The sequence below is a fragment of the Cyanistes caeruleus genome, chromosome 1 (genome assembly GCF_971803275.1).
Source record: "Cyanistes caeruleus chromosome 1, bCyaCae1.hap1.1, whole genome shotgun sequence".
Lineage (NCBI taxonomy): Eukaryota > Metazoa > Chordata > Aves > Passeriformes > Paridae > Cyanistes > Cyanistes caeruleus.
In genome coordinates, this window is record NC_141701.1 from 39,767,754 (window position 1) to 40,332,787 (window position 565,034).

A 565,034-nucleotide genomic window follows, 5' to 3' on the forward strand; every position below is an offset into this window, starting at 1 on the left:
CCAAGGTCACAGCAGTGGAGAGAACAACATGCATCGCTGTTACCCAGGGAGCACCTGCCTGGGTAACGGGGCTCTCTGTGTGCCACCATCCCCAGGCTGGTACAATGCTGGAGGACTGCAGTCACCACATTAAACAGGTTTCAGGGGGAGTTTTGAGCACAGGGGATTGCTCTGTGTGATTTCCCTTGTGCCATAAGAAGGGACAGCAGCCATTAAACTCAGACAGCAGCCAAGCCCCATGTAGCCACTCATCCTCTGCTCCAACCGCTGGGATCGAGGAAAGATTTGGAAGGGTGAAAAAGAACTTGTGGGTTGAGATAAAGACATCAATAGGGAAAGCAAAAGCCAAACACAGAAGCAAAGCAAAACAAGGAATTGATTCAGTGTTTCCCACAGGCAGGCAGGTGTTCAGCCATCTCCAGGAGAGCAGGACCTCATCACATGTAACTGTGACTTGGGAAGACAAACACCATCACATCAAATGCCTCCCCACTTCCTCCTTCTTCCTCACACTTTATATACTGAACATGGTCTGGAATATCCCTTTGGTCAGTTGGGGTCACCTGTCCTGGCTGTGTCTCCTCCCACCCTCCCATGCATCCCCAGCCCCCTCACCAGCGTGGCAGCACAAAAAGCAGAGAAGGGAGTAACAAAAACATCTCTAATATCATTACTGTGTTCAGCACAAATCTAAAACAGAGCCTCATACCAGCCACTGTGAAGAAAATTAACTCTATCCCAACCAAAACCAGCATACCTTGGCTCTGCCTGCACATGTTCCCATGTCTGCACCGCTGAAGCTCCACACCAAATGTCATTTTGGAGCAAACATATGGACCTTGGGCACCTGCTACTTTGGTACTAGTGCTACCAGTGCAAGCACACAGGACTGACAAAGTCTGAGGCTCTGAGGTTTTCCAGAGGTGATGTCTACCAGTGCATAGAGCTCCATAGATGGAGCTCTAACCAATGCCCTGCTTTTTTTGTGCCTACTTATTTGATACTAGAAAACTTTATTTTCCCCCTTTGCTTTGAACAAAGGCAGGAATCCTGCACTTGGGTGTGAAATAATGAAAACAATTGGTTTAGTCTGACCAATTAATGAAACTTCCATTACCTACCAAAAAGAAAAGAAAGAAAGGGTAATTATTATATAAAGAATTCCTTATAAACTCAAGGATCACATTTAAGGCCTTAAGGTCTTCAGAGTCCCCAGTATTTCTCTTTCAACATGAATAATTTTAAGTCTCTTACTTAACCCTGGTCAAAGCCATGTTTACCTGTTCTGTGGCTCATGTTCAGACTAATTAATTAAGTTTAGAAGTCAGGTTTTGTGAATTTCAAAAATAATTATCCAAAGTGACTATGCAAATGAACAACCCTATAATCTTGTTTGTGAGAGACACCAAAGATGGCTGCAAGCACAAGTGAGAAAACACAACTTTCACCTCAGGAAAACTGGTACTGGGTGATGGTTTTGAGACATGGAATTGGAACATCAGTTTTCAGAGATGGAAAAAATTCTTCAGTGTATGTGTGTATTCTAGCAATTTTGCTGTTCTCATTTCTAGTGTCACAGCACTGCAAAGGGGAATTTGCCTTGGGAATATGCTAGCTTTCTCTCCTGAGGCTTGTCCTATCAACAACAGTTAGCAGAGGAAAAATCAGTAGATTTTAAAATACAGAACCTTTATTTTTTCATGGGCTAATTAGAAACATGCCACAGATACAGAATCAGAGCCATATGTAAAGCTCTGAGTGAGATATAAAAGATTGTCTGAAGGAAAAAAAGCTTGCCTTTTCCGTTCAACAACACAGGGCTTGTGCAAGTTCCTAGTTATTTCATTCAGGAAGAATCAAAGTTTCCTTTCAGGCACAGAAAAACACTGAGCTCTGACTCTTTGGTGGAGTCAAACACAGTGCTAGGAGCAAACAGCCCAATACTTCAGTTAAATGACAAGAGACATTTAAAAGACAATATTTCTCCGATCCCAAGGACTGTTCCAAGAAGGCTTTTTTAGGGCTTCAGTACAGGGATTTGTATGAAATCCAATCCACTGAGACCCTCTGCAGTCTACTTTTGGGGTCAACATGGGAGGTGACTCCTTTGGTTCAGGTTGGGGGGCTGTTTTCCTAAATTCATATGTCTACTTCTTTTAGTAAAGGTTAAAAGCAATTGTCATTGATGATATCCTCTTGAAATGCTAATCCACATAACCAAAGAAAGCATTCTGTAAAAGTCTTTTGGCTGGATTTTACTCATCTTATTCAATATGCAGTTTGCTAAGGCCCAGAACTCAGAGCATTTCCAGCAGGATCTGCAATGACAATGGAACAGGTAGTGCTTCCCTGGTGGCAGCCTAATTGTAAGATGCTACCTCTGGTCAGCAGACATCTGCAGGAAGAAAATTCTGCAACTCAGAGAATATCCTGCTACATTTGATTTTGGATTCTTTAACACAAGATAAGCAAAAATAATACAAATACTGCAGTCAGCCATGATTTTAATAAGTCCAAAAGCATGATGTTCTGAATTTACTGTTGATTGCAATCAGCCACCTCAGTTTGCTCCCAGCAGTCTACACACAAAATCCTCTACAACATCAGGCGTGAACAAGCCTGCAAGCTAGCTGAACTCCATCTTCAGAAGAGTATACTAGAAACAATGAAAACAAAGGCCAAAAATGACGATGAAATAAACTAACTATTCACTTTGAAGTTTAAACCTTCCAGGCCTAGAAAAGAGTGAATAGTGACCCAAGCAGGAGAGAGTGAATTCCCATAGGAATAAATACGTCTGGTCACTAGGTGTCAGCCTTGCCTCTACCAGGAGGACACCGGACCTTCTCCCTGTCCCCGATAAGCAAATGCAACTCTCAGCACTAAAAATGACCGCAGCGGTCTCATAATTAGGGGAGAGGGAGCAGATGGAGAAGGATGTTTGTGCGGGGTGCTTGTGATCATATTTGTTACCCTCAGGTTTGGACGCTGGAAACAGACAGGTTTCATGTTGAGGAGATGTGACTGGATGTCACCTGCAGGGACAGCAGAGAAGTTATGCTAACAATGAAAATATCAGCGGGGTATTAGCAATGAATGAGTAAGTGCTTTGCAAGCCTTACAGTATTTACTGTTTATCCTAGAGCACCAGTTTCTGGAATATTGCCATCACATAAAAATGCTGGCTCCCACTTCTTAAATTTGCCTCTAGTCTTGCTGGATACAGGAACAATGCTTGGAAATAAGATTCCTGCAGAGCCGAAAACTCTAAGGACAACAAAGAAAACCTAAAATGTATATTCTTTAAATAATTTCTTGACTACTGACAGTTCATAAAAGTAGTCAGCAAAAACAAAGAGTAATTAAACATGCAGCAGAGTTTCAGTGGTGTTGAAGAATACATGTTTCTGACTTTGAAATCTCTTCAGGCAGATTTTCATACCTTCATTTTCACATTCCCAAGACTCTAATTTTTTTTTTATTTGGCCCCAGCCTGCTACAGTACCATAGGTGCATGCCAGGCCCATGGTCTGCTGCCACTGCAGTTTCCCAATATGCCATAAGCAAAGCCATCCAACCCAGTCAAGAACAACAACTGGAATTGGAACAACATGCAGTTTTCACAAGATGCAGCAAAAATTACTTGACAGGTTTTTACCTTTTTACCTCCCTTTTTCTTCTTAGGTTCTCTTAATGGACAGATAAGCTTTCCCACATCAAACACAAAATCAGAGCACCCCAGTGCTTCGATCCCCTCAGAGACACACAAAAGAGTGCAGAAAAACTCACACAGGTAGAATTTTACTACACAATCACATCCTCACTATAGTAATTAATTTCCTGATCATCCCACAGTAAACACCTGTCCTTAATGATGAACTTGGAAGGGCTGGAGCCTTCCAAAAACAACAATAACAACAAAGTCACAATTAGCTCAGACATTTTGCCTAGAAGCCAGGGCAGGAGCAACATCACATCACCCAAGTCCAACATAAAACCAGTAGAATAATATTTTGTCTGGAACAGTTTCAAGCCTAGTACATGGCCCATACTCAGACTGCCTGCTGCAATAAGCACAATGGCCTTGCCAAGAAAAAAAAAAAAAAAAAAAAAGGAAAATTTAAAAAAGAAAAAGAGGGATCTCCCATTTTTGATTTTGAAAATGGAGGTGAGTTTCATTTCTGTGCTTCACTTATATACATTAGAACTAGAACAAACATCAGCATGTATTACACAAGGGTCAAAGAAAGCAGGCAGGCAAATTTTGAGTGGAAATAACAGTGCAGGGCTGAGAACTGGGAGTCATCCACCTTTAAAGTCAGAGGCTGCCAGTTGGGGATGTCACCAATCTCTGTATCCTGGAGAAGCTACTGTCTCCAATAGTTTTAAAATAACACTGATTGTTAGCATCTCACCTCTTGTGGCAGCAATATATCCCCTAGACTGCTTTTTTCACTAAATAATTTTAAAAGCATGCTTATTTTCCAAGACAAATACAACCTAGTATTCATTGCATACATACATACATATTCATACATTAGGTTTCACAAGTTCTTTCAATGGCAAGCTAAGCAACACACACCAGGGATACGCTGATCCTATGGAGAAATTCTGACCATTAACTTCAACCTTGGGTCACAGAAAACAAATAGCAGGATTCAGCTCCAGATGCTGAGGTTTTGGGTGCATTACGAGAGTGCTATGTTACAACTCCTGTCACAGTCAGTGGAATCTAGAGTGTCACTAAACCGCTTGGATGTCTGCTCCAAGCTGAAGATGACTTTTCTCTAGGCTCTAGATACCAACTGTATCAATCACACTACTACAAAAGCACGGAGATTCCTATGAGAGGAGTTTGAAGCACCATTTACATGGGGAAAATGTAAATTTAGACCTGCATTAATTTTGAAATTAACACAATACCTCACTACAATAACACTTCATAAGGAACTCGGATTCCAATTTTTGAAGCACTGAACCACAGCTTCATTCAACTAAAAATGCATCTCCCTTGCAAGGTATCAAGTGAATTTATTTCCTTAATTTAAGGTACTCTGCACAGGGAGCAAACTACACCAGCATCACAAAAACCCCTAGAGAACTAGTTTACTATAAATTTACACATCAACTTACTTTTCAAAGGCCCACTCTATCTCCATAAACTTCTAGCTATCGTTACCTGCCCAAGGAATAAAAAATGGCAGATTTTCAAGCTAAATATGGACTAATCTGTCCATATTTATAGACTAAACCCCAGACAGGACAATGCTACCATGAGATAGAATGAATCTTACAGAGGCTGAAGAAAAGTGTAAGGAGAGACAGATTTGGGCATTGGTCCATCGAATGCAAAATTGCCTATTCTTTCTTACTGGTATCTAGTGAGTGCAATTCTGAGGTAAGTGCACAGGCACTCTTCTAGGAGTGTTCATTGACTGATAAACACCAAATCCATTGCTCAAAGGGCCCTCCAAGTTGCTTGGCATGTGGCTTGGAATCCACAAGGTTAACAAGTAAACAACATTGCTGTTGACATTTTTAACAACAAAAGCAACACCAGTCCAGGAAACTCAGAGCAAACCCCCCCCCATAAACAGATGCAGGAATGATCAACACTTTTCCTGCTCCAGAGGCACATAAAACAACCAGATTTTCAAACCCAGAGTGGGCCAGACAGGATGACACTGTGAGAATGATTGAGTCCTGCAGTTCCCACCGCTACAACGGGAAAGGTGAGAAGAGACCTTGGGAAGATGCGGATGCTTCAGAGGGAATATTCAGCACAGGAGACACAATACATCTGAGGATAGCTTCACTGAGAAACCATACTTCTTTAGAAAATATATTTCTGCTACAGAAGACCAAGATAAGTCACCTCAGTGGGAGATAAAGGACCTTAAAAAGATCATCATTTCCCTCTAATGGGCAAAAACCCTGTCACATTTGGACCTCTTTTCATAGACTAAACCATAACCTTAAACTGAAGTTCAGGTTGTGAGTTACATGAAACTATTCCTGTCTGATCACATTTTCGGAAAATTTTAAGACATAAAGCTGCATATAGAATATTAAACTGAACATTTTGCATATACACAGCATCTTTCTTGTTTTAGATATACATAAACAGAACAGTTAAATATTTAAAGGGACCTGTGCAACAATTTCTGATTCCTTGTAGAACTTGTGTTAGTGCAAAATTAGTTTTGCATTAGCATTTGAGGTTTTAATATAGAAAATAACAGAAAATAGAAATAATAGCAAAAAATAATAAAATAGTAATGAGAAGGTATCTTCATAATTGATCACGTTTATATGACTTCCTGGAGGACTAACATCAATCATGCTTCTATATCAAAACAATGCTGGCACACTGCCAGTGAAGATTCAGATCAGGACCACTGATTTAATTTATTCATTTTTGGAAATCAGTGGATTGTACAGTTAGCTTTTGACTGTTAAACACAAATTCTATATAAAGTATAATGAAGCCAGGTTATCACCATTGTGTGTGAAGTTTAATCCGCTTCATTTTGAGTCTGCAGTCAGCTACTTGCAAGTATAGCATTGACTGGCTGCAGTCAGTAGAATCTGTTCCTAGGAACAGGTGATTTCTAATTGTCACAATATGAAACAAGGTATGTACTTTATTTACAGACCTTTATTTAGATAGCAGTCTCACATCTGTAATGAGTTTTATCAAGTAATCACTCAGAAGTTTGATGTTGCTGATAAAAACTGACATGGCTTTCAGCATTTTGTGACACAAATAAAAGTCCCTTTCCCTCAGTTACCCTATAATACTTTTCCACCTACAGCAGATTGGGTACTTCTTGCTATGGCACATGCAAAACCACTCTCAACACAGGATAACCAAGACAATCCTTTATCTTATAAACATGCAATTATGGTCCTAAATCATGTACCTAAGTAATGAGAATGGCTTTAGGTGCCAGCATTGACTTAAGTCTTGCACCAGTAAGCCTGACATGTAAACAACAGTCCTTTCAGACATTTTATTATGGATTTATTAGAAACCTTGTCAATAACTCACTTGTACTTTTGATAATTGTGTATTTGGTTGCTAGGAGACTTGTGTTCCTGATGAGATAAAATGAACAGGAAATCCTCTATAGCCTTGTGACTTTTTGCACTAGTAAATAAAAATTCAAACAACTGATAGAAAATACTGGATACTGTTAACAGAAGTGAGAAAAAAAGACAAGCATTGCATATTTTAAATAAAGGAACATATAGCCCTTTTTTGCCCTCTCTAACTATAAGATGATAAAAGATCACCTTTAAGAAGTAGAATGACCGGATTTTGTGGAACGTGGCTGTTTTGGCTCCAAGGTATTTGTAGTGTTGTAGTATCAGAGCCAGGATACAGCTGCCTTGTGACTAAGACATCGTTCACTGAATAAGTGCTATCCAATCCCTCGACGTCACCAGACATCTGTTTCCTGTTTTCATTCTTTCTTTCACTGTTATCATTTTATCCAAGTTACCCTTTCACCTGAAAACCATTTAGAAACCTACAGAAACCAGCGTGTGCATGCGTGTGTGTATCAAAGAAGTTGATTTAGAAAAAAAATTGCTGAGAGCAATTTGTTCATTTTAATACAAAGAGCAGAAATGGAAACAAACTTGCCTTCCCCCTTCTTCTCCTCCCCAAAATACACAATGATACATAAACACTTTTGTCTTCTGGTCTTCACTAATATGACTAACTTCCTTCTTCACTTCCAGTTAAGTAGCTTTCCTGTTGAGTACCACCACCTCCACAAAATACAATTGTGAATTGATTCATAAAAACAGAAACATTATGGCACAAATAAGGGAAGGCAATAAATACTCTTCCCTCCCTCTCCAACTCCTTCCCAAATGGAGGCAGTAGTAATATTGTTATTGTAAAGTTATTGTAATAACAAAAACTTTAAAAAAAAGAAAAAGCAGAAAGTATTGCTTGTCATTTAAGGTTCCAAACCAACAATCATCAGGATGCAGAACAGGATACATCTAAAGTGAGAAAGTTATTTACTCCACATTCAAGTTAACACCAACTGTACTTTTTTTGGCACACAGTATTATTCTTAACGTGCCAAAAAAGTGTTGGGCATCTTATAAAATATTAATGTTAATGCCACTAAAACAAAATTCCTGCTATTCATAGTCCAATTTTATATTGCTGTTTTGCTATGTTTCACCTATACTTAAGACCCAAGTCAGGGGCATAACCATTACTGATAGCATTTAACACACATTAACAAGGAACAATATAAGTTGAAGAGTAAATTGTCAAAAATTAATGACTTCTATTCTTAATTTCTTGATTTCAGATTATTTAATTAGAATGAGAAGACTTCTTTTATTTTGTTATGTGATTACAGATGGTCATAGTAAGGCAGGTTGTTGAGTGAAGGAAAAAATCTAGGCTGCTTGATGAACACCAACAAAAATTCATCCGCTTCGTTTTATTGTCTGAAAGAAAAAGAAGGTTTTTCTTAAATCCTCCCCTATTGAGGTACAGCAGCAAAATACAGATGTCATACAAGAGAAAGAGGAGATTCTAGCACGCAGAGGACTTTCCCTACAAGATGGGATGGTTCGGCAGCTACAGGAAACGCTAAGTAGCATTTCCAAAGATACGTGAAAATTGGGAAGCAAGATGACTTCTTGTGTTCTGGTCTCCTGGACCATTTCCCGCATTCTTACAATCAAATTATGACTATTTTAAAGCCAAATTCAGCTTCCATTAAACCACATAATTAGGAAGCAGCTCATTAACTTCAGAGCAGTCAGAGCACATTCTGATACATTATCTTGGTCTCCCCTCTCATCCCTCTTTACTGTCTGGTTCTCTGTCTCAAATGTCCAATACTAAGCTTCCACACAAAACCTACAATACTCCTGCATAGTAATAATGCAGTATTCTGGAAAGACTGATAAAACAAATCTTCGATGAAAATATTCTTCAAGATTTAATCAAGTTTGTGTGATTAAAATGCTATTTCCCATAAATACAATTTGTTCATAACTTTCCACAACATTTAAATTCATTTGTCCACTGTCACACATGCAATCTGTGATCAGCTGAAAACTGAATTCTAACTGTGTACTTTGTACATCACATCCCATCCTTCATAATCTGCTTTCACTGCCATTCATTGACTCTGGATTCTGGTATGCATTTTTATTAGTAAGATTACATTTGTGTCAGGACAAGTTTTAAATTCTGTTTGAATAATAAAAGCCATTGAATTAAGACAGCTATCTTCTCCTCCCAGCCTCAAATTTAGATAGAAAGTTGTTTTAAACTGCACACCCTGTCTTGCCCAATTGCATATAAAAAAATAGAAAAAACAAGATCTCTCAAGCTCTAGTGCTATTGATGGCAATGGCAACATCCAAAACATAGCTATGGAATTGAAGAGGTTATTGCAATCTTTAGTACTTTTCCATTTCTAGTTCTTTTTATTTTTCCCCAACCAAAAAATAACCCTTAGAGCTATCCAAGATACATTTTATAGAACTTACAATTTTATGCAATACGACTGTAAAACTAATTTTAGTTTTTACAGTCATGTGTCCAGTTTTAAATTGAGAGGGGAAATATAAAGTAATAATTAGGTCAAATGACTATTTGGAATTATCCTATGAAACAAATGCAACACATTTTGTCTGAAAAAGTAACTGGCAAACCATTGGAAGAGAAAGTGCCCAGACCCACACTTTATGTCAGACTCTACATTGTTTTCAAATGTTAAGACTTCTGATACACTCTATTATGACAATAAAAAAGTTGAGAAGTACACCAGAAGATTACATGAAGAAAAAATGTTTTCTCTAGTATAACAGGAGTCTCAAAAACAAACAAACACACACCACTTCTATCCATTATTTCATACCCAGATGTTTCCTGTACACCTGCAGTTGTGTCCAGTCCTGAACTCATGAGCTGTAGTATTTCAACAGACTCTCATCAGTTGGTTTTAGAATTTTCTTGTCTGCCAGGTTTATGATCCATCCTGGAGCAAGACCAAAAAATATCTGTCTAGGATCCTTGCGTGCACTTAGCATTTTAAAAAGTTCATCCTTAGTTATGTCTGGTAAGACATAGCCGTATTTCTTAGCAAGTTCCAGCCTGGCTTCTGCAACCTTAGATGGATCTGCCAGGTAGCCCCGACTCCTGGGATCTGTGTAGTAACGGACGAGGTCTTCAGGTGGGAGCATTCGCTTTGGGATGGGTTTGCCACGCAGGAAAAATACTACCGGCTTGCATAAAATTTCTGTGGGCAAACATGAGAGAAGATTAGTGACTACACTTCATAACATAGATTTGAAGACATTAAATGACACTTTCTTATTTTGCACTAAATTAATTACTACGTTCACATTAAAAAGTACCAAGCAAAAAATCGACCATCAAGAGTATTCTTGCTCAGAATGAGATAGTGGTTTGCAAGTTTCACTTAACCATGCAAACAACTCTGTTTTAACTGGTATTTATAGTGTCAGTCTGGAGGAGTTGCTACTTCTAATACATTTAGAATGCCTGCTTGGGAAAGATAACCATAACTAAGCTTACTTAAATTACTATTTCCAGATTTGAAGCAATGCATTTGCACAGCTATTTACAAAATGTACCAACTAATGTCAATTTCATTGCTTCTATAAGTATTTTAAATAAAGTACCAATGGCACATGCACCTATTTAGTCCTTCGTGGGAGTATCCTCTCTCCCTCAAATTTTACTGATTTTAGCAAATTATATTCCAGAACCTTTTAACCTTATTATTTTTATTATTTTGTGGAACTAAAAATATCCCAGAAGTTGTATCACTCCGGGGTAACATATTTTACACACTAAAAATGTCTATTCCTCTTCTTTTCAACCTCATTCACACATGAAAGCTGAGTTATTGTCAATAAGAACTGCATGAATGAATGTTAGGCAGGATGCAGCCTCAAGCAAAGCAAAGCCTCATTCTTCAGTGAAAGTGTTCTGAAAACAATAGCCATTTTAACTGGAGTGATTCTGAGCTTCTGTAACTTACTTCCTCACTTCAAGTGGAAAAGCATTTTAAATTAAAAATATAAACATCCAAAGTGTTTTTTAAATCTATTTTTTCCTGAGTTTTCTTAGTGCTATTAAACATGGGAAACAGAAGACAAAAATTCAGCAAAACAATATTTTTAGTTCCTCTATTTACGAAGCTATTCAGATTTCCTTCACTGGTTGATTGGTATAAAACTACTAATACTGGGAGGATTAAACAGGTGAATGGTTAAAAAAGCTAAAACTGAGGATGCATTATCATTCATTAGTGGGAGCTGGAACCAGATCATCTTTAAGGTCTCTCCCAACCCAAAGTGTTCTATGATTCTATAAATACACATGTAACTGTTTTTAAAGCTTTTAGAAGCAGATGACTTTCTACAAAGAACTGTGTTGGAAACTTTGATTTGGATCATTTAATCTTTGCATGTTCAAAAAAAACAAGGCAGAAATTAAAAGAAGTTCTTACCCAAGCTCCTTGGGTCATAGAACGATGTTGTTACTACGCCTCCATTTTTTTCTATGGCTGCAATTGCTAATTCCGATGCCCTCTGCACTTCAATATTTACTTTTGCTGCAAAAATATCAGCACCCTGTAAATTTCAACACACATTACAGTAACATTAAAATGTGTATTTTAGGACACACATTTATTCTTCTCTAAAAACTTGTAAGGAACATTAAATCCTACAAAATATTATGAATTGTCTGTTCCCTGCACCAAGATAGGTAACCAAATTGCTCTAAGGCACTTGGGTTGAATAAAGAAAACCTTTCCATTTCCAAGATATTTATACATTTTTTTCAGTACATTTTAGTCTTCTGTTGCAAAGTACTTCTTCAGCCTTTTGTTATGTACTCTTTAACTCTTATTTCTGCAGTCCCCTGGGTATGAAGACATTCTCCCAAGTTGTTTCTTTTTTTGCTGACACACAGTGCCCTCTAGTGGATTTATGATCCACAAAAGTTCCACAGCAAACTAATTGGGAAACTCAAAGATGCTTCCAAACCATGGGAATGACAACCTGAAGTACCAAGTGTGTTGTCTGCATACCTCCTCCACCAGATGGACACCGTAATCCCGCTTGAGAGGCTGCACTGTCACACCTCTGGCGTTAATGAGCTGAGTTAAATCAATCGGCTGCGTGGGGTCAACTCTGCCCAAATCAATCAGGTACTGCAGCCTCTGAAGACTCAGAGGTTGGTACTGACGTCTGAGGCTGGGGAAAGAAAAAAAAACCCAAATAACCCAAAAAAAAAAAAAAAAAAAGAGAGAAATTTACAAAACTGGAGTTTTAATAGCAACTGGTCAACTGAGATATTCTGGTTTTTATCTGCTCCTAAATCAAAAAAATACTAAGACATTACAGTGTCAACATTTCTTGGCAAGACTGTAAATAACTACCATTTTCAAACTGACTCTACCTTGGGTGCTTCTCTGATAGACAGTCAAAAAACCAAACATCTCCTCCCATACAAACATAGTCAAAGACTATCAGCAGAATTCTGTACATGCATAGCTTACATACAAGATTTTCTGATCCATTAGTACTGTACCAAACATCTCAGCAAGTACTGAAAGCAGACTCCCTCAAAACACCATCAAGGAAGAGAAATATTGAGAAAATATGCATTAACCTACATTCTCAAAAAGGAGCTGGAATCTCTTGTCAACAGCCATTGGCTTCAGCAGAACCTATTTTTGTTTTTAATCAAGTTCTAACTTTACTGTACAAGCACAGTTTTCCAGTGCCAGAGTCCATTCCTGTCTATGCACACCACTTATATACCCAAAACTTCCTCCCACAATCCGTTTGACAGCTGCTATCGGAAGTCTCTGAGTGGTAGCTCAAGAACTGGGAAGCAGCTGATCTCTGTTACTCCAAGCCATGTACAAGGACAAGAATTTGTGCTGTCAGACAGCCCCTTATAAACAGAAAGTTCAAGTCTAACAACTCACAAATACACATTAGTCTTTTCATCCCTGGACTGTCTGCTTGGTGCAGCAGGCTTTTGTTACTACTACCTGTAACAGCATTCTATGCACACAGAAGTTTGCAAGACCAGATCAAAAAGCAACAAAATGGTTTCTGACCCAGGTAACACAAATGCTACTGATGAAACAAATTAATCTTTAAAAAAAACCCAAACAAATAAAAAAAATTAATCCAGATTTTTAGATTATCAATATAAGTGAAGGATATTTGGAAGATGTTGACATACATCTCTCCAAGTAAGGACAGTGACTGGAGAAACATGTTAGAATAACCTTAAACATTGAAAAGATGGAATAAGGACATGACACAAACAAGTACAAAGTGAAATAAGGACAGAAGTAATAAACAAGGCAAAATGCCCAAGAAGAACAATTGTGAAAGGTGATTTAATGCCTCATCCAGCACATTTGGTATCAAAAAGCTTTTCAGAACTCTAGATGGAACAGGCAGGGCACAGACAGACAAACACCACAGTGTCAGAGGGCTGAAAAGGTAGAACCATGAAGAGAAGCAGAATTGTTGGGCTGGCAGCAGATCAGAGGTTCTGATGAATAAAGCAAGGAGAAACAACAAAGCAAGACTTTGGATTACACTTCCATGCCCAACATCCTCACTCCGGTCACTGGGACTGTTCCCAGTCAGTTCACTGGGTTATGAGAAAAAGGGAAAATCAAGCAGGAATGAAGGAGCAGATTCAGAAGAGAAATTCACTCAGCTGGAAGAGGAAGGGAAGCCTGCTACATATGAAGGATTATGAGAAGAGAGTAAATAAGCAGATGTGTAAAACAGGAAATAATTAATTAAAAGAATAATCTACAAGAAATGGGAGATTCTTCTGGTAAGGTAGCTAACAACCTGAGAGGAATCTGGGAAGCCAAGGTTTTTCAGTTAGGCCTGCAGCATATTAAGATTCCACCTTCAGGAGAAAGATCAAGAAAAGGAGACAATGATTTATTTCAAAGCAAACGTTTAGAAACTTACCTATGTCCCTCATTAAATCCGTATTTTGGTATGGCCAAGTAAAATGGAGTCTGACCACCCTCAAAGCCTAATCGGGGGCGATTCCCTCTTTGTCTTTCTCCTTTGTGACCTCGGCCACACTTCCTACCTCCGTATCTTCCACGGCCGCGTCTTCTTTCCTTCAAAGCAATCAGTGATACATTTAAACAACTACTAAACAATTACTTCAGAGTAATAATATTACTTATTATATTAATTAGTAATAAATCTAAAACATTAGATTTCAGAGATACAAGCAACTGAGCAAAATGCTGACTCTTGAGGAAAAGTTAAGTTATAGACCATTACTAAGTGGAAAAATAGAAAAGCAGTTAACATGACTTTTGCAGAGCACAGCTTTAGGCTGGCACCACAAACAGTCCGGGGACAGCTCAGCTTCCTTTGGTAGCAGGGATGGTCGAGTCTAGCACAAAACCGAACTTGAATTCTGTACTATTTAGTGGTTTTAGGGAGTCTTCAGGACTTTTAGGAGAGTACTGCTTGCTGTTCCCTTCTCTGTTTCCATGGTTTCAGCCTTTGAACCTCATCTCCCTGTTCACTAATATTCCCCCCATACCACAATGGTTTCTCCCTGGTTTCTTTTCGTTATTTCTCTACCGCTTTATAAGGAGACAGATCACAGGTTTGTTTTCGAGAAATTGTAAGAATGTTAGCTGGCATCACATTCCTTTTCTTTGTACGCCTTCTAACCTTCGACTTCCAAACATATTACTGCACCCCATAAACATGTGGAGATAAAAACCTTTTACTATTCCCTTCCAGCCCCTGGAATGGCGCTGAGGTTCAGAGAGCACCACTCATCAGCCAGCTCTCTGTGGGGACGGCCACACACATCGGCCACGAGGCACGCAAAGGGCAAGCAGCGGGCCAACACACACACACACACACACACACACACACACACACACACACACACACACAGCAGTGCCATCCCCTCCCCTGCCTTCCCACGCCTATTCTGGCCAGGCCGCTCTCCTGGCCGTGCCAGGATGATGGCCTTCTGACAACCCTGGGGAAAACCACACCTCCTGCCGCCAGGGCCCACCCGGCGGGCTGCAGGCACTCACCCGCTTTTTGGAGCCGGGGTTGGGCCTTAAGTTGGCCAGGCTGACCCTGGGCAGCGAGCGCAGCAGCTCCAGGGCCCGGTTCACGCCGCTCCCGCTCATGGCCGCTCCTGCCCAAGGGCGCCCGCGAGGATCGCGCCCGGGCGCGGCGCTTTACGGCAGAGCCGTAAACCGCACCTGCCGCGCCGTCCCAGCGGTGTCGCGCAGCCGGCGGTGCCGGCGCTCAGGATTGCAATGGTTGTGCAAAGGGCGCTCGTTACGTTTCGTCTCCCAGCACCTGCTGTTTTATTACTGAAGCCTCAGCCTTCCGCGCCGAGTCTTTAAAACCATCAGGCTGCATCTAAACCGGACTGGTGCAGCGGTCCTTGCTCAGGCGCACCCCGTGCAGGCACTGAAATATCCATTGCGCTTGGAGACGCTCGTGGTGTAACCGCAGCCATCGGCCGAGCCTCACACAGGCTCACCGGTGGGATCGGGGAGAGAACCGCAAGGATGAAGGGTAGAAAACTCGTGGGCTGAGATAAAGACACATTACTAGAGAAAGCAAAAGCTGTGCGCCCATGCAAAGTAGGAGAAGGAAATTAATTCACTTTTTACCACGGTTAGGCGGGTGTTCAGCCGTCTCCAGGAAAGCAGGGCCCCATCATGTGTAATGGTTATTTGGGAAAACAAATGCCATCACCCAAAACGTCATCCTCCTCCTCCTCCTCCTTCTTCCTCCCATTTTATATACTGAGCATGATGTCATAAGGTCTGGAATATCCCTTTGGTGGTTGAGGTCACCTGTCCTGGCTGTGTCTCCTCCCATCCTCCAGTCTTCCCAAGAGCATGGCAACCTGAAAAGCAGAGAAGGCCTTGGTTCTGTGTAAGCCCTACTCAACAAACTAAAACATCTCTGTATCACCATTCCTTCGTTCAGCACAAATCCAAAACAGAACCCCTTACCAGCCACTGAGAAGAAAATTTCTGCAGTCAAGACCAAGATGTTCCTAGTACTGCTGCAGTATTGATCACATGTATTATTTCAGTCTTAAATTTAAATGTGTACCTACTGGAAAACCATACAGCAGCTTCCATGGGTATTTGGTCTGGTGGGAAGGGTGTGCAGGGTTCAGGCTCAGTGCAGTGAAGAACTGAATTGTAGAAGCTGCCATTGTGGAGTTACAGAGCAGAAAGGACAGATTCCATTGTGAAAGCTGATACTCCTCAGTGTAATAGCCTGCTTTCCATCCTGAAACTTCTGTTTGACAGTACCTTCTCCCATGCTGAATGTCTGCTTTAGACTGGAGAAGTGATCAGGCAGCAGCTCTGCCAGCCCTGAGCATAAATGGAGGTAAAATGGAAATCATGCTGCAGAAATCTGTGAGTTTCAGTATGAAATCTCTGTAGCTTCTTAACCCACCGCCCCCACCCCCCCCAAAATTAAGAAAAATTACATTGTAACAATACACAAGATGCTGGTATGGAAAGCCATTTTATCTAAGCCCATTTTAGCTTCTAAGGCAGGGAAAACTACATAATTTAGAGCATGCTTTGCCTTGTAAAACTCTCGCTGCTTTAAACAGAAATTTCAAATCGGGTAGAAAACTATCATACCTAAGACAGACATCTCACTCTGAAGGGACCGCCAATGTTTTGAACCTTTCAATGTTCTTGAAAGGTTCACAGCTCAGATGTTTTCAGTAATTCCTTTGGAACTCCTGCAGGTCAGTTTCTTGAACACTTATCTGTAACCAGCAGGCTGCCCCATGCCCAATCCATGCAGAGCTCACTTTTCCCCAGTGCCCCTGGGGCCATGCTAGCAGCAACTGGGAATTGAAGTAAGTTCATTCCAGCTATTGACTAAAATATTAAAATCTTGTTCTGTTTATTAGCAGACTGTTATTTCTTAGGCTGGAGGTTCAGCAGCAGCTCACCTTATGGAAGTGACATTTACATGGTAAATAGCAGAGTAGAGAAGGAAAGCAAAAATTTGTTCATGTCCCAAAAAGATGATCTAGAGCAAGAGTCAGGTTCAGCATACTTAATAAGTACTTGATATAATGTGAAGCTCCTAATCTTTGAAGAATTTTTTATGCATAAACTGTATTTTCTTAACAGACTTGAAATTGGTACAGTACATGAGACAGCAGCACATGCTAAATTAGAGACAAATCAAACCACAAAAAATTACCTGTGAAAATAGCCAAATTTTAGCAATAACAAGGATGCCCTGGCATCAATACCATGTATCAAAACAGCCTAAAAATCTCGGTAAAAGAGGATGTGTATTCAATGTTACACAGTTGGCATAAAGGCTCCTCCAATAAATTTTTTGCAGCCAATGGTAATATTGATGAGCAAAAGCTTTGTGAAAAATTGTTGCTGTTTGGTATGGAACACAGCAGTGGGAAGGATGTGAAAGAAGTATAGTGTGCGTTCAGCTGCTGTTGGAGCTGCCAAACAAGCATCCATGCCAGCCACTCACCACCGGACAAATACAATGAGCATATTGATTTTCTGGGAGTAAATATCTGACAAAGATGTATGGAATAGAAGACAAAGAACAAAGTATTCCGTTTCGATAGAAATGTGTTTGCCATACATATTCAGAGTCGGTCTAAGTATTTGGAATAGACTGGAATGATCCAGTAACTTCAACCAAAGTGCCTGAATAGCGTAACACATTGCAAGATAAGAAAGAATCGGTGACTTGTGAGCTGTAAGCCAAGAGATTTAATTCTGTGGTGAAGGTATTTGACCCGATGAGGGCACATGAGCTCCGTCTAACCGTGCTGTTTGCTATATTTGTGCTGGTTTTCCTGTCTTCCCGTGACTTGGCCTTTTATATTTTACCTATTTAAGAATACCGTAATTTCCTTTTCCCCCCCGGGCCTTATACCACAGCGCAAGGCGCCCGCCCGCCCGCGCCCCTCCCACCCGGCTCCCGCCGCCCTCCCGCGCCGCCTCCCCGCCGCTGGCCCGTGTCCCGCCGGCCGCCCCGCAGCCCGGTGCATGTGCGGCAACAACATGTCGGCTCCTCTCCCTGCCATCGTCCCGGCCGCCAGGAAGGCGACGGCCGCCGTGAGTGCGGGCAGGGAGCGCCGCCGCCCCGCTTTGTTGGCGCGGCGGCCGCGGGCGGGCGGGGGGCGAGGCGCGGCCGCGCCGCCGGCTGAGGGGGATGGCGGGCGGCACGGCCCGGCCCGGCCCGGGCGGGTCTCTCCCGTTCCTTCCCTGCCGGAGGCGGGCCCGCCTCGGCACCTGGAAGGTCAGCGGTGCCCGCGGGGAGCGGCCGCTGATGGCGGCGGGGCCGGGGAGGGGAAGTGAGCGAAGCGGAGTTTTCTTGGGAGAAAGTGGTGCCGTGCTCCGAACTGTGCCTGACCTTGGGTGGGCGCCCGGGGCTCGTGGGCGAGGTGCGTTTGGTTGTTTAGTGATCCTAAACCTCTGCCTTTGTTGTCTTTTTTGTTGTTGTTTTATTTCCCTCAGGTCATTTTTCTTCACGGATTAGGAGATACCGGGTGTGTATTCTGATCTATTGCATACTCAGTAGTTATTATACTTTCAAATACAACCTGCATATTTTAAACACGTGAGCAGTTAAAAATTACTTCAGCTTCTCATTTTGCCCTTTACTGAATGCAGCGGCCAACAGCAGATAAAACTTCAAGTGTCCTGCGATGATGGTGACAACTATTTAACTAAAATTTTCCACTAAGTCCTCGAAAACTTTACTGACTTACTGAATTTGGTCTGAATGCAATCTCTCTTTTGTTCCTGAGACAAACTTTGTAGAAAAAGAAGTCTCTGTTTTTCTGATAATTTGCTTTCCTGAGAGTGGGTTTCTGGCTATTCCTGTGTTTGTCTAAATTTAGAGTTCTTTTTTATTCCAGACTTGTGGATTGTTGGTTTGCCAATAGCTGCAGTTAGCCCGTGGTTTCTTCATCAATGTCATACTTACACTAAAATCCAGACCTCTTTGATCTATATAAGCAAACTCCAAAGTAGTCATCTAATGTCTACAGATTGCTTTCTCTGAAATACGGTCTTCAGATTCAAAAAAAACCCCACCCAAATAAAATGTGTGATGCTCTGTTGCCTTGTTCCTGTTATTTCCATGTTTGAGTAGAAATGGAGAGAGTAGACAATTTCTGGGAGGCATTCTAGCTCTGGTGTAATGTTTCTGTTTGAAGTTTGTGTGTGCCCAGAAAGAAGCATGCATTCATTAAAGCCATTGAACTAACAAGAGGGTGTTGAAGCCTTTTTAGTGGAAGACTTTAAAGGAATTGGCACTTAGATACTGAAAATAAGTAGCATGAACACTTCGTCTGTTGTGCTCCCTTGTGGCCAAAATTACGTAATATTTTTTTAAGAACTTTTATTTTGTTACCTGAAACTTGAATATTGCCTCTAGGTTGAAACCTGCTGTGTTATTTTTTTCAAAGAACTAACGTAAATTATCAGTCAGAATTAAAACTTGCATAACCTGAGCATTTAGTAAGTTAAAAAACAGTGGAGTCCATGCACTTGGCAGTATTCTACAAGTGGAGGTTTTTGCTGTGATTTGTTGTGCTGACACAACACCTTGTTTGCCTTACCCCTCTTCCTTTCTGCTGGTAGGACGCAGCTGAGGCAGCAGTACTGCCTGCATCTTGGCACCAAATGTTCAGCAAGTGATTGCAGAATCTTTTGAGCTTTTGGAATTTGAATCCTTGCAAATCGGCTTGATGTTGGTTTTGGCAAGGGGTAAAAAACAGACTTTCTCTTTAACCTAACTTGTATTCGCTAGACAAGGTGGCATTTCCATTTCTGTGTCAGAGCTAATGCACGGCCTCAATCTTGCCAATGCACTGAGCATACTGGAATGTCTCATTTGACAAGACATGACACGTCTGTGGAAATACAGTGATTCAGGTGTATTTCTTCTAGTTTGCTGCAGATTAGATTAGATAGACTGCCTTTGGCATACTGCTGTTTGGGGTTATTTCAAGTAAAAGTTGTAGTAGTGACCCAAAAAATTGTCTGAAGCAAACCTATTAGCAATTTTATAACTTCCCCCACTTTAAACTGACCTGTTCCACTTCCCATAAATTTCTAAATTGATCACTTCCATTTACCAGCTGTATTTTTCTTACTCTGGAAAGTGTCTAACAGAGGTTACATGCTTTTTTTCAGATTTTGACAAGTATGTACCAATCTTTAAGTGCCATTTATATAGGAGCTCAGACAGAATAAGATGCAACATAGAGAATTGTTCTAAGGACACTGCATTACTATGTACACAAGGTTGCTTTCCAAATTTGTCTAATTAGACTTTGTAATTGGCTAAAAATGTCCCCAGATTTTTAGGTAACCATTTTTTATCAGTAGAATTTCTCCTTTAGATTCTTATATGACCTTCTGTGATACTGCAAATATTGTGCAAGTCATATTTCCTGCCATTTGTTAATAATATATCTAAAAGTACTGATAGGAAGTAGGCTGAGATACAGTCAGTGCTTCATATGTCTGTGATGTCACTGTGTTCGAAATGCCTTCAACTTTAGGTAGCATACATTAATTAACTTCTCAGGATGATATTAAAACTAAACCAAACATGCTTTTATGGCTGGTCTGCTGTTGGTCTGATTAGTTCAACTGTATCAGTGACAAACTTGTTAGAGGTGTTTCCTGCTTAGAACTAAATTTCCAGTATCTAATTTCATGGATGAGTTAGGAATACTAAATTATGAGAAAAATCAGGAAATACAGGTGCTATTGAGTGTTCTCGAAAGCCAAGTGCAGGCACGTGCAGTGGTTGTGCATGGGTTCAGATTTGGGTCAAGGTCTGTTCCTCTCTAGATGAGGCCTGGAGTGAGTCTTGACCTTTCGCTCTCCAGTGTTCTGGTTTGGAGGAAGCTCATTAACTCACCTGCTGTGCAGATCTTGTTTTGTTATGGACATTCATATACAGTATCTGCTTGAGATTAAAAAGCTACTGCAACCTGTGGTGCTGTTCAGGATTGCCTGAATCCAAGAGCATTCAAGCTGAGCTGAAGTTAATAGGGCTGATTGATTGGGTTGGCTCCATGTGGTGGTTAGGTTAGTTAAGGAGTTAGCTTAGGCGTCAGTTTGCTACTGTCCCAAGTCAAGAAATGTGGTTCACAGAATGCCAAGCTGGCTGTCAGAGAAGCTGTCTTAACTCTGCAGGAGCAGCAAAGCAGCCTCTGAGCTGCCTGGAAGCAGGATACCTGTGTGCATCTGTTGTGGCACACAAATTAACAAAGATAGTGTGGGCTTTGCCTGGAGCCAGTGGTATTTCTGTAGCTGTGCCACAACTATGGCAGCCAAATTAGATTGAATCATCCTGACTATATATGCCACAAGCATTCAAGGGTTGAAGAAACCTAAGTTTAGTGCTATGTTCATAACTTACTGTGGTTGGTGTAAACATTTTCCAGAAGTGTGTTTATATTGATCTAATTCAGCATGTTTCATACTTGGTCTGTGCTGATGCACCAGAAATAAGAGCTAAGCCAAAACATAAATGCAATTGAATATGTTTTTGTTAACAGGCACGGATGGTCAGAAGCACTTGCTGGTATCAAAAGCCCCCATGTGAAATACATTTGCCCACATGCGTAAGTTTGTAACTTTCTTGTTCTACCTTTTTCTGTAGAGGCATCATCTGTTAAGACACTTGCACAGATGTCAGAGAGACATCTCAGAAGTGAGATGGTATCTGGCTATCTCTACGTTCCGTTTTTTTTTATATAAAAGCCCCCCATTCTAAAGTAGTGTTAATGCTATTAAATGTTTTTTGTTTTGAGGAAATTCTGTGTGATTTACTTTGAGGCAAAAGGTCTGGTATTTATTCAGACTAAAGGCATATTTGGAAAGTTTTAGGTACAAAGTTATATTATTTTGACTTTTTTTTTTTCAGTGGATTGAGTTGTTTGTTAGGTTTTTGGGTTTTTTCCCAACAGCCTTTTGTCAAAAACAGTTTTTTCCAGAACTAATTTTTTTTTGTATTTTCCTTACTAATTTGCATTAGCCTCATGTACTTAAATTTAGGTGTGTGTATAGTAGATTGAAACTTGATATAGGTTACAAAGAAATTTAAAGATTGACAAGATATTGATAATTTCAGCAAACAATGCAATTTGAGCTGCCTTTGTGTGCAATTTGTGAAGTTAAATACTTATAAGCATGTCAGGCATCAGTAAATAAGGCAGTAAGATCTGTTTACTATTGACTTGGTAGAAAAACTAATAAAGTATAATCTTAATTTTTTTTAAGACAAAATTCAGATTGTCTCTTGCTCCAGTGGTCTTGGCAGATGTGGAGGGAGAGGAGGAGGCAATGTTTTGGTGTATTACTGAGCTGTGGTTTATTCATTTGTTTTACCACATGGCCAGGCTTTACTGAACCATTCAAAAGCAGCTTAGCAATATCTGCTGTTTTCTTTGCTTGCCCTTTGTCTTCTTTCAGTCCTTCCCCACAGAACTTACGCTGCTCAGTTCCTATAGATTAAAACTGAAGCCAGATTTGATCCATGGCAGTATCCATTGAAGCTGTCTTGCTGTGGCTGAAAAGATGGCACACAGCAGCACAGGAGTGGGAAGGAGTCCAGCAGTGAAGGCAGGCACTGCCTAAGCAGATTCAGCTGTTGACAGAAGCATGTGTGGCCAGGCTCCACCACGTGCTGCTTTTGGCTGCTTCCTGGTGATGCTGCTCTATGAGGTGCCTTAATCCCCTGAACATGTGAATGGAACTCTCATAAATAACTCCTAATTACAAATAAGTAAATAATACATGCATATTAAGAATATGTATATGAAATATATGCTCTCATGCACACACACACATTTAAAGCAGCCCATTAACGTTTTGCTTGCTCTCCATAGAGAGTGGTAATTCAACCCTGAATATTAAATGTGTTTGGGCTGGCAGGTTTTTGGGTTTTTTTGTTGAAGAGAGTTTCTTCAACAGATGCTGCAAAGCAACTAATGTTAATTACTGCTTAAAAGTAAGACAGAGTTAGAGGATATATTTCATGATGTTACTGCATTTGCATTATTGAATTTCAGTATATATCTTATGTCAGGAATGTTCATTTTTATTTCTAGGCCAGTTATGCCTGTTTCTTTGAACATGAACATGTCTATGCCATCATGGTAAGTATTTGTTCAAATGCAGACAATTCAAATCAAATCATATCTGGGGCTATGAACTCATTGTTCCTAATTTAAAATCATGAATAACTGAGTATCTGGTTTTAATCACGTGCAAGTGTGAAAACCTTTTTGCTTTAGTTCTGTTCTTATAAAAGTGCTGTCATGAGTACACTCTAATTATTATCTTTTGTATTTGTGGTAGTGATTATACCTCAGGACTAATCTGTATGTCTTAGAACAAAACCCCAATTTATTTTACCGGTGTGGTCTGTAGTATGCATTGTGCCTGAATTCAGAGTCAGTAGAGGTAGAGATTTGGAGTGGAAACACTATTGCTACTAGAAAGTAATATTTGGTGGGTCAGTAGGATATATAGAAACTGTCCTTTAGAACATCCATTCTGAATAGAGAACAAGAAGAATATGGTGGATTTCAATGATCTTAAACCACTCTTCAGTTTTATTGGATTTTGGGCTTCCCCCCACCCCCTGCCAAAGTAACTTGTGTTTGTTTTTCTTGTATTTCTTCAAACCATATTTTAATTTGTACATGCAGCAAAATTCCTGCTAATATTTTTTGAGCAAATATCAAAACTGCTGCTTAATCTACAGTAAATTACAGAAGATGTCAAAACTCAGAAAAGCCTTGTTGACTAGATCTAAGTCTTTTAAGCCACTTTCACAGATTGTTCACTGTTTCTTGTGATCTGTGGGTAGTTAGTACTAAACAATATGACAGCTAACATTTTTTGTCTGGAAAATATCCAAATTTCATTATTTGTGTATTAAGGAAGTGGAATGGATGCTCTAATGAGTAATGCTCTTGTTGATGTTTTTGTAAGGTTTGATATCATTGGACTTTCTCCAGATTCACAGGAAGATGAAGCTGGGATCAAGCAGGCGGCGGAGAATGGTATACTTAGGAGTATTTTTTTATGTCTTAAAAGTACTTCCAGGTATTCTTGAAAATGAACTATCAATCTGAAACAGATTTTCCAAAGACAGTATTTTTTTAGGGAAAATAATGAGTATATGGTATTATCACTGACCAAAGTTTAGCTAGATTAATTGTTTATTATTTGTTTGCTTTTTAAACTTTATTAGTAAGTAGAATAATTCAGCAGTATAAGCACTTCATACTCTGAAATATGGGAACAAATGTAGTTTGGTAAATTTTGGGAGCTTTTGGGCAGTGCAGCAGGTCAGAGCAGTATTAGCATCCAGTTGTGTTGCTTTTGCTTGGAAGAGGATACCATCTTCCCACCACTGGTGCTATTGCAAGACCTATTTGCATGTTTTTCTCTTTGGAAATGATACAGTGGCACTGAAATTTCTGACTGTGCTCTAGATCTGGTACTTTTAACATATAGCAGCCTAGAATTTCATTTCATTAGCTTTCTCTTGATGCCAGGAAGAAGGCATCTTTCCTCTTCTGGACTTCCTAGAGAATGGAGTGGATTTTAACAACTGGCCTTTATTTATGTTGCAGTTAAAGCACTGATAGATCAAGAAGTAAAAAATGGAATTCCTTCTAATAGAATTATTCTGGGAGGCTTTTCTCAGGTAAGGTATGGTTGGAAAGAACTATTGCCTTTTTTCTAGGGAAGTAACCTAGCTTTATTAACTTGGGAAACCCAGACACTTAAATTGAAGTCAGCTGATGTTAGAAGACTCTAAAATTTTAAGGTGTCAAAATTTTGCTTTAACAAAAGAAGTTTTTTGGTTTTATGGAAATAATTGCTGTTCACTGGAAAATGTACATGCATGTGTAAAAAAGGTACTAAAATAAAGAGTCTGTTTAACATCTTTATGCATATAACCTACATAGTTTTGCTTGAAAATTTTGGTAGTATTTTTAATTGAATTTGGTAGATATTTGGTTGGTCTGGATTTATCTGGGAAATCTTTTCTTTCATACTTGTAAGGCATCTGTGGTAGGTAGGTTAGTAGATTAATTGGTCCATATGTCAAATCCCTCAGGCTACATGCAAATAAATAAATATTAAAGTAGTGATAATGCTTTTGTGAGTAATAGTCTTTGGTTTTTGTTTTTTTTTTTTGACAACTATTAGTTATAGTAAATTTGCCGGCTTACTTCTGAATTGACCACATGGACTTGGAAGGGAGGAGAAATAGCAAAACAAATGTTGTACATAAATACTGGTTTTAGTTGTTGGCTCTAAAGAAGAATAAATTGCAATAGGAAAAGACTTTCGAAGGAGAAATCAGAGATTTTGAAGCAAACATTAAAGGAACTTTACTGTCATTATTCTAATACTTCTCTTTATTTTAGGGAGGTGCTTTATCATTGTATACAGCTCTCACAACACATCAAAAATTAGCAGGTGTTGTAGCCCTCAGCTGTTGGCTTCCTCTACGGGCCTCTTTTCCTCAGGTATTTGTTTCTTTCCTAAGATGATTTGCACTTGGGCAATGAGTATATCTGAAGATTGAATCTTGTGCAAGAATTAGTGGTCATCAATATTACCAGATGATGGCTGTTGTTTGATAATTTGGAAGTTTTTAAAACAGGGCCCTAAAATTTTAGATTTTGTGAAGTAAGGAAAGTGAAGAACTCACTAGCTATTTTTGCTTAAAATGACACTACTAGAAAATTCAAAGGATATAACAAATTTTCCTTGATGGTTTCTTTTCTGTCTGCCATTTGTTCTGTCTGCAAGGCACTATCTTATTAGAGACTAGGTGTTTGAGCAAAGTTTCAGGTTTTTTACTTGGCCAGAAGTTATGACTTTCTGTTATAAAACTTTTTGCCAGAATTTTATTTGCAGGTCTTTGAGCTTAATGTGCTATCAGGTACAGAGCTTACTTCGTAAGGAGCTGCTTGCAGACTATACATTGTACTGTTTCCCCTCAGAATTCAGTTTGCTTGTCATGCCACAGGCTATAGTGCCATGGGGATATTTTATTTCAAAGGTGTTAGCCTTATTTCCACTTAGTGTCTCTTTCTTCTCCTGTCTAATTCCACCCCTCACAGGGCCCTATCAGTGGTGTCAACAAGGATATTGCTGTTCTTCAGTGCCACGGGGACTGTGACCCTCTGGTTCCTATAATGTTCGGTTCCCTTACTGTTGAGAAGCTGAAGACTATGATAAATCCAGCCAATGTAACCTTCAAGACTTACTCTGGCATGATGCATAGTTCATCTCTTGAGGTAATTTTCTTAATACATCCTGTTTTACCTGGGTATAGTTAATTATTTCCCCTCAAAACTAATATTTATAGGCTTTTTTTTTTTGTTTGTTCAGTTGGTTTTGTTTCTTTTTTTTTTTTTCCTTTTTCCTTTTTTTATTAACAAGTGCTTCGTGCTACTTATTTTGATGAGTAACTGAATTCTGGGCTAAAAAAAACACCCAAAGCAAAAATTTATGACTAGTGAGAATTTCCTCATAAGATTGTATTTTGGGGACTAGGTAACTTGGTCTATAAAATACTATTTTTTCCCAAATTCTTATTATTTGCTTAGTTTAAAAAACTAATTAAAAGAAAAATTCTCATAGCATAAATCCAAGATAGTATTTTGGAGAGAAGAATCCTGGTAGTTTTGTAGAGGGAGACATTGAAAGAATAGGCAGGGAGGGCTGAAGCTATGAAAGAGGCAGCCTCAGAACCTGTATTTATGGTTCTGGCTCAGCAGACAGCTGAGCTGATGCAATAACTTCCTGCTGCCAGAAAGGGGTGGACTCCCTCTGCTCGTGACCTTGTGGCTCTCACTTCCTCCTTGTACTGGCTCTGGGGCAGATCAGAAACTTCCCTGAATCATTTGAATTTGCTCAAATGGCAAAAAACCTGCAGCCTGCATTGTTTGCAGCTATAGGGAGTTTGAGCATCAGAACACACACAAAGTAAGTGATAGGAGCAAGAAATCCAAGTGGAGGTAAGAACAGATTTGCCATTTGTCAGCAGCAGTAACATTGTTAATTTAGCTTGTTGCATCTTGTAGGAACTGTTCCTTTGAACAACCTCTTTGTAACATTTACGGAGTAGTATTGTATTTAGACTGCAATATTGCTGAGTTGTTACACAAATATGTTAGTAATGTGTTCTTTCTTTCAACATCACTAAATTAAAAAAAAAAAAGATTACCATGGATTGGTTTCTCAGTCTAGTTTGCTGTATTGCTTTTCCTTCAGGAAGGAAGCATGCTGAAAATGAAGCCGAATGGTTAGGAGGGGGAGTTGCTGGCTTTTCATGCTGCTGTTAACTTGTAAAAGTTTAAAGTACAAAGGAGGTGATAGCCTTAGCTACATTGAAACCCTATACATAGGCTGGTGCTATCAAGATCACTTGATGATTAATGTGTAGCTTCCCTGTTCAACTTCAGAGGGAGAGAAAAAGTAGTCTTTGGTTTTTTGCTTATATTTTAGCCTCTTCTGAGTGCATTGTGCCATGAAGTTATCAGCCTTGACTTGTGTGTGGAGTGGTAATCAAGTAACTAATTGCTCAATATTTCTATCCCAGGTGCTCATTATAAGTCAAATGTTAAAGCATGATTTAGTGTAACTGATTATGTAGTAGCAAAAGACTTCAACTAATGCGTATTTTTATCTTTAAACAGGAGATGATGGATGTAAAACAGTTCATAGACAAACATCTACCTCCCATAGACTGAACTGATATGTAAGAAGCCTTCTATATAAATACACCAGCATCAACTGTGGTAGAGTGTTAAATCTTTTCATATGCCTGATAGGAAACATTGTTTCTATACCTGCAGTGTTACTACTGTGTTGCAAATTTATACTTACAATGAAAATTAAATAATACACATGTAAAAGAAATTATAATCTTTTTAGTATTTATCACCCAGTGGTTGGAAGGATGTGAATGAGGGAACTAGGTAACAATGACAGAATGTAACTGTTTTAAGATGTCTGATTATTTTTTCTTGATTGCAGAATTTCAAACTATTTGTACAATTAATAAAAAACTAAATTTAAGTGAGCATCATAGATGTGACCAGTTTAGTTTTACTTGAGACATGATTTGTTCTTAATACTCATTGAAAAAATAAGACATTTCTTTTATGTAATGAATGCATAAAGAATACAACATAAAACACAGTGGGCATAAAGTACAGAACATGTAACATAGTGGGCGTATGATGGTAGAATAAATGCTACCAAGGATAAAGCTTTAAGGATTATATGTTAATTGTTTAACAGATAAGGAGGGTTGTTCTTTAATGGCTAGAAGTCTGCAAAGGTATTTCTTATCTTTACACCACCTCAGTTTTAAAATGTTCATATAGATAAATACTGTGGAAATTGTAAAGGGACTCATTTCTTATCTGACAATTGTTTGTCACTTATTCTTTTTTCTTTTAAACTCATTGCGAATGTGACTTGGAACAGAATTCTGAAGAAGTGCATAGGATTAATTTGAGTTTCATTAAAAAAAAATCTTGTTTTCATACTGAATATTCATCTGATGCTTTAGTTGTTGTAGTTTTCATTTGTTTATGTCTTTCACTAGAACAATTACAGAATATTGTTTTGATTTTTTTTCTCTATGCTTTGGAGTAAATAACTGAAAATAATGGAGCTGCGTAGTTCTGTGTATTGTTGAACTCTCATCTGTAAGACACACTTCTTTGAATTATTTTTTACTAGAAATATAAGTGCAATTGAGATATAATTTACCTAAACTTTAAAGTGATAGTTTTAGATGATACCATATAATACTTTCTCTTATTACATGTTGATACTTGATTTTTTGTTTTCTGAGTAGGAACAAAGCATTTTCTTTTCAAATCTATCCTTCTGCATTTCCCCAGATCAGTATAGCCTAGGAATGTTAAGACCTATCCTGGAAAAAAAAGAGTAAATTTACAAGATACAGAATGTTTCTTCTTTCAGAACCTTAAAATTGTAGAATGCACTGGTTTACTGGAGTTGATGCACACTCAATAGCTTTTTTCAGTTAACAGCCATAATTTACTGCTGGAAACGGCTGTTATGTAACATTCAGAGGCTGTCACCACACTAGGAATGTTTAAAACAATGCACTACGCTTTTTACTGCATAATTTTCTGTATAACAATGTTCTATCCTGTAATATGCTTTCAGTCAAAGAATATTTCTATTTTGGATGTATCTGTCATGTCAGCATTGTGCTTCTCACCTGCATGTAAGGTACTTCTCCTCTCCCAGGGGTCCTCTTAGAGTGTATGTGGATTTACATGAGGTATCTGCCAGTACAAATACATATGTGAGGAATTGCACCTTTATATCTCTCCTTTAACATTGCTGCTGCCAGAGATCTGACCTTTTTACCTAGTCTAAGTTACCAGTTTTCAGTGCTTTTTTTTTAATGTTGCACTTCATTTTTAGGAAGCTGCTTATTTTCTAATCCAGTTTCTCTGGATTATTAAACATCTCTTTATATGTAAAATTGAAAAGGAGTTTTTTTTTCCTAAATGGTAATGAAACCGTTTTAGATATTCCATCTGTGTAGTTAAGAGGGAATTTTTATTAACTTTGAAGTTTAATTAGTAATTTCTTTCAGTCACTCTCTTCTATAGATCTGCCAATTTGTCTTTCAGTTAATTTAGTTCACAGAAGAAACCATAATATTCTTACTGTAGTTGTGCCAAAGTTCTCTTGAGAAAACATTATGTCCTAGCTTGGTGTCATTCCCAAATTGCATTAGCTGATTTTGCAATTCTACTGAATTGCAGTCTTGGTAAGCAAACTATATGTTATTTCTCCTAGTTTTTGGATTTATTTTCATTCCCCTGTTGTTTAAATAATTCCCTGAGTATTGGTGTGTTTCCAAAGTTCTTGCACAAGCTTCTAATTTTTCCTTCATTATTTTCATGTTCTGCTTGTAGATTTGTTGATAACTCTGTTCATCTGTCTTAACTTCTAATTGACTGTGTGCTCATTTCACATATTTTTCCTTCTTCAAGAACTGATTTAAAAAAGTATTTCTAAGATGTTAAAATGAGATCTGCCCTAGCTTCCTTCTGTGTTATTTTCATAACACTTCAACTTGGTGAACTGTGTTTACAGTTTGTGGTCAAATTTGAGTACTTAGACACTCTAATACATATCACCTTCAATTGTCACTGTTATGATGCTCTCGGATGTTTTTCTACAAAATCTTTTTATGTGTTAACTTTTTTCAAACATTCAGCTATCTTAACAAAAATATTTTTCTTATTGTTATTTTGCTGCTTGCTTTATCTACAAACCTGTGTTACCAAAGTCAATATAAGTAAATGTTTGGACTTGCTTTGAATTTCTGTATTCTAGGAAGAATTATCCTAATTTTTTTTTATTCAGGAGTGTATGTTTATATTGTAGTTGGCAGTTCTTAAAGAGCCCAGAAGCTAGAGGAAACTTCAAGTCTATGTGGCCTCCCGTGTTTATTACACTGTGTGTGTTGAGCTCCTGTCTTTTGTAACTTCCCATCTGCTTTGAAAGCTTTGTGTATGATCTTGTAGCTGAACTTCTTCACTACCTGCAGTGATTTGATGCTGGGATTGTTGTTATAATGCCTGTACTTGGGGCTGAATAATAGCTCAGTCTGATGGAGGAGTTTTCATAGTATTCTATTAAAATGGAGAAGTTGGACTGTCAGTGTTCTAAATATGAATGTACTATCCTCGTAAACTAAAATTTTAAACTGTCCAATAATGTTTATTTTTTTTATAATGTTAGACTTTCCACGAAAGGAGATGATGTCTATCAAACCTGTGAAAGCATTGATAAGAAAATACCTTTCTTGCAGATCAGTTTGTTTCAATGGGTATCTAACTCCTTAGTGTGTTCTTAATTTCAAAATGGTACTTAAATTGGACTGCAGTTTTGTGCTGTCAAAAGTCTGACTTCTTATTGGAATATGTTGCCCACTTTTGAATAAACATGTTGAATTGCATATTGTAAGCCAATTTTTTCCAGCTGTTCTAGAGATAAAACTTTACTGGGGTCTGTACTGTGGTGAGGGCTGTATGATGTAGTCTCTTTGTCCTATCTTGTATAATTACAACACAGTAGATTGGTGAAAGTACTGTACACTGTAACTGGTATTGAACTGTTAATTAAAACACGTTCTCTCTAATGGAGTATACTGCACTTCGTTGAAATCATTTGGATGTATCTTGTATGTAGAGGTGCTGTTTGGGTTGTTGCATATGATGACTTAAGGCAAACTGTAAGATGCTAATGAACCCATATGTACAAGGCCTGTGTCTCTTAAATTTTATAAACAAATACTGAACACTCCTTGTGTTAAGAAATATAAGTCACTTATATTTATTAAAAACATCTAAAATGTAATTTATTTTACTAATTTTATTTATGATAATAAATCTTAACTTCAGAAATTATTTCTATAGTAGGGAAAATGTAAAAGCTTTCCATTTTTAATCATTGTGAAATAAATTTCAATCAGCATTTGGGCAAGTACTTAAGATTTTTTCCATACTTATCTGAAGGAAGTTGAGCTTTTACTCATGCTGTGAAACAGGCACTCTAGAGCCTCCTTGAAAATGTATTGCATGGTAATGTATGCCTACTGTAATTCAGAAAAACAAAGTTTTATAGTTACTGAAAATCAGTTATGAAGTTAGGTTTTGCTACTTTGTTGAAAGAATGCTAAGTATGACTGGAGGGTGGTTTTCATATTCTGGGTTAATTTAATTTTAACTTGTTTTCTTGGAATTTGCAATAATTTTTAAAGATAAAAGAAATTAAGGTATTTTTCTAGTAGAGTTATTCTAGGACACTGAAGAGCCAAAGTCTTCTCACTCTGCATTTTTGCGTCTTTCTCTAGGTATTTTGTGTTGTTGGAAAGGCTTTGAAGTTGATTAAGGTTTGGCATATGCACCACTTAACAGATTTGTTAAAGAAACAATTTTCAGGTCAGGGGTTACATGTGCTATTTAGTTTAATATTTGAAGGCACTCAGTGCTATACATTGTACAGGGCACTCTAGAGAAAATGTGGGATTTTCTGGGAAGAGAGGGAATGGGGCCTATGTGTGGTAAAGGCAGATTTCCCCCTTCAAGCAGCTTAAAGCAGCTAAAAGGCTGCTTGTCTCCACAGACTGCAATGCCCAAAAGTCAGTGTGGAGTACAGTGAGGAATTTCATGAATGTATGAGAATGCATGGTAGATGCAGTGCTGTGTGAATTTGTTGTGGCAAATCAAGAGTCTAAGAACAGCTAGTAACAGTAAAAATGCAATATCACACAGAGTTATCTGCTAATATAGTATATTTTTAGAAAAACATTTTGAGTAATGTTCAGTTTCTATTTACTTTCAGCCCTGGCATCCCTGATAAGGTAATTGTGAGGGGAAAAATTGCCTAAAACTAGCATAGTAAAAACCCCCAAAACAAGACAATGTAGTGTATTAAACTTTATCAAATATAATATGAGAGCAGTGGTATAAGTGAAGAACATGACTCAAGAAGTTTTCAGAATGTCTGTTTGTTAAATTGAAAATGGGATTCTTTGAAGATTAATAGCTGTAGAACAGATTCCCCCTTCCTGGCTCCCCCCCCACTTTTTTTTTTTTCTTCCTTTTCATTGCTTGCCACTCTCATCTTACCACATTTGCCTTTAGGATAACAGATTTTATTAATTCTCTTTGAGTTGAACAGGTAGCTTTGATGTAGCTGATTAAAGTTGATTTAAACAAAGTACTTGTATAATTTAATGGACATCCACAAAGTGAGCCGGTAGATAATGGTTTTCTTTTAGGACCAATTACTAGAAAAGAGCAACCCATTGGCCTCCTTTTTTATCTGCAAAACTAGTAAAACTTAAAACTTCCAGCCAGTTTGCTGCGGTGTAGTGAACTTGCTTCAGGCATCTAAGTGGGAGGTTTAGTTTGTGAGCAGAAGATAGACCTCCCTCATCTAAGGTTTGTTTTAAAGAGCTACTTCTCTATTAACAGATGGAGCAGTTGGAGTCTTAGTGTTCCTCAGCTGTGAGTAGCAAGCAAACTCTTAAAGTAGTTTGTGCGCTTGAAATAATTTGCTAGCTGTGCAGTATTTGAAATTATCAGAGGGGATCTTTAAAAGGCTTAAATATTTGAAGTCTATATGGAAAAAATAGATAAAGTTGCCACAGAATAGAGAAGTCTGGAAAACTAGAAACTAAAAAAGTTAAAAAACCCTAAAACATTAGCTTAATTTTTTTTTAATATTTAAATGCCTGCAGTTACTGCTTCTAAGTTGAAAAAAATGAAGACATTTTGAAAATGTAAACATTTTGAAAAAATAAATATAAAAACCCCAACCCATCTGTTGTATAGCTATAGAACAACTAATCAAGATGTTTATTGCTATTTCAGAAATTTTTGAACAAAATTAGGTTCTGAGAAATTGGAACTTTCTTTTGCTATAGCGCCCCCCCTTTATGTGTCTGTAATTGGACTCATCTCCCTTTGTAAGGGTTAGGGACAACTTGGCTGATTCAGACCAGCTAAGATTCTGTTTTGGAAGATCTAAGATGTTGCACTCAGGGCTCAAATAAAGAGGATTAATAGCCATAACATGGTTACATAAAATCTTTTGCAATGCTGTGAATGTTGTATTTTGCACAGTTGTGTTTCTACCTGATTAGAGGAGATTTTTCCATACAGAATATGAGTCCTGAAAATGTAGGATTTTAAATGTCTTGAGAGCAGTTCAGGGATGCTTTACTTCACATTCTGCAGTTGTGAATGTGCTGGTGTGTTGCCCCTCCTGCCCTAAATTTCTGAAGATGCTGTCTCATATCAAATGAGACTAGTTAGTAAAAATCTACATTATTTCATATGTGCACTCTTTTAGGAAGAGTCATCTCTGCCTGCTAGGTCTTAGTAGTATAGAAGGCCCCATGGTCTAGCAAATGAGGGTTGCACATAGGCTTTCTGCATGAGCAGGTGTGCAGTACCCTTTAGAAAAGGTTGCAAAAGAATGGTGAGGATGTGCCATAACAGGTAAGTGCAGTGCAGCAAACAGTGTGTTATTTCTTCTTCCTTATGTTTTAATTTAGGAGAAAGGTGCTAAACAGAACTAAAAAAGTCAATGAGGTTGCTTTTCCCTCTCCTGCTTTGGATTGGGAGTGACATTTTACAGAAGAGTTTGGTGCTGTACAAAGCTGCTTGGTTTAGAACCAGCTAAAACAAGAGAACAAGCATGTGCAGGGCTGTGTGTTCCTTTTTTGATAAAGATTTGCTGTTTCAAGGTTGGTGGAGCAGCTGATATAAAGAATTTGTTTAGTACTAATTCAGTTAATTGATACCATTCTGCTATTGTAGCATACAGTATAAATAATGTGAGCTGTATTATGTTTTATTTTAATGCATCTACTTGAAAAAATAAAAAGGATATGCATTGCCATCTGATTATTCTTTGATTTCCCTACTGAAATATTTCTCTGATGCTACTTTTTTAAGATTAGGTAAGTGTGATGTGCTTTGCCTTTTATAAGTGCCCTCATGGGTATTAATTTATAATAGTCAGTTTCTCACCTGGTACATTTTGCATGTTAATAGATTTAATCTGCATTTTGAACTATTTTCCATGCATTTCCAGTGAAGTAGGTGTTGAATTGTGTTTTTAAAAGAAATTTTAGAAAAGTCTGGGTGACTTTATTCCAGAGATTAAATACATTTAAACAAATCAAAGTGATTGATTTGAAATTTCTGGTTTTGTGATTGTGTTGTCCCTGACTTAACTTGCACCTACTGTAGAACAGGTACAGGCTTGTTGATCCTATAGCGTACCAACACCTCTGAGCTGCCAACACCCTGTGTGTTGTTTTTATCATTGATGTGATTGTGGGGAACAATGATGCCAACCTTCATTGGAGGTTAGCATCAGGTTAAATATGGTGTTTGATTATTACAGGTACTAGGTAACTAAATCTAGACAAAATGGAATTCAACCTGAGCTGGCATGATCCTTTAAATGTAAGAAGCAGCATTGTTTTATTTTTGTCTCCCCAAAATCTGCTCCTGAATGAATTTATTTTCCTAAAAAAAACAGGTATTATTTTCCTTAAAAAATATTTTCTTTGTTCTTGTAGGGTTTTTTTACCCCCTGTTGGGCAGAATAAACAAAAAAGCAGCAGAAAAATTTTTTTTGTGTGCTTGTCCAGTTCATGGCCCAGATTGAACCTGGGGGAAGACCCTGTAGATCCCAAATAATTTTAATTGCTTCTAATATGTGCAGGCCTTAGAGCTGACCATTGTGTCCATTGAGCAGGATGTAGAAGTGCCTAAACCCCCTCTATCTGGCTTCAAAACACAAGAAACTCTTGCTGCCCAGTACATGACAAACAAGTGTGTTGACAGTTCTTGCTGTAATGGCTTCCTGGAGTGTTGTCGGAGGAAAAGATCTGCCTTGTCTGTTCTCTGAAATGTCCATATTTTACAGTCCTCAGTTCACAACTGGGACATCCACAGCATTCGACTGCTTACTTGTAATGGATTTGAGTGGCTGTGCAAGCACCCTCCTGGATCTTAAGAAGGGATAATCTTCCTGTAACCTTCACATGTGCCTACTGTTTTTGTGAAGTAAACACTCCTGTTTTACAGCAAAAATGGTTTAATGATGCTGTTCTCGCTCAAAAATCACAGTAACAAGCCATCTAGCTCAGCTGATGAACAGAATTCCATTAGTAATGATGAGTAATATTTATATGTCAAACTTTATAAATGTGATATGTCCCACTGGAACACACACGAGATTTAACCTAGATTTAAGACTCGGAAGCACGGTGGCACCTCACAGTGTGATGCTTGGCCAATGCCAAAGTTTGTGTCCAGGTCTGTTGTACTGCCTCGGGACTTGTATCTTCCGAGCTCCACTCTGAAGCTGCAATTTGAAACCCTCCATTTTATATAAAAGTAACTCTTAAACCTCTTAAAAAGATGAATGTTTACAAACCTTTTCCGTTAGGGGGGCCATGGGCTTTTCGCCATCCCTTTGACTAATACAAATCGATTGTCTGATGTAATTCTGAGCCTCGTGGCAGCCGAAGAAAAGCTCGGCCGTAGGGAGGGGATTCCGGGCGCCATGGTTGGCTCTGTGTTAGCTCTGGGTACGAGCAGGGGCAGAGTCAGCAGCATTGCTGGGCCATGGAGAGGGGAAGAGGGTCACAGACAGAATCCCAGACTATCCTCATTTGGGAAGGATCCGCTAGCCTCATGGAGTCCGACTCCGGGCGCCGCACAGGACGCCCCAAGAATGACACCACAGGCCTGAAGAGCGTTGTCCAAACGCTTCCTGACCCCGGTCAGGCTTGGCGCAGTGCCCAAAGAAGGCAGGCAGAGGTCAGACATCTCGCTGTGCTTTTGCTGGGTTTAGGGCTGTTTTGGGGGGAGCGCGGCGCGCGAGCGGCCGCAGCCCCGCCCCTGCTCTCGGCGAGCGGCAGCGCTGCCTGGCTCCCGCGGCCGGCGCTCGATCCGCGCTGCCTGGCGCCGCCCGGGCCGCCGCCGCCATGGCCACGGAGGACGAGATCATCCGCATCGCCAAGAAGATGGACAAGATGGTGCAGAAGAAGAACGCGGTGAGCGCCGGGACGGGACGGGGCGGGAGGCGGATTGGCGGCGGTGCCGCGGGCCCCGGCGCGGCCCCGGCCGGCCCCGCGCTCCCTCCTTCCCGCGGGCGCGGGGCCTGTCCCTTCCCGCCGCCGCGTTTCCCCGCGCTGCCCGGCGGCCTCGGCGCTTCCCTCGCCGCCCCGCGGGGCTGCGGCGCCTCGGCCCGGCCCCGCCAGAGGAGGGGGGCCGGCAGGCGGTTCTGCTCCTCGGCGGGAGCGCCTTCGGCCGAGAGGAGATTCCTCCCAGCAGCGGCCCTGGCTGGGAGCGGCTGCGCTCTCCGTTTCCTGCTGGCTGAAACCGCGGTGTTGGCCTTGCGCGGGGGAAAACCTGTCACCCCGAGGAGAACGCCTGCGGAGATGGCCCCCTGTGCTGGGGGCTTGTCGCTTTTAGGTCTGAAGGCTGGAGTTTTTGGTGGGATGTAAAAGCTAGGATAGGAGTGAAGAGCCCAAACCCAGCTGCGGCAGGGCCGGAGTTGAGTGGGTAAACTTCACAAACAGATGAGGAATGTGAGCCTTGTGTCTTTTTTTTTTTTTTGTCTTTAACCTGCAACACTTCTAATTGTATTTATTAGTCTGGAGAATAACTTGTGCCTCAGAACGGAGGAAGAATATATTTGGATAGGATTCAGTTGTCTTAACTCAAGTGTTATTGCCATGTATGCCCTTAGTACAGAACTCAGATAACATATGGTGTTTGTACCTTGCCTACAAGCACATCAAAGTAAGTAAAATCGGAGTGTAGAGCAACAGCCAGATAACTGATCATGGTTATACATTAAATAGCATGTAAGTAGGTTGTAAACTCTGTTTACTACTTCTTTATCGGGTGGGCACATTGTTACTCTCTGGAAATTTTTGCTTGTATATGTGATTGTTGTTCTTCCTGCAAGGTACCACTATATGCATAAAGCTAAGGGATTTTTTCTGCATGTTATGACAGTGCATTAAAAGCTTAGTATCAGTAATAGTTCAGAACTCAACACTGTGGAATTCCACTTTATAGAAGTAGTTTTGTTATTGCTTAATACTGGACAGTATAAAAAGCGTTATTAATAATATTTGCATGTTTATAGAAATACTTGTATTAAACCAAAGAGATTTGTTCAGAATACAAAAAATTCATTATAAGTGCACACATGCCATGTTTCAATCTCTGAGGTTCCATAATATGTCATGGTTTAGCTCTGATATATTTGAACACTCAAATGATACATTGTGGTGGCAAGACCCTTGTCTAGAGGAAAGAATATTTTATGACTGGCATTTATCAATTCCATTATTTTCCCCTCTTTGTTTTTATTTGTATTCTTCATGTGTTTAAGCACAAAAGCATTTGCTGTTTCACTTTCTCTAAAACTGAAATAGTGGCTCTTTCATACAAGGTGTTGAAAGGGTGAAAACTTACTGACTGAAATGCTTAAATATCATGATCATGAGAATGATAAAGGGCAACCAGCCTAAAATTATTTGGAAAACTTCTGATAACAAAAACAAAACAATAGCTCTCAGGTAGTATGAGAATGATGTTGGTCCCAGGGAGTAGCCATACCAGGGATGCTGCAGGTGACCACAGAGCCACCATCACTTCTCTGTGACCTGAGAGGCTTAGGAGTTTGGATAAAATTTCTAACAGCAGCTGGGAAGATGTATTCACACTAGCATGTGTAACATAATTAACTTTCCAAGCTCTGGGGAGCGGTGTAGCGACTTCCTTGGGGTTAGCGTAGGTCTGATGTGGCTGAACACAGCAGGCACAGCTGGGCCAGGCTGTGCCTGGCTGGAGCCAGAGCTGGACCTTCATTTTCATTTGTATCAGAGGAGTGAGAATGTGGGAGCACCAAAGGCGTTGGGCTTTTGAACTGTGTTGAAACAGAGCTCCTTCATTCCAGCTCCTTACTCCTAACAGGTGGCTCCATTGTTGGGTTGATGTTTTCTCAGTGAAGTGCCACTGTGGCCAAGAGTGGAGATGTGGCAGTTCCAAAGCACATGTGTGTAGCATGATAAAAACCCTTAGCTGTGTTGGAGGAGATGATGTACATTAGCATTCAAACCAGGAAATGTCTCTGTGTTTTCTTACTAGTCTTTGTCATTTACAAGGTATTTCTTTAATTGCACGAAGTGTTTTGCTACTTAATTTTGCCCTGCAGTTAAAATGCTAACTTTAGCAAAATTATTAAGGTACTCTCTATGAAGAGGTATTTTATTGTCTCACAAGGATGAAGAAGAATTGAGAAATGCATTCTTACAAAAGTACCCACTGAATAATGATGCTCTTGACAACCTCTTGTGTTCCTTTCTCCATTTTTACTCATCAGGAGCAGGTATTTGGTCTGTGTCTTTGAATGAGAATGTTTTGATGAGATGCATTAATAATAAAAGAAAGAAAAAAGAGCTTTGATACTTGCTCGTTCTGAAGCTGTCAAGAGTCAGATGACAAGAAATGTGTGATCTCTCATACAAAGGTGACTCTGGCTTGTGGCAAAGCACTCTGTGGCGTTTCTTTTGATGAGTTAAAAGGACGGGCCATGCAGACACTCTTTCTGAGTCAGGCTCTTGGTGATTTGCCTTGACTAAGAATTTAATTGTAGCTGTGCAGATTTCATAACTATGTTAGTGAAATGATATATGTAGTTCTTTTGTTTTGAAGGAGGAAATAATATGATTTAGTATTTAATGCACTGTGCGATATGTATTTCTGCTGTTGCTTCAAATTGAAATAGATACTCCTCCTTCAGAAGTGATTGGATTAAAACCTGTAGTGCCTTCCTTTGAGCTTCTGTTGTATGTAAGTACACCTTTCTTTCATTAAGCTGCTGTAATGAATAGGTATGAAAACTAAGGCTGCATCCATGGATTAAAGAAATCAAGAATGCTTGAGTAAGTTTAGAGAAGAAAATAAAATAGTCTGTTATTATGTATACTCCTTCAAGTAGAACAGAATTATAACTGGATAGCTCTGCTGTCTTCAAAAATGTACTCCATTTTCTATTGCCTGAAGCTCAGGTTTAAAATATGACTATAGAATACCATTCTGTGCTGTTGTGATCTGACCAACTGAAAGAAGCTGAGAGGAGTAATCTACTGGATCTGTATGAAAATTACTTTGATTAATTTAAGTGACAAGGTAAATTGAAAGTCAGCTAGCCTAGGAGAATGGGACATTGCCTTTCATTTTCTATAAAATTATAGAAATGCCTTTAAAAGAAGGTTTATAATAATGGTCTTAATGGTTGGGGTTTTTTTGAACACAGAAGTCTTATATTGGGAGAAAAGTAATTACAAGTTATACTGTGCAAGTTCCACACTAGTTTTGGGATACAGAGAGCATTTGACTTTATGCTAAGAAAAGTGATTATGAAAAACTGTTCAGTTGGTATGAGTTTAAAGCAAATATAAGTTTAACTTTAAAGCATCTAATTCTTGGTGCACAGTATGTTTAGAGAAGTGAAGGCTTAGAAAGGATTAGTGCATTATCAATGTTGGTACTTTGATACAGAAACCAGCATAAAATGTAGATAACCTCTGTTAACTTGTTTTTTTTTGTTGAGTTTGGCTTTTTTGGTTTTGATTTTTGTTTGTGGGGTTTTTGTTTTGGTTTTTTTTGTTGTTGTTCTTGTTTGTGGGATTTTTTTGTGTTTTTGTTTGCTTTCTGTTTTTTTTTTTAATTATTGCATGGTTTGTTAACCTGCTGTGTATCAAGTTGCTAGTATTGGAAAACATTTACTCGGGGAATAATTTGTTTTCACATGTGCAGTTTGGGAGGATATAACAGTCAAAGAAAGTTTGACTAAACTGTATTTCTAAGATGAGATGAAGAGAGTGTTATTTTGCATTACAGTGTTACTTTCACTGAATTTGCAGACAACAGTAAGCTGTGTTTATTTTGAAATTGCATGCTGTGTACAGTGTGCTAATAATTTAATTGGTTTGGAGGTAAGTCTTAATGGGATTATATTTTTCAAAATGGCTCATTGACTTCTGTCATTAGTTTTGGCCAAGAAAATGTTCTTGAATTTGATTTTGTTTTGTAGCAGTGAAAATAATTAACTTATTTAGATCTGTGATTGCACAGAAGAAACCACGCTTATGGTTGTTAAGAGAAAGATGGTTTAGTATGCCAACTCAATTTAGCACCTGAAGACATTTCTCAGTCTTGCGTCATTGCTACTAAAATTCTGTGGTTAGAACTAGAGAAGTTTTGTATATCATGAATAAAAGTTAAATGAGGCTTTTGTTATCACGGCAAAATAGTAAAACTTTAGCTTTATACGTTAATTGAATTTGTGTAGGTGGTATTTGGTGAAATGTTTGGGCTTGGAGGCGTCTTTGGGTCAGAAGTGTTTGAAAGACAAAGGTTGTAGCAGACATTTGAAGGTGTCCAGAGCTGAGAGTTTTTGGATGTGACACCAAAGTTCCACTTCCATCTTTCTCAGCCTCCTGATGGTTGTTTTATCTTCAGTGATAAAGGGTAAGACTGCAGACGTAGCAGAATATTTTAAGTTTCCTTGCAACAGGTGTATTAGAATTTGATTAGGGAGAATTTCAAAAGCAAGAAAAATGCAAAATAACACAGGATGAGTTGAGACGTAAGAAAAGAAAAGTGAATCAAATTCCACAGATTTGCAAATGGAAATTTTGTGGGATTTATTTCTAAACCTCATTAATTAAAAAGAAAAAAAAAAAGTGGAGGTAATGAACTGAGCCTGAGTAAAACGAATGGCCTCTTGGATGCACAGGTAGTTGTTGCCTGCCTTCTGTTTATAGCTTCCAGGTTCAGCACCACGTGCACTTGAATAACAGCCAAATCATCTCAGCCTTTGGGAGGTTTGTGTAGGCTGACAGCCCACGTGTGCAGTCAGAAGTAATGGTGCAGAGCTTTGCTGAAGCAGAGTTCATAAATCATCAGGGTTGGAGAGGTTAAAGAGAATTACAGAGCTCACATTTATGCAAACTTTTTTTAAGTAAGGCCTATATTGCTAAGGAATGAATTGTTAGAGTAGCTGGGTATAGACTTTTATAACATCTAATAGTACAATCTCTGAACTTCAATCATCTATCTAGAAAGATGCTTACACAGAATTAATTAGTACCTTTCCTAACAGTCTTAGCAGGGAAAAAAGAAAAACCCACAACGTGTGGCTTTACTACATCACCACAAATACAGTTAAGGATGATGTCTGTGTATGTTCTATATATATATATATGTGCACTATTGATGGGCTGTGCAGAGCTTCTCAATGCCAAGTTCTTGTGCTAAAACTGATGTGGTTGTTCTGAACTGAAGATTGCTGCTGTTGTTTGGATTATATCTGACACTGTTAAGTGAAGCACCCTTGAAGATGTGTGGGTTAAATAGGAATTGACAGAATGCTTTGACTGTCATTTGAGTTACATGGGGTAAAACTCCCCTAGTCTTTGAGTGAATACTTTGATTTCCAAGTTAAGGCCTGTTAATGTTTAGAGTGTGTGAAGTGGAACATTTCTTTTTTATGTTCTGTGGATAAATTGAGAACTGGTGGTTTGAACCCAGTGTGTGACCCTGAAGGCAGATTTTATTGTTGATAATATATTTGAAGTTCCTGATTGCTAAGTTAACTTTTTTATTTTCTTTCTTTTTTTTAGGCTGGAGCTCTTGATCTATTGAAGGAGCTTAAGAATATTCCCATGACCCTTGAGTTACTACAGGTATGATTTTCTCATTGTTGTTATGTTGCAAATTTTAACTCTGTAATGAAGGTGGAGCCAGCTGATTTGAAAGAAGGTTACACTTTTAAAGTAGATTCCTAGGTCCAAAGTCCTTGGAAGTATCGGTGGTAATCTAGTCTCACTTCACCTGATTTAGGACACTTATAAAAAGTGTTTTTTCCAGTAGAAAACTCTTAAAGCTTATTTTTCTGATTGAGAGTAGTGAATTTTGTCATGGACAAAGGAGAAGAGCTGCTTACAAATTTATCAGACACAGAATCTTACATTTTAACTCTAACACAAATGTGGTGTGTTTCCTTCCTCCTGAAGAAGAATGTACCTGATTACAGCTGAAAACATCTTTTCTTGTGTAGTTAGTTCTGGTTTTGCCTTGTAAGTGAGGAGAAACATAGTTGATACCTTTTAGGCAAGTTTTATTTGACACACACTCCACATCCCCCCTCCATCACTCTGAGGAATGTACTTCTTAAAGTATATTCCTCTTTTACTCTCCTGGGCTGGAGATGGAGGGGTACAATCTCTCCCAGTTGCACGGATGCTCTCACTAATGTTGTTTAGATTTACATCTTTAACAGTATTTCATATATTATTTGTAAATTCTTTCAAAAAATAAACTTGGTCAACTTTCCTTACATGTCAAGTTTTAGAGCTTGACCTGTAATTCATCAGTGAGCAACTTTTGTTCCAAACTAGCCAGAAATTTCCTATGTGTGCAAATTTTAAAATGTCAAGAGTTAAATCTGAGACCTGATTTGCTGTAGTAGCCATTTAAATTGGAGGAGACCGAAAAGTAACTTTTTTCTAAGGGGCAGTTAATGGTCACAGATAAAGAATTAGCTATAAAGTTCAAATTTTAAAGGTGTCAGAAGCAATGACATTTTTGATTCATGTGTCCTTGTCCATGTGTCATATACTTGCAGAATGTATTTAGTAAGTTGTTACTGATACTATTTCTGACAGACAACAGGAACTTTTATGCATGAATGCTAGTACAACTCTGATACTTTGTCCCCTATGTTCAACCTTCTTCTTTAAAAAGAAAACAAACTCAAAGCCCCAGAGAAAAAATACCCCACACAAAACAAGAGCAAAACCAAGGAAACCCCTCTGGTTAACCTGATTCTTTGGAGTTTCTTTTTGCAAGTCTTAATGCAAATTATATTTTGCATAAGTATAATGATGTTCCTCTGCCTTTGGAATTAAAAATCTCTCTTCAAGTGCTCTGGAAATTCAAGTACTCTGGGATACTCTTGCAAAGTGCATTGACTGTACCTTAGTTAGGAATCTTTTCATAAATATCCATTGCTGTATTCAAAACAGTTCCACTGCATAAGCTTGGATTTAGCAACATATTTGGACTCAAATTTACCTTTTTTTTTTGAAGCAATGGTGGACTTGGAGTAAGAGTTGAAATGCAAAGTAATCTTACTCATTGCTCTGGCCGTGGATCATTAGTGTGCCACTGTCAAGAAGGGTGATGATCATCAGTTAGTGGAGGCACTGTCTTCCTCTGTGTAGATCAGGACTTCTGAGAAATGTGTTTGAATTGATGAAATGCAGAACATAAATGAAAAGCATACTTCCATACCCATTTTTAAGAAGTTTTGAAAGCTGGCTACATCAAGAAAAGCCCTGCTAGCTGTTATTCCTGTGTAATACCACTGCTACTGCAGCCTGAAATGATGAGGTCCTCTGACTAGTTTTACAGGTATGTGCAATAGGAAGGTGCATATTAGTAGTCTGAGCTTGTGCTGGTGACTTTTGTTTTTCTTGCCACATGTATTTTCACAGAAAGCTGAAGTGATTACAGGCAATAATACCACTGTGTTACATCTGATGAGTTTTATGTAAGCAAGCTGATCCTTGCTCAGCTAGGCAGTGAGCCAGTAGGCTTCCTCACACAATTTATCTGGTGGTCTGACTTGCAAATCTGTTTAGCAGCTTGATGGCATTAGAGGCATTGTGTCCCTGCTGCTAATTGTGGTTAGTGCACAGCTAAACAGTGAGACAGTCAGGCTTTATTTTAACAAACAGGTTTTACAGGAAATTACACACACATGTGCAGAGCTAGGCTGTGATATGCAGCCCTTGTTAATGGCTTCAGGCTAGTTCACTGGCAAGCAAGCTGTGGAGACCTGGGAACCCAGAGGTGGTTATTCTCCCGTGGTTGGTTTGGCTCTGCTTTGGTCCAAGTGCTCACCAATTCTCTACCCTCATGCACTTAGAATTTAAAGTTGGTAGCACCTCTGCTTGCTTCAGTGGTTGCTCTTCCTCCCCAGCTGTGTTCCTTACATTTTTGCTTTTTTTCTGGTTTAGAGAACACCTGTTGCCACCGTGTGCTCTGCTTTGGGTTCAGTCATAGATTACTTATGCTCAGTGCTATTTGCACCTATTGGCCACAGTTTCAATGCTTCAGGGTGAAAATAGCTGTCTTATGCTGTCTTTGATTGTTTTTACTCTGAAAGCAGATGAAAAGTGCTCTAGAATTTAAAGTGGGGAAGAATGAAAATATTGGAGTTTTTCACTTAAAAATGGCAATCACAGGAACAGCTCTACAGACAGGAAGACTAAGGAAATTTCAAATACTGTCAGCTGATTTGCCAGTAAAACATAGTCATTTTGAGAATATAGCACTGATCTTTTGTGACTACCTGTGCCAGTTAGCAGGCAGATAAATTAGTAGATCATTACTTCCTCTCTTCAGGTAGGAAGTTGAAGTCTTGATCCAGTGCTCTATAAAAGCAAACAAATGAGTTGTTTTTATATACTGCTTTAAGAAAGCTGGCAGTTCAGACAGTTCCCATAAACTGTCTCATGTGATCAGAAGAAGAAATTTCTCTAGTTTTGAGTTTTACTTGAGTTTTTTGGATTTTACTTAGCTAAGTAAGTCTGTAAGTTTGTGTGTTTTCCCTTTGCTGATGAGCATAGGCTGTCATTGTCCCCAGGTATTAATTGAAGGTTGGGTTTTTTATTAGATAAATTTTTTACATCTAGATGTGGTATTTTATGGATTTTCAAGGACATGTTATTCTTTATTGTCTGAAAGTAATGTTGAGCTTTAAGTATTCAAAATATCAAGAGAAATGGCCAGTACCATTAATGTGAGTGAGCAGAGTCCATCATGGAACACTTTAGTTACAGGTGAGTAACCATCTGTTTTCTTTAATCCAAAATATGTGTTTAGACCTGATGCTCAGGCCTGAGGTTGTTTGATGTGTTTCCTTGGCTGAAATAGCTACGGATTATTTAAGTATGTTTCCAGTCATTTAGCACATCCATGGTGCCTCAGAAAGTATTGTTTGGGTTGTAAGAAGTAATTTCCATTTTTAGCAAGCTACAAAGATTTAAATTTTCCTTTCATGAAGAAGGAAGTTTATGATGATCTATTGCAAAATTGAGTAATTTATATTTACTGAGTTCTGTACATGGCAATGCAACAAAACTGAGTATCTTAACAACAAATAAAAAAAGTTTAGTCCTCAGTCAAAACACAAAAAGATACTAAAATCCTTTGTATTGTTAAATGCTTTTCTCCTATTGTGAAGCTAAAAGGGTGGAAATTTTCTCCTTGATACATGAACACATTAGCCATAAATCTTCTAAAATGTTACTGTTGCACTTAATTTATGTCCTCATTTTTTGAGTCTTGAAAGGCATGAATTGTCACTCTCATAATCACTCTGTAGGTGGCAGTAGCGGCAAAGACTTAAAGCTTGTCTTGGCCTTTTCTGATAGGATAGCTCATTCTTTAAAATCTGAAACACAGAGAGCTCTGCTTCTATCTAAAGTCAGACCTCTCTGTGCTAAGGATTCTAAAGAATCTCAGTGTCACCAAAATTTTTAGGTACTTAAAACGTGCTTTCTCCCAGCTGGTATTACAGATTTTTCCACAGCCACTAAATGGGAATTCTAGGAGTATGATGTCAGTGAAGAAGTTAAGTAAGCTTCTTATAATGCCAAAATATAAATACAGTTCTTAACCCTTGTGCCCACCATCACTGTCCACCCATCCCCAAACTTTTGTGCTGAAGACAGACAATAATATTTTTAAAATGTCCATGTTATTAAAATAATTTTTATAAAGGCTTGCAGTATTTTTTCCTGATAATCACAAGAAAAAAGGAAACAAACACACCACAAAAGAAAAAAGATACTGTAAAAGTTAATGTCAAAGCACAAATTTATATATGCTTATTTGTTAAATTGTCTTCATGTCACTTGTGATAATGTACATTTCTATTTCTTTTGCAGTCTACCAGAATTGGAATGTCAGTGAATGCAATTCGCAAGCAAAGCACAGATGAAGAGGTTACGTCTTTAGCAAAATCTCTTATCAAGTCTTGGAAGAAGCTGCTAGGTATGGCAACAGAAATGTCCCTGCTCTTGTGTGTTTTAGCTGTGTAGCCTTGGTGCTCATCATCGACCCTGCCTTGCTTTATACATATTTGTGTTTTTATGTGAATGTTGAAACTTCCTGCACTGGTGAAATTGGTTTTTTTACTCTTTGACCATCACCAGGCCATTACTGAGAGAGTGTGTGTAGAGAAACGGTTAATGGATTTTATTTGGGCTGGCAGGCAGTAGGAAATCAGATTCTCTGACATGATTCATTTCTGAAGTCTCATTACCTGAAGTTGAGCTGGAGTGACTGTACTGCAGCACTAGGCATTAATAGACCTCTTCTTGATTATTGTCTTTGTCAAATACAACAAGTACTCTGAAGAACTGGTGTTAAATCTCATGTGAGAATGTGGAGGCTTTGAAGTTTGGTTATGAAGTGATTTGTGAAGAAAAAAAAAACCCAGTAGAAATTATGTTGAAATCTGCTAGAACTTACAGGTAGAGAGAAACAGAGCTGCACTTTATAAAACCTTCATAATTTTAAACAGCTTACTAATTAGTGACCTAATACCTTTTGTTTAATTTCCCTTAAAATAATTAATACACTTAAAACCTTTCTGTTAGGATTTTATTCAAGGGTATTTGGTAGTACTTAATATATCTGAAAACACCTAAATCTCAAAATGCATCCAGATATTTTTGTTCATGCACTGTGGTACACTCTGTTTTGTTTCTTTGTATGTAAGTTTAGGTAAATTAAGATTTTTGAAGCTAAAATTTTAAAATAGAAAACACTTTACATTATGATTTAGGTATTTACTATTTTATCTGGAAAAATATGCCAAATACCAGGAGGGTGTGAGTCCCCTACCATTTGAACTCAGCCTCATTTTTACCAACTGTGAAGTGTTTTATCAGATAAATTATTACTGTCTTGTAAATGACATAGAAAATACTCTGTGGACAATTTGTCAGAACTTTAAACTTTGATGCTCTCGTAAGAAACAACAGCCTGTGTGGCAAACCTTTTTAAGCTACATTAAAAACTTTTAACCTACCTACTAATAATGTTAGTTTTAGTAGTTAAAATTAGATGATACTAGACATGCTGGTAAAATACCTTTAAATTCATAATGACCTTTATAGCAAAAATAAATGCCTATCAGGATCTTAGTGTAGGATCTAATCAGAATTAACTGGTAAATAGTGAAAATAATAAACTTTCTATTTTCAAATTTAAATGTAGAAGTCCGGCTTTATTATATCAGTATGTAAAAGTGGTAAGGTATGTAAGTAGAGAAATTTACTTGCATATTAGCATCAGTTACTTTAAAGACTTCTAAAAGTAGCTGCTAGACTGAGTGATACAGCTCTCAAGTTATTAAAATTTATTAGTCTAAGTTTTAGAAACAAAACCCTATCAACATTTGGTGAGAGTTATTATTTTTTTTTTCTTGGAAGGTCAAAATTTTAATACTGCAACTTAACTTAGACAACATAGCAGAGGAGATACTCTCATTTCCAACAGAATTCTCATTGGGAGTGTGCTCAGATGCTGCTCTCTTTGGGGAGTGGGAGATCTGCCTGATTATCACTGTCCTTTGACTAAACAATTTGCCACTTGTTCATTGAGAAACTAAAAATAATTGTCTTGTTTATTTAACACTTGAGTACCTTAAGTCAGTCAAAATTGTATTAATATGTTATTATGTAAAGTTTACTGGTGTTTGAGTGTTCAAACATTGTGACACATGGGGAGTGTCACTCCTTCCTGGAGGGTTTCCATGCTGTAGAAGTCTGGGTGAGAATGTGGTGCCAGAAGGTCACGGTAGGTCTATCTGGGTGTAGGCTGCTGTGCAAAGGAGCAGTCCTGACTTCCGTTCTGCACAGGAGCCTCTTTGCTCTCTCTTGTGTTACAACTAATGCAGGAGTGGCTATCCAGAAGACCAGAGCTGGGAACTGACCACTTAAAAACCAATTGTTTTTTTCATTCCTTCTGGCTTAAATTTCAACTATCACTTTTTGGTCCAACCTGTTTGCAGTTACTATTTCCTGCACAGGGACTGTAGAAGTAGCAAACAGCTGGGGCAAGGTGGACCTTCTCCTCTCCTAGCTTTCTATAATCAGATTGTTTTAACACAGTTGGGAGACTCTACCTAAGGCTTTTTGCATGAGGTGATGTCAAACATGTAAGGAGCTGGAAAGCAAATAATAAATATTTGTTATTTATCAGAACTGAATACTTCTTGAGGCAGTGGGTATGTGACTTTCGTTCATGTGCTAATTTTTGTTACAGAACATATTGTTGTTTGTAAATTATTGTGCTAGCTCTAGTAGAGTTGTGGTAATGCACTTACTATATAAAGTCAAGTTAATCCTAAAAATATAGCACTGCTTACATTCAAAACTTAGGTAGATAAATTTTCCGTGGCTGTAATGTAGATCCGATAATAAGGCATAGTAAATGTTCTGCCTCTTTATCGCTGCTCAGTAACTCATTAGAAAATAAAGTTTCATAACTGTGAAAGACAGGGTGTAAGTATGGGTGGGAATCTTACAAAGTACTCTTATTCTGTTTTATCATTAGTTTTGACTTTCTTGGAAGAATACGAAATACCGTATGTTGGGCTGCTTGAGAAATCAGTTTCGATAATGCTGTTTATAGTGCATGTAAAATGGTATGGAGCAAAGATGGCAGCAGAAGCGGACAGCTGTTAATCGTACCAAGCATTGTACTCAGAGCTCTGAAGTCTTTGTGAGTTATTTTTATAAATAACATTTTGAATTTAGGCAAGAATTGTTGACTGTTCAGGCTGCATGTAATGTTTCAGTTCAATGCTATCAAATTTTAGTCTTTAGGAATGCATGGGAAACATGAGAACAAATCAAAGTGAGTTGTGAATCACCAGATCTATGTGGCTTGACTCAGGCCTTCCCAGGTTACCAATGTTTTATTGGAGGGGTTGGAAGCTGTGCAGCAGGGGGCTTGTGACCATTGTCTGAAGCCACATTGCAAGGTCCCTTTCAGATACTTTCTGAAAGTTAAACTACACAGCAGAGATGGTCACAATTTGCATAAGGAGCTAAATTCAGCTCTCCAAATAAAATGCTGCTCAGTTATAACATTGGATTTACAAATAATTGTTTTGCCAAGTAGCTGAGTATACAGAGTATGCTGTGCAGATAATTAATCTATGCACACTCATTTAGGTTGTCAGGAGTGTTTTTTGTGTTAGAAAAGCAACAAAAATCCCTTAAGGAATATAACTCTCATAATAAATAATTACATGCTGAAGTGAAGAGTATACAGTGAAAAAGAATGTCCAGACCTCTAAGTAAACTTCCGTCCTCTAAGTAAACTTTATATAGTAACTTTATTTACGGAACTAAAAAATACAGAACGACAGCACAATGTTCTTAACACTAAGTGAGCATCTGTTACCACTATTGAAAACTAAAAGTAAGGCCACAAACATTTTGAAATGCCTGTTTCAAAGAAGGACATGCCTGAGTAATTTTATTTTAAAAGAGTGTTTATTTGTTAATAATGCTAATCAGGCATCACAGAAGTATTTTACTAATATTACTTTGCTCACAAAATCCTTTGTTATTTCAAACTTGGATTTGATTCTCCTGGAGCCAGCAGGTGCAGTCTAGGACTATCTTACTGGTATGTTAGTGCTGTCATAAGTGAAGTTGTTCAAGGACATCTCAACTTACTGGCTTTGCCAAAAAAAAATGTTCCTGGCAAAGCAAGTTCTTAAATTAGAGTGTAATAGCATTTACAAATATTATTTATTATTGATAAGAAGAGTACATGTCTTTGTAAGACATGCAAAAACAATTTCAGTAGTTTCATTTTCATATCTGGTATGAGCTGTAGAAATCACCTCCTGTCAAGTGTATATTTGGAACTGTTCATGTACTGTTAATAGGTCTTGATTTGTTAAGCTAATCAGCAGAGAGATAACAATACACAATGCATTATACTATATAAGAGAAAAACACAATAGTGAATAAGTCCGTGTATCATGGTCTTTTGTCAGTAATGATAAAAAAATCTTTAAAAATAGCAAACAGTTCATAATTTGGTTGTTTATATACGGATTTTTATATATTCCTCCTCCCAGTGCTACTACTGAAAAGAAACTTTAATGAACTTACCTTCATGCCTTAGTATATCTTGCAGAGGAATTGCTGACAAGTGTAGCTGCTTGTGCATCTCAAGATTATTTGGTCAGAGTCTGGAAAATGAAGCCTAAATAACTATTAAATGTGAAGGTCGTTGTTAAATTAATAACTGTATAATTTGATACCTGTTCTCTTTTCTCTTTAACTTATTTAAACCAAATACTCAGGAAACTTTCCAAGTCCTGGTGGTGATTCCTGAGTAGGCAACGCACAGTATCCCGCTAAATTAAATTTTCATGTGCTTCCAGGTAATAACTAGCCACCTTTCATTAACGTTTCTGGAAAAATTTTTTACTTTAATATTTTTCTTAATTTGAGATTAGATTTATAAATTAATAATATTGCATCTTTATATTTTTTGTTTTTTCTTATTACTAGCAAATGTCTAGTGTTGGCTTATAATACAGTTAGAAAAATTTAGGAGAAGGCTATTAATGGCCTCTAACATTCAGATAAATTATGTTATTTGGCTGTGTCTTGCTACTTTAAAATTTTTTGTTCAATTGCACATACTACTGTTCTGTTTTATTTGACCCTGGAGAAATTTTTCATTGGAGAAGCTTCAAGTATCTTTCAAATTAATTGCAAGTCCAGGTAGAAGCTGCAGAGCAGCTGTTAAACTTTGAATGTCTTATTCCAGTGGCTTATAGTCTGTTCTTGTTACTACCATGTTCTTTGTATTTTAAAGAAGAAGTGTTAATATAAATTAGCTTCTCTTACAAAAAACCAAAGCTTTGAGGTTTTTTAATGGCTACCTGAAGATGCAGTAGCTAAAGCTGCAAAGTTAAAATTGTCAGTCCTAAAATTGGTTACAGTTTCCATTTGTTTCTGAAGCACAAATTAGTAAGTTTGAATAGCTGTATGGGGTGCAAAAAGGATCTGCACAACTTGTAGTTTATATTATATAAATATTTATAATGTTCTGTAGACTTCCTGAGGTGAATCACATTGGAATTTTTAAAGTCATTTCACAGAAGGGCCGTTTTTTTCCACCTTACTATGTTAGAATTTCTGTGGTTGTTCATAGTTCCCATTTCTTCCTTTCTATTAGAGTCTGGTCATTGAATGTAAAATAAGCTAATTAGTAGGGACTTTTAATTTGTCAAGGATAATTTTTCTTTCCCCAGAGGACAGATGAAATGCTGCCTAGCAGGCTGTTAATTGGACTCTGTTCTTTTGTCAATACAGTATTTCAATAAAACAAGATATGTGAGTTTAAAGATAGAAAGCATCTTTTCTAGTGCTTTCCAATTTATGATCCATAAGAGCAACTTAAGCACTTAGGATAATATTAACTTTATTTTCAGCATTCTGAAACTAGATTAAGCAAAAATATCTATAAACTCTTAAGTGATTAAAGAAGCTGTAGTTTTGAAGACATACATGCTGAAGATGTCCAGTCTCAGCTGCTCAAGCCTGACCTTGGTTTGAGACATCCTTGCATTGACTGGTCTGCAGCTATAGGAGGAGCTGTGCTTTTATCAGTGTGCTTTGTGTATACCCTGCCCTCCATAAGGGAAAGAAGCTATTGGGGTATTGGCAGGTGTTGGCAGGTGCCTGCCCGTGGTGAAATGGTGCTGGGCTAAATGGAAGTGTTTTTGATAAGAGAGATCTGTGTGCCAGCTATACCACTGTGGTGTGTATGCTGCATAATAAACAGGAGATACACAGGGCAGACCTGAATTTGACAGCCTGTGTGCCAGAAAACAAAGTGTAGGTAAAGGGGCTGAAGCAGAGGTCCTGCTTTGCAGACGTGAGCTGTACCCCAAGATACCTGTTTGATCTACTGGTTTGTCTTAAAGCCTCTGACAGAAATGAGCATGTACTTAAAACATTATGAAGTAAAATGAGATTGTGTGCATATTTGGAGCATCTCTAAAGATTATATCATGTAATCAGTTGTTGCCATAGAGAGAGTGAGTATGCATGTTAAAAATGGGAGTTGTTTTCTTTCTCTTAGTGCACTTTAGTTGTCATAGCAGAGAACTCATGTGATCCATTCGGTTTATAGTCTTGTTTGCTTTCTTAGTTAAATTATTTTATTAAATTGGTATCTTTATTAGGAATTCTTTAAATAACATCTTCAGCTTATTAAAGGCAGCCTGAGTGCATCATCTGTGTTTAATTATCTTCCTTTTCTTAAACAAAATTCATCAAGGATTGAATACAGCATTGCAAACAATGGGCGAGCTCTCGAAGGCTGGGGGAATACTCTGGAGAAGTATCTTGTGCTTTTCTGGTTCCTGTTCTATTTTGTGTGTATCTCTTTATAGGTGCAGCTGGAGACAGAATAGTAGATTGGTCCCTGGTCTGATCCAGTGGTGCTGTCTCTACTCTCTTTTTATGATTTTTTTTTAATAAAGTGGTATTTGATTAGATAAATTCCTTAACTCACAGGTTTAGGAAAGGATCAAAATCACATTCAGTTTATTGTTCCTATAAAAAGAAAGCCAGTACAGTTATTTTCTACTCTATAAAAATTAAAAGCTCAGTGTTTGAGGAGACCCAAATTTTTGTGTTATGTACAACCAAGTTCCTCTGAGAAGCACAGGTACGGGGTTCCTCTGGAAGTAAGGATGCTTATAGATGCTTAAACAAGGATTTACATGCTTAGTTCAGGACATCTTTGTTGGCAAGACTGAGCCTTAACAGATTTCCCTCCTTTTCTTGTTCTGCTTTTAATTAATTTTAAAGTTTGTAATATATTCTTATTCCAGTAATACAGTCTACAAATTTAGAAGTGTAATAGCAGCTTTATAAGGGCTCAGAAAGAGGAATTCACGAAATCTGTCACTCAGTGATGCCAATCTCACTAGGTTTTCTCTGTAGGCAGCAGAGAGCCAGCCTTTCTAGAGAACAAATCAAAGCAGGCACTCAATTTAGCCACTCTGAGATCCTCTTTACAATAGAAGGGTGTATGCATTCTTGCTGTGCTGGAGTTAAATGTTGTGATTGCTCTTTTCCATAAAGACTTTTGTCTTTATTCGTTACAAAATCGTAGTGAAATATAACCTTTATGGGAATTGCAGATTCAAATATATTTAAATACTGAGGCAAATAATTTAAGTGCTATCACAGAAGATACTGTCTGTGTGTCTGGAAAACTCATTCAAAAATATGAAAATTACTTTATATTTTGCCAGCAATGGTGTCTTCCACAATATAATTAAAAAGAATGGCATGTATGTAGTAGGAACTTAAGTATATAAAACATGGAAGACAAATTCCAGAGACTTGATGCAATCCTAGGAAGTTACTGTCTACCTAATGCAGGAGTGTTGGAAAAAATAAATCATGGAAGTCTTTGTTTCCATCATGTTTTCACTGCCAGTTTACGCAGATGCTGGACTTGACTCGAAGGATCCTGAAGTGTTGTCATGTTTTCCATTTCCTGCGTTGGGAGGGTGTTGGGAAGTGGAAGGCTGTGCTGCGAGAGAAGGTCAAAGCAGAGAGTGGGAGCTGATAGCATTTCCAAGTGGTTCAGGAGAAATCATGATATTTTACCGCTGCTTTAAATCAGTTACTATTTCTGGGTAGAAGAGAGTTTCTCATGTTTTGTATTTCCAGATGGACCTTCAACTGATAAAGATTCTGAAGAAAAGAAAAAGGAGCCTGCATCTTCCTCACAAAACAGCCCTGAAGCCAGAGAAGAAAGGTGCTTAATTCTTATTGGCTGTGCAAATAATCTCACTCAGTTTAAATTGACATTAAACTGTTTGGTCCAAATTTGTCATATTACAGACAGCTGCCATATTCTTTTCTGAAAGGCAGAGCTGTACAAGAAACAGTGTGTTGTTGGGGAAATAAACTGTGCTACTGTTGACATGAAAAAAAAAGAAAGACATAGGTCAAGATATGGCCAGACAAGTTTATTGTTTATTCCATCTGTTGGGTCTGTCAAATACTCTGTCCTCTCTCAGTACTAGCACCCAGCTTTGAGAACTGTAAAACGACTTTCAGCCTCTGCTTTGTGGTAATTGCATATGCTTCTTCTGTATGTTAGCTTTTATGTTTAATAAACATTGCACTTTTTTTTGGTAAACACAAAATATGTTACCAGAAAAAAAGCCTACATTAATGCCACTGCAGGAGATGAAGAACATTTACAAAAGAGTATTTGCAAGCCCATTTCTTCTATACATTTCTGAGTTTAGTGATCTCTGTTCAGCAGCCATTTTAAAATTGAAGCTTAACCTCTAACTGTATGTCCAGATGGAAGCTGAAAACTTGGTTTACAGTTTGCAAAACTACATAAATTGAGGGGGGGGGAGGGGGTGTGACCATAGCACCCCTTCAATACAGTAAGCAGATTGAATGCAAGGCATTTGCTGCAGAGTGAATGTTGGTGTGATGTATCGTCACTGTTTTATAAAGTAAAGTTCCGTGGGAGGAAAAAAAGCTTTCATGTTAATGTAAAGAACTGAGAATTAAAGCTTATGTGCCACATAATGGAATGAAATACCTGCTATGTCTCTATTGTGTGGAATACCCTAGTGAATAGTCTAAAGACACTTTAAAAATTGCTTTGACTCTAGAGCTATAAATAACTTTAAAAAGGTGGCCTGTGCTCTTATTTTCGAATGCCATCAAAAGGATGTAGCAAAAGACCCGTATTTTGCTCAGAAACAAAGTTATTTGAAGAAGGGGAAAAAAACATTAATATTGGTTTTCATTTTGCCTTTCTTTAGCAGTTCAAGTAGCAATTCCAGCAGCAGGAAGGAGGAGGGTAGTGCTCCCTCAAATTCTTTCATCCCTTCTTTTCCCCGGGCACCAAGCACTTCAGACTCTGTAAGAGTGAAATGTAGAGAAATGCTCTCTGCAGCTCTCAGAACAGGAGGTGAGCTTTGTAGACTATTTTTTCAAGTTTAACTATTTCCTTCACTGTTTTTGTCTTTCCCACTCTACTTGTTCTCCTGCCCTGTAGGGTAGACTAAACCCTGTTTGTGTCCATTTGTGTGTAGACCCATAAACCAGTTCACCCAAGCTGCAAGTAATGAGTAACCTTGACAGCATGGGAATGTTTCAAAATGCATTTTTGTTGCTGCTAATTGAGGACATTTTGTGGCTCAGTTCATCTGATACCTTGCCAATAGGGGATCTTCTTTTCAGGAATGTTATTGCCTCCTTAATTCTTCATTTAAATCTTTTTGTAGAGGCTGCTATTTTTTTTGTCTCAGTCTTTTTGACTGAGAGGGTGTGGCTATATACAAGACTGTCTTTCTTACACCAGAGGTCCTGGGAACCTTCAGATTTTAGTTTTTGAAGGCTGCCTATCTGTTTTGATTTGTTCCTGACATTTCAGCAAGATGCAATAAGAGAGTCTTGCATTGCTCTTAACCTCAATGCCTTTTGGGTATCTGTAAATTCCTTGACTGTTTGGGTTTTTTTCTTTTTATCTCTCATGTACGCTTGGGTGTCTTTAAACCAACAAATTGAATGATTTGCTAGATAAGGAGCAAACTGAAAGCTAGACTTTTCAGATTTTTTTATCTGATTTTTTTCCTGGTGCATTTTTCTCTTTATCAAAATTATGACCCAGCTCCTGTTTCTCTGTTCATATCTTAGTGTAACTTGGCCCACTGTAAGTAGACTTCTGAATCATCTGTGTTTATTCTCTTCACTCCTTTATTCTTTCTTTTAATTCATATAAATTCATGTATAGACAACAAGCAAAGCTGACTAAAGACCATGAATTTGTGGTCATCTGGATATATAGTTCATAGACTTCTTTTGGGAGCAGTCACGTCTTAGTATCATAGCATCTTAGTATTCATAATTCTGTAAAGTCTTCATTTTAGATAGTTTTCCAGAATACTTTTTTGCTATGTTGCTTTTTGCAGCACATATAAACTGATGTTCCATATCAAAATAAGGTTATTTTTTTATTTTATGGCCTTTGGTATGAGACCAAAGGACAAATGATATTTGGAATACTCACTGAGATACACCCATACTGAAACGAGGAGGCAAACATTGTATGTAATTTGTTCTTAATCTGTCTTGGAAAGGTAGATTTCTTTGTGAGGAAGTGTTTTGGTCAGAAACAGTAAACAGTTATCTTAAGACATTTTAGTTGAAGTGTTGTATTGCCTTCAAGACTGCTGTGGTCTATTTCTTCTAATTTGCATGTTTTATGACACGTCTCTGCTTTGCAGTTAAAAAAAAAATCTAATAAGATTGTTTGTTATTTAATTACTATGTTTCTAATAAAATCTTTCTCTTCCATGCATGCAAAACATTTATTTGCTTATTCTTGTATTGTGTGGACTAAAACAATTGATTAAACACAATATAAAATGTTTCCCTTTTATAATTGCCTGTTCTGTGCACAGGCTGTGGAGATGGGAGAGATGCCAACCCTTTTGGAATATTTTAGGTTTTTCTGTATAGCAATGTTTTTTGTTTCTATTTGTGTTTACAATTAGGTGTCAGACGTTTTTTGGTTTTTAAGTGTTTTTAACTCTTAACCTTCTGTTCTGCTTCTTTCACTTATTTGTGTTCTTCCAAGTAAGAAATTTTGAAAGTTTAAGTACACAGTAAATTAAAATTACATGTATAAAAAGGTGTTTTATAATTTGCTGAGTTTCAGAGTTCTGGAACTATAGGGATCTCAGGTATATAGAACACAGAGTGTCAGGTTGCTAATATTTTATCATTTGTTTTCCTCAGATGATTACATTGCTATTGGTGCTGATGAAGAAGAGCTGGGTTCTCAGATTGAAGAAGATATCCTTTGTTGTATATCTGTGTGATCTAGAGCAGGAGTGTTTTTAAAAAACAGTAATTTTCAAATTAATTAACTTGATCTATATATTGAATGTTTTTGTATTTCATATGAAACAAAAATGGCACTGTGTTCAACACATCAGTACATAAATTTAGTGTTTAAAAAACCAGCCCAACCTAAATGATTTGCCTTAAAATATGTAGGAATGCATGTAGGTGAGTGTGAGTGGGTTCTTTTCGGCTCAATATGTTTTCCTTGTAGCAGCAATATTATATCTTACTGAAGCATTCTTACATAAAATGCTGGGCTCTTCTACACTGTTTAAAAGTCTTTTCTTGTTAACAGTCTTAATCATTTTCTAGTGTCTTTATTTAATTTTCTACATGTTTATTTCTAAATGGATTTGCAGTTTTAAAAAGAGTGGTGTGTTTGAACAGTTCCAGAACAGAGATCTGCACTTCTTTTTTTAACAAAAGAAAAAAGTGTTAGTGAACTGTCATTGTTTGAATATTTGGTTCAGAATTGAATTAATTTTCAGGATGAGATCAGTAAACTGGACATAAACTTATGGGTGACTTTTTACTGTTACAGTTGAGGTCTTACTGCCCAAAAATTCATATTTCACTAAGCCTGTGCTAAACTATGATTAGGCTTCAGAAGGTTGTGAATTCTGCTGTATTGAACAGGAAAGTAGCTGTTGGTTGGGGTGGGGAGAGAACTTGATGGGCAGTGGAGGAGTACACTGATTTAGAACTTGCCCCCAAAATGAATCTTTTCTAGTTCTCTGTTTTACTTGTTAATGTTTTGCTCTATTTTACTTATCCATGTTTTGTTCCTTAATTCTAAAGCACCTATTTTTCAAGAATTAAAAAACACTGATATGAAATACAAAAATAGGGTACGAAGTAGGATAGCGAATCTCAAGGATGCAAAGAACCCTAACCTAAGGAAAAATGTATTATGTGGAAACATTCCTCCTGACAAGTTTGCCAAAATGACAGCAGAGGTAAGTAAAGCACAGGTCTTGAACTATTTCCCTCTTGGTCTTACATCCTGGCCTGTGTTTATTAGCCACAAAAGTAATTTGTGTAAGCTGCCCGTAGTTCTGAAAGACTGTGGCTTTTTTCTGGCTTGCAGAATCTGAATTACAGGGCTGTGTTGGGGTAGAGGCCATGAAATTGTCTTTACAAGTCAAAATAGATCTAGAAAGTCAAATGAAGAAATAGATTTTATGGGAGAGGAAAATGAAGACGCATCTTGTTAACATCTTGTTTCAGTTCTGTAGTTCTGCTTCTGTGTGTTAGGTTCTGCCCCCTCACATGAGGTATAAAGGAGTGTCTTGGAGACTGAAGGGAATTATTATGGTCAACTAGTGCAAATCATGACTAACTTTATTCCAAAAGAAAGTTGTGGTGGTTTTTTTTGTTGGTTGGCTTTTTTATTAACTATAGTTTCACATAAAGGTTAGGGCAAACAGAGGCTGGTGAAAGAAAGTGTAAAAAAAGCAAGTTTTACCTTCAGTATGTATTTTCATTTTCTTTGTTCTACATGTTTATGTACATATGCACAAACATATGTTTTGTCTTGTCCAGTGCATTGATTAGTGTTTTGGATTAAAATGTCAACGGCTAAAACCCCCTTAGTGTTAAGATTACTTCTGAAGTGAAGCATTGATGCAAGATTTTCATTCCACACCTACATGGGATGGTGAATAAAATTTTATTGAAGAAAAATGTAACAAACTGGTTTTGCTGTGTTCACTTGATTGCTAGACCTTCTGGGGATCTTGTGCACTAAGACTGTTTTAAGAGAAAAATAAAATGGGTGATTCTGAACTATTTAGTTAGTGTTTAGAAACTAAGTTTATATGATTTCTGGTGAAATATGCTAAATTATGGCTGTACTGTATTTATCAGTACAAATATGGAAGTAGTCAAAATAATGTAAATTTTTTTCTATAATAAATGTTATGCAGGTCAATGAGATAATTATCCAAGGATCTGACCTAGGGAGAGCATCTTTTTTGCCTCTTTGGAGAACTTTTAAGTCCTCTATCTTGCCTTGCTTAAGTTTCTGAACTTCAGAAGTGTATTTACATAGAAATGTTTCTAGATGTTTGATGTTGTACTTTTTTTTCCCTATCCGTGTTAAAAAGGAGAACATTTTTAACTTCTTGTAGCTTCTGTGCTGTGAAATATCCCAGCTTAAGTCTTGTAAAATTAAAAATGTGTAGAATTACATGGCTCTTCAACAGAGTTGTTGTTCATGGATTCTAAATAAAAAATTGTATTGGCTCGCACTGTGGTAACTTGTTTTAAAGCTAAAACTCTCTAGTAAACTCTGTATGCTCTTTGTCCTTTATAGGAAATGGCAAGTGATGAGCTGAAAGAAATGCGCAAAAACCTGACCAAAGAAGCCATCAGAGAGCACCAGATGGCTAAAACAGGAGGTACCCAAACTGATCTGTTTACATGTGGCAAGTGCAAAAAGAAGAACTGTACATACACCCAGGTGCGTGATTATCCAGACTCCTAGTTTTCCTTTTTCAAACCTTAAGTCCTATATAAAGATAGTCAGAGAAAAAAATTGGTATTGCAAAATGAACTTTTAACGATATGCTGACAAATTACAAAATGTGAAGATAGCTGGACCTACTTAGTTGTGCTTATGTAAAGCAAGTTTGTTGTATTTATTTGCCACAAATTTTATGTAGATCGAAGCTGAGTATCTGTATAGATCGAAACTTCAGTTTCTTTGCAGTGCTGAATTTTTGCTAACTCTTCTTAATACGTTATATTGATAAGGGGTTTATGTGGAGGAGAGATACTGTTTTTAATGTGCATAAGCTTATTTTTACAGAGGGACTAAATAGCAGAAAATTATATATACATACATACACGTGTATATTTTTTACATCTATTTAATGTGCCATTTGACCAACACTAGACCCTGATTTACAGTCATTCCTACAGCCACAGAAAGGGTGCTTTAATTTGTTTAACAGTGCTTCAGGGAATGTAATTTTCATCATAGAATCGGCTGCATTTATACTTTATATTTATCAAATGCTTTAAATAGCAAGCTGTTTTTCAGTCATGAGACTTTTAAGCCTTTGCATCAGTAAATGTGTGTGAAGGTGTACTGGACATTGTACTTTTAGTGCAGAATCTGCTCCTAGAAATATGTGCACAGTTTCAGTGCAGGAATTGGTATTTTACTGCTACTAAATCTCTCAGAATCGGAATTTATATAGGAAGGCAAAAAGCCCAGTTTCAGTTGATACATAAAGTTAACTTGTATTTTATGCAAATTTGTTTCCTTAATGCTAAACTTTGATTTAAACAGTTACATTGAACACACACTAACAAAAATTGAAGATACTAATTTTCCTTTTCCGCTCTGGCTCTTGCCTTTGCCAAAGGTTCAAACCCGCAGTGCTGATGAACCCATGACAACGTTTGTTGTCTGTAATGAATGTGGAAACAGATGGAAGGTAAGACTGTTAGACTATTCTGCATATTTGATAGCAGGCAGCCAGCCTCTGTGGTTAATTTGGGTTTACAGTAAATGTGACAAACCATTTTCTGTTCACTTTTAGTTACTTCTTAACCCATTAGTGATATTGCAAGTAGAGATTGCAAAATAGCTTTAAATTAGAAATGTATTTTTCACTGATGGTGTGAGATCTCTCAAGTAGGTTGGTGCCAAAGGAGGGGAGAAGTCAGGACTTAGTCCTTGCAACATTTAGTTACAATACTGCTTTGCCATACAATGTGGTGACAAGCTAATCACTGTGTTTTTGCTTTCTTTACCCAAAGTTCTTTTAACTGGTTTTAATCTCTGCTTTGGTGAGTGTAAAAGGCCTTTTTTAGACCTTTTGTTGTTATTGTTTTCTCTGTTTTTTTGCTATTCTGAAAAGAAGAAGCAATAAAAACAGAGAGATGACTGCTGCTGTATTCCTGTGCCAGGATAAGTGTAGGGCAGTGATAACTTAATTGAATATTTTTTTCAAGTTTGGGAAACAGGAATTTATAAAGTTTCTAAGAAACACTGGTAGTTGAATAAAATGGAGAAACACTTGTTTACTTGAAGGCCTGTAAAATTTACAGGTTAAGGTGTGATTGCATGCCATAGGAAGCATGATAACCTCATTCTCTTATTTTTCTATGTTAAGAACACTGCAGCTCTGTAGGTCCATGCCATGGTATACATTAAAACTGCCACATAAAAAAATATTTTATGCATCTTGGTTTACATAGCTTATTGCTGAATATTGTTCAGATATGTGCTTTGAGATACCTAAATAATATATAAAGCTTAGAAATTGTTTGATGGAATTGCTTGCACTACCTGCAAAAGTACGTTTGTCCTTAAAACCTTTTTTAAGGTGGCAGTTGCAGCAGTGTCTGTATACAGATGCCTGAAGGAATGGTTAAAATATAAGAAAATGCTTTAATTAGTAATTTCCATATCCTAAATATGGTGTTGTATTTCTCTTTCCTCTTGCAAAGATTTAGAACTAAGCTGTATGAAGATCTCATAAAAAATTCTTTTCTTTTGACAGTTCTGTTAGAAGAAGAAGTTGTCAAGACATCTGGACCAGTATGAACGAGGATTTTGTAATTAGCTTTAAAAATTAGGCTAAGCATCTAGCTTCCTGCAAATGAGAGGGTTTTTTGGTTTTTCTTTTATTTCAAAACAGCATACATGCCTCAAGTTAGCCTTTGTTTTGACACAACCATCATTTCCTCTAATGCCTTCCTATAGCTGGTAGTCAGTAGGGCCAGGTTGCTCAATTGTATGGTGAATTTTAAAATATTTTTTCATTTTTATAAGTAAGTTGACATTAAACTTTTACCAGTTAAACATTTTGTAACTGTCTTGTTTTTTTCTAACTGTGTGAGTAATATACTGTATTTTTTGTGGTCTGAAATATACACGCTCCTTCTGTGTGTATTTTGCCTCTCCACATTTGCTCAATTGTCAGAATGAAATGTGTTTCTCTCTGCGCTTTGCTTCTTCACTTTGCTTTGCAAGTAGAAAGGTATATAAGTTCATCATAACATTAAATTCAGCTGTTAACTAAAACACAATTAATTAACTCTCTAGTTTGTGCTTTTTCTGGACTAGGACTAAATTTGCAGTCATGGGGTTTGGATATTTATTAGTGGATATGATGACCTCTTTTGCAGTGGTTGGTTAAGCTTGTTTATGTAACCAGCTTTAATCAATGCAATATATTTTATTGCCCAAAGCATGTATTTTACATTCTATCAGTAAGGCATTATTTCTAAGACTGTCTTAAAATAGTGGTTAAATCTGATTTGAGTGTTCATTCTTGTTTAATGTGCTTGACAACCAACTTGGGTTTAGACTTTGTAAATAAGCAAAGGCATTGTGTTGTAGGCTATCCTAATAACACCAGCTAACCAATTCATTACATTAAACTGTCTGGGGAGGTAGTACTATACTCCCTTCATTTAAATGGCATTGATTATGTTCATGAAATTATTTCTGAGATGTAGGGTATCCGGTGTCAATCATAGACCTGCAAGTGGGAATAAATTGTAAAAGTTATGATCTTTTCCATATGAAAAGTAATATAAATGCTGTTTTTTTAGAGTCTGCTTTTTAACAGTGTACGTTTAGAAATATTTGCAAATGTGTTTTCAAGGGAAAACATGTCAAAATCTTTAGAAAAGATTAAATTCTTTCATTATATCTAATTTTATATTACTTAATTTGTTGGAGTTTGGGGCTGAGGTGGTCTTTTTTGGCACTGTATAAATTATTCATGAGGGAATGAGAAGAGTATGCACAGCTCCTGGTGAATAAATTCCTTGAATGTAAAGGAAAAACAAGTTTTTCTATGTTGAATGTTTTTTATGTGATGGTTGCAACTATAACAAATGAGTTGGAAATAATATGATGACACCTAAACTTTGAGAGACAAGAAGTGTTTGGTTAGTACTTTATACAGCAACCTTTTCCAGTCAGCTTATGCAAGAAAGCATGGCTTTTCTGCTGAAGGGAAAAAAATTATTAAAATAGAAGAAGCTTTGTTACCAACTATTTTTTTAGGCAGAAAATTGCTTACCATTTAAAATTTCTTGCATAGCTTTTAATATATAAACACTTTAAATCAATTTATACTAATGCCCTTTAGAAAACACTTTTTTCTTCTAGCAGCATGGGTTAATTTTTAGTCTGTGTGTAGGTCTATTGGCAGGATTGCTTCCTAAGAGTTACTAGAAGTTATAAATTTTTTTTTTTTTCAAGTTGTTGAGGACAACAAACCAATTACAGATGTTTACTATCAATTAGAGTGTTTTGTTTGGGAATCTTTCTAAAAGAACAAGTCCAAAAAATTGTGTTAAAAACGACAGCAAATTGGATGCCAGGTAGACCTAAATTTGCACAGCTGTTCACAGCTTATATATACAGGGCAGGCACTGGTTGGTTTGCATAACCTTCCTCACACTGTGTGTCCTTTAATCTTCGTGTCTGATTGTGACACTTAGAAAAGAAATACCTTTGGAGAAAATTTAGTGATTGTCTTTCTATAGTCACCAGAATATATCTGGACTTTACTAAAAGAACCAGAACTGTGGTAGCACTTTCTGTGATGCAGGTGTATCCAAGTAGGAGTTGAAATAAAATGTTATTTCACTTGATGATACCTGAGTAGCAGCCTTCATCTTTCTCTCCCACGGTAAAAAGAAGTGTTTCTTTTGCCCAGTGAAAGATGGAGTGCAACAACTAGATCCAAAAATGCATCTGTTCTATTCATGCCTTATTTTTGTTACTCAAATCCAAAAATAAAACTTTCTGGTACTGATCTTTGGATGGACCTCTGTTTAATAGTTGCTGCAGTTTTCACAGCTGTCTGAAATTTGCCTCCTGTATCAGAGAGGATGCAAAGGTGGGGCTGAGACTGTCTCATTTCTCCAGCTGGCTGGCTTGTCTACTGGATTGCCAATTGTGCTATGACTGACCCAGTACACTGGGATATTTCATGCACTGAAACATGCCAGCAGAACTGGTGATGACTCTCATCTTAGAATAGCAGGTTTGGTTATTACCTTTATGGACACTTAAATTCTCTCAGATGGAACTGAGTTGTCTTTCAAGTTAAGGTAGTTTGTACACAATTCTAATAGAGAGAAAGAGGGGGCCACGTTTCTTCCAAACTGTGTGTTTAGTTTTTTAAGGATCCAATCTTCTGTAAGCAAGGCCAGAGGATCCTGCTGCTCAGAAAACACAACTTCTGGATCCTTCATTAGAAGACATTTTCTCATATATAATACATTTGCTCGTATATTATCTTGTTCAGGAGAAAGTATGAGTTTTAAACTATCTTATACAGAATGGTTCTTTTTGACTATCACTAAGCAGAAGGCAAATACTTGCCCAGTGATCGTGGCTGTTGTGAATCCAAGGGAGAGCTTAGTTTTTATCCAGAGTTCAGGATTCCGCTTGTGATCACATACAAGAATTTTAAATCGCAACTCACAACTCTTGCCAGCCTTGACAGGACTTAAGTCATCAACATGAAGTCTTCATTCTGTAAAATGTGGTTGTATTACCTTCCAAACACATGCCTCTGGAAATGGATCTTGAAATAGTAGTCATTCATGTAAACAAATCTGAGGAATCTCACTTCTTTTAAGCATAATTTTATACAACTGCATATTAGCTTCTGTTTCACTAGATCATCACTACTCTTGAATTATTTTACCATTTCAAAGAGTTTGGGATTAATTTAGTTACAACATTAGTATAAAAAAATCTTTCATAATGTCATTGAAATGATACTCATACCTTTTATGGCAGAAGACACATCTTCTTAAGAACTGCTTACAGCAAAGTCGTTTAAAAATTACTAAATGTGATATGATAGTCTTTCTCATCACTTTATCTTTTTTCTGATATCCTTTGTAATCAGAAACTGTAAAAATACATTATGCTTGTGTGATGAATTTTAATCTACCTTTATATGGTAGAGCCCTTCAGAATATATATATAATATTTTTTTCTCCATTTGTACTGTGCTAACGACTTTGGAATTTAAAGGTCAATATTTAAAGCACAATGTGTTGGCTGAAGGAGCCCATGCAATTTTAATAGTGCTTAGCAGGCTGGTGAAAAGAGCAGTCTTTAACAGTATGCATGTTCTGTAGGAGTTACTGCTTTATGATGTGCAGACATTGAAGGAAGAATGCCAGTGGACTGGAAAGTTGTTACAGCTTAATGATATCCTGCAGTTCGATAAATGCCAAGGCAAACCAACCATGCTCATTTGCAACCTAGGATAAATTGATTTTGTGATAATTTCTTACATGATTAAATAATGTCTTATGTCAATATGATTATTTTCTCCTGCTATTCATGTAACAGCTTGTCTATGGAAACTTTTCCTTTTTGGTGTGCTCTTCTTTTGCCCTGAGAAGTTTATGCACCATGAGCAGGTATATAGCGATGAAATGTAATTAACAATTTGTTGTCTGTGTGGGTGGGTTTTTGCTTTCATCTTCTCCCTCCCTCACTCCTTGCCTCCATGGCATCAATTAAATCCAGCATTAACCTGTCTCAATATAACAAGATATTTAATGGAGTGGGTTGTTTGTGTTTTCAGGAAGTATTCTTGGGATATCTAGGGACTAGCATTCTGCCACTGGTGATGGGTATAAGCTTAAGCCTAAAGCACAGCATTAACATTTGTTAAAATATTTCAGGAAAGAATGCACATTGCAAATGTCAACACATTGTAATGCAGAAGTAAAATGAAAATTGCCTAGAGGGTGTCAATTGCTTAGAACTTGTGGCATATGGAAAATAAGCTTAGAAATTACTATTTTCTTCTTTTCATAATTTTATGTTAACCATAAAACTGCCCAAACCAATATAGTTTTCTCTCCTGTCTAACTTCATTGCATCTTTTTTCTTCCTTTTTCTTGCAGAATAATAGAATATATTGTTTGATATGGACTATGAGTGTTCAGTCTGTCTTGCAGCATTTAATGAAATACGTTTTCAGGGAAGAGAGATAACTTAAAAGAAATCAAATTCTCCATTTTGTGAGGTGACATGCTTTGAAGTTTGTTTTTTTTTGATGTGTGCATATCTTTCCAACAAGCTGAATTTGACCTAGTTAAACTTAATTTGTCAACTTAAAGATTTAGAGCACTTTACCCACCCTGATGAAAATTAGTACAGCATCATCTGTGTGACTGCAAGCTCCCTGTGAGTGCTGCCTTTTGAAGATACTTAGTTTGTTTTGCTGAAGTTGCTACTTACATTGTAATATTTCACATAAACTGATAGTGTATTGGTAGTGCTTTGGGTGTGTTAAATAGAAATTCAGCTGAGGTAACCAGCATTGATAGGTTAAGCAGTGGCAAACAGTACATGAACTGTGTCTTTAATGGTATGTGAAGGCTTTCCTCTTAACTTAGCCATCCAGCACTGTGCTACAGTGGGCAAAAGCACTTTGCTTTGCTCTGCTCTCTGTAGTTTTTTTGGTTTACTTTTTTGTGCTGACACATTGAATAGTGTTTTGTTGTTGGAAGATGATGAAAACATCATAGAATCATAAATTATTTTGGTTGGAAGGTACCTTAATCTAGTACCAACCTCACTGGCTGGAACACTTTCTTCTAGACCAGGTTGCTCAGTGCCCCATCCAACCTGGCTTGAACCAGCCCATAGCATTGATAAGTCACCATGTACCAGCTCTTCTCCCCTGGTGCTATGTACTGAAAAAATCAAATCATTATGTGCTTCAAAATCCAAATGCAGTAAGGGCACAACATGTCTCCTGTCAAGTGCATTGGGGAAACAAGTAAATTGCTCTCTTAAATTCTGTTTTGTTCTTCCCATTTCCTTTTTTTAGAGAAAGTTCCCATTTTGTATTTTTCATACATTCCAGTGCTGGAATTAGGCAAAGAGTGTGTTTTGGAATGGCTACAGTACACATCACTGAACTATGCCTGTCTGGTTCTCCCTTCTAGGGGTATTTTTTTTTTTTTTGTCCTTCTGTTTCCCATATGTCTTTTTCCAACCTGTATGTGTCTTTTGACCAATTAAATAAATACACAGGAAAAAAATACAATTCACTGGAAATCCACTATAAACTCCAGAGTTTAATATAGTGGAATTATAGTGTATCTTATAATTTAGAAGAAAGAAGACATTAGAGTAACAGATCTACAGATAGTTTATGTGGATTCAATTTACTTTCTTCCTAGTATTTCCTGTGATTATTGATATCGAGATATGACCAGGAATTAAGTGTAATGCTTTGGGTATACTGTAAATGAATGTGGTTTATAACTGAATAGAGCTGGTGCTGTTGGACAGTCTGAAATAGTGCTGTATCAGAACACAAGTTCCATCTTTCTGCTTTTATTAAGTAAATTGTGTGTATATCTGTAATGGAAACCTTACAAGATCTGTCAGGGAATGGGATAATTTCATATTTACAAACCCAAGATGGCTGAAACCGCCATACTCTTGAGAGCAAATAGTGAAGAGTTTTACAAACACCTACTGAGAGAAGAGAAAAATATGTTAGAATTCTTGTGCTTTATTTTGGAATTTGAATGCCCAGACTTGTCTTCCTCTGAAATAAATAATTTAACTTTATGAACATCAACAAAGGGAACTTAATGCTTTCAGCAGATTCTAATACTAAAATAATAATTCTTCAGCAAAGGATTTTTTTTTTTATAAGCAGCATTATTTCAACCAGTAACTTCCATGAACTTGAGATTGCGTGCCAATTTCCATTAGTGCACCATATATGCATTACTACATATATGTGGAAACAAAATAAGTGGAATGTACCTATGCCAGGTGTGATGGCACTGCCTAGAGTAACACAGCACTAACAGTAATATTTTTACTTTGGTCACAGTGTGGATGGGGCAACTGGTTTGGTTTTCAAGAAAATTCTAACACTCAAAAATCAGTTTTAGTTTCATGCACAGTTGGTATTTGTACCTCAGATATAAGTTGTAATAGCTTTGTGACTAAATTGTCTGCTGTGTTTGAAAAAATACTGCATTTTTTGAACAGTGTTTCTTTTTCATTCTCTTCATTTCCTTTTGCAAAGTAATACTGAATTTAATCAGAAACTGTACTTAGCTGATTGTGTCAGAGCTTTGTGCGGATTTAAATTACATAGTCTGTAGTAAAATTTGCCTGAGTTATTTTCAGGTAAATATCTGCTTAATTCTAAATTCCCGGTGGATTTCTGTAGCCCAGAGTCCTGTCTGTTTTAAAATAAATACATATAAGAAAAAATTCTATGCTTCGATGGATTTTTCAGACAAGGACTGAAGCAAGTCCTTATAAATAGCAGAGTTCATAAACCGTGGGTAAGAGTCTCTGTGCATTAAGGTATAAATTTGAAGCTGTGCATCATCAAAGGTGTGTTGTGAAGGTTCCAGCATATTTCGGTTAATAACTTCTCTTACTCTGGAGTCCAGACTGACCTGCATATTAAAATAGAAAGTCATGTAAATAATTAAATAATAGTGGTGAATAGTACAGGTGAATAGTACAGGACGGTCTTAGTTTTTTATTATTGGTTGAAAAAGCCATCTTTTTTAAGTATTTCAGCTGGTGTCCTCCAAGACTGTAAAAATTGCTAAATAAGCAAAAAATATTCTGTTAAAATTGGAATGGAGTAATAACTTGAGTATGGGTAGAGAAATGTCCTCATTGAGGTACCTTATTTGAACAAGTCTGTCTGCAGTCCCATTATTACTGAGACCAATGGGTTATTTCCAGACCAACTTCCTGCTCTCTAGAAGAGAGCATTTGTAATTTTTGGTGACAGTTCATTTCCTGGAGAGCCTAGTGCTGTTGTACAGAGACTGAGTTTGGAGTAAGAGTATGACGCAGGCGGACAATGTAACCTGGAAAGCTGTTGCTTAATCAAATTGCTCTTAAAATCAGAATGAATTGATGTGAACCACAGGTAGGGCTATATAATGATTCCATACAACATTCAGTAATGTCATTTTTTTTTCTGCAAGTGTCTAGTGTCTTTAGAGAGATATTAGTATTGCAGGAACAGACTGGGTAGATTTAAGCAGCATTTTTATAAGTGCGTAAGTGTAGCTGGCACCAAAAAAAATTAAATTGCAATTTTGCAAGGATGTTGGAAGGTTTAAAATTCCAGCCTGCCTGGCAGGATTATATTCAGACTGTACTGAGGTGTCTTTGAAACTTGACATATTTGCTAACAGCAAAGTGACAAGTAGTTTTGAAAATTTTGGGAAAGTCATTGTGTTTATTCTATGCCATATATTGTCAGCTGCTCTTTGAGAAATTCGTGCTTTAAAAATAACACTTTATTTGTGATTACTGTGCTTCTGGAGAGACACATACACCCCCTTCTGAGTGTAACAAAAAAAGGAACTGATTCGTCCAACAACTAAAATTTGAGTTGCGCAAGGATAACATGATCATATATTTGTGCCTCAGACTAAATATTCCACATCAGCAAGTGTAGCATAGGAAGAGCTTCCTTACAAAGGAAGGAAAGTAGTTTGACCATCTCACCTCAACAATGGGTGCCTTCTTCCCCTAAATATCTACTTGATGGCAGTGGAATGGTGGTGGGGGAGAGGAACTTCTCCATTAGTATTGCTATAGCTTTAAACACGTTAGAACTAACTATGCAAAGAAACATCAAAGAATGTATTAGGGAAAGCAATATACCTCTTTTGGAGAAAGGATAGAAATATAATCTTCATAAATTAGTCTTGCTTTTTCTTCAATGACACTTTTGTTGGATTCTTGTTTTAGTTCCTCGCAGGCCATCCAGAAAAGCATGTTTTCCTCGCTGAATTCTGTTCTTAGAAATTCACGAAAAGCATTTCTGCCAGCTGGAGTAAGCATCAACTTGTCAAATGATTGAGCCCAGGCATTTACTTCTTCGAGAGTGGGAGCAGGGCTTAAGGAGGAAGAAGAGCAAAAGAAGAGAGAAATGAATGGTTGTTACTCAAGCTGTTTGCAACTGGCAGGAGGCATCTGCCATCACAATAGAACAAAATTGTTAAGTTCATGGGGTTCTGATTCCTCACTGGAACAACCCAAGTGCAAACTCTTGTAAACACATTTATGAGATGTTTTTTGAAAGTGTGGCTGTCAAAAGCTCTGATGCAGGTGATTGCCTATGCTTTGATGCAGAAATTGCAGATTACTGCTCAGAGTAATTGCAACAAAGAAGTACCTGTGCAACAGCTAGATATTTTTCCTATCCCTAATATTCCTTGTTAAATTGTGGTTAAAAATTGAATGAAAATACATATAAAAAAGCAATGATTTAAACACTGCAAAAGGTACCCACCTGTATGTTACCATTTTGCAGGTGCTTTTACCTGTTTGAGCATTTCTGAAGAAACTGTTGCCTGACTTGGGAGGATCTAAGCTCTGCTTTATTGTTTTTGTAAGGCTGAGCACTGCTGGTTAAGCTCACTGCATACTTGCTGGGTGAAAGCAGGATGTATTTTTAAATTATTCCAGGAAAAAGGAAGACAGTTTAAAATGCTGGTTTTAATTTGTCATGAGAGTGGGGATGTGCTGCATATAAATAATGTAAAATATTATAAATCAGACCTTTGGTTCATTAGGAGGTAAAAACCAGATGACTTGCAAATTGAGTGTAAATGACAAGTAGATAATAGTTCTTTTCATATTTCATGTAAATGATTGCAATTACTTAGTATGGTTTGTTGGGTTTGTTTCATTTTAGCTTGACAGAACACTTAATAAAGACCATACCTTTCCTCACAGTTTGGAATACCCTCTGCTTGGAGTTCATGAGATGTTCTCCTTGCTCTCTCTTCTTCTTGATTTCTAACAGTAAGACTGCAAAGCAGCAAACAAAGTTTTAGTGAACTTTATAGAGAAAAAGGCTGAACATACACCAGATACTTTTCCCTGTATACTAAAAAAATGTAATTCTAAAAGCACAGAAGCTAATGATAAGCACATTACCCATAGTTACATTCTTACCTTAATTTTGCAACTGTATAAACTTTGAGTGTAGCTGAATGCTGTTTAATATTCTATAATAAAGATTTTTTAAAGGAGGAAAGTTTCATAAAATATTTCAACTTGAAGGGACCCATAAGGATTGTCAGGTCCAATTATATATATATATATATATATATATATATATATATATATATATATGTGTACACCAAATCTATTCTCCATTGATTTTTGTGTGTTTTTCTGTGTATGCTCAGTGCAATGCTTTTACTTAAGCTGGACCTGATGCACTGGTTTTATGTGAGTTTGATTTCAAGGTAGGTGTCTTTAGATTTGTTTGTTTCCATTTTCTTCCTGCTTGGCTGTGATGAGGACCAAGACTCTGGTTTGGAGTGGTGATACCATGTTGTAGGGAAGCCAGAGTTCAGAAGCAGGACACAAGATTTAAGTGAGCTAAAGACTTCTTTCTGTATGTGATGTTGGAAAGGTAAGCATCTTTCAGAGTTCAGATGTAGATACAGCCAGATTGTGCAGTGATTGATTGCATCTTACAAAATTGCTAATACATGCATCAAAATGTGAGGTCTGGAGCACAAAGAGCAGACCTATCATTGTTGAATAACATTTTGAGTATGTCTGAGCGGAAACACTTGTTTGTGGCATCACAAAAACAAAGTTTTCTGCAATCACTAGTGGTCACTGACAGGTTTTGATGTCCCATGGAAGGGTTGCTGTCAACTCCTGCTTCTTTCATAAAATATTATTTAAGATAGCTCTAGTTTTTTAAAATCTCTTTTGTAGTTATAGATGGTTCATTTTCATTTGAAACTGGATTTGAAAATATAAATATTATTTTAGAGAGTACTGTACTACATTCCAGTTCATCCTGGCTGTGGTAGCTTAGTGTGAAATGCACATGCATATATGCATGCAGTCATATAATCTGTAAAACTGCTTAAAATATGTAAAGAAGAAAAGGTAGCAGTGAATAACCTGTTACTTACATGAAACGGGCCTTCCAGCTGAAACAAGGCAATACAGACACTTTAACTTCTAAGGAACTATCCAACTTAATTTCTTCATTTGTATCTCACCTTTCTTTCATGCTAATGTTCTGAGTTTTGCTGCCTTAATCACTAAGAATTTCATTTATCTCTAGGAAGGTTTTTTCTTAAACCAATGGATTTTTCTGCCTCTTTTGCCTTCCAAACTTTTGGTCAAGTCTTATGTGTGCCTTATTATTTACTGGGCATCTCCTTCTCCATCTTTGTCTACTGTAGCTCATAGTCTGCAGAGACCAGCTTTTTTCTTTGCCATGGCAGTCCATATGTTGAAGACATAAAAAAGCTTTTGTATTGCTAAGATGGAGAGTAGACAAAAAAAAAAAAAAACCACTTATTTTTCAGCAACATCTGAACCATATGATCAAACCCATGAATTATTTCAACTTACCTTTTCAGGAAAAAAAGAGAAAAAAGTAAGTAGTTATGCTAGTTCTTTATTCTGTTGGACTATATGGGTCTCAAGCCTTTACTACCCTTTTTACCAGTGGTTCTGGCCTTTTTTGAATGTGTAAAGTGATACGTATTCCTCACACACAGACAGGAAGTGATACTCTTGTCAGAGCTATTTTGGATTGAGGGCAACCAACAGATCCAATAGCAAGGAATACAGTCATCATAGAAAAGGAGAAAGACCAAAGAAATTACAAAAGCGTCCCTAAGAAAACATGCCATGCTTCAGAAAATTACTTACAGGCAGGCTTTTTCCGTAGAAATGTACAAGTAAAAATAAAGAGACCAGTGCAATACTGTATCCTCTTGGGATCTGGAAGAGTAATAGGCTGGAGGCTTGGGTTTGACTGCAGGAATGAACACAGGCTCTGAGCATCCAGCTGAGAGACTCATTTCAGTTCATTCTAAATCTACTATTAAGAATATGCTGAATATTGGATGTTCAGCAGCTCAGCTGCATGACTCATGGAGACTGTTATTTTTATTCCTATTCATAATTTTTCTGTTCCAAGAGCTTAGGCTATTTTGAGGAAATGGTCTATGAATGGGGAATATAAATAGCTTAATTACGGTTTGTTTTGCATTTCTTGCTACTAGAAAACAATTGTTAAAAAAAATAAATCTGAAATTATTTTAAAGCTGAAACAAGCTGCTCTGCTTCTGAGCCTGTATTAGTTTCCCAGATGATTCTGAAATGCAAATAGGAATTTTAAGCATCATGAAATTTGGGTACTTTCACAAACCCTATTGAGTAAATTGCTTTCTTTGAATTGTTTGAATAGTGAGATGCACAGAAAAGGAGCATCCAGGAAAATACCAAGTAAAATCACAAAAAAAACCCAAAAAAAACCCCAAAAAACACTTTATCAACAATTTAAAAGGTAAAATGCAAATTTTATATACTGTGACTTAGTAGATAAAAATATCATGTTTTTCCCTTGACAGAAAACCATTTTTGTGTAATGCAGCTCTGAACTGAACCACTTGCAATTGCACTGGACAGCTGTTGAAATGGCATTGGAATTTGTGTGGGGTGTTTTAACATCGATGCAATAGGTAGCAAACTGATCTTGTACAGGAAGAGTGCTAATGTCTCTCTAAATTCTACCTTAGTTTACCTCTAAGCACCTGCTGAAAAGCTTGGTAGGGTCAGAGGCAGAGTTCTTGGCATCTCACAAAAAACCCCAAACCTCCAAGCAGCATTTTGTTCTTGCAAAATATTCCCTATTTGCATTAGGGAGGGCAGAATTTTGTGTGTCTTGGCTTCTGATGAGCTGAGTACCAACAGCAAGGAAATGATAAGTCTTCTCTTCCTTTGCCTTCTAATGGTGTTTTCCAAAGCATTTGCCACAAGGTGCTGTTGGAAAACAACAGTGGAGTAGATTCCTAGCCTATAAGGTTATTTATGACCACTTCCCATCACCTCAGTGCCAGCTTTGCTTGCTCTGAAGTATTTATGTGGTGGATAATGAATTTCTAAGAAGCATTCCACTTGCTGTCAGTGTTTTGGGTGAACTCCATGGCTTGTATGAATGCAAGTTCTACTCTCATCCATTAAGTAACACTTTACCCTATGCAGATACAGGTCTTTTGAGTAAATTTACTTTTTAAGTTTAGAATTAAATCACATGAATCTAGAGGAGCTGGTACAAAAATGAAGGTGAACACATTGTTAATTTAAGGAATCAAGTGATTCCCTCTCTTTTGCTTTGATTGAGAAATCTTCCTTAACAGGAGTGGGACTTTTGTAATGGGAGTTTTTCTGCATTTTTTCTGCATAGCTCCTCATCTTCAGTAAATATGTTCCATGTTTAAAATTTCTGGTCCCATGATTCTCTTCATACAAGTTGCAGGTGCCATCAGTTGGCAGTACTAATTAATGACAACAGATCCAGTTACCTTCAGGGGAATAGAAGAGTGCTGGGCACCTGGTTATTCATTTTCTGACCTACAAATCATTTTTTAACTTCTCCTAACTCCATTTAACACCTTCAGTGCTGCTTGTCAAGGCCAAAATCTAAATCTAAAGCTGTGACATATTCTGGTATTGCTTTCAGTTTTTTGTGGGAGCCTTTGTGAAGCTCAGTGCTGAGGAGACCCTGTCCAGCACAAAATAGACATTACATAGGTATTGACAAAAAAAGCAATACAGATATTTCTTTTAAAATCTGTTATTTCAATGGCAGGGTAAAGACAGAGTACACTGGTGTGGAAGGTTGTATCTAGTAGTAGAGCACAGTTATCACTTTGTGTCCCAGATTTGCAGAATTATACAAGTGTTTTCTTTAGCTTATGTCGTCCAATGAAGGAGCTATGTGTTCCTTCCCTGCTATTCTGTTCCCTAGAGGCTTGAATGAGAGGGGTTACCATGAGCAGCTGCAGCAACAGCACCAACAAAAGCAGCAGGCATTGGACCCTCGATTTCCTGTGCTGAGCTGAGCCTGTGCAGCACCTGGGGTCTCCGGGGTCGTAGCCATCTGCCGTTTGCGTATCTCCGTCCTCTCTGATCCCATGGGCTGCAAGCAACAAAAGAAGGGAGAAGTAAGAAACAGCTCTCTTTTTTTTTTTTTCCTTTTTTTGTTTGCTTTAAAAGTCTTACCCAGAAGTTCTGAAGTCCACAGCCTCAAAGGAACTGAAAAGCTAAATCACTGTTCTTCCCCCATGAACGTTCTTAGGTGTTGAATCCTTTGGAAGAATCACTCATTTAAGTGCTGTGATGGAAGGCAAAGGGCTAATGAATTCTTCACAGTGTGGGAATACAATGAGAAGGGAGTGGTGATGCAGAGAGCAAAAGGTACAAGTGAGGGGTCTTGGAGAGCTAGAGCTCTTGGCACTGAGGTATATAAGCCTAGGAGTTGAAAAGGATTTCCTGAGGTTTTGACTTCAAGGCCATCCTAAAGAAAATAGCAGAATAAACAGAATAGCAGCAGCTAGGGCCTCATTTTTTTCCTTTTTTTTTCTTTTTTTTTTTTTTTTTTTTTCTTTTTACCAGAATGCACAGGCTTCATGATGCTTGAGTAAGACACCTGAGCTCTCCTGAAAATCTGGCCTTTTGTCTCAAACCTGCTGGTTCCCTTTGTAGCAAAGGGGGAAGGGCCAATGCTCATTTCTCCATGGAAGGTCTGACTGTCACAGTTTTTGAAAACATTTTTCTCTGTGCTTCTGTGAAGATAGGGAGGAAACACAAAACTAGATGGTAAGAATTACATGGTTTTCACTGAACTCCCCCCACCTGTAGAGAGCATGAAACAATTTTTGCTGGATGCACTGGTTGACTTTTTTGCCTAGTTGTAGGAAGTGTTTTTGGAGATTGCATTTTGCAGATTGTGCAGATAAGTTGATGAAATGGTATGTCCCCTTGAAGCCCCTGTTCATTTCTGACCTATCTCTGAGCTTTACATTTGCTCTGCAGCACTTAATAGGGCTCTCCTTATTATGCTGAAAGTTCTGCCATATGTAAGTGACAGATGTCTTTGAGAGATGAAATGCTAACTTGTACAAAGATGAGTATGGCTTTCTTCATTTTATTTGTATTTGAGTTTTGAATACATAGCTAGTCATCCTCCTGTGTCACGAGATCCCTTTGTGTGTAGGTTTGTTTCAGGTTGCTAAACCTTCTTTTGAGGCCATGACAATTGTAGGAGAATTAAAATTAACTGCTAACAATTTTGAGTTCTTTTTTTAAAATCTGTAATATCAGACTTGAATCTAATGAGATAAATACTTGGGGGTTAAAAGTTGTTTTCCTTTCTAAAATGTTCATCCAGGTTTAGAAAATGCTATTGTTTTAACTTGAGGGGGAATGTACAGATTGTGTCATGGACTCAACAGAAGTGTCAGGAGAAGAAAGAATGTTATTTTAGCAGAGTGCAGAATTACATTTTGCTGCACTTTGGCTACTGTGTTGTTTTTTTTTTTTTAATTTTGAATTTATTTCTGTCTTGTAGAGCTTAATAGTTTTTTTGTATTTGTGAGAACCACCCACTCTCCCAAGAGAAAAATGCATGACATGGTAGCAGAAGATGCACCTGTGTAGCAGGTGGAATAAAATACAAGAACAACAATATATGTAGAAACTATAACCCATTTTGAAACTCTGAAGGCCCAATCTGACAAGCAATGCCTAAATGACCAGGAATAGAAAATGAGAAAAAGAACATAGTTTCCAATTCTCCCTCCCCAACCTTTCTTGCTTCAAAATGTGGAATCTTAACAGAAATGTAGAATGCATTTGTAGAATCAGATTTCTTTCTGTCAGCTTCAGATTCACATGAATGGAATTAATAAGTATTAATTTTCTTCCAGATACCTATATTTTTTTTAAATGGAGCATTTTCACATTTCAATTAGAGAGGGATAGCATATAAAACATTTTTAGAAGGTCCGTATATCTCACAACATTTCAGGCTGCTCTGAACAGTACACAACAATTATTATTGGTTAGAAAAATGTAACTTGGATTCAGACTTGTGCTGTTTGTATAGGCTAATTTTGAGATATTTTATGTTCACACATTCATATCTCTATTTGATATTAATAATGAGTTAGCCTGGGCTAGATACCATCCAGGGTCCATGTTACAGGATGGCAAGGTAGAGAGCTGAGCAGTGATGCAGGTTATTACAGGGTTGTAGAAGCTCCTTTGGTGCACATGGTGTTAAGTCCCATAGGACAAAACCGTGTCAGGCTGGTCAGGTTCACAGAACAAGCAATAAGTGATCTATCTCAGCACTGTTTACCTGACTTCACAAGTGCCTTGTCTTATGTATCTATGTATCTTTTGGCTGCTTCTAATATATCCAGAATTTCACTGTAGGACATGGAAGTTTTCCCTCACACTTTTCTGCTTCTTGCTGCAGCCACCAGGGCTGTGTAGTGAGCCTTGCCAGGCAGTTGCTGGGTTTGAGCTGTGCTGTGTGCAGGAATGGACAGTAGATTTATCAATTACTCCAGTGGACACTATTTGCAGGGATTAACAAAATTCCTTGCTCCTTTATAGTGCAGCCCACATTGGCAACAATTTAAGCAATTGCTCGATTGGTTTGTGGATCTCTGGGAATTGAGATGGTTATTATGTTGCCTTCAGGATCCTTCAGGGCAAAAAGGAGAGGGTGTTTCTAGACCTTTGTAGTGAAAGGGTCTTCTAGTCATGTAATTTTACAGTTGTTAATTTGGGACATCAGATTTCCAGACCTCTCTGAAGGTGCTATGGGAATGAAAAAATTGTATGAGAACCCTCTGTACTGGATGTTCTCTGCACTTTAAGAACTGGAGTCTGCCTTCTCTGTCCCCACCATCTGGAGCAGCAATGTGCCTTGTTTGAAAATGGGTTAGAGAAGAAAACACTGAGGATTAGAAAACTGGAGATGGACTGTTATCTTGTACATGTTTTCTGAGGAATCCAAAAATACTTTCAAGTTAGTGATGGGGTGATGTAAGATACTTTTAACCAAAGGACTTCAACCCATACCATCTCATGCTCTGCTTATACTCAGACTGGATACGGTTTTAGCCAGTTTCTGGGTATAACACAAACAATCAGTAGGGTCTAATTTTGGTAATATTGACTCACTGTGAGGAATCAAATCTTTGAATGGGACAGTCAGTGTCTAAATGGAAAGGGGGTTCTGTTGCACAGGTCCTCATAGTGGTGGTGTTGGCTTGAGCACGTGAGGCTCTGGGACCTGCATTACTGCTCAGATCCTACACACAGGTGTCTCATGTACCCTGGGACAGCTCCAGTGTGCACATGATCCATCCCTGGTGGTTGTCTGGAGCTACAAATCATCTTCTACCTCCCTAAATTGTGCACATGAGTCTGTCCTGCATGATCATTTTTGCATCTGCAGGAAGTTTCTTGTGACTACAGACCAGTGACTGGCCACTTACGAGTCTCCTCTGACTACCTGCAGTCTGTGCAGAATTGGGTTGATTTTGTAGCTTTGGAGATTCTGGATATTCTTCATGCAGGAGGTTAATCAGCACATTGGAACATAAAGAAACTTGTCTAGGCACAGTGGGTCCTGCCTGGAAGAATCCACAGAACCATTCAAATTCCACATGGAGAGCACCAATTAGTCAAATACTTAAATGAGAACTGGGTTTGTCTCCTGTTGGTCCATTATTTCAAGTCAGTCTAATGTAGCATCTCTGCAGATGCCTAGGTGCAGAGTTTCTGCATCTCCTGAGGAAAGAGATGTCCTTCTCTATGTAACAGTAACAACAAATTTAGTCCATTATAAAATTGTCCCTAAAGAGCAATGAAACAAAAATAGATGAACATTAATGGCATTAATTCTTCTTCTTGCTTCTTATCCCACTAGATAGCATCTATCTATCTATCTATCTATCTATCTATCTATCTATCTATCTATCTTATATAAAATAATATAAAAAAGTATGTGCTCATATTATTGCATGCTAATAAGTAATTTTTAAAAAGTCCAAGGTTTTAAGCAAACATCTGAGATGCTACTTTTGACAACAGTGGCAAAATCACTGTATGCCTTAAGAGTAATGTTGAGGTGGTGAAAAAAGAATGTCTGTCATATCTTTTCCACTCCAAAGCATACTTATCTGACATTCAGATTATGAAGCATTTCACCATGTAACCTTATAAACATGAAGGAGTGTAAAGGTCAGGAGTGAAAATTATTTCCCTGGTTAAAAACACCTCAGGTGATATTTGGCTTAGTTGTAACATTTATAGTATTTGCTAATTTCTCAGCAGAAAGGTGGGCTACTAAGAAAATAGCATTCTCAAAGGAGGAATATTTAAAATCCAAGCCACAAATGTAAATTTAAAAAATAAAACAAAACCTTAATCAAATTTTAAAAAAGCCCCAAACCCAGGAATACACAGAAGATTGTAGCTAAAACTTTATACTTTTATCCCCACTTTATATAAAATACAATGACATTTTTTCAGCTTTAAGTGCAAAGATTCTATTACTTAAACTTAATTACTGAGACTTAATATTTCCTCCTTGTACACATTACAGTCAGGCAGGTGTGCAAGCCTTTAGCTTGTCCTTGGGGCTGATTTGCATGGCCACAGCACGGAGCTTTCCCAGTAACTCCACAGCCTGGGAAGCCTTCTGCTGGAACACTAGCTGACAGCCACTTGGAGTGAGGACACAGATGTGGATCATATAGTCCAGTTATTTTTCAGTAAATACTTCAGGCCTGACCCAAACTCCACTAAAGCAATGAAAGCCACTTCTTGGTGTCAGCAAGCTTTAGGTGAGGTTATGTAACTCTCACGGTTGTTGCTTTGACTTTGGATCCTCCCAGTAACGATAACCAGTGAGTTGGAAGAGATTCTGTTCTTATCTACTAATGTCATAAGAGGCTTTCAACTGGGGTCAAGTTCCAAATAAATCTCTAAATCTATATTTTAACAATTCAGATATATTTGGGGCTGCAACAAACTCCCACTGAAGCCTGTGGCAGTTCACTGTCAACTGAAATATGAACAGGAAACTTGATGCTCGTGCTTCTTCCTTTTCATTGACAAATGTGACAAGCAGGCTTTCTGCATCAAGCAGTGTGCTATTTTAGACAGAGAAGAATTCTAATATATGTTAATGAACTCGCCCACACATATGCACATGCTTTAGGCACAGTTATCAGATTGCCCACTTTAGTAGGTTAAGAGCAAGAGTTCCTCAAAAGTTATCATGTATTATTGCAGATTTGGCATATTTTAGTGGGGCGGCTGAGATGGTTGAGAGTTTGTGACTGCAAGACAGAGGTTAGCAGAAAGGAGACAGGCAGCACATGGAATAAATCAGCTTTTTGTTTCACTGCTGTGCCCAAGTCTGCTAAAGGCTTCAGTGGATAAAGTTGCAAGTGAAAGTGTTATCCTGTGACTAACAGCTCTGGAATACTTTCATGTCAAATGTCCAGAAACTGAGCACCTCTGCTTGTTTTACTTTATTTTTCCAGAGAAGCAGCAGCTCAGAGGAGCTGTTCATCTACCCAGCTGAAAGCATTGTGTTACATTTCCAAAGGGATGGCTGAAAGGGTGTCACACCCACATAGTAACAGGTAATGGTGCCTTGATCATGTCACTGGTAACAGGTATTTTTCTACCAATGCCTTAGATGTCTTCTGCTCTTTTTTCTTTGGTATTCAGTTCTGCCCAGCTGGCCACCACATGAGGCCATTCCCTCCAAAACCTTCCTGCACTTAAGTCTTTCTCTGAGTAAAATCTGACTTTCCTGTTAGAAACCTAGTTACTTGGGGCTTCAATGGGATTTTTGTGTGTTTTTTTTTTTGTTTTGTTTTGTGTTTTTTTTTTGTTTGTGTTGTTTGTTTGTTTTTTAGTGAGATGTCTTATATCTCCTCTGGATAAAGAATTTCTTTAGTTTTGATTTTATCATGATACTTCATTGAAAATGTTACTCAACATGTAATGAGCAGGGTCACTGTCATTATTTCTCCTGTAATAAGGGAAAGACATGAAAGAATTCCTTACCAGTTGCATAGAAAAAGCAACAAGAGCAACCTGTTGTTTCTGTCCAGCTGATTATGTGGATGCTGTGACAGTGGAGCAGTATGAATGTAAGTATGGATATAACTTTATCCCATGCTGAGTCCTTCACAAACTAGGTCACTGCAAACTGCAATTAAGTTAAATCAGTGTCAGGATCTTCTCCTCTGCACAGCACAAACTGTCAGAATCCCTTGCCTCGACTTCTGTGGCATCTGGGGTCAGCCTCAGTGGATGTATGTCAGTCACACTGATTGATCAGCTCTCTTGGAAGAAAAACCAACATAAAACCCCACAGGCATCTCCAGTGCTGGGATTTTTACCACTGCTTCAACCCTGCTTTTGCTGGCTCTGATGTCAGAGAAAGTAATGGCTTCTAGTTACTTTTATGCAGCTTGTTGTAAGAAACAATAACATTTAAAAAACCATTCATCCTAATATTTTACAAACCTCTCTACTGTGCAGTGAAACTGGTGCCTGTAGCAGTTTACTCTGCTCACTCCCATTATCTCCTCTTGAGAGCTTGGTTGCATTGTGCTTAATTATGAATGGCCTCCAAAAAGCCCGTTTTACTGTACTATGAAGTGACTCATATCACACAGAAGCTCTGACAACTCGCACTGGGTACTGGAGGCACATGGCGCTGTATTAGTCAGTGACTCATTTCACATTGTACTCGGTGCTGAGATCTGACTCACATTGAACTGTGTGAGAAGCTGACTGACATTGTACTGGTCTGAAAGCTGGTTTGAATCGGGATGACTCACCCCGGAGTTCATTAAGCGGTGATTCACACACTGTTTCCTATTGATTCCGATTGTCGCGATTCACTTCGGATTGTACTACGCTGGCATCTGGCTGCTCTGCAGGGCAGGCACTGTGATAGCAACCCTCTGCCTGTAGTGCCAGCCGGCAGCGTCAGACAGGAGGAGGACTACCGAACTGGATTTAATGCTGAAGGGAGGTCAGAATTTGGCTTAGCACACATTCACTTTGGCCATGACACTTTCTGGGCTTCTTTGCTTCACCTGGCTTTGACAAGTTTTGGAAACAGCAAGTGAGGAGTAATGAACCTCCAGCTAAGAATCCTCTTACTTCTGAGTGCCAGGAGATCTCCGGAGTATTTCCAAGATTGGCTGTCTCCTTTGTCACTTTTCTTAGTGACAAAAAAATGGGACGAGTTTCTGCGAGTGACTGAGTACTGATAGTAGCTTATATGCTTCAAGTTCATCAACATTTGACCTGAGCTCCAAGAGACACAGGCACCCACAGCCTGAATACTCCTTCCCACTGCTTCAAGCTCAGACATCACTACTCTCCCCAAAATATGTTCACTGTTCTAAGCAAGGGGTCTAGAGTTGTATAACAGCTTAGGTGATGCTTCCATTATTAAGTATTTGGGACCCAGAGCAAAGATATCAAAGTAAGTATAGATGTGAGGAGCAGATAAAAAATTAAAGGGGAAATAAAGTAACTGTTCTGTCACCTTTGAACATTTTATAACGCATAGTGCTAGTTTTATATTCAGTTGGCTCTGAGTTTAGAGAGACACTCCTAATTTCAATATGACGTTCCTAATTTTAGGAACCACAACTAGGAATCTCCTAGTGGATGATGATTCTGGTGTTCTGCTTAGTCGAACTGGTGTGTACTGCTTCTGGCCCTGTAATACAGCAGTCATGTAGCTGCCTCCACAGCCCATAGCTCTGCAGAGCACTGGATTCGATGGTGACATTCTGTTTGTGCAACAGAGGCACGAGGAGACTCCTTGCCATTATGTCATAGCGACAAGTGCCATAGGAGAAGTTTTCATTTTACATTTTTCAACAGCAAAAATGAAATAATGGAATGGTTGCATCAGGTAAATTACACCGCTACTAAATTACTGTAGGTTTTTACTGGAGTCTACAAGGATAATCCTATTTAACTTTCTGTATTTGTGTCCAATTTTTTACCTGCTTTTTCTTACCGACTGACGTTACCTAATGTCAGAGCTCAGGAAGAGCTTTCTTTTCTCTGAGGATGCTTGATGAGGCAGGCTGGTACTAGAAGACTCTCTACGGAAGAACTCGCCTGTTGCTGCTTATCTCTCTGACTTGGCAGGGGAGCCCCGGGCTCCGGGAGCACACGCACCGCGGGATCCCCTTCACGGTGGGGCGGGGGCACGGGTGACACTCATCTTCGGCCGCACTCGTGAGACGAGGCAGAAGGGCCCCCGAGCGCCTGGCGGGGCCGAGCCGAGGCGTTACCTGCGCTGGGGCCAGGGAGGTGGCTCGGCCGGGGGTGCGATCCCTTCCCAGGGCGGGATCCTGAGCCCGCTCCCGGAGCCGAGGTCAGCAGGGTGCTACCCGGGATCTGCGCGGGGAGCCCCTGGGGAGGGACGTGGAGGTGAGAACCCGAGCTCCGGGAGCTCCCGGCTCGCAGCTCCAGACTCTCCGGGAGAGCCGGGGAAACGCCTTTTGCGCCGAGTCCCTGTGGTTCTTCCCGGGGAGGTTCTGTCCCGCCCCGGCCGCGGGGGCCACCGCCGGCAGCGCAGCCCGTCCCGTCCCGTCCCGTCCCGTCCCGTCCCGTCCCGTCCCGTCCCGTCCCGTCCCGCCCCGTCCCGTCCCGTCCCGTCCCGTCCCGTCCCGTCCCGCTGCACCCTCGGCGGCTCCAGCTGCGGCACGGGGGTCGCGGCTGCCGGTGACGAGCCCGCCCGGAGCGCGGGATGCGGTGTCCGGCTGCCGCCGAGCGGGACCGAGCGCTACTTACGGTGTCGGCGGCGGAGCCCGGCCGGGCGTCCTCGCACGCTTCCCCTCCGGTCCCGGCGGGCTGGGCGACCGGGAGCGGCGGCTCGCCAGCCCCACGCATGCGCCCGGCCCCCGCGGGCTCGGCTCGCGGTGCGGCCGCGGGTGGGTTCGCTCGCCGTGGCTGGGGCCGGAGGGAGCGAGGCCGGCAGCCCGCGCTCCCCGCCCCGGCACGGCCCGACGGGGTGGGCTGGAGCCGGGTCGCCCCCGGCCAGGCGAACACAGGGGGCTGCTACGGCTCAGGGCCGGTGTGCAAAGGGATTAAACGCAGCAGCGCCCGCACCGCGGCGGCGAACTGGGCAGGGCACGGGGGGAGCCATGGGACAGGCGCCGCAGGGAGAAATGCCGGAGAGACCGGCGTGAGAGCGTGTGAGTGGAGAGTGTGTGTGTCTGTGTGTGTGTGTGTGTCTGTGTGTGTGTGTGTCTCTGTGTGTGTGTGTGTGTCTCTGTGTGTGTGTGTCTCTGTGTGTGTGTGTCTCTGTGTGTGTGTGTCTCTGTGTGTGTGTGTCTCTGTGTGTGTGTGTGTGTGTGCGCGCTGATGGGAGGGAGTGGGAAGGGCTTGGAGAGGCGGCGGTGCCGCCGTGGGGCTCGGTGCTGGTGCTTCAATGTTCACAGATGCCAAACAAGAGAGACGGGCTTCTCAACCCGGAGCTGGAACGTGCTCGCATTTTAAGTAACTGCGTGTTAAGATACACGTCTTCCCTCTCCTAGCCGCCTCCCGGCAGGGCTCGCCGCCGCCGCCGGGCTCTCCCGGGCTCGCTCTCCGCTTCAGCGGGGCAGGTGTGACACGGCTGCGGCAGCCGTGTGTGCCGGGGGCCGCCGGCCTGGGCGCTCACCCCGCTCCTCGGAGGCGTCCTTAGGAACATCGCCGCGTTTAGGGGATTCTCTCACCGATAACGATCCGCAGCCTCCACCCCCCCGGGCAGCCGTCTGCCGGGACAAGGGTTAATGGGACGACTGCGGTTTGCCAGTACCTCTGCCGTTCCCGGGCAGACCGACACTGTCTTCCCGTGGAACCAAGACTGATCGGGTGCGTGAACGCCCTACGCGTTCCCGGATCCCGGAGCTCGGCGCCCGGCTGCCGTCGGGGCTGTTCCCTTCCCGCCCGCGCAGCGGGTGCGGAGCAGGGCGGCCGCAGGAGCCCCCTTGCCGGAGCCAGCGGACCCGGGGGCGCTGGGGGTGGCAGATGGGACCAGCGGCTTCCCTGTGGCGCCCGGGGGCTTTGCCGCGGGAGCTCGCCCTGCGCCCCCGAGACTCCCCCGCCGGTGCCGGCTGAGGGCACGTGGGCGGACAGCGGCTTCCCTGGTGCGGGGAGTAGGAGGAGGAGGAGGAGGAGGAGGAGGAGAAGGAAGGGGTGGACGCGGCCCCAGGAGCGGTACTCACGGCGCCGGGAGGCTCGGGGGCAGCGCGGGGCTGCGGCGGCGCGGCTCCGTGGCACGCCGGGCATCTCCGGCGCTCCGGGGGGAGGCGGCTGGGCGGCGGCGGGGCCGGGGCGGGGGCCGGCGGCGGCTCAGCCCAGCGGCCCCGCAGCAGGGCGGCGAGCGGGCAGCGGGCGGGAGCCCCGCTCCCGGCCAGCAGCGCCGCCAAGGCCGCGGGACAGAAGCGGGGCTCCGGGACGTCTCGACGGGGCGCCGAGACGAAGCGCGGGCGAGGCCGGCGGGCAGGGAGCTGCGGCCGCAGGAAAGGGCTGGAGAGCAGAGCTGACAGCGAGGCGAGGGGCCTGGCAGGCCTCGGAGTCTGCGGCGAGCGGGGGAGGTGTGGGAGCAGAGGGACGGGGCGGGAAGAGAGAGAGAAAGAGAGAGAAACACAAAGTGAGCATCACCGAGGGGGCAGGCGGGGGGCCAGCACACCTAGCAGAACCCCACGGTGCTAAGATGAGGGTTGGAGAGGTGACAGCCGTGAACCCACACCCTGCTGTCCTCGCTCCCCCTTTCGCCCCCACGTACACTCTGTCTTTTTAACTTTTCTGAACCGGTCCTTCAGGCGAGGGCTGGAGGACAGCTCTCGTACCCAGCCAGTGCCCATTGGGGCTCGGGGCTGCCCACAGTACCAGAGGAGCACGGGGACCAATTTGGCCACTTAAAACCTGCACCCAAAGAGCACTCCCCAAAAGATCCCCACCCGAAAAGCCGGCCGCAGACGACGGACGGAGCTGCAGCGGCGGCGGGGAGCGGAGCCGAGCCATTGCCTCCCGGACCTGTCCAGGGTCCTGAACCTGCCCCTCCGCCTCCCGCCCTGGCCGGGGAGCTCGGCGGGCCCGCCCTGATCTGCGGCCGTCAGGATATCGTGACCTTGCCCTTCCTTGCTGAATGCCATTGTCCTGCAGAGATGGAGCCACCTTGATGGAGCATGGGCTCTGAGCAAGAACGGACGAAAAATACCGCTGCTTGCCTTTTCTCTAGCAATGATTTCTAACTGTTTTGTGTTTGGGGTTTCATTCTTTCATCAAGCCTGTCCCAAAACATTGTCCCTTTTTCTGGCCTACAACCAGACACCAAAGAGACAGAGAGGAACTGAAGTCCACACAGTGTGAAGAAAGCCCTTCCTAGAGTGATGGTGCTGCCCTTGAAGGCCAAAGAAACTGCTACAGGAATGGGAGAACATGGCTGTGGTGCCATTGATGCCAGGGAAGGTGCTTGTTAGAGCTGAAATGAGCGGGGAAAGCTGCCATTCCTACACAGAAGGAGAGCTTTCTGTTGCTTAGCAGCAGAGAGTTCCCCTAGGTCTGCTTGGAGAGGTGAACTACGGCAGAAACCGGACAATGTTCCCAGGAGAGCAGAAAAAATAGAAAGGTTGATTCCCACTCCACAACCTCACTCCTGCCCAGTGGCAAGGAGCCCTTCTGCAAATCTCTGCCCTTTTCGTTGTGGCAGAAAGCACAGAACTGATGTTGAACAGATTTCTGTGCCAAACTACAATTGCCAAGGCCCAGACAGGACCTATGGAGATATTATAGGTTTGATAAGTAGGACTAAATGGCACTGCCTCACTTCTTGGCAGAGAAAAGGGAACAAAGTCTCAGTAAGTGTACTGGGGTGGCTGTTGATGTGGCTTAAGACCAAGCTCAAAACACCTGTAAACACCACTGGCCTTTGAATTCATCTCTTGGTAACTTTACCAGGAGAGGCATTCATTTCTCAGACTGGTGAGTAAATGTGACTCCCCTAAGACCTCCTGAGACTACAGTCCCAGATGGCATCCTAAATCTTAGCAGGAATGCTTGATCAAATTCAGGTTTAAAATGCTGGCGGAGTGTAACCCCTTTAGAAGGTATGTTCTTACTCCATCAGCCTTTTCGTTTGTCTCAGGAGAGTCATGATCTGTTGTTCCTGTCCATTGCTGGGGGTTTGGAATGAGATGATCTTTGAAGTCCTTACTAACCCAAACCCTTCATGGTTCTAGCTAACACCTTATTAAAGAAGGCTATATATATTTTTTTTTTTTTTTTTGAAATTCATGACGCATGGTGATGGTGGGCAGTATTGTATAAAAATACGGTATTTTTGTTCCCTAGCATAAATGGTGTTAGATAAACAAAGCCACCTAAGCTAACTATCTTCCAGTGATTGGGGTTTGTAGGCAATGCTGTCTCTCTCTGCAGGCAGGGACCTCTGCATCACTGCATGTGTACACAACCATATCCTGAAACAGCTGAATGGTGTGGAGGCATGAAGTTCTCACAAAATTGTTAATGTAGTCATCTTCTCCTCTCTCCCTGAGTGAGGGATGCAGGCTGATGTCCAGCTGCTTGAGGCAGAACTGCATAAACAAGGGCTTGGACTTTGATGAAATGGGGTTTAGAGTAGAGAGTAGAGAGACACAGACTGGAACCAAAATGGGGTTTAGAGTAGAGAGTAGAGAGACACAGACTGGAACCCGTTCTCTCTCTCTAAAGGAATGTGAGCATGCAAAGCAAGTTCCCTCAGTCATCAGAGTAGCTTGCTCTGCATGTGTCTCTGTGACCTCACTCTCAGTCCCCTACACTGCCCTACTTTGTTCAGGTTAATTCAACTTCACTGGGACAGAGAGAAAGCAAAAAGTCAATCTAGCAAGGCATGGGAGCATTTAACCTTGCATTTATCTCTGTTTCAAAAAGTCAGTTATGGAAAATTGAGAGCTTACATGTGAGCTGTGTATTTAATTTAATTATCCCATATAGTGATACCTTTTTTCTGTAACACAAAAGATAAATAACAAATCAGGAGATCTGGTTTCAATATTAATATATCAGGCAATAGAAAACACATCTCCACCCTTTACTTAACTTTTCTGAATATTTTTCATTAGACTCATAAGCTCTTGATAAACTTTTAGGAGGAAATTCTACTCAGCATGCAGTAGTTTTCTTTTATTCTAAATCACAAAGGGATGGTTTTATATGAAGGTACCTTTGCTATTTAATGTTGTCCCTTTGGATATTTCTTAGACTCTACCCTCCCTCTTTCTACAAATTTGTCCAATTAACATGTTTTCCTAATTTTCCCTTTGTGGAAATGAAGAAATCTGTTATTGTTTATATTTATTTTATTTTATTTTTTACTGAAAACTTGTATGGCACCTTTTTCTTTTTTTCATTTTAATTTGTTCTCACTGTTCAGAACAGGTGACAAGAAAGATAATACAGAACATGTACCTGTATTTTAATAACATTGTATTCCAACATTCTTGCAGTCACACGTCAATGGGTGACATAATGCATGTATCAGCTCTTTTGGGGCCTGTTTGCCTTTAAGGTGTGAGGGCTGATTCCTGCTCTCATACCTGAACTTCTGCTCCCTGCCCAAGGAGAGGTCAGACACATTTGTATGGCAGCTTTTGTGTTCTAGTCTATTTCAGTGTTTCCTGCTCCCTTAAGTTGTTAAAAAGAGAGTTTCTAGACCATTGAATGGAGCTGATTCATAGTGAATTAGGGAGCAATTCAAACAGAGAGTAAGAAGCCATTTTTTACTTTTTTCATTGACATTAAAGTGCACTTGTTACAAATCATTTTGAAGACTGATAGGCTTTTCTGGGAAAGGAGATATTTTCAGAAGGAGAATGAGTTTCCAGGGACTTCAGCTGAACTTCAATTTTCTTTATGTATCAGCAGTATTCAAGTATTTGCTTTCCCTTACCCCTTAATGAAAACTAAAAATGTAAAAAGAAAAATAAAATAAAAGATGCATTTCAATAACCATATTTTGAAGTGAACATAATACCAGTGATATTATGGGAAGTAGCTTTGCTGACCTTTTAAATATTTGTATTTTTTCAACAACACTTTCTTACAGGCATAAGCCACTTTTATTTTTAGATCTATCAGTGGTTGATTTCAAATAGGAAATATAGATTCAGTGTTGATGGGAGGATGAATAAACTGGTGTCTTCAAACACGTAAGGCCAACCATAGAGTAGCATGGTCCCACAGAGCATTAACTAAGATGTCCTATGTGCAGGGATGCCTGTTAGTATTTCATTTTTCATCAACACTGATAGCAGGGTGTTAATTAATCAGTAGAATTTATTTTGTGTAAGCCAAAGTGTCAAAGTCCCACTGTCATGTCATTCATGCAGTCATAGGGTGTCTCTTAGCCTTTTGCTGGAGGATTAGGTTTCCTCAAGGTCTCATGCTAAAACCTGTGATTGCACTACATTAGGGCTTGAAATGTTATCAAAGTGGTTAGGTTTGATTTAGATCTCAGTGCAGGCACAATTTTTTTGCAGTTGGTGACTCTGCTTAGTGCTTTGATAATTATTTCATCACTGTAAGGTCACTTTCTAGGGTGATGTATTTTCTCAGGGTTGTCCATTCCCATATGTGTGTTCTGACACAACCCTTAGCTTCAGTATTTATATCAGTCAGTGTCTGCTCCAAAGCTGCAGGAAGCCTCTGCTGTCTCCACTCACAACTCTGTTTCTTTTCCACTCCTACATATCACATCTTTATTGCTTCTAAGGCAGAGGAAACCTAAAAGAGAAATAACATTTGAGATGGAATTCAATATCAGAGATAAGGATATGTTCTCCAGTAATAGCACCAAATGCCAGGTTTCAGAGCATCAGAGTCAGCTCAGTGATGGTTCAGCTCCCCATTCTGATCCAGTCCAGCTGATGGGTGCAGGCTCTGTGGGGTTTGTGAGCCTTCAGACAGTTCTCTGTGGCCCAACTTATGTGTTCAAAATGAGTTGGTGATGCAGAGTATTTGGCGGATTTGCAGACTACACAGGAAGGTGGTGGCTTGGGCAGAGAAGATCTAATTAGAAACTGCAATGTGACACACAGTTGAATCTTTACTATATTCTCTGATCCTCTCACTTGATGTATGACATTAAATAATTAAAAATTTTATGCCAACTACATTTTGTTTTAAACCGTGAGCTTAGCATACAGCTCTAATTCTATCCTCTACTATTTTGCCCCATAAACCTTTGAGTTGTTCGGAATCAGTGAAAATCCCTACAGGTCAGGCTTGATTTTAAAAAAAAGATCTCTTCCATCATGACTATATTCAGTTAGTGTATGTGCCAGTGACATGATAGATCCTGTAGTAAATCTCTGGTCAATATGTTGAGCTGAAGAAGATTCAGTTCTACATACAAAAATTGGGAGTTTCCAGACGATGGAGGAAGCGTTTCAGGGATGCTCATTACAAGCTTCCAGAAGGTGTCACTGTGCACCTACAATTTGAATGGAGAGCCTCAACATTTAAGGATTCGAGCCAAAGCACTATTCCTCCTTGTGCCATTAGGGCTCCTCTTCTCTGCCCGTATGGAAATCAAATGATCAGTTGGAGTAACAATATTTCGCTTTTTTTCATGATAGGAAAAGTAAAAATATCTTTGTAGTATCACTGTCACTCAAGAGGTACCTACCTAACCAACCATGACCTGCAGAAGTATCTCTGATATTCTGGGTCACACATAACCTAATTATTACACAGGATCCTTAACACACGTGCTTGCAAGGTAATAAATATAGTTAAATTAAAGAAGGATTCAAAACTGCCAGGAATGCAATTTTTAGGTCTTACAGAGCATTGTGGTTACATTCCAGAGCTGATTCAGACAGGAAGATTAACAGGGCAATTTGCAGCCAGTGTTCCTGAACAGATCGAGGTTTCAGAGCCTTTGAGTAGTTCAAAGTGAGTCTGAAAGCCTGGTTCACAATGTGGCTGCACAGTAACATTCCAGCTTGACAAGATTCCTGAGAAAGGCACCGTGATTTCTGCCATTAATTTTAATCAGGTTTTGGACCTTATAAAATATGGATCAATTGGAAAATTATGCAGCCATGTTAAAAGCCTGGTGGGAGAAAATATAATTCACTTATAGGACTGGTGGTGGAGAACATGAAAGGAGAAATACACGATAATTCCTTTGAAAAAAAGAACAAAAGAATAAAGAGCAGGCAATGAGAGACTGCTGAAGAGTATGAGGTTAAAGGGCAGTATCAATAAGAAGGCTGCAGACTGGTGCTGCATGAAGAGAAAACTCTGTGTTAGTCTGCAAAATAGATAGAGCTGGTGACCAGGAGTATTTATCCAGCATCTTAAAAAGACATATGAATGATGATGAGAGGAAAAGGAACTGGTTTGATAAGAATGGCAGTGAGGAGAAGGTGTGAACATATTTTGAGAAGGGGAAAACTTCAGGTGTTATCTATCCCAGTGTACTGATTCACCAGTGGTACCCAACAATAATGCTTTTAAAGAGGTCAGGTTATCCCTGTTATGTAGAAGTGAGTATGCCTGTGGAAGTGAATAGAAAGCCTTGGAGTTTCCTTGAATCATCTCTTACTAAGGAAGTAAATCATTCAGTAAGATACTATTCTTGTACTGAAATGAAGCACATGCATTTATCTGCACAGAGTCTGTATGAACAGAATAAATGCAGTGCAGTGAGAAAGACTAGTCTGTCATCAAAATAGCAACCATCTTTCACAATCAAACATTTCAGTGAACATTAGTTTATGCTAGTTGGAAGAAATGACCTTGGTTTTTAAGGGCTGTGACTCACTTGGTCAGTCTTATGACTGGAAAACTCTTCCATGCCAAACCATTCAGAATATCTGGATGTAAACTGAGAAACACCATTTAACCCTGTTATTTAGAGCTCATATTCAGATAGAAATGTAATAGATGTCCAGTGCATTACCACACAGAATTCTAATGTAAATCAGCAAATTGAGCAAGAATTTGCAAATGAATAAACAGGACAAGGGGTCAGAGAGGAGCAACTCAGCAGCTTCTCCAGCACAGTCTGAGCAACTCTGCAAATCTGAGCATGAGTTCCAAGTACCAAAAGTCACAAAGGGCGTGAGTGCCAAAGCTCACCTGGGATACCAAACTACAGTATTAGCAAGAAATGCCTAAAAGGAGATTTTCTTCCCAAAGGCAACTGTCTCATAAGAAGGTTTGGTAATCAAAAGAAAAGAGCATTTTTACAAAATGAAGCACTGCAATGCAAGAAAATTAATACTTTAAAATATTATAATCTGCCTGTCTCTCATAATAAATTGTTACACAGTTCAAGAACTAATAATTTATCCTATTTTGGTCTAAGCCTGACCCATTGTTTTTGCTTTAAACTTGATTATTCTCAAAGGAAACAGTGAAGTCAACAGAACAGTGAGAACTGTTTTCTTATTTATTTACTCCTAAAGTAAATCACACAAAATGTCACAGGAAAAATCACAGCTACTTCCTGAAATTAAGCTGTGTTCACAACTGGAACTGAATAAATAACAAAACAAATTTGAGCCTTTCCTCTTTTTCTGTATGAGTTCCTCAGCATAAACTGACATCTCTAGGCTCCTGAAAATAATTTCATCCTTCTTGTGAGAGTAATTAAGTGCTTGCTACAGTGATCCAGAAAAACAGATGTGACATTTTGTGAGACAATCAGCTGCTGCTTGGCAGGCATCACTGGGCAGCTCCAGATTTATTTTAGCCTGTTCTTACCTTTAACTGTTGATATGGTATTTTAGATAAGATTTATTTTGAGAATGACACTAGAAGTATAATACTGAAGGCAATTAGCCTCCTGGGCTGTTTCCAACCACATAAGGTGGTAGAATAAATATCTCTTAGGTTAAAAATCTCAGCATCTAATTTCCTGAAAGTTTTGGAATCAGCATTAGGACAGGGAGGGGTTTTGGGAAAGGCCAAGCCTTCTGAGACATCCAGAACTGTCAGAAAGCAGGCACAGGCTGCTGCAAGCCAGGCTTCACCAGTTCACCTGCTCAGAGATCCTTGCCATTTCCCAAATGTTAGCCCTCAGCCCCTGTTTTGTATGAGTCTGATGGAAAAATAATGTTCTGCCTGTCTCACTTTTAAATGTTAATGCTTGTGAAGAAATATACATTTACTTACACTGTACATAAACAAGGTCTTTTCATCCCCCATGGGGTCTCTGGGAGTAGTGTGTTAGTCTCTCCCTTGCATTTCCTGGCTTGGCATGGCTTTGGCTTTGACCTTCTCAGAGGGACGCACCTAGCTGTCATCTGGCAATGTGGAGTTGGACTTTTAAATTAAGATATTTGTGACGGGATTCTGACCTATTCTGCTTCTCTGTTTTGACTGGTTGAAGCTGCTTTATGTAAAGATGTAAATAAAGTGGAGTAAAAATCTATCCTGTTATTGTGCAGAAGGGGCCAGCAAATGTAGGACTGAGTAAGTATTAGAAGGCTTGAAATAAACATTGATTTTCCTGTAAAGTCTTTGAAAATTTTGTGGAAAGAAATTACTGTGAAAAAGCATGCGTGGAAGTCATGATTTTTGTGTCTTTGCATCACTCATGAGAAAAGCATCTTGGACAGTGTGCATTGTATACAAACAGACAAGGAGAAGGAGTAGATTACTTTTCATGTTCATGGCATATACAGCAAGGAGTAATGAATTTAAACAGCAGGCATGGATATTTAGGCTGATCCTAGCAGCAAATGTCAGATGATACTTTCAAACTCCCACCCAGAAGCGTCTTTGATAATCTTAGATCACAGAATGAGTTGGGTTGGAAGAGACCTTAAAAACAATCTATTTCCAGTCTTCCACATCCTATAAACGGGGATACCTGTCACTAAACCAAATTTCATAGAGCTCCATCCAGCCTGGCCTTGAACACTTCTAGGGATGGGGCTTCCACATCCCCTCTGGGCAACCTCTTCCAGTGCCTCACCACCCTCATAGTCAAGAATTTATTCTTCATATCTAATCTAAACCTACTCTCTTTCAGTTTCAGGCCATTTCCCCTTGCCCTTTCACTCCATCCCCTTGTCTAAAGTCCTTCTCTAGCTTTCTCATGGGCCCCTTTTAGGTACTGGAAGTCAGTCCTAAGATCTCCCTGGAACCCTCTTTTCTCCAGGCAGGACATTCCCAACTGTCTTAGCCTGTCTTTATAGGAGATCTGCTCCAGCCCTCTGATTACCATGATACTGCACCCCAAATCATTCTCCTGGTGTCTTCCAGTGGAAGGATTTGCTAACCTGGTACTTCAGGATTCCTCTGGCACTCAGAAACCCCTGAGAAAAATCAGCTGAAAAAACCCCGTACACAAATTCCTCTTTCAATTAGAAATAAGCTGTATTGGAAATAAACCAGAGTACAGTGGGAATGCTAGACTTGGGTGATCTCTATCACATCATGGCACCGAGGCTGAACTGCAAGTCAGAGCAACACCAATTCCATTACGCTGGGCTGGTGATGCAGAAAGGTACGTCATTTTAATTATGTATTTTACAGGAAGTCATCTGCTTTCATCAGGTTTGAGCTTGAGAGTTATACCATAGAGTAAAAGTAAATTCCTTCTGACACCCAGACACTCAGACAAGATGCCATTTTAAGAAGGTCTCCATGGTCTTCCAGAAAAAAGTTGCTTTTGCCAGTGTCCTTTATCTAAATTGTTAATTCTTACTGGTGAAAGCATATAGTAAATTAATGTATTTGTAAATCTGCAGTTACCCATATCTCAAATGAGTTGATTTAGACTTAGGCAGAGTAGGTTATTTATTAATCAGCATGACATTTTGTTCCACTTAGAGAAGGACATTGCATATTAATAAAAACAATCTCTGTAATTCAGGTCAGTCTAGGATTGTTTTGCTGAAAAATTTCCAGAACTACTGTAAAAGCACTTTGTCTTTTGGTTATTATATTCATTAAATTCTTTCTGACAGTAATATCTTAATCAGCCTAGGAATCTGCATTTTGCCCATTTCAAAAGTGCACATGTGAAAAGGAAGCCTTAGGACTATTTCAATAGTAAAATATGTAAATCACTAAATTAGAAAAACACATTATTGCAAATTAGTACAAATTATCTATGAGGACTAGAAAATTTGCACACCATTAATATGCAAGTAATCCACTCATTAATGTGTAGTACATTATTATTTTGACAACTTTTACAAAAGAATGCTCCGTGATTGCTGTCGATGCAGCTATTATTGGCTTATAGACAATGCTGAGCAACACAGCCAGCTATTCTCAGAGAAGTGTTTCTGGATGCAAAGAAAATAGAATTTATGAATTAAAAATATTATTATGCCATATAATTACAGAACTCTTTAAAAAGAAAGACTCTTTGAAGAGCTTTTTGTTTCACAGAATAGTTGAGATTGGAAGGGAGCCTCTTCATGTTTTCTAGTTCTGCCTCCTGCTCCTTAGGCTTCCTAGATCTGTGATGAGCAGGGTTTGGATTCCTCTGAGGATGGAGACTTCAAAACCTCTCTAGGAAACCTGTCCCACCACCCCTACAGTAAAAGCCCACAGCTTTTTCTGTCTGATACAACAACTGTTGCTTAAGCCACATTCACCTGTTCTTTCATGCATAATGCTAAAGATTAAAAGATAATGTTTTAAAAAGAGTTATATTTAATGTTTTGAGCTGCCTGGAACAGACTAATATACTATGGACACCTAGAGAAAATGTGGGAAGAAAACCCCAAACCCAACATGAAAGATCTCTGCAAGGCTGTGCAGGGTTAGCCAGCAAGTAGTGAAAATGAGTCCCATGCACTGACAAAAGCTAAGCCAGTGGCTCAATGCATGTCTTTCAAGGCTAGGTCTGCTGAAGGGTGCCCCATTCACAGCACCCTGTGCTCCTCCACTGCTCCCAGCAGGACCCACAGAGCTGAAATGGCCTCTCCTGGACAACTGTTTCCTTCCTGTTCATACACCGGGCATGACATACTCTGTGGTATAGAATGTCACTTCAGCCAGTTTGGGTCAGTTCTCCTGGCCTTGCTCCCTCCCAGTTTTTGTGCACCCACTCAATGAGAGAACATGGCAAATGGAAAAGTCCTTGACTTAAACAGTGCTTAGCAACATCTAAAACTTCACTTTGTTAGTAATGTTAATCTCACACTGAATCCAAAACACAGCTCTCTACCAGCTACTTGGAAGAAAATTAATTTATCCCAGCTGATACCAAGACAACATTGCAGATAGAGTCTGTAAAATGTGCAGGACTAGCCCTTTCTTAACTAGTGAAAGCACTTCAGGGACAGGATATACTGTTGTTGTAAAGGATACATGTCCAGAAAACAAAATTAACCACCAGAGAGTATAATAGAGAGATAATGTTCTCCAGCTTGTCCCAGAAATAACTTTGCTTACCTTTAAGTGCGTATGATTTTACTTTATTAATTTTAATCTATAACTATTTGGCAAAATACCCACTCTTTTCCCTATCAAACAATATACTGTATCATTAAAGAAGTTATCAGTATGACTAGTTGCTCATAACTTGGTGGTCCTAGATGCCCCATAATACTCCTATATCTCTCCCAGAATTCTGTCTCCTTGCTCTTGAATAAAACAGAGCATCAAACATATCAATTTTATATCTGCTATGTAAGAATACATTTTGTCTTAAGCAAAGAATGCTGGCTGCATCTGAAAGTGGTTCAATCCCCAGCTATACAGTTTGTGCCCATCTCAAACTTAAGAGATAATATGTGACTGTTAAATTATGTTTCATCCTGTATAACTATGTACAAGACCTGTTCAGAAGAACAGAAGTGTGTTCTTGGTATAAGATACTGCTTGGTTTGTTCTCAACACCCTCTGACAATCACAAGCTTTCACTCATATGCTACCGTGACTAAGTATGAAAAACATACAATGGCAAATAAACATTCCTGACATGAAAATGTACTTGGTGGGAATTATATTGACTGAAAAGGGTGAGTATATTTACTAATACCAGGACTTTTCCTATTCTTACAAAAGATAAAGACAGCATCTGACTTCAGAGGGACTTTTAAGAATAATAGCAATTAATGACTGACAGCACTCATCAGCTGAAGACACTGGAATACTTGGATAAAAGCTGTACAATTACTCAACTGCCATGTCTTCCTTTGCAAATAACAACTTATATGATTTTTGACCTTTCTGGAATTTTTTTGTGAATGGATTCTAATTTTATCAAAGAAATTATGATTCACAGCAGTTGCCAAATAATTTAGGTGAGCTATGTGTGGTCATGAGTGACTTTCACATTACAAGCATTTCATAGAATAATGTTGGACATCTCCAGGCTCAAAGGATTCCTGCAGAGCTGTGATCAGCTAGACAAAGGATAAAGGATGCCATTTTTCCCTGAGGCTGCTCTTTCAGACAGCATGCTTGAGGCTGTTTCCATTTCTGCCTGGTCCCCCGTGCAGAATTGAAATGGATGGCCCTTGGCAAGCAGAAAAACCATGCTGGTATAACCAGGTATCACTGTGCCTCAGCCTACAGGTTATTGTTTAAGGAGGATTAATATTTGCTCTCTGTGTCTCCTTGGCACATACCTTCTCACTTAACACTATGCTTTTCTTCACCTCTCTGCTCCATGCCCTGTGGAGGAAAGAAAGCCCTTGCAGGTGAAGCAAATGGCTGAAAGCTGGAAAGGATTCTGCCTCAATCCCTAGCAAGAACAAGGCTGCTCACTCAAAGGTGAGCTGGAAGTAAAGGGATCCCACATCCCACCCCCACTACTTGAGCAAGGCAAACTGAACACAAATCCAAGAAAGATCCAGATCATAAAACAGTATCACAGCAAGGTGGGAGTCAACTCCTCAGATCAGATTTATGATCAGGTCCCACAACCACCAGGCAAGCCCACACTGACAGGTGACAGCCAAGGTCAAACCAGGAAGGCAGCCCAGGGTGAGAGGCTCCACTACATGGCCATCACTTGACTGGAGACCATCACTCCTTCAGGCTCAGCTCAAGGGAACAGGCCTTGTGGGCTAAACTTAAACAGAGCTGCTGGGTCCATGGGTGAGGGTGGAGACCCCAGCTGAGGCTGCTCAGGGCCATGAACACTTATTAATGCCCTCAGAGCCCTGACATTGCTTTCTTTTCTGCACTTGCCCAGTCACTTGCTGTCTGTAGGTGCATTATTCATGTAAACCCAACCAAATCTGGAGACCATATGCTTAGAAACCACAATTATGTTATAGAAGTGAAACAGGTTCTATCCAGGTGTAATCTGGACATGATTGTGTACTGTGGCAGCTCTCTGGGGAACATTCTCACCCTTTTCTGAAGAATGGATAGCAATGAACACTGTGAAACAGGACTTTGGCTGAATTTTGTCCATAAAGGAAAAAACTGTGATCTATTTGAAACCTTTCCCTATCTCCCTACGCAGTGTAATATTTCTGGGGTATTTTATTTTGTTTATTTGCAAAAATCTCCTTGGGAGCACACATGAATGTGTCTGTGTTAGATCTGGGTTAAGAATGTCCTTGTATCTTTGTGTTGATAGTGGTAAAAAGCAGTTTATTCACTTTTGTTTTTTAACACTTTTACAAATCAAAATGCAAACATGCCAGAGAGAAAGGCTTTTTAAGCAATGCAAATGGAGATAGAAACAAACAACTCACTGAGTTAATTTAAATGTCATGAAGAGAATTTAAAAGGCCTTTAAGCTCTGCCTACCACTTTTTAAAAACATTTTTTTGTAATTCAGTTTCTCTTTGAAAGCACACTCAAGAATAAATAAGCTTAATTCAATTGTTCTGTTAAAATATTTAGGTTTGTTGTTTTGTTTTTTGTTTTTAGTTGTTTTTTTAATTGAAATATTTATTTGATATTTTGGCTTTTTTACTCTTTAGCATGTTGAATTAGATGCCAACTTGCTCTCAGAAGCAGCCACAAGTCACACTGAGAAGTATCAAATCCAAAATCTCATCTAAAGTGGAAGAGAACATGGGAAATAATGAGGACTGTGGAATCAGTCTGATCAAGGACCCTGTCAGTCACACAAATTACAGGTCTAAGAACATAATCTCTCTATAGCAACCAGTGTCACATAAATAAATATTTTACCAAAAGAACCTGAACTTTCTGTACACTTCAATGCCACCAGGAATTATTTTAAAAAAAAAACCAAACCCAAAACCAAACATTTTAATGTGATCTCTCTGCTGGAAGTGTAAATGACAAACTAGTCTTGAACCTTGCAAACTTCAAGTTATTTTCCTAAATAATACTAGTATTTCATATAAAGCCTCTGTGCTGTGGTTCCCTGTCAGTAAAAGAGAAAGGCATTTCCCTCCCATGTAAAGTAAAGCCTGCAGTTTATTTTAGCTCCCCAGCCTTAGGGCTGTACACACTTGTAGATGGGTAAGTCTTCTAACTTCCTACCACTAACACAATCCTTGCAGACTCATTGGCTAACAGTAACATTGCTTATATTACATATGTGGATAGATCATTTGCTGATATGGTTTATGAAGTTTTGGAAACATATTTCCCCAGAGAATGCAGCCTCATACCTGAGCTTCCACATCACAGCAATTGCAACTCAGCTGAGCTCAGGAAGTGCTTACAGGGCATCTCCTGGGCAGTCCCTGCAGCCTGTCTGTTACCAGGGATGAGAGCCACACTACTAGAGCTGCAGCATTTAGAAACAATAGCACTAAACAAAGTAAATGGGACAGATAGCAAACAGGAGAAGGGAAGCTGGCAGCAGTGCTGTTTAATGAACTGTGGGCAGTAGCTGAACCTTCCACTGGCATTTACGTCCCCCTAAAGGTAAATCCTTTGCAGAGCAGAGAAATAATACTTTATCCTCTGTGAGGCTGCTGACTCAGTCCTGTGCACCATGTCCTCAGAGACTCAGCAACAAACTACAAATTCACGTGATAAAAGCAATCAGCAAGCTGAAGGGCACAATTCACCTGGAGTGAATTAAAGGACGGCTAAATGAGAAATGACTGTGGACATGAGTTATGAAGAACTCAGTATCTGAGTTTCAGAAACTATTACTGTCAATGGTTAACTTCAGGAACCATTGGGCCTATGACAAAACCCCTTTTGCCTTCAAGAGGGTCAAGAAGTCCCCAGGCTCATGTGCCAAATGGACAGAAAGCAGGACAGAATGACATGAAATTCTGAACAGAGTGTACTTTTTTCATTATCAGAAAGAGTTTTCTGACAGCAGCAAACCAGGCTGAGCATTTCCTATCAGCAAAAGCAATGAAAGTAATTTAGGATTCTTGATGAGTGCATTCCTATAATTCAAATGAAATGGCATCTAAGAAATGGATATACTTTGGCTAAGGAAATGGGATGGAGAGATCAATTTTAGCTTTATCTTGAATATTTGTAAAGCAGATGTGGAATTGGGAATGGCTTCTTTCCCTGTCTTAGTTTTCACCAACCCTGCCAACAAACTCAACCGGATGCCTTAGTTGCTCTCTATGCTGGCTTTAAGTCTGAAAAAAGACAACTTTTGTGGTTTCAAGGGTGCAGGATTTTGCTATCACATTCTTTCCCTATCATGCACAATGGTGCATCACTTTTGCCCAAGAGCTTTAATAAGATACAGTTTCTTGTGTTTGTCTCTCTTGCTGTGCTGCATAGGAGCATGCATAAATAAATAGTATCAGTTCAACCCTCAGGCAACTTTCAGGCTTTTGACAAAATCTAGAAGATACATGACCATTGTTTTTAATTAAGGAATACTCTACAGGTTCACTAAAGGGGATTTAGGGTAACTCCCTAGTAGACTTCAGTATTATGCAGTTTGATTTCTTTAGCGTATCATCTTTTGTCAACTATCGATAAAAATAATCTGACATAGTATCAGTAAAAACTGCAGAACTCCTCATTTTCTTAACACCACAAAGCAACATATTTTCCCTCACCCTTTTAGCAACAGATTAGCTTCACAAAATATGAATAATTTTTTTTAGATGGATGTGTTTATTATATTCTTATAGCAGACACTTAGTGGGAAGGCAGATCACCACCTCCTTTGTCACTGCGGTTGCAACATGCTGAGGAACATAGGGCAGGGGATGAGGCTCAGGAAAAAGGAAAACTACATGAATAGTGATGTCTATAGCTGTTATTCATTACATTAATATTTTCTTTCTCCTCTTTTCCAGATACACCATTTCACCCCCTCCTACAGGACATTTGGATAACTAATCCTGCCTTTTTTTCTTACCTTGAAAATCCACTGTGCAGCTGCAATATCTGCTTCATATTCATTTTGGAGGTTCTCCTTTGCTTGACAGTTATCTGCATGGTAGCTGTGAGTCCTGAAGTAAAGCACAACTTGCCTCCACATCGAGAAATAAAAAAGCTGTTCCTGAATCAAATTTTACAATGACCTGTCTTGGAAAAGCACCACTTATATTTAATGATGAAACTAAACCAAATCCCTGACATTGGGCAGAATGACAACAACATAAAGATTGCCTTTCCTTAAACCAATGGACAAATGTCCAGGCCTCTTGTAGCTTGCCAGTTCTTCCTGCAGCCTCCGCAGTTCTGGAGACAAACAGGATTATCTGCCCCCAGATATCTGCAGTGTCTCATCCCTTCAGCATGTGCCGGCTTAGAGATTAGATTTACAACTTTGTAGGTTTTAGTAAATTGCAAAGGAGAAGGACAGGCACAGAGTGATTGAACAGGGCAGAGAAACAAGCTGTAACAACCATGAGACACTTTTTATCACCTCAGAGTGAATGTGTTTCATTTACAACTTGAAAGAAGAAGGAACTCAGCACACAGTTATACTCGGCAGGCAGCACCAAATGGAGATGTCTGTTTTAGGTCAGTGGTACCTGCCAATCACAGGCTTTTCCTCATTGGCTGAACAGATGGCCTGCTGGTAATCCTTGCAGTGCCAGTGAAAACAGCACATGAGCTGCAGCCGTGTCTCAGGATAGAGACAAATGTAATTATTAATTATAAATTAAATATAAAGAATAAGACTCCAGGTAGATTATGAATAGATTATTTCTCCCAGCTGCATAGAGGTCTGGCAGGTTTTTGCCAACATTCACTTGCTATTGCTTACGTTCTTTTTCAAGATGAAAAATAGGTCTAACCCAACATTTTTTTTCTACCAAGAGTCCAAAGTTTTGACAATTCAGCACTGTAGATACAAGGTAGATATAACACCTCTGCCTACACAGCATCTCATGTGAGAAGAGCTGCCTTGGTCACATTTCTGTCCTCTTTTGAGAGAAATCCAGTGAATGCTGAGGAGAAAAACTTAGAACAATGAAGTTTGACAAGGCAAATTGCACTAGAAGTCATTGTACAATAAACTGTCTTACAGAAAGCTGTAGCATAAGCTCCAGTAATCAGCTGACTTTGTCAGAGTTGCTGCTGAGGCTTAGGAAAACAACTTTTTTTTTTTTTTCCTGTCCTCTAGCCAGGCTCACCACCAGCAGCACTGGGTTTCGGTGGGTTTTTTGTTTGTTTGTTTGTTTTGTTTATTTGTTTGTTTGTGGGTTTTTGGGTTTTTTTTTTGTTTTTTGGTTGGTTGGTTGGCTTTTTTTGCGTGTATGTGTTTTTGTTTTTGTTTTTGTTTTTTAAACTTAGCTCAGGAGGTGAGCTTTATTTCACCTAGTACGGCAGCAGTTTCTGTGAGAAGACTAATCCTACACCTCCAGGTGTGGAACCCCGTGTACAGACAAAAGCTGTTGGCACAAAGCAACAGGTGGAGGTGAAAGGAGGAGACGCTGTGGGCTCAAAGAGTGGCTGGAGACTCTTCAATAGAGTCTTCTTTCAATAGAGAAGGGAATGTACAAGAGACAGAGACATGTGTCCCTACTCCCTAAAGTAATACACTCTACTTTTTTAACCCCAGATAAAGTATTTCTCAAGACTACAAACAGTACTGCACTGGCCTTTCTGTTCCTGTTTTTGTGTAGCCCTTCACTTCCAATTTTCTGGCATTACAGCGTTGTTCCATTATACTAGGGGAAAAAATAGAAGGTGTATATATTGCAATAACATGTTAGTTTCTATTTCTTTCAAAAAGATCATTCCTATTGCAGATAAGTTGTGTGTGGTTCTTTCACTGAGTTTGTAAAACCTAATTTCAAAGAGGTGGTGGAGCAATCAGAAGGTTGCCTGTTATAACATATGCACAACTGTGGCATATTAGCTTTGCCAAATCTTTTGGGCCACAATCTGATTAATTTAATAGAAAAATGATCCAAGTGATCTATGATCTATCAAATGATCTATGACCCAGAAGTCAGATAAGTCCATATCCACTGCAGGAAGCAGGCATTACTTGTTAAAAAGGATACTTACAAAATAATGTTTTCCCACCATGACACACACAATAAAATGAATATAAAATAAGAGGAGAAAACAAAGACAGATGAAGCCATAAAATTCCAGTTCATAATGGGCCAATCTTGCTATAATTCCTCAGGACAAATATATAATGAAGTACTCCACATCTTCCCATATTCCATTTTTATGCAAGGAGGCCTCATCAACCCTCCAAAATTAGAAGAGAAAAAAAAAAATTTTAATGTTTTGTGAATTAGAGAAGTGTTCTCACTTCCCTAACCTTCTAAGCATGTTTTACTTGGAAAAACTTTCAAAGCATTTTCTTCTATACATGTTAAATACTTGTGCAGACATGCAGGAGCCAGGTGATGTACAGAATGCTGAAAGGTTAAATGACAGGTGTGCAAAACACCTCTGTAATTTGGAGAATATGTGATAGACAATGATACATTGTTCTTATTACAAGAAAGAAAGGAGAACAGAAAAATACTCTCACGATCCAGCTGTCTGTAGTTTCAGTGTGAGGATGACTCATCTGCATTAATTTCCTAGCATTAAACTATTGAGCATTCTTATTCTTTGTGATCCAGGAAATTGATGACTTTTATTCCTGCATGCTGATGTGCTTTTCACTTTTCACTCTGTTTCACACATCAATAAAGTCATCTAAACATAGCAACTTCAAGTGAAGCTGCATTGCCAGAAGTTAATGGACAAGCACTGATGTGACCAAAAATAGCTAAAGGAGAATTGTTTTGCACACCTGACTCCTAAAGAATAGATACTTGCCAAAAAAATAGGCACACAGCACTTTTACAGTCATTTCCTTTAGCAAGATCCAGAGAATCAACCAGCACAAATAAGGCACCATGGGATGCTCCAAGCTGATGACACAGGATGGGTTTGTACTGATTGCTGAGAATTGCCTTTTGCTATCGTAGTGATGACAGGCACAGAAGTCAGGCTCCTGTAATAACTGTACAATTCTTTCATTTCTCAAAGTTTTCCCTTGAAATTCAATGAAGTTCCTTCACACAGAGAGTGCCTCATGGGACTCACACTGGTGAAAATTTTCAGATGTGCCCAAGGGTTTGAAGAGGGGGGATAAGAGCACATGTGAATCTTTGTAGCTTACCCGCCGCCCTCTAACAAGGTGGTTCACAATTCCACTGTGCACTTGTCAAAGGAGTAACACTGTCACCAGCAAAGTTTCCACTACACTATTCACCTCCTTTCTCAAACATTTCTGGGTGTGCTGAACAGAACAGACTCCAACCAGATGCTTTTTGCACTCTGTTGAAGACCCTTCTGTACTCTGAAAGCTGTTAATTTCTTCCTACCCTCTGCTGTATGTATCTCATTCAAGAGTTATGAGTCAATGCCCAGACTTTCCTTCTTAATTCAGGAGAGCTGTTGGATGGAATACCACACCTTACACACCTTGTCTGTACACATGAAGAGCCCTGCAGAGGTGTGAGACATGACTGCCCTTTACAGAGCTATAGTAACTTTGTGTTAATGTTTTGCCTTTATTCCATTGTGTGGCACAGAAGAATATGTAAATTAAATATAACTGTATACAGGTATATCCAGGAACAATATATTATTTGCATATATATTTAATTTATATATTTAATATGGCACATTGGCTTCACTACTTTGATTCCTCTGCTGGAGATTCTGTTACCTTGCCTGGCACAAATGTCATGCTTACCCTCATAGTTCCTTAAATACCTGCTGGAATCTGTTAAAAAAAAATAAAATAATCACTATTACAATTATTTCTCCCCTCTTTACATTTCTGTTAATTCAATAGATGCATACTTCCAACCAGTATGTCTCACTCTGAGGTTACAGAAAAGTTACAGGGAAATATTTTTTACTGTAGCCTCTCAACAGCCTGAGAAATGAATAGTAAAGCCAGAGTCTGAAATTTATGATGAAGCCAACATGCCAAATCACACCTTTTAAAACTTCTTTTCTACAGACAAATGACTGTGTTGCTGTAGCATCAACATTTTGACTGCAAATAGCAATCCATCTTCTTTTAGCCAGACTCCAGGCCAAATGGATGGTGACAAACTCTTGCAGGTGGTGGAATGGGCAAAAAAAATAGTCTGATATATATAAAAAAATAAGGCCACTGATGAATAATCTGAACAAGAGATCACATTGGGCACCAAACTGAAACCATGAACTTATTATTTTCTGCTTACAGTAAGGTACTGAAATAATATTGGAAGTAGGAACTAGAGGTGAGAGAACCACGATGCTGTGCATACATGTACTCAGGTTCAGAGTACTGTGGTACTCTTAGGTTAAACAGAAGTGTGCTAAAGGGCTGGGAGAATTATGCTGGGCAAAGAAGATTATAGCATTTTGGATTATTTCCTTGAAATAGGTGATCCCTGGCAGAAGAAATGGCTTTGCACATCTAAGCAAGAATTCAGGACATTACTCTGCTGGATACAGGGGTACATGGTGAGGAGCACCTCTGTCTGTGTCTTAAAATTGGAAGCTGGAAATGCACACTAAGTGGTGCTGATTTTAAAACCCAGTTTCCTAGGGTTTACTTAAATGGTTGGACTGAACTTGGAAGGGTGAAGACGGAAGAATACCATACCTGGCCTAGGTAAGAGAATGCAAAAAGTCATCAGTGTTTTAAGTGCTGGGACAGTTTGGGGTTTGGGCAGAAGCATCACTGTGGAGAACTGAGGCAGTTTCACGGAAGCAAAGCTTGATGTGGTGAATGGTAGCTTGTAAGATCACTGTGCAGGCCTTTGAAGTTTTGTTGTAGTTTAATCCCAGCTGGCAACTAAGCACCACGCTGCTGCTCACTCACTTTCCCACATGCAATGGAGAGAAATGGAAGAGTGGAAGTGAGAAAACTCATGGTTTGAGGTAAAGACAGTTTAAAACAGAAAGCAAAAGCTGCTCATGCAAGCAAAGCCAAACAAGGAATTAATTCACCCTTGCCCTTTGGGATGCAGGTGTTCAGCCATCCCAAACAAAGTCAGGCTTTGCATAATAGGTACTTGGGAAGACAATCAACATCACTCCGAATATCTCCCCCTATTTCATCTTCTTCCCCCAGCTCTATATGCTGAGCATGATGCCATAAGGTGTGGGATACCCCTTTGGTCAGCTGGGGTCAACTGTCCTGGCTGTGTCTCATCCAAACTCCTTGTGCACCCCCAGCCTTCTCCCTGGTGGGGTGGAGGGAGGAGCAGAAGGGGCCTTGGTGCTGTGCAAGCCCTGCTCAGCAGTAATGAAAACACCCCTGTTTTCAGCACAAATCAAAAAATTCTCTCATGCTAGTCACTGTAAAGAAAGCTAATGCAATCCCAGCCAAAACCAGCACATGCCCTCATTATGCAAATTTAATTTTAAAAGCTTCAAGCCTTGCTCTGTTTATTTTTCAAGACCTTTGGCTTTGGTTTCTTTATAAAATGGGTAGAGCCATATGTATCATCATTGGTAACGTGATCTGAAACGACTGTGGAAAAGGTGAATATGTTTATTCCAGGCGCCCAGTGCTGGACACAAAAGGAGTGGCAAGTGAGACATGCCATAAACAGGCAGAGCAGATGCAGGAAATACTGAATGCCACAGGACAGAAGTTACAAACACTCATTTAAAAGAGGAACTGGTTAAAATAAGGCCAAATTCTAACTCTCAGCTATGAAGCAAGAATCAGATTAAAATAAACTTTCAAAGTAACAGATTTTTCAAAACTGTGTGGAGTTTTCTATGCTAGAGATCAGGAGATGTGCCAGCATTTCTTATCATTTCTTATGTGAATAAACAATGTGCAAGAATATAAATTTATTAGATTAAACCTTCAAGTCCTGCATGTTTGGTAATCCATGGAATCACATTAATGGATGTATTTATTACAGACTAGACGACACAGAGTGTGCATAGGGTTTAGGAAGCTTTCTTCTGATGAAGCATAAAGACATGCAAATACTGTTACTTGGACTTACCTGAGATTTATGCTTGTCTTATGAAGAAACCAACAGTTTGGTTTTTTTTGTGGTATGAAGGCAGACTCATTTTAAAGGAAATATTCTATGGAAGAAGTATAAATCAGTGGCACAGTAACAACAACTGTCCTGAAGTTAAAACCATCTCCACCTATTGAGATACTGGCCAAGCATAATTTAAAGAACAGTGTATCCTCTAAATGGAAAATACAGAGACCCTAGAAAATTAAGTTAGCAGCAGACCAGCTCTAAGCTAGCTCTACATCAACTGTCTTGATCTGCTCACACACAAAACCATGATTATTTTTGTTTTCTCCTTATATGTTAGTAGAATGACTTTTCGGGATGATTTCTGACTGGGAGTGGTATGTCTGTGCACTTCAACACGGTATGACTGGAAAACCTCACTCAGCAAATGAGTGCACTGAGATTTTTCTTGGAAACATAGAAGTTTAAGCCCATAGTTTCTGAAACACTTGTGCCTTCAGTCTCAAGTTTCCTTCTGAGCCAGACTCGTGCTGTCTCTGAGGAAAAGCTGAGCCATTTCTGCAGATATCACAGGTGGGAACTGAATTTCCAATACGGGATTAGATAAAATCATACAAGTATACACAGGCCTTGCGTGTGGGTCAGGGCAATCCCAGACACAAACACAGGCTGGGCAGAGAATGAACTGAGCTCAGCTCTGAGGAGAAGGACTTGGGGATGTTGGTTGACAAGGAGCTCAACGTGACCAGGCAATGTGCACCCAGCCCAGAATGCCAACCCTGTCCTGGGCTGCATCCAGGCAGCGGGCTTGGAATCAGATCTTCTTGAAGGTCCCTTCCAACCCAAACCATCCTATGGGTGTATGACACGTGCAGGTACACAAAAACGTGTATATTTATGTGTGTATGCAGTTACACCAGCACAGCCACGCAGCCACACGCCTGACTGCGCGCGGGTGGCGCGGTACATCCCTCGCAGGCCGCCGTCGCGCTCACGTGAGCGGCGTCACATGACGGCGGCAGCGCCGGGGCCGTCGGGTGCGCGGTGCTGCCCGGGCTGCCCAGGGCCGCCCGCGGCCTCCTCTCGCTCTTCTTCCTCCGTTCCCTCCTTCTTTCCCTCCATCCTTGCACGGTCTCCGCCATCTGCACGCCTCTGCGGTGAGTGGGAGCTGGCCCTGGCGCGGTGGGTGCCGGGGTCGGGGCGTGCGGCCGCGCGGCCTCTCGCAGGGGCTCTGGCGGGCCCGGGGGGTGCGAAGGACTCCGCTGCTTCCGCGAGGGTTTGGGCTCTGGCGGGCCCCTCGGGAGGCGGCCGTGCCCGTGAGCCTCTGCAAGGAGAGACAGGACTGTGCCTGGTCTCTCCCTGTCCCAGGCGCCTCTCTGCTTCTTCGGCTTAACTGCAGCTCCTGAAGCCCGACTCTGCCCTCGGGCAGTGTTTAAGTGGCTCTGGATGGGTCAGTAAGAGCCTGGAAACCTTCAGTGGTCATTGAAGGACGTAGTGGTGCCGCCTGTGTGCGTGTTTGCTCATAGAAGAGTTTTCAAAGGGAGGGCATTTGTCTTCCTCGGTTTGCCCAGGATAGTTCCTCATTTTTTTTCCTTTCTTTTGTTAGAACTCTATTCTCTTTCAGTCATAAAAGCAAGGTGTGCTTGTCAGGGGTAGGCCTGAATGTGCCAGTTTGCTCTTGCTTGGTCTGTGAAAGGAGCCAGAACAGTCCAGGAACAGGCTGAGTGAAGAGGCTGGGTGTTCAGGTTGTAAGGAATTCCAGCTCTAGCTGGATCTGAAGTCTTTGCCAACACACTTCTTATTTTGGCATCAAAGTCAGGTGGAGATTAAAACCATAAAGGAAGGGGAAAGAAGTGGTGAAGGTCACTATCTGTGGTAATGTGGTATATCCTGATAAAGAGCTTCTGTTCATTTTTATTTTTCAGTTTGCTTTCTGTACGCTAATGATCTTGATCTTTTTGTCAAGTATGTGTAGCATCATTTTAATTTATATACTTATGGGTTTTTTTTCCCCCTGAAGTTGTAGTTTGTGTGTTTCTAATGTCTAAATACTCTTAGACAAATACCTGAAGTAAATCAGACCTAATTTGTGGGGGTGGGGAGGACATGACTTGTTAAATATGAATTTTAACACTGGAAAGAAGATTTGGAAAGAAGACAGGTTCTCTTATCTGTATGGCTACTTGGATGATGCAGAAGAGACACCTTAATTCAAATAACTGAATTTCATTGTTTAAGGTTTCACAAGGCTGGTAGTTATCTAGCAATGGTCTGTGTCTTTTATTTTAGTAAACTTATGATTGCCTACAGTTGAGTGTGTAGATATTATTTTTGTTTGTTTCCAATAAGCCACGTTTTAAATACTTTATAAAATTTGGATTTTTTCAGAAACTTAACAAGTACAGGGTTAAGGATTGAGACACCTGGAAACAGATTTTTCTTTTAATTTCTTTAAAATATTGGACAAATACTCTGCTGTTTAATAAGAGGTCTTAAATCTGATTTGCAGTTCTAGGTACATTTTAATTGTCAGTCAGGATGGATATCCGAGGTGCTGTAGATGCTGCTGTCCCAACAAACATCATTGCTGCCAAAGCTGCTGAAGTTCGAGCAAACAAAGTAAACTGGCAGTCATATCTCCAGTAAGTAAAAAATTTATACATTCTTTTCCCCTTTTAAGTGTTAAACTTTTTGAGATTTTAGGCTACTGTGGAGCATTATGTTGCAGTGAAGAATGTTCTGTCTACATGGAAGTAGTTGGAAAAAGTCTATATTAAATGGAAGTGGCTGTGGAAAATTTTCTTATGACTTATTATCAGAAGGGGAACTCTACTTTTGTCAATTGAATGCTGTAATAGCAAATAATACAGTTTTGCACTTGTGTGTGGTAAAACTTTTTTCTTTTTTCTGATAATTCAAACACCAGTCTCAATTTTAGCCTTATTGGATGACTGCTAAATTAAGAAGAGTTTACAGTAATAATTGGTTTAAGTGTTGGTATGGTATGTCTATTGCTGAGGTGCTTTTTGTGGTAATACAAATGGTACTAGCAAAACTAGAGTGGTAGTCTGGGAAATTAAGCTGTACCTTAAGTAAAGGAATATTAATACCAGTGGACAGTTTAAACAAGTAAATCTGGGAGTAGGCTGAAACAAATACTTCAGTCTGGGGAGAGCTGTGCTCCTGTTCCAGGCAAGCTCAGAGTTTCCTTTGGCATAGATATGATGGCACCAGGAGAAGCAAGAGAAATGTTATCCTGAGAGGATGTAGAGACAAGCTGAGGAAAAGTTTTATGTGTGAGGTAGGAAATGGGGAGAAGAAACAGACTTTCTCTAGTCCTCTGTACTCTGAAGTGAACTGCAACATTCTTGTAGCCTATTCCTTGTGACTGGTAGGTATGAGAAATAGTGACAAAGTATAAATTGCTATTTATAATAGCAAATTATTTTATATTTAATTGCTTTGTAACTGAAGTGGCAGAAATCTTCATTATTGTAGGGGTACAAACCACACTGATGATGGTTTGTGATTATCAACATTATACTACTTTAAAAAATAGGTTTTTTTTCAGATTGCTGTGGTACATATAAATATGTCATATATTAAATAACCTTGCAAAACGGTACATATCTAAGCTGAGAAATGCTAGCCCAGTGGAAGCTTACTATTGACTACCTCCTTTGCCCTGTCCTGTGTATTTCAGACTTGCTTATTCCATTAACTGAATTGTACTATTCTTTTCTATGTGATTGTATATCTGTACAATGAATCTGCATAAAGGAACTGATCTTCTGAGGAAACTTCTTTTTGCTAGGCTATTTTTAAGATCAGTCCCTGGATGACTGTGATACTCAGTGGTTTTGCAGGCAAAAGAGAAAGGTTAGGCTGGTAACTAGAAATGGCAGCTCCTAAGCACTTTTCAAGCAATCTAGGTGGCTTTTGCTGTTATTGTGTGCCCTCTTACGTGTTTGATAGGAAGTGTGTCCCAAGGCTACCTGAACAGCTGTTCCTGTGCTGTCCTAGTGGCAGTGAACAGCTGGTTTGCACTTACCCAGGATGAAAGTGGGAGTACAGTTGTTCACTGTTCATGGAAGTGAATATGAGATTCTTTCACTGCTTCTCTTGTGTTTCTATAGGGCTGGAGAGAAAAATCTGTTACTTTTGTTGGTATAGGGGATGGTTCTATTTGGCAGGGAGTTGTATTTATGTAATATTATTTGTTTGACTAAGTGGTCTGCTGTTAATAATTTTCTTTTATTCTTGGGATTCTCTTTCTCTGATGCAGTATAAGAAACAGGGAGTTTTGTTTGTAAATCTGGCTGCAAAGTTTTATATGAGTTTTTTTGACCAGAGGGCAGGGTTCTTTTTCAGATTTTACCTCTAGAATTTGACTTGGTTTTGTTCTGGAGTCTATGAAGAAAGAATAAACTAGTTATTTCCTTCCTCTCTTTGAATTAGCCAGGTTTTGGTGGCTATTGTAGTGCATCTAGCTATTGTTTGTGATCCTATGAGAGAAAAAGTGAGACTTTTTGATGCTTGGCATCCTTTGTGTCTCAATAACAGTGTGTTCTTTTTATTATTGCTCTGAAATAAATATAATTTTTTTGTCTCGTATTTACTGATAACTGGCTGGCTAAGTTGGCTTCAAGGATTGAATTAAATGGTGCCAGAGAGGTTGTGGAGCATCTTGAAGATAACTACTTCTTTGGCTGAGGAGTTTCCTTATAATGAGTTACTGAAAAACATCAGCAGAACTTTTGGTGCTTCCAAAGGAAATAAACTCATACCTTGATTTGGACATGTCTTTTTTAACAATGGACAGGTTTGGATGTGCTTGTGTCTTTGAGGCTGAGCTTTGAGGGATTTCTTGGAAAGTCAGTCAGTGCAGTTGTATTGATTAATTTCTGGAATGAAGCACATTATTAAATGAGTGGAAAGTATTTCCTTTGGTGCGCCTGTTAGAGGCAGGTTGGAGTGGTTTGGTTTGGTCTGGTTTGTAGAGCAGAAGGAAAATGGGGTGCTTGGTAGGACAGCTCTCTTGAGTTCCTTGTTCTATCTGTCTGTGCACTTGATGTGGTAAACTTGCATGTAAATATATGAATGCATTACTTCAAGTCATCAGATGTTTTTAAATTAGAGGAAATATTTTTGTTTTCCCTAAATTAACACGTCAATTCAGGTGTGACATGATTTATGCTTCTTAGACTAGAGACAATATTTATGTACTTGAAGAAACTATAGATAGTACTTAAGTAGTTAAAGTCAAAGAACTTCACAAGAAATTCTGATTAAATATTTTTTCTCTTCTGGCTGTGGCAGTTGTATGTGTATAAAGGTGCTTTAAAGATTGCATCGCTTGCAACAGCATTGGACTCAGGGTCACACAGAAGGGCATTCTGAAGTTCTTTCCTGCTCTCTCTGTTCTTCAGTGCAAAAGTAAAATGGCTTACTTGTAGCTGGTCAGATTTCAGTAGCCTGACTCCTTGTAGAGTCAGTTCAAGCTAAAGATTAACTGACATAGTGTTTATTCCATCTCAGAAGGTTGTAATTGTAAACTAAATATCAAACTATGCTAACACACAACTGCTGACTTTTGATGTTTTTTTCTGTGTACTGTTACATATGACAATTGTGTGTATTACCAGCTTGCTAGTTGTTCACTGCTCCTAACAAAATTAGGTTGTGGAAAAACATAATTTGTTTTCTGGTGCTGAAATTTATCCTTTCTTTATGTTGGTTTCCAGCTGGGGTCTGTGTCTGAGGGAAAAGAAAGTAACAAAGGCTGAAACAGTGGAAGGTGATGTGTAGGTCGGCCTGTGGAGGCCATTAGTTCTGTAGGGGCTTTGCTGCCTTTGGATCTTGAGACTTGTAACAGTTCAGAGTGGATGCCCTCTGTGAGTTGAAAAGACAATCTCTGTTTCGCTCTGTGTGGTTGCTTTCAGCATTTGCCTCAGGGTGCCAGAATGCCAGGGGTGGGTGTGTTGGTTCGCTTGAAGCAGGTTTGGGTTTGCTTTCTTAGGTAGTAAATGAGTTTTGTGGAAACTGAACTTGTTTCAGAGTTTAACTGGCACCTTACTGCACTGTAGGTTTTCTAGCTACACAGCATTTGACAATACTTTATATTTAATCAGATGACATACTTGATGGCTAATTTGTACATAGTTTCCTGTGTGTTTTCTTCACATACTTCACATGCATGTTTGTGAATTCTGATGCTAAATAACTGTTCTATTTTCCTGGGGGTGGAAGAACCTTCTAAAGCAGGTTAAATATCTCAGACTTTAAAAATCAGTCTTGTCTTAGAGGAAATATGGAAGTTTCCCAATTTGTAGTGTGTGGGGGGGTTTTCTTCTGTATTTTTTTTTTCTTTTTTCTCAAATATGGTTGAGTCTTGTAGAGTACATTCAGTCTGCTGTACTGTTTTAATTTGGTAATGCTATAACTGTTGAGCAATTGGATGAATTTAGTGTCTCTAGGTACATGCAAAGTACTGTAGATATGCAGATAAAAGAAATTATGGCTTGATATGATGACTTCTTATGAGCTTCATATTTGCTGCATATATAGTCTATTTTTTATATATTAAAAACCCAAAACAAAGCAAAAAACAAACAAAAATACCCAAATCTCCACAGTGTCTTTTGTTAAATCATTCAAAGAAAAAAAAACCAAACAAACAAAAAAAAGGAACAAGAGTTGCTGGAGGAAATGCATAATTAAGAGAAGGAATCACAAGCTTCTGAATCATATTGAGCAATCAGGCAGATTAAGAAGTGGCGCTCTTGCAAATTCATGCTTTCTAAATCCTAGAGTTTTACTTTTGTCTCCTCTACTAAGTGCTCTCTAAGGCAGCTGTTGGTATCCCAGGCATAGAGCTTTCAAAGGTGCTTACAGGGCTCCTGGCCTAAACCTGATGCGTTCATACCTGAGGAAAAAAAAAAGGGAAAATTCACATACTGAGATAAAGAGACTTTAATAGGACAGAGAGGGAAGAGAAATAATAATAATAATAATAATAATAATAATAATAATAATAATAATAATGGATTCCTATTAGATCTGGAACACAGAACTATACCAGCTACTGGGAAGAATATTAACTATCCCATCTGAATCCAAGACACAGCTGAAGCTCAAAGTGATTTCTATCTTGACAAAAGACTATAGACACATCCTGGAAAACAGCAAATTAAATGGCTTCCAGGGAGAGGATGGAGGGAGGCTTTGGTTGCTTATTTTCTAAAAGGTGCTGGGAAATTTCTGTTGCTTTGAAGAGGGGGTGAGGAAAATGTGTAATAGCATCATGGGACTCAGTATCAGCTGTCTGAGGCTGTTTTGCACTTTCTTATGTTTATTGGTTGGTTTTTCTTCCCCCTCACCCCACCACTGGTTAAGGTTTACTGTATAATCAGTTAATTTTCGTTTTAAAATGAGATGAATGGAAATAGGTGCATTTGAAACTTCTAAAGCTACTAATCAGATAAAATGTTATCAGCTTGTTTAAAAAGCTGTCAGATAGCTTGTAATGTTTTGTATGGGTTGGAAGATGTATTTTTGATTGTTGCTAACAAAACAATAAAGAATAAACTTCACTGTCTTTTTTTCCTGACAGAAATATCAATCCCCACATTTTTTTCCTGTGGCCTAATGTAGGATAAAAGCAATAGCTTGAAAGCATTTTTCCTTTGCAGTTGGCTGACCTCTTCTAATACTCTCAAGAGGTATCTCTTTTCCTGGGCTGAGGCTTTCTCCAACATTAAAGCTAAAAATTAAGGGTTCATCTTATGTCCTCTTTGAAGTGTTTTGTAAATGGCAATATTCATATAAACAGCAGCTTACCTAGTTACTTTTGTATCAGTATGATCCATGAGTCCCTGGCTTGGTCAGCATTATTTGAAACAAAAGAGGCTTTTAGTTATGGGTCTTTAAATCCAGTGTTTGTGGCAGATGAATTGTCCACTCTTTCCATTACTATTGAAATCCATCCTTAATAGGCAAGAAAGAACATAGGTCAGTCTAAAAAGCATGGTAGCAGCATGGTCATCATTGGCTGAACACATATGATTCATCTATAATTAAGTTTTTGCAGAAGTTGTGCAAGGACTACCCTATCACTGGCTTTAGGAATCTTCCATCTAGTAAATCTTGATTTCCTCATTGCATACAAGGATATCTGTAACAAAGCAGCTCGAATACAGGAATAGCACACATGGCACTGGACTACTTATGTTCTTTGCTCAAATAGTAAATATATAAAAGATGGCTCTGTGATGAGACCACACTCAAGACATAATCATTGAAGTAAGAGGAGTGAAAAGAACACATTGTAGGTCTTGTACACTGTAGAATCCAGGTGAGCCAGTTGTGAAAAAAAAAAAAAAGTGAATGCTTCTTGTAAAGTTTAAAATGACTTAAATGTAATCTCTAGTCATGGAACATCTGAAAACTGACCTTGAATATGGAAAAGATGGGTGAAGAGTCTGTGCTACATAGCTTTGCAATGTGGAAGAAGCGTTTCATTCAGGCGAAATGTTAGGAGAAGATGAATTTGGAAATAACTGAAGCAGGAATGCCTAATGCTTTCATCCCCTGTGACTGTGCATGATTTTCTTCTTTCCTGAAGCCCTCCTGGTATTACCTAGTAAAGCTAGTCACATATTAAAATCTTGGATATTTTTAGGACTACTTGATTTAAAATTACTTTTCTTACCTGAAGAGTACCTGACTGTACTATTTTAACAAGTTTTTTTATTTCTTGTGATGTGAAGTTTTGTATTATAAAAGAAAACCAACCCAGTAGTGTTCTGCAAGTCTGTCTGACTCTTCAGTTGAGTCAAGAGTTTTCTGCAATAGCATTGATTATGGCAGTAGCCACTTGAATATTAAGTTGAAGAGAAGATTAAGTAGACATCTGCTGTTATAGGTGTCCACAGCAGTTCACTGGAAGTTTAAAAATTATTTAGACAATGCTGTTCAGAGGTGATGCATCAGGAAAACTTTTGAGAGATTATTATGCCATTGTTGTAATTTTTTTTACATAAGACCCTTTGCAGGAAGGAGCCTGTTACATTTTTTTGTGGGATACAGCATTGGTAAAGTAATATGGTTGATACTCTACTCTACTCTGCTCTCACAAGACTCCCCCTGAAATGCTGCATCCAACTCTGGGATCCTCAGCACAACAAAGACACAGACCAGTTGGAGCAGGTCCAGAGCAGGGCCACCAAGATGGTCAGAGGGCTGGAGCACCTCTTCTACAGGCTGAGAGAGTTGGAGTTACTCAGCCTGGAGAAGAGAAGGTTTTGGGGAGACCTACCAGTACCTTATCAGGCTTATGAAAAGGAGGGAGGGAGACTTTTTGTGCAGGCATATAAGGACAGAACAAAGGGCAATGGTTTTAGACTGAAACAGGGCAGGTTTTTTAGATTAGATGTTAAGAATAAATTCTTCCTGCAAGGTTAGTGAGGCAGTGGAACAGGTTGCCCAAGAGAGTTGTGGCTGCTTTATTCTTGGAAGTGTTCAAGGCTAGGTTGGATTGGGCCCTGAACAATCTGATCTTATAAGTGACGTCCCTGCACAGGGCAGAGGGGTTGGAGCCACATGATCTTCAAGGTCATGCCCAAACCAAACAATTTTATAATTCTGTGATAGCTCAAGATGAAGAAAACAAAGTTTGTGTGGTGGGTTGACACTGACTGGTCACTAGGTGCCCATCAGGACAGGATACTCTTGCTCCATCAAAAGAACAGGGGGAAAAAACATGACAGAAAGATCCAGGGTTGAGGTGTAAGGACAGGGAGATCACTGACCAATTACCATCATGGGCAATGATGGTTAATGAAAAACAGGAAAAAAAATTAAAAACCACCTCCTATCCCTTCCCTTCTTCTCAGGCTCTACTTTGCTTCAACTTCTCTGCCTCCTTGCTTTGAGTGGTATAGGGGAATGGGGTATGGAGGCTGTGGTCAGTTCATAACACCCAATCTCTGCTACACCTTCCTTCTCACACTCTTCTCCTGCTCCATCCTGAGGTGTTCTGGTCGTGCGTTATGGTCATTCACAAACTTGTCCAGCATAGATCCTTTCTGCAGATTCCAGTGTTCCAGGGGTGAGTGCTCCAGCATTCATTGCCCTTGAGGCCACAGGTCCTGCAAGAAAACCTGCATGGACTGCAGTTTCCTGTAAGGCACATCTGCCTGCTGCAGCATGGGGGTCCTCTGTGGGCTGCAGGTGGATCTCTACTCCACCTAGGACCTCCATGGGCTGCAGGGGAACAGCTGCCTCACCATGGTCTTCACTGCAGGCTGAGGGGGAACCTGTGCTCTGGCATGTGGATCACCTCCTCTTCCTCCTTGTGCACTGATTTGGCAGTCTACTGTAGAGTTGTTTCTTCCACATATTCTCAGTCCTGTCTTATGGCTGCTGTTGTACAGCAGTTTTTACTCCTTAAATAAGTTATCACAGAGGTGCTACTGTCATTAGTGAGTGACTCAGGTTTGGCCAGTGGTGGGTCTGTCCTGGAGCTGGCTCTGTCTGACATGGGGGGCCACCTAACCAGTCTCCTACTAACAAAACCTTGCCATGTGAACCCAGTACAGCTATTTCCAACTTACTGTTCATGTACTTATGGTTTAATGTTTTGTTTTTCAGAGGTCAGATGATTTCAGGTGAAGACTGTGAATTTATTCAAAGATTTGAACAGAAAAGGAATCCAGAAGAAAAACAGGAGTTGTTGCAAACAGAAGGCAATCAAGTAACTTTATTTTAATGAAGTCTTTTTTGGGAAGGAAGGAAATTTTCATATCAACTCTTATTTTACTGTTGGCTGTATACAGTTAAGATGTTAAGGAATAAGTATAAAACTTTCTATCATGATTCTTTTATTTTTTCCTTAGATATGGGTTGGATGTTATTTAATTATTTTCAAAACCTACTAAATAATATTTAAATGCCATCTGACTTTGTTGTGGGACAAGCTAGCTCAAGTCTTCCCTCATCCCAGTTTACTTAATCATGCACACCTGTACTTGAGTCACTTTTTTTTTCTGCTTTTTTTCTTTATTGATGACAGCTGCTACCAGTAAGATTTTGGCTTAGTTAGCTATGCAATTATAATTTAGTTACAGCATGGAGTCCATTGACTGCTAAGGTGGATTCAGTTAGACATGGGTGTCTTGTGTCATTTTAGGCATGGTAAGATAAGACCTTTGCATTGCCTGATTCAGGACTGAATCAGCCCTTTGCCATTATGGAGTCTAGGCAGGATGCCTGAAGACACTTTAATAATATTTGAATCAGTAGAATCTCAACCTGAGGTTCTAGCACAGAATGTCAGACATTAAGACGATTGGGAGAAGCAGGGAGGAAGGTAAGGAGTAGATGCTTTCAACACACAAACATTTCTAGCCATTTTTTCTACTTTCATTTTAGGCAAAATTTGTCTTGGTTTTATATTTCTTTTCTCTCCAAATTGTCCTGTGTTAATGTTATCTGATGGATCATAGTTTGCATAGTAACAAAACCATATGTGGTGTACCTTATATGTCACTATAGAATTATGATGTAGCAGTCCAGAATTCAATTTGCTTTCTGTTTTAGTTGAATGTAGTGAAGGGGAAGAAGGAAGTGTAAAAAGCAATGTTGTAATTATTTCTGCCTGTTGCTGAAATTGTAACATTCTTCAAAGATGAACAAAGATTTTTCTACAAGGTATATAGTAAGTGAACAGAGGAATTACCTGTCTTCCTCCCTCCATTCAAATTGCTGAAACTTTTTTTTGTACTCTTGCTGTTCTGTCAGTTTACTTGATCTTCTCACTACCATAAAAAAAGGGTGCTGAGGGAAACTTTTCTAATCTGGCTTTCAACCAAGCATATTGGTGACTTTCACTAGCAAGTACTTATTTAATTTGAAAGCCATAAAACAATTTGTAAATGGTAGCAACCAATGTGACAGAAAATTTTCTTTGTGAGATAATGTCAAATGTATTAATCTCTTACTGCAATTGAATAAGATGTTGGGATGCTCAATGCTTATGTAAGACATAACTGTGAATTAATAAGGTCCTGTTTTATATTATCAAAAGGAACAAAGACAGTTGCTAATATTAATTTTAATGTCTCTTTTATTTTTCTAGTGTGCTAAAACATTTATAAACTTGATGACTCATATCTCCAAGGAACAGACTGTTCAGTACATTCTGACTATGGTTGATGATATGCTGCAAGTAGGTCAATAATCTGTATTATTTTTAAGTCTTTAAATGCATGCTTGAATGTTTCCTTGGTGTAATTCATGTATTTTCAGGTGTTTGTCATACTGTGTTAAAAATATTCTCTTAAATTTTCAGATCCTGTCTTCAGAGATTAAATGTTAGACCTAAGGTTGTAAGGGTAACTTAATGTAATATGTTCAAATTCTGGAAGTAAAACAAACTTTTATGCTTTCTGTTGTTTCTCAACAATATGTTTAATGCAGAACTTTGTTGTTGAGGCTAGTGTTGCATAGTGGTTTCATCTTATGTGATCTTAATCTGCAGAATTTTTTTCTAAACACTTTTTACATTTGATATATTGGCTTATACTGTGGTAGACTTGTCAGTGTTAGATGAATGGCTGGATTTAGTGATCTTAAAGGTCTTTCCCAACCCAAACAATTCTAAAATTCTGTGACTTGTGACCTCAGCTCTTTCCTGTGGTATGGGGAGGATATGACTTCTCATTTTAAGTTGTTGAAGCTTTCCCTATGAAGGTGTTAATTTGGCCACCCTCAGCAAGAAGGTGTAGTTTCTGCAGCTTCAGGTTTCCAACATAAGTTAGGTTGTTTGGGACAACATGTTCTGAAATTCTGCATGGTTAAACCAGGAACTTTTAATTCAGTGTAACATACAGCTCTTTGTAGCTGTGGACAGCAGTTATAAGAGTTGGCTATTAAACTTGATCTCAGGACTGCTGAGCTGATTGGGATAACTCAGGAAAAGGCTTTACTCAATCAGGTAATCCCGCTTTTATGTTTCCTTGCTCTGAAGATAAATATATGAAGATATCTTGGCTAAGATAAAGCATTTGTAGTGATTTAACAAGATGAGTTGAGCTGGGTGATATTTTTTCCTAGTATTCACATAAATCATCTGAGTTTGATAGTTTCTCTTCTGGTTTATGATACATTTGATCCAAGGTTACAGTGAAATGTGTTTAGTGCTATTGGTTTAGGGTATTGCCCTAGGAGGTGAGCCATGTGAGTTCTAATTCCAGCTCTGAGTATTCAGTATTTCAACAGGCCAGTTGAAAAGCATGAACCTCTCCACAGTTTGTATAACACGGGGACCATGGTGTTCTTTCATGTGCCTGCCTGCACAATATAGCCCTAAGTGAGTGCTGTGACACCAAGGCTAATAGGATAACAGCTAGTGATGGTGGCAGCAATTTACTCATCTGTAGCTTGGTCGCTTTTTCTCATTTAGTTTTACTGTTTTTCAAGGGTGACACAAACATTGAGAAGCAGAGAAGATGAAAATGATCCTCAGTGCCATTCTTTGATTGGGACACTGAGTTGGGAATACCTTGTTTTGGTTTACACATTAGATGACAAACTTTGGCTCAGTGTGTGAGAACTCTTTTTATTATGTCTACTTTTGTGAAGAATGGGTCTTGCTTTCTGTGCATCAGTACATCAGTGGCCAGAGAAGTAATCATTTCACTTGCCCTTTTTCAGAACTTGTGTTTGTAGGTCTTGTTTTGCTAATGTGCTTTGGAATTAGCCTGCAGCTACAGTATATGATGGCTGATGATATCCCCTGTGCTGTGGAATTAATACCCCACAGGTAATGCTTTCACTGGCTCACTTTTGAACAGATGGAATAACTATTCCAGGTAGTCACAGAAAGTATTTTTGAGTAATCTCTCTTTTGCTATATTGTCTGTCATAAGTGGTTAGATATATGTGTTTTCTTGACTTTGACATGGCTGTATTTTACCCTGCCCCAGATGTGGCATGTATGGAATTCTTAATACTAAATGTAATGGCTTTAAATTTTTCAAGCTTTATAGTGATACAGCAGAATAGAGATATTGGTGCACACTATGTATTTGCTTTTGTTTGAAGTTGAATGCCTTTTTCACTTTAGAAATTCTGCTTCAGTATCTGAAAGGCTGTACTGACTTGCAGTGCTGTGTGTGATTGCAATATTCAGGGATGCTGGCATAGAAGGCTTGTGTGCAGACATCCACATGGCATTATCTCAGAGTTTCCTAACTTCTGACATCTCCACTCAGAAAGGCTGAAAAAGGACTTTGGTTTTGTTTTGGTCATGTTCAAGGTTTGGAACCTACAGCCAGTGGTGCCTTATGAACCCCTGGTTGCACGTTTTCATGTGTAAGATTCTTGTCAAAAGGCAGCATATTGCCCAACAACAGTGGGACTGTGAGTTTAGGGCAGGTTCTCTGCAGGCTGCCTGGGCACAAGAACCCACAGTATCACTGAATTGTATAATGGTTTGGGTTAGAGGGATACCTTGAAGATACCTGGTTCCAGCCCCCTTGCTGTAGGCAGGGACAACTTCAGCTAGACCAAGTTGCTCAAAGCCCCATCCAACCTGTTCTTGAAGACCTCCAGGGATGGGACATCCCCAGCTTCCCTGTGCAACCTGTTCCAGTCCCTCACAATCTTTCCCTAATACCTAAACCTACTCCTAGTTTGAAGCCATTCCCCCTTGTCCCGCCAGTACATGCTCATGTAAATAGTCTCTCCTAATTTTCTTGTGGTGGATATGAAGTCTCTGGTCTTTGTCTGACTTGTCTTAATTCAGTACATTCAAAGATTTTAAGCAAGAAATTGTTCAAGGACATGGCATGTCATGGTGCTATTGACTCTGAGTAAAATTTGCCTTGAGAAAGTATGTTTGCTGCAGTTTCATGAGATGAACAAATAATATTTGAAGCTGCTTTTGATAGCTGGAACCTTTAGAAACTATTGCAGGTAGCAGTATCCAGCTTTTGTCTGATAATGGCAGACTGTAGTTCTGCTATCTTTCTATGTTTTCCTTGTGAGGTGGTAAAAATTAATGTCAACTGTATTTTGAGCTCACCAAAAGCTTACTTGGGGGTCTAGGATTATGCCAGCAGTTCTACTTACTGATTTGATGACCTTTCTGAGAAAGATTTCTTTTGAACACTGGCAAATGTGAAATTACCGTGGCATTAACCACAGAAGATTATCACCATTCTGCTTACTTCTGAAGGTGGAGAGTGTTAGCATACTGCCATCCTTGAGGAAACATTTCTTACTCTCTTCATCTGATAAATTCTTGGAACAATTTCTTTGGATTAGTGACCTCGTCACACTGCACAGTCTGTTACTTATGAAATCTTTAAGAACCTACACTGTAGTTGGTGCAGGTAGCAGTACCACCTGCACTTCATTATGCTTCTTCAGAAATGACAGCTACTAAATTATTCAACTGTTGATGTGAGAGCTTCAGAATTTTCTTTTTATCAGTGTAGGTGCTACACTACATATTTCAGGTCTGCGGGAAGTTTTCCACTCCTTCCCTTCTGTCTTGATCCTGCACCTTAACAGAAAACCAGACAAGTCTTCTGACTGACAGCATATTGAAATTATTTCAGCATTTCTACTTCTAGACTTGTCTGTCTCCTCCTTAGTTTTGTTGTAAACTGAACTCATTGATCTGGTGAGTTTTGATCTTTTAGTGAGACTGTTTAGCACATTCAGATGCTAACAGTGATTTATTTGATCGAACTGCCATTTCTCATCAAGTAAGCCCTCACAGAATAAAAGCTCTCCACCAAAGGCTCTGTCCTGAGATCTTACTTTTATTTATTTCATACTTTGAACAAAAAATTTTGAGAACATTTCTGTGTGCCTTTCTATGCATGCCATGTAGAGAATAGATCATTGTAAGGGTTATAACTGGCAGACAACTGGTGACACTTCAGTCAGTGATCAGGGCAACAATTTGCAGCCCATGTGGTACAATACCATTGGTAGTTTAACCCCAGCTGCCAGCTAAGCACCACACAGCCCTCACTCACTCCTCCAGCAGGGGATGGAAAAGAAAATCAGAAGAGTATAAGTGAGTAAACTTGTGTTTTGAGGTAAGGACTGTTAGTTTCAAGGAAGGGTTGGTTGAAGCTCTAAGGCTCAGTAAGATGCCAGTGTTCGAATCGTGGATACATTCCGGTCATCTTGTCCTTAATGGATCATATTCCAACAAGGAGGCTTGCCTAGCTGGTTCTTTGTCCTTAGAGTTAATAACAGGGTGCAGAATTGATGGAGAAAAGCCTTTCTAGCTAGAGGAATTTGAAAATGAAAATGTCTGGATAGTGGGGACTGAGATACTGTCCTTTTGTGAGTTTCTCATTTGCCGTCCTTGATAGGAGCTGTGTACGTGGTAGTAGTAGTTTGACTTCAATGGGGAGACATCTCTTGAGAAGGAAAGCTTCCAATCCACCAGGCTAGAAAGCATATGGAAATGCTTGAGAAAAAGCAATAATTCAAATGTGAGATTTTTTGGGACTGTCTGTCTATATTCTAGGCTATTAGGAAACAGCAGAGCTTTTTTTTTTCTCCTCCATGATTATATGGTCTGTTCTTTGGCCTGCTGTAAGGAGAGCTGTAATAGCTTCTTTGCATAGTGATCATTAGGGGAAATACTTTAAGAGGCTGTTCCCAGTGCCCAGGCTCAGGTTGTTGTAGTCTCTTGTGGCTCAGGATAGGAGCCCTGGAGAACAGACTTCTGGTGGCTGTGTCCTCTTTCAGATAAGCAGGTTGCCTGAGATAACTGCTGAATCAGTTGCAGCCTCATCTGGGAGAGAAGAGCTCATTTCTCATTGAGAGGAATGGAAAGCTTCATTTACATCCCAAGGTTTCACTTATAGAAGAAGTTCTTGTGTGGAAGTAGCATTGAAACATTGAAAACTTTGTATGAACTTTATTCAAGCATAATTGGTTGGATGACAAGTAGTGTTATTAGTAAAAAATGACAGTATTTAGCTTGTTTTCATTTGCCTTGCTCCACTTGCATGGTCAAAAGAATATATGTTTTTGCTCAAGCAGGTGTTTCAGTAGTGGGATACAGCTTCAAGGCTTCAAGGTTTGCTTCCTCCACCCAAAATCTCCAGGCTTAATATTGGAGCGCTGAAATGAGCTGTATCCACAAGTAATTTTTCAGTCTAGCTGAAAAATTTCCATAGGCTCTTACAAGCCAGGATACACTCTGATAATCTATGCCAACATACCAAGGAGCAAATAACTGCTTTATGTCGAATGCTTTTACAAGTCTGTCATCTTTTCCTCTTTCTCAATTTTACAGGAAAATCATCAGCGTGTTTGCATCTTCTTTGATTATGCAAAACGTGGTAAAAACACTGCATGGTCCTATTTTCTGCCAATGTTGAACCGACAAGATCTCTTCACTGTGCATATGGTAAGTTTTAAATGAACCTGTCTCTGAAGATGGTAGAGAAAAATGCTGGTTATATTTTATTTTCAGGAGATTTTGGAATTTGGAGTTAAACTTCTGCCTGGAGTGGAAAGTTTTCCTCTTTCAGTCTAGACGAGTCATTCTCAATACAGGCTTCACCTAATCACATTTCAAAAAGCAAAGTTATATTGTTAATTTGCATTGCAGTTTGTTTCTGGGAGATTAGGGCAGGTTTTAAAAATTCAGAAAAGCAGTGATTTTAGAGCAGTAAGTGCAGGAAAACATAACTGAAAATATTTTACCATGACTGCCAGTTGTGGAATTTCTCATCTTGTGTAAAGGAAATATCTTTACCTCGATGAACCTTATTTTCTCATATGCTCAGTTTATCAGCTGAGTCACTGGAAGTGTAGAGTGAAAAATAGAAAGTGCTTGATATTGTTCAAGTGCTGCTCAACAGCAGCTAAAACATCGATACATTACCAGCAGTGTTTTGGACTCCAGTCTAAACCACATGTACGGACTGCTGTGAAGAAAATCCATAGGTCTATCCCAGCCAGACCCAGTACAGCCATGTCCAGTGTATGGATTCTGCTGTGTTTTGATGATTGTTTGCTGCTCCTTTATATGGAGTAGTTTTTCTGGAATCTTAATATTCTTCTGTTGTCAGTGGTGAGAACTAACCATTTCACCTCAGCAGAATATTTTTCTTGTGAGGCAAAAATATGTTTGTATTACTATAAATTCCTAGGGGAGACCACAGTTTCCAACAGTGAAACTTATATTATGGCTTGAGGAGGAGAAAACTGCACAACTGTGAGTTGTTCTACACTGCATATGTTTGTGGCAGAATGATATGATGGAGTCAAATCTGAGACTCAAACTAGAAACCCACTACCTGGCCTGCATTAGGCTGTGTGGGTTGAACTGGTGCAAGGATTCCAGGACACTGAGCAAGCCATGCTGTTTGCCGTGGGTGTGGCCAGTGCAACTGTGTTTGGGGTTGTACTGCAACTTGGAACAGTGAGCTAGCATGTGATCAAGAAAAAAATGCAGGCTTTATTTATTTATTTAATAATAAATTGGTTGGCTGCATGGATGTGAATCAGTTTTTTTGGTGTATATGAGGGAGGAGGTGGCTGGGGTTATTTTTGGCCAATGCAATTCATTTTGTGGTTTTTTTTTTGGTGGTAGTGCTACTGAGTACCCATCCCGCAAAATTGCGGTTTGAGCAGTCACACAATGCTGACTGCCTAAATATGCAGGTAAAGCATAATTTTTAGACCCTTGCAGTGCAAACTATTTAATCTCCCTGGAATAGTTGTTTTTAAACATATGGTATAGAAATTTTGGTAGTCAGCCTTTCTCTTCTCAGATTTGTGATACTTTTTAGGTACTGCAAAAATACACAAATAATTTAACAAGACACAGAGAATCCCCTTTAAGTGGATTCCCTAAGTTAACTGCCTTATACCTTTTAGTACAGTGCATATTTTTTTAAAGCACATGAACATTTTCAAGCCCAAGTTTTAGGATTGTATTATTTTTGGTTTATTTTGTTTTTCTCCTTACTATACGCACGGGAAGTTTTTTCATGCCATATCATTACATCTGCTGTGGCAGATAAAAATACTCATCCTCTGTGTAGGCTCAAATTCTGCTAAGCATGAGTGGTCTCTCATTTAGGGGCCAGGTAGCAACTCAGAAAAATGGTTGACTAGAGAGCTAGTATCTTGTGTTTTAAAACTGGAGGGATTTAATAGGGTGACTTACTTGCATTCAGAAGGGGATTTGACACATTTTTAGTATAGCGATTGTTTTTCCAAACTCACACTTGTAATCTCTCTAGAAATCAGTGGTGGTGCTGCACATGTGAATGCAGTAAGGTAGAAAGGGGGCTAGAATAGTGTCCTCACTGCACCATGAAAATGTGTGCATGTGAATGAACCCCTGCTTCAGTAATTTCTTAGTTACACTGCCTCTTTATATGTAAGTTCGCTCAAACGCTTTTGCAAATTAACTGCAGGCTGCAATGTAAATTTACTTCGAATATAATTTGGAAAGGCTGATGTAGAAATATACTCTTGTTAAAGTATTCTTAAAGACATAAAGCATCATAACTAGATTTTTACTCCCAAACTTCATTCTTAAGTTGTACCTTCCATTTTACTTTTGTGCTCTTCTTTTTCTGGGCTTGAAACTTCTCCCTTCTTGAAGATGACTTCCTTCGGTTTAAGTACAAAAATACTTCAATATTATGTTACCATATGTTATTGGCATGTTACTTAAATCAAGTCTGCAAATTAGGCCATCATGCTTTTGTATCTTGCTTTTGATTGATTTCTGAGCAGTAGCCCATCGACAGCTTCCCTCCATCTTCTTCTGAATTCTTTATTGGTGCCTTGTGAACTTCGACAGCTACAGGTAACTGATAACAGGCATGAAGAGTCCCCTATACAGAAAATAAGTAGATTTTTGTTAGGGACTATCTTTTATCTAAAATTGATTTCCAAAGTTTACAGAACTTCTCACTGAATTCTGGAATTGTTGTGTTTGAAAAATCAGTTTACTGCATTCTTTTTCAGGCAGCAAGAATTATTGCCAAACTGGCTGCTTGGGGGAGGGAGCTTATGGAAGGCAGTGACTTGAATTACTATTTCAACTGGATTAAAACTCAGCTTAGTTCACAGGTAAAAAGTTGCTTTTGTTTAAACTTTACAGTATCTTTGGAAACTTTTTTTAAAGATATGAATGTATAAATGTGCAAACAAGAGGTATATTTTTTGTTTTGGTTTTTTTTAAATGAAATTTTACTTTGTCATTTTTAAAGCTAAATGTTCTTTATTCAAGCACTTCATTTTTAACTTAGCATTTTAAATGTTTTATTCCAGTCCTTGAAATGTAAGTGAATTATAAAGCTTTTTGCCTCTTCTGTTGGTTAACACTGTTTTTTTTCTTTTGGACACTGAGAAACGAACTGAGTTTTTTTCTTTTTGTTTTGCCTCTACTATTTTGGTTATCAGAATTTTTTGCTGGGAAGAAAAGTCACATGGCAGCAGAGACTGAATATCAAAACCTTTTTCCAGTTTTCTGTAGTACAAAGCCTTTACTTTTAGTCCTGTGTCTTGAAATTGCATAAATTCTGACTTATTTGGACAGTGTTTTTATGGTATTAGCTCAGTTTGAAGCTCTTACTTCTGGATTGTCCTTCAAAGATGAATCATTCTCCTTTGTATTCATTTCTGGACATTTTTCTTTCAAAACACTGTGATTTGTCATTCATTCTCTTAGTGTTGTAGTAGAAGTGGATTCTGGAGAGCTGAGAAACATTCAGTAGATTTATTAATGGTATATTTTTCACACTTTTCTAAACTGGGCTTAATAAAAAGGAGTTTTATTTTTTTTCTCTGTAAGGAGAATCTTAAAGTTGGAATTTCCTCCAGGAAGATGCAAGAGCACAGTTTGCACATTCTGAGATAAATAATTGTCTTGAATAAATCCACACTTAAATAATTAAAAATGTTGATGTACCAGATCAGTTCTAAGTATATTCTTCTTGATATGAAGTGTGTGGGAAATAAATACAATATATTACAGTAATATACTAAGCAGGAAAAAACATCTAACAGATTCATTTTTTTTTTTTTTTTAATGACTGGATAGATTGGAGCACTGAAAAAAACTTGGTAACAACTGTTCCTTAAGGGTGAAGAACAGCTTTGATTTTAAACTTTTTTTTTCAATCTTTTTGTAGAAACTACGTGGTACAGGGGGTTCTGTGGATACAGGAGCAGTCTCCACAAGTGATGTGAGTATATCTTTGAAATCTGTCAATCTGCTATTTTGGGCAGGTGATGTTCACTCCTCGGATTAAGGTGCAGATCTCTTCTGGTGCCAGTGATAAGAAGTACTTGGAATCAGAACTGTACAACAGAGTGCCAGGTGATGGCGCCAAGAAACAAAAGTATTTTTAAACACTGATTTCACATAGAGTATTGGCAGTGGAAGTGTATATTTTACAAGTTAGTTGTCTTGTTAAAACTGTAGATGTATCTAGGATTCTGTTTTTTAAAACTTGAAAAAATTATATAAAGTTAATTTAATATTCAAACAATTTTAAGTCCCTGACTTGGTGATCTTAGAGGTCTTTTCCAGACAAATGATTCTGTTATTCAGTACTGTCTGTTTACCACTGAGCTTTTGGACTTGTAAAAGAAACCTGACACCAAGAAGCTTTTGTTGTGCTGTGCAGAACTTAGAAAAGGGCACATCAGATATTAAAGCTGATATTGCCCCTAAACCACTGTAGCATGAAATTGCAGGAGTGCTTTCAAAGCTGTAAGCTTTTCATATTTGAATAGCTTGAATTCAGAGGAAAATAGATTGTCTTTTTTGCATCAATATTTTTTTAAATACTGAATTTCATGTAGCTATAGCTGCTGAGCTTGGAGATGAACTGTGGAAGTATAACAAATGCAAATGACCATCATATCTGGATTTTCTGTGATGTTGTGGCATGATGAGGCAGTTTATCACAGTTCTTGAATGTGGAGTAGAATTTAGTTTGGTCTTTTGTTCCTTTTGCAGCCTTAAAGTGGTCACGGTTTCTCAGAAGACTTAACTTGGCATTTGTTGTTCTTCAAAGTGTAGTTGTGGCTTTCAAGTGTTAGCATCATGTAGAGGAGAAGCCTCTCAAATTACCTTAAATTACCCCCTGTCTGGAGTTTAAGGTAGAAAAGGTGCAAGACCGTTAAGCATGGGTAGGATGTAAAACAATGCCCTGAGCATATAAGTTGAAGTATTTCAGTATTTTGTGTGCAGATCTGTGTTCACTGTGTAACACTTCCATAGTGTTAGGTTTTGTTAGCCTGACAACCCTCTGGCATACAGCCTTAAAAGAGTAAATAGTTCTACAGCACACTGCACTTACTGTGGAGCCATGAGCTCCTCTGACTTGCTTAGAAATCGGTATTTATTGCACTGTGGCACTGCATGAATGTACTTTGCCATGGCAGGGTCCCAGAGCAGCAGAGTGCAAATATGTTTTAGGATAATTAAAGTGGGTAAGTATTGTCTTAAGTTCATTAGTGTTTGGATTTCAGATCTAGCTTATGCAGGATTTTCAAGCAGGTCCTGGCTAATTTCAGAATAAATTAGAGATGCGGTTGTAGCATTTTATACAGGAAATGAGAGCCGGAATCTATTACAAAATTTCAATTATAATGGTGTTGGAAGACAATGCTTTTATGACAGACTCCTTGAAAAGAAAACTCCGAGTTCAATGGGTTGGTGATGCAGATAAATTAATGCATTATTTGGAGTGGGAGAGCTGTGTGTGTGTTTATAGCTGTTATATTTGCATGGGGTGTGAAAATGAATACTTTCACAGGGAAATGAATGTTCTAGATGATTTGAGCCCAGATGCACAGACTTAGTTTTTACATAAAGGACTTAAATATCTCATGGGAGACACAGAATGAGTTACTCTTTATTTTCAATTCTGTTTATTGCCTCCTTTCTTTTCATATGGGATTGCCTAACTTCTTTACTTCATTAAATGTTTGAAAGGTTTGATCCTGTATTATGTGAGTGAGCTACCATGAGACTTTCAAGGAATAGGCTTATAGAGAGGAGAAAAACAAACACATTTTATCAGCAGCATATCTGATTAATGTATGATTAGTGTTAGTGAAGGTAATGCTGACAGTTGAGGAAGAAGAGAGAAAAACATACTCTGGCAAATTTATTCAAACAGAAGACAGCTTTCATTCATAGATACTGAAGAAAGGCATGTTCAAATGTTCTGATAATGTAAAGTGGTATCACTTGCATAACACTTCTTTAATATTCAGAACTCTCTCCTTTTATGCCAGTAAAGTCTAATTAGGGAAACTGTACTTCAGCACTTACTACCTGACTCTTCTGGTAAGAAGTGATATGTTGTTCTCTTCACCCAGAGTTCCCAGTATGTACAGTGTGTTGCTGGATGTCTGCAGCTGATGCTCAGGGTCAATGAATACCGCTTTGCATGGGTAGAGGCAGATGGAGTAAATTGGTGAGCACCTATTTCAATTTATATGGATATACATGCACTTACATGCATGCAGAAGTACATTCCCTGATGACCTCTTTTTGGAATAGAACTCTCTTGTAACAGACAGCTGCTCTGTTTGCATACAAAAGAGATTTGTTTTCAAACATTAACAGTCAAATAGGCAAATGAAACTTGCACTGTTGAGGCTTTAATGCAACTTTCTTTAATGAAGAACTGCTTGAGTATGTATCTGAACAGGAATATAACAATTTGTCTTCAGCTGAAGATGTTCTGTTTATTTTTTAATAGAACAAGGACTAATGAAATGAGTTTCTGCCAATCATCCTAGTCTTTGAGTTCAGAACTATTCTGTCTGAAAATATTAGTGAAAGGAGAAACATTTTCTGGAGCTAAGACCAGTTTTTTTTCCCCTATGGTTTCAAGTAGGTTATTTTTTTTCCAATTCTCCTAATAAATAGCTTTGCATTAGGCTAGGGTTTCAACACTAATCTTATTTAAAAAATGCTTGCCTATAAATAATTTTTTTGCCATCTATGCGTCTACTGGGGATGCTTGGTACATAATTTGCACTTGGAAAAGTACTCCTTTACACTGAAATGGAGAAAAGTCAAAATTCCTAGTGAACTAAAATTTCAAGTGATGTTTCTATGTGTCAAGATGACACTGCTGAAACTGAGAAAGCTTTTTAACCAATTATTAAAGCATTACGATAAACCTGTGTGTCACCATGTTTAAACTTGGTAAGAATGTTTTTGAATGTAGATTCTTTTTTAAATCTCAAATTGAGTTAGCTATATCAAAATTGACCTATAAATTTCCTTTTAAATTTTCAAAACTTCAGTTGAATAAACCTTCTGCTTGATGTCTTCTTTAAGATCTTGTGATACTACATTTTTCCTAGCAGTACTTTGTATATTTGTATCTATGAGCCATTTTCTGAGAGATTGCTGGTAAATAATGAATACTTCAGCTCATTTCAGACACTCCTGTGGACAAGTACAATTAAGGAACGAAGTTCAATTTGTGTTGATTTTGTTCTGTTTATTTCTTCTTAAGTCTGAATGAGTAGCTGAGATTTCTCCGATTCTTCCAGAATGACAAATAATGCTTTAAATACCAGTAGAAAAACTGTCTTGGTGAACCAGAAGATGGATACATCAGTTCACATGGGAATAGCTGCTTTATAGCACTAAGGCTAAGGAGAAGAAAAACCATCTCTTTAAAAGATGGCTTTCTGAACAAGCTGCTTCTACAATGATAAATAGTGATGCAGGTTACTGTGAAGTGTGTGTTGTATGCTCATCCTCTGCAGCTCTTTCCAATAAGTTCTTGATACCATTTCTTTTAATGTTTCAGATTGGAGCAGTGCAATGTAGTCATTATTTAAAAATTAAATATGTACTATGTCAATTTTTTAGCATCATGGGAGTCTTGAGCAACAAATGCGGTTTTCAGCTCCAGTATCAGATGATTTTCTGTGTCTGGCTGCTGGCATTTAGCCCTCAAATGTGTGAATATCTTCGTCGGTACAATATTGTCCCTGTGCTGTCGGATATTCTTCAGGAATCTGTCAAAGAGAAAGTAACCAGAATCATCCTTGCAGCGTTTCGGGTAAGTATCTGTTGGCTGCAGCTGTGCTGTGCTTCTCTCACAAATTCCGAGGTCTCAAATGCTGCTGATGCACAGCTATTTTTGCTGGACCATATCAATAAGCTGATTGAAAGCTTAATTCTCTGGGCTTATTTTTTGTTTGTTTTTTATTTTTCTGTTTGTAAACTTGATTTTTTGCTACAGGTAATATACAGGTTATTACTAGTCATAGATACCTGCTATTCAGTGTCTTCTTAAAATAAGATTGACTAAAAAAACAATGTTAACACAGACAATTTCTCTTTTTTAATTCAAGATTATTTTTTCTACTAGTACTACTGTAAAACCCTGGAGTTCCTAATAGCTGATAAATTTTACTTTATGAAGCATTAATTAACTAAATATTATTTTGAATGTATATGTTTTTCCAACTGAGAAATTATTTTTATTTAACAGTCCAAAAATCTTTTCTTGGTGGCTGTGTAAAGGCAGATGAGAATATCCATGTAAGAGTGATTATTTGACTTACTGTGTCTGCATTACCTGAAAATTCCTGGTCCTATTTAAGATAATTAGGAAGAACTGTGTACCTAGACTTGATGTTTTCACTGTGAGATTACCATTTAATGTTCATGGATGCCACTAGTTTTATGTGCATGCTTGCCAAGTGTCTTGTGAGTAATAGAGGAAGCAACTTGTATTGCTGTTTTCAAGCAGCACTTTGTATCCTGAGTGGGAAATGTAGGTCTTGGAAGCTGTTTGTTTTCCTGGATGTGGATTGTGCTCTAGTAGTGTTTCAAGCACATTAGAATGGCGAGAGGGAAATTGTTGCTTACTGACTTACTGATTAACAATGATAAGCTGTGTGAAGGTGCTTACTCTGTCTCTCTATCTGAAAACATCTGCCACTGAAAGATTTCTGGATAAGCCAGACCATAGGAATCTGCTGTTTGTCTTACTGAAGGAATACAGTGGTATGAGGTGTTCAGTAGGTGCTGTTCTTACTGTATATTCTTGCTGTAATCATACTATTCTTACTCTGAAGGTGTTGCAGTGTTCTTAAAGATCTTAATTTAGGATTAAGCAGGGACATATAGCAAGACAAATTGTAAAAAAAAAAAAGAGAAAAGCTGAGAAGCTCAGCAGTTAATATCCAGTTTCTTCCTATTCTGAGGTCATAAAAAGTAGGAGAAATAATAGTTCTTAGATTTACTAATGCTAGTTCTTAGATGTAGTGTGTTTTGCAAGAGGAGACCAAAGTGAAGCTAAGTTTTTTCATAAATAAAGGCTAAGAAGGAATAAGTTGTTTCTGTTACAGGCTTGGGGGGGTGTAACTTACCTGTTTCCTTTCTCCAGCATTAAGGACTCGTGTTGACGTGAAGATGAGTTGTTAACTGGCAGCCAGGAACAAAATAGATTAGAAATTAGACATCAGAGCTTTGACTTATGAAGCAAAATTAATATAGGTAGCAGAGGCAAAGTAGTCATTTTCCTATATGAGATGCCACCATATCAGTTTATGGTGGGGAAGGGAATTGAAGACTAGGCTTGATGATTCCCCACATCTGTCTGTGCATTGCTGAAGGTGCTCCAGTAGTCTTGACAACTTGCATGTCCTCTCTACTACTTGATTTCTCCTAATTTGACGTAGTTCACTTTTTTAGTCAAGTTAATTGTCTGAGGTGTATAACTGCAAGTGCAATAATTTTTTCTATGAAGCAACAAGTATCAGGCACTCCTCTATCTTTGAATCTACTATTTTCTCTACCTATTATTTTATCCCCTCATTTTTCACACTTTTATTCCCATCTGTGCCTGTTTCCTGCCTAGAACTAGACTTACATCTTAGGATTTTGGTTTTTATTACTGAATAGTTTACTGATCTATTCTATATAGTCATATGTTAGTGTTTTTACTTTGTTAACATATCCTTTCAAATTCACAATGAAAAGCTTGAGTATCTCACTATGGTAGTAATAGGTAGTAATATTTGGAATAACTTCGACATCTCCTTGCAATTATCTTAACTAGGAGTTCTTTGGAACCTTTATCCACCTGCTTCTTGAACCTGTTGAATTGTCTTATTTAAGATTCATTATTTTTTTCATTTGCTCTCATTAGCAGTTTTAACTCTAAGTAAATTAGCATTACTTTCTGCAAATTACCTTTTAGTTCTCTCACTGAAGGAGAAACTGGGTTGGCATTTTTTGCACATTAAAACTAATTGTATATGGCCATTAAAAGCAGTAATATGACTTATATTTAGTTTGCAAGTTTTAAAATTGATTTGCAGTGTTCTGCCTCAGTAACTCATACGATGTCTGATATCAAAGAAACCTCAAGTGTAATAGTTCTGTGACAAGAATGTTGCAGTCAAATTCCTTGTATATACTTTCACTGCTTATTTCTGGCAGATGTTAAGTCTTATTTATATGAATACATGTTCTGTTTATTAAGGACTTTGTCTTTTATATGAAATTCATGTTTTCAGCTTTATCAAAAAGTGCAGGTGGCCAACTCTGATTGAAAAATATATTTGAAAGCTGATTAAATTGAGTAGAAATGTAATGAATAAATGATATTGGAACTTGACTACTGCATTCTCTGCTTATAATTCCAATCTTACCAACAAGCTTCTGTTTAAATAAAAATGTCTACTTGGAATATTCCCAAACTTGAAAAGAGCTGATCTAACCCAGATGGTAACTTTGAATTGGAAATAAGACTTCAGGTTATTTTTTTTTAAAGACTCTCTGATTTATGCTATTGCTGCACAGGAAGCTAAAACGATAATCCAAGATAAAAGTGGTTGTTTATGGTGAAGGTTCTGGTATTTGGGATATAAGCCTGCACTTTTTCTTTGAACAGTCTTTTTAGTCACCACAGTTTCATGTGGAAAATATTCAAAACAGGTGAATTAATACTTTCTATTATTGAAGAAAGAGATTATTTCAGAAGTGTTCAATTCTGTCACTTATTAAATTAAAAAGTTTCAGTAAGAATTTCTTTAAAATACTGCTTCGTTTCAAAGTAGCCTGTTCTTTAACAAAATAAGTACATCTTTACTTCCCTAGAATTTGTTAGAGAAGTCTACTGAGAGAGAAACTCGCCAAGAATATGCTCTTGCCATGATTCAGTGTAAGGTTTTAAAGCAGCTAGAGAATCTGGATCAGCAGAAATATGATGATGAAGACATCAGTGAAGATATCAAATTTCTACTGGACAAGCTTGGTGAGAGCGTGCAGGACCTTAGGTATGCTTTGCATTGTGCTCTTTAAAAAATGCAGTTATGTGAATGTTGGTAGAACCTTTTTCTTTTGTAAGGCTAAAATATCTACAGAATTGTAGTATGTAAATGCTATTTAGTAAAATAGAGCATACAGAGATGTGCTGGTTGTCAGTTTCCTATTGTATATCAGTATTTAGAAGCTGAATAGAAAATAAATCCTTCAATAAATCTGTGATCTTAGAGAGAAATTGTTAAAGGACTCAAAAGTGATCTTAAAGGATTTCCAGTCAAAATTGAAGTCCACCTGATTAGAATATGTTCTACTGTCCAGATTTACTCAAGTTTTTGCTAGTGTTTACCTAGTTCTTGGTCTTGCACCTAAATTGAAGTGCATATTGTAGATAGTGTCAAAGATTTAAGTGGATGGAAGATAAACACTGAAATCCTTGACTGGGGAAGTTAAAACACAAAAAGCCAGCAAAATTGAGAATTAAATCCCAAAATGTTGCATTTGTGTTGCTTGTGTTTTTCTTTTCCCCCTGGTAATAGTGTTTTGGGGCAGATAGAGTTGTGTTTGAAAACAATTTTTCCTTGCCTGTCATTGATTTTCTTACTTACAAAATGGCGAGAGACGGAAAAATTCTCATACTCTGCAGAGCACTGGCTTCCAAATGTGTCATAGCAATTTGAACTCCAGCTTTGTTAGGGACAGGCTTGGGCATATGATTCAAAGTGTTCTTATAAGCTTGGTCAATATCTCATTTAGGTCTTGTGTTGCAGCTCCTTTGATGAATACAGCTCTGAGCTCAAGTCTGGAAGACTGGAGTGGAGTCCTGTGCACAAATCTGAGAAGTTTTGGCGGGAGAATGCTGTAAGACTAAATGAGAAGAATTATGAACTACTCAAGTAAGTTTTCAAGTCTTGAATCATGTGATCCTTTAATATTTTCTGTGTTTAAATGAACCTGAATCTAATATAGGGTTTACATTTTAATACAAAGTAATGTTAAGAATGAAAGCAAGTTAAAACATCCTGCTTATGTCAGAATGTGTAGTTTGTTCTGTTCAAAACCAGAACTTTTTATTTGTTCTGGTTCTATTTTATTTCACTTTTACTGGTCAAAATGTATTTATGATAGAGGGAATATCTTTAGCTTGACTTGCTAAAACATTAAAAATGTTTTTACTGTATCTTAATCTTAGTTTTGTATTGTGTGGTGATGTTGATCTGAGAGATGAACTCCTGTCTTGAATATTTGGGAGCTGAAAGTTGGGGTACTGTTCCATGAAAAATCTATCTCAATGCATTATGTTGCAATGTGTTTATTTTGTGTTGGGACTGTATTTGGAGTACATAGATTGTTAGATGAAGTGAACTTGAACTCATATTTATTTGCAGTCAAGGACTGTCTGTCTGGCATATGAAACTATGTCCTGAAATGATGCCTGGCTCTTAGCTGTTCTGTGTTCACTGTCATTAACTGACAACACGTGGTGTTCTTTTAGTTCAGGGCTTGCTAATAAGTGCCAGTTCTAACAAAAATCAGGGGGTCAAATGGACCATGTGAGATGTTAGAAGACATGGCAAGAGCAAGGTGATCCCAAGCTTTATGTGCATTTCAACTGGCCTAACACCTCACCAAAACTGTCTGATAAATTCTTCCCTGAGTGGATATTGCTGAACACATAGGATTATAGACTTAAAAATTTTAAATGCTGACAGCTGCGGCATGAAGTCGAAGCTTAGTATTCCCTGTAGTGATTACAATGTTTTGCTGTATTTATTTATTCTGGTTCTGGGACTTAATTTCTTGTGCTGCTACAAAGACGGTGATCTTCAGTAGTTCCTTTAACACACCCCCAACTCTCACAAAACCCACCAAAACTCAACGCCACAACACCAAACCAATCGAACCAATCCACAAAACATCCATCCACCCTCCACCACAGCATAATGGGGAGATTCTTGCACCTCAGAACTTCATTTTTTGCCTTGTAAGGCATTTGAAAGACAGTCCTTATTTGCTTTGAGCCATATAATTTTTCCTTATCTGCCTGCTTATTAGTTTTCCAAATCTAGTACTTTTACACTACTGTTAAACAATTGTTTTCATACCTTCTGCCATTACTGCCTACTTTGATGTTGGACTTGTATTTTGTTCAACATCATTATATGGATCTTTGGTGTCTTCTGCTTAGTGTTATCATTCAAGTTTCTGCTTCCTCTTCTTGTCTAAAGTAGGAGTTCTTTTCATTTGAGAAGTGCTTTTTCTGTCACTTTCTGGCCTCTAGGGAGGTAGTGGCTGTGGTAATTTAATTTTACCAGAATATTCCTTTTTTTAATTCCAGCTGAATTTTCAACCTAGCTATTTCAGCTTGTTTCTAACTTTCTCTGATTAGAACACATTTGTCATCTCACTAAGCATAGAATACTCTAATTTTCCAGTGATCTATATGTTTAACCTGTTCAACTGTGCCTAACCTTCATAATCTGTGTCATTTTCCCCTCTTCTCATTGCTGATTAGAGAACAGTGTTACTTGTAGCTGTTTTCCACTGAAAGTGGTTTAACTACTTAATTAAAAAATGCAGATGGTATTAAGAGTCTAGAAGCTGTTTTCTGCTTCTTACAGCTGTGTGTTTCTATGCATGCTAAGAAAATAACATGTGGCACTGGAGTAATTTACAAGGTAGTATTGCATTTATCTGTCTTTGAGTTAGGACAGAGCTTCTTTTTAATGAAGCTTATCTAGAACTCAGAACTGTTGGTCTTGAAGCCAAAGTATAAAAAAAGAAGAGATTTTGTAACCCTTGGGTATAGTTATTGTGTATGTAGCTCACTGAACTGACTCTAGTGAATACTTGAAATAATCCTGTTAACTAGGGCAGGTTCTCAGTTTCATTAAGTACAACTGCATGTCTGGAAAAAGTTCTAGCTTTGCTGTTTGGATGGCTTGTGAAACATTTTTATGCTTATGGGCTTTGTTATTTTGTCAATTATTACAAAACCCTCAAGAAATAAGAAAACCAAAGCAAAGAAATAAAAACCAACCCCAAACCTGGGCCTTTATTGTTTCAAATTCTTTCCTAGAATCCTGACAAAACTTCTGGAGGTTTCTGATGATCCACAGGTGCTGGCTGTAGCTGCTCATGATGTGGGAGAATATGTACGACACTATCCCCGTGGGAAACGGTAGGAATATGCCATTATGTTGTTATCCTAGAGAGTAGCTGGAGTATGTACGGTGCCTGTGGCATTTTCTGCTTATTTATATTAAAATATGCTTCAAAGGGATTGCAGGTTATGCTTAAGTTTTATTCATTGGGAAGATAAGAAAGCACAAACTAGATCAGATGAGAAGCTGCAAACTGGATCTTTGACTTAATATATTTTGGTGTCTCTTAATTCTTAAGAGAAGCAATGTTTAGAGTAAGTATTGAATGCAAGGTTTAGACTAAAACAGAAGCCAGGCAACAGAAGAAACTACCAAGAGTTTAATCAACATATAATTTTTCCTCTCTGTTATGACTAATTGGACTGTAATTATTTGACTTGGGGTAGACATGGACTGTTCCAACAATGATAAATACTGCTTTGTGACTTAAAGACAACAGAGTTTTTTTCCACTAACAATTGCTGTTGTAATTTCAGCAATGCACAGATTCAGTTGTCACTCTTCCATTTAAGCAAGTTTAACTACACAAATACACATCTTGGTGAAAGCTTTCATGTTCATGATAAATCAAAATTCCTGTTGAAATACACACAGACATTGCTTTATTTTCCTGCTTTAAAAACATGTGAGCAAAGATGTTTACTGAGTAACTGTACCTCTAAGGTAGAGAACACTGAAGCAGAAAGAAGCCTTTGGTTTTTGCAGGAGTCTGGCTCATCACTCACACAGAGGCACATCTGACTTAATTTTTGTAGCAAAGAAGCAGTTTGTTTTTGGTTTCTGCATAGGGTTTAATGGATGTCATGGTTTAACCTCAGCAGGCAACTAGGGGTCCATACAGCTACTTGCTCTCTCCACACAGGAGGATGGGGGAGACAAGCAAAAGTGAGAAAATTTGTGGGTTGAGATAGACAATTGAATAGGTAAAGCAAAACAGGGAATTAATTCACTGCTTCCTATGGGCATGCAGGTATTCAGCCATCCCAGGGAAAGAAGGTCTTCATCATGCATAATGGGTACTTGGAAGGACAAACACCATCACTTTGAATGGCCCCCACTTCCTCCTTCTTCCAGTTTTGTGTGCTGAGCCTGTTGCCATGTAGTATAGAATATCCCTTTGGTCAGTTGGGGTGAGCTGCCATGGCTGTGTCCTCTCCAAGTCCTTGTGCAGCCCCAGCCCCCTTGCTGGTAGGGTGAGGAGCAGAGAAGGCCTTGATGCAGTGCAAATGCTGCTCAGCAATAATGAAATCAGCACTGGTTTTAGTACAAAGAGGAAAAATAACTACCTCAGCTAAAACCAGCTCAATAGATAAGGAACAGCCTTCTAGTCTTGTTGGGAATTTCATGAACACTTCTTGTGCAGACTGTTGTCTTGACAGTAGTGGACTCATGGACAGCACACTGAAACTTCAGGCCATATTTATGCTAGGAAGATTTGTTGACTCCAGAAGTACTCACAGCCCTTGCAGTTCTGTAAGAACTAAAATGGTATTTGGAGGAGAGGTAAGATACCCTTCAGTAAAGTGGAAACTAATAGTGCTGCCTGCAAGTGGCAAAGCTGGAGGACTGGCTAATAGTGGTTGTTCTAGCTTTGAGCTGCTCTTTGTATGAAATAATTTTTTTACATGTTTGCCATAATCTTTAAACAGCTTGCATGCATTTACCTGAATGTGTGGGCTGGTATGGCCATACAGTTGCTGAACTAAAGCTATGAAATCAGAAGAGTGGATAAATAGGACCTGTGTCCTTCTGTCTGTAGTTGGGAAAATGTATAGCTGTTAGGACTCCAGCTCCACTCATCTCCCAGGCTGTTAAGCCTATACAACAATGCACCAACCTTCAAAAGCAGTGGTCATCAGCAAATAGAAAGAGTCCTAGATTCTAGATTCCTGGTTCTAATCCACATTCTTATCTGAAATTCTAATACTTGAGCTGCTTTCTGTTTACTTAGCTTTCTATTCCATTGAACAAACTGAAATTAATCCCTTTCTTTTAAAGAATTTCATTTGCAATCCAGTGTATTCAAACCAACTATGACTTCAACAATTTTGGAACTAACTAAAAGCTTAAAATACCTATGGATTATGTGTCACTTGCAGCATTTCTTATGTTTTTTTGATGTATAGTCATGTACTGCTCCCACACGTGATTGATATTTCACACTCTTGTTGCATGACTCACTTTAAGGATAGATACAGTTTCATTGGTTTAGAGGAATAGAAGAATTCAGGTGTCTTTAAACACTTTTGTTTCTGTTAAGTGTTTATTGTCAACTCTTAACTGGATCATCCTTTAGCCTTTGAAGGTTGCAGAAAGGAATTGGATACTAAAACTATTTAACTTCACCTGCTGCACACAGTGAAGACTTAGAGCTACCTAGTTAGTTCTGGCTAACCTTTCCCTTTGTCTGATGCAATTACTGCGTTTTCGCATGGCTGTTCTCCGATGCTTAAAAAATTTTAAGTTGCTATTAAAATTACACATTGTAGACCAAATTGTTGAGACAATGGCACTGTGGGCTTCTCATGAGGCTCACCAAGATGCATTTTCTGAAAGTGTAGCAGGAGAAATAAGGTATAGCACTGGTACTTTCTGTCACTAAAAATAAAAGCACAGCTTCCTTGTTGCCCAAGGATTATTGTTATGTACGATCAACGAATTTCTTGAATGCTATAAACATGGGCTTTGTGTTTTACATGTATAAGAGATAGACATCTAGAGACATTCTCTTCCTTAGCTCAGGATTTGGAAAAAAAACTTACATTCCCTTTTTCACCCTGGCTTTCAGATAAGAAGTGTGGATTTTATACTTGTTTTCTGCTATAACATTCTAAATTGTATTTGTTTTTATCTTCTGTGTCTTCTTTCTCCCTCTAAATGGGTCATGTTAAAACCTGAATCTTCAGCATCCAGAAACTTTTTTGAAATGCCACTATTTTGGCTTAGATTACTGATGTTTTGAGGAACAGAAGATGTGCACTTATAAGTGTTCCACTGGGCTTTATTAATTCTGGAAAGTAAGCAGCAGTTGAGGAGAGGGGGAAACTGGATGCAGTGTTTTGGACACATTTAGAACTTGCAGGAATGTGTTTCACTGTGGGCCTTCTTCACTGTTTAGACCCATGGGTAGTTGAAAACCCATGGCTGGGAAGTGATTTGTACCTGTAGGCAGCATTATGCAAGAATGATAATGCTGTTCTTCAACTCGTCATGTTCTCAGCCATAATTTCAGTGATGTATTGTCATCTGAAAGAGCCTATTACCATTTGTGATTATAGGCTTTTAACCTTTCATTTTGGTTCTTGCATTCTTCTAGCATAAGGAAGCTTTTGAGTTTAATGCCTTTTTCACATCCTTTCAATTCCTAAAAATCCAGTGGTTTAAGTAAGTCCTTTAATAAAGAAAAAATTATTATTTGTGTTTCATATTCTTACCTTTGTGTGCAGTGATTTTATATTTAACTCATTAAAAAGGTGAGGCAGCATAAGGCAGACATAAAGGTTTTTTCAAATCTATTACATTAACTAATGACTTCTTGAATTCTTGGCAAGGATTGCTTGAAACAATTGCACTTTTCTGAATCTGTTCCCGCTTTATGAAACAAATGTTTTAAAATTTTTGGAAAATAATATTCCCTGTGGTCTTAAGGATGGTTTTGACTGAGTTAAAAAATGAAATTGAAAATTCTCTGTTTCGTCTCCATGCTATGTCTTCATACCTGTTCTGAAGTTTGCAAAAATATGCAAACTTCAAATAATATGGTGCAGCAGCAGTGCATTAATCTGGCCATGATAATGAGCATTACATTCTGATAGCTAATGCAATGGCAGGACAACATCAGGTTAAATCTAAAGCAAATGGTAGCATGTTTAACTATTAAGTGACATGTGAGAGAGCTGATGTAAAAAAAGCATATGAAAGTCAATAAATCAGCTTATATATTCCTTGCAATTTCTCTCCAAACTTACTGTTATGACAGACTGAAATGCTGCATGTGAAGTCATCTGGATGGTGATACTTTCTCAGGTTGTGTGTTGCCTTCTGCTGTTTTTATTAAGAAATAATATATTCATGACATGCAATACAAGGTTTCATCAGTATTTCATATGGGATTTGGTATTGCTGTTAAAAAGCTGTGGCTGACTGTGGTGGTGAAGTTTATGCAGCTGAAGCATATCCTTTTTCTGGGAATGTCACCTTAACAGTCAATTCTGCATCTTGTACAGGAGTAGCTGTGGTTCTAGTACAGCCTGAATATCAAAAAGCTCTATATGTGTGAGGTGAGTGATTTAATAGGTGCAGGTGTGATTACAAGCATTTTCTGTATTAGGCAGTGCTAGAAGAGATTGAGGTTTTATTGCAAAAAATTGAGTGGCCTGGTTGTGATCCATTTATAGGGTGGAGGGCACTGCCTCTCCTATCTAATAATTGATAGTGCTGTACCTTGTGAACCCTTTTAGAGATCCTTGTAAAGTAAATAACCCTTTCTGAAAAAGGTCCTTTTCTTGTTTATTTGTTTCAAAGTAATAAGCAGGCGTACAGTCTAAACCCTTTGTGATGTGAATTCCTAAATAATCTTTTTTTAACAAAAATCAGTAGTTATTACAGGAGATAATCTGTATTTATAACACATCAGGTGAGATGTGTATCTTGGCAAATAAATAGTTTTAATAAAAGAAATATTATATAATTTAAACTTATCCTCTTAAAGCCTTGAATGTGAAGTGGTTGGATAGGATAGCTGCCCAGAATTGAAAGTAATGTCAAAAAACTTGCTCCTCTCCTGTTTTTCAGAGTGATTGAACAGCTTGGTGGTAAGCAGCTGGTCATGAACCACATGCATCATGAAGACCAGCAAGTTCGTTATAATGCACTACTGGCTGTGCAGAAGCTGATGGTTCACAATTGGTATGTGAACATTTTTTAACGTTCTACTAACCATGATAAATCTCTGTTGTGGAGAGAGGATTCAAGACAGTGGATTTCTTTAGGGGAGAAAAAATATTTTTATGTGCTAAGGCAGCAGTTTTTAAGCATTAATATGATGCTTATGGTAAGAACTTAGTTTTTCTGTGTATTTTGGAAGCAGTTGAATTGAGTAGCTTTCTCACATGGTTGAATGTCACACAAATAACTCATTTGAACAATGTATTTTAGCTTAGGTTGAGTATTAGGAAAAGGTTCTTCACCCAGAGGGTGGTTGGGCACTGGAACAGGATCCCAAGAGAAGTGGTCACAGCCCCAAGCCTGACAGAGTTGAAAGAGTTCTTGGGCAATGCTATCAGACACGTGGTGTGACTCTTGGGCTGGTCCTGTGCAGGGCCAGGAGCTGGACGTGGGGGTTCTTGTGTTTCGCTAGAGGACACAAAATGATTCACACGAGCACCTCTCAGTGTCAGAACAAAACCTGTCTCTTTATTCTCTGACTCCAGTATTTATAGATTCTTGACAATGACCAGGGATTGGATAATCAAGTTACCACCTTCCCAAGCACACAGGTCATGCAAAACGTCCCTCAAAAGCCATTTTTTAGAAGGAATGTGATGGACAACTTATGTTTACAGAACTTTCATGGGAAAGTAACTAAAACTATGAAAACATTCTCAGAAGGCTTCAATTTCCAGGGCAACACTTGTGGCTCTGTTCCAACTCAGGATATCCTGTAATGATTCTATTAATTTATTTGAACTGCTTGTAGAATAGCAGAAGTTTATGGGCTGATTGAGCAGTTCTCTAATAGCCCTGAAGTCTTGGCAAGTTCTGCCACAGAACTTGCTGGTGGGTGATGCTGCCTTTCCAACAGAGCACAGGACCTTTATAGAGAAGCACTGAAGGGCTGAAGCTCTGAAAAATTTCAGCGTTCATGGAGCAACTTTGTCTAAGTTGCCAACGAATTAGGTATGCTAAGCATAAAGCATGGAGGGTTAAAAATACTAATTAGGAGTTTTTAATCTGGTTATTAATTATGAGTGCACCAGAGCTCATAATTTCAGTCTGGCATTGCCTTAAAGGAAGATAAAATGCAGCAGTACATCTTAGTATATTGGAACATAAGTGTTGGGATACAAAAAACTAATTTAATTTTGAATTTAAACAACCTTTTATTTTTGAAAAACTTAGTGCTTGGATATATCTATAACTTCTGTCAATTTTCTCACCTATGACAGAATGTGAACTTTTTGAAAGGCTGAATAGGGATGATGCTAGCAGTATGAAAGTGACAGGGGAACAAGGTCTACCAAGCACTTTCTTTCTGACAGGTTAAGTCACCTCCTTGCTGTGACAGGCTGGCTAAGTTGACAAATTTGCTCCCATTGTCTCTCTCTGCAGTGTATCATAGGTAAAACAAAACTAATTTTCTTCCGTTCCTTCTGAATAGTATGGGTTTTAGTGTTTTAACTCTCATACATGTTATATTAATTTTATCCTACTCCCTCCCTCACATGCTGTGGGAACCTTCTATAAAAGAGAAACACGTGTTTAAATACCCTACTATGAAAAATCCAGCTAATATTCTCCATCTGTAAGGAGTACTTTGATAAATCACATGGAATTTCTGAGTGTGTGGAGATGGAGTCTAAACACATGGTCGTGTTCAATCTAATTTTTGGTCATTATTGTGTATTATGCTTCTCCCTGCTTCTCAGTTTAATACATTTCTTTTCTCACTGTGCTGTTCTGATACATTTGAAACATTCTGAGTATTACAAACCAGCTGCAACTAAATAGAGACTACAGCATGGAAAGTTTAGTTACTGATACTGCCTTCTGCAGTAGGGACAAGTTTTATTTGATGTCTGTTCTGATGTCTTGAAAATCTGATAGGAAGACCTCAAGTCTTTTTCCAGCACAAAATTCACTGGTAGTAATAGTTCTCCTGAATGCCAAGCCTGGGTTTTTCTCACTTTCAGTGTGAGAATACTGCTTTTAAAAACATCACATATGGTTTTCTGTATTTGTTTTGATTTTTTAATGGTATGAACATTTCTCTGCCTACTTTTCACAATTTGTGAACTTTAAGACTTGAGACTGAAGGGGAGATAGCAAAAATACCTAGTTTTCAGATCTTCAGAGGTGTCAGTAAAGAGAATCTGTGTAAAGTAGCACCACTTCCACATTCTTATTGTCATCTCTGTAGGGAATGTTTTCTTGTTTAATTCATAGTGGAACAAGCTCTGGGACACATTGTCCTTGTCTCTTATTTGCCAAAGTAGTGTTCCCCTTGGCATGGACTGTTAGTTTAAGTGCAGGAAATGACACAGTGTTTGGATGTGGGAAGCTAGATCTGTCTTTGTGCAGATCTGGTATTTGATAAGTGTTGGGAGCTCTTCTGTTTCATTGCTGTCTCTTCTCACCCCACAAGCTGAGTGCCCTGACTGCTGCATGCTGTGGTTTAAGTGCCTACTTACTAAGCTTTGCATTGTCATAAGATATGTTATTCAGCAACTTCAAGGTTGAAGAAGGTTTTGCTTTCCTTGCTCTTCAGAGCTGGGGAAAGAATAAACATTTTTCCTCTTGCTTCCACTTATTCTGGAATTACAGTCATTTCACTCAAAGCAATTGTGGTTTTTCCCTTGAGTTTAACTGGCACAGAACAGTTCGTCATTACTGTCTGTGACATGTGTGACAGAGGTAGTCAGGTTTTCCTGAAGGCTAACTGAGAGAAGGATTAGAAAATAAAGCTTTGCTCTGCCACTACGAAGCTTGGTGCAAGTGCAGTGCCTGGAGCCAGCAGTGTAAGGGAAACTTGTGGTACTTGAATTGAGGGAGTGCCATGGGGCAGCTGAAGTAGCATTCTGCCTAAAACACAGCTGTATCATTCAACTGTTAGCTCAACTTAGAGACAATTAACTCCTAAGTAATATGAGTAGTTCATTACAGGCTGCTCAACTGGCTTTCCCTTAGGGGTTTTTAAGTCAGGGATTAATGGGGGGAAATCAGACTGTCAGGCATTCTCTTAAATGGTGAAGCTATGTTGGCAAAAGTAATAACTGCTGTCAGCTTTTCAGATGAGATAAGTTAAATTGAAATATTCCAGTTACATTTGCATGTTAAATGATCAGGCTCTTGATGAAGAGAGGAGCAAAATTATCTTTTTAGCATCACTTACTGCCTATACATGAGAATCAATCCTGAGTTTCAATCTGACTTGAATTGTGTTAGTCATGGCACCCCATGCTGGTAGTAAGAACCTGTGTAGTGGGTTGACCCTGGGTGCATGCACCCACCAAAGCTGCTATATCTTTCCCCTCCACGGCTGGGCAGGGCAGAGAAAATACAATGAAATATTCCTGAGTTGTGATAGGAACTGGGAGATAACCACTCACCAAATACTGTCACAGGCAAAACAGGCTCGAATTAGAGATAATTAATTGAATTTTTTTACTAGCAAAACCAGAGCAGGATAGTGGGAAGTAAATAAGACCTTTAAAAACATCTTCTCTCCACTCCTCCCTCCTTCCCAGCTCTCCCTCCTCCCTGAGGGCTGCAGAGAGATGGAATGGGGGTAATGGCCAGTTCACCACACATTGTTTTCTCCCACTGGTTAGGGAGAGAAATACTTCTACTCCATAATGGGAATCCCATGCCACAGGGCTAATTGTCCATGAACTTCTCCAACATGAGTCCATCCCACGGGCAACAGCCCTCTCCAAACTATTGCAACATGGGTCACTCTTCTGTGGGGTGCAGTCCTTCAAGGACAGGCTGCTCCAGTGTTTGTCCCTCCACAGTGTCACATGTCCTACCAGGAAACCTGCTCCAGTGTGGGCTTCTCTCTCCATGGATCTGCAGATCCTTGTCAAGCCCCTGCTCTGGCACAGGCTCCTCTCCTGATCTCCTCCTTGACACCAACATGAAGAGTATGAGTTTGTTGGCAGGTATGGGTATGTTGGCTAAACAGTGGGAGTTAGGATGTGTCACTTAAGCATGGTCAAGTATGGTATGGATGTAAAATTCATAAAAGGCATGCTGAATGAAGCAACAAACCGTACAAGCTTTGAATATGCAACAGGTTCATACATGGTTTTCTAAATGCACAGCCCAGACAAAATTACTTGCTCTCCATCTTTTAAATTAAGGAATTCTGTAGGGAGACAATAAAAAATCTGAAGCTGCCTAGGATTTGCAATATGCTATATTTAGAAACTCTTACTCTATAGATAGCTTCTGTACAATGCCTGCAATTGGGAGTGAGAAGTGCAGGGTGTAGTGGTAGTTAACTGGCAGCCACAAAGTTTGCATCCACCCTTACCCCTTATTTTTTCCTCTATCCCAACAGTGAAGTGTGGAATGCTTAATAGCGTAGTAGGCTTAAATTCAGGAAACAATAGTTACAGGATAATGACTTCCACTATATTTATTTCTCCTGGTTCTTAGCCTTTATTATCCTTCATTATCCCTACAATTCCCTTTCAGTAGTTAACAGAAGTTAACTAAATGAAAAGTTTGAGAACATAGTGTCTCTGATTAATTTTTATCTTTTCTAAAATAACAGTTCCTAGCTAGAATGAGACAAGTTAGGCAAATATCCGATTAATCACAGGCACGCTTGATATCTAGTGGAGTGTTCCATCTTTTTATTTGCACATAAATGTGTATTCTTGTAAAACTTTATTCCATGTAGGTGTAGAGGCTATATGTAGAGATGTTTTTTGTTTGGCATATGCTCTCTGGAATTTACAGTGTGCTCATGTTTTCTGTCATGAGATCTGTACTCTTTCCAGAAACACTTTTTAATATTTCTAGAGTTCATGGTAGAGTGGAAAATATAAGATATTCTGCTCAGTTTGTGTTTTCTTTTTTAAAAAAAATTGCTTGTTTTCATTTACTATGCTGAAAAAAAAACATGTCACCAAAGAAGTAACTTTTTGATAATTTACTTCTGATTAGTGTTCTTTAAAAGTTTAATTTCCTGATAGGAAAATTCAGTTAAACACTATTGTTATTGGTTATTCTTACATAAAATGCTATTAAGTGTTGTAAGCAACAAAATTCTTTGTAGTAACTAAATCTTCTGATTAAATATAAAACTGCTTTCAAACCACATTGCCAGGTTCATTCAAGTGAGCTTTTAAATTCACAGAATGGCTCTGCATGTTAGCTCATAGCGCATCTTATAGGTGAAAAATGGCTTGTGCTTTGTCTCCCTTATAGAAAGGCACATATTGAATTGGATTTCACAGTTTATTTTCTTTTAATATCAAATGCTTAATTAAGCTTTGTTATAAGAGCTTATTCTTCATAGCTTGTATGTGAAGTTGTGAACTGGAAGTCTAGAATAACTCTTTCAAGATTGGACAAAACTAGGGAAATTGCTGAGAGGAAAGGAGGTTCTTGTGGTGTCTGAATTTGAAGACTCATGTTAATGCTGGATTTCATGTTGTAAGGAGGGTTTTAAACCAAGTTATGAGCAAGGTTTTCAGTAATCATGAGGCAGTCTGTAGATTGTCTATTAGTATTACTGCATTCAGCTGATGACAAGGCTCCATTTGGAAACACAAAGCACCTCTCATGTAATGTTCATAATCCTTCTGTACAACCATTGAGACTGTTTAATTATTATGTGCACATCAGATTGTTGAGCATCTCTTTACTGTGAATAATTAAAGAGAAACAATGTCCTAGATTTTGTTTATCTTAACAGTTAGCTTTTGTTCTATTTGTTTGTATGAAGTGGAATCCGTTAAACTAAGTATTGAGAATTGCAGAGGTGTTTGCAGTATTTTCTCTCCTGAGATCCAGAGCCACATTTATAGGTCAAGGAGATACATGGTGAAAACCACCATGGTTCCATTGAAAAAGATAATTTATGAAAATCTTCAGTTTGATGTATTGGAGGCCCAAACTTGGTCAATGTTTGGGCTTTGGTTTGGTCAAAGTGGCTTTGATTCTGCTGTATACATTTGTTTCTTTGTTTTTGTTGTGGGTTTGTGATGACTTACCTTTAAAACTACTCATGGTAGGCATTGGTAGAATACACACACATCTTATGTTCTTTAATACCATATTTAAATTGGAATATTTCATATTGCATAAATCCACTGAGTCAAAGAAGACAATTCTGTTCAGTAAACAAATGACAAAAGAGAAGTTCCCCAGCAGTTCTCCAGTGGTAGCACTCCAGCTTTGGCAGTCTTCCCAGCCCAGCTCTCCAGGAAGATGTCTCTTTGTTTTTTACTTTACTATTTGCATAACTGTTCTCTTTTTGTTTACTTTTGTGAAGAGCATGATAACGATGAGCACATTATATATATATTTTTTTTTTTCTGTGTTATATATATATATATATATATATATATATTTCTATGTTTTATATATATATATTTCTATGTTATATATAGAAAATATATATAAAAATGTGCAGCATTATAACCTTGGATCCAACAGTAAGACATGTTAATAATTGCATTTCAGGAACCAAATATCACTCCAGCCTGATTTAAGCCTGGCTTTATTTCCTTTCCTGGCTTGTGTGACTGTGGCTCTGTGGGGAGGCAAATGCACCTGTGGTGGTCCCTGTGGAGCTCCACTTGCTTTTCTCCCAGCCACCACCAGTGTTAATGTGACACTGCAGTAATCACATTCAAGGGAGCTTGTTTGTAGAAAGCAATTCACTGCAATTCAGTTAAGAGTTAAATAAACAAAAAGTACTGTCTCACCAGAATACCCTGAGTGCCTTGTGAGAAAGACAGGCCTACACAGCTGGAATGGGTTAAAGGGTGGGTGTTCCAGCTTTATTTCACACTGGATTAGATGGAGACCAGTCAAATGGTTGCAACCTTGTCATGGTGTTGCCACTTCATGTGTACTGCTCAGAGGTTCTAGAAATAATTAATCTGTGGAGTGTAACACTTAGAAGAAAATGTTTTCAAGGGTTAGTTTAACCTGCTTAGAATTGGGAATATTCAATCAGTTCAACTATCAAATTGTGTAATTCAAATATCTTCTCGTAAAGCCACAATAAATTAGTAAAATTAGTCTTTCTCGTTTATTAACTTTTAGTCTAATAACTAACTAATCTAGTCTAATAACTTCTCTCCAGGTTAAACCTCTAGCAGAAATGCAACATAAGGCTGTGGCAAAAGTAATCAATTTGTTCAATCAAGCTATTCTATCTGCTGCCTGTCCTGGGAACTTGTTTGTTTAACTATTTGTTGTATCATTATGATTTGTCTGTAAATCATATATGTTGGCAATGTCTTTTGAGTGTGTTGAGTCAAGTGGCAGACTTTTTGAAGGATTCCTTTAGAACTAGCTTTTCAATTTCATTATCCAAAGTATGGGACTCAAGGCTTATGTTTAGATAGAGAAAAATCAAATAAACACTTTTATTTTGTTTTTTGTCAAAGAAAGGCATCTTCTCATGGCATCCTCAATTGGCTAAACCAAGCTAGAGATAGCAGAAATTCAAGACGATCAAATATTTTTTGGTAGCTTACTTCTTTAATAAGCAGGATGCAAGAGTTAAATGTTAGAAAAGAGAAAATATGAAAATTTCACCCTTACTTTATTCTGTGCTTCATCTACTTTTCTTCCTTTGCCTGTTAATTTTCAGTGTTCTTTAAAAGACAGGTAAATCTGACTGGAATTTGGAGTATAACACTGAAAGTAGTACTACTTAAACTTCAAGGCTTGTTTCTTTGAACACATAACCTCTAGACATCTGTTGTATGTGTCTTATAACTTTGCCTTCTATCATAGATTGTTTGTTGTTGACATGATCTTTTACTATATGGTGTATATTAGTATAAAATTTGTAGGTAGTGTCTTGTACCAGTATGCAGTTATCTCCTTATTCTATATTGACTGAGTTTAGGGGCTTACATGTTGGATCAGTTCTGTGTGCTTTTTCCTAAATAAACTTTAAACATTTGTTTCAATTACGACATTTAAGTATATCTCTGCTTCAAGGTGTCAATGTCTCTCATGAGAAACAAAAACTGATTAAATTAAACAAATTGAAGAAACAAATTAGAATAAGAATTTGAGATAAAATTAATTAATGTATTCACCTCTAAGCTTCCTTTGCTTCTTGGAAAAAGCACTTCGGAAACAACAGAAAATGTGTGGAGGCCTAAAAGGGGGAATTTCTGGTGTGAAAGGAATCTCACTTGGTTTTTCTAGTAAGAATGAAAAGAATGGAAAGATTAATTTGCAAATGGAAATGACTTATGTTTCACCATCAGACTTTTGGGTGACCAGGGAAGTGAAAATGTGTGGGTGTTTCAAGTCTTGTTGATCTGAGCTTTAATTGAGAGATGGAAGATTTTATAGTTAGTCTCAAAAGTGATGTACTACAGTTGCATGTTTGAAGCTTTTCTTCAGTGCAGAGGTAATATTTTTTTATTCTTGTAAATTTGTACTGGATCAGTTATCTCATGTTTGAATGCTCTTACCTGTAAATGCAAACTTGTTTGCACTAGCTTCACCTGCTTTTAATAAGGTTGGTTTTATGTTGAAGGAAGTTAGAAGATGGCTAAACCTGACCTTTTTATAAAAGTCTTTTTGTTAGTGTGAGGAAAATGGTTTAAAATATCTTGTAGTGATCCAATTCATGGGCTTATAGCTTGCAATTAAAAAAAAAGTAACTCAAATACCTACCATTGTACTGTGCATCAAAAATCTCAGATGCTATTTTGAATATTTTATTAACTGATTTGTTATTTTATGACAAAATCCATCCTTTCATCATACATGCTTTTATAGTGCAATGTGTTGAATGTTTGCATTCTCACAGGTGACTTTAATTTGTGAAGCAAATAGTAATTTTAAAATCCCAGTTTTTCTCTTAAGATTTAACTAATCTTCAGATTAGTTTAATAATCTTTAGTGTTTCTTAACCTCCTGATGTATACCAGCTGAAATACCAGTATTTATAAAATATATTTGAATCTTCTTATTCTTTTAATACATGTTTTAGCAGAGGGAGAACAGGCTCCTACTTAACATTTTGGAGCAGGACCAGAGGAGAACTCTGAAGATGATTTAGAGGAACACCTGCCCTGTGGGGAAAAGCTCTGAGTTAAGCCTGGACAAGAGAGAAGGCTCTGGGGAGATGTTAGAGCACCCATACAGTACCTAAAGGAGGCCTACAGGAGGGCTGGAGAGGGCCTTCTCAGAAGGCCAAGGGGTGATGGCTGTAAAATTAAACAGAGCTGATTTAGATCAGATATCAGGAAGAAATTATTTCCTGTGAGGGTGGTGAGACACAGAGATTTCCCAGAGAATCTGTGGATGCCCCATCCTGTGGAGTATTCAAGGTCAGGTTGGAGGGGGCTCTCAGCAACCTGCTCTAGTGGAAGGTGTCCCTGCCCATGGCAGAGGATTTGGAACCAGATGATCTTTAATGTCCCTTTCAACCCAAACCATTCTATGATTTTGTGTTCATCTAATCTAGACTGCACAATAACTTGTCCTGGGTTAACCAGTGACCCTCAAATGGAAGTGATAACCAAGTAGGAAATTAAGCGATCCTTCTTACAGCTTATAATGCAAGGGTTTTACATTTCAGTGGCCCTTGGTGGTGGCTAAAGATGTGATGGGGTAGGAGCACTATGGGATTTTCACTTGGGTTTGCAGCAAGACAATGCAGAGATGTAACTGCAGCTGCTCATTCTGTATGGGGAAATGAGATGAGAACTTTTCCTTGACCCTGAACTTAAACCTCACACCTACAAAAGGTTTTGTAGGGAAGATACTGTTCTATCTGCTGTAGAAGTTGAATATGTCTGTGAAGGCACTGGGTACCTGCAAAATGTGCTACTGCTCTACTGCCTTGGAGATTTTTTGATGACTGCACTGCACTTTGGTGGGGTTTTTAGAAAGCCATGGTCATGTATCTGAAACAGTGTAAGCTTTGCAATAGTTGTTGTGTTACAGATTATCAGCTTGATTGATTTTCCTGCTTTGAAGTAATAGTGTGGAAATTTCACATTCAATATAGTTCATCTGTGCTTTAAGAATAAATAATGTGGGCTTGTAATATGACAGGCAGAGCTATGTATGCAGCAAGTGTCAGTTGCCTTCAAGGCTGGATGTCAGAGAAGAAATATTGGAGTCAGTACATGCATATAGACATGAAACAAATGAAAAAAAACCAAACAAACAGCCAAAAACATGGATCAAAAGGAGTTTTGGTGAGTGTAAAAGCTCTTCCATAGTTGCTGACTGTGTTTTTGGATGACTGTCAAATTGTTTTGGCGGTACAGTTTTGAGTCCTACAAAAACACAAGAGAGCAGCTCATTTATTTCTTTCTCTCAGCTGGAACCTCTACTTTGAGGGTGATAACCTATCTGTTATGAGCAAGAGTTTTATCTATTAAGTGGAGCCCAAGCTTTAAAATGCTGTGATTTTACAGGAACACCTTATGAAGCTGTAAGTGAAGGTGCTAAATCATAACATATCGTTCAGCATACAAATTATGTGTTATTTTCTTTGTTAGTGGTGTTTGAAGTTAATGTTTAATAGGAACTTTTGCTTTCCTGGATGCTTAATGTTAAAAATGAGAAAAGTGGTGTTGGTTGGTGCTAAACTTCATTGTGCAATAGGAATTGCAAAGCATAAGGAATAACTGTTTATTATATAACAATTATTCCTTATATGCATAAGGAATCTGTTCAGCAGCACACTAAGCTAAAAACTAATTTTTGAAATGTGCAAAAAACCTGATCTTTTAAATTTATTTTTTGATAAAAAGCAGAAACACATACTCTTGAGTTAGGTGGGGTTTTTTTGAGACTTCTTTCTGATCATCCCTCTGAGATGCTTCTAGTGCTTAACCTGTGTAGGTTGAAATATCTGTGTAGTGAGAAAGCACAGTACTGAGTGTATGATCAGCAGTAGAAAAAGAACGCCTACATTTCACGAGTCCTGAAACCTCTTTCACTTGATACAGTGGTACAATTATTGTATTTTCTGTGACAAGCAGCAACCCAGGTACTATTATTAAAGACCGCTTTCAGCTTTTTTGTGGTTCTTTTTTGTGAAGTGTTGATCTGCTTTCAGGAGAGAGTGAAGGATTGTAACATTCAGAATAACTGTGCAGTATTTTTCCATGGAATTTAGATACTGTTAGATACTGTTGCTCAGGGCAAGTGCTAGTGTTCTAGGAGATGTTCCAGTGTTGAGAGGAGAGAGAGAAATAAGTGGCTTAGAGCACTTCAAAGCACAGATGAGGAGAACACTTTAAAGAAAATGTTGATATACAGTGGGCCTAGATTGATTATCTTTAAGTTTTCTCAGCTTGAATACGTAGCTTTTGAGTCAGTGTCTGTTTTGCTTGCCTATGGACTGTTATGCCAGTAACGTCTTTGTGTGTCCAGAGTGTGCTTTGTGCTTCTGCAGCTGGGTTGTGGAAAGGGATACTTTAAAATGTTTTGCCACAGCTTCAAAAACAGGTATTCAAGAAGCAAAATTTGTCTGTTTCATGGGTGTTCTGTGTCAGTTGTTAGGGCTTTTAAATGTTTCTATTGGGCTCTTTCCTTTTCTAGATAGTTTTGTTGAGTTTGATTTGTACTTTATTTTCATAGGGCAGATGATGGATATCTAAAGCTCAGGTGTTCTTGTTGTTAGTCCAGTGGACTATTGACAGTAGACATTATTTGAAGGATTAATTCTGAACTTAAAGCTTTTTCTTCTTTACTGACTTCATAATTCCCACCACTATTGCACTCCCCACCCTCCAAAACATTTCTTAATCTAATTTTTTGTTGTATTTCAGGGAATACCTTGGGAAGCAGTTGCAATCAGAACAACCTCAAACGGCCACCGCACGGAGCTAAATACACTTCCATCAGTTCATGCAGTTTGTGCTTACAACTACAGTGTGTTTGTCTTAAAATGAATACAAAGGAAATACTGAAATCACGTGCTCTTTGTCTGCTATGGGTGCATAAACATTCCAACTTTCCTCTAGTGTTGTTGGCTTACTAAAAATTGGTTTGTTCAACTAGTTCTGCTGATTATACCTATTAGCTTCTTGTTCTATTCTGAATGTATATGAAGAAATGTGGCTAATATATTGCATTTGTTTTATGTATTTATTCTCATAATAAAGACTATTATTAAAGGATATCTGTTCCATACTGGATATTATAATTAGCCTAGAAAAAAATGTTCTCTTCTTTTAGTGGGTTATCAGTGTTGTCACTTTCCAAGAAAAGCGAGTTGTCCCCTTATGTTTCAGACAAATTAATGAAGCTTTGACTTAGTGTTTCATGGAAAGTGCAATAGCCTAAGAAATATTGATTATTAGTAATAAAATATATACCAAGTCTCAAAATAATGTTAAAATTGTATATAAAAGCAAATGTATGGATGGGGTTTTTTTGGGGGGGGTGGGGTAGTTATATTTTTAGAAACTACATTAAAAAATCTGGAAATGAGAAGAGGAAAAGAAAATGAGCACTCCTCCATCAGTGAAGACATACCCTCAAAGTTATTAGTCCAAATGTATAACACTAGGGGTTAAGACTGTAGATCAGAAATCAAGTTGAGGGTGTTTTTTTTTTTTTTTTTAAATGTGCACTAACACTGAACTTGTAATTTCATGGAGTTTTTGGTTATTGATAATACTTGTAAATGTTAGGGTTTTGGTGTCATTCTAAAATCTATTGTATTTCTTTTATATTAAGCCAGATAATTTGGCTGTCAATATTTTCTGTGATTTGTAGCTTCTGACAGTATAAAACATGTAATCAATAAATTTAAGATCATTTTGGCTTGGCATATGAAAACAGTTTTGTTGCCTGGCTCCAGGCACTTGCAACACCAAGCAGTTAATATTCTTGTGATTCATTAGCAGAATTAAAAAAAAAGAAAAATGTAATGATAACTCAATCCTTAATCTTGTCAGTAGTCATTTGAGGTGCAAGTCTCTGAGGAAGCTCAGAGTACTTTGTCATCAAGTGAAAAGACAAATTGGGAAAACTTTCCTTATCCAGCCTGGATTTTCATCATATGTAATTAAAATTTGACCACTGTTGCAATGGCGAGAAGAGATTTAGAGGACTACAGGTTGATGATTTCTTGGTCTGCTTAATTAAAATTGGATTGTGTAGCTTAATGACTGTTGCTTACTTTTGCATATAGAAGGCAAAGGCTTTGATATTGCAGTCAGTATCAGAAGGAGAGATGCTGAAGCCTGAAAAAAACCCCTCACTCCAACTGAAGTCAGTTTATCTGAGTAGGTCTCAACTCAGCACTGCATATTCCCACAGTGCTGAGGGATACGGGTGGTGTGGGAAGCAGCTGGGGGAACAAGGGTGCACCTACACTCTGTTTTTGTCTCGAGTCAGTTCAATGCTCTTGAAATGAATCTCCCTGCATTTCACACTTCAGTTTACATTGCTTGGTGGTGTCAGGCCATGAATGGGTTCTTCTCCAATAAAGCTGAAGCTCAGGATGTACATTCTGCATGGTGCATGTCATGCTGTGCATCCTGTGTGTCTTGGCTACGTAGCAAGTGTTCAGTCTACTGGACCATTTCAGATTTTGTTTGAAGTGTGGCCTTTAGAAATGCGGAGTGAATGCTAAATTAGCACCAAGTGTCTTGCTCTACCAATCATCTTTTCATGTCACACTTGTCAGTGTAAGCAGATCCTGTGATTGGTCTTATGGTTACAGCTGTAATGTTGGGTGCAAGAGTTGTGGCGTGGCATTAATGGGAAAGGAATATCTCCCCACCTTCAAAACCAAGTGTGTTGTTTCCTTTCCCCAAGGGAACACTAAAGCACTGCTGGGTAAGAAGATCTGGGGTTGAATTGTAGGAGTAAACATGATGAATACTACCACTGGAAACCTCTTCAATTTCTGGAGGAGCTAGAAATAACCAAGTTACTCATAATGTGAAACAAAATTGCTTACAGGGGTTGACCTGAAACATCTGAGTATTATTTTCATGTATTATACAAATAAATTCTCTCCTGCTTTGCTGTGCATAATTTAGTTCTTCATCATGTGGTGTGTTTCTAAGCTGTGTGATACCTGGCATTCTCTGACATTTAGTTATCACCTTGTGTCCAACAGCTTTCTAATGAAAGAAATGGTTCTGAAGTTTCACTTACATTCCTGTATGTTATTGATGCCCTGGTGCCTGTAAAACCTGAAAGCCTTCAAGCTCTGAGATTTCCAGCTGCCAATGGTAACATTCAGGTGGCTCGAAAGTTGGATTTGAGTGAGTTCCTGCCAACAATTATGCCTTAAGAAGCCTGGAAGTCTGCAGGGGAGGGTGTTATGGTGGACTTTGCTGTGCAGATAGTAATTTGGACTGAAGTTGCCAGAGCTGAGATTTCTGCAGGAGTCAGACTGCTCATGGTGTCCTACAGGTCCTGGGGAATCTTGGCATAGCAGGGACCTGCAGAGCAGCTTCCAGATGTGGGTTCTTCATCTCCTATCCTGTGGCTGGCCTATGCTTGTTGGCAGTGAAAGGCCTTCATCTGTGGTCCCAAGAGAGAAAAGAGGACAGAGCTGTTGAGCTTTTAATCTTTTGAATCAGTAAACAAAAAGTTTTTGTTGAATTTTAATTAATAAATCTTTCTACTGAATCTGTTTCACAAGCTTAGCTCTAGCTTTTTCTACCGAGCATTGTTTTTACTGTTTACCTGTTCACATTACTTGCTTTATTTGCTCAGCCTCTTTTCTCCCAAGACCTGGCATGATGGCAGATTGAGTGCTTCAAGGCTGTGTGAAGACAGTGTGGATAGAGCTCAGTGTCAGGAAGAGAAGCTGTGCCAGCTTTGTCCCCTCGGGTGATGTGAAGATCTAGAGATAGGTGGAGATGAGCTGCCATGGACCAAATGACTAGCTTGCTCATAAAGCAAGGAGATACAGTCACCATCCTTGAAAGCAGTGTAATCAATCTTCTTTTTATGAAATACACAGTTTTCCTAACTTTTGATTTTACTTTTATGTTTCATCCAACGATAAATGGAGTTTAATTTTCCTTTAATTTTCCTGGAGTTTAATTAAAGTAACAGAGCCTTTGAAATCTTTATATAAACTGACTTTTATGTTTTGCATTTGAGATTTCTTTTACTTTCCTGGTTAAATGATTTTCTTTGAACTTTGGTCTTGGTCTGAAATCTGAAGGGGAAATAAATTTGAGTAAGTTTTCAAGACACAGCAACTGTGAAAAGAATTTAAACCTGTAACACTTCCATGTGGGAGGGATATATGATGAAATACTGACACCTAGAACTAAGGCAGGAAGATGCCTTTTAACCATGTGCTTACTGAACGTTTATTATTCCCACAAGCTGGTTGAGATCCTAAGGCCTGCAGTCAGGTGAAGAGGAGGCCAGATTTTGCTCTTGGCCAGTGTGAGATACTCTGCTGGAAACAAACTGGGGCTGAGCAGGGCTGGGTTGCCCAGGCCCTGGGTGTACCCTGCTACCTCACACGTCTTTTCAGTATCTTATCTGAGCTTCAAAAATACCTTTGTGCACCTGCATGAACAAATGAAGATGGTCATTAAGTTCTACTAGGAACTGCTGGGTCTAGTTTTTCAGGAAAATGATTCGCAGGTTTTAGTGCAGTGAGTGACAAATACTCAATACTCATCACTATATAAAAGCTTTTGCTTTTCCCTTTGGCAGCATCTGCAGAATAGTTGGGAGTTGTCCTCTAAAAGCCACATGTTGTCAGAGAAGAGAGCTCGTGCTCTAGTGATGACCAGGTATGTTATTAATTGTATTTGCTTCCTCTTAGACCCCAAAATTATTATTAAAAAAATCTGAACTGCTGTTGAGATTTTCAGATGGCCAAGGGGATCATCATTTGAATACCACAGAAAGCAGCAACCTCTCTTGCAAATGTTAGGTGCTGCATTTAGGGAGTTACCTCAGAAATCTTTTTGCCATGGGGTGTGCATATTTAATTGGCACGGCTGGTTCTGAGATGTACAAGACATTGCTGAACACAAGTTGTGCTAAAAACTGCCAGTATCCTTTAAGAATATTTTTCATGGCCTGCCCCTTGGCCTTACTGCTGCTTTTAACCTAAATTACTGTATAGTAAGGAGCCTAATCAATAAAAAAATAAAAGGAATAATGACTGATTGTTTTGCAGTGTTTTGTTTCTGTTTCTTGGTTATGTCCAAGATAATTTCTGTACTATGGGAAAGTAATTATAATTTGATGCAAAACTGGAAAAAGGAAAAAAAAAGTCCCTCTTCATATAAAGGCTCACAGATTTTCTCAGAAATGCACAGTTTTTTCCCCTCTATGTGAAAACTAAATCAGCAAAAGGGAAAAAATGAAGATTTTCAAGAGCCATCTTTGGTGCCCTTCTGACCATATTCATAATATAATTTTTCCAAGGCTCTTCAGTTTGCTGTGTCTGGATTCTGTGCAGAGACAAACTGTCCAGTTGAAAATAACTTTTTCAGTATAATTTATTAACTATTTAAAAAAGGCTGCATGTATCCAGCTCTGTCAAGAATGAGCAAAGAAACTGGACAGCTGATTACAGCAGTGACAGTTAAAACCTATTGATTTAGAAAGAACTGCTACAATATCAGACTGTTTTATAGGAAGAAAACATGATAAATTGTGAACTTCAAGGTCATCATTCTCCAGGCAACTTTTGTGTGGTAAGGAAGGGTGCAAAAAGCCTGTTCTGTCAGGTGTAGGTGGCTAAAATGCAGCTTTGGATTATGAGTCTCAGTGTGGGCATCATGGCAACAGCTTTTTTTTATTATTTTTTATTTTATTTTTTTCTGCTGAAGATCACAGGCTATCTCAATCTTAGAGATTTGCAAAGGTTACAATGCATTTCCAAAGAATCACTTTATCTGGCTTCCCCAGCTGGTGCACTTGGAAGGCACTGGTCCTTTCCTATCCAAGTGTCTGGGCAAGAGACCACTGGTGAAATGCTAAAATCTGTCTGGGATGTCTTTGGTGAAGTCCTTTTACAGGAAGTGCTTAAGTTGTACCTTGTTGTGTATCTGAATGTCACACCTCAAAATTTCAGTTCTTAGGTGTCATCTAGTTCTTTCTATATTATATCCTAATTTCTCTTAGAATTGGTAGAATTTCACAATTTAAAGATATTTTGTTGCTATGTCAAGCAGATGATGGATGAGACCTAGAATAAGGGAAGTGTTTTAGGAAAAAATAGTTACTAGGAAAGTAACTATTTCTCTAGTAAGAAAAGACTATTTATGCCTCTTCTATCTTGTTGTATTTTACCAGTTTTTATTATATATTCTAGTTCAAATTGCATCAAATATTATATTAACTTTTAATATAATAATATATTTACAACATAAACATATATTTATACATTATAAAAATATTTCTAAAAAAATAGTCAAGATTTTTATCATATTGCTTTTAATCTGGTAAGCTCTTTTCTTTTTCTTTATTTTTTCCCACTTAGAGGCATTGAATATCCTGAATTTTATCACCTCTGATTTCATATGCACTGTGCTGATTTTTTTTCTTCTAAGAAATCTGGAATGAGATGAAACCTTTCCTTAAAGAGAATACATTAAGCTTCCTAGATTTTGTGCCTATGGAAGTTCCAACTTCCTTATCTGAATAGCCTTTAATCTTGGCTGAACTTCATGACTGACTGCCCTGCAGGAACTAGGCACTGTAACTTCTTTGTGTCATGCCTCTGTGCTCTTTCTGGAGATGAAAGGAATTTTGCTGATTTCTGGAATCTTCCTTTTATGCTCTTTGTTTCCTAATCCACTGCAGTAGTTGATAACTTCCATGAACTCTTGTGATGGTGTAAGTCAGCGTGGAGGACGAGTGGTGGATCATTCCATCAAACCACTGGCATATTTTTCCATCTTCTGTTCTCTATCCTGTGTCCCTGCTCTCAATGGACGGTCTGAATTTCCCGTTAGCTGGTTTATTGCATGCAAAACAGCTGGACACAAGTCAAGATTTTCATCTCATACTGGGTTGACCTCTGGTCTATTCTGCTTCCTTTCTGCTACGTAATCTCTGGCACGTTTCATGAAAATTTGGGATTCTAACTCTGTATTTTGAGGAGACAGAGATGTTTTGTTCTGAAGCAATGGGGATGCAAAAACATATCTCTTGCTGGCTGTGAGACTGAAGCTTAAACTTTTGTTGTAGGCAAACAAGGCAGATCACAGTCTTAAAAGCCAGTTGATAAAGACTGTTTTCATGCAGTGCTTGTAATAGATGGGGGTTTTTTTTCACTCTGGTCATACCTCACAAGATCCAGGCTCTGCAGTATCAGCAGCATGATACTGGAAATTTAATTTGTGTGCTCTGAACTCAGCCTGGCAGAATTAAGTAATGTATTATCAATATAAAATAAAATTCTGAAATAAATAATTAATAACAAAAATAATAAAAAAATTACTTTTTTCTAATTAGTTTCCTAATTGCCATGAATTATTGTCAGGGAAGCATAAACCACATTTTGAGAAACACTGAAAAGAACTCCATTGCAGCTTGTATGGAATATGCTCATGACTTACACAAAAGAAAGTTAAATCTTAGTCTTTGTCAAGGTAGACTGCTCTGTGCCATCTAACTCTCACACTGGTAAGTGTGTCAAGCCATATTTAATTTGAAATATCTGTAGTGCAACATCTCTAGCTGTTTGCTTTTCCCTTGTCCCCAACTGAGGATGTTTGTCAGGTAAAGGGATGTCAAAAGAGCTCAGCAAGTGGAGGATCTCAAGCTGCCCTTCAGCTGTCAAAAGCTGGTATGGCCTTGCAAGACATGTACAACAACTGATGCTGTTTATTTTTCCCCCCTCTCTCTGTAGACAGAGAGCTACCATCTGACTTGCCTTAAAACAGCAAACCCATCCCCTTGAGGACAACGTGCTGAGGCTTCAGTGCAGCGCACACGTGGCTGTGCCGCTGTGCCCTGAACGGGGCTGGGTTAAGTGGCTGGTTCAGTGCTGTGTCTGGATACAAGTGCTGACTCCACGGGCAGGGAGGAGCTGCTCTGCATTCCCACTTAACCTTCTGGTCCTCTGGGAGCCTGGCAAAGCAGCAGAAGGACAGTCATGGCTTGTGCTGAATGCATTTCTTTGTGGCCAATCTGTTCCCTTCCCTAAGCCGACCTGCAGCTTCATTTTTCTGTCTTCCACCATGTCTGCAGTATAACCTGGTCCTCCTGAGGCACAAACACCAAGCAAGCCAGGAGAGGTGGTATTTTCTCCTGGTGCAATTATGGCTAAAAAGCCCCATGCAGCTTTTCCGGGGGTGACAATTGTTACTATTTCCTTTAAAGCTACTATTTTTCAGTCTTGATTATATTTTTTTTCTATTCTGTGACACTGTTAGAAATTGCAGATAAAACTTGTCATTTTGTGGAGTGGTAGATAAGCTATTATCTACTGAAGTGCCTGTGAAGTCAGGGGAATAGAGTCAAACCTGATCAAATGATGCTTCTGAGACTTACTCAAAGGGCCACTAACAGTCTCATGGATTTCTACCTTTAGGTTGACATGTGTGCCATGCCCAAGAGGTCATCATTCACCAAATGGGGGCAGAAGGAGCTGGGTGGGTTGCACAAAATACTTGGCAGCAAAGAGTCAGTGCAGCTAAAGGATTCTGCTGTGTCCCTGTAGCCTGGCTGGGGAGTTGTGGCAGGGAGATGGCCTGGAGGATCCTTGGTAATAATCCAGGTTTGGGTGGTGGGGAGGTTTGGGCTCTGTGAGGGGATACTAGGGGGAAATGGGCAGCTTCCTCTAGCTCCTACCTAGATTCTTGTTTTGGTAATTTCAGCTTTTCCAAGCCCCAGCATCCTGGTTTTGTTCCTGGTATTGGTCTTGGACAAATTAAAGTCATGCCTTACATACCTGAAGTATGTAGTAATTTCTGTTTTGCTTTTTCCTCACTGATCACCAAAGGCTAAAACCCTTAATGGTTTTGTTGACTTTTCTGAGCTTTAAGAACCTCTGCTGCCAGATCAGGTAGTAACTCATCTGCCCATTTAAAGAACCTTTTGGCTATTGTCTTTTGGATACAATAATTGCCATGAAAGGCAATTACAGTGGGGTCTGCATAAAGCTTCTCTAAATGTTTGGGAATTTGCTTCTAATAAACATTACTTTAGCTGAAATGCATGCCCTTTTCCTAGCACTTTTGAAAATGAGTATCTGGTGAGTACTAAGTAGTGACCAAAGTAGAGGAAATTGCTTTTTCTCAGCACAACTTTGCAGTAAAGGAATTAAAACTAAAGGTTGCAACATTATCAGGAGCTCCTGTGTAGCATAAAAAACTTAGTGATGCTGCTTAATTAAAGCAGTGCTTGGGAATGCTGTTTAATCATCACTGTTTTACCCCGGGATGTGTAATAAACCAAAGAGGTTAAACCAAAGCAATCTGTGTTCTGATGCAATTTGTTATGAAAACAGCTGGGTTTATGCCAGGGGAAATGAGCAGGCTCCACAGCTAACTTGCTGCAAAGCCTCCCTCCCGAGGCATGGCATCAGGAGGTCACTGGTTTGCACTAAACAAGAAGGTTTTCATGAGCCCAGCTCTTTTAGCAGACACCATGAGCAGTGCAGGGCACTGCTTGGTCATCCTGTTCTCCCCAGACTGCTATGGGCAGCTTGAGCAGGGCACCAGTGAAGATCTGCTGTGTTTAGCTGCCCTGGTGCACTGCCCTACTGTAAAAATGATTCCTGATTCATCCCTTTTAAAGGCTGATGCAGTGATTGGTTTCCCTGGGCAGATCCTTGCAGAGGCCTCTCTCTCCTGAATTAGAGGATTCAGGGATGTGCAAGTGTCTGTGCAGCAGGGAATGGAGAAGGTTTGCACTGGGAGATTGGAGGGCTCTGAAGCAAAGTCACTCCCCTGCTTCTCAGTTAATATTTCCTAGGGCTTAACCACTGTCCCTGAAGGACTGTGAATCCTGGAATTTGTGGAAGCAGAGCATTGTCCTGTGATTATAAGAGAGGTTCATGGAAGATCAGCAAAGGCCTGGCTTGTTGGTTCTGGGTCCCCATTCTCAGAGAATGCAATTATCATCTGCCTTTGTTGATCCTTTCTCCTGATTTTCCTGTTGGGAGATTGGACCAGAAGCCCATTCCTCTGGTGTCTTTAAATCTTCCTGCTTCCAGATCTACTGAAGCTATGGTAAGGATCACAGAATCACAGGATGGTAGGGATTGGAAGGGACCTCTGAAGATCATCAAGTCCAAGTCCCCTGCTAAAGCAGGTTCATCTCCAGCAGGTTACACAGGAACACATCCAAGTGGGTTTAGAATATCACCAGAGGATTTCCACAACTTCTCTGGGCAGCTTGTTCCAGTGTTGTCCCACTCCAAATAAGGAAGCTTTTCCTCATATTCAAATGAAACTTCCTGCATTTCAGTTTGTGCCCTCACCCTGGGTATTATAACTCATTCTTGTGCTGGTATTTTCCTACAGCTCCTGAAACTTTGGTGACAGCAGCTTTCCCACAGATACCTCCTCTAGTAAATTAGAGAGAAATCACTTAGAAATACTGTTGCCTCTGTTTCTAATGGGCACTGATACTACCACAAACTCTGCTTTCCTCCTTGAGCCAGTATGCCAAAATTAAGAGCACCACTGACTTGATGTGTTAGAGGTGTCAGAAAGTCCTGACACAAACCTCACATCCATATTAGAGAGAACTGGTTTATGAGACATGACTGTATGTCTGTTATCTGTAATGAAGCTGATGCCTCCTCCCAAAAAGAAAAATTCTGTGTGTGAAAGCACAGGCAGAACTCATGAGGAAGTGTGTAACTGAAGCCTCAATTACCACATGGGTATGCTGTGTTTTTATTGTCTTTGCCAGGTCAGACTCATGGCCGTCTGGGAAAGGTTGCAGTGTTAGATTTACATTTAAAAATGCTTTAATCAAGTTGTTTACTCACACAACTCTTTTTTGTTTGTTTCTGTAGGAGAGAAAAGCAGCTTTTGTTAATGTGGTACTTCATTATCTTGTGACTGAGTCTGCTGGCTTGTCTTGTTTTCACACAAAAAGAACCATCCTGTGATATGACAATAAACTTGAGTACCACTACCTGGATTTGGTTTTTTTTTTTTCTCTTGCATCTGAGGAACTCAGTGGTCAAATATGTCTATCTTCATTTCCCTCTTAATCATCCTGAATTATTCAGGTATTATATGCTATTGCTCTAGTACATTCCCATGGGAATGTTCTTTTGAAGATAATAGGGAAGTCACTTCTGTTGTCTCAAAATCCATTCCCCCAAAGCTGTTTTCCCTCTTTGAGTAGTTTCTTTTTTTTGATCTAAGGGCAAGGACATTCTGTTCATATCACACAGGTATTATTTCATCAGTGCCATCACAGTGACCTCATAATTTATTTCATGTGTAGCAAGATGAAGATATGAGGGGAAGATACGTAGGTGTTCAATCAGAGATAACTCTGTGCTACCTTATTAATCTGATGGTCCTTGGGGAAAGAGTTGATGTCTTTCCTGTGCTGGCCCATTTCACATGAGTATTTGGAATCCATCTGTCCTCCCCCATTTGTGTTGTTCATTCTTTTCATCCTTCACTGGCTGATAACCCAAAATATCACCAACATAACCTAAATATTGGCTGCTGTGAATGAGTTCATTTTCATTCCTGAGGAATAGAACTAGAATGATTCTATAAAACCTTTCAAAGCTTTGGAAAATCATTGTATATAAGGGTACTTATATATAAAGTATATATAATATATATATATATAATATATATATATATATATATATATATATATATATATATATAAAGTGTATATATATATATATATATTTATGTGTGTGTGTTTTCCTGATTTTATTAGCAGAGAGGATGAAGCTTTCCTGTTTTCTCTAGTTCTGGAGCTAAAGAGAAGTTAACTCCTGATTTTGCTTGCAAGACTTAGAAGTCTTCCAACCTGTTTTCCTGAAATACAGGACTGCTTTTGCATGCAGTAGCTACATAAAAAAAAACTCTAATTAAAAGGATTTGCAGCCTTCTTCCTGAGCTGATTTGCTTTGAGGTGTTTCTGAAGTTTAACAGGGTGATAAAGCAGCAGGATTTTTTCTTATTTTTGTAGTCTTAAAAAAAATTTGTGTAGGAGATGAGCTGTTAGTGATTTGCTCACCTTAAATAAAGTGTTTTATAATGGTATTGGTAGCTACTCTGACCATGTTACCATCTATCCTGCACGCTTACCTTAGAAAGAGACAATTATTAGCTGTTGAATTAATGATGCAAACATAAGGCTCTCCAAGAGAATGAACTGGGGGCTGGAGGGTCCCCAGTTTGAAATCAGTGTCTTTGGATGGTTGTAGTTTGTATCCAGCTCCAATGGGTGCTGGAGCTGATACTGGAAACAGACTGTCTCTTGATGCATGACACTGTCTCACATTGGAAATTAAATATTGGGGCAGAGAATGGGACAAAATAGTCTGAGCATTTGCTACAGACACAGAAAACAGGTCAAATCTGAGTCAGTGAATCAGCTCCACAGAATGGATCTGCTCCAGCAAAGCAGGTGGAGACATTTCCCAAAGAACTCCATGCTGGTGGTCATAGCACCCAGCTGGAGAGAGCTACCTGGTTTAAAACTGATAGTTCAAATTAGGCAGATGAGGTATTTGAATGGGTATTTCCAACCTGAAAAAGTAGTCAAACCACTATATTGAGGCTTGGAGGTTTTTTCGTTTAGACTTAAGTTCATAAATAGCTTAAATGCTTTTCAGACTTAATGGGAAGTCTCAGATAGAATAGAATGGAAATTAAATCCAGCCAGGTAAACTTGATTTCTTCTTACATGGCAATATAAGTTAATCCATTTAACACCTGGATTGGAAATGGCTTTCATGAACACAGAGGAGCTGATATAATATTGTCTTGATTTTTAATGTAGCAGTTGATTGTTTCTCTCTAAAATTCAATGTAAAATATCATCCACTTGGATAAAAGCAGTATTGGGTGGATAACTGCAGAATTTATTTGATTTATTTGATTTATTGAGATGAAGTTTTCTCATAAAATGCCTTATGAGCAGGTTGTGATTCCACCAGGGTGATTTGCTCTTAAATTTATTTGACTTAATTTTCTGTTTAGGACTGGATTTTGTTATTGTTGCCAGCAGTTATGTGATTAACTTATCAGATGATCTAGATGAGCTGCTGTAATTACGTAGATCAAAATCTACCATTTTATCTGTCTTGACTGGAGGAAAACAGCTTTTTTATTAAGAGAAATAGTGGAGGCCATGGGATAAGGAGAAGAATTTGATGCTTGGGAAGCAACAGTAAATTAACAGGATCAGGAAACTTTTCTTGACCTAAGTGGTATCTAAAATGACAGTTCCAGACACAATAACCTGTTTTTATATCTGTTGTGACTTCAGGTATGTGATGAAATCTTCTTTTCCAAATTATTTATATTGCAGCAGTTTCTCCCTGCCCTGATGGGACTGTTGCCCCTTTTGCTTGGCCTTGAGCACACTGACAGCATCTCCCGTGTTTGCCTGGAGCAGGGGACCTCATCCCTCACGTGCTGCATTAGCTGCAGAGCCTGGGTGTTTAGAAAAGTTGAGCACTATTATTTTTAATTAGAACTTGAGCATGTGCAGTGGGCTGTTTAGCCATAAAAAAAATGTGATCACATTCAAGACAGTAATTTACTACTCTTTCTTTAGGTGTGTAGAATGCAGCAGAGGATGAATTACCAGGAGTCATGGACAGTGACAAATGTTAATTTGTTGAATTGTTTGGTGGGGGACAGATCTCAGTGTTAGGAGAAAAAGACTCATTCAGATAATTTTTGGTTACTCACACTTTTCCCTCTCTGTGGAAAAGGCAGCAGCTCTGCATTTGTGGCCACCAGGTTACAATAATCCATAAGCAGAAATCCTTACTGTGCTTTCTTACTAGGTGTTTTACCTTTTAGACTGCAAAGCAGCAGTTTCCCCTTTATTTTATGGTACTTCACTGTGATTTGAGTCCTAACAGATGGGCTTGGATGCTCAGTTCCTGAGTTTTATTGAGTCTTCATGAACTGAGCAAAGCCAACAGAGTGAGTCACAGAATGGTTTGGGCTGGAAGTGACCTCTAAAACTCATCTGGTTCAAGCCCCCTGCCATGGGTGGCAGAGACACTTTCCACTAGACCAGCTTACACAAATCTGTGAAAACTTCCAGATATGGAGCATCCACAACTTCTCTTGGAAGCTGTTTCTCTGGGAAACATTCCATTCTGGTGTGCCACTAGCCAATACATCCTCATCAACCACCATCCCTTCCCATCCTTGCTATAGCACACAGATATCATTCCCTTAGTATTCAGAAAACCCCTTTAAAATGTCCACAAATATTTACAAAATGTCAGCAAATTCTCCCTGGAGCCTTTGGCATTTTTGATTTCAGAATTTTTGTAATATTTAGTGACCTGAGTTGTATAAAATAGGGGAATAAGGGTTTTGCCAGGGTTCTGCAGTCTCTTTGCTTATCCCATCCTTCTGGGGGTGTATCTGCATGAAATATGATTTAGGAAGGGAGTAAGGTCTGACTGCCCGAAAATGGGTGTCTGCAGCATCCTAAATCCTTATGTTCTCTGAAAGGGAGGTTGCAGCAGAGCTCTGGCTCGGCTGCAGAGAGATTAACATCTATGGAAACAGCAGGTATTTTTCACTGGCTGGGGAACAGCTATTTAAAACAAGGCAGGTAATTGCATGTAAGAGCTAAGGTCAAAAGGAGAATTGAATCCTCTGCTCAGCTCTTTAGTGGTGGCTTAATTTGCATTTGTACAATGAGCTGGATAATCTGCTTTTTACTGGGGGATGGTTTAGATTTTGGTTTGGGTTTTTTTGGTTTTGTTTTTTTGTTGTTTTTGTTTGGGGATTTTTTTTTTTAATAGTCTGAAGCCATATTCTGTTGGAATATCTCTTGACATATAGAAAATCACTAATAGTAAAGGTGAAAGGAATAACTTTCCATGGAGTGTAAGCAATATAATTCTTATTTAGTCTCCAAAATTCATCCCTTTTAGAAAGGAAAGTTCTGGTTCTTCTGTTTATTCATCTGCCTATTAAATTGAGATGTTTGTCATAAAAAAAATATTTCAAATTCTAAAGTTCCGTACAGCTCTTCACAGAACTACATTTTTTTATGCTCTGTATGATGGGGAGTCCAGTGTTACAGAATAATATTTATTTTGCTGAGTTTCCAGTGCTTTTGAAACCAGTGATTTATGTTTTGGGGTTTTTTGATCATTTGCATTTACAAATGAACATTCTAAAGCTTAAACTTTATTCTCTGAAAGCTGGAAGTGCTCTGGAAATGCTAGCTGGCAGAGGTTTACTGAAACACTACCACTTTGTTACTCCTTTTGAAATACAGAGGAAAACATGCTGGCACATGTATTTTACCTGGTCAGGTCTCAAATACTCTCTTTAGTTGGATGAGAGAATAAGAATAATAAGTAATTTTTTTTTCTTAATTTAATTCTGCTGAAAATCGCAAAACAGTGATTAATGAACCACCCAAAAATTTAGAATAATAAGTTTATGTAAAAAAGTCAGTTTGGGATTTCTTGTTTCCTGTTAAATGCTAGAAAAAAAAGGAGAGCAAAAAAATATGAAAGAACTATTTAATGGGAAATTTAAACATATGCTCACCAGATACATTTTGAAAGATAACTTATGATCCAAATTTCAGAGTGAAGTAAGCAAACATGGACTTCAAGCTAAAAGATCTTATTGTGTTTGATTATTATTTGGAAAATAAAAATACTATTTTGTCTGTTTTTTGTCATTCTTTTCCAGGGGGATTTACAGCCTATTTAACACTAGAGCAAGGGTTATCACTTCTTTGCTAGGTTTTAATTTCTGTTTTCAAACTCCTCTTCAAAATGCACTTCCCCAGAACAGGTCTCTAATGTTCCCCTAACAGTTTATCTGCTGCAAATACCTGAGAGATGTTCTTCAGTTTCTAGCTCTGACTGCTCTGTATGAAAGGCTCATGTGTTCTTGATACATATATATATACACACTTACATATATGTGTGTATATAAATATATATTCAGGTGTAATTTGGCACTGCACAAAAGACCGTGGAGACTGAAGCACACTGAAGGAAACAAAATAATTTTTGTTGGTATAAAACCAAATAAGTGAGACGTGAGCATAAAGGCTGTAACAATGAAAGCATAGCAAAAACCCAGGAATGCAGAAGAACTCCAAAAAGGTAGAGACTGTAGGAAGCTGCACCCATTTTTTATTGCTGTGGCAGAAACGCCTGGGAGATGCTCTATTTACAACATGAGCTCTTGCTGTGCAAGCGCAGGAAGCGGTGGCTGGTGGCGTGCCTGGGCTTTAGACCTTGAGCCATGGCCAAGGGTGAGCCTGCTGGGAACATGTGCATGTGGCCTTTGGGGCTGAACTGACAAATGAAGGTGCCAAAAGCATTTGCAGAGCACATCCCACCTGCTTGTGGAGCAGCCCTTTGAAGGGGAACAGGGGTTGTGGTTCCTCTCCAGGAGATGCAGCTGGCACAGCCCTGTGCACAGGGCTGGTGTTAGATGCATAATGCGCGTGAATTTGCAATGTAACATTTCACGCCACATCAACTATTTGGGTCTTTTTTTGCCTCTGCACCTAAGCCCGTGGGTGCTGGAGTCTGTGCTCATTGTGTGTTTGGAGGGAGGCTGTGGCAAAGGAGTGCTGGAGGGTGAGTGTTTTCTCCCAGCTGCAGCAGAGCAGATGCAGGTGCCAGCAGCACACACGTTGCAGCTCTGTGCTGCCTGTGCCCAGGGGTCAGAGTCTGCTAGGGGATAAAACCAGGTTCCCTGGGCTCTTCTCCAAGCTGAACTCCAGAGTTCCCAGAGCACTGTGAGGAGCAGAAACTGGTATCGCTGATGGGATCACAGTCCAGATCCGTGGGCTTTTATCAAATTTACTGAGGCATCATTTCTCATTTCCTTGCTTTACATGGTCCCTAAATTGTGTGGAAATGAGAGAGTGAAAAGCGTTATCATCTCTTTCATAGAGCTCAGGTTGGAAGAAACATCCATGACATCCGAACAATAGTACTTCAAAGGAGAGGTTTAACAAATGCCTACTGGGCTGCTCTCCGTGGATGCAGGAGGAGAGGGCATAATGAGATTTGTGGGCTTTTTAAATGATGAAAGGTATGTTTGCAATTGAGCAACTGCCAATTATTTAAAAGATGAAAAGTAGGCATATTAATAAAGTTGAAACTTGGAAAAAAGACAACAGGGGAATTGAGATTTAAAGAGATTTTGGCTTTCTCTGTTCAGTAATTTATTGCTGGTTGGTTGGGCTTTGTAAGGTGACATAGGGGCATAACAACAGATCACGATTCTTTTGCTTAATAAGTGGATGCAAGCAAAGCATCTTCAGGTCCTTTTTGTGGATAACAGAGCTAAAATTGTGTGTATGATGAATTGAACGTGAAAGCATAGCCATTTTTTGGCCAATTTAGTTACAGGTGGCTGGGAATAATTTAAAACCCCTATCCCTATGGCACTTACAGCTGATAAGCATTGTGTTGAACTTACATGGACAAATCCTCAGGGATTGTAAACCATCAGATTTAGATAACAGCTTCCTAAGCATGCACTGTGCAATGAACAGTGAGCAGGGTACAATGAGCAGGGAGCTTGTGAAACTGAAGCAGTGAAAACACAGTTGTTTCAAAGGAAGTTTTCTGATTATCTGTTCATCTTAGACCTGTTTTTAGAATGAGGAAAAAAATACCATCATTGAGATTAGTTTTTTGAGTCAGGTTTTGTGAGGTACAGCAGGTATTTAGGAAACCAACTCTCATGGTCTCATGTCTGGCACAGAACAAAGCTGGAGTTAATAAAACAAATTGTATGGGAAATCATCTTGTGGCATTGCTGGATTGTACCTCTCCCTGTAATGGTTCTTCTGTCACATAAAAATATGTATGTATGCAGTTTTCAGGAAGGATATTGGTTATAAATATTTAGTTGGGTTATGTTTAGTTGGGAGAATGCTCTGAGGAATAAGCAGGTCCATTAGGAAGGCACAGCCAACGTCACTGTGTTTGTAGCAGGCCAGAGGGTAAAATTAATCCTTGTGCAGAAGGTTGGCATATGAATCTCAATGGTATTAACAGCCATGGGAGAAAGGGAACAGCAATAAACTAGTTTGGCAGAAAACCTCTGCTTTCCTGGCAGGACTCAAGAGGGAAATACATACCTACATGCTAGATAACAGGCTGAACACTTGAGTCTGTTGGAAAGCTAAATCAATAAATATTTGTGAGTCACTGCCCAAGCACTGGACAACTGTGTGGATATTTTTAAGCCTGTTCTTCAGACAAATCACTCTGGGAAGATGACTGTGCTACAAGTGACTTGGGACATTATTTATCTAGGGGCTCCTGTCAAGACTTGGAAAATTATGTTGTGAGAGTTGTCATCTGGTTGGATTTTTTTTTTCTGGGAAGCAAATCTTTTGTCAGTGAACTTTGATCTGTTGTAGGATCAGCCTGCTTGGAGAAGTTAGGTTTTCATAAGTAAAATGTGACTTTATGGCTCCTTTAGTGGCTTGTTTTACTCCCATCAGGCTGGGATGCTTTTCCAGCTCATTCCTGGCTGGCTGCAGAAGTAGTGCAGAGAGGAAGAGTATGGGACTGTAAGGAAGGCTGTTCTTGATGAGCCTTAAGGTCCATTTGGAAGAACAGGCAATCTCAGAAAGCCAGGGAAGAGGGGAAGGGCAGAGTAAACTTGTTAATATACTGGAGTGCTTTGCCAGTATCCAGTAAAGATGAGGAGCTTCGGGAGGGGGTTCATTTCTGATTGTACCAAAATCTGTATTTTAATAATCTTCAGGCTTAATTGGTTTTGCCTTAATTTATCCAGAGCCATTTTGAACCCAAGCCTTCATAATCCCAAAGTTCTATGATGAAGTCCTGCAGTATAAACACCTCTTGGGTGAAGAAACACTCTTTTGTTTCCTCCCAGTCCCTGCGTGTTGAGACTTCCTGGAGCCACCCCTATGTCAGTGTGTGGGAGAGGCACTGGCAGGTAGCCTCCACATAGCCCAGTAAAGCATGTCAAGGAGACAAAATAATTCCTGGGAGCAAGAAACTCTATAGGCATTCAAACTGATTTGCTAGAGGTCTGTTTTCCCTGCTTTACCTTCAGGCTGTTAGGATTTAGTCAGAAAGCGATTGCACACTTACTCTTGCTGCCCTGTTTTGGGAATAAGTACAGCAACCCAAAGGTAATTTTTTGTGTCTCTTTTCAGCTGTGAAAGGTCTTGATGTAAAGTAGTAATTCAAATTCACACTAATTAACACAGAGTTTTATATACTGAAGTCAAGGAAAGCTTTCTTGGACTCTTCAACAAAACAGGGTCTTGAACTCTCAGTCCTATTAGAGAACAGGATAACAAAGCATCAGTCCAAGGATGAGTTTGATTCTTGGTGTCATTTCCTTCCTACACTGTGTTGTTGCTCTTGGATTTTACAAAATACATTTTTGGAAGGGTCTTGAACTGAATAATGTGATGCATAATTCAGTGCATAATTTTTAGTATACTTGGCAATGTTTCATTAATATTTTTTCCTGAAGCTCATTTTTAGCTACAAATATCTACAAGCATAAACAGAGTAACACTGACCCCTATATAAAGTGAAATCCAGTACAGTCATGCTAAAATTTACCTCCACACAAGTAATACTTTGAAGGTTGTTATTTTTTCGATTAATTTTAAAAATATTTTAAAATATTGAGTGCCACTATCCATGAGAGAATATTTAAATAATGCAGCAGAGAAAAAGAAAAGCAACAGCCATTAAAAGAGCAGTTGCCCAGTTGGAGGGATTAAAGCTGTATTATGCAACTAAACCTGGGAGAAAGAAACAAGAAACCAATTTGGCTGAAGTAAGCATGATCTGCCCTGGGGGTCTTGCTCTGTCTAAGCAAGTGGACTGGTGTGTGATCCCTAACCAGGACAGGAGCCAGGGGTGGTGATGGTGTAACCTCACCTGTATTCTGGTGTCCTCAGATACTCTCCTCATACTCTGTCACACAGCAGAATCAGAAATTATGTAGAAATTATTATGTCCTTTCTATATAATTTCTGATTCTGCTCTGTGACATTTTTGCGGGAAAATACCAAATAGAAGCGAGAAGGATTTAATCCAGAGAAATAATCTGGAAGAAATAATCTGAAAATTTTCCTGGTCAACTTTGAACTAAACTGATTATGAAATGCTGCTCTGAAGCTGGGAGTGGTGAGAAGTCCGTGATATCAGCCTGTGTATAAGCAAGCTTGTTGGTTTCACATTATTTTACACTTGGAGGGAACCAACAGCTATTTTTTTTCCCTGTTACAATCTTTTAGTCCTTTTTTCATCTATGCAAACAGTTTTGTGAACTTTGAGAACAGTCCTCTGTGCATTAAAATGTATTTGCTGCTGAAATGTTAAATCAAACAGAAGCTCGAATATTTCTAAAGGTCAGAGTTACTGAAGCAAAATACACACTGCATACACCTTTTTAAACTGTTTTTTCTCTTTTTTTTAATTTTATTTTTTGTAAATTTAAATGGAATCTTGCAGTGTATGCACAATTCTGCCTTTACAATTTGTGAGGAAAAATACAATTTTGTCCTACAGGAATTAACAAGCATGATGATATTTGCATCTTCCATTTACAATTCAGAGATGATTAAGAGGAACACCTGAAAAATGGTAATGATATTTCCTTAGGAAGTGCCCAAGACAATTAGTAATTCACATTTTCAGTATTTTCTCTGTCCCTTTGAGGTTCCAGGAGCATGTCTGGGTCAGGTGGTTCAGTGGCTTAAATGAGAGATGAGATGCAGTTCTGCAGCTGGGGCTGAATGACGCAGCAGCTGCCGCAGCTGAGGGATTGCTACTCATGAGGCTCAAGAGAAATACTCTGGCTGCTACAGCCTTATTAAACATAGCATGTTGGACAAGGAGGAGTGTTCTGCAGACATGCTTTATTGTCTTGGGCTGTGATGAATCTTGTGAGTCCTTTCCAACTCAGGATATTCTATGATATTTTATTAGGATGATTCTGGTTTTAGTTATACCTGGACACCTGGCTATAATTAATATCTCAAATACAACACTAATGATACTCCTCTAGTTGTAGGTGTAAATATTTGGAATATTTACAAAATTTCTAAGTAACAGCAAACCAGTAGAATTGCATGGAATTTGGCACTGGTACTTTTGGATATACCGTGTTCTTGTGCATTCAAGGTAGAGAATTGCACACTCAAAAGTAAAAACTGACTCAGCAATAACATCAGAGATGTAAATGTCCCAAGTATTGTTGCTCCAGGTGAGAGACACAAAGCCTGAGAGAGGACCAGAGAATTTAGAAGCTTTATCTTGGGTTCAGGTATTGGCTGCTTTGACAGGCATTCAGCCTTTCACATGGAGCACTGATGCTGCTTTTCCCTGCTGGAGTCCAAATCTCCTTAGAGTCTTGGTTCAGAGGTTCACCACTGCCACATAAGAAACAGGGATGGTTATTTATTCTATTCAATGTCTGTTATCTCCTACCTCCTAATTAATTTTAAGATTGACTTCCTCCATTCATTCACCCCGTGCACATTATATCACATGGATTTTTTTTCCTTCTTTTACCTTATTTGTTAATATAAGGCAGAGGTGATGGTGTAATTATTTCTGTCAAGGTAATTATTTTAAAACTTAATTTCAGGAAAAGCACTTAGTAAATTTTTCAGCTGTAGTGGATGAAATTAAAAATCTAATCTTTCCCACAGTCAGGAGGGAGAGGATTATTCTAATTTGCATAAGTTTACATTTCAATAACAACAACAACAAAAGGACAAAAATTGCAATTCAGTGTAGATCAATATTTGAAAATCATTAATTTTTTTCTCCAAAGGATGAATTTGGCCTACTGTGGTATAGCATCGTTCACTCTCAAAGGTTACTCCAGTTCAGCAGAAACTGAACATCAGAGCTGAGTGCTGCAAAGTGCTGCAAGTCTTCTGTTTCTTCTTCACTCCCTTTTCAAGAAGTGCTCAGCATCTGATGGACCTTGATCAAGTTGTTTGTAATTAAGGGCTTGGAACTCTGTCCCACAAGTCATTTAGTCATTTGTCTCCTTTTATATATGTTGAAGCAGACACTAGGTTTATGCAATATAAAAGAACAAATGCTTGACCCATAACTAAAAGGAGACATGTTTTTATATTAGGCCCTGACTATGCCATCCCATAAGTCTTTTTCTGAGCCAATATTGCTTTTTTTGTCTATGTCAATAACACCCTTATGCTCTGGATCAAATAATAAAAAAGCTGTCCCTGAAAGCCACACACAGGTGGTGCCATAAATGATGGAGTTATAGTTTATTAATTTGACAGACCATCATCTAGACAGGGCCCAAGTCTGTCATTAGAAGTTCTGCAGTGCAAGCCCCTGTTAACAGCAGAACATCAATATGCACATGGCTGTACATGCAGAGTGTTTCAGTAACTGAGGGAAAAGGATGCAAAAGTCATCTGTGAGGATGCTGGTGGAGGCAGTCAGAGGGAAAAATACCATTTGTTTCTGCAGCTGTGAGGCTGCTCAGTCATCAGCACATTTTCATTCTCTGAAAACACAGAAATGATTGCTTTCAAATCCAAGTGCCACTCTGACTCTTAAACAGAGTGTTCTGCACAATCTGATGCTATGGATGATGTAGGGATGTGGAAAGACTGATGTGATTTGCATGTTTTGGACGTAACTGTGAATGGCAGGACCAATTAACAGAAATTAACTGAATGCATTTTTAAATAGAGAGCTGAAACTTTGGGAAAGCTTTTGCAAAATACTGATATGCTTTACATGAAAAATTCTTTCTGGAATGTATTGAAATTTTAATTATTTAAAATCATTTCACTGGAAGGAGAATACTGTACAGCAGACTTAAAAACAAAAAACATTTGTCACCATGCTAAAATTCATTAACTTGATGGAGTGCTACAATTCGGACAACATCAAATTATTGTAATTAGCATTTCTGTGATGTAAGCAGACAGGAAGAACTGAGCCTCTGGTTTGCCAATTTTTCTGTCCTTTTATTAATTTTTCCTAGTGGCTGAGACCCTCCAGTTCCTGTGGATGTCCACTGTGACTGAACCTCTCCCCAGATATGATTGTGCAACAAAATAAAGTTACATAAAGTCAAAAGGATTGCCCAAACTGCTACAGTTCTGCACCAAAATATATAGTGGAGATCCATAGTCTCTTGCTGCTGACACCCCTTGTGTTTGATGGGGCAGCAAAATGAGCCATGTGAAATACCTTTCCCCCTGCCCTGGGTTCTGCATAATTGCTCTGCTGTAAGCAGTAAAAAGGGGGAGGTCATCTGAAAACCAGACCTTGTGGTGTGTGAGTGTGGATTAGCATCTTTCCTTGGGGAATTGTAGAGGAGCTGAACCCTGCAGCGCTGGGCAGCATGGGGGTCTGGACTCTCCGTGGCTGTGTAACAGAATCTTAGGGTAAAGAATAGACATTTTAAACCCATTCACTGTGAAAACGTACAGGGTGAGCTGTAATATTTTGCACAAAGCAAAATATTTCAGTTCCAGTGAGCTCCAGATTAAAATTAGTGTGTTGCTGAGAGCACATGGTTTTTCTTGGTGACAGGAGGACATCTTGCCTTTTGCCATGAACTTGTATAAGTTAAATGGGGAAGCTATTTCTTGCTTTCTTTTTCAGAGTAGGTTTTGCTGAGTCAAACCATCCTGAAAAGCTGAATTGTGCAAACCACAGCTTCCGTGACAGAAGCCAAAGCAGTTCTTTAGGGAAGGAAGCATAGGAGGTTTTTGAAAAATGCAGGCTTCATGTAGCATTTTATTCATGATTAAGAGCTAGCTTGGAGAGAAGAGTAAATGGGGTGCTGATAGGGAAAGGGGAGTAATGCAATTGCAGAATATTAGCAGACAATTTGGAGACCTTTATTAAGGCTGTGGTATATCCTCCTTCTCAGGAGGTAATGTACCCACATGCCACAGTCTTGATTAGCCTTGATGATATTTTGCCTCCTTGGCATTTTGCCTGAAGAGGAGCTTCAGGCTGTGAGGGGAGTTGAGATGTGCACGTCCTGCCCCCCCAGAGAGCCCAGGGCAGAGGGTGAGAGGCAGAGGTTAACCCTTCACAGGAGTGCGATATTCCCCTCTTTAACACTCGCTCTCCAATGTGACATGGAGAAGTCCTCACCTGATGTGCACCCAGAACCCACAGACCACATCCCTCAAGCCTGCTCTCATGGAGGAGGATAAGTAGATAAACATAGGGATAAACTGCAGGGAAAGGATTTTACTGATCTTTGAAAACATCTCCATGTTCTTGGAGCTGTGTGTTTTTTCAGACTTGCTAAGATCCTTAGCAGAGGAATGGGTAGGCAGTAAGATTAGGGTGTTCACAAGGCTCCCAGCAGCTTCTGTCAAAATAAACATTATTTTGTTAACAGAACAAGTTATAATGCCTATGTACTGTATAGAAGCATCACTATATTTTCCTGGCATATTGCAACAGCTTTGGGATTAGTAAAGAACATAATCACTTAATGACATATGTGTGAGTTATGATGAATAGATTTTGTTTGCAGAGAAAGGCTAAGTGATTTTTGGATCTAAATTTGCTTCTCTAATGGCTTAGGTACTAAAATGATAGAATCATTTGGGTTGGAAAGGACCTCCAAAATCATCAAGTCCAACCTTTGACCAAATACCACCTTGTCAACTAAACCAAGGCACTAAGAGCCTCATCCAATTGTTTCTTGAACACTGCTGGTGACTCCACCACCTCCCTGGGCCTAGATTCCAAACCTTAACAACCCTTTATGTGAGTAAATTCCTCTTGATTTCCAACCTGAACCTCCCCTGGAACAGCTTGAAGCTACCATCTCTCATCCTGTTGCTGGTTGTCTGGGAGAGGAGGCCAACCCTCACCTTGCTACAAGCTTCTTTCAGGTAATGGTAGGGAATGAGAAGCTCTCCTTTGAGCCTCCTCTTCTCCAGGCTAAACCACCCCAGTTTCCTCAGCTGCTCCTCATATGAATTACTCTCTAGATCCTAAAAAGAAATGTGAGGTTTCCTCGGAAATCAGTGGTACTTAGGCTCTAAAGCTACTTATGTGCATTTATAACTATATTCAATGATTTGACAATAAGCAATTTATGGTTAAACTATTAATTCTAAGTTAAACAGCATTTCAGGCTAATTTTAATACTATTCTAAAGTGTTTCTAAATCTAATAAAATAGATAAATTTATCATTGTACCTACAAATATCTTCATATGCTTACATCAATATGCATTTTTAACACCTGCTTTAGGCTGTTTCCAGTGTTCTCAATAAAAAGTTAGATATGATCTGTGTACTGTCAGGATGACTCCACACCATGTACACACACACACACCATTCCATTTCACTGACTACTTTTACTGTTGTATAAAAAAGGTAAAAGTAAAAATACTTTCTAGAAATGGAATCTGTTCTCATTCTTCACAGGAATGACCCCTTCCCCCTCCTAGAAAAATGGTGGAGCTGGTAACCTAGAGCTTGCTTGGGACGTGGCTCTCTGTTAAAGGCCTTCCATTAGATTAGGTATGTAAAAATATTTCTCACAGCCCTGGTTAATGCTTTAATCATGGGGACCTTCTTAGGATCTTGTTCAAGCATCAGGAGCACAGGAGCAAGCTATCTGCAGTAGCTCCCTGATCTGAGCTCCAGCTCAGATTTCTGGCTTTCTAGGCTCGGACCCTACTTGATGTTTTACCATCTGCAGAAATTACTTGGGGAGCAATGCAGATTTTTCTGCAGAAAACTGACAAGTTTTGTCCTCGCTTCTACAGCACTGTTTTATTTTTCCTCCCCATACCTTCACCTCATTTGGGAACATTGCTGAAGTCCAAGAGGGGTCTAACAGATGTAGCTGTAATTCCAGGGGCCTCGTGGCAGCATTGAGATGCTGCTGTTGCATTTGTGCTATGACTGCAGACCACAGCTAAGGCCCAGCCAGTCTGGGTGTTAAACCAGGTCTGCCTTGCTTGTGCAGCCCTATCACATGTAAAAGCAAATGTTCTTTTCCATGTACAAAAAGTGGTTCTGGAATGTACTTCTGGAACTGCAAGACTGTATGCACATGTCCTTTAGATCCACAAACCAGTGGATAAGGTGCTTCTAGGACTGCAGGAAAACCTTTTTCTGCTCTGCTTGATTTTCAGCAAGGAACTGATTTCAGATCTGCCTCCTGTGGAAATGTGCCAACCACAAAGCTCCTGAATATGCTGCAGTGAGTCTCTCAGTCTCTTCTGCAACAGCCCCACACACTGTAACAGGTATGTGAACACAAATCTGCCACTTCCAAGGCGAGCGCTTCAGGCTTTTGAGTGGATCATTTTCATCCTTGAAATATTTCATGGCAATATGGGAAGAGGTGCTCTAATTTAGAAAAGACAAGGTGCTATTTCACATGAAATATGTTTGTCTTTAATAACTTTAAGATTGAAATGAGAAGAATTAATATTATCACAATACAATATTTGAATATTCCAGTAATATTCAACTCTGTATGCTCTGAGCTATTAACCACTTCCATGAAATATTGCAAAGATAATACTTTTATAGACAAAGAAGTGAAATTTAAAATATAATTCTAAATTACGTTGTGGAGTTCTAAGTTAAAGGAAGTCAAACTCAATGGCTTTTCAGACCTTTTTTTGTTAATAAGCAGAAAAATGTTTTTCATACCAACTGAAGCATTCAGAGTTCAGCAAGTCCAATGACCCCAGGGAGTTACACTTGTGAGCATCTCTTGCATATAAATGAATGGATGGTTAGGAAATTTGACAGTAGTTAATATTTCAGTGACGTTTATAGTTTTTTTTTTTTTTGGTTAGCATTCTGAGAGGAATTAGAAATACAATTAATTTTGCCTTTCTGCTGAAGGGTTAGTTCATCAAAATTAAGTGATGGAAGAGCTATCTAGCTCTGAAGCTATGCAGCCATTCTCATTAGGGCTTCTTTCTCCCCTCCATCAAGGTGGTTCTGCTTGATGTCTGGCTGTCATTTTGGATGTCTATCTGGAAAGCTGGCTTGCAAACATTTTATTTTGACAGCATGTCAACCATTCCTAGGAAGTTTTCTCAAAAAACCTTCTTCCACAGAGCTTTAAATGGGTTGAAACTGGTGGAAAGAAATTCAAGGGTGGAGAAGAGTGGGAAGATACCACTTTAAAAGTGATTGGCAATTGGCAATACTGGATGATCGAGTCTGGCTTTGCTGCACAACAGCTGAGATCTTTCTTGTGTATTAATACATAATTTTAATGGTATTTATGATGTAAATTAAGATCTTGTCATACATAAAGTGTGTGTGCTTTTATTGGGGTAAAATTCAGGAGCTAGGAACTCTGATAGTTATAGAGAGAAGTTTTGAAGCCCTTACTGCTAATTATAAACTTCAGTGTAACTGTTAGATGCTAATGCATATAAACTTATCTTTATATGAGGGAGCACAGGAAACCAAACATGGATTCTGAACTATAATGTTAAAGAAGAATCATTGAGGGAAATGTAAGATTGAGTTACTGAATCATAGCACTTCAATCCCTGAACAAAATGAGGTAACAGGAAGGAGAAAGAAATATGTTTAAAACTATGAGTAAATAGCCTGCTCAGCTAGGAAGAGATTATGTGTTCTCAGCAAATATCTTGCCAAAAGTGGTGACACCAACCCATTGAAATCAAGGCTTGCAAATAGCATCTTGTTGGAACTCAAAGAGGAGAGCAAAGGGGAGCAAAACTGAAGAGCATAAGCTTGGAGATGAACAAATATAACCAGATGTACATTTGGTAGTGAATGGCCAGCAAAATGCCTGCTGGAAAATAGTAAAACCATTGGGGTAATTGCCATCAGAGATGATTTCTTCACATCAGCTTTTTTTTTACCAAAGAGAATGATCGCATCTATCCTGCCAGTTGCAGGCTAAGTTCTGCTGGTGCAGGACAGAGGCCATGAGACAAGTGTATCTATACATATTTTTATTTTCCTCTTCTACAAGACTAGATGCTGGATTTTCTATACTGATAGTACCTTTTCCTCATGAGAGTGACAGCTTTATCTTCTAGTATCAAGTGAAAGCTTTTTGAATTTTTGCATTATGCTGGATATGAATCAATCAATTTTGTGCTTCAAGAAAACCTCGCTTGGTGTTCACTGCAGATGTTTTAGTGCCCAAGTTTTGTAAAGTTCTGCTTCCTAAGCTTGGAAAAATCCTGCATGCCATGTGTTTCCTTGGCATCTAGAAGGCACATAAACTTTCTTCACAGGTCTGTTTCTTACTCATGCCAGCAGGTTCATTGTATGGTGGAATGAGATCTGAAAGGAGGTTGTTGAATTTCACCCTATTGCAAGCTACACTCATAAGAGGCAAAAGAGCTGACACAATATGCAGGTTTGACAATTTCCTTTGTCTTGCAGCTGTGAGACTTTTTCATGGGCTGTGCCAGTTCTATCTCCTTGGAGTGTGCTTCCCACCCTGTCACTTATCCAGAACTCCACTCTGAACACTGGGACCTCCTTTGGGTGTTCTTATACGAGAGCTACAGCTTCTGTATGTGAAGGATGTCTTGGATATCTAAAGACATAACCCAAAGGCACCCAAAAGGACAGAAAATGGGACATTTAATGCAAGAGGTGAAATGAGGACTATTCAGTACCTCTCTGTACTAGTTTCTTACAGGAGATCCCATGAAGAAGGTGATGCTATATGACATTTTCACTACACTGAACCTCCTTTTTGCCTGAAAAACTAATTTTGTTAGAAATTTAACCAAAAAGTGGATTTATGACTTCTCCTTGGTATATTAATTTCCTTGCATTAATTGGAATCTGCTATATTGAATTCTTTGCTTTGATTTATTTGAGTTCTTTATTGCAGATGCTCTGTGCTTATCTTGCACGGGCAATTTCTCTTGTATGCTTTATAAATTATTTTAGTGAAAATACTAGAAATTTTGATAGTACTTTGGGCCTGGAATAAATTCCATAAAAACCAGCTTTTTAGTTCTATATTTCTGCTGAGTTTTTAGGTTCTATAGTTTCTCAGAAAATTGGGAAAGGACCTGCCCCCTCCAAAAAACCCCAACCCCCCTTCTACGAATTTATTATCCATGAGTAAATGGCTTCTGATTTCAGTGACATGAGGGAACAAACTTTAGCAGGATCAAGAGAAGCAGCACAGTAAACTTGCATCTGGATGTGATCAGTGATTTTCTCTTGTAGCTGATGACCCTTTCTTTTTCCCTCTATGAAAAGACTAAATCAGGAGACGGTAACAGGGAATTCAGAGGTTATTTGTAATACTTCTTTCCAACTTTTTCTTCTTCTTGTTCATGACTTCTACATCCTAAACAGTTTTTTAAAGGTGCCCTCAGCTGTTTGGCCTCTGAATCATGCAGGCACCAGTGGAAAAATGCAAGAATCTGTTACATACTCTAAGGTGTGATGTGGGAAAAGGCTGGAACTTTTTAAATGGTTGCTGTTTCAAAGAAGCAAGGGAAATACAATTTAAAATATCTTAGGTATTTTACAGATTCATAAAACTTCTTGAAAGCTATGCCCAAAATTTAGTTATTCATATTATGTTTTTGTCACACCTGAATACTTAAGGTGGATGGATGTGATACAAAGTCATCTGTGTAAAAAGGCTGTACCACATGCCTCATGTATTTATAATGCTTTTAAATACACAATAAATTTTGCTATTTAAAATGGGATTGTTTTATCAAGGCTTAACATTTTGGTTGCAATTTTCTTTGGCTCAGGGTTTGCTCTGGGCAGCCATTTCAAGCAGAAGAGCCATGTGTAATTTTTCAGGTTATTTTCTATTAAGTTTGCAATAAACTGGAGCCTGCTGCAAAACCCTCTGGGGCACAGCCTTATTGTTTTAAGTCTTCCTTCTATTTTATCATCTCATGTTCACCTACTTTCTGCTCTACTGGCTCAGAGCAAAGGCACAAAGTTAATGTTATTGCAACTTTTGGGGCTTGCTCGGCACCAGATGGATTAGCTATGTGGGGAGAAAAAATTGCAGAGATATTTTCATGGCTTCACAAAGAGCATGCACATTTAGCCTGCAATCCTAATGGTGCAAATGGTAGGCATTTACCTTGCTCAGTTTTCCAAGCCTGTTTATAGCTAGGATTCGTCCTCAGAGCAGCTGCCTTGTGGTTTCCACTTGATCCCATGCTGACATTAGGTGTTTTTCTTCTTGAACATTCTCTAACTTTTCCAGCCTGAGAGGTAAGCAGCCTGCCAATCAGACTTTGATGGTATTGAAGAAGGCATTGTGGAAAACTTGATTGCTTGCTCTCTATTGTCCACCCTCATCCTTTCCCCCAGAATTTTCTATTTTTGGTGGAATAACACCTTTCATTTGACCTGATATGAAGTGCTTTGTTTTGCTGGCCTTGCTCTGTGTGCTGGTTCTTGAGTGGTACTGAATTCTTCACCAAGCAGACATTCCAAAAGGTCAAAATATTTTTCTCGGAGTATGCAATTGCATTCTGAGATGTCCAGAACTTGGTGAAATATTCAATGCTGTATGTTAAATCCACTGTTAAAACCTTTCCTGAAGGGATTGTGCTTAAAAAGTGTGTCATGGCCAAGGAAGACTCAAAAGTGTGAGTGATCCAGGTGGTGCGGGTCATGCACCAGAATGTAAGTGTTTAACTAAGAAGCTCTCAGGATATTCTTGTTTCTGACAAACAAACATAATACTGATAGTAACATGACTTGATCCCACTCCTAGCTCTGGCAGCTCAGTTGCTTGAAACCTCTAAGTTTTCTTTACTACGAAATCAAAACTGTTTTCTTAGAGCATCATGAATTAACATCCTCTCGCATTTCTCAGTTTATTATTCCTTCAGAAAGTTGATCAAATATGAATTTGACTATATAAGTGAAGCAGTCACTATGGTATTGAAAATAAACTTTCCAGTTGCCTTTAAGTTTGAAACTGGAAAATAAATGAGCCTAGAACAAGTTTATCTTTTGCAAAGCTGAAACACTAATAACTTGACATAGGAATAACAAACTATAAAAAATTTTTGACAGGAGAAGAAATCTAATTTCTCCATTTCAGTGGGTGACTCTTCCATGCATCCTTGGTTTGTTCAGTTCCATTTTTCATCTATTTCTGCCATGCTGTTTCTTGCTAAAAGCATTCTTTTGTCTGAGGAATCACCCTGAAGCAGCTTGTGGACCTACTAGGGAGCATTAAAAGCATGCTGGGAGAATTCTCATTTTTCAAGAGTGTTCAAGGTGTTTTTCTGTGGCATGTAGCCTGTTAAGCTTTTCAGGTTTAAGAACAAGTTTCAGCAATATCCTGCCAAAATACTTGCAATCTATTTCAGTCTCAATTGCATCAGGGGGTGGCAGTTAAGCATGGTTTTCTGCTCAGGCCCTTGTAGCCAGAGTGAATTTTAGAATAGTGATATTCTTATAGCCTGAGGGTATTTCCAGTCCAGACAACTTCAAAAATTCCTCTGAAAGCACTGCAAAATTAAAAAAACCAACCCAAATCTAAAAAGCTGAGACATCCTCATAGTCTCATAGTCTCACGTAGGTATGCCTGAATAGGGTAAGCAGAAAAAAAATAATGATATAATATTAATCCTAATGAAGGTTCAAAATTCATCCTTGTTTTCTTTTTCTTCATTGTATTATCAGAGCATGGGGCAGCAGCTGGGATATCTCTTAGAGAAATCAGGTGGCTCTTCAGCATTCAGGAAACTGAGAAAAAGTGGTTTTGGGCACTCTTTCTCCATGTCCTCCTTGATGCCATCTGGAAAGCAGAAACTTTGCCAGATGTGCTAGGCCGTGCATGACTGCAGGATTTCCTTCTGCAACTCATTGTCTGATTGCCATGGAATGATGTGACTGCATGACAATTGTCTGCAATAGTTCTTGTCAATAACCTTTGATAAGTTGATTTTCCTCAGTGAAATGGAACAAAGGGGCCATTAGTGCTTTAAAGTGGTGAGGGAGCATAGGCAGGGGGCTCAGTACTGACTGCTTAAAGCACTTCCTTTTCCTGCCTGAGGGGTTTCTCTTCCCCTGCAACAATGCCTTTCCTGGGTAGGCAAACCCTCATTCCCTGCCACAGATGTGGCAGAGCTGAGCATCATTAGGAGGTCTGGACTCATCTCACTGATGAGAACTGGGAATGGAAATAGAAAGGAGCTGCTTCTGCATGGGTGTTAATTTTTTTGAGTATTTTAGCTGTTTCTGAAAAGTATTTTCTGTACTCAGTCTGTGCCTGCAAACTTTACCCATTCCCACCCTTCCCTTCTTCCCAAGACTCTGACATAACACTGAAGATACCCAAAATTTCCTTTCTCCTGGGCCAGCTGTGGGAGCTCTTCCATTCTTTCATCTTATTGGATTTTTTTTATTATCTTTTGAGGGTGAAAAATGCTTGTGTTTATCTTCAAGTAGGTGAGACTTTGTACTTTCTGTCACTTCATTGTCAGAAGTCCTTCTGCCTTACCATGTGGCTGCTGTATCTCCTGATGGAAATTGTGGTCTTGTATATTGCCTGAAGCTCTTCTATCTTGGCTATCATTAGCCTCATTACAGTCCCTTTTCTTTTGTAGCTATTTGATTGTTGCTAAAAAATGGAGATGTGGGACAGTGGCTGAAATGTCAGCTGTATTCAGATCTCCTGATGAGCGTCTGACTTCAATTTTGTGTCTTAAAAAGAAAGTCATTGCAATCGTGTAGCAAACTGAGCTTCCCTGAATTGCACAGTGATCATCTTAACAAAAAAGCATAGTCCAGGTTCTCAGTACAGTCACAAACTCCTTTACAAGGGCCAGGGAGCAGAAGACAGCTTGTTTTTAAAGTCATTGAGCCATGCAGGACAACAAGGCAACTGATGAATAAAGTTCTGTTTTTTCCCTATCAGATCCTCTGTCCTCACAACAACAACACTCCCCCCACCCCCCCAACTTGTTCCTCTAAAATGAGTCTGGAATAAAAGATGGAAATGATATTTCATCTCAAAATTGTGAAGGGGCTTTGAAAGCTTGCATTACAGTCCCTGTTGTGTCTCTGTGACTCTGACTGTAAAGGCAGCTCTCCAGTCTTCTTTATCAAAGTCTAAAAAAAGTAAACCATAAAGCCTTCCTTCCCTGCTCCAAAAAAGTGTTCAAACACACTGAGGGAGTCAGTCTTAAAGTTTCATCAGTACACCATTGATCCTGACATGACTGGCTGTTTAATGTTAACAAAAGGTTACTAAGGTTTTAATTTTTAGAGGAAACCAAACTTCTCAAGATATTTTGAAACTTTTTTCTTCCCAGTTTTGTCAGAAAAATGTCTTTCAAAGGACTTGTGACCATGTCTCTGTAGAATAGAACAGTATTTATTACACTTGCCTCCAAAGGCCTCCAAAATTCAACCTGGAAATCAGTCAGATTCAGAAGAAAATTTGGTTACCCCAGAATAACAACACAGCGAGTTGATGCATTTGCTGCACTGTCAGCCAGTGCCTTGGGCTTTGGGGCAGAAGAGAGGGCTGGGTGTGGGTATTATTTCAGCCTGGATATTTTGTTTTCAAATCACTCTGCTGATGGAGGCAATGCTGGTTAGATCCTGTTTCAGGACTGTCCACTTGGGCTGCTGATGCCTGTTTGCTCTGAAAGGCAGTACATGGATCCAACCTGCTCTGATCTGGGGTGATGTTTTTAGCACTTCCTAATATGGGTAAGTGACTCCTAGCCGCTTTTGGTTTCCTGCCTGGATCGATCGATCGATCGATCTATCTATCTATCTATCTATCTATCTATCTATCTATCTATCTATCTATCTGTCTATCTATCTATCTATCTATCTATCTATCTATCTATCTATCTATCTATCTATCACAGGTCTCGTACAGCAGTGTGGTGCTTCCCCTTCTCACCTGTTCCTCTAGCCACACACCAAACAAAATCTCCTTTTAACAATATTCTCCTAAGTCATACTGAGTTTCATCCCTCCCTACAGTGTAAAGTTGAGAGTTTCTCTAGGCTTTAGACGCATTAGTATCCTGGTTTCAGCTGGGATAGAGCTAGTTTTCTTCCTAGCAGCTGGTACAGTGCTGTGTTTTGGATTTTGTAAGAGAATATGCTGGTAACACTCAGATGATTTAATTGTTGCTAAGCAGGTCTCACCCCAAGTCAGGGACTTTCCAGTTCCCCATGCTTTGCTGGTGAGCAGAGGAATACAGGAGGGAGAATGGCTCAGACAGGTAACCTGAACTGGCCAGATGGATATTCCATACCAGAGTATCATGCTCAGTGTATAAATTGTGGGGAGTTGGCCAGGCGGGGACAATCCCTGCTCAGGATGCAGAGTGATTGTATTGGGGATCACTTGCCTGTCTTAGGTTTCATCCCTCTCTCTTTGTAGTCCTCCTTCTCATTATTTTCCTTCTCCTTCTCCTTCTCCTTCTCCTTCTCCTTCTCCTTCTCCTTCTCCTTCTCCTTCTCCTTCTCCTTCTCCTTCTCCTTCTCCTTCTCCTTCTCCTTCTCCTTCTCCTTCTCCTTCTCCTTCTCCTTCTCCTTCTCCTTCTCCTTCTCCTTCTCCTTCTCCTTCTCCTCTCCTTTCTTCTTCACTAAACCACTCTTATCTTGGCCCATGGTTTCTACCTCTTTCCAGTTCTCCTCCCCATCCCACCAGGGCTGGGGTGGAGAGTGAATGAGCAGCTGCACAGTATTTATCTGCCAGCTGGGGATAAACCATGACAATTACATTCAGAGAGATAATTCTGGCTCCATGACAACACCAGCTTTTACAGTCTCAGAGAAACTGAGTGCATCAACCTGAGAAGGCAGCTGTGGCACTGCAGGAGGAGAATACCCCCAGGCAGGTGGCCTGTCTATCCCCACAGTTGCAAAGTGACATATGCCAGCAGCCTGTGAGCCTTGCAGAGGTCAGGGCTTGCTGCAGGTGCATTTATGCTGCTTTTGTGCCTCTTACAATCTCAGAAATGAGACTCACAGACCTCACAGAGTCTTATTATTTGAGCTGCCCCAAATCATTCAGTTTCTTGGTGTGAATGAAACTGTCTCCATTTTGGCAAAATTCTCTCTGCTTATTTCCTCAGTCAACAGCTTCACATTCAAGTGTCTCAGACATTTCACTGTCTAATCTATTTTCTTTTCTCCCCAGTGGTAAACAATTGTCAGGCTGATGCTGGCATGGTTCTGGTTACTTGCACACACTGATGGGTGGTAGCAGGGGAGAAGCTTTTCCCGCTGGGGGTGAATCATGCCTGTGCCTTCATTCTCATGGAAGTACAGCTGGAGGAGGTGCAGCAGGAGTGCAGCTCAGAAATGAAATGTTGAAGCCTCCCCTAATACTGAGCAGTTGCTCTCTATACTGTGAAGTTGTTTTCTTTGCTGGACCAAAGCAAAGAAAATTTGCTGAGAGAAGCCAATGTATAGCTCAAAGTGTTGAAATATCATTCTGGATTTGTGCAAAAGACATCTTCTATTTCTGCTTACTCTTTCCTTTCAGTTTGTCTTGAATGCCATGGTTTAAAGACCTGCTGGTTAGGACTGCCATGTGCAATTTTTTTAACTGGCTTATTGCTTTTCATTCTTTGAAGGACGATGGCAGAAAACATGTAAAGAATGAGATTATTCATAAAGCCAGAATTGAGCACCATTACACTTTTGGAAACTTGGAATACACAGAATTCCATACTTGAAACACAAGGGACAGTGGCTACTGACTGAAAAAGGGTTGGTTTAGATAAGATGTGAAGCACTGTGAGTGTGGTAAGACACTGAAACAGATTTCCCAGTGAAAGCTGGACACCCCATTCCTGGAAATGCCCAAGGCCAGGTTGGATGGGGCTTTGACCAACAGATTCTAATGGAAGGTATCCCAGCCCATGGCATCTGGGGTGGATCTAGAGGATCATTAAGTGTCCTTCCAACCCAGACAATTCTGTGGTTCTTTTAAATGCTGCAAGCACATCTAAAATTTACTGTTGGTCCTCTACCTCTCTCTTATGACACACAGGAAAACTTCATTGGACAAATATCACTAAAACTGTGTCCTTAGTAAACTTTGCTGTTTACATAAGCACATTTTTAAATACATGCCTCAGACAGTAATGAGAGGTTGCAGTGTGTCTCAGAACACAGAATAACTCTGTTTTAATTATATGAAGCAGTTCTTCATTACTGAGTGCTCAAAGAGTGGGGTAAAAGAAATTTCATGCTGTTATAATTAAAGGGAATATAAAATTAAAAAAAACCCCTACATAATCAGAAGTTTGATTTAATAGCAAGGGAAATATTTTTTTTTATTAAAAAATTGAAAGAATGAAGTACCAGTAATGAGACAGCAGAATTCTGTAAAGAATCTACATGTGAGGAGGCAATATGAATGGATATCCCTGTGTTTTTGATGCTCCTGTTAATTGTTCTTTTCCATTTCCTTTCCATTTTCATTTCAATGTATTACTTACACTTTGTGGTCAGAAAGATCTGGGGTTGAACTACTTCAACAGCCAAGTCATAAGTTACACTTAAGCTCCCATGCAGTAAGGGACAGCTCGCAGGAATGATGCCAAATTTCTTTTCATTGCCTTTAGAATGTGACAGGAACAGTTTATGCAAATAGTGCTTTTAGTCAGAAATACTGCTGTAACTAATGTTTTCCTATTTCTGCAGATAAAGCATTGGCTGTTCATGTGCAAAGTGCACTACTCTGCCTGAATGTCCAATTTTTAGAAAAAAAATTTATATTTTTATAAAAAAATATAGTCCTTCAGAATGCAAAGTACAAATTTCTCTTAAAATATTTCTTGAACTGTTTTTTTTTTTTTTTTTACTTTTTTTTGATTAGGTTGTATTCTTCTTATTTTAGGAAAAGTTTTCCCATCACTTTTAAGAATAACACTGACCTAGATATGGTTCTGAACTTTGATTGGTATCACTGCATGCAGGTGTACAGAAATATTGAAGGACCAAATAATTTTTTTTTAACTTAAAGCAAGTGAGCAGAACTTCTGGGAAGAAAAATGATGCTCTGTCGTCCAAGCTGGTTTTTTTACTATTCTTTTTTCCAGAAACATTTATAGGAACTTACAAACAACTGCAGAGTTGGAGGTTTGGTTTGTCTGGTCTTGAATAGATTGTTTCAGAAGAAATTTATCTCCCTGTCTGGAAGTTAAATTAGACTGTTTACAGAGAACTTGTGTCTGACTGCTTATTTTAAAGAAAAATAAAACCTGTCCCACACAAGCTTTGCACAACAGACCTTGTGGTAAAAATATTATCTATGTGAAAATATATCTGTAGCTTAGTTTCATCCAGCCAAACTTCTGTAGGACACTTCCTGCCCTCAAAATGATTTTGTCATCCTGTTCACCAAATAATGCCAGAATCCTGAGGAAAAGTCTATCATTTTACTCAAACACATAATTATGGTACCCAGAAGACTTGCCTGGAGACTATGTAAATCATCTCAGTTTTGGCATTTTTGATGTTGAATCATTGGATCTGAAAATCAGAATATTTTAATTTTATTTATTTTATTTATTTTAGTCTAAATTATTTTGTGTGGAGTTATTGTTACTTTTATCACCTTTAATTTTCATTCAACCTCCCCAAAGTTAGCTTGTCCCTCTGTTCTGTCAAATAACTAGCATCCAGGTAAGTGTCAAAATGTGGTGGGGATGACAGAGGGACTACTCATAAAAACTGACATTTTTCAGAGCTTTCTAGTAGGGGCAGGCTGACAGGATTTCTTCTCTATCTGATATCCTCAGCTGAGGAAATTGGACCCTGAAGTGTATCCACTGAAGAATTTGGTTCCCATCCCTCCTGCCCATCAGCATGAGCCTCACAGACACAAAAAATGACTCCTGGCTTGGAGCTGTAGCTGTTCATGTACTTGGCACTCTGGAAAACCTTGCTTATAGTTCAAGTTGCCTGAAAACAAAAAAGATGTGCATTTTCTCTTACTGTTCCTTACATGATGATGGAAATAAAATAGACAAAAAGTCCTCTCTTTCCTCAGCACTTATGTTGTGGGGAAAAGCTTTTTTTCAAAATTCTTGGGAAACCTTGGGCACTTTAACTAATGACGAATCAACCCAAAGCAAAAGCAAATGTTAGTTTAATTTTGTGTTCTCCATACAATTGATGGAGCTCACACATCCCTGTTGAGGAATTCAGACTGGCTCAATTATACTTTCTTACCGAATTTGCCTTTTTCTTGCTGGTAGAAAAACCCAAGGAATGTGTTGAGTGGTTCGTGGGGGTCTCTGTGTCTCAAGGAGACAAGAGCAGCTGTTGGTTGCTATAAAGGTGTTTATTGCATGAATGCATTAGTCTTGAAGGCAAAGAATTCAGAGTACTAAAGTCTGTGCTAAAAAGTTTTGGTATAAAGTCCCAAATTCTGAGTAGCAGCTTCCTGGCTGGAATCCTGTTGGTCTGAATGGCAGCAGAAGCAGTTGTAGCTCTTCTTCAGGTGTGCAGATGATGATGGTGTTGTTGTTGTTCTTTGTACTGTGTTTCATCCTAATACAGGGGATTTTATTCATAGATCATCCAGTCAGTTAAATACACAAATATAAAACATTCTTTCTACACTAATCTAAGATTAATTTTAATGCACAAAAGCAGTGCCAGTTTTACTTAAATTCTACATATAGAGCAGTATCTGGTCTATCTAGAAATGCAAGCAATGTTTTCCTTGTGTCTGGGTCTAAGTTGAATCTGTGAAGGGTATCACTACTGAACTTTAAACTAGCACTTAAGGCTTTTCACTAGCTACAGACTTCTAAGGCACTTAAGCTTTTTTACTTAAAACTAAAACTTACACTCTTACTTTATATCTGTGGCTTAACATATTTAAGTTTCTCTAAAGACTGTAATCCAATCCCTGCATTTCTTTTTCTTCCTGAGGGACTCAGAGGAGTTTGCACTTCATGCATTCCAACAGGAATGTGAACGAAGCCAGGCCAAAATCTGTGCTTAAATTCTTCCAGGATAACTGTTTTAATTCAAAAGGTTGGAAGAGGTTTTGAAAAAAGGTATCAGGCTTGATGTGTTTATGGAACAGATGGAAACAGCCTACTTGAGCAAAATTCCCTATTAGAATCATAGAATAGTTTGAGTTGGAAAGGACCTTAAAGATCATCTGTTTCCAAACACCCTGACATGGGCAAGGACAACTTTCACCACACCAGTTCTGTTGCTCAGAGGTCCATCCAGCCTTGAAAGCCTCCAGGGATGGGAGGCAGAATAATCTTTGACCTTCTTCCAGACAGGTATTGAAAGTTAGGACAATGTGAGAGGTTTTTCCCTTCCTCTAAATACCAACCGTGTGAGTTATTAGTAATGCGAAAGATCAGTCTGCATGACTGGGACTCTTATTACTTCTAAGAGTGTTCCTGCATAGCAATTATTTTATTCATTGATTTACAAATGCTTTTTGTTTTGGGACCCGTATTTTGAGTGGCAGAGAAAATCAATCTCTTGGCAGCACACCATCAAGTTGATCTATCTTGTTACATTAACTTAAAAGACTACTTTAAGTGAGCTGCCTGATGTTGCAGGGAGGTATCCAAAAAGAGCTGGGTGCTTTTTGTTAACAAAAGAAGGAGACTCTGCAGGTTGTGAAGGACTCCAGGCTCTGTCCCTGACCCCTGTGGTGAGTGGATGTTGTTGGCTTCAGTAACTCTAGAGCCTCCAAGGTAAAACTTGCTTGAGAGTGGAGCTGTTTGCACCTGGGAATGCCTGAGCAGGGAACCATCAATTCAGTATGGTTCAAGGGTAAAATAAACCTCACTGGTAAGTGGTTTTGCAATGGAAAAAGTCTCTGCCCTTTGGGTGATATGAAGTTTATTTTAAAAAAATATTCTTGAATTTAAACAAGCAGAAAAGGGCTTACCTTCCTGTGCCTCACCTCCCTCTTACATTGCTATAGTGTGGTACAGGGCCACATCCTCTGGTGGCTTGGGCCCTCTTCAAACAAAATGGGTGTAAAATCATCAGGCTGCATTAGAGCATCTTGCATTTTGTGAATTTGTTCCATCAGCTGAACATAGCTTGACTTTTAGACCAAAAAATCTGAAATTAAAGATGGGTTATTGATTTCTTCCTGTTTTCTCAGCCAGGTTAGTTCTGTTATGCACCAGAATTCTCTCCCAGTGCTGATTTTAAATTGGGTGACAATACCTAAAACTGCAGGATAACATTTTTGTGGCTATGCAATAGTCAGGGATAATGTCTCAGTACAGCCCAAGCTGCTGGCTTGGTACAGAAGCGGTGTGCAAAATTAGATTTGCACCATACAGGGAATTTTCCTAGGACTTAGTTTTCCTGAATTATAGCTCATCTTAATGTAAAAAAATCAATATAAACTAATGTAGCACGGAGCTGGATCTGACAAATCCTGTCTTGAACAAGGTAACAAGCAATGAAGAATCACAGCAGGAGACTTCTGGATTTCATCTCCACTCTTTGTTGTCCCTGTCCCATCTGGTTTTCCATAAATAATGGCATTGATGTCTGGTGGTCTGGGTACTGAGGTACTGAACTCCCTTTGAATACCCTGAAGATGGTTGATAGGACTTTATCTAGACCTGTTTTTTTGATCCTAAATTTTGGCATGGCTTTGAATCTCAACATTAGAATCTATTATCCTTTACACATAATAAGCAAGACATTTCACGCATTGCATTGCTTTTAATTTTTTTTCTTGATAAGTTTACCAGCTAAACTTATCAGGTAAACTGGGATCTGGCAATGATTTGCATTGATGAGATGGACAGCAGTCAGAGGATGGCTGTGATATGTGCAGTAATTTTGGCTAGCAAGCAGGGGAGGGCTCTGATTAAAGGCTTAAGATAAACAGATGTTATTTACCAAGAATCTAATAATATCTTACTCTAAATATGGTGTTATAAACATCTTTCATTTTTATTTGAAAGACATGGAAACAATTGTATCTTGATGAAAAGTTAGACTTATTCATGTTTTATCCTTCTGTCAAATTTTCCATATTGTCTTTGTAAACACAAAGGATGATTTTTCCTGTAAAAATCACGCCTTTGTCATTTTAATAAAGATCATATGAATAAATATGAATCTTACTGTTAAGATGGAGAAAAAATTATGTGGCCTTCATCTTAATATTACAAGAGAGTTAAGTGTATAAAGAAATATTGCATAATACCACATTAATAAAGGAAGTTCTTAAAAGCCCAGAACTGTCTGGTGCTGAACAGGATTGCAGTTAAGAGAAGGAATTGTACATGGACAGGAACTGCAAAGCTTATAATCTGCAGCTAACTAGTGACCTTCCCACACAGGGTATTTTGGGGCAGAGAGAGGTATTTCAAATCCTACTTCTCTATATCCTAAATCTGGAAGACATCCTGCTTCACGTTTTCCAGTGGAAAGGTTACCACCACCAGGCCATTCTCACCATCTCTCTGCTTAGCATTCAAGCAGGAGGAACTCTGCCTGGGAAGTGTTGGCAGCCTGGCACAGTGCTGTGAAGGCTGTGTTGGAGTGGCATGTCTCACATTTTGGTGCTGCCATGCTCAATACCCTGACTGCTGGCAAAGCAGAATTACATCTGCATAACAGTAAGTCAAGAATTTATTTATTTTGCACACACTCACACTCATACACAGAGTCTTTTTTCTCATACACAGAGTCTTGTTTTTTAATCAGTTTTCTTGGAGTTATGCACACCCTTCATGGACAAAAGTTTGGTGGTTTCAACCAGGGGTTTGGTGTGTGAAGGGCTGTATTCATATTTTCATAGATCATGTTTTCCTGGAGTAATATGGTGTTTGTGTTGCTGGTTTTCTCTCCCACAGCCAAACTCCACCTTGGGAAATTTGTCCTTTCCTTTTGTCTTCTTGCCTTTTTGTCCTCCTAGAAGCAAAGAAATCAGAAATCTCACTAAGATACTCAAAATTATTGCTTATTTTGCATATTTGTTTCAAACCCTTAATCTGGCAGCAAGGTCAGTGCCCCAGTTTGTCAGCTCTGTGAGAGATTATTGTGCCTACCAGACCCATGAATAGGTGTGGGAGAGGGGTGGGTCTTGTATCAGTCAGGCATTTGCCATATTTCACATCTGGCTCATTAACACCAGCTTGAATTTGACAGAAACATCCTGCAGCAGTGCACTGTCTGCAGAGCCACTCTGCTCCCTGTGCTGCAGCTCCACAGGACTGGTAAGTGTCTAATTAAGGAGCTGAACTCCCAGATTGCTGGGGTTTATCTGGCTGTGTCCCCATTCCCAATCCCCCTCATTTTGAACAAAGGAGGGCTGTGAGGACTGTCTTGGAATTGTTGTTCTTTATTTAGATGTTTTCCTTATTGCTGGAGTGACTCCCAATTATAGATAAATCTGACTGTACACAAACACAAACACACACATGAATACATGTGTCTATAAAATCTCTCTTACTTTCTTTATGTTAAACAGACATCAAGCTTGAAAACAGAGACTTTCACCAAAAATTATACTGTAGATGACTAAATTCTCAAAGACATTCAGAGTGCCTAAGACTAGTACTGGAAAGCACCCAAACATGGTTATTGCTTTCATCATACAGACATTGGTAGGGGTTGAATATCTTCTCCATGAACATACCTGTTAAAGAATATAACCAATCATGTGAGTTTCTGAATCTGCACTGGGATATCTTGTTGTGATCTAAAATCCCAAGCAAGTTATTTCTAAGGGTTGTAGCGTGCCCTATGAGCAAACTGCTGGGTAGAGGCTCTAAAAGTGATATTAGAAACAGTTAAAATGCAAAATTCTTCATACAGTTTTTATTGTATTAGATATTTCAAGAGGTTTATAATTGCAGTTCTGACAGCTGTTGCTGACATTAGCAGAAATCTTTCCTTCCTCTTTTCTTCATGACATACCAGTGCAATCCTCATAAAATCTGTAATGCATTTGTTAAATTTGTTAAATCTAGGTGAGGTAGCTCAGTATAAATAATTAATCCAGGGAGAAACAAACGTTTAACAATATTTAATTCCCTGTTTAGAAAGACACATTTTCTCTGTATAATACAACTTCATTGGCAAGAGGCATACCAGAGACTGATTCCACTTGCAAAGACAATCCCTGTTCTCCAGGTTCAATTGTGGTGGATGTTTAAGGGAGTAATTAATTTTGACTAGCTACTGAAGTCTCTGTATTCAATATCTTTAGCTTGCTCATATCATCTATGTATCAAGAATTGTTCAAAAAATTCTTTTGCCATCAATATGACTTTGTTGTTGCATATTTAAAAACATTTTTGTGAGGCCTTAAATTTCAGGATAAATTTCTCAAGTCTGTCTGTAGTCCTATGAAAAAATAATTGAAATATATCTTTAAAATCTATGCTGGTTTTAAAGGATGACTCCCTCCAACAGTGTTATGACAAGGGAGCAATTCTCCACAACCAGGTATGTTTTCTCACAATTCTTTTTTACTGGACAAAGTTATTTTGCAGTTAGCAAGAGTGTAATAAATTAAAGTAAGCTGATTGCTCTGATCTAATTTCTCTGATGATCACTGATGATGCATAAGGCAGTTCTCCCCATTTTCAAAGGAGAGCAAAGTCCCTCAAAGCGTGGATTCTCTCAGAGTTCAGGTGAACAGTCAGATAATTTGCTTTAACACACTTTTTCATTATTGAAATTCAGGTCTAGTGAAAGTTACAAGCTCAGCCTCTCTTGGTATCTATGTGAAAATTCTCCAACTGCTGTTTTAAGGGGGCATAATTATTGAATACTTAAAACTTAGATATTATTTTGACATTGTAAGGTACTCAAGACACTTATGTCTGTTATTTTAGGGGTCATAATTGTTGAATCATTAAAGCTTAAGGAAATAATGTGATATTTTTAGGGAAAAGTTATAGTTGTCCATCTGAAAAAATGCAAAGAAATTAAGCATGTCCATATATATGTGAATATGAAAGCAATATCTAAATTAATTTCAGATACCGACAGCAGAAGCATCTTGGTCCTAATTACAGCTTTTCTGTATTAAGACCTTATGGTAGCATATGCTACTTAAACACTTTTAAAATACAGAATAGTCTGCTGGGAAAGCCTCACATCTTTGGGATGTGTAATGTGTTCAAGCTTTACAAGAACACTCAGTGCTTGCAATGACCAGATGAAATTATTATTATAATAATAATCATTATTATCATTATTATAGTTATTATTATAATCATTTTCATTATCATTACTATCACACAGTAATTTTATGAGGACTCCTGTTCCAAACAAATGTAAGAGAAGTGAATTCTGCAAGGCCACTAGGATGGTAATTAAAATGAGAATCTCTACCAACAATTGCTGCATCATGTGGTTGCCCCGAGTCCTGTTCTGATGCACAGAGCTGTTGAGGGTGCTGAATGGCTGTGAATAGCTGCTGCCAGCCTGCTGTCTGGCTACTGCTGTAACACACTCCATTGTCTCCTCTTCCAAGGACCTCATCGAACTGGCAGGTGTGGAATTGCAGAAATGTGTTTGAAAATACACATTTTCTGATGTTTATCAGAAAATTAGAAAGGATCAGCAAAAGGTACCTAAAGTCAGAGAGTAGTGCAAAGATGATCCTGAGAGAGATGTTTTGTCAGTTGCTCTTCCTCTGCTCTGTCTGTCTTTACTCATCTGCCTGCTCAGGCTCTCTTAAATAGATAGGACCCTATCTATTTATCTAAGAGTTACTCACCACAGAAATAATGAACGAGGTCTGTGAGAGCATCCCAATATATTTTCCTTTCATCATAAAAAACGCCAAAATCTTTCTGACAAGATCCAGGTTTCTTCAGTATGGAATCTGGTTTTCCTGTTATTCTTTTCTTTGTTGCCATTGCTTTTACAAAGTATAGAAAAGTTTTTGTTTTCTTATGGGACTGAAAGAAGAGTAGGTTATCAATTCCTTCAAGTTAAAATGTAAAATTTCCACTGTAACATAGGTTTTGTAGCAGTCTTCCATGAACATTGGTGCTTACATGGATATAGACTGTAACCCCAGTAAAGGTGGTACAGCTCGGTGGAAATGGATGATATTTAGCACTGGAGGGGACAGTGTCCCTTCCTTTCACACCAATAACTTAGAGTCATCTAAATGGTACCAGGGAGTCCATACTTTTTAACTGATGAAAATTGTGAGGATGTTTCTGTGAAACTGTTGCATTAAAAAGCCAACTCATCTGTTTGTAGCATCAGAAATGCAGCTGTAAGGAATAGTTTTATATTCTGGTTTTTACATCTTTATTGGAAATAAATATTCCATATACTAGAAAAAGAAATAAGAGGCATTGAAAAAATTATTTGCTTGATTATGTTTGATACATCATTAATATGCTTTCTGGGCCAAGACTTTAGCTAGATCTTCTGTATATCTCTATTTCAGTCATTAAAATCTGCAGCCACCAATAATTACATCTCCCAGCATTTCCATTTGAAGCGCAGTCTGCACAAAACTGATGCATGCAACCCTAAGAGCTCACAAGAGGTCACTTGTCTGTCATTGGTATTCAAATATTAGCATTTTCAAGATGAGAAACTTTTACTTCACAGTGGTAACAGGCATATAGTCCACTCTTTGTACTTTGTCTTTTATATTTATGACTGATTTTATTATTGCCCCAAGTTTACAAGCAAAAGCTGTGGAAAGGGAAAATGTCTTAATGCTCAATGCAGTGCTTTTTCTACACAAAGCAGTGACCAGGTAACAGGAAGGGAACATGCTATTTTTGAAACAAAGAAGCAGCAGAATTATCTATTATCTATTTTAATATTGAATAGGTAGATCATCAAATCCTTCTTAATAGTCACAGAATCCTTCTTGGTAAGAGGAGGCTTCAGGAAGATCTAAGTGCAAACAGTCTCACTGGAGCTTAATCTTTCAACAGGTCAAAGGAGAGTAAAGCAGATGCTGAATACAAAAAGGAAAATAATCTCCCTTCCTCAGTGTAGCGTCTGCTCCTTTTTATTTGCCAGAGGCTGCTACACTGCTGCTTCCCACAGTTCATAAAATGAGCTAAATAGATTGAAAAAGTTCACTGCTATTCCTTCAAATATATGTATTTTGTACAATTAAAACTGTAGGTGAGTGACATGCTGAGAATGAATTTTGGAGGGCCTGTTTACATAGAGGCTCAAATTTAAAAATTCTTATGTAAAACTTTTTTGCAAAGATGAAAGCGAGTGGTCAGCAGAAAAGCAGGTGGATAAGGAGGAGAAAAACAGATAACACACAGCAGTTTAAAATAAAACTTCTTGATGAACTAAGCTCTTTGAATTAACTGTTCGTAGTGAGGAGTCCATAAAATGGTGGTTTCTAAGGAATTTGTTCTTTCTCGGCCAGGAAATCTTCACCAGTTCCAGATAACAAAACCTGGGGGGGACTTGTGTGGTCATAACACTAAAGAGTGAGCTCTTGTACTGTGTTACTGTACTGGAGACCTCTGGAAAAGCTTTAGATGGGAGGTTGCTATAGTTTTCTTTACTCATAGTGTTGGAAGAGAAGGGAAATGAAAGAGTGAGTTGAACTGGGAAAACAGGGAATTCAGTAAAAAATACTGGATTAGAATGAAACTCTGAGATATGCAGCAACTCTCAATGCTGACCCCATGCATCTTTCTACAAAAAAAAAATAAATACATAGATGTACATATATACTTATCTATAAACCTCCTAAATATAGAATAAACTATTAATTATTTATATATTGTTTACACATATTACTTATATAAAAATTATCTCACACACTGTGTGTCTCTGTATACATATGTTTTCCTATTTAAATACATGAAAGTGTAATAGAGGAATAACCTCCCCAGTTCATACAGCTTGAATAAATTTGGGAGGTAAAGCAGGAAAGCTAATGACATTCTTTCTGGCAAAGAAACATGAGACTCGATAAAAGCAAGAACACAAGCTAATAACAAACAGACTTTTGTCTATTTCTCACTAACCTCCTGGGTTTATTGTACCCCCAGATGCAATATTTCTAGGGAAGCAGCAGTATTTTCCAGCCCCACCTGGTCTGTGCTCTGGTGTCTCAGGACAGGAAGACTTCCCTTCCCCTTTCTCTTCCCCTTCCCCCTCTCCCAAACCATGGTAACAGAATTAAAATGAAATTAAACAGAGCTATAGCTCTCTTTAGCTATAGTATCTTAAAGTACCATATTATATTTATAGGAAGTGTGTACCTTCCTCCAGAAAAGTTCCTCTGGAAACCACAAACCCCATCTGGGCTAAAGTATTGATTCACTATATTTGATCCTATTAGAGAAAAACTCGGTTTGGGGAAAATGACAGTCCCTGTTCATGAAATAATACAATTCTTTCTTTTATGGCTTGCAATTTCTCCCCTAGAAATTTCCAGTCCTTACTGACATAGGATAATAGAATGGCCAAACAGTGGGCACTGATTCTTTAAACCTGTTTTTTTTCCCCCCAGTTGCATCTGATCATGGAATGTCTTATTGATTTTGGTTATTAACCTGAAGTCAGAAAGGTGCATGTACAGCTGGTCAGACTGGGAATTAATCCATGGTTATGATGCCCGTTTGGGTTTTGTCTTTTTTTTTAATATGTTCTTTGTATTCTTCACACATATATTTGTAGCTTTGTAGCCTATTGTATTTGTGACTCATTTTCCCAGTACTTTTCCATGGCCTTTCCCTAGGCAGAAAGACAAAACAAATTCCAGAGCTCCAAGCCCTGGGAGATACAAGGTCCCTATCCCATCTTTGTTCTTCCTGGGAACCAAAACCAAGAACAACATTTCAAGGTACAGTCTTATGGACGAAGTGCAACTGGTGCTGAAGGGGGCTCCAGAGAAGGGGCTTGACCTGCTGGGGGAGAATTGCATCACCACCTGTCTCCTAATTGGTGCTTTTTATCAATTATTCTAATTTCCTAAAACCCATAAAAATGTACTCACCTCTGGTTGGGGGTGGGCTTTTGTGGGCATCTTTCCATGACTGCCTCTGAAGGCCTTCAAATAAAGATCCCCTTTTATATTACCTCCTTACTAAAATTGTCTCGAGTTTCATTTTCAGGTTGGGAAAAAAGCAACAGTTAGCAACAATCTCTCTCAGTGTCACTTTCCATTTTATGTGGCCTTTTTGTAGTAGTCTTGTTCAAGATGGGAAGGAACAGGCTTATGCTAAAATATGAAAGAAAATGCAAATATTGAGCTTCTTCCAGAAGATGATTGCAGTTTAAGAAGCTGGCCTGTGTGGAGAAGACCACTCAGCCTTCCCTTGAAATCTGGAGCCTGCCAGACAGCTACAAGACCACCTGGTGAGCTGTAAGGAGTCAGTACAACTCAAAAGGGAACTGTTGACCTTAAATTACCTTTTTTCAAACTAACAGTAGAGGGATATGAGCTCTGCAGGAGACCAGTGATGACTAGATAAAATCATGACAAGATGGTTGAGGAAATATCCAACCAAATGCCAGACCAGTGTTCATTAAGAAAAGCCCAAGTCATGGTGGATCAAGGCTGAGAAGGTTTCTTCAGTCACTCTCCACAACATGCCCAAGGGAGAGAAGCAGCAAACATTGACCCTGGAAAGGAAAGTTGTCCTGAGTCAGAGTTAGTCACCCACCATCTCTGGCATGGGCACATTCTGCAGCCACCACCAGCGTGGTAGGATTCCAAGGTGCAGGACTTGCCAGGTGCTGCCCCATGGAGCTGATGGTGTCAGGAAAGGTGGTGGCTGTGTGCCAGCAGGCAGGTTGGTGACTGCACTTGGTGTTTGGATTGCTGTATGCGCCATTTTTTGCATTGGGTCATAGAATTGTTTGTGTGGCAAAAGACCTCCCCTTCCCCTGCTCCCAACTCCCCTTTGCAGTCTGTCCCTTCATCAGCAGGAGTCTGAAAAACATGTATGTGGGATGAATAATGCATTTCTGAAAGGAAATTTGGGCGGCATTTTGTGCTTTTCCACAGCTTAAAAGGGTGATTCTTCATCAGCAGTAAAAAGGGACAAGATCACTGATATCCTCTAGTGGCACACCAGACTTTCCTGTTTGACCAGGGCAGCTGATGCCCAGCATGGCCAAGAGTTGGGCCCCACTGTGTGGCAAATGTGTTCCTCGTGCTTCTTCAATGTTGCCCCAGTGCTCCTTAGAGAAAACCACAGCAGTGCAGAATGGCTTGGAGCTGGGCAAGGACAGGAGGACACTTCCACTCCAAGTGGAGGCTGATCAAGAAGTCCATTGTAAGGGGAGAAGACTGCAGTAAGCTGTGTGGGTCATCTGATATTCAGAATTTGATTCTTTGCTCAGTGCAGGTTTTTCTGTAAAAAAACACTTGGAAAACTATTTGTCCTAAACGAAAGACATTTTATTTATTGAGCAGGTTCTATAGAAGCTGATGTTTTTATAGTAACATTGATTTTTCCAGATTCCAACTTAGATTCTCAGATAGAATAAATCATTGTCACTTCTGAGGAGCTACCTATGCTAAAGCTTCACTTTCCTTCAAATGAACAACTTCAGTTTGCACTGGCTCTCAAACTGTCCTAAGAAGTTACAAGTTAATATCTCAGTGATATTAATATAAATTTAGTTGAATGTTGTGCATGCTCTTATGAGCGAGGAGAATGATCTTAATTACCTTATTTCCTTCTTTTCAGCACTCTTCTGACTAGAAGCAAGCAGAAACAGTTCTGCAGAAGTGATAGACCTATGTCTCAAATTGAACCTGGTGCTCAGTAATAATAAAAGTGAAAGCAGAGGATTATAATTAATTCTTTTCTGTGTAAGTGGATGTGGAGTTCTAGAAAGAAACCCTTAGAAACAGATAAACCCATTTTAGCAAGAGGAATCTGCCTCTTGGGAACTTACAGACCAAAATATGTAATGTTTGGAAGGTTATCCATTATCACTTTTGCCTTATTTGCTCAAGTGCTGTGTTAAAAATGAAAAGTGCTTTGACTGGGATAAGGGACACTTATACTTGGTATTTATGTTTGCAGCTTTACTCCAGTTTTTGGATCTTGAGATCTCTCGGACTATTAAAGTCAGAACATAGTTTTTAGCTTTTCACACAAAATCCTTTTTTGTTGAGCCTTTCTACTGCACTTCTGGCTGGGAGGCTCTTCACCTATTAGTTAAAGACGCATCTAAACTTCTCCAGAAATGCAGGCTTTACAAAGAAGGTGGGTGAAAGATTTTGAAATATTTTGTTGTCAAGAACCCTTTCTATGTGTCCTCCTTATCACGCAAAGAACTTTGCTGTTACTTAAATTTGGCTATGTGGCCTAAGAACATGGACTGAACTTAATTGTGTATTTATATATAGATATGTTTAAGTACATCTTGGTTATGTAACTTCTTGAAGCTATGTCTGTGGGTGAGAAATAAACAATCAGCTTGCCACAAATAAACAACACCTTATCAAATATTCATAATGAATTCTAAGTGACACACTGCACTTATCAGAATGAGAATGTTTCATTTACATTGACAGAACTACAATAAAGGAGACATCCAAAAGGGAATTAACCCAACTTCCTTTCTCTTCCAGAAGCCTATTTGAAGAGTCACAGCCCAAAAAGGTACCCCAATACCCTGTGATCAGGCTGTTCAGGGCGTGTTGTTTGAGAACTGGAGCTCCTGAAGGTGTTAAGGGCTGATGCTGCACAAAGCTCTCCTTGGTCCGGAGCAGTTGGACTCACCATGGATTCAGGAGCCTGGATTGGCATTGTGGTTACCTGCAGCCTGTCTTACCTGCTGAGAACCTCTGTGCAGCATGGTGGACCTTGTTACAAGCCTCTGTGCAGGACATGGGGGAAATCTGTATTCTGTGGTCAATTAAAAGCATTAACTTTATCTAATTTCTGAAGAGATGGCAGAAAGATGCAGCAGAAATTCAAAATAAATTCACACTGACACAAGGTCTAAGCACCTGCTTTATGTAACGGTGAGCTGAGGTGACACAGATGCAGTGACACCTGTAGTTTAAATGACAGTTCCATAGGCTCTAAACCAGCTGGATAATTTAAAACCCCTTTGCTGTCTGAACTGATGCATTAGATGTATTATGGGAGTACTTTACATTCAAGGCTTGTGGAAGATGACAGAATGATAGTCCTAGACTGTGGAGTCTGCTAACTTAAAAAAGGTGCAGGAAGAAGCCAGCCAAGCTTCCTTTTTTATCTATGTCTATATATCTATATCTATATCTATGTGAACTTAAGTCAGTTGGAACATGCAGATCTTTGGGAAACACTCTGCTAGCAAAATAATGTCCACAGGAGTGAAAATATGCAAAACCCATTTAAATCAGAAGAATAACTCAATGCTACCTAGACAGATTAGAGCTGGAGACAAAACACTCTAAAATCGCATTTAAATTGAAAAAATGCAAATGGGAGTGGAAAGGAGGTTGGAAAGTTCCATATGAAGCACAAACCTTGAAAAATGTAATGTCAGAAGATCTCAATGTGACAGTGGGCAGCAGTCCAGCTATAGATGGTGAAATTCTTAACCCTTTGTAATCCTGTGATACTTGATTATGACAAATCATACAAGCACAGAGGAAAACCAGACAGGTTTCTGCTGGTCTAAAGCTACAGGAAAATACCTGTACCTTGGAGGACATAGGTGTTTTTTTCTGCTTAGCAGATCTGTAAATGCAGTACACTTGACAGTTTAAAAAAGAATGCTTTTAGCAAACAGGAAGGAAGAAAGGACTAATTTGGAAGTACAAACCATCTTCATTATTACATGTTCAGCTAGACCAGAAGTTGGACTGGATGATCCTGAAGGGTCCTGCTCAACTCTGAAAATTCTTTAATTTTATGATTTTAAAACTTTATGGTATTATCTTTATTTCAATTAAAATTGGATTGATACTTCTGAAGGTAAAAATGCAAATGCCATCTGTAGTTTGACTGCTTATGCACTGCATCCTCTGGAATAGCGTTTGATGATTATTTTAATTTAGGCTGCAGCATGTTTTTAGCTTTCCCTGAGTCTCAGATGCTTGTAATGGCAGCACAGATGTACAATTGGAAATATGAAATGCCTGCTTCAGAAAGAATGTCTCCTCTCTTTATAGATATTTTCTCCTGACTCTTAGCAACCTGGGGTGCCTGGGCAAAGAGCAGTTAATTGATATTTTGGCTCCAGGGAGGCAACATTTCCAGTGAACAGGAATTAGGCCAGAGATGGTGTGCTCATCAGTTTGGCCCTTGGGATGTCTTGAGTCTTTGGGAGGAAATTCCTCCAGGCACCAAGGAAAGCCACAGAGCAGTTTCAGACTCGAACCAAAGTGAAAATAATTTCACTGTTATATGGGGGTGTAAATAAGAGTGGAAAAAAAGTGACTGCTAAAAGAAAAAAAATGTATGTTTAATCATAAAAGAGCTGCATATAGTGGAAATTGTATTGTTCAGGCTTCTAAAATCAGAGCAGTGAAATATTACAAAGAATTATCCTGCCTGAAGAGCTTTGTTGGGTGGATGGATTACTGTTTGATCAAATTTGCAACCAAAAGGGCAGTTGTTGATATTAAATCCAGGTTCTACACTAAAAAGGAAAACTTGAGTGGTACTGAAATAAACCAGTGCAAATCAGGAACTGCAGAGTTTTATTGTAATAACAACAGAGCAGGCCATTTGAGATGTTTGGGTATACAATTTGGACAGCAAGAATGATGCTGAGTGAAAGATGCCACTCTTTTCCAAGGAGGTTATCATGCTTATAGCACCATGATACCAATTTGCTCTTTTAGCTGAGAGAAGAAAAGCCTTCTGACTGAGCTTTTGGAATGAGAACTGCTTGACATGAAATTTTGACATGTACAGCCAGAGCTACTGATTTATAAAGCCCCGAATCTGGCATACTTATTTTAAGAGGAATTGAAGCTGTGTGTGGGCATGGATGTTCCTTTCACTGCTTTAGTCCAGTATCCAGGTATCAATTTTGTCAGGTTTCTTTCCCCAGGTTGACAGGGACCTTTAAAGGAGGTGTTGGTGTGATGTACTCTCTTCTGAAGCTTAGGGATTGGTAAGGTCATGGAGCTAAAGGCTTTTTATGAAGGAAAGGTCTGGACATGAGCATCAGTATTCTCTAGAGCTGTGGTAGGTGTTAGCTTGGAGGACTGGAATACTTAATGATGCCTAATAACCACTGACACAGAGAAACTTACATTACCCAAGTTATGTTTACAAAGTTTGCACAAATTTAGAGAATGTATAAACCATGTGTATGCACTATGGTGGGAGCAGGCCTGTCATCACAGTCCTTTCAAAACTTGTTAGGAGCAGAAAGTAGATGCTGCTCTGCTGTGAAATCAGGAGGTGTCTAAACAGCAATTGACTGGAACAGTCACTGACCTCTTCAAACAGTGATCTGATGTTTCCTGCAATGAATTCCTTTTGGCCCAACATAACAGTTATTCTTGTGGCCCTGTTGTTTATTCTGCTGTTGTACTACACAGACAGCTGCAGAGGCAACAAAAACTATTTTCTTTTATTTTAATTTGCTGTGGAAAAAGGGTAATTAAAAGACTAAAACATGAGCAGTAGAAACAGCCCAACTACTCCACAGGGTTCAGACTGATATTTCTTTCTACTCTGTTTGTTAGTAGACTTTTATTTTCCTGACTTGTAATAATGGTCTCCCATGGATTATTGGTCACTTGTCTCTCTTTTTTGCCTGAATGTGTATTTTATTGTTTTAGAGTCATGAACACTTATATGGCCTGACACAATGTAAATAGTCTCATGTGAAAAAACAAGCCCATTCAGTTTGATTTTTCTCTTTTTGTGACATCTGGAAGGTGCAGCTACTCAGACAAGCAAACTCAGGAAAAATCTCACCATCAGAAAAGGCCTAGCATAGACAACAGCATTGTGCTAATTTGCTGTTTATCAGACAGTTTCTCTGGCACTGCCAAACCCTAGAACTGAGGGGATGGTTGGGCTCAGAGGTTGGTGGTTAATGGGACGTTTGATGGAGGCTGGTGAGAAGCAGAGCATCAGAGGGGTCTGTTCTGGGACCTTCACATCTTTATCAATCACCTGGAGGATGCAACACTGCTCACTCATCAGATGAGCAGATGGCACCCTTTATCTGAAAGAGATCAGTGAGGAAAAAGAGTCACTCCTACTTTCTTGGGAGTTTGCTGCTTTCAGAGACCAAGAGAAAAACCCAACACAAAATATTTGTATATATTTCATTTCACCTTTTCCTCTGTTATTTTATTTTATTTTATTTTATTTTATTTTATTTTATTTTATTTTATTTTATTTTATTTTATTTTATTTTATTTTATTTTATTTTATTTTATTTTATTTTATTTTATTTTATTTTATTTTATTTTCAGATAAAACTGGACTCCTTAGCATAATTATTAGAAATTTTCATTACTCTGGATATTTTTTCCAATGTCTGTTTTGATTTATGTCCTATGTTCAGAATTATGCTTCCTAGATTAGCAGAGACTGTATACATCCTACAAAATGAATCTGACTTCTGTAAACTTTTTATAGGATGCTTAAAAAATTAAAAAAAAAATATTTATATATATGGAATTTATATACATTAAAGTTTGACCATCTCTTTAGTCAGAATTTTTTTTTTCTTTGATTTAGGAGGATTAACATTTATGCTCTTTTTATGACAGCTCTCAATCAATATTTCCATTTAAAATAACAGGAAAAAAGATTGCATTCTTATTACCTCATTGCTTATCATCTGCCCCCAAATGTGTTTTTCACTTCCTCAAGAAGCAAGTGTGAAAGATGTGCCCAAATTTGTTAACAGGAAATGTGCAAGTCTCTTTTGCCTGTGTGAAATGTATTTGATGTCATATAGATCAACTGATATGTTTAGTTCAAGCTACTGGGTTTTAATCTGCTCATTTTGACTTCTTTGATATACTAATGATGACACTGGTGCTTGAATAATGAATTTCATGTGTTCTAAGCACTAAACTGATTTACACGCCTCACAGAGGGTTTAAAAAAGTGTCATGTCATTCAAGTGGTACTGAAAGAGAATGATGAAATGTTATGGAGGAAAATGATAAATATTGCCTTTAGCAAATGTCAAAGATACTGAGGCAAATACTTTTGAAGAAGATTGATGAAATGTTTCTCTCCTATAAAGTATACAAAGAATTCTTTGGTACCTTTTTATGAATCTTCATATTTTCTCGTATTTCTCATGCACTGGAGTCTGATGTGTCCCAAAGTTTGGGCCTAATGTTAACAGATATTCAGATAGGGTGGGAAAGAGGCAATAAACTCTATGGGATGGTGTCTGTATGGTAGGATTTTAGTGCTGGGGATGGTTTCTGTGAGAAGAGCTTAGGAGCTACTCCTGTGTCAGTAAAAACCACTTCCAGTGAGATGCCACATGGATCTGTCAGTGCCTAGAGCTGCACCTGTTGTGAGATGCCTCAAGGAGGCAAAGAGTTTCAGATAAGCATTGTGAAAGGAGAGGCATGGCTGTGGGCCATGTGTGTGAATTTTGACCCCCTGTGTTGGGGGATGGGTATGTGAGCCCTGGATGAAGTTACCCCACCCCAAACCCCTTGTGAAGGGCGGCTCAGGAGTTCTGATTGGGTTTGAGTCCCTGGGGGGTTTCAGGGGAGACCCTGAACTCCACCCTAGTTCTGTCCCTCAAAACCCCTCACCCTGCCTCTGTTTGGGGCTCTCTGTTCTGGATCTGACTTTGTTCCCATGCTGAATAAATGGTTTCATGAACAAAGGCCCGTCTCGTTGGTGTTCCATGCTGGTCCCCAGAACCCTGCAGCTTCCCTGGACGTGATCCTGATGTTGTGGACTACAACATGCACCCATCAGCTGCTGTTGCTTCTGAAAAAATATATTGAAGTAAGGGTAAAAAATATTGTGCAGCAACTCTGAGAGAGAAGTGAAAAAAAGTGAGAGCTACAGCTCTGCAGTTACCAAGGCCAGTGTAGGGGGGAATAGGAGGTGCTCCAGGTGCTGGAGCAGAGGTTCTCCAGCAGCCTGTGGTGAGGAGCACGGTGAGGCAGGATGTTCCCCTGCAGCCCATGGAGGAGCACAGCAGAGCAGATATCCTTACTGCAGCCTGTGGAGGAGCCTGTACTGCTGCAGGTGGACCTGTGCCCTGCAGACCATGGGGACCCCATGCAGGAATAGGCTCCTTGCAGGAACTGAAGCCTGTGGAGAACAGCCCAGGCAGGAGCAGGTTTTCTGGCAGTAACTGCAGTCTGGACCACTTCATAAGTGATCTCCTTGTTCTTACCTCAAGAAACTGTCTTTTCCATGTTATTTTCTTCCCTTGTGCTGTTGAGGATGGGGAGTGAGAGAGCAGCTGGGTGAGGACCTGGCATTCAGCAAAGACCAACCCACCACAGAGATATATGCCATAAAGATGCTGTTTAAGAATCAGCTGGGGTAAAGAATAGACAAAAATTTAGAAAATAAACCTAATTTCAACAGTACTCTGAAATGAGGAATTCCTGATCTGAGCAAGGTATGAAGTGAGTGGATGTTAAATAGATGATGAATATATATATATTATTTGTCAGCTTTCTTCCTAACTTTGGAGATAGGCAGCTCTAATAGTTGGTGAATTAAAGAGCCTGCAGTGAGAGGCTACAGGCTTTGTAGATTTTAAGTACCCCAAGATCAGGATGAAGAGAGGTGTGGAAACACAGCCCATGCAACTTCTTTTCACTCAGCATTGAATTAACACTTGAATTTATTTTATAATTATTCACTTGTGAAAAAATGCATGTTTGTACCAAATATTAATTATATATATATATATATATATATATATATATATATATATATATATATATATATATATATATATAATATAATTTAATTCAAGCTTAGCCTGTCATTGTGAGTTTGAGGAATATTGCTGCCTTTCCCTTAGCAAATGAGATGCTCGGCAGGACTTGTTTAACTTCAAAAAGAAATTTGTCTCTGAGATTAAACTGGAACCCAAACTTCTGCAGAGTCCCACAGCTACAATGATGATGTTGGGCTACTCTTGGCACCAGCTCACATCAATCATAATGAATAAAGCTATACTGATATTTTCACTACATCTCTCTCCTGAATGTGTTCCCTGCATGAAGCAGAAATCCTGAAGGTAAAAATGAAACAGTTCATCTCCTTCAAAATCTCCATGGTAATATGTATGCACAGGAGGGAGAGTTGCACAGATAAAGCCAAAACCAAGCAATCTTCCCTCTGCCTTTTTTGGCTCTTCTGTGCCCAGCCTGGGGATATTCCCACATTGAAAATGTTGCATTTAAATAAGTAAATTTTAACCATGGTAATTAAAGATAAATAATAGTTACTCAGTAATCTAAAAAATGCTGCTGGAATTAAACACAGCACAAAATAGCTTTTAAAAATTGTTTTAAAAAAATTTAATCAACTGTTACAGTTTTGCATTTGCATATTTCTGTTTATGTTTACATATACATACAGACATACACATGTATATACATGGACAATATTATGTGTTTTCAGAAGTTATGTGAGACTATCTCAGATCAAAAACACTATCAAATGTTAGTCCTTCAATAAATACATTCTAAAAATAGTGTCTGTTTACTGGTAACATTTATAATAGCATTTTGATAGCAGAATCAAGATTAAAAATACTATAAAAATTTCATAATAATTCAATGAGAATTAAGGACCTCTGAGATGAATCATATTTTTTTTTGGTGTTCATTACAAATATGGATGGGCTTTACAAGATGTATGATGTCCTTCATGCTCTATGATTATTTTCTTTCTTCTGTTTGGATTGAATGAGTCCTGTGGTAAGGTTCTGTGACAAATGTGGCATCAGGCATTTGTTGAAACTGAAATTGATTTGTATAGTATACAAATATTATGCAAACTGGAAATTTTCATACATTTTAAAGGACAAGCTAATCTTCAATCTGGGCTTGCTTTTTGAAATTTCAAAAATAAACAAAATGTTTGAAAACAGCTTGGCTAGCTTTGGAAACATCTGTAAAATAGCACTGACATAAGTACATGTTGTCCTGGACCAGCACTGGACCAATGTATTACCTGTTTTTTGTGAAGAAGCAGTGGTTGATAGAGTTTTGGTTTTTAATGTAGACCAGAAGATCATAACTGGCATCATTGTAAGGTGTAAATACATTGAAAAAATATCCAAACCCTCTTAAAAGTCTTTTTCTCACTCTGTGGATTTTTTTTTTTTTTCTGATATCTGTCAAGTTTTACAACACCAGTGGTTTCTGTAGCTTGGTCTTTGTGGCACATGAAAGTAAAAGTCACACTTGTGTTCCCTGAAGTAGCACAGGGCTGAGACAGTGCCTAGTCCTGGGCTGTGTTGGCAGTAGTCTTGCTAACAAAGAAAGGGAAAACATGCTCCATCCAGCACATGAATGTTTCATACTAATGTTTGTACAAAGTTTGCACACTAACTGCAGGGGAATGAAAGCTCCTGTTGGCACTACACAGTAAAGAGCTCAAGATTTTACAGCCCTTGTGTGTCTGTATACATCTATCCATTATTTTTTCAAAGCAAATGGAAAACATTTTTATTTTGAGTCCAGGTGTACAACCAGCTCAGTGCTGAAGAGCAACACGAGGCTTGCTGGTGCTGCAGACATGTTGTTTACAAGGATAAAAACCATAGTTGGGGAATATCAAAGGGAAAACATTTATGCAGTCTCTCCAAAGAACACTTCCCCGAAGCTCTTGTGGCTGCTTGAGAAACCAAAGCCTGGCTTCTCACACCCTTTCATTCTTAATAGGCTGAGGGAGTGGCAGGAGTGACAGGCTAGGAGTGGCAATTCTGGACACAATCAGACTGGATTTAGTGAGGCCAGGATCTCAACCTGAGACCTTCTTACAAGGAAGAAAACATCAGTCAGATAAAACGTTTTATTTAAGCAAAATAAAAGGTGCCTTGCTTTTGCCCTAGGTAATGGTAGTGGTATGGAAACAAATGAACTGTTTAAAATGATCCCTTTTATTTTCCTCAGAAATTCACTCTGCTAGAAAACGCTGGAGCTCACAGGGTAAACCTTGATTGATGAAATAACCTTTTGATGTTGTTTGAAAGCATGACTGTTCTGATTCAACAAAGCCACAGTTAGTGTCACGTCAAAGAAACTCTGGCTAAACTGAAGAAATTTTATGTACCTACTGCTGAAGGAGATCATGGGCTGATGAATCTCACTGTTCAAAGTATGATGGTGTCACTACCAAAAGCAGGTGGCAAAGACTTAAATTACTGAAATTCAGGCAGGGCTAAGATTTTGTCTAAAAAAATGTTTATTTCTGATCAGAGATAAATAATACTAATACTAATACTAATACTAATACTAATACTAATACTAATACTAATACTAATACTAATACTAATAATTATAAAATCCTCCTATTCTTATAGGTGCTGTTGAGCCTTCAAGGTGCAGAAAGCCAGAAAACTGCCTTTTTATTTCTAAATCAATGTATACTGTATTGAGACACAGAAAACATGAATATCAATGCCACCCTTGCAGTACCCTGTGAATTACAGGAATATTCCAAATAAAATGAAAATAAATAACTATGGAGATATTTTATATTTTATTTATATTTTATTTTATATTTTTTATCTTCTAGGGACAAAAAAATAATTTAAATTTCTATTTTTTTACTCTGAAGTGTAGTTATGTACTGATACAATGGACAAGTAAAGTGTTACAACAATTTCAAAGTAAATTTTAGATATAAAGATTAAATTTTAGGGAAAATAAACAGAAACAAAAAACTCCATGCTGTTGAATAAACATAAGAGTGGAATTTAACCCACTAATCACAGGTCAGGAGACCTTTTTTCATTCTCTTCAGACAGAATATAATCCAACCAGAACAGGATAAAAAAATAAAAAATAGTTGTCTGTGAAACTCCAATAATTTTTTTATATTCCTATAGGATTCTAATCTCTTCAGAGCATTGAAAATGCTTTGAACCTTTTGTATGTAATACTGGAATCTAATATATATTGAATAGATGATGAATTTCTCAGGGGGGGAAGATTTCAGGTTTCAATATTTTTTCCCTTTGTATTTAAGAATAACTAGAATATCATCAGAAATAATGGCATTAGAGGAGTCTGCAGGCATGAAGTGCTTGTTTAATTTAATGGCACAAACTACTTAAACCATGTGGTTGTTAAAATTGGCTATTAAAATTTTAAAGGAAGCAAGGAATAAAGCCTGCTTATGTGGCTATAGAATAATGTATTTATTAAGACCTAATAGCAGTCCCCAAAAGTTATGAATCATTTTATTGATCTCGGAGCTACTGAAGTGTGGGCAAGACAAACAGTTTTCAGAGAACACTTTACTGGACATTTGGGTTTAGCAATGATACATTCTTTTTAACAAGTTAATGTCACTTATCTGTTTATAGCCATGATTCGTACTTTTCTTCAAAGAGATTTAGAGCTTGGACTGAATTAATCTCTGAAGGGCACCTTCAAGGTGAACTGCATGATTGAGATACTCATAGTTTGCTGTTTTAATCAAAATAACCCCCTGATTTAGTGGCCACTCTCAGCAAGAGGCCAGCCCAGCCTTCTTGGTGCCCACACCTGATGTGGTGAGTCTCTCACACACATTACAGGGGGAAATTGGAGAGCTAACTTTGAGTAGACAGCAAGTGTCCAGTGACCTGTCCACCTCCACCACTGCAGATGAGCTACCTTTGGAGAATAAGAAATTCTCTTATTCTGTCTTTGGGGAATAAGAAATTTGCAGCAGACATGGCCTACCACTGTGTGTAGAGGGTCATTGTAAAGTATCTGAATTTTGGGGTTTTTTTTGGGAATTTTAGCTTGCTGCTAGCAAGCACTGGTGGATGAAATGAGTATGGAATAGGGGCCTGGCAATGCTGAGAATGCACCTGGTCAAGCACTCAGTGCAGTGGCTGTCATGGCTATGGGTGAAGAAAACAGGAATGACCATGAGCTGCTACCTGTGCCGAGACTCCTGTGGCACTCCTGCCTTTTAGGAGACAGGCATTAGCGTTTATAACTCATTTGGAGCTAAAATTCAGGAATCATTTAGTTCCCCTGTGTCAGGGAAGCACTGAATCAGTGACTTTGTGATTCTATGCTGGACAGAAACAGAGTATACTAAGACAACATAATGAGTTTCCTTGCTGTCTTCATAAGAACAGCAAAATGGACTGCTGTTAATATTAAATGCTTCTCATTGCAGCTCTCTTTTAATTGAAAATTTACAACATGGAAGACAGGTTAAAACAAAGTAATTTTGGATGTTTCTGTCACATAAATGTCAGAGAGAAGATCTCAAATATCAGAGAGACCTTGATTAAAAAAATAGAAAAAGCAGTAGGATGAATTCACACTAGCTGGAAATGATACAGTGGAAAGGTTGTTTAGGCAGAAAGAATGCTCCTGTCATTTATCTGGTTGGCTCTAATGTGTCTCTTATCACTAAGTGCAGCAAAAGGAGTTTGTGGGTAGAGATTAATTTTCCTGTTTCTGATCTAGTAATTAGGGCCATGATGTATCAGATGCCAAAAGGTCCTATCTGCACTTCTCACCATCAGTTTTGTTCTAGCCACTTTAAGTCAGCACTATTCTCCACGCCAGAACTATCTTTAGGCTGCTAGACTGGACTGAACTTTCCTGCTGCCCAGCTCATGGGCATCTCATGGGAATCCCTGTTCTGAATCTCCTGAAATGTTCTCCTGTTCCATGTGTGGGGAAGTGGGCAGGATCCTGACCAGTGCTGGCTACAGTCAAGGGTTCTTTCAGGGGTCTCCAGTTTCCTGGGAGCCCCAGGTGACCACATCTAGAAGAGCTGTGAGAAATTTCCAGGCTCTCCAATCCAGCTACTTGGATATTTCAATCTGGCTGCTTGGAACCAAGCAGATTTGCTGCCTCAGGATCGAAAATGTCGGATAATTTACTTTTCAGAATATATTATAAATTTTATTTCCTATGTTTTCTTTTGCATGCATTACCCTTTACAAAGAAAAATTTCAGCTCAAGTCAGTCATCATTCTTGAGGATTATTCCCTTTCCCCTGTGATTCAAGAATACCCCAAGATTTCTGCCTGCTTTTGAAATGAGTTTTATAAAAAAACCTCCAATCTATACTCATTTCCATAACTACGAAAATTCTCTAGCTAATCTATTATGTTACTAATTACATTTTTATCAGTGCTGGACAAGGGAAAAACAGTTATCTACTTTTGCCAAAATTATTTCTCTGTTTCAAATCCTTGCTTCCCGTTTCCTACTGATCTTGAAACAACATTAATTTAACAAACAAAGCAAGTACTTATTAATTTTTATAAAGAATCTTTTGGAAGACTTTCAGAGATTTAGTAAATATAATGTATGATAAATATATCCAAAGTAAAAAGTAGGATGTTAAGCTTACTCCAAGTACTGCCAATCCTATCGACTGTAGAAATACAAAGATGCAAAACTAATTTAGTAGGAAAGAAAAAAAATTAAACTTATATTTTAGAAAACAAAGCCATGATGATGATTACTTAGAGTTTAAGAGAGGAGGCAAATAGAAAATTAATGTTTAATTGAAAGCCATCAACATCATGCTGGTTTATGAAAATATGACAAAGGCATGACCTTTCCTTTGGGTAGGTAATATTTCCAATAGTTTGCTCCTCTTCTTTAATTTTAGCTTCAAATTGAGGTAGAGCCAGTGTTCTGATAGTTGCATTGTTTTTAACATAGTCAAAACTGGCATTTTAAATGGGCTGTGACTGACCTACTCCTGAAATGGGTGCAAATGCAAATGGTCACTGTATGCTAAGTGAGTGCCAAGGACATGTCACACATTGCTTGTGATGTTCATCTGCTTTCATGACAGCAGAATGGTCACCAGCTTTAGCCCTTCCTTGTCAGCCTTTACTTAGGATGAAACAACTCTGCACCCTCTGGGGTTCCAGTGCAGCAGCACAGTCCTCCAACACTGCTGGCAAAAATCTCCATGAAAAAATGAATTCACACTTCTCTCAGTCATGTTTTCTCATGCCCATCCCAAGGAAATATCATACCAGAGGATTCAGAGAGGGAGCAATAAAGTAATGAAGGTGCAGGAGCCTTTTGGGTTTTTTCGGTCCGGGCGTGTGTATGACTGAATTGCAGAGAATTTGCACTTCCCAAAGGAGTAAGTCCAGCTGAAGAACAGGAGATACTTCCTGACTCTCCCCAAAACTGGGGCTTGCTGGCTTGTCAGTCAAAAACCACACTTTCTACTCCATCAATAAATGGAGCAGCATTTCATGTGTGACACGTATTTGTCATACATGACACATTTGTCCATGTGAGTCATTTTAATCTGTAGCCAAAATAAAAACTTTTAACCTACCTCCTTCCTCCTTGGTTTCCACATGCAGCTTTTGAGCAAACCACCAACTTTGTAATTGTTAACCCAGCCAGTGGTTAGCTAATAATACAACACACTTTTCTAAGTATAATACACTCTACTAATTCAACTTCTTTCATTGGTAGCTTAAACATTAGTCCAAATAAGAAACTGACAGGGAAATGAGTTGTTAGATGTTCAATCAGATATATACCCCAGTATCCTGGTTTTACTTAAATGAAAATTTTGTCCACAGAAGTGTCTGTATGGTAATCTTCTGTCTTTAAAATGGTGGAAAGACTCCTCATTCTGCTTTCTCATCGATTTCTAATCACTCAGCTACGTGTCATAGACCATCATTTATTTTCAAACCACATAGACCAAAAATATTCTCATCATTGTACTTCCTGCTCCCGTTGAGCAATATTCTTTTGCAAGCAAATAATGCATTGATTTTTAAACCCCTGGTATTTTCTGTACTTAATGCTTCTTTTCAGCCTAATTTTGACCTTTTCACCCTGAGTCAACATCTCTGTTTCTTCATGAAATGTACATTGGCTGTTTTTCAATGCTTGTGTACTGAAATATTACATTGCCTGCTTTTCAATGTAGCTGCAATAGCTGAGGAGAGTTCTTTCTTCAGTAACCACAAATGGGGCTTGACTACAGAAACTACTCTCTTCCTGATAAATACTTCCATTTCTCTGAATAATACTTGTGGTTTTCTTCATTTCTTCTGAAAACTGCCTTTTCTAAATGAGTTGTTATTTACACTGATCTTTCCTGATTACAGGTACAAGTTTTAATCTTAAAAACCTTGGATAATATATTTGATTTTTATTGAACAAGTAGGTTTCATTATTAAACTAGATTTAAGATAAAAATTATAGAATTGTAGAATTACAGAATTTTGGAAGGCATCTCTAAAGACCACTTAGTCCAAACCTCTTGCTGTGTGTGGAAGGGACACCTTTTGCTAGACAAAGTTGCTCAAAGTGCTGTCCAACCCTGCCTTGAATACTTCCAGCAATGGACCATCCACAGCTTCTCTGGGCAACTTGTTCCACTGTCCCACCACTCCCACCATAAGAAATTCCTTCCAATTTAAACCTACTCACAGTTTTAAACTGTTTGCCTTTATATCCTCTTTATAGGCTCTGGTGGAAAGTATTTGTCTTTCTTATAAGGCCCCTTTAAGCACAGAAATGCCACAGTGAAATCTCCTTAATCACCCCAACCCTCTCAGACTTCCTTCATAAGATCAACGTTTCAGTCCTCTGGTAATTTTCATTACCCTCCTTTGAACCTGCCTTATCAGGTACATGTCTTGTGAAAAAATTCTTTATGGACCTATTGTCACATATTTATTTTTTTGTCAACATTTTTCCTTTTAAGGAGTTCATCTTAAAAGGTTTTATTCAGTTCAGTTTTTCTTTTATTTTTTTTCTTATATTTTTTCTTTTCCATATATAAATATATAATAGACAGTCATTCATGGAAGATTGTTCCTTCCTTCTGTTATAACCCAGATCTTCAATGCATTCCACTCTAGGGACTCATTTTTATGTGTCACATTTATCCTGAAAGAAGAGAAGTTTCTATTCATCTTTACCTTCTCCAAGGCTGGTCCCTACTCATAAAAACCTCAGCTTCATTGTACTGGAGAGTGAGATAACAGTGTTTTTAGAATCCTATCTTCTTTTAATCTCCAGCCTTAGGAACCTGGTCAGTTTTAAGGGTATGCCATGACTGACATGGTGATCTTGGGCTATGTACACAGTGCCTACAGTTCAGTAGGTATCAAATTGCATCTCTTGTTTTTAAGCAGAATTAAGAAAACTAAATGTCAGCTGTATCTTTATTTCTGTTTATTTTAATTATTTCAATTTAAAATTAAAATTATTGGCCAGTTTTAACCCAGTTTTTCAAAGGATTAATCAAAATTCATGTGATGCATTTAGTGAAGTTGAATGGTTGGATGGCAAAGAGAGGGCACTTGAGGAGCCTCCTCATATGAGGCAGAGGGTAAAGAAGAAAGTTTAAAAAAGGATAGGAATTATTCCAGTACCCCTAAGACAGCTGATTGTATTTTTTAAGGATTTATGAATTCTTAAAGGTCTCCATGGTGATCACTGACCTGGCTTGCCTTAGATTGTCTGGGGCACAGTGTGCTATTTTATTATTTATATCAGGAAAGCAGAAACCTAATTCCTTCCAAACCAACTACACTTAAAAATGTACTATATGATTAAGTATTTTATAAATTTGTGTTTTCCAAATGCCAGTTAGAGCACCTCTTGTCTCTAGGAACAGTGTGGTTTTGACAATCTCTTAGTGTCCCTAAGTCTGGATTGAGTGCTTCTCTGGGAATAGCGTGCTGATTAACTTCAGAAACAACATGTTCTTCTACATTTTTCTCTAGACTGGAAGAATATAATCTCTGCAAAATACATATAAACTAGATAGACTTCATATAAACTAGGTAGACTATTATGTTGGTTTATAGCTTTGCATTCTAGAGTAGCCATGAAGATTGTGTTGGTATCATACAAAGAGCAGTATTTGTTACTTGTATATTTTTCCAAAAATTAAAACTGCCACTTGACCATTCTTGGTCCCCATTTCAAATATTAAATACTTTATTTAATTATGTTCATTATGTTCATTATCAAAACAAGCTTGAAAAACTGCCTTCATACTAAATTACTGTTATTTTTCTTAAGACACTTATTCATGGTAGTTTTATGTAGGTTTAATTAGAAGTACTCAAATGGCAGCATAACTGTCCTTTCAAGTAAGTTTGTTTTTGTTTTTTTTTTAATTTAACAGCAAAGAGGTGGTTCAACAAATTCTTCTTACAAAAGCATATGAAAGATTTTCTGCACAAGAACTAGACAGAAATCTGCTTAAACATTTTTAGAGAGGGCAGGATATGCAGTTAGGAAGAATTCAGTGTAGAAAAATTCCATCTTTCATGTACCCAAAATTTCCTTTACTATCTTTTCTAAAACCCATAAACACTGTAAATGTCAGATACAGTCGTAATGGTGAAGAAATCAATGGCTGTTATTCTGTAAGTATTCTGGAAAATGCTCAGGATTTTCCCTCTATTTTTAGTTTAGGTTTTACTATCTCAGATTTATGGCTAGTCTTATTGAAAGTACCAAAGTGGTTTGTGAAAGAGTCTCTTTTTTTTTTCTATAAATACATTCTTGGATCAAAGACTACAGAGTTTTGAAGGGAGAAGACTAGAAGGCAAAGGCAGCAAAATGGGGAATAAGCCTTCAACCCAAGGCAGATTTCCTGCTGCTTTGAGCATATCTTTTGTTTTTCTTATTCCAAAAAAGAAGTTAATTCCACAGTGGTGGAAGGTAAAGGCAACAAATATTTACCATCTAATGGGCCTGCCTGAGTCTGCTCTCGTGGCTCTAGAAGGTTCTTCATATCAGACTACAGAACAGCAGATAATGAAAGAGGCAAAAAATTACCTCACCAGCTGCAGTGCTGAGTACCTGCAGACATCAAGCAATGAAATCACAGAACTACAGAGGATCCGTCCTTTTTTCCCAAGTCTAACTTTGATTTATTTGGGTGATATACTTCAAAGCATTTTTTTAAAAATAAACTTAATAAATGTGATTGTAAAGGAGGTTAATTTTCACACCCAGCTTGTAATGAGGTGGAAAATAAGTAATTTTATGGTATTTCCTATGCACTTCTGAAGTAAAACGACAACATGGAGGAAAGCATGAACACAGTGATTGAATGTTGGATGCTTGGAAAATGCCCTGCTGAATGTGGCTTGTAGAAGAAAAGGATGATCAGTAAAATAAACTGTAAAATGGTAGTAGTAATAATTCCCTGTGTTAGTAATTCCCCATAGTGTGACTTGGAGAGCCTTGAGTCTTTTGTTTGCTGCAGGCCAGAAAAATCAAAGCTTTTGAATGTTACTTTTCTGTGGCTAAAATATGGGGAGATATCACCCAAATCCTTGCATTTTCAGCTGCTTTTATTCTATGTCATTCAGTGATTTGTGTGCTGATGAGAAATGTTATGGGGAAAAATGTTAAAGTGGAACAGGTAGGAAAAAACTATTCAAGTGCTCAGAATTATGTTTACTGTCTCTGTTCAGAAGCTAAAAAATAATCACAGACTATTTTCTTAGACTGGACTCTCTCTACAGACCTTATAAATTATTTTTTTTTTTCTATGTAGTTTCTACAGTTATTATGTCTTAGTCTAAAGGCAGAAGGCAAACAGCCATCAGCTTTTATTTATCTCTGCCTCTTTCTTTGTCCTGTCTCCCTAGCCTTATAATATTACTCTTTGTCCTTTCCCTCTGTGTATTTTTTTTCTTTTCTTCTTTACCAATTTGTCTCAAAATCAATAAACTAAAGGCTGAAAATTAGCATGAAGGGAAAAAAAACCCAACAAGCAGATCCAGTATTGAAAGTTTTCCTAAAAACTGAAAAACAGTGTCTCGGAGAGGACAACTTTTGAGCAATTCCTCCTGATGCAGCAGTAACTTAAATGCTAATTTTAAAACCTCTGGGAATAGCCCTCCATTGGGGAATATGAGAAGGGGCAGGGGCAGTCTTTCTTTGCTTATTGTCAATGGAGGTCACTCATTTTTCTCCAGGGATTGATAATGATGCTTTTCTGTTGGCTGTTGTGGGGCAAGGCAGATGGGGCCAGAATCTTGTGCTTCTTTTGCTCAACTTGGTGATTTGACAAAGTGGCTTAATCCCAGCAAATACTTGTAGCTATCTAAGTCATTGGGAAAAATTTTCAAAGGAAACATATTTTCTTAATGTTTATCCTGGTTTTCCAGTTTTCAGTGGAAATATATTTAGGACAGGGTGGGTTAAATAAACTTTTCAAATATTATTAATTCTGGAAGTGTTTTCCTTGTTAGTCAGGCATAACCTGTCTTTTTTGAGTTTGATGATTTTTACTACTGACAATATAACTTAACATGAAAAGGGGAATGATAGTATTGGTAAAACTACACAACTCTCAGAAGATGTTCAGTATCACCTACCATTTCCTTTCTTTTCATATAACTGTCTTTATGATGCATAAATGAAATACCTGATGGGTATGGAACAATTTTTTTTTAATTGAGGAACAGTCACTAAGCTCATCAGGATAAAACAAATTTGGTACTTCAGCAGATAAAAAAGTCTCAATTTGAACTAAGGAAGCTATCCCATTTTATCTCACATTGCATCTTCTAAATGTGTGTATGTCTGTATCTCAAAATGCAAATATGTATGCAGTAGAGAGCAAGTTTGAATCTCACTGAGTGAAAAGGTCAGTAGTTATGTGTTCAGAATGTAGGTGCAGCAGGTTTTATTGTAAAGGAAATATGTCTTTCCCGTTGAGGGAAAAATTATGAAAGACAAAAGAAAAAATATTGTTAAAAAGAATCACGGGAAGGTTTGATAATTATTTTTCTAGGGAGATATCCATGTATAGTATTTTAGAAGCAAGAATACATGCATCTTCCATGGTAGAAGAATAGTGTGGAGTCAAGTATTTAGTGGAATAAATTACTTTGGAACCATTTTGAAATCTGTCTTAATATTTAAGAGAATTTTTAAGCCCCCAAAATTGAATCCTCCTCAAAAGAAGAAAATTATTACTCAGTAGATGTATTTCATATGAATGGTGTTTGCACCTATAGATGAATTTGTGTCAGACTTAAATGAATCATTAGAACAGGCTGCCAAGGAAGTGGTAGAATCACCAGCCTAGGAAGTGTTTAAAAAATGTGTAGATGTGGTTTTTAGGGACATGGTTTAATGATTGATCCTGTAGTGTTGGGTTAATGGTTGGATTTAAAGATCTCAGAGTTCTTTTCCAGCCTTAATTATACTAACTTCTGTGACTTTTCATCCTTTTTTATCTTTTCTTTTTCTTATTTCTTGGTTGTATTGAAAAGATCATAATGCTACACCACTTTGAAGATCCATGTATCAATTCATACTTCTTAAGAGATCTTTTTCCAACCTCAGAGATGTACAAAGCTTACCAAAATGATGAGCTCATGTGCAGTTCACTTACATTGTGGATAAATAATTATAATTCAAACTGTTTAAGTGGAGTTACCCCCAAAATCTACTTGTGCATTACTCTAAAGCAACATGGGGCAGTCAGAGAGAGAAAGCAGTAGCTGTGAGTATATGTAGTACATAGGTTCAATAATGTTGAACCTGGATCTTTTCTCAGAAGCATCTTCTCTCCAGGAGGAATTGCTAATGTGGAAATGGTGAAGTCTTACTTACCCTACCAAGTTCCAGAATCTGTAAAAGAACAATATTCATGAATATAGCCTGCACACTAATAAATAAAACTGGTGTTCAATTTGTTGAAATAAGTTGCTGCAGAAATGAAGTCTGTAGAAAGCTCATAGGATTTAGACAAGGTTGCTATTTTCAAGATTATCACCATCTTATTGCCTTAGATGTGCAGAAATAGCGGGGTTGCAAAAGTTAATCATTAAATATTTACTCTATTTCTTTACAATTTTCCCCCTAATATATATTTGTCTGGTAAAGTATGCTAAGCCATGGAGTAAACTAGCAGCTATGGAGTAGGAACTGCAGGGACAATGGGTGACCAGGAAAGCCAGCAGTTCGAATGGAGGGCTAACAAGCCAAGACAAACCCTGGGTGTGTATTAACGCTGCCAGCTCAAAGACACCACGGGTCTCAGATTAATCACAGCACCAAGGGGACTGGAGGCTCTCTGAGCCAAACCACCAGCTGGTAATTGCACAGCAAAGGCTTATCAGAGCTGAGTTACTAAGAAGGTTCCATGGCAACATCCCTGAAAGAAGACCTTCACCTAAAACCTGGTGTGCCTGCATGAAGCACTTCCAGGAGCAGCGGGACTGGTTTTTTTCATGGGGTTTGGCTCAACAGCAGGGATGCCTGTGAATTCTGAGGAGACCTCATTACTTTGTTGCCATGGACATTCAAAATAAGAGAAAATCTAATTATAGGAAGAGCTTATCTGCTTTTTTCCCCCATGACACCTATAGAAAGCCAGGAATGTAACTTTGCAGCAGCCTTAGGATTGTTGCATTTTTTTTTCAGTGGCAGCAAAGGTACAAGAGCAGGGGTCTCAAATGGTTCATTCTTCTATTGTCCAGGCTACATATAAAATTTAGAGTGTTGCTTCTCCTGTAGAATAGCTCCTGTCTCTTTTATTCTCTTCAGTTCCTAGAAGCTGGTCCTATTTTTCAGTATTCCTCATAATGGAAGAAAAGTTAATTGCCAGAGGTATCCTTCATTGTAATGAAAAATATAAAGAACACCTCATCATGATCCTTTGCACTCAGTGGACCTGTCTATAAAAGCCAGAGACTTATTTTCTTAGAATGAGATGTCATCCCTGAAAATGTCTAAGGTGATCTCTGTAACCGTCTTCTGAGATAACACGTATTCTGTGATTTCTGAAACAATACTGTGTGGGTTACTGATAGGCAGCATGAGAAGGATTCAGTGTTTTCAAATCTGAAATAAATATTTTAATCCTGTTACACTCACATGACTATTCAAGAACAGTAGGACATAATTTTCCTTGAGTCAGTTTTTCTTTATGACTTTTAGCCTCCTATGTAACAATTTTAGCATCATAATTAGTAACCTTATCTTGATAGTAGACCCTGAATTTATTGCTGACTAGCTGAAAAATCTTATCTGAATAGTTTTTGACTCTTTCTGAACTCTTCATTAATTTAAGAGTTGTATCAACCATTCTACAAGTATCACATGCCTTTAAAATATACAGCATCCTATAAACACTTGGTAAAAGCGACATAAAAATAAATCAAAATCAACAGTCAAAAGTTCAGATTTGAATGACCTAGGTAAGACACTCAGATTCACACCAAAAAATATAGTGAGATCATTTTATAATTTACATTAAAATATGTAAGTTTTATTACTAGAATTTACAGGTTAAATTGCTATTGGAAATTTAAATATGAATATTCTGGATGAAATGAGAAGCATCACTGGTGGAACAGGCCCATTTGGTCAGCATGTGGGAGATCAAGGCAGTTGCAGTACCTGGTTTGGAGCAAGGAGGTGAATCTGGACTTTCCACGTGTCTAGCAAGAGTTCTGGTTAATAAACTAAAGAAACAATCTGTCTTTCTCTGAATACCTGTTTAACTACAATGGGCTGGCTCCAAGAGAAAAGGCTAAAGCCTAAAAGTGCCTTTTGCCAGCCTCAGCTGCTGGAGCTGAAGCTCCCTCTCTCTCAGCCTCCCTGTAAATGTGTATGCATCCATTTTCCATCTTTGGTAGTAAAAATGTGCCATTGAAATAAATGGCTATTTTTTTCAGGAAAGAGTTATTTGCAGATTTTAGAGACATAGAATACTTTGATTTCAAGAGAGTTTTAAAGGCCATCTAGTCCAACCCCCTGCAATGATCAGGGACATTCTGAACTAGATCAGCGTGCTCAGAGCCTTGTCCAACCTTACCTTGAATGTTCTCAGGGATGAGGAATTTATGACCACGCTGGGCAACCCGTTTTTTTTCTGGCTTGATAAAAACCTTCTATACATCTATACTCAGGACAGAGTTTTGCTGATCACAGGACATTTTTAGGGAATTTATCTGTTTTTCTGTGCAAAATTGCTTAGTGGTGCACCTTATAAAAAGTGTTTACATTCTGACAAACCTTAGGCATAATTTTGGTTTTAATTATGAAGCAGATTTTCTTAGAAACTATATATCTGCATAAGAACTGAGCTCAGTTCTTCTAAGGTCAGTATTTTCTAGGAGAGTTTCTGTCTGTAGGATGAAAATAAAACCATGGGTTACATGCTAGGAACACAAACACAACCAGCTGTATGCATGTCTTATGCTTTCTAATGCTAATCAGTGTGTGTGGGGGGTTTATTATTATTTTTTATTTTATTTTTATCATAGGAATGAAGCATTTTTATTAAGCATGTTTAATGCATTGTTCTTCAATAGTCTTCATGGACAAGCCCCAGATTATTTCACTTTCTTTAACAGCCATCTCTAAGATGCCTGACTGGCCAACTCTCCCTACTGGTAGAAAACAGCAGTTTCTCTCACTTTGAGGCAGAGCAAGTGTGAACTCTCAGGCAGTAAAGACACACTTGTGTCTTCACTTAAGTCATACTATTAAAACAGTGAAAATAAAGCCATTGGACAATAAAATACTTTCTATTCTTGAGATTTCAAAGGATTTTTGCATTTACTAAAGAAATCCTTTGGTATGTAGAGCAATTACCAATCTAAAGCATTTAGTAATCTTCTTTCACCACAATTGAAAAGTAATTTGGAAAATTAGCTGGTATGAAATTCTAGTTTATTAAAATAGAAAGGGACTGCCTTAGTGCCATTTACTTTATGAATATGCTGACAATTTGTAATAATAGGCAGTTACACTATCTGTAAAAGAGGTGAAATCAGAAAAAAGGTCAAAACAACCCAGCCATAGGGCATACTTCAGTGCCATGATTAAGTCTTTGATAATTTTCTTTGTTCTCCTTCCAAATTGTTATTTGTCACTTGATATTTCTTCTTAATGCCACTTGGTTGCACTGGTGCCTAGTCAACACTTTCTCCTTCTCTAAGTTTTGTTCAGCTTGTGTTGCTCTTGTAATTTTCTCTTATACTTCTATTGATTTTCTTTTCCTCCCCCTCCTCCTTTTCTTTAAGAAATTAAATTTTTAGCCTGGTATTTTTATTCCATGAGCAGTACCACTGGATTTAGTCGCGCTACACACAGCAAGTAATGACAATAAAATTTGACTTAGTATTTTATGCGTCCCACTAAGTACCTTTCTAAATGGAGCCCGAGTTTTCCAGCTTTATACTCAGCTCGGCTTGAAGCAATTGCAGATTGATCCCAGGCTAATTTTCTTCTTACATTGCTTATTTAAACAAATGTCTCAAAAGGAGTGCTTCCATATGCTGCCAAACATTGGCAAGAGTTTTCAGATTCATTTTCACACTTTGTAATCTACAGTTTAGTAACAACATCAAACAAGACAGCATAAAATGGCCATTTGTCCTCTTTGTGACATTTATACATGAGCTTAAATGTTGTTTTCTACTTTACCAAACATGCTGAAGCAAATGACTGCAAAAGGCTTAAAATATGTACCTTGCTATTGCTTGACATTGCTAAGTAGTTGTGAGCATGGCTGCTCACATCTTGGATGAATCTACTCTTTGCTGAGTAAAAGCTGGCTGGATGGCCAGGCCCAGAGAGTGGTGGTGAATGGAGTTAAATCCAGCTGGTGGCTTATCACAAGTGGTGTTCCACAGGGCTTAGTTTTGGGAATATTCCTGTTTAATTACTTTATCAGTGGTCTGGAAGAGGGGATTGATTCCACCCCTCTGTCAGTTTGCAGCTGATGTCAAAGTGGACAGGAGTGATCTGCTGGAGGGCAGGAAGGCTCTGCAGAGGGATCTGGACAGGCTGGATCCATGAGCTGGAGCCAATGGTGTGAAGTTCAAAAAAGTGAGGTGCTGGATTCTGCACTTGGGTCACAACAACCCCAGGCAGTGTTAAAAGCTTGGGGACAAGTGCCTGGGAAGCTACCTAGCAGAAAGTGACCTGGGGGTGCTGGTTGACAGCTGGCTGAACATGAGCCAGCCTCTGCCCAGGTGGCCAAGAAGGCCAAAGGCATCTGACTTGGATTAGCAATGGTGTGGCCAGCAGGACCAGGGCAGTGATTGTCCCTCTGTACTTGGCACTGGTGAGGCCACACCTGGAATCCTGTGTCCAGTTTTGGGTTCCTCTCTACAGGAAAGACATTGAGCCACTGGAGAATGTCCAGAGAAGGGCAGTGGAGGGGTGAATTGGCTGAGGGAGCTGGGGTTGGTACTTCTGGAGGGGACTCATGGAAGACCTTATCTCTCCCTACTTCTACCCAAAATAAGGTTGTAGTAGGTGGGAATCAGTATCTTCTCCCTGGTAACAAATGCGGAACCCAAGGAAATGTCCTCAAGCTGCACAAGGGGAGGTTTAGATTGGATATTAGGAAAAAATTCCAAAGGGTTGTCAAACACTGGAACAGACTGCACAGAGAAGTGGTGGGGTCACTATCCCTGGAAGTGTTTCTAAGACCATGTAGAAGTGGCACTTGGGGACATGGTTTAATGGTAGGCTTGGCAAAGCTGGGTTAACTTTTGGAATACATGATCTTACAGGTCTTTCCCATCCTTAATGAAGCCTTTTGCGATTCTGTGAAATATAACCAGGCAGGGACAGCTGTGAAGGGCCACCTCAGCCTCACTGCTGGCACCCCTGTCATGTACAGGCCACATGTTCTTTCTGGGAGAGCTCTGGCTAAATGGGCTTTCTGGGCATTTGGACAAATTTTGGGCTTCACCCTGACCCTTGAGTTAGAGCTTGCCGGTTTTTAGCCCTTTGTTCAGTGTGACTTAAATAAACCCAAATAACTTCAAGTAATTGAGGGTTTGTTTTATGAGCTTTACTGGTTACACATTTAAGTAAAGTCACTCCTCCTGCACTGAGGAAAACTGTGGCATCCACACCTTGGTTTACTTGATACTCCTCACCCTTAGCATCTCTATGACTGCACTATTCTGCAGCTCCAGGTTCTCTACAGTATTCAGTGAGTGACTAATAGGACTTGATTAGCTGCAAAAGGGAAGGGGGAAGGACTAATCAGGGTTTAGCCTTCTCCACTCCTTCTGGGAGTCAGCAGCCACTCTGTCCCAGAGTCAGCAGAGAACAGTTCAGTCAGACAGTGCAGGCACAACCCTCATTCAGAGAGCTTAATTCACCCCTCTTTCATCTCAAAACTTGTCTTTAAGTCATTAATTATGTATGAATGAAGGAGGCAGAGGAGGTGGGAGGGGCAAGGTTTAGGGGCTGTATGAAAAATTCATTTTTCTCTAGTTTCAGCTACTTCATTTTTCACTCTTACTTTTGCCAGGCACTAGAATAAGTCAACAAACAATTCTAAGTATGGAGCAAAGAAGATTAAGATTTAGGTATCATTGGCATATAATCGACAGAGTTTTTACCCTTTCTGGAAATGAATCATCCTTTTCTTGTTAAAAAGGTAAAGAGAAGACTCTGCAGGATCTTGAGCTCTTTGGGGAAAAGTCAGTACTTATCCCACACAATCCACTGGGATCATCTTAAAAAGAAGCGACCAGGCTAATCTTAAAGTGGCTTTTATTTATTCCCATAAAACATTTGAATGGCATGATAATCATCTGCTGCCTCAGAACCACAGTCAGGTGGCAGTTCCCCATTCCCTCACCAGAGCAGTGTAACCACTTACCAGCAGAGCTGTGCTTCCACGTGCTGGGAAGCCAACTTGCCGTGAAACATGATTAACTGATAATGCCCACAGAAGTGTTTTGTAAATAATAATTAAAGAGACTTAATTGTTTTACTCTGTCATTGTTTATTTTTGTTTGGTTGGTTTGTGTGATTTTTTGTTTTCGTTTAGTCGAGGTTTTTTTTTTGTTTGTTTGTTTGTTAAAAACTTCTGTATCAGATGAGCTGGTCTGTAGATCAGATATCTATATCCTCATACAGACATCTGAAGAATACCACAGTTTTCTCTTTTAAAGAGAAGTCTTAAAAGATGTTCTGTAGCTCACATTTATCTCCTTTAAGTATTCTTTTGTTTCCTTTGGAGTCACAGCTCTAGCTTGCTCCAGAAAAGTGAGAAGGTTATAAAACTTCCAGCTGAGGATCTTGATGAGATGAAATGCAGGGAAGATGACAAAGTGGTGACCTGTTTTGGCAATTCTGCCTTTGCTCCAGGGTCCTGGCACGTGTGCCATGGCCAGCTGTGGACAGAAGTGCAGCTGGGGGGAGGCAGCAGAGGTGTCAGCAGGGTGATAGATAGAAGAGCAAGGCAGATGGCCTTGCTCCCAGCTCCTGCTGGGATCCTCTGAACTCCTTAATCCCAGCCACTGAGCTCCTCAGTGCCAGTTAGCTCTTGTCTGTTTAACTCCCCTCATTTTTAAAGTCCTAGGGTCAGAAACCTTTCAATGCCTGCCCCAGACTCTCCCTGCAGCAGTTTGAGGGTGGCTGGTCTCCTCATAACTACCCAGGGACTTTTCTGTGGAGGAGGACATGTCTTGGGACAGAAGCTATCCCAGTGCTCAGGACTTTATTGGGTTGGTTTCTGAAGGTCACAATGGAGGTCTGTACCAGTAATTTTTTTCAATATGTAACATGAACTTCTGTTATTGACAAGTAAAAGCATAGCACTAGTTTTATGCTAAATATTTAGTCTGCTGTGAGCAAAATATGTGTACAAAAGCTGTTTGAGTAACATTGGATATACTTTCTCATCTCTCTTTTCCCCCTTGCAGGACTTTTGAAGAGCATAAAACACACCATTTCCTGAGAGCTGTGTTCACACAGAGAGCTAACATTTCTGGATGCAGAGAGACAAGAGAATTTTGTTTCCTTGGCAACTGGAGCCACCAGAAAGTGTTTCCAGCATCTCCTACCTTTATACAGGTTCACTATCACTGTAGCTTTGGTCAGTCACATAGTAAAAACAAATATTAGCTGAAAAAGCATCTTGATAGTGTGCTCTGCTTAACTCATGTGTTCTTCAGCCTCTAGAACAGGTGATCTCTGGAAATGATCCTGTTCCAAAGTGTCCAGTGTTACAGCTCATGGCTGAACCTCAAGGCCTGTCCTATCCTGCATTTGACTGAAACTCATAAAGTGTGATGGTTTTCTAGAAAACAGTGTCAGGAACTGAACAGCTTTCACTCAAAGCCTGAGTGTGCTGAGGTGATGGAGCTGGGTCTGTGCTGCAGCACAGTGAGCAGATGGCATGGTGCTGCACAGTCGTGCCAGTGATTCAAAGCTGTTCATTCTTACCTCTGAGTCAGGGCTGAATTAATGTACCACCACATCTTTAAGGTTTTAAAACACTGTGCTGGTGGGGGCAGCTCTTTAACTTGTGGTAAGAAAAAACACAGTGCTGAAGGAATTCCTACCTGCTATTGCTAAATATCATATATTTCCCTCCCCCCATTTCTTATTCATTCAAAGAATTTCACTAGGATTGCAAAAGAAAACACTTTACAGATACAAAATTCCCGGTTTATGTTTGCCCTTCCACTTATATTGTGTAGCTGATTTTTGATTGAGGCAGAGAACCTGGGGAAAATAAAAAATTGTGTAAATGCACATGTTGTAGTTCTTAGGTATCAGGCAGCTGAACGTGATATTTTTTTTCACTTTTGAGGGCTGGCGTTTACAACTTAAACAACTTTCTATAATTATGGAATTTGATATATAGTTTTGTATTCTTAATTTAAAAAGTCCAAGTGGTTTCTGTCGTGCTTCCCAAAGTTCAGTGCGGTGAACACTTATTGGTTCTAAAGTATTACAGAAAAAAGTTGGGGGGCATGCAAGCCACATATTTGTAAGAACATTCCTGGAGGAAACTGGCAGCTGAGTGGTGAGACAATGTTTTTTTTTATGCTGTCTTTCTTCTCTGAGTATTTCCTTTCTTTCCTTTGAAAGCAAGGCCTTCCTCTGATGTAAGCCCTTAGAGGGAGCAGGGGTTTCTGACATTGGTGTATGGGCAGTCTGGATTAGGTCACCTGCCTTCCTCTGCCCTCAAGACTCCAGGACACTCCTGCTCCTTTGCACAGGACTGTTGGGAAGGGTGCAGAGGCACTGTGCAGTTAGGTATTGAAGGAGAGGAAGATGGTGATGCACACTGGTTTTCCCTCTGCTTTAGCTTTTCTTTCGATATCATGGTGTTTGTTTCTGGCACCTGCAGTGAGACCAGTTGCTGCTGATAATCCTGATATTCATGTTTTCATTAGCAAAGCCAATGCAAGAAAGGAAAATATTATTTTTTTTAACAGTGCATATGATTTTGATTTGACTTTCAGAAGACATCCCATTTCTCTTAGCCAAGTACTTTCTTTCTACTGCATCACCAAGTCCTACAGCAACCAAGTGCCAAAGCTGGAACACACATAAACAGAAAGCATCAGGCAACTTAAACATTGCCTCTGGCTCAACCTGTAATTTGCAGTGTTGTGGTCAAACTTCACCTCATTCCAGTCCCATGTAGCTACAGTGCAAATTCCATGAAGGGCCAGAGACTACAACTTTGAGCACACCTTTTTTTGTGCTAACTCAAAAATCCATGGAGAGTTTCAGCAAAAATTTAGCTAGAGAATGAGCAGCTTACTGTCTAACCATTAGTGTTTGAAGAAGCTGTGAGTATGCTATTTATCTTACCCTTTATGTATCATCTGTGCTGTAGACTTACTCAGAGCAATAAGAGATTTTCTTTCTCCTGTGGAAGCTCTGGGTCTACCTGTAGCAGTTTCAGAGTGACAAAATGATTTATCATAAGAGTTAAATTATCAACGAGTGCTGAAACATAAGATAGCAATCTTAAATTTTTCCTGTATATTTTAATTGCAGAATGTAGAAAATTCTGGGGAAGATGCTAATAAGAAGTTGAAAATTGCCAGTAAAACTATTTATGAGAAGAAGTAACAGTATTTCCCTTCATTACATGGGAAGGAGACTATGGATTGCAGAGGATAAAAACAGAATTGGAGTATATTTTATGTTAGGATCTACTTCATCCTCAAAGAAATGATTACTTCTCAGGTTTGAGTCCCCATCTCAAGGACATTTCTGTCACACATCTGTTATTTTGCATTTTTATGCATCATCATTAAATGTGAAAATTTTAGACAGCTCTATACACATGATCATGAGCAATTACTGAAGTTCTGGAGAAAAGTGACCACAGTTAAAGCCATTATCACATTTGAACAAGCCTTTTATTCTAAGAGAGGGGATTCTGTACCTTTTAAGCCTCCTACATGACTTCTCACTCAGAGTTGACATAATTCAGTCTCTTGATTATAGGTTTAGAAAAAAAGTGGTTTAGAATAGAAAACTCAGTCATATCACAGACATTCAACAAGAGGAACATGAAGTAAAATTTCAAGATTGGAAAAGCCTGAAGGAAACCCACAGCCTCTCTCTTTCTCCAGAGTCTGGTTTTCTTGCTGCACATTTGAGAGGCAGCCAGTCTGGCTGATCCCAGCCTGTTCTGAAGGAGTAGGAATAGCTCGGGGTCCTGCCTTTTCACTCCCAGTTTGCCATTTAGAAAGAGTTCTGGTGGGGATTTCAAGGTCTGTGTGCAAGTTAAAGGATACTTGAACACACATTGGTGCCTTGCCAACTCCTGCTTGAGGGAGTATATGAGGGATAAGCTCTGAGGGATGTGATTCTGTACACACCACATCCCTGTTTCTGGCTGCAGCTGGGAGAATGGAGTGCTACTGGGAATTCTGGGCTTCTCACATGGTGTGGGACAGCTAGAAAAAAATGTACAGTAATTAAGGTGCTGCCCTTTTCTTTAGCTGCCAGCTTCTGACTTTGGAGTTGCAGGTGTAAAGGAACAGGGACACAATGAGAAATGTTTTGGACACACAGTTGTGGAGTTGAGACATGAGAGAGCTGATGGACCAGGCAAGGCATCTAAACTTAAAATTCCTCTTTTATTCAATGTCTAATAGTCTGAAATCCTGTGGGATTCAATAAGGTAAAGAGGATTATTTCTTGAGGCCTGGGAGTGCAGGGGAATTGAGGAAAGACAACTTGGAAAAGTGTATTATAATAAGCATTCATTCATAACAGAACTTATTTCTTGCTTTTCTTTTAATTTATCCGCATCTCGGTGTTTAGAAAGAAGTCATGTGAGCCTCCGAGCTGCGGGGACAGAGACAGTGGAGAACGTGTGCATCAGTGCAGAGTGCTGCTGGAGCCCTGGCAGAGCGAGAGGGAGGCAGAGGGAGCCTGAGAGAGAAAAGGCGAAGTGGTGGGAGCTGGAACAGCAGCAACTGCTGCTGCTGCTGCACGGAGCAGCTCATGCCTGGGAACCGGCTCTGCTGCCAGCACGCCTCTCTGAGGGCGCAGGTACCTCACATTCAAAAGTCCTAGGTGGTCAGTGGCACTTCCAGGAGCCAAGCACAGCGGCTTTATTCTTTTCTTTTCCTGCAAAGAGCACCTGTTTGAGGACTCCGCTTCTTTTCCTGGACTGAAAGGTATTTTTTGTCATTAATGTGTCTTTTCCATGAAAGCAGGTGTGGGATCAGGAAAAAATAACTCAGGGTAGGGTGCTAAAGCAGGTGTGCAGAGAGGTGGTGGATTTCTCTGTCTCCTTTTCCTTTATAGCAGAGCTCAGGCAATGAGGAGCCCCTGTTAGGATGGAGTTTGACTTAAAATATGAAAGATGGGAAAAGACAGGGTTAAAGTGTGGGGGTGGATCTGAGCTGTTCCCATCTGGCTTGCTTCACTGTGCAGCCTTTGAAAGTGGAGGAAAACTTTCCTTGTGCACTTGGAGAAGCAAAATCACATAGCAAGATGTAAAACTTGCAATCATTTAATATGAATGTGATTTGCTTAAATCTCTGCTTGGCAAATTACTGTTCCCATCACAGCAGAGCTCCCCTTAACACATACAAGTTTCAGAGGTCTTAATGTTCTGTGGCAGTGAAAATACTTCTGTTTCTTTCTCTCTCTTCCCTCTTTCCAGCTTACTTGCCTCCTGCTGGGTGCACTCTCCTCCTGGTTTCCCTCCTGCCTGTGGGGACTGTACCCCTATGGATGCCCCCATACAGATTTTCCGTGAGGAGCCAGACTCCACCTGCTCCCCAGGGCCCTGCCGACCCGCCAGCACCAGCAGCAGCTGGCTCTCGGGCTGGCCAGACTATGACAGCAATGCCACTGGGGCATTTGGGGACGGCCAGCACAACAACACCAGCATCTCCCCTGCCATTCCCATCATCATCACTGCTGTCTACTCGGTGGTCTTCGTCGTGGGCTTGGTGGGAAACTCCCTGGTCATGTTTGTCATCGTAAGGTAAGAGGTTTTGGGGACTGGTTGGAAGAGGCGCAAAAGATTGTCCCCAAATTTGGCAGGGTGGGGGATTGGGTGGATTATGGAAGCTCCACCATGAGGAACTGGAAAAAAGCAACTGAAATGACCCAAATCTTGTCAGTCACAGTGGTTTGCCTGGACTTGTGTTAGACACAGAAGGGACAAGCTGCTAAATGTGATAAATCCTGCAGCCTGAGGGAAAGCGCTTTCTGCCTGGAGCCGTGTTCGTTGGCTGCCCTCTAGGGATGAGACGCTGCTGGCATCCGAGGGAAAAAGGCTGGAGTGAAGGAAGGAAACTTCTACAAGGCAGCTTTTATTTCCACTGTGAGGAGACCCTGAGGGACAGCTTATGTGTCATGTGGACACTGATACATCGCTGCCTTGGCACCTAATGTTTTGTTTAACAAGGAGGGAAAGCCAGGAAATGATGAAGATAGGAGGAATGGCTTAGTATAAAGCAAGGGATGTTTTTTCTCTGCTCAGCAGAGTTTAACCCCAGTTGTTAGAAGAAAGCAGAGAAGGTGCTGAAATATCTTTTCCGTTGCTTTTCAGGAAAGAGGAGAAAGCTCTGTGTGTGTTAGTGAAGGTTTCAAACTAAACCACTTAGTGAAATACACTTATGCACTTATGCTTGCATTCACTCTTGTGTATTGGTGTATATTTTAGCCTGCACTGTTCTTCCTCTCCCTTTTTATCCTTTTCATTTGCAATCTATAGACATGCTTGGACAGTGCTGCTCAGCAGCGTGATAATCACGCAACTTTTTGGACTCTTTGCACAGCCTGTTTGAATTCTGATAAAGTTTCTGGGAAAAAGAATCCCAGAACTGTGGAATGTTCATTTCTCCAATGAAATCAGCTTGTACATGGAAAAATGGAGGTGTTGGAAGGGATTCTCTTTTGTAAAGCATGCATGATAAGGGTCAAGCAATTGCAGAATGATGAAGTAACTGTCAGACTTGATGTAAGCGGAAGTTATGAGAACCTCTGAAGTTGTTGATAAGGTACTTCCAAAAGACGAGTTATGATCAGGTGAATACTCTTGACTAATGAGAATAAAATTTCATTTACTAGTCAATGCAATAAAGAACTTTCTGTCACCAGTTTAAAAATGTGGTTGGCTCTAGTTTGTGATATTGTGATTTTTATACCCCTGCATGCCCTTTTGTCCTTCTTTCAGAGTAGAGATTTAATTTCCTTTTGTATTTCTCCTTTAAGAAAAGAGACTCCATACTTGACAGTCACACAGTTGCAAAGGCAGAGATTTTCTAAGGCATCATCAGTCAGTAACAAAGATAGCTGATTAACTGGCCTGGGCAGCAGAAGGAAATCCAAACTTAGACCTAGAAGTTGGCATATATATGCACTGGTGCGTATATATTTGCTTTTTTCTCTCCTGCTACCCTCCTAAGACTATTTTTGTGAGTCTCTATATAGCTATTGCTCACTTTCCTTCTAGTTCCTGCATTAGCCTTTCCTTGAATTTTCTCTTGGCCCATCTCTTGATTCCATGGTAAAAAAAAAATATTACAAAACACCCATTGGGTTTTTTAAAATTTTTTATTTTCTTTTTGTTATCATTCTCTCCTAGGTTTTTTGTGTGGCAAATGCCTTAAACACTGATAGAATCATTAGCTGAAGTGCAGGCATATACAAGCCAACAGTTTTAAACATTTCTCATAACCTTGAAATATTTCAAGTGTTCATGCAAAAGGTTTATTTTCTTCATTTTTGTCCAAACCTCTCATCTCCCTCCATTTTTTCCTCACATATACTCTTTGCATGTCTCAGGATGGGTTATAATGACCCATGAACAATGCATTACAGTGATGTACTTTTGTGAGGAAAGACAAGGTCTGTGGGAAGTCTGTGAGAGAAGATGGTAAGGGAGAGGCAGATCCAGTCCCCCACCCATCCCACAACACCTCCCCCTCCAGCTGCCACAACTCTAAAGTGGAATGGGGATATATTGTCTAATATTTTTAGAATAGTTCAGTTGGAATTACTACAATAATAATATAGCTCAACTGCCTGACACTCCACATCTGACACTGGGTCACTTTTTGGGTGATTAAAAAAAGACCCCTGGTGTTCTAAGACTTTCAGTCAAAGTGTTGAAGCGTCAGTGCTGTGGTAGATTTAGGAGACTCCAGAATCTTGACATGCCCCAGAATCAGGCTCAAATTCAGCCATAGCCCGTGGCATAGGCAGGCCTTGGCCAATTCCTTGCTTTGATACCACTACAGGACTGGATTTGCTACTTCTGCATAAGGGCTGCTAAAGAAGCTCATGGGAACCAGTGAGTCAGCATCTCAGCAGCTTGTGCTGCGTGAATGAAATCTCTTACAGGCCTGGAGGGGTGTTTTTCTGCTGAGAGGGAAAACTCGGAGTTTACTCAGAGGAAAAAAATAACAGGAGAATGCCACTTCAATCACATGCAAAAACTCCTGACAGAAAAGTATCTGAGTTTGATACAGGTCCTGAGAGGAGAGGTTTGTGTTGAAGTCTGATTGGGAATGGTCCTTTAGCACAGTGTTGACAGCCTGGCCTCTTAAGCCAGTTATCAGGAGACTTTGATTCTTCTCTTGGTTTTACTATCAGGCTTCTACACTTTTTCCTGTGCTGATGAGGTCACTTCATGGTTTCCTCACATGTAAAGTGGAGATACTGGCATTCACAGTCTGTAAAGACACAGCAACAGTTAGATTGAAAAGCCAAAGTCAAGTTATCTGACCTCACCTGAGGAAAGTCCTACAGCTGGGTGGGTCTTGGCATTACCAGAATCTACCCCAACCCCAAACCTTTTCTTTTGAGATTAGCTTTTCTTCTGAGGTCTCAGAAGATATTCCTGGAGGTAAAATATTTGGCTGAAGGGGATGAAAAATTCTATTTGTCCTTGGAACAGAAAGGCTTTTTTCTCCTTTCCTCTTCTCTCGTGACTTTTTTTCTTTAAAATTTAGTGCTGACTGTACGCAAAATGGTAGATTCTTGTGACAGTTTCACAGAACAGAATCTCCCAACTGAAGTTGCAGCTTTAACTATGAACTTGCACTTATCAAAACCAGAAACATACTCTGATAAAACTCTGGGAGATGCTCTCCCTTACCCTCTCCAAATGCACTTTTTCTATGTATTTATCTTAACTTCATTGTTTCTGAAGTAATTTACTGAGACCAACTGATATCAACAGGATCTCAAAGAGCCAATCCTGTATTTCTTTTAAAATTATCTTTCATGCTTCCAGTGAACTGAATAATTTTCTACATTCAAGAATTTTTAAGAAGAGGTTGTGTTACAGATATGTAGATTGATTCCTAAGGGAAAAGAGAAACCTTATAATCCTTCACTTAGTCTAATGTGGAAGAAAACATTTTACCACTAATACATTTTTGTTCTTATATTCATTGAACTGAACAACATCTTACATAACAGGAAGAGTGTATTAAGAAATGTCATATAAAATTGACTCCTTTTCAGATTGTTTTTAAAATTTCTTCATCTTTCATTCTAAATAAGAATGAAAATATTTTTTAAAAGTACACATCAATGAAATTGATCCAATACATTAGTTTAAATTAATAATAGATTTTGATACCATCAGAAGATCACTTGTTAAATTGTTTTAAATTGTTGTCCTAATTTTATTAAATTATATTTGGAAAGAATATTGTTCTGAAATGAAAATTTAAGCTCCAGAAGAGTCAACCTAACTGAATTACCTGTTCCTTATTGCTGGCAGTTTGCATGATTTCCTTCTTTTATGAAATCAAGGGTTTGGCTGTTAAAGGCAAAGGGTGAACTGTACTATACTTTGTGAAGTTTGGGATTTTTAGCCTTTCCTTTGCTAATCAAAAATCTGACAGCTTGCTACTACCAGCAGAGAGGCATCAAATGGATTGATAGCAATTCATCATGGATTTCAAAGAGCATTTAGCCTTACCTCACTGAATGGAGGTAATTTTGATCAGTTCTGCAGCATTAGTTCAAATGTGACATAATTTCCATCACAACTGTGAGGACTGATCATTACCAAAAGCTTTTACAGATGGCACGAAGAACAAGGCAACAGGAAACATGAAAGAGGACAGACTTAGAAAAGACTATCAATAGTTTGACAACACATTGACCATTTAAACAAAATGTTACTATTTCTAATACTTTTAAAACCCAGCAAGACAGTGACTAAGTGAGACCTAGGATTTATAAACTGACAAGAAACCAAACTCATGGTCATGCTGTGATAAGAAGAACTGATACTGAATATAGGCAGGGAGGGCAGAGGAAAGGCTTGAAAGGAATCTTTACTACAGACAGTATTAAAGAGAGGCTATAGCTTATAGTGAGCAATGTGTTTGGCTTCTGAAAAGTAATTTGGTATCCATCCAGACATTTCCGCTGGGCTAACAGCCAGGTAATCATTTAGTTCAGAGAACGGCATAACTGGAATCGGTGTCTGGAAGCAAGATGAATTACAGAGAACCTTTTTGAACTGGAAGAAAGTGAAAAATTAGAAGAACTTTCCAGTTTGGCTGCTGGCAAGGCAGAAAGCATGAGATAACTTTCTTGTCAGATGGGAGAGTGGTGGGTAGCTCACAATCCTGGATGAAGCAAAGGGTGCACAGTGAGGAGATGGTGTTGGGGAGGGCAGACTGGCTAAGCCCTTCTGGTGAAGAGGATGAGATGAGGGAAGAGTGGGGACCTTTCATTTAGGTATTTTTCTGAGAGAGGATTTTGAATTTGCTGAAAGGGTGTTGCAAAAGAAAATTCTTAACTGGGTGATTTGGATTCCTGGGACACATTAAGGAGAAAGGAAGATAATCTTCCCATCTTGCCCATTCTCACTGTCTAAACCGTGATTAATTGTCCCTTTAAGTTAAATTCTCTGAACCAGATGGTTCCTAAGAGGAGTTTTGATTCCAGTTACATATTTCTTTCTGAAGAAAAAGCATCCAGCTACACTTAACTTCCAGAAAGCATACTTCAGGTCTCCATTTTGGTCCTCCTGTCTCTAAATAACAGGTAATTCTCGCAAACTGAGGAATCTGTGCTCTTCTCCTTAAGGAAGACTTTGTGCTTTGCTTATTGCTATCTTCTTCTGTGAATTTACAGATATGAGGAAAAGGCAGTAGGAATATAATTTTGTCTACAGACAGACATGAGTGCATAAACTGGATTACTTGTGGGCAAAGGGGGTGTACAGATGCAACATGGATATTGGAAGAAGGATATCTGATCGTGCTGGCATTCCACAAAATGTGAAAAAGATATGAATGAAGAATATGTAAAGCTGCACAGCCCTTTTAAAAAAAGTACACAAAAATGAAATTGATTTAAGACATTGATTGAAGTTAATACTAGATTTTGATAACATCAAAATATTACTTGTTAATTTGCTTTAAATTGACATGGTTCATTGGGAAGCTGTCATGCCAGGCTATGAATTACATTTGAAATATTTATTTCTCCCAAAGCCAGAAGGTTCAGCTCTCATTATTTCTAATACTCATGCAACTTAAAGTTAATTTTAGGCAGCTTGCTGTTTTTGGTTTCGAGACATTATTTTTAATGAAATCTCTGTGTTTTCTGCATGAATATGAGTATGAGAAGACAATATTCTTCATTGTATGAATTTCTGCAAATTCATAGTAAGAAAGTGAACAGAACCTTTGTGTTTTCTTCATTTCTTATATTAATCCACCTTTGTAGCGTGCAGCTGCTCATCTCTGCTCCAAAAGAGTTCCCAAATTTAGCTGTGCTGCATGTGGAAACAGAGGATTTTATATTTGCTAAATGCAAATATACCACTGCATTGTTGCTAGTCCAGCCACAGTGGTTAATGTAGAGCAACTGGCAAAAGGCTCCTTGAGTAGTGACAGGTGAGACAGGTGAGAAGCTGCATGGATTAGTTCAGACAGTCTATTCAATGTCCATTTAGTGTTCACACTCAGAAAGGCTTTGTTTTACCATGCTGTGGGATGTTGGACTGCACCAGAACCTCCTGTTAGACTCACCTTTCAGAATGCCTGGCTTGTTTAAGGGCACAGGAGAAGAATATTTTTACCATGGAAGCTACAAGCTGTACTCTTCTGTTGATTGTGACTTAAAGTTTTCTGCATTCCACTTGAATCATCTCCTTTGGGAATGTATGTGTTCAGCTGGTCTGTTCTGTGGGCTTCCCTGAGGCAGGTAAAACAGATAAATTGGAGGAGTCCAGAGAAAACCTCCCAGCTGCCTCCTAAGAGGGACTGATGACCTCTTCCTGAGCTGGCTCACTACTGGTATGTGCATTTGCTGTCTTACCACATAATCCAACACCTTTATAGAATGAAGTCCCTTGTCTCCCATTAAACTTTATTATGGGAGTGTTGACCAGAGATCTGAGTCTCCATACATCTGAATGTGTAGCTGTCCTATAAAACACTCCCAGCTGTATCAGTTGTTATTCATCCCACTGGCAAAATGGAGATCAGGTGCATTGTTTTGGGAAGAAGAGTGATACCCATACCCCAAGACCCTGAGTGAGTGGTTTCTGAGCTCTTTCCTTCCTTCTGTCCTGCCAAAACCTCTAGGGGAAGCAAATATTCAATAACAGTTGTCTGCTTCCAACAAGGAAAGAAAGACCTTGAGAAATCTTTTCCTGGAGCTGTTACCCCTGCTTCCTTGAGCAATGAGATTTGTTCTCCTTTCCAGACAATCTCAGTCCTACTCAATTCTCTCTCCCATAAACCCATGGGAAGCACTTTGCCAAGGGAACTTATGTCCTTTATTAAAAAAAAAATAAAAAATAAATTCTTCCAGGAAAAAAGAATAATAGGAATAACAGGAAAAGTGGATGTTACCAGAGACAGAGATTCAATGTTCACTAAAGCAATGTTCTTGTGACAAGTAAAAAGGATTAGGATGGTCTGTGTAACACCCTGGGAACTCCCCATGGCATGACTGGTCACTGGGAAACATCTGCAGCAGCATGAAGTTTTTCAAGAGATAGAATAAGTTGCTTGACAAGGTCAGTATTCATCTCTACTCTCTATTGAGAGCAAAAAAATCTGGTTCATAGTCTAAACTAATTGCCCAGGCTCTTTCATAATATTATTAGACATAATGGTTTTAGATAAAATACCAGTTTAGTGAAATTCTGCATTCTCACTGATTCATTTTAAGCCACAGTGAATCACAGCACCTTGACCTCTGACCTCTCCTATCAAAGCCATGGAAGGAAATTTCACAGTACTTTTTTCTACCATTTTATAGTTTCTTCATAGAGAGGCTCTTGAGCTCACATAAAAATATTAAAAGCCTTTATCATAGAAGGAGAAAATTTAATCCATTTTTATTAAGTAGTGTGAATTTTCTTCCACATTGACCATGATATGTGCAGACTTGAACTAATTCAGAGCCTTGCTCTTTAGCTCAGGAAAAAAAGCTTTCACATCCAATCTAAATCCACAAGATCTTGTTCAGGCTCAGTTTATGGCTAGTGGAGAGAAGAAATGGGAGTGGAAAATTGTAAGGATTTTAACTGTATCTTTTGACATTCACATAAATTATGCTCTCTACGGGGGAGAATAAAAGACAAAATTGTGCTTTTCTTTTTTGAGTTGCTTTAGAATTGGAATCCTTAGATGCTTATTAGTGAAGAGAATTCCACTTTACAATATAATTTTGTAGACAACAATTTTTCGTCGTGTCCTAAAAGATTTGATGATTAAGACAGGCAACCATTAAATATGTGCAGTAACAATGTTTTCCTTTATTTCAAGTGTCACCTGAGGTTCTCTGCTGCTAAAATGTGGCAATTTAAAGCATGATAATGTTGTATAACCCAATACAAACATGAAAACGGCATCATATTAATTTTTATATTCTTTAAATGATCTTAGACTTAATTTCATCTTGGCATAAGATTTTATATTGGATTACGAATATTCAAGAGAGAGCTGAGCCATCCTTTCAACATGGTATGGGTTTGGAATAGATCCTCCTGTCTTGTTTTTCTGGTTTTTTTCTTCTTATTCTGACGCAGTATTATAGTGAGTGTACTCAGAATACAGTCTTGAGGTTTAGAGCTTTCCTGACTAAGCTTTTCAGCTGCTTGATCTCCATATACTTCATTCAGAGTAACCTGGCGGAACAGAGCCTGCATCCTGCTGATAGGTGTTTTTGCAGTTTGCTTTAGATGTACTTAAGCTTTAATTTTCATTCACTTACCCAGGTATCTGTGAAAAAAATCTGTGTTTGCTATTCCTCATTCTATTTTATGCTTTTGTACTTTCCCTCTGCAACTGGAGAATGCTGTAGTATATTTGTTAGTTTTGCTCCTTTCCCCATCCCTCATTTCACACTGCAGGGAACATTTCATTATTTCATCCTATTACAGTTACATGAAAAATTTGACCAGAGCCTCTTTCTCACCTTTTATCAGCCTTTCTGATGTTACAGTGTACTTTAGAATCACACTCCTCTCCTCTGCTTGAGATAATAACTTTAAGGGGCTCTTCTAGCAGATTTTTTTCTGAAGGCACACCAGATCCTTGGTAGCATGCTTCCCTCTTCTGTTACCACAATTTCATTGATAGCGTAGGCTGAAGGTGTGATTTCTTCTTATTTACTGTCTTAAAAGCTTGTCTTAAAAGCATGTTCTACTCCAGAGGGAAAAGAACAGTAATGATGAGTCGACTGAGAAGCGGGGGAAAATTTCTAGGGGTCAGTCTCAAAGTACTTTCCATTTTTGGAAAGCGAACAATGCCTAATAGTTTTGAGAATTTTGTTTTTGACATGCAAGTAAACACAATTTAAAACTTGTTCCTTAAAAAATTCATCATATACCCATCAAAAAAAAAGTTCCATATGAAAGTGTTGTGTTTCATCTTGACTATTTTTCTGCTGTTTTGATATATCTTCCAGTTTTTAGTCTACAGAGGCTTGAGGCCTGCTTATAACTTTTCAAACAGTCTTGAGATCCACTAGCTTAAGTGATCAGTTTTTTTATGCTGCTTGAAATTAGATTCTAGCACCTGGTTTAAAAGAGGGACTTCCTATTCTTATAGGAACATAATCTTCCTATTCTTCTATTGTATTAGAAATATTGCCATTCTCTTAAGAAGTCCCACTATTTAACAAATCATTTTTTAGACGTGGGATTTCCCATGAGTAGTTTATAGAGCCATGGACTATAAAACTATAATAATCATTGAAACTTGTACCTCAGGCACTAAGAAAATGTGTGTAATTGCTACTGTGCCACCTATGCTGCACTTATGTCCAGGTTTACCCTCTCTGTCCTGCTAAAGCAATTGAAGCAGATAGAAATATTTTTAACTTCAATGAATTCAGATATTTGATCAAGAATTTTAATTTTTCAAAGGAAGACAGGATTCCCCTAACAAAATCACTGTTTTTACCTTGTTCAAGTGGATGGAGAGTAGGGTGAGAAAAGCCCAGACCACAAGAAAATATTTCCTTCTATGTTTTGGTGCAGTAGAATGAGTTATAGGAAAGCAGTCAAATCCCTCATCTTGTGGACCTTATCAGGGTCTGCTTAAAAGGTCTGGCAGCAACAGCAGTCACTCCATTACTTTATTTGGACTTTTGACTAAATCTGCAAGTACATATCTTCAAAGGCATGTAGGCATTTAATAATTTTCAAGTGTTTAATTAAAAACATTCAAAGGAGTTTGCATGATTAAGTCAGGATTCTCAAGGGCATTTCTGAATTTTAGAAACTTCTTAATGAATGTATGACTTTATCTATACTGCCTAATAACTTTAAAGGCCAGTACCTCATTTATACAGGCCAATATTTCCTGGGAAAAAATAATCAAGGTCTTTACTAGCCCTATTTTACAGCACTTTGCTATTCTTCCACTAGAAGAATAGGGAGGAGAAAAAGGGGAAGGGGTACTGGGAAAATATGGCATATAGAGCTGTAATGACACACGCATCAAAGAATTGAATTAAGCTTGCAACGAATGGGAAATGTGAGATATAAAGACTTTCAGATATTAGCTTTTTCAAGGTTAATAAAAGCTTCTTGGATATTTTCTCTCAGTTTTCTGATTTTCTTAAAGGAAAAAAGGTCAAGCTGATTCTTCTATATTTTGAAAGCAAACTTTCCCTATCCAAACCCTTGATGAAGTTTGTAAAGATCTACAGAAATAATGATTCAGGAGAATGATTACTTGTGTCACCTCTGCATATCAAAGGTCATTGTATTTCTTCTGAATGTTCCTGTGTTGAGTCTTGTAACTTGCATTAGACTGACTCAAACCCTTTGTAAAGCAGCAGACCTTGATTTGCAGGCATCAGTGGATGGAAAAATTACCCCTTTCTTTTTCCTCATAATAATCACCTTAGCTGTTAGGAAACAGCTGACATTGTTTCTATGTTGAATTTGTCTCTCTTAAGAGTTTTACGTATTTGTTCTTGTCATGCTTTTCTGTGTAGTCTGAAAGAAGTCTTCAGTACCTGCTATTTTCTCCCTGTGAAGGTCTTCAGACACTGTAATCAAGTCACCTCTTGGTGCTCTTTTTGATAAACTAAATGTGCTCAGCTCTTTAAGTTTGTCAAAGAATTTTCTCCAGTCCCTTCACTTATTTTTAGTGCTTTTTATGCAGCCATTCCAACTTTCTACAGTCTTGTTTTTTGCAATATGAACAAGACTGCAATTCCAAATATCATCAGTGATGTCTATAGAAGTAAAATTGTCCTTCTACTGTTCTATTTCATTTAATGGAAATGAGTCCATTTAGCAGGGAGTTTTGAGTGTTTAGTGAACTTCTATTTGGCCTTATAGCTGTGATACACTTGAGGACAGTATTTTTTATTTTCTTTTTGGTTAACCAGGAGGGAAGTTTTTTGTCTGTTAATATGTCTTATATTTGTTTTTTTTTCTAGACGTAAAGACTCATATTTGTGTTTGAACAGTGCCATAAGAGCTATAACATGACCTAGAGGACAGAATTCCTCCTCTCCTGGAGGTTCTGTTGAGGAGATTTATCTAGTGGAGGGCAGAAGCCCATCTCTGACTGATAGGTTGGTATGTGGGCGAGAAGGATGTATTCTCTCTTCCCTTACAGTTTTCTCCCCTTTGCTTCAAACCACCATTTGGCACTATTTCCTTGATAAGTCTTAATTAGAGTGTTAGAAAAACCAATGCTATTTTTAACATTTCATATTGGTCATAAACTGAAATTCCTGCCCACATTTTATTTGACAGCTAATTTACATTTTGGCCACAATTTGACAGCACTGCTCGATTTCTTTTTAAAATAATTTTTATTCTACACATCAAACTTTTTAAAGGCAAGCAGACACATTGTCCTATGTGTTCATTGACTAAAGTGGTTGAATCTTTTATTTTCACTGTAAATTATTAGCCACATACAGCAAAATGTAGCTATATGTGTTTCTATGTGTGTTACATGTGCATATTCTAGTTTGGACACACATTCATAATATGCGACTGAAGCAGGTTTGAGAAGGAAAATCTCATTAAATCCAGTGATAAATTTACAGCAATAAGCAAACACAAGTATTGAGGACAAGCATTTCAGAAGGGAGTGATAGGTAGATTTTAGCAGGCTCTCCATGATCCTTTGTGTCCATCACAGGGAGGGAAGCAGTCTCCACAGGCTGTCTCCAAGATTGCTGTTGGGGCTGAACAAAACAGGGTGTCATCTCAAAAAACAGATCCTATTTTTCTGTGTAGGCTGAGGTTCCTACCAGCTGGACAAAACAAGGGCTTACTTTTGATGAAATTAAAGAATGCAGAAAAAAATACTGCTATGACAGTTTTTTCCCCACTGTGGTATCCTTCTTAAACAACAGTGACCTTTTACATTGCCAGTCATAAAAGAAAGGACTGGGAAAAGCTGATGATAAGAAAGGAGAAGAAATTGGCAAGGAAGGAACAAGGAAGGTAAATGACTAATACTGTATCAGCTGGCACTGTAGCGAATTCAGGGAAGACAAACTATCATATAAGAAGCAATCTGGCCCAGAAGACACAGCAATTAACTTGTTTTATTACTGGAGAATGGGATAACAGTTTCTTCCACAGACCAAACCCAGAAATCTCACAATCACTGACAGATAGCTATAAGAAAAGGAAGCAAAAAACATTTTGATCTCTTCAAAATTTAACAGTGATATTTTCTTGTAGAGGGATTTGAGAAAATAGAATTGAAATTTGTCTGATTAGATGAAATGTATTCATATACCTGGTTTGCCTGTGGTAAATAGCTCTAACTGCCAATGTAAGTGCTGAGAGATTTAATAGAGTGTGTTCACTTTTATTCCAAGGGTCTTGCATTTGTGTGCATTTCTATCACAGATGAGAAAAGACATAAAAAACCCCAGCTATGGCAAAACCTGACTGAAACTGTTGCATAACTGAATGGACATAATCATACCTAGTAAAGCCCTACTTTTTTTATTCTGCAGGTACACGAAGATGAAGACAGCGACCAACATCTACATCTTCAACCTGGCTATGGCAGATGCACTTGTTACCACCACCATGCCTTTCCAAAGCACCGAGTACCTGATGAACTCCTGGCCCTTTGGTGACGTGCTGTGTAAAATAGTGATTTCTATTGACTATTATAACATGTTTACCAGCATTTTCACCCTCACCATGATGAGTGTTGATCGGTACATTGCTGTCTGTCACCCTGTGAAGGCTCTGGACTTTCGTACACCTCTCAAAGCAAAGATAATCAACATCTGTATCTGGCTGCTGTCCTCGTCTGTTGGTATATCAGCAATAGTTCTTGGAGGCACCAAAGTAAGGGAAGGTGAGTGTGAGCATTCAAAAATTCAGTCTTTTTATTTCTCAGCTGACAATAAATTGTAGGTTCAAATATTGATCAAACCTTATTTGTTCCTTCTTCAAAAGTACATCTAAATTGCTGACATTTTGAAATATATAGTGAAACATCACAGTAAAATATATAAATCATTTAAGCTCAGATGCCCTTGCCAAATTAAAGAACAAAACACACCTTGGAGCACTGCCTGTGCTAGAATGAGTCCATCAAAAACTACAAGCAGACAGCTGGGAAAAGATTATCAGGAGTTTAATCACAATGGGCAAACCCACGATCAGTTTAGGCTGAAAATTGAAATGTGGCTTTAAGGTTCTTTTTGTTTTTAAGGTGTTGTGAGAGTAATTCCAATGAAGTCCCAAGAGCAGAAACTAGAATTCTTGGGAGTTCATTATCACCAGCTGTTTCACAGAACTTGAAGGCATGGTGAAGAAAGAAAAAGTCAGTAGCTGGAGAGAGAAGAGTAAGATAAATTATGTATGACAATATCTCAAGATCATTTTTAAAAAGGATAGGAATTTATATGGAAACCTGGAAAAGCTGACAATAAGAACTGTGACAGGAAATGGAAATTCAGGCTATGACAAGGAAAGAGCTACAAGAACACAAAGTCAGTGAAAACTCTATGCAGACCATGTGTAGGCTTTTCTTGAAATTTTTGTTCCATGAAGGACTGTGGATTTAGCCCCTATAGGTCCTGACTCATTACCCTGCTAGGGGATTAATCTGATTTCAAGATCTTCCTTGAAAAGGAAGGAGGAGAAGCATTTTCACACACATGTGCTTCAGATCCACAGGTGTGAGTGCAGTGCAGGGGCATCTCAGTGTCTTCTAAGGGCTGGAGACTTCTAATGGTGTCCTTGGGTTGGGGTCATCCCATTGCTGGATGGCTGGATAAAATACATGGCATTTATGTGGTAGGAGTCTTCTTTGAGATGTAAACAACCTTTTGAAAAATTATTCATAATTTCCTGCACTATCAACCTTTTTTATTTAGATCAGTTTCACTCCTCTCAAGACAAATGTTTACCTAAGGACACTGTTTCATCTGGCAGAGACAATAAATGCTTTCTGTTAAGCTGTTTGACATAGATCAGTGTGAAAAATCGTTTCAGTAACAGCTGCTCAAGGGCTAATAGATTTGGCTGAAGATATATAGATTTTTTTTCTTGCTGTTAGTCTTCTGTTATGTAGGTGACAGAAAAGTCCTCTGGAAGCTCTTCTTTCAGTGCTTTGGGGGATCACGTGTCCTGGTCTGCAGTGCTGTAACTCTTCTCCCCAGTAAAGTTTTGACAGGCTCTATAAAACAAGGTCTAGCTGGGGAAACATTAACTTCAGGCGTGTTTGGGAAGGATGCCTTGCTACGTACGAGATCTTGAAGGCCATGGGACATTGGCTCAGACAGGTGTTTTGCTGGAGCAAGCTCAGCTAATAGAATATTCCTGTCATTCAATGCCAGCAGAATGTTTAGATCAAGGGGGTCCTCTGAGGCCAGCAATGATTAAATGCCTTTTCCATGCCATGTAGAAGGCAGGCCTTTTTTTTTAGCTTATGAAACAGAGACTGGTAATACAGAAGACAGCTGGGCTAAATGATGTTGGAAATATTGGCAACTGCTTGTCAGCTGCTACTGTTCCTCCCTGCTTGTCTGATCTAAGGTCTCTCTTGGGCATTTAATGTCAATTACCTTGTCTGGTGTGCTCATGAATTGTGCTGATAAATGCTGAAGTGGAAAGGCGAGGATGCTCCCTTTGCCTGACAGCTGGAGCTCAGGCCTGAAACTTTATGTAATGTTGGTTAAAACAGTTGTTGTTTATATGCTTCTGGGCCTCTTTTGGATTCACATTTAAGAAACAACTGAACAGCAAATGGAAAGTGATTATGCTTGAGGTTATATATATATATATATATATATATACATTTATATACATATACATATATGTATATATACACATATATATACACACATATACATATATATATACAGACCCTACTCAGTTAATCCATTTTGTTATCACAGTTCAGAATTGCTCCCAGGTGTGTTCTTTTAGATACATTTTTCCATTTTTCCTGCAGAATGAATTTTACATCTGTGTGAATTTTCCTGCTCTGGCCTTAATGGAGCTTTTCTTGCTGAGAAATTGTTCAACTATCAAAAAAATAAAGATGTAAAATTAAATATTCATATAGTAAGGATATGAAGGGTATAAAAGTGACACAATCAATATGATATATCTAAAATGTAAGTTTCCTAGATCAAGATTAATCTTAAATGGTAGTTTATCAAGCACATTATAAAATATATTTTTACTGAATACCATATAGAATTCAGGATTTTTCCTTAAATATATCAAATGAATTCAGAATATTTGGCTTTCAAAGTGGACAATGTCAGTATGAAATCTGAAGTTTATGACACTCTTCATAGTTCTGCAACTTTTCAGGCAGTAAAAATAAAATATAAATTAGATTTTATTATGTTCTATTTCCAAAATTTCAGAAAATTAATATGGTATTGTTATCATGACCAGAATTTCTATTAACTGTTTCCTTCTTGTAAACTGGGAAACTGTAAATGGATTCTATAAGGTACTATATAAATATTATACTATACATAAATATATATATACACACTATCTATAAAGCATTACGTATATCAAGTGCAATACACGAATATTAATGAATTTAGAATAAGATTTTTCCATAGAAAGCAAACCACAATGAGATGTAAGATGATAATTAAGTTTGTATTTGATAATTTGGCATTCTAAAACAACATTGCCAACCACAAATTATAGCAAGATGTAGTAAGGAAGTCCTAATAATTTTGATAAACATGTGAAATTATGCCAGTAGATCTGAAGAGGCCATTTCTTCTGGGAGTGAGATTCAGAGGGTAGCTAGATGTGGTCTGGGGCGGCCATCCCCAATCACACCTCATTTTCATCCCACACATCTGGAGGCAGATTTGCTAATTTAGATAATACAGCTGCATCCTGATTTTATGTCTGCTGCAAAGTCATGATCTGCTGCAACTAACAGTAACAATTGACAGAAAAAGTACTTTGAAGATGATTGTTGGCATTTCTAGAATAGAATTAAGTAAAAGCAATAATGCTTATGAAAACCTATATCACAAAGGATTTAGATAAGTTCACAAGTCATACTTGTGCTGTCATATGTGTATCCTGCATCTGCCTTGAAAAATGTCTTTTTCACTTTCAGCTTGCAGAATCATACATATTATTTAAAATAAAACCTCAAAATATTTAGCTTTTTGAGCTGTAAATGTTTACTATTAAAATGTTTCTGTATTCGATATTGCCCAGTTACAGCTTTCTGGTATCAAATCATGGAAATGTGAGTATGGCACTATAATGATAACTTCCTCCCATAACTGTTTTTCAAAACAAATTCTCTGCAATATTTTTTTGATTTGGAAAGCATTTTTATAGCAGGGAAATTTGGCCTGACTGTTTTTTTCTGACGTGTCCTAATGGAGACAGATGTGAAAAAGTGATGTGCAGGAGTATACTGAATGATTCCACTCTTAGATCTGAATCAATGAAAAACAATACATAATAATTTGTAGAGGAATGACAAACTCAGTGGGGAAAATGATAAAAAGTACAAAGAACTTTACAGGATAAAATCTAAGCTACAATTCAGAGTGAAAAACCCCTGTCTTACCCTGACTTATCTTCAGAAGAGTTGAACTACTGACAGTAGTTGTAAATTTGCCCCTACTTTTCCCTTTTCATTTATCTTGTTATTTATGTTTCCATATGTTTTATAGTCTGGAAGGCTCTGATGAGATCAGCAAATGAAACATCAAATATTTAATTCCTTGGCCACCTCTTGTCAGATGAAATATTTCTGTTAAATACATTCAGGGGACAACCTGAGGCTCTGAATCCTGGCATGGGCAATGGGAAAGGGAGTGAGCTGATCTCTGTGGCCCAGATCCTGCAGTCTCTGCACAGGCTGCATTTTCAGTGGCACAATCTGCAAAAAGAGTAGCTTCCATTTCATTCCATGCACACATGTACTTCAGTTGCTTCTGTTTGACAGAAAAGAAGATGTTTCCAGTTTTTCTGAATGTAAGCACTTGTGTGTACTCTATTTGTGCTGCAAAAGGCCCATGGGAAAAGGTTATTGCACAATTATCATATATTGGCAAAATTTTATTACTATCAAAACCTCCTTCAGCTTCTACCATTCATGTTATCAAAATTTTTTCTCCACTCACAGATGAAAACATATGCAGTTTGATGATAATGATGATATTTCTACTTCACTGAACATGGTACTCAGTCTTGCTTTAAATCTCAGTGAGATTCAAATAGAAACGACTTTACAGATTTTGTTTTTGTGCTCTGCTTTTTTAGGTCCTCCCATGGGAAAAAAAATTCATACAATATTTTTCATTTATAAAAGCTCAAAACTCAGTAATTTCTAGAGACAGCTGCATAAAACCAGTTTCAATAGTAACTGAAAGCTTCCTTGGAGTGATTTAATGATAACTCCATTTATTAATATCGCAGTACATGCTAATCACTTTTCCTAGGTTATGCTATGATAATGACATTGTTTAGAATATCTAATAACAAGGCAATTTTCTTCTTGCTTCCTTCATTTTTAGATACCGCTAGCACTGAATGCTCCTTGCAGTTTCCAGACAGAGATTATGTGTGGTGGGACATCTTCATGAAAATCTGTGTCTTTGTCTTTGCATTTGTTATTCCAGTCCTCATTATAATTGTTTGCTATACCCTGATGATTCTGCGCCTGAAAAGCGTGCGGCTTCTCTCCGGGTCTCGAGAAAAAGATCGAAACCTGCGTCGCATCACCAGGCTGGTTCTTGTGGTTGTGGCAGTTTTTATTATCTGCTGGACTCCTATTCACATCTTTGTGCTGGTGGAGGCCTTGGGGGACGTGTCCCACAGTACTGCTGCCATATCCAGCTACTACTTCTGCATCGCTCTGGGTTACACCAACAGCAGCCTCAACCCAATCCTTTATGCGTTTTTGGATGAAAACTTCAAGAGATGCTTCAAGGACTTCTGCTTCCCCCTCAAGATGAGGATGGACAGGCAGAGCACCAGCAGAGTCAGAAACACTGTGCATGACCCAGCTTACATGAGGGAGGCAGGTGGGGCAAACAAACCTGTATGACTAGTCGTGGAAATGTCATCTTACTGTCCTCAGGAGAGAGAGGAGTCCAATGACCTAGGACTGACGCAGATTACCACTGCAGTTTGAAATTGACTCACCCAGACAGACATTTCTGGAATATTTCAGAAATCCCAGCAGTTTCAGCTAAAGCAAGTTTATTATTGATAAACAAGAACCGCCTGAAAATGAGCTCAGATGAAAAGGACCTGGATGATAGCCAGGTTTTGGCACCGTATCTGTTATACTCGAGCCAGCACTAAAACACACTTTTGCAGAGAGAAGAGATAGTGTCACACCAGGTGATTCTGGATAAGAATGGTTCTGGCTCTTCTCTTTACAATATGTAACATTGTAATAAGCAACATTTGGTCCTAAAAGAACTATACCAGAAGCTTCTGCCCCAGCAGTGATTGCTTCTAAAGTAGGAAGTTTGACAACCTCGTCCTCTTTAACAGTGTTAGGTTTCTGTGAACAATACCAGAGCTATAATCAATATTGTCCTCAATTAATATATCTTTGTAACCTTTGTTTGTGCTGTGAAAATCCAATTTAAGCATGATCTACCTACACACCAAAGTGATTTTATTGTGTCTGTGTATGATAAAGCTTTTTGGCATTCAAAAATATTGGAATTTAAGGAAAATTGTTATCACATGTTTGATCACCTGTGTGTAATGTTTTGTATGTGTGATTTTCCAAGGTGGTTGTTTCTTTATTGAGTCTGAATAATATAATATGCATTTTCAGAGTGTATATTGAACAAGAGGCTAGAAAACTTCAAATGCTTCATCAAAATTGATGAAAAGCTGTGTTACATTCATTCCATGGAGGAAACACTCTCATGTGTAACTTGTTTTCCTGGACAATATGTAAGCAGGCTGAAATAAATATCTGACAAATTAGAAACAAGTTAAGTAGCACATGAACTAACTGGATTGATACAAAGGAAATTAAATATTACTGGATGATTTAATGGCATTTGATGGAAAAAGTTCCTGGTTTATTGATGTTAATATATTTTTTTTTATGCAGGCCATTAATTCAGTAATTTTCTCTGTTTTCCTGTGAAGATGGAGGTGTCAAGGCACAGCTAAATAACTTACTAGCTTGCTGAAGATAAGTTTATGGTTAAACTGAGCCTAACTTCCAGTCTGCAGACTTTTGTCTTCCTGAAGTTATATATTGCAACTCCCACTACTGCTGTTGCTGAAATCTGGAGGAATGCTCTCATTGCCATCACCCTGAACAGATACACAGATACAGATATATATCTTGTTAATTTTGTTCTTTTACAAAAGAAACTATAAGGTGGGTGCCTTCACTTCATGGCAAATTTTCTCAGAAACACAATCTGATTTGGTCCTAACAGACCAAGAATGCTTTATGCACACCAGCATAAATAATGAGTTTTTTGTTGGACTAGCTGGCAGTCCAGTTCTGGAGGAAGTGCTGAAGATATTCAGCCTTCTGCAGGACTTCCATATACTCTATTGTTAATACAGTCATATATATCAAATATTTTTGATACCAGGTTGATAAATGCTGTTATTGTTGAAATATTCAAGATAACTCTTTCTGAACAAGTCTAGTGCTTTCTGATTTTTTTCTATGTGAAGAATGAATAGCTGACCTCAGGATGCTTGCTTTACCTGGGGAAATGAATGATGTTCACACAATGCTGAGTCTGATCTCCTATTCTGTCATTCATTCATTTTCTTAACATGCATCCACCTTTCTAAATTAAGTCCTGACCTTTAAATGGCCACAAAAAAAGAATGTTTAAGGCAAAAATTGAAAATCCAAGGTGTTTATCAAGTTAGGAGCAAGTGAAATGGGAAAGAACTAGAATCTAATGAACTATTTTCATTCAAAATAACCAATGTTCTTGTTCATGACTTACCATTTGCATATGTATGTCTGTGCTTGAATAGCGTTTTTGTTCTACACATTATGTGCAATGCTCTGCATTGTAATGAAAAATCACTGTTCTTAATTTGCAAAAAGGAGGCTTCTAATAATATTTTTTCAGGTTTATGTTTTGAAGAAGAAGATCATCATTTCTATCACAGTGGGAGGAAAGTATAACTTCCTAACAATTAAGCTTGCAAAATGTTATAAGAATGTGTCCTAAAGGTTTATTTCTATCATGGATCATTAACAGCCAAATTAGTCTGAATGCAGTAGAAAGATGTCTCGGAAGTTTTCTTGTCAAATTGAGCAGCTTTTGAAGCTACACTTCACTGAACAACAGCAGAAAACTGGCCAAGGTATCTTCAGCACACGAGGAAGAGCATTAAAAATGATACTATGGTTTTGCTCACAGGATCTGCCTCGAGATGACTGAATTCCCATTGCAAAGCACTTCACATTCTTTGTGACTCCAGGCCAATGACTTGCCTTGTCTCTTGCTCTGGCTCCAGGAGGCAGCAAGAGGTGAAGGCAGGGTAGGAGCTGCCTGGGCCAGGAGTAGGTCTGGGTGGGGAATGGGGCAGCAGGGACAGGCTGTGCTGTCCCATGGGCCCTGGAGGAAGGCAACATGTGGCAGACACACGTGGGCAGCCTGGGAATTAGTTGTACTTGCTGCAACCACTCTTACCTCCCTTTCTTTTTGGAGGTTCCAAAAATTCAATACTGCAAAAGCATGGTCACGGACCTGCTTGTGGGCCTAAACTCCAGTCAATCAACTAGTGTGGATAGTTAACATCTCACTTTCTGTGTTTTCTGCTTCTTTTAACTGAGAAATCTTTTATTTGGAAAATATACTTGGTGTTCTGGTCCAGGACAGAACAACAGATGGCAGAGAAATAATGCTCAGATGCTGAGAAACCCCAAGTTTTGTTAATGAGCAATACCTCAACATGCTGAGAAATTCAGAGGAAAACTGAAAATTCCATTTTTTTTCCTGTGAAAGGCAAAGGGAAAACATACCAATATGAGCCAGAATTCCTTTTGGTTCTGGTAAATTAATGAAGTCTTTGCAAAGAAGACAGGGAGATTGTGCTGGGATTTTTATTTTCCTTAATTGTTTATCAATTCTTAATCAAATAATCGTTGTAAATATATGGCTGTTTTCTTCCCATTGAAATTTTTTCTTCAGCAAAAATGTGGATTCAGCAAAAATGATTGAGTTTGTGATAACTTATGTAATCTGTCAAATAAAAAAAATTAATTGTGCCTGGATAATTTTTAACTGCATCTTACAGGTGTGCAATACAATATAGTGAGTGCATCTATTCAATGCCAGAGTGATAGACTGAAAGATATTTCAATTTGATTGGATATTTGACTGAATCAAAGTATTTTGGCTTGGGTCTTTCTTTTTGTTGGACTGCATGTGGCTTGGGAACTGTTGCTGCATAAAGCCCTGATGTGCAAGGTGGAATGATCTCAGACTCAGAACACTTAGTTAAAAGTGTTTTGACATCCAACTGTGTGGCTAATGCAAGAGTGTGCAAGCACTGGGAGCTGCTTGCTGAAGGGAAGCAGCTGAGAGCAGGAGCTGCTTCCCCTGCTGCTTTGGGACAGGTAAAACCTGTCACACACTGTGTGTAAGGACTGCTCAGCTTTAGGTTACACCACTGTGATTTAGCCACAGCTGGCAACAAAAAACAACAGAGTCACTTTCTCACTGCCTGTTCCCTCCCCTCCAAAAAACTTGTGGGTTGGGATAAAAACAGTTTATAATAGAAACAAAGTAAAATATACTAATATTAATACTAATGCTAACACTATTAGTAATAAAAAGGAGACTGTGCCTGTCTCTTCTTGGCCAATTCCTCCCAGTTTACACACTGAGCATGAAATCCTGTGGCATGGGATATCTCTTTTGGCAAGATTGGGGCAGCTGTTCTGGCTGTGCTCTCTCCTCTCTTCTTGTGCCTGCTGGCAGAGCATGGAAAATTGGAAAGTCAGGGTAAGACTTGCTTGGCCACAAATAGAACATCAGTATGTTATCAACATATTCTTTTACTAAATCCAAAACACAGCCCAGTACCTGCTGCTCGGAGGAAAACTAATGATAACCCAGCTGAAACCAAGACAATAATTTCTGGAAAAGATTCTTGGAAGTTACCAGTGTACTTCCCTTCCAACGTTGATTTTTAGCTGGCAGCAAATCTAAATTCTCTTATTCAGTTTCCAATTCTGTTAGTACCAATGGCAACATCTCAGATGTTACGGATCTACAGAAGGGAAATACCCATCTCCATAAGTAAACAAGCCCTGGGGCAGACTGATAGCTGTAGGAATCTGGGTTGCTACTTTGCTGCTAAAAGGAATAGCAAAAATACCTGCAGCTTTGTACTCTACTGCTAAGTTGCAGCAAACCCTGTAGTAAACCTCATGCAGGTGTTCTTGTCTATTAGTGATTTAATGGTGTGAAGACTTGTTAGTGGGTACACAGTATGAGAAAATTGTATTGACAATGACAGCAGTTTAGGAAAGTGCTTAGAAAAAGTGTATAGAAGCTAGGAGACATGAAAAATAAAGGCTGTGAGAACGTGTGAACCAATGTATCAGTGTACAGGATTTCTTCTTGCTTTTAATTTATAAACTCTGATATTATATATTTATACTTATTAGAAAGAAACTTATTTCTCTTCAAGTTAGCTGAAATGTGTTCTAAAAGCTTTAAAAATGCAAACAATTTAGTGGGCCTTGATGTGTGGAAATAAAGTAGACAACACAGGTATTGAACTACAAAACATTTGGCAGAGTGGGAGAACAGTGCAATGTAAAAGGAGAGTTTGGAAACTACTGTGAAATACAGCTGACTTTCTTGGTAGAGGCCATCATGTCCTGGAAGAAAAGTACTTATTACTGCTAATGCATTTCCTCCCAAACTGTCTCCCATTAAAGTAAATACTTAGCTGTCTGTCTCCAAAACAGCCTCTATAATTTTTAAAATACCTTCCTGCGCAAGAAGCTCTTCAGAAAGCAACACCAGGAAGCAGTCACGAAGGCAGTCTAATGATAGACCTGCAACTAAATCCTGCTCTTCAGTAAATGCTTAGTATGGGCAAAAAAAATGTGTTGACTGCATTTATCTCATATTTCCAGATATCAGAAACACAGCTTTGAAAGTCTGTATCTGTTGGACAGATATTTGACTGATCAGTGGAAATACCCTTGTACTGTGAAGTTGTAATGTACTTGTCAAAACCACTGTTAATTAGCCCTGGGAATGGCAGGACGCATTTTAGGGATATGTACTTCCTTCTGTCTTCCCTGAAGCATAATTTTTTATGGCCAAAATTGCCCTAATTGAAAAATGCCTTTGTTCAGCTGAAACTAGCATTAATATGCTGCCATTTGTAGCAGGTAAGCTGGTATTTTGTGCTTCTGGAGCACTTTTTTCTTCAGCCTGATATTTTGTATCTCTTTGTGATATTTTTTATATCTTTGTTGTGTGTCATGGTGCAAGAAGTGTCTAGAGTAGACAGCTCCTGTATAGAAGTTAGGAAGTTAGGCTTACCTAGTGTATTCTTCCCCCTCTTTTTTCAACTCCTGCTTGAATTCCAGTCTTCTTTTTTTGGTGAGGGAAAACAAAACAAAACAAAAAAACCAAACCAAACCAAACCAAACCAAACCAAACCAAACCAAACCAAACCAAACCAAACCAAACCAAACCAAACCAAACCAAACCAAACCAAACCATAGGAATTATGTAGGCATAAAACTGTTATCTGCAAATCCATTTTATGTTTTTCTTTACTTTTTTTTTTTTTTCTTCCATTTTATTTACTCCTATATGTGCCTAGAACTCAGAGATTACCTCCAGCTGTATGAATGACATTAAAATATGGTGCTTTTGCCTAATGGGAGCTGTCAGGTGTTGCAATTCTGTCCCACATGTAAGTATGCACATACAGTGCCCCCTGGTATGGAGTTTCTCTTTTCTTGTCTGACAGGGCAAAGCAACATTTAGCCACTATATTGTGCTCTGTAGTTGATTCTTAATTGTGTTTGTGCATTTTAAAAGCTTTGTTACTGACAGTGCCATAACTCAGATGTACATACAAATTGGTTCCTCAGAGTGGCAGCCATAAAAGTGAGAAGTAATTATACTAATAATAATAGGATCACATAGAATGTTATGAAAATAATATTTTTCTTCACAAAATAAGACTTTATTGTCATTTCATTCACTTAATGAAAATAAAAGCATGTACAACAGCAGCCTTCTCATCCCAGGAGAACACTTCAGTTACGGTGATGGGCTTTATTTGGTTTTATACAGTGAAAAACAGAAGCTTTTCCATTTAAAACTGCAATTTCCATCTGCAACAAACCTTCTGCAACATAGAGGACTTTCCATGTGCATTTTCACAGTGCTTTCAGTTGAGCAATCGATACAAATTTGAGCCTTATGTGGTAGGACTCAGATCAGGATTCCAGCATGGTGTATGTGTACTGTGTCCCCAAGTTAATGCTTTCATTACAATGCTATTTTCATCTGCTTGAATACCAACTGGTAGCAGCTGCAGCTGCACTCGATGTTGAAGCCCAAGAAGCTTGTGGCAGAGGTTTCCAGACCACAACTCTCAGGCAAAAGGATGAGCTAAGCAAGGAGTTGTTTGGGTTTGGCAGAGGCTTGGCATAAAAAAAGCAAAATATTTGGACATGTATAGGCCTATAGGTTTCTGTAGTACTAAATGGCAGCTGGGCAAAGCAGAGAAAGTGTGCTACTGTTGTAAAAACTTCTGTTAAATTCTACCTATTCTTTACAGAACGGCAGACCTTTCTATCCACAGGCTTTGTACTAAGAGTAATTGCTCTACGTGTGACAGAAACCACATTTCTGATTTCACTCTGCTAGATGAATTTTAAACAGAGAATAAAATGCAGCTAAGTCACATAGATCTAATGATAACCCAGATCACAGCTGCAACTCAAAATCCCATTAGCATCAGATAAGTAATATAGAGCTCTTTTCACGAACTCACCTGCTTAACTCTTCATACCAGTTCTGGACAGAACAAACAAATTTGGAATCCTACCCATGATACATATGTCATAAATATATCAGAGTAGGTTCCCTCATGAAACCACTGTATAACATGTACAACATTTTTGCTTGTTTCTTAATTTATATAAGAAAAGGTAGAAAGGTTTTATAGAGTCATATTTCTCATTTATGTGGCTTAAAAAAAATTGGACAAGCATTATGTTCTGTAGCAAGTATTTCTCATTATCTTACTCTGATTGGATTGGCAATATAATTAATTCCCCTGAGACAAGTCTGTTTTGTTTGTGCCAATAATTACTGGGTGATCTCTCCCTGTCCTTATCTTGACCCACAAGCCTTTTGTTATATTTTATCTGCTCTGCCCAGTAGAGGAGGAGGAGAATGATAGAGCAGCTGTGGTGGGCACCTGGTGTCCTGCCAGGGTCAACCCACCACAGAGACTTGGCTGTTTGCTTTGTTTCAGAGCATATGCCATAGCAGAAGATGCTTTGGAAAGTTTGGAACAGGCCATGGACTTTGCATATCCCTTCTGTTGATGAATATCCACTATTTGCTAGACTTGTTTTCTTTCTTTTTCTGAAGAAAAGACAAAATATGTTTTATTTCAGCTCCACCATCTACTTTTATTGCTCTTAAAGGCTTGGAAAAAACTCAGGCAAGGCCTAGAGGGTACTTTTTTTAGAGTGATTGCTTAGGGGAAGAGGTCTTCATGAGATGAGCATTGTGGAATGAATTTCCTCTCCCCTACAAACAGAAACAGGGGTCAAAATCTGTCAGAGAGAAAAATATTTATGGATTACTATGATATTAGCAGTTTTTTATGAATTAGTGAGCTGTCTTGTGTCTTGATTTGATATGAACATTTCACACATCCTGGGTGTTTCAGCTTTGCAAGAACCCTCTGAGTCATTGCTTTAACAAATGGAGGAAAGGAATGGAAATTTGCTACTCAGCAGGGAAGGAGTAGGAGCTGGGGAAAGTTGCCTTGTTTATTAATAGAGCTGATCTGAATATGGATTTCCTTTCAGAAAAACATTATGATAGATGGAGTGGAAAATAAGAGGATAGGAAAACAGAGCCTTGTTTTCTTATTTTCTGGAGGAAAATGGCATCTTGTAGGTGGCCTGACATGCTGGCACCCAAACTTGGAGATGAGGAATCCATCCTTGATGTGCCAATGGAAACATTAATACTATCTGTCCCTTAAAAGATATATCTGAAAACCATTCAATCTAGCCTCTGAGAAACCACAATATTATTATCATCAAGGGTGGAGAAGAGCACCTATATTAGCTGGATGAGATAACCAGTGTTTTCCCTGTTGCTGTTTTCCACAAATAGCATCCAAACTGCAAACTGAATGCACTACTTAGAAAAATTCTGCTTTATGGTGTTAGTGTGCCATGAATTCACCTGATGGTTCCTTCCTTACCTTCTGGCTGCACTTGCAGCCCAGAAAGCCAACTGTATCCAGGGCTGAATCAGAAGGAGAGGGGTCAGCAGGTTGAGGCAGGTGATTGTCTCCCTCTGGAGAGTGATTCTAACCCCTCTCCCCCACCTGGAGTGTCACATCCTGCTCTGGGGTCCCCAGAATAAGAAGGATGAGTGTTGGAGTCTGGAATACAGAGTGTGTGCCCTTGTTTCTAATAATTAGTTCTAGGATCCAAAGAAACACTGAATTTCATATAACATGAAATTCATGAGCATGTTTTCATGGTGATACATGAGAACAAATGTTAAAGTTAGATGGAAAAAGTTAAAGCTGTGTGTAGATTAGAGAGTTTTCTTAAATCACTGTGTGAAAAAGTAGTTTAGAGAGCAAAAGACAAGATGGAGGATTTAGGGTGTTGTCTCTTGTCTTTCTTCTTTCTTCTTCATGTTCTTCTCCTAGAGGTTTTTGGGCGGTAGTAAGTGATTGGATAAAGAATGCCACAGTGCAGCACACAGGTGTTGGGTCATTGGGTCACTAAGAAAAATAATTTAGTTGGCATCTGTTAATTGGGTAAATGGACATATAAAAGACCTTGAAAAGGATCTTTGTTAGCCATTTTACTCCTTTCTATCATAGTGCACATAGCTCCTTGTACCTTGTAATGCTGATAAGTAAAGAATAAACAACCAAGACCGAACAAGAAAAAACTGCCTCCCTCTCGTCAATCTTCAGTTCAAAGGGAAAAAGAACCTAACCCAAAAGTCCGTAACGAGACAAATGAGGACCTGTAGGAGTGACTCCAGAGGAGGGTCATGGCTATGATCAGAGCATCTCTCCTATGAGGACAGGCTGAGAGAGCTGGAGCTGTTCAGCCTGGGGAAAAGAAGGCTCTGGGGCAGCCTTTCAGTGCTTAATGACAGCCCACTAGAGAGCTGAGGAGTGACGTATTGTGACGTATTGACGTCCTTGTATCACAAGGACATGGGGAACATCTACTGAAAGGGAGTAGGTTTTTATTGGGTATGGGGAAGAGGGTCTCTGTGGGGGTGGTGGGGCATTGGAACAGGTTGTCCAAAGAAGCTGTAGATGCCCCATCCCTGGGTGTGTTCAGGGCCAGGTTGGATGGGGCTCAGACCTCGTCTAGTGGAAGGTGTCCCTGCCCATGGCAGAAGGGTTGGACCTAGATGATCTTTATGGTTTCTTCCAACAAAACCATTCTAAGATTCTGTGTTTCTATTGCATTCATAAGGAATAAAGAAATTTTTCCTTAAGTGGTCTTAGATTCCTTTCATCTGGATTGTCATTTGTAAACGTTGCATATATTCCTAACACATCCTGTGCTCTCACTATGAAGGCTCTTTATATCTGTTTTCCTCAGTACATGTTTTTGCTAGAAAACTATTATAAGATGTCATGCTTCAAAATGTACCTGGTGTTGAAAGTCAGTGAGAAATTAGGAGGTTAAATGTGCTTTTTGATATGTATGATGGGTTCAGAAGTGTGGTGATTTTCCATCTGCAGAGTCACTGCCTCTGTGATAGAAAGACATTGATTTTGCTAGAGCAACACTCCGATTTGACATGATGAATACTACCAACTTTTGTGGTTCTTGATGAAATCTTTTCCAGTTCAACATTCTTCATTGTCCTCAGTGGAGATAAATACACTGGTGTAGCAAGTGTAAGGTGAATTTCCTTGTAGATATGTGAAAAAAGACAGATAAAAAAGGGCTTTGACTGGGAGCTATATACAGAATTTCCCACTTGTAAATAAACAAGTTAAACTGGATGCGTTAGACCTTCCTGCAAATTCCCTCAGCACTTTCTCCCTTGTCAGCTAAAATCTTCCCTGCCTTCTCTCCCAAGCAGATACACATTTCTGTTTGTTTCCATTCTACACTGACGAGCTGTATGCAGCGAAACCAAGCCTTCCATTAAGCATGTACCTAAATGCTACACTTGTTTTTCCCGTCTGATAAATGTTCTCTTTCTGATTTTCAATTTTCTGGTTGACAGCTTGCCAGAAACTTTCTTTACTGAAAACTGTCTTATTGCTAATTTTGACAGCTGACAGAAAAAGTTCCTGCCTATGCTTTCATTTTTGTAAACAGCAAACAGAGCTTACCACATCCCAATAATTAGCATACAACGATGCCCTAGGATGCAGCTGTGAGAGTCATACTCATGACTGGGAAGAATTCTTTTGTGAAAACTGAAATTATTTTTCATTGACTTTGCTTAATAGAACTTTTCCAGGGGAGGTTTCTTAGGGTGAATTTTCAGAGAAAACAAGCACAACAGAAGGGCTGCAGTTTAGGTGCTTAATGGGGATGAGTAAGAGGAGGATGAGTAAGAGGAGAGTTTAATATGGCTGAAAAGGGGTGTTCAAGGACTGCAACGTGGATCTCTCATGTCCTAGATAGTGGCTTCATCTTTGGTTTAAACAAAACATTTTGGAACTCCCTTTTGAGTTGCACCGACCTCACTTCTGGATAGATGTGAGACCCAGGAATGGCTCATGCCATGGTAGAGATGATCTGTATGGAGGGCTTCAGGCAAGCAAGAGTCTGTGAAGGCAGGAAAGCCTCTTAGCTGGGCTCCTGAGAAAGTGGGCTCTGCCCAGGCAGTGTCAGACCTGCTGTGTTAGACCCAAAGCCACAAAGGGTACGAAACAGGAGAGAGGCCATGACAGCACTGCAAAAAAAGTGGGCTGCAGTTCTGCTGGAGAAGGAACTCAAGTAGGGAACCAGCTGGATGAGTGTCTCTCCAAGCATGGGAGGCTTTTCAGGTTTGTGTTTGAAGATTTTTCTGCATGTCCCTGAACATTTTCAAGTGGTCTTGGTTTTGTTACTACAAATTGAATTATTGTGTTTCAGGCAGCCTGAGGATCTGCTTTCAGCTGGAGAGTTATCCTCTTTTTACAATTCTTCATTTCCTTACCCTCTGCTTTGTTAATAAGAGTTCATGTAGGCAATACTTTGAATGATCTGAGAATGTAAGAATTCATATTTCAATATGTCATATGCCAAAACTCAGGTTGTTGGGCTCAAGTGAATATGAAGATGTTAACTCTGTTCCACACCATTCTGTGCTTTGTTTAATGTGCTTTTTTTAATGTGCTTTGATCAAGTGAAGATAAATAGTATCCATGAGAAACTAGCATTGTGGCTGTGAATTCCAAATTACTTTTAGCAGAAGCTATTAGTACACTTGCAGCACTTACAGGGAAAAAAAAAAAAGCTGGTAATGTTTTCTCCCTTACAAAACTTATAGTATAACTCTTCAATTAACAGCTCCAAGAGTGAAAAATGGTCCTTCAAGTACCCTGAACCAGCATTTGGAAAACTGGGAAAGTGTCCCAGGTGTTTGTTGTGAGATCAAAGAAATCAGGTGGGCAAAATTTGCGAGGTAGTTTCAAGCAAGATTAATTTGGTAATGCTGAGGTGGCTGACTCCCTGAAGGAGTTCGGTGCCAGTATGCTTTAAAAGCAGCACTGGAGGCCTATCTGCTTTTTCAAATGCCTTTACAAAGATGGTCTATAGGATCTAAGTAGTTTCACAGCTGTAATTGTGGCTGAAGAAAGTGCCTTAGTATAGGTCTGAGTGGGTGGGAGCAGGAACTCTCTGCCTGGGGTATATGGTTACTGGTCAGAAATGTGAACCAGGACCTAATATGAGAGATGTGGAGAAAAAGTGTGTTAAGACCTCTTTCTATGCATGAAAAATGTGTGTGACTCAGGTATTGAAGTGATGGGGTACAGGTAAGTGGGTTGCTAGAACACAGATCTGATGATTTAAAATGTGATTTTGTTTGGTAAGCATTCCAAGTAAATACTTTTGTGAGCACTAGAAGTGAGTGTAAGGATGTATCTATCATATGATGGGAGAAAATATGGTGAATGATATGTTTGCATAACCTTAATTATGCTCAGAAAACTTTTGGAGCATATATTCTGTGGCACAAAAACATTTGAAAAAACAACTGAAATTCACCTCTGTAGTTCATATTTGAGACTGAAATGGTGCTAGAAAATAACATGGCAACTTATGCAATTTTGGTAATTGTTATAAACAAATATGGTTTTGTTAATTAAATAAATTACTGCAATCAAATTGCAGTGTGTTTATCATGCAAGTTACCTACTTTTATATTTGTTTAAAATGTAATAAGACACATCTCCTTCAGAGCTCCGTCTGGTGTTTATGCTTCCAAATGCTGATGAGTTATTTGCCATACTCCTTTTTTTTAAAAAGGTCTTCAAAACTGCATAATTTTGTTGAAATTTTTGGCTCCTCTGCAGGCATTTCTGCCATAGGTTGTAGGTGCATGCAACAGTTCAGAAGGGCCATATGTGTGAGCTTTGACCTTTCTGAGCATTGAGGGGACTGGAGAAATATGTTGAGTAACCCTAAAGTCTTCTGTTGTCATGCTGTGGACCAATATTGTTTAGTTTGATATTATCTCTCACATGTGGCTTACCCTTCATCCAGTATATAAGAATTCTGAGCTCAGAATTAGAACTTTAGAATTAAGAATCTAATTAGCCATTAGAACTTGGTCAGTTTTTTTGAGAAAACTTCCTTAGGAATGCAGGATTTAAAACACATCTCCTACTCCTTACCTCACTGTCATATGGGCAGTTGCAAATGTGGAAACAAGGATATACGTAAGTTGATGGAAATAATGGTTTTGATGTATTGTAGATAATTGGAAATCACAGAAACACCTGTATTTGCAGTTGAATGTCTTGTTTTCTTTAGAGGAATATTCTCTGTAGGCTCTGTAGACTTTTTTTCTGACTGAAACTGTTCTCTGGAACAGCTCTGTTCTGTCAGAGTGTAGACTTTGAACTTTCACTAAGAAGACATGGAAAAATGGGAAATGCTTTTGAACCAGAATGCTGAAACTACATTGAAAATATTGAGGTTTATAATGAGGAGTTCCAAGTACCTCATAGAGAAGCTACTCTGCCATCTTTTATGTTGATCTCTTTGCTCTGGTGACAGGATTCAGGGAAATGGCATGAAGCTGAGTCAGGGGAGGTTTAGGCTGGATATCAGGGAAAGGTTCTTCACTCAGGGGGAGGCTGGGCACTGGGACAGGCTCCCCAGGGAAGTGGTCACAGCACCAAATTGAACAGAGCTCAAGAACCCTTTGGACATTGCTCTCAGGCACATGGCTGCCTCTTGGGGATGTCTTGGGCAGGGAGTTGGACTCAATGATCCCATTGGGTCCCTTCCAACTCAGCATGTTCTATGATTATTTGCTCTTAAAAAATTGTCGTGATTGGTGAATTAAAAGATTATCAAATGATGATTAGCAAACTTTCAGGAGATAAACATCGCAAAGACAAGAGCTAGTAAGAAACAGCTGCTAACACCTTAAACATAAACTTGTAGCTCAGTACCAGAACAGAGATGTGGGGACTGAGGTTCTTCATTTTTTTCTGTACCCACCTAAACCATCATGAAACTATGTTAAAGTAGTATATGATATGTTAATAAACTAATTCAAAACCCCTTTAAACCTGCTTGGCCTTTTTTGTGCTGGTTTTTATAGATTTCTGAGATGTACCAAAGTTAGAGCCACATCAGAAAGTGACCTCCAGAGGCTGATATTTAGTGACAAAGTAACTGTTTATTGTTTTAGTTTTGCCACACAGATTTTACATCTACCAATACCTTATCCAGAATGGTAGAAAAAATTTAACCTGGTAATTCTTTTTTTTCCAGGCTTATGTCTTTCAAATGATATTTCATGCTGAATTATAGGTATTATAACTGTAATGACATTGACTCATTTCTTTATTCAGCTTCTATGCCAGAAAGTTTATTTTTTCATTTTTATCCATGATGACAATTTCTATCTTGTGACAAATATTTCTTGCTCAAACATGTATTTATACTTTGAGGTAGGATTTTTTTCTGCCAAGGTTTGGCATTGCTGGCTACAACCTTTTCTGCCTGTTCCTGTCCCTTACCTGGGCAATTTCATCCGTGATCCACACCATGTTCTTGGGATACTGGTTTGATGAAGGCAATAGTTAAGTTTCTCTTAACCCTTTCATGCTTTTCCATTATAAATTTCCTTCTCTACTCAAGGGCAAATGTAAAACCTCACCAAAGCCAAAATGAGGCCTCCAAATAGGCAAAGGGAGTAGAATATGAGAGGGCAATATGATTAACACATTTTGAAGTCCTAGGCTGAAAAGGAAACCTATTCACAGACTTGTGAGAACATTTCCAATGTAATTCAACCTCCAAAATTTTTCTCCAGGATTTGAAAACTTAGCTCTTTTTTTTTTTTCAATAAAATATGGAATTTAGATGAATTTCTGATTTCTCAAGAATAGTTGAATTTAATCTCTGTTCTACTAGGCAGTTCATCTTAGATTGCTGCAATTCAGTAGTGTAAGTTGCTAATTTTGATTTATGTTGAATTTATCATGACTGTGGGCAATGAATGTAAAAGCCAAACATAACTACTTATACTGGAGGTTTTTTTCCATACTTATCTCTTGCTTTTTTTTAATAGAACACTGAAAACATTGGGATGATACTTTTTCTTCAGGAAAAATTCTAAACAGATGAATGTGCTACATTCCTACTGAAAAATAGTTATAACTGTGCAACTAAAAAGGTAAGCGGCTTTATAAGTCAATGCCACACCAAAGACCAAGACATTTTGTAGTTAAAATTGGAAGCAAGGTGTGGTGAATCAGCCACTGCTCAAATCTGCCTCCATCTGACCACACGTGTGTGTGATCTTTAATTCAACTTAGCTTGCTTGTGTAGCTATTTGTTTTTTTCACCCTCATGATTATTAGATGGATTTAGTTTTGGAATGGAATTTAAAATTTTGTTAAAAATGAGATGGAAACAAATCAAGTTGACTTGTTGGCGCTTACATATTGGACTAAAAATCAGAGGAATATTGCTTGTCAACTAATCTCATCAATGTGAAAAATATTGCATCGCAGTACTGTCAGTTTACAGAAAGAAACATATGATTTAAGGTTATAAAAACAAACTTGCCAGTTGGTTTTCTTGCCAGCACTTTCCCCCAGAATAAACCTGGGGAAGGGTTTAATCTGGAAAGGAAAACTTCAAAATAATTCCCCATACTGAGCAAGCCATTGAAGTAAGAGACACATATGACGGGCTGGTAATTTGTTTGAGTGGAAGCTGGGACATACCCAGTCTGTTTGGGATCACAGGCTCAGGTTTCCTCAGGGGGTAAAAGGCAGAGCCACTCTCACCTGCTCAAGGGAGGCACACAAATCCCACCTTTGCCTGCAAGAGCCATCCAAAGGGGCACAGCTCCTAAGGCCAGCACCAGCCTTGTGTGCCGAAGCTGAAGCAAGGGCAGGGTACACACAGATGTAAGGATCTCTGCTGCTCATGACTAAAGAAGAAAGTGGTTTATGTGCAAGCTGTCAGAGACAGAGGATTCTCATGTCTTGCGCTGCTATGCGGGTTGCCTAGGCAATTTGCAATTATTATATATGTAAGAGCAGCTGGCACTTCAATGAGATAAAACGTTTGGGTTTGAATTATGTGGTTCCTTTTATTAATACCATGAAATCACGGGTGAGAAAACATGTGTTTGTGAATGTCTAAGTAAAAATGTGATGTTATGAAAAAAATAAACATGAGAGGGAAAGATCTGAGTGTACCCTTTTCAGCCAAATGATTTAGCAATATATTTTTTTGGGTTTTGCAATGAAGAACTTGCAAGAGGAGGCTGTAACAAGACAAAAAAGCTTTCCTCTCGTAAGATAAGGCAGACCTGAGTACCAGATAATTCTGAAAACTTTCAGCTGCCAGGTTGTCAAAATACCATAACTTACTTCTAGGGCTGACACGTGCTACTTCAGGTATGTCAAGAGAGGGATATGATTAAAAGGCCTTTAATAGAAGTGCTAATGTTTTATTTATCCCTCTCATATCAGCAATGATTATATTGATGTTACTGTGACTGAATTGCTGAAGTACTGCTTCACTCCTCGTGGCAGAGGACAGTGAAACCTGTGAAATTTGACTTTCACATTAGAAAATTTGTTTACAGAAATTCAATAGAAATGAATGCAGTGAACTTTTCTGGGAGGAAACACTAGATTTTTCAGTATTACAGTTGTCTTCTATGAAGAAAGGCTTGAAAGAATTTGGGTTTCTCAGCTTGGAGAAGAGAAGGCTTCTGCAAGAGCTTAGAAGGGTGCTTACAGGAGAGCTGGGAAGGGGCTTTTGAAAAGAGCATGTAGTGGCATTATAGCATAGAACAGGAGGGAATGGCTTTAAACTCAAAAAAAGTAGGTTTAGGTTAGATATTGGGAAGAAATTCTATACTGTGGAGGTGGTGAGGCACTGGAACATGTTGGCCAGAGAAGCTGTGGATGCCTCATCCCGGGAAGTGCTCAAGACCAGACTGGATGGAGCTCTGAGAACCTGTAGTGGAAGTCACTTGTCTGTGATGGGGAGGTTGGAGCTAGATGGTCTTGAAGAATCTTTACAACCCAAACTGTTCTATGATTCTGTGATTGTTTCTATGATTCTATGACTTTGTATCTATCTTTTGTGTTGTATTAGAACTTTTCTTTTCCTGTGACAGTGAAGATATAAATTAACTCATATTTTGCTTGAAAAAAATCCCACAAAGTTACATTTTCAGGACTATTGTAATTTTATTCATAAAGTATTAAAATACAAAGAGACTTTAAACAAGGAAAAAAAAGTTATACTTTAAACAGAATTTTTTTTGAGCTTGTGTACCAAAATGAAACACTTACATACAGAAACATTTTCTATATACAAGAACACATGATTAATGAAATGTAGACTGGAAAACAACTTTCTAAGCAATTTCTCTGAAGAAAATGCTAGCATTACAACAAAGTACTCACTGCATTTCACTGAGTGATGTGAGAAAATCCAGGGCATATTTATAAGCAGAAGTTCTGCAAAATAAATTTATTGAATTAATTTGGTTTCTCCATATTAGAGAAGAAACACTGAGAAATTTAAAGTCATTATTTGTGTGAGTGCACTTCAAAGAGAAAATGAAAAATTGTACATGAATTTTATAACTGTAAAGGGAGTTTGGAAGCTGTTGTGGGATGCCTGAGGGGGACATGGTGGAGTTTTTTAACTATTTCTCTGCATATTAAGTTTATTGAAAGGCTGCAAGTATTCATAGCCTTTAAAAATGGATTAGAGTTGTAAAGAATTCCATGAGGACATTACCTAAGCAATTTTGCTTTAAAAATATGGATTACTATTTAATGTAACTATTTTTGATAGGAAATTAATTAAGCAGTGTGAGACTAGACTAGATCATGAATTTGCAATGTTTGACAGTGCAATGCTCCCTGCTCTGTTCACTTCTTATTCATGACACAGAAAGAAAATATAACTTATGTTAAATTTATTTACAAGTTAAGTTCTAAAGTTTTCTCTCAAGTCCCATTTGAGAGACACATTTCTGAGTATGTTTGTTGTTTGTTCAAGCATTTTGACTTGCAGCAGCACTGCTTCTTTATAAGTCATTCTGATCTCACATAAAGTGCTGTAAACAGGCATTTTAGTTGTGCAATAATGTAAGAGAAATAAAAATCAATCTTTCCTTAAAGAGGTCAATTGGATAGTTTTGTATATTTGATGAGCCTATTAAAGTGCTCTAATTGAAAGAAAGCAGTAAATAAAAGGTAAAGTTCTCTAGGGAAAGAAATTAATCTTTTTTTTTTTACAAAGAACTGCAACTAAAAAAATATGTAGCTGATATTGAAGCAAAAGATACATTAATCTACAAGCATAATACTATGGAGCAAATTCAGATGAAGGATCAGTGTAAAACACTCATAACAGAAAAAATGGGTGCATCCCACCTGATTTTAACAGATAATGTATAAACAGATATTTGCTAGAACTGCTGCATAAACATAAAGCTTCTTTTTTTAACTCAGTACATTTCTTTGTTAATCAATAACCTTTCTTTCATTTGTTAATCTGAGGTGTAGTTGTTACTAATTTGTTATCCTCTGGAAAACAAATATCATAAGTCAAATATTCCTTGTGATTTATGAAGTTTCTGGGAGTTTGCCCTGTATAAAGGATATTGGATCTGACTTGAGATTTTTCATACATTATTAAAATTTTTTCTGGGTTAATTCAAAGATGCCCAGAGAATAAACTACATAACATTAAGAAAGGTACTTGTGGAAATGACAGTTTAGATTAGAGTGAACACCTACATGGATTTCTTTTTCTTAGGACTGAAACAGACTTAATTTGGATTTGCCTAATTCACTTTGAAAATTATGTCATACCATATTGGGGTCACTTTAATTTTGAATGAAACTGAACACTTGGAGACTTAATTCTGTTTAATAAATGTATTTAAATTTGTACCTAATTTATCTTATTCAAGCTAAGTTGCCTTACTAATTCTATGTAGTCCAGATCTTTTTTAAAGCTGATTGTGGAAAGCAAGCAATTACTTTCCTAAAAGTAATTTTCTAGCAATTTCTTGCCTAAATTACTATGTAAAATGCGTATTCATATAAGTTCCTAGATGACTTTGGAATTGTTTTTTTTATCTCTGATACATACTATGATATTTGCAAACAGCTGTTTGTCAGCTTTCATCTTTTTCCCTACTATGAATATAATTAGTTTTGACATGAATGTGAATGATGAACTTTATTGCCAATGTATGATGTTATTATAAAGCGTAACAAAGCATTTTCCATAGTCCTTAACCTCCTTTGTAGAGGCAATGGCTTGTAGCAAAATCAACATGCTTCTAACTCTAAAGCCTGCTTGGTCTTCTGTACACTTATTTCAGCCACCTTCATTGTTAGTTCCTCTAGACACATTTTCCTGGTGCTTCTTGTTTTTATCTTGAACTAAGCAGAATATCATACACTCAGACCTCCACCTTTATTTTGTGCCCTATACTGTGCCAACTCCAGATCCTTCTATAGGCCTCATAAATTCCCTCTGCATAATCTGATTAAGATAAGTGTGGTGCATATACATTCTAGCCTGAGTTATTTATATTTAAATTGGTATGGATGTAAAGAGAAAGGGTTTGCATTGAACAGGTCTGTCAGAATTGTTATTCATTCACGAGTTTTCACCTTCGTTTGTATTTTCAAATTACAGATAAACTTCAATACTTGCATATGAGCTTGTCCTAAATATCATCTGTTTCTTTTTCTCCATGATACCCAGAAGTCTTCAGTATTTTCAGATCGTTTTGGCATCTCTAAAACTTGGCACTCAGGTCTCCCTGCCTGCCCTGGGCAGAAAGGCTTTCTTTGGGCTTGCATTCACCACTTCAAGGTGAAGGAAGGGGCTAGAGGAAACAGACCTCATGCTCTCCCTCTATTAAATTGCCCACCAAGCAGAGCAGAACAGAGAGGCTCAGAGATACTTCCTCAGCATTCCATACTGAGCTAAAAAGATGTTATACTAATAGTGACATTCATTTATAAGCTTATTCAGTACAGACATTTTAAAAAATAATAATGTTAACTCAGAAAAATAGATTTTTCAGAGTAGAAAAGTTATTTTTTGTGAGTATACAAAAAGATTATAATTTTAAGTGGGAGTTTATAAGGGTTTAAAATTTTCTTCTGTAGCAAAGCTATTAATTTTTCATGTAATTTACATTTTTGTTAATGCTAGATCTGGCATGACTATAAATTGCTTGATTAAGTTAGAGTGAAGTCTAAGAAATGTATATACTAAAGCATGAATATTTAGTTCCAAAATACCAGTTAGTTTAGTTCAAAACTCTTTATGGAAAAGGAATTTTTCATTGAAAAACTGTCTCTTTCTTTTTGAGTTATGAAATTACTACTGTATTTTTAAAATGAAATAAATTTGAGAATAAAATGGATTTTTATTACAAAATATGCACCTTGGTTCACCTTTCCTGGTTGTATTTATTTAAATATTACTTTTCAAATTCAAATGGTACTTCTAAGACTCTTCAGTAAACAGTGGAGTAGACCTTCAGGGAGTTATTAATTCTAGCCTGCAACCAGTGTCTGAGAACTGTGGAATAACTCACTTGTTCAAGCATGAGTTTCTGAAAACAATCTGTCTTTTTATACAGTTAAAAATAAATGATCTAAGACTTAGTTGCTATTTCTAACATATAGAAAAAAAAAGCCCCAAACTCTCCTACAGAAAAATCCTTAACCAAACCCAAGATGAAACATTTTATTTAGATAATTTCAAATGTAAATAAAAATTGAGTTGATACATTTTAAAGTACCTAAATAGCATAGTTGTTTTATGTGCTTGACATCCCACAGTGTTGGCTGCATGGGGAGTTAAGACACTGTAGATATGGTTCCAAGTATATAGATTTCTTTATTCTTGACACCATTGGTGAAAAGAATGAAATCACAGGAAATGGGAAAAACTTGAGCAGCTGAGAAGGGATGTGCTAGGTCTGTGAAAGGCCTTCCAAAGGTGCCAGCAACCACTAGGTGTCCTCCAATAACCCACATCTTATTGCGTATAAATCTCTGTAAAGTGTAATTCATTAGCCTTCCCTTTTCAAAACTGGGTCCATCTCATGCTTCTAGGTCAAAGGCAAGAGATAAAATTATTAGTTTTAAGAAACAGATTGGTGTGTGTTCTTCTGGGATGTGAACTTCATGCAGTGATTAACAGAGAATGGACTCTGAAACGATAGCAGATTCTCATTTTGAGAAAAGAAATTTGAATTTACCTGGATTGTGAAGCATGAGAGTAAGGGAACTGTTAGATGTCGTTTCTAATTCCAGTAGTCAGCTTTACTGAGAAATCTTGTTTTCACTACCTCTGTGTTCACCACTGACTGATTTCAAGGGGAGCTTCTCAGTGCACAAGAAGCCCTCTCAATCCATCTGTTCCTTAGCTTCTTCAATTGCAGAGATGGAATAAAATCTCTTTGAGATTCTGGCTCTTGTTTTAAAAAAAATCTGAATGCTCTGAAATTGGCAAACTTTCCTTTCTCCTTTGCTATGAATGTTCCAAATGTAGGAGGTAAACTAATTCAGCAAATTAAACTGCTACACTTTGCAAAATTTTGGAGAAATCTGCTTTACAAAAGAAGAAAGATGGCTGTGTATTTGCTATTCAGCCATCTGTCATGTCTCTTGGCTATCAAGTTCTCAAAGATCTGGATGATGTTCAGTTGATTTGGTGATTTTTCATTCTGTGTTATGACTGTAGTTTGGGACCGTGGACTTCTTGTAAAAATTTACTTTTAGTGATTTTTAGTATCATCCTTGCATTAATTCAATTTAAATTAATTAATTTTCTACCTTCCTTTGATACTAGTTATTTGTTTTTTTTAAAATTTTTATCAACAGCCTTCAAAGAAGTATGAATTTGCAAGCACAGATTTGCTCTTTTTCATTTTTCCTAACCTCTCTCCTTTTGAGACAAGTTCCTGAAGTTTTTAAAATGATTTATGAATTCTTGCTTGCTTTATATGGAGAAATTTTAGGCTTCTATAATAATAAAATGGCAGTTGCCTCAGAATGTGCTTTAAACACTGACTGAACAACATACAAAGGACTATATTTTAAAAAAAATTAAAATCAGGAGGAGTCTTTCCATAGGTTTGGTGGGTTTCAGATCAGACTTGTAAATCCCTTATCCAAGTACATATCAATTTTCTAAGTGCATCTCTGTAACAAAAAAGCTAAATTGGTCAGTCCTGACTATCTGCATTTACAGACATATATGCAATTTTTCACTACAATCTAAAATGCTCTGTTATCATATACAAAATTAGACTTGATCATTTCCTCCATTAAAAATAACTGTAAACCAAAAGTACAGTGGTGAGGTGGAAGACCAAGATGGTGAAATAAGAAATTTTCTACTGACGTTTGCAGATCAACTTCAGAATGCAGGACTAGTGGAAGGGCTTGTGGATGAATGTAGACATGCAAAATGGAGCAGAGGTATAAAAGAATAATTCATGAGAATTGCAAGACTCACCAAAGACAGGAGTGAAGTAAAGATGCAGTAACGTCAAAAAATTTGATATGGTCAATTGGACACTATTGTGACTCAGTATACAGATTTATGCCTTCTTATTTTTTTCTCATTTTTCTTTTTTTTCCCCTAAGATTGTAACATTTCATTAGAGACGTGCAGCCACTGTGTGCACACAGTGATGTTTGCTGTACGGTTATTTCTTCTTACTTAGTTATTTAGCTATCAGAAGGTTGTACATTTTATAGGATTTACTGAACACTGGATCTGTGATAAGAAACAAGAATTTCTTCACTGATTTCTTTCTATGAAAATATGAAACTATGTTTCTAAGGGAAACATATCTTGAAAGTGTAAGTGAAAAAAATATTTTGCATTTCCCTCCTGGAAGATCTTTCGGAATAGCAAAGTGTATTTTTTGCTTCAGGCTCTATTAGCATCATTGCTAGTTTCTGTGGGTTTTGAACAGGGCAACTCAGACCCAGGGACTTTTGGGAGTTACTTTTGGTTGTGAAAAGCCAGCATTGGCCCTGCAGCACTGGTTCTGAGGCAGATAGGGTGCTGAGCTGGAGAGGCTGCTGCTGACGGTCAGCTGGGGCATCCAGGTTTTGTCCACTTTGCCTGAAAACCTGTAAGTGCATTAGTGCTATAACAACCCATTATGAACAATTCTGATTTAAAAACAAGTCAAAAAACCCCCAAGTTCTCTTCTTTACATCTAGTGTTAGTACACTGTGTTCTCAACAGTGTTAAAAGCTTACTGTCATTCACAAATGCTGTTCTATCTTTAATACTGGAACAGAAGCTGAGATGTTAAACAATTGACCATGATGGTTTTTTTTCCTCAGATGATTCATGGCCAGGCTTAATTGTAATGTGTGGAAAAAATTGAATTCAAAACCTATGAGGGCTGCTATGAGCAGATTTAAGACATTGGTCCCAAAGAAGGTTATATTTCTATCTCTGTGTGTTTACATCCATTGTCTGCTCTCTGTGATACCCAATGTCATGATTTGATAGAATAAGTTAAAACACTGTCTAGTCAATGCTCTTTAAGACTCTTCATTAGGCTATATTCTGGATTGAAGTCATTCAGCACCTTTGCAATAGCATGAAAGTCCACCTCAGCAAGCCTAAATTGTGGTCTCACCTGTAAAACTGACATTGGGAAAGGTTTAGAACGTACTTACTAAGTCTTTCTAGGAGAAGGTCCTTTAGTTAGAGTTACTGCATGAGACCTTTGTTTATTATTAGGAAAAGGCAGCACACACCTTTCACAAAGTGAAATCTAAATCCTACAGTGAGGACTTACACATTGGATGTAGAAAGTAGAGTAGTAAAAACCACCCATGAGAAAATCCTTTGATGTTGGGAATAAGTAGGTGAACCTTGGGGCTGTGGAGTTGTATCTTCCTTCAGCAAACCTTTGGTAAAAGTCCACATCAATTCATTTTAAGGAAAGGCTTGAAATATTTTTATCCCTCTTCTACATATAATGTGGGAAACCCCGTTTCTTGCTTTGTCATTGCCTGAAAAGCCTGAAACTCTCAAGTTCAAGGCAAGAAGCAGTAAACTATTCACTGGAGATGCTTTAGGTCTGTTTTTACTGGAAGGACTGCATATTAGCTAATGACTGAGTGACACAAGGCCAGGAACAGACTTTGAAAGGATGGAAAATGGGGGTTGCCTTTTCCCATGAAAGCTGCCTCACTGACATCACTGATAATAGTCATGCTGCTATTTTATTCTTAAAGGCTCTTCCTGACTGAACATTTATTTTAAAAATTTGATTTCTTTTAGAGTGAAAAGAAGTCCAACTGCATCTTTGAGGTCTCTGATCAGAAGGTATTGAAGAAATATTGTGGGAAGAGAGTGCTGTTTTGTGTGAAAACAAGTATTTGTACTCTCTTTGAAGACAATGGTCATAATCCAGTTTTTAGACATTTGATCACCAGGCTTAAGAGCCACTATGAAGAAATTACATTCAGAGGCATATGAACATAGAAAATAATTTAATCCCTTTTTCTGAGACATATTGGCCTCTCTTGTAACAAATGAATCATGGCATGCCATGGAGTTGTGCAAAGTTACCAAAAAGTCTTTCAGCAGCATGTGCAAAGCTGACCTTAGGAAGCCTTTGTAAATATGGAAGGTGCTTTGTAAAGACATCTGTGACCATTAAATGCAGCTTTCTTCAGATTCAGTGTTTTGGTTACAAAAAGGAAAAAAAAAAAAAAGGCAAATTAAGATATTTCAGCTAAATGCACTTGAATCTTTCAGTTGATGTACTCAGTGACTAGTTGTATTAATTATGGCATTTAAGACCATCTAGGCTCCATATAAAACAGGATGATTGGCAGCTATTGAAGGGGAGAAGGCAGTAAGATAAAAGTCTATAGACGAAGGATAATGGAGGACTGAAATGAGCAATGCGTGACAGTAATAAAAATGTAGTTCCTCTTCTAATACAGACAGAAAAGAGTGACTTCAGATTTGGAAGAAATTATTTCAGCTGTATTTTGAACTTGGCCTCATATCTTTTGTTTGGAAAATGTCTTCATGTAAGAATGTATTTGATAGCAATGAGAAAGGCTGCAGGCAGGGAGAAAATAGTTGCTTCTACGTTAATGAATAGACAAAATTACAGTTAATGACTAAAACATGGACCTCTTAAATTTAATAAAAAATCATCACCTTGCAAATTTCCAAGATTTGGTCTTAATAAAACCAGTTTCATTTTTGCTGTGATTATTTTTTAAAATTCTAATTTTATGTAGATGACTGTTGAAATGGCTTATTTGTCTGTAACTGCTTAACAATTTACTTAAAGAAAAGACAGAACATGATTATCAGGAACTGTTTCAAACCTGTTAACAAATTATGCTGTCATTTAGAGAAGTTCATGCAAAAGAAATTTATAAAAATTTTTTTTGATGATTTTATGTTGAAGAAGATTATTATTCTCCAGCATAAAACTTAATTTAAATAATCTTAGTGGTTGTTTCAGTTGTTATTTACTGCTGTGAATATGTACTATTGTGGTTGGTACATAACTTCCCCTAAAGATTGTGCTACCCCAATCAGAAATGATCTGAAGTTGATGAGCTGTCTAAGAAACACACTGGAGAACTTTCCAGCTCAACACAATTTTGCATATAGCTTTACATTAGCTTTCTATTAAGCAATCTAGTTGGCTTCAAGATCCTTTCCTTCCTCAAAACAAGTTGATGGGAGAGTAGTTGAGGCTGGAGCTGATCTAGGAACATGGGATTGTGTGGACACCAACAAGCACCTGTGCTACATGTGGTAGTGGGAATAAATGTAGCGCTAGAAGCATGTCCCTGATCTTTTGGGCTTTAAAGACATTAATGTATTTGCTAAAGCTCCATCTTCTAAAGTGTGCTTATTAAATTTTCACAGGAAAAACAAATCCTGCTTTATGGCCATATTTTGATTTTTGTTTGCTTCACAGTTTAACACCCTCGTGAACAAAACACAGTGTTCATGTCAGGGTACACTTGATCGGCTGAAAGCATCTACAGCTGGCTCTTTGTCTCTCTTGGGGCTGGAGTGAGGAGCAGATGATCAGGGTCACACCAGCTCCAGGAGAGCTGGAAAGAGGGAAAGGAAGCCCAGAGGCAACTCTGTGGCTCAGTATTGATCCCGCAGGTTTTGTCACTGCCATTTCTGCCCTCCTACTCGGAGCTTCTCGGGCCTACCCACACACTGTCGGCTACAATTAAATATAGGCACCAAGCATGACAAACAGACAGGGTTTGTCACACAGTGGGAGAAACAGATTCTGTGTACTCTCTCCAAGTGACTGAATTACTTAAGACACAATAAAATGTGTAATACTGTGGTCTGATGTAAATAAATAAAAAAAAAGTCTCTTGCAAAGCAATAAAGATGGAGGCAAATTTTGTATCTGTGAATCTCACAACCTCTAATAAACAGAGTGCTGATGTGTAAGGTGTCATGGATTGGGAATGGTAAACTGAATTTCTGACATGTTTTGTAAAAATCATGATTTTCCAAGTTTTCAGGCCTAGGCCAGCCTCAAAATGCAGTTGAGTATCAGCTGGGCAGCTAAGGAGGTTGGAAATTGCAGGATTTTATCACTTGGATTCAACAGGCTGTTAAGTAAAATCAGTGGCATCCTTTTCATTTAATGCAGCTTGGTGAAATCATGTTAAGAAATCAAATTTAGATGATATCTTTTCATAAGTCATGCCAAATACAAGAAAAAAAAAAAACAACCTCAAAACCAGTCCAGATAGAATTGGTTTCTATATCCTCTCTACTTTTGGACCAAGATATTTAGAGGTTCTAAAACTCCAGAGAAACCAAACAGTTAACTATTGCTCTGTGGTAAATGAATAATTTAGTCTCAAGAGCCTAAGATGCTGTGTTTTATTGTCTGAAGTGAACCCAAAAGTGATGCAGAAGCAGAGACAAGTGTCTTTCAAAAACTCATTCAAAGGTGTTAAGTTCTTGTTTTTGGAATGAGACTGAAAGAAGAATCTTGGCCTGTAGCAGAAAATATGTCCGAGAAAAGATATCCTGCCTGCTGCAAAATGGTCTGCATCAAGAGGACATGAAGGATAAGAAGATAAAATAGTTGAAACTATCCAGAATTAAACATGAACTGAGTGAGTTTTTTAAAGGGCATTTAATAAATATGGTTGCATGTGCATATTTTCTGTAAAGGAAAACTATATAGAATTCACTTGGAAGGACAAACTTTGCACAGCAAGTTGTCCTAGCAATTTAAAGAGATGTAGTTGATTTGACATTCTACCAAGCGTTTCAAATGAAAAAAAATCTTTCCCACAGATGTTGTATTTTTCTTTTGGCAAATAAATTCTGCAATGAGAGATCTTGCCTTTGCGTACCTTCTGTTTCCAATGATTTGAAGAGACTCTTGTTAAAAGATTTTTTTCTGTGAATTATATTGTACTGCAGTTTATGCAATCCAACAATTAACAGGTCTCAACTTGTAGATTAAAGCAAATTTCCAAGTTAAAACTATGACAATGAGGAATGGGAACAGGAGAATAGGACAATCTTGCTAAAAGCCAGGTGGTGTGTACTCACAACAGGTCTAATTCTCTGCTCTTTGAGGACAAACATTGTGTTAGCTTTAGAGTTTTATTTTTTTGTTTTCTTTTTTTCCTTTTTTATTTTTTTTTTTGGTGATGCCCATACAGAACAGTATTATTTGTATTAGTCTGATTGAAAGGTGACCAAACCAGAAGAATCTATCTGAGTAATCCTGGAATTAATAGGAATAAACTGCTTACCTGTAAAGGAGAAAATCATACCTGTTGACATGGTCTGTGTTGGAATTTTTCTTGCTGTCCTTTAAGTTGCTGACATTAGTCAAGTGTTATTGTTTTCTGTACTGGTAGCATGATTTTGTTTTCTCTCTAATCAGATCTCCATTCACAAACTTATCTCAATCACAAAATAGGAAGAACATCATGTTTTTAGACTCCAAGGCATGACAAATGTACTGAAATCAAAACAATAAATATACCCCAGGCTTAGGCAAAGTGAAATATTTTAATTTCTCCCTTATTTTTTATCTGCTTTTCAAAAGAGAGTGGGAATTTACTGGCAGAGATAACTTAATTGTTGCCCTGAAATCTGGAGGGGAAAATACCCTAAAAAACAAACAAAAAAAAACCCCTTAAGTCTTAAAATAGCATTGCCAGGAAACAAAGAAACCCAAAAAACCCAAAAAAGATGAGCAGAAGAGGAATGTCTTGGTATATTTTACAAATATAAATTAAATGCTTTTAAAATGAAGAAAAGCCAAACAACCGTGACACAATTACATGACATTGAGATACCTTTTTACTGAAATATGAAAACGTATTTTTGCATGAATCACAGGAGGAAAACACTTAGAAGAGAATCTTTAATTCTCTGCATGGGAAATTATTAAAGGAATTTTACTGATAGCGAAGGAGTACCCAATGGGTCATGAAATTATTAGTGGAAATTTATTAATAAATGGAATATTTGTGTTTCATATCAGCTGAATTCTTCTGGGTTTCTTCCTTCTTTGTATTCTGTTATTAAGTAGAAATTCTTCATTTTCTTCCATTCCATTGTAAAGAGTGTTGTATACAACTTATTAACTTTGAATCAAAAATATTCATCTGTAGTAACATCCTTAATATTTAGTAATTTGAGAACAGATCTTTGGTTTTCCAGCTCAAAATCCAGCAGGTTTTGTGCTGGAAGCAGTAAGAAAGTTCTGTCAAAGGTTCATCTTCCACAGTTGTAAAAAATAATGTTTTTCTGAAGCTCCTGAAAGCCTTTTAGGATAAAATTATATCACTGCAAGAGGCAGAGGAACCTTATTCCTAATTTTCATTCTGTCCTACTTCTCACTTACTTTGGAAAAACATTCAACTCCTACTGTGTTTTAAACCTGGATACCTTGTTTCCCTTTTAGAAGTTCCTTTTCTCTTCTCTCTCTTATATTTTTCACAATCCATTTTGACTTCCAGTGGTCTCTCTCTTTTCAGGTAGATGGTTCAGTTGACATTAATAGCAGGCTTTACTCTCCCAAAAGGAACATCTCTTCTGAACATAATCTGCTTCTCTTCCCTTCAGGACCTCCATGTCCTGTGGGAATATTCTTTCTCTTCTAACCATAGCTCTCCATTTCTCAGGTAAGGAAGAAGAGTTGCTACTCTTCTGGGTAATTAAAACTTCTTCCTACCTAATCCCTTTCCATGTTGTAATCACAGATTCTTACACAGAAAAACATTTGCTGCAATGAAAACTTTCCATGACTGACTAAAAACTGCTGAGTAGGGAGTGGAGGAACATAAGTGTACTGCAGATCTCTTCAAAAAGCAAGACAGAATTTTATTCAAATGTAGAGAGGATGTCCATGCCCATTCCTAACAGGCAGTTATTTTAAAACCCGTGTTCCTCTGATTTGGAATAGTACTTCCATTTTTTAAAACCTTAATAAGTTCTCTGATACACTTTTATTGCAAGGGCAGCTGAGATAAACTGAAGGTAGTACAGATGATATAGGAGATAGGTTTACCTAGTATTGCTGGTATAAAAATCCATTCAGAAATTTCAAGATCACAGTTTATTAACCTTGTTTTTGGCATGCTGACACATTGCCATCTGCCATTCATTTCAAAGAAACAAGTTGAATATATAACTCGTTGAAGTCTGGAAAATCATTGCTTATCAGAGAGAAGATTTTTTTTTTTTGTGAGGAAGCATTTATGATTATATCACTTACCAGGAGTTGAGATTTAATTTTTCAAAATCACATTATTAGGCCATCTATATCTTTAGTGTAATTTTGCAACACCAGTGCAAGAATATCTGAAACACATTCAGCTATAATGTTTCATATTTCAATATATTTGCAGAAAAGGTTTAGTTGTGCAGAGTTTTAAAGTAAATATTTTTAAATAAATATTTTGCTTAGTTTCTATTCAGTCTTCTAAATTAGATGGAGTCTAGGGGTTTATTTATGAAGAGGTAGATTTGAGCTCTGTATTGAGACGCCCTGAATCAACTTTGGAGCCTTATTGACCATATTAGTTCAACTACTGAAATTAGTTTGCCTGATAATCTCCTCCCTCCTCCTTATTCTCCTTTTCCTGCTGTTGCATAATAATACTTTTATCCTCCTTTAAGCCATTGCTTTTACCCCTCACCCTCAGTATAATTCACCTATTCTACCAAAGCTTTTTTCTTTAGGACCTTTTTAAATAAAGGCAGGTAAAGATTAAAGAGATTAAACCTTTTTAATGCACATCATTCAATATTCATTCAGTTCCCTGAAGGGAAAGCTGTTCTGGCCCCTTTGGTTAATATTGCAGTAACACCTTGTGGGCAGGAAGAAGAATAAAAGAACACAATGTTTAAAAGCAGTCAGTAAACTACTAATTTCATTTTTTTAGCAGCATCCGTCTGAAAGTTATTAATTTTTTGACACTTTTGGAGGTCATAGCTGTTTTCAGACAAGGTGGTGACTGTCTGAGAAGATATGTGTTGATATCTCCTGAGAGGGTTAATATCCATCCAATTTCAGACTGTAACAAGGTCTACCTTACTAGCTAAGAAGAGAGAAGGCAAATAAATTTTCTTCTCAGGACACTTATTTTAAGAAAAAAAGAAGGACCAGTGCATGATAGTGTAAAATAAGCTTTTTGTATTTATTTAAAAAAAGACACAGTGCTAAAAAGATAGAGGAAAAAAATAGACCTTACGTAGAAAATCAAAAAGTTTTATGTCTTTTTTATTGTTGTTGTTGAGAAGATGAAAGGAAAATAAAAAAAATATAGTGAACAGAAGGTGGCAATGAATACAGAAGATTGAAAATGTCATAGAAGAGCATCTGTAGTTTGTTGGAAGTTCATATAGGTGATACTGGTTAGGATCAGTAATACAGTAATACAGTAACTTACATCTGGATCTGTGGGAGGTGTTATGAATCTAATTCTCATTTAAATTCACTTGGAAAGGGATGTGTAACATTTGTGTTCTCTTTTTTAGCATAAATCCTTTTAATCTTTGTAGCAAAATCTGGAATTTATCTCCATTTTGTGAAAACAGCCTGGTCCTCAAGAAAAGACCCAGTGATAATTACAAGAAGCATTTAGAAAAAAAATTGTAAATAAGGACTTCTAGGAGCTATGTCAAATTATCCCAGCTGTGGAAATATTTCTTTTATTAACTTCAAGTGATTGTTATCATGTGCAAAACACAGTAATCTTGAATAACTAAGGTTTCTAAAGATTTTGTTCTCTTTTCCTTTGTTACCTGTGCTGAGGAAACATTTAAAAAATGGGAAGATATATGGCTTACAGGAGGGACAGGACATGAAACTGAATCATGTCAAGTAGGCATTAAAAGAAACTGCATGTTCTAAATGAGAATAATTTTGTTATGACTGATATTAGGTTGACCAACTTCAGCAGTTCATGTGAAATAGTATTTTCTGAGAAGAAAGTAAAAGAATACTGACACAGGGAAATGCTCAGTCTCTAAGATTTAAAAACACATCTGGTAGAGCCAATTTCAAATCAGTACCCCAAAATAAAAAACTAAAATGACACAAGCAATCTGTAGGTATTAGTGGGTTGGAGCATCTGGCTGATGCAGTAACTGAGCTGATGATGTCTGTTACCAAGCTCCTGTACCGAGTTCCTGTGCTTGTGGAGGGTCTCCATCCCCTGACTGTGCTGCTGGCTGTGGCTCAGGAGCTGTGTCACCCTTCCTGCCAGCAAGGTGCCTTGTGCTGGTCTTGCTTTCCCCCCTGGCAACATCACCCAGGTAACAGAACTGCGCTGTAAGGGATATTTGCAGCTTCTGCTGCCAAGGTGGAAGAAGTAAGGAATTTTAATGCACTTTAGATTACTGTTATGCGCATCTATTTATGATGAGGGACTTTGAAACATCAGCAGGGGTGGCTGAGTCAGTGGCTTCCAATTAGAAACTGTTATTCACTGAATGAATAAACCTTTCCAAAAGACCAAAGACCTTGCCATGTTTCTCCCTAACTCTCTGTGAACGAGCAAAAAATAGTGAGAAGGCAGGACAGCAAAACACTCAGGCTGTACTTATGCAGGGGAATAGAAATGATGGCAAAGGTCAGAGAACAGAAAGTCCCAAGCCACAGCAAGACTTCTTGTTTCTGCTGTGTAATTTAAAACAGAAAAAAAATAAATAAAAACACCCAAGGGCTCAGTTTTGCAGTGGCTCCTCATCCCATAATAAGAAGAGATGATTCCAGCAGTTTTGCTAATAGACTTCAGCAGTCTCCAGCCTTAAAAGACAAATAGAAGGAATGGATGGATTTACCTGGGGAAAAGTTAAATTAGGCCTTTAGGTTCCTCTTTCACTTAACAGGAGTCACTATCCCCAGAGAGACATTTTTCTTGCAGTCAGGTAGAAACAGCATCTTCGTCTGAGAAGGAAGGTGGGGTTTTGTTAAAGAAGAGAGCTTCTCTCAGCTAAATAAGTTAAAATAATTGTTAAGTTTTTGTCTTCTAAACCCATAATTTTGAGAGAATGAATCAGCTACAAAGTAAAAAATAGTGGAAAGGAAGCATCACAAAGGATTATTTCCTTAAAGCAGGAAAAAGGCAAGTGTTATTCAAGATTCATACTGTCAAAAACTGTATTCAGTCTGCAATGAACTGTGAATTGTAAATGTAATAATTTCAGTTGAGTTATAGTTCATAATCACCCCTAATGATGACTCTTCTCAGAAAAAGGGGAATATAGTTTAGTTGTTAACAGGCTGCTTTATCTGATGATTCCAATGATTTTTGCTTTTTTATTTCCATTATCAAATATTTTATGATTGGAATCATACAAAAATGTCAAATTTTGTGGCATTTCATAGATGAAGATGAAAAAAAAATAAATGGGCTAAATGTATTTCCCTAACTGAAAAATAATTCTATGATAAAAATTCTGATTGAATAGATGCTACCAGTTAAAAAAAAAAAAAAGATATTTATGTTTATGTTGACATTATTTGGAATTTAAATGTTTTTTCTCGTTTCTAAATCAGCTGAAATTTTAGGAGACTGGTTGAGAAAGTCCCTTGTGAGGCAATCTTGAAGGCCAAAATGTCCAGGACTGCTGGATGCCCTTTTAGAAGGAAAATCTTAAAGACACAGAAACAGACTGTCCCCATGTGCCAAAAGATGAGCTTCTAGGGTTGAAGGCCAACCTGACTGAACAGACAGCTTTATCTGGAGCTGAGGGAGAAAAAGAGAGATTTTCACCTTTAGAAAAATAGGTAACTCAGGAGGGGTACAAAGATGTTGTGAAGTTCTGCAAGGAGAAAATTAGAAGAGTCAAAGCCCAGATGGAATTTATAGCCAGTGCTGTAAAAGACCATAAAAAATGTCTCTAAAAATACATCAGAAAAAAAAAAAAAAGAGGGCTGAGGAGAATATCCATCCTTTATTGGGTGTGGGGAGAAACATACTCACAAAGGATGCTGAAAAGACTGATGTGCTTAATGCCTTCTTTGCCTCAGGCTTTAAACATAAGACCAGTTGTTCTCCTGGTACCCAGCAGCCTGAGCTGGAGGCAGGGACAGGGAGCACAAGGAAGGCCTTGTAATCCAGGAGGGAACAATCAGTGACCTGCTACACCTCTTAGACCCTCACAAGTCCAAGGAGTTGGATAGGATTCATCCAAGGTCACTGAAGGAGGCTGTGGAGGAGTTCTCCAAACCACTTCAATCATTTACCAGTAGTCCTGGTTAATGGAGGAGGTTCCAGTTGGCTGGAAGAGGGAGCTGGAGTTGTTTAAGCCAGGAGAAAAGAAGTCTCAAGGGGGGCCCTATTGCTTTCTGCAACTGCCTGACAAGAGAGTATAGCCAGGTGGGAGTTGGTCTCTTCTCCTCAGTAACAAATGACAAGAGGAAGCAACCTAAACATACACCATGATAGGTTTAGATAAGTTATTAGGAAAAAATTCTTCATGAAAGGGTTGTTGAACATTGGAATGGGCTTTCCCAGGGAAGTGGTGGAGCCACCATCCCTGGAAGGGCTCAAATAATATGTGGATATAGCATGGGGACAGGGTTTAGTGGTGATGTTAGCTTAAGGGTTGGACTTGGTGATCTTAGAGGTCTTTTCCATAATTAAAGATTCTATTAATTTGTTTGATTAAAGCAGTGTGAATTTTTTATAATTTTTAGTCATTATAAGAAGTACTATTGGTGATTTTTTTTTTTCTTAGCAATAATTTTTTATCAGTAAAAGACCCATTATATAAAATGTTAAGGGAAAATTGAAACTGTTACAGAAGGGTTGACTATCCTCAAAAACACTGCAAAAGTAGTTTGACAGAGATCCTCTCAGCCGGAGAGGGAGGATGGAAAAGCCTAAACAACTCTGTGGGTGTGTTGCTGATTGAGTAAAAGAAAAAAAATCAATGGAGAAAACCTGAGATGTGAATTCACCTTAGTGTATTCCAGATTCTCAACATAGATATAGAGACATTTGGCATATCCTGGCCTAGAAGTACAAGCTATGCCCCCACAGCATGGAAAAGATGAGGAGCACATTGGAAATCTCAGTAGGAAAGTGTGTGAGTGCTGAGAAGATTGGAGAGAAGCAACATGCAGCAGAGGGAAGGGAGCACAGAAGGATAAAATTGTCATTACACCTTCCTTCAGTCACCAGTGATGCTTCTCTGAGTCCCTGCTGTCACATAACACAGCCAGCTACCGCTTCAGAGCAGGAATTTCACAGGTAGCAGGAGTTCCTAGGCATGGGGAAAGAAGACATGCTCTTGCCCAAGAACAGGAATAGTGTTTTTCTGCCAAAATACAGTCAGTTTTGGAAGAAAGTTATGGCAGAGATGAAAGAAAAATGTGTGTTTTACCATTGGCCAACACTTTCAACAGATGCTTTAGCAATAGGCCAGAATATGTGAAGGATTATATAGAAAGATGAGTTTCTGAAACTTTTTTTTCACTGAAGTGGGGTTCAAAAAGTTGGGTGAGAAAACAAGTAGAATTAAAGAAGCACTGGTGAGCTTTTATATAGATAGGAATCTATCCATCTATCAGCATTGATATGAAATATGGTTTGTTCAGGACTTCTCATTATAAACTCTGAGTGCTAGCTTTAACAACAGACAAATAAATACCTGTCTAGGAGAAAAAGTATAGCAGAATTTTTAAGAGAGAGATTACAATGTCTTCATGTGGATTATTGAGAATTTTATCCTGAAAGGATTTAAACTGATTTTAATGATATTTGTTCTCCAGAGCAGATGAAAGCTGTATTTTCATCTACATTAATAGAGTTATTTTATATAATGACACTGTAAAGAAATAATGTAATTGAAATATGGGTAAAATTGCAGTCAACTTCAATTTAAATTGAATCAATATTTATTGAAATTAAATTAATCTGAATATTAACACTCTTAATAGGAGGCTAGCAATAAGGTTAGTGCTTTTGATGAGGTAACTATATTGTTTCTAAATCAAAAATTAGATTACATTAGATTATACCATTCAAGAATCTACCTTAAATTAGGAGACAATAAGTGGGAGAAGGGTCTTTTGCTCCTGGTCTTATGTCTAATCTTGGAAATCATTAATGATTTTGTGGGTTTTTATTAAGCTTTACTTAAAAATGTATCAAGGATCTTTCTTGTATGCTGGATGAAATAACTATTTCTTTTTGGCCTAGGTTCAGTTGCATGATCAGGGCCATAGGGACTAATCAGGTAGAAATATGCACATGGTAGGGAAATAAACTTTATTCTTTCTTCTTTTCCCCATCTTCCTCTTCCATTCCACATCCTTAAAAAGCCTGTTTCTTTAGCGAATTTTCTTCTACTCCTGCCTATAATGCTACATACTGCATTAAGTTTGTTATTGGCTAAATGAGGAATGATTTACCCTGAGATATTTCTCACTGTGCTTTGAGAATTAGATATAAATTGATAGAATCTCTTTTAGACTGCATCAGCTGGTAGATGTTGGTTTCACTACCAAACAATTCTCTTCCCAGTCTCTCATGAGGCAATAGACTTCTGCATGGCATGTGCTTTATTTGGGATCCACTTTCCTCTTACTACCATACAAGGAAGGAACATATGAGCAAAAATAAAATGAGACAAGGTCATACGTGTTCTTTTTTAACATGTTCATTCTTCTTTGTGAAAGGGAACAATTCTTCCATCTCTTGTAAGGAGTTGAGAGACAAATGTTTTCCTGGTTAAAAAACCAAAAGCAGCCAAGAAATTGTTCAATTAAATTTTATTAACATTAATAAAAGTAAAATAATAAAACTATATTAAAAATAATAATTTAAATGTAAATTTAAATTAATTTTTTAACAATGTTGGGGATTTCCTGAAGTATATGGGTAAGTCCCATTATTTTAAATCAAAATAAAACCAAAAGCTTTGTCAGGAACAACTTTTAATCCCCAGTTTTGGAGGTTTGGTCCAGCTGGTTACTGTTTCAGGTGCAAAATTCTCATGCCACCTATATGAAAGAAAGTATGTAATTACAGTTCATCCTATGGTATGAGAAAATATCTCAAAGGCACTGGTGTTTTTAAGTGTTTGGCCACTAATTATGCAGAGAAAATATCTTTTTCAGAGAGGAATGCTTGTAAATACATGGCTTCACAGTATTTTAAATATACTGGGGTAAAATGAAATTTTGGGGACTCAACTTGTTATTGTTCTCTTTAAGAAGTTAGAAATGTTACATAGTTTTGGTACAAAAATAAGAGAGAAAACAAAAAGTATTGATTAACGATTTATTAAACTTATAAACTGTTACAGGACCCTTCATATGCCAAATGTTTCTTCTTGGGTCAAATTCTGCTGCTCTTTAGAGAAGACCCCAGCTGAAATCAAAAATCTCAGGGAAGGATGCTCAGAATTTGCAGGCAAAAGACTCACTTGTTGAGTACTGTGGGCAGTGTTGAAACCTGTCAAGTTTTTATGACATGCCATAAACTGAATATACAGTGGTGGATAGCTTTCCTATTTTAGTCACAGAAAATCTGTTGTTCATTGCCATAAACTTGCAAAAAAATGCTGAAGCTGTGGAAGAACTTCTTTAAAGCTCAGTGAAACTTATAAGTCATAGGTGAGAGTTTTGAGCCTGAATTTTCCATACAGGTGACCAATAGAATTACTTAATTATATTTATTGTGAAATTTCAGCATGTAAATAGTGGTGGTTTTCAGGTTTTTTTTTTTCTTTGTTTTTTTCTTTCTTGGTAATGTAAGGGATAATTTTCCAGAAGAGTGTAGCAGTTCACAGATATCACAGATATGATAATCTATCACTTCTGCTGTCTTGTGTTGCTGACAAGCTTTGTTGGTGTGAAAAAGGCCTCATAGTTACATATTTTTCTCTGTTAAATTTAATTTTTTTTTCTTTTTTGATGCCTATTGGTAGTTCATACTTGAAAACATCAGTGAGTAGAAATGCCAGCTGTCTGTGCCTCTGTCATATTTCTTCTCTGATAATACTTAGTGGTAACAGAGTAAATGAGATTTTATTTGGGGTTAAAGCAGAGGTGACTTGGAGGTACTTTCAGAGACAGATTTAAAATGTGAAGCTTTAAAGTATTAAATGTTTCTAGCATTTCACATCCTGACTCTTGGTAGTCTGTGAGGAATTCCTGTGAAGGCAGAAGACCTAATTGCTCCCATTTTGGGTTCATAGTGACAGCAGTCTTTGCTGCTTGCCATGGAAGGGAGTTGAAGCCAGCCTCACGGATTTCCCTGGCGATGAACAGGTGTGCAGTCAAGCTGCCAGGACATTCACCCTGAAGTGGTGGCACTGCCAGTCTTACACTTTCAAAAAGGGATAAATCTAACATACAGCTGAACTGTTCATCATATTGTGCATCCCATTAATGGACGTGAAGCTCAGGAGTGGCCATCTCCAATACTAAAGGTGGAATGATTCCTTTCTGGCAGAACAACTTGGTCATCAATAATCATGGTAAATGTTTTCACCCTTCCTCGCTTTTCCCACAGCTGGAGAACTCAGAGCTTGTATGAGCTGGGATGGAAGTTGCCAGCATATATGAAGCACATCCAGGGTGTAAGGGAACTCAGTGTGGGACACAGGTGTTCTAAAGGGTAGCATAAAGACTCCTGTGAGTAACTTGTGCAGAGTAATAATGTAAGCTGAGAAAATTCTAGGGTTTCTTGTTTGTTTGTTTGTTTTTTGTAGATAACATGATACTATCTACCTCCACAGCAGCATGATTTTGATGTATGTGGAGTTCCTAGGAGGAACCTGAGAAAATGTGGAGTTTCTGGGGGCTGGAAGGCTTCTTGCTTTGGAAATGTGTGAAAAACTGTAGGGAGAAACATTTTCCTAGAACCCATTTCAATCTGACAATATGCGTCTCATTTCTTTGCTGCTTCAGAAAAGAGTTGTGCAAATGGGTGGTAGAGGAGAAACTTGTCTTTAAATGACATGTATGTTCATATATAACCATGAATTTACATATATCTGCCATACAAAGGGGTTGCACTAGCAAAATCCAACAGTTGTAAAACCATCTTTCATGAAATGGAGACTTGAAAACAAGCAATTAAACATTCTCCAACCTCCTGTCTCTGACACGTGTCTGTCCCTTCTAATAGGGAGAAGACAGACTTCTCTGTCAGAGACAAGTGAGACTGACCTGCTGGCTTTCCAGCAAGAATGATATCAAGGGTTTGGGCTTTGTAGTGATTTTCTGGGAGTTTTGATTCCCCTGTATGGAGGAGAGGTTTGCTTTAAAATAAAGGGGGAAGGATGTGGAGAGCAAACACAGGGAGCAGATCCTTTAGGAACAATTTTGTACAGGGTCACCCAACGGTGAGATGTATTGGGATATCTCTCTCAGAGGTACTTCTCTGATCTTCCCTGGCAATTCATGCCACAAATATCAGAAGTAACATGAGGTCCAGTTTCTGGGAGTGCATCAAGCTTGGGGTGCCTTTCTGCAGCTGTGTGTCCATGTTTGTTGGTATATGTGCCTATGAACCATGACATGCACCCAATGCCTGGAAGGAAAACAGAGATGCCAAGTAAAATATCACCTGTGTCCAGGAAAAGACAGCAGTAATTCTAGAGATCTGGAGATGATGTGTATCCCATCTTTTCACATTCCATTCATCATTGTCCTTGGTAGGTCCTATGGTATCGGTTTAAAATGGTCAGTGTGAAGAATTGGGACAATGGCACTCCTACTTTTATTTGAGGCTTGTTGCCAAATACCTAATAAAAAGCCCTAGGGCATTGGCAAGCTGATTATGCAATTTTACTGTGAATTCTGAGATGTGTGGGCCCTGGACTCTGCTGCTATTTGAATTAGTTCTCCCACTCTCATGCAGGAAGACATTCTTCCATTAAAGGAGATAGATTTTCCCAAACTGATGAATTGGCACTCAGCATTGATCCTCAGAAAAAAATATGATGTTGCAGTAAAGGACATACTGCTGAAGAATGTGTGTGTGCTGGGAACATAATTCTCTCAGATCAGATGTAGGAATTTCTGGGCTGGAGTATCTGTAACAACATTTTTCCTGATTTGTGGTCTTTTCCACCTGGCATATAGGAGCTGTCTGCTACTTGTCTTGTCCCTTGATCAGGGACGAAACATGACAATATGGATCATACGTATTTCGTGGGTGCTGTGCAGGTGCTTGGTTTGGGTCTTGACTTGGATCATCCATGCCCTCTGTGCTGCTGCCAGAGTAATTCGTGAAGCTGGGACCTGTGCAGGCCTTTGATGAGTCACATACAGGTTTGTCCTTTTCCCAGCCTGCCCTATTTTGTCACAACCAAGTCCCTCCTTTGCTTCCTGAACTGAGGTTGTTACTACTCACTGGGCTGAGCTAACAGGTTGCTCCTTTGGCTAGGGCTAGCAGTCTCACATGGAACATCCTGGAAAGCACCATCTTTTGCCACTCCTCAGGGAAGTGATGTGACTGGCATATCCTTTGATTTGAGGAGTTTCCCCAGAGGTATCTCTTAGATACAGTCTTTTGCCGAGACCTGAGTTTTTCTAGGAGAAGCCGTGGCTCGTTTGGCTCCAAACTGAGTGGACATGCTAGCAGACACCTTGCTGCACTACTTCCTTTCCACTGGCAAAGTGGAACTGCACTTATCTTGTGCTCTGCTAAAATTGAAGACTCCTACAATTTACAGGCAAAGTTGATCCCACATCGCTTGTGCATTGCGTGGCATGACCCAGTCTTGTTCCATTTTGCTCGACAAGTGAATTATTCCTTGAATCCACACAATACTTCCCACCCACAAAAACTAACCCCTACCCAACCAACATGCAAACATGGCAGACCTTCTGCCTGAGCCTGTGATCTGTTATCTTCCCTGTCCTCAGCTCCAGCCCTGCACATTATTTCTGTAGGTTGTGTGTGTGTAGCAGTCCTTTGGACAGCACCCAAGGAGCACTTGCAGCACATAGTCTTACCCTGCTTGTTCCACTATCCTTTTTATTTCAGTCTTGTCAGGGAACCTTAATGTCACACAAAGATGAAGAGATATGGTGTCCCAGCTTGCACCTTGAGCTAGTCTCACTGAAAGCTGGAAATATAAACTGGAAAATTCTCCATATAGCATTTAGCACCTATGCCTTGGTGGTGTGTTTCATGAAGTTCTCAGACTTGCAATACTTTTGTGATGACAAGAGGATCCTGGACCATGTGACCATTGAACTTGGCTGGTTGCACTTAATCTATTTCCTCCTTGAACTCCTTCCACTAGGCTGCTGGACTGGGGATGAATGTGTGCCACAGTGAAAGAAAGGGTCTGCCTCCTTGGTGATTTTGAAAAAAATTAATCATGTAGGGAACATTAGCAGAGATTGCTGATTTGTGTGTTGTAAAGTGTGGCAGCTCCATGTCAGTGGGACAGATTAAGCATTCCCTTCTTCTCAATGGCTTATGCAAGTGTCCCCATCCCATCTCTTGTTTATTGCCTGATCTGAGGGTGAACGTTTCAGCAGATTTCTTGTAGCATTAGATATGTAAAGGCCAACTACAGCAATAATGGACATAAAGCCTCCTAAAAATCCAGTTTAAGGCCTGCTAAAGTTCTCTGCAAAGACATCAGTAAGACTTGCTAAAAAGCTATTGAGGAGCCTCTTCAAATTTATGAGTGTGGTGGAACAACTAAGTCCCACTGAGAAAGATTTATCACAGGATCAGGTTATTGGTATATGCAAAAGATGCAGGGTTCTTTCCTTCTCTTTTAATGTTGTGGTAACACTGAAACATCTCCATTTATTAATCTCTATCTTTGCCTGGATTTCAGAAAATGTACTTATAAAAATATGAATATGTTATCTAATCCACAAAAAGCTGAAATTTATTTTATTATCTGATAGTTAAGCCTGCAAAAACTTCGAGTCTGGAAACATTAAATTCACTCATCTTCAATGCAGTTAGTTCAATTTGCCTGTCAAACTTGAACAATTATTTTCCTTGCAGAGTTAAACATCCTCTTTTATCCCTCCCTTGAATTTCAGAAAAAAAAAAAACAAAGATGCTCTCCTCTTTCTGTGATTTTTGTGTAAATGCATTAATGCAAATTAAACTGTAATTTTAACTCAGAGCTGTCTTTCAGTGCCACTGAAATAGGTAACACTCGACAACACCCCATGGATTTTAGTTGTTTTGAAATTTTTTGTTGTGCATAGAATCTATTTGTTTTACTCTTCATAGCTTGTCTGCATGTCACATTTAGTGGAAAGTAGACTAAATGTAAATTGCATTAATATTTGTTTTTTCCAAGTTTTTGTAAACAAAATTATACAATGCTTCACAATATCACCAGAGAGACTTTCAGGACTATTTTAATCATGATTTTACCCTTATGTTCTGGTTTATAAACAGCTTTTCTAATCTCCTTAAATGCAAAAGATATATATATATATATATATATGTAAATGTCACATTTAAAACCAGATTGTGTGCATTGGCTGGGACAGGCACATATTTAACATTTATCTATTGACTTGAATCCAAAAGCTCACTTAAATTACTCATGTGCTTATGACTGGATCAGTGTTTAGTGGTTTGGGGCCTAAGAAGACAAGGCTTTCTTTTTCCAGTCCTGAACTTACAATGCTTCCTTAACTTTTATAGCTCTGAAAGTTTCACCATGAAATGTAATTTACCTTGGAATTCCTTCTTTTTTCTTTTCAGGGAAGCAGAACAGAGAGAGTGGTAAAAAACCCAGCAACGTAGAGAGAATTAAGAGGGAGGTAAATTGCTAACAAAAAAATACCCTTCTTGCTGGTTAGGAAACATTCTTGTCAGTTTGAAGGGGAAAAGAAGACAAAGAAGAAGGCACAGGTTCTGGTCAGGTTCTCCCAACATCCCTGTATGGGGCTGTTCATCCAGCCTAGAGAATTGCAGAGTAACACATCTTGAATCTTACAGTTTACTCCATCCATCTGTACCATGCCATTAAAAAGCTTTGAGTTGTAAATGACTTCTGAAGTGGTTTTTCAGCAAGTGTTAAGTGTGTTTTCGTTTTAAGAAAGTAAAATGAAACCCAGGAACAATTGATGGAGTCCTTTAACTTCTCTTTCTCTCCTTCTACAGCTCTCCTGATAGACACAGAGTCATATTTGCATTATTTTTCTTCAAATTTATTAAACAATGTAGGAATATTTTGAACTCTGAGGAATGGGAGAAATGTAAAGGCTGGATCTCATTGTGTACCTTGTTATTTGAAGGCCTCTGTCATATTTTGCTTTCTTTCCTCTCTTATTTCCTTTTCCTGCATGGTTTCTTCTCAGATGGCTAAGTTTAAGATGGAGACATCTATGCTCAGTGCCGTCTCAGAGAGCTAGTAGCATTGAAATTTTGCCCAAACATCTTTGCTTACACATGGGAATAAATTCTTAATGCTATGTCAAGGTGCAGAACAGGAGTGATGTGACTCTTCTATTGTCAGGTTACACAAGTTCAACAAAATAAGCAAATGAAAGTTGTGGATGGGCATCTTGAACTAACTGCTGCTCTCAGGTGAAGAGGGGCAGAGTTTGCAGATGTTCTTTTCCTCTGGGTGACCTTGGCTAAAGGGCTGATTGTCAGCTAAGGTCTCTTCTGCAGAAGGTCCTTCCCTCCTCTTAGTAACAGGTGAAACTCTCTTAGTAACAGGGTCCACCACCTTGTACATTTCTCTTTCTTTGATAAAGTTAAATAATGTATATATGGATGTAATCTATAATTCCTCCCTATTTTTGTAGCCATGCTGATAGTTTCCATAGCAACTTGCCTAGAATTTGGAAGGAGATGCACTGCCTACAGGAGGGAGAAGGCAGAAAGGTGATGGGGCTTGCAATTTTTTTTTTTTCCACATTTTTTTCACTGTTTGATCATCTCTGTCACCTGAAATACAGGGCAGGAAATACTGCTGACTCTTCTCAGACTTTTAATTCTTCCCTTTTCCCTCTAGTCTGCAGTGTATGAAAATGTCTTACCCCTGTATCACTGTCACTTAGGTTAGACTGTGGACACTCCACTGGCACCGGGGTGTCCTGGTGCCCCTTCCTGTCCTGTTCCTGAACAAACTCCAAAGACTCTTAAGAGTTGGAACTCCAGTCACCAGCATGTCCAAAGGACTGGGCAGCTGCTAACATCAAAGCAGCAATATTTGGGGCTTCATCTGTACTTAATGGTAGTTATCCCCTTTGTCAGACAAGCCAGGGAGAGGGAGGAGTGGGTGAACAGCAGAGGGGAGATGAAAGAAGAGCAAGGTTTGAGCACTGCAAGTGTACACAAGCAAGATGGCAGAAAGTGTTTGCCAGATAATGGGATGATTTTATTTCTGTGGTCTGACCTTAACCATACTGATTAGCCATTGAAGAAAACTGAGTGTTGAAGGCAGGAATTCAAAAACATGGCCCCTTAAAGAAAAAGAAACATTGCCATGACTAACTAAATAACTTACTCCCCTGCTGTAGGGTGTCCACATTCGTATTTAGAAAAGAACACCATTTCCAAACAGGGATCACTTGGCAGCTCTGATACACAGGCTTTCCTCTCTATATAAAATTTGGTTAAGAGGGCTTTTTTTCCCTCTGCTCATATTAGCATTAGCTGGGTTTCAATAGTGTTCATTTTGAATTTAATTCTGATGGATTTTGGTTTTAGTTTTTAGGTGGAAACTGCCAACCAAATGCACTGCTGAAGCTTTCAGAAGAGAGATTTTCTAACTTTCAAAAACAAGCTAGAAAAAAAAATAAAAATAAAAAATCCTTCATGGAGGTAATTTGAGAAATGGTAATTTCTTTATGCCAGCTGCTGCTGATCATCATGAGGTTAAAAATGACCTAGTACTTTTTAAAAAACAGAAATTATGAGCTCTGGAATGTTACATTTGTATCTTGCATAACATGATCTGCACAGTGCAAGGAACAAGCTAGAAATACTCATGTGAATGGAGAGAGTGACTGTGTCTTTATTCATTTGTCTTGTTTGCAAGACTGATGTTTCAGGGTGGGCAATACAACGCAAAGTAGCCTGCACCCTTAGTGATGTTGAAAGCTTTCACCAGAGACTAATCATTATATCTCAGTCTGAAAACTCATCAATGGTTCAACCTGTGCTACAAGGAAAAGTTAGAATCAGCTGTAGTGCAGTAAAATGAATTTGAGGATATATATGACCATAGATGAATGTATGGCTTGAATCTGATATGAAAAAATCCTTTAAAAATACTGCTGTCCTCTTGAGACTGCTGTGAACTTACACTACTGAGGAATTGAGTAAATGGCATTCTCCATTAACTCTTCAGTGTTTATATTCTCTGCTTAGCAGTTTTTTTCTCAGAACCTGATGCTGATGTACCTGCATGAAGAGAATATTTTACACTTCTGCTATCTGAGACATTGCAAAGGACTCAGGTAGCATCAAAAAGTGAAGATTCTAAAAGGTAAAAGAGCAGCTTGAAGGAAGAATTTTTTTTCTATTAAGCATATGAGAGCTCATAGTGTACATGTGAAATTCAGTTGCTAAAGAGTTACAGATCAATGTAATACATATAAAAAAATGATGCTTTAATTCCTGCCAAGGCTCCCTCAGAAAGCAAACTATTTCCATTTTAAATAAGGGCATTATTTTGTGTATTTAGATAATCTCTTATTTTTCATTGAGATACTGTCATTATGTGACATATGTCAATATGTGTCATTACAAAACTATTGATAGGATTACTGGTGTAATCTATAGGACTGTATAACTGTGGGATGATATATCTGGGTGAAACTAAATATATGTAATGCCTGTATCCTACAAATCATTATTAGAATGTCAATAGTATTTACTTTGAATAAGGCAGAATCAGTTCTTTCTTAAAGAAAAACTGTTTCCCCATCTGCTTGGATAAAATGCTGTCTCTTGGAAATTTCAATGAGAAAATATTTCTTCGTGAAGGTGAACACCTTGATATAAATTGTGAGTAATCTACCTCTAACAGCCATAATGTGACCTGAAATGTCTTTCTGACAGTGCAAAGATTATTTTTCCTTCTTAGGGTTTTTGATGACTAGATGACTCCTTGGCTTGTACTTCAAAAAAGTACAGTTAGAGACATTTCCATCTTCAGCTCAGCTAAAGCACATTGCCAGAATCTGGTCACTGTATTTTCAGTTAGGCAGAATTCCCCCCTGAGGAGTTGGTTCACAGAGGATAACAAAAGCAACCTCAAAATTTGGACAGACCTTGATCAAAGCATGTTAACAGACCTTTTCTATTTTTAACTTCCCCTTTGCCAATCCTGAACAACACCTCTGCTTTGAAATGTACTTCTTCATAGTAGTTATAATTTTACAACACATTCTGCATTAGATTTTTGGCATGAATGTCTCCATTCTCACCTCATTGCCTTTTGAGTAGATATCTCTCATAAGAGGAGAGGGATGATAAAAATGACTTGTTAGATCACATGCTCAGAATTATGTTTTGTTTCTGTTATTTCTCCAGTTTAGCGTATTTTAAAAGTTCCTGATCTGTGCAGAAAGAAAAAGATCCTTCACTATTTGACTAGGATTTTAATGAGAAATAGAAAGGTGTGTAATAGAGGTTCAGATGGCAAAGTTTTTCTACTTTAGAGAGTTCAGCTGCTCTTTGCAGAAAGATAATAAAGTGTTCCAAGCTGTACCACAGTATTGTGTCCTGAAAGGGCTTTTGAGAGGATGTTGCTTTGGAGACAGAAGCAGAAATGTGTGTATATATATATATATATATATAATACCAATACATGTCTCATTTTTATGAAAATTCCTATTTATTACAATTTGCTTATTTTGCATACAGATTACTCAATAGGTTGTTAAATATATATACACTTCTGCTGTGTCTTTTTCAAAGCCAATGTTGCCCTTGATGACTTCTGCAAAGACCTGGCTTCTGCTGTTACTTTGTGAGACCGTTTGCAAAGTGAAGGAAATAATGCACTCTTGTATTTTTCCACAGAGAAATTATTCTGTCCCTGCAATGTGTCTTTGTTGTATCCATTAGTGGTTCAAGCTTGTTGTTCAGACCAGGTGCTGCCTGTCATGCTTATGTTGGTGAAAATGTATTGACAAACAGTACCTGAGGTATGATGTGCTACATGGTTCTTTTATCTCTGTTACTGTGTAGGCAAACACCCAGAAAGAAATAAAATTGCTTTTACAAAGCAGTGCCTTGTCAGAGGCAGTTGGAAATACTTTGTTAAAGTGACTTCCTAGTGAGTGCAGATTTGTTGAGAATGGATTTCTGCATTCAAACATGACAGCTGCAGTGAAAACAAGGTCTTGGATACAAATCAAGCTCTGGTTAGATTGGGAAACATCCATTTGCAAGACAGGAGATCATTAGTTTTGTGGTAGATAGACAAGGTCTTTGGTGTTGAGGATCCTCAGGGAGGCTTTTTATCACATCCCTACTGCAGGCCCTCTCTGCTTTAAGCTTTGCACAGGTAACTGAATGAGACTGCAAAGAGCTCCTCAACTGCACGACTTTCCTTGCAGTTAAGGCTTTTTAAACAATGCATCATTTATTCACTGAAAGGAACAAAGAGAGCATGAAAGGGCAGAACCAAGGACTCCTATTTGGGGTTTTGTCCTTGCTTTTTGCTTATGCTCATCATCCTTCCTACAGCAAATGCCTTCCTGTTGCTCCCTGTTTCTCTGAAGAGTTGATTTTTCTCCCCTGATGTTAAGTGATGGAAAGAGCCTTACTCTGGCTGTGGTGAAGTAGCTGCTTCCAGATAAATATTGCCAAGGTTTGCATGTATAATTTCAAAGAGCTGGAGGCTATTTTATTTGGTTGTGGTTTTCTTCCCATCAAAACTACACTTGACTCCAAGCAGTGGAATACACTGAACAGCTCTGATTTAATTTTCATTGAGCTAAAATGCTCTAGGAGGTTTTCATATACTTACTCTATTTAAAATAAAGTTATTATGTAAGAGCTTATTGCTGAATATAAACAGTTTCTGGAAACTTTTTCCCTTGAAAAACAAATAGTGAAGGTCTACAAAAATCTTCATTTTGGAGAACCTTCTCTTGTTATGAAAGAAAGAAATAAATCATCTAAGATGAAGCAATATTTAAAACAAGGGGGAGGGAAATGGAAAGCTTATTAGAAGATTTATAATCATACCTCTAGCACTTTGTAATTACACAGTGCATAAATTTCTCAGACATTTGCGATTACTTTTTATTTTTGTAAGTAGAGTTCCAAATATGTAGAAAATTCATTTTTAGCCATTGTTTTCTACTTAGCATATTGTAGCTACAGTTCTACACATCCAACTTGCAATAAAAACATAAAACCTGACAATCAGATTTTTTGTTTAATAATAATAAACTATCGCCAGTTTAAATCTTATGTTAGAAAGCAAATTAAAATGGAGTTAAAAACTTTATAATTTAATTTTGGAGCAACTGAATTAACATACTATGTTATAATACATATATAATGTACTATTAAACACTGTTGAAGACACAGTTTTTGGACCTATTCATTGCAGTAAAATTGCTGGGAAAGTGCTTGGAAATTTTATGTAAGATTTGAATTTTTTCATTAGTTTAGTAAATTATTTAGATTGGCTGACTCCTTGTACATATTAGTATTACAGTTTTTGGTGCTTAACCACATCTTGAGTTCATAAAATTCTTTTTTTTTTCTCTACAATCTCATAGAAAGGAAATTATATTATTGAGTCCATAATTTCCTTATTTAGTGACACAAATTGCTTCATTTATTTATGTGTTTAGCAGTGATTTACACATATATGCCATTATAGCATCTGGTAATTTTACTATTGCATGTTGAGGAGGTTTATAACCCTTGTCTGAGAATTGCATTGGGTTCCTTAGACAGTATGCAGCACCCTAGCATGGGAGCATCTGAGAGCCATTGTTCTCCCCATTCCTATTAATATCACCTACTTTGGGTCAGATTCTGCTGACCCAAGGAGTTGCTGCAAGAAGTTTTTCTGAGTACAAACACATTTAAGCAACAAATTAAGCAGATACTTGCTTATGTCACATTTTCTTTTTCCATCCTCTAAAAGTTAACATTGCTGCTAACTACAGTAGGGCCTATTAGAGTGATTTCTCCATTGGTTCCCCAGTCATATTCTGTTTTAAGTGTTCTAAGTTATTTATGCTAGGATTAATTTAGCTAGGTGACACTTCTTGATGTGTTTTTGATTTTAGTGTATTTTCACTAAGAGTCAGCAGAACTCTTCATCACACTGAGAAAGTTTGCCAACAGAGTTGAAGTTTGTTCTGGGTTTTTTTGGGAATAGCAGTTTTTGAGAAGTTTAACATTTTAGTATTCTCTTTACCACATATAACCTCTGCAAATAAACAAGCATATCAGAGAAGTATCAAAACTTAGGAAGAAAGGAAAAACCACCATAATATTTTGAATCTTTTCCTTTTAATGCTTCAGTGCTCCTCAGAAGATGGGTTTGGTGAGGTTTTTAGGTCTGGGTTTGGTTTTTTGAAATAGTATCTCCAAAAATGAGAGCTAGGTGCTTTCTCTATTTGTAATAAGTTTACATATTTAGTTGTCCAAATTTCCCATCACATGTTGCAGCACCACACACCAACAATGATCTATCACACTAGGTCTTGCTGATAGTTGAGTAGCTTTAGCTCATCACAGAGAAAAAATGCCAAACTCTAAGGCTCATCAAATATGAAGACAATAGCTTCCATAGGTACCTAATATAAATCACATGATGGTTTTATATAGCATACTGCTGCTATGTCACTATGCCAACCAGAACCCAGCCTTGTTATTTCTTTAGCTGAAGATCCATTTTGTAAGTCAGATTCAGCGAATGAAGCATAAATGCCCACGTGCAATTTTTCAGCTTCAGTGTTGAGGTGAATGTAATACAGAAGTGAAAAAAACACCTTGGGAAATACATGTGTCTCCTGAGACAAGGAGGGAAGCAGGCTCATGGTCCTCTCAGTGCTCCAGGAGACCAGTGTCCCCAGAAAAATAAAGTCTCTTAGTTTGCAAATTCTCTTGTGCAGCTCTTAATTTTTTGTAGGCGGGTAAATGTCTACCACAATAACCCAGACTAGTTAGGATCTCGGTGCTGCCACAGTATCAGCAGTAAATAATAACAGTCTACCAACACCTCCACTCTTTTAACATTTTCTCTCTGATTTGAGTTGGCCTCAGTAGGCAGGGATGCAATGCAGAAGGAAAACACCTCAGGGCTAGAGCTGAGGAGTGCTTACCCATCAGGTGCCAGGTGGTGTAGCCCAGATTTCCTCCTACAGGGACCTGCTGCCACATGGGCACGTTCTGTGTCTTCCATCCAATAAGAAACATAAATATACACAGGAGGGGACTGTAGCAACACAGCTAATATTCTATGATATTCTATAATATTATGTATTCTGTAATATTCTATAAAGACATCTTACACTGTTGGTCATTCATTTATGAAAATCTCACTAACTGTATCCAACCCATTGCACTACTTACAGCTCCTGAGAATTCTGCCAGATATTTAAATTATTAAGCTACTTGCTCCTTATTAGAATCAAATAGTTCTTCTTTTCCTTAATATACACCTTAAAAAAATAGAATATTTTGGACATATCTTTTCAAAAGAAAATCCCAGTTTTGTTTAAGCACTTGAGAGTTTTGGTTAAGAATCGCTTTCCTTACTGATCTGTCTAGTGTCTGAATGTAAAGTTTGAATCTGGGACCATAAAGGAAGTTTAATCTAGGTTTAACCCAAACTACTCCTATGATTTCAGCATACTTTGTTCAACCAACACCTGTTAAAAAGAACTAATCTCCATTTAAAAAAAAAAAAAAAAGTATAAGGATTCATGTTATATATATATTTCACAATAAAATAAACATTTTTTTTTTGTTTACGCTTGATAATTTGTATTATCCTTTAACACAGTGTCCATAACAACTCTCAGGAACATTTTTTTTTAGTATTTAACTCTGGTTTAGGAAAACAGCGATGGCTTCTCAGTGAAGAACCAGTGCCATCTCGGGGCTGAAAGCTGAAAGGAGGGGAAGTGTCCAAAATATTAAATACAATCTGGGGAATATTAGGAACCAGGGACAGGAAAAAGGCAAACCAGCTAATGAAAATAGTGTGAAGCACAGTGCAGAGACACACAAATCCTTGTCTGGGGGCAGCTGGAACTCCACAGGGCTGTCCTGGCTTGAGGAATGGTGTGGAGCAGAGTTGGCCTCTGCAAGCTGGCACAGCCTCTGCTTTATGTCAGTGACACCTGCCCAGCCCAAACCAGTCCCTCTGGGGGGCTGATTGACTGGAAATGGGAATTGCAGGACCTGCTGTGTCCTCAGCTGCATCCAGACATCATTCTTCTCCGTAAGAATTCTGACTGTACACTGGAAGTGAATGCTTCCAAAGATGCTTCCCAAAGAAACAGAAAAATGGCAAGCAGGTTTAGGATCACGCCTGTAGAAAATTCTGACCTTTATTTTATTTTATTATAATTCTGTTTATTGTAGAATAATGGATTTGAATAAAATTTGAGGAAAAGACACCTTACATAGAAAACTGCATACTGTCGGGCATGACAGCAGAAATTCATTTTCACTCAGTACATTTGCTGAATAATTTGTCTTTGAACTCCCTCTGGTGGTGGAAAGGTTTTCTAAGTAGAAAAATATTTCGGAAGCATTTGTGGAGCCTCAAATAGTAATAAGTTGGTGGTTTGTGAGTCTTCTTCAGGCTCCTTAAACATGACTGCGAATAAAGACAGGAAAAATGCAAAATAAATAAAACTTATGCAGAATTTAATTTGTTTTTCTTTTACTTTGTAAAGCAGAAAATAAGTTGCCTTTTGTTGCAATCATGCTTTAAATTGGCAAAACAATGTAAAAGTTTTGTTCTGATGAGAAAGTTTTTTTATCATCCACAGTGGAACTATTTTAAAGCAGAAAGAGGCCAAAGAAGCCAAGGGGGCTGGGGACCACTGAAACTGGGATGGGTTTGTCTGAAAGATCCTCACTGACACTGGTGAGCACTTAACCCTCAGACAGGGCTAAGAACAGAATTATTCCCTTGTCATGATTGGGCTGCTCATGTAAGAAGCTTTTTATCATAATGAGCAAAATAATCAGAGTCTCTTTTAATGCTAACTGGTCCACTTTGCACATGTGGCCACACAGGGCATTTGCCACCTGCGAGTTGTGCTGTGTGTGTTAGATAAAGATGTCAGTGCTAGACTAAATAAATGTTGGTCTGTTATATTCAAGCCTATAAACTGCTGCTTCACCTGCTGTCTGCACTGGGTGGATAGAAGATCCTTTTATCTCTTTGATTAGTCAGCACTTAATTTAATTACGTTTCATTTTTAAGGTTTTGAATGCCATGTCATTGAATGGGGCCTCATGGGAATAGTGTCTGGAAAAGGAATGTTTACTGTATTGCCAGGATCTGAAAATTCCAGAACTTCTGAACTCATAGAGAAAAACTCCATCTGCTCAAATATAACTAGGCAAAATTAGTGTACTCTTCATTTAAGATAAAATCCTTATGATAAAAATATTACTAAAAATTTTAGACCTAAAAATACAGTATTAATTTTCTTTAGAAATGAGAGTACTTATTTTGGCAAATTACAAGAAAAATGTTGAGGATTTTGCTCTCAAATGTTTTATTAGGAAAAAAATATATTTTTCATTGATAAAAAAGGAGCAGGAACTAGAAAGATTCAGAAACTGGAAACAGGAGTGAGGATCAACATCAGCTTTGGGTTTGGGGCAGCTGGCTCAACAGTGCAGTTGCTGGGAAAGTACGCAGGGTGATTTTTAAATACAATTTATAGAAAACTTGTGATCCTGATGGAATATCTGCTTTGCCAGACGTCTTTAACCAGAGCTCCCAGGATGTGTCTCAGCCACCAAGGGGCAAATGGACTCGGGTTCCTGGCTGAAGGGATGTTTGACAGCCACACACAGTGTTACCCTCTGTGTCTCTAAAGCTTGCTATATAGAGACTATAGGGAGATGTTAATGAAAAACAGTGCGTGTCTTTTAGAAGTCAAGGCATTGAGAAGATCTGGTGCTGACAGTCTGCCACAAGCTGGAGGCCTGGTTCTGTTTAATCACAATGTTTTGGAACGTAAGAAGCTGAATAGTGACTTAGAAAAAAAAAATAAAAAAATGGTACTGTTCCCTCCTGTCTTGACTTATGAAGATTTACTGCAATCAAACCAGCAAATACCTGTTGTCATCCTTTGTGTTTCTCCAAGACTCACACCCTTTTGGGCCCCAGAATTTGTCCCATCCCTGCTTCCTGCAGAGAAAGGGATCAAGCATTATACAAGTGTATGCTCCTCATATCCTAACTCACCACAGTCCTGAGAGTACAGCCCTGTCTACTCTTTCCACCTTGTTCCCCTGCAAGTATCCCCTCTCCCACAAAAAAAAAATATCAAAAAATAAAAAAATAAAAATTGCTGCATGCTTTTAAGAAGTGGCCAACAGTTCAAAATACTGAATTTAACAGCAGTCAGAGTGGTACAAACAGAGGGGAAGGATGAGGCATAAGTAGCCAGAATTTAACTTATTAATATAATCTGTTTTTTTGTTTTCTCTGTTTTCCCTCTGGAAGTCTATAGCAAATATCTGCAATATCAGCTGCAAGTTATAGTTATGCTGTGGGGAAAACAAATTCATTTTTTTTTTTATTCCTTTCCATATACATCAAATACTTCCATATATAAAAAATACTTCCTTACAGCAACTCTACTGTCTCACAATGTGACATTGTTAAATTTTATTATAGCTGGTTAAACACAGGCTGAACAGGGGCACAAATTCTTCCTCCAAGAAAAAAAAAAGTAAGCTTAAGGAAAGCAAATTAATTTTTATATTATCACCTATTGCTGCTTTGGGATCTGAAGTTCAGCTTCTGTGCTGAGTGTCTTGGGTTGCAATGCAAGGTGTAACCAAAAGTATGTATTCTATTACCATCTGTTAAAACCAGGTGTGGCAGCATTCTTTATCTCTTCCATGACCCATCTCCCTCCAGGGGGATCTCTTCTGGTAATGGGCCATTGAGCCTCACTGCATGGCTGATTAAATTACATCATCCCATTGGGAGATGCTCCACCCAGGGGGAGGAGCCAAGCATTCCTACCTGGATATAATCTGAGACTTGGAACACCCCAGGCAGCCTTTCCCACTGTATTTCTGGAGAAGAGATACTGGGCCCATCTACACCACTGGACCTTCAGAGGAAAACTACACCCTTCTATAGGATCATTGCTTCAACAGAACTACATCTGTCACTCCAGGAGGACTGCATTTAATCCGCCAACAGGGTGTCAGGTTGTATTCTCCCTCTGTCAGTGGATTGTTTTTGTGTTGGTTTCCTTTTTTTTTGTACTACTGCATTTTTATTTTAATTTCCTTAGTGCAGAACTATTATTCCTATTCCCATATCTTTGTCTGAGAGCACCTTGATTTCAAGATTATAATATTTCAGAAGGGAGGGAGGGTGGTTTACATATTTATTTATTTCAAGGGAGGTTCCTGCCTTCCTTAGCAGACACCTATCTTTTAAAATCAAGGCACCAAGTTGTCCTTCCAGCAGCAGTATTGAAAATTGAACCTCTCCCTCTCCTGCTGAAAGCTGGTTTGGGTCACATTTAGGCTCTGCCAGAATGTTCTGTCTCCTGAACAAAACAGGCATGCGCTGAGAGAAGAACAAGAGTTTTGTGTTTTTGTATTGAAGCTCTTCAAGATGCGAGGGGACTTTACTTGGAACTCAGGGCCCTCTCCAGGCTCAACTTTCTCCTCCAGGTGTATGCCAGTCTGCAATGCCTACAGTGTGAAAGGCCCCCAGACGTGTCACAGACACTGCAGACAGCACAGCTGTGCAAGGTGGGGGCTGCCCAGTGCCTGAAATTGAGCTCAGCACCCCTGTCAGAGCTGGGATGTTGCTCAAGCCTCAGCCTGCTCTGTGACCAGCAGCCCTGGGAAAACTCCAGGCATTTGGAGGAACAGTGAATTCTTCTCAGATGTTCACCCTGCTATGAGGAACAGGTAAGATGTGGCTTCAGAATGAGGAGGAATTTGGGGAAGGATGATATCACCACATACTCTGCTTGCATTTTTATGATTCTAATAGTTAAAAGATAAGGAGTCCAAAACACTTTGAAGTGAAATTTGCTAATAGATAATTTTTCTCATATTTTTTCCCCTTTGGAAAACAAAAAGTGAATATGGGGAAGACAATGAAATTTAACATTGACTAAGAAGAAAGGCAATATATTTTATATATTTTAAATATATACATACATATATAATTATACATATATATATATTTTAAAATGCTTTCCCCTTTCCTGAGAAATACAAAGATTTTAAAGAACCCTCTCCACACTGATCTATAATAGAATCCATTCAAATAAAATATTATAAAATAATCTTTAAGATAAGATTAAAAATAATCTTTCTAATCTACATTAGAAAGTTGTTTATTTATTTAAGAACTTGAACCAGATTAGATTGTTCAGGAACAAACAAAATTTAGGTATTCAAATACAGATAAAAATGAAATACAAATCAGACTGTTCTTATAACTTACTGTTACTAGCAGTCAGCATCTTAGAAATGCATTTGGTGTAAAGGTAGGATTTTCAGAAACACAACAAGCTACCAAAGTTTTAATGATATTTGTGGGGTAAAAAGAAGCCCTGACAGGTGATGAGACAAATGTAGCTGCATAGCAGCATGACCAAAGCACTTAGGTGGTCATTATTACAATGTCCAAATCTGTGCCACTAAGGTGACTGTTTAACAGGGAATTTTATTTCACTGCCACTCATCAGTTTTCAGGGAAGGATCACAACCAATAAGGACACAGTGGTGCTGCACATATATTTTCTGAGAATAGAACAATTTACTTTTTAAGCTGTATGTAGTCTTTAAGCAAATGATTTTGTTGTGAAGATGAGGACTAAAGAAAGCAAGAGAGGGTGTGTGTGTGGCAGCAGCCTAAAGAAAGAGTATTTTTGCTGCTTGGTCTATATAGACTAAAATCTCTCTCATGGCAAGTGACTGATCACCAGGCAGCTGGTGGGAAAAGCTAATTACCTTTCATTTTAGGCAGAAAGATAAAGTGTGAGACACTGATTCTTGAGGCACGTATCTTTCTATGCAGTTTGGAAATGGGTACTCCACTCCTTTTGAGCTTGCTCTTTCAAATGCCAGCTTCTGTGTCTGATGGAAGTCAGATCATGCACCCCCAGTGACACAGAACAACACTGTCATTCCCCAAGGGAGTCCTTCCATTTCCATAGCAGCTAGACTGGGTGTTGAACTTAGCCCTGACGGTCTCAGGGAATATTAATGTCTTATAAGAAGAAATTATTTAATTGTCAACCCAGTTATATGTTATTATGAAGTATCAGGCATGCATAATTGATAAAATCTGTGAGTAAAATTTTTATTTGAAGTTTCTGTGTGAGGATTTAGCAAAATAAACTTTCCATATGCCTATGGTAGAACTTTAAACTGCAGCACTGGGAAAGGACCTGGTGCAAGGTCTCACAGGAGCAGCCTGCATGTGCCATACAAATCCTTATGCACCTCCTGAAAGCCATCATAACCTCCTATGTGGAAATGCAAATCCTTAACTGTGTCTCCCTATCTCTCTGTATTCAGTGGAGGGGAAAATATTTAACAAAAATTGTTACACTGATTAAGCATCTGCTGCAGGGAAGTGCAGTGGAGACCACTAAGATGAGAAATATCAAGTGATTGCAAATATTTTCTCAACATTTTTATAGTTTTCTTTAGAGGGCTAAAGGAGATGAGACAGGAGGGAAAAAACCTCCTCATGCAGTGTTTGGATATGTGAATTCTCGTGGAACTTTCATTTACCCTCTCTCTCCTCCTTCAGGCAAAATTAACCTATCTTTTGGATATTTAAAAAAAAAAAAAATCAAGTCACTTCTCCTTCTTAAGAGAAATATTAATAAATCTTACCAAAAAGTGGAAGTATGTGAGAGATAGTTTAAAAGCAGCCTAACCAATGCAAGTTATTTGTGAAGGGTAGAAGTTAGGATATTCCCCATGTTTCAGAAGGATCTTTTCAAACCTTTAAAAGGTAACTGGTTGTGAGAATACCCTCTGATTCTGTTATAATGGACCACAAACTAAATATCTGTAAGTGCAACAGCCCATAAACACATGACAAATAATAAAGTAATCACCACTTCTGATATAAACAAAAGCTGCATTTCTTTGCAAACTACAATGACCAAGTGCACTGTTTAGCTATTTTCTGCAACAAGTGGCTCCAAACTCATAGCTATCTTTTATTCACTAGGGAGGGCTTGCTCTTTCTTCTTTTGGTTCAGACTGATATCTCTCTTACATGTTACAATGGATTTTTGCTACCTTTTCTTACTCTCCTGTAAAATGAAATGAGCTCAATACCTTTGTTTATTCCTTATCCTTTGGAGTTGTTGTTAAGTTTGTAAGTCTTTGATAAGCAGGTCCTGTAGGTAGGAAAGTGGCTGAGGTATTATTAAGCAAGACACTTGGTGACACACTTTTATTGAGCTTTACAAATCACTGATGATTGAGACAGTTGTGCAGCTTGAGTTCACAAAGCAATGCCTTTAAAGGGGAAAAGGGACCTGTGGCAGCTCTGTGAGCATCAAATCCAGGTCAGAAAGAGCATTAGAGAGGAGGAATTTAAAAAAAAACAGGCAACAACCAACAACAAATAAACTAACAAAAAAACCCAGGGCAAGGAAAGCAGTGTTAAGGCCAGGAATGCAGGACAGTTGAGAAAGATCCACCTGGCCCCAGTTCATGCATTGGGTAGTGAGACAACCTGAAGCCCTGTGGGAGACTGGAGAGAAAGCACTGCCTGGGCTGGGGTGGGTCTCCCAGGAAAAGCAGGTGACTGTGAGAGGGACACAGGATAGGACAGAGGGCTGGGTTGGCTCTATGAGGCGCTTCTGCGATCTATCAGTTTGCGAAAGCTCCTCCGGAAGCTGTCATCCAGAAAGGCGTACAGGAAAGGGTTGAAGCAGCTGTTGGCATAGCTTAGGCTGGTGATGAAATAGGAAATGCCAATGACGAGTGGAGTTTGTGGGATGTCCGTGATGAGGGCCACCACTGTGCTAAGGTGAAAGGGTGTCCAGCAGAACAGGCACACACCCAGGATAGCAACCACCATCAGTGTCACCTTTTTTTTGGCTTTGTCCAGAGCTTTTGCATTGCAGTGGAGCTGCAAATGTCTCAGTCTGCACAGCATGGTGGTGTACAGGGTGCAGATGGTGGACACTGGGATGACAAAGCCTAAAATGAGGGTGTAGATCCGACTGCCTTTCCACCACACGCTCTCAGGGTGGGGGAACACAAAGACGCACTGGGAGCGCCCCTGCTCCTTGTGTATCTTAGCAAAGACGGTGAAGGGCAGGATGATGACGGTGACAAAGGACCAGACGCAGAGGCTCACAATCTTGGCCGCTCGGTAGGTGCGATGGGACACCTTCCTGGACTCGGTGGTGGCCACCACAACGAGGTAGCGGTCAATGCTCATGACAGTGAGGAAGTAGATGCTGGAGAAAGTGTTGTATTGGTCTATAGAGATGATGAGCTTGCACATTAACTCCCCGAAGGGCCACTGCAGGAGCAGATAGTCAGCAATGTTGATGGGCAGCACCAAGGTGAAGAGCTCATCAGCAATGGCCAGGTTGAGGACGAAGATGTTGGTGACTGTTTTCATCTTTGGTGATTTGAGGATTACATAGATGACAGCAGTGTTGCCTGTCAGTCCCACGGCACAGATGACTGAGTAGATGATAGGCACTGTGATGTAGTACCTGGGGCTTAGTGGAGTAGTGGACATATTCAGACTCCCATGTCCCATCCCAGTGCAGTCAGCACATGAGGAATTGATTTCAGGCAGGGAGGAGTTCTCCATGGCTACAGGAGAGGATGGAGAGGCTCAGTGGTGGTGAGGACGACCTGAAAGTGGGGAGTAATAAATGTGACCTCTGCTCTTTGCAAGGCTGTCTCCTCTGGCACGTCCAGCTGCCAAAATCTCACATATGCTGCCACCCTGATGGGAGCAAAGGAAGATCACAAGGGGCTTATCCTGTAGCCAAGTGCCCCAGAGGCTGCCCCTTCCCTCCCCCCACATGGTGGGAGCGCCGTGCGGGGACAGGGCTCGGACTCCCCCGAAGTGACCAGCCATCCCGGGCTGACAGCGCTCGCCTGGGAGCCCAGAGGTCCGACCCGGTCGCCTTCCTCGCCGGCACTCGGCGGAGCCTCTGGGTCGGGGTTCCTGCTCCAGGGGGGAGCCCGTGCCCTCGGTGTGCTCCCCAAAAAACAAAACGCACCCTCCTTCCCGGCAGGACAGGGGGAACAAGGATGCACTGACCTCTTCCAGCCGGGCTGCGGCTCCCGGAGCGGCGGGGTGCGGCGCTGGGTCCGTGCCGGAGGGATGTGCCGGCGCCGCTCCTTTGCTCGATCCTGGGAGTTACAGCCGTGTCCGTCTCGATCTGGGCAGCAAGAAAGAGGCAACGCGAACAGCAGAGGATGGTTTAAAAGTCGGAAGCTGGAGCATTGCAAAGAGATTTGTGCGATTACCTGAAGTCACATCACTTCCCGCGGTCCGGCGGTGCAGCAATAGGGAGAAAGGTCCCAGCTGTAGGTGGCATCTGTGGTCGCGCTGGGTCTGAGAGCTCAGAATTCAGCGCTTGCCTGGCCCCGGGACTGTCCCGGAGCGGGGCGTGGACAGCGTGATGCTGAACATCAAGCTCCGAGCAACATGATCCAGCTGAAGATGCCCTTATGATGCCTATTAGATATAGTTATTGCAGGGGGGTTGGACTAGACGGCCTTTGAGTTCCCTTCTGGCACAAACTAATCTTTGATTCTGGGATCTTGCCAGGAAAAGGCATTTTTCATGGGATGTGGGACTCAGAGGCAGGATGGATGCACAGCAGTCCCTCTGCTTCTGCCTGACGCTTTGACTCCTTCACGCTGTGCTAGTGATAAACTGGAATATAACCCTGGGAAGGCAATCTTTTTTAAGAGGGTAGTTCAGAGCTCCTGATTATTGGTTTTGGGTTTTTTTTCCCAAAAAGTACATGGTATAAAATCTAACTTTAGTTTCATTTTTGTTGCCTTTTCAATGAGAGAATTCTGTGGGCTTGTAATACATTCGACAAAATTTCTGCATCTCTAAAATTGGAAGTGGGAGCAACTTTATTTTTTTTTTTTTTTTTTTTAATGCGAATAGCAGGACTGACCACATCCATTTTCAATAATTACTAATAAATTACTTATAGCATAATAAATTCATCTTTTGGCAAACTGTCATTACTGTTTATTATCTGTAAGCTAGTACCATGGGGAGCGATAAACACAGCCTGGCTCTCATTGTCCCATATTATGATGCATAATTACCTAGATCAGCAGGATATAAAAGATCTTAAAATCCAAGCAAAAAAAAATATGAAGTAAACAAATGAAAAAGTACCTTTGTTTCATTGTGGCTATGATTTTTTGTAGCACTCTGTCTTACGTTATTTCCTATTACTAGCTACATTATATAGAAAAGGATACTTCATCATAGATTACACCCTCTGCTCTGTGATTTTTGACTTCCTTTACAGAAACATTTGAGTTAAAAGGTGTTCCCACAGTTGTGTGCTCCCATGAGAATGACATAAATACTATTCTGCAGGCTCATCATGGAGTTCTGCTTCCCTCTTTTGCCTGTAGTTTCACAGTCCAAGTAATGAAAATGTCACCTTTGCTATGGAGTTTATTAGAAGCTAGCATTTGAGTCCGGTTTTGTGACCAAGCCTTAGGCACAGTTGTCTGAAAGAGAATATAGCTTTGGAAACCCAATGTGCTTATTCCCCATACTGCAGCAGTAGCATGACAGAGGTGCCCCACTTCTGAGCTCCTAGAAGGCTCCTGGGGAGTTCTTCCATCCTAGTGCTTTGCAGGCATTTACTTGCTTACATGCAAGTTCTGGAGGAGATATCACCTAAATGTCTACAAAAATTTTACCACAATGCTCATGCCATGGTGTTTATACCCACACCCTTCCTTTCATTTTATCATTGATTGAACCGGGAACCTTTTTCTCCCCAGAAAAAGATCCCCTTCCTTTAGCAATAACTGTTCTGTGGAGTGGATGTCTTGGATTTTTTTGACTGTGCAGTGTTAAAAATGCAATTCTAATAGAAATCTGACTAGGAGGAACCTACATTTTTCCTCTCTCCTATTATAAAGAAATAGATTTTGAGCCTAGTAAATCTGTGATGTGTTTATGTGAATTGCTATCATTACTGAGGGAATTGCAGCTGTCTGTACAGCACATCTATAAACAACTTACCTCTGTTATCAGGTGTTCGTTGCTAATACTGGTGTAGTGTTTGAAGGCATCAAAAGATATCAGGTCTCATGCACAGCAATCAAATTAATTATTTTCCCCTTTTAAAACATCAGTTTTCCAGAAAGGCAGTCAAAGGGCTTTATAAGTTTATAGCTGACTGCTCTAAAAGTAGAAATCCTGTTTTTGTGTGGATAGGTCCAAGCCACAGTATGTATCTCAATGTCTCAGCAGGTGCACAGACATCTATCTGCCTTTCAGCTGAAAGCAAAGAGGAATGAGAAGTGTTAGGAATAACCTGATAACTTCTACAAGGTGAGGCTGTCGGGATTGGAAAGTTTAGACTGACAAACAGCAGATTTTCTAGAAACCATTAAAATCTGTAGGCCAAATCCAGCTCTTGGCCAATGAAGCATGAATCCATTACCTCTGGTGGAACTCTGCCTGCTGACAAACAGCTGTACCAGATGGTCATTAGGCATTTTCACAGCATATGAGAAGATACTGGTTTGTAATCATTCTCTGTGCATACAGAATTTCTCTGACTGTGTTTCATTCTAAATACTTTGAGCAGTTCATGCTATCCAAGTTAGAAGTCCTGTGTCATTTTCTTTGAGCAGTTTAAATCATTAATCTGAAGTCATAAATCATAATTTTTCTATATTTCAGTATCATTATCTGGTGACCTAGATGAGCAACAAAGGAGAAAATGACTTCATGAATTGCCACTAAGAGCTGAGATTTTACCATAATGAGCCTACAAGTCTTGTACTTTCTCTATTCAATTGATCCATGTCTGAATTTCAGAATATATTCTTTCCTCCTGTGTGCTAAATCTATGTGAGAGAGATATCCATTTTAGTGGAGAACTAAAGTCAGTTTTGAAGGACTTCCATCATCTCAAGTGGGGAAAAAAGTGCCACATAATTCTGTTTGCAGGACTGCCTCATCAATCAGTACAGAGAATAGCTCAGCAATGGAGCAAGGATGCAGTTTCTGAAATGCATTAATTTTCTACCTTTGGCACTGACTTATTTACCAACACAATGTGCAGATTTGGAGGAGTTCAAAAATATTCAGTTGGGAGTCTCCTTCTGTAACTCCTGCCCTTGAAGGAGCAAAGATGTTGGATTAATAGGTGGAAAGGAATAAATTTGGCAGGTGACACCAAGATTAGACTTCTCTATACTAATCTTCACAAATTCTGTCAATCTTTTCAGTCTTGCATGAATTCTTTCAAATAGCATCCAGGGATGGCAGAACCACAGCCTCTCCAGACAATTTGCTCAATAAAATCTGTTCTTCAAACATTGGCCTTTTGTCATGATTGTAAGCCCTTTGATTATTTTTCCACCCCAAATGGAAGCTGAGAACAGAACGTTTTCTGTCCCCTGTGATGCTCTTTTCCATGTGTGAACACTGCAATGTCTTTTGTCTAGAGCTGACACACTGTTCTGTTCGATCGAGCTGATCTGTTCGAGATCAGAGGAGCAGTTACTTCCATTCAGTCCATGGTTTGTTTGGTTGGGGTTTTTTGGTGGTGTCTTCTATTAGATTTTTTTGGTGTTTATTATCTGTCCTTTGTTGGTGATGGTATCAAAGGAAAGTTTCACATCAGTAAACAAGGCCTGTGGCAAAGCTTCATATTGTTTTGATTCAGCCAGGGTTGGCAGGATTCTGCAAATTCAATATCTGGAGAAATAAAGAGTCCTGTAGGTAGGACTGGAGCACTGGGAAGTTTTTATGAAAGGACATGTGCACGGTGTCTTCTGCACTCGGCAAGAAATCAACCTGTGTCTATCACATCTGGTTGCAATTCACACTCACCCCAGTAAAATGAGCCTGTGTCCCACAGAGTGAGCTAATCTCTCTGCCCTGTGTTCCCCACAGCTGCATCCTGCGGGAGCAGCTGAGTTCTGGCGCTGCATCAGTGTGAATTAAGTGTTAGACCTCCGCGTGCTGGAAGGGCAGCTGAACCACGCAGGCCTTAGAAATCAACTCTAAGCTTTTTTTAAAATATGATGGGTACCAAGAGCTTTTTTAAAGCAAAAGAAAACTAGACAGCTTGTTCTAAACCCAAGTTTATATAGATGTATGTCTGAAGTTAATTAGTACATTATGCATCAAGTATAACAAGGGTAATTGAAAAGAAGCAAAAGCAGTAGCTCAATAGTAATAAATAAAAAAATCCAACCCCAAAGCCTATGTGTATGGTTTTGTTGTCTTTGGGATTTGGGGTTTCGGTAATAAAAAAATTCACTGAACTTCAATGTATTAATCACATTTCTTGGGCTTTTTTTTTCCATTTGTGAAAGAGATTTTCCAGCTTCATCAGTCTGATGAACTTAGAAATTCTTTTAAATCCATTAATTTCAGTAGGTTCTTAGAAACATTTTATATTGGACTTCTTGTGCTTGCTGTATTGGGAATTAGTTCCATAAATTCCTAATTTACTTTGCTATCCCACCAGGAGAACTGGAAGGACATTTAAATTGATAGGGAAAAGGAATCTTCTTGTAGGAGAAAAAATAGCAATAGAACAGAAATAACTGTAATAAAAAAATGTAGCTGTCCAAACTTGATCAAAACCTCTGAAAGACTTGAGTGCTCTTCAGCCTACAAATGCTGAAACAGAAATGTCTGCTTTTTCTATTTAGATTGCTAATTTATGGAATTATTTTTCTCCAAGGCAGATCTTTAATAGAAACATAACAGACGTAAGATATTTGTTGATATAAGTATCTATAAGTATCTATAAGTAAGATATTTAAGATCTTGGCAAGCTCCAAAAACTGGTTCAAATTTTTGGCTTTGCCATGGTGAGACATGGTAGCCAACCCTAACTCTTACTGTTTTCAACACACAGTGAAGGCTTTCTGGGCAAGCTCTCCGACATTTAAAAAACATTGTAGGGCATGATGAAGTTTCTTCTTATATACCTAGTCTACCGTGGTGCTTTGCTCCTACTACCTGATGGAAACACAGTCAAGTTATTTTGATTTTCCTCTGTCAGATGTGACATTGCATGCAAGCTCACACCCTTAAACTGTTTCTCATCTGCTGCTGGTTTTCTCAGCCATTAAATATGAGAGCCATTAAAGCTCTCATATTATAGGACTGAATTAGTATGTAACTGCCACTTAAACTTTGCAGTTCCTAAACCATGACATGTTATGGAGTGAAGAACTGAATTAGCTGCAATTACTGAGCTTATCCATGTCTTTTGGAAACAGTATTGTATTGATAGGTTTATCACCTATGCAAGCCCCATATTTCTGTACTTGCTATATTTAATGTTTGTTTTCTTGATGACTCCCCATATAGTCCAGTAGGTGCAAACTTACATCCCCTCTCACGGTTTGCTCTCTGTTCCAAGCAGGACATTTAAACCTCATTTTCCTGTGGGACAAGTACACAGCTGCCTATGAGGAAAGGCCTTCATTCAAAATATCTAGAAACTACCCATAAGTGTCTAAATTGTGTGGGTTTTTTATATAGGGAAGATCTCACAGATGTCCATGCAGTCCTAAGAAATGGTGTGTTGTCTCAAGGTTCAGAGTGTGGCACAAAAGCCAGCCTGGGAGGTCTGCAAGCTTCTCTCTTCTGTCCCTGTCAGTTCTGCAGCGGTGGCTCTTGCTTCATCTTTTGATTTTCAAGTGAGTGAAGTTTCCCACAGGTTCCCATCACTGAGCTGCATCATCTTTAAGGGCAAAACACCTAAACTATGCTTTTGGCAGCTGTGGTGTCCAACTGCACACTGAGCAGAGCTGTTGGTGAGCCTTTGCTCTTAGCCATTGACTCACTGCATTAAACATGACATAAGAGTAGGAAGACACTAGTATTTCATATCTCAATAAGTAATTTTGCAAAACAATTTTGTTATTGTGGACATTTATTTAAGAAATGGTGCAAATAATAATATCTTTCAAATATATACATAACAAGAAGATTTAAATGGCAAAAAAAAAAAAAAAAAATACATCAATGGGACTGCTTGGGACTGAAGGCAAAGAAAAGCTTCCTGCTGCAGAAATGCTTGTTGAAATAAAAATCAGGGAGCTGGGCAGAGTAACAAATACTGATAGTTGGATATAATGATGAAACTACATGGTGTGGGTTTTTTTCTTTACAATATTCATCAGGCCAAATTATCAGTCTCAGAGTGTCAAGCTTTTCCCACCCCACTGTGCTCCCTTTATTAAGGGTTCAAGTAAAATGATTCCAAGCTTTTTTTCGTCTGTGAACCACCAACATCTGGCACTTTGTGACTTGTTTTTTTTCTTTCCAGAGGCAAGACAGTCATCTGTGCTGGGGCAAAGCCAGCTCTGGTCTTGGGGCTGCTGCTTAGCTTTCATTTCCCTTAACCATGTGTGTTTATCACCACATTCAGGCTACAAAAAGCTTTCCCAGAATGAGGAGCATTGTCAGAAAGCCTATGCTATTGAAATCATCACAAAGCATGAAGAACTAGTTTGTGTACTTCTAAGGCAATACCCTGACAGAAGACAAAAAGTTCCTGTAGCCTTTAATCTAGAAAACCAATCTCAGAGATGCTTAGAAGTAATCCAGAGATTTATTTTGTGAACCCCCACAAGTAAAATAAAATTTAAAAAAATACACCAAAAAATGCCCCCAAACAAACAAACTAAAAACGTCCCCAAAAGCTCCATTTCATAGGCAGAGAGGACTGGAAAAAATAGAAGAAAAAAGGTCTATGAAAATAAGTTACCATACACAGCCTGATTTCTGTGGAGTGGGAAAACAGAAGTTAGACCTTGTAAAAGACACCTACTAAGAAATCATTTAAAGAGTGAAATAAATGAAGAAGCAGCACCTACATCTTCCACAAATGTAAAACAGGAAAAAAAACAAGCAAGGAAACCATGCTTTTACACCTATATAGGGGGACTTATATACAGATATAGTCCCCATTTCCTCCCTAGTTTACTGCTTAGATGCTGGCTAATGAATGATTATGAATAATAATGATTTCTGTATGTGAGCTGAAATACAAAGACTTACTGGCACTTCACGCAGAAAACAAAATAATTTCTTCTAAACTCTTCATGCTACCTTTAAACTTTGTGCCACACAAATAGCAAGCACAATACTTTTTGTTTCATGCTTTGCTTGTGCATGAACTAATGGTTACCCAAGTTTCCAGCACAGTGAAGTTTTGGAATACTATTACCTATTTTGTGATGAGTGCCCCTGACTGAAAATTTTTCATTGCTTCTTGACTATAATTGCTTCTGGTTTCTGTCTGTGGCTTCAGCCAGGCAGTTGGTAAATTTGATTGCTATGGTGACACATGTACTTGTGGCCTGAGGCCACTTTGTAACCAGGCCCACAATAGTTTTCACTTCTTTGACCAGTTCTAGGTCTATGCCAAGCCTAGACATAGACTGTTCTTCTTCGTTTTGCTGTATGTTCACAGGAACATTGGCATTCTCAGCTGCTGGGGGCTAAGCCAAGGCAGCCTTGTGTGCATGACAATGATTTTAGGCAAACTGTGGTTTGTATGGGATACATTATTCCAAATTGCTGTTGTTCCCACCATGTGTAAACACAGAACAATATGCTTGCTGATGGACTGATATACTTAAATTGGCTGGACTGCCCTAGCTTAGGAATCCTTCTACCCCCTCCTGAGACATTACCTGTCCTGTCATTTGGGCAACACGGTAGGTGTCCCTGCCCATGACAAGGGGCTTGGCACCAGATGATCTATAAGGTCCCTTCCAATACAAACCATTCTATAATTCTGTGATTAATTTTAATTTGTGTTTCTTCTTGTGTAATGTAAAGGCTGGAGTGGAGAAGCTTGCAGTTGACTGTGAAAGCTACAACAATGTAGAGAGCCAGGGGAGTAGATTTGGACCATTTCTCACAGACAGTTTGAATAGGAGGACCTGCCTCAGTGCCCCAGTCAGCTCCTTGATACAGAAACAGGAGTATGTTCAACCTGTATGTTGCCCTTTCTGCTGATAACTCTTTTTATAGGATGAGGAAGGAGACAGTTCAAGCACTTCCATCTCTAATCTTGGTAGCACTAACACAGATGGAGTTTCCCAAAATAGTTTATTTCTTTCTTAGTTAAAAAAAAAAAAAAAAAAAAAGAGAAATTCATGACATCCTCAACTCAAATCTGGATAGCACCAGGCAGTCTGCAATTCTCCTGGAAATAATGTCTCAGGCTGGCAAGCAAAGAATTGATTTAAATCTGTCCCTAGGATCCACAATGTTGCCAGTCAGTATAAAGAGGCAAAAAAGTCAGGCTTGTGGCCAAGACTGTGAAAATGGGTACATCATTAACTATCCTGACTTGCAGTAAAACCCAGCATCCAGCTATTTTTGCCTCATAGTGAATACTCAGGTATTGAGTACTCAATTTTTTTTTCCCCGTAAGTGCTAAAATATAAATTTTTAAATTGCATAATGTTCTAATTAGCATGCAAGCAAAACTAATTTGAGACATTCAGTGTGTAATTTTTGTGTCTGCATGAGGACAATGAACTGTTATCTGGAGTTATTTATCACTTTTCAGATACTGAAGCCAGTAGAAATGAACAGTGAGCATCCTTAGTGCTAAATTCTGTCTCCAAATCACTGACTTGAGGGGTGCTGCCCACTAAGAATGGTCCTTGGCCTCTCCTGAGCAGGAATTGCTTTGGAAAAATGGCTGGCCCAAGTGCACAACTCATTAGGGAAAGTTCAGATTGGAAAAAAAAAATGTTATTGATGGAGCTATTTCCTCTTCTAAAAGGAATAATTAGCTTTGGTGAGATTACTGTTTTCCTGGGTGCTCTTTATCTTACGTGTGTACATGTGTGTGGAGCCACAGGCTGGGAGTCAATGTCTGTCAGCAGTGAGCCCAAGTGAGACATCTGACAGTTCTGTCTCTTTGCCAGTAGAGCTTTTTCCTTGCAAGTACTAATCTGTCATTTATTTCAGTCACAGAAGGTGGGATTCTTGTATGCCTGGAATATGTCCACGTCATATTTGAGCATTATAAAGTAGGTAACATTAACTTTTCTTTCCTTTTTCTATAATGAACAATATAATAATTATATTACTCTAGAGGTCATCAGTGGTGCATTGTTTAGTCAACTGTAATAGCAGAAAGTTTTTTGAGCTTACTTGAGAATGCTTATGTGAACAGCTTAAAAACAGCTTGAAAATTGTGTAGGGAGTAGCTAATGGAAGTAGCTTGAACTCTGAAGCCCCAGGCTGGTAACAGTGTGGGAAGCAGTTGGGATTTTGGAAGATGTGGTCTGGAAAATTTCTCATGCCAAAAGCATCTGTTTGCACCTCTTTTTTTTGGTGCAAATGAAGCAAGTTGAAGGCAGAAGGGGAGCCAGAGTGTGTCAGTGTGGGAGGTGGGGATATAGGCCAGGGAGGAACATGACTGAGCAGGAAGGAGTATTTATTCCAGGTCCTTCTCCCCAACATGTCCATGGCTGTTCTTGGTCTCACCTTCTTAACCTGCTGTATGAAACTTAGATCAAAAGTCAGTGGGAAGAATAGGCTGAGTTTCTCTGTGAATCTTGGAAATGTTCCCTTCACTCTGACAGTCCTGGAAATCTGGTTATCTTCCTTTCTGATTCTCATTTTAACACTTTTTTTCCCCCCATGTGTTTTTATGTATTCTGTGTTACTGAATCTCAATTTTTTACATAATTTCAAAAACTTGGCTTTAGCCCCCTCCCAGTGATCCCAAGGAGGTTATTCCCTACTGCACGCCCTCAACATTACCACAAGAAACTTCTCATTTTCTCTGGTTGCTAATTCTGACCAGGAAGATGCACCTACAGTCTTTGGAACTTCACCAGGAGCAGAAAGGAGCCCTGCAGACTCCTGAGATTTGCCTCACCACAAGTGAAAAGATATAGTATATCTTTATAAATGGTTTTAAAAAATCATTACTTTATTTCTGCCACTTTGCAGCCACATTTCCAATGAGCCAGAGTTTCACAGGCTAAGCTAAGGTGGTAAATGCCAAGTTTTCTTCATTCCAAGATTATGTCTTTTTTCCATGGTCAGGATGCCAGTTCTCAAGGAATATTTAAATAAGTATTGCTACTTATCATGTCCACTGGGGCATCAAATGTATCTCACAGAAGCAGATGAAAAAAATCCAGCATTTTTTTTAACTTTTTGGCAGATTCAGTATGAAAAGACATCTGTTCCATTAGTACCATTATCAGCCACTACACATTTCATATGTTCACATTTGCCAGCTGCAGAATGGGAATAGCAGTGAATAATCATTTTGTTGCCTGACTGTTTCCACTGCATCTTAAATGTTAGCTCCTTTGGAGTGTGTGAAGGTAAGGATAAAAAATTATGCTTTAATTCAGCCTAATGAAAAACCATTACTTTTTAAAACATTACATATTATATTGAAGTCTGTGACTTCAATGAGTCACACATGAGCAGGTAGAAGTATTTTCTCTGAGCTTCAGCAACTGGAAAAATTCATTATTTGTTTACTCTATCAACCAAACCAGGGTTTCCAAAATAGGCTGGTGGTGACTTTAGGGCCAACATAGACTCTTCCAGAGGACTTCTTGATAATAAATTAGCAATAGTGCTAACAATGATGACAATACAATAACAATAACAAACAATAACAATAACAATAACAAAACAATAATATATTTGATAATAATAAAGCCATAAACAACTGAAAAAAATATTTATGAGCACTGGCCACTATGCCTTCACATAAAATGATTAATAATATGCCTTTAAAACTTAGTCCTAATAGACTGCCATAGTTCAAAGCTGTTTAAAAGCTTACCCCAAATCTATTCTTGTCTTTCTCAAGAACACATTATTATGTTTGCCAATATTTAGGAATAAATGCAAGGGAAAAAGGGATGTAGCCTGTAGTAATTGTGGAATTATTGTTAAACCTTAACATTCTCTTGTCTTACAATTTTGATTAAATAATGCTATGAAATGCATCAAGACAATGACTAAGAAATATATCCACACAAATATATTGATCTTTATTTTTAATACAATAAGATGTCTCTTGAGATGGAACTGTTAAAGCTGTGATTTCTCTGGCTTAGAGGTGTTCTACAGGTAGAAATATTAAACTGTGGATCTGTCAGTTTCAGATATTGCACTAATTCCAGATAACAGTTAAATTTTCTTCTGCATACAAAATGCTTACAAACTGTTTGTCCCAAATCAGTTTTGTTTGCATGCCAATTTCTGCATTTTGCAAGTCACAAATTTTAGTGCTTAGGGGGACAAAAAACAAGGCAAGAAGGAATAAGGTGCATACTGTGAACCCCCACTTTCATCAGCACAATTTCATGCTTGGGATCAGAGGAATGGACTGCAGTGCTGGAAAGTCAGTTCAGGATGCAGTTCTTGTTTCTCTTAAGCAATATGAGTTCCTAAGGATAATAGTAGTAGTAGTAGTAATAATAATAATAATAATATTAATAATAGTAATAATAGTAATAATAGTAATATAATAATTATAATAAAAATGATAATAATGATGATAATATTAATATTATTATTAATAATAATAATAATAACTGCACTAGGGGGTGAGCATATTTAATTTGAACTGGAAAATCCATGAGATTTCAGGAAATATGGGAATCCTGAAGAACTGTGCAGTTGTGCAAATATTTCTACATCAGGAAATTAGCATGCACTGTACCACTCTGGCTCCTGTCAGTAAAATGGTGAAGGAAGACATCAGACCCCTTTAGCTTCATTAGCAAAACTACATCTCTTTTGAAGCTAGCCTTTCTGTTGGCTAATTAGGCATTTTTTACTAGTTCTGAAGGTATTGATTTTCATTTCTTAACAAAATCAAACCAAAAAAACTTAACATCTTCAAAGAAGAAACTATTTTGAAAATACCTTGTGCTGTGACTGTGAGCACTCTGGCACTGCCCATCCTTATCACTTTGCATGTGGAGTGATGGAGTGTTTCCACAGTTGCCTCCCAGAACACCATTAATCCAGGCTGAGAACAATCAAATGCAATGTCCCTCATGTCAAGTGATTGATAATGACAGTTGTTTACCACATTATCAAGCCCTTTTTAATATTCTGCAATTTGATTTTCTGTGGGTTTTTTTATTGACTTCCTCTCTGATTGATGAATTTATATTTTTGTTTGTGTTCCTTGATGTTTGTCTTCCACAGAGGGAAATAAACAATGATGGAGACTTCAAGGGTTTCAGTGGATCTTGAGGAGGGTTAGCCTTAGATACAGAGTATCAGAATGCTTCTTTTTCAGGTGGATTTCAGACTTTGCTCCATTTATGTCTCATTCACCTTGCACAGATGCTGCCCCTGTACAGTCTCTTTTCTACACCAAATGTGATGGAAATGAAGTTTGCCTGCCTTGGAATGCGCTGTGATGAAGAAGGCTGTATACAGCTGGTAAAGCAGATAAGGTGTAAATCTGTTTGGATGTCACAGTTATCCATTCCATGTGTGCTGGGATTCGTATTTCCAGGATTGGAAATAGCAAAAGACCTGGAATTAGCTAAGTCAATGTGTGTAAAAATCACATTGCAAAACTTGTCCTTGGCCCAAGACAGCATGAGACCAACATTTAAAAATTCACTTTACAGTGTGTTGTACCTCCTCTTATCTTTCATACATCTATTTTTTCCCTTCTATGAATGAAATAAGGAGCGAATCTTGTCATTAATCATGCCCAAATACGGTGCTCTTTGCTCATCAACAACAGGTTCTACTTTTTCAGTTGGATAATTTATTCTTGAAATAAATAATTCTCTTGTCCTGAAAAGATTGCAAAGGAAACTGTCAGGTGCTAAACCAAACATTATTCTTTAGCAAGAAGCAAATTAGTCCATAACTGCTTACTGTTGGATGGGACATGGCCAGGTTTGCTTTTATTCTTTTGGAATTTTTTATTCCTGCTGAAAAATTAGCTATCTGTCACATCCAAGTATTTTAACATAAAATCACCAGTTTAAATATAGAATATTATAGTCTAGGAAAATCTAGAGCTCTTCATAGGAAGTGTTTCTAGAACATCTAGATTGGCTTTACCCCAAAGGAGCAACACTTAGCATGGTAATTAGATAGAACCAGCAATGAGTACAGGAACGCAAAAAATGGATTCACAAATTTTCAAGTTAGCTTTTGATAAATATAAAATAATCTTTACACAGGGATCAGGTTGTGAGTGTATGGAGTAGCTACTAAAAAGCAATCAAATGTAACATATATTCACTAGAGGTCCAATTCTTTCTGAAAGATACCTAATTCAACTAACACTCTGGTAGTCTAGATCCTTAGGTTAATACCCTCCAAAAACAAAACAAAAACCAAAACAAAACAAAAACCAAAACAACGAAAAACCACACACAGCCCTACCATCCAAAAAAACCCAAACCCAAACCCAAAACCAAACCAACATGAAATTGCTGTTGGCATTAACGGAGAGAAAAAGTTCCTGTTCCCGTGAGTGCAAAGACCTCACAAATCAAACTGTTCAGATACCAGAAAAAGAGAAACATTGAATAGTCTAAGGGTCTGTTGGCAGCAATGTTTCAGACTTGCTTTCTCACTTAGGTACAGCAGCTTCAAACACAGAGCCACTGCGTCGTGTGGAGCAGAAAGGTATCCCTGGGGTGTAATCAGATCCCCTGCTAATGACAGGTTTGTACTAGGAAATCACCTGGCTTATACTGAGATTTTACAAATCACACTGCAACAATGTATATTTTTAGTAAACGCCTGCAAACTAATAATAGTGATAATTTTGGCAAATGGAAATTTTTAATCTAAAAAAAAGTCAAATGATTGAAAAACCTTGAAGTTCTACCCACCCGTCCCATGCGTCTCAGAGTTTTTCCACTCATCATGTTGTGAAGAATAATTTATATTTGGTTACTTGAGGCTCAGAGAGATGTAAAAAATTGGGTTTTCTTCCCCCAAAGAACAATATCTTAACAGATAATTTACACTTTTTCCTCAAAGTAAGTATCATAAAAGTACCTGTATTATGAAAGGAGCAGGTATCCTTGGTGATCAGCAATTTGCTATCTTTTGTTCTCACTTTTCACTTCAAAGAAAGTAAAATAATGACTCACTATTTTGCCTAATGGCTAATTTCTTCATAAGACAAGATAAATTGTAAGATTTTAGAACAGAGTTATGAATTACTTGCTAAATTAGCTAAACTCATCTGTCTCAAACCAACATCTTCAATGGAATCATGTTATTGATAAAATATTTTCATTCTAAATGAAAACAAGATATTGCAAGATTTTATAGAAGTAGAGGTAAGTTATTGACATTTTATTTGGGCGTTTTTAGTTTATTTTAAATTAAGAAATTAGAAACTAAAAATTAAGAGATCTGCCAAAACTGAATCTCACAATCTGCACAGGATTAAGTAATAGGTGCATGAGTATCTGTAGTTTCCTCCTTTTAGCTGCAGAGTGGTTGTAAATTCTGAAGATGACCAAGTTGAACCCTTTCAAGTCCAACAGGGCAATAACATTAATGTTATTATTAATAACATTAATAACATAATAATGTTATTATGTTATAATATTATAATGGAATTATATAAATGAAAATATTATTTTAAACTTTTGTTTTTTCTTGTGTAAGAACCACAAGACCTCATTTTCTTACTGTAACTTTTATTCATCATCTTAACTCTCACACACAGTATTAAAAGACAGAGATGTTCAGCAGCTGAAACCTTGATGGCTTTCCTCCATGTTGTACTCAAACATGCAGTTTAAAGAGTTTATTTCACTTTATTTCACTTTATTTAGTGAAATAAAGGGAGAAATCAGGAAAATCCTTTTTGCTGTAATGAATTATGTGGGGCTGAAAGAACTTTCCCCTTACACCTTGGCACAAACATTGGAGCCTGCTGAGTCAGATGGCTGGACTGAGAGAGAGAGTGAGGAGGGACTCTGTGTCCTGAGCTGTGAGGAGAGGGTAAACTCAACAGGATGTGCTGAGTGGGCTTGTGTGAGGTGCTCACTTCCCTGCCTCTCCTGCCAAAGAGGTTTATTATCTGTTTTCTAGCTAGGAGACACTGCTAGAGCTCTAATTTCTGGCTAGAAGATACTGCTAGAGCTCGTGGCTATGGCCATGGCTGAGGACAGGGTACCAGGCTGGATGGGTCTCTGGCCAGACCCAAACCCAGCTGTGCTTACACTCCTTGTTCCTTAAACAGCCAGATGTGCAAATGAATGTGTCTTCAGCCAAGGAAAGGAAATGAGGTACGCTTCAGAATTATATAACCCTATCAATCTTTTATTCATTTATCATAGATTGATGTTTAACTATGGGCTCATAGCAATAAGATCTAAAAAAAGATGATGGTGAAGTTTATGTATTTTCAAGGAAAGCAAGACTTATACCTTTTACACTTTCTTACTCTTTATTATACAACCAAAGAGAAAGATAGAGATTAGATAAAAAATAAGATTAGAGATAATCTAATCTAGAGATTAGAATTTGAGTAAAGTATTTCATGCTGCAACTTGGAAGAATTCTAAAAAGGAGAAACTAGAAACTAGAATAGGTTACTATTATTATTAATAATATTAACATTAATATTAATATTAATATTGCTCTTATTACAAAAAATATATCAGTATTGATACCACATTATGAGAAATTGTCAGTTTTACATCAGTGGATGTAGAGGAAATACAGATATGGATATCCTTTTTGCTATTTTATTCTTCCAAAACTACAGAAGATGTTGCAAGTAAAATAGAGCAGTTTTCAATAGCAATTAAAATTTCATATTATTTGATTTATTAATCCAGAATTTAAAGAAAAATGAAAATATGAGGAAAAAATACTGCTCCCCTTGATGAAGCCTAGATATGGGACTGTGTTTTTGAGTCCTATTAGTCTTGCAGGCTGACCACTCCAAATTAATTAACCTCCTAAGTACAAAAGGTAGATTTGCTGGCATACAAAGAATATTAAGTCTGCATGTCTGGCTTGCAACTCTGAATTCAATGTCTGCTTTTAGATAAATGGAGCTATTAGAACATGAGACATTTGTTACCACGCAGAGAAATATGTTTCTACCAAAATGTATTGGTAAATAAAGCCCTTTTAAATTGCTTTTCAAATCAAATTAATGCTTTTCTACCTCTAAAACAAATATAAAAAGGTAAAGATTGATAGAAGTCCAGACACCAGACACCTTTTAGTGTACAATCTCTCTGTCTGCATTTAGATTACGTTTTTCCCCCAGCCTTTTGTGATAGGATATTTTAGCGTGGCTTTGATTAAAAGTAATTTGCTTCCTTGCTCATTCTATCTGTGCAGTAAATGGATGGTCCTCTGAATCTTTTCATATACTCTAGAGCACAGTATTTTGCAGATATTCTGGTTTTCTTACAATAGCTCTCAAACAGCTTTTCATGGAGAACTTGTGATGCTGGAGATGCCTAAATAGGCAGCTGGGTAATGACGGTTCTTCAAACCTTCAACTTTGTTCTCTCAAAGTGATATTCTCCAGTATCACTACAAATTATTTTCCAAAATATCATCTGTCACAGTTGTGTTTCCTGGCATTACTTATAGCTGGATTTTACTCAGAGCATGTGAAAAACAAGGGAAGTAAGTCTTTGCCTGAATGTTAGTTGTAGTGCCCATGGGGGTTCCACAGGCTGTAAGTTGTCAACACCACTATGGAGCCACATGGGACACCAAACCCCTCTCACCCATAAGCCACAGACAACAATTGCCCAGCAATAAACTGTGGATAGCAAATATTTAGAATGGAAACCTGGTAAATAAAAAGGAGACTACTCTATGGTTAAAAATAAAGGCTACTTTTTTGTTTCAGGTTTTCATGCTGAGACAGAACTTAAGCCAAGAGCTCTTTATACAAGGCATCATCATTTCAGTTTGGTTTGCTCTTTTCCAGACATGTAAAATGTCCTGAGTCCAACAGCCACACCCAGAATGGGGTTGCTGGAGGAAATTTTTCTTCCACACCTTTACCTGTACACTGATGCAATGTCTAGGCATTCAAGTGGTGCCAGAGCCCACTCTAGACTGCTTGGCTAACACTTTAAACAGTGTTCTCATTCTTCCTCTCCCTCTTCATGGTCTCAGGGTGAAATGAAAAAAGGAGTCATAATAAAGTCCCTAAAATACTTTTTCCCAAAGTATGTTGACAAAGAAAGTAAGTCTTTTATCTGGTTTGATACTTCAGGGAAGAGTATTGGGATGTCTTTAATGAATGAATAGCATACTTTTGTCCTCAGGCCACAGAACCAAAATAATAAAATAGTGGCTCATTTTTAGACCAACAGCTTGTCAGATCTAGTCTTCCTAATGCAGGAACAAAGCATTGTTTTGTTATATGATTAAATATTAAGAACACTTGCTGGAAAAGAATATTAGTTTATCATACTAAATTCCAGAGCTTTAGAATGAGGAATTGTTCTGAGCCCTGTGAGGTGACCAGTAGCAGGTGTTTGCTAGCAGCAAGATGTTGAATTTTCCTTCAACTTCATCAGATTAGTTGCCTGAATGTTTTTTTTCTGGGGAGCATCTTTTCTGTAGCTAGGTGAAAGTAATACCCAGGTATGGGGGTAGAAGAGCCTGGCAGTCTGGATTTTCTACAAGCAGTTCTTAACTCATGAAGACTCCAGGCAGAGTCAGTAATTCTGACTGCTTTGGTAGGGCTGCAGCCAGACTTCTGTATCATCATACATAGAACCAGTCAATAAACCAGTGTTGCTGTTTTTAAGCTGGAATAGTTCATTGACGCCTTCCAGGATGTTCTGAATTCTCATCGAGTATCCATCACCAAAGCAGGAATTCCTCTGAATGTTAACACTACTTTTCTCAAGGGGTCACCTGAGCTTTTCAGGAAAAAAATACCTGCACTGTGGCTGTGGCAAGAATATAACATCATAATTTACTCAGATACATACTAGTCTATTACTACATTTATGTGTCTTTCTGTTCTATTTATTATTCAGCTATAAACCTTTATATTTACACTTTTTCTTTATAACAAAAAATGAAATTTAAAGGGACTTCCACTGAAACAGAACACCTCACTGTAGCTGGAGCTTTCATGGACCTTCTGCTCCTGTTGTGGAACAATGCCTATCAACAGATTTTTCAATATGATTTGCAGGAGCAGGTTGGACTGTGTTGTTTGAGGAAAAAATAAATTATCTAATTAGAAACCAAAGTAGTTCATGGGATGAATTTAAAGTTTCTGGTGAGAAGCATCACTGGGTGCTGTGCTGAGATCTATAGCATTCCCCTCAGCTAACCTGAAAGTTATTGTGAAGTGCTCATCTCAGCACTCAGAGCTCAGGCACCAAACCATCATTTGGTTTAATTTCACCAGATCCCCATCCATCAAAGCCCACTGTAAGGATGCACAGCTCAGCCAAACCATCTCCTGCTCCACAGGGCAATAATGCTACTGCCTACAGGCAGTGATTTAACATGTTGTTATCCTTCAGTAATTCAAAAGGTTCAGTCATGTCTTCAAAGGCAAACAGATTTGTTGCCAGTGTTTGATATTGTTTTCTAAACCCTTAGCCCCTGCAAAGTATAAACTCAGCTCAGCTTTAATATTTACAATTCAAGCCTTTCTCCTTTCTGGGACTGGAGTGTCACTGGGGAGAGACTTGCACAGTTTTGAAATGGCAGTATGATATAAATTGGCATAAATTGAGCTGGTGGCTTGAAAGAAGTGTTTATGAATAATGTAACATATTTTTCTCAGTATTTTGGAAGTTCTGGAGTGTTTCTTATTCTGAAACAAGAAATAGGACTAGATACATAATTTTCATGAGCCTCAACTACTTTGGGGGCATTGTTGTGGGTGTAGTGGCATTAGATAAGCACATTGGGAAATAACTTCTGTTCATTACATGTCAATATTAAAATCACAGAATAAGAATTACAAATTATCTAATGGGGAAAATGCTGGAATAACTTTCTCATTGTTTCTGTTTAATATTTTTTTCCAGTTTAATCAAAATTAAAATACAATGTATCTACACAACCCATGCTAATATAATTTTCATTTTTATACAGTATTGTGCCTATCTTTGTACCTAATGCAGTCATACATAATACAATAAATACTTTGGGACTGAATATTAGTGGTGATCATTTGATCTAGGCTCTAAACACAATATAACTTTATTGTCCATTCCCTTAAAATCTGAAATTTTCAGTGCATGTTAGCTTGCATGTTTGCTAGGCATATATCCTGAATTTCTTGGGACTTGATTTCTATGGCTGGACATCAGGAGCCAAGGACTAATTCTAACTGATATATGCTGCATCATTGGTTGCGCACTAGTCTGTGAAATCAGTGTCACAGCAAAAAACTCTTTTACTACATGTCAAAGAATTACTTCACCATGCTAAAACTTAGGGAGTTTAGAGGGGCATCTCAGGACCTTTGTCTGCTTCTGGACTCCACAGTCTGCTGGAGTTCACAAAATGCCATGGTAAATAAATAACATCATCTCTCTGGAGTCAAACAGTGAACAATTGAAAAGCTTATTTCAACTCACATCTCTCTTGTTAGTAGCTACCCAATTGTGTGTGTATGATCCCACCAGGGAACAAAAGATGAAACATGCATTTATCATCTGTGGCCTCAAACCAGTTCTTTGGTTCTTCTCTCTTGATTTTTCTTAAAATCTTTCTCATTATGATGGTTTAGAAACTCTCCACTCTTAACTGTTTGGCAGCAGTAGGGCAGAGCACCCTAAAGGATTTTTGAAGATGGGACATCAGGAATTTCAGTCTATTCAGTCACCATTCTCAGCAACAAAAAATTCTGATTTGTGCAAGAAAAATATTTTGTCAATGAGAGAGGTCAGTCACTGGAGCAGATGACCAGAGAGATTGTACAACCTTCGTCCATTGGGATGCTCGAATTTGGTTGGACGTGGCCCTGAGCAACTTGATACAATTTGGAAGTTTGATTTTGTTATCCCTGTTTTGAATGGGGAGTTCTAATGAAATCCTCATTTTTCTTAAAAGAGGTGATCAACTTCTGCATTGAAACTCTTGCAGCTCTGCAGCAAGTTAAGAAGAATATAATAAATTATTGAGGAGCTCTATAGAAAGTGGCATGTTCCACTTAGGTGCCTTTGTATTTATACGGTACATTTAGAAATGTTTAAGTTCTTGGTGTGTCCCAGTTTTCCTAGTTCCCACAGGAGAGGAGTAAATGGGGTAAATTATCCTGCTATTCTTTTCAAAAAACCATAATATAAGGTCCAATTTTTTCCTAAATGCAGTGTCTGGAAAATTCTGGGCTCCACAAGTACAGAGTTAATTCCTGTACCTAATAACTGGGACAGAGTTCTGTGGGATATCAGACGTTTATGTCTGCCTGCTCTGAAATTCATGTGGTCTGGTTTGCTTTCTCTTTTCCTCTGGGTTGATTTAATCATAGTGAAAATTCACTTACATATATGACAGCACAAAACCAGAACCAAAATTTAAAAACCAGACAACTTTTTTACCTTAAATACTGACTCTTACTCCCACAACACTATTCAAGCATATAACTGACCCTTCTTTTAGTAACAATTGAGAATCTTCACTCTGCTAACCATATTTTGTTTACAGAAAATTCATAGTATGAGACAGAATCAGGAACATAACTGAAAATGGAAAATATGTATAAAGCATACATACATATATTTAGTGTACTCTATATATGTACAAAGTATCCTATAAAATATAGGGTTCTCACAAGAGAACCTATATCTTTTGTTGTTTGTTTGTTGGTTTGGCTTCTTTTGTTTCTTCATCCTGCCCACCCTGAGCTAATTAACTGAATTCCAAGACAAGCATGCTGAAATCTACTGAGGGAAGCTAATACTTGATAAACACAATGCATTAATCTGGAGACTGTGAGAACTGCAGGCACACTCAGACAAAATGATAATGGCAAATAGACTTGGCCATCTCTTGTGGCTCAAGTCGGAATATGTAAAGACCTAACAGATAGTAAAACTTGTTAATTACTTTTCTTTAGTTTTGACTGTAACTTTGAAGCAAAGTGCATCCCTGGAGTCTTTAAAAAGTTCTTTAGCTTCCAAAAAAGGCCACTGGAGAGCACATAGGAAGAATTTTTCATCTACACTATAATTTGATTATATAATAATTGATAATAATTGATGAAAACCTTGAATTAAGCTCATTAACAGCAAAAATAGAAAAATTGCCTTTGAATAATCTATTTTTGATAGAGGGTAGTAACTTTAACTCTTATGCAGTTTCCTTACAGATTGAAATTCCATAAACCAGAGAGGGCTCCATGGTAAAGAAAAGCAGGACTGCAGCTCTCACCTACTGTTTGGGCAACCACTGAAGAATGGAAAAAAATAATTTCATTCGATGCTTTGGCCAAGGGATAATTAGCATGAAAAAATTAACATGGAAAATATAGGAAGGTATTGAGGAAAAAAGTACAGAACCTGTGACCTCTCATGTTTTTAAATAGCTGGTCTTATAATTCAGCCTCTCAGTCTGCAGGTGCCACAGCAACAATGCCAGTATACCAATAGCATTAAATTCATAGAGGCAGAATAATGAGGCCAATGTTGATTAAAAAATGGTTTCTGAGTTCTGTTCCTGGTCCTGGGAGAGAAATTCTCTGCATCTGAACAAACTGAAAAATATTCATTATTGAATATTTTGCCCCTCTCTTTTTTAGTTCCCCCACATAGGAGGAGGTACACAGTGCAGAAGAAAATGTGAGTTTTTAATTTTCCTGTTGTGTAGGCCAGCTGTTCAGGCAATCAGTCATGGGTCTGAGCCTCAGAGTAGGACTGTATCCAGGGAGAAGGATTATTTCCAGGAGAAGTAGGCAAAATGGTACTTTTGGAGGCTAATCAAACACATTTGAAGGGAGGAGGGAGTTCAGATGAGGCAGAAATAGAAAAAATAATTCTGGAGTACACAAAAGACTGTCTAATCTTTATGTAAAGTGAGGTTTTGAGAGCTTCTCATAGGAGTGTGAGTAGAACTGGTTAAAAAAGAGACTCAGCATAAATGAAGTCATTGAATTTTGTGACTGTACACAGATAAGGAAACAGATAAGGACATATATAGCAATGAGAAATGAAAATGCAGAAGGATGTAGAGACATAGAACCTTTTTGAAAAAGGTGTGATGTGTTTCTACACTTTGGACAATGCTCTTCACCTTTCCTCACCTTCATTGGCTTTTAATGTACTTTGTTACAAATGGAGAAACAACTGCATGTGCTACAGCTCTATCAGCCTATGCCATCTTCAGATATTTTCAGTCAGTTTTTACCTTTGTTACTGTAATAATCTCTCACCTAAGTGAAAAAAAAGGAGGCTCTCATTCTGTCTGTACTATGTCCAGAAGTAGAGATGGCATCAGACAGAAAATCACAAATTTCAGTAAACTTATTTTTCTTTTTTGTTTGTTTATCCAAAGCATATGCTAGGAAAATATCAGAAGAAATATTTTAAAGATATCCTCATTGTTGTTCACAGCTTTTATTAACATACATATGATTTATTTCAGCTGTGTAAGTTTAACAATTTCTATAGAAGAAAAAAGTAATTGTAGTGACTCTGTGATGGAATAAATATTTTCTGAAAGTGCAATGTATTCAGTATAAGATGAATCAGGTCACAGTCTGTGCTTATAAGTAAAATGCCAGGTTTGCCTGTGTGTTACCTTTCACTGATTCACTTTGCTACTCATTTTCCATTCCATATTAAAGTAAATACTTGTGTGCTTACCTTAGCCCTCAACTACATGTTACTCGGTATTTGAAGGGACAATTCAATGTCTTAAGCAGAGACTTAAGCAGAGCAGACTATCACTTACGCAGTACTTAGCTGCAGAAAGGAAGCAAAAGAAAGAACCTCATTTTGAGTAGATCTCAGACAACTACTCTGTTTACCACCTTTCAGTATCTCTTTGCCATGTGTCATTAACAAAAAGAAAGGCTTCTTGATGCTAGCAGTTACAATCACCAAATATATTATTTAACCATCTTATTGTTGATTTTTCTTGAGAGATTCTTTCTTTTCAGAATTCTTTATCTCCTTAACCTTTCCATCAGAGACAGTGAGGCGGTATCCAAACAACAGCCATTCCTTTCAGAGAATCACAGTTTTTCACAACAGTGTCTTCTTACATAACATTACTCCAAATTATTTCAATGGGCATGTTACAAATGTTAAAAACTGCAGGTGTCTCCTGCTGTCAGCTGTTTTCCTTTCTGATTTCCATAGTCAGAGCATCCTGGCAGTGGTGGGAAATGGCACCATTGCAATAAACCAATTTAAAGTTGAAAGCTAAAGCACAATTTTATTTGTTTTCAGAAAATGATAGCGGGATGTAAAAGGGACATAAGTGACACGGGACATATAGTGATTTTTTTAGCTGTTAAAAGGAATTTCTTCCTCCTGAATTTATTACTGCAGAAAATAAGAAATCTTAGATGTTAAAAAAATTGCTAACTCACCTAAAAGCAGCACACTGTTGTCCTGTTGTACTGTGTTATACCTTCTGTTGAAGTGTCTGGTCCTGGAACAAGTTTGGACTAAACAGTCAGTGGGATTAATCTAAAGCAGATTACAGCTAGGAGAGTAAATATGTCTGTGATACTTTGCTGTTGTTTGAGCATAAACTAGTAAAGCTTTCTAGATTCTTTGAAATCTTCCTTTTTCTTACCAAGTTTTGAGACTTTACTCCTCTGTCCCAAGGTCTTGCAGTGTCTGCTCCAACTCAACATAAAAATCCCCTTTCTCCTCTGCCATCTCCAGTGAGGTGTTGTCCATAACACCCATAATGGACTGGAGATCCTTTATTCTTCTTTCTGGATGAATAGAAGATAACAAAATTACATTTGAATGCTGCTTTGGTTACAGTGGGATACTACAGGGTGAGATCTGAACACCTCTCCTAGCTTCATACAGCTGAAAATCTAGTTTGAAATAGGTTCAGCTCATCTAAAAATTGTAAACTTTACTTACTGCTTTGGTTTCTGTTGATCAGACTATGGTAAAAGAAAATATTTTTATTTCTAGACACATAAAAAAAGAAGAAATGGGAAAGGCAAGAAAAAGGATAATTTGTTCAGTCTCCTATGTTGAATATAGGTTCAGATTCCTTGTAAATAAGTTCATTAACTCAAAGTGTCTGTAAAAATTGCATGGGAGTATTAGAGAAATCAATAAACAATTTGTAATCAGGTGTATTTATAACTATTTGAAGTTTCAGAAAAATGTCTTCAAAGCTAAGGTCTGCTACTAAACTTCATTAACACTTTTTTTTTTACCTTCAATATACAGTCAGAAGTTTCACAGGACTATGTTTAGACTGAGATAGACTCAGGGACTGAAGCACTACATAGAAACAGTACAAAACGGAGGATTTGACTGAACCAGTGCTTAATGTTTATCAGAGAGGCCCAGATTTTAAAGGATCATGGTGAAATGAAAGTTGTGAAGGAAAGAAGCCCAAGAATACAAACTAGGTTAGTAACAGCTGGAGGAAGTATTGTCTCATATCTTCTTTGATATCCAAGATGCATCCTACCTCTCCTGGGAGGATGTTAGATGTCCAGACTTGATGACAGAAGTGGGCAAATTGCCAAGTTCAAATCTGTTGTGCAAGTTGTTCTACATGGCATTCTTCTAAAAGAGATGAACCAAATACTTAAAATCAAATTGATTTTGCTTTAATGAGTTCCCTTTACTTATTTTAAAATGGTGGGAATAGGGAGCCTGTGTTGGATTAGATATCTGGGAAACTTCGTGTTACAATGGCTCAGTGAAGCCATTACGCAGTGAAATGCAGTTTCTTGATTTTCACAGTGTAGCTCTGAGCTCAGATCCATTTCTGCCTCAAAGGTTTTGTTCCCCACCTGATGTTATTGAATATTAGAGGAATTTCTGACAGAATGTTTCCCAAAGGCATGAAATTTCTATGTTATACCCTTGTTGAGAAAACATGCAATACCTTAGATTTCTTTTCTCATATAACTCAAATTAAGTTACTATGTTCCAGGGAATGTAATTTTGCAATACTGTGGACAACTATAAAATCCCAACATGTAATGTTCTGCATAGTAACTGATCTTAGGAAATGGTTTCTTAGCTGCCTACTGAAAACTTGCACTTCATTTTTCCCACAGTCTCTGTTTTCAAACAACAATCCCCACCACCAATAAACAAAAAATTCCCCCAGAAAAATCCAGCTTATCCAGCTTTGCTTTGCTTGTGATTCTTTTTCAGCTTGATCCTGCTCAGTGGTGGCCTGGATTGTAACTGGAAGTTTTTCCTCAGAAGTGCTTCCAAAATTTTTCTGGGAGATGTATTAGAAATAATATTTTAAATATATTAGCTCCTCACTCTACATTTGGCAGTTTTTATTTCTCATCATTTGGCCACAAATGTGAAAGTTTTTGTGGCTTTCAATAGGTCTCACTGTACTTTAAAATTTCAATTACTTCACTAATTCGAATTTATATCATCTCATTGTATATAGTAATTTGAATGCACATGACATGTTGAACCTCACAAGCCTCTGACTCTTTGGAAGGAACTAGGAATAACATCTGTCACTGGCTGGTCATAATCAACCAACTTGTGCTTGGAAATTGCCTGCTATATCCAGATCATTCTCAGTTACCTCAAACTTGTGGCCATTTATAGCAGTATCAAGTTAAGTATTGAATTAAGTATTGAGTGCCCTTAATTTTTCCTACAGGATATTTCCATCTGTATTGACAGTGCTCCTAGCATAGGTTTATCAGCAAATATCACTGACATCAAAATAACATGGTGCATGCCTTGTACAAAAAAACCAGATGAAAATAGTCAGATCCATCCCAATTCCCACCCTTCAGGAATTCTGGTAAGGAAGTTTCTACAGGCAAATATTTTTCTTTCCAGTGTTCTCCTTCATCCCACCAAGTAATTCACCTTTAGCTACTAGCCATTACCAATCCATACTTTTGCTGATTTCCTACAAATTTTACATTTCTTCCACATTTATTATCTTTCTTTTCTTTTAGGAAATCCATCTTTCATTTAAAATATGTATTCTCCTCCAGAAAACAAATAAAGCAAACATTTTCCATTGGAGAGAAGGACATGGTTTTCCAGTTGGCTCCTGTTATTACTGTTAAGTCTCTACACCTTTTAGGAACTCTGAAAATGCACATAATCCTTTGAAATAAGCTTAAACGAAAGAAGTCTTGCATTCATTTTGACACCGATGGTGAATAATTCCATTTTTTTTGCATATGTTTATTTTGATTAGTAAACTATGTAAAAGATTTTGAGCTGGTAAACATTCTGTCTCTGTTCCCAGAAAAGTTAAGATCTTGAGTAAATACTGAAAAGCTTGAATGGTGTCACAGGCAAATATTGACAGAATAAAATAAATTACTTGTGAAATGTGGCATAATGCTGTAATCAACAGAAAACTGAGAGGTGGTTAAGAGGCCTGATTGATGGGAAACAAATGTTCAGAAATTCTAATGAGAAGACTCATCTGCTCATAGAAGAACCTCCCTCTCAATATCTGAATACACCATTTAATATCTGAAGGACAACATTTATTTTATACTTCGAAGCACAGAATCAAGTTTAAAGGTTTGAGTTTAAGCAATGCTTAGTGTAGTCAGATGAATCTTGAAGGAAATAATTTTCAGATACAACTGTGTGGGAGATATAGATGTCTACAGGACAGATGGAGAGATATTGCAGTTTGTCATTCTTAGATGAGGGAATGTGTTCAAATACTTTATTCTAATTGTATTTTTATGCTTGCTACAGAAGATCACTTATAAAGGCGCTATCTATAATCTGTCAGTCTAGCACAGCTTGCTTTAACTGAGAAAAGTAGAGAAGGCATGAAGAAAGCTGTGATATCCTTTAATATTTGTTGAATAAAGTGCCAGAAGGAAGATTCAACATTTTTCCATGTGTCTGTTTAAAAATTCAAAATAATTTTTCTCAACCTTGATTTCAAGAGGAATTAAGAAGCTTGATTAAATAGGTGGTTTGTTATGGAAAGTAGAATAAGATGTGAAAGTAAGAATGAAATAGGATAAAAAAATATACATTATTTGAACTTTTGAATGGAATGTCTGTGCCAGGCTGTCTCACTGTGGGATAACAAAATTCTGGCTCTCAGGCAAAAAACAAACCTGTTTTTTTACTTCAGACACCTCTTTTCTGACCATTGGATTCTCAGTTGCATGTCTATTTCTTTTTTGTCATCAAAGACTGTTGTGAAGTTGTCAAATGCCTATTGCAGCTGTGGCACACTAAAGTGATTCCATATTGATCACCAACTTTGAAATGTGGATCAAGCTTTTGAATACACTCGGTTCCAAATATTGATCACTTGGCATTTGTTTTTTTTAAGAGGTGGTGACGTCTATTACAACTGTTGTCAATGTGTGAACTGAATTTCAGGACTGGGTTTTGAAGAAAACTTAGAGAAATATATTTTTTGATTTGCAGTATTTCTGTAAAACTTCATCTAGAACAGAATTCTCTTAAGTCATAAAGCCTCTAGCTTCTCTGGTTTTCAAAGGCAAATAAACAATTCTTAAGTTTCCTTCCCTAAAATCTACAAGATGGATGAGATTTCTTCATCAGAGGAGTGTCTTTCATGTGGAAAACTGTGTCGTGTACACATTTCAGGTCATACACATCTAATTGTCCACTTCCTTGAATAATGAGTAAGCATTATTGGGACCCCTGCTTGGGAAGGATAATTACCTCCATTTTGCTCTACTGCCTTGGTAGCAGTTGGTTGTCCCTTAGATACCGACTTGACAGAAATGGTTAGTATGGAAATTCAATTTAAATTTGGCTACAGCTCAGAAAAAAAATTCAGCACTCATTAAGGTTACTAATGATGAAGCTTTGATTTTTTAAATTTCTCAATACTGTCTTATTAGATGGAAGTGCCATTTTTCTGTAAATTAGTTCATATCATCTTGCAGGTAATTTCAGCCTATATGGTAACTGCTTCTTAGATAGATGATTACCCTGTGAGAATTTTCTCAGAAAACAGACAAAAAATAATTCATTGAGTTGCCTTCCAAATACTTTTTAAAGTGTGCTGTTAAATTTCTGCTTTCTCTCTGTGCATGGCAAATCCTATAGTTTCTCATAATTCTATCTGTAGGGTATAAAGAGTGCCTTTTTTAAAAACTATTTTTGTCTTTTTTTTCTTTTTAAGTGATTAAACATTCTGTGATGTTTGAGGGATTTCCATTACTGGTGTAATGTAAATATTTTAACAAATAAAATGGTTATTGTTGTCTTTTATAACACTTTATGCAATAGTTTTTAACTTCAATTAGACATATCAACTCAAAAATACAAAGATTTCATGAGTTTTAAGTAGCCTGATATAAAAACTATCCATTAAATTCAGAATATAATTACAGATATGCACAATGCAGGTCTGAGGCCTGATTAAACTGATGTTGAATCTTCAATTGTTTTGATTCATCATTTGGACTGTCAATTAAATTGCATTAATTACATAGCTTAAAATGTTTTCCCCAGCTATTGTGAGTGTTAAAGTCATCAAACCTAACTGTTGGATAGCAACCATTATTTCCAGACCAGGTTAATAATCAGTAGCAGCATTTGACACAAAACCTAAGTCTGCTTCAGGACTCCAAGATGGAAATCTGCTGTATGCAGCAACAGTTTATCAGGGATTTCCAAACAACACGCTTTTTATTTAGAAGCTGATAAATATGTCACAGCAGCTCTCTCTTCTGCAAGGTGTTCACCTTATTCTTCTCATCTTCCCTGCTTGATACGCCTTCATTCAACTACGAGATCAAACTCCTGCAGACTTGATCCCAAAAACAGCCACTCTGAATTAATTCCCATGATTTAAATACAGTTCCTGAACTTTTTGGTATTGAGAGTGAATGTCATGATGGAAGATTTGGTTCCAAAATTACAGCCTGTTGAAGTCAGTGGGATTTCTGATAGAGCAAAATCTTACTGAGCATTATGCAAATGAGCCCAAATCATTATACAGTTATTAAATGACTGTGTGCACCAGGAAGGAAGAAAAACTGTTGGTGGCTATAAATGCTTATAATTAAAACTGATGGAAAGAATTGGAGCAAAGGGCAATTTAGGCTGAATGTTAGAAAAAAACACTTAATGGTAAGGTCTATCAAACTGTATAAAAGCTCACTGACTAATGGAAGCAATTTTCAGTTATTACAGTGAACAGGACAAAGAACTGAATTGTGTCCCTATAAACTTTTTCTGGCACAGTAAGATGAATAGTAACTTTTCAGACTATGTGAATAATTATTTTCTCTAAAAATCTTGTTAGCCAGGCTGTAGGTTTGGTCAGTAGCTTCCTTTCTGCTTGAAGATTTTGTATTCTGAGTTGCAGGTGTAACATGAAACATGTAACTTTCAATATATAATTCTGTTTGTATTCTGTTTGTATTCTGTTCTGTTTAGCCAGGCTGTAGGTTTGGTCAGTAGCTTCCTTTCTGCTTGAAGATTTTGTATTCTGAGTTGCACGTGTAACATGAAACATGTAACTTTCAATATATAATTCTGTTTGTGTGACAGGTACAAATTTCCCAGCTGCCTTTAGAAAACAAAAACAAGGGAAGTTCAGGACTTTCAGGAGAAATCTAGACTAAAACATTCCATGCAGAATTGAGAAATGGGAGAATGACCACAGGCTAGACAAAATGGTATTTAATTCTTTAATGGTTCCCACAATCACAGAATGGTTGAGGTTGGAAGGGACTGCTGGAGAGCATCTGGTCCAATCTCTGACTCAAGCAGGGTGACCTAGAACTAGCGCTGTGTCCAGTCAGCTTTTGATTCTCGCCGGGGATGGACTCTCCAAAGCCTCCCTGATCAACCTGTGACTCTCCTCAGTCATCCTCACAGTCAAAAAGTGGTTTTTGTTGCTCAGAAGGAACTTCCTGAGTTTCAGTTTGTGTCCATTGCCTCTAGACCCATCAATGGGGAAGCAAATTACCTGGTTACAAGACAATGTAAGCTTTTGGCTTTTGGATGCTGTTTACTAAAATGGCCAAAACCTACCTGCACTATTTTTTTCCCGTTTTTTTAATTCCAATTCCAGTTACCAGCAGAGAACTCCTTATAAAAAGAGTTAACTCTGTAGCTGTATTTTAAAACTGTAATAATCTGACCTGTGAGAAGTGAGAAGATGTAGATTGTGCATGGATTTCATATCACCTCTGTGAGGTGCAGCAGTGAAGCTTGAGAAGGATTCTGAAAAAACTGAATTTGTAGGCCTGGAGTCATTCAATCATGTGTTGTTCAGTCCTTAAGAAGCTGCAAAATACAATTCACCCCACCTTAAAAAATGGGCTGGTAATACCCATACCTTCTGCTTTTATGATTAATGCTTGAATTGGAAACGTCCAACATTTCTCTCTTAGATGGTGACAAAAAGAACAAGAGGTTGGGATAAGAAATCTGCTACCACCCTAAGAAAATGCTTAGAATAATCTTGGAATAAGGTTTCACATGGCAGTGTTATTAGTATAGACCTGGCAACAGTTTGTCTTAGGTTTTTATGAGTGTATTTGCAGAAGATTCAGAACCAGTTCAGTCCAGTATCTACATAGACATGTTTGTGTTCATATGGAGTGCAAGAGGCCTTACATACATACTTTACCATAATTATCAAGAGGAAAATTAATCACCACAATAATATCCTAAGAGATTCAGTAAGCAATAATTTCATAGTAAGCATTTTATGTATTAATATTTATTTGTGAATAAATATGCAGAAACAGTTCCCTATAAGCTGATCTATTATTCATAACAAATAAAAGGACTTGACAGTAATTCAAATACAGAATAACACAGAATAACTTTTTTTTCAATATCAGTGACAGATGATTTTTAGCTTAAGGTGATATAAAATATGACTTTGGTACCTAACATATAGCTGCTGAGATTTAATGTTGCTGAACAGCTTGCTTGGATGCCTTTCCAATGATGTGCAAAGTTTTGATGATTTCACAGTGATTAACTCTACCATATGTTTTTTTTCAAAGGTCAGTCTTGTCAGGCCATCAGTTTATATGCAGATTAAACTGGCAAGCATGACCAAACTTTTAGAATCAAGTAAAGTAAATGTTAATTGCTTGTAACTACTTTTAGTTTTCTTATTACAATTAAAAAGTTACAAAATAAAGAAAATAGGTAATAAATGAAATTCCTGTTTGGGATGACAGCTGGAGTAGCAGAAAATTCTCCTGTTGTCATGGGCTATAGCTACCAGTTATTTTACATATAAATCATTTCACTCATCTCTGGTTGGCAGGATTTCTTGGCACCACCATTATTTACAGTGGCTGATTCTCCAGGAGAAGTCTGAGAAATATTTTTCTTTCTTACTGCTTATGAATGATTTGTGTTTGGTATGAGAAAGAGGGCAGATTTCTAAGTACATAATAGAGATTTTGGGCCCTGGAAATGACAGAAAGAGGCAGGTATGAATAAATACACCATGAGATTAACTTGGTTAGAGCACAGAAATAACACCAGGATCATGGGTTTCATCCCTGTATGGGGGCTATCACTTAGGAGCAGGACTTGATCCTTGCAGGTCCCTTCCATTTCGAATATTCTGTGATTTAACTAGCAAGAAAGGTGGGTAGAGAAACCTTCCTTCTGCAGCATCCCATTGTCCAATGAGGGATAATAGGTGGTGCTTCTCTGGCCACTGACAATGAAGTGAAAGAGAACAGATACTGGTTTGTAGGAAAATGTGAGGTGTCTGCCATAATAGGCTTCAAACCAGGGTCAGTAATTCAGTAATCAAAAGATTCACTTTATTGCTATTGTCCATAGCTCAATTAAAAAGTACACACATCGTGTTGGTGTCTGTGTGACTCTGGGACTGGACCAGCTGAAGGTTGTGACAAGAGAAATAAAAGGGATGGGTTCAATGAGAGTTACCAGGAAAATAAAGATTTTAATAGCAGAGTGAAAATAACCGAGGCGGTAAAGCCTTACGTGGTGTGGGGTGATCCTCAAAGACCTGGTAACTAGATAAACATAACAATATGTAGGGTATAATCTGAGGGCAGGGGACCAATCATTAATGAGAATAAGAAACATTACCTTATATGTAACATGTTATGAACCAATCAAGAACAGGAACTAGAAGCATAACCATATGTGGAGCAACCTTATCTACATAATAATTCCCATAATTCCATTCTTCTCTCCCTAACCTATCTAACTTTCTCCCATCTCAGTGTTCCATTTCCCAAGGCTTTAAGTTGATGCTTCCCTGGCAATCCACTGGGGCTAGCTCACTATCTATCCCAATCAGCTGAACACCCCCACACACATAATCTCATAAATATATATATTTATGTATGAAACATAGATTTACTCTTTATAAATAGGTTGGTGGATAATCTCCTGCTTTTGTCTTGGAATCTCAATCTCTCTCTGCCCACAGGGAAAGAATATTTTGCTCTCAGAAATCTGATGAACTGCTTATATCTGATTATAGATGGCTTCACTTTGACAATAATGTTTTCTTAATTTATGTGCATGTGAGGAGGTTTTCCCGAGGAAAAAAGCTGAATTCAAAGTCTTGACTGACTTCTGCTCTCAGAAATCTTGATGCTATGAAAAGGGACAAGTCAAAAAAAAAAAAAAAAATGCAGGGAGAGATTTAGGTTTAGAATTTACTTGTGTCTTCGGATTGTAGAACCCTTCTAGTGTGTCAGACCTATGGTTTATGTAAGAGCAGACACAGCTGAGTTTGTGGCTAGATGACAAGGGAGGTAAGTGCTAGATGACAAGAAGGGAGAGATCTGACACTGATACTGATGAAAGCTTGCAGCTTGTTTTATTTCTGTGAACCTATTCATTAAACCTTTGTAACTTTATTGTCTAATTCTAGACATGGAAATGAATTATTAATATTCACTTATTCTGTGTTTGCAAAGAACACAGGATAAGTGCAAATACTAAAGCCCATAGATAACTACTTAATAAAATTTCTTAGGGTTTTAAGGGAGAACAGAGCCATGTTCCTGCTTAGAGGAGCTGAAATATCCTGTATTTGTAATACAGCTTCTCTGTGGTGGGAATACTTTCATGTGAAGAGACTCTACAATGACTCCCTGATGATGGGAGAAGCCACCAGAAATTCAAGGGTTTACAATATTGTTTGTAGATGCCTTCCTGATCTTTTAGACTGGAGATACCTAGAAGAGGTACTGAAAGCAGTCCTTGTTTACACTAGTAGATCCTGGCACTAATTTTTATGTTCCAGGAAAAAGCTTCTATGCTGAACAGGTAATGCACATTCCAAATTAGGGGAAGAATAATTATATTCCCCTTAACCATATTAATAGCTACCATGGTGAAAAAGTTAGCAGGATCCAAAAAAAAGCACAACAGGTATTCAGTAGGATGAAGTTTTTTCTGAAGGGATGAGGTGGGAAGTTCAAAGACTAAAATAGATATCACAGCTTAGAGGGGTCAAAAATTTAAATTAGGGGAGCAAATGAACATGGAATAAAAAAGAGGAAATGAAAACAATTTAATGGATAGCAAGGAAATGGAAATATTAGCTATAATTAAACACTTATCGGGGGAGACAGAAAATTAAGTAAGGCTGAAGTGAGGAAATAAGTGATTTACTAATCAAATCATCTAGGGGAAATCAATAAATGCATCAAGGTGGTACACCCTAGAAAGAAGAAATTGCACCACCATGAATATAAATGATTCAATAGGAAAGAAGACTATGCATAAATATTGAGAGTCTAAATAAACAGGAAGTAAATTATATCTCATTAAAGAGCAGGTGTATGAGTACTTAGAAATATTGCCTATATTGATAATTTGAGACAATATACACTTCCCATGATACTGGTAAACAAAATCCTTCATTCATTCATTAAGGAATGAAGCTGGACTTACAGATGAACATTCCTCAAACTTTAAACCAAGTTAAAAAATAAAATTATTATAATATTAATAAATTATAATAATATTGCATAATAAAATATTAAAAAAGTTTAAAAATAAGATGTCAGGCCACGTTTAGAGGTACACATCTTAAAGATGTAATTAACTTTGTTAAAAGTTGTAAACTTAGTCTTGTTGTTTTGTACAGAAAATATGCTGTAAAGTCTAAGAATTTACCACATCTCAAGAACTTTTAAAGGACTACATTTTTCTTTTTTAAAGGTATTTTTTGTTTGAGATCAATCCTAGGAAAACATAAGGTTTAGTAGACTAAAATAGATTATGAATAAATAGTAAGATTAGAAACTTTATTGTATGAAGGAATTGACCAACAGAGAATGAAGGTTTCCCAAAACTCTTTCATGGAGACAATATAGAAGAAAACTTGAGGGATGTGGGAAACCGAATTGTTGACCTCAAGATTTCCATTTTACTTATGGTATCTGTCAAGGAAAATAGAAAAGTTCTAAATCCTTTGTAAAGTTTTTTCCTTCTCACTATGTCTACACGTGTCTACACAAGGAGAAAGCATGACGCATGGAAATACAGTAGCACGGAGTAAAGGAGGAAATGGAAAGAAAATAGCACTAAAGGAGAAAAATATATATAATAAAATGCCAAGGCTCATGGACATATTAAGGAAATAGCTGAATTGTATTTCATCAGTTTCATGATGTTAGCCCTTGTGTTAGAAAAATATATTTTAATGAATATGCTGAAATACAGCCTTTATTTTTGGTTGTCATATTCAGAATAAGGGTTAGGAAATTTTCTTTGTTCCCCCTCTCTCTCTCTCTCTCTGCCCCCTGCAAGAGAGGTAATGCTCCAAAATCACAAGCTAATGCTTACCATGTCCTTTTAAAGGGATACACAGGAGAAAGTCTTCCATTTACACTGACACATTTTGGTGGAAAATGAGTCATGAATACAGTGCCTACTGTTGCCCACACTAAATTCATCATCTGATTGGTGTTGAAAATTAATCTTAAATTAATCAGTTGGCGTCTTGAAAAAGTGGATGTGTCTGAAAAAAAAATTAATGTAATACCTTGATTGTAGACTAAATAATAGGAAGTCATTTAGAGAGCCAAACACAAATGGTTAGATGAAAGGTACCTATTTTCATGCTAACCTTATGAAGACAAGACTGGTGAGATTGCTACAAAAAAGAAGAAAAATTTTGATTCACTTTAACAATGACTAAAAAGTTTGGTGCTCTGGAGGTATATTTATGAACAAGCCTCCTTATGATTTCTGATACCATGGCATGGCAGGTGGGTCTTGATGTAGAAGTTAAAACCACATCTTCCTCCTGCAAAATATGGAGATAATCTTCAAACCAGAGGCATGAATCTAGGGCTTGTCTATTTTGCAAACCCCAAATGGCTGAGGTTGGGAGGCAGCTCTGGAAACAGCAGTGCAGCCCCCAGTTCAAAGCCAGGCCAGCCAGGCCAGGATGTTCAGTGCTACAGGTGGATCCCTAAACCCAAATGTTATAAAGAATATTCAGTTTCTTTCTTCAGATTCCACAGCTGGAGAAAGAGTAGTGATGTGCTTTTAGAGAAACAACGTATCACATAATCACTTTGTTTACGTGCATGCTGGGACTCTGGGAGGCATAACAGTAATCAAGAGATTTTTAGAGAGTAATAGATTTTTTGGATTAGTGCTCCAACAAATACGTTACAGCTTTAGGCAACCTATTCTAGACAGAACCCTCCTGGGAGAGAAAAGATGCCCTTGTGGCTTTCCAGCTTATATAAATATGCTTGTTACTCTTTCAGCAATGTTATTGGTGAGTAATTCTGCACATATAGCAGAGAGATCTCTGCTCAGTTTAGGAGGCAGACTCCCTCCCCCCCTTCCAGCTTACTTTCATGGAATCAGAGATTCCCCAGAGTGAGATAGCAGCGGGATGGGGGTTTCTTGGGTTATTTTTCATTCAGGGAGAAAGTTAAGTCACTCCCCCTCACTTTCAGTACATTTTTAATTTGAGCTGGTTGCTGAAATGCAGTTAGGTAGATGGCAACATAATCATCTGTAAAGTTGTTATTTTCTGCCATTTAAAAGGAAACTGAAAATAGCAGATAAACTGAATTAGTAAGTCATTATAATGACCTGTTAATTGCCACAGTGCAGTTTGCCAATCCAGCTGATTTGCACATGATTTGCTCAATCTTCTGACTTTTTCTAAGGGCCCTGAGAAATGTGTGGTTGACCACACAGCTGACCTCCCTGCTGCACTGGGTAAACTACACATTGCCTGACTGATTTGTGATCCCACATCTCACTGCAACATTTAAATGCCTGCTCAATCAGATTGGCCACTGGTGAAGGTGAACGAAATGAAACTGCTGAGCCATCAACTAGGGAAGCAAGGTAAAAGCATATGTTCCCCCTTCTTGTCTCACTACAAGGATATTTCCTCAGGGATGAGACAGAGAGAACTGTAATTTATGACTTGCTGAAGGATATCTTGAATCACATATATGTGTGCAGAATAAGAACAAGGATCAACTAGTAAAAATTTTATCTCTCTTAAAAGGAATGGGATATTAGCACTGAAGGAAAGAATAGAGTCTTCCTGTTAGTGTATCAGGTCTGAAACTGAAACATTCAGAATTGTGAGTCTTTTCCTGCTGTTTCCTAGACAGGGTTATGAGCCTTTGTTAGGGATGTGCTGATCTGCAGACTCCTGCAGACCAAAGTGATAGGTGACAATCACACTGAGGTCAAAGCAAGTGAAGGATCAGGGTGAGATTTGTTCAAACCCTGGGCACAGGTTGTGACAGCTCAGAAACAGAGAGTATCAGGAAATGGGCTGCAGGTGAGTTAAGATAAAGAGTTGATAGATATGATTGTCCTGGAATCCCAGTATGTGCTATAAATAAAACATTCCTCTTGTCAAGTATTCCTCTTTACTCATAGTAGAAGAGTATGTAATTTAAATTGAATGTATATTTTTTTCTACTTTGCCACTGTTACAGGATGAAAAGAATGGAAACTACAGAGCAGCAGTCAAATAGAAATCATGGAAATAGCACAAGGATGGAATGGTTTTATCTACAAAAAGGAGAGACTTTAATTAGATGTTAGGAAGGAATTCTTTATAGTGAGGGTGGTGAAACACTGGCACAGGTTGGTCAGAGAAGCTGCCTCAGCCCTGGAAGTGTTCAAGGCCAGTTTGGATGGGGTTTTAAGCAACCTGGGCTAGTGACATCATGCCCATAGCAGGGGAGTTGGAAGTGGATGATTGTTGAAGTCCTTTCCAACCCAAACCATTCATTACCATGATTTTATGAAATATTTTAATTCAGGCTGAAAAGAAATTTCAACACAGTTTGGGAGGAGGAAGGAAAGAAAATAAAGTCATTGATTTTGGATAAATTTTGGTTTGGTTTAGGTATATTTGATAGAATCTACTGTCTTATTAACTTGATAATTTGAAATTAAATTTTTAAAACATTTTTCAGTTTGGAAAGCAACTTCCAAACCCATTTTCAAACACCTTTTCAGAAAAGCAGAATTCTGCTTTAATGAAAAAAAAAGTGATGTTCCAACTCTTGGTTTTCTTCCACAAGATGGACAGTAAAATCAAAAATAAACTTTATTCAAAAGCAGCCGAAAGCTTGTTATTTAGACACAGGTTAAGATCCCAAGCCTCTATTTCTCTCAAATACTGCATTCTGAACCAAAGGAAACATCTTCTTTCACTGCTGTTATTATTTCAATTGTAGACTTCTACTTCCACTTTTTAGAAATTTGATTTTTTTTTTTAATTACACATATATCCATCAAATAAGTGCCATTGTAATATAGCATATGTTTTATTTAAAATCCTAATTATGCCCAGACATTTATGGAAATTCAACTTCCTGTTTTATTGTTCTATTTCTTACACACATACAAAACATATTTCAGAGCACAGCAGGACTGCATAAATAAAAGGGCTGGGTACTGGTTAATATGGAAGGCTATCATTAGTGAAAATTAAATTAATTGTATTATGCATTATGTGCTGTTGGTTTTTTATTAAAATACTAGAACAAAACAGCAGGATTTCTTGAGAAGGGAAAAATCCTGTAAACAAAGCATCAAATACCTCACCAGGAAGCATTAACTTTCTGAAAACTAGAAAGAAATCAACCATAATTTCTAGCCTAGTGGGGATGTTAGAACCACAGTCTCTAAAATACAGTCTGTGCTTTCAGTTCACATCAATGACTTTGCTTAGTCTTTTTAGCCCATTGCTGGTAAATTCAGGTAGTCTTCAGAGTAACTTGTTTCACACCATAGAAAGAGTCTTCAAACTCCAGACAACTGGATAAGGCTGGATCATATTTCAGCACAACGTCTGTATTTGTCAATTACTTCATTCTGCTTGAGAAATTCTTGGAAATGTTTTTTAAAATCCTTTTTTGTTTTCAAATGATATAGAAAAAATCTGCCAAGACTAGATTGCAAAAATGTGGCAGAAGGAGTTGCTGTCCTCCATCCAAATAAACTTTTAAAATTTTCCTTTTTGTGTCTGTGTGGGTAGTTTTGTATTGATTATACATATATTGAATTGATCCATGAACTTTTAGCAAGATAATTTCTGTGATATCTACTCTAGAATTAAATAAGCAGGGGTTAGTCAAGCTTGCTATTATCCACCAAAATATCCACAGACTTTGAAACATATTGGGTTTTTCAGCATAAGGGCATAGATTTTGTGGATTACATTTGTGCAGTGCTAAAATGGAGCTATTAAAAGTCTTTTTAATTCACCACAAGACCTTGCAGCCTGTTCTAATCTGGAGCCTGAAAGCTGCATACACCATAAATCTCTCCTGAGTATTTACAGATTCACTTCTCTTTTAAAAAGTCACCAGAAGGAAAACTACCCCATCTGAACACTTTTCCAAATAGAAGCAAGCCTGAAGTATCTATTAAAATGTCTAATTTTTTTACCTTTAATCCAATATTGATAGATAATACTCACTAAAATGTGGAAGTGTAAATATCTAGGCTATATGCAATGAGGTATTTAAATCAAATGAGCATTAAGAAAATTAAAGTACTGCATTACTGCAGTAATCTATAACTGTTGTTTGCTTGCTTAGATAATTTCCTTTTTCTTTACAGGTGAGAATTTACATAAACCATAACTTTTATTTTAGTAATTTTTTTCTCAGGTATTTAATTTGTTGCTTTACTCTATTAGCTCTTCAGCTGCAAATTGCACTGCAGGTCAGTATGACACAAAACTATATGTTTTAATGGAATAACAAGATGACCAAGAGTTGTTCCAATGGAAAAAAAAAGATATCAGTTGGAGGAGAAACAGAGAAGGACTCTGAGGAGTGGCAGTGATGCAGACAGAAAACAGGAATCTGTAAAAAAAACCTTTTTATCTGTGAACTTGGAGTAAGAGTGCTAAGACACACTGCCTAACATGATGAAAAGTAGGACAGCTGGCCAAAGGCTTAGTTTTCATGTGGGGACTGATGTTTCAAAGAAAGAAGAAGAGAAAAAAAGAAGCTTTTATAGAAACAGCCAAATCACTGTCAAAATGCAGTTAGAAAGCTTTAAATCCTACTGGATTCAATGAAATTGTTTGATTTTTTTTTTTCTTTTTTTTTTTTTTTTCTTTTTCAAGTGACTAAACTGAAATGAGGAAAACAAAACTTCTAAAAGTAAAATGAAAAATATTTTTTCTGGAACTGATGATCACCAAAAGAGGTGTAACATAAAATACTTTTAAAAGTTTTTGAAGATTATTAGGTCTGTGGTGTTTGTGGGAATGCTTTTAAAACTGTTTTGAATCTTATCTATCAGTGACTAACACAGAAAAGTGGAGATGGGATGCTGTGCCACATGGTTTTCAGTGATACCACAGCAAAAAAAAGGAAGAAATCACAAAACCTTATATCTGACAAATCTTGTATCTGTTTTTTATGGGTCCTTCTAGGGTAAAAAATTTTTCAAACTAAATAAATTCCTGCAATATCTGTTTCCTTCTGTTTTCCTTAGATTTTGTTGCTTAGGATCAAGAGATTTTTTTGTTGTTGTTGTTTTCAGGCCACTCTTAGTGAAAACTTAAGAGGTGATTTAAAATATGTAGGTTTAAATCAGGTTTAAAAAGTTGCATTTATGCATTTGCTATTATTTCCAATTCTGTGCATCATATGGTAGCAAATCTTTAAAAATGTGGTATCTACATTAAAAAATTTAAATTAAAAAATTTCATGTAAAAAATTTACTTTAAAAATGTGGTAGGAAGTGCTATGCACAGCTTAGCAGGATTTGCTTTAACAACATCCAAAGCATCCGACTTACCTGAGGATAAGTCAGAACTTCTGACTTTTTCTTTGACTTCAGCAGGTGCTAAAGAATGCTTAGTTAATAGACACTTATTACATCCTCATATAATGACCCTTAATTTTAAAATTAAAGCAATTCTGTAATATCTCAGGTCTATAAAGGTGCATTAAGTGGTGGCTATGGCTTTCTCATTGGCAGGGAACACACGTGGTGTTGTGCCTAAATGCTCTCTGTAAATTACCAGCCAACTTGCCTAAAGGTGGCATCTGAGTGAAGCAAATAAATAATAAATGTCCCTTGTAAGGCTCAGAATTAACACTGGTCTGTGCAAAAGGAACTCCTGGGGCATATTCAACATTTTCATAGGAACAGAAGGATAAAGTAACACTACTTCAGTAATATTAATTCACACCCAGTGGGACCATTCCTTGTGGCAGACTGTAGAACACTCTTGTGTACAGAAGCATGGATCCCTCAGACAGCTTTGGTATTTTTCTCTCCATTTAGCATTTCTTGCCATTGTAACTCCGATATTTTTTCAGTATCTTTTATTTTGAATTTCATTAAGCTTTTGTCTTCACTAGCATTTGTCACAATTAATGACAGCACACAGGACATTTGCTTACTCTGTGAAAATTACTGTTTCTGCTGTGAAATGTAGATTTGGTGCTTCTGATTTCATGCACTGGCTAGGGACTCTCACCTTGGCATTTCAGGCTTATCTAGCTTTCTTCAGGTATGTTTAAGAACTCAGTGCATATGGTTTTATAATGACCCCATATACAGGCATAGTTTGTGTATCTATACTGCCTTTGACAACTAACTTGATGTGCACCCCTGATTTGGTCCATCTAGAGGGATATTGTTTACAAAGCCTCTGGAAGAAAGAGACAAGATTCAGTCCTGAAACACTGCATGTGCTTAGGTGCATTGGATCCATGCCTAACTCAAATAATAAAAGGCTGTGGCATTGTCTTGGAAAATGCAAATGAACAAGGATCTTTAAAGAAGGCAACAGTCACACAAAGCTAATTGTCACAGTATTCTTCTATTGTAGTTCCATGCCTACATAAAGGTAATTTTATAAAAATTAAGCATCATTTAATTTTCAAATTATATCTTCATTTAATTTTAACTCATGACAATACAAATGCATTTACATTCAATTTCCTCTATTATCTTTTGTGTAAATCTGACTTTTGTGAAAAGCTGACTTGCCATTCCTTGTTTTTTGAGGCTGACTCTCTCCTCATGCTCATGGCAATAGCACTACACTTATTCACAGATAAAACAGTACTTTACCAGATGGATGAAAACAGATGGGCTGGTTTTATTTCTTCTTTTATTCCTCCCTCTTAGTCTCTAAATAAGACTAAATTTCTTGCACCTAGTAAATTGTCCCTACTTTTGTACGGGAAAAAAATAATCGGTTCTTTCATAAAGTAATTATTTATCCATAATTAGCAATTCATGCTTGAAAATTAAAAAACATTCAGAAGGATGTTCATAAAAAAAATATTGAAAATACATAAGTCAATACAATTCCTCCACTGAACTGTAAGAAACAATTGAAATGCAAATTCTTTTATTATTAAATCTTTATTTAAACTTCTGGCTTATAGTATCACAAATACATTTCAAAAATTCAAATGAGTACTTAATTTTATTAATTCCTCTTAACAAAACTGTTAAAAAGATAGGTTGTACAAAACTATCTGAAACCCAGCACTTTTGTTGCCTTTAAATTCAGGTTTGTGCCTATGAAAATCTTCCTTGTTCCTCATTTTCTTCTTCAGAGAGAAAATAAAATCAATAACTCCTTCATCAAAGCCATTTCACGCACTGGTGAAAAGCTAACCAGGTATGTACAGTTTCAGACATTTTAGCTGTCTGCTTCACAGGAAGCACCATCTTCTCAAAAGAGAAATTTGACTGATTGTCTGCTCCTGCCAGCCCAGACAAGTGACGTGATGTGTTTGGTACAGGGAAGGTGTGGGCAGAGCTGCAGGGAAAGCAGTCACTGACACAGGCTGCCTCTGCCATGGTCTCTCTGTGTGAAAATACAGCTTCTTGTGAGACAGCTGAGCCTGAAAGAGCTGTGACCTCGGATAAGATCTGCCTAAGGAAACAGCTGTGCATGCAAAAAGAAGCTTTTAGTGAGGAGGCTGAAGGGGTTTTTCAGTTTTGATTTGTTTCTGTTTCAGCAGCACCATGTTTGCAATAAGCAGCAAAGTCTTGCAAAAGAATATGTAGGAAGGGTTTGTAGCTGCAGAAAAATTCCATCCCCCACTCCATAGCAAGTAATAAAACACAAAGCCTTTTGGGAAGATTTAAAGAATCACAGAACTATGGAATGCTTTGGGTTGAAAAGATGTAATTCGATGTCATTAGATGTAATCTAGTCCAACCCTACTGCAATCAGTGAGGACATCAACCAAATCAGGTTGCTCAAAGCCTGTCCAACCTAACTGCAAAGTCTACATTTATTACTTCTAATGTGCTCTCTTTGGGAGAAGCACAGGGAAAAAGACTTGGATCTGGCAGGCATTGCTCACAGTTCTTCACTGAGGCATCTGGACAGTCTCCATCTGTGACTGAGGATCTTGTCCCTTTTTGGGTGTCAGAAGCTACTGTGAGAAAGCAAAGAGTGCACACTGGCTGTGGTATGTAGTGTTCCTCTCCAGGGAGGTTTCAGATCATCTGAAGCTATGACTGGAAGGTCAGTTCTGCCGAGAAGCATTTTAGAAAGGCTTGAAATGAAACTGAGCCTACTCAGTCCTTGCTGAACAAGGTTTTTATGTTTTAATAATAATACCACCCCCCCCCCCCCCCCCATCAAATCCTTTGCTAACATTTTATTCTCTTTTTCCTTTTGGAGAAAGTCACAAGGAATCAGCTATGACTTAATGATGGGACTTGGGGAGATGATACTATGAATGAGACTAAGTTATAAATGAACACTCTTATGCAATATGTACCTACCCAACAAAAATGGAATAATGGGTTTTGCTCATCCTTCCACTTGCCAATGGTGCATTTGAATTCCATTTTAGAAGTGTGGAGTTTTATGGCAGAGGCAAGAGACACGGTCTGTGACTGTTCTTTTGAGCTTTCCAAGTGTGGGATGGGTGTCGAATGATGTGTCAGCACTATCATGAATTCAGCTTTCCCTGAGCCTTGTAAAACATGCCCTTGTGAAACCTGTCCAAATTTCATAGCAGATCTCTTAGAAAGATATGATATCATCAACATTTGTAGTAGTAAGATTCTATAAGTAATAGTAATTAACAGAGAAAAAAGTTATGTTTTTCCAATTTTAAAGGGAAAACAGCGTGAACTGCAGGAAAGATTCTCTACTAAGAACACATGCTATTACCAAAAATTGTGCATAGACATGAGGAAAGAGACAGTAAATACAGGAATTTTATTTTGAGGCCAAAGGAGAAATAGAAACCTCATAGCCATTTCATGACAGCACAGATCTGGTTAAGCTGCAGAAGATAATGAGTTTGCTTCAGAAATGAATGGGATGATAGAAGTTCTGGTTAAGTAGAATTTTAATAGCACTGGGAATTTTTGTTGCAATGCTACTGCACTACTGCAGCCCTGTGTTTTCAGAAAAATCCAGTTTTATCTTTCAAAAAGGTCTCTAGGGATAAAATAAATCCTTATTCCTCTGATATATCAAGTCAGTCTATTCCTACCAATATTGAAATCCCTAAACCCATGCTATGGGGAAAGCTCTTGTAGTCAGAAGCATTGCAATAAAAATTCTCAAGGGAACACAAATGTACAGCTCTGCCTTCACCTGTTTTCTCAAATACGTTTAAGAGTGCCCTGATTCTGGCCACAACAGAATTAATTTTTGCAGCAGCCAGGAGAGGACACATCTGGGACACAAAGGTTATTCTGTACCACTTCATGTTATTTTCCAGGATGGGGGAAGGTCTCCCTTCCATGTCATATAGTGCGGTGGAGGGGGCTGTTGGTTATTATGGAGGTTTCTGTGAGAATCATTTGCCTCTTTCTTGTACCCTCTGTCATTAGTATTGTTGCTGTTACCATACCTTTTCTTATCTCTTTTTTGTTTCCAGTAAATTGTTCTTATCTCAACCCCTGGTCTCTGTGCCCCCAATTCCCCTCTCCAGCCCCTTTCAGGGCACATGGTTTGGAGAGTCTCAGTGGAAGAACTAAACTGGGGAGTACAATTCCTAACCACAACAGCCTTATTTGAAAATTAACACTGTTTTGGCTGGAACCTGGACAAAGAGCTATTCCAACAACCCTACAAAAGCTCCTGCTTTACACAAATGTAGTTATGATGATTCCAAATCTATTGAACCTGTACTACAGTTGGACTCTAGTGTGTTTAAAATATTAAAAAATACCTTATTCTCAACCTTCCTGAGCATAATATTCGTGTATTCCTCTTTGTAACTGTCAACTTTGTTTCCATTTCATTATTACCAATTTGAATTTCTTGCCTCTATTTCTTGTGTGCTATGTATTGTTTGTTTTCTCACAGCTTTCTTTTCAACTCAGTAAGTACTGAGTTTAAATTAAAAGGGCTTTCCTTCTCTGGAACATGCTAAAATATTTTAAAGTAATTCCCCTTTTTTAGTCACATTTATAAAAATTTTGTTTTTCTCCTCTTAAGTCTTGTGTATATACGCATCCATGGTAAATTAAAAAAAAACCCAACAAAACCCCTTGATTTGTGTCTTATCTTTCTAAATTAAAAATTAATCATCTTTTCACTTTTTACTGAACATATTAGAAACCAGTTTTCAGCTTCCAGACTCAGGAACAGTATGTCAACATTTGGGTATTGGACTAACAGCAAGTGGTCATAAATTTTGTCATGACAATGTGTAGGACAATGTAAATAATTTTTTAGAAATGCAAAATATAAATGAGAAGGAGAACTAAAGGATTAACCCACCTGTCTACAACTGTTAATAAAATTGCTAATCTGCTGCTTGCTTAGAAAATGAAAACCAGATCTGATTCATTGCAGCATTTTCATCCCCACAATTTTCAGTGACAGACAAAAAATTACAGGGAAGCAAAGCCTACAACAATTCTAACTTGGTTTAGTGCATATAATTTATCTCTCTATCCACTCTCAATTAAACAGTATGGTATGAGGCTCATCTAATTTCCTTGTTCCAACACAGAGACACCCACCACTGAATTTAATGGGTTTTATATTATTTTACAGAGCTATTCTAACTAAGTTAAATTAACAGGAACATTTTATTCAGCATTTGCAATGGATAGTCTCTTGCCAATCTCAGAGCCATTACAGCTTGGTTCACACAGAGGGTGTGTCTGGTTAAACACATCCACACACTGATATGTGCTCGACTCATCCCACGAACACAGACCAGCTGGCTGAATTGTATCATATGAGATACTTGAGATCAGAGCTCCAAGAAGCTTGAGTTAATGTCAACATTACCTTTCTTGATATTTTCAATCTCCAGAATGAAATTACAACTGGAGTATTTGGAAAATCACGCATATTATAAACCTTTGGAAACTTATGGATTGAGCACTGGTGAAGCTGAGGTTGAAATCATGGCAGTTTCTTTAGGGTATAAAAAACAATTCTTATGAACAACAGCTCAGGGAGCTGGAGTTGCTTAGTCTGAAGAAGCAAAGGCTCAGGAGTGACCTCATTACTGTCTACACTCACCTGAAAGGAGATTGCAGTGAGGTGGGGGTCAGTCTCCTCTGCCGTGTCCCAAGTCAAAGGATGATGGGAAATGGACTCAAATTATCCCAGGGGAGCTTCAGATTACATATTAGGAAAAAAAAAAAAAAAATCACTGAAAGAGGCATCAGGCACTGGGATAGATTACCCAGGGTGGTGGTGGAGTCACCATCTCTGAAGGCATCTGTATGTGGCACTTGGGAATATGGTTTTGGGGTGATTATGATAGCGCTGGGTTGACAGCTGGATTAGATAATCTTGAAGGTCTCTTTCAACCTTGATTCATTCTGTGATTCTGAGGTTCTTGCCTTGCTGTACTTTCTTCAGCACGGAGGTGTAGTTTAATTTTCAATTGTACATTGTGAAACATTTGATGTTTATTTTCTTGGTACTTTTTAGAAACGTTACCCCAATAAAACGTCTAATTTCAGTGTTCACTTGTTCAGTAGGAGCATTCCTGTGAGATCTCTTGTGTTTTCCTGTGTCACCTCCCATCAAAGATGAAGTAGAAAAGACACAACAGCATCCCTTACTGAAAATAAAATTGACTTAAGTGAGATTAGTCTGAAGTCTCAGTTATTAACAAATAGCACTATATATCTAACAGTGGGCAAGTCTATTTTGGTCCTCTGGAAATAGAATTATTATTTGCTATGTATTCCTAGTCTTAAAAAAAAATCACAGTCATCAAAAATCACAGGAAACGTGGTTGCATTAAACGTGTTCAAGGAGTATATTTTCACACCAACACCTAAGAGAAAAGAAAAAGTTCTTTACTTTCACACACAATACCCAAGATTACCATACCAAGAAGGCAGAGACTGGTTCTTCTCAATGGAGCAGGGGGAGTATGGGAGAGCACAGGCACAAGATGAAACAAGGGAGGTGCTGCCTGGGTACAGAGAAGAACTCTTCCCCATGAAGACATTGTCTGTCCCTTACTTGGGTCTGGTAAAGCATATCCTGTTCAGCTCCATCATGTGAAGTAACAACACACACACAGTTAGCCTTGCATGCAGTTTATAGACATAAAATCAGGAGAGACAAAAAATCAAGCTGTCCTTTGGAGGGTTTCAGTTCTTCCTGAAGAATTCTGAAAGATTTATAAGAAAAGTAGTTCAAACTCAAAAACACCTTAGTGATGCTTTAGATAGCTAAAGCAGATGGAAGAGCCTGTGTGTGAACATTTTATTTAGGCATTTGGAAAGGCATCCAAAAAATCCCTAATTTATTGCTCTATACTGATTGTCTAACAGGAAGAGAAAGAATTTTACTTTCCTTCTGTAAGGTTTTTGCTAATTTCTTTACTTAGAAGCCTCTCCTCTTCATTAATAATACCAATAAGGTTTCATATGGAAAAAAAATTGTGGGAGAAGTATTTCAGTATCATTTCTCTTAAGAAATGACACAAATGTTGCATTCTACTGACACAAAATGTAGTCTGAATTTTGTATTTTATCAATATTAATCAATATATCTAGATTACTTGCCATTCTATTTAATGAAAATTATTTTTCATTCACCCTTTCAGTCTTCCAAGAGATCAGCTTAGCTTGCCAAGTATCTAACACAGCTCCTCAGTGTGCCATGGCCTTTTCCTTCTGGTTGAGCTAGGAGAGGATTTGATGTGGAATAAAAATAAAAGTAATTAAAATTTGAATTTTCTGAAGGATGGGATTTCTGTTTTTCAGTTCCCTATAAACCCGGTCATTGTCTCCTCCATAATCCTCCCTGGTTGTGTTCTGAGAGGGTTGTCAAGTTGCACAGGCAGATCTCAAGGGATGAAAAATACTAGTGGAGAAAATTAACAACCTGAAGACATTTTAACCAGGTTCCCAAGCAGAAGAGTTGAAACTGTTTCCAACAGGAATTTCCATGCCATGCACATTCCATATTCCAAATTGTGCCAAACCTCCAAGTAGAATTACCAGCATATTAAGTTATTTCTTGCAGTAAAAGAATACGCTGCTTCCAGCCCCTATCCCTGCTTCTTGTCCCACTGTCTTATTAATATATTGTGATCAACTGGAGGGGAAAATTCATGGGTGAAAATTAAACCAGTAGTGAAAACAGACTATTTTTAACTTGTCCCTGTTCCTTGCCTATCAAACAGCTCCACAAACAATCACAGTGATGCAAATGAAGCAATGAACTGGAGCAACAGCTGATATGACTCTTCAAAAAAATTTAAGTATAAACTCATGATTTTCCTTTGTCATGATAAGCTGGGTATAAATGTGTACTAGTTTGAAATCAAACCAGTGAGAGATCGCAAGTCAGAATTATAATTTAATAGGAAAATGATAAAAAAGAATAAATGCAATAATATCAAAAACACTGACAGAGTCAGAATACAGCCTGGAACCCTGTTAGGGTGATGGTAGTCGTCCAGATGAGGTGGTCTTGTTGAAGCGTGATCCTTTGGAAGAAAGGGGGTCTGGTCTTCAGCTGAAAGTCCAGCAGTAGCTCCTGTCTTCTGGAAGTCCCGTAGGTAAGGGCTGCTGTGGTGTTCGAATTCTCAGCTTATATCCAGTATGGAATGCTTGGCTCCTCCCTCGGGGAGGAGCATCTCACAATGGGATGGTGAGTCATGAGATAAGGCCTTGATGAGCCATTAACAGAAAACAGTCCAGGAGGAAGTTATCTCTGAGTCATGCAGCAAGGCAGTGGTGGGCCCATTAACAGGGGACAATACAGGGGGAAGTTATCTATGAGTCATGGGGCAGGGCATTGATGGGCCCATTAACAGAAGGTAGCCCGGGGGGGGGGGAGGCAGGGAGCACTGCCTCACCTGGTTTTAACAGTACATGAGGATGGTGATAGAATATACTGCAACCCAGGACATAATCCACCCCTTATTCTATTACCATCTACATAATTCCAAATCAGTACTTTCCTTAAACTCCACACACACACACACACATATATATATATATATACAATGGAACCTTACACACAGTTCTCACTTAAAATGAGGTCTCTTTGTGGCACACATCGGGTTTCTCCATCTTTTTGCATTACTCACCAAGTGCAACCAGGTCCTTGAGCGAAGACAATCCCACGGATGGGTTTGCTCTTGCCTGAGGTGGGATTAATCTAAACAGTCTTTCCTAACATACCTCTCATGTGTACCACAGGGACTTTATCTCTATCCACCGTGTGCAAGGGTTCAGACTGGGCAGGACCAGCTCGATTGATGGATCTTCTGGTGTTAACCATCCAGGTGGCCTTTGCTAAGTTCACTTCCCAATTTTTGAAGGTTCCTCCACCAAGTGCTTTTAGGGTAGTCTTGAGTAGTCTATTGCACCGTTCAACTTTCTCAGCAGCTGGTGCATGATAAGGGATATGATAGATCCATTCAATTCTATGTTCTCTGGCCCAAGTACTTACGAGGCTGTTCTTGAAATGCGTCTCGTTGTCTGACTCGATTCTCTCTGGGGTGCCATGTCTCTAAAGGACTTGCTTTTTCAGGCTCAAGATGGTGTTCTGGGCAGTAGCATGAGGCACAGGGTATGTCTCCAGCTATCTAGTGGTTGCTTCCACCATGGTCAACACGTAGCGCTTGCCTTGGCGGGTTTGGGGAAGGGTGATGTAGTCAATTTGCCAGGCTTCCCCATACCTGTACTTGGACCATCTTTCACCGTACCACAGAGGCTTTACCCGCTTGGCTTGTTTGATTGCAGCACAGGTCTCGCAGTTGTGGATAACCTGTGATATGCTGTCCATAGTAAGGTCCACCCCTCGCTCACGAGCTCATCGGTACGTTGCATCTCGTCCCTGATGACCAGAGGCATCATGGGCCCAACGAGCTAAAAATAATTCTCTCTTGTGCTGCCAGTCCAGATCTACCTGTGATATTTTCACCTTGGCAGCTCGATCCACCTGCTTATTGTTACGGTGCTCTTCATTAGCCCGACTTTTGGGTACATGAGCATCTACGTGTCGAACTTTCACGATCAGCTTCTCCACCCGAGCGGCGATGTCCTGCCAAATCTCAGCGGCCCAGATGGGTTTCCCTCTGCGCTGCCAGTTGGCTTTTCTCTATCGATCCAGCCATCCCCACAGAGCATTAGCTACTATCCAGGAGTCAGTGTAGAGATAGAGCCTCGGCCACTTCTCTCTTTCAGCAATATCTAAAGCTAGCTGGACAGCTTTAAGTTCTGCGACCTGACTCGATCCACCCTCTCCCTCGGTAGCTTGTGCAACTCGTCGTGTGGGGCTCTATACAGCAGCTTTCCATTTCCGGTTAGTGCTTACAATTCGGCAGGAACCATCGGTGAAGAGGGCATATCGTCTTTTACTCTCTGGTAGCTCATTATATGGTGGGGCTTCCTCAGCACGTGTCACTTGCTCTTCTTCTTCAGAAGATAATCCAAAAGTCTCACCTTCAGGCCAGTTTGTTATAATTTCCAGAATCTCAGGGCGGTTCAGGTTTCTAATACGGGCACGCTGTGTAATGAGGGCAATCTATTTGCTCCAAGTAGCATCGGTGGCATGATGCGTGGAAGGAATCTTTCCCTTGAACATCTACCCCAGCACTGGCAGTCGGGGTGCCAGAAGCAGCTGCGCTTCAGTACCAATGACTTCTGAGGCAGCTTGGACTCTTTCATAGGCGGCCAAAATTTCCTTCTCTGTTGGGGTGTAGTTGGCTTCGGATCTTCTGTAGCTTCGGCTCCAGAATCTCAGTGGTCGACCCCGAGTCTCACCAGGCACCTTCTGCCAAAGGCTCCAGGACAGACCATTGTTCCCGGCTGCAGAGTAGAGCACGTTTTTCACTTCTGGCCCCGTTCTGACTGGACCAAGGGCTACCGCATGAGCGATTTCCTGCTTGATCTGGGCGAAAGCTTGTTGTTGTTCAGGGCCCTAATGGAAATTGTTCTTCTTGCGGGTAACCAGGTAGAGAGGGCTCACAATCTGGCTATATTCAGGAATGTGCATTCTTCAAAAGCCTATGGCACCTAGGAAAGCTTGTGTTTCTTTTTTGTTGGTCGGTGGAGACATCGCAGTGATCTTATTGATGACTTCAGTGGGAATCTGACGCCGTCCATCTTGCCACTTTACCCCCAGGAACTGGATCTCCCGGGCAGGTCCTTTGACTTTGCTCCTCTTGATGGCAAAACCAGCCTTCAGGAGAATCTGGATGATCTTCTGTCCCTTCTCAAATACTTCTGCTGCTGTGTTCTCCCACACAATGATGTCATCAATGTACTGCAGGTGTTCTGGAGCCTCACCCTTTTCTAGCACAGTCTGGATCAGTCCATGGCAGATAGTAGGACTGTGCTTCCACTCCTGGGGCAATCGGTTCCAGGTATACTGCACACTCCTCCAGGTGAAGGCAAACTGAGGCCTGCACTCTGCTGCCAGAGGAATGGAGAAAAACGCATTTGCAATATCAATGGTCGCGTACCACTTTGCTGCTTTGGATTTCAGCTCATACTGAAGCTCCAGCATGTCTGGTACGGCTGCACTCAGTGGTGGCGTGACTTCATTCAGTCCACGGTAATCCACCGTCAGTCTCCATTCTCCACTGGACTTACGCACTGGCTATATGGGGCTGTTAAAGGGTGAACGAGCCTTGCTGACCACCCCTTGGCTCTCCAGCTCACGAATCATCGTGTGGATGGGGACCACAGAGTCTCTGTCGGTGCGGTATTGCCGACGGTGCACTGTTGCTCTGGCAATTGGTACCTGTTGTTCTTCAACTCTCAGTAGTCTCACAGCAGAAGGGTTGTCTGAGAGACCAGGCAAGGTACTCAGTTGTCTGATGCCTTCTGTCTCTAGAGCAGCTATCCCAAAAGCCCAGCGATAACCTTTTGGGTCTTTGAAGTACCCGTTCCTGAGGTAATCTATGCCGAGGATGCATGGGGCCTCTGGACCAGTCACGATGGGGTGTTTCTGCCACTCATTCCCAGTTAAACTCACTTCAGCTTCCAGTACCGTGAGCTCTTGGGATCCCTCTGTCACTCCAGAAATAGAAATGGGTTCCGCTCTCACATACCTTGATGGTATTAGAGTGCATTGAGCGCCGGTATCAACTAAAGCCGTATATCTTTGTGGGTCAGATGTGCCAGGCCATCGGATCTACACTGTCCAATAGATCTGGTTGTCCCTCTCCTCTACCTGGCTAGAGGCAGGGACCCTCTAATCCTGGTCATGGTGCACGTTGCTCTCCTCCGGTGAATATGCTCTTGATGTCCCTTCAAGAGGATCACTCATATCATCATTTCTATACCTTCTGATGTTCTGGCCACGAGAGACCGGAGCGGCGCTGGCTCTAGATGAGCTCCTTGTGGTAGTTGTCCTTCTTTTTAGTTCACGTACCCGGGCTGCTAAGGAGGAGGTGGGTTTTCCATCCCACTTCCTCATGTCTTCTCCATGCTCCTGGAGAAAAAACCAGAGGTTACCTCGTGGAGTGTATCTTTTCTCCCTGGCTGGGGAATGCCTACTCCTAATAGTAGAGACTCTTGTTGGTTCTGGGGAGACGTGGTAAATTTCTTCTTTAAGTTCCTTTTTTAGTTTCTGATGGCCCTCTTCAATCAAGCTCCGGACTTGCTCAGTCAGCTTTGTTTCTACAGATGAGACATGGGTGCGAAACGGGGCAGTGACAGTGTCTTCGTAGATTCTTAGTTTATTGGCCAGGACACCCACTCTGTCCTCACCTTCCCTCCATTGCAGTGTTGCCAGGTAACGGGAGTACATCTCTGGTCCAAGCTGTGCAAATCTCAGCCACATCTGTGACGTGCACTGGACACCATCTGGGCTCTTAGGAAATCTCTCATCTTCTGCAAAAATGATCTCCAGCACAGCCAACTCCCTCAGGCATCGGATACCCTGTTCCATTGTGCTCCATTTTCCCTGGTGCACCTGGAGGTCTTCTTTGCAGAGGTATCTGTCCCTTACACTTGTCAGCAGTCGCCTCCAGAGGCTGAGAGTTTCTTGGGTTCTCCCAATCCCCTGGTCAATGACCACATCCCGGGACAGCGATCCCAGTTGCCTGGCCTCACTTCCATCCAGGATGGTGTCGTTTGCTGCAGCGTCCCAGATGCGGAGCAGCCAGGTTAGGATGGACTCGTTCGTCTGGCGGGTGAATTCCCTCCGCAGGTCACGCAGCTCACCTAGGGATAGAGAGCGAGTGATAATCTCTGGTTCTGTCTCCTCCGCTGCGTGTGAAGGTCCTGCCTCACCCTCATCAGTCACTATGCGGACTGATTTGCTTTTTGATTTCTTTTTCTGAATGGGGGCAACTTCTACCGGTTTAGGCTGCTCTGGTTCGGTGACTGTTTGTGTGGAGGTGCTCATGGCCCTTTTGGTTCCTTTCTCCTCTGTGGTAGTCTGCGTAGACACGGACGCTGTGGCTTTGCTCTTGGTTCCTTTCTCCTCTGTGGCAGTCTGTGTGGTCATGGATGCTGTTGCTCTGCTCTTGGTTCTTTTCTCTTCCTCCTCAAGAAGACGCTGTACCACACCAAACAGTGCTTTGTTTCTAAGCATGGTGTACATGGTGCAGGCCATGCAGAGAAAACAAAACAGCAAGACTAGGCTGTCCTTGGCATCCAGAGAGAACTCAATATTTTTAAAAACTGCTGTGCCTGACCTGAAAGGCTGGAAGAAACCACTCTCCACTCTTCCCACCAAGGGCAGGGTGCGATTGTTGAGAAGGTCCCAGATGTAGCAGCCCAGACTAGGACAAGCAAACAAAATTGAGTATATATTCCGAATGGTATTCATTGCCTCACAGGTTATCATGCCATAAGCATAATAAACCAATAAAGCAATTCTCATACCATTCCCTGGTCTCAACAGGAGCAATACAACAGGCAAGTAGTTCCCCATGTGAGGGAAAATATAGAGAGCAAGATACAGTACCCATATAGACAAGCCAACCACCATGGTGGATAGGTTTCTGTTAATATGAAATTGCAATTCTGACTTTCTCTCAGGTTAATGCCCCACGTTGGGCGCCAAAATATGTACTAGTTTGAAATCAAACCAGTGAGAGATCGCAAGTCAGAATTATAATTTAATAGGAAAATGATAAAAAAGAATAAATGCAATAATATCAAAAACACTGACAGAGTCAGAATACAGCCTGGAACCCTGTTAGGGTGATGGTAGTCGTCCAGATGAGGTGGTCTTGTTGAAGCGTGATCCTTTGGAAGAAAGGGGGTCTGGTCTTCAGCTGAAAGTCCAGCAGTAGCTCCTGTCCTCTGGAAGTCCCGTAGGTAAGGGCTGCTGTGGTGTTCGAATTCTCAGCTTATATCCAGTATGGAATGCTTGGCTCCTCCCTCGGGGAGGAGCATCTCACAATGGGATGGTGAGTCATGAGATAAGGCCTTGATGAGCCATTAACAGAAAACAGTCCAGGAGGAAGTTATCTCTGAGTCATGCAGCAAGGCAGTGGTGGGCCCATTAACAGGGGACAATACAGGGGGAAGTTATCTATGAGTCATGGGGCAGGGCATTGATGGGCCCATTAACAGAAGGTAGCCCGGGGGGGGGGGGAGGCAGGGAGCACTGCCTCACCTGGTTTCAACAGTACATGAGGATGGTGATAGAATATACTGCAACCCAGGACAAAATGCTTGTGAGTCTTCTTTTCTCTCATAAAATTATCCTTTGAGAGCTGTGAACAAATTTTAATGAAATGTCAACTTTGAAATTTAAAGATGTTAAGGTTCATACTGCACACTGCTTTGTCACTGATCATCCTGGCAGAAGCAGCCAGCTAATGGGATCCTCTCCTAATTCTATATTTCCATTTCAAATATTTGGAAACCAAATGTACATAAAATGCTCAACGAAATTAACAAAAAGTTCTTAGGTTCCTCTTCCTCACTCCATTTATTTCCAGACTTTATGGATGTATCTGTTACTGAACAACTGGAACTATGACTTACATACATATAAATACACACATATGGTAAAATGGATATTAATATTGGTTCATGCTGTCTTCTTCCCTGAGCATATTTTTGTGCAAAGATTAATACTGAGTAGATATTGTGCCATCTTTACTTTTCAGAACTATACAACTCTTAACACCATTCTTTTCTCTTGCTTGAAGTTTTTCTTTGATTTAGTCTCCTCAGCTTTTCCGCACGTTTCATTTTTCCTGCTGTTTGATATGATTATTGAATTGTCTTGAAGACTGAATATCTCAAAATAGTAGCAATCTCGTGGCACCAAGTAAAAGATGGACAAACAATCTAAGATGGTTTCTTTCTGCTCATATTAACATGCAGCTCTAAGGTCTTCTCAAGCCATTAATGAAACATTCACTGAACATACTCACCAGACACTGAGAAAGAATGTGAATAACTCACTAATATAATGTAGCATATCTTTCTGTTATGAAGACATGTTTCTTACTAAATAATGTAAATGCTGTTGCCTAAAGGAATCCTTAAGTACTTCCACTGTGAAAATTAGTTCTACATGTAAATGGATAAAGTTTTCTTTTCAGTGATCTTTTGTAACTCAGAAAGTCATTCAACTGACTTGTTGTAAAATTGAAATTTAGGTAAAAGTCTTTAACTTTTTAAACTTTGGGTAAAAGGTTTTAACTCTTTTAGATCAAATGCATGCAGAAGTAGGACCACAGATTTTTAATTGGTTTTGATTGACTAATTAGTTTTGAGGGAAAGAGGTCTGCTTTCCTCATACAGAATGTATGTGACCATAAATCTGTATTTAGTGATGACTTCTGAAAGTACTGCAAACTCAGTATATATTTCAGCTGTACAGAGTAATGCTATTTCTTTCATGTTTTCCACTCCTGTTTGTGCTCCTTTCTGCAAACTATGTTGCTACTGTATATTCCTCTAATTTCTCAAAAATTGTCTTCAATTTAGGTGTTTTGTTTTGTTTTTAAAGAGTGGGTTTGAAAATACTGTTTCAGAGCATTGCTTTACGCCTGGAATTTCAAGGAGTATAATTGCAGTTTTCAGTCATTTATCTTTAATAACTAGAGATATTTAAATAAATATCTCTAAGTATATCTTCTAATAAATCCCTTAAGGAATTTGGAAGAAGAAGCTATGCAAATAATTTTATCTATTAGTTAGAAAGATTTTTTTAAATTAATTTTCCCTCTTTTTCTTTTGTCTCTATCCTGATTCCCATTTTGTACATGGGAAGACAAAATTTTTTTTAGACAACTATTTCTCAGATATCCTTTATTTTGTCATCTCTAAATCAGCTTGAGCATGACTTTCCACACTAACAAGTTATTTTTCAGAGTTGAACTTCATTCACCTTTACTAGCAGCAGGGTGAATTTCTGGAGGAGAGGAAAAATATAATTTTAAATAGATTTTGTATTCAGGGATGGAAAAATGAAGATAACAAGTTGTCACAGTTACAGTACAATTTTTCATTTCTCATGATGTGATTGCTTTTGAACCTACAGGTTAGCTTTAGGTGCTTCCATGCAGGCATCAGTTTGGAAAGAATTAGCTATGGGCTTGAGTGAATTTATTGGCCTGATATCACTAGGAGGAATTTCTGATGAATTTGCTCTAGCAAATTCTAGCAAAACCCTTGCTCTTCCTTGTCAAAATTTTAGGTGTTTGAGCAATTCAAGCAAATTTTTCAACTTTCACACATTTTGCCAAGTCAAAACCACAGATCTAATCAGTGGAAGTGTCTTTCATTTGTATAGGTACACCATATTTTTTGGTTTTCCATTACCATGGTCTCATCTCCTGCAGAAAAGCAGCTTTTTCAGGCTGACAGAGTTCCAAGGTGCTGCTGTTTGAATGGAAGATTGTTCAAGTTCCCAAACACTTGCTGCTATACCAACCCAACTGATAGAGCACAGCCTTGTTACTGAGCAGCTGACTTGATACAAATTGAGGTTTTACAAGCTAAACCACAGACATATGCCTTGGTTCAAATAAAGGTTTTACAAGACAATCTACAGCTCCTGAAATCTGCCTTAACTCATGTGCTGAAATTTAAGTTTTCATTTAAATAGTGCAATTTCTATTCTCATGAAAAATAAGCTGTATTTATGAAATCTAGTTAACAAAATATAACTGTTCTGTAACAAAATTTCACAGTGACATTGATCTTCATGATCCATGAAAACACTGAAATGAAAATTAGAGAATTTTCTTATATATAATCCGGAGAAAAATTTAATTTGCTCTTGCAAAATTCTCTTTTACCACACAGGAAATTATTTGATAAAGTCTCAGTACAAGAATGAGGTAGTATTTCAGAATCTCAATTAGAGCTGACTTAAACAAATATAATTCTTTTTTATTATCTTATTTCTTAGTTAACTAGTGTGTTTTATTACCTCTATGTAATAAAGGATGTGCAGTCCCAAATAAATCAGGAGCAGAGGTTTGGCTCTAGCTGACTGGGGATTAGCCCTGCAGAAAATAGCCTGGGGTGATGGTAGACAAGAATTTTGGTGAGGTTGCAGTGTTCCCCTGTAGTGATGGTGTGGCTGCATTAGCAAGAATGCATCAAGAAGTCAAGGGAAGTGATTATTCCTTTCTAGTCAGTGTTTGCAAGGGTAACTCTGCCCTCTTCTGTGTCCTCCTCCCCTCCAGCAAAAGAGAGAGTCTGAGACAGAGGAAAAAGCTCAGCAGGAAGGTTCTAATGTGGCTGGGGTGCTGTAATTTAATATATGAGGAGACTCTAAAGAAGGTGGCCTATTTCAGGATGGAGAAGACTAAAGGGGTAACTAGTCTTCAGCTACATAAATGCAGGCTAAAGAAGACTCATTCCAGCTTCTCTATAGTGCATAGAATGACAGACAGTACCCTCAAGTAGTAGCAGGGGAAATTCTGACAGGTACAAGACAAAACAAAAAATAAAACTGAGAGTGGTTAAGTACTGGAATATGTTAACCAAAGACATGAAATCTCCATCCTTGCAGATATCTAAAAGATGACTAGACAAGGCAAGAAATCCCTTCTGGACTAAAATATTCTGTGATTCTAAGGTCAAATTAAGCAGAGAGGATATCTGTTCTTTCTCAGGAAAGTAATAAATGGCTACATTTAATCACTCTGATAAGGTCAGCAAAAGCAATAAATGCCTTCCTGGAACTGCTGAAAATGAATTAAACCCTGCCTTCAGCTAACCCAACATTAGAGGTACCACAAGCTCTCCACTCTTTGCCACTCACTGTCCAGTGACACATTTTGGTAATGATGATTAATCAGATAAACATATCAATTGCAGAGCTGAAACTTACTTTGTTTAGTGAAAGTTCCCTGAACATCTCTGTCATCTCATCGGCACTCCGCCTACTATGCTTACAATTAGTCAGCCTCCGAGATGAAGGGGTTGGTGTATCTTTTATAAACTATGACACAGGCACTACTGGACTGCATTACACTGACATTTATAAATATAGGCCTTCATAAAAATGTAATCTTGACCTTATTGAAATGAGTGGTTAATCCCCACTAATTGTAGTAAGAAATTCATCCCGGTCTCTCTTCATCAAATGGTGTATGGGGAAGAGTCTGGAGAGAAACACCCACAGTTATTTCCAACACCCAAAATAAGGAATGAATGATGCTTTTCTCAGTCATTTATTCAACAGCAGTAGCTGCAGCAGTTTTATAATCACACTCAGAATGTCTCTCTGAGAATGTATGTCATAAAAAATGCCACTGGAGACAGCATTACTGTACCACACATTAGAGGTCAGAAAGCTCTACTATTTGCCACAAAAGTATAGAAATGAAAGGCTGTATGTAAGTTTCCTGTTCAGTCAAAAGATACTTTATACTTTAAAAAGGTTGCATAAAAATTTTTGAATTTAGCATTATTTTATTTGTTATCTATAAAACATTTCCTGTATCTGCCTTGCTTCTACACCTACAACAGCACTATGTCAGGAATGCCTTCAATTTGAATCTTTTCCAAATGATGACACAAACCAGCTGGACTGTATTTTCATTTCCCAGGAATACTTCCTGGCCCAAAGCATGACTCTGTTAAACAGTTTTATCTTTTTTATGTCTGTGAAATAAAACTTGAGTAAAAGGTAATTATTCCCAGGCAGAAATCCCTGACACGTACTATTTGCTATCCAGACAGTGACTATGGCTGTCTGTAGCCCTGGAGCAACGTCACTTCACCATTTTCAGGTTACCTCTGAACACAGAATGATTTCTGTCGCTCTTTAAGAAGACTTCTGTAAAGACTCCTCACTGACTTGCAAAATAGTATGTGGCTTGGAAAGATATGTCTGTGTTTGTTTAGTTTCACTTACTTTTCAGAGAGAAAAATGTGGGGCAACACTGGTTTAGCATGTTTCATTCTGCCTTAAAGTTTCCTCAACTGAAAAGAACCAGTCTTCTCTTCAGTTTGTTTTTTTTTAGCTGCCTTTTTAAATCAGCATTTTTATCAGCATTAACCTTACCTGAGTGTGGCAGTAATGAAGCAATTCATCCATCACTTTTGGATTACTTGCTGTGCTATAGTAGGAACTGCTTGCTGGATATGAGGAGCTCCTTGTACCATCAAGACAACCCATAGTGCTCTATTGTATTCAATACACAACTCCACTATCCTGAAACCAATTAAATCATTTGGTATGTTAAAATAAAAGGCATACTTTCATTCACATGTTGATTTAGATTCACTGAAAAAATCTGAGATAATTCTGTTTGTCATTTGCTCAGACAAAATTGGGGTGTCTCATTAACCCCTCAATATTCTTGAAATATGTCTTGGGTGTAAATTTTTCACTTTTTAATAAGACAGGAAATAGTTTTTTCTAGTTTCCCCTCTGCAGTCTAGATCTGCCTCTCCAGAGGCAGTCTGGATCTTATATCAAAACACTCCAAAGTCTTCTGAGACCTGAAAAAGGCTTTGGGATCTAATCTCTGGAGAAGGCTCCCTGTTTCAGTGCCAACTACATGTTTGGAACAAAGATTGTTAACTAGTATTTTCAATTTAACTTTCCAAAACATACTTTCTCCATTTACCAAAAGGCATCATGATTTTTAAATTGAGTTCTGGTAGGCTATCTCATCCATTTAAAATGAAGTGTCCCATTCTCAAAGATTCATATAACTTTTCCATTTTTATTGTGAACAGCATGCTTCTTTTATGTCTGCCTTATTACTTTTTCTTGTTTTCCTTTGAAACAGAAATATGTTGCCAGTTCCTTGGCTTTGCCACAGTTTAACTATTCTGACTGTTTTTATTTCACTCATTCCAAAGACGCTTATTAAAAAGTGTGCTTTTATTAGTCTATTATTACACTCCATTTATTGTTGATAGCAGAAATAGCTCAAGGCGAGAAAAATTAAGATGACTGCTTTTACAGACTGCAGAGCTTTGCTGCATTTGAATTCATATATAAAGTACCTGTTTTAATCTAGTTTTCCAAGTCCTTAATGATGAGACTGTCAGTGATTCAAAATTTTGTTTTCTTTCCTTACATACACAATGGAACATTTTTTTTACCGAATAAAAAATTCAAAAGCAGACCTTTTACCAGCATATACTTTACATCTTTCTGGCTCTCTTAACCCTGGCTGTGAGCTGGATGCAGGAAAAAGGAAATTGGAAATGACAGAAGAGTACCTTAACAGGAGTTGACATAGACATTCAATATCTAAGATTTTGGATACTGGATTATTTTTCAGAGATGGACACCTAGTTTTAAAATGACTGTGAGCCAAAGCACAAGCTCACTCCACCCAGAAGCTATGATTTCAGAAATAGTCAGAGTATAAGAAAAAAAATCTTTGACTTTATCAGGATATGGTAATTAGAAATAAAAAGAATGTTTCTTTATTGTCCATACAATTACTTTTTTTTTTCTGTTATCAACCTCTTCTTTCAAGTCCAATATGAAATGAAAGTACAGAATGGATCCTGTTCTGTTATACAACTTCAGCTCTTAGCTGTGTCACAAAACCAGTAATCCCATTTATCTTTGAATTAATCATACCACAACTTTCTAAGAAAAGAAATAAAATTAGGTCATTAACATTCAAAATACTAAAACAAAAACATATTTAAGCACAACTGACAATAACAATAATATTCCTTTTTACATGCAAAATAACACCATAAATAACATCAGTGATCATAGTAGATAACCATACAGAATGTGTTTCCAATTGTCAGTTATCAAAACCTTGTTTGCAATTACTATCTTTCACTGTCATCTAGTGTACAAAAATTCTTTCTGCAAGTTCTTGGTGAAGAAGGAGAATGCAAGAATGCACAGAAGAATGTAACACTGTTTTTCCCAACTTAATTTAAAAGCCTTTAATCAGAAAGTAATTCCTAAAGTTTACTTTTGTCCATCTACTTACTTGTTCTTGAAAAATCTACACTGCTGAACGTACATGGCCAGTAAGGAAATATGAAATGGAGAAGAAATACAGAGCTTTAAAGACTAATACCATTACAGAACATAGAAATCAGGGATTTTAGGTTTCAGTCGTATCAGGTATTTAAGGGCTATCAGAACATCAGTCAAAATATTTCTGTCAATTTGAACAGAAGGAATAAGTATCTAGTGAAGAAAACCATTAGAATATATTGCTAATAATAAAAATTTTATTGCCCAAACAAGAACATGCATTAAATATATTTCCTGCTTCCCACGTTCCCATGAATTGTTCATCTTTTTTTACATAAAGTAGCAAGAAAGCAAACATGGCAGGTTTGAGTCAAGCTCTCTTAGGGCATTTGTGAGGTATTTCATTGAGGAGTGCTTCAGTTTGCACAGTGAAGAACCGAGCCATATTCATAGCTTATATATTTGAGCCTTACTCTTCACAAACACCCATGCTCATAATTTTAATTAGCAATATTGCACTGAAAGTATCTGATCACCTTTCCAAGGAAATATTTCTTAATTTTAAAAATGAAAATCATATGAAACGATTGTTACTACCTACATGTTCTTGCCACAGTCACATGACCGAATTCGGTTTTCATTTCACAACATTCAAATACTGCACAAGTTATTCTGAGTAAAGTGAGGACTATATTCACACATCCAAAAGGAAATAAAAAATAAACATGAATAACCAGAGACAATTTTAATCTATTTAGTCCTTGTAAAATTGGGCTCAAGGAACCATGGCACCAGATACCTAAAATGACAAACTTAATGCAGAGAACTAGTATCTGTCCTTGAGTGTAAGTTTGGTACCATATGTTCATTACCTGTTCACTTCATAAATGTTACTCAAAGTGCAAAAGGCGGTATAGTGAAGCTAAGTAACCCGAAACTACATAAGGGCAATTTATTAACATTAAAAATATGAACAAAAGGGTGGTTTTCATAAATCATACCTAAAAAAAGATGCCTTTGGAACAAAAAAACCCACAAAACCACAAAACAACAAAACCCCACTAATAACAGTAATAATAATAGTAATAGTAATATAATAATAATAATAATAATAATAATAATAATAATAATAATAATAATAAGAAGAAGAAGAAGAAGAAGAAGAAGAAGTAGTAGTAGCATTGAAGAACAGGTAGAAGTTCACTAATTCAAAATTTAAAAAAAAAAAGATTCATATTCATCTTCTCATACTTGCAAAGTAGCAGAAATATTATTACAGGTTCAGCTAAAGGAATATTGATTGATGTTCATACAATTTAAGATTGAAAATAAAATAAAGCCCTCATAAAAAATTTATTTTAAAATAATAATTTTGCAGTTAGTGGAAGAGTAATGTAAATTCAATTCTTGCTTAAGGTAGATATTGGACTTAAAAGGGTAAGGAAAATAAATGTTTCAGCCTATTTAATATTATTTTTCTTAATTAATTTTTTTCTGTATTTTCTATATCTAGAAATAACCAATGACATTGGCCAGTTTTCAGTGAGCAAGAAAACACTGTTCCTATTTCTTCACGTAGAAACTAACAAGATTTCATTAGTTCAAGGTTCTGAAAGTATTTAAACTCATTTTCTGTAAAGAAAACAATTTCTTTAAGTTTGAAGTGTCATTTCCTTGCATTTTTGTACTATGGTTATCTTTGAATTATGAACATAGCAATTTTCAATTGGAACATAACTCAGAATCCATTAAGCAGTTCAAGCAATTTCAATCCTTTGTGAAATTATGTATATTGTATCTAGTAAAATATCTCTATCAGTACCTGAACATTTGATGTCACGCTTCATTTGATCTCTACATTTCTGCTTGTTTATTATTGCATTAGAAATATTCAAGGATATAACTTTTGGAAATAGTAAAAGACTTTCAGAAAACTTGCAATCATTTGACTGTAAAAGAAATATAATAAAGTTAAAATAACTTTCTGAAAATTCTCCTAGCCTCACAAAGGATTCTTTATATGACATTCTGCACTAGTATTCAGTAGATCTTCCTAATGTTGTCCTTTAATGAAAAATATCAAAACCTAAATCTATCCTTGTTTGAGAGTTTGGAAAAATACTTAAGAACCAGTTAGAGAGAAATAAAGAAATTGCACAGGACTGGCATGCAGGGTGCTACGACCATTGTGCTTTTTAATGTATATATTTTCTTGTCTCTTCTGGGATGGCTGTCTTACTCCTAAAAAAAAATAAAATAAAGGAACTATTTCACAAATATTTCCTTAAAAAAGTCCAATAGGAAGTGTGAGAACTTATGAAACATAAATCAAGAGTGGATATTCATCCCATACATACTCCACACCATGCATGTTTAAAGAATTTTAGAAAGCAACTCCTATCACCAAATTGAAAGCTCCCAACGCTTGCCTTCAGAGAGATAAAAAATGTAAAGACTATCAATGACCTCTAGTGTTGTGGTTTCAGTACTGCAAAACACTCTTGCTAGCAATAAAACACAGAATCCATGGAGCATTCACAGAATTTTAGACTGTATTCAGTTATTAGTGCAGCACCCAAGAAGATTCTTTAAAGAAGAGAAAATATTTTGTCTGTTACCTAAGCTAACAGCAGCAGAAATATCCTGCTATTTCTCCCATTAAAAACAAAAAGAAAAAAAAAAAAAGTAGTTTACTCTTTGGGTTGAAAGTGTCTATATCTGATGACACAGTGGGCAACTTTCTGAACTCCTCTTTGCACCTGTTTCAAGAACAAGGATTAAGTATCAGGTGGGATGCCACTCTGGCTGGCTTATAAACCCAGAGAAAGTAGGAAGCAGGAGATAGTGAATGAAATTCCAAGAGGAAGAGTAAATAGAAGGCATTGTATTTCATGGTATTGCTGGACACACATATTTTGGAGAGAAGAGACAAAGTAGTGTTGCTTTCTAAAATTACCTTCATGCCATTACTGTCCCCTTCAACAGGGTTGTATTTATTAGCCATGAGAGTGAACAGAAAAAGGCTGGATACACAAATGTTGTTACAAAATGGCAAAATGACAGTACTGGGACCTAAACAAATTGCCCATTGAGGCTTGAGAGGAAATGCACTACTTGTATTTGGTAACACCACAGAATTACTGGCCTTACTCTTACAGCTGAGACCTTGCTTTTAGATTTTTTCTGCACTTACTTAAGATGCAGGATCCTTTTTTTTTTCCCTCTCTATTTCATATTGAACAAAAAGTGTACAGCTTCAGTGAAATATGAAAAATTGTCATTAGGGACAAATTGCCATGGCAGAATGGTTAAAAAAGATCATATGAAATTTACTGTGAAATCCTTGTGTGGGTTACCTGACTATTGAGGGGAACTTCCCAAATATAGCTGAACTGAAATTACAAAGTGATCTTCTGACGTTTTCCAGGCCTTCATCTTGTCACCAAGCACTGACGAGAGTAATGCTTCTGTGTCTAATTCCACCTCTGGATCTTGCTTGTGCCACTCTCACTTGTGCCTCATTTTTTTCCTTCTTAATATTTCCTTATTTTTTTCTCTCTAACAATGTTAAACACACTGTTGATCTGTTCCTTACAGTAAGAGTTTTCATGTGCTCTTTTGTTGCTCTGAAAATTAAATCTTCTGATCTTGTTTTCATAGTTCCTAGCTGTTGTAGTTGATAGCCTGAAATGTATCTTTTCCCATCTTTTATTTGTGATCCTCCCCCCACCCCCAGCTTCTCTTTTTCCTAATTGTTTACCTGGTGTCAAGTTACCATGGTTACTGAAGTTTCTCTCCTCAGCCCCACGGCGAGAGGCCGGATAGAGTAAAGAGAGGACCCCGCTGGCATTTCCAGCTGCTTGAAGTTTCTTTAGCCCAGGAAAGCACGGGGTTGAGAGAAGAGAACCCTTCTTTCCAACACGGAAGTTTGTAACTCTGTTTTTCCTGTCCCAGAATGCCTCTGAGCTATGGAAGCTGAGAGGCCAGGCTTACCTTGCCTTCCCTTTCTTTCCCCCCTGGGTTGCCAGGAAACCAAGCCCCCCCTCTCTCCTCCTCTGCCCCTCTGTGGAGAATACTCCTACACCTTTGTGGGCATTTGAAGAAGTTGGTGTCTGTTACTTCTTATCTTGGTGTGTGTAACCTTGATTTGTAGAAAGTTTGTAAGATGTACTAACTGAGAAAAATAATTGGTTCTCTCTCTGATGTTCCCTCCCTCCGAGAAACCCTGTTAAAAGAGACCCCCCAGACCCCAAATCCTTTGTCTCTCGTCCCTTGGATTCCCCTTCACAGAAATAAACTGTGGAATGCAAACCAGAGAGAGAGTCCCCCCCTGATTTCTTTACTCGCTCTATAGACTTGAATTCTTGAAGAAAATCAGTGAATCTCACAAACATATACTGGCTCAAAACTCGAGTGAAGAGAAACCTCATCACTGAGCTAGCCGGGTCACACTCGAGAAGATCGAGTCAGGTGGCGCCCAGAACGTGGGGCTGGCCTGTCCCTCAATAAAGGGGACAGAAGAACCACGGAAGGTGAGATTCTGACCACCGCTGGGACGACATCTACCCCAGAAGTGTCTCTTCGCTGTTCTAAGTGGAAGACGTGCTGGGGAGAAAAGCAAGAACCCCTGTGCACCGAGGGGCTGCTTTTGAGAGCGAGACAACGGCAGGAGCATTCAGAAGACTGAATTCCCCAAAGGGGGGAAGTGGTGAAGAGGGAGTGGGTGAGAGAAGAGTCCCATCCCAGGTGAAACTTCTGGATGCAGAGCAGTTTGGAGCCGTTGGTGAAATAGCTGCAACGGACAGGTGAGATCACAGAGATGGGTGCAAGACTGTCTGTAGCACAAAGGGGGATTTTTAATCAAGTGATTGGCATTTTGCAAATTGGAGAGAAACCGTTTTCTAAGAAAAAGGTGAAAAAATTAGTGAATTGGGTTTTTTTAAATTTTCCTCAAGTGTCTCCTGCAGATATAACTTCTGTTTCCTTTTGGAACAGAGTGGGGACAAAATTGACTGAATCTGTAAATGCTGGAGATAGTTCAGCAGAGAAAGTAATCCATTTGTTTGTTTTGATTAGACTAACCCTTATTGAAAAAGAAGAAAAAAGGTTATCCAATCCTAACCCTGATAACCCTGTTTCTTTACCTCAACCCTGTTACCCTAAGCTGGGGGAGTCCTCTCAGCACCCCTGTTCCAGTAGCTCTGGCCAAGCTGTTGGAAACCTTTCCCTAAAACCCATCCCAGCTCCCTCTCCTACCCCTCTTTACCCTCAATATTCCTCTCCTTTTATTCCTGGTGGTCTTTTGGGTACACAAAATGGAGGAGACCACACGGGGAGTCTCCCCCCAAGTGTTACACAAAGGGCCCAGGAACTTCAAAATGGTGGTGAGCACATGGTCGACCCCCAAGTTGCTTCTTCTTCCCACAATCCCTTTGTTTCCCCTCCCCCCTTCAACCCTTTCCTCCCCCAAGACCTCCCCCCTCCTGGTCCTCCAGACCCTCCCTCCTCTGCCTCCGCCCCACCCCTCAGGGGTGTCTCCCTCCCAAGGCACCCTGCCCCTGACCCCTCCTACCCCCCCTGCAACCCCGCCTGCCCTCTCTCTGCTGCTGGCTCCCAGGTCACTCCCTCCAGCTCACACAGAGTGGGGAAGGGAGGGGGTGAAGGGACAAACCAGGAACAGAGACCTGCCTTCTTTGCAGCACCTGTAACTTACGGGAGGGGAGGAACATTACCAGAATGGAATGAAATGTCATTTCGATTGAAAATGGAATTATGCAAAGCAGCAAAGGAGTTTGGAAAGGAAAGCCAATTTTTTAAAAGTCTTTTAAAGGCAACCCTCTCCTCCAACCAATTGGTCCCACATGATTTGAAGGATTTGTTTTCCTGCCTTCTATCCCCAGGAGAATATTTGCTCTGGGAAGGGGCTTGGAAAAGATTGTTGAAAACCCTTTTGGGAGAATTACTGAGCAGTGATTTTGAGGCTTTAGATGAAAGGGGTAAAATAATTACCATGAATCATTTATGTGGCGAAGGTGATTGGAGCGAACCTATTGACCAGGCCCAAAATTTGCCAAAAGGAGTTAGAGAGAAAATAAAGAAAGCTGCAGAGAAAGCATTTTTCAGTATTCCTCTTTCTGAATCTGTTGTTCCCTATGCTCAAGTTAAACAGTGTTCTGATGAAAGATTTGTAGATTTTGTGAATAGATTAAAGGTACAGATTGAAAGACAAGTGCAGAATACCACCCTGCACTCTGACTTGCTGTTGGAAATGGCTCGAGTGAATGCGAACGAAGCCTGCAAAGCACTGATTCGGGTGCTGCCGAAGGATCCACCACCAACCTTGACAACTTTAATCGAGATGTGTACGGATGTAATCAGCACTTCAATGTCAAGGACTGAGGATTCCCAGAGAACCCCAGGAAGGATTGCAGCCACAACTGTACCTACTCTGCCATCACCAGCCAAGCCGAAGGGACCGTTCACCTGTCATCGGTGTGGACAGCCAGGACATTTTGCAAAGTTCTGCCAAGTGCCATATCCTAACAAGCAAGGGCAGGGAAACTGGGAAAAGGGAGGGGGTCCTCAGAACCAAAAAAACTAGATACCCAGCGCGAGTCTATTCCGCGCAGAGACACAAGTGGAATAGAAGTCATAGGGGGAGGGAAAATTAAATGTGATAACACTCTTAAATGTCACATTTCTCACAGGTCTGACTTCTGCCACCGAAATAACACCAAGGGTTATGAGGTTTGGAAGCCAAAATTACCTCTCAAATTGTTTACTGTGAAAGATCATTTTTTTAGGTCTCGCCACTGGACGGTTGTTTCCGTTGACCCACTGAGGGAAAAACTGACCCCCGACCTGAATTGTAAGTTTCTTGTTATTGGGGACACAAAAAACACACCCCCAGAGATTGAAATTTCTCCTGTCACTCTTTCCGCTGACTTGGATGCACTCATCCTTTTGGCACGGTGCATCAACCCACCATTCTACCTGGCACAAGGGCAGGTAATTGCTCAAGCTATTCCCATTCCATCAGGGATCCCAGTAGATGATGCAGCACCTCAGATCTACTGGGCTCAAGCAGTGGGAGAAAACAAACCCATCATCTCATGCCATTTGAAGAAAGGTAGGGAAGGCATGGGAATGACAGGCATGATAGACACAGGAGCAGATGTGACTGTCATCCCTGAAAGGAGATGGCCACCACAATGGGAACTGCAACCGATGGTTAGCCACATCCAAGGTATAGGGGGAGCCCAATTGGCCAAGATATCAAAGGAACCCATTCAGATTAGAGGACCTGATGGGCAAATAGCATCTATTCGCCCCATTGTCACTGATTTCCAGGTTCCCCTGTGGGGAAGAGATGTCATGTCCCAATGGGGAGTCCGCATTGAAATTCCAAGAACACCTCAGGATTTTTGATTGCGGCCACTGAGAAGCGCCAGACCCAAAAACTAGAATGGACCACAGATTCCCCAATTTGGATACCCCAGTGGCCGCTGAGTAAAGAGAAATTAAAGGCGCTAAATGAGTTAGTGGATGAGCAATTGGCCCAAGGCAATATTGAACCTACTTTTAGCCCTTGGAACTCCCCAGTGTTTGTCATTAAAAAGCCAGGGAAAGACAAGTGGAGATTAGTTCATGATCTGAGAGAAATTAACAAAGTCATTGTAGACATGGGACCTCTTCAGCCAGGAATGCCGTCTCCTGCCATGCTTCCTCAAGATTGGGAATTGGCTGTGATTGACATCAAAGATTGCTTTTTCAAAATTCCTCTAGACCCTATAGATGCCCCCAGGTTTGCTTTTTCTGTGCCCTCCCTCAACAGAGAAGCCCCAATGAGAAGGTTTCATTGGAAGTCCCTTCCCCGAGGGATGAAAAATTCACCTGTGATTTGCCAATGGTATGTTGCCACCTTGTTATCCCCTGTGCGAGCTGAGGTGGGGGAAGCCATTATCCTGCATTATATGGATGATGTGCTAGTGTGTGCCCCCCAGGAAAAATTGCTCCAGTCCACACTGGACCGGGTGATCGAAGTTTTAACAACTGCAGGACTCACCCTTCAGGAAGAAAAAGTACAAAAGATGCCTCCTTGGAAATACCTAGGTCTGGAAATCACTGCAAAAACAATTGTTCCTCAAAAATTGGCTTTTAACAGCAATCCCAAAACCTTAGCTGACTTGCACTCTCTGTGTGGAACACTGAATTGGGTTAGGCCTTGGCTAGGCATTGCCACTGATGACCTAGCCCCTCTTTTCAATTTATTGAAAGGGGGAGATGAGCTGAGTGCTCCAAGGACACTGACTCCAGAAGCCAGGGATGCTTTAGAGAAGGTAAGCAGTATGATGGAAAAGAGACAGGCACATAGATGCCATCCAGAGCTGCCTTTCAAATTTATTGTAATGGGGAAATTGCCACACCTTCAGGGGTTGATTTTTCAGTGGGACAAGGACCAGAAAGACCATTTGATAATAATTGAGTGGGTCTTTCTCAGTCACCATCGGTCCAAAAACATTACAAGGCCACAGGAATTGATGGCCCAGCTGGTTGGAAAGGCCAGGCTGAGAATGAGAGAACTTGCTGGCTGTGATTTTTCATGTATACATTTGCCCCTAAGCCTCTCTGAGGAAGAAACCTCCTCAGTGAAGATGACCAGGGAAATGTTTGAGCACCTCTTGAGGAATCAAGAGACCCTGCAAATTGCTCTGGAGAATTTTACTGGGCAGATTTCAGTTCATGCCCCTGCACACAAATTGTTTAATTCAAAATTTCATTTGGTACCAAAAGATAAGAGGAGTCAGAAGCCCCTTGAAGCTTTGACTGTTTTTACTGATGCTTCTGGAGCATCCCGAAGGTCAGTAATGACCTGGAAAGATCCTCAGACGCAGCAGTGGGAATCAGATGTTGATTATGTGGAAGGATCCCCTCAAATTGCTGAGTTAGCAGCAGTGGTTAGAGCATTTGAGAGATTTTCAGAACCATTCAATTTGGTCACTGATTCAGCCTATGTAGCAGGAGTGGTTTCCAGAGCAGAAAATGCAGTCCTCAAGGAGATCTCAAACAGAACTTTGTTTGAATTGCTTTCAAAATTGATTTATGCAGTGTCCCATCGAGAACATCCTTACTTTGTTATGCATACCCGGTCGCACATGGAATTACCTGGTTTCATAGCAGAAGGGAATGACAGAGCTGATTCCCTGTCTGCTGCCCCTGTTGGGCTGGCCAGACTCCCTGACCTGTTTCAACAGGCAAAATTAAGCCATGAAATGTTTCATCAGAATGTACCAGGCCTGATTCGACAGTTTAATCTGAAACGAGATCAAGCCAAAGCCATTGTGGCCACATGTCCCCACTGTCAGCACTCAGCTCTGCCATCCCTGGGTGCTGGAGTCAATCCAAGGGGACTTGAAAGCTGTGAAGTATGGCAAACTGATGTAACACACATTCCTGAATTTGGACAGGTAAAATATGTACATGTATCTATTGATACCTGCTCGGGAGCAATTTTTGCCTCAGCCCATGCAGGAGAAAAAGGTGTGCACGCCACAAAGCACCTATTGCAAGCTTTTTCTGTACTAGGAATCCCTAAAGAAATTAAAACAGATAATGGACCAGCATATATTTCCAAAGTGTTTAAGGAATTTTTGCAGGAATGGGGAGTGAGACACAAGACAGGAATCCCACACTCTCCAACAGGTCAAGCAATAGTAGAGAGAGCACACCAGTCACTCAAAAGAGTTTTGAAAAATCAATGGAAAGACAAAGTAAAGTTAACACCACAGGAAAGATTATGCAAAGCCCTGTTCACTCTCAATTTTTTAAATTGTTCTATGGAAGATCAAAACCCCCCTGTGGTTAAGCATTTCTCCCCTCATGGCAAACACAAGCTCAAGGAACATCCACCAGTGCTGATGAGAGACCCTGAGAGTGGAAAAATTGAAGGTCCCTACAAATTAGTGACATGGGGAAGAGGATACGCTTGTGTATCAACACCCCTGGGTTTGCGGTGGGTCCCACAGAGGTGGGTAAAACCGTACATTGAAAAACACCCCACAAGACCCCCCGATATTTCAGTGGCAGAAGTTCAAAGGACAAACAGGTATTTGGGTGGAGAAGGAAATCCAGATTCTCCATTCTACCCTGACTTTCCACTGTTGAATCTGTTTATTGATGAATTCAGCTAATGTTGTTTGTTCCTTGTTAACCTGTATTTTAGGAAGAAACCATCCCCAGCATGACAGTTTTGTGAACATTTTCTTAGGAAGGGGATTTTCGGGATGGCTGTCTTCTGTTTTCCGGACTGTTTTAGGGTTTTTTGCAATTGTTGTTGTTGTTTTGATTATGTTTTCTGTTTTGCAACGTTGGTGTGTTACCACTACCACCAAGTTAATTTCTCCTGCACCTCAGATAAATGCTGTGGAATTCCCAAATCCCAATACACCCCAAACCCCTTCCCCTTGGTTTGAAGAAGTAAAACCAAGTTCCCTTCCTTCTTTTGGAAAAAATTAGGGGGAGATGTTGTAGTTGATAGCCTGAAATGTATCTTTTCCCATCTTTTATTTGTGATCCTCCCCCCACCCCCAGCTTCTCTTTTTCCTAATTGTTTACCTGGTGTCAAGTTACCATGGTTACTGAAGTTTCTCTCCTCAGCCCCACGGCGAGAGGCCGGATAGAGTAAAGAGAGGACCCCGCTGGCATTTCCAGCTGCTTGAAGTTTCTTTAGCCCAGGAAAGCACGGGGTTGAGAGAAGAGAACCCTTCTTTCCAACACGGAAGTTTGTAACTCTGTTTTTCCTGTCCCAGAATGCCTCTGAGCTATGGAAGCTGAGAGGCCAGGCTTACCTTGCCTTCCCTTTCTTTCCCCCCTGGGTTGCCAGGAAACCAAGCCCCCCCTCTCTCCTCCTCTGCCCCTCTGTGGAGAATACTCCTACACCTTTGTGGGCATTTGAAGAAGTTGGTGTCTGTTACTTCTTATCTTGGTGTGTGTAACCTTGATTTGTAGAAAGTTTGTAAGATGTACTAACTGAGAAAAATAATTGGTTCTCTCTCTGATGTTCCCTCCCTCCGAGAAACCCTGTTAAAAGAGACCCCCCAGACCCCAAATCCTTTGTCTCTCGTCCCTTGGATTCCCCTTCACAGAAATAAACTGTGGAATGCAAACCAGAGAGAGAGTCCCCCCCTGATTTCTTTACTCGCTCTATAGACTTGAATTCTTGAAGAAAATCAGTGAATCTCACAAACATATACTGGCTCAAAACTCGAGTGAAGAGAAACCTCATCACTGAGCTAGCCGGGTCACACTCGAGAAGATCGAGTCACCTAGCCACTTTCCCAGGAAAGTAACTATAACATAGATGTTTATACATTCTTTGTAAGAAATGTCTTTTGATGGACTTTTCTCATGACCAGTGTGATTGGGAAGGTGGTAACCTACTATCCAATCCCTAGTCATTGTTGAGAATCTATAAATACTGGAGTCAGAAAAATAAAAGTACTTTTTTCCTGATCATACATTAAACTGTGTCCATGTGTATAATTCCATGTCCTGTAGCGACACTCTTTAACACTTTGGTGTTGTTTAAATGCCTGCATTTTACTGCTACTTTCTATATCAATGTGGATATTTGGTTTTTTTTTTACAGAGTACACCTGTGCAATACTCTAGCCAATCTATATCTGCGATTTGAGATTATTTTTACCACAGACTTTCAGAAATGTAATCCTGTAGTTAGACACCATAAAACCTCCTGCCACAGGTTTGACTCTGCTGGCTGTCAATTGGTAGCAGCAGTGTGGTGCCACAGATGCAAGAACACTGAGCTCAGGCTGGGTTGGCCTATTGTGGGTTTCCTCTTTGCTGGCTCTGCCACACGATGTTTCCTAGAGCTGTGTAAAGCAAGTTCCCCTATGCTTTGATGGTCTGAGATCCCATGTAGAGCATTAGCAATGTGTACTCATCCTTAGATTAGCTGCCTGCAGTAAAATCACAAAACACCCCCTTCATGCTAGAATATACTTCAGAAAAAAGTTAATAGGTACAATGACCTTAGTGGTATGGTTCAATGTGTGGAAAAAAAAAAGGCTTTTTGAGATGGTCGTCTGGGGAATTTATGAATTGTAGATAATTGCACGAAATCCTGGAGTCTCTATAGGGCATTGGAGAGCATAATGCAAACTCAAACTTAGGCAGGCTCAGATTATAAGAAGTATTTAGGGCAGACCAAGGTTTCTCCTCTTCTGTATCCTAAGCAAACTTATGAGTTAGCATGTAGAAAAATAATGAACCAATTTTTTTCTGAGAGCACTGTCTTTAAAAAATAACCTCATAAGTAATCTGAAGCAGCCACTAAAAATTTCTTCTTTAGATAAATCTAGATAAAACTAGATTAACATTTGTGACTGTTCAGTGACCACCAACAGTTTGTATTTTATATTCAAGACAGATATATTTTCTTACCATTAAGGGGCATATGTAAACTTGGAAATTACTTTTGACTAACTTTCCAGAGATCAAAATACTGAGAAAAAATAATTGAAAACACACAAATTAAATTAAAACACACAAATACAAATTAAAATGTAGATGGAAATTGAGTATCTTAAAAAGAATTAATAAGCAGATAAAAACCCCAAATTTCACAGTCTAGAGAGAGCTACTTCTAAGAGCTTTCTCAGATTCATAACTTACATAAAAATACAGTTCAAAATTAAACAACAGCAATAACAAAACTAATCAGTATTATGTAACAAAAAAGAGGAAAAGAGAAACTGACAGGAGTAACAAGAACTTAAAGCTATGAAACATGGTCCATAGCCAGTCAAGGCAGAGATCAGTTGCTCATTTTTTTCCCCCAGAGTCCTAGAACTAAATATTGAGCCTACCAAAATGTGCTTAAACTATTAATGACAGGAAATTATCTGCTGCTAATTAAGCAGGTGACCGGACAGAGATGGAATTTAAGTATGTTGAGCTAACTTGGGATTTTACACTGTGGTCCACTAAAGTTAGTACTAATAAAAATGGGAAATCAAGGGAACTTCAGAAGACTGGAAGTATTAATGCTGGGGCAATGTTCAAAAAAGGCAAAGAGATAAAAATGCTTAATCTATAGTCTGATCTGATGTCTACAACACACTTTTTCTTTATGATGCCAATAGTGCAATTCAGTTAATACAGATAGAAGGATTAAGAACAGTAAATGTTGCTCAGAAAGGTTTTGTGAAAATGGACTCCAACCAGTAAATTTTAATTGACTGTATTTATGTATTTGAGTAAAGCACATACTGCTTACTGAAGTTAATTTCTTCCTTGTTAAATAAGAAACAGTGCTAAGCTTATGTACAAATCTGATTTTGTACCTAGAATGTAAAAAAAAAAAATAAATCAAAGCCCCAAACCAGTCTTCAAGGAAGCAGGAATACTGTGCCAGGAGCAGGGATTTTGGGCATCTCTAGCTGACACCTCAAGCCACAAGCGAGCCAACAATGCAGCAGTCAGCCTGGAAATGTACATCACCAAGCACTCCAGTGAGCCAGACTTGGCATCACAGTTTTGACACAATTTTTCTTTCTTTCCTATGCTCAAATAATTAGGCAAGTATTGATCTATACCTCTAACTTGATTATTTCAGTAGAAGATAGTAATTTGTAATTACTAGAGATCTGCATGTGTCAGTTTCTATTTGGTTGTCCTTTATACACTGGCATAAAAATGTACTAAATGAGATAATTTTAGAAGTTTATTTTAGAAAGACCTTAATTTAAGAGCCTCGGTATTACTAACTGCAAAATAGCCTACCACAATCTCCATCTAGCTAAAGAATTCCCTGTCTACACAGATTTGAACAATCTATACATACTTTTAAAATGCATAGGAAACATAAATGATGCAATCAAACCAGCAGCCATCTGAGCTGCTGTATTGGGAAGCTCAAGTGAAGAGCAGATTCCAAAGCTGCAAAGCTCTGAAAGAGGACTCTACCAGCACCCACGCCTGATCTCCTCAATGAATATAAAAAAGCTCCTAAGAATGAGTAATGAATGCAAGTGCACTCAGAATAGTCAGTTTTCTTTTTCTTTTTTTTTTTTTTTTTTTTGAAAATGATTTAAAACCTAGTTTAAACTAGTCTACTCCTACAGTATCATTTAAAATAATGTAGCTATGTATTTAGGAATATTTGAAAGTTATAGTCTCCTCTGGAAATGCAAAGAATCACCATTTCAGTGCACTTAGTTCATTGTTTCAGTTTACTCTGTTAATTGAGGTCAGTGACTAATTCTTTGAATTGAGACCATGGGAGCTGTAAAAGAAGGAAGATGGTTTTGTTTCTATTTCATTCAGAAATAAAAGTGAAAGAAAAAGGACTGAATACTATAAGTTACCAGAACAAAGGGCAAATAGTATTCAATATGTTAATAGATTATATTTTCAGTTAGCAATTCATCTTTATGTAAGTACAAAGTGGGTTTTATTTATTTGGTTTAGGGCTCTTTGTAGATTCTTTAAATATATTAATAAAATATATTAAACAAAGAGTTTCAGTATAACAAATTTCTAGTTTGTATTACTAGAAAGGTTGGGAAGGAGAGGGGAATTTAGATGCTTATTTTAAAAAGGCAATTAGTACTTACTAACAAAATGTAAAAAATCCCAAATGTCTAAATTAGTGACTCAGGTTAAATATAACCATACTTTTCCAGCCTCTAAAAATAGACAGCACATTAAAAGCTAAATATAGAAGGAGTGGACATAGTCTAGAAGCATTTAACTTTGGAGTGCTCAATGAGGTACATTTCCAGGTCAGCTGCTGTGATGCTGGCTGGCTAGTGACCTGTGGTTTCTGCTGGACATGCCCAAAATCCCTGCTCCTGGCACAACACTGCCACTTGGATCTGGATTCCCATACTGTTCCATGAATTACAGTGAGAGACAAGTCCACTGGCATGCAGGGCTAAGGGAGAAGCTGAAGCTTGTATCCCTTGGTTTACAGATTCTGTCTTTATGGTTACCAAGCCAGGAGAGTGAGTAATGCAAATGATTAAAGGATTAGAATATATCATCTGTGAAAAGAAAGATTATTAGAATGCTATTTTGTAAGTGGGGACAGTATTTTTTTTTTCATGACTGTAAAAAGGAAAAACGCATCATGTTTCTAGCCATACAGGCCAAACAAATCCCAGGTATAACTTCTTCAGCTGAAATATATGCAATTATATATATTGCAATTATTATATGTAATTAATTTTTTGTTATCAGGAATTAAACTTAAATTTTAAAAGTATGACTTTATTTGTGAACAAGGAGATCTGCATGGATTAACAAGGAGCTCCTGGACAAAAACAGAAAAGGGAAGCTTACAGAGGGTGGAAGTGAGGTAACCTGGAAGGAATACTGGCAAATTATTTCAGCAACCAGGGATCAGGTTAGGACAACTAAAGCCCTGAAAGAATTAAACCTGCCTAGGGATCTCAGGGACAACAGTAAAAACTTCTGTAGGCAAATAAGTAGTAAAAGGAAGACTAGGGAAAATGTGGGTCTTCTCCAGAAGGAAACGGGGGAGCTGGTTACCCAGGATATGGAGAAGGTTGAGGAACTCAATGACTTTTTTTGCCTCAGTCTGCACTGGCAAGTGCTCCAGCCATACCACCTATGTTGCAGAAGGTAAAGGCAGGGACTGGAAGAATGAAGAACTGCCAGCTGTAGCAGAAGAGCAGGTTTGAGACCACCTAAGGAACCTGAAGGTACACAGGTCCATAGGACCTGATATCTCACATCCATGAGTCCCAAGGGAGCTAGCACAGAAAGTGGCTGAGCTACTTTCCATCATATTTGAGATGGCAGTCCAGTGAAGTTCCCACTGACTGGAAAAGAGTGAGCAAACCCCTTTAAAAGGGGGAAAATGGAATACAGGCCTATGACTAATGCCAATTTGCTCGCCAGTGTCTCCCCAACTCTAGTCTTTAGTAAAACTCTTAAGATATAAGAAAGAAGTTTTTTACAATGAAGATTTTAAAATGACAGAATAGCCTGCCTGAGAGGTGGTGGATGCCCCATCCCTGGAAACATTCAAGGCCAGGTTGGATGGAGCTCTGAGTAACCTGGTCAGGTTGAAGGTGTTCCAGCCCATGGCAGGAGGGCTGGAAGTAGATGGTCTTTAAGGTTCCTTCCAATCCAAACCATTCTATGATTTGGCTATATTGTTCATTCTATGAACATGGCTTCAGTGCTTGAATATAAAAAAACAAAGCTGATAGACAGTAAAGAATGGGAATTCTATTCTCAGTAACACTAAATATTCAGTAATGCTTACACAGCTATAACTTTCTATAAATATTACTAACAGTATTACTGTTGTTCTGTGTAGTCTGCACTGTAATGCTGTTTGACCTTTTGTACTCATTATCATGTGAGTGCTGAAGAGAAGTGGTGCTATTGGAAGGTCCCTTACACAAATGGAGCCTCTTAAATGAAAATGCACAACAAGGGATGATTTTTACAGGATTATTCAGGCTGTGTGTTTTCCCTTGAGAGCTTCTGTCCTTAACCACTTCTGAGGGTTTGTCCATTCTGACTTTTTAATCTGAGATTTAAATGTCCTTCGTATACTTCTGCAAAGGACCAAGGACTGATCTCATGACCTAGATGTTAAACTGAACCTGACTATTCCCTTCCTACAAGGAGCTCTGGCAGCAAACAAGAAAAATCACTTATGAATTCAAAACTTGTGTAGTCAGAACTACTGAAACATTGAGAAGCCACACGATGTAAAAATCACTGGTTAGGAATGATCCATAACGAGGTCAGGGGGAGTGGCATGCTTTCAAAATGGCATCAGCTGTTCTTGAGTCACTGACCATTCAAAAACAAATTAGTGATTACTTATGAACCAGTCAGTGCTCTTAAAAAGAAGCAAGAGATGAGATAGGACTTGGTGTTTACCATGGACTGCCAGGCTATATTAAAGGATAATCGAAGCTCTTGAAGTCTCTCTCAAAACACGCAGGAGCGCTTGTGTTCTTGGAGGCTGGTGTTCACTTTGCATATTCCAGGTCAGAATGGTACTTTGTCCTTTAAAAAATATTGGTTTCTGAAGTGGTTGTTTAGTTGGAGGAAGACTTAAATCAAAAACAAATACTTGTTGAAGATTACTTTTTAAGATGTCACAAAGCATCAACAGAGAAGGCAGGAACTTGGGTTTAAAGCATCAGCCTGTCCTAGCAGGGGAATGAATATAGCTGTTTCCAGTACTTGAAAAAGAAAAAAACAAACAAGCAAAAAAAACCCAAAAAAACCCCAACATAACAAAAATAAGGGAAGATAGCAATGTGTTTGGTTTTGACTGGGGAAGAGTTAATTTTCCTCTTAGTATCTGGTACAGTGCTGTGTTTTTTTTATTTAGTGTGAGAATAATGTTGAAAACACACTGATGGTTTAGCTGTTGCTAAGCAGGGCTTATTCCAAGTCAAGGACTTTCCAGTTTCCCATGCTCTGGCAGTGAACAGGTGCACAAGAATCCAGAGGGCGAATGGCTGGGACAGCTGACCTGAATAGACCAAAGGGATGTTCCATATCATAGAATGTCATGCTTGGTATATAAACTGGGGGGACTTGAGGCTGGGAGGGGCTGATCACTGCTCAAGGCAGGGCTGGGCTTGCCAATGGGCAATGGGTGGTGAATAACTGATTTAGGCATCACTTGTTTGTTTCAGGTTTTATTTATCTCTTTATTATTATATTATTATTAATTATTATTTTACTATTGCTTTATTTGAATTATTAAACTGTTTCTATCTCAACCCATGTGTTTCACAATTATTTCCTGCCTCTCCTCCACATTGCACTGCAGGGGGGAGCTGTGTGAGCAAGCAGCTTTGTGGTACTTGGTGGCTGGCTGGGTTTAAACCAAGGCACAGCAGTAAGGGAAGCAGAAGTACACAGGGAGAATTTCTGGCAAGCAGAGCTAAAGAAAACAGGAAGATGTGGGTTTTGAAGTACTTTTGGAACTAAATAAATACTGATAGTATTGGTTTGTTACCGGCACACAGATAATTGTACAGAAAAACTGTCACCAGACCTCACTGATACTGTGGGACTGTGCCCCCTGTCCATGACAGTGCCTCTTGCTGCCAGCCTTGGCTCCCAGTTTGCTTTCCCTTAAAGAGCAGCCTGCTCTTTTTTGCTCTTTGACTACAGCTGCATAAATAGACAGTTTAAGAGACATATTCTTTGGTATGCCAAATTTAGTACCCAAAATTAAAAGCACACAGTGAAAAACTCCTTCAGTCCTCTTGGTTATTTCACAGAATGTGAAAAAATATACAGGTGGATCCTAAACAGTATCTTGAAAGAAATAACCTACATTTTGTACAGCACTTTGAAAAGGTGAAGAATTCTCAGTAAGTTTTATTCAATGCTTTCATTTTGTATATCCTAGAGCAAAAATTTCTTCATAAAATGCTGCTTTTTTAGGATAGAAGTGCTAGATATAATGTTAGATTTTAGGTTTTGTTCAGACAGGCTCATGAAAAAACCCTGTAATTAGTTGTTTGGCATGAAGAGGCTCTGGAACACTTTGAGAGGAAGCAACATAATGAAATGTTACAAGAACAAGCCAGAACAACCTGCTCTGCTAGCAGCATTTTGCTTACTCCCCAGAACTGAAGTTCCTGCTTCAGTCCTGCCTGAGCTGCCTCTCAAATCAATCAACAGTTGTCCCACACGTGCTGTGAAAACCAGAACCATGCTTAAGTGCCTGAAGCCTCATTTTATGCAATTGTTGAAAGCCTGACTGGCAGAGGTGCTTTGCCAGAAAACTACAATCCCTGTTGGTACTGCTGCTTCAGAGTTTCAAGAGATGCTGCTGCTTCTCTTGCCAATGTTTCAGCTTCTCAAACTTCAGGAGGTCACTCTCAGTAGCTTCTCCTCAAGAGAATTTTAATGAAACCTATTTGTGTTTCAGCCTTACCAAACCTCAAAGGTTTTTTGTTTTGTTCTTTAACTTCTGATAATAGTATGGATGCCATTTGTTCTGTCAAGTTCCATCTGGATATCACTACTTTCACACTAAAGGTTAGTCCTTCATCACAATCAAAAAAATTATTAAGAAGATGGCCATTTTAGGGGATGCAAAAAGCAGAAGTCAACATCTGGAGAGCTAAAATAACACAGCTTTGATATAATCAGTGTTATATTACAGAAAACTGCCTTGAATTGCTTTGATAGAAACTTTTATTATTCTTCCCATTGCGTTACACCTGTTTGAGTACTGATGTCTTCCCAGCTCTGTTTATTGCTGTAGTCTGAAGTGGCCAAGTTGTATTTCAGAATTTGGACTCATCTCCCAACAAGCTGCAGAGCTGGGGACTACTCGTTTATGTGGTGTGTAAGGTGGTGACTGGGGACTTTCTTTAAAAGGCCAAGAAATTTCTGTCTGGACAGGCTGTGACTATTCAACATAGCCTTTAATGTGTCAGACAAGCAGGAAACTCTCCAACATTGCAGAGGTGGAAACCATAAGCTTGGTCCAGCTTGTGAGAAGTACCTTAAGGTACTGGAAGGCAGCAATTAGGTCACCCTGAAGCCTTTTCTTTTGTGGGACGAAGCAAATTCTCTCAGCTTTTCCTCATAGGAGAGATTCTCCATCCCTCTACTCAACCTAGTGGCCTCCTCTGGCCTCTTTCTAGCATGTCAATATCCTTCTTGTGCTTAGGACCATGACATGCTTGCACTCTTTTTTGCAATCCTCCTCTGCAGAGTATATTCTAAATCAGAATATACCCTGGCCACAACATTTTGCTTTGCCATGACCTGCTGCTTATGGTGTATGCTACGGAAGGAGAGGTGAAGGTAGGCAGCAGAGAAAATATAATCCAGCTATATGGTGTTCTCAAGGTATCTTGGCTTGAGGATGTCCTTGACGCCAGAATTGCGATCTTTTCCTCCATCTCCAAGTCAAACAAGCCTCCTGCTTATATTCCTCTCAAATTCACTTTTCTTTGATTTATATGGAAATGTCCTCATCCCAAAGAAAGGTTCTGTGGGCTAAGCGTCCATAGAAACTCATAATACCACAGAAACCAAAAGTGTGTGAGGTTTACTTTTGTTTTCTCAGAGTGGAGCAAGAGGTCAGTTCCCACCCCACAGCTTTATATGAAAAGCTCTCCAAGGGGGAGATGGGAGTCCAGCCTGGACACTGAGTGTACCCAGGGCCACCCTCACATGGTGGCACCGGGATGAATTGAACACTTGCTAAATTCTGCCTTGCAACTGGAAATGCAAACAGCCATTATCTTAAATGCTGAAATAACAGTCCACGCCTATGGCAGGGAAAAGCCCTGTGTCCCTAGTGAGAGGGAGCGCTTGATCACCATGCTATGAATCCTTCTCTTTTTATTTCTTTGCAGTTTATCCTTGCTAGTAGGCCTTAAATTTTAGTCTTAAAAAAAAAATTCCTGCGTGTCTGGGAAACAGACACATCCTTTGATTGGACTGGCCACGGTGATCTCACTTTCTTTAAGTGACAGGTGATACCTGGAAGTTTGGTAGGAACTGGCATCCCTGTAGTTAAGTTACATTTCATAGCAAAATGCTTGATAAGTTTCTCTAGTAGAAGCCGACATTTTTTGGTTTGTGCGGAGCGTAAGAAAGTTTTGCAAGCCATCTAAAACTATATTTTCTTAAGATTTCTTTTTATAATTACAAATGTCAATTAAGCACGTAAGTTATTCCAGTATAGTTCATTACAGTAAAACTCAAAACATACAGGACTAAACCTATCTGTAGATTTCCTAAACTTCTGATCTCTTGTCATCTCAGATTAAAATGAAATTGAATAAACCTCCTGCTCGGGTAGGGCCAAGGGTCTGACTTCCAAAAGCCAGCCGTGTCCTGGGCTGGACCAAAAGCAGCGCAGCCAGCAGGGCCAGGGAAGGGATTCAGCCCCTCTGCTCTGCTGAGACCTCACCCCAGACCAACTCTGGGGCCCCAGCACAGGAAGGACATGGACCTGCTGGGAGTGAATCCAGAGGAGGCCGGCAAGTCGATCAGAGGGATGGAGCACCACTCCTGTGAAGAAAGGCTGAAAGAAGTGGGATTGTTCAGCCTGGGAAAGAAAAGGCTTCGGAGTGATCTGATTGTGGCCCTCCAGTATCTCTAGGGAACTTGGAGGAAACACGGGGCAAGACCATTTACAAGGGCATGCAGGGAAAGAGTGAATGTGTTTAAACTGAAAAACAGTAGGTTTAGATTAGATACTAGGAAAAAATTCTTTAGTGTGACGGCGGTGAAGAAATGGAACAGGCTGGCCAGAGGTAAGGTGGGAAGATCTCGAACACATCCCTTGAAGTATTCAGGGCCAGGGTGGATCGAGCTCTGAGCGACCCGGTGGAGTGCACGGTTCCCGTGCCGCGGGCACGGGGGGCTGGAACCGGAATCCTTCAGGGCCCGGTCGCTCCCACACCGCTCCGGTCCCGCGCGCGCCCTGCGGGGCCCTCGCGCCGCCGCCGCTTCCGCCGCGCGGTCCCTCCCGCGGGCCGCCCCCTCCCGGCAGCCCTCGCGCCGGAAGCGGCTGACGACAACAACAAACACCGGCGGCGGCGGCGGCCGCGCCAGGCAGGGCTCCCCCCCTCTCCCCGCGGCCCTCAGCCCGCCCGCCGGCCCCGCCGAGCCGCCTCTCCCGGCCCGCCGCCTCTCCCCTCTCGGCCGCGGGCCCCGCCGAGGCGCTGCGCGCCCCCGCGGAGCCGCCGGGCCCGGCCGCGCGGCGCGGGGGGGACGCGCCGCCACCGCCGCAGGATGAGCGGCGCTGCCCGCGCGGGACCCGGGGGTGAGTGCCGAGCGCTGTCCGGGGACGTGCGGGCTCCCCCCGCCGCCCCGCTCAGCCCCTCCCAGCTGAAGTGGGGAAGGCGGGGACTTCGGTACCGGGAGGGCGGCCTTGGCGAGGGGCGTCGGTCCCGGCGCTGGGCGCAGGGCTGTAGCTGTGGGGCGGGCGACAAAGAGCTGGGAGGCGGCGGAGCGGGGGTCGAAGAGGACCGGGATCCCGCGGCTGGAGCCGGTCGCGGGGCGGCGGAGTGACCCCAGCGCAGCTGCTGTGGGGAGGCGGCGGCTGCCAGCCCGCAGAGGGGAGCAGCGCCGGGCGGGCCGGGGTGCTCCCTGCCTGCCCAGGGCTCCGCTGCCAGGGCGAGGGATTCGCGGTGAAGTTACTACAAGGAATGACTCAGCCTGGCAGCGCCTCCGTGCTCGCCCTCGGCGGCGGTCGGGCGAGCGCCGTGCACAAGCGTTGTGTGTTTACAAACGTTGTTCTGCCTCTCCCTCGGTTGTTTACTTGGTCCTGCTTCCGAGGAAGCATGTGTCTTGTAATGAATTTTCCCTTCGGTTTTTTCTTACGGCTCTTTAGTAGACTTTCAGGCTGTTCTGTGGATCAGTGCTCACTCTTCTTTCTCGCTGACCCCCAAAAGTACTGTCTGCAAGTGATCCAGAGATAGAAATACTAATATCGGAGAATTAAACGAGCTGACCTTTGTAACGTTCATGTTTCTTACTTAACATCATCTAAACATGGAATAAAAAGTTATGTCTGGTCCCAAGAAACCCAGAAATGTTAGTTTATACCTCATATAACCATAGCTTTTTTTTCCTCTTGTGTCATTTGTTTTTGTCTGAAGTAATTACATGGTATGTCCTGGCTGTGAGCCATTTCTTGTGGCTCATATTTTAAGCTTTCACCTTTGTTTCTTTATGGGAAAGAGTGAGGAGGTTGAGGTTTGTTTTTTTTCCCTTGTATTTGCATATATGTGTGTCAGAAGTAGTTTGTGCTGTTGGGTTTGTGGAAGGACTTTATGCTTCTGGTGGTGTGTGCTTAACTATATGGTACTTCTGCAATGCTGGAGAAATAGCAAGAATGGAAAAGCATGTTTCAGACAGTTGAATTTTATACAGCTGAGAAGTACTGTGAGGAATATCACTATAAATAGAATTACAGAATGGCCTGTGTTAGAAGACACCTTAAAGATCATCTAGTTCTAACCTTCCATGCCATGGGCAGGGACACCCTCTGCTAGACCCAGTTGGTTAAAACCACATCCAGCCTGTCCCTGAACACTTCCAGGGATGGGACATCCCACAGCTTCTCTGGGCAACCTGTTCTGTTGTCTCACCATCTTCACAGTAAGGAATTTCTTCCTCATATCCAATGTAAACTTACACTCATTCACTTTAAAGCTGTTGCTCCTTGTCTTTTCATGTACATATCCTCCTAAAAAGCTCACTTCCATACATCATGGAAGCAAATTATAATAATGATCATAGTAATAATGAAAATGTGCACTATTATAGTATATTTGAGTTGTGAATTTTAAGAATAGTTAGTAAGTAATACCTTGGGAAATTTTTCAAAGATGAAGCACATGAAGAAATGACCTTACTCTTATCTTGAGGTCTAATACAAACTTTTGTGCCAAGAAGCAAATATTAACAAGAAAGAATTTAGATATTCTAACATCATTAAGTTTAGATTGAAATGCGCACAGGGTGTATTTGTACTTACTCTAAATGTTGCCTGGAACTCAAAATAGCTTTATTTTATAATGCTGAGAGTAGTAAAGAAAATTACTTACTGAAGAACACATGGTAAGGGACTTCAGCTGTGCCAGTTTTAAAGCTGGAAATACAAATGAGCTCTTTTGGGTAGTGGATTATTGTAAGATAGACCTAACTGTGCTTTGGAAGTATGTTATTGTTGTCCACTCTGTACAAGTAGCTGTGTGTTTTGTAGATTGTAAAATAGCAATCTGTCTTAGTCACAATTGTGTTGATCTAGGCTTGTGCTCAGCACAGTTTTGGGTTAGTAGTTTCTGAGATCATGTTCAAGGGGCTGTCTCTCTCCCCATGTCAGGTTACTCTATTTATAATTAGAAGTGTATGCAGCAGACTTGTGCTCTGGCTGGAGAAGAGGGCAAGGGTTATTTTGAGGTCTTTTGTGGTGTCTGTTTAAAAAATGGTGTGTCCCTGCATGTTGTCTGAACACAGCTGTTTCATAGCCTTGCACAAACTAAGGTGGAAAACATAATTTCTAAACTGAACTTCAGTTATTTTGGTTAAATAAGGGACTGAGTGTATGTTGGGGATAAGGGAGTAGCGCATGTTGATTTGTTTTTGATAAGAGTGGCAGTTACAGTGGAATCACTGGAAAGAATTTTTCTGTATGTTATCAGTGTGTCCTTAAGTCTTTATTTGGTTTTAAACCAGCAGTTACTTTCTGTGAAGGACTGGCTTGGAGTGGTATGAGGGTCTTGAGACCCAATTGCACAAGATGGGTTCATTAGCATGTTGAGGTAAAGTGAAAACAAATTAAAATGAAAAACTATAGCTTGTGTACCCAGTTGTTACTCGAGCCACTTCAGTCATTTGGATAGTGCCCAAGCAGTCATGCGTCTCCTTCTGCATTTGTAATATTGCTCAAGAAAGTTGTGCTCCTAATTTTTGGTCCACAGCTCTGTGACATTATATGAATGGTTTCTGAAGATGAGGAGGAGACAAAAAAATAATACCATACTACTTTCAAGGAGCCTGTTAATAGTTAGCAATCTGATGCAAAGTTGTTAATCAGTATTACTGAGTAGCAAACACTTGATTACAAGATGCCAACTTACATAATAATATTGTATTATACTGCGGGATGTGATTGAATGCAGTGATACCAAACAGGCCAAAAAAAAAATAAATCATTGATATGTAAATTACTAATCCAATTACAAGAATTACAGAGTGTCTGTTTTCTAGCTGATTTGCCAGACTAATGATTTTGGTGTACAAGTTGAAAGATCCTCACATGAATTGTGTGTTGTAAAAGCCTATAGCACGATTAATGGTGATAAAGAAATTGTTAGCAATTACTTTTGTGAGCTAATTAAAATTCTGTGGTTCCTGAGAAAGTCACTTGTCTATTTATGAGTTAATTCATAGAGCATATCCACTCTTTATTTAGTTTTTATTTAAATTTTAGTTTTTTTTAATGTAGTTCAGTTGAAAGGCAAGTTGGAAGACATCATAGCCATGTACCAGATCTTTTTATCTTTTTTATTTGTAAGCAGGGTTGGAAGTGTATGTGCTTGGTGTTTTCTAACAGGATTCAAGCATAAGTATATTGTTACTGATACATGAATAATACTTCAATACTAATTTTTGTAAGTTGTCAATAGAAATACCAAAACACATTTATTGATGCCACATTTACATTCATAGATTGAGACAGGGCTGGTCAGAAGAAACACTGGGGCTGTCAGGGCAATTCTTGCTTGTCTTCCATCCATCTCCAGGTGTGTATTTTCCTCTTGTTCAGGTTTGCAGGGTTGTGAGCTCAAGCTACCAGCTCAAGCAACAGCTCAGTGTAGCTTTTTATGACCATCCAAGATGCTGACAGTTTCTTTTGGAAACAGATTTTGCAGCTGGGCCTGCTGTCTTTATCGCATCAAGGTGAAACGATTATGGTGTGCTATATATAAAGCTCTAGCAGTTTGTGCATCTAGGAAATAAGCTGTGCTAGAATGTGGTAGACTGTTTTCTGTGAATTAGTACAAATAAGTACAGAAAAGGCCTGTTTGAGTGCTGTATGAATTTCTTTCTGAACTGCACTAGTGGAAAGTAAAATGTAGAACTGCTTTGTCGACTAGTTTGGTTCCAAAAGTCCTGCATCTGTCTTGCTGTGTAATGCTATAGGATCAATGAGAAGAATGGTGTGTGAATATTTGAGAGCAGCTCTGCCTAAGTAATGTTCTAATGTTTTTTTAACTGACTTCAGAATGTGGATTTTTTTTCTCTTTATAAAATAACTCATGTTTTCTTGCCTTTTCAAACTTTCTTTTAAAACAGTATTTTTGCTTTTTCAGGAGAATAGGAAAGCTGTAGTGGTGATAGTGACATAGTGTGTTCAGTATTTCGACTGCATGTTGCTTTTATTTGGAGGGATTAGATGGAATTAGTATCTTTATGATACATCAATCTTCATTATTTTTCTTGACGATGTGTTTGACAGGCCAGTATGCTGTTTTCATTTTGAACAGATTGAACATGATTTGTATTTTAGAGGTAGAATGCAGTATTGAAGAACTAATTATAGGGAGAGTTTTACTTACATCATTAATTCAAAAAATCATACCACTCTTAGCAAAGCAAAAATAAAAATTCTGTAAGACTTGCACTTTGCTGAGGTCTGATTTTTGAATGTTTGAGTTAGCTGTTTCTGAGTTCCCAAATTCTGTTTTGATTTAGTTCCGGGATTGAATATGTTATGCTCTTTTGTGTTGCAGTTATAGCTGTAGAATTTTTTTGCTCTTTATCACTGGAATGGTGACTTTCAATGTCAGTGGTTTATCTCAAACTTTGAGTTTGTTGATTCCAAGTAGCTGTGCTGGTGTGTTGTAAGTGTGAAAATCTGACCCTTATTTATTATAGTTGGCTTAGGATAAACAATTCATGCTGACAAAATGGTGCTTTTATTTATACAGTTTTTCTTCCATCCTCCACAGCATGTATTTTTATTAAATTCAGATGAAGATTCTTACATAAGAATATATTGTGTAACAGAACTAGAAGCTGTCTTCTAATACATTGTGCTTATGCTATATTGTAAGTGTTCTACTAGTAAATTCAAGCTGACTTATCTATTTAAAAATATTCTTTACAAGTACTTGTGTTGTCTACTGATAGAGACTCGATTCTCACCCAGTCAGTGGTTTGAAAATATGACTCAAAATTCTCAGTTCTGTCTGAATGAAGTGGGGGAGGGGTAGTGTATAAACTTTTTTATATGAAAGGCTTGGTGGTAAAATACCTATACATTTCAAAAGGTAAATGTATTGTGACAGCATTTCCACACGCATGTTATGGTTCTAAACAGCACAACCAGGGTTTAATAAGGCAATTACAATACCTCAATTATTGTAAATTGTATTTTTCTTTGGTTTTCTTGGGGTTTCTTTGGTGGTTGTGTAGTTCTTAAGTTGGTAAAACTGCATGAAAGGATTTATCTGTGCACATTGTTAAAGTTATAAACTAGCAAAAATTTATATTCCAGAAAGGTAAAGAAGGAAGATGAAAATTAGAAAAAAAACCTTCTTGAAATTAGAGACAATTTAATATTCTGCAAACTATCCTGCAGCTTTTCACATTTCTCATCACATTGCTGTTATCTTCTTTCACACTGTTGCCAATAGAGTTCCAAAGGTGATTTGTAAATATGTGATATCCAAGAAGAGTTAGTAAACTGATCTGAGAAGAATATGACATTTCTGAATATGTATTCCTAGGGAGACTGGGGGTTGTATGAGCTCTGCATCTTGCTGGTGGTCATTTACTTTCAGATACCACTGAAAATAAAAGAATGTTGATGAATAGGGGGAGGTTGGTAGGTGACATGTGAGTTATAAGTAACTTAAAAAAGAGAAATTTGATAAATTCTATCTTCAGATTGTGGAAGTTAAAATACTAATTTTATAATTAATATAGGATAAGAAAAATTTGAAACAAGTTTGAAAGTTGCAAACCAATTAAACAGTTTACCAAGACGGTAGTGGATTTCCTTATTACTAGAAAACATTTATTTTTTTTTTAAGATCTGATTGCTTATGGATAGAAATTAAGGAAGAACCTGTGACTTTAAGGTAGGCAGTCAGACTAAATCACAAGGATCTTTACTTGCCTTAGATTTCATTATTGTCAATCTTTGACTTTCTTTTCCATCTGTAGTGTTTTTATTCCTGTGAAGTAAATGTCATTTAATCAGTCTTATGTTTTGTATTTTTGTCTTTTAAATAGTTCTGGCCAAGATATTTTTCTTTTCCACATAAAAGTTGTCGCATTAGGATGTTGTACCTAAAGAGGGAAGAACAGGGGAAATGGCCTCCTAGACGGTATTTTGAGCAACTCTGTCCTTAGTTGCATCCGTAGTAATTACAAATTTTTAAGTTATCTTAGCCTGTGCTGGTTTGGGTTTTTTTACTAGGTTTCCAGGAAGTGATCTATTAGTAACTGAGGATGGCACAAGCTATTAGAAATATGAATGATACCTTCTGAAAATTTTCACCTGTCTTCTTGAATGATGATTCTGATGTTGAGTATCATCTGTACTCACTGGCCTCTTTGCAGCCTTCGTTGAAGTGTAGTTTGTGAAGTTATGTAATGAACCAGAACATGGAACTAATCTGAGCTGTCAGTATCCTGGTGAAGTATGCTGTTTCTAACTTACTACAGCGAAGTCATCCAGTTTATTCCACAGAATACTGATAATTGAACCACTGAAAGATGGTGCAGGGAAAAGAACAGAAGGACTGGCTGAGGAAAGGGATTCATAAGTCTGGTGTTCTTTTTGTTACCAGAGTTTGTGGTCTTGGTTGATCAGAGAGAGTGTTAGTGGAAGAAGTGTTGGTGCCGACTTGTCTGAGTTGGGTATTAGAAAGAATGGAATTTTTGATGTCTGTTTCTTGCAGAATTGTTTGCAAACAATGGAAGATTTTATATGCAAATTACTTTAAAGAGTATGTACCTACAAGAAGAACCTTCCCACCACTCTGGAGTCAGTACCTTGAATAAAACCACCTGAAGCTCCATGTACCCAAGAGTACCAATCTTTGCGAAGAGAATGTATTAATCTCTGTAATTCAAGGGAGGCTTGTACTCCACAAATGCTTTGAAATGGCAAAATTATACATTAAAAACAGAAAAATCTGACAAAACCTTCAGTTAACTTTGTCAAAAACTAAGGTGCAGACAGCTGTGTAAAGATTTGTTTCCATCAATTAAAAACAAAAAAAGGAAATAAAGAAAAGGGATACTTCTACAGGCTGTGGGCTGTTTCCTAGCAATAAGATTGTCAGAAATCCTAGGTTTGTTTTCTGGCTTGTACCTGCTAACTGAGGCACAGAAATTTCATTTTCTATCATGTAAGAGATGTGAGGCATTGAAAAATATGGTAAAATTGTATTTACTGTTGGAAGAGGAGAACTTTTGTCTGATCTGTTAAATGGACTGTGTTTTGGCAGCTTCTCAACTCAGTGAAAACAGCAGTGTAAATAGATGCTAACCATCAGATTGGAAGCTTTGTAATCACGTCCATATGGAATCATGACACAGTGCCTGATAATGGGCTTGTTGCTTTATGAACATGTTTGAAGCTATTGCATTCCTAGAAGTTTTGTTTGAACTTGTGAGATGCTGCATTGTTTTGGGCCGCACTGATTTCAAAGCCCATTCTTTAATGCACAGTGTTTTCTTGTCTGCCCAGGTTTGCTTTTGATCTGCTCTTTCACTCTTGATGTTGCTGAGGACCTCTGAAGGCATTGCAGCACCTACTTAGCTGAATGAGGAGCTCCCATGTAATTCAGATTTGTAGGAGCAACTCTGAATATGATGGCCATATGTAACTGAAATATTAGATCAGTAATATATAAAATGATTCATCTTAAAGGAGGGGAAGCAGGGAAAGGAAGCCTCTTAGACTGTGAAATACTGAATTACTGACTTTTGAAATTCCTCTGTTGTGAATTGGGATGTAGGGGTTTAGGAATGTGTTCTGGTTTGTGTGTGCAGGATTGTAGCTTGGCTTTTGGGTTGAGTGGAAAAGACTTCCTTTGCTGACCAGCAGCTGAGTTTGAGAGCTGTTAAGAACACAGTGACTGTTGGAGATGCTGTAATTAAGTAACCGCCTCTGTGCCTGATGCACATCTCAACATATAAATAGAGCTCCAGATGGCACCTTACAGATGTCAGGGATTGACAGCCTTTCTTTAAGACTACAGTGTGGCTTGAACATGAGGTTTAGAGGCTTTGATATAAGGTGGTAATGGGAGATAGGATCTCTACCTTCAGTAATATGTATCTCAGTGATTAAATATGGTCTTTTGATTAAATTTATTTTGGAGGAGTAGGAGAATTAAATTAGTCTCCGCAGCTGGGTCAGGAGGAGCACTACTACTTACTCATCACACAGCTTAGGGTTTTTAGTTTTTTTGTGTTTTGTTTTGTGGGGTTTTTTTTTAGTTTTTCTTTTAAGTTTTTAAGTGCCTTTTAAACACATTTCCTTTCAACAGTTGTCTATACAGAGAATGGTATGCATTTGCACTGTAGTTTAGAAACATAGCCATTTCTGTTGCATAAAGCTCTACTAAAGAATGCATGGCCTCTTTCTGTTCTTCTGGTGGTGGTAGTAGTAATATTCTGCAAAATTAAGGTATTTTTGGTTAGATGCGTTAGGTTGCAGTATTGAAGAAAGATCCTTGAAGCCTACTTTTAGAGAGGATCTTACAAATGACATTAAGAAAGGTGTTAGTTGCATTAAATTTAGCTTCAGTTTCTATTTTCATTTTCCTTTGATTTATGTGCTATAAAATACTCTGCTTTTGGGGTCTGCCACCTGGAGCAAGAGAGCATTTTTTGAGAAGGGCACTTGGAAAAATAAAAGTGGAGGTAGAAGGCAGGTTTATAGAAGAAAACAAAATTAATTGTAAGGAATATTCTGCACTGGTCTTGTACCTTTGTCTATTATAGAGTTGCTTAAGTCCAGGTGAGGCAGGAAATCCCACTCTGAAAGGTGACATCAAGAAACTGTAGCATCTGAAGGTAAACCTTAAGATTTGCGGTATGGAAATGAAGCACAATTTAATAACATGCTAATGTGATCCAAAGTTGACTCCATCTCGAGAAGTAATAAAGGCATATTGGCCTTGAGGGGAGATGTTGCTCAGATAAGATATTTTTTGAATGAAGGATAGCACTTGAATCTTTTTAAACATGTCACAGACTTGTCAGCTTTTGCCTCAGATGAATTGCCCTTTCAACAGGCAGAAATTCTGTAATGGTGTCTTATGAGACTCCTGACCTTGGAAGCTTGGGTAACATTTATGACTCATATAGCAGACACTATTACCTGCAGTGTAGCCTCAGCACTTCTGCAGTAAGGGAAGTGAAACTTCTTTATCAGCAGCACACAGATGGTGATCACACAGAAGCATGTGAATGTCTAATAGCAGTGTGGAAACGCAGGCACTGTGTGAACAGTCTTGCTTTGATCAGGTAATTCAGCTAGTTCTGTCTGCTTTCAGGCTTGAGCCCATTTTGACCTGGACATACCCACAGGGGGAGGGGAGTTTGTGCCTCTTGGTTCTGTCTGACCTGGCAGACGAAGCACTGATAAGTACTACATTTAGCATTTAGATGTGGAGCAGCACTTCCCTGGGAACAAAAAACAAGATACCGTATACTGCTTGTATGCGTAACGCTGCTGTTGTGGAGGGAAGTTTACGACCCTGAGTTTAAAGGAAAGCCAGTACTTTGGCATAGTTCAGTTTAAATTGTATTGAATTGTTAAAGAAAAATTTATCAGTATCTCTGTTTGTTCAAGGTTAGTTTGTAATCCAGATTATAAAGGAAGTATGGGAAATGAGATGTCAGAAGCATGAGCGTGAACGATTAAGATAATACGGAGGGAACTTAATAGCTAAAGTGAAGTTGATTAATGTCCCATTAAACCCAAACAGCATAAATGTTGGTTTCTATCTTTGTCCTGCTCTGAATACCATGATTCAGTGTTTGGGTTTGTGAAGTTGGAAAAGATTGTACCATGAAACAATGGAACAGTCAGTATTGGGTAATTAGAAGCAGGGATTCTTTATTTAAGGGCAGAAATGGATGGTTAATGTAGCCATAGGATTATTTGTAGGATGCTGTGAAACCTGTGATGCTGGTGCTGTAACGGCAAAAGGAGTCTGTAAACAGAAATTAATTTCCTTTTAGGGATGTAACAATGAGCAAGTTCGGAACTGAGACACATCTCAATACTTGTAAACAGCATGTGTTGACAGTGTTGATCAACACCGACTTCAAAAGTAGTTAGTTGTTGAAGAGCTATTATTGTATAGGAAAAGATTGCAGTAATTGCATTGCAATGTAAATAGAGTGTAGATCAGTGAAATATATGTTACAACCAGCACAATGTATATATGACTGGTTTTGGTGTTTTATTAACTAATATGACAATATACGTATTTTCAATTAATTATGGAAATTTTTTGTACTTTTTGCCATTCTTACATTTTTGTCATTTCATTTATTTTCTTTTGTTTATGCCTACTTTATTCTGTCTGATCTGGCAGCTGTTACAGAAAATTTCAATTGTTCAGCTATTTTTTTTTTTAATGGTATTACTGATAATTCATGGCAGTTGGTCATACAGACTTCTATCCCATAGTGTGAAGGATCTCGTTTATATGATAGCATGAATCTAATGCTCCAAGTCATGGAGCACAAATAATCTGGGTGGATTAGTCATTTGTGATTTTGTTTGATTATATAGGTAGCAGCTCTGTCTTCAGTAGCGGTCAAATTGTTGTTGAACCTCTATTAAAATAAATGAAAATAATTCCAACAACATAACACTAAAAGCCTTGAAACTTGTAACATTACATAAGAGTTTAAAGCTGAAAATAAATAAATAAAGCCTGATACTCTCCTAATGGCCTGTTGTGGTAATACAGAGGAAGAAGAAAATGTGTATGGATATATTCTGTTGAAGCTTAATGGTGTGACTTTCACTCCAAGATTATGTTGAGAACTTCTGTTACTGCTGGATGATGATAATATTCTGGAATGTTTGGAAAAATCTTAAAGGCTGGTCTGTGATATGTAGCTGACCTTCCCTGTAATAGTCTGCAATAGCCTGACCTTGGAAAGAAAAGAAACTTAGGCAACTGTTGTAGGTTTTCATGCATATCCTCTGTAACTTTGAACACAGTCAGGCAGATGTTGTTCAGAGATGCAAGACTAGGGAGAGCTCTCACAATTAATTCTCTTCCAGTGTTGTGAAGACATGCAGCTGGAGAGAGGAACTTGACATAGTTCCTGCTGAAGGGAAGAAGGGCTGCATCATGTCTTTGTTGGACGTAGGTGAATCTGCAGGAGAGGTTGCTCTTTATTGCATGTATTCTCTGGAACCTTGTATACATCATTTCCTCTTCCTGAAGGCGTCCACTGAAGTTTGTAACAACCTTGAGAGTGGGTGAATTCAGTAGAATTTTGAAATTTTGTGAATTCTGGTTATTTCCCTTTGCTTCTGATAAAATGTCATGTGTTCATCTTGCATAGGAGTGAGGAGGGAGTGGACAAAAGGGAGGAAGATAGTTCTTTTGTTTCATGACCATAAAATAATTTTTTCCTTTATTAAGGTTTTCAAGTGTGGGATGGAGTGTTTTTGATTTACCTCTAGTAGCATAGGTTATATGAAATGGTTTATATGTTCTAATGGTTTTCAGGCTTCACCAAGCCTATTTTTAGTAATGGATTATCACCCTTTATAGTGCCTGATCATCTTCTCAGAAAGCTTGCTAGGGCATTAACATGATAGAAATAATGTTTGCTTGCAGTTTGGAGTTTGTGCACTTGCTACACTGCCCTGAGCCCAACAGCTCACCCACATGCTCTTTGCCAAGGCTCCTTCTCTTTAGGCTCTGCTACTTTACTGAGCACAGTTAAAATGAACTGGGGTAGCCTAAAAAGGTGGTTACCTTTGCTTAACTGGCTCATTTTGGTTGTAGTTTCCATTGCAGTTTAAAGAGCAGTTCTGGGAGAGGAGGCCCCTGGCAAAGATGCACTGACAAGCAGCTGGGAGTGGTGACATCTTCAGCTTATTTAAAAGAAAAGAGAATAAATCTAAGATATGTTTTGAACATAGGTGAATGGCTTAGCAAAATAGGTTACCTTTCAGGTAGGAAAGGTGATACTGGTTCCTGAAGGAATCTGTGGGAGATAGCTGCTGGATAAGACAGAAGCTATTCTTCCAATAGCAATAGCATGTGTACCTTTTAATGCTGGATTTTCTTAAGTAAATTGCATTGTTAAGACTTTATCTATTGCTCTCAGCATCACTGTATCAGCATTCTGCACCAGTTCCAAAAAATAATTTCAGTTAATGAAAAAGCAAGCCGTTCTCTATAATGAACTAAATTTCTCTCCTTGTAAACACTCAAAAGTATGATTAACACTTACTTTAAACAAAAATGATGAGCAGAAGTATTCAGATGTGTAACAGATCTGGGCAGACTTATGACTGGATGGCATTGTTAATTAACAAAACCCCAAACAACTACCACATAATTATTCTTCTGGCATTTAACATACACTGATTTCTGTATTAGATGCAATTATGATCATAAAATCTTGACATTTTAGTAGTAATTGCATTCTGAATCTTTTCTTTGCAGATCGTCTCTGGCTTTGAACAGCCATGCTACTCTGTTGCCAAAAATCAAGTACAGCGAATGTCTGCAGTTACTCTCCTCTTGAATTTGAAGGTGGTAGCTCTGAATATAATGCCTGAAGGTAATTCTTTGTCTGGAGTTAAAAAATTAGAGACTCCTGATGTATGGCAGGTGCCGTCATAAACACTGTTGATCTTAATAATATTTCTTCTTTCTATGTTTTAGTTAGGTTTAATGTTATGGTATGGATGGGTAAATGCTTGATTAAAATTTTGCTTTGCGTGTGTGTATGCTTAGATGGAAATTAGTTTATTGGGGTTTTTTTTGTTTGTTTGTTTTGGGTTTTTTTTTCCTGTGTGGTCTGTGATGTTTGCTTTAAACATTGTATTATTTAATACATGGATTACAGTCACTAGTACCCTTTGGGAAAAGAAGGGTGTGTGCATGAGACTGATCAATTCTGAAACATGGTCCAAAGAATTTATTAATAAAATAAGGAGCTTTTACCTTGTTCTTGGTGTTCAGCAGTTTTTACCTTTCTAATAACTTGGTTTATAGAGTATGTTCTTTTTCTGATTCAAAATGAAGCTGGTGGTACTGAATACAGTAGAGTTCAGGTGTAAAGACAGCAAAACTCTCTTCAGATCCAATTATTTAACTGGTCCTTTTTTATTTGATGTGCTTCTGTTTCTGAAGCCTTTTTGTAAAAATGCATGTTTTAACTAGGACTATAATTACTGCTTGAAAAGTGTGAGGATAGCTGATCTCTCGTGTAAGCAAACTCTTACGACTTTATGAAATATTCTGTTAAAACCTCTCCCCCTCCTCATATTAATGGCATGTTTGGTGTTTTTTGTCTGTGGTTTATCAATTTTTCTATATGAAGGCAAAGAGATAAATGCAAATTCAGACTAATTTTTGAGGTATATGATTAGCTGCATGGACCCTGTATATGTGTCCTATTAACATTTCAAGGAAAAAGGGATGACTTATATTACCTGAGTAGTAATCTTATCCAAAAAGTCATATTTATAATGATATAAAAATATTGCTTAGTGGCTAAAACTTACAGCTTAACTTTTTTCTAATTCCTTCCGCATAAAAAACTCAGGCAATTAGTGACTACAGTGCTTATATTTCTGCCGCAGCTTTGGTAGTGTGGTGGAAATTACTCTTAAGCTTCCTAGCTCCTAAGGAGAAGACAAAAAGGCTCAGAAGTATGAAGTACTTCAGTGATAGAATCTCAAATCTCAGTGTTTTATGTGGCAAATTGAAGTTTTTTATCTGTCACATACACTGGACAAACATGTGCACAGAGTTACTCACCCAGGTTCTTGTAGAGCACAGGACTGAAAATGTGTGTTGACCTGCACGTTCTTGCTTGAATACTTCATGTTTGCTATCAGTAACAAAGAAAGAAGCTACTGATTTAGCTAATGCTGATAACAGAAGAAAATATTTTTTAAAGCTATTACTTATTGTAGAGAAATACAAAAAGGAATTTTTCCTTTTTTTTTCCTTTTTCTTTTGCCAGTGCTTCAATTTCTGAGGGCAAAAGCATTGATAAAGATAGCAAAGAGCTGATAGTTTAGTAGCTGTAAAGTGAGGAATTATTAGATTGTGCTGCTGTTTGTAAAATCTAGAAAAGATGCCTGGAAATTACTGTCTGGGGCTTTAAAGAGGTATTTCATAATTGAGAAAAGCCAGGTAATGATATGGGATGATGGTTTCTGCAATTGGAAGTCATATTTTCTTATTATTTTTCTAATTTAGTTTCTTTTATTTTTCTCAGTGTATATTCTCATGTGTTCTCCTAACTGCCTGTATATGCAGATACTTACCTTGCCTGTGTTTCTGGCTAGAGAAACATCACCTCTGTATTTGGTAATGAATAAAGAACTGTGGAATGTGAGCACTGATATATTCACACGCTATCTATCTGAAAGAGTATTTTTGAAATCATGTGTCTTTTTCATAACTCCTGTGAAACTAACACTTGACATTTTTGTTTCAGTCTCTAAATGATTTTGGCAGTGGAAGTTACAAACTTCAGAGACCCAAAGAAATCATCATGAAGCTATATGTATTTTTGGTCAACACTGGAACCACCCTTACATTTGATACTGAACTTGCTGTACAAAAGTAAGAGAGTAAATTAACTGTGTATTGTTTGTTTTAAATTAAAAAGTGTGTATACTTTTATATACTAAATATTTGACAGATGAAGATTAGGTTGTTTTTTTAAGTATGTAAATGTAGTTTTCCTATAGGTTTTCTGGTATTTGAGTGAATTTTAGTGGGTTTTTTCTTCTTTTTCTTTTTGTGATTAGCATTTTCAATGCCTTGCCAGGTGACTGTGTGTGTGATTCCCTCAAAGAGTAGAGAAGTTATTTACTTTCTGGGACAGTGGCTGATCTGCTCCTTACTGAGTGTGGTGTCATGTTTGGTGCATTTTGAAAAAACTGTCAGAATTACTTCTGATCTTTTGTGCCCTTTTTTTGAGTAGTATTTTTACTTGGGATTTCTCTTTAAAAGACTTACTGTCTGGCATCATAGAGGGAGCTCTGCAAGTTGCTCTTTCATCCTGAAGAAAATGTGTGCTCTGGAGTGTTTTTAGGTTGGATGCTAAAGAATTGTCATGAAGGTTTTGTCTCATGTCTAGATGGGTAAAAGTTGGTTTTGTGCTATGTTGTAAGGCTCCAAACTATTTTACCTGATTTTGTATGTAAGCCATGAACTTCTGAATGCCCAACTGCCTGAAGTGTGATTAGAATTAGATGGTTACGGTTTAGTCCCAACAGATTTTCTCTGTATTTTTTTTCACTGCATACTAAAAGCATCTTGGAGATGTTGCTTTTTAGAGAGGTTTGTATTGTGTCCTTTTTCATTGTTCTTGTGTACAGGACACCTTGGGAGTAGCAAGAGCCAAGCTCAGCTACTTACTGTCTTCATATTCTGTCAGTGATGAATGTGTTGCAGGAAAGATCTCTGCCATGGATTTTTTTTTTTTTTTTTCAAATTCACTGTTTCCTTTTTCCTGAATTCCTATTTGTAATTTTCATGACTGAAAAAAGACTGTCTCAGCTGTTTTTGTGTGCTCTTCTCTAAAGCCAACTGACAGTCAGGCTGTTACTGAGGATGAAACTGTTTCAGCCATTCTGTTTCTACTGGGCCATTTACAGATGTGCCCTGTAAGCTGTCTGATACATTTAGACATTACATTTCTAAATCATGGTGAGTGAGGTGCAGCATCTAAGATGTCATGCCAGGCTCTTAATAATTTGTTTATGCCTCCGTTTTGTTCAGTTGGATTGTTCTTTGAGAAAGCTTTCCAACAAACTGAACCGCACAAAATCAAAGGCTTCAGGTGAACAATATAACTGCTTATTCTGTATATCTGTATGTGCAGACTTTTTCTTTCTAGTAAGACTAACTTTCTTGGGTTCTTCACCTGTTTCCTTGTACATGGACAAGCCAAGCTATCTTCTAAAGACCATAGAGGTGATAGGTGAATGATTACTGTACCACAGCTAGCAAGTACAAGCTTGTACTCATGAGAGAATTGTAATGAATTTATGATGTCATGCTGAATCATGGTTGTTTTAAATAACAGATATTTATGGTCTTTTTCAAGTAACAGCAACACTTATGTTTCCTGACAGTTATATCAAAATTATTGATGCTTATTTACTTCATACTCTGAAGCTTTTTTTATACCATTGCACAGGTGCTGCCATAGTGTGTTGTGTTAGGTGGCGTCAGTAACTGTATTAGATCAGTAAATTCTTGTTTACTTTTTGGTTTAAAAGTGTCTTAATGACAGTCTAGAACTGTCTAAAATATGCAGTAATGTTAAGATGTCATCAACTAGAATTAAATGTGTGAGATAAGTGAATTAAAACCAGAAATGGTCTATTGATATACTGTTTCTGTATCAAAGTGTGTTGTGTTTATAGTAATTTGTTGTATATATATTGTTAAATTTCCTGTTATTGTTAAGTGCTTTATGGTACTTCATGTACAGTAAATCAGTCATAGTTTATTAGGTGGAATTGTGGTTATGTTATGAATAATGAAGTGTTTATAGTCTTGACTTCTTGGGCTTTAGCAAGTCAGCTGTTTGGTCACAAAGTATAAATTCAAGGAACACAATATGACTTTTACAGTTGTTATCCTAAATGCTTGATATGACATAATCCAGAATTTCAGCATGCTAACAGATCTTGGAAAAAATATTGCTGGTGGCTTATCAGCAGTGCAGAGGCTGGTTTCTTTTAGCTGATAGGTTATTAACTGAATATGCAGAATGTAACACATCACAGCATTTATAAAACTTAGAAATATATCATTGTACAGAATAAAAATATTTCTTTTAAAAATGTTCTGGTTTGATACAGGCAAGTCACCTGTGTCTCTTACAGAAATACATAAAATTAGAGACATAAATGATCTGGAGCATCATCTTTTTTTCCCATTTTTTTCTTTTCAGTGTGGCTGATCTGAAACATGCAATTCAAACAAAGTATAAGATTGCCATTCAGCACCAAGTACTGGTTGTCAATGGAGGAGAGTGTATGGCACCAGACAGAAGAGTGTGTAGTTACAGTGCTGGAACAGTAAGTGCATGCTGCATTCTTAGCCTAAACTTTCATTTATAGGGGAAGAGAAAGATTCATTACTAAGGAATTTTTAGGTATTTTTCCATAGTGTGTTGTTTGCTGGATTTCTTTGATTTGAGAAACAGGTGTTAATGTATTCAGTGTCTTAAGTGTAGATTTTAACTTGTTCTCAAGACACACTACCCACATGAGGAAATAATTGATGGTTCAACAGTAAGTTGCCTTTACTCAGTGGTTTCATTTCCTTTTTGAGTGTAGGACACCAACCCAATTTTTTTGTTCAACAAAGAAATGATCTTGTGTGAGCGTCCACCAGCTATCCCCAAAACCACGTTTTCAGCAGAGAATGAGATGGAATTGAAAGTAGAAGAATCTCTTATGATGCCTGCCGTGTTTCATACAGTAGCATCACGAACACAGCTTGCTGTGGTAAGTGGATTGTTACTGGATTTGCATATCAAAGGAAAGTATGTCAGAGGGAAAGCTTGATGTGAAATATGAAATAGTTTCTTCAAAAAAGGCAGTAAGAATGGTGTATTAATGATGATGTACTCTTCAGAGCCTTTGTCTCAGAGTTTCAAGGTAAATTTTGAAATGTGCTTGCTTCTTCAGCATATTCAGAGCCTCTTTCAAAACTGTGGTGTGATGCCTTTTGGATGTGTACATTTGGAGTATTTGCAAAACAAAAGTGATCAGGTTGCTTTGGACCATGCCTTAATGCACTGCCTTCTTTTCTGTGTCCTCAGTCTGCCTCAACCTGAAATGAGAAAAGTAACTTTGAAAGTGTTGTTAACTCAAACAGAAGATTAACACTATAATTTTTAAAAGCATCTTTCCAAGCTTCTGTTACATTTGTTGTCCAAAACAACTGATGAGGAATTAATGAAACTTAGCTTTTTCCCAAAATTCAAGTTGCTTATTACTGAGTTCTGCCTTTTAATTGCATATTGTATATATTTACTTGCAAACTGGTCAGAAGTCAAATTTGATTATTTCTGTGTTGTTTCAATAGGGAAAACTCAATCCCTGCAACATGGTCAGTAAGATACCAAGTGTACATGCAATAAAAAACAGCTGCGTGCTCAAGACACTGACATAATGCCTTCATTAGCTGGACTGATTATGTTTCTGTATTAAAAACTGATCTTGTTTTCTTCACAAATTTTACATTTAAATGGATTAAATTTTTCATATCTCTAAAGATTATTTAAGCTTCCAGGGGCTGGCAGCAGAACAGTTATGTGGAACACTTCACACAAAATGAATTGTTTTTTGTCTTGGTAATAAAATTTCTTAGTTTCAGTGACAACTGTAATGCAGTCAGGAAGAACATTTAGCGCTTGAAGTGGCTGGGGTTTAAATAGTATACAGCATAATTTAGAGAAAAGTGTTAACTGTTGCATGTAGGGCAGGGTTATTGGTTTGTTTCCCTCTCGGCATCCTGGCCTGTCAGGAGGGGGAAAGTTCTTCTGAATAATGTGAAATAATGTGACCTTGACATAATGTCTGATTTAAGGCAAGGATTGAGAGGCACTCTCTCCCCCACCTGTTGACAGTTAGAGCTGACTTTGTAAATCGGACTTTGAGTTATTAGGTATCTGTGAGTCATATGACTGTCATAGAGAAGAGGGGATATCAATGTGAATTCAGCTAAGGAGTAGGTGGTTTTAATTTGTGCTCTGAAGAGTGTGAGGGTTCTGATTTTACTGGCTAAAACAGAAAGTGCTTTAAAATCATTTTTTATGAAGTAATAAGAGAAGATTATAAAAGTAAGCAAGACTGATAGCTTCTAAATACTTCCTTTCGTTATGAAGGGGAAGCTGTAGTAATTGCTACAGTCTTTGTGTTTTGTTGAGAGTAATGGAAGTGAAAGGTAATGATACTCAGTCTCATGTTTCTCACTGTTGTTTTATCTGGTTTCTCTATTCTGTGCCCTGTTTTCTGCTCTTAGATTTGTAATTTGATTTTCAGTTTGGTAAAATTACTATACAGCAATGGAACATATTTAGTCCCTCTGGAGTTAGCTTTTTTTATTCCAAGGTTTTATAAAAAAATTTCCTATTTAGATTTGGAAAGAATTGTTGGTGCTGCCTAATCTTCCCCCTTTGAATCTAATGTTTGTATTAATATGCAGTTCATGCAAGTTTATTGCAGTGCTTGTATCTTTAAATATATTACTCAGATCTTTACTGTCTCATTCTGGTGGCAGGTCTATAATACTATTAATATTTAGCTACAGACTGAAAAGTTTATATAGAGACAGTGATCGTGAGTCGATTTGCAAGGCGAAAAGAAATCTTTCCATATTTAGTGTCACCTATTAGTAGTATTGCAGGAGTAGAGGGGATGAATTGTCTTTAAACATGGATCCAAGTAGACTGGAGGTACTGTTTTTAGCCTGCAGATTTATTTTCAGGAAGATGATTATTTGTTCCCCACTTTTGAGAGTTCTTCCATGCTTGTAAAATGATTATAGTGACAGTATTTGTTTACTCATGAAAAACTTGGAAATTTATTTAAAGATTAGATAGATAGGTAGTAAAATTCTTAAATCTGATGCACCTTTACAGCCACAGTTAATTTCATCCAGATTCATAGGCTCTGTGTTAGGCTGTGAAAATGAATTGAGTACTTCTCTGGGATGTCAAGGGACTGACAAATCCATCTTCTGTGATTGAAAATTAGTAAATAGTCTGTTGCGATTTTTAAATGTACCATGATGTGAAAACTGTATAAAGAAGTATTGCAGTATTGTACTGAAGTAGTTTTTCATGATGTCTGCTTGAAGATTATTAAACAGTAATTCAGAAGAAACTGAGGGAAGACTGGAATGTGGTTAGAGCATTAATCTTCTCCAAGGTTCACCATAAGCCTCTTGCCTGGGAGGAAGAAGGAACACAGAATATTAATCCTTCTCAAACTTAAGATCTGGGGAGAGTTAGAAAGGCTCTGAACCTCTGTGGTTGTGTGATTGATGGACCCAAAACCACGCTGAGAGTATTGTATGGGAGAGTTCCCTCAAAATTGACATGAAAAATCCAAGCTTTGTCTTTTTATTAATTCTGGAGAAACAGTAACCTGCTTTACCAGAAAAGCAGAATGGCAGTACTTGATGATGGAGATGTTTTTGCCCGTTGTAATTTTTTAGAGCATTTTAAATAATTAAATTTGATTAATTAATATTTACCACTAATACAGGTGCTAAGACATTATGATAATGCAATATGTAGTGGGAAAATAAAGGTTGCATTCTAAATTATTGCTCGTGAAAAGGTCTCACCTGCTTTTATCAACAAGAAGCAGTGATGTGTAAATATTAAAAGAATGGGAGAATATTTGATAGCTACTTGTTTTTATTTAATCTGGTATCTGCTCTGCCCAGAGACTATAGGATATGATCGTTAAAATCAGACTTGATATGAAGTTGCAAACATACAGTGATGTATGGACTCTAGTTTTTTTTCTTCTCAATAAAAGTAGTTCTAGAGTCTCCTTTAACAAGTACTTTTATGAATCCATGCCATTATGGCCTCTCCATCATTTTTTCTATTTCAATAATTGACCATTATTAACTTAAATTATGCTTTTTCTCTCTTTTTATTTTTCCTCCATAATCAGTTGTTACTACTCAGGTATAGTCATATATGACATGAAGTCATATTTTAGTTCATAGTGGAGGTCCTGGCACTCTTATGACCTGTTGCATTATGTATTTGTAGGATATAAGTATATGTAAAAGCAGCCATTTCTCTCCTCTCCCCCCCCCCCCCCAATTAACATTAATTTCTTTGAGCTAAATGTAGCCTTTTTTTAGATTTCCTTACTCCTAACCAAAAATTATTCCTCTGGGAATTTATCTTGTGTTTGGTTTTCTCTGGTACTGGGTTTGTCTTATCAAGATACATCCATTTTCTGTTTCTTTCTGTTTTCATAATTTTAACATATATTACAGATTTTCTTAAGTTCCTTTTCACTACCTGTGATCTTATTATGTAGAATTCACAGCATAAAGACTAGGTAGCTTTAAAGAAGCTGCATCTGTTTTGTTCCCTTGACTTGTTCCTTTACCATTTAAACTAAAATTCCTGCCACAGGTTTTGTCATTTGGAATACGATGTCTTCATTTCTATGTTTTTTTAAAAAGCTCGGTTAAATCAACTTTCTAAGCCTGCTTTCATTTTATGTCTTAGCATTCTAGTTTCTTCTGGGCTAAAAACTTATATATAAGGTGTCTCTGCCTGAAGGGTTCCAGGTTGGGTTTTTTCCCAATTAGCCCGGTCTCCCACCTTTCTTGCAGTTGAGCATTTCTTGCCTTGAATTGCAGTATGTGGACAATGAGGTGCATACAGTGTTTGCAGAAAGTTATGTGCACACCAGCTGAGAAGACAAGCTGTTCTCTACACAGTATGTTGTACAATAGTCTGTGTTGTGTAAATCTTGTGGTCTATTAACATGCCTGCTTAAAATGATTTCTGGAACTTAGCCTTTAGGAAAGGATTTTTTATTTTTTTATTTTTTTTTTTTTAATTTTTTTTGTGATCTAAGTGAAGTTCCCATGTCATTTGTCTGAGAAGGATATTGAACTTTTTATGAGTGGGTATGTTTCACATTTCATGGGATGCTGCTGCTGTCATGATCAAACTGTCAATTCCTGTCAGTTCTTCTTTGAGAAGTGGAAATGAGGATGAGAAACTGTGTGGTCATTTCATTTGGTTGTGTAAAACCATGTCTGTAGTCATAGTACATAGTCATAGATCATTCTCAGTTTAGTTTCAAACACTTCACATATTTAAGCCAAGAAGTATAGTCATGCTTCCTGAAAGCTGTGGCTCTACTATTTAGAGAAATGCTCTTTTCTACTTGAAAGTTGCTTTGAGACTCTCTGGAAAGAATTACTTTAAAATATTAATGTTCTTCAAGGTGTGTAGTGTTTGAAATAACCGTGTGGCCAAATTAATTTTGGTTAAATTATGCTGCCAATAGTCAGACACACTTCTGGCTCCTCCAAAGAAGTCCAGATTTCTGTGTAATTCAAATTAGTGATCAGTCTCAGTCTTTTAAAGTAATTGAGCAGGGTGAAGTAAAATGGGTTTAGTTTATCCTTAAGATCTAATGAAAGATTTAGTCTAAGATAGATCTTTCTAAATGCTACTCTAGCATTTTTTATTTTATCTTTGTAAGCAGAAGTGAAAGAGTTGGATATCTTTGAGTCAAGCTAGTGGAAGTTAACACTTACCTTGTACTGTGGTTTGACTGTGGTGGTTCATGTCACTTCTCAGTGTGTTTTTAATGATAAGTTCTTTCACTTGACTTCTCCAAACCTGCTTATAATATCAGAACTAGTGAAAACAGTACTGAAGAAAGTCATTAATCCGTGATTTGCAAGACTTACAAAACAATTCTTCATGTGCTGTGCTGGTGAAATAAGTACTTTCTAAGTAGGAAATAAGTCATGAACTGTGTGGACAAATATTCAAAGGATGTAGTCACCAAAAATAACCAATATTAAAGGAGAATGGAATAATCAGCCATCTACTGAAAGAAGAGAATTTGCCATGAAATATCAGTCTCTCTCACAGTGAAGTGTAACTACAAGATTCAAAAACTGAGATCTTGAAGTGTATCTTAATCTAGTAGGTTCATTGATGTTATTGCTGTGTATGTATTAGAGATAATGGTCTTGGTACTTTTGGTAAACAAGGTAACAGTTCCTTGTTGTGAAAGCATTTATCTGCTGTTACAGTGTATGAGTTTGTGGAATTTTACTTTTAAGAATCATTTTTATTGGTCTGAGGTTAATTTTTATGGTGATTGAAACCTGTAAGGAGTCCCTTTTACAAGGTTTCAGACACATGGCAATAGAGGACTTTGGTGGCTTATTTCCTTCCACCACAGGGTTCTAGAGAATGGAAAGAGCCCTGCATTTCCTGAAAACTTCTGTTATTTAGAGCTAAGTCCTAAGACCACTTAAGACAAACAAATCTTTGTCAGATTTTGCTCATTCAGATGAGCAGAATTATGACAGTGGGATGCAGAGACAGTCTTGAAATTGCTGAAAATGCAGTCTTTAAGTTGATCCTTAACACTTCACAAGTTAATTTCTGCTTTAGATAAAACTTACATTGTTGCTTCTACTGATTTTTGGTTGAAACCTAGAAAACTGAGTTAATTATAATCAGAAGAATCACCTAAATTTAAGTTGCGATTATCAAAGGAAATAATTCAACTAAACACTGTTACAACACCCAGCCAAAGATTAAATGCATTCTGGTGGCCTTGTGGATTTCTTGAAAAATTGGGTAGTGAAGATGTCTTTATTTGCTCTTCAACAACATAACAGCCTGTGGGGGTTAGTCTGTGTCTCGGTACTCATGTTCTTGTAGTGGTGCTCTTTTAGGTCCTCATTCCAATGGTGCAGTGAGGCAGCTGGTGTTCTAGATATGCTGCTGTAGCCCAGTAGGATGAATGTAGCCCTACAAGGCAACTGAAGTTAACTTTTGTGCTCTATGAACCATTGGGTGTCTGCCAGTAAGACTTGAGTGCATCTGTGAATAGTCAATGACAAAAGCAAGGCTGTTGTTAGGCAGGCTTCATTTTCTGTGCTGGAGCTGGCAACCTTACTGAGAAGCATTAAAACATATGTTGGATTGCAGGCCTTTATTTCTGTGCCTGATATAATTCAGTTTTTAGACTTTATTAATTTAAGAAAAGCTGCTTAATTCCTTCTTACATAGAGCCATATAGTTATATAAAATAAGTTGGTCTAGATCCTTTTAAAGTAGCCTGAGATCTCTCACAAAAATGTTGTCTATGGAGGTAGATAGCAGGTAGGAAGAACAAGCCACAACACCTGAAGGTCTATTTCAGAAGTGGTGGCTAGATAAAAAAAAAAGTATATTTGTGTAGCTTTTAATTTCATAACTTTAAAGAAAGTAGTTAAGTTACAGAGATACTCCAAAGAAAGCAAAACAACCTCTCTGCTTTGTTTTCTTGCTGCATGCTTTCACATTTTAAAAGCAGGATTGACTAAAAACAAATGAAATACTGATTTAACATAGTGTTCTTCTTGTATGCACTAGTATCTGCTTAGTATAGTCTGACTGAAACAGTTCTGGCATGTGGACAAATAGTTACTCCATGTGGTTTGACCTTCATTAGAACCATCTGTTTGGAACCTCCTGGATTCAAAGTAATACTCTTTACTATTTGAATGTAATGAGCTTATTTCATGATATGGCTTAAGAAACCAGCATCAAAAACAGTGCTGTGTTTCTGTGGATTCTAATGATGTTCAGGTTCATCCATGTTGACAGAATTCTTCTGTTTGCCTCCCACCACCTAGACAGAATTTCTTTGGCACATGTAAAAATAACTTTGAGAGGATGATAATACGTGATGCTGTTGTAATACCTTGCATATGTGCCCTGGAACATGTCTGTTCATTTGTACAATCTGATTTGTTGTCTGTTAGCATATGGGTAACTTTGAAAATGTGTTACTTGAAAGAAACTTAGCTAATGAATTTTGATCTCAGAGTTAGCTCAGAAAAAATATCTTTTGTCTCTTGAGAGACATAGTATGTCTCAATGCTTATGATTGAGATTATTTATGAATATTTATGATGGCTTTCGTAAGGGGATTTTTATTTTAATGTCCACATCTCCTGTGTATACATTAAGAAGCTGCAGCTCATCTGACAGTGAATACCCAGTTGAATACTTAGATGGCGCTGGGTTTTTTTTTTATGTAATAGTTCTTTTGGGCATGTATCTGTGTATATGAGAGATATATACATATATATATATATGAGGCACTTATTAGAATGTCCTTCTGTTACAAGGTTTCTGAGAAATTAACAAATACTAATTTGCTACTCTGGGAAATACTGTTCGCCCTTGCTTTTCTAGGAGCTAAGAAAAGCTTTTTTTCTTATTTTTCTGGGATAGGGGCTCCTTGTTTGGTCAAATTTGAGTAAATTGCTACAGGTTAGACTCTTAAATACAGTGTCAGTGCTGGTTTTCAGTTGTGTAACAAGTGATGTCAATTGTGAGGATTTTTTTTTTCTCCTTGTAACTTGTGTTTTGTGTTTGAAAGTGTTTTGCTGGAGAAACAAGCTTGTTAAAACTAAAATCTGGAACTGGCAACACTTAGGTTCTGAAAGGAGTATCAAAAGTGACATATAATAAAGCTTCATAGGGCAGCTCTAACTTGTAACTTTTGACTTCTGTTGTGAACACAATAAATAGATCTAGCTGAAAAAGCAGACATTGTCCACTAGTTAAGAGTATGTCTCAGGGTAGGAAGTTTGGTCATATGAAGCCTTATGCATACTTCAGTGTGTTAAACATTTGAGCTGCACTGTGCTGTGTTTGTCCAAGGGAAAATAGAACTGGCAAAAACCTCTGCTCAGGGCATTTAAAGAAACAGCTGAGTCCACTCTTTACTTTGCCTGGTTGGTACTCATTTGGAGGAACTCCATAAAAAGACTTTATGATTAGTTTTGATTTTGTAGGTGGCTTATGTTGTTTTAAATGGTTTGAAAGTATTGTGTGTTTTTGTATATGCTCTCACTTCTGGAACTGTGGCTTGTAGTGGTTTGGAGTAGTATGGTTCCTCATTTGGAGGAAGGCTGACTTCGAGAGAGAATAATTTTTGTGAGTTGAGAGTAAAAGTGTACATTTCCAGGATGTACATTAGAATGCAGCAGAGACATTCAGTTACCTTTTCAGCTTCATATTCTTGGTATATTTTTTTAGTATATCTTAGGGTAAAATAGTCTGTTCTTTTGGTTCTCAATATGATAACTGAGGAAGCGGTAATTCTGGTTTTTTTATATATTGTGCAATTTACCTTTGAATAACTTGTATACAAAGTAAATTTAAGACAGTAAAAAAATATTCAAACGTTCAAGTCAATATGACATTAGTCAGCTTATGTACATTTAAATTGTATAGTCAAACTGGGAATCTGGAGTCTGGAGAAATTGACTTGCAGATTTCAGCATTGTCTGGGTATAATTCCTGTTGTGTTATTGGTTGATTTTTGACTTAGGAAGCAAGAGTTCCTGCAGCAATTAAAATAACCATTCATTTCAAACAGGAAATCATCATTCTCACATGCACAGGAAACTGCCAAAGTTCAGAAAACAAAAAGAGAAGTACTAGCTTTACTACAAAGTGATAGGAACTCGTAATAACAGCTTCAGATTTTGTTGGAGTTGCATATATAACTACTTTGAATATTCATTGTTCATCTGCTGATGGTTTAGCTATCAGTGATTTGAGGGATGGTAGAATTTTGCCATGCTGCTTGAAACAAGGCTTGGACTTCTGAAATAGGGAGGATGATCATAACTTTCAGGTTTTGTCCATATGAATTGTGAAATGTTTGTTTAAAATGCTGTGTAATTTTGTGGTTTATTTCAGAATGTAAATGATGTTGGTCCCTAAATTTTTTTTGAGTGTGCATATGTGCTGCTAACCATGTGTTCAGCAGCAAATGTATTCTGAAATATACGGATGTGTTAGTTTTTAACACTGCTTTCTCACTGTATTTTGTATAACTTGTTTTTCCATGCATGGTTTTCTCACATGTATGATAGCACAGGAGATTTGTGTTCAGTCCTGGTTTAACAGCATGCTCAACCTGCAAAACCTTTTTCTAGGTTAGATTGATACTAAAATACAGGTATGCGCAGGAAAGTACTTTCCAAGGAGTCTGTTACTGGTGTTTTGAGGTGAAGGATTTATTTTATGACTTTTTTATTACTTCTTGATATTTTAGTAGGCCCTTTGAAAGGAACAGCCTTTTTCTTAAATTCCTAAACTTAAAATATTTTCTCTTCCTACTAGTTGAAACTTTGGAATTGAATGTAATAGTCATTGCTGTTAGTACAGTTTTATTAAGATCTGGTAATTGCCATGTGTAGATCTGTGTTTTAACTTTGCCAAGTGAGGTGGTAAATTCTCACCCTCTTACGGCAGTCAAATGCCTCTGTGTCATCCAGTATTTTAACAAAAAACTTGCACATTGGTTTGCAGATGCCAAGTTTCAGGGTAAGTTTTAGAGTTTTGTGGACACTGCTCCTTGCCATGTTGCATCTGGTTTATTAATCAATGAAAGGCTTAAATTATTTACCCTCCTGTTTCCTCGTGCATCTCTTCTTGCACCTGATGCATCTGTGCTTTTTGCAGACTGTTTGAGCATTTTATTGTCTTGTTCTGAGCTTCTGCTTGGCTCGTCAAAAGTGTTCTCCTATTGGACCTTGATTGCCAAGTTTTTTTATCACATTATTAGTACAAAGGTTATTATTCATGTGGGTGTGCTCTGAATATTTTATATTATCAGCATTTAATTAATTCTGTAAGGTGGTTTTGGAACTACAGTTTTCATCTCAGTTTTGAAGGTGCTTCTCAGTAAATACTACATTTTTGTCATCTAATTAACTTTGTTTATTCTTAAATTTAAAAAAAATGTTACCTTTTATGAAGTTTTGAGGTATACAACTTTTTAGGTGTCTAAATTTCCTACTTTTATGTTGCTATCTTCAATATATTTACAACAATAGCCTGATGTGTATTTTGTTGATTGTTTTTTCAGGAAATGTATGAGGTTGCCAAGAAGCTTTGCTCCTTTTGCGAAGGTCTTGTACATGATGAACATCTTCAGCATCAAGGCTGGGCTGCCATAATGGCCAACTTGGAAGATTGTACATACTCTTACCAAAAGCTGCTTTTCAAGTTTGAAAATGTGTATTCAAGCTATTTGCAGTCCATAGATGATATCAAATTGAAACTTACACAGTAGGTTTCCTATTAAATTCATTCTCCATCTCCAAATTTACTATATTTAAAATGTAGAGGTTTTTTTTAGTCTTTTATGTCTGGTGTTTATTCTGATTAACCCTGCATGTATTTGTTAGATTATGTGTCATGGAGTACATTCTTTTTGTTCTATGCTAGTGTCTTTTTTAACTGACATTTTTCCTTGTATTTGTCAGCACAAAGAAACCTGTAATGAATTATGTGGAAGATAAGCTCGTTAATGAGCAGCTGCTTAAGAGCTGGAGTTATTCCAAATGTGCACTACAAAAAGCTGGATAATAAATTTAGACATTAGCATTTTTGAATACTTATTTACACTTTTGAATTAATTGTTTTATAATAACTTGAATGGATATTTAGAATTGCAATCTGTGTTGAAAGTATGAAGTCGTAACAAACTTTGAGTGAATTGGTATACCTTTAAAAGTGATGAGGGACATGTATGTAGATATATATATATATATAATGTGTGTGTGTCTGTACTTGTGTCCTGCAGACTCTGGGTATTACTTCAAAGAAAATCCTTTACATCTTTGTAACCACTGTAGTATTATGGTATTTCCATGAGTCCTTTGCTTAATAGAATGTAAATGGATATTGGATCCTTAAAAAAATAAACCATAAATATGTTTTGTCTTAAAAAACAAAAAAAAGTTGAGGTTCATAGCTTTTGCCAAATATAAACTATTCAAACAATCAAAAAGTAGCCAGAGAACACTCAAACCTTTGAGAATAAGTGTTGATATCCATGCAGATAGGAAACATAAGTCCCAGTTGTGCATTTAAACAAAGAGGTTAAGTGGGTGTCTCTCAGTTTATCGAACTGTCCTTTTTTTCATTCACTGTAAGCTTGGAAGTGTAGATGTCATATTTGTCAGTGGAAGAGAGCAAAAACTCTTGACTTCTTTAGCTGTCCTTCCATGATGTTGTTATTCAGCATTGAAGTTTTCAAGGATAGTTGCACAATAATTTTGAAATCTGCTTCAATTCAAAAATGGATAGGAGTTCATATTGTGGGTGACTTGTCTAAAATTTCGTGTCATGTTGGCTTCTAGATACTGATGGTTTTTTTCTTTCCACTTTTTAAAAAAAGCTTGGGTTCTGCTGTTTCTATCATGGCCAAGATACCACTGCTGGAGTGCCTAACAAGACATAGTTACAGAGAGTGTTTAGGAAGACTGGAGTCTTCACCTGAATATGGAGGAACAGAAAGTGAAGAAACTGAGGATGGGAAATCTGCTGAATTGGTGCTTTATCCTGATGTATCTAAAGTGAACAGTAAATCAATGCTAGCATCATTTTGCAAGTCAGTTGAACATTCAGCTTTGGAAGGCACAGATCCTGAAAATGTAAAAGATGATAAGGAATCTGGTCAAAGTGCTACTGTCCAGGACAATGAAATGTCAGTAGAATTGAAAGATGATCAGCCTTCCTTCAATGTGTCTTTGTTAGACTGGATAAATGTTCAAGATAGACCTAATGATGTTGAATCCCTGGTCAGAAAATGCTTTGATTCCATGAGCAGGGTAAGTTAATATTTATTTTTTTTTAATCAAATTGCATTGCATTGAATGCTGCTGCTTTTTTTTTTCCCAGATGCAGGTGCTTTTGAAGTGACTGACTCAACTCTTTTGTAACTTGTTTCTTGGATAACTTTCTGAATGAAAGCTGACGCAGAGACTGGGGAGGGATAAGTGTCAGAAATGTGTTTTACGAGTTTGAATGTTAAGAATTTTATCTTTAGGAAGATGAATAATTTTATGAATGTTTGTTATCTTCCTTATTTTTCAAATGGCCATTTCTTTTGGAAAGCCAAAAGCTTCTTGTAGCGTGTAAGCAAAGTGCCACTACTATTATTCCTTTGTCTTTTTCATAGAAACTGTATTTATAATAAAAATAAAGCTTTTCCTGGACCAGATTTAATGCTCTTTGAGTTCAAAATAGTTAAGCCTTTATTAAATATAGAAAAAAAATTACATGTTTAATTGGGATAAATTTATATTCTATATCTCTGCATTCTCTTTATTAGCTGATACTGGGGTGCTCAGAAGGACACGGTTGGTCAGTCTGTATTTCTGCTGCTGAAAGAATACGACAGTGCTCACTTTCAAAATTAATATTTTAATCAGTGAGCATTATAACCTTTTAAAAGTATTTTGCCTATAATTTTCCTTCTCTCTTTGCTTTCACTGTAGCTGATATTTCTCACATTGTCTAGCCTTGTTTGCATAGCTGCAATATATTACTACAACGCAACATACCTTGAATAAAGAAAACAATTTCTATTGTCTTTGACACTATTTCCTCTGTAAGGTAGGACTGGAATACTGAATCAGTGATTTCTAAAACCCATTTGTGTAGGGAACATCATGGTGTGGTCAGTTCTATACATTGATATTTTGAGTCAGTCTGAAAATTAGTGGGAGAATTTGGCTTAATTTTAAGGATTGTAGTAGTATAGACAAGGCTAAGGAAAAAATTGGACATGACAAGTTGGTTTTTTTTCTTCAGCAAAAAAACAAGAGTTGATTTTGTCTGTAAAAGACTTTTGATTGGCTGGAGTCTGAGACAGTCCTCTGTCCTTTTTGTTCAGTAACGCTATGAGGTATTTTTTACTCTTTTAAAGCAAGAATAACAGAACCCACTAGATGGGTTGTGAGACAATAAATTCAGTTTCTACGAAATATGAAAAGAACACAAATGTAGTATGTTTTAAAAATCAGTGTTTGAAGAGATGGACATTAAAAATTGCTTCCAAATAAGTTATAGAGATCCAAAAGACACAAAATGCAAAGAATACTTTAAGTATGTACTCTACTTTTTTGATCAGCTTGTAGTCTTACCTCACATATATCATGTTTTAGAGGCACTGTCTTGTACTTGTCTTTTCTGTCCTCTTCTTACCTAAGGTTAGGCAGAAATCCTTTATTTCAACAATTGTAATTGTCTTGTAACTGCAGTCAATTTGTATGAGAAAAAATTGTGATTGAACCTGCAAAAAATGCAGTTTCTTTTTGTATTCTTGGCATAAACAGAATTGGCAGGTAGGGAAAGTGCTTCAATCAAGAGTATTCTGGCCACCAACACAGCAGTTGTGATTGATCTGTCCTGATCCATTTTGGTTCACAAAAAAAAACAACAGCTTTGAAATAATGTGTTCCTGATTCTACTTAGGAAAACATTAATTTACTCTGTTTTGATAGCAGCACAAAGGATTGAATCTTTGCTTACCATTGACTTAGAATTAGTTGAAAACAGAAGCTGAAGAGGAAAAGGAAATTGTAAATAAATACCTTGCAACATTCTTTTTCTTTTCATATTCATTTGAGGTGACACTTCAATATAAAAACCCTAAAATAATAGAATAAAATGGCACTAACTTTTTAAAATTGTTCTGCCTGCATTCTCCCTATGTACTTCTTGGGAATATGAACCATACAAATGGCTTGTGATAGCAATTCTTATTTCAAAAACTGAATTCAGGTAAGATTTTCCTGAAAGCTTAAAGCATCGGAGTAAGATTTCAAAGAGTAAAGTTTATACATTTGGGACTGGTAGTCTTGACATAACTGGTGTGTTGCACAGAGTGGTGCTAAGTTTGTGATGGTTCTAGTCTCTAGATGTTTCTACAAAATGTCACTTCTAATTACAGAAACCTTGGCTGCAGTAAAAGCACTGGGTAAGTAGGAGCCAAACAGATATTTTTGTTAAGTGCTGTTGTAGCCACTTAAATAAGAGGATAGAAATGGAAGATACTTTCAAATGATGAAAAGAGCAGTATTACCTGCCAGTGAAAGTAGAGCTGGATGCTGTAGATGCAGTTAAATTAAACATGGGATGAAAGTGTAGATGGAGGAAATAGGTAAGAAAAGAATGAGAGGAGTAGCCATTCTTTGTAAAAAGAGATAAAACACTATTAGTTTAAGAAGGTAAAAAGAGAAAAAACCCACCATATTGTTTTTTAGTATTTTGTTAAGAAACTCTTCTGGATGCTGCAGTGGATTAATTTAGGGTGCCTTGGGGAGTAATCTTGAATAGGATGGTAGTGAAAATTGTCCTGTAAAATGGATCTGGTTAAATACTTTTGTTAATGTTTCTTGAAGACGGACAGGTGACTTAAGACCAATATTGATAAGACATAACATATGAAAAACTAACCTTTGTTTTCAGAGAATTTGGTTGTATTTTGTCACATTAATAACGGCAGTAATGGTTTATTCTAAGGAGTTCTGGGCTAATTACTAGGTTTTGGTACATTCTCATTAAGTTTTTGGTTGGCATTTTGTTTGAAATAAATTGACGACCTATTCTTTATAGTTGCTCCTTAATTTTTAATGTTCCTCCTCTCCAGATTTCTCTCTCTGCCCACCCACACCCCTGAGGGGGTTGTTTCCAGAATGAAGTGCTGTGTGTGAAACTTAAATAGTAGATTGAGGGGAGAATACACTTTCACTTATGCTACTATTGAGTCAAATAAGTGCTTCTTTTTGAGGATGGGGATTGATTTGTGTGCTCTGGAAGAGGCATAAACCCTGCATGTTGATGAAAGAGGCCAGTGCTGTGATAGCCAGTGTGACCTCACAAATAGCATTCTTTTCAGTGGTTTCTCTTGTAAGAGATGGCATACCATAACCATTTTGGATAAGTTTGGGCAAACTGGTTCATCGACTGCTAGCACCTAATGATTTTTACTGTATGCTTAGCTAATGTATTTCAGGTTTACGCTAAACTGGGACCTTCACAAGAAGTAACAATTACTTATGTTGTTCCTAGAACTCTTACATTAATTTACTACTCTTACAATGAAGTTTGAAGAGTCACCCTTAGTATCTGTGGACATTTCTTAATGTTTCAAATGCTTCTTTTTTTCTGGATAATGGTGTGTGAAGGAATATAATGCAATAACTTTTAAAATGTGTTTCTGTTAGGAAAAAAAACCCTCTAGCTAAAAGTATGACAGATAAACTATTTTTCCATGGAGTCTTTTTAAGTTGCTTAGAAATGATCTTCTTTTTCAAACAGTAGATTAAAACACTCATTTGGTGGGAAAAGGTTCTTGCAGCTTTTTCTGACTACCCTCCCTTCTGTTCTTTCCATTGAGCCACATTCATGATTGGTTTTGATTGTAGCTTATGGACTCTGTCACAGGTCAGACTGTCCATTAGCTATAAAGTGCCTCTTCCCCCTGCATCTCGCCTTGTCCATTTAACCAGTGTCCCTTCCCCTTATAAGGACCCAGATTGCTGTGGTGGTCTGGTTGGAATACTTCAGAAAAATTCATGCTGTGATACAGAATCCACAGACTCATTTACTCAGAATTCTGAAACAGATGATAGATGTAGTCATAGATTAGATTTAAAAAAAAAAGAAAATGTTGAGGTTAAAAAACCTCATTTAGCTAACTTAAATCACCTTTCAGTGCATCAACTACTAATAAATTTCTTTTTTTAGCTTGATCCACGGATCATCCAACCCTTTCTGGCAGAATGTCGCCAAACTATCGCCAAACTAGATAATCAGAATATGAAGGCTATTAAAGGTCTTGAGGATCGACTCTATGCATTGGACCAGATGATAGCAAGCTGCAGCAGACTGGTGAATGAACAAAAAGAACTTGCTCAGGTAATACACAGTTATGTGTGCAGCATTGGAGGGCGGAAGGTTTTTGATATGTGTATGCTATTAAAGTTACAATGAAGCAATTGCATGTCTATATGCAAAATAGTTTCCAACATATCACACTGGGGTTCGTCAGTAAGGTGCTATTTCTTCATAATTTGACAATTAAATTTTGGCAGTTTTTGCATCTTGTCATGTTTTCACATGGTTTAAAGCTACAGCTAGAAAATCAGAACTTTAGTTAGAGATACAGAATAAGAGTTAAATAGATCAATTTTAATTTTGAAGGGAAATATTAAGTCCTTGGTAATTTATCACTCAGTGATATAGGATCAGAGAATAGGTTAATGGTTGATCATCAGTATTGTAGTAATGAGAAAAAGTAGTATGCCTTCACTGGACAGTGTCATTTTAAGTGATAAGAAATTCAGTTAAAGACTATTTTAAGTATAAAATATGTAGCTCTTATTTTTAACAAACACTCCAGTATCATATGGAAGTTATTTTATTAAATCCAGTTTCTGTAAAGAGCTTCAGGTAAGTTTATAATTAGGATTATCCTTAATGTCTTATTTGCTACTGAAAGTAAATAAAAGTCTATTTGGCAATACATGATGGTGTTCAGATTTTCATCATGACCTTGGAGTTGGGACTCTGAAAAAAGATATGATTTTCTTACTCCTGCTTCTACACTGATATATTATTAGTAGGAATAAATGAACAATCTTGCCTCCCTATTTTGAAGGGAGTTAGAGGGCCCTTTTGAGGAGGGCAGTGCTGGGCTGAGAGTTGTGTCGGCCCATGTTCCCTGTTGCATCTGTGGTCTGGTATGTAAAGGTGGATACAACCAGTACTTCTGGCAGCACTGTTCAAAAGTAGAGCCTGTCTCCAGATAAATTCAATGAGTAAATTTAGAAGCAAGTTTGTGCTAAAGCAGTCTTGTGGTGTTTATACCGTAGGCCAGTGCTAAACCCAAGTGAATTTAGCATGATGGCTAAGCTGGTTTTCCCATCCCTATGCTTGGTTGCCCTATACTGGGAGTGGTGCTTGTAGCTATTTTTGCCTTAACTTGGATGAAGAGCCTACCTCAAGTTTATGAATGGCACTCTGGAGTGAGAAGCCTAGCAGTCAGTTGGAAAGAGACTTTGTCATCTTGTTTAAATGCTACTGTAAATTTAGAATTTGTACCTTTTCAAGACTTGGCAGAGACTTAAACTTTCAAATCTTCATCCTTGCCATTCATTTCTTTTTATAAATTGTCTCTTGCTTTACTTATGTAAGTAAATTTGATGTAAGGGTACATTCTGCATGCAAATAAGGTGTGTGGCTCTTGATCTTGGTGCTTGAGAAGAATTAGTTTCATTTGTGAATTTCTTTATGCAAGAAATACAAATTCTTCAGCCCACATCAGTATTGAACATGCTCTAAGTTGATGTTAAATCTTGCAATTGCCAGAAATTAAGATGGTTAGCAGAAGTTAGAATGATGGTTGATCCCCTCCATCCTAGTAATTATGTTTCTGTTGCACTGCATTTTGTGGTCTTTCACTGCTGTTGGTTAGTTGGGTAAAGTTCTGTTAGGGTTGTGTTGGTAACTATTTGGGAGTGAAATATGGAACAAAATTGATTTGGACTAGACTACAGAATGGAAAGAAAGCAACTTTGACAATTGCTTTCTTCATGTATTATTCTGTTATATTTCACAATGGTTACAGTAAGTTTGTTAAAATTCTTGCATTCTTAAAGAAGATGTATCACTTTCATGCCTTTTGATTGTCACAAAGCTTGTGTAACAAGTGTTTCTCTTCCTCTAGGGATTTTTGGCTAATCAGAAGAGAGCTGAGAACTTGAAAGATCCTTCTGTGCTGCCTGATTTGTGTTTGAGTCATGCAAATCAGCTGATGATTATGTTAACTAATCACAGAAAACTATTAGATATTAAACAGAAATGTACCACTGCCAAACAGGAGCTTGCAAATAATCTGCAAGTCAGACTGAAGTAAGCTAACTTTTCAGCTTTATATATTCAGCTTTTATTACTTCCACTTGCAGCAAAGCTGTTTAGGGAACATGTCTTAAGGAAAACATTAGTATAAAAATATCTGGAGTGCGTATCTTGTAGTGTCTCTGTTGGTATATATTTCTGATTGCTTAATGTTGACTTGTTTGTATTTTTTGTTTCATTTTTGCTTCACTTCTGTGAATAAAAGTAATTTTATGTTTTTTATTAGTTGTGGGATATACTTTCACTGTAAGTCTTCTCTAGGGGCAAAGTTGCTGTCATGTTTCTCCTCAAGCATACCAGTTCATTACCACCTCAGTAGTTATCCTGTGGTTTAATTGTATTGGTGTCTGTGCTTGAAATTTGTCTATTGATTGTATGATTAAGGGATTTGAAGATATGGTTACAAGATTTGAGAATTTATTACAGGGCCTGTTTGCTTGCAGTGCATGAGTGCATTGTGTGAACTTCCCAAACAGTGTTGTGTTCTTATTTCTTTGACAGTACTCCAACCTTTAATATGTCTTGCTAAAGCTTTTCAGTAAGCATTTTTAAGATTTATAAAGAAAAAGTAATAATTTTTTTTCTCAGTATATATCAGCTTTTTTGAATTCTACTGGAGAAAGTTGCATTATTACTACTCCTAAGGTTATTTTTGCTAAGAACTTGTCAAAAGCAATTATTAACTTAACTGAAATAGAGGTAGATGTTAATTTTGGATTACTGATGTGGATATTCTGTTGTGAGAAATTAATAGGAAACTGCTGGGTGACTACTGAGTTCTGAATAGCTTGGTACTTTCAGTTAGCCTGTTGTTGTCCCATGTGAAATGATGTCATTGTTCATTTCATCCAGACATGTTGCTAATCTAATTTAAACTAAAAAAACCCTCAGACAACTAAGATGTGATCTTCTAAAGTGTAATCTACTTTTGTAGGTGGTGTTGTTTTGTGATGCTTCATGCTGACCAAGATGGAGAGAAACTACAAGCACTGCTTCGTCTTGTAACAGAGCTCCTAGAAAGGGTCAAAGTTGTAGAGGCTCTCAGCACTGTTCCTCAGATGTACTGTTTAGCTGTTGTTGAGGTTGTGAGGAGAAAAATGTTTATAAAACACTACAGGGAGGTAAGTAAATAAAACTTTGAGACCAAACCTTTGTATCAGCATATGAATTAACAACTAACTACTTATCTTCCCCTTTCACAGTGGGCAGGTGCTTTAATAAAAGATGGGAAACATCTGTATGAAGCTGAAAAGGCAAAAAGGGAATCTTTTGGTAAACTCTTTAGTAAGTACTTTCCCTTTGTGAAGTTGAATTGTGTTACAGTGTATCTCTTGTTTTTGTAGTTAAAATAATTTTCATCATATTCTAATTTCAATACCTGAAAATTTTCTTTTACTTAAATAGGAAGTGCATGCTGGTCCTATTACAAAGAAAATATTTTTCTATTAATCAAATCAATTAACTATTTCATGCAGATTATCCAGAATAATGTGAAAGTTGTGATTAATGGTTGTGAAAGATTTCTCATTTTCACATTTAAATGCAGTTTGTGCTTAAACATGCCTTGTGAGCTCTATTATTCTTTTAAAGAACACTTCTAAAACTGTTACTGAGTATTTGGGTACTGCTATGACTTCCTCTGTACTATTCCAGAAAAATCCAAGAACTAAGACCCATGTCTAAAAAACTAGACCAGAAGTTTAAAAAAAAAATAAGTAAAAATAAAGATTCTGTTAAAAGAATTTTGATTACTTTTTGTGCAGTGCAAATTATGTTCTGATGGACAGCTAAAATAAGAAAATTGAGTGAAAGTTTATAAAACATTTTTGGAAAGGTGAGGAGGAAGATTACAGTGAAAATTTTGAAAATATGTTGAGGCTTCTGCCTGTGTGAACATTAAGCAAAAAGAGGCTTCCATGGAGGGAGCTCTTCTTGAATGGTGGCTTTTGCCTGATGTTCTGTGGTCATTTGCAATTTTATGTAGTCATCAATATAAGTAGTAATGCTTCCAAATGTAGTTCAGCTATTAAACTGCAGTAACTTTAGATTTCTCTTGAGAAGTTGCATTTCTTCCTTTAAATAAGTTGTTTTGTTTTTTTCTTCAGGGAAGTCTTTTCTAAGGAATCGTTTGTTTAGAGGACTTGACTCCTGGCCTCCATCCTTTTGTGTATGTACTCATGTCTTCGGGTTTTATTTAATTTCTATATAGTTTCATAAATTAAAAACCTGGGCTTAATTCATTGAAGCTATATGCCTTTCCCATTGCTGTGACACAGATGAAAAACCTGGGAGGTAGTGTTCTCTGCCATTTCAAGTGACCTATATTAACATTGGTTTGTAACTTGCAATGCAGTGAGAGACGAAATGTCAGCTCTCTTTTTAGCAGTCCTTTTTTAGTCTGTGGTATTGAAAAAAAAATTACTCTTAATGGTCAGAAAAAAAGAAGTCAGGAGGAATAATTTGATCATCTAATTGTCTTGTGAATGATAGAGCAATAAAATTAATTGGATGGTAAAAGCAAGTAAAAGTTTTCCATGTAATCACTGGATGAGCGCAAAAAGCATTTTTGCTTCTTAATTGGCTGAGAACATGAGGGCATTGTAATTAGGCATTGCCTGTTAGCTTTGATTTCATACAGCTTGGTTACTTGAAGTAAGCTAACTCCCTGATTCTAATGTTGCCATCTCACTTTGCCTTTTTAACCTTTCCAGCTTCTCCTTTGCAGCTTTATTTTTTATTTTTTATTTAAAGGATACTTGGAAGATAAGAATGCTACTCATTTCAATGTTTTAAATACTGAACTGAATTAATGCTTATATGTATAGCAGCACAATAAATAAAGCTTCAATGCCATCTCTTACCCCTTAACTGCTAAACACATCCATAATGTTTATGAAGGTTGGTAATAGGGAGGAAGTTGGACTAGATGCTCATTGTAGGTCCCTTTCAATTGGAATATTCTATTCCACTGCTGCCCAAGCACTATGGATAGTTAATCATTACAGATGCAAGGGTTTTTTTAGAGGCACAGGACCAGACATGGTTTCTTAAAAATTCAAAATCTTTTGAGTGAGAGATCAGTTGACTGCTAACTTTTCTGTGGTATTTATTAAACTCTTTTTAATCCTTCTTTAGTAATGTGATACTTTACAGCAATGTGTAAATCGGTATCTTCTTTACAGACACGAAAACCTCGCAGATTTGACAGTGAGCTTCCAGATATCTCGTTGAGTGACTTGCAGTTTTTGCAGTCTTTCTGTCCTTCAGAAGTACAGCCATTACTCAGGTAAGGCACCTTCTTACACTTTGTGTGTCACAGTAACAGCTTTCCCATGGATCCCATCCCCATCAGTTTTCCACCCCCTTAGGTCATCTTCCATAAAGAACAAACAAGGATATTTTCTGATCTGTTACCATTCTTTAGCAGTGATGTTCACTGATTTAATGCAGATACATATGTACTCGAGCTCTGATGATTTGAATGTATCTATTCTGGATTGAGATGTAAAGGATTTTGATCAGAGCTAAAAAGAAAAAAAATTGCCATAAGCTTTAAACTGAAATAAACTCATAACTATGTTTGGTCAGATCAGAATGAGATTTTATTCTTTTTTCTTTTGTTCTTTGTTGTGCGGTGTTTTGGAGGAAATAAAATAAATGTATTTAGCTCAGCATGAGATCATAGAGATCTTCTATATTCAATTACTACTTTTTCTCCAATTTTATTAAACTGATTTTGCTAAAAAGTGTATTCTCTTAAGCGCCTCTGCTGTCTATGGCAAGCCATCATTTTGAGAAGTTCTATTTCTATGTTTCTTACTTCCCAACAATGAGGCAGACATACATATGTAGACAAGACAACTACTGGTTTGTCACACAAGCAATTTACAGGATTAGTTCCTTATCTAGAACTTGGGAGATACCTTTGTGAAAAAGATGACTGTCATTGTGACTTTCCAAACTCAGCAATCAAGGTGAAGAAATTCCAACCAAGATAATGGGCCAGAAAAGGGCAGTAGTAAGTTCTGTGTGAGACACTTCTGCCTAGGAGGAGATCTACCAGTATGACCAGAGTCAGATGTATGTATTATCATCTTCTTCCTCAGAGAGACCTGCAGTTAGAGATTTGAGATTTGCTGTGATTTCTCTTTTTGTTGTTATTTTTCTTTTGTTTGATGGGGATTTTGGGGTTTTTTCTAAGCCCCAAGGCAGAGTCTGACGAAGTTGGGATTGCATTTACAAAGGTAAATGCGAGAGGAAAATGCTTGACTGCCATCTGTCGGGTTCACCAACAGTGTCAGCCCAATACCTGTTACTGATCCATAAGGCAGGAGTTCAGTTCACTGCTTTTTTTCTCCTGTGTTTTGGACTGGCATTCTTTTTTCATTCTTTTTCATTCAGGACTCCTGACTATCTTTATAGTGGTGTTGATGGAGCTAACAAGTGTAGTGAGCTTAGTCAGCTTGACAGTGGATTTGCCATAGGTCATTTTACAGCTGCTATACCCTTTTAATTTCTCATTTTGCTCCTTGACTTGCTTCTCATTAATTTTGTGGGGAAAAAAAGTGCAACTTTAGGATCTTATTCCTAATGTTTGCCTGACTTTTAAATTTGTGAGAATTTTACAACCTTCCTGGAAGTTTATACTGAGTTGGGAAAGAATTTTACCCTGCTATTGTCAAAAAAAATCAATCCCTGACTTAGATGTTTTAGTTGGTTTGAACTGTAGTGACATAGCTTTCCACTTGGTGGCAATAGAGGTGGGATTATGTCATTCTTTCTGGTTTCTGGGCTCAGGATTGCATTTGCTGAGAAATACAGAGGATAGTGGTGAACTTGCAACTCAAGTGAGCAAAAGCTGTCACAGAGCTTGGGTAGATGCTGATCTTCAGAAGGAACTTGAGAGCAGTACTTTCTTCGGTGTTTTCATTTAACATGTAAAGAACAAGCAATAAGCGAAGTCCTTTTCTATCAGCATTGAACCTCTCAGAGGCATAATTAAAATGAAGATGTTTTAATTTACTTACAGTGCTTCAGTCTTCTGACATTGTGTTTGAGCAGTTATTGAAATCTTAATTCTGCAAAAATAAACTCAAAGCTACTTGCCCTATATATTGAATAGAGAATGCAGAATACATTGAAGTGTAATCTGCTTTTACTATATTGTTAGTCTAAATGAACTCTTCCTTTGTGTTTTCAGCTTATCTTGAAACACTTGAAATGTGATCACGACACATTAATCAGTTGTTTAATTTAGGTTACCTATCATGAAAATAAAATAGTAGAGAATTAATTGCTTCTTCAAAGGAAGAGCTGGGTTGGAGAGAATCCAGTTGGAGACAAAATATAGTCATTTGCAAACACAAGTGCTTCAATTCAATCTAATCACTTCTGTTACTGTCATCAGAACTCTTGGTACTACTGGCAGATGCTTGCCTTGGGAGGAAAGACTAGAATTATTTCCTCATCACTGTGTTTAATTTTATTAACTCCTTAAAAGTGCCTAAGTTTTTAATTTGAAACAAAAATTTAGAGCAGGGGGTCTTAGTAGACTTTTTTCCATATAAAATAGATGAAATTAAGAAAGTAAAGACCTTATACAGAGGGAAGCTTAGTGTTGTTGAAATATACATAATAATTTAATAGATTGGAGCATTAAACTAACAGTGTGAAAAAAATTCTGTACTGTTTTTAAGGGTTCCCATACTTTGTGACTTTGAACCTCTTCACCAGCATGTACGTGCTCTACATAACCTGGTCAAGGCAGCACAGAGTTTGGATGAAATGTCACAAACCATTACAGACCTGCTGAATGAACAAAAGGTATTTTTACTTTTCTTTATCAAGAAAAAGAGACTATTATATTTTAAATAGTGGAATATTTTCATAGTATTGTTTTTGTTTTTCCTGATATAAAGATGAATTAACTGCATAAACTTCCTTTGTAATCATGAACTAGTAAATATTGAGAATATTTAACAGATGTTAGTATTCCACACAAGTTGTAGAAGTAGAATTGCACTGTTTATATTTTTTTTCCGTCATTTGCAAATCTGTCTGCAGAATGTGTGCATTCTGCCTTCATTACTTTAGTTTGTTTTCAGTGAATTTGTTACTTCTCTAGATTTCTGCATTGTTTCTTAGGTCCTTTTGGCACAAACAGTTAAGGAGATTTTAGGGCTTTGGTTCACTGTTGTGCAGTCCTTTTCTTTGAATATAGAAGGAACAGATGGTGAAAAGATTTCTTCCTAGTTTCACTCTGCCTGTCAAAAAGATTCCTTCCCCTAGAAACTGTGCTTCTGCCAATCACTTTTGCTTCTGTGTATTGCAGCCTCTAACTTTCATACACCCAATAGGTTCCCTTTAGCTTCTGACTGTGGCCTCTCTCAGGGAAACACTGGGTAAATTTAGCAATGCTTAAGATTTTTTTGTGAAGTTGACTGCTTCAAACTGTGTTTCTTTCGCTGTAGAAAATCAGTAGGTTTTTTCAGGGGCTGTGTTACTGTCTGCAGTGTAAGTTGTTGTATGCACTTGGCTGACTGGAAGCATCTTACATAATAGATGAGGCTATGGGCATGTTTAATTTTGAATAGCAGTTTCCTGTTTAAACCAAGTGACATAAAGTTCTCTATCTTTTTATTTCTCTGGTATTTGGACAGAAAATTTATTGGAAATCTTTTATTTGTGAAAAGAAGAAATCTGGGCTGCTCTTCATTCTATAATACAGAAAGGTGTGTCACTTAAATAATTTCCCAGCTATTTTCTCTCTTTATGAAGATTGTTTTTCAAATTAATGGCCATTAAGAATAAGGATATTATTCTGAACACTAAACACTGTAACAGCCATTGAAATTGCTGGAAGTGAAATTCTGTGAAATCTTGGTGCTTCTTAGCATGCCATTACAATAGACCTTACTCTAAAACATAGAAGTTCACTCTCAATATGGAGCATCCTGAAATTTATCTTGTAAGAAATTAGGATAGTGACAATTGCTCTGATAAATTAATTTTTTCACTAAGGCTTGCAGTGTCAGAAGAATGTGAAATTTAATGTTATAATTCAAAATATGCATAATAACAGTAGAAAGATAAACAGGAACTATGCCTGAATTTTTGAAGTCTTTGTAGTTTCCCTTTCTTTGTTCAGACATGCTTATCTGAAAAATGTTTATCAGGATTTGGCTGTACAGAAAAAGATGTTTGCCAAATCAGGAAAATATACTCTTTTGTTTTGTTTTTGTTTGACTAATTTGGATTCTTCACTCACACAGAAATGTCAGGTGCTTAGACAGATTTGGATAATTGTCTCTTTCCTTAGAGTAAATTGCATTGCACAGTCAGAGCTGGGCCATTCATGATGTCATCTTGAAAATGCCCATCTCTATGTGTCATTTAAGTGATTCATTTCAACTGTTTTTGGAATTGAAGCAAACAGATTTGTCAGAGAATTTTTTCTTTTCAAGGGCAGTGTTCTTGCCACAACTTGATGAAAGACACAAGGTCTTTCTCTGTGTTGCTTTTCTCTGCAGATAATATAGAAGTGGGGTTTTTTTAAATTATACTACTTTTGCCTGTGTAGAATTACTGAAGTTATTTATAAAATGCTCCTTTTTGTATCTTCAGTATTGCTGGGAATTCACAGTAAATAATTAGAAGGATGAAGACACATTTAATAATTGTCCTGAAGATGCCTACATCTTCCTGCATCCACTTGTTCTGGTGGTGAACTGTCTCAGCTTGGTGCAGAATTGGCAATAAATGTGCAGGTGTTGAGAGTGGCCTGTATTATTACTCTTGTACTCTACCAAGGAGACTCATTCATCCCCTGAATTTCCCTTTCCATACCAGTGACAGCAGAAGCCTAATTCTTCAAATTTTACTGGGATGGTTTCCCTGGATTGTTGGTGGTGCAGCAGTTGAGTTCTGTCTGGGTCAGGTCGAAGTTTGTCCTACTGCATCAGCCACAGCAACTGTCTTTTGATAGTTGCTTTAGGCAGGAATGAAAAGTTGCAGACAAGTGGGCAAAGAGCAAGTTAGAGGAGATCAAATACCTTACTGGGGGTGTTGAGAGTATTTCTTTTCAAGTGACTCCATAACTCTTGCTGTTTCAGCTTTGAAATTTATAAAACATTAAAGATAATGTTTTACTTTAGTATTACACCAGAGTAAAGAACATTTTTGTGGATATTTGTTTAATTTGTTGATATTTTGCAATCTGTTTTCTTTTTTAAGACCTTCTACTTATTCTTTGTCATTTAATAGCCTCACATCAAAGATGTTGCTGTGCCCTCTTATTTCCATAATACAAAGTTTAAGCAGATCAGCAATTGCGTTAAAGATGCCCAGGAAAGGCTAAGGTGCTTGTGGGTGAGATGATTAAGGTGTCTTCTCAGTGGTTATTGATAGATAATTAACATATGCAATCCTTTGGTATTAAGAGTTTTTCTTATAAGAGAAGCTGGCTTTTCAAATCAGATTATAAATCTACCATTTCTTCTGGTTGAGTTTGGAATTGAAACACTGCTTGTAATCTTTCTGCGAATTCCACCATTCCCTGACTATTGTTTTTGGTAGTAACATAATTAGAGCAAGGCACATAATCCTGCAATACCTGAGAACTTAGAAATTAATTCTGCTTTTCTGTCTGTAGTTTTTCATTTTTTGCTCTTGATTCCTCTTCCTTTGCCATTACAAAACTTAGTGTATGACATGTGCATACATTGCTGCCTGTAGATTGTGAACAGACTAGATAGACGCCAGGCACAGGCTTCTCAGTAAACAAAGTTTTCATAAAGTTTCAGCTGCTCAGAATGTGAGGTTTAACTCTTCTTTAAGGAGTAATCTGGTGCTCTCATTAGACAGCCAGCTCACAGCAGCCACTGCTGAGGCATGTAGTATGTTATAGCTGCAGGTCATGAGGAAACCAAGTTCATTATTGGTCCACAGAGTGGCAATTTTTTTTTCTTCTTTATGCTATATCCTTACTCTTTACCTTCTAGAATGATTCTGCAGAAGTAGATACTATTATTCCTTTGAATGTGGATTTCTGTAGGACTTTCCCATATTCAAAGTCTTGGAAGTGTTTTTTTTTATTGTGTGCTTGATATCTGTAATGCTAGTTTTTATTCTTGTTAAATCTTTGGTTTATTAATGGTAGATGTTTGTCACTTAAAGCATGCTTTGAACCCAGGCATGTATCAGCATACACAGTACCCTTCAACATCTATTTTTGTCAGTTTTCGTAGATAAACAGCAAGCTGAAATGAAATCCAAGGGAAATGCTTAAACCTGGGCTAACACAATAATTTAAAAAGAAGCATTTCCTTTTAATTTTTTGTCTCATGTTCTGTTCACTTTTCATAAATACAATATTCTGTATGCAGTGATCACAAGGTTTTTTTAGAAAATGTTTAAAAATCATTGTATTATTTAGATTCATAAATACTCAAAAGCTAAGGGAGCTGAGGTACAACTCTACTAAAAAGATAAGTATTGAAACTGGAAATAGATTCTTCCTAATCACAGCTGAGAATTGCTAAACACGCTATTAAGATGTTCTCCATTAAGAGAACATTTGTTACAAAGGAGGATGGGGTCCTTTTTTGAGTAACAATCATCTGTAGAAGATCAAGAAATCAAAAAGTGGCTATTTATACAGCAGCAGATCAATGTCTGTCACTTCTGGCATTTTTGGAGTTCTGTTGCTGAATATTTATTACTGAGCTCCGTTGTCGCCAGTCAAGTAGCTGAATTCAATGGATGGCAGAAGTTTCTTCAGTAGTAGCTAACATAGTAAAGAACACCAGACACACATTGTAGGTGCGTTGAGGCAGTGTGGATGCCTTGGGAAAGAGGCATGAGCAGGATCACAGAATTATCGGCTGGAGGCAGTGTTGCCTTTTTGAAGAAGAGCACCACCAGATTTCCAGGACTTTGAGACTGAATATCTTATGGGAATTTTCTACTGGAAATATTCTCATGAGTTTTTCTTCAGGAACTATTTCTTTTCAAGATGGTCCTGTTTCTTAGATGAATAAAATCAAACAAGTTCTTAGTGATGAAGGATGGAAGAGCAAGGTAATGGTTGAGCTATGGTGTTACGAAGAATACACCTGGGCTCTTTCAGAGCACTGATATGTTCAGAAAACTTAGCATCTTTTCCAGTTTGCGATCCTGATGATCGTGTGCATACCCCTTAATTATGTGTGTCACAGCTACTTGCCTGATGTATTTTAACTGTGTGTGTTTCACTGTTAATTTTCCTAGGAAAAAGTGCTTTGCTATCCATTCTATTACAGACTTTATCAGGAACGCGTCCTTGGTGGATACTGAGGCTGTACATTGCTTTTTGGCTTACACTGGGATGTGTTCTGCACTTGCTGAAGCTTAAAGTTTATATTTTTGTCTTAAGAATCTACAGATGTATCATTGGTATTAGGGCTTCCATAGTCCCTTTTGTATATGATCGTTAATAGCATAAGATACTAAAGGAGTTTTTAATAGCAGTATTGACAATAATAGAAGGAAAATATTTTAGTAACAAAACTATTAGGAAAACTGAAATAAGTAGGCTGTAAGGAACCAAAGCCTATTTGTGACTGGTAAGATACAGTTGGGTATGCCCTACATAGGACTTTTGGCTAGGTGAACATTTTATATTTGTGTTTACACATGATGCTTTTCTGAAACTTAAAGGAAGATCTCCTTGACGTTGTGCAATTTTTGCTTAAGTTCTAGTAGTACATATTTGGGATTGTTACAAATAATAAAGATGATTTTTTGAAGTACTTGTTTTGCCTAGTGATTTTGAATTAATTTTTAATATTAACAGTTCTGCTTATCACTTTGTGTTTATTTCTTATTTTATAACTTGCAGGCCTCCAATAGTCAAGCATCGCCACAATCTGCTACCACACCAAGGACGGAAAGTACTACAGGAACCGCAATTGCTACCTCTTCAAAAACTCCTCCATCACTCAGTCTTCAGGGTCCCCTGTGTCCTCCTGTGTGTCCCCCAGCTCCATTAGAAGAATTGTCTCCAGACAGCATTGATGCTCACACATTCGATTTTGAAACTATTGCCCATCCGAACTTGGAGCAAGCTCTTAAGCAAGGATCATTAGACTTGGATTCACTAGCTGAGAGTCCAGAATCTGACTTTATGTCAGCAGTAAATGAATTTGTAATAGAAGAAAATCCAGTGTCTCCTAATGTAATAAGTGACCCACAAAGCCCAGAGATGATGGTGGAGTCTCTTTATTCTTCAGTTATCAATGCAATAGACAGTAGACGTATGCAAGATACAAGTTCCTGTGTAAAGGATGTTTCAGTAGAAAATGCTTCTCTCAGTGTTTGCGTGGAGAAGTGTAGGGTTATTGCTCAAGACTCAAAGGTACATTTAAGAGGTATAAAGGAAGATCTTTGCCATTTCAGAACACTTGTACAAAGAGAACAGTGTGACTTTTCTAATTCCTTAAAATGTACTTCCTTAGAAATAGTAAATACAATTGAAAAGGTAAAACTTTCACTTGAAAAAACACTGAATGATAAACATCAAAATGAATTACAGTCTTTGAAAAGTGAGTATGAAACTAAAATTAATAAATTATTGGAGGATGGGGAAGAAAATAAAAAGAAAATCAAAAAGTTAAAAGGTGACCTGTTAGGCCTTGAGGAAGTTCTTCAGAATAAGAACGATGAATTTGCAATAGTAAAGAATGAGAAAGAAGCCGTAGTTTGCCTTCAGAATGAAAAAGACCAGAAATTACTTGAACTGGAATGCCAAATGAAGACACAAAATTCTGAAATCAAGGAGCTGAGGCAGTCACGTGAAATAGTACTTGAAGACTTGAAAAAGCTTCATGTTGAAAACAACGAGAAACTACAACTCCTGAGGGCAGAACTTGAGAGTTTGGAGCAAAGCCATTTAAAAGAACTGGAAAGCAACCTGCAAGCCAGGCATTTACAGGAATTTGAGAAGGTCCTAGCTGAGCACAAGGACTGTTTGGATAAATTAAAAAAAGAGAACCAGCATAGACTTGAACAAATGCAGGAATCTCATGAAGTAGTTATGCAAGAGAAACAACAACAAGTAGAAGAGTTACAGCTCAAGGTTTCAGATCTGTCTGATTTGAGGTGCAAACTAGAAGTTGAACTTGCCCTGAAAGAGGCAGAAACTGATGAAATGAGGCTTCTTTTGGAAGAAAGCAGAAACCAACAACAAGAGAACTTAAAGTCTCAGATTGACAAGGAAACTGAGAGCTTAAGAAAGGAGATAGATAAATTAAACAATAAAATACAAATCAGCAGTGATGAATATCAAGTGGGCTTATCAGAACTAAGGACTCTGATGACAATTGAGAAAGATCGGTGTATTTCTGAACTAGTAAATATACATGAAGCAGAATCAAATTTGCTTAGAACTGAATTAAATAAAGTAACTCTTCTTCATCAAAAAACTGCTGAGGCAGAAAAAAGGCTGTCAGAGCAAATAACAGAACTGCAAAGTAAGTTAGAGTTGGAAATGAGTGCCCTAGAGAAGGAAAAAACAGAAAAATTGTCTCTCTCTGAGCAGCAGGAAAAATATGAAGCTATTATCCATAAGCTAAAGGAAGAGAAAGAACTGTTAGTATCTAACCAAGAACAAGACAGGCAGTTGCTCATTCAGAAGCTTAATTGTGAAAAAGAGGATGCAGTACAAACTGCTTGTAAAGAGTTTGAATTGCAGAGGGAAGCTGCTGAAAAAGGGCTTTTGGAAAAAATACAGCAACTTGAGATGCAAGTGAATCGGAGGTACTGTAAGAATTAAGTTACTGTGTTTTCCTAGTATTTTAATCAGTATGGTATATTCATGACACACTGTGCAGTAACTAAAATTGTTGTCTTTGTAATAGTGTTTATCTGTATTGGTTTCTATATTCACATTTCAGGTTGCTTGCATTTTATAGGTAGTGATGGTCCCAGGTCTGTAGTTAATCTCAAAGATTGTAAAATACGTTACACAAGATTATTTCAGGACAGCAGTGAAGTTTTTATGTTTCAGTCATGTTGAAGGAGTGTTTCCACAGTAGCAAGTTACTTGAAATTCAGATTTGATGGACTTTCATTATTTTTTGCTGCCCTACCTACGTATTTCAGGGTCTTCAGTTTGAGCTTCATAATGAAACACAAAAGTTGCAACATAATCTTAAAGAATATCCTAACACCACCATTTTTCTTCGTTAATTTCTGCAGAGATTTCCATTCTAAAAATATATTTTTCCCTTGCCAAGATTGCATAGAATTATTCTTTCTGACTTCTTGTGTCTTACATACTTAGGAGTTTGTAATGTCTGCCAGCAGCCTAGATTATATTGTTATAGAATGGAAATAGTTGAAGTTTTCAATGTGACTAAGGCTTAGCAACAGTATTTTTTTTTTTAAATGCTAGCATTTATCATTTATGTTCTTGTAGTGTGAATCAATGCAGCAGTTAGATCTTATTTGTAACATATCTTAGAGGAATTTTTTCCCCAGGTATTAGACTATACCAAGTGTGTGAATGGGAAAAGATGACTAAAATGGACATAATAGACATAAAAGCAAAAATACTGCAAAAATTGAGTACAGACTTAAGTTAGCTTTTTAAATTTTGAATATCAATGTACTGTTAAAAAAAAAAAGGGTAGGAGAAGGGAGGTCATGCAGAGTCCAGCAGCATAGTCCAAAGGAAATGGGAATATCTGCTTCATTGGAATTGTCTGCTACCTCAGGGGTTTCACATGCAAGCAAATCCATCATCACGTGATGTTGTGTTAGTGCCTGTGTTTGCTTGTCAGTGCATAAAGAAGTGCATCAAGATAATACTGCGTCTTTGAACTAAGATTGGGGTATAATGAAACTTAAGAACAGCCCTTCTAAATTGAAGAAAATATTCTTTTAATGAATTATGGTGAAATGAGAAGAAAAATGATAAATTCTGAATTCTTTTCCTTTTCTGTGTATTAATGCATTGTAGAAATTTGAAGAACTTGACTCAACAGGAAAAAGATGTAGCTGTGTCATCAGACTTTTTAAAAATCCACCTACACTTAAATTTGAACTTGTGTGCACAGCTGTGTGTATTCTTATCCAAACTGGATAAAACAGATAATGTATTTCAAAGAAATATTATATGCTTTAATCTAGAGAAGTTCTGTTAGTTTTTTACAAATTCTGTCAAGTAATTTAATTTTTAGTGTGACATAGAAATATATTTTGCCTCCTAAGGCTTCTTTTTATGCCTTTATTCTGGTATCAGGTTTTTTTCTTTAGGAATCAAGATATACTGTGTTTTATCTCCGAAGGGCATGTATGTTAAGTAAATCTGTTCTGATATTTCAAAGTCACTATTTAGTTGTTTGATTTTTGAATTCCCCAAACCCCAAGCTGTAAGTAACTGAAGTTGATCTGTTACCCTCACTCATTCTTTAGCAGTTAACTTGTAATGGTAGAATACAACTTTTATTTGCCATGTGACTGTAAGTTTGTTGTTTTCTGCAAGAGTAATGTTACATTTTTCATTCAAAAGGTAGAGACAGAGTGAGGGATTGTTAAATTTGACCTGAGTATTGCAGTGGTGTCAGGAATTTAATTTTTGAACTTCCATGGAAACTTACAAAAATATTTAATGATAACAAAGAAATGTTTGCTACCCATGCATTACCACAGTATAAAAATTAATGTAGTTTGATGTGACAGAAAATCAAGTCATTTTTAGTAGGAAAGATAATAAAACTGCAAGGCATTTCTAGTTCCATTTACTCTTTCTGCACTATGTAGTAGTGTAAAACAGTAGAGAAAACCACAATAACTTTAATGATTTGTTGTTAAGCATTTTGAAACAGTTTTGTGGTTAGCTAAAATACCTATAATACTGTAAAGAACATTAAAAGTAGGATGGGAATGGTTTGAAGATGGAATGACTTACTTTGGTATCTTCCAGTCTTGGTATTGTCCAGCCACTTCTGTCAGACCAGCATAAGTAGTGAAGCTTCTCCACAGACCACGTCCTCTCTCTCTCTTAGCTAAGATTCATTTAGAAGTAAATGGAAATTTAATCTGTCACAAAAATGTTTTCTCAGTGGCACAAAAAAAGATTTGTCTGAGTGTTTCCTGACTTTCTTTTCTCTGCTTATTTTACTTGTGACTTCTAGAATGTCAGAGGCTGTTTAGCCACTCCAAAAACTTCAGTTGGCTTTCAGAGCTCTTTTATTTAAAGCTTCTTATGGGCTTTTTGAGTGCTTAACTGCTGCATAATAGTTTGTATATTCAGTATATGCCCATGTAGTAGATCAGCAGCAGTATTGTTAAGTACATCCTTCGTCATCTTAGAGCAGTGCAAATGTTTGCTTTGAAAGAAATCCCAATCTGAAGATATGTGCTTTTGGTACCTTGAAAACAATACAGTTAGGCATTGTCACTGTTGTTGTAGTTGATCAGACCTTTTTGGGTTAAATATTTAAACCTACTTCCTGGTACGGTAATGAGTTATAAAAACTGGTAATGTGCTAGCATCCTTTGCAGAACAGAAATATCCTTTACTTGGCTGTCTTTTGCAAACAGTAGTCCAGGCAACCCATCTGAGAGGCAGATGATTCCTGCTTTGGTTTAGTTCAGCTAAGAGCTTTGGGTTTAAATATGATTAATTTTAATATCAATATGGTTTAAATATCATTCTGGTGCAGATGAATAGTGGAAATTGAAAATAATGCAACTTTAATGCAACTTTTTACAGTTGTTGCCCAACAAAGGGGTTTCACTATTTTAAAGTTCTTCAGGGGGGTTCTTGATAACTCAAGCCAAAACAGAAACAGAAGAGTGTAGTTAGCTTTTGCTTCAGTAGTGAAAAATACTTGGCCTATGTAACATTGTTTCAAAAAACCATTTTAGGTCATTATCCTTCCTGCCTTTGTGACTACTGATGGTTTCCTTCCTTTATGATCATTACTGCTGTCCTCCAGATTCTGCAGTCCAGAGTTTCGAATTTCACATCTGGATTCCTCAGCATCAGATTAACTGCTGAATTGTTTTCCTTATGTGATATTTCTGAAGGCTTTGTATTTTGATATACTAAGTATCTTTGTGAAGTTGATAGTTGTTTATTCTTTTTTACAACTTTCAATACTTTCTGTTACATTAGTAAAATTATAAACAAAAGTCCTCCCCCACAACAAAACTTCGAAGTTACAGCCAGCGTACTGCACTAAAAACACAGAATTCCCAAGAGTAAGAATTGGTGAGATGCTTATGAAGAAAAAGTAGAATTGAAGTTAGTAATGGCTTATTTGTAATATAGTCTTTATTAAATATTTCAGAAATAATGTCTCAAAATGATCATCTGACTTTTTTTGGTGTGTGCTTATTTCATATCTTGTGGGGCTTGGTATATGCTGCACGTTTAAAGCCTGACCATTTTCTTTTAAGTCCTCCTGCTGAATCATCTGCTGAGTCAAACTTAGTCGCTGAACTTCAGGAGAAGCTTCAGGAAGAAAAAATGAAGTTCTTGGAGCAACTTGAAGAACAAGAGAAAAGAAAGAATGAAGAAATGCAGAACATCAGAACATCTCTCACTGCAGAGCAGCAGGTAAAGATTTTTAAATATTTTTGCTCCCATGACAATTGTGTTCTTTCGCTGCTTTGAAGTTAGAGTATGATTTTCTCCTTTGCTCTCTAACACTTCCACATTCTAAACTTGTGTGATTATCTGAAACCAGGATATGATGTGTTAGTGGAATCAAACATTTAAGCATTAAAAAGAACAAAACAAAGAAACAAAAAAAAAGCCCTACTGGAAAAAGAAACAAAAGGCCAAACCAATTACCAAACAACTGCCAGTCCAGATTCAGTTTTTGTGACTTCTTTTGCTCAAGTGCATGGAATTTATATTCGTTCATCTCTTTAACTGCAGAAAGATACCAGGTATTACAAAATCTGTGGACAACACTAAATTAATTATTTGAAATACTAATTGATTTACATTGCTGTTTACCAGCTTTTAAAGTTTATTACCATGGGCTGGTGATGTTTTGAGGTTCAAAGATTAGATATATATTGCATTTCAAGGTTCAAACAAAGTATGTTTCATTTTACATAGTAAACTTGAAACCTCTGTGTACTTCTTATCTTGATAAAAAATCACATTGCACTGGATTAATATTTTACATCTGTATCCATATCTGTATACATATTTTTTCCTTTCAAAACATCTTGAGCCTCTTAGTTTATATAGATGAGTCTTGAGTTCTTAAATCTCTGTTAGTAATAGCTATTATCTGCAGCTTTGTTGCATTTAAACACCGAGAAAGGATTTTCTGTTTTAAGCACTTCTTACTGTAGCTGTGGCAGGATCAAATAAGGACAAAGAGACAAGGGTGGTGATCAGCCAGCTTGGTGAATGCATGCTATGAATCACTTGGTGCAGGGAACACAAAATTGCAGATGGCTATAAAGAAGAAAGTATTATTGCAATTGGGCTACAAGCATTAATACTGAAGTTAGTAAATCTAATAGGGAATTTTTCCTATATTGGTAATCATTGGATTTATTTTTCAACCACAGTACTCCTTAGTATTCCATTTTCCTGATTATCTAATAGTATTCCTCATTTTTGCAGCACAGCATGGAAGGGAAGTTTCTGAGGCATTGACAGCAAATTCCAGGGGAAGCTGGAACTTTTATAAAAAACAACAAACAACCAGTCTGCCTCCCAAAAAAGACCCCAACCAAAGCAAACAAATACCCCAAACCCAGAAAAATGGTGTATCAGTCAGTGCTGACAGTTTACTGCACTGGCTCTGCCGATTACTGAATATTTTGGGTACTTAGCCTTGCCTTTGTCTGTTTTGGGTTTTGTTTTCTTTCCTCTGTGAAGTTTCCTTTGAGGTGTCACTTATGCTTGTGGTGAGAGAGTTTTGTTATGCAAACAACAAATATATATAACAAAGGCTGCTGTGCCCTATGTAAGGTGTGTAGCTCACCAAATAGTTTGCATTTTAAGACTGAGAGTTGATAGGCATATCATTGTATATGATTGTATATCAAGACAATCTTCAGATTCACAGAAAAAATAAAATTAATATGAAATATCCTTTTAATAGATGGTTGTTGGTAGGTTTTGTCTGTCTCTTCAGCAGCACCCTTAAGAGTAAAAGGGCACAATTATCAGTAGAAGGATTGAGGAAGTGGAAAGATTTGTCTGGTACTGAAGACTGGTACTGAGACCTCTTTTTATGTTCACCTATTCAAGCTATTAACTAGGATTGCTGTGTATCTTTTGCAATAATTAACTGAAGAATTAATGCATGACTTGAAATATATTTTTAATTCAGTTTACAGTGTATTGATAATGGTAGTTTTCTTTTTCATTGTGTGTAACATATCTGGATGCAGTTCAACTATATCTCAATAATTTGAAACCTTCAAGTAACTTTTAAATATAGAACATTCAACTATTTCACATTAACTGGAATATAAAGTAGTATATTTAAAGAAAAAACAACTTATTTTTTCTAATTATTTATTATTGCACTACTTGTATATATCAGGCTTAAGGGAATGAGTGGGTTAAAAATAAAATTAATTGCAAAAAAATTTTACAGACGAACATAATGAAATGTACTGGCATTTTGTCTCTTCACCAAAGCAATGAGTAGAAAAGTTTTCATTTCTTGTTTAATTGCAACGTAGAAAATGGAAATGCATGTTGTCTTTTGTACTGTTTTGAATTACTTTTTTTTTACAGTAATTCCTTATGTCAGTAATACTTCCTTTCTGTTTTCAGACCAACTTTAACACTGTTCTGGCAAGAGAGAAAATGAAAAAAGAAAACATAATTAATGATCTTAGTGACAAGTTAAAAGTGCTTACACAGCAGCAAGAAAAAGATAAGGGTAAGCAAAGTTCTGAAGAAGTACTCATCTTTTCTAATAGGACTATTCCATTCTTTGCAGATTGGTTTTGATTTTTAGTGCTGCTGTAATTCGAAGAAATTCTGTTTATTTGTGTCACAGATTTGATTGAAACACTTTCTGAAGATCGAGCTCGCTTACTTGAAGAGAAGAAGAAGCTTGAAGAAGAAGTGAATAAACTAAGAAGTAGTAATTTTTCTCCATCAACCTACTTAGCAGCAGCATCAGAAGTTTGTGGAGCCTGTGCAGCTGATGTGCCCACTGACACAGACAGATTAGTTGCTGACTTTGGGGCTGAGGGGAGAATGGACTCCACGATGGAAACCAGTATGATGGCTGTGCAGTAAGTATGGGGCCTTAGACTAGAAATACACAAAGCATGCTCTCATTCTGGAAATGCGTGCTCTTGGGAAGTACAGATGAGCATGTTTAACTCTTCTCCTGCCTTTGATGCTCTTCCTGAAAATACTCTTTTAAACATACACATGTATAGAATTGTGGTGTCACAATCATTAGGAATGGGTGGGTTTGATGACTTTGAAGTATGCAGCTTCAAGGTGAAACTTGACCCCACAATCATGACATAAAAGAATATACCTAAGTATACAAAATGTAAGTCAAACAGAAGGAAAACTATAATGGTGAATGAGCTGGGAGGCTGCATATTACTGACACATCTTTTGAACAGTCTCTCATGCCAGTAGCATTTTAAAGAGCCCCAGGCTTTTCCTCCATGCCTTTCACAGAAACCTGACTGAGAACCAACAAGAGGAACAAGGTTTTTACCAAAGGAACAAGAGCAGAATTGTCAGATGTACTTACATTGGCTTTAGTCAGTGTCCATCTCAACCGATGCTGCCTATCCCAAAATCACATACCCAGAGCACTAAACAGCTTGGTGGAAGTGAAGATGAAAACAGTTTGTCCTTGCCATACTAAGCTTGCACTTGTAATAAAACAATGAAGTACCCTGTCTTTAGAAAAAGAGCTGTTTCTTATAGTAATCATTCTAGTCCTGCACTCTCAAAACATGTACAAAAAAAAATTAAGCTGAGCTTGTGAACAAAGAAATGGTGGCTCAGTGTATGATCAGACAGAAACTTTTACATTTTTCTGTTGTCTGCTTCCCATTACATGAGAGCTAAACAGCCTTTTAAGTGAAATGAAATAATGATTACTGTGGTTTAATTATAATCTGTTTTATTTACTAAGTATTTTGATTGGATTTATAGCATGTTTCATCCCAAAACTTGTCCATTTTCTCAACCAAATCAGTTTGAACTAGAAAACACATTGTGTCTTCTCTATTAAACTTCTTTTAAAGTACATTATAACTGCTTTAGGAATTACTGTTTATTTTCTTAAGAAATTACTTGGGATGTTAGTATTATTTTATCATGCCCCAGTGCTCAGTTTATCCCACAGATGAATGGCAACAACTAGAGTGTTCACATTAAGTGTCTACCAGAGAGGGCACTTCAGACTACTCTCCAGTAGCCTTTGAGCTATGGGACATAAGAGAGCTGAATTGCAATATCAGGGATTAACTGTCAAAGCATGTGGGGCTGTATCTTTCATTCGGGTGTTCTTGAAAACCATGTAAAATACCAAGAAATGCCCTCATGTAGCTTGCTAAACTAATCACTGGCTGAAAATTCACTGGCTTGTTGCAACAAAAAACCTCCTTGGTCTAAAGAAAAGGAAAAAAAAAATCCATAACACCAACCAGAAATACCAATGCCAATTCCTAATGTGTCTTTCTATGCTGTTCCCTCTGTGCTAGCAAATATATAACATTCTTCACTGAGTAAAGATGGCAGGTAGGTGCAGAAAAGACAATTTTTGATGATTAAAAAAAGTTAGTTTTTAACCTGTCCGTTTTCTTTCTCTTTTAGCGAAAATCTTCATATGTCTGAAGAAAAGCAGAGGATAATGTTGTTAGAAAGAGTGAGTAGATTGTTTGTGAGGTTAAGTGTTAACTAAGTACTCAAAAATATGTACATGTGAAATTGCTGTGGTCAGTTATATGCTCTGATGCTATATGGTGTCTGCAAGGATTATAAATATTATTTCAGGGAATGTTTTTCCATTGTACTCTTGGATCATGTAATTCACTGAAGAAATTCAAAATAACTATTAAAACATTGCTCTTGGCCTATCTTTGTTACATTTATGTAGGCTTTAATATGAGTGGCTCAGGTGCAATACTTTTTAGGAGTGACAGATCTTTTTGATCCAGAGAATTTCTGTAGAAAGAAAAGTTACCAAAAAAAGTCTTTTTCTAATTAAGGCATACAAAACAGCTGAACAGGATTTAAGATGGATTTACCAGTTTCTCATGAAAATGGGTAATTTCTCCTCATAGGCTATATTCTTGATAAAATGCGAGATTAACCCCTGGTGGTTATACTGGAGTATTCCAGATTCTAGTAATTTTTAAGTATCCTGTCATATCTAATTTCATCTCAGTTGTCTTTTTAAAGTTGATTTTTTTTATAAAGAAAAAAGGGTGTTGTTAGCTTCCAGCTTTCTAGGATCACATGGACTAAAATTTGGGACCAAATAAAGAACAGAAATGCTTTCTGTTAAGGGATTGTGACACTGTATGATGCAACTGCCTGGATGTTTCTGACTATAAGCACATACATACTTTTTTCTGTCGTCTGTTTACAAAGGATTTGTCATGGGTAGAAACTATAACCTAGTAATACATTACATTTCTTTTGTTGTTCTATCATTGACATGTTTTTCTAATGGAAAGAAAAAGTATGAGTATGGAGGTAAAATCTTAGCAGTGGGGTTTGGAGCACTAAGATCATTACTATACTTCAAGGGTTTTTGTGCATGTCTGTTCAAAAGATGCTTTGATAATTGTTTTAGCAGTATTGTACAAGTATTTGGGCTCTAGTCATATCAGAACTTCTTAAAAAATTTTTGTACTGTATATATTATCCAGTTAATCAGATTAAGATTTTCTTTCAGACTTTGCAGTTGAAAGAAGAGGAAAATAAGAGATTAAATCAGAGATTGGTAAGTATTTGAGCAGTCCACTTTTTAAGCCTCATGAAAAAATAAGAAAAGCTTAAAAATGTTAAGTTTGTTAAAATCTAAGAATTTTTTATATTAATTTTTATATTAATTAAAAAAATATTTTAAGTGCTAAGGCAAGTGGTAAATAGGCAACCTGATAGTCTTCCAGAGGTACCTGAGCTTAGTCTTCTCATGGAAAAACATTCACAGGATAGGAGAGAGACTTCTTCCCAAAAAAACACAGACCATCCAGAGCTGGGGTAAGGGGGTATTAATTTCCAGGGCACCATGACTCAGTTTGCAGCAGCACTAGATTGAAGGCCAGTTTACAAAAATATAAATATGCCTGCATTTTAATCACAATTGGGAGTGTAAACAATAAGTTACAGATTGTTTTGGGAAAACTGCACCTGCCAGCTTTGTAAGGTGTGAAACTGTAATTCTGCCTAGCAGCTGGAAATGCAGGCAGCTACCCTATGAAATGCTCAAATACAATAAATGCCTATGGAAGGAAAAATAACTTAGTGACAAAGAACCCTTGTGTCCTGTAGTATAAATTCTCTTTTATTTATTCCCACTTTATCCTTGCTAGCAGGTCTCAATTTTAACTCTTAAAAAGATTCCTGAGTGTATGGGAAACGGGCACATCCTTTGGTTGGACTGGCCATGACGATCATACTTTCTTTAAAGGACAAGGTGATACCTTGGAGTTTAGTAGGAACTGATATCTGTGTGGTGAAAAGCTATGTTCATATCAGGTGTAAGAAAGGATTCCAAGACATTAAAAAGTATAATTTTTAAAGGATTATTTTTAATTTATAATGCCAGTGAAGTACACAGAATTTATTTAAGTGTAGTTTTTACAATAAAACTTAAAACAGACCTGGGCAATTTTCTAAACTGCTCTGTAAATTTCTTGAATAAAACTCTTGATCTCTTGTTGTATTAAAGTGAAATAAAATTGAAGAAACACTGTGTACAAGATAAATAGAAGGTTATTCTTGTTATGATTAATACAAAGCTATGTAGGAGAAATTAGCAGTTCATTGCTCTCTAAAGCGATTCAAATTTGGTTTCTAAATGGACATAGGAACTTCATATCTTTTCAGCTCCTTACTTATAAAATAAGTTTTACATTGGTAAGTTTGTTACTTGCCTCTTCATCCTTCTTTCCCTCTCCCCCTCTTTTAAATGCACTTCTAAAACTGAAATACACATCAACACTAACATTAAATACCAATGTTTATTTCTATTGAGATACTTCAGATAAGGAGCTCAGAAGGCATTCTGTGTGAATAAGAAAATCTTCATAGGTCACTGGCTTTTGAAGAAGAACTTGTGGGTTACTTCTGCAAGGAACAAAAAGGAAATCCTTTTAATACTTAGAATGTTATTGCAGGATTTTTGTTAAAGTAAATGAATTACTGAGAAAGGAAACTATTTCTTCTCTAAAAAGGTTGTTACAATTGTATTCCTAAAACCTTCCTTACTAGGTTTTAATATTATTCTCAACATGATAATTTGTACTGTTTTTATTGAAGTTAGAAATTAAGAAAAAATACAGAAATCAAGATACTTTGTGTTTTCATTTAACACTTGTTCCAGTTTTAAAAAACAGCAAGAAATTATCAGATCTGTGTATCAGAAGAGAACTCTCAAACACTTTCATGAACAGTCTAAGCAAATTTGATAGATCTCATATTAGCTGCAGCTTTTTCAAGAAGGAAAGATAGCCTCTGAAAAAGCAAACAAAAAGTTGGATCCTTTAAAGAAAACTGCTGAAAGTGTCATCAGAATTTGAGAGCTTTCTGTGATATACTGCATTCAATTTGGACCCATTCTTTGAAGAAATAAAGAAAATGAGCTGTGAATAGGTTTCAAGCTCATATGAAGACAGAGGATGGTACTGCCTCAGTGGAAGGCAGGGGGCAAGATTAACAATAGTAAGGAAATTCGCTGTAGGGAACAATATTTGAGTTACAGCTGAAAAATCACATATTAAACTTCAAGTGTGAGCAATCTAGATTTGAATAGCATGTATAAATGGTTCAGGAAATAGGAATGGATGGAAAATCTGCAGGACCTCTAGACAGAGTTTCTGTGGAGCAATTATGAATTGTCTTTTGTAAAGATGTTACCAGATGATAGTGGAACTGATACATTTACATCTGAACAGCTTCTCCAGCTACTTCCTGCATGTGGGATAGGTATTCCTTTGGAGATAGAAGTAGCATTAATTACCCATTGTCATTTCTTGTTATCACAGTTATTGTAGAAACTTTGTGTGCACTTATATTTATTTTTAAGTCTTTTTTGTCCTATTGAAGTTGGTCCATGTGTCAGTGTTATATTAATTTAAACAGAATTAATGGCAAATATACATATAGGAGATAATCCTTATGTCCAAAACCTTACAGAATTGAACCTTTGTTTGGTCTTAGTAAATCTGACTCCAGTTTTGTTCCAGGGAGTGCTGCCCTATTGATTACAATAAACTTTAGATTTTGTGCCAGTTCATAGAAAAATTGAGAGACTGTGTTGAGCTCAACATCTGGAGTTGAATTGTAATAAACATGTTCACTCTATGGTGTTCTCTCATCAGCCTTTTCTAGTGCCAGTGACTCCTCTGTTGGAATGGACAGTTTTATCATAGGTCTTGTGTATGCCCAGAATAAATCTTCACTGGCATGAATATGAAAAGCCCTTCTTAATTTTAAATAATGAGGGAGAAGTTAGTTATGCAGGAACTTCTATAATCAAAGGTAGCTATTAAAAAAATAAAGTACAATAATCAAACCCAAATCACAACCAACCAAACCCACTACAGAACAGGATGATAAAAGTGTGGTGGGTTTTCTGAATGAATATAAAATCTGCAAGACTAGGCACTATTTTAAATCAATGAAAAATCTTCTTGCCGTGTTCTGCAATGTACATTTCATCATAGCTTGCCAGGACTTTAAAGCTTTTCTCTTTTTTTATAGATGTCCCAAAGCATGTCGTCAGTATCGTCAAGACATTCTGAAAAAATAGCAATTAGAGAGTAAGTACATGTTAATTTTCATATAAACAGATGGATATGTTTTCAATAAAATAAGTGTGTAGTTAATGTCACAATTCTTCTGTACTTGCTTTGTGGTGAAAAGATGCATAGATCACTATAATTTAGCCATCAGCTATTGAACAAACCCAGTTGAGCATAAATCAGATTTTATAAAACCTCTTTATAAACAATAAAATGGTCTTTTTGAATTCTGTGTCAGTGACTTTCTTGAATTCTGTACTTCATGGGATTTTAGAATTCTCTGAGGCGATTAGATTACTTCTTTGTTTATCTGTAACCTTGAAGTCATGCTAAGAAAAAGGAAGTCTATTCATCCTGAATATGCATTGTGCTTTATTATATTTCAAGAAAATTCTTACCTTCCTGATATCTTCAAAGTTCTTGTCTTACTCTTAACAGAATTAAATAAAATTATCTCAAACATTTTGTTAGGTATTATCAATCTATTAGCAGCTGCATGTAGAATTGTTGCTGGAAAAAGTATTCTTGTAAAATGTGAAAGATACAGACAACTTCCTAATTAATATTAGGCTTATAAATTACTTGAGTAATATAAAAAAATCTTTTGAGAAAGAAAACCTGCCCAGATTTTTCTGTTAATGTTTTCTGAATTACACCAATTTTCAATTTTTGCTGTAACAAGATCAGCAGGTGAAGGATTGTTTTTTTTCCCTCTAGCATCTGAAAATTGTCACAAGTAGTTTGGTAGTTTTTGAGGAGGAAAATGGTATGCAAGAAGAATTTGTCTGTCCAGTAGAGATATTAAGTCAGTGTAGCCTGTCTTCATAGTAAGTCCAGGCTTGGAGTCCAGAAAAGCTTGGAGTAATGTTTATTTAATTCAAAAATGAACTTTAAAGATGATAACTTTAATTACTCAATTGACTGTGTATCTGTAGTCTCCTTCTATGGAGAAGTTTTTCACTTTCCTTTGCATTTCCTCATCCACAGAGGAGTAGTAATATTTATTCTTAGACTCCCTCACAATCTAATGCTTAATTTGTAGCTATTTTAGACTTCATTTCATTAATGGGTAAATAATTTACTTGCAACACTTCACACTGTGGAGCAAGAAGTTTGGAGACAGAAGTTGTTTTTTGAATTCTGTTACTGTAACTTCACATGAGAACTTGTTGGCTTCTCATGTTACCTTGGTGTCAGGAAGAAGCAGAGTTGTTAAACTTTTTCCGTACAGTCACCACAGTATTTTTTGGCTTTTCATCATTTGGTCACAGATGAACTCGTCATCCCTTCTTTGTCTTTTGTGCTTACAATTTTAAGATGGAAAGCTGCATAAATGTTTGTGCTGTATTTTTCTGTGTTCAAATTTGCATCAGTTTAAAAGAATAAAAGAATGCTTGTTAAACCACTACAGTGATGGTTACCTTAAGTACTGGCGAATAAAAATAATACAAAATCGAAACATTAGCATTTAATTAGGTACTTCTAATTATATTTTAAAGCAAAACCGACAGTTCTTTTGAGAAAAATAATTTGAGCTGATGGGTCTACATTCAAAAATGCTTTTTAAAGATAGCCTGTTTTTGTTGACTTCAGAAAATAGGAAATGTATATGAGTTGGTGTAGCAAGTGGAAATGTCTGCTGCTGTTCAGTTTAGTCTGTCTCACGAAGTGCATGGGGTGAAAAAATGTAGTATAATTATTGTAGTTTTAAGCTTCTGTGCTTTTTTTAGTTAAGTTCTGTGATTTTATTTTTCTCCCAGTTTTCAGGTTGGCGATTTGGTTCTCATTATCTTGGATGAAAGGCATGACAACTATGTGTTGTTTACTGTCAGTCCAACCTTATATTTCTTGCACTCAGAGTCCCTTGCTGCATTGGATCTCAAACCAGGTGAGTGTGGTAAGTGTCAGATTTTTTTTCTAATTATTATCTCAACTTACTACTGAAACTCTTAACTTTCTAACAGTGAATGATTTTTATAAGTATGTGATAAATACAAGAGGCATGTAGTAGTTGTCAGCTATCTTTGTAGCTTTTGCTACTTGTTCTGATTCAAAATATTTTTCAAGGCAGAACATTTTTAATTAAAATTTTATATAATGTTGATATCTTGGAAAAGTAGGGAAAAATATCTGCATCTTCAAAGTAAGCTGAAAAAAAAAAGAGAATATGCCAATTTGGTACACACACAGAGTATGTTAATATTCCCATCAGGCTGCTTTAACTACTCAGTATAAATAATAAATAAAAAAATGTAGACAACAATATATGTGAATTTGCAAGCAATATTTTTGTTCATCGTTTTTGCACCAAATTAAAATGGTATCTATTATAAATTTTCAGGGAAGACTATCTGTATTTCTTTCTTTATGTTCAAGTCGATTACACATTTACTTTTTTTCTTCCATGATTTTCAAGGCTTTTTATTGGCTTTTTTTTGACAGCTATCTAAACTTGGTTTAATTGAAATCTTTTTAAAAGAGGAAAAATAAAAATGGTTTGCACTAAACCATGAGCTACATGAAATGGATTCATGGAAATCTCTTTAAACAATCATATATTTTTTTTGCAAACCCACCTGTGTTCCAAACTTTATAAAAACATCTAAGAATATTCATCAAAAGAAAATCTGTATTAATTCCAACTTTTCAGTGAAAGTTTCTGTGTTATTGCATGTCACAAGCTGTCAAATAATTTCCTTGAGCAGACTCACTCTAGATTGCAGTTACAGTGAAAGATGATAGATCTTGAATAATTGTCTTGAGAAGACCACTAAGCTCTAACTGGATTCTGAATTTGTTGAAGGATCTGTGTTATGTGTCATCTGTGAAACATAAGGGAAAAATGCCTGTCTTACTTCCAGATGTGATGTATTCTGAACTATGGCATTACTAGTGCATACATAGCTGTGTGAAATACTGGGTTTTTACATATATAAAGTAAAAGCCATGTCAGTTTGTATGTTATTGTGAGTACTTAATTCACTGACCTATTTTCAAATGGACTTAGCTTGCTCTGCTCCTGACCAATTCCTGAACAGAGTTAATCTCTAATTGGAGAAAACTGCACGTGAAACAAACACCAAGACTTACCAGTTGCCTCAGGGACACATTGTCTGTGTCTCACTGCTTCAGGAAACCATGTCTTGATTCTATTCCTGCAACAGGGGAGCGGGGAAAATGAAATTCAGAACACTAGCTGTATTTGTGATAGGTTAAAATTGGTGTTGGCCTAGGTACTGCAAATTATTGTACTAAGGGCCACCAAAATGTTGCGGTTAAACCTGACCTTACTTAGTGTTTGTTCGTTTATTTAAACTGAATTTTTTTTTAAAAAAATCTGCTTTTAATGAAAATATCATGTAGTATCCTGGTACCTGTAGTTCATTATCCAAAATCTTAAATATATTTTCTCTTTAGCGTCGGGTGCATCTAGGCGACCTTGGGTGCTAGGAAAAGTGATGGAAAAGGAATATTGCCAGGCAAAAAAGGTAAGAAAATAGTAATGAGAAATCATCTGTGATTCATAGAGAAGAAAGTAAATTTTAGTATTTTTAACAGTTGTGACAAATTCTTTCTGCATAAGAACTTAGATGAAAATACAGATATCAGCAGAATAATTCCACCTTTTAATTTTTTTTTCTTTTTTTGTAGGCACAAAACAGATTCAAAGTTCCTTTGGGTACAAAATTCTACAGAGTGAAAGCAGTACCATGGAACAAGAAAGTATAACACAACAAAGTTTTGGTTCATTCTGTCTCCATTCTTTTTTGACTTGTCCTTCAGTGCTCGTTCATCGCTCCAAATACCAGGCCATCTTTTTATACTGAGGTCATGTGACAAGATACGTCATTGATGTACTGCTTTTACTTTTTAACAGGTGACATTTTAGGAACAAGAAATTCATCAAAAACTCTGGCCCTAACTGCTTCAATTTTTTTACCCAGATAACTTTAAGAGTGTGGACCAAATGAGTTCATTTTCTTGAAGGGCAGCCACATGAAACATGGTTTGTTTGCCATGTTAATTGCCTGTTAAATATACATTAGCTTGTATTTAGATGTTAAATGTTAGTTACCATTATTACCAGCATATGTCCTTTTGTGAAATCATTATCAAAGTACTTGCACTCTTTAACAGATTCTTTATATGTGTAAAATTCATCAACTATTTAAAGAGGGTGTTCATTGCATGCAGATAATCATATAATTTTTCTTCAACATGAGTTTGCCTCAGTAGATGAATAAAAATAACTACTGCAGCTTGTTTCATTACATGAAAATGCTCTTTAATGTTAAAAAAAAACCTTTGTAATTTGATGGGCTGATTTGGAAAATCAGTCACAGTTAGATCTGCAATCTTCAAAAGCACTTTCGATGGATTGATCACACAGATTCTGAAGGGAAGACACCTGTGCCGTTTATTCAAGGTGAAGCACTAGTTCTTCCCAGCAAAACAGAAGTCTTGTATTAATCTATTTAGAAAAATCATATTGATGAAATTGTATTTCATGGTTGAGTTTCAGGAAAAAACTCATTGTACATTAACCATACAAGAGTCATTTAAGTAACAAATTATTGTAATTGTAAAAGACATGTAGAATTTTAAAACAATAAAGATTTGAAACTGTATGTGTTTGAAGTATTTGTGTGCCTTTTAAATGCTATCTCTAGTATTTATTTCATGTTAATCTGTTGCATCTTCTCTGCAATTTCTCCAGCGGTTTCATTACATAGGAGTACCCAAATTTTCTATGAGATGTAATTTTCAAAATCATTTGGGAATTACAAGAATTACCATGTAATCGTAAAAATGAGTTTAAGTAGACAGAAATTTTAATTTTGTCAGCATATTAAATAGATAAAGGACATTTTTTTAGTAGTTATACTGTCTACATTTTTAAAATGTAGCCTTATTTATTTTATTTTTAATAACAGCATAAAAGAGATGTACTATGAATGTGTAGCCAGTGGGAAGTGAAATTATGAGTTCAGCTATGAGCTTATGCCTAGGATTCAATCCATAAAGTTATTCAGCTGTGATTTATCTTCAGGTGTGGAGTGGAAGAGATAAAGAAAGAACCACATGAAAATCTCAGTGCTTCTGCTCATATGTTGCAAATAATACTTCTCGAGACTAACCAGTCCAGTTGAATACCCAGAAACATCTGTAAATGCTTTATTTAAAATCTTGTTCCAAAAAAATTTTAAGTTAAGGTTTTTATGAAATGCATGGGCTTGTAACTGTATCATATCTTTCATCAAATAAATCTGGAAGAGTTTCTGTGGAAAACAGAATGTCATTTCATCAAGTTGCATTCTTACCTGGTTGTTAAATTTACTAGTTGATGTACTGACTTCTTAAAATTAATTTTCAAATGTGCCCTGTTCTTCAAGAATAGTGTTACCATAGTTGAGTAGTGCCCAATGTCAAATGTTTACATACAAATAGCATACATCTATAGGACAGGTTTAATGCATAAAAAAGGCAAGCCAAAGAAACAACCCATGGTGCAATTTTTTTTTTTTTTAATCATTGAAGTTTTCACCTTCAGCTAAACAGGAATTCAGTTCTGTCTGCAATTTGGTGCACTCTTGTTCATTGAGTCGCAAGTGGTTTAAGTTGCACATATACTATGACTCATTTCTTCTAATATGCCAAATGTTTAGAAGTCCTGATGTCTTTTACCCATTGACAAAACTTTCCCAGTCTCAGATACTACTGCTGTGAATATTGTAAGTCTTCCAGGGATTAGTTATGTCTTGGAAGCCATCAGGCTTTGCTAAGAGGCACTGAATGCTTCCATTTCTGGGAGGGCAGGTATTCCTTGAATAGCAGCAATGAGTCTGTGTAGCAAGGGGTGGGGCAATCCAGTGCTGTAACATAAAACCCCACTCTTTTGTTAGTCTACTTCAAAGATATGTGAAATGTTTTTCATTTTCATGAATTTTCTCCATGGAGGGAAAGGATGTGTTGTCAATCAAGTTCTTCCAAGTTGGATAAAAGTGCTAATTTAATGATGGCCTTACATGACAGAGTACCTTCAAGTGGCACTCCTTTTAGGACATACTAAAATAAGCATTTTTCTTATGCTGTGAGCACTAAGGCTTGTGTGTCTTTCTGCTTTGTGTTGATCACATACCATGAAGTTCATTTGTTGCAGGGTCTGAGATGGTGCCATAAGTGCTGAAGTCAGGTAAGTATAGAAATGCTGAGTTAACCTCCTCACCAAAGAACCTCAGAAATTCCTTCATCTTTGTCTATAAAAACATCTAAACTTTCTGTTCTTGTTTTACTGTTGCCTAGATAAAAAATACATACTTTTAAGCTTATATATGGACAGTAGCAGTGGTGATTTATGGTACTATGAAAGTTGGCTTGATTTCTAGTTTAAGACATGAGTGAGGTTTATATAACTCAGAAACACATGTACAGTATATGAAAGTGAACTTGGGAAGTACCTAAATAAATTGATTAAAACAAAGTGCTGTAATGCAAACTACGAGGGAAGAAAAACTCCTTCCCTGCTGATATCTGCCACTTAAAAGAATGCCAGGATGTATCTGTTATTGTTACATGACATCATATTTTTAAAATATAAATAAACAGCAGTGGCTTTGGGTTTTAGGAATATTTGTCATGTGTTTCATTTTATAATCTTTATGTATATTCAAAATGGAAATTCTGTCAAACAAACTCCTAACGTATTCAGTAATGATTCTTAACAGTCATTGAGAAAAATGTAGTTTACATACTTTTTGTATGTCACAGCCTTACTAGTTGTTGAAAGTATGTTTGTTATGTACCACCTATGTGCTTCATTTTGCTCCATAATAAAACTTTGTGTATAGCTATATAATTTAGATGAGGAGCATGGTCAGGAAGGATGGGGGAGAAGTTATAGGATAAATTTGATGATCTCAAATTTCTCAAATTCTTTTGTGGAGCAGCATATTGGAAACTTAGCCAATAAGAAAAAAAAAAAAGCCTTTTGTGCTACTGCTAATACGTTTAGTCCAAAGTCTGCCTTTAGAGAGAGGAAACTTATTTTTCTGAACTGCAGAAAGGAAAATGAATGTTAGAGAAAGTTGACTGAAAGCAAATGCTGTCCTGCAGACTTAACACAGAAGGGATGTGATAATTTAAAAGGGATTTCTTGCAGTGTTCCTGGAAAACTATATACATTTGAATACTCCGAGAAGCGTATCAGTTTTTGCACTGCTCTGCAGTCAGTCTCCTGTCAGGAGCTTGTGCTGTTTAGAATTCAGCTGTGGTGGTTTTGAATTGTAAGATGGTCTGAGCAGGACCATTTTTACACTGAAATACACACTTTTCCCTAAGTTACCTATGTTGCATAGTAGAACTGGGTAGTCTGCCCTCTGCAAAACTATTATGTGCCTTTTTGCAGGGCTAGTTTTCTTTGTGACCTACATTGCACCCTTGTTTTGTGGAGTTCAGCTAGAAGCCAGATTGGCTGTAATCAACTATGGCAAGAATTAATTAGTATTTGGAGTGCTGTTTCATTCCTATAATTTTTTTCATTAATAAATTGTAATGCAGGGAATTACTGCTTAGTGCCAAATTAATAATTCCAGAATTGGAGCCTTCTCCGTACAAGAACTCCTTTGCCTTCTCAAGCCTTTTGAATTTCAGTCATCTATCTCAATGCTGCGTTTTAAGGCCACTGATGTCTTAAGTTCACTTTAAAAGTCATTCTGCAGTCCTGAAGCACTGATGATAAATGATAAAGGGTAAACAGTTACTTCTTTTAGTATTCACTCTATTAACACTCACTCATATTAACAACATCCACATAAAATACTGAGGAGCATGGAAAAGTCTAGTCCCCAGACTCCAGATACTCCAAATACTGGCTAAGAATTGAGTTCAGTGTTGATGTTCCTCAAGCAGCATCAGATTTAAAGAACAGTTGAGGTTGTAAGGAACCTCCTGAGGTTGTGCCCAACTCTGTGCTGGGGCTGGAATCTTGTGACATTTTTAATAAAGGTCTTCAGTTTGCAACTAATTTGGCAATTGAATATTTGCAGCATTCAATTTAGACCTTTGTTTCAAAACCTGGATTGAAACTGCTATTGTAGTTTGAGTAATTTTAAAATTATCTCATATTTCTGGCTCAATTTTCTGAAATTAATCATGGGTGGCATCCTTGCTTTTGCTTTTGCTTTGGATTTAAATTCACTATGTGTTTGACTTTTTAGGCAAAATTACCTGGTAAGTAGCAGATTTTTTTTTTCTGCAGTGGGAAGAGCTAGTTTCTTACCTCCTAGTCAGAAGTTTGTACTGTTTGCAAAAGGGTGTTAATGAAGAATTTTTTCACCACGCTTAGATTAGTTAGTCATGTTTCTGTCCCAGATCTCAGCGTGAGCCCTACCTGTTCTGAACACATGGATGCATGCTTGTGCACACAGCTTTACCAAATGCTGCAACAAGCAGCATCTTGGGGCCTGTTTACCTGTGCAGGGAGTATTAAAGGTGCAGAAAAAATCGATAAAATAAGTAATGCCTCATTTTTATTTTTTAGTGAAGATTAGGTACAGAGCTATGAGGTCCATATGACCAAAACATCCTGCTTTGTTGGAATTTTACACTTACAAGTTGACACAATGTATAGTCATTATGAAGGACATCATAGTGCTTATATGTCAGTTACCAAGGAAGGACAAAAAAAATGGCCTGAAGGTCCTTAAGGGGTAGCTGTCCATCTTTGGACTCTGGACAAATACTGATTTGAGTATCAGTCCATCTCTGAGCCTGTTAATGTAAGCAGTTGAAATGTCAGCACTTAATGTCTAATATAATCAAAGTGCTAATGAGGAGACTGCTAAGCTATGCTTCCTGTGGGGTTGCTGGTCAGCATTAATTGTCTACTATGTCTCTTGTGAATTGTGGGCTGTGTTTTTGGCAGTGATTTAACAATGATTGAGATGGTAGAAAAATACTTGCATTGAATACTGTAAATAACAAGTGATAATTTTGTAGACAATGGACAGCTTTTTAAGCTTCAGAAGAGACCTTTATTTTATGTAACTATACAGAAAAAAAAGGTATTTATTTTCAGTTGAAATGAACTTACTAAAACTAACTGCTTTTAAAAGGCTGTAAGCTAGAAATAGCCTTTTTTGGTATATACTAAGATTTCTTGAATTGGAGTGAAGTAATTTTTCAGAGATTGTATTTTTAAAAGTATTTAATCAACAAAACAGCTAAGCAGTAAAATATTTTCTTTTAATTTTAGACCTTGTAGTACTAATAATATTTCTATTCCTTATGTTTGTAGCTCTTACTTATAAGTGAATTTTTGGAAGCTCAAATAACTTGCCCCAGATATGATACATGAAATTAAATATGCTTCTGTTGACCTTCTAACACTGCATTTTAGAGTTGAAGAAGAATTTCCAAATTAACAGTAGAATGTAAGTATATATACAGCGTTCTTGCTGCTCTGGAACACTAGCTCTTTTGAACATAGGTATAGGATAGGGTGACTGGTAATGTTTTTTAGCTAAAGGAGGGTAGATTCAAATCAGATAAAAACAATTTTTTATGATGAGGATGATGGAACACTGGGACAGGTTGCCCAGAGAGGTGGTGTGTGCCTAATCCCTGGAAACTTTCAGTGTCAGACTGGATGGGGCTCCCAGCAACCTGAACTAGTTGAAAATGTCCACTCACATTGCGTGGGGGTTGGACTGGGCATCCTTTAGAAAGACCTTGCCAATCCAGAATATTCCACAATTCTATGTATGATTATAGTATGTGTGTATATACTGTGATAGCATATGCTTAAATTTTGGCAGTTTTTAAGCACTGAAAAATTGAGAAATGTTGGCTTATGACTGCATATCAACCTTGGATTTTATGTGCCTGAGGATGCACTTCTCAGCTAATTAGGTGCTCTTTTCCTGCATTTGTGCTTTCACATCTGTTCTTAGTTACGCATTAAAACCTTGCCTTGAACATATGATTACATTCTTGTCCTTTTTATGGTGACAATTTCTGAGCAGAATGCTTGCTGTGTATCTTATGTAAGAACTGAGTGTCTCCAGATAATTTACTTATTTTTGGTACCTGACAACCAAAGTGACCAATGAGAGATACTTGGGCTGCTCTTTCACACCATAGCAGTCTTCTATCTTCAAATTCTATGCTTTCATCATATCTCCATTATGTAAGCAAGAAGGTAAAGCAGTGTGTTCAAAGCCATGTAACACTTCAAGTAAATTTTACAGCCTTGCTTCTCTGCCCTGTTTGGTGCTTGTGATTCTCAGGCACCTCTGGAAACTGTGTTGGTATCCATGTGGGTCAGTTCTTACTCTGTTAACCATTTTTATTTATTAATCCAACACGGTTGTAATGTGGTGTGTGTGTTGAATCACATTCTTAGTATTTTTCTTCAACTGAGACGTGATACACACAAAAAAAATCAGCTTTTTACAACTGTATACCTGAAAGTGGTAGTTCATTTTCAGTGGACTTCTATTTGATTTCTGTTTAGAGATCTGCATTTTTTAGCTTTATTTTAGATTTCTGTAATGTATTAAAAAAAAAAAAAGAATAAAAATCCATCTTGGTGCTTCTCCATCTGCAAAGATTATTTGTTTGCTAAGGTAGAAATGTTGCCTTGAACTTACTGTTCCTATTGTCACCTAGAAATAATATTGAGAAATTTTGTTTAAGTTATGAGCCAATACTATATAGGAAACAGGATGAGCCATGATTCTTACATGGTGCCTTTGGATTGTCTCTTTTAATTTTCCTTCTTCTGCCTTTTTAGTGTCACTTGTTCTCTTCTGAGCTCTTAAGTAAGATCAGAAAGAGGAACTTCATTGACGACTCAAGTCCATTTCTCCATTCCCTGTATGGTTAAATGAAACCAATGTGTTTGTCTCATTGTGAGGTGAATCACATTTTCCATTGCACGTAGGTAATTTAACTTATTCACTGGTGACAAAAAAAAAAAAATGTGCAGAAGTTCTGATGCCTTGGTGCTGGAGCTGATTGGTTGGTGTGTAGTACAAAGTTCTTGTTTGGAAAATCTCAGCTCTTAGGAGCTTGAAAAGTTCATAGATGTACATGAAAGCTACTGTGAGTAGAGATGCCACAGTGCGGTCTGGCACGAAAGGGGCCATCTGCTCTTGAGGGAAGACACCTCACTTCTAACTGCTGGGCCATTGGTTAAACAGCTTTCACCAGGGGGTCTCAGTGTTTGGGGTTTGCTTGGGTTTTTTCTCCTTAGCTGCAAGAATTAACCATCAAAACAACAATGCTTTCTGAGCAGAGCTGTTTAGTAGGCATTAGTGGTACCACTCTTTTGCCTACAAAACATTCTTATAACCAAGTATTTTAATGGATACATTAAGAAACTATGAGGAGGGGAGATGTTAAAATGGTTTTATTTTCTGTAACTATTAAAAAAATAAGCGTATTTTAAATTTTTTTACCAACTTTGTTGTGTTCCTTTACCGGTGATGTGACTGGTTGTGTGTTTCTCAAGCAACTGAAATCAGTACATCTGTTATTGTGTATCTTTTGTTTTAAGCAACAGACTACAACAGTCTATTCTGCAGGAACATCTTGGGATGTCATGGACTCTCAGCCTAGCTTAGATAATTCTGTCATTTCCATGGCTATCAAATTTTCAGACAAAATTGAACATTTTAGAAATGGCATTGTCTATTCCCTCCTTGCTTCCTATGACAGCTGTAGAGGATGAAATCATAAACCTATGCAGGTGTTCAGTGCATATTTTGATTTTTTTTCCTAACTATGGAAATTTTTGTTCAAGCATCCTTAATATTGATACAGAGAACCAAAATTATACTAGGAAGTATTATTTTTATTGCAAGGAAAATAAATCTGTCATGTCTTCTAAGCATAAATTAATATAAATAGGAAGGCAATCTAAAGAAGGGATTGTTCAGTAGATGTTCTTGGAAACTTGATTTAAAAGATGAGGTGAGAAAAATGACAAATCTTCCGTATTGTGCTAGTGGCTGCATTTCTCATTTGCTGAACTTTGCATGTTGACCAGGGAGAGAAGAGTATCCTTAAGAGTTTATGATATCTGTCTTCATTGGTGACTTTTTGTGTTCTGCTTGCCACAGAATTTAGATTGTCTTCCATAAATACTCTTCATCTGACCTTCATGTTTCCAGTTGCTCCAAATTTGTTATATTTAACTTGTTAAATTGTTTCCCTGGGTTGGTGGGATTTATTTTTCTTTTCCCTCGGGGATTTCTGCAGAAACCAAGTTGCATTGCTACGGGCTGGATGTTGTTTTCCTTTATGGCCATACCTTGTTGTGTTCAGTAAATGTGGTGCAAAGGGGTAATGTTGGATACCTGCTCAGGAGCTGTGGACTTCAGCAGGATCAGAGCTCTGATGCTAACAGTGACCCATGATCATACAGCACAGGGTCACAGGCAGGTTCTTTGGGATGCTGATTTGCCTCAGGAGTTTCCTTGCATTGATCCAGGCTTCTGAGGCTATTCTGACCCTGGATATAGGGGTGAGGAAGATGACATCAGGAAGAGGAGGGGGTTGAAATAGCTGTGCCACAAGCTTCCTGTGATTCCTCTTAACATTAATCCTAGAAACTGGTACCCAGATGGAAAAGCCATTTTAGCACAGGTTTTAGAGCCTTGGCCAGGGCTATTGAAAGTAATTTCTGAAATTGTTCTTGAAGTTTAACCCTGAAGCATGTCCTCTGCAGAGTCACTGGTGAAGCAGTTCTGCACATGTTCTGAAAGAAAGTAAACCCAGGACCCTGTTTAAAGCTCACCCCCTTTTATACAAAGTGTGATGCTGCAAGAGGTAAAGATTTATGAGCCCCCTCAAAAATGCAGTCAGCTGCTCTGTGAGCTCTGACATTTCCCAATCACAAATACTCAGTTCCAATGACTTGCAGTTGTGGCATTTCCATACTCTTAACACACCTCCAGGAGGTACAGTCTCCACATTTTTAGCCTCCTAAAACAGATTAATAGTTTCAACAGGATGTCTGTCACTGTTGCATAACCTCTGTTGAGTTCTTTCCGAGAGAATATATATTTTTTTTAAGTCTGTGAACACAGTTATTAGATAAATGACAGAGAAATAGTAGCACTTCCATTTCTGCATGGTTAGTTACTCCTTTTTAAACAAGCATGTGATTATGCTTCCACATGAAAGTGGAAAGAGTTGATTTAGTGGTTACTGTCATTTGAAAACCTTTCTAGATGTGGAAAAAAATAAAAAAGAAATTCCAACTCAGGGGAGGTCTATTATTAAATTTTTGAGTGCTTAAAATGAATTATGGTAAGTTACTATTTTAAATGTGTCCCAAGAATCCAGGAGTCTTTTTATAACAAAATCTGTGGGTTACTTCAATGAAAAGCAAATGCTTTTATTCTCATAAAAGCTATTATTCTCATACAATTCTTTGACATAAGTAATGTTTAAATTTATTTTTTAATATATAGAATTAGGTTCTTTCTCATTTTAAAACCAGACTTAAAAAAAATAAAATCCTCTTTTATTGAGCTGAATCCAATTTTGTGTGCAAGGTAGTTAAACATTCATTTTGTGGGTTTGAGACAATTTCTGATTGTTTCTGGTGATCGGTAAAAGTAGAGAACAAATGTGGAAACCCCTTCAGTGGAATTCCCTGCTTTTTTCCCTCTGTGCTTCATCCTTAGACTACGGCAATATGCCCGAGCCGTGCCTCTAACACGTGTTTCTGTATGGGTTATGTAGCATGAAAACAGCATTGCTGCGTGGATAGCTGTCTTACTCTGGATATTTTGATTGTGCTTAATGTAAAGCTGATAATTCTCCTTGTCTGTTTCTGTCTGACTTGAGATTAGTCCTTTGATTAGACCAACTTCCTCTAGGCCTGCTTTGAAAAGTTGCGTGCATTGAAGGCAAACATTGAAAAAGAGTAATTTCCTGCAAGGAATTAGTTTAGCCTCTGTTTCCTCTCTTTCCACCAAGTTCTAATTTTTGACTTGTGAGTGAAAATATATTTTATTTAAAAAGTTATATAAAAAGAATTACATGGGAAGCATGGGTCTACACAGTCTTTGTGCTTTGGAAGGAGCAGAACCCACAGCTTTTTGAAAAATAAGAGTTTTGGAGCAAATCTGAAGGGGAGAACTACAGATAATGGTTGAAGTAACTTGCTGACTACCGGACTAGAAAATACTTTCCTAAGAATAGGTAACAATATTTTACTTTAGTTAGAGGATAGTTTCTTAAGGATAAGTAACACTTTTACTATACTGTAGTTTCACTCCCTAAGAGCTGTTATTCATAATTCCAGTCACTTCTCTGTATCACTTTTTGGTCATGGAAATCGGGGTCTCAATTGAGTTGCCTCTTGAGCTCCTGTTTCATATAAACCAGGCCTTACAAGTCTGCAGCTGCTTGGCCTATTTTTCCCATATTCTCCAGTCTGAGATTTTTTCCACCTTCTTAGCCTTCTTTTTTTTTCTTTCTTTTATTTTCTTGTCTTCTGATTTCTCATCTCTGTTATTTGATTCTGTGAGAGAATATATATTGGTTTTTTTTTGCCTTGAAGAAATTGTATTGCTTGCTACCCCAAAGTGCTGAGCTGTGAAAGAAGAAAACAAGCAATGCCCTGCCAGGCAGCTAAGGTCATCTGCTGATGATTTGCTTCTGACCTGAAGACTTCACACTTTTGAGTGACTCTTTGATGGCAAATTTAAGGAGAAAATGGCTGCTTGCATTTCAGGAAGATATTAAAAGACAGGCAAGAAAAAAATTTGTCTTCGGGGTAAAAGTGAAAATTGATTATTCATGGCATTAGCTACTTGGAAAAGCTGCATTACTTGTAAGAAATACCATACTGGAAATGATGCTGTTCAGGTGTGAGGTAAACATTAGCAATGAGATACTGATTTTAGAATGATCCTGGAAGTTCACAGATATTTTGACTTTGAAGGAGGAAGGAAATTCCCATTCATTTTGCCATGGCCAACATGAGAATCAGGGGAATGTGGCTGGGCACAGACTGCTGGGAGAGGTGAGGGCAGTGGTGACTGGGACCCAGGGTGAGCCACTGGAGCTCTGGGGATGGGTGACATCTGCTGGTGTGTGTTTCCACACGGATGGAAAGATGACATCCTGGGCAGATCGGCCATGAACGCAGCTGTAGCACAGCCGTGCTGCTTTTTGCCTGTGCTGAAGATGAGGGATGTTTTCTGAAGGCTCCTGGGTGCTTCACTGGGTATTCCGATGAGTCCTCATTTTCCCAGTGACTCTGGTTTTCTATAGTGGAAGAAGGTTCCCATAATCCTCACTGTTCCAAAGGTGCAAATATATGGAGTAGTTAATAAAGACATCTGATCCTGTATGGGGCTGTATTTCCAGAGCAGAATGACATTCCCTCATCTGTTACATCAAGACAAATTAAAATAATACATGGAAGTCTCTGACCATTTCAGAGGTTTGAGGAGCTCTTTCCAAATACACCTTTGGCTAGACATCCTGAAGAAATGCTCAAGGTTCTGCTGTACATGTTAAAAATAAAGATCAAGACAAGCAAAAAAAACCCAGGCTGGTGGCTTAGGAAAGATCGCTATTAGGCTGACTGGTTTGTGGGGAAAAATAGGCTTTACACTTTGACCCTTGATTTCTTGTACCATTACCCTTGTTTAGGCTTTGGTGCAATGTTACCTACTACAGAGAAACGTCACAAGGACTTCAGATGAAGGGTAGCCTAAAGTTTGTAATGACTCACAGTTTGAGCATGAAGTACAGGGCTTTGCAGAGAAGCTCAGGCTTAGACACATGACTCCTTTGGGATTCCTCATCCCAAAGCAATGGAGGGAAGAAAATTTCCATAGCCTTCAAAGATCTAGGATCTGTACCCTCAAGGGTCTTTTTTGCCATTTTCTGATTGAAGGAAAACCCAGAATAACTGTTAGAAACCTACCCATCCGCAGTTCATCTAACACTGAGGAGTCAAAACATGCAGTGGTTAAAACTTTAAAAAAAAAAAAAAATCAATCCTTGTTTTTTTAGGATGCCAGCAGGTGATACTGTGGCAGTAGCATGATGGATGCAGAGAGAAAGGTGGTACTTTCTGATAACAGTATTTACAAATAAATACTTTAATTTTCATACAAGATTATCTTCAGAGAAGGGCAAATAGAGGATTAAATTACTTCAAGATACACAAGGAAGTGAATTAAAAATGCCAGATCTTTTGTTCTGCAGAAGGAAAGCATCTCTCTTGCTTTGAGGCCCAGTGATGCCAAATGAAATTAATGTAATGTTTCCTGATGGCAGAGTAGTGCTATTTAATGAAAGACCTACAAATCCAGACAAGCAGAATATCCCCTATAGACTGAATTTAGAAGACTGATCCTAACAATTCAGAGTTTGGAATAACTTTTGTCAAATTTTAGGAGGCATAGATTTATCTTCTTTTTTTTTTTTTTGTCTCTTTTTGACAATAGTAGGAATTTGTGAGTTTAACACAACCATTTCTTTATTAGTGGGAGAAAGAGGTAGAGATTATTCTTTGGGAAAGCAGTCACAACTGGATGGGCATCTGTGAGAAAAGCAATTTTTTTTGGATGCTTTATAGGTCTGAGTATCCGAACCACAATAGTGGGAAATTCCCATGAAGTTATGAAACTAATAAAAAAACTTCTGTTGCTTTGAAATATTGTTTTCCAAATTAGGAAAGAGTCATCTGTGACAGGAAATATGAGCCAAAAGACAACTGATTAAATTGACTTTGATTTTTTTTTTTCATTCTTCATGAGAAGCCTTATCGTTAATAAGAATGGTTTCTATTAGTGTCCTGCTGAGATGAGCCTTTGACTGCCCTAACATCTGTAATGCCATGGACAAGGTTGTCTGTTCACTGATATGGAGTGTTCTGCAATAATTCAAGCAGTCCTGGATATTAAAAACGCCATGGGAGATGTTGCAAGATCATGCAGCTTGGTCAGAAAAGGGGTGCAGCAGCTTTTCTCCAACATCTTTAAAATAACAAAGGATTCAACAACCACCTACAAAGAAATAGATGTGCCAAAATAAAAATACTCTTGGTGAGAAGGGCTACCTTTTGGAATTTGATTAAAGCTGTCTATCTGTTTTACCTAATTTATTGTTTGGTTTTTCAAAAATTAAAAAAAAAATAATTAAAATCTAATCTAATCTCTGAAAAAGAATTTTAAATTTGCACCAAATATGTTCTTAAAAATCATTCTGCACATCTGATACTTGAAGAAAGGTATTGAAAGAAATAAAAAAAAACCAAAAAAAAAAGAGAAAAAAGCTGATAATTTATCTTGGGAAAAATAAAACAGTCATGTAAAAATCTCTTGGCATTATGTTGTGAGACTAAACAAATGTCCATTCATTATAATGATCTTAAGCATCTAGATAACTATTTTGGGAGCTGACCCTTTAGAATGGTCTTCCACTACAAGATAATTAGATGAAGTGCCTTCAGAAACAAAAACAGCCATTGAGAAATGAACATTAGCTAGAATTTATGTCCTTAGAGTAACCTTTGGGGTGACAAAGTGTCTCAATTATGGATAAATAAGAATTTATTTTTAGTAATTCAATAGAAGTCCTTGTGTTAAAATGTAAATAACGAAAAATATAAATAATAGTTGTTTCTTTAGACTGATCTATTTCTACTGTGTTAAGGAAAGGCTTTAGACTGTCTTCAGCCAACATGAGGAATTCTTCCATCTGCCAGAAAAGCAAGGGATAACTTCTCTTGCTGCTGTTCTAATGAGTATTTTCATACTTATTTACATATTTTTAATTTTATAGTGTTTAAGTCAGAAAACTGATTAGGTCACTTAATTTGGCGTTAGTTTGGCACTCTACAGGCCAGTATATTTTTTCTCAATTAGGATGGAACTGAACGAACTTTCCTAAATAAAAATAGCTTAAAACATGAGTCTGTCTTCCATGAGGACACTCAGTCTTGATTTCAAGGCTCTCACTAATTCATAAGGATTTGTAACAGTGGTTAATCCTACCTTCTAAAAATAAGAACAAAAAAAATGGGCCTGACTTCTAAACCCAATGCACGTGGCTTTTTTTCCAGCTCATGTTTTAGTTTTTCTGTTCGCTGGCCCACGGTAAATCTAATCTCCTCTCTGGAAAAGAATTTTAAATTTGCACCAGATATGTTCTTAAAAGTCATTCTCCCAGGAGATGATTCCCCCCAAGTCCTATTAGATGTGGTGGCAAAATGATTTGTCAGTCTCTCCACGCTGGCCTTCTTGAAACATGATGAACATGATAAGCTGGGTTTATTGTTTGGGTTTTCTTCCCCTTAGCTATATTTGAAGCTATATTTAGCCTTTTGATCTTTCTCTGATTGGTTTTGTTAAGTAAAATGACTGCCTAATTATTGTGATAGTATAGGTGATATTCAGGAGTCATTTAAACACAGATGACGGGCTTCCTGACAGGCAATGAATGGCAGAGCTTCCCACACCTTGGGATTTGAGCCTTAGTGGAACAAAATGCCAATGCTGGGAAGGAGCAGCTGAGTGGGAGGAGCAGTGGCAGCTGCTGTAGACGCCAGATGTGCTGAGATCTCCAAACAGGCTGGATCTCCTGTGACACTCATCCTGAGGGAGGTGGGGAACATCCAGAACAGTGTGAGAGGTTCCTAGAAGCCATGAAAGATAATAAATATGCCTTAAAAAAAAAAAAACAAACCTTCTCATATACTAATCCATCCAGAGAATTTGTCACTGGGGTAGCAACAGCCCTATTTAGCAAGACATAAACTTCCCTTTTTCCTAAACATCACAGGCGTTATGGAATTTGCAGCTTAAATAGCTGAAAGGAACATCTGAGGTATTTGAGGAACTGCATTGCATAGACAAGTAGGGTCATAACTTATTAAAACATTTTCAAAACACATTCCAGTGAGATGAAGTTAAACAGTTAGAGCATCTTCCCACGTAAGAAAGACATTGTGGAGCAGAAGGGGTAATCATGGAAATAGGCTGCTCAGACACATTCCTCGGATTGTTGAACCCGCTTTTGATACCTCTGAGCTCACTATCACTAGCTTTTAGGGCAAATTCAATTGCTATTACAGGAAGTGATGCTGGAGCTTATGTAAGAAATTTTTTCCCCCTATCACACTGTATTTCTAAGCTGTATGTGATTGTAGGCTGCCTTGAAAGCATATGTTTTGGTCAGAAATAGAGCAGTGTGCAACATACACTTTCTGAACATCCTGCATATAAATAGCACAGGTGGGAAAGATGAACTCAGTTGTCCTCTAGTTCAATGGCAGATTGCAAACTGGTTTGGCTGTCCCAGTGCAGTAATGCAATATTGGCAATGGTAAGTAGGGAGAGAACTGGAGATTTCAAGATAGTGCACAGAGCTATCCTGCTTCCCTCTGCCCCATCCAATGCACAGTGTAGCACCGTGGTCATGGCTCTCTCCCCTTCCATCCCTGTCAGCTATGGCATTTGTTGGGCTAGAGCACTGGATGGTGTATCCTCCAAAGAAAAGGCAGGGTAGGTGGGAAGATTCTCTCCATCACTTCCTAAGAAAACTATGCAGCTACATGTAGTGAAAGTGCCTGCCCTGCAATGGCAAATGGCAAATGTAATGTTGGCAGTGGTGCAGAACTTTGTCCTATTGGTGAAGATGAAAGTCAAATGTTCTCTCTGTGGTCTCAGAGGTCTTCAGTGAGCTGGAAACACAAATCTCTTCAGAAAGCTGCAGGCACTGTTCTGAGAGCATGTTTGTTTATTTGTCTTGTGTCACAAAGTTGTTCTTAATATTAAATGATAATCACTGAATATATTCAGACTCCATACTCTTCACGATTAACCATTTAACCACATTAAATTTATTTAATCACCTTACTTCCTAAACGCAGAATTCAAGTGCATCATCATTGCTTGAATGCTTAGTTGAATAATGCTTGTACACAATAATGAGTAAAATCTGCAAATAAATCAATGAATACTGTAACTGAAAGTGAACAAAAAAGCAGAGATCCTGGTTGTCATTGGCCAGTTCCTTAAGTTGGGATTAGTTACTCTTAAATCAGCAGTACGCTTCTGCAAGGCTGGGTGCTGATAAACGTCACATGTTACGCATATTAAGTGTAAAAAATTGATTGTTTTTCTGGCTTTAAGGCTAATTGCTATTAGGCCAAATGAGCTATCAAGGTGATGCGATAAAGGCCTTGCTGAATATTTATACAGAATTAAATTAAATACGCATGTGCCGTTGGCTCTACGAAGAACACAAGGGAAAATATGACTAATACATAGGAACAAAGATTAGTTTACTTCTCAGTTCATGATCATGATATAGATGGAATTTCCTTCCATAAAAACAGCATGACAAAGAGTTCATGAATATTTTCATCAGTAGCTAATGTTTCCATTCCCAGAGGAGAGCTGGAGGCCCACAAACAAGAAAGGCTGCTACATTTAAGATTCAAGGCGATGTCATCACAAAATGTAAACTGTCTGGAGGAAACTTGCAGCTTTTATAGTTTTACCTCATTAGAGACAAGTGCATCCCAGCTGTGCAGTGCTACATAGTACATAGGCCTGACCCATATTTATATAAATGTTTGGCTCATATAGCATTTTGTTATATTGGAAATCTATGCTGGGCTCCACCGAGAGCAATGAGTTTGTAGGTGGGATGCAGTATTTTGTTTCCATTTTGTTATCATTTTTGCATGAAAAGTGCAAAACACTGCTACAAGTGTGAGGACATATTTTCAGAGAAAAGCATAATGAACTTTTATGCATTTATTGTCTGACATTTAGGTTTTTTTCATAAATATAATAGATTCAAATATAGGTTAGTAAGTAACATGTAGGTGCTTACACAAACACAAACATGTGTTTGATTTTGTCCGTGTCATAAAAAATAATTGACCTGGTTTAGTAGTTTAAAATAATTCTCTTCTAGAATAATCATAGTTCTCATAAATAAATATGGGTTAGTTAATTACAATCTGACTTTGAAGCCTTGTGTAAACTGTTTATGCACTCAGCTGGTTTGAAGTAGCATTATCAAGTATTTGGAGCTGTGCTAGCTTCTGCCAAAATGATACCTGTGTATTATTTTTATCATCCTGTGTATTTTTCTCAGGCCTTTTATCCCTTCCTCTTGAAACTGGGAGGGCTAGACATATAAAATTGGAAGGAATTTCCCCATTAAATATGGGTAATAAATATTACTGCAGTTGATCTGCAGAAACTAGCACATAAGTGAGAGTACCCCTAATAGTAAATGAACGAGAAAAGTGAGGCTAAAGTTGGAACAATATTATTAAAAGTGGATATTTAGAAGAATGAGTTAGAGATGACATAGGTAGGGGGAATAGTTTTACAAAAAATATTATGGGAAAAGGCTGGCAGCCTTCAAAATGTGATAATGAGAAAATCAGCAAGTTTCTATAAAAGGAAAACATCCACAACCTTCTAGAAATATTTTTATTTTCAGTTGAGTGCTGTGACATCTTTTCCACAGAAGGAGTACAGAAATTGAGGAAGTTCTTATTATAACTGCTGAGCAAACCCAAATGGGTGAACACTTATTTTTTTCCAAATACATGCAAGCTACAATGGCAAACAGCAAAGTTCTAAGAAAATTAGATAATTAAAGTTATGGGATTACAGACATTGAGTTCTGAGGCAGTCTTATAGAGCATGTTGCTATATTTTCATTGTTTATATCATTTTAATGTCTCTGCTTAAGGGACAGCTGGCCTGTGTCTGTAGACCATGGTAATAGAGGCTCTGTTGCTGTTCTGTTTGTGTGACCCCAGAAGCAGCCAGGATATATCTGGAGTGGGACACAGAGCGATGTATCCAGAAAAAGCAGGGGGTCTCTGGGCTCCCCTAGTGGTGCTCTGTGCTGAGGGGACACTTGGAGGCAGCTCCTGCACCGTGTCACTGGGTGAGCCCACGGGACCAGGTACGTACACACCGTGCTGTGCACTGGGGCACCCGTGCCCCTGATGCTCACTGCAAGTTTGTCCTGCCAACTTGCCCTCCCTATTTCCCCAGGATTCCCAAAAGTTTAGGAAAATAACAGTCAAGATGGGAAGTAAAAACCATGAGCAGAATGATAATCGCTGGGCTCTTCTGGCTGGGTTGCTAAACGCCAATTGAAATCTGTTTTTCCTGTCTCAGTCTGGAGATATTTTGTTGCTAAATGTTGTGCTGCTCTAGTAAGCAACAAGGTTCAAAACCAGAGCATGAAGGAATAGAGCAGAATCACATTAATACAACTTGTATGCATTAATACATCATACATTGTTACCTTGCTCAAAATCGAATAATTGTAGTGGATTTAATTACCTGCAATTAATAGCCACTTGAGGGCTAAAACATTAAATTCTTTATATATGAGAAAGACGCTGCTTTTTGATCTCTTGAGCAGCAAGAATTATCTTGATCCATTGCGGTTTGGTTTGCTTTGTAAACCCTGGGCACATGCACTGGAAATACACTTTATTTGCAGAATCAGTATTTTTGAAGCATCTACTGAGAAAAAGCAGAAACGAGCTCTCAATGCTTTTTCTGCATTTCATAGCCTAAACATACAGACTGTTGTCTTCGTTGAGCAACAACATCTGTTACTCTGGGAAAACAGATGTGTGAACTATATTAGCAGTTGGGAAGTATCAGAAAAGGTGAAGATAAGGCTTCAGCAGCTTCAGAAGCAGCAAAGAAACTGGGACAGATGAACAAGGTGTGCAAAAGAGAAAAAAAACACTGTGAATTGGTTAATTTGGAATGATAAAAGAAAGTTCTAGGAAGAAAAGCATAATATTATGAAGCTTTGCTCAGATTTTGTTATCTTCAACCACATTCCTTATTCCTAACAGAGTTGATGACTTAGAGGTTTCCTGGGAATCCTTTTACAGTTCTGGGTGCTGATTTATGCTGAATCTTGAGATTTTGCTATGAGGGGGATGTTGGATTAGTAGAACAATAGCTGGGTATAATTCTTGGCCATCTCAATTCATGAGATGAAAGGCTGGCTCCAGGAGATCAAATAGTAGGTTTTTATTTGATATCAGGACTTTTCTCTGTTTTTTCAGGTTTTTTTTTCACAGCTTGATCAGAGAAGAGGAAAAAAGTAAAAAAGTGCTGGCATGCTGAATGTTTGTAATGTCATTAGAACTGAGAACTGCCAGCCCTTGTAATCTTGTGATGACTTTAAAAAAAACAAACCCTTGAACCATGGAATTTAATGCTTCATGGGTATTTGTAAATGTGGAAAATTAACTTGACTAAATGTTTTAATTTCAGATTAGTAGATTGAAATTTAACTATTAAGAAAAAAAATAATTATGCTTTTAAGTGTATGAAGTGATGCTGACCCATAGTACTGGAATGCTTGGAAAAGACAGTCTTGGATCTCCCTAGGCTTCTCAAATCCTGATGTCTTTCAAAACAGCCTTCTTGATGGTGCAAAAGTTGGCTAGAGGTCTTTGCCCTTTCTATCCAAGTCCAGCATGAAAAACTCAGTGCTCAGAAAAAATTATTAAATCAGTAAGCATAGTTCAGACAGCACATTTGAACTTCTAAAAGTTTTGATCTGAATAAGTTTGATCTGTTTTCTCTGAATATTTGCTTCTCCCTTTGCAGTGCTTAAAAGTATGAAAACTGGGAGATGTTTTGATACATTTCTTCCTTGGGGCAAGGACTCCTGACCCTTATATGATGCACTGGCTCTTTTTCTGTCTTCAAGAGCATTTTAGTCTCAAGGCTGCGAGTTAAAACAAATGTTGATAATAGCTGCTCTGCTTATGGGCACCCTGGAGAGGGTTGGCAGAAAAGCTAAATGTAGAATTGAGCTGGCATATAGGAAATACATCCTGGACTAGGTCCTAACCTCACCTAATCCTATACCATGTCTCCAGCAATGATTAGCGTCATATACATCAGATGAAAATGGGATTATGTGGTTTTGGCTAATGCACAGACATTTTAAGGCTTATTCTGAGTTGTAATCATTTGAAATTTGCTTAAATCCTGAGGGCTGTGGTTTAATGTCTCTTGCACCAAATCAGCTGTAATGAGTGATGCTGTGGATGTTCCTGTCACCTGCAGAAGTGACCACTTACTCCTCAAACTTTTTTGATGTCTTGACCGTAACAGTTTTTCTTTGCATCCATACTCTAATCACACTTGGGGTGAAAATATTTTTTGGAAGTCTGCTTTGTCCTGTATTAGCAGTGAAGGAGCAGAGAAATCTCTAGACTACATGCTCTAGAGCACTGGTTATTTCTGTGATAATTTGTATGCTGTTATAATGGCATCAAATCTTCCTCTTGTTTTCAGGGTATTTCATATGATCAAGGGTTTTTATTTCTTGTTTGATCATTTCCAGGGCATTGCTTAGACTTCTTATGTCTGCTCATGTCTGACACTGATTTTCAGGATTGCCTAAGGTGGGAGGAATTTGTTAAGCAAGGCCCACTGCAGGCAGTAGGTTCAGAGTAAAGGCAGGTTTTCAGGTTCAGCTTCAAAGGAAGGGTAAGGGCTTTTTAGCTAAGAAAGAACAGTGAAAAAAAGTCTTGAAGACAAAGATGTGGGAGAGTGAGAGGCAATTTTATTATTAACAGAAGCAGTGACAAGAACTCAGATCAAGGGTTTCTCTGGTGCTGGAAGGGACAAAGCAAGCAGAACATTTTGCAGGCACTGAATCTGGGATGAAATGTCTGGGGAAAAAACTATTATAAAATGTGATGCTGAAGTAAATTTTCATATAATTTACTTTCATCCTCCTATAATTGTTTCCAATTTTGTAGCAAAAAATTTACCCCCTGTTGTTTCAAGTGTGAATAAAGACTACAAACAGTGCAGTGTTTTATATTATCAAGATAGTGTTAGAAAACTACAGATCACCAGCTACAGAAAAAAATATTCTAAAAGTACTGCATGAACTTTATTGACAAAATTTTAAAGTATGGTCTTGAGAGGAGGTGATTGCCTTTTGCTGATTTGGAAGCATCCAATTTAGGAAATGGTAAATGGCTTCTTTGTCCTGAAGAGCAGTGATTTTTCAGGCAGCTCTTGCATTTTTGTCTGTTGTGCCTATCTATGCTAAATTGCATGAAAGGGTTTGTGTTATCTGCACTGAAATACAAGCAGCAGTTAACTGAAACAACTTCCAACCACAGTCAAACCTCTCTTGCCTATTTTTTGTACAATAGTTGCAGCTAAGGGCCCGTTTTTGTTTGTGGCAATGTTTCAGCCTCTTTCAAAGAATCACACGTGGGCACCTGGGATATCTGAAATTGGTTTTTAGACCATGTACAGTTGCTTGAATAATTTCTTTTCTCTTTCACATTAGGAGAATGCTATTTTCAGCAGCCCATGTGCTGTTCCCAAAGTGCTTGCCAGGCCTGCCACATGAGGGTAATTGCAATGCTCCTTGCTTTGCAAGCCACTCTTACCAGCCAGCTGGGTGACTTATTGGCCAATGTTGTGATGCTGTGATGCTCCTGAGGGTAGCAGAAACCTGCCTCTAAGGCTGCCACAGAGCTACAAACAGGCAACAATTATTCACCGGGTTTCTTGGTACAAAAAGCGGGGCAACCAAATGCAATTTGTAGGCAGCAAATGTAAAGCAAAAGTAATTATGTTTCTTTTCATAAAGCGTAGTAAAACTGTGTTGCTCACTGCAGTAAGATATGTCAATACAACTGCTCCTTGGGGTGCTGGAAATTTGGCTCAGTGTTCATACTGAAATTCTTTCTCTTTTTTGTTACTGGCCATCATTAGAACCAACTGGGGGAAAGTACCTGAGCTAAGTGCCTTATGGTCACTTCTAGTTTCTTAGCTTGACAAAATGGAGCTGTGCATGAGTTTAATTATTTCACATATAATCATTTAAGTATTATATTTGCCTTGCTGTTTTTTTTACAAGTGTTTCATCAGATAAGTGTTTGTAGTAAATTAAATGAAACCAAACCAACCAACCAACCAACCCCCTTCCCCAAAATACCCTCCAAACCTGTGGTTGCAACTATACATTAATTATCTTCTCACTTGTGTTGTAGTGGTGCTGTGGGTACAGAAGCAACTGCTCACCTGACAGTTCAGGATCCAACAGTGATTTCAAAATGTGAAAGCACCTGTAAATAATAGAGGTGAAAACTGCCTACCTAAAGTATTTAATTTTTCTAGGTACCCAGTGAGGTGCCATGCTTTATCTGGAAGCAATTCAGTACCGAGCATTTTAAAGAGGAAATGTTTTTCCTCTCCTGAGTATCCTTTTTTAAAAATAGGGCAAAAAAAGGAGAAATTTTTAAAACTGTAAATTAAAATAGAGTGTTGTGTGTTTTTTCTCTGATCTATTGCTCTCACAGCATTTTTCAGGTGATTCTGAGTGTGAAAATTACTGCACCCATATGCTTATCAAATGTCTTGCTTGTACTTAAGGGGCAGCTAGAACATTCTGTAAGTCTCCAGGCTCCAATGAGATGGGTTGAGTTTATGTCTATCCAGTGAAACCAGTCTAAGTCAAAGATTCTCAGACATCACCTGGAAATCCCTGAAGTTCCCATTGCATGTGACCATTTTCCATAAATCTCTAAGGAAAGACAGTCACACAAGCAATGACTAAAACATCAGCAGCCCTGTTAGGAGCTGGGTCTGTGTTTGTGACCTCCTGGTTTCTCTGCAGGTTCTACTGATTTAATTCTGGACCACAAGGGGCCCACGAGGAAAAGGCATTTGAATTGGCTTTTCTAGCTTAGGTATATGTGTGTATTTCTATTTAGATTATGGATCAATGCAAATAAAATAAATTGAGAACTCAATATGGGCCAGAGACTATTAAAATCTCAAGGACTTAGCTATATCTGTAAGAATGCTCACATTTTTATACTGTGTTGCCTGTATTATAAACCTAAATTTTGTGGTAACTTGAAAAAACCAAGCTCTGTCTTTTCTAAGTCACCTCCAGGGTTTAACGCAGAGCAAAACATTCCCGCTGAGTGAGCCCAACTTTTTTTTTTTAAGAAAAACAATGCATATGGAAGTTACTGTAATTGTGTGAGATCTGAAATACAGCCTGTCTGATTAAGTGTTTAATATCCTTCCTTAGTTGGGTGCCTGTTTACTTGCTGTGATACTGCAACTTCTGTGAGGCTGTTACAGCTCTAAAACACAATTCTAATCCTAAACACAGTTCTAAATCTAATTCTAGTAAACACTTTAGATCCAGTGCTTAAGCCTTAAGGTTTATGAACAGTCTGATGAAACAAGGAGTAGAAAACTAAACTATTACCTTCTGGGCATTGCAGGTGGTGTTTCAGAAGCTTGGGGGCTTGTTGCTCACCTTAAGTGGTGACTTTAAGACTTTATACAAAAGTAAAAATTAAACCTCTATCAATTCTAAACTTTAAAGTGTTTTTCAACTGTAATAGAAACAGGCAGATTAGGTTAAAACTCAGCTGCATAATCTGAATTGGATAAAAATCACTTTTCTAGTTTCAGTGCATATTTTGGTGGTGTAGAAATCATCCCTCTTCTAACCACCTTTAACTCCTCTAAGAAAATTCAAGTATTCATTGACATTTTTAACAGAAATTGCTACAGTTAAATTGGGAGGAGAAAAATTCTTCAAAATGTTGTTTGTTGTTTGGCTTTATGTACAAGTTATAAAAACATTCAAACATAAACTTATAATTTGGAGAAAAAGTAGTAAATTGTGAACGATTAAAGGAGGTTTAGTAGGAGTGATTCCTGCTGAGCACTGTGTTCTTGCACTTCATTGAAAATACATCCTTTCCTAGGCAATCCTTCAATATTTCAATTATTTTATGTGTCTTATAAATCATAATGAACTAGGTAATTTCCTGCCATGGTCTTAGTTGGTACAAGCTTCTGAGTTCTCTGACTGTTAACTGAAGCAATTACACACTTTAAATTAATTTCTGAACTGACTAAATTGACATGTAGATAATAAGTGTATTTTTTCATATGGGAGACATTTAATGATTTAACGCAAGGATGTTCTTAAATTTGTGTTTCTTTGCAGATATTTAAAATATTACAGGAAGAGGAATATATAAAACACTGCATTTTTCAGGCTAGGAAAAAAATGTCACTTTTCACATAAAAATTAACAGGAAGGTTCTTTATTGCAGTCCTTAGTGTTATTTGGTTTGTTACTACAGAAATCTATTTACTGTATCTATTTATTTAGATTTAGTGTGCTCTAATTTTAAAACTACTATATTCTATTCAATATTCAAATATTCCTTCAGAAGGAAAAAAATTTTGGTGAAACTTCTGGTTTGGCCTCTTCATCAAGAAATTGGATTTTATTCACCCTACTTTTAACTTTTTGTCACGTTTTGGATGCGTATGTTGGAAAGTGTGAGTTTGGAAATAAGAGACTGCAAAGTTTACCAGCTGACGTATTAAATATAGGAATCAGAGATATTTGGAGGTTACATTCTGCCTTAATTACAAAGATGGCAATTATTACTTGCCCTGATAGCTCTAAGTTCCATAAGAAATGGTTTATAGACTGGTGACCCATTTTTTTTTTATTTTCTTTGCTATTGTGGATAAGCTGGGATATAGCCAAATGTCTGAACTTCAGTTTTTTAAGGGCAACCCAATCTCTTCTGGAAAGAGTGAACAGCCTGCCCTGCTCCCAATTTTTCCATTTTTCCAATGTAAAAACATACATTAGTCCTGCTGGAAAAATAATAAAAAGGAACTTCTGAATTCTGGAAGCTGCTGTCTATTTAAGGAGAAGGTATAACATGGAAGAGTTTGGCAGACTTCCTCCAGATGATCTTTAGAGTGTGGCTCATGCCCTGTGTAATGCAGTCAGTGCTTGGCCTCAAAGGATTCAATGGTTCCATTTCCTCCCATACAGCCCATCCTCTGCGCCAAAAATTATGTCACTATTCTGCCTTATCACTTGAAAAATTAACTGATCACCAAATTTCCACACCACCTTTATGGTTTTTGGCCATTACAAATATGGACTTGATTAACTCTGTCAATACACATATGTCCTCAAATGCTGGTTTAAAACTCATGATGCCATTTTCAAAAGTCTTTTTCAAAACTCAACCTGATGACACCACTTTAAAGTGTTTTTTTTCTTTAAGTTCAAGCTTCATCTCAAAGAAGTTCTAAAATTTATACTAGTGCCTTGTTCCTGAAGGACTACAAAGAGCTAAAGCATTTGCTGATTGTAGAGAGCATGAGTAGCTCCAGTGCAGGCAGCAGCACTATAAATTTTCAGGGCATTTTGTGCTTTGAAAGCTGGAGTAGTTTGCTGGCACTAATGCACATTAATGTGTCTGACTTTAAAGATTTTATGGTCCCATTTGACAGATGAGGTAGAGAAAGTTTAGGGTTCCTAAACATGTTTTCTCTCCTCTCAATTCAATTGTGCTGATTCCCTGTCCCCCATGTGTTGTCTTACACCAGAATGGGTAGCTGTCAACTCTCCAGGCAGCTCTGAGTTGCTCCTGCTTTGTATTTTTGTAAGTGAGCAAGTGCTTCCCTCCTGAATTCAGTTGCTGTTGGACTGGTCTTTTTCACACTAACTCAACTAACAGCATTGCAAAACAAAAATAATTCTTTAATTTCAAAGGACATAATTGTTAAAGTTGATTAGGGATAGTGGTCTGGATGCTCACTGACACGGGTTGCTCTTTCAAGATAAAGTAAAACTCTAAAGTTTAGATATCTTTTATTTGCTTTTTACCCTATACCCATACTGTGGTAAAAGCAAACAAAGTTGGTTTCTGGGAATGAGAAATTCTTCAGAAAACTTGTCTCCTAGGAAAAAATGTCCATTAGAGAAACAAAACCCAAATGAAGCTGTTAGTAGTCCTCTGTCTGTAAGACCAATCATGGTACCAGATCAGAAAGAACAAATGATGATGGTTTATTTTGCTTTTGTTGTTGCAAAAACTGGAATAGAATAGGGCGCTATCTTCTCTTCTTAGAAAAGTTTCTGTTGATCTGGAGCCCTGTACTGAAGAGGAGAAAAGTGGGCCCATTTGAACAGAAACTGATTGGACTTCTAGCTGTGACTGACTGTGCACTTTATTTTGGAAAATGTTTTTGTGCTGTCACTCTCAGTGGCTTCTGGGACACTTTCTGTAACAGGACTAGGCCACTTGGTTTATTTTCTTGATGAAAGGAAGCATTTAGTATCATTCATCTGATCTGGAAACAGAGGAAGGTAAAGGAGAGAAGGAAAAGATAATTTATTTGACCTAGGTATGAGAAGTAACTAGAATTTCTATAAATTATGAGTCTGAAGATTCCATGATATTTTATGAGATTCAGGCCCAGAAAAAAATGCCTTTTCCACTCACTTTCATGTGTATTTTGTTACATTTATTTTCAGTAGCTTCTTATCAGAATAAGGATTACTTTTAAATCAAAGTGATGTGGTTTCAACAGTGAAAACATAGCACATTTTGAACTATTTTGCCATAACTTTCTTTACAACTCAGTATTTTGCAGGGGAGTTTGCAGTGTGATGAACTCTGAGGAATTTTTCTTCCTGTTCATTTGAAGGTGTTTACCACAGGAAGAATGAGAGCATCTATCTTCAGACATGTTATCCACAGATCTGGGTAAAATTGCTGTGTAAAGAGGTTCCATGTGAATTGAGATCAGACCAAAGAGTCAGTACCTGAATATTCAGCTGAGTAATTCGGAAGTTTGCTCTTCTGTTAAATATTTTCTCATCTGAGATTGAAAAAAAAAAACCCAAGAAACAAATAAAAATGTAGCTGTATCACTCATAATAAAATTTGGTTGATTTTTTTTCAAAACAAGAATTTGAAATAATGTGAGTATTTTACCTTAACAACATAGGTACTCTGGGACTGTTAAAAGCTGTCAAGAAATCTGATGTATTTGAAAGATCTCAGTTTTACTTATCAGCACTGGAAACAAAATGCTACTTTGTTATGATCAACATTTTGCATATTAAGACTATAATGATAAAAAAAATAGATCAGGCTTGTTATCAGAAAAGTATCACATTTTTTATGATTTTAGTGAAGTGGATGGCAGTTAATCTCTGGCATGGTACACATCTGAGGATACTTTACATGTTAGACTACTTATTCAAAGGTGAATTTAAAGGTGAGCCTAATAGAGAATTTGGGTACTGAAAATTTAAGAGAGGACTGGCCTATGGGTTAATTTGGGGCACTTAGCACTCAGTTCTTGTTTGCTGCTGAGCTAAGAAATTTGTGGTTTTAATTTGGTTCATGACTTTTCTGTCAATTTTTAAACTTCTTAGTTTGAAATGGCTGAATCTATGTGTAGATAGCCAAGTTTCCTGGTAGCCCATGTGTGATTTAGGGAATATTTCTCTTTGTCTTAGGTATGAAAATCACCTTTTCTCTGACACTCCCATTACTGGGGATGTCTGTGAGCACCAGGACCCAGGGAATGAAGTTGGTGTTCTCCTGCCCAGGCTCTCAGTAACCCACAGAAAACTGGTGTCAGCTCCATTAGGAAATGGTGATATAGACTGGTTTGGGGTTCCACTGACCCCTTAGGCTGCTGCAGGCTCAAGCAGTTCAAGAAAAACAGGGGTAAATCTGGGAGATTTCATGGGGAGAAGGGAGGAGATGGGTGGGGATTTCTTCTTCCACTTTGCCCTATCACCCTCACACAAAGGGAGAGGACAACGAGTGTATTCCAGTGAGCAAACGTACAGATATGAGCATGTCAGCTGTATCAAATGCCTTGAAATTAATTGCATGCTTAGAGTCACAGTGGCTGACCAGTGGTGGCCTAATCCTTTCAGAGCATTGCCCTCATCAATCAAGGACGACAGAAACACCCTTCAACAAGTGAACAGAAGTTTTCTTCTGGGAAGAATGCCACAAGCAAGTTAGGGGTATTGTAAACAACATTGGGTTTATGTGGTTGACATCAATGCCAATACTCAAGGAAAAAAGTTTCTAGTTTTTATATTTAATTTCAGCTCCTTGAGTTGTTCTTTCTGGAGTGTGTCACTGATATCTGTATGTTGCTGACAAAACAAACTGAATTTATGTTGCTGAAATCATCACAATGAGTCATTAAAATCATTAAAATGAGTCAATAACATGAGTCATCAAGTGAGAGAGCTACACCTGCAACCAGCTCCTGTCCCTATGTTACGCAATTAAATTTTTGATGATGGCTTTAAAAACTGATGGCTGTCATGTTAACAGCTCATACAGCCACTGCAGTTATAATATTTAGTACTGATGAATGAATCTTTGTGATTGAATTAAACTGTGATTGAATTAAACAAAAAATAGAACCTGCCACACAGAAAGGGAACCTCGTTGCTCAAAAAGAAGTGTTCTTTTAAAAAAGTTGTCATCAGCCTATGCTTGGGCAGGAATTGTTGGTATATTAGAGATGACTTTCAAAACTAGTATATATTATGAAGATACATGCTGATTTCTGGATCTGAGTTTATATACACCTTCATTCTTTCACTGGTGGTTTTTTTATTTATGTGAATTAAAATGGTTTCACTTTTTGGAGGAGGAAAATTATATTTGAGATTACATGTTGTATATATTTGTATTAGATAAATGAAGAGCTTGACCTTTTTTAGGATGGGGACTACACATTATAGGTATCTGTAAAATCCCTGCCATACCTTTCTCCCTCTTATATTTGGTGCCTTATTAATTAAAAAAAAAAATACAAGTATTATCCTTATTTATCATGTGTTGGGTATTATTTGCTGAATACTGAGGATTAGAAGAAGTTTCAAAACTTCTAGTGATTGAAAATGCATCATTCATTTTAACAAAAAATTTGGTTGTGCATTATTGGAGCTTTTTTCTGACCATAAGACAAAATATTTAAAACCCCAAATTTGTAAACTTGCATATGTAAATACCGACTTCAATTCTTTTTGTCTTTCCAGATTTTTTAAACAAGTTTCTTGATTTCAGGGACCTAAACATGGTTTTTGTTGTCCACCTTTACAAAGCCATTCATGAAAAGTTTGGTTTTAGGTATTGGCATCGGGTTTTGGCAAGGTTAGGCTAGAAGCAAAAAAAAACTCGTCTTGTTCAACACTCTCTCTTATTATTCTAGTAGTCTCCAACTTTTCCCTGTTAATACTCTGAGATATAAATAAGCTTGCAAGAAAAAACACATTTCCAATTCTTAGCTGATTAATAAGAGGAAAATTAAAAAGAAAAAAAAAACCCAAAAAAACCCTGTGGATCACCATGTTCTTTTAAAAAAGTTTGGGCTGTTTCATAAGTGGTGTAAGATGGTGAGGAGGGAATTTGCATCTTTCTTGTGCCTGCCCAGTACTTTTTCTTGAGTGGCTTTAAGAAGTTCACTGAGGAATTAAGGAGTTTTAGTCTTTCTTACAGTTTCTTCAGAAGAAATTTATACCATGCTACAAAATGCCTTTTCTAGACAGATTACACATTTATTCTATCAGTCTATTTCATAATCTGTCAGATCACAGAGAAGTACCAATGGGAACTGCCTTTTCTTCTGTGCTAAGCTTCTATTTTAAAAGTGATTTACAATTCCTAGACAGAAAATCAGACCAATAGAGCTATAAAATTTATTATTGTGACCATGTCACCTTTCTCAGGGGACTTCTGAGTATTTAGTAAATAAAAGTGAGAAAATCAGTCTTTCATGGGTAGTATATAATCTACACTGTGATGGCAATCCTTCATTTTATCATGGCTTTCATCAACAGGGAGTTACAATTTCTATGGGAAAATATCCGGTGGTGACATCATTTGGAGCTTTCTAGAGAAAACACTGTGCTTTTATTTCATTTTGACAAGTCACAATGAAGCAGAAGAGTGGTTTGGCCGCTAAGAAATGATCTTTTCCTTCATATCTGTTTGCTACTCAAGTACACTCTTTATAGATGGACATGTAATGAAAGTCGTGCTTCGGATTAACATCTAATACAGTTTGGACAGAAGAGGGAAGCAGAAAAAAAGGGGATTTGAGAAAACTAATTTTTGGAGGAACCCTTTCAGTAAGGCTCTTTTTGAAGCTAGTCAGATTTGCTAAGCTAAGGCAAAGCACCACCAGCAAGAGCCTCAGATCTGTGAAAACGCTGATATTTTTGCATTAAATTCCCTTTCTTTTCTAACTGCTTGTGTCAGAATATTTCAAATAAATACATCTTCCAAACATGATGCCTCCAGCTGAATTCTCTGCCTTGCTCTATATTTGCTTTCAAGTTAAATAACGCAAGATGAAAATCAAGAGCACTTTAATTCCTGTTCTTTTCTCAGTTGTAATGGTTCAAAAGTCTTAAGGGAAATTCTCAAAAGACTCTAATAGGCAATTTCAGTAATGCAGCAGTGTTATAGATTCTTGGCTTTTCTGTAAGGTGGACTATGATTTAAGAGACAGATCTTTTTTTATTTGCCTTAGTCTTCTATTAAGGGGTTTCTGCCTTCCTGGAAAAATGCTTATTTCTATCATTGATTGATGTCTTCAGTGAATCACAGTTTAAAACCTGGTTCAAGGGTTAGGTAATTCTTAGTGATATGATTTAATATTTCTAGACAGTAACTTTTGCTGTTAAAATCTAAAATATTGATATATTCTGGGAGATGATGGAGACTGTTATTTACCAGCCATAACCAGAGCCAAGCCTGCAGCAATGGTCATGAGAATTTTCTTGCAGAAAAAAATCCCAAAACAATAAAAAAGCAGAAAGCTTCTCCTGGATTCTTATTATGTCAGAAAAAAAATAACAATCATAGTCACTTGTCCTCCATAAAGATGGGTGTTAAGGGAAGAGAACATTTGAGGAAGATTTGATAATAGTCTTCAGTTATGTTAAAGGTAGATGTGGAAGAGTAAGCACTCATCCTGTCTTACTTGGGATTAGTAATAACGGGTTTAAACTATAATAAGTGACAATAAATTGTATAGAGTAAAACTTTATTACAGCATTGAAGAAATTTTCTTTTGGAGATGGGAGAGTCTCCCAGCACTTTAGGCTCTTCAGAATAGACTGTCAGAAACACCAGTGCTGTGTTTTGGAGAAGGCTGAGACACTAGATGTTATGTGATAATCACTTTCCTAGGAGAAGAAGGACCTCAAGAACCGCTTGTAGAGAGAGTAGCACTCTTCTAAAAGAGGGGAGTGGGGAGTATGCTTCCCATGGTGCCAAATGCTAGACCATCAGCCCATAAGGCAAGTGGGAGAGCAGCATTATGGCCTGTAATGGAAGGATGACGAGGGAGGCAGTGCCATTTCTCTATTGTGCCTGCAAGGCATAAACTCCCTCTGCTTTAATCTGTACTAATGGAAGAGGAAGCATTTACTAGCTGCAGGCTACCTCCAGAGGAGACACTGACACAATTCCTGGGCACACAGCATCATCCCTGCAGGCATCAGGCTCTGAGAACTCAGCTGGTGCTTCTGGCTCTCAGCAGTTACCGCTCAGCCCAGAGTGGCACTTACACTGTGCTTACACTGGGTCTCTCTGCTGAGGATCTCAGGCTGCTACTCAGGCAATTTTACCCCATTTTGCAGAGAAAAGAAATGGCTCACAGGGTGCCTGAGTGACAGTTCAAAGCCACACAAAAGCAGTCAGGTGTTCACTCCCTGTCAGCCCTGGGTGAAACACGGGAGTTTGCTCTGTAGTTTTTACCTGAATGAAGCAGGCTATTGTCCCTGTTGCTGAATGGACCAGCGCTGTATTCCCAGGAGACCCTCAAAGAAATCTGTTGAGACTTCTTCACATTTAAACATTTCTTACATGTGTTGATTAATCCTAGCCTCAATAAATGCAGAACAGTGAAAAAAAATGCCTTTTCCTTGGCTGTATTTAAAAGGCTTGTGGATATGGGACTTGGAAACCTGTTTTAGTGTTGAGCACGGTGGTGCTGAGTTAAAGGTTGAGCCCAATTGTCTTAGAGATACCTTCCAACCCTTACAGTTCTATGATTCTCTGTTACTAAACATAACGCCAAACTAGGAGGATTCTTTTAAGACATGTTTAAAACAGCAATGGAAGTAAAACAAAATTAAAGAAAATGGGTGGTTTTAAGCACATTTCACTGAGTGATGTTGGTATAATTTTGAGAGACGAAATTTGTGCAAAAATATTTCACACCCAGTTTTCTTTCCTTTCCTTTGTATAATCCATCAGTGCCTTGTTCCATATCCACTTCTAGGGTTTACATTAACTGTGGTGGACTCCAATAAATGTGTCAAATTTAAACTAGAGCTACGTTAAAAGTTCTGGTGAAATTGAAAACTAAGAAGTTTACAGGAAAGTTCATTCTGCAAACCCAGTCTGAGGTTCAGTTGGCACAAATCCCATTTTCCCTTGGATGTTACTGCAGATCCCTTCCCTTATGAGATGAATGAACCTTTGTTTCTTTAGGTACCTGCTGCTTGTGCTGCCTCTGTGCCTCACAGTAAATGCAACAGGTGTGTTTGTAAACCTTTCCTGATCTTGAATTTACGTTTCTATCAACTTTGATGGGTGACTGTGGAGAAGATCTGTCACAGTTTCCTTTTGAAAGAAAAGTGGCAAGAGAAGTGAGTCAGAGGGAATGGGCTAGTTGTGAAACTTATTTTCCTACCATCTCTTTTCTGAAATGGAGATCATCTGACCTGACCATCCTCTTGATCAGACTTGATCAGAGCTCAAAAGGAAGTGGATCAGGGATGTTTTGTCTGAAAGGCAATAGACGTATTACCTACTAGGGAATTACTTTTTCTCCCAGATTCCTATTTAGGGCATTTGGATTCTCAAGTGAATGTTGGTATGTTAGCCATGTAAACCTTATTTTTTTTTTTTTTTTTCTCATCCAGTTGTATATCCCTAAGGTCTGCAGCTGTAATATTACTGTTTTGATCGCTTTTTTTCTAATTGCAATAAATAGCTCATACTCCCAATAACTTGGTCAACTCTAGATCCAATATTTTCAAAATTTATTTAGAGCTTGTAATTATTTTTCCCAGAGGATAATTTTGCTTTAGTACTGTGAACTTTATTGCATTTACCATTACTAAACTTTGTAGGTTAAAACCATGCATGGTGTTTTAATTGAAAATACTTTGAGTTTTAGCCTCTATTTATATGCCTGAGAATGTGTTTATTCTTCTAAGATTTAATTCCTGTTTATGAAGAGATTGTGTTATGTTTTAATGTTAATGGGTTAATATGAAATGTTTGCAGTACACAAATGAGATTTTTCTAATTAGACCCATAGCAAGTTAGCCAGATACCAGGAGACAGAGATATTATGTATCTGTCATGATTGAACAACCCTGTGCTATCAGCAAGATAACTATTCCAGGACAGATCCTACATGGCAGTTACAAGTTGTGGGTGAAATATTTAAATGTATTTGTTGTTTTATGGCAAATAAAATAAGTAAAATATTTTATTTTAACATAGCCATTCCTTTGAAATGAGTAGATTTAAATCTAGCCCCAAGTCTTCTGTAAACTTTATTCTAGCTATGTCAGTGATTAGAACACATAAGGGGGAAGGAATCTTTAAAAAGCTACTGAAGGAGCTAGAACACCTACAGTTAACAGGATGAGCATCCACTGGAACTTCTCTGTGTGACCTGGGAATGATCCTGACTGGTGAAGCTGTGATAGCATCACTCTCAGGTTGTACCACTTTGCCTTCCCTCCCATCCCGGTGCATTTGGTAAAAGACAAGAACTCTTATATATTTGCTCAACTAATGTTTCAATTAAGTATTTCATATACTTACACTGATATAGCCAAATCAAATACAATTTCTGTAGCAGAACAGGGATGGACAGAGGAGCTCTGATCTTTGAAACCCAAGGGATGATTTGCTTTTCTAAAGAGATACCAACCAAGGGCCAAAATACATTTCTGTCAGTGGCTAACTACTCTGGGTTGATTTTCTCTTTTAAAAGCCTGTATGTTATTCATGGGACCTCATTAAAAAGGAGGTTGTTCCTCACCCAAATATAGATTATATAATTATATATATTGCTGAGCTGTTGTGTTCTCTCTGTGCATGTCTCGCTGAATCAAGAGCGGTATGGTTAGAGCAACAGATTTGTGGACTCCTGCATGCAACTACCAATCTTGGTTTACTAATCTTTATGATGAATGGATTGATTCTAATAAATTAAGTGCATTATGAAATATTCTTGTGATAGATCTCAATATAGAATAAAATATAAAATAATGTTTTCCTACTTTTCCAAGAACTCAAAATTTTAAAAGTGTTTTTTCAGACTCTTAATGACTTCTTTTCCATTTGGATCTATCTTCAATTACAGCAACAAATCTGGTATTCTGATCTTGAAGTCAGTAAAACCATAAACATGCAAGTTTCAGAGCTACTGTAAGAGAAGGAAAAATGAGGTTGATTCTTAGGTTTCTGAAACAAAAAACACTCAGGCAGATTTAAAGCATGTAGTAATGACTCTGGAATTATTCAGAGGTGAATGAGAAACCAATGGAATTCATAAATAAACAGAAGTGCTGCTGTTCTGGCAACTCTTCTGGCACAGTCTGGAGACTCAAGTTATCATCAGGGCAATCTGTAGCTGGAGTTTAGAAGTGAGAAGTCTGAATTTCTTTCTAAAAAGGTCAAAGAAAAATTGCTGACACTAATCAAGGCTCACATGAAAAAAAGGCATTCTGAACTGGGAAAACTTCCTGGTATCTTTTCTTGGTGGGTCTAAGTTCTGTGTCATAAATTATATTATTTAGGATGTCATGCACTGAGTAAGCTGTGAAAGTCTGGGCCACAACAAAGTTAAAATTTTACACTGGAATAAGATCTAGTGAAACACATGTCAAAACTATGATCTATGATTCTGTCTGATTCTTTAGACTCAAAGCAGAAAAGAGGTCTAATGAGAAATTAAGCACAGATTTATATATTAAGAGAAATTAAGCAATATACATACACTCATTTTTAAGAGTTTCCTGGCTAATTAGTTTTGAAAGCGAAGGCAGAAGGGCAGAGAAAATTGCACTCATTGCCTTCTGTTTCAGATTCTATCCTTTCTTTTCCATTCTCTTCTCCTTTTGAATACTATTGAAAGGGGAATGATGTTGAATATTATTAGTACCAACTATGAAACAGGTGCAATAAAGGAATGGGATGTTAAAAAGGACATTGGGTGCAAGTTCTGTGTTTTGGCTTCAAATTCTGCCCAATTCAGCTGAGCCTGTCATGTTGGAGGCATCCTAAAAATACAATTATTCACTATTTTCCTTTTGTCTTTCATGAGCTCTTTGTACCATGGTAATTATTAGTGCTCCTGAACATACCCAGACTAGATTGGTTTACATGGGAAGTAGTATCAGATTACATCTGTTTCTACTTCAAAACAAAGTAAGGGAGGTCTCTTTTGAAGCTACTCCATTCTGTTTCTTGTACTTTCACATCTAAACTGTTCTGAATTTCATTATTTGGGTTGTAGTGAGTGAAAGAATAAAATTGTGTTGCTCTTAGTTTCATTGAGATGGGGAGAACCTATGAAAAACATAGAAATTTTGCTGTATTTTAGCATGTGCCATTTATATGAGCATAAATGTAACAAAAGGCAATTGAGTTATATTTAATTAAATTTATATTAATAAATAAATATTTCATAAATTTAATGGAAGGAAATTATGCTACATTCTTTGTTGTAATAGTATCTAGAGTCAGCCAAAGCTGCCTGCACATTTCCTAACATTGCCAGAACTAAAGCTTTTAGAAGATGACCTTGAACAACATCCCTTTTGCATTGCTTGTCTGTTGTTCTCTGACCTCCTCAACTGAAGTATTCACTTGTGGTCCTAATGTATAATATCATGACTAAACTGCTAGAATTGCTGTCTTCACCATCTCTGGCACTTTGATAATCTTGGGGCGACTCTCAGGAGAGAGGCTAGAAGTTAAAAATTGAAGTTCATTATTTTTTTTCCAAGAAAAAAAAGCCTTGCATAGATGATTTCATTAGCCCCCATCATTTCCATTACTATTGTGCCAATCTCTCTGGTTTGTCTTTTAAGTCTGTTCATTCACTTTGAATTCCAGACTGCTTTCCTGCAGTCTTCATATCCATGTAAGGATGCTAACACCTCTTCCACTGCAGTTTTGTCCCTCCTCTTTTTTCCTGCTGCTTCTGGCAATATTTGTGGCTTTGTTCACTATGTCTGGCTGCAGTTTCCTCCTTCTTCCTTGCATCTTATGTTTAGATTGCACCCAATGCTTTCTGTCTCCTCACATATAAGTGTTCAGAATTCTTCTTGATATTTTCTGTCCCAATGTTTTCAAATAATCTCAATGGGTTTGTTATCTCCTTTACCGGTAAATACAATGAACTCTTTCAAGGTTTAGATTAAGAAATCAATGCAGAGTACAGACTGAAGGCTGCACCAGAGGCAAGAGGCAGGGATTTGATGACAACAAATTAAACATATGTTTATTTGTGTTACCCTCTTCTCTTTGTATGTCAAATAAAACCATTTTTTTTTGTTTTTTAATGGGAATCTAATATTTAAATACTAGTGTTTCGTCTTTCAAGGTAAGGATGAAAGCAATCAGGTTCAAAAATATATTTTCTTCCACATAGGCAAAACAAATATATACTTATTTTAGAGGAATAATATAAACTTTTCAGTAGTAAAAATAGCAGTTCAAATGATTGTAATGAGATGTTTTCTACAAGGGTTGATCCAAACAGTCATTGTAAAGATAGTCTTTTCTTCTGAATGCACTGTGCAAAGGAAGAAAAAATTGAGATGATTCTGTGTCTTAAAAATTTATTCAGAACTGTTTAAATTGTGTACATATCTGTGCATGTTTTAAGACACATTTCTTTGTGTAGTCAACGACCTTTGACTGATGGGTTTTTCTGAAGGTTTGTTCAGTCTTCCTTTCAAAGTTCTCTTATGTAGGGATACATACCCTTAATTAGGGGAAGTGGGAATATTCAAGCCTTTCAACAAAATGGACCAGGAATACTGTGCTTACTATAATATCTTTGGCTTCCAGATGGGTATGTGAGTGCAAATATCAAAATAGCTTGGTTTTGATGATATTTCGGATCTAAATGAAAAATCCACAATATCAGCTGATTCATCACTGAGCCACATAGGGAAAATTACCATCCATGTGTTTGCAATAATGCATTAGAAGCTTAGTAGGTGAGAAATGCCTGGTCATCCCTACCATGATCTGTCTTAAACCCCCAATATGTTCCATCCTAAGGCATCAAAATTACTAAATAGTTCTCCTCACATATTTACTGGTTCATGTTAATCAGTACTTCAGATGGGACCTGGAGAACCTCGTTCTTTGAGTAGAGGAGACCTTTGTGACTAGGGAATATGCCCTGGATCCAGATTCAGTCAGTTGTAATAGAAATGAAGCAGAAATTCAAGTTGGTGCTTGAAGTACTTAGGGACACATCCCTTTTGTCTTTAAGTCTCTGACATGGACTGTCAACCATCACTAGTTCCTCTAGGAAGTCAGATATTTATCTCAAGGCTGGAAAATAGGCATTTCCTTTTATGATGTTCATATCCATGACGCTTGTCCTGTAGTTAGGAAAACGTTAATGCAGTCTAAATGGTGGTGGGAAAGAGAAAAGGGGTATTGAAAGGATAAAATGAGTCAATGGCTTGGGAAATTTTTAGAAAGGAGGAGAAGTGTGCTCACCTCCTGTGATTTCCTGTGAATTTGCAGCTGTACAGATTGGAGCAGCTGTCAAATTTCAAAGCTTTTTATTTTCAAGTAGGAAAGGGAGCTAGCTTTGATTTTCTTCATTCCAAGTAAATTTTTAACCACAGTATTAATAAGCAAAAATATGCCATTGTCGCTTCTCCTTTGCTGGTGTGTGTGTGTGCAAATACTCTTCTGAGAGTTGCCTCATTCAGCTCAAAAAGAGAAGCTCTTAATTTGTTAGTTTTGCTGGAACTCCGGTACAGTGACAATGTCTGGCTGATCATCAAATTTGTGAAGACTCTAGAAATATAGAAGTGCCTTCAGACTACAGATGGAACATGACTAGGTGACAGATAGGAGTGGTATTTTGAGGATCTAGAGATTTGGCTTAGGTATTTAAAGAAGTAAAATGTTTAAATCCTTTAATGGATCTGCGGTGATTAGTCAATTCAAAGGCTCCTGAAACTCAAGAAATGTTTGGGAAGGGTTCATTTTCCCCTAAGACAGCAGAATGGAAACAACTGAGAGTGGACATGGAAGTAGTTGAAACAAAGAAAATAGTTAACTCCTTTACCAAAGCTATGAGGTATTTTGATATGAACTGAAATAAGTTGGGAGAAGATACATCTGACAGAGATAAGATTTGAACTGAAGTCACCTTGAGTCTTGGCAAGCTGCACAAATGCTGAAAGAGAAAATTTTGAATGTGTTGCATATTTCACTTTTTTCACATTTTATTTGCATACTCAGACCCTTCAAGAGGCTGGCTGATCTTTGTGAAGGAGTGAGTGTTTGCACGCTCTGAGTCACTCAAGAAAATACAGCCATACTGCTGGGAATTACAGAGGACTCAAGCCCAGTAGATACCATCTGGATCTGAAAAAACCCCACCAGTGACTGGGTGAGGATTTGCTTTTCTCTTCTGTTGCTTTCATGCTGATGGCACTGCAATCCCAGCTGGTTTGTGTTTTGCTTGCAGGAAGTGAGTGGAAGGAGAAATTCTGAATCTATCTCATAGATCAGATGAGGAGATCCTTTGCATGACAGTGACACCAACAATTGACCATTCTCATCTCCCAGAGCTTCCTGTCCACCAAGTCTGCTTCTGACTGTACCTTTCCAAAGAGAGTGGCTACTGCCTGCTGAGTTGCCTCCTGAGGAGGGATGAGCAGTGTACTGGGAGGGCTTCACTCCAGTCCAGCCTGACATCAGGCCATGAAATCGAAAGGAAGCTTCAAAAGAGGTTTCCTTAATCCAAGGACTACCTGATATTGGAACACATGGAAGTAAAGAAGTGTGCTGGTTAAACGCCCAATAGCAATAACTTCAGGATTTATAGAAGGATTTGCCTGAATGCATACCCATCTCCCAACACTTGATTTGTTACACAATTGTTATTCCTGAAGGAAACTGAGTGATCACTGCCATCTATTGGCAACAAATAAGCTAACATTACTTTCCCACTGAGAAAATGCACTAGAAATTACATCATTGACCTGAAATTAAACATGCTGATGTTAAAGATTTTGTTTGGGTTATTTTTTGGTTTTTTGTTTGTTTGTTTGTTTTTTAAATCAGAGTATCACCCCACATGAAATGTGCACTTCTTATGCTAGTTTTCTCTGTTTTAGTTGGATGTTTTTGTCTCTTACAACCCAAATCTCCATTTATACAGTTCACATGAGATTGTTTCCAACAAACACCTGGCTAAGATACCTCCAGGGGATTAAAAAATTGAAATTTCCAAGTATGAGATAACTTGGTTTCCTGAGGGAAAAAACTTGTGCTCATGACACAAATCTTGTGAGAAGAAACACCATGAGATCTTTTCAAAGAAGTCACTGATCACCACATTTAGTTCTTAGCTCATGGCACAAATCTTGTGAGAAGAATCACCGCAAGATCTTCTAAAAGAAATGCACCTATTGTCACATTTTTGTTTATTATTATCACACTGGTCTTTAGAGAAAAGAAAGGAAAACCCTTGTTGCATGGGGGTTCTACCAATTTAAACATGTAAAGGAGAACTACCAGCATCTATGAAATTAATCACAAGCAAAACAAAGTAAGTGATAAACCCCTTATTGATATCTTAAACATTTATCTTTGATATCTGAATATTTAAGGGTACTAATTGTACAGAAGTAACGAATGTAAAAATGCATTAAATAATGTTTTTCAACACCTTTATTTTGAATGTTCAGTGTTTAAAAGATTTTCATACCTACATATAAATAATTCAAAACTAATTTTAGACACATCCTCAATGGTCACTAACTTTATTCGAAGTTGAAGGTATTTTTGTTTGAAAGATATAAAATAAATTTACCATGAGTGATACCATAACTGCAGTTGTGTTACAACTAACACAAGAATAAGTTTTTCTGCTGCATGTAAATTTATACTTCAGTGACATTATTGTGATTATAGATTAGAGAATTAGTCAAAACAAATTCGAAAGAAAAAATTTTGTTTCCGGTTTGTGATCAATGGCATATAGACCTTCCTAAACACATTGAAGGTTGTTCCTTTTGAAAATTAACAGATGTATTTTTTCAGAAGCCCAAAATTTCATCTGTATTTGTGTTCCCATTATAGACTGGAATTTGATTTACTTCAGCTGACATCATTCTTTCTAAACAATCGCTGCAGATTCACCAGATAAGATGAGAACTGATATTCTATGTAAAAGCAGAATGGTGATTCAAATATTCAAATAGCCTAAAATTGCATTTCTCATTCATTTAGGATTAATGTTTTTCAGGTGCTTAGAGCAGTAAAGAAAACTTTGTCTATTTGAAACGCAATGAAATTTAAGACTACTGGCTTGCAGGAGGAAACTGCTCAGCACAGACCAAGGATTTCAGGGTCTTGTGCTATGGAAGTACAAGGCAAGTAAAGCTGCCTGACAAGCTTTATGTATGGTTGTTTGAATTCTGTAAGAGAATATTTTCATAGAGTTGTAATCCTTTTATCTTGAAAGGATTGCTGCTTAAATTACTGTTAACAAAAATGAGAGTGGGAGGCAACAGAGGCCTGCCAGTATTAAGGGGATCAAAGCATGTTGGCATCAATAGATATATTTATGTTGCAGATTCACTGTATTAAATTATTGAGGTATTTCAGAAGGGAAGAAAAATTCACTATCAATAAAAGAAATATTATGTTGCTAACTTTAGTTTGAACTTATTTCTCTTCAAGAAGAAAATCTTCTTAATTTACCGTTATCTAATAAATTTGCCATCAACAGCAAATTAGGATGAGCTGTCAACTCCTTCAAGGGCAGATAGGCCTTGTAGAGAGACCTTGATAAATTAGAGGCCTGGGCAACCACCAACAATATGAAGTTCAATCAGGAATGTGCTGGATTCTGCACCTGAGATGGGTCAAACCTGGATGTGTGTAGGCTGGGGAGTGAGAGGCTGGAGAGCAGCACTGAAGAAAGGGACCTGGGGGTCCTGGTTGGTGGCAAGTTGAACATGAGCCAGCAGTGCCCTGGCAGCCAGGAGGGCCAAGCATGTTCTGGGGGACATCAGGCACAGCATGGCCAGCTGGGGAAGAGAGGGGATTGTCCTGCTCTGCTCTGTGGCCTCACCTCGAGTGTTGGGGGCAGGTCTGGGCACCACAGTATAAGAAAGATATTAAGGTATTAGAGAGCTTTGAAAGGAGGGCCACGAGGATGGTGAAGGGTCTGAAGGGGAAACCTTATCAGGAGAGGCTGAGACCACATGGTCTTCTTAGTCTGGAGAAGATGAAATGCAGGGGAAACCTCATTGCAGACTACAGCTTCCTTGAGAATGGAAGAGGAGGGGCAGGAAACAGTGCCTTCACTGTGGTGACCAGCGACAGGACCCAAGGAAATGGCCTGAAGTTGTGTCAGGGGATGTTTAGGTTGAATACTGGCACAGACTCCCCAGGGAGTGGTCACAGCCCCAAGGCTGACAGAGTCCAAGGAGTATATGGACAATGCTCTCAGACACATGGTGTGACTCTTGGGGTGTCCTGCACAGGGCCAAGAGTTGGACTCAAGGAGCTTAGTGGGTACCTTACAACACAGCATATTCTGTGATTCTGTGAAATAAGATTAAATTATTTTTTTCTTTAAAATAAAACAAAATTTAACATTTTTCTGTACTTGTTTAAGGCTTAGGGGAAGGAGTGATTTGCATATCCAAGACAACAAATCTTCATATGAGGAGGTTTCCTGCATGTTTTACACTTCTTGTTATAATTTCCCCGTGTTCTACAAGGGGAGGAAAACAGTTTCTAAAATGCAGTAATTGTGGCTTTTCAAAATTGAGAGCTTGCTCCTCTGTCTGAAGCAGTGATGTACACATTACAGCATTTTCAGCCTTTGCTATTGTTTCCTTTTTTAGTATTTCCATTAAGTTGCTCTTTGATTTAAAGTACAAGAATCAGAAAGTCCTTAGAAAGAGCTTATGAGTCTCCCAGTTTTGTGTTTTATTTTTTCTTCTCAATGTTGCCGAACCAAGGAATGTTTTTTCTTACATATAAGAACAGGAGAAGTGTAAGAGCAAACATTGCTGACACAGAAGTCTCACTTCACATAAATATGTATTTTTAAATTCATTTAAATTAACTACATTTATTTCCTCTTGTGTTCTTATTTTCTTCATACTTAATAAAGCTTGAAAAAAAATTTAGTGATGGTTGTTTAGTGTAGGACTAAAAAAGCTCTGTTCTATCGATTTAACCCATGCTCTGGATCACAATTTTTGTAATAATGTGCAGTGAAAACATCATGACATTTTTATAATCAGCTGGGTGTCCCTGAAATTGTCTTTCCTAATTTTGGCCTTTAATTGCTGCCTTAGAAATTTCATGGCACGGAACAGCAAAAATTCATTATGGTCAACTGGAATAAGGACTTTATTTCTCACAAAAAAATAACATTTTTAAATATGTGTACATATATGCAGACATATGTATATATGGCTTTTTTTTCGCTTGTACATAGACATATGTATAATGTGTATACATGTGTATATTTCGTCCTGGACTGGAATGAAAACTCAGAAACCTGACACTTTTCATGGGAATGAGATTCTTCTAATACCTTTCTTGATTTGCTAGCTGCCAAGCTCCTTTGGTTCCCACCTCTCCAACTGCTTTCCTGGATGCTCAGCTGCCCAGCTGCCATGCTGGCTTGCTGGCTGCCCCAGGAGCCAGCTGCTCCTACAGGGAAGTGCAGGATTATGGGGAACAGGCAAGCTCCCCACCCCACTGCCAACTGGCTGGAGCCTTGCATAAGGAAACCTCTACTATTTCTGTCCATTTTCTTTACAGACTCCTGCAGGATCTGTATGTGCTGTTTAATCTGTGTTCTCTGATGGGCCAGCAAACCTTCAGGGACAAAAAGTAGCTTTCCTCAGTAAAACAAGTGATTTTCTGGGGCATGCAGGAGTGCGCTTCTCAAATGTGCACTTTAGCTGTGACTGCACTAATGTGTGCTCGGGATATGCCAGTGTGTCAGAACCCTACTCAAATAGAGATCAAGAAAAACTGAGAAAGAGCTACAGAGGTCCTGAAAGCTGACAATAATGAAAGGCACTCAGGTATTTCAAGAAATGAGAAAGCAGAGCACTTCAGAAAGATAAGAATGATCTTGGAGAATGGGAAAAATATGGGGGGAAATCCTGATGAGCCAGTGTTTTCATCTTTTAGGCATAGAAAGCTATAATTATTTTCAATTTATTCTTTTAAAATGCCCAGAATCAACTTATAAAAGCTCAGGGTTGTTGCATGACTACAGGATAGTTAAGGAACACCACCCCTGGTTACACAACAGCAATGCCAAGTTCATCATCTTTCATTTACCTCAGTAGCAGACCAAATTCCTCCATAATGCCCTATGCCAGAGAAAATTTGCTTTGAGATTTTTTTCAGCTAGTAAATGACATAAAATCCAACTAACACACTAACCAAAATCTATTTAACACAATCCATACTGAAGAAGAGTGCATAAAAAGAATATGACTTGTACGTATGTGTTTCAGGTATTTGACATTTTTGACAATGGTCTTTCTCCATAAATTATTATATTTGAAGTAGTATTTCTCTTGTAAAAAATTTCTCTCCCTCAGTTCAAAAAAGTTGTTGGCTTGGGTTTTTTAACTTCTGTTTTCAGATGTTCAATACCAACTTAACCCTCCCTGTGAAAAGACCCCTTCATTTTCCAAGAAAATACAGTAAATATAGTATTTAAACCAATACCTCAGCTACTTCCCCTTCATATGGAGGGAATGGTTTTTGCTTTTCATAATTTCTTTTCCTAACACAGCCCACTATTCTTTTCTTCTTGTCTACCTCATGTATTCCAACTCCTTCATTCCTTCTTAATTTGCTTCAGTTTCTTCACTTTATAAAAAAGGTGTGGAGCAGAAATTCATTCCTTCAGCCTATTCAGCCTATTCTGTCTTTCTGTTTCTTTCCCCTTGCCCTTCAGATTTCACTGTAAGAAAAGTCTTCCTTCCTTTTCACATTCAACTTTTTGATTTCTTCTTAATCACCTCCTCCTACTCTGCATTGACTCAGACTTTCTTTTGATCCTCTTTTAACCCTTCCCTGCCCTGCATATCTTTCCTCCTCCCTGCATCATTGCTCCTCACTGCACTCACTCAACATTCTTTTCAAATCTTCTGCCTCCTCCACTAAGTTGTTATCTTTCCTTGTTAAATTCTCTCCTTGACTCATTCAGTGTTATTATTGTTAATAATAATAGTAGAAAAGAAGCTCTCCATGGAAAGCAAAAGAGGTCTCTGCCAGTGAATCTGACAATATAAAGAGAGATTACAGAGACAAAGGTGAGGTGAATAGAACTGAATAAGCGATGGCACCTAATGGGATGATGAAGTCCTTGTTTAGTTCTTCATCATTTTGTTATTTCAGAAATCTTCTAGTGAAGGAAAAATTGGGTTAGGGATTAAAGTACCTGCAGAACTCACTATAGATAGGTAGCTGTTTCAGATAACCAAGTGGGAGTGCTTTGCCTGTGTCACTGGAGCCATTTGTCAGAGACATCCATATTCTTCTTTCTTTTCCAGTATTGTTGGCAGTATTTATTCTTCTGCCTTACAGAGCTGACACTTTGTCATACAAAGCAAAAAAGGTTTGGGTTGGGTTTTTTACTCTAAATTGCTCTTCAAGTATTTGTTAGGGCTTGCATCAAAATAAGTTAAACCTACTGAAATCAGATTTAGTAAAGGCCCATATGCTGCAGGCAGTCAGTGTGACAGGCTATCCCTAATCTTAGTGTTTCTCCTCAAAAAGCTAAGGATTTTTGTCTGGCCCAAGGAGATCTGCTTATCTTAGATCCGCTGGCTTTAGTGACACATTTTTTCACAGTGTTTTATAAACTGTCTGAACATCACATCTGGCAGATAAAAATCTATTTAATAGTTTGTTTTTTTATTTAGAAGTGTAGGAAAGAAAGGGCTTGAGAAATGCAATCCTTGCCAAACTTCCTGTTGGGTGCTGCCTACCAGGTGAGTAGGCAGCACAGGAGGAGCCCGGTGCAGTCTGCTTAGGAGCATATTCAAATTCCTGCAACGATAATGAAATGAGAGTTGTGGAGGAAGGAAAACAGGAGATGAGACAGGAGAGATGGAGCAGTAGTGAATGCAGTCCTGGCTCCACTTCCTGCTAAGTCAATTCTGTCTTGACCGGGAAGGAGAAGAGAAGAGCATGACATCCCTCACAGAGGTCTTTAGTTACTTTTGTTCTCCACACACTAATGAATTGCTCTGCCTTTGTCTTTTATATTTGGAAAAATATAAGGATATCTTTAACTGTTATACATTTGTCAAAATGGTTGAAATGTCCAGTGCACTCAAACATTGTCGAGGTGTGCAGAGGACACCACAGTCTCATCTGGACCCACAAATTTCTGAACACCATAAGACAGCACTGCTTCTGGAAGAAGCACCCCTGCTCTCCTTTGCCACCAGCAACTCACTGACATCTTCAGGGTATCCACTTCTTGATATTCTTCCCAAGAGGAATTGTGAGCTATACATGGACCTGGTGGGGGAACCAGCCATTAGGAACTAATTTCATCTCAAAATGGTTACTTGAGCCAGTTCAGCTTTTTTTTTTTCTAACACAGATTATTCTATGACTCTGTGATCATAGTGTGCCTCATATTAATCCTGTCCAAGATTGTAAAAGATTGATAGCTATTTTGGGTTTTTTTTTCTATATTTTCTGCTCCATTTGGTCCTTTTCATATCAGAAGGAGTCCCATTTTGAGAGAGAGAGATGACAGATGTAAAGTGTGTCACCTGAATTGTGGAACCCCTTCAGCAGTGAGCAGAAAGGGATCCAATGGAAGCTATTAGGTAGGCACAGTTTAGTTCCCATGGGGTCTCACTGCCAGGACTTGTGGCAAAAGATGCAGTAATTCAGAATAAGGAATGTACAACCTCAGCACAACTTCTTCCAGTTTTAATATTAGTTTCAACTAGACTGAAAATAATCTCCAACAACAATACACAGTGTAATTAACACAGCTTGATTTTCTGTCAGTCAATCTTTATTCTTTTAAAAATGTCCAAGTCAATTTGGAAAAAGAGCCCCAGAGGAAAAAAAAAAAATCATCACTACCACCAAAATTAAAATTATTATTATTAAAATGAAATAATTAAAAACCATTGAAAGTGTTACTGAGCGTCTTTATTACGTTGTCATAGATCAGGATGAAAATTAATGTTTAGCAGAAAAATTTTTCAAATTTTGCAAGTGTTTAATATGGTTTCTTCTTCCTTTCCTTGGTAACAACTCAGTAAATGGCTTCCTGTTTTTGGAAATACAAGGAACATGTAAAAAACTACATGAGTGAACACATTTGATATTTCAGCTGTAGTGTCATGTGTCATTTTAAATGAAAAGAAAAAAAAAAACAGTGTCAGGGATGGATGGCTGAAAGGAGGAAGGCAGGATCAAAAACTTAATACCAAGGAGAAACTGAGGCAGCTGAAGGCACAGGTTAAGTGATGCTTTTAGAGTTAGGAATAGCATGGCAGGAAGGACGTTAGAAAAGAGGACAAAAAAGGACAAATTGAAGAGGGCTAGGGAAATCTAGTTCTTTTATTTTTTTGTGTGATTTTGGACCAGAGTTCTTCAACAGTCCAGTCTTGCAACACAGTAGAAAGGAAGCAAAATTAAATGCTTGTTCTTTTCAAACTTATCAGAAAAAAAGTCACATATAAATTATATAATGTATAATTTATTATTTCCTTTTACGATAATCAAAAGCTTTAGTTGGGATCTGGGATATGGCAAGGTCCTTAAAAGTATTTCAAACCTGATGCTAACAAATTAAACAGTTTATTTTTTTATTATTTTTATTTATAATGTCCAAAGATACTTCTACATAATTTATTATAAGGTGAATTTTCTCTGCAATTGGCAGAGATTTTTACAAAGTAACTTTTATCAAAGGATGAACATCTCAAGAAATAAGGAAAATCTACTATCAACTAAATATTCCTTTGAACCATTATTTAATTTAATAAGAAATCTGGGGGGTGGGGATGGGGAGGGAGAAGATGAAGCCATTGGTCCCACTGCCCCTACTACCAGAAGAGTGCCAGGCCTAGAAGTAGTCTGTTAAAAACAATTACTATATCCAAGTGAATTTAGAAATTATTGGAACACTGCTCACCTATTTAATTTCCACTGCTTTAACCCCATGTTCTTACCTGATGAAAAAGAAACTATTCCTTAGGCATCCCTTTGATTCCTTGTTTTTCTCAGGAGGCAGAGAGGAGGAACAGGTTGGTATTTTTCCCTTCCCTTTGAGTCACTGGAGACTTTCACAGCTGGAGACAATACGTCAAAAAGATCCATTAGTAATTTATAAAATTCTCAGCTTCTTGGCTAGTGTATCATAATCACAGGTTCAGCTTTAAGTCAGTCACCAGTGCTGGAGTCATCATGAAATTTTTCCTCTAGGTCAGATATGCAGAAGAATTCTGACATTCATAGCAAGGGGATGACCTGCTTCCTCAGGTTGGTTTATTTTAAAAATCCTCTGCTCCTTCAAGGCCTTAAGGCTTTGGCATTGTTCTGGATTTTTTTTCCTGAAGTGCCCTCAGGCATTATAGATTTACTTTTGGCCTGTCACAGGTATTTTAAATTTGCTCTAGACTATTTTTTAATGTTGTGTCATCTGAAAGGGCACATGGAGGGCATGTCTTATACCCTGTTTGAAGTAGGTCTCTATTGCACTTTTACAGCTTCAGATTTGTGGGCCAAATGACCATGATGCTCTTTTACAAATCCATGTTCCTATATTAAAGAGATTCCTAACATCAAATTTTTGTTTTCCAAGTAGATATTTTTAAACCAAGCTGAAAGTTCTTTCTGATAAACTTGAGTCTTTTGCTCTAAAGTATTTTTTCAAAATTTAAAAGCATATTCCTTATTTTTCTTCAGTTTTTTGTTATTTTTCCTGAGGTCTGAATTGATGATTAAAGTACAAGCTTTAATCAGCAGTCTCATCAGTGAGAAACAGTATTATTTGAGATTCTTCTTTCTAGACATCAGTGGCATTTCCTGGCCATCTCTTTTTCAGGCAGGAGTCCTCCCTCAGAAAGCTTCACTCTCTTCATTTGGTTGTGCCCTGTCAGTCTCAACATCCATATTGGCCTGCAAAACAGAGACCAATTTTCTTTACCTCTTGCCAGTCTAAACCTCAATTCCTGCTGAAAATCTCTTTCCAAATCAACACTGATGTGTGTTTTATTCAAAAACATCACCCCACTAACATTTCTCCTCAGAGAATCAGTTAATTCACTGAATTCAGACCATGTTAGCTTTCAAAGTTCTTCTCTAAACTGCCAAGTTGCAGAAAGCCAAATGCTTCTTAGAAATCTTTTGCATTGAAACCATCACTATGCAGCAGGTCTGCAAAGTCTGCCAGTCTGATGAGAAATCAGACAAGGAATCATCAAGGATTCACAGGAGACTACTGTGGAAATCTATCCTTAATGTAATAGATAATCAGAAAATATCTTTGCTGCAGGGAATGGTATCAAATGTCTTGACTTCTGCTTTAGAAGTAACAAGAACCTAAGCTGGAGGACTTTCTCACTTGGGGTGGTCCCTACAGTTAATTTTTTCTAAAACTTTTCAAGCCTCCTCTGACACAACACTTAGATCCAAATTTTCTTTTTCTTTTTTAAAAGTTGATTACTTCAGCAGTGGAAGTCAGTGAACTCTAAACTCAGAGCACTCTGCTGCAGCACACCTGGAGTGATTCTCCACCTGCAGTGAAGGCTGCCCTTGAGCATTTCCATCCACAAAATTCCCAAGGTTCAGGTTCCCCTGATGAAGGCTCTCTTTGCAAGATGAAATGAAACATTTTGGTTTTTTCTGAATCAGTGACTCCATGATTTGAATGTAAAGTCTTGACATTGTCCTTGTTGCCAAGCCCTGAAAATGTCACTCAGTCTTTGGTGTTGAAAGGAAACATTTGGGTGATGATCCTCATGTTGGTCAGATGGATGTCTCCAAGGAAGCCATGTCATCTGCACAGTTATTCTGGTCACCAGTCAGCTTTTTGGTGCTCTCAGTAAGTTGCTGTCATGAATTTGCTGTCACAAAGGGCATATGGTGAAGATGTCTTCTGTGCCAGGAAAGAGATTTAATTTAAACCTGCTGCATCTGCAAATAAATTCTTTTAGCTGCTATAATGACAGGTGTAATAAGCTGTCATTACCTTTGAAAAAGAACTTTTGTCTTTTGCAGTGCATCTGACAGAGATGAGGATCTGGGTTCAAAAGAAAAATACTCAAACCAGTGGATCAAATTGGTATCTATTTTTGGTATTCTGGGGTCAGATAACAGCAGGTGCCTGCAGCAGGATTCTTGTAGTGGAGGGTCTGCTTTGTCCTTCTTAAATGTAATTCTGGCCAAAATCAAAAGGTGACAACAAACCAAGCCACTATTACATATTTTCTAAAATAAGCTAAACTATCAATCTTCAGAATCATGGTAATACAAATTATTGCCTTTATATCTTCCATGTGAAGAAAATTTGTGAAGAACTGAAAGCAGTTCAAAAGGTCCTTTGATCACGCTGGTTTTTTCTCAGCCCTTGAGACCAGTTTTTCTCAGCACACCACTCTTAGGTCCTGGAAAATCTTTCCAGGTTTTTAATTCTTTCTATTTTTCTTTGAAAATCTTGTAGAAGATTTTGTCCAGGGAACAATTTAAAAGGCAAGACATGTTAATTTCTTACTATTAAGTTCTCTAAGAGAAAAACTATTTGGATTAGATTGTTGTGAAATAACATCTATAGACTCAGACTCATTAGTTTATCCCATGTGCCATCTTCAGCTGAACAGTCCCAGCTGCAGACTGTGAGTCAGTGCAGAAACAAAACCTTTACTACTGAAACTGTTTCAGGAAAAATAGAGGACTAATTTCACAGTCCTACCAAACTTGAAACCTCTATGTCAGAAACTTCTTCATGTTTCCAGTTTGGTCTTCCAGAGCACAGGGGAGACAAAGGGCCTAAAAAAATGACTCATTATATTGTAACTGCAGGTGCAAAATATACCCCAAACCTCAAAAGAAGTGACTTCATTGTAGAATTTCTTAATGATAAGGCCAGTAAAGATCATTACAATTACAGCTTTGTAATTAAAAATTCTTAGACATGTTTGTAATAATAAAACTCATATGCTATTCTTCAATGGGAAAGATTATGATCTTTGTTGTATGGAATAACCTCTGGAAGTTGCTATCTAAAATTCAATTAAGAACACATAATTCTCTGCTGTGCTACTTCTACCAAAAAAGTTCAAAAAATAATATCAAGTTATGAGATGCACCAAGTTTTCATTTAAGATATAAATACAGCATGCTGATTCTCACATTTCTTTTAATAACACTGTTTTGCTTCTTTAACTGTATGGTCTTCCTGTCAGACAGTCCATTAGCATGACCTGTGCCTTAAAAGATACTTGCAAAAAAATCTATAGATTCACAGAAACAAAGGACCGCAAAAAAGCGTTCAAAAAGTCATCTGATCAAGTCCTCTGCACTGAGCCTCAACAGGCATGTATGTATATGGCTGTGTAAAATCTCTGATTCTAAGGAAATGATGTGATCTGAAAAGAGCTGCAATCCTCTGTTACTTATCAGGAATTACAATGGCTGTCTATAATTTACTACCTTGGCTAATACATTCATGGTTTTGAAGTGATTTCTCACTTCTTCACCTCTTCTTTAATAACAACCCTGCATTAAATCCCTGCTCAACAAAGTCAACAGGAAAATTCCTATGAACTTCAACAGAAACAGGTTTTCTCTGTTTTTCTTCTTGATTTAGATGAGTGGCAATGGAAATCTTTGGCTGAGAGATTTATGTAGACACAGCAAGACACCTAAATTTTAAATCTTCACTTTAGCCTGTCTTTTATTTGAGCATGTGCTTTGGGAATACATTTAGATAATTTTTATATTTCAGTGTAAATCCCGAGGTAAAATGTCACTTCTAAACCCACATTTACCAATTTTTCATTTAATGGATTTGTGATGAAGTGTTGAGCTTGACGGGAGAAATTAAAAGTTTTTGGCTGAGCCCTGATGACACAGGTGAAGTTGTCTCTGCCTTAAACAAGGGAAAGCACTAGATCATCTCTCTGAGTCCCTGTCAGCCCTATGATACTTCAACATAACTAGTTTGCTTTCAACTTCAATCAGACATACTTGTGGCTAAGGCAGACGAGAAAATAAAAAGAACGTGTTGCAGGAAAAATAATGCATGTAGCTGTTTAAATCCGTTAGCTAAGGGAAGAAAATAACCAGACTTATTTAGGCTCACTACTAACAGGTTTTCTGTTCCTAAATAAGATACTGAGTGAAGCCTTAAGATGGTCTCTTTGATGTAAATCTCATGCTGAGATTCTTTCTCCCTATAATGATGAGGAGAAACATTAGAGCTACAAACAAAAGGGCCAATGAGAATGGGGTTTCATCCTGCCAGAATTGCCTGGGATTAGTAAAACATCATTCTCTGGATGCAGTCTTGTCTTCCTTCTTTCAGCTGCTCTCTGGTGAATTCAAATATCAAAACAACTTAAATGGAGACAAGACTTTGCACAATAATAGGAAACAAGTGTTTTTGTTTATTTTTACACAAGATGTTAAGGTTCTTGAGTGCAGAAAGAATCTGAAAAAGCTACTTAAAACTTGTGATTTAGATGTGCTGTGGTTCTAATTGGTTCTTTTCATTTTAAGGCTTGTCCCAACTCCTACAGAAGTGAATGAAAATCTTTGCAGTAACTTCAAGGGCTGATAGATCTGCCTCCCAAGCTGCTCTGCAGGAACTCTCTTCTTTTCTTGTCTTCTTGATTATTCTTTTGAAAACACCAAAAGATAACATTAAATAAAAAGGGTAAGAAATTAAGCAACCTACCTGTTTATTTTGTCTAACCTAAAACTAATTATAAAACAGTTCATTGCCCTCTGGGTGGATATAATATCCATCCAAGGAAATAAAGGATACAGCTCCTCCAAAGGAGAGAAACAAGTTCCAGTAGAGCTAAAGGACGAGGGTAGAACTGGGTAGCTCATAACAGTAAAGGGCCTAGTTGGGCTCCAATAGAAAGCTCCAAAACACTAAATAATCAGCATGTAAATTAAAGAACAAAATTTAATGGCCTTAGTATTTGTGGCAGTATTTGGATCTTAGGAGCCCACTGCACGGGGGTGACATATTTGAGAATCTTTGCTGCAGGGGTTAGAAATTTCCCAAACTGGCAGCTCCAGGATGTTGTCCATGAAGATTGCACAGTCAACTATGCCAGTCTGCAGACTCCCTAGATCTTCTCTGGGGATGTGGGTGAGAAAAGAAGATCTATTTGCTTGTCTTTTGCAATACTGCTTTTAGTCCTTATGAGTATTCTGTTATCTGCCTCAAACCAACATCCAATAAAGACTTTGAGGTTTTTATGAGCAGCAAAATTATTCTGTTTAACAGAGCCACATGGATTTCCATCCCGTGTGACCTGCTCCCAGGGCTAGAAGATGTAAATCTAGTCCATGACTAGTAGTGAAGTTGGGCAGAGGAGCTCGTGTCAAGGCAATACTTTGGGAGGTTCCATAGAAAAATTCAGTCCCGTTCTGTGGTGTCAATGTATGTCTCTGAGAGCAAAAAAAATAATAAGATAATAGAAACAAATAAGCAAACTGAGAGAAAATTTGGGATTTATTTGCAGCTAGTTAATTAATATGCTGCTTTGTTTTACTGCTGATTATAGCTCCCCTTTCCCTCTTCAATGAACATAACCATCAGCTTGCTAAAAGTAAACTCCTTATATGCACCCAATAAAGAGGCAAAAGCAGGAAATCCCATAGCAAGAAAGAGAATGGCACCTTGCTCCAGTTATCCTGAGAATCCACAGGTCAGATCAGTGTATCTAGTGCAGTACACTGACCTCTAAACCAATTTTGTGTGATAAAACCCTTTGCAAGACTTTATTAGTTAAACATGGTTTGATCTTTGTGGGATCACGCCCCCAAAGGTGAGTGAGGATGGCCAAGCAGAGGATGATGTGGGGAAGAAGCTGGTTCCCATCACCAGCAATGACAGTCCCTGTGAGATACAGCCCAGAGTGTGTGCTGTCTGAGGCAGCAAGAGAAGGGCATGAATGAAGGAGTTTGGGGAAAGAGACAAAGTTCGTAGGGAAATGTTTTGTGCCAGACAGATTCAGAATAGTTTAAATCTCTTTCAAATCTAAATTCCCCGTTTTCGCATCTTAAAGAATATCTCAGATCTTTTTTCTTTTTGTCCCGCTCTTTTTAAGTAAATATCTAAGTGATAACTTATGACTTGCAAAATACCAACATAAAATAATTTCTGGTATAATTAGAAAAATGTGTATTGCTTTTTAATCTATCACGACCACCTGCATACAACTGGTCTCCTAAGACTGAGATTTTATTCACTAATTTATTTGCTACCTTTTGTGTGAGCTTTTCATTTAGTCTCATTGTCAAAAATTTAAAAAGCTGTTTTGAAGAAGCAAACTTTTATAAGTTTCATAGTTTGCGAATTCACCTGCTAAAGACAGACTACCACTTTCCTTGCCATCAAAACAAAACCAAATTTATACACACTTCAGACTTTGCTCAGGGCTTCTTGGTTCAATAAAACAGGGGGGAATTAAATAGTTTCCTTGTTGTACTCCCAAAGGAATCCCGCTAAGTTAAAGCACATTTTAATCTCTTGAGCCGGCAGCTTTATTAGTAAGCATTCCCCAATCTTCAGGGAAATCTAATTTCGCAAATATATCAGAGTCACTTCAAACGCAGCTTTCAGTTGCCATCCACCGGGGGACAAACGGGGAGGAGGAAGTTTGTCAGAAAAGACCCTCTCTGAGCCCAAGAGTGATTACCAGAGGTGTCTCCATCGACTGCCACCCACCTAAAGTCGATAGTACTCAAATGAGTACGCCGGTGTGGACTATATAAGAGAAGCGCATGGCCCTGAAGGGCGCATCCCCCATCTCCGGGCGCAGCACCGAGCGCCCCACTCCGCGCCCTGCGGATCCTCCGCGGGGACCCGGGCTCTCCGCCGGCGGCACAGGACCTCGCTCCCCAGCCCGCACGCACCCAGCCCGACTCGCCTCCGCCTGAAGGTAAGCGGCCGCCCGCCGGCTCTCCGGAGGGGATCTCGCCGTGGAACGAGGGGGTGTCGCTGGTGCGGCTGGTTCCGCGGTGACTGCCCGCGCTTGCCGCGCACCCCGGTACGGCAGGGAGGCAGAGCCCGGAGCCGTCGGGGAAAGCCGGCTCCCTTGAGGCTCCGATTAACTCCTTTGCCCAAGAGGATTTTCAAGGCAGGCCGGCTAGAAAACAGTTTGTAAGTAACAGAATTTCCCTCCCTCTTAATCCTACCCGTTTTCTATAATTGGAATAGCTTACTTAGGGCATTAAGTACTGCTCTCCAAGCTCCGGCTTGTGTTGTTTTCGCCCTTTACACCCTGATTTGCGGCACTTCCAATGTAACTCGCCCCTCACTGAACTCCATCCGACTGCCGTCCGTGCTCTGTCCCCGAACCCCCGGTGTGGCAGCGCCAAGGCTGGCCCATCGCGGGGGCTGCCCCGCCGCCCCGCTCCGCCGGCAGAGCCAGGAGGCACCCGACTGCAGGGGCAAAGGGAGCCGAGCGAATCCCCTGCAAAACCCTGCACCGCCAATATGTGCGGCGCGGTTAATAACCTTCCCCTAATCCGCGTCTGTTAAACGCAGGCTCCGCGGAGCCGGGCGAGCGCGGGGCCAGCGGGGCCAGCGGGGCCAGCGGGGCCGGCGGGGCCAGCGGGGCCAGCGGGGCCAGCGGGGTCAGCGGGGCCAGAGGCCCGTCGGGTCCCCGTTCCGCGGTCCCTCCGCCGGCCGCGCCCGGTGCGGAGCGGCAGGCGGGGGTGCCCCCGGGCGCGGCATGGGGGGCGGGCGGGTGGGGTGCGGGCCGGGCCCGCCGCTGACCGCCTTCGCTCTCTGCCTCCTCCCAGCGCCGCAGAGATGCGAGGGGCGAAGAAGCGGCAGGCGCTGCCCGCCATCGTGCTCCTGCTGCTGGCCTCGGCCCCGCCGCCGCCGGGCGCCGAGGGCAGGGACGTGCCCGCCGCCGGAGCCGAGCGGGGGGCGCTCCTCGACATCCTCCTCCAAGCCCTGGGCGACGACGGCCGCCCGCTGCCGCCCCGCCCGCCGCGGAGGGAGCGGGTGATCTCCCGGCGCTTCAGCGGCGGCGGAGCCCCTCCGACAGACCCCCGAGCCGCCGCCGCCGCCGCCCCGCCGCCCCCGCGGCTCTTCGCCGCCGCCCGCCACGGAGGTAAGAGACGCCGCGCTGCCCCGCGCAGGGGGCCCGGGGTGCAGCCCCCTCCGCATCCCGTCCCTGCCGCATCCCTTCCCCAGCAGCCGAGCCCGACGGCTCCTTTGCCGGCGCATCCCGCTGCGGGAGGGAGCGGGCGAGCGGAAAGCGGGTCGGGGGATGCCCTCCCATCGCCCCGGGGCTCTGCCTTGGCTGAGCCCGAGCCCCGCTGAGGGCAGCGCAGCCCAGCCCCGCTCCCCGGCTGCAGCTGTGGGGGTATCCGAGGGTCACTCGGGCTTCGGCACCTTCGGCCGGGAGCTCAGCTGCGGCCAGCATTGATCGACAGCCCCTCAGACTGCAGCGCAGCACTGGGGGAACCGCGTTTCTCCCCAGTCTTAGGAATGCTGCTATGGTCTGCACAAAGATGATAATGACCAATCTGAGCCACATCTCTCTGGGTGTACTGCTTTAAACTTCTTCTTCAACTTTGCTGGCTCCCATGTGATGCACTTCTCTTGGTTTGCAGGGCAGATGCAGAAGATCCAGACCGAGCTGGGCATGGGGCTTATTTCACCTTTCGGAGGATGCTCAGACTAGGGCGGGGAGCCATCTCCAGCACTGGCACGGGCCAGGCTTGGCAGTGACAGCAGGGGCAGTTCAGGGCCAAGCACAGCTGCCTGGTGATAGTCGCACTGTCCTCGGCCAGGAGACTGACACTGCTAGGCTTGATGCAGAGTCGTGCAAAGACATTTCCTCCTCGAGTGCAGCTGCCTGAGGGGTTTGTGTGGGTCAGGATAGTGCGGTGCCACAAAAAAGGAGAATCTAGTGAGTGTCCCTGGCTGTAGCCCACTAATGTTTTTCTCTTGTTGCCTGCCATAGACCTTGCTGGAGAGAGACCAAACTGAGGAAACCCAAGGAAGTTCCATTTCTTAGGGATTTGTGTCCCTGGAGAGCGCCCTTGTGGCAGATGGCTGGTAATGGGTGAAGCTGGGATGCAGCCCTCCTCAAGTCTCACTGGTAGACTTACTCTTTGCTGTTCAGTAGTCTGTTTTAAATTAAATTAAGCCTCCTTTTGGAGAAAAACTTGAAGTTGGGTGACAAATTCAGAAGTTAATAGGTGCGTAACTGATTGGTAGGTTGGCACTTGTGCAGGGAGATTGCTTCACATTCTAAGGAATGTGGACTAAAATTTATCAATCAAAAAAGTAATCAGTGCTCTGGCCTTGGAAGCTTCTCAGTCTGATCTGCTCCAGGTTTTGAACTGTATGTCAGTAAGGGGTTCTGTTGTCCCAGTGAGCTTCCAGATATTCTTGCTTTTTTCAGACCATAAAGTCTCTGGTAGTTATGGAAAACCAGCCCAAACCAGATTGTCATGGTTCTTCAGTGTGCTGACTGAAGAAAATGCTGCAGGTTATCAGCATGGCTGGTCGTAATTGTTTATTTACTGTGGCTTGAATTCTTTATGTGCAGTGGGCACGACCTCAGTAAAGTAAAAAAGTAAAATGGTCTTTTCAAGGCAGAGTACATGTAGGCTTACATTCTTCTTTTTAATAGAATGAAAGAGTAATATAAACCTGAGAATTTGTCTCAGATTTATACTTTGCAATTATTTCAATAATTACTATTATCAGGTTGTTTGAGGAAAAATTCTGATTTGGACAACAGTCTGTCCCATTTGAGATGTTTGCTCTTAACTAAATAATTCTATTTAATGATAGAAAGCATAAATATTTCATAATATTTATATAACTTTGAAGGGGAATTTTCTTAAATCCATCAGTATTCTACACAGTAAGATTATGTTTTCTGTTAGTTGTTACTTTTAGTAACTGTGTTATGCACAAAAAGGAACAGCTGAACATCCTTAGGGAAATTCTCCAGTCATAGCTGGCATAGGTGCAGTGTGCTAGGGGCAGCCACAAAGGTAGCTGTCTCTCCAGCCTAGAAAGAGCAGATCTACAATTTAAATAACAGTCACATTTTTATATTCAACTCATTTTTTGTTACCAATACCAAGGATACAAATTAATACCTGTCATGATGGTGTGTACTTGTTTGTTTTTTTTTTTGATAGAGGACTGTGACAAGGCTCTTCTTACAAGTAATTAACTCTTTTTTTTGTAGCTCCTGTCACCAACACATTAATGGCAGCTTTTTGCTCCAGCTGGTAGTACCTGATCATCAGCTGAACAGAACAGCTTATCTTCCCCTCACACAGGAAAGTTGTTGCATTCAGTTGAGTACTCAGCTAAGCATTTGAAACTGGAGTTATGTATTTTGATTGTCTGTAGCTGCTGAAAATCAAACCAAGAGTCTGATTTAAAAGACAATTGAGCAGCTAATTACTTCTTTTGTTTGAAACAAAAAGCATCAGGAATAGTGCTGTATATAGAACAGAGAATGCAAGACAATTTCTGTGTGTTTTCTCTTTTCCTTTTTTTTCTTTTCTGAGGATGCTTCTCTGTATTATCAATGAGTTAAATAGCAGGAGAACGGAAATGTGCTTTCCCTTCCTCTCCTCTCATTCCCACACTCCTGGGACTCTCTCCAGCTTTGGTCTAGCCACTCACTGAGCTGCACCTCCACACTCACCTTTCTTTTATTTCATTTAGGAGCTTGGTTAACTATTAGTTATACATATTTATTTATATGTAGTGAGAAAGCTGACCTGGAGTAGCACTGCGTGAATTCTAGGGGCAGCACAGGGCAAGGGACTATAATATATATATATATATATATATGTATATATAACATATATAACTACACATGCCCAGGGGTGAGGTTTGAAAGAGGATAAGACCTCCTCCTTAGATTGACGGCGTACTGCTCATTTAGCTCAGGCTGTAATGGAAAAGCACAGCACCCACAGGGTTTCTTTGATGAGGCAGGAAGAAGAAGAATGAAACACTTACCTGTCAGACATTGTACATGTACCACTCAGTTTAGATGCAAAAAGAGGATACGAAAGCAAGAGTGGTTTTTTTCTGTGATACCCCATCTGGATGTGGCTTGCAGGTGGCTCACAGACAGGTCCTGGGCCAGAGCTATGCCATGGGGATAGGAGTTGTGCTCTACCTCATGTGATTTTGTCACAGAGCAATGGGGCATGACTGAAATAGAGTGGTCACTCAAACCTGTCCACCTGTGTGGGACAGTGAGATACTGTGACCTCTCTGGAAAGGACTCTTTAGGTCTTTCTTGCCTCTTAATGACCAGGGTTATATTCCATGTCATGTGCTTCATAACCATTAGAAAATTAGTGTCATGGTTCTTGTATGACCCAGGACACTTATATATGCAATAGAAATACCAGTTTCACCATCACTTTAGCTGTCTTAACTTCTTATCTCTTTTATCCCTACATGTTCAAATGTCTTATCTCACACAGATCCGTCCCCGTTTTTCTTGGTGACCTGATTAATGAGTGAGTACTTACTCTGAACTGTACCTTTCGAAGAAATTCCAACTAAAGAAAAAGCAATCTTCATATTTTCTAGGATTCCTGGTAGGATGTCACTAAAAATACAAGTTGTTCCTTTGAATTATTATATCCAATGGGATTCAAATTTCTGTCATAGCATCCTTTACTTGCCTGATTTCCATGAAGTTTCTATGCTTGAGTGTGATTTTCTTTTTTCACTAAGAAGTGTCTTAAAGTTTTTTAAGCTTAGTGATGAAAGCTCTTCAGTGGATAATCTTTTTTATAACTATGCCCTGCTTCTGATGTATAACTGTGGTCAGCTTTTTTTTTTATGAAGAAAACATGTATTTTCACAAAGAGAAGATTCAGCTTCAGGTTATTTTTGGATGCCACGTCAGGGGAACTAGAATAGTTTGTCATTCTTCTTAGATTTTCTTTGTTACATTTATTCACTTTCCTCAAAACCAGAATAGCTTCCATGTAATTAGATTTAAAGAAATCTTGAGAAATAAAAAACTCTGCTTTGATTATCTTTTCCTTACATATTGCCCACCGTGGTAGAGAAAGGAGCTATCTTGGCTTACAAGCATTAGGGAGCTTTCTAAATTTCTCTTTTGTCCTGGGAGACCAACAAGACGTGTTAAAACATTTTGAGTAGTCATTTTTCAAGCATGAAGGAATGAAGATAAATATTGCCCTGAGTTTATGAGTATGTTCAAATTAGCCTCCTGAGCATATGTACTTCAGAATTAGAATAACATATCAGAGAAGAGAATTTGGCCCTCAAAATATTTGAACTTTGAGGCTGCACTTATGAGTTCAGTTTTATGCCAAAATTTCCTACACATCAGCAGCAGAAAACCGTAAGTTGTCCTATGACGTAGTGCTAGTTTAACTATTCATCATGAATTAGATTTGAAAGATATGTGTGAGGTTTATTTTAGTTTATGGATAAATCAAACCCATCCTGTGTAAGGCATAAGAAAAGTTTTGTTATTTTTCCTCACTTAAAAAATCTCCTGTAAGTGTAGTGATAATTACAGTTGGGAGCCCCTAATTCTTCAAGACCTGCTGTGCCTAATACTAAACTACTTCAGTGAATGTAATTACAGATCTGGAGTAAAGAAAGGAGACCACTGAGGAATGTAAACTTTGTCTCTAAGAAATTAAAATTAAATGGTATGACATAACACAGAGTTCTTTGTACTACTTAAGCCTCATCCGATTATTATTCCTGTTAATAATATATATATATATATATATTTTTTTTTTTTTTCCCTGTATTCTGTCAATAAGAATTGCTGGGAATTCAGCTGATTTAGAGGAAGAGAGTTAACAAAAATTACATTCTCCAAAATCAAATTTATCAAAAACACATTATCTTAGAAATTAGCAAAACAGTGGATGAAATTGATTTAAAAGAAGAATAACAGTTACATTAAAAAAGACACAAATTCTTCTGATTTATAGTAATCATTCCTGATTCTGTAACTGACATTTTTGAATCAATTATTTTTACGTTCAAGTTGGTAGGTTGGCTTTTCTTTATTTTTGGAAACAAAACCAGGCAAGCATAGTCTGCTTTTGAAAGATTAATATAATCCATATTCCAAACAGGCAAGGGGCTTGGTTTTTTTTATTTTTAATGAGGTGTACATGATCTGGAAGTAAATTCTATGTTTGTATATTCCCGATCTAGTGGTTAAAAGAAAATATATTGTCATAAATTGCCAAATGTAATGAATCATCAAATACTACTCCTGTCAGCTGAACATCTCTACGGCAGCGTCCTTGGGACAGGGTAACTGGCCTGGGAGCTGGGAGGAGTGAAGGTTCCATAGGGCAATGTGCTTCCCAAGCCAGTGAGTCCTGAGCCAGGATCAGAGGGGCTGTGAGGACCTCACCACACTATGAGGCAGAAATATAAATAAACCCAGAGAGTTCAGTGGAAGTAACCATTATCTCTGCTTGTACCATGGTCAGGTGTCAGTTCCAGCCAAAAAATACAACTGAGCAGGATAGATTTTCATTTCCTTTGATGAAAGGATGTCCCAAAGGCTGCAGAGATTGCATATTCCTTCAGTTCTGCACAGTGCTTGGCTCAATCATGGTTACGATGGCTTTGCAGTCACACCACTGCTACATTCCTTTCCCTGCCTGCTTGGGCTCTCAGGTGTACTGTGCAATATGACTTTTAACTCTGTGTTTGGCAAACATAACTGCCAGACAGTACAGCCAGGCCACTGAACAAAAGGCATGTGAAATTTAGGATGAGACAGCAGTCTTCCATATCGTGGTGAAGAGTATCAAACCCATGGACCAACCCTGGGAGCTGATGAGGGAGTGAGCAAACATAAAACGCAATTTTCACTTACATGGAGACCTAAAACCAAGTGAAGTACCAGAGTAGACCTTCAAATGAAGTGGTCACCAAGGGGTTTTTCTCTCACCCCCATTAATCCCAGAGAAGGGCACTGGATATCTGCTATGTTGTGCTGTCCTCCCAGAAAAAGGGAGAAGCCTCACTGCACAGTACCCTGAGCAGCAAACGTTTCAGAGTGCACTGTGCTGTCCCAGGAGCAAGATGGGATGTCAGCATATGGAAAAGCTTTTCTGTTGAGCTATTGCTTTGATTAATATTAGGAGATATTCTGGGTTTTGTTTTAGTCCTATTTAATATTTTTATAAAACTTGTATTTAGCATGACAAGACACTCAATTACTAATGTGTGCAGCTCTGGCCCCAAAAGAGTGAATGTCAGAATTTTCACTGTATGACACCAGGACTGGGCCTGGAGTACACCAGGACTTCTGCAATATGCAGCAAAGTGAATAGCAATGAAAACAGAAGTTTTGTTTCAAAGTAGATCTGCATGCATTACTGTCTGTAATCAGGATTTTGTATTAGTCTAGCTTGGCCCTGAGCCTGTGAGCGAACTGAAGAGCAGATATATTTTGTGTACTTTTTTCTTTCTATTACACACAATTCGATTTTTCTATCAAGAAAGAATGTGAGGTCTCTGTGTTTTTGTGGTTTGTTATTTCAGGTGTTAGTCTGCCAGGGAAAGCCTCTGAGAGGTGGGAGAATGGCAGTGCACAGGTATAAGGCTTTTTAATACATTTATTGTTTGATAGACTCTAGCCTTGAAAATACACTGCTTCAAGTGTGAGGATGATGTTGCTTGCTAAATAAATATGTATAGAGGGAGAAAGATACAAAAAGAGTATTATATATACATCCATACATCTAGGCACATCCTCTTTTAATTAATAAGGTTTGAGGGCAATTTGCATGAGAATGGTGTGATTTAAGAGTTACCTATGTGACTTATAAAGGCTTATATTTTCCAAAGTGCATAAAAATACACAGCATAAAAATAATTGCAAAGAAGTGGTCACCATGGAAAGCTATAAGCAAAACTTCATAATCAATGAGATGCCCAAGAAAGATGCACCATCTACAAAAAGAGCCACTGAAAAGCTGCAGAGAGAAAGGGGTGACTGGTTCCATGCCTAAAGTACACAGAAAGCCACAGTCTGTCTTTGGATCATTTTATCCTTAAAGAAGATCTCTCCAAGTGACCTGAAAGTAGTTTTTGGAAGGGTAACATATCCCCCTTTATTAACACCTGTTTTCTAGAAAACTAAGATTTTTCAGAGGTTTATCTAGTACATTTCACAGAAGTAAAACTACCCAAAAACTGAAATGGAACCTTATCCTTTGTTAATAATTTTTAAGACTTGTTTTAAAGTCTTACAAAGTCTTACTTTGTAAGTACATTTTAATAGTCATGGTAAATATCTTCTTTTTCATTACTTGCATTCATAAGACATTACAATGTCATAAGACATTGTACTGGAAAGAAAAACAACAAAAAACTGGTTTGTTTATGTTTGGTTTTGCTGGTTGATGGTTAGGCTTTTCTATTCAATTTAAGGATGACTGCTTCATTTTGTCTCTTGTGAATTAGAGGTTACTACTTTTGTCTAAGTCCTACAGGCTATTTACTCAAGTTTTCTGTGTTTTTAATGTCAGCCAATTGGAAAACAGTTGCTCTAGTGAGGGATTTAATTGACTATTGATTACATACTGAGGGCACAATTCTTTAGGTTATAAACAAGATTTAACACATGAAGGATCCAAGTATTTGATTGATTAATGGCCATTTTGATATTATCCTACATTTTATTATGTCTGCTGGTGAAAAAAAATCATTAATGTTCAGCACTCCACTGTTTTACCAAAACAGTGCTTAAAAGTTTGTTTAATATAGGCTTTAACATCAGTGAAAAAAATACTATTTGGATTTACAAATTGTGGCAACTTTTTTGATCCTAATACTTTGTTTTTAAACACACAGTTAAAATGTATGCAGCCAAGCAAAAACCACTCATAGTACAGGCACAATTCTGAATGCTAAGAATGTTTAAACTTTTCTATTTTTTTTGTACGTTTATTCTTGTTGTTTTTTAAAGTCTATTAAGCTTTTCTTTCTCAATTCAAGAAAGTTGTTTCAATTTCATTTTAGTATGTATTATCTTATTATGTGATTTGAAATCTGTGTCTTTAGCTCAAATAAAAACATTTAAAGTTACATCAGCAAAGCAATTGTTGCCATGATCCTTGTAGATTTTAGACAGCATCCTGAGTGACATAGCACAAATCTAATTAAGGCTTTGCTGCTCAAATTATTTCCTCCTTTTTTACTCAAGCCCGTAAAATAAAGTGAAAAGCAAAATAAAGCCCTACTGGAAAACAGTCAGAAAATTTTTCTTCCTTAACCTGTTCTGTTTATGATGACTTTGAAGTGAAGTGTTAGAAAATGAATTTTTTTCAGTATATGTGGCAGTAGTAGATGTATACTCAGTGTATGTATATCCTGGATTAGTAAAACCCTTAAATCCCACTGGATTAAAATAAGTAGAGATAGCTGTGATGTTATTACACTAATCAAGGTGGAGTAATTACTTCTTTGTCTGTAAATGACATAGCATGCCTAACACGAGAGACATCTCTGCTGTCGCAGAAATTTCAATTTAGGAAATTTAGGAAAAAAATTTTCAGAACTTGTCTTTTGCATGATAAACAAAGAGTTATGGCTGAGACATAAAAAAGAATTTTTTGTGGCCTTCAGGTAAAACTGTGTCAGAAGACAATCTAGAGCAGGCTAATTTCTGGCATTTCATACTATGCAACTAAAGTTTGAATGGACCTCTTGGTCAGTAGTAAATTAGCAAAGTACCACAATTTGGGCATCCCATTATTATATTATTAAATGCCAGGTTTGTATATGAAGATAATGTAAACAGATTTCCCCCTTTATTCAGTACCAAGTCACTTTTCCAGATATCAGGCAATTTCCATTCTTTCAGAAAAGGGATTACTACAAAATAAATAATTTGTGTGGATAAGACTGGCAAAGGTACAGCAAACTTACCCTCAGATCTCCTTCTCATGAACAGGGTGGCTCTATATTATCTACATGATGGAGTCACTCCACTTGTGGATGTGTGATTCAGCTGCATGGGAATATGGAGGATCACTTATATAAGATGCAGTCAGGGCTTCCAAAACCCTTGAAACAAATCCAAACTACACATTTATACTGAAGTCCACTGTCCCAGAACTGAGCAGCACCTCCAGAAAAGCCATCTTTACTTCTGGCTGGGATTGCTGTTTCTCTCCTGTCAGAACAAGGAGTGAGAGAAGGAGAAAATCTGGAGATTAAGTATTACAAATATGTTAAGTGTTATCTTAGAATAAATAGAAAACTTCTCAAGTATTAAGGGTAGCACTTTCTCTGCAGTTACACTCTATTTCAGAATGCCAGAATATTATAACAGTGAAAGTATTGTTAAGAAAACAGGGAAATGTTGAAGTTGCTCAACCCCAAGATATGGGAAGTGTCTTCTGCTTTTTTATTTAAGGTGAGCTCTTTCTGTTCAGTACCTTTTGGCCCACTGAAATATATGTTTGCATGTATATACAGCTGTTTGTGATCCTTGAAGATAAAACCTCAAATAATAATATTTCTAAGTAGCTCACTACCTTTGATATGTAACACTCAAATAAAATATTTTGATCTTGGTTATACTTTATAAGCAGTCTCCTTATGTAACTATGATAGGGTAAAATGACCCTAGCCTGAGTATAAACTTGACATATATTAACCTGACTGGGAACATCGTTAAAGTAGTAGTTTAGAATAAAGTATCTTTAATGGAGAAATGGTGTATTATTAATTCATTTGTGATAGCTCTGTATCTGTTCTAATTCAGAAAGAAATAGAAACATTTCTAAAATAAGCACAGGAAATGTAAAGTACAGTCAAACATCACCATTTGCACAGCAATCAACCTGGAGTCTATTCATATTTGGAAAAAAGAGCAGGGTCTAATTAAGCTCTGGCAAACTCGATTCTATTTCCTTTCACACCAATAGAGTTTGCCTATGTTTGTCAGTGCTGAGTTTGGCTTGTATGCAGTTAAGCACATGTCATCAGTTTTCATTCAGTCAATTCAACTGGTTCATATATTGCCTTTGATGTATTGCAGCTGTTCTTGTGTTTAATTTATGCAAATATTCCAGAATCTACATTTATTAGCAGCCATGATAGCTAAAACAGAGTGCTTTGCAGAATTGCACAAAGTGAATTTCCTCTTAATACTAACAGATATGTAGTCTCTGTATCTTACTCTAAGAGTGGTTTTGCCTTCAGTCAGGAGCCCTCCAATAACTTTCCAGGCATAATTTGGAGTCTCTGGATTCATCTGAAATATTATCTGAAATATCTTGATAGTTTAGTGATTCCAAGTGGCTGATTTTTCTATTATAGAAAAAACCCATTATGAATAGGGAAAGATAGCTTCAGAAAATAATGCCTTGAATAGTTTGACCTGTCTTCCTATATGTCTCACTATTTTCAGTGAATTATCCTTTTGTAAGTTTAATGAACAATTAGTACTGTAATATATCTTTCCTCTTGGAAAGGGGGAAGTACATATTCACAGATTAGTATTCAAAATAGCAAAGGTTTCATAGTACCCTAAATTTTCTCATTTGAATTATTTCAGGGATATGCCATCCTGTTTATTAAATTTTCTTTCAAAAAGAAGGATCTTTTGCTTAAACTCATACATCAGATCTGTAATAGTTTTGAGATTTTTTCTTTACTTTTCAAAATAAGTATGTATTTTATGTTCATATTTCTGACAGAGACGAAAAGAAAAAGGATGAAGTATGCACATAATGCTTATCTGTCTGTATGAGGTGCTGTTGCAGAGTCTCACAATGCAAAGTATAGTTGTTAAATAACTTTTTATATTTCAAAGGAAAACTTATCAGAATATATTAATCTAGATCTTTATCCTTTCTAGTTTTAACTGTTTTCTAAAGTGATCTCTAATAGTAATAGCAGAAAAGTAACCATATACTCTACAATTGGCTTATTTCTTGATCCCACAGCATTTTCTGATGGAAACAGGGATTTGCTGAGAAGGAAAAAAAAGAAATCCATCCTTCTTAATGTTCTTTTGCCAAGCTAATATAAGGGTCTCCACAGGCAAGGATTAACTAATACAAATATGCTTTCTGAGCAGCTATTGAAGAATTACTAATAAACATAATTACAGCTGAGTTCAAGATATCCAACCTCTTAAATATATCCTGGTATAATTTCATTACACTTGGCTGAAGCCCTAGAAGAAGCCAATGCTTCAATCTCTTTGTTCAAGTCTTAATGAGATATTGGAAAGTGGCTGATTAAAAAGCATTGGATCAGAAGAGGCTGCTGCATTCTGAATGTTGCTCTCTTTGATGCTGTTTACCTCCCAAGTTGACTCATTTCCTTGGCCAACAATCTGCACATGAAGCTCTGAGCCTACTTTGTTGGACCATTATATAGTGTTTGGAAGAGAAATGTGGTAGGTGGCTGTTTGGTGACCATTTTAAGTGTTCATTGGAACTCACACCTTAGAATAGAGTTCTCCCCAGAAGTGGGATGCAACGACATGGTAGCTAAAGGGGATACAAAGAAATAAGGAGACCTTTAGTTTTTTTCTTAGAAACCACACTTTCCATACTTACTGCTTTTATTTTCTTTCTGTTTGGTAAACCTGTTTGCTACCAGTTTCCAGTTGCCTCTGAAATCAATGATTTTTCAGCTGTCCAAGGCAGAGTCTATAATAAATCTGTTTGTGACACTGAAGCCTCTGTGTGGCACTGGGGAAGAGCTGTGGCCTACACTATGTACCAGCATTATATATCTATATAAGATATATATATGTATATAACTGATACATTGTGGAGAGCTCTGGATTTTAGTTAATCAAAAAAGAGCCCAGGCATAAGGGATTAGAATGTGAGTACATCTTGAGATTGGACTCAGATCCTTGACTAATTCCTTGAGAGCCTGAACACATTCAAAGGTGTGGATGAAGTTTGAATGATTGGTGGTCTCAGCATTGTTCCATTACTTCCCACAGCACACACAGGAGGCAGTCCCTCTGTGCACATTCACATTTCCCAGCAGATCAGTTCCACACTGCATTGTTGGTCAAAGTAGACTCAAGTAAGTGCAGTGTTAAACCGCATCCTGACTTTTTTCATCTCCGTTGAACTTGTCTCACTTAAAGTTCTTCTCATTGCGTGTATCCCCTACAATAATGTAGGAGGAGCCATAAGGTTCCCCACTCAGGCAAGGGTTGACAAACACCATTGTGGAACCTCACAGTTTTCAGCTGAACCTGTCTTCAGATTATCCTTTCACACAACCTCTGCTCTCTTAGAGTGGAAATGGGGACTAAGAAGTTGGCATGTTTGGTTTAAGGCCTTTTAGGGATGACCTTGCATTATGAATAAATTATTAAGCATGGCTTGCACAGATAGAAGTGACCCAGAGAACTTGGGTTTAGAGCTTCTGAGGTAACATTGATAACACACCTTGGAAGGACCCTCAGTTGTATGTCTTCTGAAATATCACAGAAGGAGCACCAGAGCAGCCTGTGCTTTTACTTCAGGTACAATAGCCTAAGGATTAACCATGGAATGGTTATTTAGGAATAACCTAAAATTAACCATGTAGGTTTAATTTGAAGAGGCGAGTATACACGCTAAGGATATTTGACACACGGAAATGAGGAATGAAGCCCACGCTTAGTAATTTACTCTTTCTCATAAGAGTATGGCAAAGATTCAGAGGGTGAAATAGGAGAGGAAATATCATGAAAGCTGATTTTGCCAAACAGGTAAAGACTTATTCATGCTAGTAGACTCTCCAGCTGGGAAAATCCATAGTTGTTATAGCCTCTGTGCCACCAGAACAGAAAAAAGGCTTGGCTCAGAGAAGAGAATCTGGCTCAAAGAACTTAAAATAAATATCAGATGTCAGGGCTGTGACTTAATTGTTTAGCTAAGTAGATCATGTGAATTACACACAGATTGAGGACCTGGTTTTGCTCCTGTTGAAATCAAGGAGAACAGAATCAGGGCATACTCTCCTTCCAGCATTTTTCAGTCCTTAAAAATGTGTTATTTGAGAGTACACCAGCTCCTAGAATAATAGCTGGGAATTCAGAGAGCTGCTTCTACACAATGCTTTGTGGTTTATTGCTGTAAACATAAGCTAAGACTCTAAACAGAATCTATTTCCTTAGTTGCTCTTGGTTTTTATTCCGAAATTTGACATTCAAGCAATGGATTCTGTCACTAACCATGGCAATTGGAGCTCCCAATTCAGACAGTGGTTTTTGACAGTTGCCAGTCTCAAAGAGATACATTGAGATGTACACTTATTTTCCACCCTTTATTCTAGTCTTGCATTACAGCTCTTCCAGTCTTGGAATTAGACCCGTGCCCCAGCTCAAGGACATTAACTTGTTAATATCCCCTTGGGAAACTGTAGTTTTGAAAGACTTATAACTTCATAGAGATTTTTTTTTTTTTCTTGCAACGAACATCTAAGAGATGTTTGTTACTTTTATGAATAAAAAGAGAATTTTTTTTTTACTCTCACCATTATGCTAATAAATGCTTCCTTTAGTATTTTCAAATTCTCTGTTAAAAATTAAAAAGACAACCTCAAACAAAAAAAACATGCTTAATCATGAAGACTTTACAGAAGTTAGGAAATTATTAAAAGAAGGACAGTAGCACCTAAAAACTTGAAAGGAATTTTTAATTACAACCAAAATTAAATTACCTGGAACTGACTGCCAATCTTACATTCAGAAAGAATGGGATGGTTTTGAGAGAAGGCTCCACATGTTAAATTGACGTACATTTCCATTATCTGGCTAAGATCCTTCACATAGTACTAGTGACAAGGTGAAATACTGGCAGACATATGACAGGGAAAAAACCCACATTTGGAAACATCTACAGCCAATTTATGGACTGACATAAATTTGTACAAATTCTGTCTGGATGATGAATGACTTGGTACAGCATGTAACTGATACATTATAAAGGAACAGAGCATAGAGAAATTATTTAGTATCATATTTCTGGACATACTTGGAAGATGCTGTGGGAGATACTCTGATTTAGATAGGGCAGTTCTTACGTGCTGGTTTCTGCATTCATACTGCAGCTAGGGCTCAGCTTCTTCAAGTTCATGATGATGATAATACCATTACAGCAGTCTTTTAACCAGAACTGAGCTGTGATTTCTTTTTCTGAGAAATGAAAGTACAGTGTCTAAGCCCTTAGCGAGAAATTATGTTTTCTTCACAAATGGTGAATTAATCAAAGAAAAATCAAAGTTTAAGGGAAAGAGGAGGAACATAATATTCCCAGTGCTGAAAAACGTGAATAGTTCACAGCAGGAGAAACTAGCCTCCCCATTCCCAGTCTACCTATCCTGACACTTCAGACATGATTAAATGTTTCTTCTTTAGCTTGAATGAGTTAGCTCCCTCCCACTTCAGGTTGTGTCCTTCCCACAGCTCAGTGCCCAGTCTTGGAGGAGCCAACTCTAGGGATAATCTCTTGCCCTTAAGAGGATGTTGAACTGGTGGCTGGCAAGCCCTTTCAGGCCGTAAATAGTCATTGCTCTGCTGAGGTGGGAAGGCCTCCCTGGAATTACTGTTCATGCCGTTAGTTGTCTTCATAGCAACGATTGCTAACTATTCCTGTCACTCTCTGCTCCCACTCGCAGCTCAGCGGAGTCCAGACAAGGTGTGGAGGCCAAGTAGAACCCAAGGGAGGGGAGAAGGCAAAGGGCAATGGCTTGGGAAGAGTGTCAGGGACAGGGAAGAGTGGAGGAAGTATCTGTCTGGGTTCTTACCATGGATGTGAACCGATCTGTATCATCCTCCTCTGACTGCAAGTCCACCTTTTCTCTTTCTGAGGCTGCTGAAGGGCCTTGGTTAAATATAGTTGTCCTCATAGCTTCTGAAAGATTGACCTCGGTATGAATAAAGGTTGGAAAGTGTTTTGTATCCACTGAAAGTGCTCCAAGAGATAAAAGATGAACACCAAATACTCCTCTGCTTGTTTCTCCTACTTTTGTTCTCTTACATCTGCATGAATTTTCCAGGCTCCATCCTTGGTGCTTTTAAATAAGTAGAAAGGTGCTTTTACTTTCGATCGATATGGTGATGTGGATGGATCACAGAGAGTGGGAAGCTGAGACTACATGAACAGTTGTAGTACCACAAAGATGGTCCTTGGAGTTCAAGTCAGAAAGCTGGGAAAGGAAAGAACTTCCATATTCTTTCCAATTAGCAGCACAATAAAACGAAAAAGCAAAGTCAAGTCAAATCAGTATGTGTTTGCTTTCTGATCTGATTTTGTGAAAGTTTTTATTGAAAAACTGATTTCACCTGAAACATAGGAAAACCTGGAGAAAACAAGAGTTTCTCAGAGGACTATGTATCATTTCTCCTTCCTGCACTTGCATGAAAGAAGGCAGGTTTCCCCCATCCCACATTGTGCTTGGGATGGACTGTGCTTGCAAGACTGCCATGGTCCCAGGCTGCCATTATCCCGGGCTGGGACAATCTGCTCTCAGTATCTCTGGTGATGTCTAATAGAGGGGTACAAGGATTACAGGACTGCTTTCTCTAAGGCCTTGCTTTCTCTAAGAAAAACTTCATTCATTTTCCACCACAGATGAATGGAAAAAAAACTGCAGCAGTGAAGAAAATTTAGAATACAAATGAGCACGTATTTAAAATATAAATTTAGAATAGAAATGAGCACATAACGCCTTCTGAGACAGCAGACAATTATGGCTCTGGTGCTTCAGAAAGAAAAACTTGAAAAAAAATGGACTGCTTTAAAAGTTATCTGTCTCATGATATACACCAAAGTTCATTTGCTTTTCCTAAAAACAGTTATTTTTATATTTATATTTTACAGTTTGAAACATCCAAAAAGGGCCAGGATAATGGACAGTTTTTAAATAAAAATTAGCACCGAATCAGTAGGAGGTTACTTACAGATTGGCCAGAAATGTGGCAAGCAGCTTGAGACATTTAATTTCTAATCCCATGTGCTCCTTTGTATGTAGTAGTAAGTAAACTGAATTAATTCAGAAACAGACTCAATTTAATAATTTGCAGTAAACAAAGAATGGGGGATTTAGGGATAAAACACTGCAGCAAATAAATGTACTTCTTCTCAAGGTTTAAGAACATGTTTTGGTGCATGGTTTACAAACTTGCATTGTTTTTAGGTAAGATGTAGGATTTAATCAGAAGGACTCAAGGAGAGAGATAGTAGTAGGGATTTCAGGAAAAATTATCCCTCTTAGGTGTTCATAGGCCATGATCCAATGGAGATGATAGAACATAAAACATAGCTGAAATAGTTATTTTGAATTAAAATTGGTGTTTCACACTCAGAATCATTTGTCTGAAACCAATGATTTATTGAATCCAGCTATCTGCTATTTTGGAAAGCACATCCAAGGATCTTGTTCATAACCTTTTTTAAATAAATGGAGTGTTTCTAGCAAATGTAAGACATCTCTTCCCTGTTCATCATGCATTAGAGATAAATAAGTACCCCCTTATTCTTGAAGAAAGATCAGAGTCGCGTCTTTTGTGTTACTATTTATATAGTAGTACGTACAGAATCTTCCATGCTTTTTATAACAGTGTTCCTAAAATTTACTGCCCCATTGCTCAAGTAAATTCTATAAATCCAACAGAAATTGTGTCCCACATTTGTCATTTGTTTCCTTGATATCCACCTGAGGGTCTCTGTAATAACAATAAAGCTGAAAACTACTTGAGTAAAAACTGCCTTCCATAATTCTCTTGCAATTACATGAATAAGGTGTTAATGAATGAGAGGGAGTATAGGACTATCAGTGAGAGTAGAATTTGCCTCTGGTCACTGTAAAAAGGCAGCACTTCAAATTAAATTTCAAAACTATTTTTAGAAATCTTAAAAGAAATAATGAATATTCCATTCCAAGCAAAAGGTAAATATGGAGAAATTTGAAATACTTCAAATCTATTCACATCTGTAGTGTGCAGGTGTCATCCCTCAAGCAAATTTTATGAGGACATACAAGCATAGATCTACAGACAAAAACTAAGCTTGCAGAACTAGGAAAGATGTATGTTTTGCTCTTTATATGTTTTTAATGGACTTATTTTCACACCATTTGTAGGTGTCCTTACCTGTTTTGGGTTTTTTTCAGTTTTAGGAATTCCATTGTACAATAATTTGCGTATTTTTTTAAATGTCCAGTATTTGTAGAGCCAAATTGATTGCACTTAACCAAATTGATTGCATATATGCTCCTGAATGCCCTGTGGATATTAATTCCCCTGGTTTTAAGGGAGCAGTTGATGTAGATAAGACTTACAAGGGTGAGTCAGAGAGATGGGACATAAGTGAATAGACATTCTGGGGTAAGAGTGAATGGTTGACTTTAGAGCGAAGAGAGAACAAAAATAGAAATCGTGACTAAATGCCAGACTGTGATTTTGGAAGCTAGTGTTTCCTTTTACACCCAGCTTTAGCAGAGTTAATAATAACACTGATTTTTTTAATGTAATACTCCTGACAATGGTGGCTGGCATGGCAAACTTCATAAACCATTATGAAAGCAGACCCTGACAGGCTTCCTCTTTGGGGTCATTCCATTGTTTCTCTAAACTGCCTGATGTCACAGCCCACTTCATTACTCAAGTTTCTGGTGAATGTTCCAGAATAAAATCTTAAAGTTTTAAGACCAGATATTGTGTTCATAACTAAAGTTGGGAGAATTTGAAGATATATCAATTAATCTGCATTTAAAAAGGGTATTATTGTGTTCATGTCAGAAAAATATTACTGGAATGAATACAAAGGCAAGTAAATGTTAAGTCATTGGTTTAAGTATCTCTGGAAGCAATGTTTCAAGCCTGGACAAATAATTAAAAATGGAAGCATTTATTAGACACGGGAGCAGAACTAGCATTTTAGGAATTGACTAATGAGGTAAAAGAATATATCCCAATGTGCCTTCCAATTTTCTGTATAAATAAAGTCTTAATGCTGAGCAAAAATTTTATGAACAGCAAGTAAGTCCAAAGAGATTAGAATACTGTTTATGTCTACTTTTTTGGAGGATAAGTTGACCAAGTAATTAATTATGGATTCTTAACTGCACTCTATGTGTAACCCTTAAGCTCTGGAGTATACTTTGTGTTATGGGAACTGAAAGGACTCCCATTAGGCAGGGAAGCCTGGTAAGCTCTGCTCTCAGAGCAAGAAGGTATGCATGAGTACTTTCAGCATATTCTACATTCAGCAGATGGCAGTGGCATGCAGTGATATATTAATTCTGGATTTTCTCTTGAGCAGACACTCTTACCTCTGTGAATCCAAACAGTATTGATTTGGGGATTTATCTGAGGCTTTTTCTTCCCCAGAAAATACTGAGATACTAGAAAATTCTTCATTTGCTAGAGTAGAAAATGTCAGAAAATGAAAAAAAAATTACTAAGTTATTGTAGTCTTCATTACATAGCACTTGGAGGAATCTGGTGAGTTTTGAATTTCAAACAGCAATATTACATCCAGAAAGGAATGTGTCTGTCTGGAGCGTTGACTCATTTTCCATCTATGCTCAGTATGTACACATCAAAGTCTCAAAACAAAAGTATTCAGTAAGTGGGAGCTGTGTGTGTTACTTAACAGGAGTAGTAACACAGTGACTTCTCGCAGTACTGCACACAGAAATAGATATTTTCCCATGTCTAAAGGAATGAATTTCAGATCTAGCAGGGGAAAGCAGCATATGTGAGTTGGATTGGGGGTAAATAAACAAATTGCTAAGACAACTAGAAATTAGTGTAAAACTTTTATCTGCAGAAAACTTGAAGAAAAAGAACAAAACAAAAGCAGAAATGCAGTTTATGTAGTAGAATTTGCAAACGAGTAGTCTAAGAGAATTATAATACAGCATTTAAGTAGATATTTTCCCATATGGCAGTTGTTTCTAACACAAATAATATAAAATATTTAATGATTTATGATTTATAATCATGGAAGGAATTACTCCTTGTTGCACAAAGGGTTTTCCTGTCTCTATGGGATACTGCAATAGAAAAAGCATTAAATCTGTTCCTCTGTGAACTGAGTTGTAATACAACCACAAATTCATCCTAAGGATTCTGAGCACTCTTAAGGACCTCAGAATCAATTAATTAATCAATTGCTGGTCCTTTAGTAGGGAATAAAAATGTCACACATTTTCAACAAAGTGCATACTCTGTTTCTCTGCTGTTTCAGACACTACATGAGGAGCCAGAGAAACATTTCAATCTATATTAATATGTCTATTGTGCACAAAACAAAAATTGATATCCTTCTGGTAGCAATGGCATAGCAGCATAGAAAATACAGCATTTCCAATGTACCCAAAGCTTCTGGAAGTCCTCAGTTTTTCAGGTAAGAACTTTGTCCAGCCCTGCACCCAGAAGTAAGAGTTTTGTGCAATCTGGTCACAGCCTGAGTGTAATAATGAAAGGAGGAAATTAAGACTTTTTAATTGGTTGGGGTACTGAATATGCTAATTGATTCAGCCATGGTTAGCATCATCTGCTGCTGAGGGCTGTGCTAGGAGCTGCTCTCCTGAGCACTGTGAAACCTCAGTGTGGAAAGTGCCCCAGCCAGAGACTGGGATCGTCTCCCTGTGCTGCCCACAGTGGTGACCACATGTTTTTGTCTACCTCTAACAGTTATGCCCAGGCCAGAGCTCTAAGCACACACTTCTTGCTCCATTTATTCACAGGGTGTTTTTTCTGTGATTCCCAAGTATAACAGCTACCCTTTACTCCACACCACACTCTTATTGAATGAACATTAACAATTTTTCCTCCACTAGGATTCCTTATCTTTGCACTTTGAACTGTTTTCTATTTTGAGCAAAACTCTTTTTATTTTTTTTTTTAAGCTGAGGCAGTACATCTATTTCTAAAAGTTGTAGGAATAGTTATGTATGTAGATTAAATGCAGAGAAAGGATGTTTTGGGACATTCATATATATATATATATATATATATATATATATATTTAAGCACTGTTTTACTGTTTTTCTAGGATTTCACTTATATTTGGGACAATCATGCTGAAGATACTTTCATCCTGACATTGCAATGTCATTCTATTAACTCATCTTCCTAGCAGATCACTTTACTTGGGTATTATTATCTTGTTCCAGTTAAATTTCATCTCTGTTGCTTCAATTCTTCTGGGAACTTATAAAATTCTTTACGAATTCACATTTAATAGATTTTATTATCACTTCTATCACCAAACATTTTATTTTCTGTGCTAATAAACCATCTTGACATTGTTGGAAGTATGCAAGCATCCTGCTAGTAGTGTTTCACCTTGTATTGTTGCAGTAGGCAAGAGTTGCCATCTCTAGGCCAGGTGAAGAATTTGTAGTTAAGAAAAGCTCCACCCAAATGAATGTGACTTGCCTGTGTAAGTACTTGAGATAGTTTTGCTGACATTTTTGGGAGCATGATATTTCAACCATTGCAAGATTTATTTGTATACTATGAACCAATATAACTTTTGTATAAATTGAAACTTTGGAGAGTCTTGTCCTTTAAAATGTTACATTTATTTAAAAATCTGCTAAAACATACTGAGTTGTAAGCAGTTGCATGACATGAAATATTTTTTCTAAAAAACAAAACTAAACAAAACACCCAAACCCACATTCTCTTATCATGCCAAAATGTTTTGGAAGCCTGCATCTGGGTTTATAACAGAATGTTCAACTGCATCTTACTGCTGACAGTTTTCTTCTGCCATTTCACAGGTAGAAATAAGAAAATGCACAGCTGTAGTGGGTTGACCCTGGCTGGATGGCAGACACCCACCAGTGTCTGTCTACCCTCTGCAACTGGACAGGGGAGAGAAAATATAATGAAGGTTCATGAGTTAAGGACCAGGAGCGATCAGTCACCAAATACCATTATGGGCATAACAGGTTGGAATTAGAGACACTAATTGTATTTACTACTTACAAAATCAGAGCAGGACAATGAGAAGTAATATAAAACCTTAAAAACACCTTCCCCCACCCCTCACTTCTCATACCTACCTGTTCCCCCTCAGTGGCAGAGGGAGACAGGGAATGGATATTAGGTCACTTCATTGCATGCTGTTTCTGCTGCTATTCCAGTGTGGTATCCCTCCCACGGGAGACAATTTTTCATGAACTTCTCCAACTGGAGCCCATCCCACAGGGAACAGCCCTCCACAAACTCCTGCTATGTGGGCCACTCTTTCCTGGGGTGCAGTCCTTCAAAGACAGGCTGCTCCACTGTGGGTCCCCATGGGGTAACAAGTCCTGCCAGGAAACCTGCTTTAGCATGGACTTCTTGTTCCATGGGTCTGCAGATCCCTGCCAGGAGCCTGCTCCATCACAGGCCTCCCACAGGCTCACAGCTTCCTCTTCCTCAGGCACCCACCTGCTCTGGTGTGGGCTCCTCCAGGGGCTGCAGCTGGATCTCTGCACCTCCCTGGACTTTCATGGGCTGCAGGGGCACAGCTGCATCACCATGGTCTGCACCATCAGCTGCAGAGGAATCTCAGCTCCAGCACAATGGAGCACCTCCTCCCCTTCCTCCTCCTTCTCCACTGAACTTGGGTGTCTGCAGAGTTGTTCCTCTCAATGTTCTCAATCTGCTCTCCTCTGGCTGCAGTTACATCTGCACAACAGCTTCTTTTTATTTTCTTCTTAAATATGTTATCACAAAGGTGTTACCACCACTTCTGATTGGCCCAGCCTTGACCAGTGGAATACTTTTGCTGTCTGATTGACATGAATTCTCTGAATAAACTAAAAATATACAAAAGTTGTCTGTTGGGAACATAAACAAATGCTTGATCTTGATTTTTTCCTGCCTGAGCATGTCAAGGTTTTATGTTCCAAGTCAACAAACTGTTGTGTGGAGTTGGCTTATTTCAGGGCTGCGATCACAGTTCTTTTTATTTATACTCCACTAGGACATGAATGTTCCTGGCACAATTATGGTGACATGATACTGGAGACACTGCAAACAGGGTAAAATCAGCACCTGCTGTCACAACTTTGCAGCCTGAACAGACAAAACACAGAGAAACTGAAGGCACAGAAAGGTGGCAGAAAAGGCCTATTGAAGGTGGAGCATTCAATGTCTTAAATTGCAAGTTGAAGACAAACCTGAGACCAGGATGTGGTTTATTTAATCTCCTGCCTTTTTTTTTGTAATTTCACCCAAATTAGTGAAAAATTAAACATTCCTGTCAGCTGCTGGGTACAGAATAACAACTGAAAGACTAATCTTCGGGGGAATTAGCTTTATGACAGTGGTTAAATCAACTTTGGAAAGTTTATAACAAAATTTGAGAGAGGAGAGCTGGATCAGCTATTGCTTATTGATTCCTAGCTCAGACCTTGCTAGCTCTCCCCATCATCACATTTATCCCAGATGGGATAAAACTCAGGCAGATCTAGTCCCCTCTTACCTAAAGCCAAGAGATCTCTAAAATGACACATCTTGATAAAACTAACAGTATGGATTGGCTTAGAACCAACTTTGCGTTATAAACTTAACCATTCTGTGTGAAGCAGAGCTGGAAAACCCTCTAAATTTTTCCCTGGAGTTTACCATAAATATTCCTGCTATTTTAGACAGAAAAGCCAACAAATCCATCGTAGCACCATTTAATAATTGCCCACGGCCAGTGCTATCTGTGGAAGGACAGGAAATATTTTGCCCCAGATGAGTAAATACCTTAGGATATACATAGAGGTCCTAATGTAAATAAGAAATCCTTGAACTAAGGTATTTTTTTTATGATATAAACTGAGATTATGCCCAGGACATACACAGGATCAACACAAGTGCCTTTTAACACAGGTGTACTCCGTGTTGAGCAGTGCACACTTTGTAAGCCTGGGCATGAGAACGCCACAGTCTAAATATTCCTCCAGCTGATTAAAATCAATGTTGCTATATCACATAGGATATATACTGGCTGTCTTTTAATAGTTTGTGTAATATGGTCTTGGGGCAAGGATGGATTGAATAAGCTCCTTCCACTCAATATTTCCCGTTCATGTGGTTTCACAATTAAAACAGTTTTTCATTTTCCTGTTTCTTTCTCAGTTCTTCCCAGTGTGACTTGGATGTGCTTTGATTTTAGTAATACTTTACCAATCTGCCTTATTATATCAAGGCTTCTGCTTTTCTTTTGTGAAATTAGTATGTCAAAATTTAACTTGCATTGTGAGGATATGAGCCTTTATTATGAAAATGGACGCCTTAATAGGTGATAGATAATGCATGAAATATGACTGGAGCAACTAAGTATTTGTTAGAAGCCGGGAAAAGCTAATTCAGGGACATTTTCATGGTGATTTTTTGCCGCTTTATAGAAGAGCTTGTTAGAAGTGTGTATGGACTTGATATCCTGCTTCTGGCTGCGGTGTGATCAGGAGTCAGTGACACATATTCTATTCAAAGAAGATGTACATTAGTTTGATTGAAATGCTAAGTCCTTTGAGACCTCAGACACGCAGTTGTGTACAGGCAGAAAGAAGGGCTTGGCTATGCTGCTGGAAGAAGGGAGAAAATGACTGTTCTTGTGTTGGGCAATTCAGAGTTCAGGGGGAGTTGCCTCTGCCATTAGAGCCAGGAGGGTTCCAGAAACCTGCGCTGCCCGTGATTGTGATACAAATGAGCTGAGATTGTTTTTGTGCAGGGCTGGGGCTCACCGATTGTGCTGTACCCAGGGAATGCACTGGGCTATGAAGCAAAGGAGCGCTTGCAGGAAGCTGAGCGGCGGGCCCGTGCTGAAAAGCTGATTGCTGCCCGGAGGGACAGCAGCCGGCACGCAGGCAGCGCCGCTCGGCCGCTTTACACACACACACCACTGACCCAGATTTCCCTGCTGGGACAGCCGAGGCTGGGCCGCTCTGAAGCCTGCCCCGAATGTGGGTTACTCGTGGAAAGCAGGCTCTGCAGTGCTCCTTCTCAGGCTTCCCTACACGGCTACAGCTGCAATTTTGTACTTGCAATGCACAGCTCCTTGAGAGAGCATCAATCTGTCCTCCCTGTTTCACCTTCTGGGCATTAAGGGGTGGGGTTTTGGCTGTATACAGACTTTTCCTAAAGAATTTTATGGGGCAAATAGAAAATTTTATGGGGCAAAAAGCAGTTACTGTTCCCGTAGGAAATTCTATGTACTTTGCAAATATCTGTATCTAGATGTTATTTGTCCTAGCAGTTCCTAGCCTATCCTTCACCAGGCTGTGGTTATTCATCAGTACTTGTCTACTTGAGGCATCTCATTCAAAGCTCACACCAATTGTTTCCCTACTTTGCCTTTTTATATTCTTCATTCTGTATCATTTTAAATTACCTGACATGTCTTATCAGTAAAATTCTAAGTTTATTAGAGAAGGAGTAAAATTTCTTCAGCAATAAGAAAATGAATTAGTTAAAACTGACATTTTTAAGGAATCTTAAGTAAAGTAGGTCTCCTAACCTTGATGAGTTGCAGTAAGACTTGGGCATTTTATCTTAAAATCCCAGCCTAAAAATACACCCATGTGACCTCTGAGAAACTGTCTAAAGCCAGTGGTAAGAATTTATCTTGGCAGATAACCAACATCTTCCTGTAGTATGAAAGGAAACTAGCTCTCTTCTGAGCTACATGTTAATTCAGATTGGGAATTGAAAAAATGCAGAGGAATACAAAGATTTAAAACTACTTTAGATGTAAGGAAATATTTTTAGTGAATAAATCTATTTAACTGCAGGTCTTAATGGTACAAGTTAGTCATGTTCCTTGTCTGGAACTGCCAGGGAAGGTTTTTTGAACTTGACATAACAGGCAGCTTTTTACTGTCTCCAGTAATAACTACAGGTACCCAAAAATTTTGTAATAGTTTTTTCAGTGGAAAATTCATGAGGCTGGAAGGAGGTGTACTAGTTCTGAGGATATTTACTTGCATCAAAAGTTTATGCTGTCAGCCAGAGGCAGCATCCCATTGAAAAAAAAAGAGGAAAAAAAGAAAAAGGAACTTTTATCTTTTTTGTTCCATTTTCTGTTCTTTGTGATTATTTTGTATGTTCTGAGTACTCTCATGTACTTTCTGGGGAAAAAGATGCCATAAATGGAAAGGAAATATTTTAAAATTCACAGCAGTTTTCAAAGGAGAGGAGGACCATTTTTTTACTAATACCACAATGAAAATGTGCACAGCCCATGTCTATTTCAGGTGATTTGTAGGAGACTCTTCCCTTCAGGTACTTGTTATTTCAAAACCCAAAAAATGATATTTCATTTGTATTTATCTAAGTATTTTACATTGTTTCTTCAGGTATTTACATACTTATAAGTATGATCATGTATTTATATTATTTGTGATATTTCTATACTTACAGCCCCACTCAGACCTAAGATGTGCAGGAATTAGTGTCAGAAAATCATAGTGCATTGTAGGATGACCATTTAGTATTCATCTGGGAATTATCTGAAATACTTCACTATGAAAATTAATTCTGTAGTTAATTTGGGAAGATATTTGGTCTCTGTACATCAAACATCTTGACATATTATGCTTTCAGAGCTTTTATTTTAATTCCTTGGTGACATAAATATAATTTTTTTCTTCTCTCCTCAGAAATTTTTCCAAGAGATTCCAGTCTAAAAGACAAGTTCATAAAACATTTTACAGGTAAGGCAGCTGCTTCTCTTTTCCCACATGTGCATATTCTAAGTAGCTACAAATGTCACACCACTAATTATTTTTGAGGCTCAACACCAAATTAACATTTCTGAAGTTAAATGTGCATATTTTAGAAGCAGAAATTTTTGAAGAACTCTAGTTTCATTGAATAATCAACTGAACTATCTGGTCAAAAATAACTTTCATAATGTGGTAAGTAAAAATATTGTTTAAAAGTCATTGTTTAACTTTTATCCTCCTATTGTGCTTTCCATATTTATTTTCACATTAACTAATTTTAGAACTTCTCATTGGCCTGCACATATTGTTAAGAAACAGGCCTTTGTGACCAAGTAAGTTTTCAGCAAATCAGGGAAGATTTTTTCCATCTGTCTCATGATGTCTACGTGTGTATTCTTATTTTATTAGTGGAAACAGATAGAACAAGGAAGGATTAAAGTAGTGTAAATGAAAAATAAAAATAACTTGCTGTTTCAAATATGAAGGTTTATGATGATTGCAGCCAAATACTTGAAAACTGAGGTGCAGTTGTATAATGCACTTCACTTTGGGACTGCATTATAACTACTGAGAAAAATATTGTACCCTCTGAATACATGCAATACGAGTTGCCAATGGCAAGGTGCTTGCACTGATTCTTTTCTCTCCAGTTCCAGCTTTCTGTATCTCAGAAAAGTGAAGGTCTCAAAGTATTACACTGCAAATCTCTTGCTGATTTTCAAGGTTATTTGAAGTATTGAAACTAAAAGCTATAGAAATAGTTGGCCATCAGAGCATGAAAAACAGAATTGGAAATAATTTTGCATTTCCTCTTTGCTGGAAATTTCAAGCAGTATTTGACAAGAAAGGAAGGCATTTGTTGTCTCTTTTGCATGGGAGTAGTGTATTCAAACCTTTGGGATAAGCACAACTTTAAGGATCTGTCTGCCAATGGCTCACTGCAACCCAATGGAATCTACAGGAAATGTGCCAGAGCCAGCCTGGCCCTTCACCCCTGCAGTAAACAAGAGTAACTGTGAGCCTGAGCATTTTCAGTCCATGCGAGAAATTAACACAGAGCTTCAAACTACGCTATGCTATGTAACACAGCAATACTGAATTTTCCTCTCCTGGGAAGGACAGACAAGAAAGATTTGTTTATGTTAGTACTTAATCCATTTCCTTTTCATTTTTTAGCTTTGGAAACTCCTCAGCTACCATAAAAAGCTCAACATAAAAATGTAGGGAAGCTAAGAAATGAACACAGAATGAATTTCATTACTCAAAACCAGGGAAAAACAACCATGAGTTTTACAGAAGGTATTTCAAGTGTGGTAAATCATAAAAAGAAAAAGAGAAAAAAACCAAAAACTTGAAGGCCTGTCTCTGGAGCCATTCATTAAATTAATAGTCCTTTTCTGCATGAGTAGTTGCCATCAAAAATGCTGAAATTACTTGAGTAAGATTAGCTGGAATGAATAAGGAAAGCAGGATCATTCCAAAATACTGAAAGTCTATTTGTTGGCTCAGAATTTCTACCTACTCTCCCTCCCTCCCTCCCTCCCTCCCTCCCTCCCTCCCTCCCTCCCTCCCTCCCTCCCTCCCTCCCTCCCTCCCTCCCTCCCTCCCTCCCTCCCTCCCTCCCTCCCTCCCTCCCTCCCTCCCTCCCTCCCTCCCTCCCTCTTCAGTGATGGAGTTTTCTTCCTGTTGTAGTATTTTATTTTATTTTATATTTTATTTTATTTTATTTTTCATAGCTTTACCAGATCCTGTAATCCATAGACTGAAATCAACATTATCTTTATAGTACATTATTTTTACAGTTTCAGGGTTAAGAAAATTATTGCACACTTCTCATATGCCAGGAATAATAGACACATTTTAAAACCAAATAAGAACCATATGTAACAGTCCTTGACTATAGGAAAAATCATAAATAATCTTGTGAGTCATAAAGCAATCTATCAATTTAGCTTGGAAAGCCAGCTGACACAGAGTGTTTTGTAAGACACAAATAAAATTAACAGCCTATTTTTGATGACAGGGAAGAGAGCTAGAAAACCATATATTATCTGAAGGGACATGGAATTTATTTAGTGACAAAAGCCAGTGTTGTCTCCATATATGCTGGATAATTTCAAATTATATACTTTTCCATGAACCTAATTACTCAGATAAAAAAAATGGCAACAATATTCCAGTTCAGACTCACAAAGGCTGCTCTACCAGTTTGTTGAAAAGCTTATTTGTGCCTGAAAAAATGTACTGAAATCCATGTACTACTGTAAAATATATCTAACCTTCAAGTATGTTCACTGCCATAGAGAAGAATCTTCTCTGGAGTTCATGGCAGTTTGGCTTCACTATCTAGAGAGAATTAGCTTGATATATTTTACCAGGCTCATAAGCCATCTTTCAAGTAACAAAACAAGTATTTTTTCCCAGAAATGCTTCCTATCTTCTCTGAAAGGAAAGTTGGCCAACAATGATCCTGCTTCATGTGGATCATTTTGTAGCATTGCTTGAAACAAGCTATTATTATTCAGGGTTCTTACTCGTACAAAGCTTAGACTTAAATTTAGTCTAATTCACTTAATGTCAGTTTATGTCAATGTTTCCAAACCACAGGATATTCATCCCCAGCTTTCAGTGACAGTCTTGCTAAGCAGGTTATGTGGTACAAATAATACATTTTTGCTCTGCTTTTCAACTTGAATATCACCAGTAATACTTTCCCGGGCCATCAGCAACTTTGGAAGGGGTCTTTGGCAACTTGTTACAGCTGGGCCAGGTTTTCATAGAAAAATAGAATGGTTTGGGTTGTAAGGAACCTTAAAGATCATCTAGATCATCAGGGTTGGCCCTCTGGCCATGAGCAGGGATACCTTTTTTATCAAATATTAATGTAAACAGATGGCACTGTATATCCAGAGAAGAGAACAGCACACTATGCTCTGGACATGCAGAGATTTTCCTTGCCAAAGATGAAACACATCCTGCATTTTGCACATCTGTATGCTTTTTTTACTAGGATTATTTTAACAGGAGATCAGGTTCCTAGATGTTATTCAGCTGTCATTTTTTCCCTCAACACCCACACTGTATATTAAGAATTTTATAAACCAACTATGTGCAAATCAAAAGCATTAGTACATGGAAGTACTTCATCTTCCTAAGGGATAGAAACTCATATTTACTTAAAATGTTGCTTTTATTTATCTCTAGAAATAGTATCCTCAGTCCAGGTGCATTATTCCTTCTACATTAGACTACAGACAACTATTGAACAAACTAAATTCTATTGCAATTGTCATTCTATTTTTCACCATGTAAGAAATTTTACTGCTAATTTTGAATTACTGGAATTTCAAGGTGAAATCAGCCTGTTGTTTTCACATGTTATTTTTCTGGTTTTTCTATTGTGAGCATAAAGGCAAAGAAACAGAATTTCTTTCTGTTATTCTACCAGCATTATTATACTTGTGTTGCATCATAGTTGCTTAAGGTATCGTATAAGACTAAATGCAGTTTTAGCCAAGAAAAAATGAACTTAATGCTATGTGTTGTTGTCATTCATTGAAGCTGCAGAGCAGTGACACTGAGAGCTTGTTGTCAACTCCTCCTTGCTTTTAAACAGGGCCAGTCACATTTTCCTCAGAGTGTAGCAAGCACTTTCATCGACTGTATCACAACACAAGGGACTGCTCAACGCCAACCTGTAAGTAGCAAAGTACCTTTTAATGATAGCTGTGATACTTGTTTGAAGGCAACACACTTTTCCTCTTGAGTGTTTGGTGTCCTGGTCCTTCTTTAACAGTTGCTCTTTAGCACAACATTACAAAACATACCCAGAGTCTTTTAATATATTAAGACTTTCTGTTAATGCACTTGCTGTCAGATGAAAATCATGAAGTTCCTTCAAAGTGATGTTGAAATAAATGAAATTAAAACTACACTGAGAAGAATCAGTAGGGCATATTTATGCAGAGGGCAGATGTTAAACCATTTTCTCCTTCCTGCTCTCTTTAGCTTTACTTGTGCAAGATAAAATTTGAACCATTCTTTACCTTCTATTAATGCTTAATAGTAGGGTTTTATCTTTGGGGTTTAGCGTATTTCAGCTTGTGAGTATAATGTTCTGTTATATACCCATTATTAAATAACATAAAATCATTTCATTCATCATTCTGTTATTGATCCTTTCAGTTCTCATCAAACAACCTTCCTCTCTGAGACTGCAGAAGCTTTGCTTTAATACAGCCTGAATATAATTTTGCCAGAGACATTGGAAAATAGAAGTGCTCTTGGATAAAATGGAAAAAAAGCAAACAAAAACCCAAAATGGAAAATCCTTAAGTAGAAGTTACTTCAGCATTCTCTAGTGCAACGGACAATTCAATTAAAGTCAGTGGAAAATAAGTAATGTTTTAATTAGAAAAGGTGAATTTCATTTGGGATGTGTAAGCACAATCTGTGGACAAAGTTTGGTGCTTTGCAAGCTTTTCAGGATTTAATGTGAAAGAACAATGGCACTTTCTGACTGCATCACTTAGAAGCACTGTTTGTGAGCAGCTGAGATGCTCTCTCACCATAGCTCTGAGCTCCTCAGCACCTCAGAGGATTTAGTGTTTGAAAGGGGATGGAGCAGCCCTCATCTCCTTTTGTCTTTACACTTTTCAGAAGCTGGAAGTAGGAATCCATGTCTGGTCCTCAAAAGATATACATACAGCTTCCTAAGTGGACAGAGGAGTAGGCAATGCATATTTCTATTACATGCTGCACAACAAAAATACCATGTTGCATATTGTATGCCTTGATACATGGATCCAGAAGATGTGGATATTATTTGGAGACTCTTTATGGTATTGCCTGAGTGTTTCACTTTATTTCTTAAGAAACACAGTAATGTTATTTTTCTTCTAATTAAATAGCATTTCTTAAAGTTAAAAACAAGACTGTGATTTTTGAATGGTGTGAAGAACTTATTTTTCAGTTCAACTATCAAAGCAAAATGTAGAATAAAAAGGGTGATTTAATCCACAGCAGAGTTTTTGTTCCCCCTTGTGTCAACCAAACTCAAAGCAGACAGTGAGTTACATTCACCTGAAATGTTGTTTTAAAAAGGAGAGCTAAATCTTCAAATTTGTCTCCACCTTATCCATCACTCAAGCTGATCATAGCCAAGATCTTTCCCTGTGTTTTTAGAGGGGTTTGATATTTTCTTTCAGGGACACCTTAGTCATCACAAAATGTCTGAGGATGAGTTATTTCCTCTCCTTCTGGCACACACAAATATTTTCTGAGGAACTGAAACCCAGATAGCAATCATTTTCTTGCTGTTTGGCACAATTTATATATAGTTTTATTAAAATACTTATCAAGCAAGAAAATAAATTAGCACCTATGTATTTCTTGTTAGCAAATTTCAGAAAGGATGGCAGTGACTCAGGGTCCACTTGAACCAAGTGGTCATTTGAGCCAAGGACACATGACAGAGGGATTGGAAGTGGGAGGTTAGTGTCTTTGGTCTGATGATTAGGAGAGGTACCTAAACATGAAAAATATGGAGTTAAATCAATATTAATACTAAATGGAATAATAAAATGTTTGAAACAGCCTAACTTACATCTATGTTATAGTCTGATAGTTAGAATAGCCTCCCAGTTAATGAGTTAAATTCCTGCTATTCCACATCCCAGTAGGAAACTACCTGGTAGAAATTCAATTCCTGCCATCACTTGTACTTTTCCTCTAGAGCACTGGTTATGCTAAGGTACAATCTAATGTTGCATCTTGCACACATAATTTCATGAATTTCCATCAGATAACAGTTTCACTGTGTAGAGCATCTGAAATTCAAGTACAAACTTTGCATTTCATTTTATGCAGTTTTTTGAGGGTATCTGGCAACAGAGATTCATTATTACTGTGGGTAATTTTGTTTTATAGATTACAAAAGGTGTGCAAGATTGCTAACGAGATTAGCAATGAGCCCTTTGTGTACACAGTCCTAGGATGTTTGCTATGTAAGTATAACTTTCCCCACTCATTTTCTTATTTGTTGAATGGTCTAGGGGTTTACTTCACACGTGTACCTTGTAATCAGGTGTGCATACAGAAATGTGGTGTTATCAGAATGTATCAACATGCAGCTTTGGCATTGCAGAACTGACTGGCTACTTCTGGAAATACATAGAAGCAAAAATACCTCTGACAGGCCCCACTGTAATTTTCTGCAGGTCACTTATGGTGCTGCAGTCCACAATGATGCACTTGGTGGCCTCTTATTGTTCAAAACTTCAAGGAGTCTGCTTGGTGAAAAAAAAATGCCCAAGGACATCATCAGCACATTTATTTCAGGCTGTTCTGCAGAGGACTTTGCAATTAATCCATGGAAGAAACAGATTGCCTTGGTTTCAGGTCTGCCAATGCAATCTTCATAGATAACCTGTCACTTCATTAATTTCTGGGACCCCTTTTCATTTCCATATTGTCTTCTGAGAATTTCTAAAAAGTTAATAACCACTTCATGGTGATGGAAGGAAATTGAACATAAAGACATGGTAAGCTAAAGGTTTCACTAAACAGTCTGGGGAAGAAAACAGTCTATTCTTGTTTATGAATAGCATGTCAAATGTGTTAATTAAACAGCATTGTCACTGATAAAGGTAACATCTCCAAGTGAGCTGTTTTCTCCTGTTGTTTGAATATTAATAAGGTGATTATACTTTCAAAGGTTAATTTGAAAATACACTCTCTGGTTGTTATTATTAACTACTAAAATTTATGAAATCAGTGAATTTATTTAAATTTCTTTAAAGATGGTTTCCTTTCACCACCTCCTCCTGACAAATACTGCAAGCTTGGAGCTTGGGGGAGTTTTGTATGTCACTTCTTCCTGCATCAAGACTTCAATTCATACTAATCAAGAATAAGAAAAGAAGAGTAGGATATGAGTCAGTGTTAGCTGATTTGATTTCTCAGTGGAGGTGGGATTCATTTTGGTGGCTGTGCTTTAAAGAATATGGCAAAATTTCAGTTCTGAGAAGAAATGACATAATTTCTTTCTCTTCCTCTCTTCTTAACTAGTTTCAGTCTCTTTGGCCTCTCGATTTCCAGGTGTTGCAGATGGTTTTGAATATACCAAGGACAATGAACCAGAGACTGACAAGGCATCTCATTACTTTGCCTGTATCTCCTTTTCATGACTCAAGGCAGGAATCCTTTTTTGAATGCCTTATTAAAATATAAATAATTTTTTTTAGGGGGGTACTTAAATTGCTGTTTGTTTTTTAGTGTTATCTTTTAAATCTTAGCTTTCTCAAACATCCCACCACTCTCTTACTTTCTGCAGTTTTACCTTTTTAGTCTCTGTTTTTCCTTTATGTGTATCCATTTGTACCTCTGGATTCATGTATCAGGGCTTTCAGATAAATTTCTGGTGTTCCAAATCCTTTTTTCTTTCTCTTCCAAGAGAATGAGTCAAAGATCTGCCTACATATCCATGGTACAGAAGCATCTATCTCATCCTATTTCCATCTTTAAAACACAAAAGGATCAAAAGTTGCTATGATTTGCAAAGCCAGGTGTTTTAATTTGCCTGCCAAAAATACACTCAAAGACATGAAAAATAGGGAAGGAAGGTTTTAAATGGTAAGCATTGCTAGCAGCTCGTGTGCACTGCACTCACTTAAAGTTGTATCTAGGCTGGCTTTCTCTCTGCTTTGTTAAAAATAGAGAAAACATTATAGGAAAAAGTAGAGCCATGATGTGAGTGCTTCCCAGGTGTCTCTGCGCTCCCTCACCCCTTTCCTCCACTAAGTACAGTGGATAGTTTCCATTATAAATAAGACATCCTCAGATCTTCATGTTTACTGATATCCACTTATTCTTGGAATGGAAACATTTTCTTGAGAAGGGTGAAGGGTGAAGATACGTGCATCCCTCAGTAACATTGCATTTCTAACATGATTCTCTGGTAGCTTCTACTACATCTTTTGACACAAGGGATCTGATCTACTAATGTAGATAGGATATGGCCATAGATCCTGTTGTCTGTAAGAAAATTTGCCTTCACTTTAACATCTGACAGAGTCTTGGAGATTCTTGGTTGCCTTGAAGAAGGAGGTTCTCTCACTTGAAGAGCTAACAGCTATTTTTAAGCCTTTTTCTGACAACACTAGAATAGGCTGCCTTTTCCTCATTAAAAAAGAGCTGCAGTGCTATTATGCAAATATTTTCCTTCCTCGTCTGTAAATATCCGGGTATACAGGGAACGTGTGGTCTTTTCCTCTTCGAAAGGAACTTTTTCTTGGGGAAAGCCAATCATCCGTGCGTGGTCGCTCAGACCTTGGAGGGATGTTTCAGCACCATGGAGAGGCGCCACGCCCCGGGCAGCCGCTGGGGTAGCTCCGGGGCCGGGATACCGGGCACACGCTGCCCTCACAGCTCTTAGAGGTTTGGGTGGGTTTGTTTTCAGTTCCTGAGTCAGATCCCTGAAAATGGAAGTAGAGCATTTGATGAAAACCCGGAATGTAGAGCTGCACGTGACCAGGTGCATGGGACACTTACTGCAAGGAGCAGCAGCGCAGGCCACTGTGTATTAAACCTCTTGGCATTTACGCTGAGGATTTGCCAAGGCAAAACCCATTAGTGTTCACAGGAGGGCAAGACCTACTGGCATTTGAAGTTAATCTTATGATTTATGCAATCCGCATGAAAATGTGGTTTATGAACAGAATTTTACTAAGTGGTCTGCTTCTCTGGTTTGAAACTAGTTATAAAATGGCATGTCCTTTTCTCTTGCAGACTTTCTACCAAGGAGAGAATTCTGATTTGCCAAGAAAGTGCCTTGAAATCTTCAAAAATGGAGAAGACATCTTTTATCTTTTTGATTTACAACATTTTGTTACTAGATGCATTTTATTTTCATATATTTGTCCGACATTCCATGTTTGTGTGAAACATTATTTTATTTTGTAAATTTGTTGCCTATAGTTCAGACAAGCCAATTATTTAAATACATTGTATATGGAGAATACTAATGATATACTGATTAAATGTTATAACCATATGCAGGGAGTTGGTAAAATTTTGCTGTTTCTCTTGTTCCGTTTTATTTACATCGTTCTGCTCAGGCTCTTACTCTCATTATTTGCACTAACTTGAAATGCAGAAGTCTGTGTAACTGAAATCTGAATAAGCTGTAAGTGGGGAAGTTTTACTTGCCATGGAAGATATTTTATATTATGAAGCTTTGTTAATATATACATATATATTATTGTGCATCAGAAAAAAATTGCTCAGAAATGCACCTTGCTTTCAGGAACATTTGTATGACTATTCTGGATTTTCATCAGTTACATTTGTACCGGCACTTATGGAAAGAGTTGCAAATAATGTAAATATAAAGACTGGAAAACTGCAATGCAGTTTTGGTGGAATAAAGAACATAAAAAAAACCTATTTTACAGGAGGGGTTATTTAAATATATAGGTCACTTATAAATACACTAATATATATATTTAATCTACTGGTGAACTTGAAATAATCTTCCCCTAAGAACTTCAAACTTTTGGGTTTAGTATTTTACAGCATTTCATTTTCATGAGGTAAATTTTATTCAGCCATTTATTCTTCAGCTAAATAAGGTGCAAACAAAAATGCAACGTGTACCTAGTGTGAACAGAAAACATCTGCAAGTATGTAAAGGGGGTAATAAAAAAGTCTAACAGAAGAAAAAACATGTTTTAAAGTACAATACCGTAAATTCAAGGGGCATAATGAATGAATTTGACTGGTGATACATCAGTCTTAAATATTTGGGAAGACTCCAAAACACAACTGCCACATATTATTTATTTAAAATCAAATTCTATTGGTCATATTTGTTATTCCATTTGCTATCTCATCTCTTTTATTCCAAGCTCATGTGATTGCTTTACAAAGAACCTAGTATCCAGTGAGGGTTTTATGGTCAGACCCAGAATAATTGACAACACACATGGATTACTATGCTCAAATCACAATTTTTGAGATTAATTGACTATTCAAGCTAATCCCTTCAGATTAAATATTATCTCTATCCTCTCCCTCACTATGGACTTAATGAGTTGCCTTAGCTTCTATGCCCAACACTTTTCCCTCTGCAGAATAGCAGGGAAACTTTGCCCTGGGATTCCTCATCAAATAGCAAAGAGCTGCCTTGTCCAACGGGGCTTTTGTCCTTCTAAATATGTTCAGTGTATTACCACACCAAAGCTGAGAAGTGTCCTCTGATGCTCTAAGCAGTGCAACCCACAACTTTCAGAAGAACTTACCCCATCTGTAGTCCCAGCTAGAAGGTTTTCCTGTGCTCTTTGTATTTGTCATTAACTGGATTGGTTTTCAAACTCTCTGCAATCATGTTATTTTGCTAAGAGCAAAGTTTTCAAGACTCCTTCTAATCCATGTTGAAAGCAATAGTCACACTGATAATCCCAGTGGTTTGAATGGTTGGAAGGATATTTTCGTAGCTCTGTGAGTAACATACTTCATAGAAGGATTATTGTCCAAAACACTTCAGCACTTCAGGAGAAAGGATAAGGCTCAGAACAGGCAATCAGGCTCCAAGAAAAGCATTTGCATTTGTCTTTAGTCCCATATTGATATTTCCACTCTGGTTTGCTAGCTTCTTGGCCTTAAAAAAAAAGTTTCTCCTATCTTTCCTCAAGGGACTGACAAGAATTCAAGTATTTGTGGTTTCTTTTTCTGAAAGTTCTGAAAGTTACTTTTTGCGATATCTAAATTCCAATGAGAAGACCTATTTTGGGTTATTTAATAAAATTTTTGAGCTCAAATCTAATGTGCTAAATCAAGAGCTTTGCCTTTGAAAAAATAAAGAAATCTTCTTTCTATTGAGTAGAAAAGTGATTAAGTCCGTATCTTAGAGGAGATTCACAGATGTTACAAAGATGCAAAGCAGAGATTAGTGTGACAAGCTAAAATATTTATGAGGGAACAAAAATCATGAAAAGATTAAAAGGATAAAACCCCATAGTTCTTTGTGAAGAACAAATAGCTTAGATTTATTATTTTTTTCTGGAAACAAATTATTCTTTGAGACATTAGTGGCATGGCTCCCTTCTTTCTGCTTGACCCCTTTCTGATGCTCAGTATACTCTAAACAGCTGGAAATGAAACCAACTTTTCTGAACCACCCCTCTACACATTTATTTGTCACTATAGTCCATCATAGTTTTTAGATGCAGGGATTCTAAAGTCAGCAGAATAAAAATCACAAAGTAGCATAACATAGTCACTTTCTTGTTTAACCTGAAACAAAGGTTGTAGTCCTTCTAAAATGTGTTAAGGCTACATTTTAGGAATCAAGTCTAGAGAAGGATTTTTGGAAACACAGTAAAGAACCAAATGCCATAGAAGCAGAGAGGAGATGATACTCAAGTAAACTGCAGTTTTGTCACATTTTCACGATTGTTTTCTCTTCTAGATTTTCTTTCATTTTTTCTTGCAATTTAATCAAAAAATATTTTGGCTTCATAAATACTTCTGATTTGCCTTTCCCCATTACCGTATTATCCTTGCATGCTCAAATTTTTTGTCTAATTTCTGTCCTGGTGGAGAACATTAGATAGGGACAGAGCCAGCATCTACAGTAGTGGCTCCTCCAAATTTTTCACTCTGCTAAACTGTTCACCTTTTTCAAACAACTTCATTGCTTTAGACTTCTGAGTTTCTAGAGAAAACCACTGTCAGAAAATACAGTTGTTGGTCTGGAATATTGCAGAGAGAAGGCTGACTGCATAAGGCCAACAGCAGTTTAACCTGGATCTGTGTGAATGGATACTGCAAACCAAAGTTCAATTTTCTGTCTTTATTGCTAAAACCATCTTAATATTTTATCACAACACTGTAAAAGGTTTTCTTATCTGTGCTATGGGTGCTATTCAAACACAGGACAGAGACCCTATTCTCATCTCAAAGAGGTAAAGCCATAGAGTAAAACAGTGTGAGGAAAGCCTACATGAAAACAATGAATTTTTGATGATTGGTGAGGTGGAAAATGACTCCATTGTCAGCTGTCTAAATGCATCACTTGGAGATTTGACAGCAGAGAGCAAGACAGACAAGCAGAGTTTTATAAAGAAACTCTTCCTGTGATGAGGGCTCTCATTGTAAAGGGGCTTTTCTAAGAAAATTAAAATAACTCAGTGATACACATAGGAGCCCAACATTTCCCACATAGGAAATAAGTGATGGTATGAGCACCTTGCAATTGTCAAAAACTGAAATTTTAACATGGAATGAGACATTAATTTTAAAAAGAAAAATATACCATGGAAGACACCAAAAATGAGAATAAGAAAAATGGAAAAAATTAACTGTCAGATTCACCTTGGACACATGCACTGGTCACTTGCCTATTGTGAGGACCAGCAAATGTGTTGGGAGAGTAACTGAGATGTAAAACAAAAAAATGAATATATATTCAGATCATATATGAAAGATGACTATGTTTGTTTTCAAACATAGCTGCAGGAGGAAGTGAGTAAAGTTGAGACATTAAATAGATGAATATGCCTGAGAAAGTATCCTGAAATATGCCCCACTGCTCCCATCATCCCATTGTCCGGGGCTGCATGCACTGGACCTGAGCTGGGAAAGGCAGCTATGGAGAAGCAAAGGAGAAGTACAAGTAAAAGGAGTGAGGGTAGGCAGCACTTACTGCTCTGGCATATGGGTTTGAATTCTTTAGGCTAATATTTGCTGCTGGTCTACCCTTAATTTCATTCCTCCTCCATTAACCATATAATGTCTGAACTTTCCACCCCATCTTACCTCCTCACTATCTCTACACATAGGAAAGCCTTACCCTCTGCTCACAGACATGTATTAAAAAAAAAAAAAATCAAATATAAGCTCTTATCATTAAAAGTCCACCAAAGAAAGAACACAGTGCAAATAATTTGTGAAGCTTTCACGTAGCTTCACTGTAAGATGATAATTCTTAAATATTTTGACAAATTTATACCATTTGGTAGCATGGTTTTTGCTTTTAGACCCAAGGATGGGTAGTTTTTTCAACCATACCAGCATCATTTTACTGTCCATGTAGAGTGTTATTAATGAAATTACACTGCACAATGTAATGAGTATATTTACTTTAGCTTTGGTGCTCATTTGTCCTTATCACTCCTGTAATTCTATGGAAGTGCAATAATTCTGCCCTTTGCTTCAGTAGTTGATTCATTTACTTACCTGAGTATCAGAAAATTTTTGTGCCCTCCTATTAAAGACATTTCTTCTAAAAAGAATAGTCCTGTCATTGGAATTGCTGTCCATTTTTGCATTGAATATGGTAATTTTTGCATTTTATATATGAAGCAACAAGTTCAAGGGATAATTACTAACTCATTTACTACAAACTAAGCTGTTCTCTATTTCAAATATTCACTGATGGACATGCACTTCTACTTATGAAGCACATTTTGCAGTAGTCTTCTGTTGTCTGCAGTATTAAGTCCATTTATTCTGTTTGCCTCCCTTAGAACTCATTGTCTAAATAGTATATAAATTAAATATTTCCAATTTGTGCAACTGATATTTCTTTTCTAGTAACATTCACTTTAGTTACAGCTGAACAATGAATTTATGTGTTCATGGAAATATTTCTCTTCCATATCTCAGAAAATGTTAACTTGAAGCCCATCATTATATCTGCACCTAAAATGTAAAATGACTTTTCTCATATGCATTGCCTCATGATTATTCAGGTCAAATTTATTGTTTTCATTGTTTTCCTTTCACTCAGTATCTTAAGGTCTGGAAGGAATACATTACAGGTCAGCTTTTGTCTTTGGTACCCAAAGTGACTTCTTATCATCAACAAAAATACTTAAAAATTATCCATTTTTGATTGTGCTTTGTTGGAGAGGGATATATTTTGTATTTGGTCATAAGAGAGGGCTAAGAGTGCAAACCAACTTCAGCCTTTCCATTCTTTTCTATTTTGAGCCCTGTTTCTCTCAGTAAATATACCCCTGCCTTACGATGTTCTCCCTTCTTCAACTGGAAGTTATGAGGATCTACTTAATTCATACATTCCTGAATGCCACTTTGAGTGCTTAGGTCTTGCACTTGTATGGAAATGCTGCTTTTTGTGTCTCTAAACTTCTGTGATCTTGAGCTATTTAGGGCTTTAAATGGGACTAATTTCTACTACTATGATCTGCACATCCTTACTGCCTCACCCATACAATGTCAATCTCTAACTCCTTGTTGTAATTCGCTGTCTGAAAAGTCTGTATGAAGATGTACTCTATGGGAGTTGACTATGGACAAACTTCAGGATGATGTTTTGAAAGTATAAGACCCTGAATAATTTCACTGTCAGATTCTGAGAGGGTCTTATAGTGGCAGTTTTTAAAATTATTTTTTTTAGGAGACTCCATTACATTTATTAAATTACACTAATTAAAAGATTATAAGATGCCTTTGTCTAACAGGTTAATGCTGCATCTTAAGAGGTCTTTCCCATTCATATACCCCAAAGAAAAGCAATAACTAACACTGATAATATCAGAAACTGAATTTTGCAAGATGAGGGGAAATGTTACCTGCTCCTGAGGAGTTTCTTCATCCTTTCCATGCCCTGAGTAAAACCTGTACCTCTTTTACATGAATCGTAAAGCCTTCAGGGCATCTTAACCAGGCTCATGGTTTATTTACAGGTGATAACCAGAGACAAAGTATGAAAAGGCTGCTTCTGAACACTAGAGGTTTGAACATGCCTGTCACACACAGACCCAGGAAACACAGCCGACTGACAGAGCAGACATCAATCACCAGCCTTTATTTTGTTCTCACTTTTGTTGGAATGTATTGGAATGTGTTCTTAAGTTGTTCTGGGGCTGAATTGCTCTTGGTGAGACTGGATTTTGTCAGTTTATGGAATTATGTTGCATTTTCCCAAATGAAATATGTGTCCATGGTACTGCTTGAATTCTTGCAGTTAATCCATACAGTCTCATGGCTAAAGGCTTATACCAAACTAAGCATCAGAGCTCTGAGGAAGCTGCCTTGTTCTCCACTCTCTGATATCCTCAGGCCAGGATAGCAGTTCCTCAAGCCCAATGTAAATCTAAAGGAGAGTGTCAGAGTCACTGTCACTGCTTTGCTTAAAGAAGGCTTTGGATTGAGATTTTTTTCTAGTAATTTTCATTAAGACTTGATGGCATCAATAACAGAGACAATTTGAGAGAATTCTTTTTCCAGTTTTCCACATTGTATAATGACAAGAAACACTGATCAGGTCACACTGAATCTTTTCATCACAATACTAATGTATTGTGATGAAAAGATTCAGTGGAGAAGCAGCAAAAAACATGGAGTCTTAGTGGCACAATACAAAGCAGCATATTTCAGGTATTCTGCTTTTAGTTTATTAGACTAGAACTGAACTAGAATCTTGTCAGACTCAAAGAGATCCTGGAGACCCCACAGTACAGTGAAGACTAATGTGCTTTGCAAGAGAAGTAATCTTTGTTTTCATGTATATAAATTATTATTGGAAAGAATAGAGATGAATTCCAGACTGGCTTATGTTTGAAAGGAAGGAATGATTGTTAGAACTCCCAAAATTATATTATATGCCTTCAAATTTGTAAACAGAAATGAAATAGATACCAATGGAAAAACTCTTCTGAGTAAGTCAGCGGGGAGGAAAGAAACCTATGAAAAAATGGTCATGGAAATGACAATTGCTTCTGGAAATAATAGAATACAAAATCTTAATAGAAGCTATTCTAGGGGGAGAAATATAATGCAAATTACACTTCACAGAAAAGGGAGTTCAAGATAACATGAATGAGTGACATAATGTATCGTGAAGTTTGCAAATAGAAAATTTAGATTGTACTTATCTTTTCCCTAATAAAAAGAAAAAAAATGAAAAAAACCCCAAAAAAATCCAACCAAAACAAAACAAAGAGAAATAAGCAACACTAAGAGCTTTCAGAGAATCCCAAATGGGAACTGTCAGAAACCTGCTGTTGCAGGTGTAGGCTTAGAAACATGAATTCTCTTTTGGTGGATAAAACACAATCCTTCTGGTTTGCTTTAATTTTACTTTTTCATCATAAAATAGTGAACTATGTTATTAATTAACATTAGTAAAACATGTGATGGGAGGACAGGGAAGAGCAGAGAAAGAGGTATATGATGCTTTCAGAGGACTTTCTAGTGGGAGTGCATATTCCAAGGCTTCTTTCCAGTTGGTGCTCTGCCCAGAATAGAAAACCCTAAACCAGAACCACATTATGTGAAGCTGCTTCAATAAATCTGGCTTAAACAAGTGTTTAAGTTTATTAAGACTTCACTGCCTAAAAGCTGCTTGGAATTATTGCTACAGCTGGGTTATAACATTCTCACACAGGTCCAGTACTCTTTCCTCCATGGAAATCTCATAACTTATGTCTACTTCATCATGATGATTGATAGCTTTGAGCCAAAGGAGGCACATGTACGATAATATTTTTGTCAAGTGGAATTTTTATTTTTAAATTAACTTAAGGTCTAATAATAACTGGCAACATGATATTTGCAAAATATCTCAAAGAATATGAAATCTAGTCCAAACTTCCACTAGAAGAAGCTGTCTGTACAGTAAATCTGTCATTCCTAAATAGAATTCCTGTCACTTGTTAACTAAAGTAATGCAATGGTAAGAAAAAGTCTTGGAGGTGACCTTGAGACTTGACTTGCACTCTATAAGATTTAGCACTCCTCTTCACTGATAAAAGTTAGATTAATTTGTTTTATGTTTTGACATCTAATCATATGGAAGAGGGGAACTGGAGGATAGGAAGAAAATGTTGAGACTTGCCTGTGCACAGCAAAATTGGTAACAGCACAGGTTTTTAACAAAGATATTCTGATCCCACAGCTCTTGGAAAGTGTATTCTTGTTTTAAGAGTCATGGTGATTCTGTGGCTGTAGCCTTTGCTACGTCTACCTTTTTTACCACCTCCCAGAGCAAACTTGAGTATGTAAATAAGCAGAGAAGTGCAGTTTGTTTTAACAGGCTGAGAGTCTGGAGAAACAGATTAGAAGTGGGAGGAGAGCATGTCTATTCACTTCACTGCCTCGCAGTCTATGAGATCCTAACTGACAATGACTATATCAGGAGCCCAATGTGAAATAAAGACTCTGCTCAGATTTTTTCCCCCAAACTGTAGACATGTTTATCCATCTGAGTTTTACGTGCTTCATTGGGTGAATTCAATCAGCTTCTTTTTAAGAAGGCAGCATGAGCTCTTTTCTCATTTTAATAAAATTTATTGTTTCCTCAGTCTCACTTATATTTTGTTTTCTGTACTTTATATAATCTGAATTTTGTCTTTGTAGACAGATTGCAAACATCTGACAGGCTGATCTGAAATGAACTGCCAATGACAACACATTATTAATTGGGAGAGTTGTTGAAAAGGGGCTCCATATCAATTAATGCTTTTAAAGTTTATTAAATATTTTCTATTTATGATTTGGAACTATGAAGTTATTGCTGGTAACTGTCATGTTAAGTAATCACAAAAATATAATCATATGGATTATTTGATGTCCAGACTGATTTATAAGACAGGCCTGCTTTAATATTGCATTAATATTAGCAAAACTAAGGCTATACACGTAGAAATATGGAATACAGACCATAAATACAGAATGAATAATTACTTCCTGAAAACCCTGGGAAGAGTTCTAGGTTCATATTAAGTGTGCTAAGAAGTTTCTTACTGAGAGAAAATGATATGTTGCATCACAGTGTTTAACTTATCATTTTTACCTCCATTATCTGTAGTTTATCTGTACAGCTTCAAGATACGTAGATTTGTTGCGTAAGTGGAGAGAGAGCAGGGAGAGAATATAAATGTCTGGGAGCTGGAAAGTATACGTTAGAGTGACAGAATTAAAGGGCTCAATCTGCCTAGCTGATTTTTAAAGGCTACCAAATAATGAATAGATTTCCATGTTTAATTACTTTCCCAAGAGTAAGGCATAAAGGGACTTCATAAATTTGTATGGAGAGGTACAATAAAGACTAAAAGCTGGAAGCTGGTGTTATGCAGATTTAAATTTAGAATGGCCCTAAATCACTAATGATCTGTGAAAAAAAGTTAATCTATTGAGGTATGTTCAATTCTCTGGGAGCATTAGGAAAGAATTAAAAATGGAGGGTTTTAAAAGAAATGTACTAGGATAATTCATAAATTATTAGGTTTAGTAAGTAGCTAAACATGTTAAGAAGTGTTGGCCTGAAACACATAAAAATTTGGATAATCTAATGATCCTTTCTGGCCTTAAAGCTTTTTACTCTGCCTGTTTCTTTCTGAATAAGACTTCAGGAGACTGGCAATGGTTGTACTCTATAATTAGGAGGTCCTGTAAAACATTTTAGGCCTACCCTTTCCTGCAAGGAAACGAAGTTTTTAATGCTGTACTGATAGCATACAGATGACCTTGATGTATCTGAAATTTCAGATGTGAAGGTATGTCTGTCAGAAACTTTTTTGCACTTCCAGGATAAATTATAAAAACTATTTTGAATGACAGTTCTACTCCCTTATTCCCTAAACTATTAAAATTAAGTTTGTTTCTTGACAGCTTTTTTCTGTACACAGGACAGACATGAACAAGTCAACCATCCCTGCTATATGACTGAGTAAACAGGTAATGAGACATCTCATTGTTTTGGCTTTTCCTCTTAGTGGCTGTGTATGTGACAGGAGATCAGATAGAAAGAACTGTTTTTTGTAACTTAACATTTTCTGAAATTGACAGAACACAGTGAATGTTTCTTTTTACTTAAAAATATTTAAGATGCTTGCATGCTTTCCCAACATCACTTTAATGCTGTACTCACTAACTGTGAGTAGTTATGTGAGTCCTGGATAACTGCTGGACAGAGAAATGGAAAAGACAATGTCTCTCCAGAGTGATACAAACTGCAAACCACCCAGGAATTCTTGCTGTACTCCAACACTAAATTGTCTGAGGATGAAAACCAGGCTATGACTAAAAATTCCTATTCACTAATTTGGTAAAAAATAAAGATGGTTAGCATTTTAAGCGGTTTCTGGTATTTGTTTTTTTTTATTAGCCTGACTTTCCCTCATGGGATTTACCTAAAAACAAGAAATGTACAACAGTCTTTGGCCTGACTGGTCAGTACAAAAGAGGATCAGCAGCAGCATTAAAATAATGCCAATGAATAGCAATGAAGATGGTATTTCGTGCACTGAGTTTATATCAGTCACCATCACATTGGCAAATGCTTCTGGTGTCTAGTACAAAAATAGAGAAATAAGGGAGTCCTGCTAGCACTATTTACTTTGGCTGTCATGAAATAGGCTATGCATCTTCTCCCATGCTGAAAAACCTCTACATAAAGGTCTGCTAATGTCTAGAACAGTTCCCACAGTCTTGGCTTGTGATGAAAGTAACATTCTCTCTGTGTCCTTCATGGCTTGCTTCCCATTTGGCCAAATTTGAGTCCCTGCATGCCAGAGATCCGCACCATATGTCCTTTGTATATCTGAATGTTGACAAGGATCAGCTGATGTAAAACATGAGGAAAGACATGAAGGCCATGTTTGCAAGAGGCTGGTGACTGCAGGGGGCAGATTTGCACTAATTCACATCAGTGGCGTGTGTCTTCAAAGGATGCGAAGCTCCGGGTATGTGCGGAAGAAGAAGATCACATTAGCATTATGTTTATGCCATCTGTTACTCTGCAGCACTTGTCCACAGTTCAGACAGACCTGCTCTGAGGTACTAACACATGTATTGTGACCCTTTGACCCTATGGATGATTATATAGATCCTCACTTAAGAAAGTGTTTTATTCTGCAGCACAGATGTGATTTGAAAACCAATTTATTACATAAATTACTCCAGTGGTCTGGATTACCAGGGTTGACTGCATTGTCTCATAAGACAATATCAGAACACTGCAAGAACTGGTAAACAGTCAAAAACAATAGCATAGAGTGGTTCTTAGCACATTGTTAAGCAACCTTATGGTCAATATATGAATAGTTCCACACACCTCTTTTGGTAACATTTGTGGAACTTCTGTTTCTCTGCTGTACTCGTGTCCTGTTGTGTGCCAGAACTCTGAGCACACCACACCATGACAGTCTCATGTAAGAATCACAACTGGCTTTTTGCTACCCCCAGTTCATGTGATGCAAATTCTTAACTTCCTCAGAATAGATCCATGAAATGCTAGTGAGCTGTCAGAAAGAATATGTAATACCTTAACTGAAGTGTTGGGTTTGCTCAGTTATTCCTCCTTATTTCCTTCCTTTTGGTCTGACTAGGCAATGCTAAATATTCTAGCTGCTATTTCCAAATGAAATTCTGTTGTCAGGCACCATTTGTGTTTCAAGGTAATCTGGATTTATCTGGAGAGTTCAGAGTACTTTTCTGCTATATCTTTGCAGAGGTAGAAAGATTAGAGCCTATTTTTAAGATGGTAAGGAATTTTAGGAAATTAATTTGTACAATAAACAGAACTCCTCCCCCTGAGAGCATAAAATATCATTCAGAATGAATACAGCAAATCTGAACAAACTATCGCATGTACAAGACAATGGTCTATCTTTAATTTTCCATCTCTTCTATGAATGTTTATCCATCAGTGATTTCTTCATTTGTTGTCTTTGAAATACTAAATACTAAGAACAGTCAAACAATACAGTCCAGCAGCTTTGGCAGTGTTCTTTGCAGAATTAACTCTGTTTGCTACTAAAAGCAAAGTTAGAGATTGGAAAGGACAGCTGAAATTGCAACTGTACCAGGTAAAAGGGATATTGCTTGAAAAGTTGGGAGATAGTTGCCCTGAGTTTTCTTTTCCTTTTCTGTTCCTATGTCTTTTTGTTTACACTATCATGGAGGTGATATGTGGGCACATATGCTGAAAAAGACACACCTGCTTCACTGTCAATAAAGAGGATGCAATGAGTTTTTCCAGAGGGAGTGAATACAAGTATTTGAGTACATTCTGCTAAGGCAAACTTTTCTTTGGACCTTTTATTTCAGTTTTTCTCAGCCTTCCTGTTTTTCTGCTTGTTTTGTATCCTTTCTTTAGGATATTTACTTTGTTTCTTCTCTCTTACACAGATGTATATACCCCTACAAATGAATTGCACAGAAAATATTACCATGTCAGAAGCTGAGTTGCATTAAAACTGGCCCTAGAATTATTGACAGGAAGGTATAAAAGGCCAAGGAGGTTTTCTCTGTTTGACATTTTTCAGCCTCTTATTTTTCTTTCTTTACTGTTTTCTTCAGAGGATGTCTTGGAGCTACAGTAGATGGTGAAGTTCTGTAAAAAGAAAATATTTTTAAAACCATTTCATTATTCAGCTGCCTCCTAAATTTTTAACATTTGTATGAGCATATTTTTTATCAAAATGGGGAATGATGTAAAACATAAAAAATAAAGGAAATCATGATGTAAATTTATTTTTTTTTCATTTTGTAGTGATTTCTGTAGAATTATTTCCAAATTAATACAGTGGAAGCTTTATTGCTTGAATATTTAAATGCTAATGGAAGAAATATTTAGGAAATATATATTGTGGGCAACACTCCTTCTATCAAAAAAAATGTATACCATGTCTTAAAAGCCAGTCCATCTAATTAGATTCTGCTCTCAGAAGAATCTATTCTCATCAACAAAATCTTGCAGAGCTTATCTCTGTTTGCTGCACCTGGTCTGGGTATTGGACTTGAGCTGAATATGAGCCTGTGATCTGAGGGTTATTCAAGCCTAGGTGATTAGAACCTTAAGGGGTAAATGTTATTAGTATATTTATAATTTAAAGACAGATGGTGAACAGCTGAGCCAAGGGACATTGGAAAAACACAGTTGGCGAGCAATGTCTCACTTTACTTTGGTTAATAAGACATTTAAGACTGCACATGCTATGGCAGAGCTCTCTTTGATTACATAAGCAGTGTAGAAGACAGATAAGGTTAAGCTTTTCCACCTACTGGACTGATTCCTCAGCTGCCTCCACAGAAGCCTGGAGACAGATGCCCTGCTCTCTTCCCTGGCCCAAGTTCTCTTCCTAACCTGGTCTCCACATTTCCTTTTCCCAATCTACATCAGAAATTGGAGCTAAAGAGTGATTGCACTTGCATTCCCTTGCCTAAGGGCAGGATGATGGGATTTCACAGGGCTTTCCTAAGATTTCCTGGCCATGATTTCTTTCCTGCCTGAAATGTAAAACCATGAAGGAATTCAGGGAACTACAGCCCAAAGAAGAAACTGCTGTTGGTGCTCTGCAATTTTGCTTCACTCCTTGCAATAATTTGTAAAGTTTTTATTCTGTAATATAGCCCATGCTTTTCCCAGAGTTGTAGTCACTGCTTTTGTTCTAGGCTCACAACCCCCATCTCTATGGTGGTCAGTAGTAGAACAAGCACTGAAAATATCTCTGTATTTGTA

At 38.1% G+C, this 565,034-nt stretch overlaps 9 protein-coding genes and 2 long non-coding RNA genes across 29 annotated transcripts; 7 read left to right on the forward strand and 4 right to left on the reverse strand.

The window, feature by feature from the left end:
• Positions 1-6,647: 6,647 nt before the first annotated feature.
• On the reverse strand, positions 6,648-15,397 carry MRPL15 (mitochondrial ribosomal protein L15). Its single transcript, XM_023921038.2, has 6 exons — positions 15,141-15,397; positions 14,035-14,192; positions 12,111-12,276; positions 11,526-11,649; positions 9,906-10,286; positions 6,648-8,478 (listed from the first exon to the last, which is right to left on the reverse strand). Exons 1-5 carry the CDS (start codon positions 15,237-15,239, stop codon positions 9,949-9,951), a joined length of 885 nt encoding a protein of 294 aa, XP_023776806.1. The 5' UTR covers positions 15,240-15,397; the 3' UTR covers positions 6,648-8,478; positions 9,906-9,948.
• LYPLA1 (lysophospholipase 1) lies at positions 15,301-31,354 on the forward strand. 7 transcript variants are annotated; one of them, XM_086888216.1, is made up of 10 exons: positions 15,306-16,499; positions 18,024-18,200; positions 18,603-18,634; positions 21,668-21,733; positions 23,222-23,269; positions 24,111-24,181; positions 24,758-24,831; positions 25,562-25,663; positions 26,264-26,440; positions 27,845-31,354. In XM_086888216.1, exons 1-10 carry the CDS (start codon positions 16,407-16,409, stop codon positions 27,896-27,898), a joined length of 894 nt encoding a protein of 297 aa, XP_086744342.1. In that variant the 5' UTR covers positions 15,306-16,406; the 3' UTR covers positions 27,899-31,354. The 7 variants fall into 7 exon arrangements, with proteins under 7 accessions (XP_086744347.1, XP_086744342.1, XP_086744358.1 ...); XM_086888218.1 differs by having other exon boundaries at positions 15,311-16,470; XM_086888220.1 differs by lacking the exon at positions 18,024-18,200 and having other exon boundaries at positions 15,315-16,499.
• Positions 31,355-36,286: 4,932 nt separating this feature from the next.
• Positions 36,287-64,628, forward strand: TCEA1 (transcription elongation factor A1). The gene is made up of 10 exons (XM_086888203.1): positions 36,287-36,795; positions 42,448-42,510; positions 46,783-46,888; positions 54,631-54,718; positions 55,752-55,900; positions 57,733-57,789; positions 58,642-58,796; positions 60,155-60,301; positions 61,212-61,283; positions 62,355-64,628. The coding sequence occupies exons 1-10, from the start codon at positions 36,727-36,729 to the stop codon at positions 62,361-62,363; spliced, it is 915 nt and encodes a 304-aa protein (XP_086744329.1). The 5' UTR covers positions 36,287-36,726; the 3' UTR covers positions 62,364-64,628.
• A 3,548-nt stretch (positions 64,629-68,176) lies between these two features.
• On the reverse strand, positions 68,177-102,225 carry RGS20 (regulator of G protein signaling 20). Of its 2 annotated transcripts, XM_086888178.1 has the most exons (6): positions 102,018-102,225; positions 85,975-86,328; positions 75,679-75,827; positions 71,585-71,671; positions 70,520-70,754; positions 68,177-69,285 (listed from the first exon to the last, which is right to left on the reverse strand). In XM_086888178.1, the coding sequence occupies exons 1-6, from the start codon at positions 102,138-102,140 to the stop codon at positions 69,097-69,099; spliced, it is 1,137 nt and encodes a 378-aa protein (XP_086744304.1). In that variant the 5' UTR covers positions 102,141-102,225; the 3' UTR covers positions 68,177-69,096. The 2 variants fall into 2 exon arrangements, with proteins under 2 accessions (XP_086744304.1, XP_086744312.1); XM_086888186.1 differs by lacking the exons at positions 85,975-86,328; positions 102,018-102,225 and adding an exon at positions 84,557-84,658.
• Positions 102,226-109,005: 6,780 nt separating this feature from the next.
• ATP6V1H (ATPase H+ transporting V1 subunit H) lies at positions 109,006-236,693 on the forward strand. 9 transcript variants are annotated; one of them, XR_015286563.1, is made up of 19 exons: positions 109,006-109,241; positions 110,594-110,726; positions 118,735-118,837; positions 120,221-120,310; positions 125,414-125,527; positions 128,110-128,214; positions 129,279-129,332; positions 131,482-131,579; positions 132,998-133,190; positions 136,244-136,422; positions 137,179-137,304; positions 139,488-139,589; positions 144,367-144,480; positions 160,168-160,247; positions 181,054-181,149; positions 181,770-181,883; positions 232,347-232,497; positions 235,723-236,081; positions 236,573-236,693. XR_015286563.1 is itself a non-coding variant. In XM_023921042.2 (15 exons), exons 2-14 carry the CDS (start codon positions 110,623-110,625, stop codon positions 160,235-160,237), a joined length of 1,452 nt encoding a protein of 483 aa, XP_023776810.1. In that variant the 5' UTR covers positions 109,006-109,241; positions 110,594-110,622; the 3' UTR covers positions 160,238-160,247; positions 166,445-166,566. The 9 variants fall into 9 exon arrangements, 4 of the variants coding, with proteins under 4 accessions (XP_023776810.1, XP_023776811.1, XP_023776813.1 ...); XR_015286564.1 differs by lacking the exons at positions 232,347-232,497; positions 235,723-236,081; positions 236,573-236,693 and adding exons at positions 205,256-205,380; positions 206,149-206,518; XR_015286565.1 differs by lacking the exons at positions 232,347-232,497; positions 235,723-236,081; positions 236,573-236,693 and adding an exon at positions 206,149-207,663.
• Positions 236,579-258,105, forward strand: OPRK1 (opioid receptor kappa 1). Its single transcript, XM_023921048.2, has 3 exons — positions 236,579-236,899; positions 249,358-249,710; positions 254,383-258,105. The coding sequence occupies exons 1-3, from the start codon at positions 236,640-236,642 to the stop codon at positions 254,913-254,915; spliced, it is 1,146 nt and encodes a 381-aa protein (XP_023776816.1). The 5' UTR covers positions 236,579-236,639; the 3' UTR covers positions 254,916-258,105.
• Positions 258,106-266,723: 8,618 nt separating this feature from the next.
• On the forward strand, positions 266,724-275,229 carry LOC147655450 (uncharacterized). The gene is made up of 2 exons (XR_015286555.1): positions 266,724-267,073; positions 269,848-275,229. It is a non-coding gene; the product is annotated as an uncharacterized LOC147655450 (long non-coding RNA).
• A 30,568-nt stretch (positions 275,230-305,797) lies between these two features.
• On the reverse strand, positions 305,798-308,401 carry LOC147655451 (uncharacterized). The gene is made up of 3 exons (XR_015279218.1): positions 308,333-308,401; positions 307,584-307,655; positions 305,798-306,101 (listed from the first exon to the last, which is right to left on the reverse strand). It is a non-coding gene; the product is annotated as an uncharacterized LOC147655451 (long non-coding RNA).
• Positions 308,402-311,915: 3,514 nt separating this feature from the next.
• On the reverse strand, positions 311,916-314,218 carry NPBWR1 (neuropeptides B and W receptor 1). The gene is made up of 2 exons (XM_023921061.2): positions 313,770-314,218; positions 311,916-313,354 (listed from the first exon to the last, which is right to left on the reverse strand). The coding sequence occupies exon 2, from the start codon at positions 313,308-313,310 to the stop codon at positions 312,327-312,329; it is 984 nt and encodes a 327-aa protein (XP_023776829.2). The 5' UTR covers positions 313,311-313,354; positions 313,770-314,218; the 3' UTR covers positions 311,916-312,326.
• A 77,736-nt stretch (positions 314,219-391,954) lies between these two features.
• RB1CC1 (RB1 inducible coiled-coil 1) lies at positions 391,955-462,019 on the forward strand. 4 transcript variants are annotated; one of them, XM_086888265.1, is made up of 24 exons: positions 391,955-392,155; positions 409,349-409,466; positions 411,360-411,487; positions 413,835-413,961; positions 414,223-414,393; positions 424,564-424,766; positions 425,881-426,313; positions 430,239-430,409; positions 432,220-432,404; positions 433,345-433,531; positions 433,613-433,694; positions 434,516-434,577; positions 435,593-435,696; positions 438,107-438,233; positions 443,287-445,202; positions 448,854-449,013; positions 451,210-451,318; positions 451,439-451,679; positions 453,232-453,283; positions 454,319-454,366; positions 457,351-457,409; positions 459,152-459,288; positions 460,809-460,879; positions 461,043-462,019. In XM_086888265.1, the coding sequence occupies exons 3-24, from the start codon at positions 411,417-411,419 to the stop codon at positions 461,118-461,120; spliced, it is 4,794 nt and encodes a 1,597-aa protein (XP_086744391.1). In that variant the 5' UTR covers positions 391,955-392,155; positions 409,349-409,466; positions 411,360-411,416; the 3' UTR covers positions 461,121-462,019. The 4 variants fall into 4 exon arrangements, with proteins under 4 accessions (XP_086744391.1, XP_086744407.1, XP_086744401.1 ...); XM_086888281.1 differs by having other exon boundaries at positions 459,152-459,279; XM_086888275.1 differs by lacking the exon at positions 391,955-392,155 and adding an exon at positions 396,811-396,927.
• A 54,603-nt stretch (positions 462,020-516,622) lies between these two features.
• ALKAL1 (ALK and LTK ligand 1) lies at positions 516,623-552,015 on the forward strand. Its single transcript, XM_086888292.1, has 5 exons — positions 516,623-516,944; positions 542,480-542,533; positions 546,162-546,242; positions 548,474-548,550; positions 551,333-552,015. The coding sequence occupies exons 1-4, from the start codon at positions 516,638-516,640 to the stop codon at positions 548,536-548,538; spliced, it is 507 nt and encodes a 168-aa protein (XP_086744418.1). The 5' UTR covers positions 516,623-516,637; the 3' UTR covers positions 548,539-548,550; positions 551,333-552,015.
• The last annotated feature ends 13,019 nt before the right edge of the window (positions 552,016-565,034 follow it).

Bases quoted from the DNA above. Each gene is read 5' to 3' on its own strand.
- MRPL15 (XM_023921038.2), bottom strand. From the start codon at position 15,239: ATGAGCGGGAGCGGCGTGAACCGGGCCCTGGAGCTGCTGCGCTCGCTG. The intron at 11,650-12,110 runs GTATGCAGACAA...TGAAATTTACAG, and splicing joins GTGTCCATCTGGTGGAGGAG to GGTGCTGATATTTTTGCAGC. The intron at 10,287-11,525 runs GTAAGAACTTCT...GTTTGCCCACAG, and splicing joins CTATGACCCAAGGAGCTTGG to AAATTTTATGCAAGCCGGTA.
- LYPLA1 (XM_086888216.1), top strand. From the start codon at position 16,407: ATGTCTGCTTTAGACTGGAGAAGTGATCAGGCAGCAGCTCTGCCAGCC. The intron at 18,635-21,667 runs GTGTGTATTCTG...TTTTGTTAACAG, and splicing joins CACGGATTAGGAGATACCGG to GCACGGATGGTCAGAAGCAC. The intron at 26,441-27,844 runs GTAATTTTCTTA...ATCTTTAAACAG, and splicing joins TGCATAGTTCATCTCTTGAG to GAGATGATGGATGTAAAACA.
- TCEA1 (XM_086888203.1), top strand. From the start codon at position 36,727: ATGGCCACGGAGGACGAGATCATCCGCATCGCCAAGAAGATGGACAAG. The intron at 36,796-42,447 runs GTGAGCGCCGGG...TCTTTTTTTTAG, and splicing joins TGGTGCAGAAGAAGAACGCG to GCTGGAGCTCTTGATCTATT. The intron at 46,889-54,630 runs GTATGGCAACAG...TTGTATTTCCAG, and splicing joins GTCTTGGAAGAAGCTGCTAG to ATGGACCTTCAACTGATAAA.
- RGS20 (XM_086888178.1), bottom strand. From the start codon at position 102,140: ATGTGGAGGCAAGTTGTGCTTTACTTCAGGACTCACAGCTACCATGCA. The intron at 70,755-71,584 runs GTATGGTCTTTA...TTCCTCCTTAAG, and splicing joins ATTCCAAACTGTGAGGAAAG to CCCTGCTCCCACTCTCGAAG. The intron at 69,286-70,519 runs GTATATTGCTTT...TTTAATATGCAG, and splicing joins CTATCCTTTCTCCAAAAGAG to GTCAGTCTGGACTCCAGAGT.
- ATP6V1H (XM_023921042.2), top strand. From the start codon at position 110,623: ATGGATATCCGAGGTGCTGTAGATGCTGCTGTCCCAACAAACATCATT. The intron at 129,333-131,481 runs GTGAGTATATCT...CTCTTCACCCAG, and splicing joins GAGCAGTCTCCACAAGTGAT to AGTTCCCAGTATGTACAGTG. The intron at 144,481-160,167 runs GTATGTGAACAT...TCCCTTTGGCAG, and splicing joins AAGCTGATGGTTCACAATTG to CATCTGCAGAATAGTTGGGA.
- OPRK1 (XM_023921048.2), top strand. From the start codon at position 236,640: ATGGATGCCCCCATACAGATTTTCCGTGAGGAGCCAGACTCCACCTGC. The intron at 236,900-249,357 runs GTAAGAGGTTTT...TTTATTCTGCAG, and splicing joins GTCATGTTTGTCATCGTAAG to GTACACGAAGATGAAGACAG. The intron at 249,711-254,382 runs GTGAGTGTGAGC...CTTCATTTTTAG, and splicing joins AGGCACCAAAGTAAGGGAAG to ATACCGCTAGCACTGAATGC.
- NPBWR1 (XM_023921061.2), bottom strand. From the start codon at position 313,310: ATGGAGAACTCCTCCCTGCCTGAAATCAATTCCTCATGTGCTGACTGC.
- RB1CC1 (XM_086888265.1), top strand. From the start codon at position 411,417: ATGAAGCTATATGTATTTTTGGTCAACACTGGAACCACCCTTACATTT. The intron at 430,410-432,219 runs GTAATACACAGT...CTCTTCCTCTAG, and splicing joins AACAAAAAGAACTTGCTCAG to GGATTTTTGGCTAATCAGAA. The intron at 438,234-443,286 runs GTATTTTTACTT...TATAACTTGCAG, and splicing joins ACCTGCTGAATGAACAAAAG to GCCTCCAATAGTCAAGCATC.
- ALKAL1 (XM_086888292.1), top strand. From the start codon at position 516,638: ATGCGAGGGGCGAAGAAGCGGCAGGCGCTGCCCGCCATCGTGCTCCTG. The intron at 542,534-546,161 runs GTAAGGCAGCTG...GCTTTTAAACAG, and splicing joins GTTCATAAAACATTTTACAG to GGCCAGTCACATTTTCCTCA. The intron at 546,243-548,473 runs GTAAGTAGCAAA...TTTGTTTTATAG, and splicing joins GGACTGCTCAACGCCAACCT to ATTACAAAAGGTGTGCAAGA.